Raw genomic sequence first — 576,716 nt, forward strand, 5'->3', positions numbered from 1 at the left:
CAAGCCCTAGGCTCTGTGGTTTAACCCACAGTGCCACCTACGTCCCTATGTCTGGGTAGGCTTGCTGAAATAAATGTGTTCAGCAGGCATCTAAAACAATAAAGTGAGGGGTGGGCTCCTACCTAAAGTCAATACTTTTAAATATTTTTATTTATTTTTTTTCTTATTGATATCATTAGGTGCCTTGGGTATCTATTAAATGGAAAGACGGGGTACAAATCTGTTGATCAAGAAGAAATAAGGTATTTATGATTACATTTCTAAAAAGGGCCATGGGATGGAAAGTCACTTCTATGGTTGGACAAGCTGTAATTTGCAGTCATACTTTACAGCACTCATGTTCCTAACCTGCTATTTGACAGGGATGAGACAAAATATTTTTCTGCGTGAGGCAGAAAAAGAATAAAAATCCAAACAATAGGAGTCCAAAATCTGCTGCCTGAGGTGTTCTGTCTCATGGCAGGCACTATCCTGGTTGCTGAAGGCAGATATGCTAAACTTTTATGTGAACAGAGGGACTCTGTGTTTATAAAATGTAGGCAGTAGCAGGAATATCCCATTATCCAATGCATTGCCTATTCTATTCCTTGCCTTGGGTTAGGTTTAAATCTGACTTGCTTGCTGGAACAACATTTCAGGATGACATAGCCCAAAATTTTGAACATCCATGACAAGTAACACATAACCTAAATTGGCTCTCTTTCCTGTGAGAGCAAGAAAAATAAAACTGAAGCTGAATGCAGTTTGCTGCAAAGGAGGAATTCTGGTCTAAATCTCTCCATTGTGAAAATAAGCTGTGTCTGTTCTGTATTTAGTATTTTCAGCAGTTTCTGGTGTATATGTAATAATATATGTCCCAGGTTTCCTGCCTTGTGATGATGTATGATTTAAAGGTTTTGATGCTACAGGTGCAACATGGCATTTATTCTCTCTGTGCTCCTCCCAACACTCAAATATACTGATGTGTACACACACCCACACCCATAATATTTTACCTTACCCGTAGTGGAGCTGGAGGCCTTACTATCTAAACATAACTGATTTCATAGACAAGTCCTCAAAATCATTAAGTACATAGTTTCACTATAATGGATCTTGATAGATTAAAATCTCAGTGGAAGTTATAGTTTTTCTCCCTCTGTGCCAGTTAATCTTTCTGCTCTTATCTTATTTATAGTTTTATAAAGTTGAATCAACTTCAGAGCCTCTGAGATCCCCACATTTTGCAAAGTTTGTTGTGTCCCAAACTAGTACTGTAGAGTTGAAGCACTTCTTATTCTCAGTTCCATCACTGTCTCATCTGACACCATCTAAGTGCAGAGGCAGTAGTAGGCAGTCGGGGCAGTAACGCTTCTAGGGACCTAGAAGCCACAGGAAGGGCCTTGTCCTTGGGCCCTTTATGCAGGTTGCCCATGTAATAAAAATTTAAGGTCTTATATACATAATAAATGTTCATGAATGTGCCAGCCAGGCATGTGCATAGATGTGTGGACCGCATGTCTGGAGCAGCACAGGAAGACTGTCCTGAAACCATTTTGACTCCCAAACTGACCAAATCTTTTCTTGAGGGAGGGAGGGGGTGAGGGAACCTTCCCAATGTCTCAGGAATTGGATAATCACCATTTCAAAGGAATGGGCAGACTACCAGGAAAGGCAATCAGATAAGGCATTATCAGATAACCTGGCAGACAGGAAAAACAACAACATTCAAATTTCTGTTGTAGACCACCTTTTCTGTGATGTAAGTATGATGTATGGAGGGGTGGTCTTGAGCTCCAGGGCAGAGAATTAAAAATGTCTATATAAGGGCAGGCACACCTTTGTTCTGGGTCCTCCTCCATTCTCCTGCGTGTGAGGGGAGCACCCTGTTGCAACAGCTTTAATAAAGATCAGACTTACTAGCTGCTTTGCTTCTCAATATTCTCTGGTTGGCCTCTGTTATTTTCTCCTACCGATACCAAACCCACTTAAGGACTCCATATGGGCTCTTGGATACCCCATAAGGGAAGAAGGGCAGATTTTTGTTTATTACACCCACATGCAACTGGTTGGCCACTGTGAGCACAGGATGCTGGACTAGATGGGGCATTTAATTGATCCAGCAGGCTTTTCTTAGGTTTTTATGTTATGGTGCCAGGTGCCTCCCTCCAATAAGGCCAAAAGCAGGGTGTTTGAGGTGGATTGTGGTTGTGCCAAAGCGACCAGGGGAAGTCTTGTGGGAATGTTCAGGGAGGCAGGAGAGGACATATTGTTTATTAATATCCTTCCAGACTTGCATTAGCAAGTCCCTTTACTTAGCAGAGGGCATTCCCCTTTTACGCACAGCAGGTAGCTGGTTGCAGGCTTGTTTAAGCCTCTCACTATCACACAATTCAGTATTGAATTGTATGTTCCTGGTAAGTCCCCCTTTTATCCCTCTTAAAAGAATGAACACACAACAGTCTTTTTTAAAGAAATAAAAGAAGCTAACTCACAACATCATCAGTTCACAGTTGGATCCCTGAAGGCAGACTTAGTTACAAAGTATATATATGTATGCAACTATCCCATATGAGAATAATCTCAGTGTCCTCTATTGGCTGAAAGCCAAAAGAGCATCTCTAGCTAAAAAGCTGTAGCTCCTACGACGGAGGAAGTCAGAGAGAGCGAGAGCGAGAGCGAGAGCTGCATGCCTTGCGCTTTTGTTACCTGCACAGCTAAGGTCACACCCACCTCTAGTCACATGCAAAGGAAGTATGTCCTACCCCAGGAGGAAACAGGAAGTTCCGACTGGCTGGACCAAACATCCCCTTGCATGTCCACTCTAGGAAAACAAGGACTGTTGTATTTGACTGCTGCTTATGCATCACAACCCACAAGGCTTGCATCTGAAGGTTGCAGTGTCTTTCCAGTCTCCAAATCAGAGAGGTGGTGATGCTAGTCCCAGCATAGTTTCCCCGCTCCGACCGGCAATAATAGGTATATTCACCAAAGAGCACTTGCTTCTATTCCCAACCCTTCTATCTTCTTAACAGACTCCTTTGGTTAAGTCCGTCCTCTTTTCTTTTTTCTTTTTAAATGAAACGAGAAATGGGGAATTGCACTTCCCAGTGTTACTGAAGATTAATAAAATCAGCAATTGTGATATATTTTGAAATCTGTGCCAAAAAAACAGCACTTCTGAGAAAACCATCTAATTATTTTCCCACCCTCGTGGTGTTTACCATAATGTTGCTTTTGTTCCAAGGGCAAACGAAGTAGCACATTCCCAACAGGGGATGCTTAGCAGTGTGCTACACTTGGAAGGATAGCAGACTGTACATTTTTTAACTAGCAGCATGTTTACATGGTGGACTTGACATCGAAGCTGCTTTAAGATACTGTGACAGATAAAGGCCCCATCTGCACTTAAAGCCGTATCATACCACTTTAAACAGTCATGGCTTCCTCCAAAGAATCCTGGGAACTGTAGCTCTGGGAGGTGCTGACAGTTAAACTAAGGGTGCTGACAGTTGTTAAGAGAGCCCCTATTCCCCTCACAGAGCTAAAATTCTCAGAGAAGTTTAACAGTCAATCCCTCTTCCCAGGGAACTCTGGAAATTATAGCTCTGTAAGAAAAATAGGGGTCTCCAAACAACTACCAGTGCAGATTTTTGTTTTATTGGTTGTAATTATATAGATAGACTGATAGATCTCTCTGAGAGGCAGTGTGGTGTAGTGGTTAGGAGCGGTAGATTCGTAATCTGGTGAACCGGGTTCATGTCTCTGCTCCTCCACATGCAGCCGCTGGGTGACCTTGGGCCAGTCACACTTCTCTGAAGTCTCTCAGCCCCACTCACCTCACAGAGTGTTTGTTGTGGGGAAGAAGAGAAAAGGAGAATGTTAGCCACTTTTAGACTCCTTCGGGTAGTGATAAAGCGGGATATCAAATCCAAACTCTTCTTCTTCTTCTTCTGTGTTGTTGTAAACTGTTATCTATCTATCTGTTCACTATGTAAAGTGTGATAGAAATATCTTTAAATAAAATAAATAAAATATTTTGTTTGAAACAGACTCTAAAATGCCGTCCCATTGTTGGAATAAGCAACTTTTTAAGTAATAGCTACTGTATTGAGACAAAAACAAAAAGCTTCCAGCTACTAAATGCTTCTCAATACTTCATGTACCTAAGAACAGAAAGCTAAGTGTCCTTCCTCATTTGACTGGTTAGTCTCTCTTTCTCTTGCCTGCTTGCTTCTCTTGTGTCCAGAAACACCTGCTGATACTATGGAAAAGATTGGCCATGTCTATCTTCAGTGTGGTTCAACACCCATCAGGAGGTCCATTCCATACAATGTAGTACAGTGGTACCTCAGGTTACATACGCTTCAGGTTATATACACTTCAGGTTACAGGCTCCACTAACCCAGAAATAGTACCTCGGGTTAAGAACTTTGCTTCAGGATGAGAACAGAAATTGTGTGGTGGCGGCACGGCAGCAGCGGGAGGCCCCATTAGCTAAAGTGGTGCTTCAGGTGAAGAACAGTCTCAGGTTAAGAACTGACCTCCGGAACGAATTAAGTACGTAACCAGAGGTACCACTGTAATTGGGTTGTTAGTGTGGTGCCACTGACCACTGCTATATCAGATAGGGAACATCTCTGTTGTACTTTTCAGTGCCTATTTCTCTCCACACTGTAAAAGGGGAGCCATTTTGCATCACAGAAAAAACAGACCTGCAAAATATTTTACAGAAGCTGAAAGAGTTTAGCCAAGGAGGTACAGCACTGTGGCCTGTGTTTGTTATTGCTGACAGAGAGCCTTCTCAAAGACACTGTGGGAGTGCTATTCAGGGATTTCCTGTTCAGAATTACTGTTGCTTTTAAAAGTGGAAAGTTAAAATTACTGGTTTTACAGAGGCTGTAATCTATCACAATGGCAATGCCTAGGAATGTATACATTTTGATGAGAAGGATTATTATATGGTTAAAAAACGCGGCATGGTATTTCTGTAGCGTATGGCCTATGGAGAAGCAATAGTATCAAAGGTTAATTCAGCTATACAACAGCTGCATCCCAAACATGCCAAGGTAATCACTCACTCTCCGCCCCTTTGCACTTCTGTACATTCTTCTCTTAATGTATCTGAAAGTAGAGGGTGATTTCTTGCAGCGGCAGCTGGTGAGCTGATTTGTAGAATGGAAGAAGGGATGGTTACAAAGACAACTTAGCCACCCCAAAAGGATGGTAAGCACAACAAAACCCTGAATTCCACCCATGAAAATTTCCCACACATCTGTATTTGTGGGATCTCTTTAGAGAGGACACTTCCCAAAGTGATTTAACAGTAAAAGCATATTTTTTTTAAAAAAAAATATTTTAAATCCAGTCCAATTCATATGTTGCCTAATGGGTGACAAAAATACTTTTGTAAGAAAAAGAAATGTGTGAGAGAGAAGCATTCCATGTATGTTTGTTGTTTGAAAGGCATGATGGGAAGTTGTTCCCTGATTCTTTTTGTGCTCTGGCTTCGTGAAAGATTGCTTTTGTGTCTGAACAACTTTACTGGTGTGAGATTCACCTCATGACAAGGAGCCAACCACAAGGGAAAGAAAAGATTATAGAGTTTATTGTGAGCTCAGCCCCACCTTTAATAGAGAACCATACCAATTTATTTTATCCGATCAACCAAGCCATCCAGGTTCCATGGCTGAAACTGAGAGGTGGCTGACATTCACTTTTGGCAGTGAAGTAGAAGGTTTGGGGATAAAATCAAAGGGTGGATAACATGAGAGCTTGGCAAACAGTCCAAGAGAACAAATAGGCTGTGAAGTGATTTAAGTTGTCTTGAAAAGCTTCTGATCCTCTCAAAGGTCAGCAGTCAAAACGAACTGGGCCTTCTTGTTTCAGAAACAGAAACACTTTTAGTGAGATTTTCTTTTATTTGGTTGATGTTTCAGTTTTCAAATCACATGGCGATGCCTCAAGGCAGTATCATTCCTGGCTGTCAGTGACGGCAAGGAGAAAACATTCAAGGCAGAAGGGATCTGGGAGTCAACTCCAAAACCTGGAACTAGTTTCTTAGCCTGACGGACAGGTTTTTACTATGTTCAGGTGAATGTTGATCTTCCACTAAACATGTAGGATGTGCTTATACTGAGTCAGCCAGTGGCCTATCAACAGGGTTTCAGATGGGAGCCTTCTCCAATCCTAACTGGAATGTCAGGAATGGAACTTAGATCTTTTGAAGGCAAAATGACTTCTCAGATAAATTCCAGGTGTTTTTTCAGATGTTATATGGGGGCAGGATGCAGGCTTACGTGTGCCCCACCTCCATGCATGAAAGATTCCCTACTCTGCTGCTAGTTGTAGCAGGCTTCATCAGCAGAGAGGCTTTGCAGCCACATTAGAAACGGAACCTGCTATGGCTTCAGCAACTTGGCATGCCTGCACACACGATGCCTTCTCCACAGTGAGGCTGAGCCAGGGGCTATTTCAGATGCCTTCTGCCTTCCTCCAGCCTCTCTTCAGTCTTTCACAGTGTCTTCCTTTTCTTCCCCCAGCGCAGTGCAGGTTTGCAATTGGAGCTGAGTAGGAGTTTTCTGTCAGTTGGCTGTCTCCCCTCCCGGAGCTACAATTCCCAGAGTGGTTAAACAATCCCTCTTCTCAGGGAACTCTGGTAATTGTAGCTCTATGAGGGAATAAAAAGGTAAAGGTAAAGGACCCCTGACAGTTAAGTCCAGTCGTAAATGACTCTGGGGTTGCAGCGCTCATCTTGCTTTACTGGCCGAGGGAGCCTACATTTGTCCTAAGACAGTTTTTCCGGGTCATGTGGCCAGCATGACTAAGCCGCTTCTGGCGAAACAAGAGCAGCGCATGGACTGCCATTTACCTTCCCACCGGAGCGGTACCTATTAATCTACTTGCACTTTGACGTGCTTTTGAACTGCTAGGTGGGCAGGATCTGGGACCAAGGAACAGGAGCGCACCCCGTCATGGGGATTCGAACTGCCAACCTTCCGATCGGCAAGCCCTAGGCTCAGTGGTTTAGACCACAGCACCAACCACATCCCATATTCGGGAATAGGGGTCTCCTAATGCTCCGCTGCCCTAACAAACACCAGCTCCCAGAATTCTGTCACAGCCTGTTCCTTCTCACTAAACCCTGTTACATCTGTAGCTTCCAACACCTCCTCTTTCCAGTCTTCTCCTTCTGCCCATGCATTGTCATCCCACCGCCAATTTCCCAGCTCTAAGTCTTCTTTCCTTGGGGGTTGCCCAGCTGGTGCCTCCCACCACTCCTGTGCATCCAGCCAGTACATGACATTTCAGTACTTCTGTTCATGGTTCCGGTCACATCCTTCCATTCCCTGCCCAATGGTCAGTCAGCATTCCATGATTACTGAACACATTCAGTCCACAATGGGCTTTTGACTCCCCACCCCACCCCCATGCTTTCCCCACTACTGTCAGGCTTGAGGAATCCTCCCCCTCCCCCAATGGCACCAAGAAGCAGGGAACAATATAGTTCTTACTTATGATTTTATTCAGTCATCACAGTGACAGACAAATCTAGTCATTCCTCAATGATGGCGTTGCTTGCACTGAGCTCCTCCCCTTTCCCTTCTAACAACAACACCTGCTTCTACGGCGTCTACCTGTGGTCAACTGTCTCTGTGCCCTTTGTTCCTGCACCCTTGATGGACATCACGTTTTGGGAGAAGGGGGGGGTCAGTTATGCTGTCCAGTAACGTGTCAGCTAGCTGCTCTGCCTTCCCTCCTCCTCCTCCTCCTCCTAAGATCTCATCACTCTGCTGTTTGCCTGTCTCTGAGCTGTTATCTTCCTCAAAGTCCTGCTGTAATTCAAGACTGCCTTCCTCTTCTCTGGAAGCTACAGGAGAAAGGGTGGGGGGTGATCTCCACCACTCCTACTCCTCTTCAGTCCAGTCCCTGAGAGCTACAAACCTTGGGGTTCCCTCAAGCCTGCCGACCTCCATCTTGTGGGTGGGTGCTGCTGTTTTGACTACATACGTAACAGCACACATAGAGAAACACATAGATATACACACATGAGAAGCTTGGAATAAGCATATGATAGATTAGTGAGAGATTGGCATGGTGTAGCAAACTCAACAAGTATACAAAATTCATCTTCCTCTTCTTTGGGGTTAAAAACAAGGTGTGCTTTTGCAGCAGCATTCTCTGAGGAAGGAGAGACAAGGCTTCAAAAAGTGTTTCAGTTTCATCCCTTGACATACTCTGTGTTGGGGAAATATTAAAGGAAATTCAATTTGCAGGTATTGATCATGGAGGAAAATGTGCTGGGTTTTCATGAAACATGGTAGCATTATTACTGTCATTTTAAACTTTATGCTGTTTGAACCTGCACCGAAGTACCGTGATGATGTATGAAATACAATATTGTGTACAACATCAATTCGATCCCTGGCATCCAATGAGAATGAGATGGGAAAGGTTTTATTATTATTATTTTTAGCCTGCACAAGTCCTCCTTTCTTCCAGCAACCCCAGTTCTTTATCCCCTTGCACCTTAAGCCGGATGGGTCTATAATGAGTCCTCTAGAGTTTCTTGAGAATGTAAGAAACAGAAAGTCACCTGGCAAGAAACAAGCAGGCCAAGATCCCAGAGGCAGGGATGGGGGAGGAATTCAACCCTGTTCACATTTAAAGGTGAATCTACCTAATTCACACTTTCTGAAGCAGAAAGTCAACTGAAACACACCCATCTCTTCTAAATTTGCACTTCTCTGCATTTTGTAATCCAGCCCAGTAAAAGCAAGTATTAGTGAAAATAAAACACAAAAATGTATTATATTAGGGAAATTTGCATACAAACGTGTGCATTAGGATAAATTCACACTGAAATACTGTTGAATTTTCATGAGAACTTAAGGCATGCAAACTGATGCAAAAATGCAGAGAACTGAACTTAAGACTGGGAAAATAAGAAACTCAGAGAAACCACAATGGACAGATCTGACCAGCCTTACCTAGAGCAGGGGTGGGGAACGTCTGGCCTGGTGACCAAATACATCCTCAGGACACACCCACACCCTCACCAATCCTGCTGTACTTTTTCCTGGCTCAAATGTGCAACAGGTTTCTTGATCTCCTGAATGGAAGGTGGAGAACACAAGAACATAAGAACCACCTGCTGGAGAGATGAAGGATGGATGGATGGATGGATACAAGCCTCTCTGATTTTTGGCTGGTTGGCATGTAGCCTATAGTGCACATCTGTTGCAGTACCCACTTCTTGCCTCTGGCCCTACCTACAGCTGGCACATGTCCTCTGGAAAGTTGCTCATGAGGGACCGTAGCTGTCAGGCTGAAAATGCTTCCAGACCCTGGTCCTAGAGAGCTGTTTGGAATCCCTATGACTATGAACCAATTGCCTATCCCAGTTCAGGCAATGATCAACTCCCTTAAAAAAAGGTCTGCGCAGTGGCAGTATCGTAGCCAATGAGGTTAATCCGAGGCGCGATTATTGGTAATTGAAAAAAAGGTCTGGGCAAACCCAGTAGTTTAACTCATATTCTCTCCTTTCCACATCCTTTCCTTATGAGACAACAGCAGGGGAAGGTTTTGTCCCACCTCTCAAGGATCCCATGAATTCTCCCACTGGTGTCTGCAAAAGGCCTTCAAATAAACACCATCCCCACGCAGATGAGAAAGCTAGCTGCATTTAAATCCCATCCAAATAAAATGTACAGATTAGTTATCACAATTTATTATTTGCATTTATTTGATAATTTTCTTACAAGGTGTGACTGATAAAACCATGAACAGCAAATGAACACAAATAAAATATTCAACTGTGCCTTTTGATAAGACATATCATCATCATCATCATCATCATCTTAAATTTGGTGTGAATACAGTCAAACCTTAGCTGTCAAACGTAATCCATTCCAGAAGACTGTTTGATTTCCGAAACATTCGACAACCAAAGACTGAAAGCGGAAGCCTCAATACAATAGGGGAACTCAAAATGGAAGCCGCGTCAGATGTTCGAAAACCAGAGCAGTTACTTCCATGTTTTCGGCGTTTGGGACCCACCCAAAACATACGATAACAGAGGCATTCGGGAACTGAGGTTTGACTGTATTAACAAAATCCCAGATTAATACTGTGAATATCCAACATTTATTTTGCCCACATTTCAGACATACTTATGATTACTGACAAGAAACTTTTGGTGAGTTATATTTGCTGTTGTACATCTAAGTTTTCATACATTCAGAAAAGCAGCCTTAAGATTGCTAGCATTTGCATACAAATATTGCCATTCACCAAATTTTGGGCATTCACTGTTGTGACGTATTTGCCCACCTGAATGCTGCAATACATAGAATCATAGAGTTGGAAGGTACCCCAAACCATCTAGTCCAATCTCCTGCTGATCCAGGAGATCCAATGCCAGGGCATTTCCAATGTTTAGTAACCTCCAATGAAAGAGAGTCCACCACTTTCTGAAGCAATGTGTTCCACGGTCAAACAGTTTATACCATCAGAACATTATTCCTAATGTTTAGTTGAAATTCTCTTTCTTGGAATCTGAGTCCATTCAATTTGGTCCTACCCTCTCTCTGAGACAGAAGCTGTCCCAGGAAACAGGCTTAAAGTGGATAAAATGTTGATTCCACCAGTACAACTTCTGTCTCTCACGGTGCTTTAGGAACATTGATGAAATAAGCTTTACAGCAGCTACCTCTCCCCTCCTTTCCTTTCTTTGACAAGGAAAGCAAATGATCAGAATTAACTTTGTGTAATTTACAGAGAAAAAAGCAAAGACCCAAAGCGATTAAGTGATTTGTCCAAGGTCAGAAAACATGGCATTGTCGGAGCAAGGATTTACAAGGAGGGTATCCCGGTTCCCTTGTGGATGCCTTGCCCCCAGTCATAAATTGTCTTAAAGGCTCCATAATTCTGTCAGTATAAGCCAGATGTGTATCCTGAGGCATCCTAGAAGGCAACCTACTGGGAAAACATCAAATGAGGGATTATCCTTATTTGTGAGGAATCTAATCCAATAAGGAACTGACCCATCCACCTTTTCATTTTGAAGAAGCAGGGTTGTCTCTTGAGTTAAAGAAGCAGCTCTTTACATGTAATCATTAAAAGTAGGAAGTGGGTGGGGAATAGCCTTTGGCAACCAGAGAAGAATTGGCTATTCTACATTCCAGAAATAGACTTCGAGGTCTCACTTAGATTTTACAATGATATGACATCAAGCCTAACCCACTATTAAAGTGGCTTGCTTGCTCCACAAATTTAGTTCTATTTCAAAGGGTTCTTTCAGGCAGCCTGTTCATTGAGCATTCATCCTGAGAAGCTTGCAGGGAGATTATATGATGTTGGCTATTTAATGAGCATTCTGTCTGATTTGTTAGAGAACATTGGGTCAAATCAATGTTGGGTTATTCCACGCTTGCCTGTGCTTTCCCCCTCACTCTCCTTAAGGTAGATAGTCCACATTTCTGCAACCTGAATTTGCTGGTGTTGTGGGCATCTCATAGGCATTCGGCCAGCGTGAAAACAGAATGCTCATCTGCCTATGTTTTTGGCCCAGTCTCAGTGCCAGATTTACGTATAAGCTAAACAAGCTATATCTTAGGGCCCCACTCTCTTGGGGCCTCCCAAAAATTTATTTATTTTTTTTTTTTATAAAATTTTTATTAGTTTTACAAAAGTTTTTATAACAAACAAACATAAAAGAAAGACAAACAAACAAACAAATATAATTTCAAAATGTCCTTTCATAGACTTCTTTCCTCGGACTTCCCCATACCTCCCCTTTCTGCATCCTCATGTCCAAATTTTTATAGCAACTTATAAGTGTTTTTTCCCATCCTAATTCATCATAGTCCTTTCTTAATCTGATCTTATATTACTGCAACCCTTTCTCTCTGTAAAATCTCGACATTCTAAACTTCATCAAGTTTATAATAGTTCTTAAGATAAATCTTAAATTTCTTCCAATCTTCTTCCGCAGTCTCCTTTCCCTGGTCACGTATTCTGCTTGTCATTTCCGCCAATGTCATATAGTCAATCACTTTCATCTGCCATTCTTCCAAGGTGGGTAAATCTTGTGTCTTCCAATACTTTGCGATCAGTATTCTTGCTGCTGTTGTTGCATACATGAAAAAGGTTCTATCCTTTTTTGGCACCAATTGGCCGACAATGCCCAAGAGAAAGGCCTCTGGTTTCTTAAGAAAGGTATATTTAAATACCTTTTTCATTTCATTATATATCATCTCCCAGAAGGCCTTAATCTTCGGGCATGTCCACCAAAGATGATAAAAAGTACCTTCAGTTTCCTTACATTTCCAACATTTGTTATCAGGCAAATGGTAAATTTTTGCTAGCTTAACTGGGGTCATGTACCACCTATAAACCATTTTCATCACATTTTCCTTTAAAGCACTACATGCCGTAAATTTAATACCAGTGTTCCACAACCTTTCCCAGTCAGCAGACATAATATTATGACCAATGTCCTGTGCCCACTTAATCATAACTGATTTAACTGTTTCGTCTTGTGTATTCCATTTCAACAGCAAGTTATACATTCTTGACAAATTCTTAGTATTGGGTTCTAACAATTCTGTCTCAAGTTTTGATTTTTCCACCTGGAAGCCAATTTTCCTGTCTTGTTTGAAAACCTCCATTATTTGATAATAGTGGAGCCAATCTTGTACTTTGGGTTTTAGTTTTTCATGGCTCTTTAATTTCAGTTTCTCTCCATCCTGTTCTAAGATCTCGCTATACTTTGGCCATCCGACCTCCATATTAACTTTCTTGTGGGCCTTAGCCTCTAAGGGTGACAACCATCTAGGGGTTTTGTTTTCCAGCAGATCTTTATATCTCATCCAAACATTAAGCAACGCTTTCCTTACAATATGGTTTTTAAAGGCACTATGCACTTTGATTTTGTCATACCATAAATATGCATGCCAGCCAAATGCATTATTGAAACCTTCTAAGTCCAAGATATCTGTATTCTCGAGGAGCATCCACTCTTTCAGCCAGCAGAATGCTGCTGCTTCATAGTACAATTTTAAGTCCGGCAGGGCAAATCCCCCTCTTTCTTTTGCATCTGTTAATATTTTATATTTTATTCTGGGCTTTTTGCCCTGCCAGACAAATTTCGCAATGTCTTTCTGCCACCTCTTGAAACAGTCCATCTTGTCAATAATCTGCAAAGTTTGAAATAAAAATAACATTCTAGGCAATACATTCATCTTAATCACTGCAATTCGGCCTAACATTGACAATCTCAAATTTGACCATATTTCTAGATCTTTTTTAATTTCTGACCAACATTTTTCATAATTGTCCTTATACAGATTCAAATTTTTAGATGTTAAATTAACCCCTAGATATTTCACCTTCTTGACCACCGTCAGACCTGTCTCTTCTTGAAACTTATTCTTTTCCATATCTGTTAGGTTTTTCCCTAAGACTTTAGTTTTTTGTTTATTCAATTTAAATCCGGCTACCTGCCCAAATTGTTGGATTATTTCCAACACTCTTTTTGTACTAGTGTTTGGCTCCTGCAAGGTCAATACAAGGTCATCTGCGAACGCTCTTAACTTATAGTGTTTGGTTCCGACCTTTACACCTTTAACTTGCTGGTCATCTCTAATCATGTTCAGCAACACCTCCAGGACCGATTGGGGCCTCCCAAAAATTTAAAGGGAAAAAAAAAGTGGATGTACATTTCCAAAATATAAGATTAAAAACAAATAAAATAAAACCTACATCCAGCAACAGTGTTTTGTGTTGTGTAGGCTTCTGTGATGTAAGAAATGGGCCCTGCCTGCTAGCCTTCTCCCTAAAATATCACTGGTTTGCTTATTTCTAACAGCGACAATTTGTTGTTGACAAAAGACAGCTGGACATATAAAGGGCCCCATTACCATTAGTAGCTTAGGACCTCATCAAACCTAAATCCAGCCCTGCCCAGTCTAGAAGGGTTTTCCTACCTTCTTAGTAGCCCAGTTCCTCTCACCTGCCTAGTCCATGGTACTAGTATGCTTGAAAAGAGCTACTGTTGACAGTTCATTGTTTCCCTTGAACATCATTTCAGGAGAGGGTGAACAAAGTGTGAACACAAGGCTGAACACAGTGTGACTTTCTTCCAAATAAACATACATAAGATTGCACTGTATACCGGTAGTTATGGATTTACCGTGTTGCTCCATTTTATTGTTGTTTATTGTGAACTGCCATGGGCAATTTGAAGGGAGTGGGTTGTAAAATCTAATACACCTAAATCAAACAGCGATGGTTTATTATTGCTCTTCATCATACTGGATAAAGATATGTTATTCGCTTTGGTTATTCAGAATCTAGAATACAGCATGGTAGATGAGAGGCATAACAATTCAGCTGTGAGCAAGCCATCTAAATAAAGAGACAGATTCATCTACTGAGACTCCAAGCATGATTGTAAGTGGAAGCAAAGGATTGTGAGTGAACTACTCCCCACAGTATATAATGAGCTGTCTCTTTGAAGCAATATTGGAATGCTGCAAGCACCAGCAGAACAGTTCTGTATAGTGCTATAGTGGGCTAGAACCAGGGAATCTGGAATCTGGTCAGCAGTAACACATACAGCACTATAGGGGGCTAGCAGAGCAATTGTGCATGCATACCTACCAAAATCATAAAGCAAACAACACAGATCCAAACATATAGCCTTGAATTTTCAGCAAGAAAATATTTATTAAGAGTAAAATAAACATCTAGTATAAATGCGCCCTGATACAAAGTTATACTCTATCAGGCTTTTTAAAAGCTACAAGTGTCCTGCAACAAAATGTCTCAGCATGGAGTACCCACTTTTCAATATTCCAAACACTCCATTCCATTTTGCCTCCTCCTGGTTTTCCACCGCCATGTCCAACAGCAATTCAGTGGCCACCGAGTACCCTAAGTCCTCACTGAGTGGCTTTGGGGGTTCTCCTCCCCTCAGGGTAATTGTGTCCTAAGATGTTTAATATTCCTACATGAGGTTCCCCCAAGTCTGTTGTGCAAGAGTGGTAAGGAGGAGCTGCTAAGAGACCCCAATCCCCTTCAGAGAGCTACAATTCTCAGGGCAGTTTAGCAATCAATCCGTCTTCACAGGAAATCCTGGGAACTGTAGCTCTGTGAGAGAAACAGGGGTCACCTAAAATTCTCTGCATCCTTAACAAACTTCAGCTCCCAGAATTCTTTGGTGGAAGCCATGATGGTTTAAAGTGGTATCATAGTTCTCTAAATGTATGATGTGAATGTGGCCTAAAAGAGGGAACCTGAAGCATGGAGGCCAAATGTGACCCTCTCAGCCTCTGTACTGGTCAGTGGCGGAGGAACCCTCTCCGGCACCCAGGGCAGCGCAGCCTGTACGGACTGCGCATGTGCGGCGACCGTACAGGATGCTTCACATGCGCAGTCCTTACGGGCTGCCACTCGCTTGTGGTGGCCGTTCAGACTGCTGCGTGAGCAGCAGCCCGTATGGTCACCGTGCAAGAGGCAGCCTGTATGGACGCCGCGTGAGAGCGGCAGCCCATACAGATGCCCGTAGGGATGGCGCACGAAAGTGGCAGCCCATACGGACGCTGTGTGAGTGGCACCCTTACAGACCACGGGCGCCCTCGGCTTCTCTACAGCTGGGGAGAGGCAGGGACCATCTTGTCACCCCTCCCACAGTGGCACCCGGGTCAACCCACCCCCTCTACCCGCCCCTTCCTACGCCACTAGTATTGGGACCTTTGGATTCTCCTGAGGACACCCCCCTCTTACTAGCCCTACTTCGCACTTTCTTAGAGTGTTTTTGCCTGGTTGGAATGTGTCCTTGAACTCCGGAAATGTCTCTTGCTTCCCTGAGTGGAGGATAAAAGGGTGCATGAGTGTGTGTAGAAACTAGTCTATGGTACAGAAGTTTAATTTACATTCGCTGCTCCACCCATTTTTGTCTCTGGCTTCACCCAGAACTACCATGCCTCCCCTCCAAGATTTCCCCAAACAAGGCAGCCTCTGGACTGAAAAATGTTCGCTGTCCCTGAACTAGATAATGCACATTTGAAGAATTGTGCCCCCTGGCAATAAAAGTGTAAAGTCTAGAAGTGTAAAGCAATGGAGTAAGGAGGGTTATTGCGGCAAGCTATAAAAATAAGCAAAAACAAGTTAAAAAGAGGTATATCAGAAGAAAATGAAGTATCAAAAGGCAAATTGCAGGGAAGATTTACAGTAATCACAAGCGGTTTTTCAAATATATTTCCCGAGGTTGTGAGCTGCTGATGCCAAGAGAGAAAATTGGACCACTTATAAATAATAATAGTGGGGGACTGGATAGAGGATATGGAATTGGGAAATTTGTTAAGCGGGGTTTCTTCCTTCCTTCCTTCTTCGTTTCAGTTCTATCTCAGTACATAGAGAGACAATGGTTATATTTTCCAAGCTGAAGGGTCAAATTTCATTATATCATAGAAGATTCATAGCATGTGCAGAGAATTAATGGAAGCAGCTAAGAAGAAGAGAATGAAGATATCTAAGGGTGGAGGGAACCTCTCGTGCCAAAACCATGCTTTCAGATATCCTTGACAACCCAAAGCCTGCAATTTTGATTTACATTGTGTCTAATTCGCTAATGAATTGCATGAGGCATGACATCCATTATGCATCCCATCCATTATGCTGATTCTCTGCATCTGAGAAATGCTAGATGTATGCCTGTCTATTATAACAGTTTCTTGGATCAGTTAACTTTGCCCAGCTCTACTCAACAGCCATTCCAAATGCTGCAGCTAGGACCATTTACTCAGTTCTCCTGACGGACCGTGTCACCCTTCAGATTGTATCTCTTTGGGAATGGGTTTCTATGATATACCCACTGGTTTAGGCCATTGATGGGCATGTATGCCACAAGCAAAGTCCCAAGGGCCAGGACTTTGATCCAAAGGTACATGATGCAGCAACCTGGAGGAAGCTAAGCGGCGCTGAGTCTAGTCAATACCTTCATGGGAACCATATCTAGGCTCAGTTTGCAAGTAATGCTAAGCCATACTGTGGCTTAGCACAAGTGTGCTTTGCTCCTCCTCTGGTCCTGCTGTGGCAAAGGGAGCTAAGCCATGATATGGCTTATTATGTTATCTGAGCTCGGGCATGGGGTTCGTCCAGCTTCAGACAAACCACCAGCTTAAACTGATGTTCATTCTTGATTTACAGCTTGTGGTTTGTCTGGAGTGAGACAAACCAGGGGCCTGGGTTTCGATGACATGCTAAGCCAAACTATGACTTAGCTCACAGCAGCTGCAGCAACACAGAACGTGGAGCAAAATGGCCTTCTCATCTTCTGGAGCTAAGCCATTCTTTGGTTCAGATTTACATGCAAACTGGGTCATAACTTACATTCCATAACTTACATTCCATTGAAGAAAGGTGGGTTAGATATTGTATTTCCAGTTGAATTGTAACAAATAATGTGCAGTTATAGTCACATTTGCAAACTTTATGCAAATCATCACCCTGATTTGTCCTTTTGGGGGGAACACGTTTCATCTTTTTGTGTGTGTGATGCCAGTAGCCGCTGTTGTTGAGCTTCAGAGTTGTCAAGAAACAACCTTAGTGTCTGGTGGTATTTCCCAGGACCCTTCAGATGTTGATAGAACTAGTGGTCCAGAGATTTTACTCCTAGGTTTGTAGAAAACATCGCCACAAAGATGTTTCTGGTGGTGGCCATGACCTAATTACACAGCCCCTACGCTGAGAACCCAGAAAGGCAGTTTAGCAGTGGGAACTACTTAGCTAGACTACTTAATAAGTATTCTCTTATAATTAACTATATGCCCTCCTTCTTCCAAAGCAGGTAATTAAAAGTTTCAAAGTAAAACATCACTGTCTCATTGCGTCCCTTGTTTATGAGAGCATAAATACACTTTGAAATTATTTCAAGCATGGAAGCAGAAGGAAAATGAGCCCAGGACTGGTCCAGTCTAACACTGCAATTTGGTAGATAAGAGAATTGAGACCCAACTCCTAATTAATTCTTTAAAAAGCCAATAACACTTAAATGCAGGTAAAGGGTTAGCATAATGGATACATTACACTTTTATGATTAAGTAGCTGTACCATTCACAAACACTCCAGGTATAAAATTAAGGTCCTTCGTAGTGGAGCAGTTTCTACTTTGCAATAGCAGTGGATCATATTCTTATGCTAACCACAAATTGCTTTTTTTCATTAAAAGGAAACCTACATAGCTAGGTTCCATGTTATTAATGTCAATAGAAGTTTATATAATCAGCTCAGTAGCATTTAGAGTGGTAATTAGTGGTGCTCGTATGTATCTAGAGTAATCAGTTCTGTCTCCCAGACATACCAAGCACAGTTCTATCCCACAAACTGATCTGCATCAATAATCTTCAGTGTTTTCAGACCAAGGGCCCATGACAGCAAAAGAGCAGGATTAATCTTGAATTATTTTCTTTTAATATTATTTATACATACATACATACATACATACATACATACATACATACATATATACATACCTTGACTCAAGGCAGCTTACAAATAAAACAGGAGCAGCTAAAGACATAAAAATGTATATGCTAATCTCTCTGTTTTATGAACTTCCTTTTTTCCTCCTTCCTTCCTTCTCCCTTACATCTTCCTGCTTCTTTGAATACACCTTAATTATCAAAGCCCCATGCTCCCTCTCTTAATTCCTTGAAGTATGGGGCTGATGGTGTCATAATAAACATAATAAACCCCATTCAGTGCTCCACTGCATGCCATTCAAATCTTTTTCAATGAATGCAGGTAGCACAGCAAGCTTTCTTGTTGAGTTGGCTTTTTATATCACTATTTGCATCACACAGCCCCTGTTTTTATCTTTTCTGGTATTTTGATTTTCAGAGAGCTTGTGAGAACAGAGCTTAAATGGCAGGTTTCCCCTGACAAAGCAGTATTCTGTCATGAGTTATATGGAAGGGAAAGGCCAGTGGAAGCCCATGCATGCCAAAAGACCAGGAACTGACTGGCACAAGGCATTAATTCATTCAGCACAGGACAGGTTTATGGATTATGAACATTCTAACAGCAATTTATTTCTTGTTAACCTTGATGTTTTGGTAGACACAGGATCCTTCTGCAAAGTAGGCCTCTCGATCAAAAAGAGTCAATATTTGAACAGTGTACAAAATGATATGCCCCTAAATATTGTTGTACACCACCCCAATCTCCATGCAGTGCGTGATCCCAGGAGTTCCAGGCGCTTACCCAGAGTTCGTGTTTCCATTGGAAATGAGGCACAGCAGAGACTGTGGTGTCTTTATGATATATGGTTTCTTTACACATATATACAACCTGAGCCTACGATGGAGGGGTTCACAGCATTTACACACCAAGAGGGCCTTGCTTCCCCAATAGCTGCAGCCTTGGATTCAAACAGAAATCAAACATCACTCTGACTCTCTCTGGATTCCCAGTCTGCAGCTTTTCTTCTAGGTTCTAGCTTGTATCACTAAACTCTCAACCCTTGCCTTTGTCCTTCTAACTACCAGCCAGTTGAGGGAGGACACCCACCTCTTTGTGTTCTGGCACAGATCCACTTCCTTTGCTCCCTTAATGCCCATTACCTAGGCTACCAATTCACCAGAAAGCTGGTCTAGCTTATAATTTAACACTTGCTTTATCCAAGGGTTAGAGGAATCTTGGCATGCAGTCTATTCCCCCCTGAGCCCCCCAAACCCCTCATAACAATATATTTAACTGATAAAACCAATTGATTTGCAGCTACTGCATGCACAACAAAGCTAAATAAGGGAAACAGGAGTGATTGCTTGTTCTGCACTGGATTTTGGATCAGATTTTTCAGATCTCAGCTGCAAGCCATCCTCTGTTTACATTACAGTCTAAGGATCAAAGACTGTTGGGTCTTAATACCTTTGACATCTTGGGCAAAGCATTAAAATTACATGAAATTCATACATTGCAGAATATGCATGGAGACTGAGTTTGATGTAGAAAATCTTAATAGGCGAATGCTTTCCCACCTGCCCTTGCTGATTATTAACACTCTGTGAACTGGCTGGAGTACAGGTGCTGCGTCAAATCTTGTCTCTGTTCCATTTTCATGATTGGGAAAAGAACTTTTAGGAAAGGCAAGCTATACTTCAAACAACAATACCCTTTCATTGAAATATCAATTTCTGTGAGCAACAAAGAAGGTTGAGCAGATATTATATCCATAAAGTTGCAGTGGCATACTGCTTAAACTTTATTCCTTATTAAATAATGCACATTTCAATTTGTTCACTACCTTGAACATAATGCTTTTAACCCTTCACCTACACCACTTACTAAAGTTGGAGAAGGGCTTGCCGATTGGAAGGTCAGTGGTTTGAATCCTTGCTCTATCCCAGCTTCTGTCAACCTAGCAGTTTGAAAGCACACCAGTGGAAATAGATAAATATGTACCACTGCGGCATGAAGGTAAATGGTGTTTTTGAGCACTCTGACATGGTCCTCTGTGTGCCAGAAGCAGTTTAGTCATGCTGGCCACATGACCCAGAAAGCTGCATGTGGTCAAACGGTGGCTCCCTTGGGCTGAAAAATGATATGAGTGCTGCACCCTGTAGTCGCCTTTGACTGGACTTAACTGTCCAGGGATCCTTTACCTTTACCTTTGTTTACCTTTTACTAAAGTTGGAGATGAGAGAAATAGTGCCTGCTCTTTGACAATAAATATCAACAGTTCTCATTCTCCAATCTTTAGCACAATGATGCTTAGTACTGATAGATAAGAGAACACTCACCTCTGATCTTAGTACTGTTAACAGAGGTACAAGCTCTCTGAACTGGACATTATAGGATGTCATGTGAGAGTGTGGCTTGCCTAAAATGGCCTTAGAGACTACTTGTGGACCAAAGGTTCCCCTCCTCTGGTCTGAATAGTCAAGTCATTGATGTGTTAAATTAGGCTGCAATCCTCTACACACTTACATTGGAGTAGACATATGAAGGATATGGAGAAGACATATAAAGGTTACCTTGCTAACCATTGTGCAACTAGTTGTGACAGTGTTGGCCACCCTACTTACAATACAGATGAACATGCATATTTGGGGGTAACTGTTCAAAAACACAGTCAGTTTCTGGCAATGATTAAAATAGAAATTGAATTCAAGTGAACATTTTGGGCTTTCTGCAAAAGTGTTCCTCCCAAATCAAAGCTCTGTTCCTCCAAATTTTCATCTTCATGAGCTTTGAAAGAAAATTTAATATATGGATCTTTTTCAGACAAAGCCTATGAAATACTGGTAGTATGAAAGAAAGGCAGATTCTTACATAAAATGATAGAAAATACTAAGAGGCTCTTCATAACTCAAAGACTGCTGTTTAATGATGCAAGGGCCCTACATCATTACACAAATTTCGCATAAACTGGCAAAGCTACATCATAGAAAACATCTATCATTTACTGTGTACAGAAGTGTGTTTTCTTTCCAGACATGCAGAATTTTTCTGCTTAGAATTTTCATTCATAATAATTCATTTTCATTCATGCACTTCCCAATTACTTTCAACAAAACAGTGGAACCCAAGTAAGGTGCTGGGTGCTAGTGTTTTCAGTAAGGATACCAACACTGTTTGATATCTAATCATCCAATAAACTCAAGGAAAATTGTGAACTTCTTCTACATGAAAACATTGTGCTGAAGTTTACTTTCTTTACTTATTTAGGTCCTTATTAGTGCTGTGATGAAATATGCACTCCAATTTCTTGAGTTTTCTTTGGTGGTGAAAGAAGATTCTGTTTGTCTGCTGCTTTCCAAGCATTGAACTTACATTATAAGTCTTCTGAACATACATGAAAACAGTAAGGAAATAGGCTTAATGAATCTACTTGGGGAGAGTTTGCCACAATCTTCCTATTTTAGAACATGATGGCTGAGCTTGTGGAACTGTCCACAAGTTAGCTTTAACAAGGGGATGGAGAGGATAGATGTGGTACCAGTGATGCAGAACCCAGAAACATGGCTTTGTGTGTATTAGTGATGTTCCCCAGGCATCCCTACATGTAGTGTTTCCATTTCTCCCCACTAGGGAGTGACAATTCCTCTTAGCCCAGTCATGTCCTTGGTGTGTGATAGTCTCCTCCTCTTCACCCAAGGAGATACCACCTGTTTCAGAAAACCAACAGCTTATGATAGCTCTGTGCCACCACTCATAGGCTTTCTCAAGAGATATGACTGCAGCCATCATGACCCCAAGATCACACAAATAACCCCTTGCCTATTGAATTTTATTTGGACTGCACATTCTGTATGCAGAGATGCATATAAATATATGCATACTTATTGGAACATATACTGAGGCCTCATCTGAAGTATAAATTACCCAACTATACCTGTGGGGTAGGAAATCTTGCACTGCTACAAAAAGATGAGCTAGTTTATGAGTTGGGTCTATGAGACTAGCATTTTAAGTATTAGTTGCAGTGAAACGGCATGCTGTATGCCATCCATCAATTGGATTTTGTTTGGTTGAGCTCCACAGCCGTGTTTGTGTTTCCTGTGCTTTAGATCATCTGTACTCTTATCTACTTGGGGAGAGTTTGCCACAATCATAGGGGGACCTGTCAACTGGAATCATAGAATTGTAGAGTTGGAAACAATCTCAAGGGTCATCTGGTCAAATTCCTTGCAATGCAGGAATCATAGCTGAAGAATCCAACCTCTGTTTAAGAACCTCCAGCGAAGGAGAGTTCACCACTTTCTGAGCTTGTTTGTCTCACTGTTGCATAGCTCTTACCATCAGAATGTTCTTCCGAGTGTTTAGTTGGAATCTCCTTCCTCGTAATTTGAATCTATTGGTTCAGGTCCTACCCTCTGGAACAGCAGAAAACAAGCTAGCTCCATCTTCCATGTGGCCGCCCTGATATCTGAAGATGGCTATTATATCACATCTCATGGAAGCATGGATATGGAAGCCCTGTCCATGGTGCTTAATCAGAAATGGTATGTTTATATCTGCAAATCACCATATGATGTGACAGTATTCAAGTGCTGAACTCACATGTATCAGTTGCCAGTCAGAAGATCAGCAACAGAAATGTTGATTTTTCTGTGATCCAGCTGTTGGCTGTTCATCTTTCACAAGTCTTCCTCAGTTACTTATATATTTCTTCCACTGCTTGTAAACCTGTTGGTTCACTTGAAAATCTTTCATGTATATGAAATGGAACCACTTTCACCATGATGAAATCATCATTCTAGAGAGTCCAATGGAGCCCATGATGGTTCTCTCTGGATCTTTGGTATATGCAAAGAAAATGATGGAAATTTCATAAACTGACAGTGGCATGTGGACATGAACACAATACATTAAAAAAAAACCCTGATGGGCATTGTGTTTGGTGCAGTGGTGAAAAGACTTCATGGGGTTACGAAGGGCAAACTTTGTGTAGCTTTGTGCAAATTCAAATGCACCATGAAGATGCACCTTGAAGGGGAAGTGTTTTTGCTATCCCCCCTTTCCAATAGCAATAAAATAAATATGGGAAAATGTCCTTTACTCTCAAGGGAAACACTACATTTCCAGGCTTGATTTGAGTTTGCTTATTGACAGAGGTCTGCACTGAAGGCAAAAGCAATCGGTGCATGTAATTATGGGCAGGCATGCCATGCTAATGTCTTCTGCAGTGATTAATGTCTGTTGTCACTTATTCCCACAAGGAACAACATGCAATCCAGTGAACTCAGAGAAGGTGCAAGGAAGCTGCTGGCACTTTTTCTCGTTCAGAGAGAGTTTGGCTCATCTTGAGCTAGTGAGCAAACCAAATATTGCCTGAAACTAGTTTAAAAATAGTGAAATGAGGCCAAAAATGGCCATTAATTCCCAGTCTGCAAGAAGGAGAAGTAGGAGCTCTGACTCGTCGCATGCCAAACCTAAAGACTCCAGAATCTCCAAGAGGGATGATGCTAATGAAGAACAAGTGGTATGGATTCCCTCCACACAAATGTCCTGCTTGCTCAGATGGACTAATGGGGCTGCTCTTCTAGGGATATTCTATAGGGTCATCCAGAATGTGAATATTATTGACTTTAATGCTTTTATAATTTGTTTGTTTCTATCCTGTCTTACCTTCAAACAGTATGAGGCAGCTAACAAAAAAGATAATAATATAAATTAACAATTGCACTAAAACAGCAGTAGGAAGTATGAGAATATGTCAGAAACAAAAATTATTCAACACCCCACCCCGAAACAGTTAAAACTAAGTTCATAAAACAGCACCTTATATCACAATGGCCTTCTTAAAAATGAAGGATGTGGGCTGTGGGTGTGGGTGTGTTTAACCATCTCCCTAAAGACCATTAGAGAGGAGGTGATATGGCCTTGCCTCAAAAATTCCCGAAAAATCCCTCTGCCTAGTCCCAGCTGAGCATATTTCTGGTAACGTCAGGGAATATGAAGGACCTTCATTGGTGATTTCAGTTGGTGGGCAGGTTAATTCACCTCCCATATGAAGTAATGGTTGCTCTCTTCTTTTTCTTCTTTGGTCAGGGGTAGCCAACATAGTGTGCTCCAGGTGGTTTGGACTACAGCTCCCATCAACCCTTGCTGTTGGTCATGCTGGCTGGAGATGATGGAAATTGTAGTCCACAACATTTGGAAGTCACCATGTTGACTATCCCTGTCTTTGAATATGATCACTTCACTTTGTTTTAAGTGCAGTCCGTGGAGCATTTGTAGGCATTTCATTTCAAATGAAGCCTTTTCACACGTTAAGAGCTGCAGTGTACTTAAACGCACATGCACAAACATACAAATATACACAAATAACTGCTGTAAAGTCTGTGGTGCAAAAAACTACCACTAGAGATAATCAAATGGTATTTGGGGAAGCTACTTTAGCAAAACAATAGGAATGATTGCATAGTCACAGGAAACTGAATTGTACTTGAAACAGAATGTCAGGTAAGATGAGGGGGAAAGGCAAAATGAAAACTAATGTCATGTACAAATAGCATGCAGGCAGAATGACAATACAGTGGGAACTGGGGAACAACAGATGTCTAATTGACCTAATATATTTTTACAGCACAGTCATTCATAACATCCCAACAGAGAAGGAAGCTCTTTGCTCAGAAGTGCTACTTGTTAAATTAATGTTGCAGAGTTATTGTGTTTGCAGACAATAGGAAGGGGGTTCCTTGCTCACCAGGGCTTGGGTAAATCCAGTTCAAATGAGATTTTTGCTACAAGTTCACTGCCACTTTGCAGCTGCCTCCTCTCTTCGTTCAAACTTATGAGGAAGAAGAGCTCACGGTTTTGCTTTCTTTCTGGGAGACTCTTTCACATGGAACCAGATGATTTGTCAGACTAGCTAAAGACACCTGTTGATGAGAGTAGAACTGCTTTGAGAAACTAACCTGATAGTGGAGAACAGCTGGATCTCTTCAATTCTCCAGGTGGTAGGGAAGGTGGAAACACATCCAAGACTTTGTGTTCATCTTACATTTGGAAGCTTCTCCTTTCATGCTGCAAGCTGAATGCTAGATTTGGTGGCAAGTTCATCACAACTGTCTTTCCATGGGCTGATGTCCCATTGCTTCCAGCACTGGAACTATTGAGCTTAGTGGGCATGGGCTTGCAAGTATGAGAGTGGAGCTGTCCATTAAAAAAAAAGGAGATGTATTCTGTCTGGAAAGAAGTTCTAGATTCAATTCCAACTCCCATCACCCCTGGCCATTGGGCATGCTGGCTGCAGCTGATGAAACTTCTAGTCTAAGAACACATGAAGAATTGCAGGTGCTTACTTCCTATTTTAGAACATGATGGCTGAGCTTGTGGAACTGTCCACAAGTTAGCTTTAACAAGGGGATGGAGAGGATAGATGTGGTACCAGTGATGCAGAACCCAGAAACATGGCTTTGTGTGTATTAGTGATGTTCCCCAGGCATCCCTACATGTAGTGTTTCCATTTCTCCCCACTAGGGAGTGACAATTCCTCTTAGCCCAGTCATGTCCTTGGTGTGTGATAGTCTCCTCCTCTTCACCCAAGGAGATACCACCTGTTTCAGAAAACCAACAGCTTATGATAGCTCTGTGCCACCACTCATAGGCTTTCTCAAGAGATATGACTGCAGCCATCATGACCCCAAGATCACACAAATAACCCCTTGCCTATTGAATTTTATTTGGACTGCACATTCTGTATGCAGAGATGCATATAAATATATGCATACTTATTGGAACATATACTGAGGCCTCATCTGAAGTATAAATTACCCAACTATACCTGTGGGGTAGGAAATCTTGCACTGCTACAAAAAGATGAGCTAGTTTATGAGTTGGGTCTATGAGACTAGCATTTTAAGTATTAGTTGCAGTGAAACGGCATGCTGTATGCCATCCATCAATTGGATTTTGTTTGGTTGAGCTCCACAGCCGTGTTTGTGTTTCCTGTGCTTTAGATCATCTGTACTCTTATCTTCTTCCTTGCCCTTGGAGTCTGTTTGAGCTGTAGAACACAGCAGGATGCAGCGTTTGAAATCAGCAGGGTGTCGTGGTACAGTAGCATTAAGATGACCAATTTTCTTTTCCTGTACATGAAGAAATCCTAGCTGTAATTGTAGAAATTAAGGCTTCTCCTACTTGCCTGAGCCAGCCATTTTGAGCCTTGCTCTTCTCAAACCAGACCTGGGGGAAGGTGAATTCAAATGACCGACATTCATATTCTCTCAAAATGTCACTTGTTCAAGAACTGAGGTGTGTGTGTGTGTGTGTATTAGTGTGAAACTGAAATTCTCCCACTGAAGTCACATCCCACTTATTTTGTTGAGTCAGCCATTTCTTTGAAGTTTACCTTTTAGACTTCTATTCTGTGAAATAAAATCACATCCATGGACTTTGTTTATTTCCCATATAAAATTAATAGTAGCTCGTCGGGGGGGGGGGTGTGTGACATAATTTTACTTTTAAAATACATTCTATTTTCAACGTTACATTATTATAACTGTATCAAATTTGTTTAAATATTTTAAATGTTTTGCATTTTTTAAAAAAATGTATTGTTTGTCTTTTTGGAACCCTGGGGTCCTTTGGTAGGAAGGATGGGATAAAAGTGTAATAACAAATTATAATAAGGCATCATATTGATAAAAGAAAATGCAAAATAGTCAAAATTAATAATGATATACATGAGCTGGAGATGGGGCAGTAACAAAACTCAAATCCCATATACTGCCTCAGGCATAGGCAAACTCGGCCCTCCAGATGGTTTTTTGGGACTACAACTCCCATCATCCCTAGCTACCAGGAGCAGTGATCAGGGTGATGGGAGTTGTAGTCCCAAAACGTGGAGGACCGAGATTGCCTATGTCTGTACTATCTGGAGCACATACAGTGGAAGGCAACATTTATCATGCTGAGCAGTGAGTCACCAATGTTTTAAAAAGCCGCAATTTCCATTTGAATAGCATATTTAGAAAGTCCTCCATCCTGCCCTGGGTTGGCTCAAAGGTGTTATTGAAAAATAACGTGGAAACTAATTGCTTACATAATGGAATAGATGCACCAAGTTGAAAATGGAAAGAAATGAGCTTAATTGGGGCCTGTAACTCAGATCAAACTACAGCATGTTGGTTATTTATACAAAACTCACATTCACATATATTTAATTTCTCCACCCCCCCCCCACTCGTCCACTGAAGTGATCTTGGGAGAAGGGCTACTGATGCCACTAATGTTGACTATAGAAGGCATTTGATTTGGGGTTTTTAGCCAGACAAGTGCAAGGACAAAGCAAACATGGGACGAGGGTGCAGGGAACCAATCCGCCATTATTCCTTAGCAACCATTTCAGGGAAGACCCAGCTGAAAAAGTGAACATCCTTTACAGTGTGTAGACACCTGCCTCTTAGATTTAAATGCCACAATCCTCTGGATGTGAACTTAGGCACTTATTTTGTATTAGAGTTGACTTCCTCCCAACACCCGCAGCTTAGATGCCAATGACAAATCGTCACTTTGGTGAATTAGAAACCTAAAATAGGTTTACTGATGGCATGCAGACACACAGGCTAACTAATACTTAAAATGCTAGTCTCGTAGACTCAACTCATAAACTAGCTCATCTTTTATAGCATTGCAGGATTTGCTATTTATACTTCAGATGAAGCCTCAATATATGTTCCAATAAGTATGCATATGTATGTATTAGTTGCAGTAAAATGGGTTGCTGTATGCCCCCCTCTCCCCGCCCCGTGTATTCCACATACTCCTGAAATTGACTCAAGGAGAAGGTTAGGAGAACCCCCAAACAGTGAGGTAGGGGGAAGAAGGGGGGGTCATTTTGACAGGCAAGCAGGAAAGCTTGCGCAGACAGAATGATCAGAAGAGTGTGACGTTGAATTCCACCCTATAAGCAAATTACTCTCTTTTTTAAAGATACAATTTATTAATTTTATAATAACAAATACAAAACAAAAAAGAACATCACAATCAGAAATTTAAATCACACATCTTAATTGACTTCCCTCCACTCCCCCTCCTGGTTCCATTATTTTATACTTATTCATGCATGTCCGTAAAATCTTACATTCTTATCAGTCCAGTTTTAAAACCTTATTCATGTTGTTACAAGTGACCTTTAAAAGTTCAACTAATGTTAAAGCCTATACACAAAGCTTGCAAAGTATGCCTTAAACATTTCCCCTTTAAAAAACAACAACAAAACCAAACAATATCCATTTTCTTTCTTGGGTTTCAAATTACAGTGGTATCTCAGGTTAAGTACTTAATTTGTTCTGGAGGTCCATTCTTAGCCTGAAACTGTTCTTAACCTGAAGCATCACTTTAGCTCCTCCTGCTGCTGCTGCGCCGCTGGAGCACGATTTCTGTTCTCATCCTGAAGCAAAGTTCTTAACCTGAGGTACTATTTCTGGGTTAGCGGAGTCTGTAACCTGAAGCATATGTAACCTGAAGCGTATGTAACCCAAGGTACCACTGTTTTGCCAATCTTCTTTAACTTCTTTGGAGGTGACTTCTTCCTTCTATAGGCATGGGCTGGTCTTGGCCTGGCGTCTACTCTCAGATGCAGAAACAAAGTCTTTTCATAGTAAATCCATTATGTCCTGTACCTTTCAAAATTATAGCTTTTGGGTTGTTGTTTTTTTAACAAAAATCATTTTCAACATTCTCTTCAAATCTTTATATGTCACTTCCCAGGCCTTCTTAATAACTTTACATTTGGTAGCCTCATCTATAAGCAAATTATGTGATTTGTTTAGCCTCCCAGACTTCTTTACTTAGAAATAAGTCCAGATGTATTTAGCTAGGATAGGATTGCAGGCTAAAGAACCAAATCTTTTCCCTTAAAAGGACTGCCATAGCGAGCCTCCGAATACAATACAATATGCTAAACAAATCACATAATGGTAATGAGAGATTCATATGATAATGGATCATATGTTACCAGTTCACACATTGTTACGGAAAATCATATATTAATCACAACCATCCTGGAAAAGCTAGTTCTTTTATAATAAAACATAAAAAGGAAGGAATAGATGAATCACTTCCAAGAGACTTGAAGCAATGAATGGTATACTAAAACATATTAATGATAAAATTGAGTTCTTGGTACAAATATATATATATGCATTCTCTTCTCTTTTTAATGATGAAATGTACTTAAAAATCTTTGAGTTATTTGTTCAACAAACTTGACATTTCATCTGGATATGCCTCATTTTATCTCTGAGGCACGTTTGGTTTTTTGCTGCCATTAATTGTCTCTATTTCTGTTCCAGCATGCTTTTCGGCCCCATTGCTAAATAAATAAAGCTTATATTAAAGGAGAACTTTACAACTTGGATATTAGAGTGTATTCACCGATTCAGTATGATTTAGCTAAACAAACGAATACATCAGGAAAAAAGAATACAGAATTCACCACCCCTTTATTTGTGTGTCAACACTGAACAGTTATGGGTAGCTACTAACGTAATATAACACAGGGTTCACAACTGCAATGGAGTGTCTATAAACATTCAACTGCTCATACCAGCAAATATTTCTGAATGTGGAGGCTGGCTTTCAGAGACTAAGGCTTTTTTCCAGAAAATCAGTTTATAGAACAATTAATGCACAGCTGTTACTATTTTTGTGCGCATAGGATCCATATGCTTCCTTTCAAGGTAAATGTTTTTCTGAGGGGATCTCGTGTTTTCCCTGAGCTTGAAACAGCAATATGTTGTTGTTGGGAAATATAGCTCTTCCCCAAACTAGCCTGTTCATTGCTCCTGCATAAGCTCTGATAGGAGAATAGAGCACGTGGATTGCATGCAAAAAGTGCCAGGTTTAGTCCCTGGTGTCTCTAGGTAGGGCTGGGACAAAGTCCTGGAGAATTGCTGCTGGTCATTGCAGATAATACTGAACAACATGGGAGCAGTGGTCAGACTCAGTGTAAGTAATCTTCCTCTGCTCCTAAATGAAAGGAATTTAGGGCATTTAAATAGAGAGATCAAATGTCAACAGATCATTAAATACTGGGTGAATATCAGACATTAAGATTCCCAGAACAAGATTCTATTCCAGCTGAACTTGATCAGGAGAGGTTTTAATAATAATTTGGATTTGATTACTGTACCTCTCACCAGTCTCCACACCCACACAAGCCATCTTCTGTACCCCCAGCTCCAAAACCAGCTCCCTGCTCTTCCTATGGTGGAACATAGATGGTAGCAAAGATGAAGAAGGGATTCCTAGTCTGCTTAAAGGCTCTCAATCATCATTTCTGCTAGTGGTGGTGCACTGGTTGTGAATGACCACCTATGCTGCTATCTAATATTTAATGCTACAGTGGTTAGTCTTGCTTCATGTTTATTGTTTTTGTCTTGGCTTTCTGAGAAGCCTCATTGTGATCTTTGATCATGTGCCCAGGATTAAATGAACTCTGAAAGGAGAAAGTAAGGGCTATTTGGGAGACAGCCTCTCCACTGTGTCTTGTAAAACCAGCACTTATAACCACTAAGAAAAATAAAAGGACCGATTAAGTAATCAATTTGAAACAAGTCTTCAGTTTTGTTCATTGTGTATTCGCTTTGATTCTAATGCATTTATTGGTTCTACAACAATTAAAACATATAGGGTTGCAATTCAATAAAGCCTCTGCAATCTATCAAGGATCATAATCTAAAACCATTGTCCATGCAGCTTGGATGCCTTTTCTACTATGCAGTTAAAAATTGCTTAGACAAAAGGGGACATTTTTGTGTGTGTGCAAAATTTGAATGAATTTAATGTTTGTTTCTCTGTGCATGTGAAAGGACACTAAGTGGGATCATCTTAATAGATGGTCCTGGTTGTCGGCAGGCCCTAAAACAGCCCCCCCCCGGTGTGGGTGGAACCATCACACTCACGGCAGGGTGGCACCACAATTACCCAGGGCTATTGCCCAATCAATTTGAATGGGGATCATGGGGGAGTGTATAAAAGCGGCAGCGCGACGTGTGCCAAGCATCTGCTTCAGGCTGCTGAACACCAGCCCACCCTCCCTTTAATTTAAGTGTCCTTTGGCCTTGCTTTGGACTTTGGTTGGTTGCCCGACTTGGGTCGGGGGCCAGGTAGGAATTTTTCCATTTAGCGAATTGGCACGGGCCACTTGGTTTTTGCCTTCCTCCTAGCAATCACCACAACTTTGTAAGGTTTGGCAGTTAGGCATTGGCTTATGGTTGAGTGGGGGAGGGGAGGTTGGCCATTGCCTGCCCCTCCATTGTTCAAGGGTATTTCGTTAAAGGAATCTGGGGCCTGGATCTTGTCCAAAATCCACTTGAGGGGCTAGGGCTGTGCCAGGCCTCTGGGAACACCAGGGGAGATGAAAGCGGTTTTCCCCAAAGCAGTTTCCCTTTGGGTGGTTTACCCTTACAGATTTCTAGTCTTTTGCCAATGCCTAAGCCAATACCGCTCTCATTCCTGTAATCAATAAAGCTGTGGCCAAAAAATTTGCCCAATAACCTTAAACAAAAATTCTGTGTCTGTGTGAATTTCTTTATGCAAATGGGGGGTCCGTATAGTTAAAGCTATGCTTTTCCCAGGAGTGATGTACGGAAGTGAGAGCTGGACCATAAAGAAGGCTGATCGCCAAAGAATTAATGCTTTTGAATTATGGTGCTGGAGGAGACATTGGATTCTTATCCCATTATACGTGACTAAGCCATTTCTCACCTCCTCATGGTTTTCCCAGTAGTGATGTATGGAAGTGAGAGCTGGAGCATAAAGAAGGCGGATTGCTGAAGAATTGATGCTTTTGAATTATGGTGCTGGAGGGGACTCTTGAGAGTCCCATGGACTGCAAGAAGATCAAACCTCTCCATTCTTAAGGAAATCAGCGCTGAGTGCTCACTGGAAGGACAGATCCTGAAGCTGAGACTCCAATACTTTGGCCACCTCATGAGAAGAGAAAACTCCCTGGAAAAGACCCTGATGTTGGGAAAGATGGAGGGCACAAGGAGAAGGGGACGACAGAGGATGAGATGGTTGGACAGTGTTCTCAAAGCTACCAGCATGAGTTTGACCATACTGCGGGAGGCAGTGGAAGACAGGTGTGCCTGGCGTGCTCTGGTCCATGGGGTCATGAAGAGTCGGACACGACTAAATGACTAAACAACAACAATGGGGGGTTGGCTTGAGGGTCTTGCTACGCAAGCAAGATTGCTTTCTTGAAGCCACAGGGTTGTATCCAATGGTTGCATAAGCAGAAGGCAGTGGGTGCAATAGACTTTCCTTTCCCCACCTCTACTCAGCAAAGCCCTTAGAGGGAAGCAAGAGAACCTCTCAAACATTATGAACTATGTCATGAAAGGGTGCAACGAGAGGACATTAGAAAGACAACAACAAATACTGCTTTAACATGAAGGAACGCTGTTTTTATTTTATATTAAAAATACATTAGTAGAATGGCATCATCCCTACAAGTGCTGTTCTGCTGTATTATCAGCACTGTCGACATTCCTCATGTTAGCTTTCCCAATCATTCCTTCCAATAAGACTTTTTGTTGCTTTCTCTCCAGCAGCAAATGTGGGTGGTGACAGCCGACAGGAATCGAGCAAAAAAAAAGGGGGGGCCACTGAGAAATGAGAGAAAGGTATTTGTATGCTCAGGGGAACCAGCAGAAATACAAAACATTTTTTTTTCTTTTTCTTTTTCAAAGAGTCCTCCCATCAACAGTCATCTATAAGCAGTATCTGCAGCAGAGGAAACAATGGGATAGTAAAATGCAGCCCATCAGCACTGCTGAGAGAACAGCTCCCTTTGGCTTCCTTTAACCACCGTCTATCAGTATCCATTTCATCTGATGGCAGCAAGGAGAGAAAGGATTTCAGGGTCCACACCATTGGCTAGGTTCCATTTCCCTTCTGCTCCCCCTGAACATTTCCATCCAAGTTGGTCATCGTAAGAACTTTGTACCTTTACAAACTGGAGCCTGAGTTTGCTTGTTTTCCTCCTCTGCTCCCATCCCTATTTCCTTTTGTGATGTAGTTTTTACAGTGCAACTATATACAGCTTCCATCAGCCACAGCCAGCCTGGTCAATGGTCAGAGATGATGGGAGCTGTAGCCCAGCAAATGTTGGGAGGACCATAAGTTAGCCGCCCCTGTGGTTTGGGAATGCAACCTTAGACTGTAAGTTTGTGGGTAGGGACGTGCCTATTTCTGTCATTATTGAGTTTAGGTAAAAACGAAAAGGACATGGGTGGCACTGTAGTCTAAACCACTGAGCCTCTTGGCTTGCTGATCAGTAGGTTGGTGGTTTGAATCCCTGCAATGGAGTGAGCTCCCATTGCTCTGTCCTAGCTCCTGCCAACCTAGTGGTTTGAAAGCATACCAGTGCAGGTAGATAAATAGGTACCGCTGTGGCAGGAAAGTAAATGGCATTTCCGTGCGCTCTGGCACGCGTTGCACCAGAAGCAGTTTAGTCATGCTGTCTGCATGACCCGGAAAGCTGACTTTGAACAAACGGTGGCTCCTTCGGTCTGAGATTAGTGCCGCACCCCATAGTCGCCTTTGACTGGACTTAACCATCCAGGGGTCCTTTAACTTTTTTTTTTTTTTACTTTGAGTTTATGTCAGCCACTTTGGGTGACTTTTTGGCTGAAGCACAAGGGGAAAATGGCTTAATATAATTAAAGTATAGCAAGTGTGTGTGTGCGTGGTGCAGTGATGCGTGTTGGAATAGGACATGGGAGTCCAGGGTTCAAATCTTAACTGAGCCACAAAGCTCACTGGGTGACCTTGGGCCATCTACTGTATCTCAGCCTAACCTAACTCACAGGATTGTTGTGATGATATAATAACAGCATGTTGTTGCTGAGTGTGTGATTTATGATAATAATCTCATGGATCTTCTTTATGTCAGCCTATTAAGATTCCCATAGATGGAAAACTGAGTGTATGACCTGTTGCAAGGCATTTTGTTTGCTTAGCTTATTCCAAGTTCAGCATTCTCTTCAGTTAATTGACAGCATTTGTGGGTTCCTGTGTATACCCTGAGGGAGCAAGCTGTATTCTCTCTGTTGCCTTGGCATGGGAATGTCAGTTATTCTAACCTCAGCTGCAGTGCAGAAATGAAATTCCTAAACTTCTGTAGAGTTCTCTACGGCCCGGAATACCTGTTCTGAAATTAAAATCCCTGTTTACTGTGGGGCATGTATATTTCTGATATAATGGACCCAAGCAGCTGTCATGCAGGGGGAAATAGCAAATGTATTGTCTTCCCCTGAAGGAGAAGTCCAGAGTGACTTGCCTTGGTGAAGGAACAGGAAGTGAAAAAAGCATTGCCCCTTTGTGCTGACATTATCCCTGACCTGAGATGAAATGCCGTTCATCTCCAGCATAACAGGCAAACACATTTCTCAGCTGAATATATTTCAGGAGTGTCACTTTATTCCATTCAAGGTGTAGGACTGTGAGAGGAAAAGGAGTGCTCTATGTTGTTGTTGTTGCTGCTGCTGGCCACACTTTGCCACAAACTCTCTCTCCTCTCCTCTCCTCTCCTCTCCTCTCCTCTCCTCTCCTCTCCTCTCCTCTCCCAATGCACCCTTATCCCAAGATCTTGCTGAGGAGAGGAGGCCATCTTTCTCACTTTTACCTGCTTATGTGCACCCACAACACTGCAGGGGAAGCCACCCACTTCTGTTAGTGGCACAGAGCCAAGGGGATGAAGGCTTTCTCCTGTTCCTTCTGCTTTTGCCTGTGTGTGGCAGCGACAGTGCTGCGAGGGGATGGAGGGGTTGGGTGAGGCGTAAAGAGTGTGGGGTTTCTGGCAAGCGCTAGTGTGTGACTGTGTATACAATGGAACTTGCTCCCCAAGGAGGCAACGACAGCAACCAATTGGATGGATTTAAAAGAATCATAGAATCATAGAATCATAGAGTTGGAAGAGACCACAAGGGCCATCGAGTCCAACCCCCTGCCAAGCAGGAAACACCATCAGAGCACTCCTGACATATGGTTGTCAAGCCTCTGCTTAAAGACCTCCAAAGTAGGAGACTCCACCACACTCCTTGGCAGCAAATTCCACTGTCGAACAGCTCTCACTGTCAGGAAGTTCTTCCTAATGTTTAGGTGGAATCTTCTTTCTTGTAGTTTGGATCCATTGCTCCGTGTCCGCTTCTCCGGAGCAGCAGAAAACAACCTTTCTCCCTCCTCCATGTGACATCCTTTTATATATTTGAACATGGCTATCATATCACCCCTTAACCTCCTCTTCTCCAGGCTAAACATGCCCAGCTCCCTTAGCCGTTCCTCATAAGGCATCGTTTCCAGGCCTTTGACCATTTTGGTTGCCCTCCTCTGGACACGTTCCAGTTTGTCAGTGTCCTTCTTGAATTGTGGTGCCCAGAACTGGACACAGTACTCCAGGTGTGGTCTGACCAGAGCAGAATACAGTGGCACTATTACTTCCCTTGATCTAGATGCTATACTCCTATTGATGCAGCCCAGAATTGCATTTGCTTTTTTAGCTGCCGCGTCACACTGTTGGCTCATGTCAAGTTTGTGGTCAACCAAGACTCCTAGATCCTTTTCACATGTACTGCTCTCAAGCCAGGTGTCACCCATCTTGTATTGGTGCCTCTCATTTTTTTTGCCCAAGTGCAATACTTTACATTTCTCCCTGTTAAAATTCATCTTGTTTATTTTTGCCCAGTTCTCTAATCTGTCAAGGTCGTTTTGAAGTGTGATCCTGTCCTCTGGGGTGTTAGCCACCCCTCCCAGTTTGGTGTCATCTGCAAATTTGATCAGGATGCCCTTGAGTCCAACATCCAAGTCGTTGATAAAGATGTTGAATAAGACCGGGCCCAAGACAGAACCCTGTGGCACCCCACTAGTCACTCTTCTCCAGGATGAAGAGGAACCATTGATGAGCACCCTTTGGGTTCGGTCAGTCAGCCAGTTACAAATCCACTGAGTGGTAGCATAGTCAAGACCGCATTTTACCAGCTTTTTTACAAGAATATCATGGGGCACCTTGTCAAATGCCTTGCTGAAATCAAGGTAGGCTACATCCACTGCGTTCCCTTCATCTACCAGGCTTGTAATTCTGTCAAAAAACGAGATCAGGTTAGTCTGACATGACTTATTTTTCAGAAATCCATGCTGACTATTGGTGATCACAGCATTCCTTTCTAGGTGCTCACAGACTGTTTGCTTAATGATCTGCTCCAGAATCTTCCCTGCTATTGATGTCAGACTGACTGGGCGGTAATTATTTGGGTCCTCTCTTTTCCCCTTTTTGAAAATAGGGACAACATTTGCCCTCCTCCAGTCTGCCGGGACTTCGCCTGTTCTCCAGGAATTCTCAAAGATGACTGCCAGTGGTTCTGAGATCACATCTGCCAGTTCTTTTAATACTCTTGGATGCAGTTCATCTGGCCCTGGAGACTTGAATACATCTAAACTAGCCAAATATTCTTGTACTATCTCCTTAGTTATTCTGGGCTGTGTTTCCTTTGCTGAATCATTTGCTCCAAATTCTTCAGGTTGGGCGTTGTTTTCCTTATCGGAGAAGACTGAGGCAAAGAAGGCATTGAGGAGTTCAGCCCTTTCTGTGTCCCCTGTTTGCATTTCACCATCTTCTCCTCTGAGTGACCCCACTGTTTCTTTGTTCTTCCTTTTGCTACGAACATACCCATAAAAGCCTTTTTTGTTGCTTTTAACCTCTCTAGCAAGCCTGAGTTCATTCTGTGCTTTAGCTTTTCTGACTTTGTGTCTACACGTGCTGGCTATTTGTTTGAATTCCTCTTTGGTGGTTTCCCCCCTTTTCCATTTTTTGTACACATCCTTTTTAAATCTTAATTCAGTTAAAAGTTCTTTAGATAGCCACCCTGGCTTCTTTAGGCACCTTCCATGTTTCCGTCTCATTGGTATTGCCTGACGTTGTGCTTTTAGTATCTCCCTCTTAACAAACTCCCAGCCATCATGAACTCCCTTTCCTTTTAGTATTGTTGTCCATGGGATCTCACCCAGTACTTCCCTAAGTTTTATGAAGTCGGCTTTCTTAAAGTCAAGAAATTGAGTCCTAGTATGCTTGGCTGCTCCTTTCCGCTGTATAGTAAACTTCAGAAGAGCATGATCACTCGCGCCTAATGATCCTTCCACTTCTACCCCACTAACCAGGTCATCAACATTGGTTAGGACCAGATCTAAAATGGCCGTTCCTCTTGTTGCTTCTCCCACTTTCTGGACAATGAAGTTGTCTGCAAGGCCAGTGAGGAATCTGTTTGACCTTATGCTCTTGGCTGAGTTTGACGTCCAACAAATGTCCGGGTAATTGAAGTCCCCCATTACTACTATCTCCCTTCCTTTTGCATGCTTGGCCATCTGTTCCAGGAAGGCATCATCTATGTCCTCCGTTTGGCTTGGGGATCTATAGTAAACTCCCACAATGAGGTCTCTGTTATTCTTCTCTCCCTTAATTTTGACCCAAATGCTCTCACTTTGGCTTTGAGGATCTAAATCTTGGATCTCTTCACAGGTATACACATCCCTGACATATAACGCCACTCCTCCTCCTTTCTTGTCTGGTCTGTTTCTCTGAAATAGATTGTATCCCCCCATTATTACATTCCAATCGTGGGACTTATCCCACCAGGTTTCAGTGATGCCTATTATGTCATATTTAGTTTGCTGTACCAAGAGCTCAAGCTCATCTTGTTTATTTCCCATGCTTTGTGCATTAGTGTACAGACATTGAAGTCCATTAATCATTCCCCCGTGTCTCTTATTTAAGGATTTTTTCCTCCCACCACTAGGTCCGCGTGCTGTTTGCTCCATTTGGTCTATGACATTTGGATGATCATCTTCATTAATTGATAGACTCCTACCTTCAGGAGCACTGTCTCCCTCCCCCACATTAGTCAGTTTAAAGCCCTCCTGATGAGGTTTCTGAGATTTTTGGCAAAAACATTTCTCCCAACCGTTGTGAGGTGCAGCCCATCACTTGCCAGAAGTCCATCTTCAAGAAACTGCAGTCCGTGATCTAAGAATCCAAACCGTTCCTGTTTACACCATTTGCGTAGCCAGCTGTTCACTTCCACTATTTTCCCCTCTCTCCCTGGGCCACGTCGTTCAACTGGGAGGACAGATGAGATGACAATTTGTGCATTTAGTTGCTTCAATTTCCTGCCGAGAGCCTCGTAGTCTCTTTTGATCTTCTGGAGGCTATTGCTTGCAGTGTCATTGGTTCCCACATGAACCAAGATAGACAAATTAAAAATAGACAAATTAATGGAGGAAAGGGCTATTGATGGCTACAAGTCATGATGGCTATGTTTTGTCTCCACAGCTGGAGTCAGTAATGCTTCCATTCTAAATCCTAGTTGTTGGAAACTACAAGTGCTCTTTTGCTCATGTTCTGTTTACTGGTTTCCCACAGGCTTCTGGTTGTGAGAACAGGATGCTAAACTAGATGGGCCATTGGCCTGATCCAGCAGGCTATTTTCATATCCTGATGTGTCTGTCTGTCTGTCTGTCTGCTATGCTATAATCTTTATACTTTATCAAAAGGGTAGCCAACAGGAAGTCCTCCTTGTTTGGTTGAACTACAACTTCCATCACCTCAGACTATTTGCGCGTTGAGGTCCCCAAGCCACCCCAAATAACTCACACATCACACAGAAATTTTGTTTAAGGTTTTTGCCATAAGTTTTGGCCACAACTTTATTAAAATACAAAAATGTGAGTGGTTGCTTAGGCATTGGTTGTGACTACCTGCCCCCGGTGGGGGACAAACTGACATTTCGCAAGCCTGCAAAAGTCAGAAAAGGGGAATACATTTTGGGGTAGCGACAGAGCAGGGAGCCTGTCCTCAGCCCTCCCCAAATGCAACCAGGGGCTCTTGCATGGCCCTAGCCCCTCGACAGGGTTCAGACAAAAGCAATGGTGAGCCCCTGTATTCCTTTAACAGAATCCCTTGCAGCAGCAGCATTGGAGGGGCAGGCACAGCCAATCCATGCCCCTCAACCAACCAAACCATAAACCAATGCCTAACCTCAACCTGACAAATTGTGACGATTTGCTACGTAGCAGGCAAAAACCAGCCAATCAACCAGATGGACAAAATTCCTACTGGGCCCCTAGCCCAAGAGCAAAGGACCCCATGACAGTCATAGCAAGGTCAATGCGAACAACCCTAAATATAGGGAGGGGGGACGAGCAATCCGATGCACAGAGTGAAAAGAGGAAGGTCTATGTTTCGTGCAGGGAGTTTTAACATTTCTGGCTGTCAATCACAAAATGGCAACATTAACTTCTTCCCAACAACAAGGGAAGCCCAATCACAACAGTGGCCAATAATCAATTAGCCCGCCCCACAACTTTGGAGTGTCTTGTCAGCCCCCACCGCAACATGTGCTCTCCATGAAGGAGAACACGCTTTGCCATTCCGTCTGAGGCTGACTAGAGTTGGAGCCCAACCTCTAGAGGGAACCATGTTGGCTATTTCTGCTTTTTTAGTTCACTCAAAGCTGCATTTACCTGTGGCACACATTTCTTTTCCTTGCCTCTTTCACTCGGTGTAATGACAAAAGCAAATGCAACCTTCATTTGAAAGGCAAGGAGGCAAAAGGTTTGGAAAGGTCACTCTTGTAATTGTCCAAGGTCGTGAGTTAGTTAAGTCACTGGAATAAGACCCCCGAGCCTCCCCTCCAGTTCTCATGCATTAAATAGTGCCTCAGCAATTAGACCTTGAAATGTAAACCCTTGGCTAGACGGCAAGCCTTACAGTTGTTTTATTTCCCCTTCAACTGGTGCTGAATTACACTGTAATCCTTTCCTGAGGGAGAGCAGTTCATACATGATAAAGAAAGTTTAGCAGGAAGGAAACTGACAGATATATTTATGACTTCTTATTCAACATGGAAAAGCAATCATTGGGAGGTTTATAATGAATCAAATCGGTTAATATAAGATTTAAGAGGGTTGGTGAGCATTTATAATGCAGGCTTCCTGGACTTCAAAATTATTTTATAATGGCCAATGTTTAATATGTGATCAGCTTTACAATGACTTGGATTATCATTTGTATTAAGTCTCCTCAATAAGATTAATATGGATTAATAATAGGTTGACATTGGGATACATCAATAAAGGACAAGATAACAGGGTTATGTGTGTCAAAGAGGCATTTATGAATCTGACAAGGGAAATTAATAGGGTAGCATTTGAGGTTTTCAGCTGTGTAGGAAGCACCTGAATACAGCCAGTTAAATGAATAAAACAAGGCTCGTAAATAGAATCAGCAAAGGCTACTGGTGCAGAAAGGAAGTATTAACATGCTGGTTCTTTCTTTCTTTCTTTCTTTCTTTCTTTCTTTCTTTCTTTCTTTCTTTCTCTCTCTCTCTCTCTCTCTCTCTCTCTCTCTCTCATTTAAAAGAGCTGAGAAGGGGGGGGAACGTGTTGAAGATGGAAGACTTGGATTATGCTGATAGAAAACTGAGTTGGGGAAGATAAATAAATTATTTTAAGTAGTATCATTTTTGGTGACTGAGATGAAATTCCATGAGGTTTGGGAGATTATTTTGCTGGTGCTTCATGAATACTCTAGCTGTTCAGATGCTCTGAATAACAGAAGGGACTCACGAATCATGATGGATCCAATTCAACACACTTACAGTACAAGTCTATGCATATATTCTCAGAAGCAAGTGCCTCTGATTCAGTGGGACTTACTCTCAGCTAAGTGTGTATAAGGGGTTGCAGCCTTACAAATTTTACAGATTAATATCTATTGATTTTACAATTCAGGCAATGATTTTGCTTTCTAAGAGTCTCTGGTCATCCAAATGCACAATTACTGTTCTTTTATTCACCTTATACACTGCTTTAAAAAGTACATTCCATTTCTCTTTTATTAGCTGGCTTAAGGAACATTTAAATGAAGAGTGTTTTGGGCGTTTGTATAAACTGGAATCCTTAGGGGAGTTCACATGACCCTTCCCACTAATATTGAGGTCTCCCCTTCACAGACTGGCAGCATATGTGCCTGACTGCTGCTCAGGTTGAGAAGGCATAGCTAGCCTCTATCATGTCTTCAATGTATTGGGGGGTGTCCTTGCGACTCATCATTTTTACATAGCACTAGGCTTTTTACAGGAGAGACAGTAAATACAGGTAATAAGAAGTTTTCAAAAACATGTTAGCCAAAACTGCATGCAAAAATGTGTTTAATACACTTTTGTTGCAAGCAATTATTCCTAATATGCATTTGGTATGTCATCTTCATGAATATATGCATTCTATGCACACTATGCATTTTTGCACACATTATTTGGTTGTATAGCAGCATTCAAAAATTCAGAGAAGTGAAATTTTTGAGGAATAATTGTATTTTGGCTTGCATTTTGGTTCAAGAAGTGCAAATTAGATAATTTTTCTCCCGTATGCTCCAGAAAATCCAGTGTTAATTATTTCAATGGCTCATTTTCTCTAGTCTACTAAAAAGTGGGGATGGAAAGGAGATGCTTTTGTGTGTTCTAACCTATTATCTTTTCAAGACCACAGAAGAAATGAGCTTGAGTTTAGGGCCATTTTTTCTCTTCCCTTGACAGACTATAACACCCCAGACCAAGGATTCATCGACAAATTGGGGAATGAGTTTATGAAGCATGAATTAAAGGTGTTAAAAATCGATAGCAACAAAATTAGAAAGAATTCTGCATTGGCAGTGCCATGTTGTGAGCCTTCCCTGAGAAAAAAAACAAAATCCCCCACAGTTCACCTACCTGCAGCGTGCCAAGAGCTATAAGATTGTCAAATATCCAAACTGGCCTTAAGAGTTCCAAATCATAAAGTACTTACATTTTCATCATACACAGCAGCACAAAGACCTTTGAAAGCATGACTTTCATAGTTAAAAGCCAGCAAATTTGCTGCAACAAGGAGGCAGTGAGGCATTGCCCTTCCTTGAATGTTTGTTGATTTTCTCCATCACATTTACAAGCATTCCCACTCCTGAAACAAAATGCTCCTGTGCGCAATTTTGATGTGCCCATAGATTAACAGAGGACAACTTTTATGCACTAAAGATTTAAAGAGGTGCAAAAAACCAACTTTCAACAAAAAGGTAAAGGACCCCTGACAGTTAAGTCCAATCGCGAACGACTCTGGGGTTGCGGCGCTCATCTTGCTTTACTGGCCGAGGGAGCCAACATTTGTCTGCAGACAGTTTTTCCGGGTCATGTGGCCAGCATGACTAAGCTGCTTCTGGCGAAACCAGAGCAGAGCACAGAAACGCCATTTACCTTCCCACCAGAGCGGTACCTATTTATCTACTTGCACTTTGAGGTGCTTTCAAACTGCTGGGTTGGCAGGAGCTAGGACTGAACAATGGGAGCAAACCCCATCACAGGGATTTGAACTGCCAACCTTCCGATCGGCAAGCCCAAGGATCTGTGGTTTACACCACAGCGCCACCCACGTCCCTCAAAAACTTTAAACAAACAGGTAAGAAATGGGTCTCAGGTAGACATACCTGAGTTTGTCTCAGTTTGAAGGGAATATAGTTTATTTATCTGTTAATGAACTGCTTTGTATAAAAACATATATTTAACACCAGCAATAATTTTAGTGTCCCATGAAATGCTAATGTTGCTTTTACCCTGCTCTGCCTCACCCTATTCTGGTAAGAAGCAGCCATGCTGATGTTAGGAGGGTGGTGATGCAGTACTGCCCCTCCTCGCTGGATGTTTCGGTCCGTGCCCCTTGAAATTTTGGCTGTGCCATCTGCATTGTGGAATGCCCTCCCAAGAGAACCTTGCCTGGCTATAGCACTGCGTAATTTAAGGCACAGTTATCATTCACTGGATCAAATGAAGAATCAATGAGGCTGCTTGAAAGCTCAAGCTGAACACCTGAAAAAAACCTAAGTATTTAAAATAGTGATTGATTCGAACCCTTGAATGGCCAATTTCATAATTTGCTCCCTTGCCCTTTCTTCCAGCTCCTCTCTCTTACAAAAGAAAGAAAGAAAGAAAGGAAGGAAGGAAGGAAGGAAGGAAGGAAGGAAGGAAGGAAGGAACCTTACCTTGGTAAATGGTGTGTGTGTGTGTGTGTGTGTGTGTGTGTGTGTGTGTGTGTGTGTGAAGGGCAGGAGACCAGAGCAGGTGATGGAGACAGGAATGTCATTTGCAAACCAAGATGTTGGGGCTGGTGAGGGTCATCATCTCTTGCTGACATTGACAGCCAGAGGGGATGTTTGCAAACCTCAAATGCCCTGGCTTCAAATGACAGAGGAAGTTCAAGGGTTTGTTTGTTTTTTTTTTTTTTTTTGTATTCAGGTCATTATTTCTTGTAAACCACTTAGAGGTTTTCCTTCAATCAAGCAGTATATAATATTTGTTAAATAATAGTAATAAAGTTGGCTCAAATAGATTGCAGTGTGGCCACTTTTAATTGGAGCCAGTCATTTCCACATTACTAAGTCCTTCAAATAATCACCTCTGGATCATCACTGGAGAGCCAGTGTGGTGTAGTGCTTAAGAGTCTCGTAATCTGGTGAACTAGGTTCGCGTCTCTGCTCCTCCACATGCAGCTGCTTGGTGACCTTGGGCTAGTCACACTTCTTTGAAATCTCTTAGCCCCACTCACCTCACAGAGTGTTTGTTGTGGGGAAGGAAGGGAAAGGAGAATGTTAGCCACTTTGAGACTCCTACATGTAGTGATAAAGCGGGATATCAAATCCAAACTCCTCCTCCTCCTCTTCTTCTTCACCGCTATCATGACTCACCTTGCGACAAACTATGAAGGCTTGGCTTTAAACTGTTTTTAACATTATGTTATGATTGTAACCCACCCTGGGACCTTAAAGTGAAGGGCAGGTAAATTATCATCATCATCATCATCATCCAGCTGGTTGCCTGGCTTTGGGACTATGGGCAAATTGATTATTGATATTATTAAATTTATAGACTGCTGTTTATCCAAAGATCACAGGGTGGTTTACACTGATGATGTATCCCTCCATATTTTATATTTACTGTGAAGTTCTTTTATATGTTTATTATTGCTTATATATTTCATCACTGTATTGTCAACTGCCTTTGGAGTCTCTGGACTGAACGTCTAGAAAACTATTTTATTGAATTTATACCATTCTCTTCCACTTGGGATGTTTTTACATGTTTAACAATTGGAACATTCTTGTATGTCTTTGTGATTGCATATTTTATTGTTGTAACTAAACCTGGGACCTTGTGCTGAAGGGCAGGTAATTAATTTTACAAATAAAGAAAAGCAGTTTAAAGAAATCTGAATTATTTCTTTTCTTTATTTGCCAGTGTCATAATGTACTCTAATGTTCCACAAGCCTTGAAAGCAAAATCACATACACATGAAAATACACCCCATCCAGAAAGAAGGCACGAGTCACAATATGAGATCAAGGTCAGAACTTCATTAAGTTTAAGGATCTGTAATGAACTGATAATGAACTAACAAAAAATTGCAGGCAGCCTGCAGCTTTGAGGATCTCTCAAGGATTAAGTTTCCCTCAAGCTCCTAAATGGAGAATTCTAGCCCAGCACAAGGCACAGGCTAGGCCGATCGGTATGTCCTGCTTCCTAATAAAGGTGAGCTGAGAGAGTCTTGGGTTCCCTAACTCACTATTTTGGTGTCTGTAGTTTTCCCTTGTTGTCTTTGTCCATGCCAACGACCATAAAGAAGGCTGATCGCCAAAGAATTGATGTTTTTGAATTATGGTACTGGAGGAGACTCTTGAGAGTCCCATGAACTGCAAGAAGATCAAACCTATCTATTCTGAAGGAAATCAGCCCTGAGTGCTCACTGGAAGGACAGATCCTGAAGCTGAGGCTCCAATACTTTGGCCACCTCATGAGAAGAGAAGACTCCCTGGAAAAGACCCTGATGTTGGGAAAGATGGAGAGCACAAGGAGAAGGGGACGACAGAGGACGAGATGGTTGGATAGTGTTCTCGAGGCTACCAGCATGAGTTTGACCAAACTGTGGGAGGCAGTGGAAGACAGAAGTGCCTGGCGTGCTCTGGTCCATGGGGTCACGAAGAGTCGGACACGACTAAACGACTAAACAACAACAACAACAGTTTTCCCTGCATCCTGGCCCTGTTCACTGAATTGGAGAATCGGTGGGGAATAGGGAACTTGAACCCCCAGGTATCCCGGTATCCAGTGATACTCCTGTGCAGAACTTCAGGGTTAGGCTTCCGTGACATCTCTTACTTTCAGTGAGCTCTGCATATATAAATATAAATAAAACACACAGTTCTGAATCATTCTATCTCAAAAGCCTATTGCACAGCTGGAGAAATGACAGCTTAAAATGATCAAGGAAAGGCTAAAGCATTGGGGTCTTTTTGGTTTAGAGCATGATGGGGGGGGTGATAAATGGGACATGAAAAAGGAATAATAAATGATGTGGAAGCTGGGAAATTCTTCTCATAATAATATTAGAATTCAGGGTCATGGAGCTAATTTGCAAAAGGTTGAGGAGTGACAGGAGAGAGTACATCTCTCACAGGGCTTGCTTTTTGGAATTCACTAAGACTCGACAGAGAGATGTCTCATAGCACAGCAGGCTTTTAAAGAGGTCCAGGCCAATTCATGTCTTATTAGCCATGACAGCTAATCATCATCATCATCTTCATATATACTATATTAGACTATCCAAAAATAGGCACCATATGGATACAAAGTGAGGGGCAGGGCCGTTTTTAGCATTTTGTTGTTGTTGTTGTTTAGTTTTTAGGGAGGGAGAAGCGAAAGTTGTTGACCTTTTTAGAGGGGGGGCTGAACTCAACTGCTTTTGTTTCCTGACTCGTCGGGAATATTTGACACTACGGAGTAACAGAGCGGGGGGGACGGGACTTTTGCTCCATTGCTTTTCACTGCCTCTGATTGAGAGGGACTGGTATACAGTAGCTATACATTTGGCGCCTTCCAGAATTCGGCACCTGGGTGACCCGCAGCCCTTGCACCCCTGGGTAAAGACGGCCCTGGTAATGGAGAAGGACATCAGCCAGTGTCTAAAGCCACTGCTGTCCTCAACCTGGTGCATTCCAGATGTTTTGCACTACAATTGCCACCTGCCTGCTCCAGTACAGCCACTTCCCACGAAGGAACCACTCACAAATGAGAGAATTTGTCTCCAAGGGTTTTTTGTGTGTGCACACCTCCTCTATGTGAATCCTTCATTCAAGATGCAGCGTTTCTTCAGGAGATTCCTTGCCTAAAGCCTCCTGTTAGAAGTTATTTGTGGAGACAAATAGACCAAGGACTTCAATATAAGGATAACCCTTTTATTGTTCGCATTTGCAAAGGCGGACTCTCCGTACCCGTGGATACGAAGAGCCCCGTTCTGGTTTCAGCACCGTAGTTTTATCCCTTACTGCCGCCCCTCTTTTGGAGGCTTGGCTTACAATCTACCTATCAGAGTTTAACACATTTCTAATACATTGTTCAATCTACTCTATTCATCTTTACTCCCTTCTCAGTGTGGGCATCACCCTTTGGCTCGCCCTTTCTGGCGTACGCGACTGTGTTATCTTGTATACACGTCTGGCTCTCAAGGCTGAGTTTGAGGCACGTCCTTTCTGTATGCTTTCATTGTTTCCCAATCTCACACTCCCTTCCTGTTTTAAGAAGGGTTGAGGGATCAGGCCAATGGCCCATCTAGTTGAGAGCATCCTGTTGTCAACAGTGGCCAACAACATGCATCTGGGAAGCCTGCAAGCAGGGTTCAAGCACAGGAGCACTCTCCTCTCTTGTGTTTTCCAGCAACTATGGAGGCACAGCTTAGCCATTATGGCTAATAGCCACCAATAGGCCTTGTCTGGAGGATCTGAGCTCAGGATTTCTCCCTTGGGGGTAATGAAAATGGCTGTCATTGCCATGTGAGGCAGACAGTAGGGGAAAGCAGTGCTTTTTCTGGGGGTACGCAGGAGTACGCATACCTCTAAACATTTTGTGACTCTAACGGGAGAAGAAACTAAAAAAATTAAAAAAATTAGTTTCTTCTCTTGCATGGTGAATCATCAGTTCCACTGCTACCCCCAATGGCGGCCTCATTTCCTGTCATGGCGTTTCCTGAGTCTCAAATGGAAGCGAGAGTTTAATGTGTAAAGTAGGAGTTGGAATCTAGCATGGTGATTGGTCAGTTTCGTCGTTACCACCTCCGATGATGGCTTTGGAGAAGATGTTAGTGCACACATGCCAATGTGGAAGTTACTGTGAGCTATCAGCTGTGAATTATGAGGTAATGCATGTTCTTTGGTCCATTTACTGTATTTATTTTCCCCGATTTGAACTATGAAATGGTGATTTTTCTTGAGTCAAAATGAGAGTACCCCTAAACAATATTTTAGAAAAAAATACTGGGGACAAGTGCATTATATGCACCTCTGTAACCCTGTTTTTAACTTTGTGCAACAGGGGAGTATCTCTACACACTGACAAGGGTTTGTGTGAAAAAAATGTATTGATTTGTGCAGCTCAACAGTTGTGGGCAAAGGCGTGTGACATTTGAATTATTGAAGAAGTGTAGAGTTCAAGTATTTGTGTATACAACTACACAGATTGTGCATTCATTGAATACAATTCATGAACTATTATGGTTTCCATGGGGCCTGGGAAGCTGTGGAAATCAACTCATGATTCTATATACTAATGAAATAGAGTAACAATAGTCTCACTCCCAAGTCATGCGTAACAGATGGCACTTCTTCACTTAGTGACTAGCTTTTTTTGTGGGGGGAGAAGGTCATGTGCCATAGTTCTCTAATACATCTTTAATGTTGTTGTTGTTGTTTAGTCATTTAGTTGTGTCCAACTCTTCGTGACCCCATGGACCAGAGCACGCCATACATCTTTAATGTATGTATCTAAAGAGTTCCCAAAGACCAGACCCCCCCCCCTTTTCTAAGTGTCCCTTTGACTGTGCTAATTTGTTAACATTCAGGTGGGGTGGGTGGGTTGAATCTCTTCTGACACACAAGAATATTGCTATTTCATACCCAAAGAACCCGTGGAATTAAACAAATACCATTTCGGCATGCTCGTTTGCAGGGCAAATAATAGAGCTTGAAATGATTTTTAGATCTGACGTGGTGGTGGCAAAGCAGTTCAGAAAATCCCACGGCAACAGCAAATCTAAATACATTGAAAAATCCCAGGGCTTTCACAGGCCTCTGTCTGTAACCATGGAAAACGATGCACAATTGCTGTCTTATCTACATGGCGCTGCTATTGAGACTTCCGTAACTGCAGCCTAATGAGCTGGCTTTGTCTTTGAATACTAAATATGATATCACCGGGAGATGTCGCCTCCTTCTTCCTGCGCAGCATCCTGGCTGCATTTGTGGCCAACGATTGCAGCTCACGTTCTACACTTGACTCTTTTGAGTCAAATAAGTGGTTGTCAGTTGTCCTTTGCAGTCCTCCATCTTGGGTCAATGGCTCTTTGAGCAGAACCCAAAGCCTGAGAGGAGTTTCGCTCACACTCAAGTCTAGCCTGATATGACTGGCAGGACAATATTTACAAAGGCTTTCTGTTTACCTGCTTGACAGAAGCATTTCCTTCTGTGCTTTATTGGGTGAATAATGTGCACTTCTAATTTGCTTGGTAAATGCATATTATGTGCCTAATTGACCATAGCAGCGTGTGGGGAGGCATTATCTACTCCTTTCTGCCAATCGGTATTTAGATATGCAGTGAAAAATCCTCACGATTGCCTGGCATAATCATAGGCATTCGCCAAGATTTACAAGAGTCCAGGCATTTCAAGGGAGTGCCTCAAACATAAATACACAGGACATGAAAAGTAATTGGCCCTGGCTATACAGTATAGGTGAACTGGAAAGTGTTATTTTTTAACCTATTCACTCCTCAATGCCCAGCAGGTTCCACTGCAGGCAATGGTGTTTCTAAATCAGCAATGTGAGGCAATCTCTCCTCCTCTCATCAGAAGTAGAATTGATTTACTTGCGAAGAAGCATCCAGAGGAAAAATTGACCTAGGAAGTTAGTTATTTTTGAACAAATGCTTTTCATGTGTTAATTACGGTGGCACACTTTCTGTCGGCCCTCCATGGTCCTAAAGACTTCTAGATTTATGCTCTGGTTGTGTTTGGTTATCTTCTCAACATGATTGTGTATTTTCCCCCAATCCAGGTCAGCAGTCATACAGACAAGAATGAGCACAGGGAGAGAGGCCATCACTCCAGTGATAGAGCACATGCTTTACTTTCGGAAGGCTCCAGTTTTCATCCTTTGTTGTTGTTGGCACCCGTCTGCTGTGGTTAAAAGAATCGGGCAGAAGGTAAAGTGAAAGATCACAGGCTAAAAACTGGGGGATCCAATGCTAAGGAGGAGAGCACAAATACAGTAGGGTCACAGAAATGGAATCTGGAGCCTCTAGGCAGTAGTAGCTCAAAAGGAGGAATGGGGGAGAAATGAGAATCAATGTGCATTTAAAGCCCATTTATCAGGTTTCAATTTTCCAAAACAATATGTGAATGGAAACACAGCTATCCTTTGAAATTTGCACTTATCTGAATTACACAAAGCAATTCAGCTTACTTACAAAAAATGCATATATTAGGGGGAAGTGTGCATAAAAACGAAGATATTCAGTAAAAACGACATATAACAATGTATTGTATTAGGGGAAACCGCTTTCACAAATGTGTACATTTGTCAAAACTGCATGTAAAATTGTGTTTAATAGAAGAATTGCACTAAAATGTTGCTGTGGCCCAGTGACTTCCTTAAGTTCACCTACTCTGTTTGCATGCACACGAAAGCTCATACCAAGAACTAACTTAGTTGGTCTTTAAGGTGCTACTGGAAGGAATTTTTTTATTTTGACTATGGCAGACCAACACGGCTACCTATCTGTACTCTGTTTATGAGAGGGATTAGGGATGAGGAAGAAATGTCATTTGCCATTAAAGGAAGCTGTATTAACTCGGAAATTTGCACTATCCCAAATTTTGCAATGCTGTTTTCCAGGCAAGGAATGTGTACAAAATGTGTATACAGTTGGAAAGTGCGCATAGAAAGGCATATATTTGTGAAAATGGTGTGCAAAATGGATCACATTCAGAGAAAATTCATGTGCAAAAATGAGTTTATTAGAGGAAATTGCATATAAAAAACATGTATGTGTAAATAAGATGGAATGGGCATCTGAGAGGACACATGTAAGAGTGGCATGGACCAGAAATAGACTGAATTGTCCCTCCCTAATGTCTGCACTGTGCCCTAATTCCAGTGCACTGATGGGAAGGCATGATCTGCATATCAACTAGTCTGATCTTCAACTGGACTTCAACTGATGGGTTGTGACCCACTATGGGGCCACAGCCTGATTTAAGGTGGGTGACAACAACAGCAATGCCACCATACAATTACCGTATTTTTCGCTCTATAACACGCACCCGACCATAACACGCACATAGTTTTTAGAGGAGGAAAATCTGTAGGCATGCCACCCGTAGGCATACACTCCATAACACGCACAGACATTTCCCCTTGCTTTCTAGGAGGAAAAAAGTGAGTGTTATGGTGCAAAAAATACGGTATATGGTTTTAAAATGAAGAAAAAGGTAAAGGACCCCTGACAGTTAAGTCCAGTCGCAAACAACTCTGGGGTTGCAGCACTCATCTTGCTTTACAGGCTGAGGGAGCCGACGTTTGTCTGCCGACAGTTTTTCTAGGTCATGTGGCCAGCATGACTAAGCCGCTTCTGGTGAACCAGAGCAGCACACAGAAACGTCGTTTACCTTCCCGCCAGAGTGGTACCTGTTTACCTACTTGCACTTTGACATGCTTTTGAACTGCTAGGTTAGCAGGAGCTGGGACCGAGCAACGGGAGCTCACCATGTCATGGGGATTCGAACCGCCGACCTTCTGATCAGCAAGCCCTAGGCTCAGTGGTTTAGACCCATGTCCCTAAAATGAAGAAATGTGGCCCCTAATGCATGTTTGGGTGAAAAATGTGTCCCAGGAGGTCTGTGAAGGTTGAAGACTACCTGAATTAGACATCAGGGACTTATTTAAGCCATACTGAAGTTGCCCTGAAAGCAAGCAGCACATTTGCATTTCATCTTGTAGGGAAAACTACACAGACATCTGTTTCCAGAAACAGAAGTGACCTAAATAAGCACTTGCACTTAACTGAATCACTGTATATATATTTTCCTGATAGAAAGGGCTGGTAACCCCAGCAACCGTTCTGCATCTCAGTGATTAATGATCAGCTCTAGACATGTGGACAAACGACTCTTGCCAAGGGTCGAGTTGGCTAAGGTGATCTTAATGCATCTTTTCTATCTCAGATGCTGATGGCTGGACAACACACTGCCTGTGGCAGAGACATGGTGGTTTTCAAATATTTGGAAGGGATTGGGTTCATTATTCTGTGGTCTGCCTATGAGACTGTCTGGGGAACAGAAGGTTAACTGATTTTAGTTGATTGACCCAGAAGGGGAAGAAAAGGGGGGAAGCCACCCCTATTCTGGAACAAATGAGAAAATAGAACTATAGTCTTTGATTATATTTAGATCAATTGCCCAAGAGACAAGAGAGGGGGGGGAAACTATTTTGCCAAAAGGATCCTACTATTTCGATTCCTACTATTTACATGGAGAAATGCACATCATTTAAACTGGACACCAATGCATGTTTCATAAGATTAAACTGATGGATGCAGGGTTTAATGATTGTTCTTGGCTGAGAATGCGGTACAGAAATAAGTACAGCTTTGGATGAAAAACACAATAAGGATGCCCAAATGTGTTTGTTTGTTTTTTAAGTGGGGGGACAGAACAAAACCTTAATCTGTTGTGGTCTAACAATAATAGGAAACAGATAATTGAAATATTTTGTGCAAATTACAATATTTCTTTCATATTTACTATACACAGAAAAATTCTCATATCGAAAGGTCCAAAGGTCTGAAGTACTAATTTAGAATTTAAAGTTAAAACTTTCCAATCAGAATCAAGATACAGAGGCATACAATAAGCATTTTGCATCAAAAAAATGGAGAGCACTGCGAAACATTAAATAGCAATTTGTTGAATGTGGTGTAGTGTCAACAACAGATGGAAGACCCAAGTCTAACAGGTTATAGGCCAACTGACTTCTACAACTCTAATACTCCACACTGCTGGAATGAATTAAGTAGGCATTTGGGAACAGTGTGGTCTGGGCATCTGCTGGGGCATTGAGTCTGGGGAGGTGGTGAAGTTGAGGAGAAAATATATTTCCAACCACACACACACACAATATAATCTAGAGCAAAGATGGGAACCTGTGACTCTCCATATCCTATAGGACTGCATCTCCCATCAGCATTGACCAATGACTGGAGTTGATGAGGTTTGAAGTCAATGATTCTCCATCTTGACAGACAGGGAAAGTGGGGCACTATAGGAGCTCAATCTGAGCATACAGAGTGGGGTCCTATCCCCTCCTGAGTCTCAATGGAGAAAGAGCCCCTCCTTCAGTCTCACATTAGGACCTTCATGGCCATTTTCTCTCCCTCAGCTCCAATCTGCACTGCACACTCACCACTCCATTAGCTTTTATCAAAAGAAAGAGTCCCTGCAGAGAAATGGCAGGCATTTTTCCCCAAGCACCGTTGGGTGAGTGGGGGGAAATGCCCAAGCAATTCTGGGCTGATGGGTTTTTGGGGGAGGTGTTACTGGCTAATTTTTGGGTGAATCTGAGTTGAGCTTTGGAGAGCTCTAGTTTTCAGACTCTCTGAACTCAAATGATGCTGCCCACAGCAACATTACTTTCTGAATATGTTTTTATTGATTTTCCAATATTGTTCCAAGAGCAGCCTCATTATAACAATACCAATTTTATCCAATTAGTACAATTATTAATGCCAATTATTCAAATGCCAAATTATATAATTTAATCAAACTGCCCTCCCCACATGCTAGATTTGATGGCTTTGTTCTTCTGCTTTTTTTTCATTCCAAAATCTTAATAATTTCCTTTAAATTCTATATTTATATTCCAATTTCTTGTACAGACCTTTTTTTATAAAAAAAAATCTTTCGTTCAAGGGAGGGTTGCAGTATCATAAATGTAGAGAAAAACTTTAATATAAACAAACTGTGGGCTCCCCACCACCACATCACTTTCACTGAATGAAATCCCCTCTCAATCCAAACCTGTTAAATCCTTGTAGCTTGGTTGTTTCAACAGTTTCTTATCTTATCTCTAGCACACGCCTGTAGTTGACTCCAATTTAAAAAACCCAATTAGCAGGATAACCTGTGCTTCTAGGAACAGGATGGGGGGGGGGGGTGCGGCAGCCAAAGTGCTCATTTTCTCTTTTTCTATAATAATTTTTATTTGATTTTACAAATATAAAATTATAACAGTCCAAATTACACATCTCCGAATCTCTGGACTTCCCACCTTCCCCTCCATGGGTCCTATTGTACACCCTCTCAACTGCATATTATTTCATAATCCATATTTTATAGATTTCCATATTGTCCATAGTATTCGCTGCATTACAAGTGTTATTAGAATCCTGCTAGTGTCTTCATCTGCTTACAGTGGTCTCCTAGATAAATTATATATTTTTTTCCATTCTTTGTTGAAATTTTGATCTTCTTGGGCCCCCCCCAATCATTTTCTGATTATCTCTCCACGGTGTTGTGAGAGGAGTCCATCCCCTAGTGTACAGGAAACAGGAAGCATGCCCACATCAACATTAGCTTTGAAATGCCTGCACACATGACTGTCTGTGTGCCTTGCAGAAGATTCTGGAGCATTTATTACTTTCTACCTTTGTAGAATTGCATCCTGAAAGACAAGAAAAGAAATTATTGTGAAAGAATAAGTATCTGCAGTATCTCTCCTCAACAATTCAGCCAGCTAGCAGACAAACATATTTTGAAGCTGCTGCCTCATTTCTGTCCTCTCTTTGCATCAACTGAGCAAAGCTCTACCTGTCTGCTACAATGAGTTCTGAGTTTTCTGTGGGCAAATCTAACTGGAGTTATGGGCTAGTTGATTCTTCTGGTTCAGAAATGTTTGTACGCCTTGAGCCACAGGTAGACTCCCGTCTACAAAATCCACTGTGACTTTTCATAAAACAGCTGCCAGCACTTGAATGCTTTGAGCCTGATGCTGAGGAAATCCTGGTGACTGCTTGTATCCCTCAATGTTTCTCTGCCATTGGAAACTGGAACTGCACAAAGCCACCTTTTCTGTCACCTCCAGAAAGAAAGAAAGAAATGATAATCTCATTTAACTACTATCAATAACACTCATTTTTTTGGGGGGTGGGAAAGATTAAAGGAAACTGTTCAGCTTTCTCTGTGCCTCTGGGCACTATTTCTTCATACCCATTTATTAAGAGACAGTTTAGCACATACACTTAAACTGCTATATAAAATCCCATCACCTAAGCTTTCATTTCGTTTTGTTTTGTTTCAAGCACATTTCCTTCCATATTATTAATATCACTTTTATAGATGCTCTTGTACATCATAGATTTTTTTGTACTGCAAGGACTTCAGAAGGTCGTCTGGATCAGCAGGTCTCTATCTCTAACTTTATCATCTACCGCCTACCTTCCTATCATCTATCTACCTACTATATATCTATATCTATCTATCTATCTATCTATCTATCTATCTATCTATCATCTATCTATCATCTATCTATCTATCTATCTATCTATCTATCTATCTATCTATCTATCATCTATCTATCATCTATCTATCTATCTATCTATCTATCTATCATCTATCTATATCTATCATCTATCTATCATCTATCATCTATCTATCTATTCACTGCTCATGACCTCATATTCACAAATCTCTTACCAAGTAATTATCACCAACACAGCACAAACCTATTTGGTAGTGATGCTTGAACGACTCTAGGAGTGCTGCATCCCAGAACAAATTCACATGATATGCAGCTTCTGAAATAATGTGTAGAAAAGAATGTAGCCCACTCCAGAATCTGCATTCTTGGTAAATTCCATTGGGTGGTCTGAGGGCAATGCAGATCTATGTCAACATAGGAGGACAGGAAGCTGCCTTATACTGAATAAGACCATTGGTCCATCTAGCTCGGTATGATTTATAAAGAAGGGCAACGGCTCTCCAAGGTTTCAGGAAGGGATTTCTCCCAGCCCTACTTGGAAACACTGGAGACAGAACCTGGGACATTCTGGATGCAATGCAGGGGCTCTAAGACTCAGCTATGGCCTTTCCACTTCTTTAACCCTCTTTTTTCTGGCAATGCTTTCTTCTTTTTTGGCAATAAGCAAGTGGCCACCTACTAAAGACCTATCAGAGTTCTTGGCTTTGAAGAAAGTATATGCCTGTGAGCAAAAATAATTAGCACCTTCACCCTGAAGCAATCCTTTTTTGGTGGTCTTGTAGTAAGGTTAAAGCTTACTGGGAAATGATATACAATGAATTGAAAAGGATGTTCAAAATAACTTTTGTAATAAACAAAACACAGAAGCTTTTCTTTTGGGAATTATAGGGACAGAACTACCTAAATTGTATAGAAATTTATTTATGTATGCTACTACAGCAGCAAGAATGCTACTTGCCCAAAAGTGGAAAGAAGCAGAAGTCCCAGCAAAGGAAGAATGGATACAAAAATTTATGGAATATGTAGAAATGGCAAAACTTGCAGGAAGAATAAGAAATCAAGATAACAAAGTTTTTTTAAAAAAAGAATGGAAATTGTTCATTGAATATTTACAGATAAATTGCAGATAAAAACATTAGCAGGATTAATATAATAACCTGCAATTTCATAAGAGTATATATTTAAAGTAGATAATTAAATGAGCAAATTAAATGAATTTGGATATGCAGAAGATATTTAAAAAACAGTTTAAGGAACCACAGAAAGAGGGGGAAGGAAGTTGAACTTTGAAATGTTAAATTGATTGTAAAGCTAATGAAATGTATAAACTTGAAAAGTATAAATAAAAACTTAAAACAATAATAATGAAGCAATCCTTATTCAGCTATATCCTCATGGTAAAGATGATGCTCATTTTTACCACCTATCAAAACCACTGTCAGACTGGAAGAATTCCAAGGTGAGTTGGTCTCCAGTTCATTCTGGACAGCTCCCACACTGCCCTAGGCCTTCCCACACATGCATGGAGACTTGTCAATTCTGCCCACCCATAAAAGACAGTCCCAATGCTGCGTATGTGGGTGAAAACGTATATTAGTCAAACTCAGAGTGGACCTATTGCAAGCTATACTGTTAAGAAACATACATCCATTGAAACATAATCAGAGCTTCCTGGATCAGGCCAATGGCCCATTTAGTCCAGCATTCTTTTTTCACAGTGGCCAACCAGGTATCTGTGGGAAACCCACAAGCAAAACCTGATCACAAAAATACTCTCGCCTCCTGTGGCTTCCCACAATTAGTTTTTAGAAGCCTTACTTCCTCCGCCATGGAGGCGGAGCATAGCCATTGATTTCTATGAGTCTACTCTGAGTCTGATTGAGTTGGATTAGTGGATATCATCCTGAGAAATCAAAATCAAATAACCGTTTGAAAAAGGCTTGTAGAACCATAATCCATTTAGTTTTTTATTCTGTTCCATTCTATCAATATTTCAGACTGGAGAAAGTGTTTAGCAGACATTACAAGCTCAAAACGGTGTGCAGTACTATTAGTCTTAACCACCAGTCCACTGCATTCACTGTAGATTTTAAGTACACAAAGGAAAGCAGGGCAGAGTTACTGCTAATATCTGAAACCATTCTGGCATACCTTCCATGAAATGAGAGTACATTGTTTCTGATAAAACCTGGAAACTAAGTCGGTATCAGTGCCTCAGATGAGAAGGAGGGGGCAGGGGAGAAAGAAAACAAATATTGCATTGGCTCATTACACATGGTTTTAAAATGTTAACAATCAACAAACAGCTTTAGTTCTGAACTGAATAGGGAGGCTTTGCAGTTCATTAGTTCCATATAATTTAGGCTTGCCTGCTGTGACAAATTGTTACATTAGGACACTATTTTGCTGTGTTTGTACAGTGCAGTGTCTGTCAGCTGGGAGCAAGTCAACACTTAAAGCCTTTATTATAAAGCAAATGAACCCAAGACTTGGCTTGCAACTTCCACGCAGCTTCCAGACAGCAGGCAGAGTGTTGGCTTGCCCTTCATTCTCGCTTCTTTCCCCACACCTCATTCATCCGAGCTCCAGATGGAGTATGAAGTTTGGGCCTCAGTATACAACACCATCGCCATGTGCTTGGCCCCAGAGATCCGTGGAAATGCATTTGAGGTTAATATGGATCCCTTCTTGCCATCTCTGTATTTTGTGCAACTTATTCACAGATTTGAAAGATTTATATTCTGCCCTTCCAATGCATTCATGTTCCTCAAAGCAGCATACAACAATTAAAACACATTCTAAATGGTGTTACACTTCCAATGGGGTGAGGTTTCCCAATGGGTGGTGGCAGACAGTACAGATTCTATACAGTATCAGCTTCCTTCAGTGATATGCTGTTGGACTTCTTCTTTCATCAGTCCTAGCCAATGGTCAGGGGGGTGTCATGCAAAACACCTGGAGGGCATTAGATCAGAGAAGGCTGTCCTAAACATTTAGCAGTGAATGATGTGACAATGTATTATTGAAGCAGGGTGCATAACAGCAACTCTCAAACCTATTGCTTGCCTTTCATTTATTCAAGCTTCAGGACAGACAAATGAAAGTACTTCTTTGGACAGCACATAGCTACACAACAGAATTTGTTCCCACAAGATGTAGTAATGACCACCAACTTGGATGGCTTTAAATTTGTGGAAGATAAGACTATCAACAGCTACTAGTCATTATGACTATGTTGTATCTCCCGTGTTGGAGGCTGTATGACTCTGAATACCAATGGGGAGAGTGATGTTGCACTCAGGTCAGATCCTGCTTATAGGCTTCCCATAGGCATCTGTTTGGCTTATGGGAGAACAGGATGAGGACTAGGTGGTGTTTGGTCTGACCCAGCCAGCCTCTTCTTATTTTCTTATGTTCTTAAGCCTTACACATCTGCAAAGTAGAAATAGTAACAACTATTTGGACATACATACATACACGTGTGTGTGTGTGTGTGTGTGTGTGTGTGTGACATTTTTATTATTTTTTCTGTTTTACAATTTAAAATACTCATTTAAACATCCTTAAAATACGAATGACTTCCCTTCTTCTCTTTCCCTGGTTCATTTTGCATGTCATAAATCCCTGCATATTTTACAAAAACCAAACCATTCAGTGTTCCATTATTGCATCCATCAAAACTTATTTACGCTGCTGAATTTATCTTAATGCTGCCAATGTTTTCAGATGTACACAGTTTCCCCCTCATATATTCAATAAACGTTTTCCAATCTTCTCTAAATGTATGTTCTTCTTCTCATCTTCTATATACTTTTTAAAGGGGTTCTTGGGGGAGGAGGCTGGGAAATTCTGAAGGGCCTGGCTTTTGTGACACTTTGTGCTTCAGATTGTCCTAGTGCACCTCAGAAAGATAAGTGATTCCCTAGGGACACCTTATGTTGCATCAGCACTAGGCTTTTGTGTTTCTGTGCTGAGAAAGTTGCTCCCCCTCCCAGGGGGAGGAGTTGCAGGCAGGCCACACACTCTCCCCATGTGCTTGGGTGTGTGTGTGTGACAATACCGTCCACGTCAGAGGGAGTCCCGGCTGTGTCATGCCCCCTGGCTGACCAATCAAGTCGACTGGGGGTGGGGGTGGCTTGCATTATTTAAGCACCCTTCTTCTCCTCCTTCATCAGATCTCCCTCCCTCCTTGTTTTCATGTGTTCACCATCTTGGCCTTGCTATGGACCACAGTTGGTCACTCGTTGAAGGGGCCTAGTAGGAATTTTCCCACTCGGCAAATTGGCACCAGCCATGTGGTTTTTGCCTACATTGTAGCAATCATCACAACTTTGTAAGGTTTGGTGGTTAGGCATTGGTAAAACCTGGTTTATGGGAGGGGAGGTTGTGGCCTTTACCTGCCCCTCCTCCTTAAGGGTATTCCGTTAAAGGAGCCAGGGGTGTGGATCTCGTCTGAAGCCTGGGTAAGGGCTAGGGCCATGCCACGACCCCATTGGGGACCCTGGGGGAGTTCTCAGTTGATGTACATCAACAGGGCTCCCCCTACTGGTGGTTGACCCTTACCAGACTACCTGCATGGTGGGCAGGAGTCAGATATAGTTGGGCCAATTCCAATGCCTAAGCCAATACCACTCACATTCTGTAACCAATAGAATTGTGCCCTTAATTGTCCCAGTAACCTATAATACAGTGGGACCTTGGGTTAAGAACTTAATTCATTCTGGAGGTCCGTTCTTAACCTGAAACTGTTCTTAACCCGAGGTACCACTTTAGCTAATGGGGCCTTCTGCTGCCGCCGTGCCACTGCCACGTGATTTCTGTTCTCATCCTGAAGCAAAGTTCTTAACTCGAGGTACTATATCTGGGTTAGCGGAGTCTGTAACCTGAAGTGTCTATAACTTGAAGCGCCTGTAAGCCAAGGTACCACTGTCCATGTGTTTGATTATTCAACAAATGGGGGAGGGCTCAGGGCCTTGCCATGCAAGACTTGTAAATGCCTAACCCGTGAACAGCATCCCTGCCTGCTTCAGGACCTTCTTGTTAGAACCAGGTGGAAATAGCACCTAGGGATTCATTGCTTTCTGGATCAGATTGACAAGCACTGAGGCCCAGGACACTGCCACACCTCCAACAATGGAAAACGTGTCATATGTATGTAGCAGTGTCCAGGGATGAAGTCTTCATTGTTCCCAGCACCTTCGGGCACTGCAGTCAACTTGAATGTCCCTGTATAGAGCCTTAGCTCTTTCTGTTGCTTCCATGCACAGGTATCTCTTCACACTTCTGGTTAATTGCAGAAAAGGGTCCCATGGCTACTATGTTCAGAAGGGGACTACCCAGATCCCATAGCAGGAAATGCATACTTGGGAGAAGAAAAGGAGTAACATACAACCTAACTGACTCTGTTGCAGTTCCACAGGACCATATTAGAGATAGAGGAAGCCTTCAGTAAGAATGCCACCTGCCTTGTCCATGACTAACGTAAATCCTGAATTCCTGCTTCACAGACTTCCTTAGCATCCACTGTGGAGCAAAACAGCTGGGTTTTTATGTGCTCTTTCTCCAGCAAAGGGATGGAGTCTTCAATCAACCCTCTGGTTGAGGATTGTAAAATTCATCATTATAATTGTTAATGCGTTTCTACTTAATAGGTATGCATATCCCTGAAGGGAAATCATCATTATTGCTTTAAGTCACAGATATTGGCTGAACATAATTTTCATTTACTGTACACATTTCAAACAGGAGGGATTTATTAACTGTAAAAACCACAAAATGGCTTATCTTTTCTTAAAATGTGTATAAAGATATGTAGGCAAAATTTAAAAAGTACATTTGAAGAATTAAGGTGGTGTAGAGATACATGGGTGCAATTTGTAAAGGAAATTGTGCTTACCCTATGGCTAAGCATTGCAAATTATTTCATACTGTAACATATGCACGATGCGATCAACAGTGGTAGAAAAAGAGACTGAAGGAGGAAAAGGAAGCAATAAACATACCCAACAATGCAAACCTATGCATGTCTACTCAGTAGTATGCCCCACTGAATTCAATGGTGCTTACTCCCGGGTAAGTGTGCATTTCAAGGAAGAACCATTTTTTAAAAAATGTTCAAGAGCCTTAGGGCTCTGGAAACATGTCTGGAATTGTTTGCATCCTGCCGTAATATAAGAGTTTTCTCCATTCATCATTAATGAGTTGGTCAAAGTTGAGTCTCTCTCTTGGTATACTTACTGAACATCAACAGGAAATGTTGATGGAATGTGATGCACAAGAAAGAATTGCGTAACTTGAGACTCCTTCTGAAATATGTACAAGGTTGTTTGTAGTTTCTGGGCAGTTTCCAAACAGAAATAAGGTCTTATTCACATGTCTAGCTGCTAGACACATGGGAGTGATAGTAAAATTCTGTCTGAATTGATTCCCAGCTTTTGGCAATCTGATCATGTGATCTGCCACCATTGATATGATTCAGAGCTTGGGATACCATCAGAAACACCCAGAGTTGGATGCTAACAAAGGCAAGGTCCCCTCATGTTTACAAGATAAAATTCTTTACATAAGCTAACAGGTGGCCATTCAGATGTTTTTAGGCTCCAATGTTCATCAGTCCCAGCCAGCATGGTCGATTGTCAGGGATGATGGGAGCTGCAGTTTGACAACATCCCATCATTGGATAATAAGGTTGCAGCATAGTGCTAAACTGGCCTGTGCCTCTCCCACTTTAGAATGTAATCTGAGTGAGTGTGTCTTCATCCCTCACTTGTTGGCATGATGAATGCATTCCTGGCAGCATCCCTTGTTCCAGGTGTTCTCCACTGTCAGATGCAGTGCCGGATTTATGTATAAGCTAAACAAGCTATAGCTTAGGCCCCACTCTCTTGGAGGCCCCCCAAAATTTAAAGACAAAAAACTGGATGTACATTTCCAAACTATAAGATAAACAAAATTAAACCTACATACAGTGTTTTGTGTTGTATAGGCTCCTATGATGTAAGTAATAGGTCCCGACTGCTGGCCTGCTCCCTAAAATATCACTGGTTTGCTCATTTTTAATATACTTCTTCTTAATTGTATTTCAATTCAACAATTACTTTGATAACATACATATTTTGTTATGTGCAAATGGCTTTAGATACCTATTAGGTCCATAAATTATCATATAGCATATATTCAACACAAAAAACAGTGGCATTTTGTTGTTGACAAAGGACAGCTGCACATATAAAGGGCCCCATTGCCTTCAGTAGCGTAGGGCCTCATCAAACCTAAATCCAGCCCTCGTCTGATGGTTCGAATCAGCACCATGTGAGATGTCTTCAAGACATTTCAGTAAAATGTAATTTCTGTTCACCCCCCATTTAAATACATAGGATCTGGAAAATCTACCATCTTGAAGAGACTCCCCCAGAAAAAAAAATGTTGCACCCCCACACTTCCCCCACCATCAATTTTTATGTTCCTTTTGAACAAAAATATGAACTGAATAGAGTCAGGTTCAGCACAGAGGATGAGGGTTGTGCTTGGGTAGATGTTTGCACCCACGGGGTATCAAAAATTTCATCATGGTTCCAAAATTGTGTATAGCTATGGAATTAATTCTCATGTTTCCAAGTTGGCATTATGATTTCACTGCTGCAGGAATGGTTCAGTTTAGGATCAATTCGTCAGCATTACAGATGAACCATACTTTTTCAAGGGCAATAAGTCATATTGCTTTCTCTGCTTTGAAGAGTACATGGCTCATGCTGACAGAGTTTAAAGGCATCTGTTCTGAACCTCGACCTATCACAGACTGCAGGATTTATAACATACTTAGTGCAATAAAAACGTTGATCACAGATGCTGCAAACCTTCTCTCTCACATTTTGTAAACCGAAAGAGCATCCAGCTTTTGGGAAGAGGCACAAGGAAAACAGGAGTGAGTTTCTAAAGTTAAAACTAAGCTATGTAGATATATGGGGAAGAGCTAGACCAGTAGGCTCCCCAAGCAATTGCCTCTGTACATAGCTGTCAACGTTTCTCATTTTTTAAGGGAAATTCCCTTATTCCGAATAAGATTCCTCACAAGAAAGGGGAAAAGTTGACAGCTATGCCTCTGTATATTCCATTATTCATTTGAAAAAGTATGTGGGATCATGGTCAAAGGCTGGTATAATTGGGCATGCATAGTTTTAGAGACCCACTGGTTTATTTGCACAAACTATTCCATGCCAATGAGTGCTCACTGGAAGGACAGATCCATAGCTGCCAACGTTTTTCCCTTTTTAAGGGAAATTCCCTTATTCTGAATAGGATTCCTTGCAAGAAAAGGGAAAAGTTGACAGCTATGGACAGATCCTGAAGCTGAGGCTCCAATACTTTGGTCACCTCATGAGAAGAGAAGACTCCCTGGAAAAGACCCTGATGTTGGGAAAGATGGAGGGCAGAAGGAGCAGGTGACGACAGAGGACGAGATGGTTGGACAGTGTTCTCAAAGCTGCTAACATGAGCCTGACCAAACTGTGGGAGGCAGTGGAAGACAGGAGTCTTTTGGTGGGGCTTTTGGTCTGTAATTTGAAGAGTGATATTGTTGCCTCCTTTAGTGGCATTTCTACCTATCATTGATTTGACCATGTTTTTAGGATTTTTTATTCTTCTTAATTGGTTTTTAATGTCAGTTGTTTTGGGTGACTCTGTAAGAAAAGCAACTAGCAAATTATAATATAATGAGAGTACCCCCTAAACATTTTTTTTAAGAAAAAAGCACTGATTATAATATAATGAGCACTCACACTTTACATTGTGGGTGCCTTTTGCGGGATTGCACGTGATGCTACAGTTCCCAGGAAGCTTACTGGCAAACAGGGGCTGGCTTGCCTCTCAGTGTTAATTTTGGAAGGTTCCCACTCAACCTCAGTAGTCAAGTTTCTTGCTGAGAGGTGGGTCTAGCCCCATTTATAAATAGGGGGTAGAGCCGAAAATAGCCAGGCAGTCGGCTCTGGAGATTCACCCTCCCTATCCTCCCTTTGTTTAATGTTTCTTGTTTGCAGGTTAACTTTTTCTTCCTGTTTAGTGGACGCTGCTACGGTCTTTGACTGGTTGCTGTTGAAGGACCAGGAAGAATTTTTCCTCCATTGACAGGTATTGTCTTCCCCATAGCAATTCATCACAACTTTGGCAGTTATGGCCTTGGGTGGAATCCTTTAGTCTTCACTTCACTATAATGGGGGGTGGTGGTGGGGTGGTGGTGACTCACCCCCCTGCGGTGGCGATTCCAGGGTCCCCTCTTAAAGGGGTTATATATAATGGGTGTCACTGGCCATACACCGAAAGGTAGGCAATGAACTACCTTGCGTGCTAGGATATGGGCTGGGCTGCCTGTGTACACCTGCGTCTCACAGAGCACCCCCATATCCCATTTACCCTGATGTGCCCCAGTTCCCCCAGATGGGGGGCTGGGAGGAATACACACCCAAGGCCTAAGCCAAGGTCTTCCTACATTCAGAAGTTTAATAAAGTTGTGGCTTAATTTTGATTCCATATAACGCTGGCAGAGTCTTTATTCCTTCCTTATGATCCCTGGGGGCTGGGGCTGTCACCACCTGGTCACGTAATATAATATAATATAATATAATATAATATAATATAATATAATATAATATAATATAATATAATATAATATAATGCTAGATCATTTAAACCTTTAGGAATGTATGAACCAACAACATATCTGCCTCTTCCTGTCCAACTCAGCCACTGACAAGTCTTGGAAGGGGTTGTGAGGAGAGGAAGGGAACAGGAAACAAATCTCTGTGCTTGTTCAAGAGGCTTTTTCTCCTTTTTTTACTTTTTGATTCAAGCCCAAAGGACAAGTTTCTCCAAGTCCACTTTTAACTTCCTTCCATGTTCTCTGCAGCAGGGACGTGCTGAATCCCCTGTGGACAGAGTCAGACCTTGTGTGTGCTCCTTCTGCAGACAGAATGGGGGAATGCAAAATTCCTCTTGTCGCTTTAGAGGGAGCTGCATCCATCCTCTGCTTTGACAGCAGATGTAATGCAGCAGACTCATTTTCATATCTCATTCAGAAAGGAGATGAGATGTGAATGAACTTGCTTGACAGTTGAACACCCTAGAGGTATTTCAGTTTGTCAGAGTCAGTACAGTTTGTCTACAATTACAGCTGAACCAATTCGAGGTACGGGGCGGGATTAGTCTATAAATCCTATCCATTTTGTGGTCTTTAATTCCCAGTACATAAAACGTGCTGTTTCCTAATTTTAAACGTTAAGAAAGGTCATTTTGAAAAGACGCCCTTGACAAGAAAACCAGAATTGTTCTTTGCTGTTGTGCTTGACAGTTGGGCAAAGAAAACATGAAGGGGCTGGGAGCTTCTTGTTCCCCTTCAACCAGGAATGTTGCCCCCAACAGAGAACTTTAAATGAAAAAGTAATGTATTTAATTTTAAGATGCATTAAATATTGAATGAACACATGGGCTCCACGCTTTGCAAGCCCCTTGTTGACACAACTTAAGGAACTCTGCTATTATTCACACAGTTGTGACAGCAGCCTACAAACTGACAAATCCAAAGTAGCCCTCGGGCATAATAATAATAATAATAATAATAATTTATTATTTATACCCCGCCCATCTGGCTGGGCCTCCCCAGCCACTCTGGGCGGCTTCCATAAAAACCAAAAATACAATAAAATATCACACGTTAAAAACTTCCCTGAACAGGGCTGCCTTAAGATGAACATGACGATCACTTACCTAGATTAGTTATTGTTTGTGGGTGGAGGTGGAAAATAAATAGGCCAGAAAAAGTGAATGCAATAAACTAGGGCCACTTAATACACAAGAAAACAGACCAGTATGGAATATAAAATGTGTGGAAATCTTTCTAACTGGTTACTAAGCCTGTTATGATCAAACCACCTGACCTATTGAAGGTGAGCTGGAGATGCCCCACTTTATCCAAGCCACGCCTCTTCAGGTGAGGGGGGAGGCCTTCCTTCAGTGCTCCACAGTTTTGGAACAGATATATCTTGGCCCCATTGGAGAACCTTGCCTTGCTCATGGGTCCCAAAGTCACATGGAGTTCCAGCATGCTCCTCTGCTCCTCTTCTCCATTCCTCCTTTTTCCTGCACAACCCTGCTTGGTGATAAGTAATACCAATCAACCCGTTTTAACACACAGTAACTGAAACATCAGGGACACGGGTGGCACAGAGCCTAGGACTTGCTGATCAGAAGGTCGGTGGCTCGAATCCCCGTGACGGGGTGAGCTCCTGTTGCTCGGTCCCTGCTCCTGCCAACCTAGCAGTTCGGAAGCACATCAAAGTGCAAGTAGATAAATAGGTACCGCTCCGGCGGGAAGGTAAACGGCGTTTCCGTGCGCTGCTCTGGTTTGCCAGAAGCGGCTTAGTCATGCTAGCCACATGACCCGGAAGTGTACGCCGGCTCCCTCGGCCAATAAACAAGATGAGCGCCGCGACCCCAGAGTCAGCCATGACTGGACCTAATGGTCAGGGGACCCTTTACCTTTTTAACTGAAACATCCCTGATCCTCAATACAGAGTAGGTGAACAAACTCACATCATCAAGGTGGCTAGATAGCCCTGCACTGAACAAACTGTAAGGGTGGGAGGACTGGGATGACAAACTGAAAAGGCTTTGTAGATGAGACGTGGACATGGCTTTTATACAGGGCCAAGCTCCACACCTATATATTGCCCCCCAAAATGCATCTCCATGTCATGCCATTCCCCTTTCCATCCTCCTTACCTCACACATAATCCAGTCCCATCCCAGACTTCACTGAGCTCAGCATTGCTGCTGTGGCCTTCTTCATCTTTGCCCAAGACCATTGAGAACATATACTTAACCCACTTCATGACCTTGCTGTGCCCACAATGAAGGTGACTTTTAAGGGAGATGAAAGAATACATTGCTTTAGTACCCTTTCTAATCTTAAAAAACAAACAAACAAACAAACATATGGTCCAACTCTCCTGGGATCATGCCACTAGTTAGAAGAGAGTTATATAACAGAATGCTTTCCTCGTGGAAGAGAGTGCTAGAAAACCTGGTCATTATGAAGACAGGTTCTAATCAAGTTCTAGGTTAACTTTCCTGACATATTAGATTTTTGCATATGGGGAGAGTTTGTTTTGAGCATAAAACGTGCATTCTCAGTATGCCAAGATGGTACAGTCCTGTTTGGGCTGTACCACATGCTTATTCTGAATATGTGATGATACCTCCATGATTTCTGGATAAAACTATAGCGTGGCAGATATTTCAGACTAATTAGCAGGGAGTATGATGATCTTGCATATATTTTCTTTATAGAAGCTTAAATACATTTTGTGGAAGGACTCCTGCATTATGTGGTTGATGGCTTGTATCCTCATGGTGATAAACATTACATTCAACATTTAATGTATATTGAACCTTTTTCATCTTGTTTCCAATTATTAATGAAACCCATGACCATTATCCACCCACTAGTGAAATTGGAGAAGACAGAAGGGGGAGGGAGCTTGGCTGCCACAGCCAGTAATCAGCTAGTTTTCATCCCATTCCAGGAAACAAAACCAAACATTTCCAAGTCATCTCATCTGCTAAATGTTTTCTTTCTCTTTCATTGCTATATCCCAGAGAGGTCTTTGATCCGTTGCTCAACTCACACGGAGACAGGATTCTAATGTTACAGAGCCAATAGTTTCGCTATTAAAGAGGGACTAAGTGACTGCAGCTGCTTGTGCTGTGGCAGGGTCCAGAAAATAGTTGAAAATACAGGAACATTGTCCAAGGATCCATACGTGTGCCAGGAGCTCTGATATGAAAGGCATGGAAATATTGCTGTATTTCATTGTCATTTCAGTTGCACATTGGACCATCAAACCCATGTTCCATACATTTCCCTCCCCAGAAGATGTCTGTGTAGTGCACTAGAACAAATGGCACCAGCAATAGAAAGAGAAACAGAAACAATTCTTGCTTGGACAAGAATTTGCCTTACATAATTTGCTCCCACCTTCTAATTATTGTATGAATCAAATCTTGCTGCTGACCTTGTGACTTCCTGGAATTGCTCTGCTTATTAATCTCTTTACCTTTCATCCTCTGAATCTTTCATTGTCACTTACCGGCCTTCTGATCTTCCACTATATTCTGTTATCCAATCCATCACAGGGGAGACAAACAGGTTACTGAGGAGAGTCATGGATAGTGACAAAAATCAGCTAGTGCATTTTTAATCCACAAGCCTTTTCATTTCTCTAGTGGATTTGACAACTGTCCTTCCCTTTTCTTGAATGTCAGATGCAGGAGCATGCCTCACTGACAGAGGCCTCTATCATGGGCCTTTGCTTGAGTACACATCTGCACTGCTACTGATAAATCTAGTTGCTAGATCAAAGATTGTGGATGGGTCTACATGGCTCATTTAGCATAGGTGAGTGCCAAGTTGATTTACTGAACAGGTGAGCTGTGACACCTACATTCAAAATGAAATGGAAATCTGTATTGATGGGGTGCCCATTTGAGGAGGATTAAATCCCCACCCGCTACCATGGCAGATCAGAAAAATCTCAAGGGAAATACAGAGTGTTTCAATAAGGCTAGGCACATTTCTCAGGGAGTTGTTGTTGTTGTTGTTGATTAAATTCATATACTGCCCTTCTTCATAAGATCTCAGGGCAGTTCACAGAATAAAATACAAGATACAAGATGAAAAGAATGAAAACAAAACAGCAAAACAAAAAACCCCTCCTACCCAGAGACACATTTAAAAGACGGGAGAATATTAATCAGTCCATGGTGTGGTTGAAGAGGAAGGTGTTCACCTGGCACTTAAAATATATATAATGAAGGTGCCAGGAGAACCTCCCTGGGGGGAGCATGCCATGAACAAGGCTCATTCTCGAGTTGCCATCCACTGGAGGGGGAACATGAAGAAGGGCCTCAGATGATGAATGCAGTCTGAAACGGCTGTGCCTGGCAGAAGTGCACTTACTGTACTTCTGTGCAAAGTGGCATGGACTTTTATGACATAAAGCCTTATGACTTATACAGATTCATGAACTGGTAACGCTATTTTAGGGTCCGTCTACACAACATGTGGCAGCAATGAATGCATACTTGAAAGGAAGCAGCAGCAAAATCCTGGCTCTTTACTTAATATACCTAAGAAAGAAGAGCTCTGCTGGATGAGACCAAAGGTCTCATCTAGTCTAGCATCCTGTATTCCGCAACAGCTAGCTGGATGCCTATGGGAAGCCCACAATGGAAACAGGAGGGCAATAGCTCTCTTCTGATATTCTACCCCAGCAGCTGATATTCAGAGGCCTGCTGCCTCTGATCCTGGAGACAGTGCAAAACCATCATGGCTAATAACTGCTGATAGTCTTATCCTCCATGGATTTGTCTCATCCACCTTTCAAAGCCATCTAAGTTAGTGGAAATTATCATATCCGTTGGGAATAAATTCAACAAATTAAACGTGGGGAGAAGAAATTATATTCCACCATTCTTTTCAAAGATGCCTAGGGCATCAAACACTTATCTGAGAAAACAAAACGAATAAAAATAGAATTTAAAAAGTATTTAAAGCAAGAGGAAACATCTAAAAACAATTAAAGGCCTTTACTTGGGTGGTTTTAAAAGAGGAAGGGACAAATTCACTAGCTTATGCATACATTCCAATATGATTCTAGTTGCGTGTCGAGGTCCCCAATCCACCCCCCAAAATAACTCACAATGGACACGTAATTTTTTGTTTAAGATTTTTGGCATGATTTTGGCCACAACTTTATTAAAATACAAACCGTGAGTGGTTGTTTAGGCATTGGTTAAGACTATCTGTCCCCCCGCCTGGGGACAGAACTGACTTCTGGGCACCACCGAAAGACAGTGCAGGGGAAAGCAAGTCGGGGAGAAATGGAGCTGAGTCACAGACCCTCAATTCTCACCCGCCTGCTCCCCGAAGGCTTGCCGGCCCTAGTCCCATTCCAGGGATTGGACGAAAAGATGGCAAGCCCCAGGATTCCTTTAACGGAATTCCCTTTCCGCAGCAACCATGGAGGGGCAGGCCCAGCCTATCCTAACCCCTCCTCCACCAGATTTATAACCAATGCCTAACCACAACCTTACAAGTTGTGACGATTTGCTACTCTGTAGGCAAAAACCACCCAGCCAGCCAATTTGACAGGTGGAAAAATTCCCACCAGGCCCCTGCTCAAAGGCAGACGACCCCATGACAGGCATAGCAAGGTCAACGCAACAACCCCTTACTCTAGGGTGGGTGGGCGGGTGATCCGTTGCACGCAGCAAAAGAGAAAGTACAAGGCTGTGTGCAGAGTATTTAAACCTTTTACCCCTCCCACCAAAAATGCAACATAACTTTTCCCCCAGCAACTCAGCAATCCAATCACTGCCCCCTGGCCATCTTGGAGAACTTACCCAGCAACAAAGGGGGTGGCTCAGTAGACCCCACTGCAACACGTGCTCTCCCTGAAGGAGAACACGCTTTACAGGTAGGTAGCCGTGTTGGTCTGCCATAGTCAAAACAAAATAAAAAAATTCGTTCCAGTAGCGCCTTAGAGACCAACTAAGTTTGCTATTGGTATGACCTTCGTGTGCATCCTCTGAAGAAGTGTGCATGCACACAAAAGTTCATACCAATAACAAACTTAGTTGGCCTCTAAGGTGCTACTGGAAGGATTTTTTTAAAAAAAATTCCAATATGATGTGGCCTGAATCTGGAACACCATCTTCTGGGTCCTAAATCTTATGCTGTCATATGACCTTCGTGGAACCCACCATTGTATAGCACATTAACAAGGTTTCATGTGCTCAGTGGGAGAATTGTGGCAGGGAGCAGCCACCATTATGACAGCTAGCTCATAACCTCAGGATAGTTGAGATGGTGCCTGTTGTCCCCTTTCTGTAAGGCCATAAACTCTTATGAACAGAGCTGTAAGTTTCAGGCCCTGAGTGTCAACCCTTTTGAGAGGACTGCTGTGGAGCTGAGGTAAATAAAAATAGGCTATATCCTCTCCAGCCAGCAGAAATATCATGCTTCAAGGAGAGGTTTTGTGGTGACACAGCCTGAAAGACAGGGCATTGGGAGGATGGTGCTCTGTTTTATTATTTTTACAGCACTTACGTAAATTATATCCTTTAAGCGAAATCCTCATTTATGTACTGCAGTTTGATGTTTGAGAAGTTATTTACCTTTGTATAAATCCTTTGCTGTGAGCCCCTCCAGAGGCCCTTGATAAAGACCTTTGGATTACAAAAGAACATTAGGAGCCATACAAGAAAATAAATAAGTAGTTAAACCAACAGTGTGCACTGTCACAATCAACTTCCTACTCAGTCTGCACCCCTTTCTCTATGGCTTGAATTATGCCCTAAGATATCAGCCAAAGCTGTCCAGCGCTGCCTTAAAAATTAATATGTAAAAGTTAGAGACTGAGATCGTTTGAGCTCTGAGTGCCAGCTGCATATTTAATGGCTTTTTCTGTAATTCAAAAGCTTCTTTGCAGTTATAAATCCAGGAGGGTTAAATCTATTCTGAAGTCATAAGTGCTATGCCAATTGATTGATTCCTCTCTCGTTTAATCTCTTGGTGTGTCACTTCCTTTGCAGTAATGGCTTATCGCCCAACATGCTGGTCAAAATCCAGAGAGTTCATGTCATTTCTTTAGGTGTCTGGCAGGCAAGCCATGCCAAAATATGTGTAAAAATACCACTGTCCCAAAGTGTCTCACCAAACTGACTTTAATTAGATGCTTCATAATGTATTTTGAAGATTGTTACCCACCATGCTGTAAGGGCCTTGTGCTACCTTGAACCTCAGCAGCAGTTGCTTGTTCAGACCCAGAGTCCTCCCCCCAAATAAATTCACACATGACTCAAATTTTAGCTTTGGTTTTTGGCAGAATTTAGGCCACAATTTTATTGATTACAGAAGGTGAGTGGTTGCATAGGCTCTGGTTCAACTAGCTCCCCACACTCTTGCAGGCAGCGCTGACCCAGGGCACCAGCATAAGTCAGCCAAGGGTGAACACCTGTGAAGGTGAAAAGCTGGGTACAGACTCTGTTCACCACCCAGATGCCCCTCTGGACTCAGGTACAGGCACAACCCCCTCTTGAGTCCCTGGATTCCTTTAAGGGAATACCCTTCACATAGGAATGGCGAGACCGCTCCCCTATCCCTATCCCTATCACCTGAACCAGTGCCTATCCGCAACCTTACAAGTTGTGGTGATTTGCTACGCAGCAGGCGAAACCCAAATGGCCACAGCCAATCAACCAAGTAGGGAAATTCCTACCGTGCCCCTGTCCCAACAACAGACAACACATGATAGCATAGCAAGGTCAATTGCACAAAGCCCTAAAATTAGGGAGAGGTGGGTGGTTGTTCCAAACGCACGAGCCGAAAGAGGAAGCTCTGGGTCACGTGCATGAGTATAAATAGGTCCCTTGATCTGTTTGGACTGAGCCCTATTGGTCAGATTGAACCCAACATCGAGGGACCTACCAATAGGGTGTTGTGACATACCAATCAAACCCACCTACAACACAGGAGGTCAGTTTCCAGGTCTCACCGCAACACATGCCCTCTTTTATGTTTTAAGTTTGCATGAGATCAAAGTATATACAGGATATGGCAGGTTTTGGTGGGTTCTGCCAGCCTAGGATAGAATAATTGGTCAGACAGGATCAGATCCAGGGATAACAGAAGGTCAGGTTAATGCCGGAAATATGCATACATAAAAGGAAATTCAAGGGATGCGGGAGGCGCTGTGGTCTAAACCACTGAGCCTCTTGGGCTTGCCAATCAGAAGGTCGGAGGTTCGAATCCCCGCAACAGGGTGAGCTCCTGTTTCTTGGTCCCAGCTCCTACCAACCTAGCAGTTCAAAAGCACACCAAAAAAGTGCAAGGAGATAAATAGATACTGCTCCAGCGGAAAGGTAAATGGTGTTTCCTTGTGCTGCTCTGGTTCACCAGAAGCAGCTTAGTCATGCTGGCCACATGACCCAGAAAAACTGTCTGCGGACAAACACCGGCTCCCTTGGCCTGTAAAGCAAGATGAGCACTGCAACCCCAGAGTCGTCTGCGACTGGACTTAACTGTCAGGGGTCCTTTAAAAGGAAATTCAGGAGACATCAATCAATGTCTGTATTTTCCATGAATAAATATATAAAATTTCATAAAGAAAATACTGTGAGAACTACCTCAAAGGGTTGTTGTGAAGATAAGGTGGGGGGAAGACTATTTGCATCACCCTGATGTCTTTGGAGGAAAAGTGGGATAGAAATGCAATACAGTGGTACCTCAGGTTAAGTTCTTAATTCGTTCTGGAGGTCCATACTTAACCTGAAACTGTTCTTAACCTGAAGCACCACTTTAGCTAATGTTGCTTCCAGCTGTTGCCGCACCGCCAGAGCACGATTTCTGTTCTCATCCTGAAGCAAAGTTCTTAACCTGAAGCACTATTTCTGGGTTAGCAGAGTCTGTAACCTGAAGCGTATGTAACCTGAAGCGTATGTAACCTGAAGCGTATGTAACCCGAGGTACCACTGTAATAAACAAATAAACCAGCTCAAGTCCTGGGTTTGGGCTCCAGGTTGGGGAAAGGATTCTGGCGGTGCAAGGGGTTGGGCTAAATGACCCTTGTGGCCCCTTCCAACTCAACAGTTTTATGATTCTAAGTGCTTTGCTGCTGCCCTTTCATTTACTGGTTCTCACTTTTGCAAATAAGCACCAATCAACTTGAAAGCTTTGAGCTAAAGGGTACACAATAGTAAACTTTCTTAGCAGAGCATCTGGGGAACTCCAGAGACAGCAAAAAAGACAAACATTGAAAGCTTTGTCACGTTTTGGCCTCTCACCAGGAGACTGAGACAAGGAAGCAAAAAGGGGAGAGAAGCAATATTCCCTTTCTTCATTTTTTATATTTTTTGACTGGTAGAGTATAGTGCTGATGAGCCAAATATGAAAACTTTCACTGTTTTAGGTCTTTTCCTATTGCTGGTATGTGCCAGGACTCTGCCGTGAGCTTGTGAGCAGAACAGTGGGATGCTAAAGTGTTTGACAGAAAAGGTATCAACTATGGTGCAAAAGGTATCATCAGCTTTTGTATGAGAGACAGTAGACAAAAGCAGCAGGCAAATGGGCAGGGGAGTGCAAAATAACACAACACATTGACACAGTATTCCAGTGTGATTCACATTCTCCCTTCTTCCGATGACCAAGACTTAATGATGGCTAATGATAGCAATCTCCATCTAAATATCATGTACTGCTGTAATTGTGGTTTGAAATTTAAACCTCCTTCAGTAGTATAATTTCCAGCATAGTAACTGAGTGGCTTAAAGGGAGATGAACATGATCTTATTCAATGCCATTTCTTCTGGAGATAGAACACACACACACACAGGCCTAAAATGTTGCAATAATGTCTCATATGAAAAGGGCAATGCCTCGTGGGAAGTGTTTTTTGTTTTGTTTTTAAGCAGTTCAAACATGATCCTGCAACATCACAATGTAGCTTTGTCCCTATTAGAATTACATGTCATTTGGCCCATAACCTGTTATACTGGTCCTCCATGTGTTGTTGATACTACACCACACTTTGACAAGTGTGATCAACAGAGTAGGCAAAGCTCCAGCAGAGTCTTCCAGCAGGACACCAGAATTTTCCTGCTTTCCAGTAGTCAGCCTTTCCCAGAGTTCCCATTTCCGAAAACTCCTTTCCCACTCAGTTCAGTTCAAACTATAACATGTTCATTGTCTTATGGCACAAGACAATGAACACACTAGCTATAAGCTTTATTCGATGCTAGTACATCATCATCGTTATTAATTATTTTATTTGTATCCCACTCATCTGACTGGGATGCCACTCTGGGCTGCTTCCAACATATATAAAAACATAATAAAACATTACACATTAAAAAGCTTCCCTATACAGGGCTGCCTTCAGATGTCTTCTAAAGGTTGAATAGTTACTCATCTCCTTGACATCTGATGGGAGGGCATTCCCCAGGGTGGGTGCCACTACCAAGAAGGCCCTCTGCCTAGTTCCCTGTAGCTTCATTTCTTGCAGTGCGAGAACCACTCAGCCCACACTGCCCTAGGGTGCCCACTGAAGTGGCCCACCCCCTATTAATGTGTGTACATGCCCCCTATTAATGCTTGTACATGCCCTCTTCTGATTGCCCCAATAGGGCCATATGTCTTCTCCACCTCTCTCTTCAGGGAGAGGGAGAAAAAGCTTTTATCTAATTTCTCCTCATTGTTCAATATGGTATACACCCCTATCATGATCCCTGTTACTTCCCCTTTTTTGCAAATCAACCCCCCCTCACGAAAAAATAAGGCTATGACCTTTCCTCATAGGGGAGTTGCCTCTGAGAGCCAGTGTGGTGTTGAGAGCCAGTGTGGTGTAGTGGTTAAGAGCGGTAGTCTCGTAATCTGGGGAACTGGGTTCGCGTCTCCGCTCCTCCACATGCAGCTGCTGGGTGACCTTGGGCCAGTCACACTTCTTTGAAGTCTCTCAGCCCCACTCACCTCACAGAGTGCTTGTTGTGGGGGAGGAAAGGAAAGGAGAATGCTAGCCGCTTTGAGACTCCTTCGGGTAGTGATAAAGCGGGATATCAAATCCAAACTCTTTTTCTCTTCTTCCAACCCCTTGATCATTTTGCTTGCCATATCCTGCACCTTTTGACAAAGCCTCTCCTCCCACAGGGGAGGTGTTGTGTGCGGGAGCATCAGCAGGGGGCGTATTTGGCCCCCTGCATAATTTTCCTGGCTGTCACACTGCGCCCATCAAGCCAGCCAATTGGGTTGGCTTGGGGGTGGGGTCTAGCCGCATTCAAGCGACCGTGGCAGCCCTGCGCCTCATTCTGCTTCCTGGACTTGCCATTTCCTGCACCTTTTGACAATGTCCGTTTTGAGGCAAGGCAAACACGAATGTACACAGTAAACTGAAGATTTGTATAACAGCATTGTGATATTGGCAGTTTTATTTTCAACCTTTTTCCAAATGCCTCCTAAGATGAAATTTGCCTTTTTCACAGCTTCTGCACACAGGGTCAACACCAACACAGCACTGGAACTGTGCCAGGACTTAGCCCAGCATCTGTCTTTAAATGACAAAACTCAGCCACAGAACAGAGGGAAAACGACAACAAACAATAATAACAGATAAAAGGGAATTTCAGTGGGGGGAAAAATTCATCCCTTAACACTGAGATCCCAACTATGCACGATTCAAGAAAGATTTAAGAAGAGCTAAGAATAAATAAAATGAATCCAAATCCAAAATATCTTCAATGTTTTTATAGGACTTTTGGGTGCAAAGTGGGGGAGGAATTAAGATTGGGACCACTGTGGTTAATTTAATCTTCACACACTCCATTTTCTCAACTGAAATCACTCCTGAAATTACAATTTGTCCCACAGGGCAAAGCCTATTATCACTATTCAGATGCCCAGTAAACGTCTTGTCCCATAGAAGCGTTTGGCAGAATATCTGAAAGAGTCTATCTGTGTAGAAATCTTCACTAAAATTCATCAGTTTTTCAGTGTGCACAGCTGCACCACTACTAAAAATTCCCTTTAAAACAATTAATCAATAAATAAACTCTCCCTGTGACTGGCCACCCCAATCATACAGGATGCAAGCCAACTTCTGATCTTCACCTTCAAGGTGACAGGTGGAGGCAGCCAACTCCTCCTATAGGGTTAGAAGTTTGTGACACCGCGAGAGGGCTTCGCTCTGTATCAGGGGTTGGGAAGCCGTTTTCATCATGAGGGGTGGATTCTTTCATGAGCAACCTTTTTATACACCCTTAGCATGTCTCCACTTACTCACATTTTCTCTGGGTACAGTGGTGCCTCGCAAGACGAAAAGAATCCATTCTGTGATTCTCTTCGTCTAGTGGTTTTTTCGTCTTGCGAAGCAAGCCCATTGACGGATTAGCGAATTAGCGCTATTAGCGCTATTAGCGCTATTAGCGGCTTTTAGCAGCTTTTAGCGGCTTATCTGCTGATCGGATCAGCTGATAAGCGGCTTAGTGGCTTAGAAAAAGGGGGGGGGAACCAGCAGGAACTCGCAAGACATTGTCGTCTTGCAAAGCAAGCCCATAGGAAATTCATTTTGCGAAGCACCTCCAAAACGGAAAACCATTTCGTCTAGCGGGTTTTCCGTCTTGCGAGGCATTCGTCTTGCGGGGCACCACTGTATTATGAGCTTCCCAGCACTGCTGGGATTCAGTTTGGCAGATTCTGACACAGGAGGAAACCTGGTTTGAAGGTGGGGAAATCTCCCCTTTCTACTCTGATTTCTGCCACTTTTGAAAGGGGGGGGGTCTTTGATGATTGCTCTACCATCTGATTTTTATTTAGAGCCCCGGGCCTCACTGGAGACTTGGAAGTGTTTTGAATCAGCCAAGGGACAAGATGGAATAGGAAGTGGTGGCAACTGAATGGGAGTCTGAACAGGAAGGTGTCGCCTTGTTGCCTAAAACCAGGTTCCAGCATTGCAGGTTGGAGCAGACCCACCTGCCCCAACGGAGTGAGCCTTTGTGATCCCAACATTCCTGAAAGGTTAGTGAGCCTTGCAAGTGAGTCTTGCATGCCTCATCTTTAAAAGCTTGGTGGGGAAGGCGGGAAAACTTGTTGGGGTATCTTCGTTGATTCCACCCAGGTCTAAGCATCTTGCCTTGCTCCTGAAGTCCTGAATTGTGGGTTATGAGCACCATGTCCACTGCCAAGCTGCTACTTTCCTGAATGAAGATATCTTTCTTACTTTCAGGCTAGAGCCCCAGTCTGCGTGTTTTGGGTGGGGGCAAGGATACATGGATCAAGGGCAAAGGTGGGTAGGTTGATGGAGGGAACTTTTATCTTTGTATGGGGTACATTCCTAGCATGGAAAAGTCAGGGATTTCTCTACCAACCTGCCTTCTCTATCTTCCTTTTAGGGAAGTAAGAGGCATTATCGCAATTCAAGGAAGTGTATTTCAGGAGAGTACAGAGCAGGGCTGCGGAGAAGGTGTGTCCTCGGGAGACTATCAAAGCCCGAATAGAGGGGCTTAGAGGGCTGCATTTCTCCCTGGAACCTGAGGTTCTTCAACCCTGGTTTGTGTCATTAGAGACCCCGATTAGCTGTGTTTCCTCTGTCACATGGACTTAGACATCACACATAATGTGCCCAAACAGAGCACAATTCTGCCTCCAGTACAAATGTATGAAATGCAACTTACATTTTAATTACCTTTATTATTTCACATATTTTATATATTGCTTGATTGTTGAACAACAACAACAACAACAACCTAAAACAGTGAAAGCATCCATTTAAAAAGAACAATTTTAAAACCTTCAAAAATCGTTAAAATCAAAGATAAGCTAAACTGACCCATTTTCTTAACCAAAAATGTTTTTAGCAGGTGCCAAAAAGGACGGTGAAGTCACCTGCCTGGTATCAGTAGGCAGGGAGTTCCAATGTTTAGGTCCCGTCACACAAAAATATAAATTTCTTACAAATGCAGAATGATTATTATGTGGCACCTTTCACAGTGCCCGTTCCACAGATCGAAGCAGTCAGGTACATTTGTACCCCATTCTTTCTCCAAGAAGCTATGGGTGACACGCAATTTCCCCCATTCTATTCAGGCCCCTATTTCATTCAGGTGTTTGCTGATCTTTGCACCATCTGTCTTGATGTTGACAGGATGCATCACTTTCCCGTTGCTCAAATCTTTCTTTTCCCTTGCCTGTGCTTCCAGCCGATGCTTCGTGACTCATTCATTCTGTGTTTTTTTTAAAGTCCTACCATCCTATGCTGTAATATGGCGCTTGATTTAATGCTTCTCTGAACCAAATCCTGTGCAAACCACATAAAAGCCACTTTTATTATGAGTAAAATGAGGGGAAGGTCACAAAGCTACATAAAGCGGGGAGAATGACATCAGATATTGACTGTAACTGCCTGAAATTAATGACTGTTTGTTGATAGAGGGCCGTAAGTGGGGACTTTAGGCACTGTGCAGGGATCTTGGCAGTGGGCGGAGGGGGGGGGGTAAATCCCTGGAAGTCTCTCCAGCTGTAACCTAAACAATGAAATTTGGCTAAGAGAATGCCGTTTGAATGTCAAAACCTGGGATGAGATTTATCTATCCGGTTTTGCTGAACAAATTGAAGGGTTCAGGGCATGCCACAGAACTCTGCAGTCAAACAAAACAGTAATAACTGGGAATTGGTAATCACCCCCTTGGCTGCCTCTCTGAACTGCTCACCTGCAGGCAAAGGAAAATCCCCTGACACATGAGTGTGTGTACGCAAGACCTAGCACAAAAGGGAGGTCTCGTTCCTTCCCCGCTTCACTCAGAAGCATCCGTCCATAGATTGCGGGGCAATCTTCACGACTTTTTGCACCATTTGCACAATTGATGAAACGCAAGAGTTCGGAAACTGAGTGAAGTGCACAGCCCATTCATCTCTCTGCAGTGAATGAAATGGAAGAAAATATTTGGGATTCTGCGGAATGTTAGTGCTGCTTACTATGGCAAAGCCCCTCTGATCTGATCTGTGGGCCCCAGGTCAGACCCATATGATGCCACAGGGACCACCAGCACCCCTTGGATCAATTCCTGAAGAAGACCAGGGGCTGGCACTAAGTTGTTTTTTAAACAACAACAACAACAACCCTATTTTTAACATAAACATTCGGGTTTAAAAATACAGCTGGAAGGAGCACCACACAGGATTCCTTCTGCATGCCAGCTGGCTAGCTAGAGAATCTGGTCTGCGTTCTGCTGCTGCTTTGAAAGCAGCTTCCCTTTATGCAAGGGAAAGCTAGCTTTTTACAAAGGAGAAGTGACCAGCACCCGGAAAGATTGGATCCTCTTGTTTTCCAACTGGTAAGTGGGAGGATCCAGATTTCCAGTCAACAGCTGTTGAACAGAGGCACTGATCCTGCAGGGCAAGGATCAAGGCAAGAACAGGCAAGAAGGAAAGCCACAGTGTTGGGTTTCTCTTCCCCTGGAAAGGTTCAGCCAGTGGTCAAGTAGGTTTCAGACATTTAATGCAGTTTTCCTGTCCTGTCTTGCCTGCCTCTCCTTCCTGGCTGATGCCCCAACCCTGACAGCTATGGATCACTCTGGGCCGTCAAACCCAATCCTCAATGTTTCATGACTGCCTGTACCCAACTAGACTGATGCCCAAGTCCTTCCAAATATGCCTGATTCGGCTAAGGATTTGGTGATATCCAGTGCACAGCTCTTCTGCTTACCACATTGGCTCTGACCACATGCAGTTTTAGGGTGGTGTGATCAGTTCAGCACAGCAGGGGGCGCCACAACTATGTTGTACAATGGAGAGCAAGAGACAAGGGGTGCCGAATTTTAGTGTCACATGGGGTGCCACTGACATTTGAGAGCCCAAAGTCCACCTCTGCACATGGGAGTAGTCTTGTAAGTTATTACTGGTCTTGCTAGCACATAAGCCTTCATCGAGGATTTCGCAAAGGTGTGCATGTCATTCTTTGAGACAGTCCCTAGAGTCTCATTTGCCTTCTTGTCTTCTATGGGTTAGGACTGTGTTGGGCTGGCATCTGCAGACTTAAGCACAAAGTTGTTGAGTAGTAGCAAAAACATATATAAATTGCTATTAAAATGTGTACACAAGTAAACTTGCAGGGCAGCTTGCAGGGCAGCAGCTGAAGAAGGAGCAAAAGAGTTTTCTTGTGTGTGTGTTTCTCTGTGGCTGATTAGCTGCTCTCCCTGTGCAAAGGTCAGAGGGGGGCAGGGTTTCTGTTGAGTCAGGTGATTAGCTGTGGGAGGAGCTTATCAGAGCTTGCAGGGCAGCAGCTGAAGGAGGAGCAAAAGGGTTTTCTTGTGTGTGTGTTTGTGGCTGATTAGCTGCTCTCCCTGTGCAAAGGTCAGAGGGGGCAGGGTTTCTGTTGAGGCAGGGGATTAGCTGTGGGAGGAGCTTAGTTTGATCCATCTTTTAGATTTAGGGGAGCTAGTCTCAAACGTTTGTTGGGGGAGACCTAGGTTTTTTAGGGGGGGTTATTTGTCCTGTCTTCACGCTTTTTAAGATGGAGGACCACTGTAGCCACCCCCAACGACACGTTTTCAAGATGGAGGGTGAGGGAACAGCTGCAGTCGCCTGCGGTTCCTGCACAATATTTGCCATCTTGCCAAAGGTTGCAGGCAGATTTACCTGCAGCAATTGTATGTTGATTGCCCTCTTAGAAGACAAAGTCCAGCAACTGGAGGAACGTGTAGCTACGCTCCAAAGAATTAGAGAGCTGGAGCTCTTCTTGGAAGCAACAGAGAACACCGTCTCCACCAAGGAGGAGACAGGGGACACCCCTGAGAAGGAGGCTAGTTCACCAACACAGGTGCCAGACATATGGAGACACGTGACTCAAAGAAGTAGGAGGCCCAGGGTTCGCTCTGATTGTTTAGAAATGCACAATCGCTTTGAAGTCCTCTCCCCTAGCATGGAAGACGAAGAACAGACTCCATTTGAGGATCTCTCCCTCATTACAGTCGATCAGGTATATGAAGACGAGCAGCAAAGTCAGTCCTCAGGGAATGTGCAGGCAACCTTGGAACGGACAGCTCACGGAAGAACCCCGACCAAACCTAAGAGGAGGCGTGTAGTGGTGATAGGGGATTCCCTATCACCCACAGTGATCTGTGGGCCTGACAAGATGTCTCGGGAGGTGTGCTGTCTCCTGAACTGATGTAACTGAACGACTGCAAGGAATCATAAAACCCACTGACAAATACCCCTTCCTCTTGGTTCATGTGGGAACCAATGACACTGCAAGCAATAGCCTCCAGAAGATCAAAAGAGACTACGAAGCTCTGGGCAGGAAATAGAAGCAATTAAATGCACAAATTGTCATCTCATCTGTCCTCCCAGTTGAACAACGTGGCCCAGGGAGAGAGAGAAAAATAGTGGAAGTGAACAGCTGGCTTCGCAAATGGTGTAAACAGGAACGGTTTGGATTCTTAGATCACGGACTGCAGTTTCTTGAAGATGGACGACTGGCAAGCGATGGGCTGCACCTCACAACGGTTGGGAGGAATGTTTTTGCCAAAAATCTCAGAAACCACATCAGGAGGGCTTTAAACTGACTAATGTGGGGGAGGGAGACAGTGCTCCTGAAGGTAGGAGTCTATCAATTGATTAAGATGATCATCCAAATGTCATAGACCAAATGGAGCAAACAGCACACAGACCTAGTGGTGGGAGGAAAAAATCCTTAAATAAGAGACACGGGGGAATGATTAATGGACTTCAATGTCTGTACACTAATGCGCAAAGCATGGGAAATAAACAAGATGAACTTGAGCTCTTGGTACAGCAAACTAAATATGACATAATAGGCATCACTGAAACCTGGTGGGATAAGTCCCACGATTGGAATGTAATAATGGAGGGATGCAATCTATTTCAGAGAAACAGACCAGACAAGAAAGGAGGAGGAGTGGAGTTGTATGTCAGGGATGTGTATAGCTGTGAAGAGATCCAAGATTTAGAACCTCAAAGCCAAAGTGAGAGCATTTAGGTCAAAATTAAGGGAGAGAAGAATAACAGAGACCTCATTGTGGGAGTTTATTATAGATCCCCAAGCCAAACGGAGGACATAGACGATGGCTTGCTGGAACAGATGGCCAAGCATGCAAAAGGAAGGGAGATAGTAGTAATGGGGGACTTCAATTACCCGGATATTTGTTGGATGTCAAACTCAGCCAAGAGCATAAGGTCAAACAGATTCCTCACTGGCCTTGCAGACAACCTCATTGTCCAGAAAGTGGGAGAAGCAACAAGAGGAACAGCCATTTTAGATCTAGTCCTAACCAATGTTGATGACCTGGTTAGTGGGGTAGAAGTGGAAGGATCATTAGGCGCGAGTGATCATGCTCTTCTGAAGTTTACTATGTAGTGGAAAGGAGCAGCCAAGCATACTAGGACTCAATTTCTTGACTTTAAGAAAGCCGACTTCATAAAATTTAGGGAAGTGCTGGGTGAGATCCCATGGACAGTAATACTAAAAGGAAAGGGAGTTCATGATGGCTGGGAGTTTGTTAAGAGGGAGATAGTAAAAGCACAACTTCAGGCAATACCAATAAGACGGAAACATGGAAGGTGCCTAAAGAAGCCAGAGTGGCTATCTAAAGAACTTTTAACTGAGTTAAGATTAAAAAAGGATGTGTACAAAAAATGGAAAGGGGGGGGACCACCAAAGAGGAATTCAAACAAATAGCCAGCACATGTAGACACAAAGACCGAAAAGCTAAAGCACAGACTGAACTCAGGCTTGCTAGAGAGGTTAAAAGCAACAAAAAAGGCTTTTATGGCTATGTCCGTAGCAAAAGGAAGAACAAAGAAACAGTGGGGTCACTCAGAGGAGAAGATGGTGAAATGCAAACAGGGGACACAGAAAGGGCTGAACTCCTCAATGCCTTCTTTGCCTCAGTCTTCTCCGATAAAGAAAACAATGCCCGACCTGAAGAATTTGGAGCAAATGATTCAGCAGAGGAAACACAGCCCAGAATAACTAAGGAGATAGTACAAGAATACTTGGCTAGTTTAGATGTATTCAAGTCTCCAGGGCCAGATGAACTGCATCCAAGAGTATTAAAAGAACTGGCAGATGTGATCTCAGAACCACTGGCAGTCATCTTTGAGAATTCCTGGAGAACAGGCGAAGTCCCGGCAGACTGGAGGAGGGCAAATGTTGTCCCTATTTTCAAAAAGGGGAAAAGAGAGGACCCAAATAATTACCGCCCAGTCAGTCTGACATCAATACCAGGGAAGATTCTGGAGCAGATCATTAAGCAAACAGTCTGTGAGCACCTAGAAAGGAATGCTGTGATCACCAATAGTCAGCATGGATTTCCGAAAAATAAGTCATGTCAGACTAACCTGATCTCGTTTTTTGACAGAATTACGAGCCTGGTAGATGAAGGGAACGCAGTGGATGTAGCCTACCTTGATTTCAGCAAGGCATTTGACAAGGTGCCCCATGATATTCTTGTAAAGAAGCTGGTAAAATGCGGTCTTGACTATGCTACCACTCAGTGGCTTTGTAACTGGCTGACTGACCGAACCCAAAGGGTGCTCATCAATGGTTCCTCTTCATCCTGGAGAAGAGTGACTAGTGGGGTGCCACAGGGTTCTGTCTTGGGCCCGGTCTTATTCAACATCTTTATCAACGACTTGGATGATGGACTCCAGGGCATCCTGATCAAATTTGCAGATGACACCAAACTGGGAGGGGTGGCTAACACCCCAGAGGACAGGATCACACTTCAAAACGACCTTGACAGATTAGAGAACTGGGCAAAAACAAACAAGATGAATTTTAACAGGGATAAATGTAAAGTATTGCACTTGGGCAAAAAAATGAGAGGCACAAATACAAGATGGGTGACACCTGGCTTGAGAGCAGTACATGTGAAAAGGATCTAGGAGTCTTGGTTGACCACAAACTTGACATGAGCCAACAGTGTGACGCGGCAGCTAAAAAAGCCAATGCAATTCTGGGCTGCATCAATAGGAGTATAGCATCTAGATCAAGGGAAGTAATAGTGCCACTGTATTCTGCTCTGGTCAGACCACACCTGAAGTACTGTGTCCAGTTCTGGGCACCACAATTCAAGAAGGACACTGACAAACTGGAACGTGTCCAGAGGAGGGCAACCAAAATGGTCAAAGGCCTGGAAACGATGCCTTATGAGGAACGGCTAAGGGAGCTGGGCATGTTTAGCCTGGAGAAGAGGAGGTTAAGGGGTGATATGATAGCCATGTTCAAATATATAAAAGGATGTCACATAGAGGAGGGAGAAAGGTTGTTTTCTGCTGCTCCGGAGAAGCGGACACGGAGCAATGGATCCAAACTACAAGAAAGAAGATTCCACCTAAACATTAGGAAGAACTTCCTGACAGTAAGAGCTGTTCGACAGTGGAATTTGCTGCCAAGGAGTGTGGTGGAGTCTCCTACTTTGGAGGTCTTTAAGCAGAGGCTTGACAACCATATGTCAGGAGTGCTCTGATGGTGTTTCCTGCTTGGCAGGGGGTTGGACTTGATGGCCCTTGTGGTCTATTCCAACTCTATGATTCTATGATTCTAAAATTCAGCTATAACCTCACAAAACATACAGTAAACATATAAATGAAATTAAAGCAATTATGGGATCAATAATTATGATCCCAAAAACACAAAATGAGGCCTCAGCTTCAAGCTCATTTGATTGTTAAGATCATAATTATATTTTTGTTCCTACTCAACTTTGTGCCTATATTATGTCTACATTTGAGGTTGGGATTTGCATTTTCCTGTGTGTGTTTGTGTGTTGAGTCGAGTGGGCATCTGCAGCCACAGCTCACAGCCAGTTTGAGAACTGCCGAGTTTTAACACTGCTTAGATATTTGAAATAATAACTGACATATAACTGCTTTTAAATAAATAATCATAAGGATTATGAAATTAATAGTCATGAGGATCCATGAAAAGCTCAGCAATGCCTGGATCTGGCCCAGGTCTCAGTCCCTGCAAGCTGCCTGAGTGGGAAAACTGGAAATGCCTGAGAACCACATGAAAGCTGCTTTTTGGAGGATGGAGAGGATATAACTCTATTAAATAAAAACTGCAAAGGATAGCTCCACACTGTGTCATTAGGCATTCCTGCATGAACATCTCATGCACAGGTGTGACTTGCAGGAGAAATATGCTCAGGTAAAAAAACAAAACAAAACAAAAACCAATCAAACAGCTTTACTACAGGGATCCTGGCAACCATTTCTGCCTCACAGGGGAATGCAACCTAACAGTTCCTTGCTGCACTTCAAGTTGCTTGCAGGCTGTTTCATTGGGTGGTTTTTTTGGTATAATCACAAGTGGAAAAGGAACTGGGAAAAGGGTAATTGCTTCTTCAAAAGCATGTAGGCTTTAGAGCTCTAGCTAGACAAACCCTATAGTCACGCCTAGCTACAGTAAAATATGTCAGTTTCTTTCTTTTAACAACAAAGCAAAAGCCTTGTGACTTAATTGGGGTTTATTTGACCCCAGTACCACATTAGAAAAGTGATTTTTAAAAAAAGTATAGGAAAATCAAGGCAGGGAGGCACTGGCGGAGGAAGGAGTGGAGGGGAGTGCACCGCCCCTGGCAGCACGATCCCAGTAGGATGCCATCGTGGCGGCCCCCCACCTGCACTGGGTGCCACGCCTCTGCAGGCAGCGTGCCCCGCCCCCAGAACATGCACCAGCCCCCGCCCCCACCTGCTCTCCACGCCCCCCCCCCGGTGCCAGAGTATGAAGCTCTGCCACTGCAGGAAGGGTTATATGAAGTATGGGAATGGGTGAACCTGTCAATTCTACTTTCTCTTGGTTTCTCATCTACCCATTCTTCAGTTCTCCACATTTCCACTTCAGCTTGAGGAACTTGTTTTTCAAAAATCCCCATGAGAATTCATCAGGATTTCTCCTAATACACACATTTGTATGCCATTTTGCCTCTCATTCATATTATATATATATATAGTGGTACCTCGGGTTACATACGCTTCAGGTTACAGACTCCGCTAACCCAGAAATAGTGCTTCAGGTTAAGAACTTTGCTTCAGTATAAGAACAGAAATCGGACTCTAGCAGCGCGGCAGCAGCAGGAGGCCCCATTAGCTAAAGTGGTGCTTCAGGTTAAGAACAGTTTCAGGTTAAGTATGGACCTTAAGTATGAACGAATTAAGTACTTAACCCGAGGTACCACTATATGTATATATATGTGTATACGCACACACACACTGTGTGTGTGTGTGTGTGTGTGTGTGTGTGTGTATAAAACAAAGCAATTTTCCCCAATACAATACACTTTGCATATAATTTTCATGAATATATGCATTTCTGTGGACACTTTACCCTGGTATATGTCTTTTTGTACACATGACATGAATGGAGAAGTGCATTGCAAAATTTAGAGAAGTCTGCATTGTGAAGGCCAGCTTTTTTGTGTGTTCTCATGTGGTTTCAGAGAGTGCAAATGTGGTAGTTTCATCTTTAAATGTAAACTCTGTTTAATTTATTCCCCATGTCTCATCCAGTGGTGGCTTGCCCAAGGCAGGGCACTTGATTGGTTTCCTGATTTGTTGCCGCTGGAGCCCCCACACCTCCTAAAAACCTGCTCATGAGGGACCCTCTAGAACAGGATGGGATAGGGCAGAAACTGTGGTAGGGAGGAGGGATTTGGTAAAGTCGGGTTTCTCACCTTGCACAGATAGGCGTGCTTTCAGCTACACCGAAGCCACTGTTGGATACCACTCCAGAGGCCTGAGAAAAATCCATAACTAGCAAAACTAATATGAGCGATAAAAAGGAAGCAGGAGATGAGATTAACAATGACTATTAAATCCAATTAAAGGGTATTATAAAGTAGAATTATAACAGGAAGATAGCTAGCACTAGAAATATGAGCATGTGAAGCATTGCATACTGTGAGTGCCTAGTAAAAAATATAACACGGTTGAACACAAATAGACAAAAATTCTGAAGGAATGATTCTAAGATGAGCAATGCATCACTGCTACAAGGTATATTAATTAAACCATTATGTTCTCCGTTTAGGTGATTTGCTTCTCACATGAAGTTTTGCTGATTCCATCTATGCTATTGTTCGAAATCCATTATCCCCCCTTGAAAGGTGATATGGAGCAAACATCATGGACCAAGATCTCTGCCTTTTTTCACCCCACAGCCAGTGTGGGCCTGTTTGGTTCCTAAGGTCCCATGCAGCACTGGATAATTTTCTTTATTCATTCAATGCCCTGTGTATGTCAGTTCCTGTTCCTCCAGGGGTGTATATGTAGGGATGAGCTGCCTTGTGCCAGTTACTGCTCCTGTGTAGTGATTTTCTCATCCAAAAAAAAGAAAAGGCCACAAATCAGATCTGCAGAGGAGGGCAGAAAGTGTGCTGTAAAGCTTAGAGTGTTGGATCGTGATCTGGGAGACCAGGGTTCGAATTCCCACTCAGTCATGAGGCTCACTGGCTAGGCTTGGGCCAGCCACTATCTCTCAACCTAACCTGTGTCACAAGGTTGTTGTGAGGATGAAATGTGAACTATGCAACACCCCCTTGAGCTTCTTGGAGGAAAAGGTGGTACAGTAAGTCAGTAAGTCCATGGGGGTTATATTCCAGGAATCAAACTTAAAGTCAAAATTGTGGATAGTCAAAACCCATTGGGCTCAATGGCATAGGAGCTGAAACATAGCCATTTATCCCAGGACCCTGCCTACTTTCCACCCCTTAAAAATAATATTTTTTTTACCACAAGCTGAATGTGCACATGTTAAATGCACATATTGCTGGATATAAATGTAATAAATAATAAATAAAGTGCTGGAAGGCAATGATTTGGAAAGGACATCACCTTGTAGCTCCAAAAAAAAAGGATGGATTGAAGGATGGCAATGCCAGAAAAATGGGCAAGTGTGTAAGTGCCGTAAGATGAGCAGAATTAAAAAAAAGAGAGATTTTGTGTGTGCCTGATTCCTCTTTTCTCATCTGTGACAAATATGCAGCATCAATTCTCCTCCTCCTTCTCCTCCTCCCTCTTCCATTCTCAGGAAATATATATATATATATATATATATATCAGTGTTAACTTCCAGGAGAAATTGAAAGACACCTCTGCTTACCCAGGCATTTGATGGCCAAAAGACACTACCCCAGGCAACCCTGGGGTCACTGTTTTCAGAATGTTTTTGAGGTTTTTGTTTTTAAAATGTTTTTATTATTGATGTGTTTGCTGGCTTGAGCTTCTTCAGGAGGAAGGGTGGAATGAGTAAATAATTATGTTTGGTTCTTCATATCTTTGGCTGAAGAAATGTGAATAGTTCATAATCATCCAAGGCTCTCTTTTTTAAACAAAAACAAAAAAACAGCTAAAGGAGTTGGGAGGGCATAACTTGCATAATTTGTTTAATTCAAGGCCAGGACACTTGGACTCAACTGGAGACCTACTTTCCAATCAGCAAAATATGCACAGGCACTTGAGTCATCTTTCCACTCTCCTAATTCTGCCCCCCCACCCTCTTGACCTATCCTGCCCTCCCTAGTCTATGCTATTTCCTTAGATATATGCCACGTTTGCTGCAAGGCTGTAACTTTGGATCTAGATCTGCTTCCTTCTCCTTCCCACCTGTTTTATTGCGATTCAGGTAATTCCACTCCTAAGCCTCTTTTAAATTAACTCTGCCTCTTACACGTACATTATTATATTATGCTTTATGAATACAAATAGGTCCTTCGGCTTGGCTCGTCAAGACATACAGTGAAATTTTGTAACTTGTTACTAACACTCTCAGAGATTAAGCGTCTCAAATAAAAACATAATACGCATTTCATTAACGCAGGCAAGGAGGTACAGTAATCGGATACTACCCTGCGCAGTCTGCTTCGCGTCCTGCCTCGCACATTCAAAAGAAAACGAAAAGTGTTCAGCAGGTCATCATTTTCCTTGGAACTTAATTATCTTAATTTCCCCATACTTTTAATCAAATCGTGAAAAGGGAGGGCAGAGCACTGAGGCTTTTACAGAATAATTGATATCTGAGGCTCAATCATAAATCCCTTTGGCAAGCGATAAGGAGCTAGTCCGAGTGCACTGCAGGAATAATTGATTTTACTCCACAAGCCAATAGCTCACGTTCTTCGTTGCCCCCTAATTGCTCACTGAGGAAATGGACAGCTGCACAGGAAACTCAGCTCAGAGAAAGACAGACCAAGCCTCTCACTGCATTCTGTAAGAAAGAAGTTGAAAGTGTAGCAGAGCTGGAACCATACAGACTCGTCCTGTTGCTCTGGTACACATCCAGGAGCTTCATTGTATTCTGGGGGCTCCACGTATTTCTTTTATTAACCCCCACACCCCAGGAAAACAGGCATGAGACTAGTGCTAGATGAATATTTCAATTTTAGTTTCTCTTGATTTCTTGTTTTCCCAATCTTAATCGAGGTTCTTTAAATCAGTTTACAACTTTTTTTTTAGCTCCTCATGAAAATTCACCAGCATTTTAACATGAATTTAATTTATCCCAATGTACACATTTGACAAAGTGATTCTCCCCAATTTAATGCATTTCTGTATGTTATTTTCACGAATACATGAATTTATATACAGACTTTATTGTATTCAGTTTCTTACACCCTATATGGCTGGAGTCGTTTTGCAATAATAATAATAATAATAATAATAATAATAATAATAATAATAATATATTACTTATACCCCACCCATGTGGGCGGCTCCAACAGAATATTAAAAGCACCATAAAACATCAAATATTAAAAACTTCCCTAAAATGGGCTGCATTCAGATGTCTTCTAAACGTCAAATAGTTGTTTATTTCTTTGACGTCTGATGGGAGGGCGCTGCACAGGGCGGGCGCCACTACTGAGAAGGCCCTCTGCCTGGTTACCTGTAGCTTCACTTTTTGCAGTGAGGGATCTGCCAGAAGGCCCTTGGAGCTGGACCTCAGTGTCTGGGCTGAATGATGGGGGTGGAGACACTCCTTCAGTTCTTGTATTATGAACATAAGAAGAGCCTGCTGGATCAAACCAAAGACCAGTATCCAATCCTCCCTGTGGCCAATCAAGTGCCACAGGGAAACCTGTAAGGAGGAACTGAGCAGGAGAGCACTTTCCCCTCCTGCGGTTTCCAGCAAGCAGACTTCCTCCAATGGTCAAGGTATAGTCATCATGGCTAGTAGCCTTTCCCTCCATGATTTTTTCTTATCCCCTTTTAACAGCTTGAAGTTTGTGACCATCTCTGCCTCCTGTGGGAGCAAACTCCATAGTTTAACTAAATACTCTCTTTTGTCTGCTCTGAATCCTGCAGCTTTCAGTTTTATTAGAGTTCCAGTGCTAAGAGAGAAGGACAAAACCGTTTCTCTATTTTTCTCTCTCTCCATGCCATGCATAATTCTATGAAATTATATCATGGCACCTCTTCCTTGCTTTTCCTCTAAACTGAAAAGTCCCCAAAACTGCAACCCTTTTTTATAGGGTTCCCCCCTACTCCACCCCCTTTGCTTGCCCTTTTCTGAACCTTTTCCAACACTGCAATGTCCTTTCTGAGGTGAAGTAACCAGAACTCTACACAATATTCCAAATGTGACTACACCATTGAATTTGTGCATGGAATTACGATAGCAACAGTTTCATTTTCTATTCCTGTCATTTTATTATTATTATTATTATTTCTGTTTGTCCACAATACACACACAGAACAATGATGACGACAAAGCCAATGCAGGCTGTCCACAAACAGCTTCCCACCAATGGGGTTTCCCAACAAAAAAAGCATTATTTCATTTCTAGGTTTTGCGCTGCAATGTCCAATCTGGATGGTAGGCAGCTGAGATGCGTTGACACTGCCATGCGCTTTGACATGCTGCAAAGCATAGTCTTCTAAACCAGGGGTGGGGAACATGTAGCCCCACTCAATGTTGTTGGACTATATTTCTCATCATCCCTGACTACTGGTCATGTTCTCTCGTGATGAAGGGTGTTGGAAATCAACAATAACTTGGGGGTTTCCAGTTTTACCACCCCTGCTTTTAAAGAATCCAATCAGATAATTGTTTGCTCCATAAGATGCATCTGACCATAAGCGGCACCTAGTTTTTAGAGGAGGAAAGGGGGAAAGCCCCGTTTTGGGGGGGATCAGCTCAAAGTTGTGCAGCTTCTTTTGCAAAGGGGAAAAATCCTGTTTTTATGGGGTTCAACTCACAGTTCTGCAGCTTCTTTAGGAAAGGAAAGGGAGCCATTTCTACAGTTTCCAGACAGATAATCTAATCACCCAGTCACATGTCGCTGGGGAAACAAACAGGCTCCGTCTGCAGAACATTCAACAATGGAGGCCTAGGCAAGGGGGAGGGCTGGAAAGGGAGCCAGCGATCGACCACCATTCGCTCCATAAGACGCACAGACATTTCCCCTTCCTTTTTAGGAGGAAAAAACTGTGTCTTATGGAGCAAAAAATACGGTAGGCATATGCTTATTCAACCTAATATGGAGAAGCGTTGCCCTCCCTTAAATGTACCCCCTCCACACACAACAGCCTTTCATCTATTTCAGAAAAACAATAATGGTGGAACACACTTTATCTCTTCTCATGGTTGCCTTTATAGCCACTTTGCCAAGATCTTGCTATATATTTATGATTAGAAGAACCACAGGGCTGGGTAGACCATATGATCACCACTCTCTGGGCCAGGAAGTGGTGTGATGGGGAAATAATTCTCATAATTGGTCCTGCCTACATCGTTTTCATATTCATATGCATACAACAGTCATATGGACTCACACTATTGTGGAAGTAGCTCCTACACTTTTGTGGGTGTAAGTGAGTGGGACCTAAATGCAGTCTGATCCAAAGTAAATGAAAGCTCAGTCCTGCTTTACCATAGATATTATGGGAAGGAGCGGCTACTTTCTAGGGGCCCCTCTTTCTCCATTGGCTAATGCCTGTGTTCTGACAGTAGAAACAGCATTATAGTGGCACCTGGTGGCAGGAAAGAAAGCATCACATCATCAACAAATTGAGGACAGACAAAATTGTTCCTCTCCCTATCATAGAATCATAGAATCATAGAGTTGGAAGAGACCACAAGGGCCATCGAGTCCAACCCCCTGCCAAGCAGGAAACACCATCAGAGCAATCCTGACATATGGTTGTCAAGCCTCTGCTTAAAGACCTCCAAAGTAGGAGACTCCACCACACTCCTTGGCAGCAAATTCCACTGTCAAACAGCTCTAACTGTCAGGAAGTTCTTCCTAATGTTTAGGTGGAATCTTCTTTCTTGTAGTTTGGATCCATTGCTCCGTGTCCGCTTCTCTGGAGCAGCAGAAAACAACCTTTCTCCCTCCTCTATGTGACATCCTTTTATATATTTGAACATGGCTATCATATCACCCCTTAACCTCCTCTTCTCCAGGCTAAACATGCCCAGCTCCCTTAGCCGTTCCTCATAAGGCATCGTTTCCAGGCCTTTGACCATTTTGGTTGCCCTCCTCTGGACACGTTCCAGTTTGTCAGTGTCCTTCTTGAATTGTGGTGCCCAGAACTGGACACAGTACTCCAGGTGTGGTCTGACCAGAGCAGAATACAGTGGCACTATTACTTCCCTTGATCTAGATGCTATACTCCTATTGATGCAGCCCAGAATTGCATTGGCTTTTTTAGCTGCCGCGTCACACTGTTGGCTCATGTCAAGTTTGTGGTCAACCAAGACTCCTAGATCCTTTTCACATGTGCTGCTCTCAAGCCAGGTGTCACCCATCTTGTATTTGTGCCTCTCATTATTATTATTTTGCCCAAGTGCAATACTTTACATTTCTCCCTGTTAAAGTTCATGTTGTTTGTTTTGGCCCAGTTCTCTAATCTGTCAAGGTCGTTTTGAAGTGTGATCCTGTCCTCTGGGGTGTTAGCCACCCCTCCCAGTTTGGTGTCATCTGCAAATTTGCTGAATCATTTGCTCCAAATTCTTCAGGTCGGGCATTGTTTTCTTTATCTGAGAAGACTGAGGCAAAGAAGGCATTGAGGAGTTCAGCCCTTTCTGTGTCCCCTGTTTGCATTTCACCATCTTCTCCTCTGAGTGACCCCACTGTTTCTTTGTTCTTCCTTTTGCTACGGACATACCCATAATAGCCTTTTTTGTTGCTTTTAACCTCTCTAGCAAGCCTGAGTTCATTCTGTGCTTTAGCTTTTCTGACTTTGTGTCTACACGTGCTGGCTATTTGTTTGAATTCCTCTTTGGTGGTTTCCCCCCTTTTCCATTTTTTGTACACATCCTTTTTTAATCTTAACTCAGTTAAAAGGTCTTTAGATAGCCACCCTGGCTTCTTTAGGCACCTTCCATGTTTCCGTCTCATTGGTATTGCCTGACGTTGTGCTTTTACTATCTCCCTCTTAACAAACTCCCAGCCATCATGAACTCCCTTTCCTTTTAGTATTGTTGTCCATGGGATCTCACCCAGCACTTCCCTAAGTTTTATGAAGTCGGCTTTCTTAAAGTCAAGAAACTGAGTCCTAGTATGCTTGGCTGCTCCTTTCCGCTGTATAGTAAACTTCAGAAGAGCATGATCACTCGCGCCTAATGATCCTTCCACTTCTACCCCACTAACCAGGTCATCAACATTGGTTAGGACCAGATCTAAAATGGCTGTTCCTCTTGTTGCTTCTTCCACTTTCTGGACAATGAAGTTGTCTGCAAGGCCAGTGAGGAATCTGTTTGACCTTATGCTCTTGGCTGAGTTTGACGTCCAACAAATATCCGGGTAATTGAAGTCCCCCATTACTACTATCTCCCTTCCTTTTGCATGCTTGGCCATCTGTTCCAGGAAGGCAACATCTATGTCCTCCGTTTGGCTTGGGGATCTATAGTAAACTCCCACAATGAGGTCTCTGTTATTCTTCTCTCCCTTAATTTTGACCCAAATGCTCTCACTTTGGCTTTGAGGATCTAAATCTTGGATCTCTTCACAGGTATACACATCCTTGACATATAACGCCACTCCTCCTCCTTTCTTGTCTGGTCTGTTTCTCTGAAATAGATTGTATCCCCCCATTATTACATTCCAATCGTGGGACTTATCCCACCAGGTTTCAGTGATGCCTATTATGTCATATTTAGTTTGCTGTACTAAGAGCTCAAGCTCATCTTGTTTATTTCCCATGCTTTGCGCATTAGTGTACAGACATTGAAGTCCATTAATCATTCCCCCGTGTCCCTTATTTAAGGATTTTTTCCTCCCACCACTAGGTCCGCGTGCTGTTTGCTCCATTTGGTCTATGACATTTGGATGATCATCTTCATTAATTGGTAGACTCCTACCTTCAGGAGCACTGTCTCCCTCCCCCACATTAGTCAGTTTAAAGCCCTCCTGATGAGGTTTCTGAGATTTTTGGCAAAAACATTTCAGTTTGTCAGTTTGTCCCCCACCGGGATGGGATAAGAATCCAATGTCTTTGTTCAAACCAGGTCTCTCCATGGTTTTAAGTTTGGTGATGAGTTGCAATTCAGCAGCTTCTCTTTCCAGTCTATTTCTGAAATAGACATTGGATTCTTATCCCATTATACGTGACTAAGCCACCTCATGGTTTTCCCAGTAGTGATGTATGGAAGTGAGAGCTGGACCATAAAGAAGGCGGATTGCTGAAGAATTGATGCTTTTGAATTATGGTGCTGGAGGAGACTCTTGAGAGTCCCATGGACTGCAAGAAGATCAAACCTCTCCATTCTTAAGGAAATCAGCCCTGAGTGCACACTGGAAGGACAGATCGTGAAGCTGAGGCTCCAATACTTTGGCCACCACATGAGAAGAGAAGACTCCCTGGAAAAGACCCTGATGTTGAGAAAGATTAAGGGCACAAGGAGAAGGGGACAACAGAGGACGAGATGGTTGGACAGTGTTCTCGAAGCTACGAACATGAGTTTGACCAAGCTGTGGGAGGAAGTGGAAGACAGGAGTGCCTGGTGTGCTCTGGTCCATGGGGTCACGAAGAGTTGGACACGACTAAACAACAACAATGGGGGGAGGAGAGGGAATAAAGCCCAATGCACTAGTGGTAGCTGGCTTCACATGTTGGGTTAGTTGAAACCAGGGACTATGGATACCTTTGAAGAAATGGTAGGAAGTGTTTGGCCCCTTCAGCTGTTATTTTATGAGATCTATTTCTCAAGGAACTGTTCCATGTTTGGGCTTTAATTTGGGAAGCAGTTTCACTCAGATCCTTCCATTTAATGTGCTCCCTTCCCTATATCTGCAATGCAAAAGGGCTGGTTTTGAATTTCACTTGTCAGTTTCACAATGTGATCTTTGATGTTTGAATGAATTTCAATTTAGGAGATGGATGTTAATCAGAGATGAGCAGACCTCTCATCTTCTGTTATTATTCCATCACTAGTTTTCACTGCGTTGCTCTTCTCCCCTGCCTCCTTTCATTTTATTGAGGAGCACTATCACATTGGCACATAGGTTAAACCAGCAAGCAATGGGAGGGGGGAGGAATGGTCTGTGAGATTGTGATATCACTTCAAGAGCCCCTTTTTCTACTGTGATTTAATGAAGGTGCATGGGCACTGGTCCAAGTTGGTAAGATGTAAAAAATATATATGTCTAGCTCAAAGTCAACTGAGAACTGTTCCAAAGAGTGCATTCAAGGCAATTAGAAAAAACTTCTTTTCAACCTCATTCTCTTTTCCTACCCCTGTACTTCATGCAAACCTCTCTTATCAGGATCATCCTCACAGGTCAAATTTGACAGGTAGGACGTGCCCAAAGATTAAGGCTTTCTGGGAAATGATATAAGGCCTTCCTGAAGAAACCAGAGGCCTTTCTCCTGGGCATGGTTGGCCAATTGGTGTCAAAGAAGGATAGAACTTTCTTTATGTATGCCACAACAGCAGCAAGAATACTCATCGCAAAGTATTGGAAGACACAAGATCTACCCACCCTGGAAGAATGGCAGATGAAGGTGATAGAGTACATGGAATTGGCAGAAATGACTGGCAGAATCCGAGACCAGGGAGAAGAGGCGGTGGAAGAAGAATGGAAAAAATTTAAAGACTATCTACAGAAATACTGTAAAATTAATGAATGTTAAAGGGATGTTGGATTGAAAATAAGTGGTTTAAAAGATTAATAAGAACATGTAAATATGGATGACAATGGTGGAAAATATATTATTATAGGTTAAGATGTTGAGTAAGGATGAATGATAGAGGGCAAGGACTTGCTGAACTAAATATTTGAACTGGAATACAAAAAGGGAGGTGTGAGGAGGTCAAGAAACTAGTGAATGAGATATAAGATATGGAAACACTAATCTTTTCTTTTGTTTTCTTTTTTGGGTGTGTTTTTTTCTTCTTTTTTCCTATTCTGTTAATTGTTTTTTATTGTGTACATCTATGTGTTTTGTTCTGTATTTTCTCATTTTTGTAGTTTTTTTTTGGTTTTTGTATTTTATGTTTAAATTTTTGAAGCTTTTGATTGTTTAATAAATATTACTATAAAAATAAAAAAATAAAACAAATTTGACAGGTGGGTAGGGCCACATGCCAAAATCCCTTGTGCAAAGCTCCTGCTTGGGAATCACATTTCAAGGGACGTTATCAACCCCATATTCGGAGCTTTGAACATAAGAACAAAAGAAGAGCCTGCTGGATTAGGCCAAGGTCTATTTAGTCCAGCATCTTGTTCTCACAGTGGCCATCCCAGAGTCCTGTGAGAAACCTGCAAGCAGGATTCAGGCACAAGAGCACTTTCCCCTCCTGTTGCTTCCAGCAGCTAGAATTCCGAGGCATGACTGCCTTTGACTGTGGATGCAGGGCATAGCCTAGAGCAGGGGTCAGCAAACATTTTCAGCAGAGGGCTGCTCCACTGTCCCTCAGACCTTGTGGGGGACTGGACTATATTTTGGAAAAAAATATGAACCAATTCCTATGCTCCACAAATAACCCAGAGATGCATTTTAAATACAGTGGTACCTCAGGTTACAGATGCTTCAGGTTACAGACTCCACTAACCCAGAAATAGTACCTCGGGAAATGGTGATCCAGCGGCGCAGCAGTGGTGGGAGGCCCCATTAGCTAAAGTGGTGCTTCAGGTTAAGAACATTTTCAGGTTAAGAACAGACCTCCAGAACGAATTAAGTTCTTAACCTGAGGTACCACTGTAAAAGGACACATTCTACTCATGTAAAAACATGCTGATTCCTGGACCGCCCATGGGCTGGATTTAGAAGGTGATTGGGCCGGATCTGGCCCCTAGGCCTTAGTTTGCCTCCCCATGGCCTAGAGGGTGAGGGGTTAGCTTCTGAAATGTTGCTATGTGTCATGCAATGATTGAAGTGGGAAGGAGCAGTTGTGTGAAATTGGGTGGAATAATTTTGCCTGAGTAAAGTTCCACTGGTACAAGATCCCACAGCTTGACTTTTGGTGCTCCTTTTCCCACTACAGCCTCCCAAATTGTTTGGGAATCAATAGTGCCCCCACCTCTGAGCTTTTAGTTTTAGTGAGTCTTTGCAGGGGGCACAGTATGGGGAGGAGGGAAAGACTGGTTGCCTGAACTGCCTTCTGCTTGTGCAACTACAAGATACAACTTAACGCCAAAAAATAATTTTAAAAAACCCAGAAGAATGACAGATTGCTATTACACTGGTAATACTCTAGAAACAAGACAAAGTAATTCAGAAAATCCAGGTAAAATTAAAACGGAGAGAATTTCATAACCATTGCTAATGTTTATAAGTATTTGATGAATACCAGTGCTGAAGACCCAATGGAAAATAAACCTGTGGTGTTTCTGCACCATAAAAGTATCCAAATGTCATTCACCCATTTCCTACAAATATCCCCAGGGTGAAGCTATTTTCAGGCATTTCTTCCTCATCAGGAATTATAATAATTATCTCATATTTTGGTATGATATTATTTGTATACTCCAACATGTTAAACAGAAGGAATCAATTGGAGCATCTATTGTGTATATTGGGAATCCAGAGTTTGCTCACATTTTGCTGAGAAGATGAAGAGGAAGAAGAGGAGGAGGAGGAGGAAGAAGAAGAGGAGGAGGACTGTAGTACCAACTTCAAAAACCACATTGCCTGGAACCCTGAGTTGCCCTTCTTTGAATATAAGAGACTTTGATTCAGCAGAAGCTCCCACTGATGGGAAGGGCATCCACTGCAGCCCCAGGTGTCACAGCCAAATATTCTGGTGGATCCCAGGAGGATGCAGTAGGAAACAGGGTTGAAAGGAGGAAGGGAATTAGTAAAAAATCCCTACCTCCTTTTGTCAGTGTGAGTACCCCATGAGCGGCGTTCACCTCCCAGAAAGATAGGATCCAGACCATTTCATCTGTGTGGTCAATTCCAGCTTTCCAGTACTGAAACTCCAACCAAGGTGTATAAGTTCGTCTTATCTAACAGGAATGGAGAATCTTTTCAGACCGAGAGCCCACCTTCTGGGGGACACATGCCAGTGGTGGGTAGAACTAGGGGCAAAGACGGGTGGAGGGCTGAATGTCAATTTTACTTCTGTACAGTAGCCTAATTTATGTACACATTCACACGCCCCTCTCTGTCCTCAATGCAAGCAAATAAAAGGCACAGTCGGAGTTCAAAGACACATTTCAGAAAGGCAAAAGCAGGGCTGGTAAGGGGTGAGGCTCTGGAACAGAAGTGGTGGCATACACAAAATCCTGAGGACTAGATAGAGAGGTTCGGAGGGCCTAAGTTTCCTCACCCCTCAAAGCATCAAAGCAAGTGCACAGACAGTCTAACTTAAACAACATTTTGACCTTTTCCCTTGTGTTTGTGGATGGAATTGAAAGGGCAACTGCTTAGTACAGACTGGGTGTGCTGCATTAACTTCTGCTGCTGCTGCTGACTCATGCTGGAGCAAATCCCAGTCAGTTTGACATCAATACCAGGGAAGATTCTGGAGCAGATCATTAAGCAAACAGTCTGTGAGCACCTAGAAAGGAACGCTGTGATCACCAATAGCCAGCATGGATTTCTGAAAAATAAGTCATGTCAGACTAACCTGATCTCGTTTTTTGACAGAATTACAAGCCTGGTAGATGAAGGGAACGCAGTGGATGTAGCCTACCTTGATTTCAGCAAGGTATTCGACAAGGTGCCCCATGGTATTCTTGTAAAGAAGCTGGTAAAATGCGGTCTTGACTATGCTACCACTCAGTGGATTTGTAACTGGCTGACTGACCGAACTCAAAGGGTGCTCATCAATGGTTCCTCTTCATCCTGGAGAAGAATGACTAGTGGGGTGCCACAGGGTTCTGTCTTGGGCCCGGTCTTATTCAACATCTTTATCAACGACTTGGATGATGGACCCAAGGGCATCCTGATCAAATTTGCAGATGACACCAAACTGGGAGGGGTGGCTAACACCCCAGAGGACAGGATCACACTTCAAAACGACCTTGACAGATTAGAGAACTGGGCCAAAACAAACAAGATAAATGTTAACAGGGAGAAATGTAAAGTATTGCACTTGGGCAAAAAAAATGAGAGGCACAAATACAAGATGGGGGACACCTGGCTTGAGAGCAGTACATGTGAAAAGGATCTAGGAGTCTTGGTTGACCACAAACTTGACATGAGCCAACAGTGTGACGCGGCAGCTAAAAAAGCCAATGCAATACTGGGCTGTATCAATAGGAGTATAGCATCTAGATCAAGGGAAGTAATAGTGCCACTGTATTCTGCTCTGGTCAGACCTCACCTGGAGTACTGTGTCCAGTTCTGGGCACCACAGTTCAAGGAGGACATTGACAAACTGGAACGTGTCCAGAGGAGGGCAACCAAAATGGTCAAAGGCCTGGAAACGATGCCTTATGAGGAACGGCTAAGGGAGCTGGGCATGTTTAGCCTGGAGAAGAGGAGGTTAAGGGGTGATATGATAGCCATGTTCAAATATATAAAAGGATGTCATATAGAGCAGGGAGAAAGGTTGTTTTCTGCTGCTCCAGAGAAGCGGACACGGAGCAATGGATCCAAACTACAAGAAAGAAGATTCCACCTAAACATTAGGAAGAACTTCCTGACAGTAAGAGCTGTTCGACAATGGAATTTGCTGCCAAGGAGTGTGGTGAAGTCTCCTTCTTTGGAGGTCTTTAAGCAGAGGCTTCACAACCATATGTCAGGAGTGCTCTGATGGTGTTTCCTGCTTGGCAGGGGGTTGGACTCGATGGCCCTTGTGGTCTATTCCAACTCTATGATTCTATGAAATCTGTAGTACGGTCACCTACCTGACAGAAACAGAATGTCTCTCTTTTACAGCACTCTGTCTCCAGAATGTCTTCCTGGAGCTGAGGGTGCTTCACAGAAGGGGGGGTAACTAGATAAAGCGTAAAGAAGGTCTTCTCCAGGACTACTCTGCCTTGCCTCTGATTGCAAACAACTGCTTTCTTGACCATTGCATGGATGCAAAATAGCTGCTCTAAAAAAGTGGGCTCTAAAAAAGAGCATTGTGTGCACAGTAATGCTTCAGTTAGCAAAGGGTCCAACCAAAGTTTTATGTTCAAAGCAGAAAGGGCCAGCACCTCCTTCCTTGCCCTAATTTCATCCTGAGCATAGCATTGTTTAGAAAAACTCTGAAAGGTACTGCAGGGGGAAATGGCTATCACCAGTTGCAAGGAGCTATGGCATACACGCCCTGAAGCAAATGCAATGGAACATATTAAAATTGACTATTAAAATCCAATAAGAGCTTTAATAAAATCCAGATCAGGCATGTTCCCAAGATCCCCATAAAACTATCAAGCTTAGCAAGTGTTGGAAAAAACAGCCAGTGCAGAATTCAGCGGCCAGGCTGCTCACTGCCGCAAGGCGGCTTGAGCATATTACAGTGGTACCTCGGGTTAAGTACTTAATTCATTCCAGAGGTCCGTTCTTAACCTGAAACTGTTCTTAACCTGAAGCACCACTTTAGGTAATGGGGCCTCCTGCTGCCGCTGTGCCGCCATAGCCTCATTTCTGTTCTTATCCTGAAGCAAAGTTCTTAACCTGAAGCACTATTTCTGGGTTAGCAGAGTGTGTAACCTGAAGCGTATGTAACCTGAAGCGTATGTAACCCGAGGTACCACTGTACAGTGGTCCTGGCCCAACTGCACTGGCTGCCAATTTACTTCTGGGCTCAATTCAGAGTGCTGGTTTTGACCTATAAAGCCTTAAATGTCTTAGGACTGCAACACCTCAAGGACCACCTCTCCCCATATGAACCGACCCAGACCCTGCAGCTATCATCTGAGGTTTTTTTTCCATGTACCTTCTACATCAGAGTTCTGGAGGGTGGCAACACAAGAACAGGCCTTTTCTGTGGTAGCTCCATTTGTTGAATGCTCTCCCCAAGGAAGCTCACCTGGCACCTTCATTGCATATCTTTAGGCACCAGGTGAAAATGTTTCTCTATGATCAGGCCTTTGGCTGATTAACATTCTATGGACTTTTAAATGTCTTTGCAAGAGGAGGGTTTATTGGCTTGTTTTTGTTTTATTATATATTTTGTGTTCTGATTTTATGTTGTGATCTTCAGATGAAGGGTGGTATAAAAGTTTAAGAAATAAAAAAATAAAAAAATCACTTAAGGTATGGTTCACTGTGATATCACAACTGTCAGCAAAAAGGGTGCTTTTTTCTTCTTGCATTTTTGGTTTCTGGCTTCTGAAAGAAAAAAAAATTCAGAATTATTGACATGTAATACTTATAGTGACTGAACAAACAGAAATAAAAGTATTGCTGACTAAGAAATTATCAGCTCAGCGTTGGATAAAATATATTCATTTTGCAGTACTTAGTGCACAATCTTGAAAGTAAATTGATTCTCTCCATTAAAGATTAGAAGGTCTCTCCATTGTAACATTTAATGTATCAGGAGCAAAAAACTGGAAGAATGTCTGAACAAATACAGGAACCTCCCTTATTCCATGCCAGGCTATTTGTCCATCTAGCTAGTTTTGCCTACTTTAGCCAACAGCATCTCTCCAGGGATGGGAGAGCCAATATGCTGCCTTCCAGATGTTGGGCTTCAATTTCCATCAGTTCCAGCCAGCTTGGCCAGAGGTCAGGAAAGATGAACATTCTATGCCAGCAACATCTGGAAGGCAGCACATTGACTATGCTACCTCTACAGTCTCAGAAGCTAACTCCATCAACAGCAACCATAAAAAACCTGGGGATATCAGGGATTGAACCTTGGACCTTGTGCATTCAAAGCATGCACTCTGCCATTGACTTACATTGCCTCTTGCCAGGTATTCAAATGCAGGTGTCTGCATCCACATTGTGTTGCTTTCAGTGTAATATGAGAGCATTGCCATCCACAGCTAGCCAAGCGTAGATATAATCCTTATCCACAACTGAAACAAGATCATTGTACGAGAGTTTAGCCCTTGGCTAAGGAGCAATGGTTTACTGTAAGTCAAAACCACGGCATTTTCATTCTATTAATTATTGAACACAGAGCTGGAAAACAGGTCACTAATGCCTAACTTTTGTTGGCTTTCGCTGTGATTTCATTGTTTGCTCTAAATTGAATCCTGGGTGTTTAGAACTAGGTTGCTCTTTTGAAAGCAAAAAGGAAAAGAAAGGTGGATTTTGTAGGGGGTGGGAAATGGATCTAGGAGGGATTCAGGAAATTGCAAAGCAGTTTGCTTAATGTTTGTTCCAGGTAAATGGCTGTAAAATGTTATTAAATGTATAGTTATTAAGCATACAGTAAGCCTGGAAATTACACAGTACTCCATGTGTGGTCTGACCAAGACAGAATGGAGTGGTACTATTACTTCTCTTGATCTGGCCACTATACTTCTGTTAATGCAGCCAAGAATAGCTTTAGGTGTTTTTTCTTTTCTTTTCTTTTTGGAATGTGTGCAGAGGAGGGGAACCAAGCCTTATGAGGAATGCTTGAGGGAGTTGGGTAAGAGGAGACGGAAAAGGGATATGATAGCCATCTTCAAGTAACTAAAGATGGTAGATGAAACACGCTGTTCTACTGCTCCAGAGGCTAGGAGCTGCACCAATGGTTTCAAATTACAATAAGATTCCAACTGAACACCAGCAAGAACTTTCTGATGGTAACAGCTTTTTGACAGCGGAATGGGCTCCATTGGAAGATAGTGGTCTCACCTAATATACACATACAGTGGCATCTCGGTTTTCAAACATCTCTGTTGATGAACATTTCAATTTTCAAATGCCATAAACCCGGAAATAAATGCTTCAGTTTCGAACATGCCTCGGAAATTGAACATGCCATGCAGCTTCCATTCTGAGTTTTCCATATTGAGTTTTCAGTTTTCTAACGTTTCAGAACTTGGACCATCTTCTGGAACAGATTACGTTCAAAAACCAAGGAACCACTGTATTTGCAAATCAATTTCCCCTGAAAGAATACATTTATGCGAGTGTGGGGGTTTTTAACTACTATATGCATTTTTATGTACGTATGCCAGTCAAACAGACATCTGTTAATGATGGAATTGCTAACTGGGCCTCTTCAGCCGATCTCAAAATGTGGACTAGATGGTACTTTAAGAGGCACCTTTCATTAGAATTGATCCCATGTGTTTCGTAATGCCATCTTAGATTAATCTTAGAGAAGTGAGGCTTTGGCTTCTGTCACAGTTACACTTGCCCCACTTCTGCAAGCTGTGAGAAGTTTCAGGGCACAGCACTTACCTGGATTTAGCTTTCTTTGGAAGGAGGCCACCGGAGGCTTATGGAGTGTAAGACCTTCTTATTCAGACAAGCCTTATACAATTAAGGTGCAGACAATGGAGTTCACTGGGTTACTGGCAGGCCAAAAAGTTTGCATTTGCTGATTTTATGCATTGTAATTATTGCTTTTGACTGGTTTGTTTTTTATGTCTTTGTAATTTATAATGTTGTTTTTAAAATGTTTTAAGCCATCTTGAATCCTAATAGGAGAAACGTGGGGTATAAATATATTTAAATAAATAAATAAAGGGAGTTAGGGAGGGAGGGCTGCATCTCCAGAAAATAGAATAAAAGATTATACATACAAATAGAGATAGAGATATATAGATATGGATAATGAAGATTTAGAAATAATTATTGTAACTGAACAAAGAATAAAACATATCACACATTAGCCAGAAAACTTACATTTTGTAAACTTTTTGCATATCATTAAGAGGCTACAGTGTTGAGCAGTATATACATAGTTGAAATAAATATGACTGAGAGGGTCTCCTTCTGCTGTCCAGGTGTAAACTTCAAGCCCCCACCCCCGACTCTCTGGTTATGGTTCTTTATCTTTAAAGTGGACTTGCAGTCAACAGTTCTTCAAATAGAGGGCTCTATTCTGATAGCCGTTGTCTGGTAGCCCTTCAATTCGATGGCTGTCCTCTGTGAAGCAGAAATATAATAAAAGGTAAAGGTAAAGGACCCCTGGACGGTTAAGTCCAGTCAAAGGTGACTATGGGGATGTGGCGCTCATCTCACTTTCAGGCCAAGAGAGCCGGCGTTTGTCCACAGATAGCTTTCTGGGTCATGTGGCCAGCATGACTAAACCACTTCTGGTGCAATGGAACACCATGACGGAAACCAGAGCACATGGAAATGCCGTTTACCTTCCTGCTGCAGTGGTACCTATTTATCTACTCGCACTGGCATGCTTTCAAACTGCTAGGTTGGCAGGAACTGGGACAGAGCAATGGAAGTTCACTCCAAAATGCGGATTTGAACTGCCAACCTTCTGATCAGCAAGCCCAAGAAGCTCAGTGGTTTATACCACAACGGCACCCACGTCCCTGACAAAAACATAGTAGCCTACTCATGGGGTTGCTGTGAGGGTCAAAATGGAGGTGGGGCTTCTTCACCACCATGAACTCCTTGTTGGAAGGGTGATATATAAGGTATCGAAAGGGCATCATGGAACAGAGATGGCTCCTTCAAAGGCAAATCCTAAGCATAAATCCTTGTTTCCACTAAATGTTTTTGCTAGCTTCTTAATCAGAAATCTTTTTAATAGCTGGATGTCTGCAGAGTTTTCCCCGACTTCAACATTCTGAGCATGCCGCCTCAATTAAACAAACATATTCCTTCTGCCTCTATTGGGACCCTTTTCTAATTTAAAAAGGAGCCAAATCAACACTAAGGGGAGGGGGAATCTTATTTTCATCCTGATTGCCTCCCGTCCCCCCCCCCACTTCTATGTGAGCTATTTGAAATAATACTCTTCGAAGGAAAGATCTTTGACAAGAACATGGAACTCAATCGATTTAATATGGAAACAGAGTCAGAAGAAAGAGAAGTGAAGATTGTTTTTTAGGGGTCACAAATGCATTGCGCCTATAATGTGTGTATATAACAAATCAAACCATATTCCTCTTCTTCAATTTCCTTGTCCCAGCCTCAGTCATAATTCCCGAGGCTGGCAGAGCTTAGGGAACAATAAAGAGAAGGCAAACATCCACACACATCCATTTGTACTGGTTGATGACACAGCCTTCTGGAGTGGAATCTCCAGGTGCTGGTACAAGGTAGCATCAAATGGAGGGCAAGACTTACGGAGACAGAATTTCAATTGTAGCAAGCTTTTTGGCCGTCATGGTTCCCCCTCCCCTTCATCCAATTTGCATGATTCTTTCTCAACAAATGATCCTTTTACTGGTCATCATTGACCTCAATTCCACTGTAATTGCTTCCCAGCCAGGGCTCATTCTTCACCCGCCTAGCTAACCCAGCTAATGAAGAGAATGCATAGGAAGTTGAAAGCAAGTTGAAATATTTGTTATCCATTTGATCATTACAATCTTCATTGTGTATCTGACCTGAGCAGTTTCATTCAGGCATGTAGGTAATGCCTCGGAGGAAATTTGCTCTGCCCTTCCAGTCTAAAGCAGCAGGTTTCAACAGAGAAAAATCTGGCTTTTAATTTAAATTCCACCCAGCTCCAACCCTGTGCATTTTTGTTCAATACAGTGGTACCTCGGGTTAAGAACTTAATTCGTTCTGGAGGTCCGTTCTTAACCTGAAACTGTTCTTAACCTGAAGCACCACTTTAGCTAATGGGGCCTCCCACTGCCGCATGATTTCTGTTCTCATCCTGAAGCAAAGTTCTTAACCCGAGGTACTATTTCTGGTTAGCAGAGTCTGTAACCTGAAGCATCTGTAACCTGAAGCGTCTGTAACCTGAAGCGTCTGTAACCCAAGGTACCACTGTATTATCAGTACTGTGGAAGCCAGTTTTTGCATGTGTATTCAGTGGTGTGCATTTGTGAGGGGTGATACACACACACACACACAGAGAGAGAGAGAATGAGAGAGAGAGAGAGAGAGAGAGAGAGAGAGAGAGAGAGAGAGAAGGGATGGATCAGTCTATTTCAGTCCATGTCAAATTGCTTTTCATCCCATATAAATCTGTATTTAAATGCATATTTTATCACAAATTTCAGAGTACACATTTCAAAACGTATTTTATTCTAATAGATGTGCATATATTTACACATTTTTGTACATTTTGAGCTTAGAACTGTATCATAAAATTTTGAGATGTTAAATATCCAGATATATATATATATATATATATATATATATATATATATATATGTAAATATATATGTATGTCTTGGAGGTGCAAAATCGGTCGTTTCACCATAAAATGTGGGCTAAAGAGAAATTATTCTCTAAAATATATACATATATTTGCACCTGCATCTGAATCATAAACAGAGCAATCCTAACCATTGCTCAGAAGTACATCCTGTTGAAATCAGCAGGGCTTACTTTGAGGTAAATGAGATTAGGATTACATCCTAAAGCTACACACTTATATGGGAGTGAAACTCATTGAACTCAATGGGACTCACTTCTTTAGTAGATGTGGATAGAATTGTGCTATAAGACTCTGTTCTTTTTTCACATCCTGACCAGCCAGGCTTCAGCATGCCTCCGCTCAGCTTTCAGGGTCAGAGGCAGCAAGCCTTATAAATACCAGCTGCTGGAAGCTGCAGGAGGTGAGAGTACTCTTGGACTCAGGTCCTGCTTGCAGGCATCTGGTTGAGCACTGTGAGAACAATTCAGTTGGTAGAGCATGAGACTCTTAAACCTAGGGCTATGGTGCTGAGCCCCACACTGGGCAAAAGATTCCTGCATTGCAGAGGGTTGGACGAGATGACCCTCATGGTCTCTTCCAATTCTATGATTCTCTGCTGGACTAGATGAATGATGTGCCTGATCCAGCAGCAGCCTCTTATGTCTTTACAGCTTTCCTTTGGAGAGTTCAATTCTAACCAGCACTTGCCACAGTGAGCTGTCCAGGGTCCTGACAGAATGTGATTTGCCTTGCCAATTGTGAACCTGTATAGCAGAGCTTTCCAAACTTTTAATGTTCATGACACACGTTTTAGACTTGCATCATTTTGTGACACAGTAATTCAGTTTCACGAGCATACCAGAGGTTAAAGTGCGGGGAGTGTTCGTGTGACTCATCCACACATTGTAGCCAACACACTAATGTGTCGCGACACACAGTTTGGAAAGCTCTGCTGTATAGCCTACCTTGCCTCACCTTCATCAAACTTGATACGGCTGTTCTGCGACCCTTCCTTTCTAGATAACAGCTGCTTTTTCGGCAAAGATGCCTGAAGTCAGGCTAGGGAACAACAAGTGCTAGCAAATGGATCATTGTGATTATATTGGGCATGTGGCATGTGCAATGTAGGTTCATTCCATGAATCACATACTTGCCAAAGAGCTGCTCACTTAAAAAACTAAAATCTGCTGCTAGGTACAGTGGAAAAATGTGAGCCAGGTTACAGCACAAGAATAAACTAAACAGGATGCCCTCAGGAAGTTCTGGAAGTGCATCTGGTGCAAGGTGTGATGCTGTGATGCTGATCCTGGCATTGTGAAATGGAGGACAGCACTGGACTATAAGTCATAGAATCATAGAATTGTAGAGTTGTTAGGACCACAAGAGAAATCTAGTCCAACCCCCTGCAATGTAGGAATAAAGAAAAGCTACGCATATTATAAGAAAAAGTGAACTCCTTAGATTCCAAGCTTTAAGGGAAATCCAATAGATGGGGAAGAGGAAGGACTAGGGGGCATTGAAGAAGAATTGGCTTATGTACTTCCCCCTGAGAGATGTGCATGGAATCAACATCTTCTGAGTGGTTTATAAACAATGAGATGCATGAAACGTCATCCATCATTTGGCAGATGACTTGCAAATACATATCTTTTTGCCCAGACTTCCGCTGACCTATAAGATTAAACCCTGTTGTCACTAAATTCCTGTTTTTTTCCTAATGCTTTTACTGGTTTTTATGTTGTTTCTCTGTTTTTATGGGAGTCTTTTGTTATTTTTATGTTGTGTTTTGTATAATCCTTACAGATTTTAAAATATAAAGCTGTTTAGAAATGCATTAAAATAAAAAAATTAACAAGCTGCTTTTCTGTGTAGCTGTAACACTGGGAAACAGTTGGTTTCCACACACACACCCCTCACCCTGCAATGGTTCTACATCTTTGGCTGAATTAGCTTTATAATGAACTGTTCTTAAGGAAGGTTACCCTCTGTGTGCAGAAAGAAGTAAATCTGATTCCTAGTTAACAGGACACTCTCAGAACTGCAGCAGAAGAAAGCTAGCCTGTTGAATGGAAGGGAAAGGGGCACCAGTGTATATGTTTACTGACTATGTTGTTGAAATGCATATATTGCAATGAGCAGAAAAATTCCCATTTGCAAAGTCTGAAATTCACCCAGTGTCTGTCAGTTTGTAAATCTCTGTGAGCTTTAGGTTAGTATTAAGAATGCTGAGCCAGGATTGTGGAATAATCAGAGAGCTGATCCATGCAGGCAGCTCTCTCCAGCCTCAGCCACATTTTAAAAAGGGATGCTTGAGGAATTCAATCTTTGCAAATTCTGATATGCACTTATGTGATCTGATCTCCTGGGCTAACACACGGGCTAGACTTTAGATATCGACTAGCACTGGCAGTTCCTGTATGTTCATATATATATAAAAACTAAACCTCAAATTATATTTAACAATCTTTGCTTTGCAAGTGAATACATACAGAAAGCATTATTTGACAGAAAATATGTTAAAAGATGTACATGTAATGAACATGTAAATATGTTCATTTTCATCATCAAATGGTTCCTTGTCAATCTGGGGGGAAATAATAATAATAATAATAATAATAATTTATTTGTACCCCACCCATCTGGCTGGGTTTCCCCAAGCCACTCTGGGCGGCTTCCATAGAAACAAAACAAAAAAAAACACACACTAAAATATCATACATTAAAAACTTCCCTGAACAGGGCTGCCTTAAGATGTCTTCTGAATGTCAGGTAGTTGTTTATCGTTTTGACATCTGATGGGAGGGCGTTCCACAGGGCGGGTGCCACTACCAAAAAGGCCCTCTGCCTGGTTCCCTGTGACAAATGGAGTGCTGCAGGCTTCTGTCCTGGGCCTGTTGTTGTTCAATGTCTTTATAAACAACTTGGATGAAGGAATTGAGGGGATGCTCATCTAATTTGTAGAAGAAATCAAACTGGGAGTGGTAGGTAATCATAATCAGGATTCAAGATGTCCTTAGCAGATTGGACAACTGGGCCTAAACTAGCAGAATGAATTTCAGCAGGGATAAATGTAACGCACCACACTTAGGCAGCTGCACAAATATAAGATGGGGGGGGGAGAGACACCTGTCTTCCTCATAGTACATGTGCAAAGGACTGCAAGCTTAACAGGAGTCAACTGTGTGATGCAGCAGTTAAAAGAAAAGAAAAGCTAATGCTATTCTTTTCTGCATCAACAGAAGTATAGTGTCCAGATCAGAGGAAGTATTAATACCACTCTATTCTGCCTTGGTTAGACCACACCTGGAATACTGTATCCAGTTTCGAGCACCACCATTTAATAATAATATCCTTATATTGACAAGCTGGAATGTGTGCAGAGGATGGTGACCAAGATTATCAAGGGTCTGGAAACTAAGCCTTATGATGAATGGTTGAGGGAGTTGGGTATGTTTAGCCTGGATAAAAGGAGACTGAGAGGACATATGATGGCCTTCTTCATATATCTGGATTGCCACATGGAGCAAGCTTGTCTCCTCCTTTCTGGTGGTAAGAACTGTTTCACAGTAGAACAGACTCCCTCAGAAAGGGGATGGGTTCTCCTTCATTGGAGGTTTCTAAGCAGAGCTTGAATGGCCACCTGTTATGGATATTTTAGTTGAGATTCCTGCATTGCAGGAGTTTGGACTAGATGACCCTCGGGGTCCATTCTAACTCTCTAAGTCTATGATTCTATGGATTTTAAATAGGGATAAAATTGTGGATTGAAGGCAGTATTGAAGGGAGTTAACTGTGACTCTTATAGGCAATATAAAGTCTATCACTGGGATGTGATCTGTTTAGATATGACATGTGTGATCACAAGAAACACGGGTTTTATGAGAATCCTTAAAACCCTCTCTTGTGTCTGCATAGATATGCAATATTGAAATTGGAAGAAACGTGGAACCCAAATGAGCATCAAGCTTCTTGGTAGATATTCTCATATTCCACTGAGACAGCTTTATGGTTCTATCTCCAAGAAATGGGTTTACTGGTGTTGAATTCGGGGGGGGGGTCCATTTACTTTAGCATCTTCATAAATACCTTGGGTTCTACCCAATGTTAGATCCACACAAAGTAGACCCCTTTAAATTAATGTAAACCACCCTGTGATCTTCAGATGAAGGGTGATATCATCATCATCATCATCATCTGAGGTCCATTAATTCCAATTGGTCCACTCAGAGAGTAGAACTGAGCTTAGATACAATCCATTTCTTTGTTAACTCAAAGAAGAGCCACAACATAACACATTAGCATTTACATTTTTAGTAGCTGTACGGTTTCTTTGTCATGCTGTCCTGCTGTACTTCTGTTTTCCCTGTCACTGACAGTGAATGTGACATAATGATCAGTAATGGGCATCTGAATGGCTGATTCACAGGCAGCTGCAGGGTGGGGAGTAATACTGAGAAACCAATATGATCAACTGCATGCACAATGTAAAGAGCAAAAAATGAGAAACTAAGGTGCAAACATCTAAGGCCAAGTGTAGTGCTATTTTTTCTAGAAAAAGTGGTGCCAGGACTTACCATGAACACCTCCCTCATTCTCTTAAAATGGCAATGGCACCCCCTGAGAGGTGCCCGAACTGAGTTCCAGTGAGTAGTGGCAGAAAAAAAAGGTCTGTCCAAGTGGAAGAAGTGTTGATACAACATGTTCACCCATCAAGTCGATTCCAGCTCTTCTGCAGTTTGAGCAACAGTTCCCAAACTGTATTTGATATTGAACTGAATCTCTGTTGTAAGATTAAAATTTCATGAATAAAATATATACATGGTGGAACTGTGGTGCATTGAGGTGTCTGGGATGTGTCTGGTCAGTGTCAGATCAGACTGTTGTCCAGTGTTCAAAAGAACCTGTGTCATGGATACATGATATCGAGGAATAGCAGCATATACAATGCAGATCCCCAAAGCAGTACATGCTGGCAGGCTGCTCTTTTCCAGGAGCAGGAGACGACTCCCGCAACCCCACACCACTTTGGTGCAGGGAGATCAGGAAATGAAGGAAGGCTGTTTGGTCTGATGTTACAGGGAATCAAACAGGGTTCAGCTGCAAGTAACTGACCACAGCAGCACCAGGGGTTTACTCCTGGTGAGGTTTATATATATTTATGACTCTGACATTTATATTATGCCTTTCTGAACAGTTATGCTTAGCAATAACAAAATTAAGTATCCTGCAGAGCCAGGAGGGGGAAGGTTTGGAGACTGGCTGTGGGCCCCTAGCTGGAGTGTGGGCTTTGACAGGTGACACTAGCTGAGACTGCTTGGGGGTTAAAAAAAGTCAGTTTTCAACACGCATTTAACAGCAGGCAATGAAGGGGCCAGATAAACCTCTGTTGAGAGGCTGTTCCATTATCTTGAATCCTCAAGCAAAAAGTCCCCTATTAGATACTTATTATCCAGCAAGCTCAAAGACATTGATGTTGTACAAGTGTTATACAATGCTGATTTTTGCATTCATGAAAGAAGGAATGCCTATTTTATTCAATGGCACCATGAGCCCCCCCTCCCTTTTTTGTCACTGATATTTTGGTTCTTCATATTTTACTGAGTTTTAATTGCAGCTGTACAAGAATGAACTCACATCATAAATCAGTCAGTAACATAGGAAATAAAACCCAACCATAGTGCTCCTCCACTTGTAACTGTAAATCTTGCATCAGTAAACCGAGTATATAAATTATACTAACAAAGGGAATGGAGGAGGAAAGACAACACATGGGAGGAATATGTAAAGTCATTTATGGAGAGCAGCATTTATTTAGTTGGGGTTTTTTTAAGGGAAGCTGAGAGACGAAGTTAAATGTTTAGCAATAAACAAGATCCCCAACCCCATTTTTACCATCAGTGTGAATAACAGGATATTTGTAGGGTTTGGGAAGAATCCCTAACCCTTTCCCACCCACCGTATTTCCCCTGCAGTCCTATTCCTTCTTCATGGCTCCTTCCCCCAACCAACTCCAAGTGAGAAAAGCAACTGGGAAAGGAACCACAGAATAAAAATTGGTGGGTGGAGGAAAATTAAGCACATCCTTGCCTCTGCTTCCACCCTGCAAATCACCTCTCTACACATATATTCAATCTTCATATGTTGAAGGCAAGTACAGTGGTACCTTGGTTCTCAAACTTAATCTGTTCTGGAAGTCCATTCCAAAACCAAAGCATTCCAAAACCAAGGCACACTTTCCCATAGAAACTAATGCAAAACCAATTAATCTGTTCCAGACTTTTAAAAACAACCCCTAAAACAGCAATTTAACATGAATTTTACTATCTAATGAGACCATTGATCCATAAAATAAAAGCAATACTCAGTGCACTGTACTATAAAATAAACAAGACAGTATTGTAGATGATAAAAATAAAATTAATTTTTTTCTTCTTACCTGCACTGATGATAATCATTGTTTGGATGGGGGTCTTTTATCCATTTTTGCAGTCACACAATCAATCAATCAATCAATCAATCAATAAGTAGCTGAACTGGGTTCCACACAAGCACAAAAACAAATTAATTGAAAAAGCCTCAAAAACACAAAATAAATAGCAAAAACAAAAGCGCCAAACTTAATCAGTTCCGGAAGTCCAACTGACTTCTGAAATGTTCAAAAACCAAGGCACAGCTTCTGATTGGTGCAGGTGCCCAAAAAACAATAGCTGACAGCCGCATCGGACGTTTGGCTTCTGAAAAATGTTCGGAAACTGGAACACTTACCTCTGGGTTTTCGGAGTTTGAGAACCAAAGCGTTTGAGAAACCAAGGTACCACTGTATATGGTGAGGGATCCTGTGACTGCAGTCAAACATTGAGTCCTGCTCCTACCTTGTTTCAAAACTTCATTTATTGTGTTGCACTTGAAGGCAATCAGGAAGCTCCAATTGCTCCAGAATACAGCTGCAAGGGTTCTGGCAGAAGTAGCCTGCTGCCTAGGCAAGCAGTAGAGGGAAAAATTGCTTGGCCCACATTTTGATCCACAACTGAACCAATCTACTTTGTGAGTTCTGAACTAAAAATCAGCACAGCTGCTGAATGGCTAATTCATTTCTCCAAATTTTATGCTGCAGTTTTGATTCAAGAAACCACACATTCAGAACTATGTATTTTAGGCGAAATAATAATAATAATAATAAATTTTATTTATATCCCGCCCTCCCCAGCCGAAGCTGGCTCAGGGCGGCTAACAACAATCAAATAATCAGTCAAATAGTCACACAATCTAAAAATATTTCATTATAAAAATTAATTAAATCAAATTGATGGCAACCAATTAAGCAAAATTCTGTGCAGGTTGCCAGAGGAGGGAGTCAGGCTGCGCCCTGACCAAAGGCCTGGTGGAACAACTCTGTCTTGCAGGCCCTGCGGAAAGATGTCAGGTCCCGCAGGGCCCTAGTCTCTTGTGACAGAGCATTCCACCAGATTGGAGCCGCAGCCGAGAAGGCCCTGGCTCTAGTTGAGGCCAGCCTAACCTCTCTGAGGCCTGGGACCTTGAGGATGTTATTATTTGCAGACCGTAGGTTTCTCTGTGGGGCATACCAGGAGAGGCGGTCCCGTAGGTACGAGGGTCCTAGGCCGTATAGGGCTTTAAAGGTTAAAACCAGCACCTTAAACCTGATCCTGTACTCTACCGGGAGTCAGTGTAGCTGGTATAGTACCGGATGAATGTGATCTCGCAGCGAAGACCCCATAAGGAGTCTCGCTGCGGCATTCTGCACCCGCTGGAGTTTCTGGGTCAGTCTCAAGGGCAGCCCCACGTAGAGCGAGTTACAATAATCCAGTCTGGAGGTGACCGTCGCATGGATCACAGTGGCTAGGTCAGGGCGAGAGAGATAAGGGGCCAACTGCTTAGCTTGGCGGAGATGAAAAAATGCTGCCTTTGTTATAGCTGTAATCTGTGCCTCCATAGAGAGGGAGGTATCGAAGATTACACCCAAACTCTTCACGGACGATGCTGGCACTAATTGCACCCCCGCAAGAGACGGGAGTTGCCCCCTCGATCCCATATCGCTCCGTCCCAGCCAGAGGACCTCTGTCTTCGAAGGATTTAACTTCAACCAGCTCCCACGTAACCATCCAGCCACAGCTACCAGACATCTGGTCAGTGTGTCTGGGGCCAAGTCAGGATGGCCATCCATCAACAGATAGAGTTGGGTGTCATCAGCATACTGATGGCAACCCAGCCCAAAACTCCGGACAAGCTGGGCGAGGGGGCGCATAAAGATGTTGAAAAGCATCGGGGAGAGAATCGCACCCTGAGGCACTCCACACACCAAGGAAATGCTTTAGAGAGCATACAAAGCAGTGTATTTTAGGGGAAGAATTGTGTCCTTGTTTAGGGATAATGCTGCAGTGAGGATAAGGGCTTATTCACACCTCTATTTGCCCCACCACTCTAACCCTAGGAAAACTTGAACTTTAGGGATGAATGGGAAGAATTAGTTTTTCCACAGATTGCTGTTTGTTCTGATTCAGCACTAACGCTCAAGTTTGCCTAGGGGAAAGTGGTGGAGCAAAGGCAAAACCACATGGATCCATGTCATGCCTAGAAAGTGCAGAAGAAGCAGAAAACAGCTCATACCCATGCTTTCTAGGTACAGGACAAGCAGAAGTGTGGATGAACCCTTAAAATAACCCATCTGTGCTATAGGGCAGCCCAGACCTTGCAGTTAGATATCCTTCAGGAGTTCTTGCAATGCACAAACTCTCCCTTCACACAACCCAACCATGGAAAACAATGGACATGTCACTTATCTATAAGAACTCTAAAACAAATGTGTTCTCTCTCTGGTGGAATCTACACACATAAAAAATGTTCTGAAAATGCTTTTTTAAAGCATTTTTTTTTTAAAAAAAAATACATTGAATTTTCCATAAGACTCACCATCACCATCTAAACAAAATAAAAATATTTCTTCCAGTAGCACCTTAGAGACCAACTAAGTTTGTTATTGGTATGAGCTTTCGTTTGCATGTATCTGAAGAAGTGTGCATGCACACAAAAGCTAATACCAATCACAAACTTAGTTGGTCTCTAAGGTGCTACTGGAAGAAATATTTTTATTTTGTTTTGACTATGGCAGACCAATACAGCTACCTACCTGTAGCCATCACCATCTAGTGTAACTTAAATCGATTTATTTGCAGCTGTGTAGCTGAGTCCGTGTGTGTGTGTGTGTGTGTGTGTGTGTGTGTGTTTGTTTGTTAAATAATCTCTTTTGATTCCATTTGTATATGTATTGGGGCCAAATACATCAGTTAGTAGAGGTGTAAACTGAATCTACTGCCTAGTGTTCATGCACTCAACTAATAATTTTTCCCCAGTTCATCAAATGTGAGAAAGGTGTCTTGTACGTTCATTAAATGTTTGTTGTAAGCAACAAATACCAGCTCTTCCCCAAGGCTTCCGCATCATAACTAATTCATTCAGTATACATAAGCTCGGATTACCCCAGATGGGAGGAAATATGAATATGGGAAGAAGAAGAAAATGTTGCTTTCAGTCTATCGTTTTCTAATCTGTTGTGTATAGCAGTTACTCTGAAAAGCGGCCTGCTAAGAAAATGTAGAAAATGTAGAAACCAAACTGTGATTTGGGTAGGGATGAAAAATGATTTGGAGCATTGCTCCTTGAACAGTGCTCCGAAGCATCATTTCCTACCAGAGATGATAAAATTCATAGTTTTCTATGTCTCCTGAACTGAATATTGTTCTGAAGGCTTTTTCTGCCCTGCATCCCAGTCCTCCTGACTTCTGCTGAAATTAGCTCTGAAACTGGAACACTTTGTTGCTCCTTGAGCTCACATGGAATTCCTCTCAATGTAGACATGCCCGCGGGAGTCCTGTAGGATAAATGGATGTGTAGAAGAGGGAATTTCAAGAGGTATAGCTTTCATGACAGGTGCCTTCATCCTTGCTGTCCTAAGACATTTTGCCACCTGAGGCAAAGGATAAGACATCACTCCCTGCTTTCCACACAGAGGAGCTGACCCAGTTGGGAGCTGAGTCTAACTTCAACACCGTAGATGTAGCAACATCCTCCGCTGTATCTGATGGCAACAGCCTAGTTTAGGGGGCATAGGGCATGCCAAGTGGGGCACACACAGGTTTGTCTTACAACACTTCTGGACACTCCTCACTTACCAGCATCTGTGCCTTTCGCAGCTGCCTCACTCTGCCTAATGGTAGAGCCTATCCTGAGGGACGTGGGTGGTGCTATGGGTTAAACCACAGAGCCTAGGACTTGCCGATCAGAAGGTCGGTGGTTCGAATCCCCACGACGGGGTGAGCTCCTGTTGCTCGGTCCCTGCTCCTGCCAACCTAGCAGATTGAAAGCACGTCAAAGTGCAAGTAGATAAATAGGTACCGCTCTGGCGGGAAGGTAAACGGCGTTTCCTTGCACTGCTCTGGTTCGCCAGAAGCGGCTTAGTCATGCTGGCCACATGACCCGGAAGCTGTCTGCGGACAAACGCCGGCTCCCTCGGCCAATAAAGTGAGATCAGCTCCGCAACCCCAGAGTCAGCCACGACTGGACCTAATGGTCAGGGGTCCCTTTACCTTTACCTTTATCCTGAGCCTGTCTTCTTTTTCACCTGGCTACCTTAGTGTGCCATTCAGGCATTTCCCCTCTCATAGGAACATAGACTCTGTCTTTTACAGAGTCAGACCAGTGGTCCATGCTGAAATGTCCTACACTGACTGGCAGTGGGTGTCCAGGGTTTCAAGTTTAATGAAGATGCTGGAGACTGAACCAGGAAAGCAGACAAGATGCTGTACCAAGGAACCATGGTCCTTCCCCACTCTGACCCCACTCAGCTGCCTTCTACTTTTGAAGGAGAGACAAAAAGTGGGGCCATTTTGAATGACAAAATATCCAAGACACTACTTTACCCCCTACTTCCATCCCTGGACAACCTGCCCTGTGGATGAAGATCTGCTTATAATGTCTCAGGTCCTTGTGGTTAAGTATGCTGTGACTCAAGCATTTTAGCTTCTTGTGTTGTGGCACTAATTCTCCAGAATCCTCTTCCCTTTGAAGGCCCAATATTGCTAAGCGTTTGACATTCGTTTTAAAAATTCTTTTCTCTCAAACCTTCCTGAATTAATCTTTCTTGCTGAAGCTTGTAATGCTTCTTGATTTTCAGTCAGTGGCTATCAATGGCTACCAGCCATGAACCTCCCCTAAGTGTGGGAGGCAGTATGCCTCTGAATACCATTTGCTGGGAACTATAATTGGGGTGAGCACTGTTGCATCAAGTCATAGAATCATAGAACTGTAGAGTTGGAAAGGCCCATGGGGCCATCTGGACCAAGAACATGAAATGCAGGAATATTTTGCCCAACATGGGGCTTGAACCCAAAACTCTGAGATTAAGAGTCTCAGGCTCTACCTACTTAGCTATCCCAGTTTGAGATTGCATCCAGGTCCTGCCTGCCTACAGGATGCTGGACCAAATGGACTACTGGCCTGATCCAGCATGTTGTTATATTTTAATAGGGTTATATATTGTATTTCTGGGCTTTACTGAATTATTCTTTTGTTGTATTGTGCTTTGTCTTTTAATATTTTATTGTCAGGTGGAGTTCATTTTGATTGGAGATGATAAGCTGCTATGTGGAGGAAGTTCCTTAAAAAATGGGGTATACATTTTTTAATAAATAAAGTCAAATGGATTAAAGCAGTCCCTTTCTCTTCCATTTGCCTTATTTACTCACAATCTCCCCAGCTACTTTTGGTTCTTAAAAAAGAAAAGGGGGAAAAAAATACATACAACTATATACAATGACATTCTAGACTGGCCCTTAATATCAAAAGAAAAAACAACTTGGTTTTATTAGACTTATAATAATTAGCTGCTTATGATTATTGACTAGGGTCCCCTCCAGACTGGTGTTTTGTTTTTGTTTTGTTTTTGTTTTGTTTTTGTTTTGTTTTATTGATTTATTATACCAACGCCAACAGAGAGAACACTCACAAAACAAACTAACAAAAAGATACTACAACTACAAATGCAAAGCAGATGTTACAGATACATCCCTAATTCAGTTCTTATTCATTTCTATTTGACTTCCTTCATCCTCAGTGCGGGTCCGGTTGTATACTTAATCAACTATTTCTTTCTCAATTCCTCTTCTCTATTTTTCTCTTTATGTTACATTCTTACACTTGTGTTACACTTATGTTACATTCTTACACTTTGTGGAAATTAGTCAAGACAAGTCCAGGTATTAATTTTAGGGCACTGCTTTTTCAGATACAATATTTTCCCCATTATTTTTGAAATTTTTGTTTGCATTGATCTCTAATTGCATCTGCCAATTTAGCCAGTTCTAAATACTCAAATACCTTATCTTGCCGCTCTTTTTTTTGTTGGGATTGTCTCATTTTTCCAATTTTTGGCAATTAGAATTCTTGTTGCAGCTGTCGCATAAAGAAATATTCTCTTATTTTTCCTTGTGATATCTGACTCTAATAGTCCCAATAGAAAGGCTTCTGTTTTTTTTAAAGGTTCATTTGAATATTTTCTTCAGCTCTTCATAAACCATATCCCAAAAACTCCTAATTTTATCGCAAGTCCACCACATATGCAGCAGTATGCACTCCACTTGTCTGCACCTCCAACACATTTTTGATTTTGTTCTATACATTTTAGATAGTTTACTACCTGTAGAACATCTTTAAATAATTTTCTTTTATTGCCTCACATGCCGTGAATCTCCAATTCTCTTTTCACAATTTTCCCCATGCTGCTAATTGAATAGGTTTACCTATATCTATTTTCCATTTCACCATCACTTCCTTTACTTGCTGGTCTTTCACCTCCCATTCTAGTAAGATTCCATACATCCTAGATATTACTTTTATCTTATTTTGTTTTTGTTTTTTAAATGTTTTTTATTGCTTTTTTCAGATACAGATATAGAGTCAGATATATAAAAAAAGTAACAGTAAGAAGAAAAAGAAAGAAAAGAAATCCATCTTTGCAAGTCATTTTTTCATCACCAACCGGACTTCCCCACATCTCCCTCACCCTGCATTCTTTACAATAAAAATATCAACAAATTATTACCTTGTTTCATGCATTCCTTTGTACTTTCAAATAGTTATATTTTAGGTTTAAAATACTTGTTGTCAATTTACTTTTGCCTTAATATAATTGTGTTATCACTTTAAACTTTAGTCCTCTCATAATTGTAACTTAATTTCCCATAACTCCGAATCTTGTTGCTGAAGCTAGATTTTCCAAATCATGCAAATTCTTAACATTCATATAACTTATAATGTTTTTGTAAATAGTCCTTAAATTTTTCCCAGTCCTCTTCCATTGTTTCTTCTCCCAAATTTCGGATTCTGCCAGTCATTTCGGCCAGTTCCATATAGTCCATCAATTGTGTCTGCCACTCTTCCAGTGTGGGCAAATCTTGTGTCTTCCAGTGTTTTGCAATAAGTATTCTTGCTGCTGTCGTTGCATACATAAAAAAAGTTCTGTCCTTCTTAGACACCTTCTGGCCGACAATGCCCAGGAGAAAGGCCTCTGGTTTCTTAGGAAAGGTGTACTTAAACACCTTTTTTAACTCATTGTAGATCATCTCCCAGAAGGCCTTCACTCCTGAGCAAGTCCACCATAGGTGAAAGAATGTCCCTTCAGCCTCCTTACATTTCCAACATTTATTATCAGACAAATGGTATATCTTAGCAAGTTTGACTGGGGTCATGTACCACCTGTATATCATTTTCATAATATTCTCTTTCAAGGCATTACATGCCGTGAATTTCATACCCGTGGTCCATAACCTTTCCCAGTCTTCAAACATAATGTTGTACCCAATGTCCTGAGCCCATTTTATCATTGCTGATTTGACTGTCTCATCCTGAGTGTTCCATTTAAGCAGCAAGTTATACATTCTCGAAAGTACCTTATTCTTTGGTTCTAACAATTCTGTCTCTAGTTTCGATTTTTCCACCTGGAAACCTATTTTTTTGTCCAGCTTAAAAACCTCTTGAATTTGAGCATAGTGAAACCAATTTTGCACCTTATTCTTTAATTTTTCAAAACTCTGCAGTCTCCAAGTTTCTCTGACTTTTTCTATAATTTCCCCATATTTAGGCCAACCAACCCCCATATTGGGTTTTTTCCAGGCCTTGGCCTCTGCTGGTGATAGCCACCTCGAAGTCTTACCTTCCAATAAGTATGGTATTCCTTCCAAAATATGGTATTTTGTCCAGACCATAAATATTGATTTTCTGACAATATGATTTTTGAACATTTTGTGAACCTTTGCCTTGTCGTACCACAGATATGCATGCCAACCAAAAGCATTGTCAAACCCTTCCAGATCTAGGACATCAGTGTTCTCTAAAAGTAACCAATCTTTCATCCAGCAGAAGGCTGCAGCCTCGTAATATACCGTATTTTTCGCCCTATAAGACACACTTTTTCCCCTCCAAAAATGAAGGGGAAATGTGGGTGCGTCTTATGGGGCGAATGCAGGCTTTCGCTGAAGCCTGGAGAGCGAGGGGGGTCGGTACGCACAGACCCCTCTCGCTCTCCAGGCTTCAGGAAGCTATCCGCTAGCTGTGGGAGACCCAGCTCTCCCAGGGCTAGCGGAGAGCTTGCCTGCACCCAGAAGCTTGGGGCGCGCTGACCTCCGCACGCCCCAAGCTTCTGTATTAGCGCAGCGGTCCGCTAGCCGTGGGAGAGCTCCGCAGCTCTCCCAGGACTAGCGGAGAGCTTGCCTGCACCCAGAAGCTTGGGGCGCGCTGACTTCCGCATGCCCCAAGCTTCTGTATTAGCGCAGCGGTCCGCTAGCCGTGGGAGAGCTCCGCGGCTCTCCCAGGGCTAGCGGAGAGCTTGCCTGCACCCAGAAGCCTGGGGCGCGCTGACTTCCGCACGCCCCAAGCTTCTGTATTAGCGCAGCGGTCCGCTAGCCGTGGGAGAGCTCCGCTGCTCTCCCAGGGCTAGCGGACTGCTTGCCGGCACCCAGAAGCTTGGGGCGCGCTGAGCTCAGCACGCCCCAAGCTTCTGTATTAGCGCAGCGGTCCGCTAGCCGTGGGAGAGCTCCGCGGCTCTCTCAGGGCTAGCGGACTGCTTGCCGGCACCCAGAAGCTTGGGGCGCGCTGAGCTCAGCACGCCCCAAGCTTCTGTATTAGCGCAGCGGTCCGCTAGCCCTGGGAGAGCTCCGCGGCTCTCCCAGGGCTAGCAGACTGCTTGCCGGCACCCAGAAGCTTGGGGCGCGCTGACCTCAGCACGCCCCAAGCTTCTGTATTAGCGCAGCGGTCCGCTAGCCGTGGGAGAGCTCCGCGGCTCTCCCAGGGCTAGCGGACTGCTTGCCGGCACCCAGAAGCTTGGGGCGCGCTGACCTCAGCACGCCCCAAGCTTCTGTATTAGCGCAGCGGTCCGCTAGCTCTGGGAGAGCTCCGCGGCTCTCCCAGGGCTAGCGGACTGCTTGCCGGCACCCAGAAGCTTGGGGCGCGCTGACCTCAGCAGGCCCCAAGCTTCTGTATTAGCGCAGCGGTCCGCTAGCCGTGGGAGAGCTCCGCGGCTCTCCCAGGGCTAGTGGACTGCTTGCCGGCACCCAGAAGCTTGGGGCGCGCTGAGCTCAGCACGCCCCAAGCTTCTGTATTAGCGCAGCGGTCCGCTAGCCCTGGGAGAGCTCTGCGGCTCTCCCACGGCTAGTGGAGACCTTGCCGGCACCCAGAAGCTTGGGGCGTGCTGACCTCCGCACGCCCCAAGCTTCTGTATTAGCGCAGCGGTCCGCTAGCCGTGGGAGAGCTCCGCAGCTCTCCCAGGACTAGCGGAGAGCTTGCCTGCACCCAGAAGCTTGGGGCGCGCTGACTTCCGCTAGCTGTGGGAGACCCAGCTCTCCCAGGGCTAGCGGAGAGCTTGCCTGCACCCAGAAGCTTGGGGCGCGCTGACCTCCGCACGCCCCAAGCTTCTGTATTAGCGCAGCGGTCCGCTAGCCGTGGGAGAGCTCCGCAGCTCTCCCAGGACTAGCGGAGAGCTTGCCTGCACCCAGAAGCTTGGGGCGCGCTGACTTCCGCATGCCCCAAGCTTCTGTATTAGCGCAGCGGTCCGCTAGCCGTGGGAGAGCTCCGCGGCTCTCCCAGGGCTAGCGGAGAGCTTGCCTGCACCCAGAAGCCTGGGGCGCGCTGACTTCCGCACGCCCCAAGCTTCTGTATTAGCACAGCGGTCCGCTAGCCGTGGGAGAGCTCTGCTGCTCTCCCAGGGCTAGCGGACTGCTTGCCGGCACCCAGAAGCTTGGGGCGCGCTGAGCTCAGCACGCCCCAAGCTTCTGTATTAGCGCAGCGGTCCGCTAGCCCTGGGAGAGCTCCGCGGCTCTCTCAGGGCTAGCGGACTGCTTGCCGGCACCCAGAAGCTTGGGGCGCGCTGAGCTCAGCACGCCCCAAGCTTCTGTATTAGCGCAGCGGTCCGCTAGCCCTGGGAGAGCTCCGCGGCTCTCCCAGGGCTAGCAGACTGCTTGCCGGCACCCAGAAGCTTGGGGCGCGCTGACCTCAGCACGCCCCAAGCTTCTGTATTAGCGCAGCGGTCCGCTAGCCGTGGGAGAGCTCCGCGGCTCTCCCAGGGCTAGCGGACTGCTTGCCGGCACCCAGAAGCTTGGGGCGCACTGACCTCAGCACGCCCCAAGCTTCTGTATTAGCGCAGCGGTCCGCTAGCTCTGGGAGAGCTCCGCGGCTCTCCCAGGGCTAGCGGACTGCTTGCCGGCACCCAGAAGCTTGGGGCGCGCTGACCTCAGCAGGCCCCAAGCTTCTGTATTAGCGCAGCGGTCCGCTAGCCGTGGGAGAGCTCCGCGGCTCTCCCAGGGCTAGTGGACTGCTTGCCGGCACCCAGAAGCTTGGGGCGCACTGAGCTCAGCACGCCCCAAGCTTCTGTATTAGCGCAGCGGTCCGCTAGCCCTGGGAGAGCTCTGCGGCTCTCCCACAGCTAGTGGAGACCTTGCCGGCACCCAGAAGCTTGGGGCGTGCTGAGCTCCGCACGCCCCAAGCTTCGGGATTAGCGGTGCGCACCTGGGGGGAAAATAAAAATTTTTTCCCTTTATTTCCCCCCCAAAAAACTAGGTGCGTCTTATGGGCCGGTGCGTCTTATGGGGCGAAAAATACGGTAACCTTAAGTCTGGCAGGGCAAAGCCCTCTCTTTCTTTTGCATCAGTTAGTATTTTAAACTTTATTCGGGGCTTTTTGCCCTGCCAAACAAACTTAGAGATATCCTTCTGCCACTTTCCAAAACATTCCACTCTGTCCACAATCTGTAGGGTTTGAAACAGAAATAACATTTTCGGCAAAACATTCATTTTTATAGCTGCAATTCGACCCAACAAGGAAAGTTTCAATCTTGACCAAATTTCCAAATCTTTTTTGATTTCCGACCAACATTTTTCATAATTGTCTTTAAATAAATTCAAATTTTTAGCAGACAGATGAACCCCTAGGTACTTCACTTTCTTTACCACACTTAGTTCTGTCTCCTTCTGAAACCCTTCTATTTCTGAAGAAGTCAAGTTTTCCCCCAAAACCTTAGTTTTTTGCTTATTCAACTTAAATCCCGCCACCCGACCAAACTCATGAATCAGTTCTAATACTCTTTTTGTACTAGGTTCTGGCTCCTGTAATGTTAAAACCAAATCATCTGCAAAGGCTTTCAGTTTATATTGTTTCACTCCAACCTGTATTCCTTGTACCAATCGGTCCTCCCTAATCATGTTCAATAGCACCTCCAGGACCGAGATAAATAAAAGAGGGGATAGAGGGCACCCCTGTCGTGTCCCTTTTTCAATTTTGAACTCATCTGTCACCACATTGTTCACTATCAGTTTAGCTTTTTGCTCTGAATAAAGGTAAAGGTAAAGGTACCCCTGCCCGAACGGGCCAGTCTTGCCAGACTCTGGGGTTTGTGCGCCCATCTCACATCTATTGGCCGGGGGCCAGCGCTGTCCGGAGACACTTCCGGGTCACGTGGCCAGCGTGACAACGCTGCTCTGGCGAGCCAGAGCCGCACACGGAACGCCGTTTACCTTCCCGCTGGTAAGCGGTACCTATTTATCTACTTGCACCCGGGGGTGCTTTCGAACTGCTAGGTTGGCAGGCGCTGGGACCGAGCAGCGGGAGCGCACCCCGCCGCGGGGATTCGAACCGCCGACCTTTCGATCGGCAAGCCCTAGGCGCTGAGGCTTTAGTCCAGCTCTGAATAAATTGCTTCTATTCCATTTTCAAACCCCCGTCCCACTCCCATCCCTTCCAAGTTTCTCTTCATAAACATCCAAGAAATGTTGTCAAAGGCCTTCTCCGCATCGATGAAAATTAACACAGCTTTCGTATTAATGTTAGTTTGTAAAAGTTCCAAAATATCAATAATGTTCCTGGTATTATCAAACAAATGTCTACCTGGGAGAAAGCCTGCCTGGTCCTTATGGATTACTTCATTAAGTACTTTTTTAAGTCTACTTGCCAGAATATCAGCAAAGATTTTGTAATCCACATTTAGGAGTGAGATGGGACGGTAGTTCTTAAGCTGAGTCTTTTCAGTTTCCAGTTTGGGTATCAATGTGATGAAAGCTTCTTTCCACGTTTCCGGTGCCCTCCTCCCCTCCATAATCTGGTTACAAACCTCCATTAGTGGTTGTATCAGGTAGTCTTTTAGTGTCTTATAGTACTTGGAGGTAAGTCCATCTGGGCCTGGAGATTTGCCTAGTTGCATATTCTGGATGGCACCCTCGATTTCCTGTTGTGTTATTCTGTAATTCAAGATTGTTCTCTTCTCCTGAGATAGTTTTGGTAGACCATTAACTTTTAGAAATTGGTCTATCTCAGACACTTCCTGGGGCCCTTGCGTATACAACTTTTTGAAATATTTCTTTTATCTTATTTTGTATTACCGTATTTTTTGCTCTAGAAGACACACCAGACCACAAGACGCACCTAGTTTTTGGAGGAGGAAAACAAGAAAAAAAATATTCTGAATCTCAGAAGCCAGAACAGCAAGAGGGATCGCTGCGCAATTAAAGCAGCAATCCCTCTTGCTGTTCTGGTTTCTGTGATAGCTGTGCAGCCTGCATTCGCTCCATAACACACACACACATTTCCCCTTACTTTTTAGGAAGGAAAAAGTGAGTCTTATAGAGCAAAAAATACGGCAATTCTCTTTCCAATATTGATACTTCCTTTGCAAAACCTTTTTAGTTATCTGTTTTAAACACCGAATTTAGTTGGTGGTATTGGATCCACCTTGTTAGGTTGTTTTGTTTTTGTTTCTCATGTGTATTCTGCAATATTTCATTGATGCAATGTAATTTAATGGTTGGATGACTGCAGGCCACTAACACGAGCATATCACACCTTGTTTGTGGGATTTGCACTGGCTTCCAGTTTGCAGTTGGAACAATTTCATAACATGTAAGCTGCTATACAGCTCAGGACCAAGTTGCTTGAGAGACTGCCTTATCCCTTATGCAACCACTAGATCACAGCTGTCTGTTGGAAAGTTTCTCCAGCAAGTTGAAAAGATCTCAGAAGCCCGTTTCGCAGAACTGTGGCTGTTCCTGTTCTGTGGAATAACATCTGTGTCATGATATGGCAGTTGCTCCCTATCTGCACTTTCTGGAAACAGTTTAAGACATTTTTGTTGCAATGGGCTTGATAAATGTCTTCACCATGAGTGTCCACTTTTTAGGGCTTTAGTGTAGGTTTTGATGCATTTGTTGTTTTTGTGCTTTTAACTGTTTTGAATTATCTTATATGCAAATTGTTGGGAATTTCATTCTTCTGTGCTGCAGATGTGTGATTGTTGTTGTCACTTGTGTGTGTTTTCATTCCACACTGTTGGATGTCATGGGAATGGAAGTTCAGATACACTGTTCCGTTCTGTATTGCTTTTGGTTTTCCCTTCTCTCCGAGGAAGAAAGAGAGAGAGGAGCCATGTTTCCTTTGTTCTGTTACATTTGATTTTGTACATAATAAATTTAGGCTTAGATGTCACACCTCAAGGCTCAGCTTCTCTTTGGACTCTGCTAGTGTCATGTGCCCATGTCCTTGGTTATGGGTCACATCAGCGCAACGGGACACAGGAGTGATAAATCATCCCTGGCGGCACTGCGTTGGGGGAGAGGCACCGGCCTCAGTGTTTCACAACACAAATTGCCTTGAAGCTGTGGTTTAGAAGGTGATACAGAAACTAGTTGGGATGATGGTGGTGCAATAATGGTGCATTAGTGGTGAATTTATACTGGAACATACACACACCATTCCACTTTATTAGTTGTTTTGTGCTGCTGACCCTAACGTTATACCATTATTGTCATCTGGAGGGGTCTTCTTGCACTGTAGAGCAACAACAGTGGGACAAGATAACAAGCCCAGAACATTTTTAGTATGAAAAATCACAGGGTTTCAGCAGAAAGCTACAGGACATGCACCAGCTGGAAATGAAGTCGTATGTCCATAGAGTCATAGAAATTTAGAGTTGGGTTCCAAGGGTTATCTAATCCAACCCCCTGCAATATAGGAATCTTTCACCCTGAGATGTTTCATGCTCTACCGACTGAGCTACCCACCCAAAACATTTGCAGGTACCAACCAGTGCCGGATTTACGTATAAGCTAAACTAACTATAGCTTAGGGCCCCACTCTCTTGGGGCCTTCCCAAAAATATACTTCTTCTTAATTGTATTTCACTATTAATATACTTCTTCTTAATTGTATTTCTGTTCAACAATTATTTTGATAAAATACATACTTTGTTATGTGCAAATGGCTTTAGATACCTATTAGGTCTATAAATTACCATATAGCATATATTCAGCACAAAAAACAGTGACAATTTGTTGTTGACAAAGGACAGCTGGCCATATAAAGGGCCCCTTTATATGCTTAGGGCCTCATCAAACCTAAATCCGGCCCTGGTGTCAACAGCGGGACTGTGTATAACCACCATTATGCATCAGGAGCACAAATAATCATGAAAGCACAAGAAGGAAGGATGGCTGGAGGGGCTTCTAGTATTTACCTTTCTACATTCCACTGCTCTGCATACTTGTGGACAATCCCATGGACAATCTGCAAAGAAACAACAGCCTTTTCTATATTTTATTACTTCTTGGTTTGCTTGATAAATGAGCTGGCAAGGAGTAATGTTAGATAAATGTGAAATACCCAGAGACATTTCACAGAGCAGCAGGACAGGTACCTGTGGAAAAGAAGACTCAATGAGCTGCAATAGAATGACAGCGTAAGAATCTCATTTAATTTGACAGTGCTATGAATATTTAAAGTTTTATAAAGAAAATACAGGCAAGGCAATCAGCCTTCTTCAGCCCTGTGCTCTGGGGAGCAGAGTGATCTTCCTCGTATTGTCAGCACTTGTGCGAGAGATTAAGGGTGGAAGCCAGCAGAATGTGTCAGCAGAACCTCCAACCTCTTCTCAATAAGCTTTCTAAAGGAGGACAAGGGGACGGAAAGGAAGCAGATAATTAACCCAAGGTGCTGACACCGAAAACAGCTTCTTCTTCTTTTAAAGAATTTCCAGGGTCTTTGCATAGGATGCTCCAATACTGAGATATTAAAAGCTGGACCCCATTATTCTGGAACAGCATTGGCGATGTGATAAGGGCACTTGTTATTAAAACAGGGGAGGATGAAAGGTTTTCTCTCGACTGGCATTCAGGGCTTAAGTGCTGTGGCTCTGAACAGCTGCTTCACAAATTGTGAGAGCCATTCAGCGTAATACAGCTAGAAACAGAAGGATGGGTGGAATGGGAGGAGCTGGACGCTGCCAGCAAAGATGAAGGATCCCTGATGTTAGCGGAGAAAGTGAAGGCAGTCTTTGGTTACAGAATACCAACAGTCATCCTTGGACTTAAAAGCCAAGTGAGCCAAGTTCTTGCTGGAAACACGAGCTCTAATGAAGGCATTTCCAATCATCTTCCTGAAACAAATTCCCAATAGGTAGCCATGAAAATGTGCAAAGGTTGAACTCCTAAGATAATCAATATTATCACCTTGGGTGATCTGTGCTGCCACACCTTGATAGGTCACAAATCATGCTGGCCTTCTGTAGGAGTTTCCTAATGCAACCCTTCAGGACCCTTTTTTTTTTTGTTTTGTTTTGTTCCTTTTCACTGGGGTGTTTCCTAAGAAAGTGGTGAAACACTGTAACCGTTTGTTAGTGATTTAATTAATTATTGCTGCACTTTGAATGAAGCCATGGAAGTGCTTGTGGTATCATTTCCAGTAGCCTTTCTATTTAAGATTCTATAGACTGTTGAAAGACTGTCATTTTAATAAGCTGTTAATAGCTTTGCAAGCAGTTCAAATGGCTGCTAAATGGGTCCTTTTATGCCTGTTGCATAGGCTTGTAGGAAGTGAAAGCAATAGTAATAGAGCTATACTTCGGGGGGGGGGATCCCACTCAAGCCCAGTGGCAGACCCTGGGGTCTCAAAACACAGTGGCGCCCTGTGCAACACCACAGTTCAACACCCCCCCCCCACTTCTTGTGCTCCATTGTAAAATAGTTAGTAGTAGTAATAACAATAACAGTAATATTCTTTAAGAGCGTCCGCTCTTAAAGAAAACATCATTAGATCCCTCAGATCTATCCAATTACCGCCCGGTCTCGAATCTCCCATTCCTGGGTAAGGTGATTGAGAGAGCGGTTGCTGAACAGCTTGGTAGGTTTCTGGATGAAACATCTGCTCTGGATCCATTCCAGTCCGGCTTCCGCGCTGGTCATGGGACCGAGACGGCTCTGGTCGCCCTAACAGATGCTCTCCGCAGGCAGCTGGATCGAGGCGGGTCAGGGCTGCTGATTCTTCTAGATCTGTCAGCAGCCTTTGACATGGTCGATCACGAACTCCTGGACCACCGCCTTGCCGACGTGGGGATCCAGGGCACAGTCCTTCAATGGCTGCGCTCGTTTCTCTCTGGTCGGGGACAGAGGGTGGCGCTTGGGGGGGAATTGTCATCACGCCACTCCTTGGTGTGTGGAGTGCCTCAGGGTGCAATTCTCTCCCCGATGCTTTTTAACATCTTTATGCGCCCCCTCGCCCAGCTTGTCCGGAGTTTTGGGCTGGGTTGCCATCAGTATGCTGATGACACCCAACTCTATCTGTTGATGGATGGCCATCCTGACTCGGCCCCAGACACACTGACTAGATGTCTGGAAGCTGTGGCTGGATGGTTACGTGGGAGCCGGTTGAAGTTAAATCCTTCGAAGACAGAGGTCCTCTGGCTGGGGCGGGACGATATGGGATCGAGGGGGCAACTCCCATCTCTTGCGGGGGTGCAATTAGTGCCAGCACCATCCGTTAAGAGTTTGGGTGTAATCTTCGATACCTCCCTCTCTATGGAGGCGCAGATTACAGCTATAACAAAGGCGGCATTTTTTCATCTCCGCCAAGCTAAGCAGTTGGCCCCTTATCTCTCTCGTCCTGACCTAGCCACTGTGATCCATGCGACGGTCACCTCCAGACTGGATTATTGTAACTCGCTCTACGTGGGGCTGCCCTTGAGACTGACCCAGAAACTCCAGCGGGTGCAGAATGCTGCGGCGAGACTCCTTATGGGGTCTTCCCTGCGAGAGCACATTCATCCGGTATTATACCAGCTGCACTGACTCCCGGTGGAGTACAGGATCAGGTTTAAGGTGCTGGTTTTAACCTTTAAAGCCCTATACGGCCTAGGACCCTCGTACCTACGGGACCGCCTCTCCTGGTATGCCCCACAGAGAAACCTACGGTCTGCAAACAATAACATCCTTAAGGTCCCAGGCCTCAGAGAGGTTAGGCTGGCCTCAACTAGAGCCAGGGCCTTCTCAGCTGCGGCTCCAACCTGGTGGAATGCTCTGTCACAAGAGACTAGGGCCCTGCGGGACCTGACATCTTTCCGCAGGGCCTGCAAGACAGAGTTGTTCCGCCAGGCCTTTGGTCAGGGCGCAGCCTGACTCCCTCCTCTGGCAACCTGCACAGAATTTTGCTTAATTGGTTGCTATATTTGATTTAATTAATTTTTATAATGAAATATTTTTAGATTTTGTGATCATTTGACTGATTATTTGATTGTTGTTAGCCGCCCTGAGCCCGGCTTCGGCTGGGGAGGGCGGGATATAAATAAAATTTATTATTATTAATTTATTTTTATTATTTATACCCCGCCCATCTGGCCACGTTTCCTCAGCCACTCTGGGCGGCTTCCAACAAAATATTAAAATACAGTAGTCCATCAAACATTAAAAGCTTCCCTAAACAGGGCTACCTTCAGATGTCTTCTAAAAGTCTGGTAGTTGTTATTCTCTTTGACATCTGGTGGGAGGGCGTTCCACAGGGCGGGTGCCACTACCGAGAAGGCCCACTGCCTGGTTCCCTGTAACTTGGCTTCAGCAAAAGTGAGGACAGGGCAAAGAGTTGGACAACACACAGAGACCTCCATTTCTTCAAATGCTCTAGAATGCATCGTCTCTCTCTGTGTGTGTGTCCATATTCATGAAGTGATTAGGGAGTAGAAAAAGCAGGACACTGTCTTATGACGAGCACCACAGCTACCATAGGAAAGCACTGTCTGTCTGTATCTCTCCCATTCTTTCGAAAGAGTGCCTGCCAAGAGAGGGAAAGGGATGTGGTTTACACTGTTGATTACCTTCATTAAAGTGCCAGTTGCATTCATTACACTTGAAAGGAGGTGCGGTGGGGAAGTTCAGTGGTTGACTTTTCTAGGTAGATGGTGCTGCATTAATTTTCACTCTTGATTATTCATAGACTGCAATATCATTCATTCTGGAAGAATGGATGTAAATACCTATGCATTAGAACTGTGGGAGGCCTCTAATTGCAGCTGTCAGCTGTCTTACGGGAAGGGGGGGGATTATGGCCAAACTATGCACACCTGCCCTATACCTGATGACATTCATGGTATCAGCTGTGGAGCAGGTACAGCTGTGACTGGACCAAAATGGGGTTTGTAGACACTATGCTGATCAGCAGCCCTCTGCACAGTGCTATGCAAGTGACAGAAACCAGCTGATTATCATGGCTTCTGATTATCAGAGTGCTGTGCATTTATTATTATTTTTATGTTTTTGTGCTGTTGGGTGATTGACAGATGGGCAGCTCCACCCACCTTTCTGACTTGGTTCATGGGGGAAGTGGGTAGACAAGGATCTGGGCTGCTGGCCTGGTCCCATTCCCCACCCCCGTATTGCTGAGGAACAAAAAGGGAAGAATCATTATTTGTCCATGCTCTGAGAGATGCAGAAAAAAGATGCTTAAATGAATGTGATGTACACAAATGCTTGTAGCTTTATTTTACAGTATTCTCGACAGTTCCTTACATCAACACTGCCATCGATTGGTTGTTCTGAGCACTTCTTCAATAAATGAAGTTGATTGTCAACCAATGATTAGGCATCTTCTTCAAGTCCATGCAGATCAACTCCGCTCTATATCTTTTAGCATGTGGAAAGCAGAAATCATAAAGCAGAATCGCAGAGTCTCTGGACATCAGCAGCAAATTGTGCTGTCAGTGCACAGTGCAATAGCAAAGGCTTTGGCACATGTTATCTACACATTTGTCAAGGTGAGTGACATTTGCAGCAAATTAAATTGTCCAAGCAACTGTTGGAGTATCTCGGTTTCTTTAGCTGTTCTGAGATCTCCTTGTTCATCCTTCCTTGAGTGTTGATAGCAATGCTGTCTTCCCAACAAGAAAGATGGCATTTGCTTGGGGAGAAATATTATGGCTTGCTACATTTTGTGAGTGTATGGCTATGTGAGTAGCTCAAATGGCCTAGGACTGGAATTTTGAAGGATGGTCTGGTCCCAAATGAGCCTTCTCAGGAGCAAGCTCATCATCAAACATCTCTGGCTCATGTTTTCTCCACCTTCTGAAATGAAGTGGATGGCTACCTCTGGTTGTGTTCTGCTCTTGTTACGGACTTTCAGCTTACAAACATGCAAACCCAGAAGTGTTTACTTCCGGGATCGCCACATGCGCAAAAGCAATCTGCATGCTTCGTGCATGCACAGAAGTGCTCGATTGTGCCATGCACATGCGCAGAAGAGGCGCTCTAGTTGCAGACTTTTTGGGGTGCGAATGGCACCCCGAAACGTATTAAGTCCACAACTAGAGGTACCTCTGTACCTATTTTTAGTTTGAGGTACTTGGTTAAAATGTATCATTTTTCCGGACTTTTGATAGCTTTGGATGCTTTCGAAACAACTCTTTTAAATGGTTTTGTGTTCTTTCCAACTGCTGCTGTGAAATGCTATTATTAATACGTTTCAATTGCTTGAATGGGTGTTCTTTAAACAGTGTCTGGACAGAGTTGATCCAAGTGACATTCTGTGCTCGGACTTTCAAAAAGCTGTTGAAAAATCCCTCACCCAAAACTCCTGAGCAAGTTCAGCAGTCATCTGAAAAGAGGACAAGTCCTCTTCTGGAGCAATAGCTGGTCAATGAAAAGGGATAGAGTAGGAATAAATTGATGCAATGGGGGGTGTAACAAGTGGAGTCTACCAAGGCTCTGTACTAGGACCAATGCTTATTAAGCTGTGTCATGAATGATATGGAGTAAGGAATGCATAGTAAGGTGGCCATGTTTGCCGATGACAAAGTTTGACAAAGTGATATAGAGTATTAAAAACAATGGATTATAAGGAGATCCAAAAGGATCTATCCCAAAGTGCAAAAGTGATTCAATGTAAGCACATGAAACACTGCACCTTGAGGCATATTCAATGATGGAGTTTCATGCTCCAGCACCGGGGGTGGAGAGCAGGCGGGGAAGGGGCTGGTGTGCATCCCAGGGGCAGGGCGTGCCACCCAAAGGGGCGGGGTGCACGTCTTGGGGGGGTGCATTGCCCAAAGGGGTGTGGCATGCATCCTGGGGCATGGCGTGCCACCCGCAGGGGCGTGGTGCGCGTTGTGGGGACATGGTGCGCCGCCTGCCACGGCGGGGTGCCCAGCGTGTGGGGGGGACAGCCGCAATGGAACCCCAATGGGATCATGCTGCCGGGGCGGTGCGCTCCCCCCGCCCCCTCTTCCTCCACCAGTGGGCACATCATCACCATCATCATCATCATCATCATCATTTCACTAATTGCACACATACACTATTGCGGTCTGGTGGACAGCTCAATGAATATGTGCAGTAGCTACAAAAAAAGTTAATTCCATGCAATGGAACTCTGGGAAAGGGCTGGATATAAAACTGTCAATGTCACAATACCATCACGTAGCTCTATGGTGTGACTACACATTGAATACTGTGTACAGATCTGGTCACCACACCTCGAAAAAGGGCAATGTAGATCTAGAAAAGGTTCAGAAAATGATCAATGGGATGGAACACCTCCCCTAAAAAAGAATGCTACATGTCTGCCTTTTTAGCTTATAAGTTTATGAACCAGAAATTTATAAGTTATACATGTAGAAGTGTGGTTTATAAGAGGGAACGTAACATAAGTGTTGTGTTGTGAAGAAAGAAAAGCTTTTCTTTCTTTTGTAGAATACAAAAACTCAAGGTTATCTAGTGAGGCTGAATGTTGCAAGATTCAAGAGAGACAAGAGGAAATACTTGCTCACTCCTACAACAGGATATAGTGATTGCCACCAACTTGGACAGCTTTAAAGGAGGATTAGACACATTAATGGAAGATAAGACTATCAATGGCTATTAGTCGGGACTGATACGCAAACTACTTCCACAACAGAGGTGGTATGCCTCTAAAACCCAGTTGCTAGAGAACAACATGTAGAGAACAGTTCTGCTCATATCTTGCTTGCTGGCTTCCAATAGTCATCTGGTTGGTCACTGTGAGAACAGGATACTGGACTAGATGAACCTTTGGTCTGTTCCAGCAGACCTTCTATTTGGTCCTTATATTCTTAAGCCTCTTCGGGAACATAGGAAGCTACCAAATCAGACCAGCTCTGTATTGCTGACACTGAGGGACAGCAACTTTCCAGGGTTTAAGGCAGAGATTATTGCTGATCAACAGCTTTTCATTCTTGAGAGAGAGAGAAAAGTTGGGTAAAAATAACTTAAATAAGTGTGTGTTGGAATCAATGTGATGCCGTTTTTCTAAAGCTATCCACATTATCATTATTATTTAGGATCCATTTTTATGGACCATTGATCCTCCGCAGCCTGCACTGCAGTGTCTCTTTACTTCAAGAAACCAGGCAAGAGGGGAGAAATGCTTGCTTTGTAGTTTGGTTCAAGTTTCCGAGGTATCATCAAGGGAAGCTAATTCCATCTGCTGCATGGCTGGTTGGCTTTTGGTAAGTCATGGATAAATTAAGGTTTCTAAATGCCATTTCACAGATTACCAGGAAACAAACCTGGGTTTACCATGGTTATGCTGTCACACACACTCTCATTTCTGAGTGGCAAGTGACCTCATGCCAGAGCCAACCTTGGTTTTGGTTTCTTTGGAAAGAAGGTCACTGGAAACTGTGGTCCTAAGATAGTGGGTTACTTCAATTTCAATTGATTGTTCACAGTTAGTTACAGATTGATCTCCTTCTTTTCCTCCATTAGTTTTCCAGTGAGGCCCTCTCCAAAGCCATAGCTGCAACACGGAGAGCAAGTGAAACTTCTCTGTCCTCCCAGCTCCAGATGCCACAAGCCCAGACTAGCCACTTGGCTACTGTACAGCTAGGATGGTGTATGGTCCAGCCAGGTGAGGGGGGTGTCTCCCCTCTTCTTCTAGATGCATCACTGGCTAGATGTTTCTATGGCAACACATCTGTATGGCATCCAGAGGTTCCTACCAAATCCATTGTATAAACTGACCCCAATTCCTTTAATCCAGTGTGAGAAAATGTTGTGGTTATTCAAACTTCTGTGTTGGTCCTCTAAGTCAAAACAATCTTTAGCTTTATTAGTGCTGGATCAGGCACATCTGGTCCAGCCTCTTGTTCTCACAGTGGCCAAACAGATGCCAAGAGGAAACCTGCAAGCAGGACCTGAGCACAAAAGCACTCTCCCCTCCTTAGGCTTCCAGCAACTGGTATTCAAAAGCATTGCTGCCTCTGACCTAGTGGCAAAGACCAGCCATCATGGGTAGTAGCCATTGATAGCCTTATGCCAGTGCAAGGATATGATAGGACTTCATCTTGGCAATTCCAAGCCGCTTTGTGTAGCAGGATATACAGCTCTCCTCCCCAACATCAGCTCTAAAGGGATAATCCGGTTCCCTTGTAAACAAATGTTTGGCATTCTTCAAGACTCATATGCAAAATTGAGCCATATAAGAAGAAAGAGAAATCTTGATGAGTGAGAATAATCAATCAGCAGAGAGCCTTGATCACTTTCCCCTCCCCAATACTCCTGTTCTCCAATATCTCAATCAGTTTTCCCCTTCTTCCACTCCCTCCATCTCTCTGTGTGTGCAGCTACATTTGTATAAAGGGGTGGGCATTCTGCTTTGGGATGCAGGCGGCACTGTGGGTTAAGCCACAGAGCCTAGAGCTTGCTGATCAGAAGGTCAGCGGTTTGAATCCCCGCAACGGGGTGAGCTCCCGTTACTCGGTCCCTGCTCTTGCCAACCTAGCAGTTCAAAAGCACGTAGAAGTGCAAGTAGATAAATAGGTACCTTTCTAGTGGGAAGGAAAACGGCGTTTCTGTGCGCTGCTCTGGTTTACCAGAAGCGGCTTAGTCATGTTGGCCACATGACCTGGAAGCTGTACGCCGGCTCCCTCGGCCAATAAAGAGAGATGAGCACTGCAATGCCAGAGTCGTCCATGACTGGACCTAATGGTCAGGGGTCCCTTTACTTTTATTCTGCTTTGGGGTAGGTTATATCCAATTAAGCCAGTGTGAAAGCCAGTGTGGTGTAGTGGTTAGAGTGTCAGACTAGGATCTGGGATTCTATGGTTCTGTTATGAGTTTGTGGGTGCCAGGGTTCAGGAGTGACAGCTTGGACCTGGGACCGTGGGTGCCCAGGGCCATGAGTACCATGCAGCTTGCATGGCCCTGGCACTGAAATTTGTGGGTGCCTGGCCCCTTCATGGGGAATGTTGTGGGTGCTCGGGCACCCAGGGCCCCAGGGAGTTGGCACCTATGCCAGGGTTTGTGGGTGCAAGACACCAATAATTCTTGGGTCTAGTAAATGTCAGAATTTAATCAATGCGTGGAGAGTTAAACTGGAAATCAGAGTCTCTGCTCCCTGTGTTCAAAAGATCACCTGAAAGATGGGCCATTAGTGAAGGTTCTGTGCCAGCCAGCAAATGGGAAGGAACCAGCTCCCCCCCCCCCCGAAGCTCTGAGTGCATTAGTTAGAAAACAATTGTATTAGGAGGAAAATTTAGGATTTCATTTGGCTGTGGTGTGATCAACAGGTGTCTGTCTGTTAAACACAGCAAGCCTGAGGGGTGGGAGTGGGCAGAACACAATGTGGGCTGCCTGTTTTGAATTGGAGGCTACAGCAATGGGAGATATGGGACCCTCTTGGGGTGTATGCTGTGTATGCCTCCATTGTAGGCTCTGGTTGTCTGTGTGTGTGAGTGTGTATGTTTGTGTGTAAATCAGCCATATATCATAAAGACACTGCAGTCTCCACTGTGCATCATTTTGAAAGATCCCTGGGTCTAAACCCCTGGAATCTCACACCACTCATACTTGAGTGGTATGCAACAGTTCAGTTCTCCACTTGGCCGTAAAGCTCACTGGATGACCTTGACTGCCATTTGCGGCCTCTCGGACTAACCTACTTCACAGGGATGTTGTTAGGATTGAATGAGGAAGGGGGAGAGCCACTTTGAGCTCCTTGGATAAAAAGATGGGGTGCTAATTCAATAAATAAACAAGCAAGCCAGTTGTGCTGTCAGCAGAGCCCTCGGATTGAATTGACCCTGAGTTCCGTACATTTCTTTCAGCTGGTCTCCTCTGAGCGGGACCTCCATGGTCAACCCAACCTTCTAGCTATTTACTGCAGACTTTCCTAAGCCACGGAGGGAGCCAGAAACCAGCCCCCTCAAGCTTCCTCTCCAAATCATGTCCCTGCCCACCCGACTCCCACACCCCATCTCCTGGCAGCGAAGTTCCTAAAATAGCAAGTCTGCAAGAACATCTTTTTAGCACTAGAGCCGTGTGAATGGAGGGGAAGCTGTATTACCGATAGAGTTTACCCCTCTTCCCCCTTGCATTTTTTGGGGGCGTGTGCGCGCCTTGCACAGTTGCTTCCACACGCCTTCGTAGCAACAGCAGCAGCAGCAGCAGCAACAATGCTTTTCAGCACCCACGAGCGAAAGGCGGCAGCGCTTTCCTCTCGCCTCCCCGCCCCTCCCTCCTTTTCCGCGCAGAGCCCTGACATGCTTTCTGCTGACAAATGTTCACCGAGGCTGCCGAGGATTTAAGCATGCCGGGCAGCGTCTCTCCAGCTTAGGGGTCCCTGGTTACGCAATGGCTTATCCAAAGCGGCGCAGCGCCACGGTCGCCCAGCGAGCCTGCCGGAGAGTTTGGGACTATTTGGTTTCGGGAGCCTCGTCCCCATAAGTCTTACCCTTACCCCGCCGCCTTGGCCGCTTCGCAAGCCTCTCCGCCTACTTTTTTTGCTTTCAATCGGCTTTTTTCTCTCCTGGGGGAAGGGACTGGTCCCCCCCCCTTTCTTTGGAAAGTATTGAGCGAGGTTTGTTGTTGGAGATGGGCGCCTAGATGGATGCATTTGCTGCAGAGCCTACTTTCTTTACGGCGCGGCATCGGGAGAGGTAAGAAGAATTTCTCAAGCTGCTTGCGAGGGTGGATCCTTTTTTTCCTTCTCCTCTCTGCCCCCCCCCCCCGCTTCCCTCTTCCGCACCGCTTGTCTTACAAGCCTTGCCGGCTCTGCCATCTAGAGCACTTCGTGAGATCACTCCAGTGAGTCTGCTGGGTTTTTCTCCCCCCGTCCCTTCTCTTTCCCCACCCTCCATCCATCTCTGTCTCTCTGTGTGTTTGTGTGCACAGGGGTGGATATCCCCCCTCCTTTTCTGTTCTCACATGCATACACACATATACACAGAGAAGCTATGCTAAGGTGAACTTGGAGACTTGCAATGCTCACATGCGTGTGGTACCCTGGGATGCGTTTGGAGCCATATGCCTGCAGGGCTGCTTAGTCGTTCAAAATTGTCTTTGGGAAAAGAAAGGGGGGGAGAGCAAGTTTATTCCTTCTCTGTCTGACACACACACACACACGTCTTCTGCTGTTTTCTCTCTCTTTTTTTCGGGTTTTTTTTTGGGTGCTGTGGATATTACTAAGAAGTCTGAAGGATTCAGTCATTTGGACCTCGCTGAATCAGGGTCCATCTGCCAAGGTTTCTTCCTATAAATATATTTTGCATAACTGGTGATCGACTGAGGATTTTTTTAAAAATATCATTATATTTTCATTTGAAGAAGAAGGGGGGGGCAAGGATGCATGGCATAGAAAGAAGAACTAAGTACCTTCCGGAGATTATATTTCCAAACCAGGAATAAATGTGATTCATCAAAGGTAAGAGCCGGGGTGTTTCCTATCAAACTCTCATTGTGTATATAACATAACCTTTTCTTTAATGTCTTAGAGAACATTTGAGGTGGGTTTGAAGGGCATTTGTGGGAAAATGCATAACTTTATTTGTATGTTTCTAAGACCCTTGGTAACAGAGATCTTGCGGAGGGAAATGAGTCTTGTTTTTGCTTTGCTTTTAATAAGGGGGGAAAAGGAGTTCAAAGGAATTGCATGGTGTGTGTTTCCCTTGGATGGGAAAAAACTGCTGCTAGAAATCTAAAATAATTTATGCTGGAGTAGATCAAAGATCAAAAAAGGGTTTGGAAAGGGGGAGCAGGAGAAATTACAATATTCTATTAGAACAAGCATTATGGGAAAAGAAGGAAGGAGAAATGTGTGGAAACCATCTAAGGATTTAAAAATAAAAATAAAAACCCTGTAAAGCTAAGGAAGAACTTTGCTATGCAGATAAAACTCCGTTCTGTCTGAAAGCATACAGTTCAAGGACAGAGGATCTTCGGAGATGTCATAGAAAGAATAGAAACTGGAGATATGTGGCAGGAGACCAGGAGAGGCAGCAGGACTGGAAGGGAACACCTGAGATCAGGTGAAATCCCACTTTGTCTTACAGAGATTCCTAATAATGTAAAGGAATAGGTAAGGAAAAGAGGGTCCCAATGGGATTAAGCAAGTAGAGCTATTGAAAGGTGGGCAAATAAGGAATGGAGACCCACCTTGATTATGCCATATCATGTCACTCAAACGTCATCAGATGTTTACAGTTCCCTGAAAGAGCTGGGCAGTTGATGTGAAAGTGGTGGCATTTGCATGTAGCATGACAGATCAAAGTGGGCAGTCTCTCTTGATCACTTTCTTTGACACTCACATTCCCTAAATATATTAAACCGGTGTTCTAGAACCAAAGTAAGATTAAGAAGAAAGGAGATTCAAGAGATCCTCCAGCAGAAAATTGTTGGGGAGGCTCCACTGTGAACTTTCTAAACCCCTTGCCCATGGATAAATGGGCAGCCACTACATTTGATATGCACTTACACCTACAGAAAAAGGAAATGAGATCATGTAGCAGGACTCTATGTTGTGTGTGGCACACCTAGTGATTTGTTTCTATTTCCTGGAGATGCTAAGGGATGATCAAAGAGGTGGGGGGGGGTTCCTCCCATACTCTTTTGCGAGTAACACCACCATTGTATGCAGAGACAGGAGGAAAGACGGACAATCTTGGAAGAGGAGCTTTTCCCTAATGTGCTTCTAAGCATATGCACTGCTGAGTAAACATGCATGTTCTCAGATACGCAGTACCAATCACTAGGAAGTCAAAGATCTGCCCCCAATTCATTCCTCCAGGTTTCATGGACATGGAGAAGCTATGACACCTCAGGTGTCACTGGGCAGCAAATGTTGATCCTGTTATGGAAATGGTTGTGTGTGCTGGAACCATCACTGGTTTGAGAAAATGGAGAAACACAGCGTAGTTGGACATTGCTTTTTCCTACGATGCTTCCCATTTAGCCCCACTTTGGTTCTTACCCTGAGCAGAGTTAGCTTGCAGTTGGCACATGCCCAATCTATGTGGTTTGCATCCTCTTGTCAAAACAGAGTGAGGGTGGCTGCAAAGCCCCTTTAGGGTGTATGATTTGCTGAAAAAGAGGTTGTGCTTTTTTTGGGGGGTGGACTCTGTCCAAATATACCTTCATAACCTTTGGGAACTGGCACCTTCTGCAGCATGGTGTGCATTTTGAGACCGTCTTCTCTGCAATGTGACTGTGATGAAATAAATAACATTCAGGACCCAGCTCTTATTTCTGGCTGATTAACATTGTAGGTGGAGTGCCTTGTTTCTAGGATCTCGCCTAGGCAGTTTCATCTCTGCAGACAGTAATAAAACCACGGTTCACTGTGAGCCCTGGTTCTGCTCCTCTTCCTCTCAGCCTGCCTGCTTCCTCTCCACTGTTGCTGCTGCCATTTAACAACACTTGTTTATATTGAAATGTGGAATATAATCACTTAGTTTTGCCTTCTCTCCTCCTCCTCCCCCTACTCTTCAGAAAATGTAAACAGCCCACTTAGCATTTCTATGGCAGCCTCTGTGCGTCCCTTTCTGCATGGTGGGATGACAGCTCCCTGACAGTCCTTTGCAAGTCATCTCACTCTGTCTCTTTCACCACAGCCCTCAATCCATCGACTGGTGTTTGAAATGTGGCAGTCATGTCTGCTTCGGGCGTGCATGTATAGAGATGCTTGTTCTGGAGTAGGGATATTGCTATTTTCCTGGGCACAGGGCACTGTCATGTGTGGAAATGGGCTGGGGCAAAGCTTTGTTAGATGCAGGTGGGCATTTTCTCTTCTCTCTGAGCTTCTAGCCAATAGACTGGAGTGAAAAATAATGCCTTTGAGCACCTTTTCCTCTTCAGAAAAGAGGGGGACACTTTGGAGGAAAGAAAGGCGAGACTCATCTATGCTCCCGTCTCTGTACCGCAAACCTCTCAGCAATACTTGCAAAGACAGAAACCAAGTTCTGCTTTCCCTTCATCCAGTCATAAACAAGAGACTTCTGGGTAAAGATTCCTAACTCAGAACCACTTTGTTGGAGACTCATAGGGCTCTGAGCTTAACGCTTCCCCTCTTCCTAAACTGGTATTTGTGACCTGTGGTTCAACCTAACTTACCGTATATTTTACTTGTATTTTACACCCCTTAGATACACTAGTTTGAAGAGGCATATAAATAAACAATCAAATCATCTATCAGGTGCCAAATTGAAAGGTTGTCAAGTACAGCTTTAACTACAACCAGGAAAGTTTTGTAACATTCTAGAACCAATTAAAATTGAGCTAGGAGCCATGAAACTAGACTTGTCTTGTATTAAAAGAACCGTGAAACTAGGGTTGTGGCCAATAAATCACAAAAAAGCAAAAAGAGAGAGAGAATATTTCAGGACTACCATATTCATAACCTGCTTGTACAATTGCAGTAACCATACTAATATCAGCTGTTCTTGAGACAAATTCACTGGTTTAGGAAGGAAGTGTGCTTGTGTATTTGCATTTACATCAATAATCATTTCATATCCTTATGATGTTTGTATATTTGCCAGATGTCAGTCCTTTCACCATAAATCTTATAATACAACTTTTTCCTCTAATTAATTAGTGCCCATCTTTAAGACTACAATACCATGATGCAGTGTAAGCGAAAAAGCATATACAACTAGCATAGATTATACCAAACAATTTAGAATGTGTGTGTGTCTGACAGATTGAAAGCTATACCTTCATGAGACAGAGATCTCTGGTTGGTTCTATGGTTACTGAAAGATCTAAAGAAGTATCTGGATTTTCAGCACGCACAATCCAGACCTAGAACATGTTCACATGGGAGTTACTTGTGCTAGTGGTTGATTACTGTAAAACACAGATGAAAGTGTGGAAAGTAGGGAAAGCCGTTGCAGATGAGGAAAGTGATAACTTGTTCATTGAAGTTCATTGCATCTTTTTTCTGTGTCTAGTGTGTTATATTGGCATCCTCTGAATGCAACAGGGATACTACAGAATGACCCATATAAGCAAACAATGGGTAGCTTTCTTCTTGCACTTACAAATTAGATCATTTCCCCCCCTAGTACTTAAGAGACTACTGGGAACTCAGATTATGAGAGCATGTTTATATCATCAAACTCTAAGGGCTTATTAAAAACTATGTCAATTTGTTAAAGTCTCTAGATGATAGTAATGGTATGACAAGGGTAAATCATATGGAATGTTTAAAAACCATATTGTCAGAAAAGCAATATATATGGTCTGGAAAAAATATAAAGACTTATTGGAGAGTAAAACTCCGAGGTGGATTTCACCAATAGAGGCCAAAGCTCGGAAAACAACCAATATGGAGGCATACTGGCCGAAATATTGGGAAATAATAGAAAATATTGGAGGTAATTTGAGCTTTGAAAAACTAAAGGATAAGGTGCAAAATTGGCTGCATTATGCCCAAATTAATGAGGTTTTTAAGTTAGACAAAAAAACAGGTTTCCAGGGGGAAAAATCGAAACTTGAGACAGAATTGCTTGAACCAAAGACCAAGTTATTATCGAGAATGTATAACTTGCTGCTTAAATGGAACACTCAGGACGAGACAGTTAAATCAGCAATGATAAAATGGGCCCAGGACATTGGTTATAATATTATGTCTGAAGACTGGGAAAGGTTATGGACCACCGGTATGAAATTTACTGCATGTAATGCTTTGAAAGAAAACATTATGAAGATGGTATACAGGTGGTACATGACCCCGGTTAAGCTAGCTAAGATTTACCATTTGTCCGATAACAAATGTTGGAAATGCAAGGAAGCTGAGGGGACATTCTTTCACCTCTGGTGGACTTGCCCAAGACTGAAGGCCTTCTGGGAAATGATCTACAATGAGTTAAAAAAGGTGTTTAAGTACACCTTTCCCAAGAAACCAGAGGCCTTCCTTCTGGGCATTGTCGGCCAGAAGGTGTTTAAAAAGGATAGAACCTTTTTTATGTACGCTACAACAGCAGCAAGAATTCTTATCGCCAAGCATTGGAAGACCCAAGATTTGCCCACACTGGAGGACTGGCACTCGCAATTGATGAACTACATGGAACTAGCCGAGATGACTGCAAGGATCCGGGACTTGGGAGAAGAAGCAATGGAGGAGGACTGGAAAAAATTTAAAGACTATTTGCAAAAGTATTATAAGTTATATGAAACATAAGATGTCGTATGATTGGGAATTTAGCTCCAGTAATGAAACTTGAATATTTAAGAAATTTGATAAGATTTATGAAAGAACCAAGATTTAAATGGGTAAAAACGATATTATGGTATATTTTTAGAGTATATGGTGACCAAGAGATTTAAATCTAAATTGCAATTGAAAATATAAAGAAATACACGAAATAAGGGTATAATTTGCTGATAAATTTATTGTTAAGAATGCATTGTGCGGGGGACGGGGGAAGTCCAATGGAAATTTGAAATAAGTCATTGAAGTGGTCGTGTTTCTTTTCTTTTTTATTTCCTTTCTTCTTGTCTTTTCTTTTTATTCTTTGATTGTTCTGTTATTTCTGTAAAAATTGTAATAAAAATTATTATTAAAAAAAAAAAAAATAGATGATAGTAATGGAACATGGCAAACATTAATAAGTAGAAATGTGATTGGAGAGGCTATCTAAGGAAGATACTCTGGGCGAGGGAACTTTTTGGCACCCAAGGCCCAATCCTTACCATGATCAGCCTCATGGGCCAAACTTGGCAGGTGGACCTACCTGTCAATCACATCACATCAGGATGACACCGCATGATTGATGGGTGGGTTTGGCTGCCCACCTGTCAAATGCAGAGCTTTGCAGATCTCTCCCCACTTGAAAGTCCTGGTCTCAGAGCTCTAAAAGGGGAGTGTTGGGAGGCTTGCAAAGGCTTTAAAGCAGCCCTCATGATCCCATATCAGCCTGAGACATGAGTATGGGGCTGTTTTAAGGGCTTCTGCAATCTGTTAAATGAAAAAGAGTGGGATCAGCTGCACAGTTTTTGAGAAGTGCTTTGAAGCAACCCCCAGCACTCCCATTTCAGCTGAAATGGGGGCTGCCTTACATCACTCCCCAAAAGTGCTATTTGAAGCAGCTCCTATCAGTAGCCTGCCACTGCCACCCGACTGACTGCAGAAGCACACAATCTGCTTCAAACAGCGTTTTTGAGAAGTACTTTAATCCCCACTCATCCGCTGATGAGTGGAGATTAAATCCTACTGCCTTGGCTGTGCGATCCTGTTCCCTGCTGGCAGCAGGGCATGCAGCCAATGCATGATTTAACCTTGTACTCCTGCCCATCAGCTGACATCACTGGGGATGTCAGCTGCTGCGTGGGTGGGTATGGTTTGGGGGAAATCCCCTTGTGGGCCAAACTATTCCCCTGGCCTGCTGGCATCTTCCAAACATTAGGAAGAACTTCCTGACAGTAAGAGCTGTTCGACAGTGGAATTTGCTGCCAAGGAGTGTGGTGGAGTCTCCTACTTTGGAGGTCTTTAAGCAGAGGCTTGACAACCATATGTCAGGAGTGCTCTGATGGTGTTTCCTGCTTGGCAGGGGGTTGGACTCGATGGCCCTTGTGGTCTCTTCCAACTCTATGATTCTATGATTCTATGATTCTATGATTCTATGATTCTAAGGTTGGCGTGCAGGCTGGTAATTCTCCACTTCAGTATAAGGAATCACCTGTAGAGTGAATGTCCAGCCTTTCCTTATAGAACAAAAAATAAAAATATACCAAAACCATGTACCAATCTCTCTTTCCCCCTCTCTCCTCCACCCTCTCTCTCTTACACACACACTCCATTATATCATGCCACTAAAACTATGGCATAGCTCATAAATGTTGTTGAAGAGGATGCAAAAAGCTCTTAAGGATAATTTAATTAATTTGAGTCTATTTTGATTCTGTTACAATTTTATTAGTATTATGGGAATAAAAAGCCTTCCAGTGAATATGTACAACTAATACTGAGTTTATTCATGGTAGCAAAACTGATCATCACCTGACTGAGAAAAAGTTCCTTATTTACAAAATGTTGCTTGGTAGTGTTGTTGTCACAATCAGGACCGGCCCTTCTATGAGGCAGAATGAGGCAGCTGCCTCAGACAGCAAATTCTGAGGTGTAGAAATTGGCTAGAAATGTGTGCTGTGTGGTCTGCCCTGCAGCCCCTAAGCTTGCTTGCTGTCTTCAAGTGCGGTGGAGACACTGTTCCTACTTATAGGACCTATCAGGCTAGTCAGATTTGGTGCACAGAATGGGGAATGCACCTTCCAGTCCTTTGCCTCAAGCAGGAAAATGGCTTGAGCTGCTGCTGGCAAACATTGAACAAAATTTTGATGTCAGTCTTTACCATTGCAGCTGAAAAGGGTGCAAATCATCTGCCCCCAAGAGCACCCAAGAATGACTCCCATCCTTGGACTCTGTGATCCCTTGAGGCACCTGCTGTTTTGGTTTCTCCAGATTTCCCACCATTTCTTAAAAGAACAGGCTCCCATTCCCACCCCCTTGTTCCTGATGTAAATCTCCACTCACCCCTTGTTCCCTGGTGAGGGGCCCCCCAATGTGTGGTGTGCCTCAGGAGCCCTGGATACAACCATTAGACAGGGACAAATCTGCCACATGCCATATCCAGAGAAAACATTGTGAGACTTCCCCTGGCAGGAGTGAGAGGATGCTGGCCAGCTGTGGTCATTTGGAGTAAACCTTGGTGCCCCCCTTGAAAGACTGCTGGCATTTTCCAAGCAATCTCTGGTTTCAGTGTGGCATTCCTCTCTCCCATGGGGTGAAGCTAGTGGCATTTTCATGGGCTGAGTAAAATATTTGGGGATGCCCCATGATTGAACTTTGGAACACATTCCCTCCTCCCCACACCTATTCCACACTTCTCCTTAAGAACGTGGGTGCAACGTTTTCTGATTCGGCTATTCTGACAATTTACCACCACAACTAAACGGCAGGTAGTGATGGCTGGTGAACAGCTAGAGTCAGCTTTTGGGAGGAGGCTACTTAGACAACCTACCTCCACTTGTTGACTGGCTTGCTGGGCATTGATTGGTGCAATTGATTGGAGGTTTTATCTTTTGAAACATTGACCAGCAGAGGTGGGATGAAGTAAACAGGTGCCCCTCTGCTCAGCTTTAAGATGAGCTGTCCATGAAAGCTTTCATCAAGCATCTGGTGCTGAGCTTGGACCCAGTATGAGGAAACCGTAGGAGTTTAGTCCTATTTGTATACTCTGCTTATAGCTGCATTTAGTGAAGATTCTTGATGGGTCAGGTAAATAAAAGTTGTGATGATTTAACCCCCAAAGTCCTGTATTGTGCATTTGGTGACAACCCCCAGGGAATGTTAGCAGTGGTTAAATTGCCCCATTCTCTGCACTGTAATATACACAGAGAATTATGTAATTGGAAGGGACCTGAGGCTCATCTAGTCTAATTCCCTGCAGTGCAGAATTATGCAGCTGTCCCTTACCAGGATTGAACCTGCAACATTGGCGCTATCAGCACCATGCTCCAGCCAATTAAGCAATCCAGGCAATTCATAGTATTGATGATGATGCTTGGTGGCAGCATTGGGATGACCTGCTGTGATGTCACAGAGAGGCAAGATCAGCAGAATGGTCCCTGTTGGATGAGCTGTTCTGACTTCAAGGATGTCATGCTGCCATTGGGTGAGCTGCTCATAATATGAGGATATTCAGGCCTAAGTAAGAATGGATAGTAATAACAGGGTGTTGGTGAAGGAGAATTGGAAGAGAAAGTGGTCCAGAGGAAGAGAATGAGAGAAGACCATAAGAAACCAGAGGCCTTTCTCTTGGGCATTGTCGGCCAATTGGTGCAAAAAAAGGATAGAACATTCTTTATGTACGCAACAACAGCAGCAAGAATATTGATCGCAAAGTATTGGAAGACACAAGATCTACCCACCGTGGAAGAATGGCAGATGAAAGTGATTGACTATATGACATTGGCGGAAATGACGAGCAGAATTCGAGACCAGGGAAAGGAGACTGCGGAAGAAGATTGGAAGAAATTCAAGATTTATCTTAAGGACTACTATAAACTTGATGAAGTTTAGAATGTCGAGATTCTATAGAGAGAAAGGGTTGCAGTAATATAAGATTAGAATAAGAAAGGACTATGATGAATTAGAGTTGGAAAGAACATTTATAAGTTGCTATAAAATTTGGACATGAGGATGCAGAAAGGGGAGGTATGGGGAAGTCCGAGGAAAGAAGTTTATGAAATGACATTATGAAATTATACTTGTTTGTTTGTTTGTTTTCTTTTTTGTGTTTGTCTGTTATAAAAACTTTTGTAAAACTAATAAAAAATATTATAAAAAAAAAAAGAGAATGAGAGAAGACCATAAAGGGGATGGGCAGAAAAGGGAAAAGGCCTGGGAAACTAGGACAGAAAGTAGTAAATAATAGAAGTACACCTAGCTGGGAAAAGGATGACACTTTCTGAAAATCTTGATATCAAGCTTATTCACACTGGTCCCTCCCCCTAATTCTAGTCTCGCACCTTAATCTCAGTGTCCCCATTCGGCTAAAAATATGAGCAATCCTTGCCCATTACATGCACTATTACATGTATAATACTGTAAGAATATTATATGCATTTACACTCCTAGTTTCCTAGAGTAACAAGCATATAAACAGATACCGCATTGCATTTACCTATATAAAAAAAGATGCATATATTTATATACATATGGAATTTTGTGCCAGAAGTGCAGTCCCATATGCAGCTTGACTCTTCCATACATATTATGTGTATAAGATATGTATTTCATTCTGTATCATTTTGCATATATTTAGCCGGGCTTTTAAAAAATGCTCGAGTGAACACAAATGGACACTTGACACAAGGGTCATTTTGATCCAGCAAAATTTGATCAGGCTCCAGCCACCCCAAATCCATGTATAGCCCACTTAAAATGGATTTCCCTTCCACCCCTAGCTATGAATTGCAGAGGCAAGGAACTGCATCTTGATGCAGAGCAACCAGCCAAATCGATGGATTTAGGCTCCAAGTGTTAAATTACGAGTGGTCTATCTGGAAAGAAGAGCTTTGTACTGGCATTGGATTCTTTTTGTACAATTTTGTAATGGGAGATCTGATACAAATGAAGTGGGTGCTCTATGCTTTTTATAATCTTCATCTAAAATATTTTGTTACAATCACTTTAAGGCATGTTGTAGCAATGGGTGTGTGTGTGTGTAATCCCATTTGCAATAGTACTACAAAGCTCTTACCATCGTCCCAGCTGTTGCTCTTGATCCCACCCCATCTCCAGATTGGAAAGGAGGGGGGTTGTCACTGGTGTTTTTTTTTTTACTTCAGAGTATAATAACCTGAATTACCTTCAACTTGGAAGGCTGCCAATGCCCTGCATGGCAGAAGCAGATGTAAACATGTCACTAAACAGCCCACAAAGATGCTGTATGGGATACTGAAAACATGCCATTTAGAGATGAGGCTGCTAAATTTCTGTTTGATTTGTTTTCTCCCCCCCTACTCCCCCCCTGCTTTCTTGTTAGTTTTATTCCGGAAGGAGATTTGGGAGGAGTTTTAATAACAATAATTCTGTGGCCTTATCTGCCTGTCCTACATTTGTTTGATTTCCTTTGCTGCAGTGAAATGAAGTCTTTGACATCTCTGTAGACTGTGCAAAAGAGTGGTCACTTCCTATGCTGGAAATAAGGGGTGAGGAACCTTTGGCAGCCTGAGAGCCGTAATCCATTCATAGCAATCTTTTGAGGGCTTCATGACAGCGGCGGGAAGAGCCAGAGGCCAAAGTGAGCTGGCAACAAATGTAAATTTTGCCTTTGTACAGGAGGCTTGTTTACACACACACACTGTCTATCCTCCATCCTGATAAGCCAGAGACATTACCAGAGTACAGTGACACAGTCCAGCCAGGAAAAAGCAACCCTGGCAGAGCCAGTGAGTGTTGTGGCTCAAGGAGAGTTCTGAGGACCAGAGAGAGAAGCCATGAGGGCCACATTCATCCTGTGTCTTAGGTTCTCCACCTCTGCTGTAAATGTCACAACTTCTAAATGCATGTGGCTCCTGGAAGGTTTTCCTGAAAAGTTTCCTAGAATCATAGAATCATAGAATCATAGAATCATAGAGTTGGAAGAGACCACAAGGGCCATCGAGTCCAACCCCCTGCCAAGCAGGAAACACCATCAGAGCACTCCTGGCATATGGTTGTCAAGCCTCTGCTTAAAGACCTCCAAAGTAGGAGACTCCACCACACTCCTTGGCAGCAAATTCCACTGTCGAACAGCTCTTACTGTCAGGAAGTTCTTCCTAATGTTTAGGTGGAATCTTCTTTCTTGTAGTTTGGATCCATTGCTCCGTGTCCGCTTCTCCGGAGCAGCAGAAAACAACCTTTCTCCCTCCTCTATGTGACATCCTTTTATATATTTGAACATGGCTATCATATCACCCCTTAACCTCCTCTTCTCCAGGCTAAACATGCCCAGCTCCCTTAGCCGTTCCTCATAAGGCATCGTTTCCAGGCCTTTGACCATTTTGGTTGCCCTCCTCTGGACACGTTCCAGTTTGTCAGTGTCCTTCTTGAATTGTGGTGCCCAGAACTGGACACAGTACTCCAGGTGTGGTCTGACCAGAGCAGAATACAGTGGCACTATTACTTCCCTTGATCTAGATGCTATACTCCTATTGATGCAGCCCAGAATTGCATTGGCTTTTTTAGCTGCCGCGTCACACTGTTGGCTCATGTCAAGTTTGTGGTCAACCAAGACTCCTAGATCCTTTTCACATGTACTGCTCTCAAGCCAGGTGTCACCCATCTTGTATTTGTGCCTCTCATTTTTTTTGCCCAAGTGCAATACTTTACATTTCTCCCTGTTAAAATTCATCTTGTTTATTTTTGCCCAGTTCTCTAATCTGTCAAGGTCGTTTTGAAGTGTGATCCTGTCCTCTGGGGTGTTAGCCACCCCTCCCAGTTTGGTGTCATCTGCAAATTTGATCAGGATGCCCTTGAGTCCATCATCCAAGTCGTTGATAAAGATGTTGAATAAGACCGGGCCCAAGACAGAACCCTGTGGCACCCCACTAGTCACTCTTCTCCAGGATGAAGAGGAACCATTGATGAGCACCCTTTGGGTTCGGTCAGTCAGCCAGTTACAAATCCACTGAGTGGTAGCATAGTCAAGACCGCATTTGACCAGCTTCTTTACAAGAATATCATGGGGCACCTTGTCAAATGCCTTGCTGAAATCAAGGTAGGCTACATCCACTGCGTTCCCTTCATCTACCAGGCTTGTAATTCTGTCAAAAAACGAGATCAGGTTAGTCTGACATGACTTATTTTTCAGAAATCCATGCTGACTATTGGTGATCACAGCATTCCTTTCTAGGTGCTCACAGACTGTTTGCTTAATGATCTGCTCCAGAATCTTCCCTGCTATTGATGTCAGACTGACTGGGCGGTAATTATTTGGGTCCTCTCTTTTCCCCTTTTTGAAAATAGGGACAACATTTGCCCTCCTCCAGTCTGCCGGGACTTCGCCTGTTCTCCAGGAATTCTCAAAGATGACTGCCAGTGGTTCTGAGATCACATCTGCCAGTTCTTTTAATACTCTTGGATGCAGTTCATCTGGCCCTGGAGACTTGAATACATCTAAACTAGCCAAATATTCTTGTACTATCTCCTTAGTTATTCTGGGCTGTGTTTCCTTTGCTGAATCATTTGCTCCAAATTCTTCAGGTCGGGCATTGTTTTCTTTATCGGAGAAGACTGAGGCAAAGAAGGCATTGAGTAGTTCAGCCCTTTCTGTGTCCCCTGTTTGCATTTCACCATCTTCTCCTCTGAGTGACCCCATTGTTTCTTTGTTCTTCCTTTTGCTACGAACATACCCATAAAAGCCTTTTTTGTTGCTTTTAACCTCTCTAGCAAGCCTGAGTTCATTCTGTGCTTTAGCTTTTCTGACTTTGTGTCTACACGTGCTGGCTATTTGTTTGAATTCCTCTTTGGTGGTTTCCCCCCTTTTCCATTTTTTGTACACATCCTTTTTTAATCTTAATTCAGTTAAAAGTTCTTTAGATAGCCACCCTGGCTTCTTTAGGCACCTTCCATGTTTCCGTCTCATTGGTATTGCCTGACGTTGTGCTTTTAGTATCTCCCTCTTAACAAACTCCCAGCCATCATGAACTCCCTTTCCTTTTAGTATTGTTGTCCATGGGATCTCACCCAGCACTTCCCTAAGTTTTATGAAGTCGGCTTTCTTAAAGTCAAGAAATTGAGTCCTAGTATGCTTGGCTGCTCCTTTCCGCTGTATAGTAAACTTCAGAAGAGCATGATCACTCGCGCCTAATGATCCTTCCATTTCTACCCCACTAACCAGGTCATCAACATTGGTTAGGACCAGATCTAAAATGGCTGTTCCTCTTGTTGCTTCTCCCACTTTCTGGACAATGAAGTTGTCTGCAAGGCCAGTGAGGAATCTGTTTGACCTTATGCTCTTGGCTGAGTTTGACGTCCAACAAATGTCCGGGTAATTGAAGTCCCCCATTACTACTATCTCCCTTCCTTTTGCATGCTTGGCCATCTGTTCCAGGAAGGCATCATCTATGTCCTCCGTTTGGCTTGGGGATCTATAGTAAACTCCCACAATGAGGTCTCTGTTATTCTTCTCTCCCTTAATTTTGACCCAAATGCTCTCACTTTGGCTTTGAGGATCTAAATCTTGGATCTCTTCACAGGTATACACATCCCTGACATATAACGCCACTCCTCCTCCTTTCTTGTCTGGTCTGTTTCTCTGAAATAGATTGTATCCCCCCATTATTACATTCCAATCGTGGGACTTATCCCACCAGGTTTCAGTGATGCCTATTATGTCATATTTAGTTTGCTGTACCAAGAGCTCAAGCTCATCTTGTTTATTTCCCATGCTTTGTGCATTAGTGTACAGACATTGAAGTCCATTAATCATTCCCCCGTGTCTCTTATTTAAGGATTTTTTCCTCCCACCACTAGGTCCGCGTGCTGTTTGCTCCATTTGGTCTATGACATTTGGATGATCATCTTCATTAATTGATAGACTCCTACCTTCAGGAGCACTGTCTCCCTCCCCCACATTAGTCAGTTTAAAGCCCTCCTGATGAGGTTTCTGAGATTTTTGGCAAAAACATTTCTCCCAACCGTTGTGAGGTGCAGCCCATCACTCGCCAGAAGTCCATCTTCAAGAAACTGCAGTCCGTGATCTAAGAATCCAAACCGTTCCTGTTTACACCATTTGCGGAGCCAGCTGTTCACTTCCACTATTTTCCCCTCTCTCCCTGGGCCACGTCGTTCAACTGGGAGGACAGATGAGATGACAATTTGTGCATTTAGTTGCTTCAATTTCCTGCCGAGAGCCTCGTAGTCTCTTTTGATCTTCTGGAGGCTTCTACCTGTTTCCTTCTGGCTGATGAAGGTATCCAAATGCATTTCATTTTAGATTTTTTTGGCGGTAGGGGTAGGGGATGTTTCTTACTCCAGTGCATCTCATCTCTGAACCTACCTTAGAATGTTACACCTCCACAGAATACCCATGGAAAGCTATCTCACTGGTCCATCCAGCTCTGGCTTATCTACAGAGACTGGCAGTGATTCTCCATGTTGCCTGACTGGGGACGTTCCCCACCTTACCTGGAAATGCTGGAGGTTAAACTTGGGAGCTTTTGCCTGCAAAACAGATTCCCCACCACTGAACTAAGGCCCTTCCTTGAGTGATACATAGGGATGTATCTCTGTAGTGTTGCTTCGTTTGCTGTGGCAACTCTCTGTTAAATAGGAACTGTGATTCTGAATTTAGCAGTGGTAGAGGTTGAAGGATTTGGATTAATATAAAGGTGTTGAAAGGCCAGCTGGGGTAGGTATTTTACAAAGAGCTGGCCTCTAATCCTACTGGCAGGTGTTGTGATGTCAGAAAGGTTGTGTTAAACTGGGTAAGATAAGGAGACAGGTCCTGGAATAGCCAGCAAATCCCAGGGCTTAGATTCTGGTTGGATGCAAGATTAGAGGCTGGACTAGTGCATCTCAGTCCATGTCAGCCTCTGGTGCTCAGAAGTAAAACAAGGTGGATTAAGGAGGAGGTCAACTAAGAGTAAATGAATAGCAAGTTGTTCCTTTCTTTTTCCCTTGGCTTTATATTGCTTTCAAAAGACAGACAGAAAACATATGTTGAAAGTGGTTAAGGTTCTTCCTCTGGTCTCATTAGCTACGTAAGTGAAGGAAAAGACATTTCTATCAGGGTTGAAAATGACATTTCTCTTAGGGCTGGAAATGACACATTCTAGATTATAAGGATGCTGGTGGTGCTGTGGAACTTCACTGTAACCTCAGATTCTGGTGCAATTATATGTGCTACAATAGAGACTACAAAGATCAGCGCTGGACTCTCTCTGTGAAAGTGAGGTTTACAAGGAGCTTGACTTTGCATCTAGTCCATCAAGAAGATGGGAGAAATACAGGTGGACATCTAGCTTTTCACTTGTCACAGCTTGTACCAATAGTCCACTGGGAGGAAAAGCTCAAGATGGAATCAGGCAGGTGTATCTCTGCTGCTGTATCTCTGACTTCCGGATCAGGCATATCTGTGCAACATAGTTCATATCAACACAGCACAAGCATAACCTATAGAGTCTTCTGCTTACATCTATTGGAAGAGCCCTCTTCAGGTGTTAGTGTTGCTGTGTTACTCAATGTGGATGTAGGGGGCCCAACCTCCATGCAAACAGTGTGACCAACTGCAGTGATGGAGCCTTCACACGTACAGCTGTGCACCATATCCTTAGATCCAAGAACCATCACATCTCCATCTTGTCATAATTGAGCTTCAGTTTCATCAACCATGAGCTGCCACAACCCAGCCCTAGTTTCAGACACCATTTCAGCATTTCCATAGCTTCTCTCAGGGTTTTTTTCCCCAGCTGGAACTCACCAGAACTCAGTTCCAGCACCTCTTAGGTGGGCGCCATTGCCATTATAACAGAACAAGGAAGGCATTCACAGTGAGTTCTGGCACCTCTTTTTTTCCTAGAAAAAGCACTGGCTTCACTTGACTCGGATGAAAAGGGGAAATGGATCTGGGGGTCACCAGCATGCTGGTGACAGCTCAGCCCCAGTCTCCAGATGACCCCATCTATCAGCTTCATATATATTTTTCAGCCAATGCTTTGATCCTTCCTCCTGTTATTCATGTGCAGCTTAGAAATTACCACACTGCTAAGTCTATTACTGTGGTGTTGCCGTAAGTGTGCACCCCTCACTCCCACCACATGCCACCTATAAAATGGGATGTGTGGGAAAATAATGATCTACCTGTCCTTTAAAGAAAGCCTGCTCTGGAAACGGCCCAACTTCTGCCACAAATAGTGGTTCTGGAGTTGATTATAGTCAAAGTTGAACACCACCCCATCCCAAGTTTTGTGGGAAGTTCTTGTAGGCTTACAGTTAAATTCTGCCCTCAGATGAGACACAGCTTTCTCATCTGAGTCATATAAAGATGCTTTACTCTGTTACCTTGCTCACATCACCTGCACCAGACGGATACACTACAACACTTGAAAACAACAAGATGTTCTTCTGGTGTTTTGTTCCCCTGTACGTGTGATGTTGAAAAACAACTTTAGCAGGTAGCAGCAGTGTGTGAGTGTGCTGCACATTCTCTGTGGTGTGACAGATATTCAATCAGCTTGCTAACTGAAACAGCTCCATAAGATGTCCTTATTACACTGAACAAAATTGGCAATGCACACAAGCACAAAAGATAGGGATATTGTTATATCCAGTGCTTTTTTCAGGGGCTATTCAAGGGTTTGCAGTACCGGCACCTCTTTTTTCTTTTCTTCTTTTTGGTTAACAAGTGTGACACATACATGGTGAGTAGGTTTTAAAAAAGGTAAAGGACCCCTAGATGGTTAAGTCCCGTCAAAGGCAACTATGAGGTTGCGGCACCGATCTCATTTTCAGGCTGAGGGAGCTGTTGTTTGTCCACAGACAGCTTTCTGGGTCATGTGGCCAGCATGACTAAACCACTTCTGGCACAATGGAACACCGTGATGGAAACCAGAGTGCATGGAAACACTGTTTACCTTCCCACTGCAGTGGTACCTATTTATCTACATGCACTGTCATGCTTTCAAACTGCTAGGTTGGCACGAGCTGGGACAGAGCAGTGGGAGCTCACCCAGTCGTGGGGATTCAAACCACCAACCTTCTGATTGGCAAGCCCAAGAGGCTCAGTGGTTTAGACCACAGCCACTCATCCATGGTGAATACCAGCGCTTATTTTTCTAGGAAAAAAGCACTGGTTATATCTTATATATCATGCTTCGCTCTGCAGTTTGTTTTCCCCAACCCCTTCAACTGAATGTCTTCAACCCTTAGCAATGGCAAAAGGCGGGGTGAGGTGGAGGCTCTGACCTCCCAGCAGGTGAGATGCTCTTGCTTAGCAGGAGAGGAAAGGGGAAAGCAATGGCAAAGCTGGCATGGTGGAAATCCGACAGCAGAGCCAATCTGGCACACCTCTTCCACCACCCCAGCAACCTTGCCCCCCTCCCAGTAAGAAGCAGTGACTCATCTGTCAGGTCAGGTACATGCCTCAGCCCCACCACTCAGTTCGCTACTGACCGTCAGAAATAAAACCAAAGCCCTCAAAATAAGGTTAATAAGGAACTGATTTCCTTCATGCTTTCCACCAGCTAGGAGAACGCTACTTATAGGACAAGACACGGCCTGAAATATTGTCAGAATCACTATAATATTGTCAGTCAGGCTCAAATGGTGACCTAGACTAAGCCGAATGTCTGCCCTCATGGGATCATAAGGAAATGGAGTGAAAATGAAACTGCCAACATTGCAATGGCTTTGCACAAAATCTATAGTGTGGCCACACTTGGAATACCGTGTACATTTCTGATTTCTGCATTGGAAAAATGATACTTTTACAATGGAAGAGGTGTGGAAATAGGCAATCAAAATGATTGAGGAGCTGGGGCAATTCCCCTTTGAGGAAAGCGAACAATGCATGGGGCTTTTTTAATATTTGTATCAGTGCTTTGTTTCCTAGGAAGGGGGAAAAATGATGCCAGTCCTCTGAGCAGTTGCCCTTGGGTGTAAAATTTCCTCAGGGCCAGGAAAAACAATTACATGTTTTACTAGAACGTCATTAAGATCTTGGTATATAGTTATTACATGATAATTAAATAACTTGCTGCAACACTGTACCTTTCTCTGTACTCTCAACACCTGACAGTGCATGCCTATTTTCACTACAGGGTCGTACCCTGCAACATTCTTCTGGGTCATGGGCTCACGTCTCCTTCTCTAAGCTGGGCAAGCACTTCCTGGAATTGGTAGAGGAGATGTGATGCTCTGATGGGGTCACCCTAGCCACCTTCCCAAAGCCAGAGAACTCCAGGAAGCAACTTTTATATGCAGCTTTTAAAACATCTCTAAAGGCAGCCCCGTGTAGGGAAGTTTTTAATGTTTGATGTTTTATTATGCTTTTATGTTTGTTGGAAGCCACCCAGAGTGGCTGGGGCAACTGGGGTGAAGCAGTTGTCAGTTTTCAGGGCGCCATTTCCCAGTAGCTCCAGGGCTCCTGTAGGCAGCAGGTGACAAAGAGATGTGGTTCTAACTCAGTCCAGGAATCATGGACTGTAGAGGCTCCATGTCCACTGATGGTTCCTAATAATTGAGGAATGAGCCTGGACAAATGGGTTGCCCTTGTCAGAGAGACTAGAATGCAAGGAATATGGCAGGATTTGCTCTCCTACAGACTCACCCAGTCAAGAGAAGGCTGTACCCCTCTCATCCAGGCTACCCATTGGCACTGGCCTGAAATCAATAAATGTGATCATCAGAAAGTATAACATTTGCTGTGCTAAAAAAAAATCAAGGGGGGAAATGAGCAGGTGTCTATGTAACAAAGAAATGACTCAGGCTGAACTGACAAAAATAAATTACACAAATGCTATTGTATTTGCTAGGTCTTCAAAACAACAACTGGTGTCTGGCATTTTGTTAAAGCAATCTCACATGTAAATGAAATAGGCTACTGCTTCCTGATATTTACTGTATATTGGTGGGGGCGTTTTAATCACAGTACAGCACTAATTCCTAGTTCTTAAGGTTCAGACTTACCTTTGCCTTTGTAGTCATGTCTAAGGACTGCAAGTTTTCTATAACCCAGGTAGAAGTATGTTTCTGGAATTGGACATTGACTTGGTTGTGAGCTCAGCTAGAATCAAGAGGATTTCAAAGTGTTTACAATGGGATACCCAATTTCAAAGTAGCGGGGGGTGGGTGGGTTAGATATCTCCCACTGTAGGGACATTAAGATATCACATAAACAGGGGGGGGGGGCGAATTGTGAGGGTGGGCATGGTGTTGCACAGGCTATCCCTGCCACCATTGACACGTGGCCACCCCTACCCACAACTTAAGTGTATTTAGTCAGTGTGTGAAGCAGCCTGAGGTACATTCCAACATGTGTACATAGACCTCCTCAACATGATTGCCCCACACAATGTTGGAAGACTTTTTTATATATTATATACAAAGGCTATCGAAATGTGCAAAAAGGAGAAGGCATGGTTGCTGGACACACTTGGTGTCATCTGAACCCCAGTTGTGAAAAGTCATTTGTTTGTTAATGTCCAAATTTTCACCAGCTTCTATTATGAGTTCCTTCTCATGGGAGCCATGGGAGCCAACTCCTAGGAACCAAGGTCCCCTCAGCCCCTCCTCATAAAATATTTGAGGAGGACGGGTTCCCCCAAAGTTGATGGACGTTACCATTCAGACAGTGTGTATGCACCACATCTTGTGATCAATTATGGGGGTGGGACTTACCTCCCCCCCAATTTTATCCAAGTTGACACTGCTTATAGGAGCCTACTTTTTTCACCATTCTCTGCGGGAGAACTGTGCGTGTGAGTTTCTGTCTTAGACACTGCAGTAGTCTGACACAAGGAAGTGTCAGTCATTTCCACTTCCTCACTATGCCTCCTGCCCCTTTCTGCAATGTCTGAAGTTGCCCATAGGCAAGGAAGTTTGATGTCACTTCACATGAAATGCACATTGACAAGCTATTCCCCAGTTCAGCTTCCCAGAGCACCTGCTGCCATTCTACAGTACTGTAAAAAAACACTGGTTTTCAGTTATTTAGGTAAAAGATAGTCCTGATTAGGATAAAAATTTATTCATTTCTGCACTCTGATCGTGACCCTTGTATGCATTAAGTTTAATATGCTATCTGTGCCTGTACATGGAGGCTTTAACATTGGTCACATTCAAATGCATGAATCCCCAAACGCATTTAGACGTGGTATTCTAATGCGAAAAACTCATGTGCCATGCATGTGCCCATGTTAACTCTTTGACATGGCTGTGACTTATTTTTTTCCAGATCTGTTGCTGGTTTTGCTTTATCCCAGCTGTTTGTGAAGCTCAAATGCAATGAAGGCACTAATTGCTTTACCTAACCCTTATTGGCAGAGGTATCCATGTCCTTTACAGTTCTTCTTTATTACTCTTCCCCTTTCATTCCCCTTCACTTCAAATCAATGAATGGAATGATTACAGCACCTATTAATACTTTCCCCTCCCCTTCAACACAAAGGAAGTTTGTCATTTTTATTTGGTTGATTTTTAGCAAGAACAAAAGAATCCTGGCCTGAGGACACTAGCAACACAACCACATAGTAATAATAAATGTGACCCTTTCGGAACTTGCGTATTTGCTGGTTATAACTTTTACAGTGGTACCTCGGATTACATACGCTTCAGGTTACAGGCTCCGCTAACCCAGAAATAGTACTTCGGATAAAGAACTTTGCTTCAGGATGAGAACAGAAAACATGCTCCGGCGGCACGGCAGCAGCAGGAGGCCCCATTAGCTAAACTGGTGCTTCAGGTTAAGAACAGTTTCAGGTTAAGAACAGACCTCTGGAACGAATTAAGTTATTAACCCGAAGTACATAGTACAATGAGCTGATGATGAGATTATGTACATATGCATCTAGTTTATGAGTAGGCAGTACTGGCATCAACACACAGCACCCTGAAGTAGAGATGGGGTAGAAATTCATGCAGTTTGAATTTAATTTGCACCTCCCAAACCAATATGGTACTAGCTACCTCTGCTGTCAGAGGCATTATGTATCTGAATATTATTCGCTGGCAATTTCAATGCTATTGTGCTCATGTCCTGCTTCCAGGCTTCCCATAGGCATCTGGTTGACCACTGTAAGAACACGATATGAGACTAGATAGTATGATTCAACAGCAGGCTCTTTTTGTGTTCTTCTTTTAACAGTAGCTTGAGGGACGAGGGTGGTGCTGTGATCTAAACCACTGAGGCTCTTGGGCTTGCCGATCAGAAGGTCGGCGGTTCGAATCCCCACGATGGGGTGAGCTCCTGTTGCTCTGTCCCAGCTCCTGCCAACCTTGCAGTTTGAAAGCATGCCAGTGCAAGTAGATAAATAGGTACCACTGTGACGGGAAGGTAAATGGCATTTCCGTGTGCTCTGGCACTCGTTGCACCAGAAGCGGTTCAGTCATGCTGGCCACATGACCCGGAAAGCTGTCTGTGGACAAACGCTGACTCCCTCAGCCTGAAAGCAAGATGAGCACCACAACCCCATAGTCTCCTTTGATTGGACTTAACCGTCCAGGTGTTCTTTACTTTTACTAATAGTGCCTTGTTTAGAAAAACTAAGACTGGATGTCAAGAGTCTCAACAATCTCTTGTATGATAGCTATCTTATTTGCCCACACCTTTCTATTATATTGAACCGGGGTTTTTAATAGATTTCGCCAACTCTAATATTAGCTTCGGTTATTTAGAGGCAGCAATTTTAATTGCTTTCTTAATACCATATGTCGCAGAGCTGCGAGACTGCAGTGGGCGTTTTGCCTGTATCAATCAAAATACATATTGCTCTCCTCTATCTCCAGTGATTATAAGGTCTTCTATAAATATTAGCTATAAATACCATTACATCTAAATCGTGTTTGTATTGATCTGCTGGAGAGAAAAGCAAAACAGGCCAAGCCTTAAGTTGCTTCTTTTGCCTAAATACAAATTGCTTGCCCAGAGAAAAATCCAAGTTAGGGCACCACGTTATCCTCCAGGTTGGTGTTCTGGCTCAAGTGTAGATTTGCAGGTGCATGTACTTGGAAGGTCATGGCCTGCAGCATTAAAAGGAAAAACAGTTTTTGCAGGAAATCAATAGCCCTGGCAACCAAGAACAAGTTGCTGAGCTCTTGTGCCTGCAGAATGGAATCCAAAGCTATATTCTGCTATGTTCTGATTGAAGAAACAATAGTCTTCTCAGGTGATAAAGATTTTGGAGCTAGAAAATAACACCACTAGCTACTGATGTTGGTTTTGTTGTTGTTGTTAGCTTCACCTGGGTAGAAATGAGATAAATGATCTCTCTGGTGCCTTGCTGTCTGATTTTGTGCTGCTACTTATGATTTTACAGCTGAAGTAGAGCCTGCAACCCCTGGATGGGAAACCGGTCACTTTCCAGATGTTGTGGGACTGATCTTTCATCAGCCCTGGCCTGCATAGACAATAATAAGAGACAGTGGCAATTTTAGCCCAGAGACATCTGGATCAAAAAGTGGCTGGAGGAGGAGATAGAGGGTGAAGAAAGAGCTGTTAATGGAGAGGGACCCTTTTTCATTCCTTTGACCCCCCCCCCCAACTCAACAAATCTGCTGTATCTGGAACTAGATGTGAGGAGTGCAGCTGGATGCGATGCAGCCTTGGGCCTGCCTATAAGAAGCAAGTCAAGAGGGAGAAACTCGGGTGATTAAAATACTTTACCCTTTTAAATGAGTTTGTGGGAGGGGTGGGGAAAGGGATGGTTTGTTCTTAGAATCATAGCGCCTCAGAGCTAAAACACCCATGACCGATGGCCATCCAACCTCTGCTTAAAAACTTCCATGGAAGGAGAGCTCTTGTTTTTATTATGTACTTTGTGTTTGTGTCTTGGTGTCAGGGACTGGACTGAAGAGGAGGAGTGGTGGAGATTCCCCCCCCCCCGCCTTCTGTAGTTTCCAGAGAGGAGGAAGGCAGTCTTGAATTACAGCAGCGCTTTGAGGAAGATAACAACAGCTCAAAGACAGGTGAACAGCAGAGTTATGAGGTGTTAGGAGAAGGAGGAGGGGAGGAAGAGCAGCTAGCTGACGCATCACTGGACAGCACGACCTACTCCCCTTCTCCCAAAATGCGACGTTCGTTAAGGGTGCAAGAACAAAGGGCACAGAGGCAGTTGTCCACTGACAGATACCGTAGAAGCAGGTGGTGTTGTTAGAAGAGAAGGGGGGGGCTCAGTGCAAGCAACGCCATCATTGAGGAATGACTGGATTCCTATGCCTTTCACGGTGATGACTGAAATAAATCAGAAGTAAGAACTTTCTTGTTTCCTCCCTGCTTCTTGGTGCCATCGGGGGGGGGGAGGGGAGGATTCTTCAAGCCTGACACTTGTATTTTTATGTTGTGATCTGCCCTGAAATCTATGGAAGCAGGGTGGCATACGCATTTAATACCACACATTTAATAAATAAATAACAAGTGCTGGGAGAACATCAGTGATGGAGAATTATGGATTGTACTGGATCTGGAGTGTGGCCCAGAAGACTCTTTAAATACTCGCCAGCTACTCAGCCCAGCCAACTGCTCACCTTTTTGGCAGATGTAGATGCTGGCAATGATCCTTGGCTCTGCTCCCTCCTCTTCTCATTCTAAAAAAAAACCCTCCTTGTACACCTCATTTGATTCCCAGGTTTGAGTGCAGATGTATGAGATCCAGTTGTTAGTGCTGAATCTGCACAGATGTTTTTGGTGGCTGGGTTGCACAACCAGATCAGGATCCTTGCACCATGGCTGTGGATCTTTTAGCATGGAACTTAGGATCCACAGGCATTCCTTTGTTAGACTGAATAATATCAGCCTGGAAGCTTAAGTTATGCTCTCCACCCTACCAACAAACAGTGGTTGTTTCTCATTAAAATGTCAACATATACAGTACAGCAAAACAGGGAGCTGTCTCATACTGAGTCGGACCATTTTTCCATCAAGCTCAATATTATCTATACTGATTTGTTGTGGTTTTCCAGGGCTGCAGATGGTAGTCTTTCATAGCCTTACCTGGAGATGCTGTGGATTGAACCCGAGACCTTTTGCATGCAAACCATGTGCTCTAACACCAACCTGTGGCCCATCCCATCCCATATCGACAAACTACTTCATAACACACCGGCATTGTGCAACACATTGCTGAAGCTGGTGAAAGGCACTCCTAATCACTGCAGCCACTTGGGCTTTCAGAGACAAGCCCTGCCATCCCATAACTAGGCTTTAGTACTGCATTGTCATAAATTCAACCTTAAAGGTAATGGTAAAGGACCCCTGACCATTAGGTCCAGTCGTGGACGACAATGGGGTTGCGGCACTCATCTTGCTTTATTGGCCGAAGGAGCTGGTGTGCAGCTTCTGGGTCATGTGGCCAGCATGACTAAGCCGCTTCTGGCGAACCAGAGCAGCACACAGAAAAGCCGTTTATCTTCCCGCCAGAGCGGTACCTATTTATCTACTTGCGCTTTGACGTGCTTTCGAACTGCTAGGTGGGCAGGACCTGGGACCGAACAATGGGAACTCACCCCGTCACAGGGATTCAAACCACCGACCTTCTGGCTCATTGGTTTAGACCACAGCGCCACCTGTGTCCTAATTCAACCTTAAATTGTCATTAAAAAATAATAATACTCCAGTGTGGGAAACAACGAAAGTATTTGTTCTTGGGCAAGTGTGGAGTACTTATAGGATCAAAGACTTATTAAATATAAAACAAATTCACAGGGCAGAATGAATATATAGTTTATAGGGAACCAGGCAGAGGGCCTTCTTGGTAGTGGCGCCCTCCCTGTGGAATGCCATCCCATCAGATGTCAAGGAGATAAAGAACTTTTAGAATACATCCAAAGGCAGCTCTGTATTAGGAAGTATTTTAGACATTTTATTATGTTCTTATGTTTTGCTGGAAGCCGCACAGAGTGGCTGGGGTATAAATAATAAAATTATTATTAATATTATTATTATTATTATTACCACCTGGAAGAGGGCCTTTACAGTGACAGCATTTGCCACATGAAAAAGCCACTCATCAGATGTAAGGCACATACCCTCCAACATTTCTCTGATGAAAATAGGGACATCCCATTCCGTAATGATTATTTTACTATTTATACCCCACACATCTTATTGGGTTGCCCCAGCCACTCTGGAAACTACAACATAATAAATCATTTTTTAAAATTTTTTTTTTAAACTTCCCTATACAGGACTGCCTTCGGACGGCTTGGGGGTTGGATAACTCCATACCCTCCAACATTTCTCCAATGAAAATAGGGACATCCTAAAGAAAAGTGGGATCAAATCAGAAACCGGGACAGCTTCTCTAAATCAGGGACATCCCTGGAAAATAGGGACACTTGGAGGGTCTGAAGGCATGCACAGACTACTTGATGCTTCCCTGACACCACCATACCTCCTCTGGGAGTGGCAGAAATCTTGCTGTACACTGTACTTTCCATAGCCACCTTGCTGTGTCCAGAGGTCTGCAACTGCTTTCCTTTCTCCTCTGGCCCAGCACCTGAGGTTGTTGTTGTTGTTGTTGTTTACCACCCATTCCTCCAGGGGTTTGTGGGAAGTTTGCAATGGGCAATCTTCTTCCTCCCTAAGACCCTCCCATCCCAGCATCACTGTTCCAGGACAGTCCACTCTGTTCTAGTGAGAAATTCCTCATCTTGCCCGACAGTTCAAAGTACAGTGGTACCTCGGGTTACAGATACTTCAGGTTACAGACTCCGCTAACCCAGAAATAGTACCTTGGGTTAAGAACTTTGCTTCAGGATGAGAACAGAAATCACGTGGTGGCAATGCAGTGGCAGCGGGAGGCCCTATTAGCTAAAGTGGTGCTTCAGGTTAAGAACAGTTTCAGGTTAAGAATGGACCTCCAGAACAAATTAAGTTCTTAACCTGAGGTACCATTGTACAGATAGGGGGCCTCAAGTCGCTGCATCTTCTCTTCCAGCAAGGCAACCAGCTTGCTGTGGGTGTAGTTTTGCACATTTTCAGGGAAGAAGACAACATGACACAGGTATTGCAGGTCACTGCAGCAGCTCTCTCACTGCCTATGTCTCTGGGTCCTATGCACACCAGTCTATGCTTCCCCCTCAACATCCCATGCTAAATGCCCTCACAAGCACTCCTGTTTACAAGTCCTGGTCACAAGCTCCCAGAGGCTACAACTGGCTAAACACAACCACTTCTGGCTGCTAACTCTTTCCCCAACTGAATTCCTCCTTCAGCCTGGCTTCCTCTCAGCAGTAGCCCCTCCCCCTTGATATTTCCTCCCCTTGAGCTGAGCAATAGTGTAGCACCTCTGTATGACAAATCACCGGGGGGGGGGGGGAGGTGAGGAAGAGAAATGAGCTGTTTTCCGTTACCACATAATCGCTAAGCAGTTTTTGTTAGGCATCTGTGGCCCACTTTACATGAGCAGCCGACAAAGTGGAAGAAAAGGGCTTTCTTCATATGTTTCATATTCTGAACCATTTGTCACCTTTATTGCTATTCCCCAAACCCATTTCTCATTTATTTCCACCATTCTTCAAATGAAATGACACAAATTCTCCACCTGAGGTTTAAACAGCATTGATTGGAATCCTAATATCGCTTCCTACGGCTTGCATGTGATATCGTCTTAATACTATCAAATTGACATTTACTATTTTCCAGTTCTTTTACCCTAATGCACATTTGCTTGTGTTCAACTGTAGCACCCTAGCACCTTCACACTCACATAAAGATTTAAAAATTGTAAATTTTGTGTTCTTCATATGTGGATTTCCTTTCTTGAATTTCATATTAAGGCTACATACAATACTTTCAAAAAGACAACCCATGTTGCATACATTTTCCAACTCATCCACATCACATGTTGCAGCATCTTCCATTGTTCTGTTGATAGTTGTATTTTATTTTAGAATAATCTGCCCACACAATAAAGCATATTTCAACACCTTAAAGATCAAGTTATGTATTGCTCCAATACTTGCTTTTTGTAAACGTTGATCCAAGTCCTGTGCATTTTCCCTAGGATTCAGGGTGGAATAAGCACATAACCTGATAGAGGGGAAAATGTGTTAGATTGAGTTTCTATTTCTCCTCAAAAAAACCCCTGATTTTCCTGTTAGTTGGTTCATGGTAAATAGAAAGACTTAATGGGGTTACTATAAATGTAAGAGAAAAGGCCAAGATGTGAAGGATAAAGGATGTGGAAAACAGAGTCAGACAAAAGACTGTGGAGGCATTGCTGAAAACATTAAGCAGCTGAGACTAAAAAGCTCATTCTGGTCTGTGAACAATTATTGCTTCTATCTTCTCCCTCCTACGCCTGTCTTAAGATGCATACCACAATAATTTGATGTCCAGGAGTAAGCAATTGTCTTGTTCTCTCCTCCCATCTCCTCTTGTTGAATGGTCCCTTTGAAACCATGTCTCTGATGGTGTTTCTGCTTTTCTATTACAGTAGCACAGAATATATGTCTATCAGTGGGACTATATTCTACCTTCGCTGTTGGAGGCAGCATCACTCTGAATATCAGTAGCTAGGAATCGTAAGGAAGGAGGGTGCTGTTGCTGTCAGGTCTTGCTTGCAGGTTTCCCTTAGGTATCTGATTGACCACTGTGAGAATAGGATGCTGGACTAGATGGGTCACTGGCCTGATCTAGCAGGCTCTTCTTACAGCTTCCTATTCCCCACAGCCTTCTCCCTGTCACTTCCCTCCTCATCTGTCCCCACCCCCTATAATTTGGCATAATCTGATATCTCACCCTTTAAACTGGAAATGCTAGGGATTGAACCTAGGACCTTTTGGCACAAGTGTTTTGCCAGAGCTATTATGTCTCGCATACTTAACTGCTAGAGCTACTACTCACTGACATTACGGGGGGTGGGGATGAGGAGCTGTTTCATTCAGATGTTACCTCCTTTGTGATGATTAGTGGCGCAATGGTATGTGTGCGTTTCTGTATGGAAATGGGGGGTGGGGAGTCACCTTGTGTAACTCAGGCATGTTTGTATGAGCAGTTTCTATACCGACATTAATATTACAAAACACAAACATGCTTTGACTGCTGTTTTAACGGTTATAATTGCTGTGCTGTTTTAATGAGCTTGTTTTAATACACATTTTAATGATGGATGTTTATTTCAGTGTTTTGGTGGAATTGTTTTCTTGTGTATTTTAATTAGGTGTGTATATTTTTTTGTAATTGGTTTTATACTTGTAAACCACTTAGAAGTCACTTTGGCAATTAAGTGGTATATAAATTAAAAACATCCTTAGGGCATGTAGAAGAGATGTTACAATAGCACTGCAGACAAAAAGATTGATGCAAATCCTTAGGACTTGATTGTTATTTCTCTACCTACTTATTTAAGTGTAGCACAGCATAGTAATAAATTTAGGAAAGCTGAATGTGCTCTCTTTAAATATTTTTCGAACTGTAAACTGAAGGGGCTGTAATCCTTTTTCTGCTTTGTGATTTCTACGCAGAGGTCTTCCTCAAATAAACCAAATACCTGGAGCTTCGTGTGATTTTCAAGATTCTATGTGAACTTATTTCCTTGGGGGATGCTAGCTATTTGCTGCTGCTGTTACTTTCATGGCTTTTTTATTTGGTCGATTCAATATAAACGGGTAATTTATGATTCCTTATTTACTTATATGCAACTAATCCCTTACAGGGCAAATTTGTGGGTGTTTTCTTCTGTATTTTGTACTTCCAAATTAAGTGTAAGAAATAATAGGGGAAAGAAATTTAGGGAAGCTGTCTTAATAAGCAATTCAAAAGGAATGGAAAAGCTGAAAGCTACTGATCTCTTTTCTATAGCTTTTGGGCAGGGGGCTAGCAGCGTGTGGGCCACATCTGGTTGTGGGCCACCTCAAAGAGGACTGCAGATGCTCCATCTTCTTGGACTACCACCTTGACTGGCAGCTGAAAGGGGAGGTGGTTGGAACATTGCAAGCACGGGAGGAGACCAAAAACCATCAGAAAGGCAAGGGCTACACTAGGCTCTGATGCCTCACAGCATCTGGAGCCTGCTCCCTGCTGCTCAGCTGTGTTAGCTGAGGATGAGAGAGACAGCAGGGAGGAGAGATTTAAACATGTCACCATGGCCAGCTCCCTTCCGAAACAACAGAGCAGTAGTGAAGAGGAGGCCACATGTGTGTTGTGTGTACTTTATGTGCAGAGGTGCCAGCTTCTTAAGATGACTGAGGGGCCCCGACATGAAGTCCTGATATCATGCACAGGATGTGAGGAGCCAGGGGGCTGAGTTGAACACCCTCTGAAGGGGTGTTCTGGTCCCCTAAAAAACAACAACATTGGTGGCTGAAAGTCTCTTGGCCCCTAGGAGCTGGCTGTGCATGTGTGTGCACTGTGTAAAAATGTTTAGATGGCCATTCACACTTGTTCTATCCATGCCCATGTGACCCTCAAAGGGTTGGGTAAGAAGGAATGCAGTCCTCAGGCTAAGAAAAACTCTTCATTCCTGGGACAGTGCTCCCCTTTTGCTGGGATTTATTTTGCTGCTTTATCTAATTTTATTGTCCCTTAAAAAATAAATAAACTTGCTGTACTGCTGCTATATAAACTTTTAGTGCTTGAATTCTGTTGTGTTTTATGAGATGTAAGCTTTACGCGTGGCTGTGTCCAAAAAGACAGCCTATAAATAATTTTCTAAATTAATAAAATAAAAATAAGTTGAATCTAAAGGTGCCCTTCTGGGAACGGAAGGACCTTCAGTCCAGAAAGTCCAGAAAGATGGGCAATTTTCATTTCCTCCTCCCTTCTACAGCACAACCTTTTACTCTGATGCACTCTAGAGCAGAGCTTCAGCCAGATGCATAGGGGGCTGAAGGAGAAAGGGGTGGTGGTTTCAGATTGCCCTTCTTTCCAGTCGTAGCAGCTAGGAGTGCCCTTTTCATAAGCAGAAAACAATTCATGGAATTACTAGATCCAAACCTTTACTTTCAGTGAAGAAAAACAAAACCCAAAGCTTAGGACACTTTCCTGGCTTTTAAAACAGGGAAGTGTCACTTATCAAGGTGGGCAGGAATTGTGATCTGGAGTGGCAGTTGTGACCTGGCGGGGGGGGGAGACTCCCTTTCCCTTGCAACCGGCCATTGGAATTGTCCTCGGCCGGATGCAGGCAGAGTCGGGATAGCATGCCAGAAATTTTGAAGAAGTCTTCACTCCGGTCCACCCCTGGAGGATAAAAGTTGACCATGCTAGGGATCATCTGGGCAGTTGGCTGAATAGCAGCCTTCCTGCCAACTCATTATGCTGCTCTCTAGGCACCTTGTTATGAAGACCTTGCTGTGGTTCAAAAATGGTCACTGTATTTGGGGCTGGGGAGGAGATTGCCCGCAAACATATTGGGCCTGTTCTTGCCTTCCTCATAGCAACTGTCATAGATTTCAGCAGGGGAATCCTTCGACTATTTGCAGGTGCAGGGTAACATGGGGCAGCACCCCAACTGTGAGCAGGAATGATATCTCAGGGTACCCTGGGAAAGGCGTCAGAGTGGAAGTTCTGTCCTGAAACCAAGATGGGGGCAGATGGACTGTAGAACTTCCACTTGTGGTCTTGAGGTGGCCCATAACCCAGGCACGACCCTGTCCTAAACTCAGCCTTCTGCCAGGATGCTGATACAGGATACACATCCAGTGCCTAAGCCAAAGCCTACCTGTATCTGTAATCAATAAAGTTGTGGCCAATTTTTAATCCCATAATGTTGTTGTGCTAAGTTTGTTATGCCTGTCATCCCTTCATACTTCAGCCCACAAGGTGCCATATTGTGCATGGGTCCACAAGGACAAAAACAAAAATGGAGCAGAGTCTTTTTCCTCCCTCCCTCCCTCCCTCCCTCCCTCCCTTCCTTTTTTTACACCCCCACCCCACTGGGCAAAATGATTTCAACTCAAAACCTTGTTATCAAATGCATATACATGTCCGTTTGCACACACACCTCTTGTCTACCAGGAATTAATTGCTCTCCATTGTAAAATTATAAACAATGTGCACAGTCCCTTTAGACAAAAATAGCACAACAATTAAGCTGACCAAAAGTAACCAGAAAACTTGTCAGCCTTCATTTCTTCTAACCCTCCCTCTCTCCCCCCCTTTCTTTTCAACTGATGCTAATGAGATTGGAAATAAGTTTATAGGTTTTGGACAAATGAAGCATCTGCCTGGATTAAGTAGGAGTGGTATAAGTCAAGAACATTATAATCAGCTTGTTAGCCTGTCAGGGATCATGTTTTCATTTTGGCCTTTTACATTGCACTCCCTTTGGCATTTTCACCGCAGCTGCAGCTTTGGCAGCTTGGAAACACAGCTGCTACTTGAAAGTGACATCGGATGAAAACTCTACCTTAAGGGGTGATTGGAAGACTGCTAAATAAGAGGCATTAGATGAAGGAAATGCAGTGCCTGTGTGGAGAAATTATTCAGGGCACTTTTTTTCCCCTCCAGCAGTGCTTATTAGGAAACATCCTCTGGGCTTCGTATCTTCAAAGCACAGTAGCCCATGACCTCCAGGCACAAAGACTATGACAGCTGCTGACCTCTGGCTACCATTGCCAGGTGGAGAGGTGGCCACGTGAAAGCTGATGCTGTGTAGACATAGGCTTTGACTATGCAGTGATGTCCTTAAATCAGTGTACACAAAATTTTGTATGTGGCTTTGGATGTCGCACATGGCGACTGCATGACCAGTATAATTCAGAAAGCACGGGACCTATAATATATGTGGATGGTTATGCAAATCAGCACAGAGGTAGGTGGATGTTCCAAGCCAAATGACTGTCAATTCCATATATGTTATTTCTGATTTCAGTGGTTTCAGGACCATGGCTTTTAAAGTTTTGGCTTAATGGCATTCATAATTGTCTTACTGGTTCTACAGTTATGCCTCATTGCTGCTTTGTACCCCCCCAACTATATATATCTTTAAGGATGCACAGCTATTTAAAGGAATTAATATACATTGCGTCTCTGTGATTCAAACAACCCACTTTCTACATGCTGAAATGTCAAGATTATTGTGCTCATGGGCAGTGGTAGACCTATGTTTTGGGGGCCATGAAGCTTGAACTGCTATGGGGGTGCCTTTGCAACCAGCAACAAGGTCTTGGTAACCACTGTTATCTTCTTTAAGTGGGTTGTTCCATGAAAGATCACCACATTTTTTTTAAAAAAAAAGAAAAATAACTACTACATCTCAGATTTTGTTTTTGTTCTGGATTATCTCACATGTCAAAGTCTCTGGTGTGAATAAACTCTTCCAATGCCTTATAGTTTTTGAGTCATGTGATTCGAATTGGGTCTAGTAGACTCAAAATTTTAAAGCAATGTGGACTGAATTCACTTCTGGGACCCCTCTGGGATTAGGGGCTCGGAAGTTTAAGCTTCATTAGTTTCATAGTAGAACCACCCTTGGTCTTGGGAACATAGTCAAAGAGTGAGTTCTCAGAAAGAACAGAGATGATGATTTCCTGTGAAAGCATTTCTTATGAAAATAGCCTAAAAATCTCAGTTGTAGTGTTCCAGATTGCAATTTGCTCAATCCAAAACCCAGCAGTTCCTAATAATCCACTAGTGAGCTGCATTACATGCTTTGCTGTTGACTTATAAAGTCACAGAGCGTGAGTTCTGGATTTAAGGAGGCTGCTACACTACTCTAAATCTTCATAAGTAATCTTTACAGTTCATATGCGCAAGCAAACAGAGAAACATTGGGAAGAGGGGACAATAAAACATACAATGCTTACTTTTCATGCTATTAACAAAGGTATGTGATTTGTGAGTCCTTAGAACCCCTTCACTCATTCATTATATTATTTAAATACTTGAGAGGACAGAGCTAAGGATGCATAAAGTCATTATGGGTATTTTATACTAAGTCCTGTTTCTGTGACCAGGAAGATCTGTTTTGATTCATAGGACAATGCCTTTATGGGACAGGGACAAATTTGCTACAACCCTCCTCCACTGGAAGAAGAGGAGAGGCGAGAATGTTATGGCCTGAGGGTGGGGTGGTGATGGGCTATTTAAGCCTACTCCCCCCCCACACACACACACTCCCACACACTTTGGCACCCTGCCTCCTTCCCTTTTGTAGTGTGAACTATTCACCAGTATTCAAGGGGCTGAGTAGGAATTTTTTGGGATGACCCTTATTGGTTCTGAGTCTTTTCTTTTTTTTGCCTGCTCCACACTGTCAGCTGGTGTTTGGCTAATTGGCATGCAGTCCAAGCAGGTGAGAAGATCTCAGAAGGAATGGAGCACTTACCCGAGACAGTGTTGAATTATAGGCATCCCTTAGTCACTGTTGTGAAGCATGGCCTGAAGGTGCTGGGGGGGGGGATGCCCTTTGGCCTAACAGATACATTGAGGTGAACATTGGCCAATGGAGCCACCATTTGCCTGTTACACTCTTACAGCCAAGGTCCACACAATGGAGAGGGAGGAGTCTTAAGAAACATACAGCCAGTATGTGGCTGTTAACTTGCCCAGGTGATGGGGTAGAAATTACCACCATCTGTTAATGAACACCTGCATAGACTTAATTTGATTTGGTTACATTGGTTAAATCTTGACTGCATGGTATGTTTTGCAGCTCCTCAAGTTATTATTTGATAATTAAACCTATTTGCCCACGTTTGGTTTTCTTAACTCCTCTCCCTGGTGTGCTAGCAATGCTATACATGTCCACTCAGAAGGAAGTTTCATTGATTTCTACTTATTCGCAGGTAAGGGTGGAAGGAGCTGTCAATTCCAGTTCTCTGTTTCATGTGCAGCTTGCTTTTTTTTTTAATCCTCTTGAAAATTCATCAGCATTTATTGCAAATTTCTCATAATAAACATGCAGTGTTGACTAATGTATGTAGGGAGAAGGGGGGAGTCCCACTTCACAAGCAGAAATCCTTGTGCTGATGGGACCCAGCAGTTAAATACTGCCCATTGCATGTGAGTCAGAGAAAATTAAAGTCAGTTAAGAATGATTGTTCTTATTCTAGAAAACTCCACACAGTGTATCCTACCAAATTCTGAAGGTGCATTTGTACAGAGTATAAATCCAGTGTTCGGAAGATATAGCCACAACTTTCTAGTGGCAATGACCAAGATGCCAAAGCCACATATTTCAGCTGCCATGGTTCCAAAAAATGCTGTAGAAAACCTGTTGCTGCATCCAACCAAAGCTTCATTCACAGCTTTTGTTTTCCATGATGAGCAGTGGTGATGCATCAAATGGAGCCTTTTGTAATGTGTGCACCAGCCCATTCCTTTGGAGACAGAACATTTTCACCCATGACATGAAAGTAGCTCTGGCGCATTGCTGTGGATTCAATTTCTTCCTTAAACTTTGCTTACTGTAATATTAACTGACATTTCCTCTCCCCATTCTCCCCAGATGGCTTTTGAGATGTTATTTGTCCATTGAACAAAACTTACACAGAGAGAAAGAAACCACCAGGTCATTCTATGTGTGATCCCAAAGTCAACAGGGAATTCCTTACCTTGTGTTTGTGGCCTTGTCCAGCCGACAATGTTCTTTGGAATAAATGATGCCCGGAGGGAAGTCTGCATTATGCTCTAGACAGAGTACTGATGGTTATGTCTTGACCTTGATCCTGTTTACTGGCCCTGCTGACTTACCTGCCTTAGGGCACTTTGTTGCAACTGCATCTATTGTGTTCTCCAAGGGCCGCCTTTACATTTTCTTCCTCTCCTCGCCTGCCCCCACCTCACCCACCCAAACATACATGCATACACATACATCCTGCCCCAAAGAATAGTCTCTGCCAATTCTCATCTTAATAGGGCTATTTAAAGAAGTGCTGATGCCTCCCAGAAAATTGGGAAGACGCAGTTCTGTTCGAAGACAATTCTGCTGAGGTTTCAGATGAGTGTTTCTCTGTTGTTTTCATCCCTTGGTTTTTCAAGTAAACAGAAGCTTGAGGCGGAATGTCAGGGGGAAAAATATCCCTGACAGTGAGATTTATGAGGAAGTGGGAGTAGGTCTCCCTAAGGAGGTGCCATTACTGGAGATTTTAAAAGTAGTCGGGGAAAATCAAAGGGGAGAATCTTTGGTAAAGGAGGAAATGTACGAGTAGGTAGCTTGACAGACCTTACTTCATTCTGTCTTGGATTTTATTGTTTAATTATTATTATTTTTAAAAAATATCCAGATTTTTGTTCCTGGTTATTTTTATATCTTCAGTGCTGGATTACTGATGGTTTTATGCAAAGAAATATTTTGGGAAGTGTGGTGCTGATAGCATCAAGGTTTCTGCATATTCTGCATTGCCGGGGAGTTGGCTAATGATTCTTGGGGTCACTTCCAACTCTATGATTCTAATTCCTATGCCACCCTTCCGGGATGTTAATCATGCAAGGATTCCACATCAGATATACCAGGGATGGGGAATATGCAACCCTCCAGATGTTGTTAGACTCCAACTCCCAACCAGCATGGTCAGTGGTCATGGAGTTGTAACCTAATAACTCTGGGTACCTAAGTACAGTCCTTCTGGTGTGCTGTTCTGTACAGAGTATGCTTAGTGTTAAGGTTTAGACTTATTGTAAGTTATTGTAAGTTTAAGTTAAGTCTGCTGCAATTGGATTTCTTATGGACAGTGCCAGTTCTGAATGTATTGGATTTGTGACCATTATGCTCATTTGCCTTCAGTAGCAGTAAAGCTCTGCTGGATGAAATACAAATGCCTCTGGTCTATTTTTGGGGGACTCCTGCAACATATTTAAGTTTTTACTCTGCTAACTATATGTCAGAGTTCTGCTCTAGATCAATATTGAGTAGAATTCCATGACACAACATGCATACCTATTAGAGAGCCTGATGGTGACTCTCATGCTAAGGAACACATTCCTAAGAAGTGTGCATCAGGTGAAACGGATGAAGAACTATATTCCCATGATGCTCTTACCCTCATTGCCCTCTTTCTGATCCTTGCATTGCTGTCCATGAGGGGAAGATTGCTGTGATAGCCATCAGGGTTAGAAGCACTGTTTACTATGTTCTGTCTCCACTGCTGGAGACAGTACCCTTCTGAATACTAGTTGCTAGAAACCACAGGAGGGGAGAGTGTGGTTGTGGTCAAGTCCTGCTTGTGGGCTTCCCACAGGCCTCTGGTTGGCTGCTGTGAGAAGAGAATGCTGGTCTAGATCAGCAGTCTAGATTACTGGTCTGATCAGCAGTGTGCTTCTTATGTTCTGTTGTGTGCTGCACAACAAAATGTTGAAAGACCTACATTGGCTCCCAGTACATTTCCAAGCACAATTCAAAGTGTTGGTGCTGACCTTTAAAGCCCTAAACAGCCTCGGCCCAGTATACCTGAAGGAGCGTCTCCACCCCCATCGTTCAGCCCAGACACTGAGGTCCAGCTTGAGGGCCTTCTGGTGAATCCCTCACTGCAAGAAGCAAAGTTACAGGGAACCAGGCAGAGGGCCTTCTCGGTAGTGGCTCCCACCCTGTGGAATGCCCTCTCATCAGATGTCAAAGGAATAAACAACTATCTGACATTTAGAAGACATCTGAAGGCAGCCCTCTTTAGGGAAGTTTTTTTAATGACTGATGTGTTAATTTATTTTTAATCTCCTGTTGGAAGCCGCCCAGAATTGGCTGGGGAAACCCAGCCAGATGGGCAGGGTATAAGTAATAAATTGTTGTTGTTGTTGTTGTTGTTGTTAAATGGATTATTCTGTTCAAGTTTTCAGACACTCCGTTGCACTTCTGTCCTCCATATTTTCCATTCCTCCTCCCACAGTTACTTAGCATTCTGTGCCCACTGCTCTCACACACTTCCAGTCCTTCAGTCCAGATTTTCTCATACCAGGGATACACCAAAAAGGAGAGAGTATGGGAAAATAAGGACCAACGGAGAGGAACATGTGGAAAGGCAGTGGTTTGGAAGAAAGTATCATAGTGTTCCACACCACCCCAATCTCTAAGCGGTGTGGGATTCCAGGGGTTCCAGGTGCTTACCCAGGGTTTAGTTTCCTTGGATTAAAGGACAGCAGAGACTCTGGTGTCTTTATGATATATGATTTATTTACATATATATACTACCTGAGCCTACAATGGCAGGGTTGAAAGCATTAACATACCAATAGGGTTAGCTTCTCCCATGGCCACAACTTGGGATCCCAACAGAAATCAGGCTCTGTCTCTCAGCTCACCAGCCTACTGCCTGCTTCTGGCTTCTAGCTCACACATCTCAACTCTGCTTAAGTCTTTCTGACTACCAGACAGTTGAGGGTAGAGGACCCACCCATATTTCCTCTGGCACAGAGCCACTTCCTTAACAACCCATACTTAGGGGGCCATTACCAAGAAACTTGTCCCCCCACCTCACAAACCCACAACACTACAGCCATCTGAGAATTAATGGAGGTAGAGGAAGCTTCCTATCTGCATTGACCAACAGTATGGATGAGCCCCAAAAGTCCCTGATTAAGGAGGTTCCAATATCTTCTGCCCATTCCATCAGTGAAGTCTTGCCCTGGACTGACCAGAAAAGGATGTCTCACTTCCATCTGAAAATTTAAGAGACTGGCTCGTCCCCTTTTCTGAAGGTGTTAACTGAACCCACAAGCAGAGAGCTATCATTGTTGAATAGCTATCTTCCGTTGTGGTTGAAATGTGTGGTTGGGTTAATAAAACTGAGCTGTATCTTTTCTCTCTTTTGTGGTCTGGATTTCTCTTTCCAATTACACAGTATATTAAACCCTCAAGCAGATGTGCTTCAGCACTTACATATTGTGATCCCAGCACAGGGAGCATGAGTGGGAATGGTTCCTGGTGGTAACCCAAGTGAGTTTGGAAGCTGGCAGGGAGGGCCAGTGTATTTGGGGGCTGTTGTTTCACATCCTGAGAATGCCAGGATCACACCCTGAATGTGGCATTTAGATCTTGATTCAGCTTTCTGGAAAGTTAGCAAATGCTTGTGCAAAGTACAGTAGTACCTCAGGTTAAAGACGCTTCAGGTTACATATGCTTCAGGTTACAGATTCCGCTAACCCAGAAAAAGTACCTTGGGTTAAGAACTTTGCTTCAGGATGAGAACAGAAATCATGGTGCAGCAGCAGCAGAAGGCCCCATTAGCTAAAGTGATGCTTCAGGTTAAGAACAGTTTCAGGTTAAGAATGGACCTCTAGAACGAATTAAGTTCTTAATCCAAGGTACCACTGTACTGAGTTGAAAAAAGAGAAAGGTGGACCCATGGAGCACAGATGCTTTTAGTAGGGAGCTGGACCCACAGCTTATGTTATTGCAGCAGTTTGAGGACTTTCAGACAAAAGACAAATAACATCAAAATAAAGAAATAAAGCAGGGAAGTTAATGCATAGTTTTACATGGACCTTGCTTATGCAAGGCAGAGTCCTTTTAAAAATGAGAAGGGCACTGTGTCATGGAAGAACCATTAGAGAAAAGTCTTAGGCAGAACGTTGACTGCTTTTTCTACTGCTGTCATCTACAAAGGTTGAGAACTAAATCAATATTCAGGGTGGGCTGCTGCAATTGCAATTGCAAGGGTTTATGTAATTGCATAATCAAAGCAGGAGGTTGAGCGCAAAGAGTTGACCTGTAGCTAGTTCATACAGTGGTACCTCGGGTTACATACGCTTCAGGTTACAGACTCCGCTAACCCAGAAATAGTACCTCGGGTTAAGAACTTTCTCTGGTGGTGCAGCAGCAGCAGCAGGAGGCCCCATTAGCTAAAGTGGTGCTTCAGATTAAGAACAGTTTCAGGTTAAGAACGGACCTCCGGAACGAATTAAGTACTTAACTCGAGGTACCACTGTGTGTGTGTGTGTGTGTGTGTGTGTGTATATGCAATTGCTTGACTTCTTTTCTGATGATGAACTACTGTCTATGTGAACAGACTCCACTGAAAAGTATTCTGTATGAAGTGATATATGCCTGTGGTGTTGTATCTGCTCTGTTCCATTTACACATGTGAACCATCATTTGATACTGCAGTCATCAATTTATGAGTCTTACATGTGTAATAATAGCTTGTTGCTGTTGCTGTTGTTAAATGTGATACGATTGAAACATTGTAGCTCATGCTGTGTTCTGAGCTGTGTTAAAAACATTTTTTCCCCTGGTTTTGTAAAACTACAAAAACATGAAATCCCACTTTGGCCAGAGATGGCAGCTGAACCAAAACAAAAAAGTCTACCTGTGTTTGCATGTGTACCATAAGCAGCAATGTATTTTTCTCTTTTTCTTTTAAAAGGATTATGTGCTACAGTGGCGTAGCGTGGGTTGTCAGCACCCGGGGCAAGGCAAGTAATTTGTGCCCCCTAACCCGTGGATTTGCACCCCCTAACCCTAACCCCCAGATGTTGCGCCCGGTGCGGCCGGGCCCCCCTGCACCCCCCACGCTACGCCATTGATGTGCTACCAGCCAAATGGGATGTGGAAAGGATGGGTGGATTCATGAATAAATATTGTTCTGCCCATGCATTACCTAAGCACAGGGCAAATCTCTGTTGAAAGCAGATTGGAGCCACATTTTTAGCCCCACTCTCCACCCTTGGGTCCTCTTGCAACAACCATGCATTGTGTGAGGTCATTTGCAAAAAATAAAATAAAATTCCAGAGCATGAGCATCTATGTCCATGGAGGGGCTACATATGATTGGGAATTTCTCTGCAGACAACTGCCTGCAGCACATGGCTGCTTCAAGAAAAATACTGGGCAGTGGGGGTGGTTGGGCTAATAGCGTGGTCCCACTTCAACATGAGCCCTGACTATGTAAAGTGGTAAGATTTAAATCTATAATGCAGATGTGGCCCAAACTAACTTAATGTTGGGGTTGCTGTCACTCTTTGTTCTTCAATATTTCTTTTGAAATTGATACTATTCCTGCCATAATCTTTCCCCATTCTGCCTTAATTACTTCTATTTGCAAAAGTTTGTTTGACTTGGAGAATATGAAGAAGGAAATAATAGAATTTGGCCCTAAATTGAATTTTGGTTTCAGAGTTCTTCAGGTACAATGAAGGCCTCTTGAAAGAATATTTCCAAGGTTTCTGGAGTGGCCTCTGGTAATGAGGTGATGCTATTCCCTCAGTTATACCTGTGATGCAAGAAGGATATTAACTGCCACTTGTATTTTAAACTGATGCTATAATTTTCAGAGTCTCAGCCCTCCCTCTCCCCATAAGCCAAATCACCCCATTCCATCAGCTCAGCTGATGCCATCCGCTTAGGAGAATGACCTCTTCCCAGAATGATAGCTTCCTTCATTAAATGGATATTAACAGTCCCATTTTGTAATAAGTGAATCCAGCGAGTTGAATTCATCTGACTTTTACTGTTTGGCTGTTTCTGTCCATCGTTGCCTGTCATGAATTATTAGGAGACTTGAAAGCACGGCCATTTGGTTTTGCATCCCCCCAGCGGCCCTCACTGGCTCTGTGAATGTGTGGGAGAGGTATAAAGGAGTAAATATGTTACAGGTGTGTTTGTGTGTGTGTCTATAAGCTATGTTGCTCCTCTGTTATCACAGGCAGAACAAACCTTGCTTCCATAAACTGTTTCTTCTACATTTGGAAATTTGCTTGTGTTTTTAATTTTTAACACGTGCTAAATCCAGCCTCTATTGCCTTTATGTTCATTGCCTTAGATTTCACATATGTTTATATATACTGTTCATATATTGATGGGTGTCATGCCTTGGTGCTCATTCTGTAACTGTATTCAGCACCTGTTACATTGCCACGTTTGACTGTTTTTATTTTCGCTTTTCAAAAGTCCCAGTTCTGGGAGCAAAGCGGAAGCTGTGCAATCAATATCTGTCACAGTCAAAGCACATTTGAGCAAAGTAAGCCTTTGAGGTGGAGGTGGATTGTCTCCTAACAGCAAACAAGTGTACTGAAGAAGCATGGGGACAACTGGGCACCCTTTGTGCTGGGCCTGGCTCATTAGAAAAGCTGTTGTACCTTTTCACAGCTGGTTTGCAAATATTCTGACGAGCTTTACCTGAACACAGTGACACCTAATGCACAAGAAGCCAGCCTTTGTGAGGGCCCAACAAAATTCAGGGTTTCCCAAACTTGGGAAACTTGTTTTTGGACTACAACTCCCATCATCCCTAACTAGCAGGACCAGTGGCCAGGCATGATGGGAACTGTAGTTCAAAAAGAGCTGGCGACCCAAGTTTGGGAAACCCTGGTCTAATCGCATAACTAATATACTTTCTTAAATACATATTAGATTTATTTATAAGTAAGAGATGTAATCATTTTATTTTTATCCTTTAGATAGAGTAATAATTACCTTGTTAATATCTCCCTTTAAGAGACCTTCTTTGGTTGAAAAATCCCATGAGAATTTGCTTTTGGCAGAATGAGAAAGGCTAATTGTTCTCAGTTTGGGAAGCAATATTAAGGCTTGCGGGGTTTCCATCTGTACAGCACACCCCCTCAGGACATGTCATGCAGATTGCAAGATCATCTGCTTCTCCTCTGAAGCCCTATTCCAATTTACAAGAGATATGTCAAAAATCTAGAAGTTTCTGAAAAGTCAGCTCAAAAATGTCTATTTTAAACTGAGTTTTAAACTGAGTAAGTTATATAATTGGAATAAAACAAAACAACATTTTCTAGATATTGCTAATGTCAGGGATATGTAAGAAAAGAAAAGGAAAGGAAAGGAAAGGAAAGGAAAGGAAAGGAAAGAAATCCAGCTAAGTTATGTTTATACAGTGGTACCTTGGATTACATACGCTTCAGGTTACATACACTTCAGGTTACAGCCTCCGCTAACCCAGAAATAGTACCTCGGGTTAAGAACTTTGCTTCAGGATGAGAACAGAAATTGTGCTCCGGCGGCGTGGCAGCAGCAGGAAGCCCCATTAGCTAAAGTGGTGCTTCAGGTTAAGAACAGTTTCAGGTTAAGTACGGACCTCCGGAACGAATTAAATACTTAACCAGAGGTACCACTGTACACCTAATATGGAATTTATGCCACCCAACCTTAGCAAGTCCAGGTAGGGTGCATTTACAGCAAGACTCGAAGAAGGGCAAAAAGCCACTTCTGGGTTGCCAGCTGGTAAATATGCCAGTTTAAGGGAGGAGTCAATGTGGGATATCAGGCATGGTTCCACCAACATCCTTCTCTCTTCAGTTTCTCAACTGCCATCTTCAGTTTCCGACCAGAACCAAATTACTACCAAGGGCCTGAGCAGGAAATTTGTTTTGGTCCTCTTCATAGATTGGCCTCTTTGGCCAAATCCAGGGATGTTGGGGGCACAGGGGGAGGAGAAAGGTGGAAGTCCCATTGTGCAGGTGGAAGGCCTCATGAAGGTCTTGCACAGACGTGAATTGTTTGGTGATTCCCGCCCAACATAACATATATCTGCAGAAGTAGGAGGGCTACAGAACAGGGAAGAGAGGAGGAATGGAAATGGCAGCAGTCCTTGCGCAAGGAGGAGTGAAAATGGTGTGTTCGTGCAAAAGGGACTGCAGAACACGAGAGAGGAGATATGGAGGTGAAGTGGTCTGCATGTGCAAGAGGGAATGAAGAAAAGGAGGGAGAAGGCGGGAGGAAAAAGAGGGTGAAGATGAAAGTGAGGGTTCAAGGTGGGGGGCTGCCAAATAGGAGGGAATGGTGGATTTTTGATTGGGCAGAAGGTGAAAAGGGCAATTAGCAGCTACAATGTGTGTGAGGAGGAGGATCCAGGATATTACCATATGGGTGTTCTGTGAGGAAGGGGGGATGTAAAAAAAAGAAGAAGAAGAAGAAGAAAGAAAAGGAGGGAGAAGAAGGCATGGACATGAGAGTAAACATGAAAATGGGGTGCAAAGTGAGCTGCAGAAAAGAAGGGCTGGGTTGGGCTGAGTTCTTCAATGGGCAGAAAATTCAGCAAGTAGCATGTCTTATGGTGTTGGAGGAGACTCTTGAGAGTCCATGGACTGCAAGAAGATCAAACGTATCTGTCAGAGCTGCTCTCAGGTCCCAGCTCACAGAGGACCACGCTAGCCGGCAATGCTGTATAAAAGTCTTTATTGAGTTACAGTTTCCATTTTCAAGCCGCAGCGTGCATCTCTACGTCTTAGAAGCTAGACCGGCGAAGCTCCGTCTGATTCTCCGCCCCCTGTACACCAACTTAATACCCTAGCCTTACTCCACCTCTTCCGCCTTTCCCTTCTTCGCTGGGTCCCTCTGCCCCCCTGGGTCTCTTCCTTTCTGGACTCTTCTGACGCAGACCCCCCGGACCCTTCTCCCTCCTTCCGGCGGGCTTTGGGACCCGGCTCCCTTTCCGGGCTGCTTACTGTGCCGCCTTCCTGTGTATTTGAACTTGGCGCGCGCGCCCAACCTTCCACCTTCCTCTTGACCGTTTCCTCGCTTCCCGACGGAGGTGTGGCCAATCCTGACTCATGCTCTCCCTCCTGCGGTGGGCTGCCGGATCCCGATACCTGGCACCCTTCCTCCCTACTGCTCTCTATTGGGGAAGCTGGTCCCGATTTCCAACTGCTACTCTCTGAGTCTCCTCGGGTCCCTCCTCCCTGGGGTGTCCCCCTGGGTCCCCCCTTGCTCTGGCCACTGGCGCCCCTTTCTGTGAGTCTTCCGATTCACTGGAAAGACTCGGAGATCTCGGGCCGCCGTCCTCGCTCATATTTCCTTCTGATTCCTCCCCTTCACTCTCTATTTCTTCTCTTTCCTGTGCCTCTGCTCCTGAACCCCTGACAGTATCCATTCTTAAGGAAATCAGCCCTGAGTGCTCACTGGAAGGACAGACTGTGAAGCTGAGGCTCCAATACTTTGACCACCTCATGAGAAGAGAAGACTCCCTGGAAAAGACCCTGATGTTGGGAAAGATGGAGGGCACAAGGAGAAGGGGACGACAGAGGACGAGATGGTTGGACAGTGTTCTCAAAACTACCAGCATGAGTTTGACCAAAGTACAGGAGGCAGTGGAAGACAGGAGTGCCTGGCACGCTCTGGTCCATGGGGTCACAAAGAGTTGGACACGACTAAACGACTAAACAACAACAGCAGCAGCAGCATGTCTTATGGAGGGGGCAGTGGGGGCGGGGAGGAGGTGCTGGCAAGCAGAGGGCAGGGTCACCATAGTTATGGGTGGTTTTTTGGAGGAGGATGAGGGACAGATTATTCAAACATAGTACGGAGCAGATTTACAACTGAACACATGTGAAAGTGATGTGGAAGGGAAATAGGCAGATCCACCCATCCATACCTTGAAATAATCTTTAGCAGTGTGCCCAAATCTACTATATAGCAGCTGTAGCAGTTGCTCAAGTCAGTGTGCATTCCTACCTTTAGCTTCCCCCAATGTTGAGTACTCTGTAGTAGCAGTGGCGGCGGCGGCACTGGTAGTGCTTGTTCTTTTAAGCTCTGGGAACAATCTGTCTTTTCCCCACAGAGGCGCAGGTGCTCAGTGTAGTACATTGATTCTCTCTTGGCAGTATACACTATATATGAAAAGTTAAGATAGGATGATAATGTACTACAAAATGGGCTTGTTTCTGTAGACTGTGTGCCGATGAATGTTCCCTGCAAGACTGTGCTTGGAAAGCGTCTTTGTGAAGTGAAAGCAAAACCTCAGCACTGTGTGCGCATATACATGCATGTATGAACACACATTTTGTGTGTGTGTGTGTGTGTGTGTGTGTGTGTGTGTGTGTGTGTGTTCTAATTAGGCATGGACAAATCATCTATTTCTGTTCCATGCAACCTGTTTGCATGAATTCCGACATTTCTGTCCCAGATCGGCAGCAATCGGGATTTTTCCCCCCAAAATCTTCACAAACATTCACATTTCAATACATGTTTAAAGGCATCCAAGAAAACAGTTATGGTAGCACAAACATTTAGGACTGGGTAACAGAACTTCCCCTCCCTCTCCTCTTACTGCACCCCTCCCCCAACACCCCCCCCCCCAAATCTGTTCTCAGCAAGACTCCAGATCTATGGGTGGCATGGGGGCATGCTGGAAGAGCAGAAGGAGGGGGTGTTCCATTGCACAGCCCCAAATGTCTGTGCTAGTAAAACTGTTTTGTTGTATACCATCCATAAGTGAAAACACATTTTCAGTCAAAATACAAATTTCTAAAGGGGACACCTGAAGGATGTGTGGGAAAGAGGGGTGGAACACATATGTAGTTAAACTGCCTTATCCAAAGTTTCGTGAGAGCGGAGGAGTGAATATATGCCTCTCTACCTTTTCCTGTTGTGTGTGTGTGTATACAGTGGTACCTCAAGTTAAGTACTTAATTCGTTCCAGAGGTCCGTACTTAACCTGAAACTGTTCTTAACCTGAAGCACCACTTTAGCTAATGGGGCCTCCTGCTGCTGCTGCGCTGCCGGAGCCTGATTTCTGTTCTCATCCTGAAGCAAAGTTCTTAACCTGAAGCACTATTTCTGGGTTAGCGGAGTCTGTAACCTGAAGCGTATGTAACCCGAGGTACCACTGTGTGTGTGTGTGTGTGTGTATACACACACACACACACACATGCATATACATATACATACAGTGGTGCCTCGCAAGACGAAATTAATTCGTTCTGCAAGTTTTTTCTTCTTGCGAGTTTTTCGTCTTGCGAAGCACGGTTTCCCATAGGAATGCATTGAAAATCAATTAATGCGTTCCTATGGAAACCGCTTGCCAGGCTGGCGGTGCGGAGAAGGGCTTTTCTCCCCACCGCAAGCCTTCAGGACAGGTACGGGAACAGAGGGGAAGGGGCGCAGCGCTTCTCCTCTGTTCCCGGGGCTTGCGGTGGGAGGAGGGTTTTTCCTCCCCACCGCCAACATTCAGAACAGCATTTTCTCCCCACTGCCAGCCTTCAGAGGAGCCTTCCGAAGGCTGGTGCGGGGAGAAGGCCTTTCCGCCCCACCACCAGCCTTCGGAGGAGCCTTCCGAAGGCTGGTGCGGGGAGAAGGGCTTTCCGCCCCACCTCCAGCCTTCGGAGCAGCCTTCCAAAGGTTGGCTCGGGGAGAAGGGCTTTTCTCCCCACCGCCAGCCTTCGGAGGAGCCTTCCGAAGGCTGGCGCGGGGAGAAGGGCTTTCCACCCCACCGCCAGCCTTCGGAGGAGGTCCGAGGACAGTGGGGAAGACGCGCTGCGCTTCCCCGCTGTCCCGGAGATTTCTCTATGGGCTTTCGTCTTGCGAAGGAAGCCCATAGGAAAATTCGTTTTGCGAAGCGCCTCCAAAACGGAAAACCCTTTCGTCTAGCGGGTTTTCCGTCTTGCGAGGCGATGACTAACAAACCTATCTAGGAGATTTGTGGTATATATATTATATGCCCCTCACAACAATGATGGTGGAACTCTGACTTCTGGCCACTTTTACATATTTTATTATGTTTGTTTCCCCTTGTGCTATCCTTTAGCTGCTTTTTGGAGTGCTACCTTTGGACAAAACATTGCATGCAGCCTGGACATCTCCTTTTCCAGCAGAGTTCTTTGGGTGACCCACAATTCTGAAATGAATTTCTGCCTTAGGTGTTTTTCTCACCAGTCTGGTCCTTTGGTTCAGTTCTGCGGTTTCTTTTTCTATTTCTGGGCCTTGTGCCTGACAGTGGGGGGATGTCCAGAAGGAACAAAGGCAGTTCCATGTCCCATTGGCAGCCGGAAACACAGCTTCTTTTGAGACTTTCTGAAAGTGATCTTCTGAAGAACCAGCAACCAGTACAAAGATGAGGTGTTGAAGATCCTAGCTTTGGCTCAGAACTGAACTATTTTGCTTAACATTAAACACACCGGTTAAATTCCAACATATTGTTCAGATTTCACCATCCAGAATTGTGTTGTGCGTGTTATAATGCCATTGTTCCTTAGAATTCCCTCTCTGCCTGAGATCCAGAAATGGATTAGTATCTAACTGATTAACCCAGTGAGTTAGCTTGCAATTGATAGCTTAGCCATCTGCCTCTTCTCTATGTGATTAGGTTCCCAGTTGTGTGTTGTTGGGTAGGGATAGTCCAACGGCTTCCATTTCTGAATGGCTTTTTCAATAGACATTCCTACCCAACCCCCAGAATTTAAGGAAAGCCCTGAAGGATCAGACCAAGGCCACATTCACACCATAAATTTAAAGCTCTGTAATTCAGTCATGGCTTCCCTTGAAGAATTCTGGGAGCTGTAGTTTGCTAAAGGTGCTGGGAGTTGTTTGGAGATACCCTGTTCCCCTCATAGAGCTACAATTTCCATAGTTTCTTGTGAAGAGGAATCTGTTTTTGAACCAATTTGGGAGCTGTAGCTCTGGGAGAGGACTACGGGTCCCCTTAACAAACTACAACTTTTAAACAAAATCTTTTTTGAGGGGAAAGACATTTGAAATGGTATCATAGTTGTCAGGGCTGCTACCCAGTCCCAGCTCACATAGGACCACGCTAGCCAGCGTTCGCGTTATAAGAGTCTTTATTGGGTTACAGGTTCCATTTCTGAACTGCAATGTGCAGCCCTACGTCTTCTACGTTAGACCGGCGAAGACCCGTCTGAGTCTCCGCCTCTAGCACACCAGCTTAATACCCTAGCCTTGCTCCACCTCTTGCGCCTTTCCTTCCGTCTCTGGGTCCTTCTGCCCCCCGGGGTCTCCTCCTTCCTACTCTCTTCTGACGCTGACCCCCCGGACCCTTCCGCCTCCTTGCGGCGGGCTTTGGGACCTGGCTCACTCTCCGGGCTGCTTACTGTGCCAGCTTCCGCTGCATTTGAACTTGGCGCGCGCGCCCAACCCTCTACCTTCCTCTTAACCGTTTCCTCGCTCCCTGATGTGGGCGTGACTACTCCTGACTCATGCCCTCCCTCCTGCTGAAAGCCTCCGGAACCTGATGCCTGGTCCCCTTTCTCCCCGCTGCTCCCAGCTGGGCACGTTGGTCCCGATTTCCAGCTGCTGCTCTCTGATTCCTCTCTGGCCCCTTCTTCCTGGGGTGTCCCCCTTCTTTCCCCCCTTGCTCTGACCGCTGGCGCTCCCTTCTGGGAATCCTCGGACTCACTGGACAGGCTCGGGGATCTCGGGTCGTCATCCCCACTCATCCTTCCTTCATATTCCTCCCCCTCGCTCTCTGTCTCCTCCCTTCTCTGCGTCTCTGCTCCTGAACCCCTGACAATAGTGCTTCAAACTTTTGCTGTGAAAGTGGCCTACTGAGCCCAGCATTCTGTTCTCACAGTGGCAAACCACGTGATCATGGGAAGCCCAACAACAAGACAGGAACCTAGGATCCCTCTCCTGAAAGACAGTCAACAGCATAAACATGGGAGTGTGTTAAGCTTTGCCCCACTGAGTCAGATTGAAGAGCCTGCTTGACCAGGCCAAAGGCCTATCTAGCCCAGCCTCGGTTCTCACAGGGGCCAGCCAGAAACCCTATGGGAACCCCTCAAGCAGAACCTGAGCCCACCAGCAACCTCTCCACCTATGATTCCTTGCAAATGGGATTTAAAGGCATATCGCCTTTAACAGTGACAGTGGTTGATCCCTCTAGCTTTGTCTTGGCTCACCAGAGACACATTTCAACATGCAAGGTCAAGTCCGCTACTCTGCCCCCATCTCAGTTTGGATCCTTGGCTCACCCCCCTCGTTCACAGATAACTCTTAAGGGCTTTTCCTTAGAACTGATTTGCCTAAGATGAAAGAGACTGTATCTTAGCACATCATTGCATTCTGGCAGTCTTGATGTAAACTGCATATTATCTGTGTCTTTGACAAGAGCTGGCTATTATGAATTATTTCATGCTGCTTGGATCTTCCCTCCTTTTCCCCACAGAAGAAAATGCAGAAACCATGCAATAATTGAGGCGTAGCGCCTGGGGCAAATTGTTTGTAATGCCAAATATTGTTTTTATTCCAATGCCTAAAACTCATTCCTTTTGATTTCCTTAAATATCAGGGAGAAGACATTTGATTGCATCACCAGTTAGAATGTGTCTGATCCTGAGTCAATGAATACATTCATAGTAACTAATTGGTATTTATTGAAATCACGGCCATAGTCTCATAAAGCTTTGTAAAACCAGCCACTGAGTAAAGTGCTACCAATTTGGCTTAATATGAGAGACAATTGGGACATAACTCAGGCAGCTTGAGGGACACAGGCAAACTTGCCCTGGAATCTGATGTTTCCAGAAAATCCTTTCAAGATTGTCTAAGTTGGATTTACAGCAGAGCAGTAAGGTAAACTAGCAGTAATATATATATATATATATATATATATATATATATATACACACACACACACACACACACACACACATATATATATATATATATATATATATATATATATATATATATATATGCTTTCGTAGATTTTCACGGGTACAGGAATGCAGGTTTTGGTGTCTTCGGGTGTCTTCCCGTGTAAGAGTCGGGGTGTCTGGGCGACGTTTCGACGAGGTCTCACTCGTCATCTTCAGGCTGGTGCTTTCGGCTTCTTGTTACTGGAACAGAGCAGAGTCTGGTGTTTGAGTTCCTATAAATACTGTTGAGGGGTGTGGTGTATAGCCTCCAACGTTCTGGGCAGAGAGGAAGTTCCTAGATTAGTGTGCCTTTTCTTCTTTTGTTCCTTAATTACTTGAGGGATATCTTGGGTGATTTCATGAGTGATATTCTGAATACCACTGGGTGGGTCATTAAGTGTAGATTAGTTGCTAAAGCTCTCGTGTCTTGACCTCTTGAGCTTGTGAAGAGTTTTTCTGAGAAGATGGCTGTGCTGCATTTAGTTGTGCTCTGGCTTGGCTTCGTGTATAGGGGCGAGCTGTGGTCTATGAAATACCCTGCAAAGTCTGCCCAGCCACGTACATTGGACAAACAAACAGACGAATAAATGCACGTATCGCAGAACACAAGAATGCCGTCAAAAAAGAAGAAAAAACTTCCTCTCTTTTCCAACACATGAAAGAAACAGGACACGAAATTAATTTTGCAGATTCCAAATTGCTCTTTAACATGGAACATCACCACAAGAGAATAATCATGGAAGCCATCGAGATAGAGAAACACCCTCACAACATGAACAAGCGTGACGACACGTCCCGCCTGCCAGACATCTGGAAATTAGCCCTCCCCACAAAAACCGACACCAGAACCAGAGGCACACAGAACGCCGTCACCAATCAACCACACCAGACCCAAACCCAGACCCTCTCCACAGACATATTACAGACTCCATCCAGTAGCCAAACTATAGTGGCACCTCCGGATGCTGCACCCCCCTGCAATCCCTACACAGATCTGGCTGGCACAAGGCACAAAACCACAGCTCGCCCCTATACACGAAGCCAAGCCAGAGCACAACTAAATGCAGCACAGCCATCTTCTCAGAAAAACTCTTCACAAGCTCAAGAGGTCAAGACACGAGAGCTTTAGCAACTAATCTACACTTAATGACCCACCCAGTGGTATTCAGAATATCACTCATGAAATCACCCAAGATATCCCTCAAGTAATTAAGGAACAAAAGAAGAAAAGGCACACTAATCTAGGAACTTCCTCTCTGCCCAGAACGTTGGAGGCTATACACCACACCCCTCAACAGTATTTATAGGAACTCAAACACCAGACTCTGCTCTGTTCCAGTAACAAGAAGCCGAAAGCACCAGCCTGAAGATGACGAGTGAGACCTCGTCGAAACGTCGCCCAGACACCCCGACTCTTACACGGGAAGACACCCGAAGACACCAAAACCTGCATATATATATATATATATATATTACTCAAATTATGATGCTAAGCAATCTATGAAGCTGCTCTGCAAATCATTTCATAAGGACTTCTGCTCTCTGGAAGGCTTTTATGAGACTCCTTTTGTCATCATGGTAATATTAATGCACCTCCATTCCTATGGTATCCTTCTGAATTCATTTCTGCTTGTGTTCAAGCAGAACTCTAGGAACTAGTCACATTCTTTTATAGCATACCACACCATATTAAAAGGTAAAGGTACCCCTGACCGTTATGTCCAGTTGCGGACGACTCTGGGGTTGCACTCTCATTTCGCTCTATAGGCCAAGGGAGCCAGCATTTGTCCACAGACAGCTTCCGGGTCATGTGGCCAACATGACTAAGCTGCTTCTGGTGAACCAGAGCAGCGCACGGAAACGCCATTTACCTTCCCGCCGGAGTGGTACCTATTTATCTACTTGCACTTTGACGTGCTTTTGAACTGCTAGGTGGGCAGGAGCTGGGACCGAACAATGGGAGCTTACCCTGTCGTGGGGATTCAAACTGCCGACCTTCCGATTGGCAAGCCCTAGGCTCTGTGGTTTAGACCACAGCGCCACCCGCATCCCTTACCACACCATATTCTCTACTATATATTCTGGAAAGTGGTTTGTCTGTCCACTTGCTTCAATGCGTGGGGTTCAGTGGTAGACCAGGGGTGCCAACTTGAATAAAATATGGGGGGAGGGGGCAGATAAGCCCAGCCCCACATAATCAATCACATGATTTGAACGGCAATGCCAAGTGCTTGTTTTCAGGGAGTACTCAGGGGCACACAGTACCCACACCTCTCTTTTTTTTGTTAAAAAGTGTGGTACTTACTGTTACAACTTCATGATGACTACCAACACCTATTTTTCTAGAAAATAAGCGCTGGCAATGCCCATCAACTTTGGGGAAGCCCAGCCTCCTCAAATATTTTATTGGAGAGGGGCAAAGACCCCTTGGCCCCTAGGAGTTGGCTCCTATGTGGCAGACCCATAAGTCATGCCCCCAGCCAACCCTCAACCTATGTTCATTTGTACACATAGTTAGAGCGGAGTGTCTTATGAGGGATTCATTAGCTCTGCTTTATGCATTTTAAATAGGTCAGTGTAGCCTAAAACAGGAAGCCTTGCTGGTGTGGTTAAAACCTACCATGCTCATATTGCAATTCCTTCATTCAAAAGGCTTATCACGATTACTTCTTGGGGACCAATGGCCTGAAGCTGAATCTTGAGATGACAGAGAAGTCCTACCCACCCACAAGGACTCCATTTTATCAGGATTAGGTGATCTGCCTGTTCTTGATGGGGCTGCAAGTGTGTTGTCTGGGGGTGCTCCTTGACCCATCTTTGTTACCCAAGGGGCTGCAGGAGTTGGGTAGTGTTGTAGCTACGGCTGTTACTCGACAGGGCTAGGCTGGCCACTGCTACCCATGTATTGGTAATCTCAAGGCTGAACTACCGCAATGTTCTCTAGGCGGGGCTGCCATTAAAGTTGGACTGAAAGCTGCAGTTGGTGCAGAATATAGTGTCCTGGGTTGCTGAGTGGAATGACCAACCCTAAGCAGGTGGCACTGTTCTTAATAGAACAGCTGCCATGATTATGGCCTGGTATGATGCAGGTGGCGCTGTGGGTTAAACCACAGAGCCTAGGACTTGCCGATCAGAAGGTTGGCGGTTCGAATCCCCGCGACGGGGTGAGCTCCCGTTCCTCGGTCCCAGCTCCTGCCAACCTAGCAGTTCGAAAGCACGTCAAAGTGCAAGTAGATAAATAGGTACTGCTCTGGCGGGAAGGTAAACAGCGTTTCCGTGCACTGCTCTGGTTCGCCAGAAGCGGCTTAATCATGCTGGCCGCATGACCCGGAAGCTGTACGCTGGCTCCCTCGGCCAATAAAGCAAGATGAGCGCCGCAACCCCAGAGTCGGTCACGACTGGACCTAATGGTCAGGGGTCCCTTTACCTTTACCTTTATTGACTTACAAAGCCCTTAACAACTTGGGAACCAGGTTACCTGAAGGAGCACCTCCTGCTATACAAACCTGCAGAGTGCTTGCTTGCTTCTTCTTTTTTTAAGGCTAAGGGCCACATGAAATTAGGGTGAAAGCCATGGTTTTCTATCCCTGGTGTAAAGGTAAAACTGACCCACTGCAATGCCTGCCAGAGCCAGCTGGGTGGGTTAGATTTCATTCAGAAGAGGACAACACAGTTCATCCTCTTCTGGATGACAAGCTGCCAGATTCATTTCTGAGTGTGTGGATCTCTGTATTAACACTCCTTAACATGCTTCACGTCTCTGCAAGATGAAAGCTAAAATATCATTTATATAAATGGAAAGTATTATTGATTTCCATGAGTGCTCACAAGCCCTTTTCTCTCCTTGCCTCTCATCTTTCCTGCCTTTAAAAGGGTTTTTCAGCACCATGATTTGAATGCTGCATTATGACATACTCTGGCCCGATAAATGGAGAGCTAACAGCTTGTTTTCCTTCCCTACTGCTTTTTAAAGGCAGCAAACTTTTCAATTATAAAGAAAGGTCCCTTTAGTTGCAGGTGGTTGTGTTGGAAGTAAATAACTTTGTGTAGGCCGCTGAATGAGATGCCTGCATATGTGTGCATTTTGCAGCATGTAAGATGTGAGTATCATTATTGTTATTATAAAATCAAAATTGCAGTGGTAGAGAAAAAATAATATAATGATATGCTTTGTTATATATACACATATGCATAAACAGTAAATAATTTGCAGGCTATTATAATCTTATCTCAATTTTGTAAATATATATAATTACAAGTTTCCTAACAGGTTCAATGTCAGTGCAACAAAACGTAAGATAACATGAAACCTATTAGGAACTTGTTAGGAATAACATCAAGGTTGCAGGTCCGATCTCTGTATGGGACAGCATACAGTCAGACCTCTGGTTGCGAACGTGATCTGTGCGGGAGGCACGTTCACAACCTGCAGTGTTCGCAGCCTGAAGCGCCACATCTGCGCACATGTGTGGCGTGATTTGGCGCTTCTGCTCATGTGCGTGAAACCTAGAAGTAACCCATTCTGCTCCTTCCGGATTCGGCGCAGTGTGGTCCGCAACCCAAAAATGCACAACCTGCAGCGTTCGTAACCCGAGGTATGACTATATTCCTGCACTGCAGATGGTTGGACTAGATGATCCTCAGGATTCCTTCCAACTCTACAATTCTCTGATTCTACAGAGATTCTGTTTTCCAGTAAAATGATTATTAAGTCTCTTTGCTTCCCTTATGCTGACTACATTAGTCAGTTTCTGCTTTAGATGAACATGGAACTTCGAAAACTGCCGTATATAGCAAGTGGGACTACTGACATACTCTCCAACATTCCTCAGATGAAGATAGGGATTTTTCTCACTTCCCCACAATTGATCCTCCTTGACCTCCCATTTTGCCCCCACATCAGGGCAAGTGCCACCACAACTGCACCAACGGGACACAGCACACCCCCCCCCCTCAACTGTTCTGAGAAAACCCCTTAGACCTGATTTTATTTTATTCTTTGGTAGATTTACAAAAAGGAAAACACACATCGTGAAATTTTAGAAAGGGACAAGATTAGATGCAGATGCACAACACACTTTTTTTTTTAAAAAAAGCAATGCTCCTTGTGCTCTGCTCCACTTTGATCTGCACTGCTCCCCCTTTCTTCTCACCCAGGGCAGCCCTGCCATCTGTCTGCACCTCAGAGCCAGGGCTGGGCCTTGGTGACAGTAGCCTCTCTTGCTTCTATGCCACTGCCACTGCCACTGCCACTCAGGACAAGGGCCAGATCATCCTCCTTCCTGAACTTGGCAATGGCGGCACTGGTGTGAGAAAAAGGGACATTCCAGGATCAAATCAGAAGCTGTAATTCCAGGACTGTGCCTGGGAAATAGAGGCACTTGGGGGGTGGGCGTGTATGTACTGGTTCATCTGGCCCATTACTGAGTGTCAGTGGGCTTCTAGGGTTTTATATAAGTGTCTTTTCCCAGTGCTACATGAGAATGGCAGCAAACCATGTTCTCTACCATTTACCTCCGTCCCACCACCTTTGGCAGAAGCACACAGGATTACTCCAGTTACAGTGCAGTGTTTTAGTGTGATTCACTTTGCTTTACGTGTGATATCCATGCCAGTCATACTCCTAGCAGGCACACTGAATTAATGGACTTAAGTAAGCCTGAGTTGGCTGGGTATAATCTGATCTATTCCCCCTGCCCCCAGACCTCAGTCCACTTTCACCCAAGAAATTGGGCTGCACACATTTTTGCTCAGACCCTCCAAGTGTCCCTATTTTCCAGAGACAGTCCCAGATTTACAAAAGCCCTCCCAGTTTCTGATTTGATCCCAGAATGTCCTGTTTTTCCTTAGGACATCCTTATTTTCATCAGAGAAATGTCAGAGTGTGTGATTGGTATGTGCAAAGGTGTCACTCACTGTGAACTGAAAGGGCTTCTCTTGGCAAAGATAAAAGAATTGTACAGATTCAAAGAGGTACGTTGGAGACTGTCCAACTTCAAGGGCCTACTTCTGAATCATTTCTGCAAGGCCTCCACCCCCCCACCCCATTTCCAGAGTCAGCTAAAATGAATGAGTACGGTTTAAATTCCAGGGTGCATTTTATTCCAACCAGCAAGGAAGTTAGCTGAGAAATAGAAATGATGATTATTCTTATTTAACTAGGGAAACACAAACAGACATCCTTATGTATATCTCCTTTAGCCTTCTGCTCAGCAGACACATTTGATCTCTCCAGTAAAGAAGTCTGCTAGATGTCACCCGTAGCACCAATAGCCGGGTCAGCGTCTTCAGCTGCTGCTGCTCAGTCTAAATGGAAATGTGCGCCCACTCTTCTTCCTCTCCTGGAAGATTTGATCCTTATCTGCTGCATTGCAGGGAGCACTGAAACGTAATAGAGCAGTTCAGAGTAGTTTGCTTTGCAAGCTAAATTTGCTTTCTTTGATGGATATTCCCATTAGCAATAATAAATAGAGATGCCACGAAACCTTTCCTCGGAAGGACTGCAGAACAGTTTGCATCTGCATGACACCTCCATCACAACAGTGTGTGTTTGTGTGTGTGTGTGTGCACGCGCACACACACACATACACAATTTCCCATGGGCAAGGAGCAGAGCTCTCTCTTTTTCAGCCAGAACTCTCCGGAACTTAGTTCCAGCTCAGGTTGCCATATTTCAAAAAAGGTAAAATTCCCGACACCCACAAAGCAAAGGCAAATTGTTGTTAAAATAGTGAGTTTAAACTTTTGGAGCTGTTTTTGCTGCATTTTCAATCGTGTTGCCATACATCCGGATTTTCCCTAACATTTTGCTGATTTGGTAAAATTCCCCCCTGATGCCATTTTTACACCCCAAAGCAAGGACATGTCAGGAATTTTTCCGATGTATGGCAAGCCTAGTTCTGACACCTTTCAGATGGGTGCCATTTGCCATTATAAGAGAAAAGGGAGGCATTCATGGTGAGTTTAAGCACCTCTTTTTCTAGAAAAACAGCACTGGCAAGGAGAGCTATAGAGTTAGATAGTCTGCTCTGCCCCTGCAAGTCACAGTCCTTCCACAGGAAGTACAGACAGTCATTGATACAGCACATAGTACTTCCTGTGACTGCAGCAGCAGGAGAAAGCAGAGCCAGCACCTCCCTAACTGCCGCTAGTCATACATGATATTGTCAATACAAGTGCCTATCTAGAGATGATCTGGGCTTCTCACATGCAGAAGAAGTTGCCTTGTGAAAATGCACTGTAACAGATTGCAAAATAACTTGAGATGTGCATACATAACCTTTTAAAAAAGTAAGAGTTCTGTATTAGTTAGGGATGGGCATATCAGGATAAGCCCAGTTTGTGTCCATTCTGCATTTGTTTACAATGAAGCCCATTACATCCCATTTCTGCTTTTAATGGGTGTATTCCATCCAAAACAACAACAGCCCCAAATTTATTATTTTTTAAAAAGAATCCATGATGTGATCTAAAAGTCAATTTTTTAATCTTCCCCACATTTCCCAGGCAGTATTCACCTGGACAAGCTAGAAAGCATGACTTCCAATTGGAATCCAAATACTGCTGAGAGTAATGGAATGTGTTGGCATGGCATGCCACCCATGGACTTTGTAAAGTGAAGGGGGGTGGGAAGGAAGGAATGACTTCCAACATGGACTTATTGGGAACCTTCTCTACCCCTGCCCCAATACAATGTCCCTAGAAAGAAATCCCAAAGTTTGGTTCAATATTATTTCTTAAACTACAGATTTTTAAAGAATAGAGATTACTCAATTTCTATCTCAGCTTTGGCAACCTGTGCTCTGTTTGCCAATGATACCTTGTTGTTCCAGCTTGATAAATCCTAAAACGGGTTCATTTTTATAAATGAAGAGGCAAAAAAGAAAAGGTTCGGATGAGAAATGAACATTGCTTGTCGCTCATTTTGAATCTCTTTCTAGTAAACCCAAGCTTCTAGTTGTGACTAATCAGTCAATCAATCAATGTACTTTGAATGCTTCCCTTTCTTTTCACTGAACACAAATACTTAAATTCATTTTCTTTCCTGGAAAAAAAGGACTTATATATAATTAGGCGGGCGATTAAGCACATTTTCCTGCTCAATTCTATTTACTATCTGTGGAAAGCACAGGCAGCGATCGTTTTAGGTGTGCTCAATGGATGGCGTGTGGGTCCTTTTGGACCCAGGAGAAGGCAGAATGGGTGCAGAATGGGGTGGAATAGGGGTGGGGCAGAACAAGGTGTGACAGGGCAGGGTGTGCTTATAAGTGCTCCACTGACATGTGTGAGAGCTGAGAACAGAATCCCCATGCGAAAGAGACGCCACCTGTAATCATACAATCGTGGAATTGGAAGGGACCACAAGGGTCATCTAGTGCAACTTGCTGCAATGTAGGAATCTCAACTAGATTGTGTATGACAGAAAACCATCCAACCTCTGCTTAAAAACCTCAAGGAAGGTGAGTCCACCACCTTCGGAGGGAGTCCATTCTACCATTGAACAGCTCTTGCCATCCAAAAATTCCTCCTGATTTTCTGGATGGGGTTTCACTCCCCTAGATCCAGTCACCGGAAGCACCATGTGGTGCCACTGACAAGGAGGGAGCATATATGCCTGTCACTATTTATTGTATTACTTGCTCTTTGTTCGTACAGTGGTACCTTGGATCCTGAACGCCTTATGAGTCAAACATTTTGGTTCCCGAATGCTGCAAACCTGGAAGTGAGTGTTCCGGTTTGCGGACGTTCTTTGGAACCTGAACGTCTGACACGGGTTCTGCAGCTTCCAGTTGGCTGCAGGAGCTTCCTCCAGCCAATCAGAAGCCGTGTTTCGGTTTCCGAACATTTTGGAAGTCAAACGGACTTCCGGAATGGATTCCGTTCGAATTCCGAGATACAACAGTACTTTGTTAAATTTTAGTTCTTGTGTTATACTTTGTTTTCGATTATTTTATCGTTCTGTTGGGGGCAACTCACCCTGGAATCATTTTAATCAAGGGTGGTCTTATAAATTGAATAAATACATGAATAATTAAATAAAAATATGAGCACTCATCTTTCCTTGGAAGTTATATAGCCCAGCCACTAGTATATCTTTTGGCTTTACACCTTCTGACATACGAAAGTGTTTTTTTAAAAAAACCAAACCAAACGTAAGTAATGTGTATAATTGGATTTGATTACATATATGTGTTTGTGTGCAGGAGCACATGTACAGATTTTTTAAAAGAGAAATTGTGAGGTTGGTCTTATCACAAGTTGTATTTAATTTGGCATGGATGAAACATTATTGGTACCTTGCAGAAGTAAAGGAGACGTGCAGACTTTCACCTACCTTCCCACCCCCCTGAGAGTTGACAGATGGCTGCACTTATTTTTAATGGGGTTGTTTTTGCTATGATTGTCTATATTGCATGGCTTCTGGCAGAGCACAGGGACAAGTCATCAGTCGTGCCTATGCATTTCAAAATGAGCTCACTGTAAAGGGCAAATGCATTTCTCCATCTGATTATGACAACAAGCAGAATAATGACACCTACATTGTATTACATTGTATTGCATCATAATCTGGCATGCTTAACCAAATCAGCAGAACCATTACAGACCTCCCATCCCATCCTAGGCATCATTGGATATAATATCCAGTGATTTTTTCACTGTCTTAAAAAAGCACCCTGAGAGTTTAAGATCAGTTATTTAGGTGGCAGTTCCAAATGCAAAAAAAAGGAGTTTGAACTCTTGTGTGATTCAGTCTTATTGCACAGGCACATAAAAAGCCAGGTTTTCAAGTATGCCAATGAGTGCCCAAAAGCTGATGAGCCCTCATCTAGCCACTGCACCACTCTGTGATATTTCATAATTAAAGGAATAGGGATTTAACATATTCGGTGGGTCACTCTCTCTGCAAACCTTGCACTGGTAGTGAGATCTTTGGCTTCACTCACATCTTGTGGGTTAGAATTTGGCAATCCACCAAATTTTGCAGTTTCAAACGCAGTGCTGTCACTCATAGCAGTTTAACTGTATCAGAATATGCATTTAAAGAAAAAGACTGAGAGAAAACATTTGTTGGGATAGAAAACTTACACAGGTCATTAAAATTTAAAAATACGTGTTTAAATATGTATTAAAACACACATTTAAATATGTATCTAAATACAATTTAAAATACACATTTAAATATGTGTTTTAGGGAGGGTTTTTTAAGTGTAGAAACAAAAGAGAATTAGAAATAGAAATGTGTGGAAGTAACCTGCTGAAGATATAGACATATTCCCCTATCTGTATCTGAATATTGATGAATAATGACACTGCAAACTCTCTCTCTCCCCCTCCGTCCAATTCTAATGCCTAAACTGCCAGAGTTGTGACAATTGCTATGAGGGTGGCAAAAACCAGGTGGCTGAAGCCAGTTTGCCAACTGTGAAAATTCCAACCTGGCCCTGAATATGTCGACCAACTATGCCATAGCAAGGTCCAGCAGAGAAACGTCAGCAAAAGTGTTATGTTGTGGGTGAACATATCAGACGACATAGCGATTCTTCAAACAGCTCTTGTTTGTTCACAGGCCAGAACTGAACTGAACTGAAGGGTTCAGCCAGCCTGCTTATATAGAGCTCCACTAGAACACAACAGTAACCATTTTCTGTAACTATCCAATCACTGAATGTCACTTTCAATCCCTTATTTGCATATGTGGACCTGAGTGAAAACTATCTGCAGTATTCCTCCTGCTGGCCCAGGGTGAGAACTTCAGTACATAACAAAAATAGGGAGGGGAGGTGGGAGATCTGACAAGGAAGTGGCTGCACTGCAAACCATGGGTCTTCCACTAGGAGTGGCCTGCCCCATGCCTCTCACAATTTGCCAATTGAGTGAGCATGTGGGACCTGCCTCCTAGGCAGCAAGCTTGGCCCATGGACCTCTTTTGCTGCCTGGGAAGAAGCCCAAGGGCTTTCCCCCTTCAGATCGCAGAGGGCAGGGGAACGCCAGGCCGCAATGGCACCTGTTGAAAAGTTTGAGTGGTCTTTTACCCCGTTCCTGATTTGTGTTTGTGCTTTCCCTGTTGTGGGCATAACCAGAGGATTTAAATCTCTTGAGCTGCCAATCTAACATAGCTCTCTCCCCAACATCCGCTGCCAACACAAAATTCAAACTGACAAGTAACCCCTTGTAAAATCCCTTTCAGGGAAAACAATAAGAGGGGGGGGGAATCCCCGTGAAATCAGAGAGAACTTGGGGAACAAAGCAGATATTCTTTGCTCATCACATTGACATAGCCAAGGCGGGATTCCTTTCTGTTCATCATGCCGTTCTGCCTTTTCTGCGCAGAGCTCAGAAAAGTAGCTCGTGCCCTTATTAACAGAAAGGTCCCTCCATCCCACAGAACAGACCAAAGCTGTGTCTGCCTTATACTAGTCAAGCAGAGAGATGCTATTTGTTCAGTGATCCTGTCTGTCAGGAAGTGACAGGTGTCACTCATCCGTGAAGAGCTTAATTTGAGGCCGGAGGATTTGTAGCCCCTGCAGTGGGAAGCAAGAGAGCCTAGTCTGAAGGCTCACATTGTTGACAGGAACTAGCATATTCCGCTTCTTCTGTCCACTTCAATCCATATAGAGAAAGTATGTGTGTGCGTGTGGTGATTTTTAACCTGTCTGAGAGGGAGACTGTGAGAACACAGCTTGTAGCCTACACCATGAAAGGGCAGAGAGGCAAATAACCAGCCAAACCAACCTGTCCTTCAAGTTAGCTTCACTCCTGCCACCAGGCAGATGCCTATTTTTCTTTAGCTGCCAAAACAGCCCTTTAAGCTCTTAGCTATAAGTACAGTGGTGCCCCGCAAGACGAACGCCTCGCAAGACGGAAAACCCGCTAGACGAAAGGGTTTTCCGTTTTGGAGACGCTTCGCAAAACGAATTTCCCTATGGGCTTCCTTCGCAAGACGAAAGCCCATAGGGAAATCTCCGGGACAGCTGGGAAGCGCAGCACGTCTTCCCCACTGTCCTCGGACCTCCTCCGAAGCCTGGCGGGGGGGGGCGGAGAGACCTCCTCCCGCCGCCAGGCTTTGGAAGGCTGCTCCGAAGCCTGGGGGGGGCGGAGAGGTTTTTTTTAAAACCCCGGGACAGCGGAGGACTTCTCCGCTGTCTGGGGCGATTTTAAAATGCTGGCGGGCGGCAGCGCTGCCGCCCGCCAGCATTTTAAAATCGCCCCGGACAGCAGAGAAGTCCCCCGCTGTCCCGAGGTTTTTAAAAATGCTGGCATCTTCCCCGCTGTCCCCGGACATCTTTTGAAGCAAGGGGCGGCAACGCGGAGGAGCGATCTTCTCCCCTCCGCCCCTTGCTTCAAAAGAGGGGACAGAGGGGAAAGCACGCGCGTCTTCCCCTTTCTCCCCGGACCCCTTTTGAAGCAAGGGGCAGCAACGGGGAGAAGCGATCTTCTCCCCTCCGCCCCTTGCTTCAAAAGAGGGGACAGAGGGAAAGGCGCGCGCGCCTGCCCCTCTCTCCCCGGACCCCTTTTGAAGCAAGGGGCAGCAACGGGGAGAAGCGATCTTCTCCCCTCCGCCCCTTGCTTCAAAAGAGGGGACAGAGGGGAAAGCGCGCGCGTCTTCCCCTTTCTCCCCGGACCCCTTTTGAACCAAGGGGCAGCAACGGGGAGAAGCGATCTTCTCCCCTCCGCCCCTTGCTTCAAAAGAGGGGACAGAGGGAAAGGCGCGCGCGCCTGCCCCTCTCTCCCCGGACCCCTTTTGAACCAAGGGGCAGCAACGGGGAGAAGCGATCTTCTCCCCTCCGCCCCTTGCTTCAAAAGAGGGGACAGAGGGGAAGGCGCGCGGGCCTGCCCCTCTCTCCCCGGACCCCTTTTGAACCAAGGGGCAGCAACGGGGAGAAGCGATCTTCTCCCCTTCGCCCCTTGCTTCAAAAGAGGGGACAGAGGGGAAGGCGCGCCTTCCCCTCTGTCCCCGGAGATTGCGGGGGAGGCAACGGGGAGAAGCAATCTTCTCCCCGCTGCCCCTTGCTTTAAAACAGGTCCGGGGACAGAGGAGAAGGCGCGCGGCGCTTCCCCTCTGTCCCCGACGGTCTCCTTAGGAACGCATTGATTGATTTTCAATGCATTCCTATGGGAAACTGTGCTTTGCAAGACGAAAAACTCGCAAGATGACAAAACTTGCGGAACGAATTAATTTCGTCTTGCGAGGCACCACTGTAGCACTATATATTCTTGATATTGGGTAGTGTCGTGTGGCATTTAGCCATGGAGTGAATAACCAGACCTCAGACCAAATGTTTCTAAAGCAAATTAGGTTTATACTTCAAGATAGTTGCCATGGGTCCCGGTAGTGTTTTTTTTCTTTATTTCAGTAAATGATTTATATATAGACTAAAGCTAATTTTACAGTTTGAGTAGTTATGCATAAGAGCATTTTTAAAAAAACGCACATAGATAAATGTATCCAGCTATATCTGTCCTAGACTGCTTCCTCAACCAAGCCAATTTTTATCAATTTGCATTACTCACTTCTGCTTCGGAGTCATTCCATGATCATCTCCTGGTCAGGGGTGGAAGAAGGGGGGAGGAGGAGGTCTGCCCTAGGTGTCATCACTGAGGGGGGTGATATTCGGCGTGCAACCCACCCATGATTCCCAAGCCTACCCTGAGCCGTCGGGGGAAGGGGCAGAGCTGCGCAGCCTTTCCAGCAGCCTTAGCCCCTCCCCCTTTGTTTTGACAGCTCGGGGGAGACTTCAGAGTTGCGGGAAGGCTGCTGGCAAAGCAGCACTGCTCCCTTCCCCCTGCCCAGGAAGCAGCCCGCCATGGGTGGTTCGCTCCACCCCCCATGGGCATCTCACCCTCTGGGACACTCCCCATGGGCAGCGCTCCTCTGGGACGCTCACCCTGCCCCCTGCGACACTCATCCTGCCCCCATTGCCCCGCCCCTGGGTTGCTCTGCCTCTGCTCCTGGTTGTTTCCTCCTACAGTGCCCAGCTGTGCTTTCTGAGAGCTCGTCTACAATTCTACCTGTCCCTTGCCTAGGCAGCATGGGACCAAGTGTTTTCCCACTTGACCCCTTCTTTCTACACACAGGTCCAATTGGTTTTCTCCTTGCTTGGCTCTGTTCCCAGGGAAAACCCACCCTTTAGCTCTAATTTGGAACAAACAGAAATCTGCAGAAAACCTGATTTCCCTTTGCTGCAGTTGATTTTCCTCCGGAGAAAGCAGTGGCACAAGAGGAAGGGAGGATAAGCCCTAACACTTTAAAGCATTTGAGTTCTTTTGCATCTCTTAAACTCCATCTCTTCAAGTTTCTAACTCCACAGCCTTTCTGACAGCCTGTTTTTTTTTAACTTGACTTAATTGCAACTTTCTCATCCCCTCTCCCAGGTTTTAGCCCATCAGAAGGAGTAGGTTACGATATATGATATATTTATTGTCATAGTCCCATGCAGAACAATGAAATTGAAAAACTACATAAAACATTCAAAACCCCCTAAAAACTCTGAAACCTCATTTTAAAATACACTATACTATAGAGACCCCTTATGCTGCATTTAGAACCAGAATTGTATTTGTGTAGAAACTGTTTCTCAGGCAGCTAGTCCTGGCCTTTATAACCCTGTACCTTCTTCTAGAAGGCAGAAGCTGAAAGAGATAATTTCCGGGGTGCGTACTATCCTGCGCTATCTCTGCCGCTTTCTTATGGCACCTGGCAGCATAGATTTGATCTAAGGTGGGAAGAGTGCACCCAATTCTTCTTAATTTTCATGTTCCTAGGTAGAGTGTTTGGCTCTCCTGTGCACAGCATTTCATTGTACAAAACTTCCTGAGTAAAGTGCCCCTTGTACTGGGAACTTTCTTGCAAACTTTTGACCCTTCTGCATAGGAGATCCTTGAAAGCAAAAGCTCCCATTTTATAACCAACACCCAAACACAAAATGACTGAAAGCCCTGTTCCTTTGCATAGACTTACTTCATATTACCAGGAAGGTTAAAAAAAGCTGGTGGTCCCTGTATTTGCAGTCAATTGTATCCTTATCCTTGACTTTGACAGTGAAACTCTTTCTAGCTTACAGTCCTGCAACTCTGAGACCCAATTTATATATGCAAATATCAGCACAGCTTAACCGCTGCTTAAAATGCAACTGTATGCAGGAAATGCTGCATAGTAAAATATTCATATGGAAGCAGCATTCTCTGCTTCCACAGATCTATCTGTTCAAATAAAATAAAATAAAAAATGATTTCTTGTTATGAAATCATTTAATGTAGTTCAAAGGGTAGTTAGCATTAGTGTAGTTCAAGGTACCCAAACTTTCATGACAACTGCTTTGCACAAGACAAGTTGCCAGAATTCTTCCATATGTAAGTGCATAAAAAGCAGCATGTTTGTATTGTGTGCAATAGATTTTAGAGATCATGTGGCCAGAGTGACTAAACCGCTTCTGGCGCAACAGAACACCATTATGAAAACCAGAGCGCAAGGAATTGCCGGATACCTTCCCGCCACAGTGGTATCTATTTATCTACTTGCGCTGCTAGGTTGGCAGAAGCCGAGACAGAGCAACGGGAGCTCACCCTGTTGTGAGGATTCGAATCGCTGACCTTCTGATTGGCAACCCCAAGAGGCTCAGAGGCTTAGACCACAGCACCACCCGCGTCCCATCTGTCTCCCTCGGCCTGAAAGCAAGATGAGCGCCACAACCCCATAGCTGCCTTTGACTGGGCTTAACCGTCCAGGGGCCCTTTACCTTTACCTTTTTAGAGGTAGTTCACACATTGCATGGGACACAGAGTAAAGTGAATGGATTTCATCCCAACAATTGTGTGAGGTAAGGAGGACAAAGAAATGGGGATTGGTGCATGGATATCTAGTAAGTTTTGTCTTCCCAACAACTCTGTGGGTAGGTTGAGGGATGGCAACTGATGTCCATAGTCACACTTCATGACTGAGTGGGCATTTGAAACCATGTCATCCTAGTTTAAGCCCATCCTTTACCCAATGTTGACTCGCTCCTGGCTCACTTCTGATGCTCATATGAATAGATGACTATCAAAACAAAAAAAAGCGACTCAGCTTAACATTTGAACTAGCCCATTTAAGGAAAACTACAAGCCACTTTTTAACACTTTCCCCTCTGTGTCACCCCTGAAGTGCTTTCTGTCGGTTTTAGCAGTCCAGAGGCTGATTAACACAGTGACTTTCTAGATTGTGGCTGCCACTGCTACATTATGCTTCAGAGCACATAAAGCATTCAAGGATATTTTATTTTATTTTTTACAAGGTGAAAGGTACAAACCGAATATGAGCAGTTATTATTTTAGTGGGAGAAAAGAATGAGAAAAATCTCAGAAGCAAAACTGGCTGGGATTATCTCTCCCTACCCCCCACCCCTTTTTAGAGGTGGGAAACAGAGGAAGACATTCAATAAATGAGCTTTGCTGATGAGACTTTTCATATTGAAAAGTCGGACAGATTAAAGGATCAGGCCATCTCTACATCAGGAAAATAGCTGACTGGTAAAGGCGGAGAATTCTCTGATAGATATTTTAAAATGAGATTTGAACTAAGGAGGCAAAGTTGTGGAGGAGATTTTGCCCCCAAAAGGAGCCATTTTCTGTAGTATTTGTAAAGCACCAAGGCAGCTAGGACCCTGCGCCATGCACTCACTTGGGCTGCCTTGCTAACCATTTGCCTTACCTCTCTCGCCCTGACCTAGCCACTGTGATCCATGCAACAGTCACCTTTAGGCTTGATTATTGGAACTCACTCTACGTGGGGCTGCCCTTGAGACTGACCCAGAAACTCCAGCGGGTGCAGAATGCAGCGGCGAGACTCCTTATGGGGTCCTCGCTGTGGGATCACATTCACTCGGAGCTATACCAGCTGCACTGGCTCCCATTGGAGTACAGGATCAGGTTTAAGGTGCTGGTTTTAACCTTTAAAACCCTATATGGCCTTGTACCTATGGGACCGTCTCTCCTGCTATGTCCCACGGAAGAACTTACGGTCTTCAAATAAAAACATATTGGAGATCCAGAGATCCCGGGCCACAGGGAGGTTAGGCTGGCCTTGACCAGAGCCAGGGCTTTTTCGGCCATGGCCCCGATCTGGTGGAACGCTCTGTCGCAAGAGACTAGGGCCCTGCGGGAATTGACATCTTTCCGCAGGGCCAGCAAGATGGAACTGTTCCGCCAGGCCTTTGGCCAAGGCACAGTCTGACCCCCTCTCTCCTTCTGTAATCCTCATAGAACTCTAACCCAATGGTTGCCATTAATTTGATTCTGAATTGATTTTAGAATGTATCTTAATTAATTGACTGTGTGATTTTATGTACACTGTGCTATTTTTACTTGTTGTTAGCCTCTCTGAGCCCAGCTTTGGCCAGGGAGGGTGGGATACAAATAAATTAATAATAATAATAATAATAATAATAATAATAATAATAATAATAATAATACTACAAACATAGCTGCTAGTGGTTTGGGTGTGGGGCACACAAGTGTTTGTAGGCATCGGTCCTAACAGGCAGCTTCAACCTCTGAGGAGAAAGGTGGGAAGCAAAGAAGCAGACTGGCTACCACCAGCAATTTCATCTTCCACACCCTGTCACCTGCCATCCTAAAGGTTTGTAGATTACAGCTCAGCTAGTCATACTCCAAGCTTCTCACAAGGTCATTTCTTTTCCTATTGATCAGGTGCAATTTTGCTTTATGATGTCACAATAAGGACACATGGTGGGGAGGGGCAGGAATTTCAGCATCTTTGAGCCAATGGCGAGCCTTTAAAAGGCAGGGTGACTTTCCAGAGTCGGGTGGGTGTCTATTCTACTTGCGTGGTCTCCCTGCTTAGGGAAGTTTTCAATGTTTGATGTTTTATTGTGTTTTCAGTATTCTGTTGGGAGCCGCCCAGAGTGGCTGGGGAAACCAGGCAGATGGGTGGGGTATAAATAAATAAATAAATAAATAAATAAATAAATATCATTCCCTGCAAAATCAGCACTTGTGAATCCCTTTTGTTGCTTCCGGTTCATCCTTTCCCACATTACATGTATTCAGATGTCCCATTCTTTTGAAGGAACAAAGGTAAATCAACATTCTGTGGGAGGAAAGGAGAAATAACCTTAATATTTTTAGAAAAGGTACCTCAGAGTTGATTCCCAGGGTGGGATTCACCTAATGAACCCCATCAGTAGAAGCAGTGGGGCTTGTCTCCGCCTCATCTCCCTGTGTACCCCCCCCTGCACCCTGTGAAATTGGCTCAGGGTGGTGGTCAGGAGAATCCCCAGGACAGCACTCATTCCATCTTGCAAGCTGATATGCTTGCACAGACAGAACATTTGCAATAGTGTGAGGTTGAATTCCACCCTTAGAATGTTAGAAACTCTCCTGAACCCATTTTCAAATGAATACAGTATAAGCCTTGGCTGCTCAATGTCTTTTAAGAAAGCAGCCCTTATTGTAACATGACACAATGAACTCAATGAGACTTTCTTCTGAGTAGACATAGACAAGACTGGTCTTAAGATACGATATGTTTACTAGGGAGTACCTTCTTGTTGAGCAGAAAGTTGGTCCTGAGCAGCAGGACTGGATTTCTCTTACTTCTAATGTCTATGATCTTTTATTCACCTCTGCTCTGGGGCTTATGCCTGAAATACATGAGAGGGAATAATACATCACTCTCAGCAGCAAAAATGCTTCAGCACCTTGTCTGTCACAGCTTTCTGGAACATCTGGAAGTCATGTATTTCTGGATGTGTGCAAAAAACCTGGGTTTCTAGATCAAATTTTTGAGTTCATCTAGGGCAATTTGGTGACTAGTATGTGAGACTTGCATTGGAATCTATGCTCAGACAGCATTATTATTATTATTATTATTATTATTATTATTATTATTATTATTAATTTGTATACTGCCCTACATCCATAGATCTCACAAATTACAATATGAAAAGAACAAAATGCATAATAAAAATAAGACCAGACCAAATCCAAAATCGTGCTTTTAAAATGCATCAGATGGCAATCAGCCAAAGGCATGGTTGAAGTGGGACATTTTCTCCTGGTACAAGTAACTCATTCTCAGTTCTAAGGCTTGACTCCATCATGGGTGGAACAAGTTCTAGCTGCTCAGTCCCACTCTCCAGCTCTGGAGGTACTCAGGGAGCTTGTTGCCAAGTGGCACAAAGGAAGACCAAGGAAGAGGACAGGAAATGCTACCCAAATAATCCTTGTATCCCATGGACGCCACATTACTTCCATTCCTCAAGCTACACTTGAATGCGAATGTATTGTATGATGCCTTTGAAAGCCACTGTGAGAATGACTTGGTGCTATAAATCAGAATATAAGTATTCTGATTAAATAAATACTCAAATGTAAAATGGGATAATAGTCATTGACTGATTGCAAAGGATGGATAAAATAAGAATTTGTTCAAAGATCAGATTTATATATCCAATTGCATTGCATTTTAAAATCATTGTTTTTAAAATGGGCAAGAACACGAGACAAACCCTGCTGGTTCAGACCAAAAGAAAAGCCTTTCCAGACCAGTCAATTGCTTCTCATTGTCCCATGAGATGGGTCTGATGTCAATAGTTCTCCAACAACAAGTACTGCTGGATAACCCCCATTTAGCCATCACAGCTAGTGATCAACCTATGACAGCAGTTCTCAACCTGTGGGTCCCCAGATGTTGTTGGACTACAACTCCCATCATCCCTGAGCTCTGGCCTTGCTAGCTAGGGGTGATGGGAGTTGTAGTTCAACAACATCTGGGGACCCACAGGTTAAGAAAGGCTGACTATGAGGACACCACTGCCATTGGCTTGCTAACGAAAGACCACCCAATCATAACCTGCACCCATGTCCTGTTTGCAATATGTATTTTGTTACCCTTGGCATATTTTCAAGTTTATGGCTTTATCAGACTCCTGGTAGAAGGGTGTTTTATCATGTTTTTAATATTCTGTTGGAAGCCACCCAGTCAGATGTGTGGCATACGATGATGATGAGGTCCTCTAGAAGGCCTTTGTGAAAATGGTCTCAGACCTATCTTCAAGCCACCCTAGCCCTTATAACACACCCCAAAAGCCCATCCACGAACACTCCATCCCTGAAGTCCATTTGTAACCTACTCTGGAGTTCTGGGAGATCAAATTTGGTTTATTCTGGAGTCCAGCAAAAGGCACTGACCAGTGGGAGATCCCAGTATTTGCATAGCTCTTTCCCCAATCTGCTGCCATTGATTTTGACTTTGGGGTAGGGCATAAGATGCTGGCAATCCCAAAACTTCTTTGGGATCAAAACAAGGCGGGCATCTTGAAAGCAAAGATATGCACCACTCCTTCGAAGTCTTTTTCTTGTGGACTTGATTGAGTGAGATAAAGACTCTCCTCCCTGCAAGAGAGGGGAGTGGTTGTGGCCGGGAGCCAGACTCCGCCTCAAGCAGGGGGCATTAGCCCTCTGCCTCCCACTCACCTGGCTGGCGCCCACGCCCACGGACAGACACCCAACCAGGTGCCTGTCAGGGGGCATGCTTAGCAGCCTAAATTGCTGCGGCGCCAACCTCCAGCCCTCACTTTTGTCGTCCCGTCGCGAGTCACCCACCCTCCACTCCCTTAGAGCAGGGTTTCCAGTTTTCTTTTGGCCTTGCTATGGACCTTAGGTTGGTCGCCCTGGTTGTCCGGGCACAACTTTCGTGGTATTGGTGGGTAGGTTAGGCATTGGAATAATGTGTTGTGGTGTCGAAGGGCTAGGTGTGGCCATCGCCTGCGCCTTCAAATTTTGGGTATTCCGTTAAAGGAATCCGGCGGTCGTGTATTCTGTCCGATGCCTGCTTGGCGGGAGGCCATGGCACGACCCTCGGTGACATCAGGGGGGAGCCTATAGTTGGATTAGCATCAACAGGCTCCACCTACTTTGTTTGTTTGTTTGTTTTTTAGACTCACCCCTCTCTGAGTGGGTGGAGTCAGCTGACGTAATCCAATGCCTAAGCCAATACCTTTTCACTTGCTGTAATCAATAAAGTTGTGGCCTTTTCTTGCCCATTAACCTTATATCACGTGTCCTTGTGTTTCATTCCACTGCGCGGGGTTCGGGTCCTCGAACCACAACTAAGCTGATATAGCATCCAGGGGCTAATTCTCTCCTTTCCATCTCTAAAGAATACAGCTTGGCCAAGATCCCTCCCTGATACTTGAATCAGAATGGATTTTGGGATCTCCAATAAGACTTTTACCTGACACTTGCCCGAAGTGCTATATTTTAGAAGGAAGGTCTCCCATCCTGTATTACAACATCAGCTTCCAGCATTGCTTAGTGCGAGGTCTACATGCTTTCCATAAAGATTCTATAAAACTCTATGAGCCGAGGAGATTTTATTACGGCTCTTTAGAAGTAAAAGGAATGATCCTCTCCCCAGGCAGCTAGAGTTTATCCTCAAGGAATGTTCACTACAAATTCCGAGGCAAATTCTCATCTCAGCCTTGGGCCTTTGTTTCTCTTGGTCTTCTCTTGGTCGCGATTGCAGGAACCCCTTTCAGAGCAACGGGACCTATGATTCCTTTCCCACCTCTCTTGCCCCAATAGGCATTGATTACATTTTAGATCAATGAAAGGTTCAGTCTGGCTATACAAGGAACGTTGCAGCATTTACCACCACATCAGAGAAAGCACTTGGGAGTGATAAACGTTGGTGGGATGTGTTTGGATCTGTTGTCAGATGGCATTATTGAGAAACTGTGGGAGGAAGTAACTGCCTCCCATGTGTGACTACTTGTTAACTGAGCTGGAGAAGGAATACAAGAAAACAGTCATGATTTCTTTATTCCCAAATTGAATAATGCATACTTTCTGTTGCATCTATGTAAGGATGAAATTTTCTTTTTAAAAAAGTGATTTTGAGCTTATCACCACAGAAGTTTTTTATAATTACTACCCTGCTCTTTGATCTAACCTTCATATTGAACATGATGTGTCTGCAGAGCTATACGCACATGTTTGGGAATAAGTCTTATTGAATTCAGTGAGGCTTATTTTTAAGCAGCCATATATAGGCTTGTATTATAAATTCTGTGTCTCAAGGAAGGAGAGCTCAAGGGAGGTTGATTGTTTAGGGGGGCATTTCTAAGCAGGTTAGTTGAGCAGAAACATGCAGGGCAACCAGAATCCAAACTGTGGTCCAGATCTCAGAGAACAATTGCAGAGGAAGTTATAGGATTCGGTCTACAAACAAAGACGGTCAGAAAATTATTTTTGGGACCTTGTACAGATCACTTGGAGCGCATCACTTTGTTCCAACAGAATCTGCTTTTCAACTGAGCCCATGCCTGGTATGAGCCAGTCGTTTGTGGAATAGTAATAGTAAATCCATAGAAATTGTTTTATTATTTTTAGAGTTTTGTAGGGGTGGCCAATGAGCAGCAATGATGGGAAATGTGGTCCAACACCTTCTGGAGGGCACAGGTTAGCCCCTGTGAATTACCTTCACCTTAAGTGTGCAGGAAGCAGGAAGATTGGAACCCTGAAGTGCTTGAAGTGACTTTCTCCTCCCAGAGACTTAGAAAAAGAAAAAAAGTTTAATAAAACATGCTTCGCCTTGAAAGGCACATGCTGCTGCCATTCATGCATTGGAGGTGCTGGTGGTGGTGAAATCAGCATGTAAGCAGTGTACTTGCATTCATTATTGTGAATGGGGTTAGCTGTCCCTCCAAGCAAGAAGGTTGAAAGACATAATGCTTTGCAAATGGCTGGATATTGCTGGAGATGCCATTTTCATAATGAAAATACCATTACATTTTTATGTTCCTCACAATATGGAAGCTCAACGGGCAGCTGTTAGCCCTCCCTCTCTCCCCAGCATCTATTAGCCTCCCTCGTTGCTTTCCTAAGGGAAGGCGATTCAGCTTTGCTCTGTCTGAAATTTGCAAAACAGAAGCAAAACCACAAACATATGCTAAAGTAAACATGCGTGAATGTAACAGCCTGGGATTCCTTCGAGGGCTGGAAGAAGCTCCCTCCAAGCATGACATGCAGATTGGACTGATAGTTGAAACACTGGGGATGGAATAGCATCCTCCATGACACTTGAGGGCAAGAGAGTAGCATAAGGTATGCAGGGCTGGCTGCTGCTGGTGCATCTGCATCAGCCCGACCTTCCACCACCCTTCCAACCCCACCACTCCTGTCCATCTCAGGAAGCAGAAACAGCAGCACTGTCAGGAGATCAGCAATATGGCCCCAACCCATTGTGTCAGTTGCTCCAGGCACCATGGCTGGGAAAGGTCTCTTCCCAGCCAATCCCATAGCCCCAGTGGTAAAGGTAAAGGTAAAGGACCCCTGGTGTTAGGATGCTGTCAGCAGCTCCCAGCTGGTTGCCCAGAAAAGTATAAAGACAAGGAAAAGTTTCTTACAGTCCTTTTTTATTTCAATCTTTACAGAGAGAGGCTATAGATTCCAACCGCTTGGATAATGGCATTGTCCCGAGTGAATCACCACCCTCCGTCTCTCCCATTTCCTCATTTGTCACTTCTACGGGTGCTACTAAATGCCCTCTGTCTTTGAGCGCTTTGCTCTCCTACTTTTAAGACTCACCAGGTTCTGGGAGATTGAGAGTGGGGATTGCTTTCTAATGACAATATGTCAGCCAGGTGTTGCTCTGGCTCTCCCATGATTTCCCAACTTTCTCCCTCATCTACCTGTGAGTTGCGACTTCTGTCAAACCAGTGTTGTAAATCTATACTATCTTCCTCTTCCTCCCTGGAAGGATTAGGATGGGGAGGCAGTCTCACTATTCCTCCTCTGCCCAGTCTCTGGATGGTTAAATCCAGTCAAAGGCAACTATGGGGTGTGGCGCTCATCTCGCTTCAGGCTGAGGGAGCTGCCATTTGTCTGCAAAAAGCTTTCCAGGTCATTTGGCCAGCATTACTAAACCGCTTCTGGTGCAATGGGACACCGTGATGAGTGCTAGAGTGCACGGAAACACTGTTTACCTTCTCACCACAGTGGTACCTATTTATCTACTTGCACCAAAACAAAAGCATGATTTAACACCATTGAACTCAATATTTCCCAAGCTGCCCCTAATTTGTTAGCTGCTGTTGACCAAATGTTATTGGGTAGACAGGTAAGGATTGAGATCAGCCATACATCTCCTGCAACATTTGGTCAAAAAGATTTGGTAAATAAACCTGTCCTTGCTCAGTAATTTTATGAACTGTCACAGTCTTCAGAATATGGACCCAGCAGAGCATGGACCCAGCAGAGAGGAAAAACTGCAAAGGCTTTTGTGCTTGATTGTCATCTGCATGTTGCTGTTCCCTTGCATGGTTACTAGGTGATAGAAAACAGCCAAAAATGATGACTCAGTAATTACAATCAGGGATGCCTTGCAGTGGTTAATGCAGATCTCCCTGTGTCGCCTTTTAGCAAGATCTACTATTCCCTGTGCACATATCTGGGGAAATGATTTGGCGTGCTCCAGTATCTTCTTTCAGAGTGACTCAAATTGTGTTTTCCATGAAGTTCCACTGTATGTAACAGAGCTGTATGTAACAGACCTTGACCACCATTCTCTGGTTATTCAGTGTTCCCAAATGATTCGCTTTGAAGAAACCAGTGATTAAAAAGCTCCCCTTTCATGCTGATTGGGCAGCTCCAGCATGCAGAAAGACACCTGCAGAAATAGCAATAGGTGTTTGACTCCCTGCACAACTCCTGACCATTACTCTACTGTCTCCAATAGAAGAAAAATGTTTACATGGACTGAGTCAGTACTGACTCCTTTACTTGTTCCATTCCTGTTCATTATAAATCGCACAGACCCTTTACACCTGAGGCTCTGTATTGGATCAACTGCTTGGCCAGGCCAGCCTTCAAATTGTCATGCAATGCATCACTATCCCTATTTTGTCCTTGATCTTTTCCTTCCATATTTCCTCTGCTGCGCCACTGCTGTGTTCCAGGAATTGTAATGCACACAACAGCTCAATTTGTAATGTCATTTCCTGCATTTTGACCATCTTGCTGCTTTAGAAGCTGTGACGGACAGCAGAGCCAGACCAGAGTCTGGTGATGCAGTCCCTCTGGAATTCCACCAGAGTGCTGGAGCCTCTCTCTGGTTGGCTACAGAGTCAGCTAGCCACAGAGGAGGGAAGAACAGTGCTTTGGGGGGAATAATAAAAGGAGAAGTTTCTGAGGGGAGAATGTTAGATAGGGCTGGATTTATGACGAGAGATAGGGCTGGATTTGAGAAGAGGGATAGGATTTGATTTGAGGTGTTTGACAGGTTTCAGGTTGGGAGATAGGGAGTGAGATAGGGAGAACTGGTTCTGAGTTAAGTTAAACATACACACTGAAGAGACCAGTGGGTTGTTTTTTTTCTGGGGGTACGCAGGGGTACGCATACCCCTAAACGTTTTCTGAATCTTTGTACTTTCTTCCATTTACTGTATTTATTTCCCCCCAATCTGAACTATAAAATGCTGATTTTCTTGAGTCAAAATGAGAGTACCCCTAAACATTTTTTTTTGGGGGGGGAAGCACTGGAGGAGACTATCCATAGTGAGAGGACAGAGTCTTGCAGCTTGGATGGGGAGACCAGGCTAAGGGTCTGGGAAAGGTATACAGACAGGAATCTCCTGGGAGGGCTGTGTCTGAGCCAGTAGAGGTAGATCTTGTGGGAATACAGGCTACTTGGGTGTCAGTATAACTAAGAGGGGAGAGTTTTTCTAGGCACTGAAGACTCCCAACCCAGTACAAGGGGTGAGGTGATCCCCTAGTTCTGTTATACCCAGTGCTTTTTTTTCTTTAAAAAATGTTTAGGAGTACTCTCATTTTCCTACTCATATTGAGGCCAAACTTAGATTCTCGATATGTTTAGGGGTATGCATACCCCTGCGTACCCCCAGAAAAAAGCACTGGTTAAACCATTTATAATACCTCAGGTGTGGGATTGTTATGAGAGTGGGTAACAGGAAAAGTGTCCCTCGCTCATGAACCAAAGTATTAAACTGTGAAGGAAGCAGTATGGTGTTGAGAGTATTGAATTGCAATATCAAAGTGACAGAAACTGAGTTGAGCCTTTTACCATCTACTCTGGAAACCTGAATATTTATCTACCTGCAGTGTACCAACTGATTTTTAGTAGCTGAAGTTTAAAAAGAGTTTTGCCTATAATATTTTGTTTAAGCCTGAGACATTTTAGAGTTAGTTAAAGTGAACAAGTTAATTTCTACTTGAAAGAACGCATTTCTTTACCCACTTTGTTTCACAAACTTCCTTTTGTTTAATAAAACTTTTCTTGTTTCTTTGATCAACTCTAGTCTGAGACTCTATGTCATTAAGTTTTCCCTCACACAAGTTCCCCACTAGATAATCTGTGGTAAATTGTAGAAATGTGTGTAATTTGGTGTACCGTGAATTGTGTGCACTATATTTAATTGAAGGCAGTTAGCGGGAGTGGATCTGCCACATTATTAATGGGTGGTATTAATCGGGCAGTTTCTCTACAGAAGCATTTTCAGTACCACATTGGGGCTCTCCTGTACATTATTACAAAGCACACTAATGCATGGTAAAGGGGTGCAATTACATTGCCTGGCACAACCATCAGCCAAGATTTGCTTGTGAAATGTGTTAAAGTGATCCACAATATAAGCAAAATGTACGTTGAAATGTATAGGAGTCAACCATGTGCAATGCTCAGCATGCTAAGATCCAGTTGCTAATCTGCTTAGGCTGGTGCCAATTAAAGATCATGCCTCTTATCTCCTGTCAGCCACAGTTAGTAAAGAGCTCCCTTAAGTATTTATATGTTCTTTTCCTTGCCACCGGGTATTTATTTATTTATATTTCATTTATTTAAATGGAAAATGTATAAACTTACCAAGAAGTTTCAAGGGCTTAGTTTAGAGCCCCGTATTCACTGTGATCCAGGCATGGCATCCACATATATGCAAGGAGTCTGATTTGCTGTAGTAGAGAAAGCAGCTCTGTACACTTTAAAGCAGAGGCAGGGAACCTTAGGCCTGGGTAGTGAATGTGGCCCTTGGGCCTCTCTCTCTCTCTGGCCCTTGCGAGTTTCCCCAGGCCATGCCCCTCACTGGGACAACTTTGCCCACCCCAAGCCAATTGATTTGCCTGGCTGAAAAGGGCCGTTGAAGTCTGATCATGAGTCTTTGCTGGATGGAGAAGAGAGGAGAGAGTGGTGTGTGTAGAAACTAACCTACTGTACAGAGGTAAAATTCACATTCATTGGTTTGCCATTGTTTTGCCACCGGACTGGTCCACATAGAAGCATAGAAAGATAGAATTGGACACGGTGCTATTCTCTAGAAAAAGTGGTTCCATAACTTACCATGAACACCTCCCCCGTTCTCCTAGAATGGCAATGGTACCCACCTGAGAGGTGCTGGAATTGAGTTTTGACAAGTTCCGGCCAGGGGGAAATGCCCCAAAGGTCATATATTGCAGGTCCCTGCAATGCAAGACTACTGGCATGTGGTGCTTGGAAGTTATTCACAAAGGAAGGTGGCTTTCAGACTGGAAAAGGGATGGACGGCTGCTAGCCACAATTGGTATGTTCTACCTTCACTTCCAGAGGCATTGCGCTCAGTTGGTAGAACATGAGGCTCTTGATCTTAGGGTCTTGGTTCGAGCCCCACATTGTGCAAAAGATTCCTGCATTGCAGGTGCTTGGACTAGATGACCCTCATGGTCCCTTCCAACAATACAGTTCTATGATCTGTGATAACCAAACCCCATAACCAAACTCTGAATACTAGTAGCTGGAAACTATAGGAGGGGAGAGTGCTCTTCCACTTGGGACCTGCTTGCAGGCTTCCCATAAATATCTGGTTGACCACTGTGGCTGGACTAGATGGACCACTGGCCTCATTCAACAGGCTCACCTTAGGAATGTGTGGAGTTGCATCCTCAACTAACAATGAATGGGGAAGTCCTTGCACAAGCCCTGGAATGCTCATCAAATCCCCCCCTCTCTGTTGTCAATGTCAGAATGGAATAGCTTTGACAAACTCAGCACATTTTCCTTTTAGGCAACAGAGATAACCACAGAGGACAATAATTTGATTCATTTGCTCGGCAGAATACTAAGTCATTCAAGCTAACAGGGAAGAGGGACCCCAAACAACTGTAGTTCACACTCGTGAGTTACCAGAAAATAGCAATGTAAATATATGTTAGGTTCTTCCATGAAAGATGCCTTGCTTTCCTTCAGGAGATTTATCTGCCAAGAGAGGAACCTTTGTGGACTGTTTGTTTGGAACCTGAAACACAAAATAGAGGCTAGTAAATACAACCCACTGGTGTGGAAAGATGGGCTTTGGGAGTCATTCAAAATATAAATCCTCCAGAATTTTACAGTGATGTTCTGCTGGCAGGTTTTTAAGTTCCCTGATTTAAAACAAATTCCTTCTTGCCATTGTCACCTCCCGCTATATCCAGGCATATCTGCCCATTGTTGGAGGGCTGTTAAGTGATGTAAATCAACAGACTAGTTCTTTCAGCTCCGTTCCAACCCAGTCATATATTTCTGCTGCTGCAACCAATATGCCCAATAAATGCAGCACTGTTGAAGATGGAAATCTAGCTGTGAAATCTGCTCCTTGGGCAATAAATACCAATAAAAAAGAAGCTTCAGTGTTGTTAAAATTTGCACAGAGCCTACACAGGCCTCTCTCCTTGTACAGACAGTGCATTGCTCGCTACAGAGTTCCAGACATTGGACATTAAATTGGTGTAAAATCCTCATAGGCCTTTTAATACCTTCCTAATTATTTTCATCTAACTGATTAAAGACCCCCAATTGTACCTGGAAAGGCCTGCTAGCCTTTCAAAGGAAAACCTTCATTAGTTTGAACTCTAGAAAGCGATGCAAATGGGGTTTTACACATTAAAATTCTGTTTCCCCCAGCAATTTAGGGGTGGGAGTAGGGGAACACAAATTAATAACACCATGCTGTCAGGGGCTTAGTTTTTTTTCAGTGTTGCTTATATAATGTATTATTTCTCCTGTGCAGTGCCCCTGCCCCAGTAGCTTGAGTTACTTCTCTACCTTTGTGCATTGGAGAACTGAGTCCACCCCCCAGGCATGCAGACACAGATTATGTGCAAAACAGTGATTGCTGTTAACTTCACATTCACCCAAACATAGCTTGGAGTGCTTTATATGTTTTTATTCACAGCTCATTCAATGTACTGGAAGTTAGAAGAAGACCCAGGAAGGCTTAGGCTTTAAAAAATAAAAATAAAATGTCTGGGTTGTAAGAGAGGAAGGATTTCTTATATGGAAACTGGAAGAGGAATGAGCATTGTTTTCTAATTTATACCTTCTGGAGGAACATGGCTCAATGTTAGCTATGGAAGTAAGAAGACATTCTTTCCCTTTTAGTCCTTCATTCATTCCATGCAGCTCTGTTTCCATTCCATTGCAGTTCATCTTCTGCCCCAAACCCCATTATTCAACTTGTGGTCTGCTTTGCTGAAATTATGTGCCTTACATAGTAAATTGCATACATTATGTAATTTATATTGTCATTACACTAACCCACCCTGTTCAATTCAATGCAAATGGGGGAGGGGAGTAATCCGTTAGGTATCGTATGCAAAGTGAAAGCAAGAAATGCTTATTGTATCTGCTGGGTTGATTTCCATTCTGGACTTGGAACAAATGAGCAAACACCAGCAATCTCCATTCCTGTTTCTGTTTTCATTGGAACTCTCCTACATTCACCTAGTGGTGGAACATACCTGTGGTCTTCAGAAGCCCCAAGCTTAGCCCCTAGTATCTCCCAGGGATCTGGCAGCAAGTGATGTGAAAGACGTCTGCCTCACAGCACACTCCTATGCCACTTCAACTCTCCTCAGCCCCAGCCAACATGACCAGTGGTCAAGGATGACCAGCAACATCTGCAAAACCATAGGTTTCCCACCTCTGGTTTGAAGCCTAAGGCTCTGGATAAATGCTACCAGCTGGAGTGGGGAATAACGGGATATGTGGACAAATACTGTGACCTGCTATAAGACCCGTGTCCTGCTTGTGGGTTTCTCAACAGCAACTGTTTGGCCACTGTGAGAACACGAAGCTGAACTGGATGGGTCTGTGGCTTGACGTAGCAGGGCTATTCTAATGCTCTTATGTTCCGTAAGGTGAAAGTAAGTGCCATTGATTTTCAACGGCACTTAACTGCATCAAAGTGTGGAGCAGGACAATGAATGGTGAATCTTCATGAGAACACTCAACTTTCTAAATATAACATTTGCCTCTGACTCACTACTCTTCATCTTCCTTCCCAATCACCCTTGTGTATATACATTGGCAAAGCTAGGATTGCCCTTTTTGAATCTGAAAGCTTATGTCAGATTGCCAACTTTTGAGGGTGTGCATGGGCATATTTGCAAACTGGAGAAATTGTCATGGGTACCATGAACCCCCTCAAATTGCTTCTGAGTATGTTGGGGGGGGGAGGGACTGCTTGCACTACAGAATGTTTGTAGTAGTGTGACACTGAATTCTCCCCCCCCCCAAAAAAAGGTATTTGCAACTAGGTTCAGGTGGGAGGGGAAGGGTTTGCATTCCCTGCAAGTCAAATGTGGGGAAGGGGGAGAATCTTTCTGGAGAGCTGGGGAAGCAAGTGGTAACCCCACACAAGTGACAATATCCAAGATCACCTCTCCCTACAACCATTAGGCTTTGCGGGGGGGGGGGTTAGTCTCCTTTTGTAGTCAATAGAAGACTTCCAGTTGTGAAGATGGGGCATTTTGGGGCATGGGGAGGTAAGAGTTGATTGATCATCATCCCCTGTGAAAACACCCCCTTTGCTACTATTGGCTACAATAAAAGGCTCCCCCCCCCAACCTAATAGTTCATGTGGTCCCTCTCATCCATTTTCCACTGTAATCAGGCTTTAAATAAGCCAATTGGTTAGCAACATATGCAGAGCAACACACTGGCTACCTCTGTGCTTAGTGAATAATGGCAATATTTGCAGCAATGATAAGATTTGCTTTATATATCTGTACTGTTTGGAAGCAACCTGATCTGTTTCAGAACTGCTCTGTGTTGTTACCATTCAGTTTGTTATTCAGTTCTGAATCTGGTCTGCCAAATGGGAAGCTCTAGTTTGCCCCCGCTTACTATAATGTGGACTCAAAAAATGGCAATAACTCCCCCCCCCCACTTTTCATATAAGTGGATGAGATTTGCAGGCAAAGGAGCCCGTCTGGAGTGGATTAAGCCTGCCAAATTTCTGGGAATTCTATCCAGAGGCTTTTGTGCAGGGAGGCTTTTACTATTATTATTAATATCTCAACTTTTTTCTGTGAGAAATGGATGCAAATTGCAATCTTGCTTGCCACATCTGAGGGGATGAAGCCTACCAAAGTTCAGAAAGATAAGTACAGAAGTTATTCTGCAAAGGAAGACTTTGTCATTTGCAGGAGGGGAAATGGAGGGTTACGAAACCTGCCAAACTTCATACAACAAAAATGATTCTACTTTTGTTTTCAATCTGGAAAAGTCACCAACCAAGTACTCTACTCCGATCTTTATGCCCAATATTTTAGTGAAAAGTGAAAATAAAATACAAAAATGTAATACAGTGGTACCTCGGGTTAAGAACGTTCTGGAGGTCCATTCTTAACCTGAAACTGTTATTAACCTGAGGTACCACTTTAGCTAATGGGGCCTCCCACTGCTGCCGCACCGCCACTATGCAATTTCTGTTCTCTCTCTTTTTTCTTTTTTTAAATATTTTTTATTAACAGGCCAATCACATCACATTATCCAAATCACATTAGTTCCAAATTATACAGCCAAATTTTAAATTTTGTTGGGGGTACCCATACTTCAAGCTCCATACGAGTCCAAAACCCCGAACGAGTCCAAACATCACTTATATTACTGCTTTAATTAGACAGTTCTATCCAGTTCAATCCAGATAGTCCTTTATTACTTTCTTCCTCTTCTTGTTGTTATCGTATATTCCTTTCTTTGTGATCTCTGATAATTTTCACAAGCAGATTGAAAACAGGCATCCTCTGTGTGGGTTTTGTACTCTCCAAAGATCATATCGCTCAGGGACAGCCTCTGTTCAATGCTTCCATTTAAAAAAATTAATATTCGGTCTGTCCTTTACTTTTCTCAGGCTTGCCAAATAAATCAAATGCATCAGGAGGCTCTGTCAGGTCAAGATTGCATTTCAACATTCCTTCTCTTTCAAATGGTCCTGATTCTCCTCCCCCTACCCTTCTTTCTCCGGCAAGCCTGTCTTGGCGAGACGCCATTTTTTAACTGCGTCATAAAGATTTTCCTCTTTCTCACCGTTCACCAATCCTCTCTCCTGTTATAATCCATCCCACACAGTTCTTGAATTCCTGCTTGTGATTAGTAAAAATGCAACGATCTTATTTCTATCTGGGGTGAAGGGTTATTAATATCACATCGTGCAAAGAAAAAAAAAGTTTTTTCCTCCACCCCCTCTTCATTCCAAACATACAGTCTCTTAGTGGTGATTCATCAGAAGATTTACTTATCCATCCGTCACTCCCGGTCACAGAGATCCATTAATCAGCAGTCTTATCTCTCGAATGTTACTTGATGTATGTGCTTCAGCTTCATTCCAATCATATGTTTCCAATTAAGAACTGTTAATTGTTCCAAGCTGAAGCTAACCAGCATGCGCTAATTGGAATTGGCATCAGGGAAATCTGACTTCATCAAGGGCTCGTGCCAAGTGTTCGGCACCCCCATCTCTCGAATCAGGGGGTGCATTGTGAACACCGCTGGCAAGGCAGCCCCCCGTCTCCTGGGGAGGTAGGAAGACTGCATACTTCCCATAGCAGCCCCTTAATTACCTCGTATGGGTCAGAGAGATGTTATTGTCAGCCATCTTCCAACGCGCCACCTGGTGGCCCCCCGCAATTTCTGTTCTCATCCTGAAGCACAGTTCTTAACCCGAGGTACTATTTCAGGGTTAGCAGAGTCTGTAACCTGAAGCGTCTGTAACCTGAAGCATCTGTAACCCGACTTACCGCTGTATAGTTGAACTATGAAACTCACTCATATAGGAGGCAGTGTTGGCCCCCAAGCTAGATGGGTCAAAACAGAATTGGTCAAATTCATGGATTAGAGAGCTTTCCATGTTCTGCTTCTACACTGGTAGGCAATAATGCTTCTGAATCCCAGAAGCTGGAAACCACAGGAGCAGAGAGTGCTCTTGTGCCTGAATCCTGCTTGCTGGTTTCCCACTGGCATCTGGGTGGCCATTGTGAGAACTGGATGCTGTCCTAGGTGGGCCCTTGGCCTCATCCAGTAGAACTCTTTTTATGTTCTTTAGGATGTATGGGAAATTGCCTTGCAAGAGTCTTTATATTAGGGAAAACTGCTAAGGGAAAATGTGTCCCTTAGGAGAAATTAGCACAACAATGCTGATGAATTTTCACGAGGACTCACTTTTTTATCTATTCTTTTCTTTTAAAATTGCAAACTGATGTAGATATGTGGAGAACTGAACTTAAAGTTGGAGAATGAGAAACTGCGACAAACCACAACCTGACAGATTCAGCCACCCCTAACTGGGCATGACCAAGGAACTGGGCTTCATCCCAGATCCACCACAAATTGCTGGATTTCATCCATTAGCTAAACCACTTTCGGCAATAACTCTAGGCCTTTCACAAATACAAGAGCACCTGTGGTTGTCAGTAGCTGGCAAGCCTAATATAAGTCCCTGTAGCCTGGAGAGGGGAATAGGGGGTCTCAGTTGTTGTTTTCATACTGAACTTAAAAATTCTCCCATGTTTTCCTCTGACCCTTTTTTGGAGCATTCAATTCTATGCTGTTACTGATTTGTTGTGATAGAACACTGGAAAAGGGGGCAGGGGAGGCAATTTTGATAGAATTGTACATAGGATTCTCTCAATGTACATTTTGTGCAGTGTTTCACTGTTGCACACATACGCTCCTGAACACGAGTAAAATGTCATAAAAAATGTTGGTAGAAGCATGCCTGCAATCACTTCAGTTGCCTTTCTCTGAGGCTTGTCGGTGCATCCATGTCTATTAGAAATGTAGAAAGTGGGGAGGACACAAAGGGAATAGAGGAACTAAAAGCTGTTCTTTCTCAGTGCTCTCTACAAAATGCCACTTTGAAAACAAACCATGTGATTTGGAATTCCAGAATTCAGGCATTCAGATGAGAAAGTTTCAGAAGCATCACTACTATGCTGGGGCAGTTGTGTAAAGTGCAATGCAGGAACAGTGCCACCAGAACCTTTCCCACTTTTGATAAATGCAATGGGAAGCTGTGCTCGCACTGGCTTTTAAAGCTGAAATCAGGATACCTTAGTATGATGCAATCCTTCTCATGTAAATGCATTTCCAGCTTGATTTCGCCTCTGTATTTTATAGTGTGCATGAGATTTTAGATGCCCTTGTTCCAAAATCAAGGGCAGAGAGCAGGCCTGCATGATTAAACCTTGCTTAATGTTTGAAACGGAATGGCCTTGTGAGCATATATCAGGTGCAGAAATGTCTTGGGAGGATACACTCATTTGTTGCTTCTCCAGTACCCTTTGTATAAAATATACATCAGTCAATCAAACCAATTGAGTAACACGAGGAGAACATTTCTCCTCCCCACTCCCCCGCCCCCCCAAACAATCAATATTTCTTCTCTGAAAATAAAATGGCTTGTCCTCCTTAGCTTTATAAAACTGCAGGATAATCATGTCTGTGCAAGAATTTGACTCTGCATCTAATGGTGCTGCATAAAAAATCAAAATCCATTGATCAGCCAGATCTAGCAATGGTGGTTTTTTGTTTGTTTACATGCAGCTGATACTTTGAATGTATGGGATGGCTGTTCTATACCTGGAAGCTCCCACTGGTGTTCTTGGGAGCAGCATCTTGGAGAAGAAGCTCATATAGACCAAAGATGAGATCTGCAGGTGTAATTCCAAAGGTGGAGAGTCTTGTGCCTGTAGAACTATTCACAATGGCACTGCTGCTATTTGAAAGACAACATCAGAGAGTTCTTATTGCTGCCTTGTGGGGTTTTATTTTTGTTTTGCTTTGCTTTGTCTGGATTGCAACACCATTGTTGTTGTTGTTTAGTCATTTAGTTGTGTCCGACTCTTCATGACCCCATGGACCAGAGCACGCCAGGCACTCCTGTCTTCCACTGCCTCCCACAGTTTGGTCAGACTCATGTTCATAGCTTTGAGAACACTGTCCAACCATCTCATCCTCTGTCGTCCCCTTCTCCTTGTGCCCTCCATCTTTCCCAACATCAGGGTCTTTTCCAGGGAGTCTTCTCTTCTCATGAGGTGGCCAAAGTATTGGAGCCTCAGCTTCACAATCTGTCCTTCCAGTGAGCACTCAGGGCTGATTTCCTTAAGAATGGAGAGGTTTGATCTTCTTGCAGTCCATGGGACTCTCAAGAGTCTCCTCCAGCACCATAATTCAAAAGCATCAATTCTTCAGCAATCAGCCTTCTTTATGGTCCAGCTCTCACTTCCATACATCACTACTGGGAAAACCATGGCTTTAACTATACAGACCTTTGTTGGCAAGGTGATGTCTCTGCTTTTTAAGATGCTGTCTAGGTTTGCCATCGCCTTTCTCCCAAGGAGCAGGCATCTTTTAATTTCGTGACTGCTGTCACCATCTGCAGTGATCGCAACACCATTAGATTAGCCAATAGGATGTAGATTGAGTGTGTGTTCATGACTGTGTAGACATCCCACACTGCTTGCAGAGCAAAAGGTTCACTGGACTGAGAGAAGGTGGTTTTGATCCTGCAGGGTGCTACTTCCTTTGCAAGCAGCTGCCCTGCACACAAGGAAATGGCTCACCAGGGGTGCCAACTTGAATAAAATAGGGGGGGGCAGGTAAATTCCAATCTGCAAAATCAATCACAAGGCACCATTTGAATGACAATGCTCATCAACTTTGCCCCCACCCCATCAAATATTTTATTGCTGGCCCCAAGGAGTTGGCTCCTATGAAGCTCACAAAAGGGAACGGAAACCAGCACCCTGCAGAATCTAATCTTCCATCTCATCAGCTGGAAAGCAGGGGGATTTGATACTGTGAGGTGCTGTTCCTTCACGAGAAGCAAGGATTTGATCCTGTGAGTTGCTGCTTCCTCATGGGCAGTTTCACTGTCACTCAGAAGGAGCAGCAACTGACAAGATCGAATCTGCTTACCAGCTGAGAACTTGGGAAAGGTGCATAAGTCAAATTCCAGCTGAACTGGGTGCCAGGTTCAGAACCCACCACAGGCCTGAGTCACGGTGAATGCTGACTATTGTTATTGTTTGAACTTGACTATTGTAATTGCTTGAACTGTTGCACATTTTTGCATGGGGAAGGAAATAGTGTATCTACCATGCAGGCATGCTCTCACATGAAGTGGTCATGACATGCGTCTGAGCACATGAGTGCCTGATCCATGTTCTTTCCCCTTCCTTTTGCAGACATCAGACAAGGTCATTAATGCTTAGAGATGCATAGATCAGTCTGTTTCTGGCCCATGTCCATTTTTCATGTGCTCATCCATAAATTTGTTCCATCCTGTTCCTGCATCAATCTGCATTTTTTTTTAAAAAAAAATTAAAATAAACAGGAGGAGAATGCTTTATTGTTGGATGGATGCATGGATTGATGGTTATCGAAGCACATTCTGTTTACGCTCTCCATGTGAACAGAAACTCCGGGCACACAAGACTTCCTTACTGCATGGAGAGCCTGAGCACATTTCAAATGTTGCACTGAATGCATGGATCAGCTTAGGGCCAAGGAGGCTAGGAGGTACGGCAGCTCCTACCCCATGCATTAGATATTCTGTTTCAGTGAATTCTGATCCTCCCCCCTTCTCACAGCAGACAGACAAGGAAGTAGACAAGGAAGCTCTTACTGAGTCTCTATTCAATATACACAGTGAGAGGCCTCTGCACGCTGCCTCTTAGGTAAATGGCACTGGTCCAACTGAGCTCTCTCTCCCCCTCCCCCTTCTTAACAACCAGCACTTCCCCTTACAGTGGCCGCCAGGGGCTAGTTGTCTGAGTCCTTTGCTCTTCCACTTTCAATGCACGCCAGGTTCTTGGAGAAGGAGATCAGAAATGCTCTCCAGTGATAACGTCTCAGCTGGCTGCTCTGCCTCTGTCTCCCCCTTCTCTTCTCCCAACACCTCCCAACTCTTCTGTTCACCTACCTCTGAGCTGTGACCTTCCTCAAACCACTGCTGTAATTCAATACTGCCTTCCTCTTCTCTGGAAAGTTCAGGAGGAAGGGGGGCAGTCTCCACCATTCCTCCTCAGTCCAGTCCCTGGCACAGTCCTAAAGACATGTGTTGATTCAAGAAGGAGAAGAAAATATTGAATTATGTGAGACCAGCAGCAGATGGGTGTAAGAACATAAGGAGGTTGGGATCCTGAATCAGACCAAAGGACCACCTAGTGCAGCATCCTGTTCTCACAGTGGCCAACCAGATGCGTATAGGAAGCTTGTAAGCAGGACTTGAATGCAGCACCACTATCCTCACTTGTGATTCCAGCAATTGGGAACTGAGAAGCATATTGCCTCCGGCACTGGAACATAGCCATTGTGGCTAATAGCCATTGATAGCCTTATCCTCCATGACACATGGAATAAATTAAAGGATCCTGCCTTGAGGATTGAAAATCAATGTGGCAGTTTCATTAGAGCTGCCATGTGTTAGCGAATACTGCATGTATCATGCCGGAGCAATCAACAGAGAATCCTAACCACTATTTCTAGTCCCTTAGCAACAGCTAACATTAGAGGCTTTGGAAGAAGCTTCAAAAAACTCCCAGAATGCTTCATTTTACAAGTATATGCTTTTTTGCACTTTATATGTATGTATTTTAACATAAATATAACTTTGTCACTGGGAAAAATTGAGGGACCCGAGGCAGAGGAGAATAGGCAGAGTCATGCAGGCATCGCTATTCATGTTCATCAATAGCTATTGTGAAGTTATTGGTCAATCATACTCCAGAGGCTTTCTTTAAAGATATCTAAACTGTGCACGAACAGCAATCTCTGCATTCAGGCTGAATTATGTAAATCAATGCCATTTAGACCAATTTTCTTTCAGTGTGCTGCATTTAAATGTCCGGTGATTCTGCCAAGCGTGGCATTTTCAGGAGGTGCCAGGGTGATGGAAGGAAAATGCATGGGCATAGGTAAGAGATAAGTGGAGTGCCTAGGCAAAGCTCAGTGACAAAATGCCAAGGAAGAAGGGCAGGAAATGCTATAGAGCACAGGAACTTTGCCCTTTGTAAAGGGCACAGTTTTCACATGAATCATGTCCAACCCTGAGGACTGGGAAATAGCTTTAAACAATGAAAAGTGAGTTGCTTGGAAATTCAAGTTTTATTCCGGATTTCACACTGCATTTTCATCGAATGTGCTTTATCAAGTCAACTGCACTCCAGGCTCTCCCAGTAATGGGGAATCGGAAGTCCCCCTTTTACAGTCCCCTCCCCCCCTCTGACATGTGGGCAGCACAGGGGAGGGGAAGCAAGGGAAAGGGTGGCCAGCTCATCCCCGCTCTCCCTGCCCATTTGATTCATGACTGAAACCTGACTGTCCAATTTGCATGCTTTCCCCCACATTATCCCATTTCCTAGTGCTAAGGATGGCTAAAGAATATGCTAAAAGCAAAAATCCGGTGAATAAAATTACCACTAAAATGTAAACAGACAAAGAAGAACTTCCTAACACACAGCTTTGGGAGGTGATCAGCTCTACTTGTGTGAGGCATTTAAGTGAGGCTGACTGGGATACTTCAGCTCCATTGTGCAGTACAGATCCTGCACTGAACCATGGGTTGATGACCTCTGAGGTCCTTGGAGCTCTAAAATGTTGTCACTTTAAGCAGAATATAGGAAGCTGTCTTATGCCGAGTCAGATAGCGATTTTGGTTACCATGATTATTTGCATTTATATCCTGCCTTTTCCTCCAAGAAGCTCAAAGTGTACATGGTACAAATGTACATGGTACTCCCCTTCTGCGTTTTATCCTTACAACAACCCTATGAGGTAGGCTAGGCTGAGGGGGAGTAACTGAACCAAGATCACCCAGTGACCTACATGGCTGAATGGGGATTCGAACCCTGGTCTCCCAGGCCCTAGTCCAACACTCTAGCCACTACACCAAACTGGCTCCGTGCTCAAGCTCTGGGAATTTCCCCAGACAGGTTGGTTTCATTTCTCAGAAAATAAAAGGAAAACAAACGAAAGCTCAGACATTTAACTGTTTGGGAGGCAAAATCACCCCAATTCATCTCATTACTTGGGATCCATACATGCATAAATTCAGGGAATTGTTGGTTTGAACTTTCTGGTGCTTTTGTTACTCATCCTTCAAGGTGGGATTACAGACAGAGTAAGGAACCTGTGGTCCTCTAGCAGTTGTTGTACTCTTAACAACCATCATCTCTGAGCATCAACCATACTAGATGGGTTCTGATGGAAGTTGGAGTTCAGCAATAGATGGAGGTCCACAGGTAGAGAGTGATGACGTCTTTTTCTCAAGTTTTTGCTTAGCAATAATTTAACGTTGCTCATATGATGGAATTTTGAGCATAACAAGGAGCACAGGGCTGCAGCTTATCCACCCTACTTCCATCCTTCCTATTATACACACTTTGTAAGCTGATGCTGAGAAATGACTGAGATCAGAGAACAGCTGGCACCCAGAAGGTCCTTCTGAACTGGACCAGCTTTTCAGATGAATCCAGTGCTAAATACGGGAAGTTTATAACTTCACAGATGTTTCGGGATTTAAAGTCAGAAAACCTTTAATCAAACGAGTGAGATTGCTTATTTAAACGGCTTATTCCAAGTAAACAAATAAGTATATAAATGTGAGTTGCAATGCCAGTAGCCCCCACGAGAGATTTTTCCTCTAGCATTTGAGAGTAGATGCCCTGAAAATAGTGAACAGGTGGGAGATACTGAATTTGTTAAGGGAAGCTTGAGGATTTCTCAAAAGCTGGAATCTGCTATTCAAGCCAGGAGGAATTAACAGTAGATTTTCAACTTAATCTGCAGCAGGTTCCAGAGCTGCCCAGCACCCAAACCTCATGCCTGGCACCTGCTAGAGACTTTCATAGAAAACTACAAACTAAAGAAGTGGATGCATACCTGGGTTTATAGGAGACTGGCAACATGATGTAGATCAAGCCTATTGTACATAAGAAGAGGCCCATCTCGTCCAGCATTCTGTTCTCACAGTGACCAACCAGATCCTATGGGAAGCCTGCAAGCTGGATCTGAGTGCAACAGCACTCTCACCTCATGTGGTTTCTAGATTCACTGCCTCTGGAAATCCCCCTGCTGCCTCATGAATGGTCTTGGGCTGCCTTCTCCAAGCTGGTGCCCCTTCCCTTGCCAATGTTTTGAACAACTACCACCATGGGCTGGCTGGGGCTGATGGGAGTTGTAGTGCAAAATACCTGGAGGGCAGCAGTTTAGCAAAGGCTACTCTGGAGGTAAGAGCCTCTGGTAGGCCTGATCCATACAACACATGGAAGCCGTGATTGTCTCTGCTTTCAAGGCCACACTTCGCTTAGGAACAGAAATCCTCAGACGTCAGATTTGTTTGTGTGCCCTCTATCCGTGGACATTTAATGGGGAAATCACATAACAGTCGTACCTTGGAAGTCAGACAGAAACCGTTCAGGAAGTCCGTTCAACTTCCAAAATGTTTGAAAACCAAACTGCGGCTTCTGATTGGCTGCAGGAAGCTCCTGCAGCCAATCAAAAGTTGCAGAACCCCCTTGGACATTCAGGTTCTAAAAGAACATTCGCAAACCAGAACAATCACTTCCGGGTTTGTGGCATTCGGGATCCAAAACATCCGAGTTCCAGGGCATTCAGGATCTAAGGTATGACTGTATTGCTCCATCAACTGGGAATAAGGGGTGTTCATAGAATTGAAGAGTTGGAAGGGACCACAAGGATCATCTAGGCCAACTGTCTGCAATGCAGAAATCTTTTTTTGCCCAACGTGGAGCTCAATCCTATAACCTTGAGATTAAGAGTCTCGTGCTCTACTGATTGAGCTATCCCACAGGCTTATAGCATTTGTATACTGTATTGTTGACTAGACTATTTGGTGCAATGGTGGGGGTTCGCCATACAACCAGTTTGCAATTCACCCCATAGTTACAGCATGCCTGTGTGCTGTGTTGCTCTCTTCAACAAATCTCTGTTCTTATGGCATGGTGATTGCGCTCTGGCCCAACCATTAGAAGCACATGTGCGACAACGTAAGATTAAAGGTGCTTAGAAAGCCTAGTCTAAACTATTGCTACTAAAAAGAGAGAGAATAAAAACCTGAATGTGTACAACTATTCCCCTTTGCCTCTTTTTTTTTTAAAAAAAACTTCTGGATTTTTATTATAGTGCAAAATAAAATTACAGAGGCAGAGTTGTAAGTAAAAGAAAATTGTCAGTTCTTACAGTAGCATGAATCATACGAATCATATAAATTTTAAATTTCTAATAATATACTTTTTTAGTCTGTAAGAAAGGATTAATATTATTCAAAATATATACTTATTCCCTAGCTTTTAAGCAGTGCATAAATCACATAAATCACAGCAAGCTTTCCCTATCTTTAATTTCCGTCTTTCCTTGATTTGTAGGATTAAATTAAGGAAAAGCGGTATTTAAAACTTTGATAGATAGCCTTACGTCAGCAACAAGTTATAAAGTTCATCCAGCTTCCTCTAAATTTCCCTCCTCTTCACTTCCCTTCTTCTCTTCTAAGGCATGATGTTAATTTTGTTCTACATGTGTGTTTCCACCATTTGTCAGTGTTGCACCAATAGCATTGTTTGCAACCTGCAGTTCTTCCCCTTTGAACTCTTCCAGAGGTAGATAAGTTTTATTTCAGGTGCAGCAGAGGAAACTGCTCCTACTTCTGTTGCCTTCCTGCACTAGAGCAATTTTATTTGTTACTGACTAAGGCCTTACAGTGGCGTAGCAAGGTCAGGTGGTACCCGGTGCGAAAAATTTCTCCCCCCCCCCTGAAATTATTAAAAGAAGAAAAAATAAGATACAGTTGCAAATGTTATTTTCTGGATTATTTACTTAACATTGTGAGCATAAGAACTTAAAACTATTTTTCCGCGATGGGAATTTCTTATTTTAAAAACACACATTTTTGTCACCCCCCTCACTGATGACACCCAGGGTAGCCCACACCCACTGCACCCCCTTCCTACGCCACTGAGGCCTTATACTGACCAAAATAAATGCTGTCCTGAGTCCAGCTGCTCAGATCTTATCCAATTACCTTTTCCCTAGGTAATCTCTCTCCACCTTCTCCTCATCATAGATAGATGATTGACAGTGCAGTCTAGAGGCCGTAGACAGTATGAAACACTTCAGCTGTACCGATGATGAACCCCTAAGTCTACAAAATAGGTATGAGCTCACAAGGGTGAGCTGGGTGTTGAAACACAGGAAGGAATCTTTATGTTCAGAGTCTGTTTTAAATTCGGGAGCATCTGGACAGCCTGATAACAGCTTTGTATAAAAGAATCAAACGCCTCTAAGAAATTCCACACGCAGGAAATTTCAGATGTATTCCTGAGCAGGAAGCCTGCTAACATCATATCAACAGGCTCACCCCAAGGATTTCTTAGCCAAAGGTGCTGGATTAGCTTTTGATAATCATCTGACCTTTCTGGAGTTTATCTGAACCGAACACCCAAGCCACGCTGAGAATCACTAGAAGCTCATTTGAATGCATCGTTCTTCTGCCAAGTTGTAGGCAACCAAAAGCAGAGGTGGAAGTGTGTAGGAAGACACTGTAGCTAGGCAAATAATTCTTTTTTGCTTTTGTGCTGCTATGCGAAGCTATCTCCTTTATAAAGTACTGAAGGGCAGCAGGCAGAGGAATCAATCAAGCCTCTTGGGTGCCGCCATTACTATATCTACTAAGAACTATTGATGATCTTTGGCATGATGGCAATGCATGACTGTCACAAATGCCAGGTCCCTTCAAATGTTCTCTTCTTGATCTATAGGGGTCCACATGACAAGGATTGGTAACATAGGCAGTTGTCCTGTACCAAGTCAGACCATTGATGCATATACTCCAATAATGTCTACACCAACCTTTCTCAGCCTTGGGTTCTTAGATGTTGTTTGACTACAACTCCCATTATTCCTAGCCAGCATGGACAGTGGTCAGGGATTATGGTAGCTCAAGATGGCCTTGGGACCCAAGCTTGAGAAAGACTGGTCTACACCGACTGGCAGTGGCTCATCATTTCACACAGTGGTCTCTCCCAGCCCTATAGGAGATGCTGGAAAATCAACCAGGGGTCTTCTGCATGTGATGTAGGCACCCCACCACTATACTAGAGATTTACGCAAACTTGGAGGCAATGGTGATGGTACAGGCATCGCACCACACAATCCACATGGATTGTGTGGGGTTGTTGTTGTTTTTTACTTTGCTACACCCCATTTCTTCCCCTCTCTAGAGCTTTGAAAGAGGGGGGTGGGGATCAGACGTCCTGTATGCACAATGCTTGTCTACAATTTTACCTAATGTGCCCTGTTTTTGCGAAGCAATTTGCACAGCAATGCATTTTATGTTATTTTCATTAATATATGTTATTACCCTAGAATATGCATTTTTACATACATTACTTGACTGGAGAATGGCGTTGTAAAATGTGAAAATGATGGGTTCATTTCATTTTGAAAACCGTGGATGAAGTAGGCTTGCTTTTAAATGCTATCACCTCACCACACACTCATTTGCCCAGATTTGCCTTGCCTTCTCCCTGGCTCTTGTCATGACTGCCTTGATAGTAGCCAGATTTTGGAGCCAGCCAGATCAATTCAGTGCCATCCACCCCCTCTCTTCCTGTATTTTCACTTCCTCTCAAACAGCATCAGGCTTACTGCAGATTAGTGAAGGCACTTTCATCATAATGAAATCTTAAACCAAGATCTTCCTAAATTCCAAGAGAAGAAGCATAACCTCAGTGTGCAAAAACCCAAGCTTCACAGAATGGGGTTGTGCTGCTTCTCGTAGAATTTAGGGAGATCTTACTTAAAGATTGCAGGTTGCTTTCGACAGCCAGGCTACCCATTGCTGCATTCTGCTTCCCCAGGGTCCCTGACGCCTGCTCACCCACTTGCCTCCCCTCTGGCGGCGTGGAACCTACATTTCACGGAACCTGATTTCTGGCATTCATTTAGAAGCAGCATTTATAAGCAGCAGAAATTCCCCCTAAGCAGAGTGAGAGAGCTGGTTTTATGCTGACACCAGATTAATTGCAAATGAACCGCTGAGAACAGGACGGCAGAGGATCAAGCTCTTATTTCTGCAGTCTTAGATTAGGCTTGGCATGATAGCCCAGGTCAGGGGCCTGGAGTGGGCCACACAACAGATGTGCCTGAAGGTCCAGTGTGACTTGGAAATGGACCTATCCTCTACCTCAAGTAAAATGTGACGGAACTGTCTCAGAGTTTCTGCACATGTTGCAAAACTCCTGTGTAGGCTGTAGAGTAGACTGCTTATCTCTAATAAATTTGCCCAAGATGCTGTGCTTTGGGAGGTTTCCCAAAACTCAGGTGTTAACATAGCAGTTCACCTTTTGGTTCACGGTGTACCAGCCAAATGTTAAAACACAATGGGGAGAAGCCACAGATGATTAGGCATGATTAGGCATGCCTGCATTCCACTGAACAAGAAAAGCAACTGCATGATTAAGGACATGGGAAGCTGCCTTATAGTGAGTGAGATTATTGATCCATCAAGCTCTATATTGCCTAAACTAACTGGCAGAAATTCTCTAGGGTTTCAGACCAGGAGTCTGTCCCAGCCCTAGCTGGAGATGCCAGGGACTGAACTTTGGAACCACTTAGCCAGGTTTTTTACATGCTCCATCAGCACAATACATTTAAAGCAGTATCATGCCACTTTAAACAGTCATGACTTCCGACAAAGAATCCCGCACATTGCAATTTATTAAGAGTTATGAATTTATTAAGAGTTACCGTATAGTAAAAGCTATGGTTTTCCCAGTAGTGATGTATGGAAGTGAGAGCTGAACCATAAAGAAGGCTGATTGCCGAAGAATTGATGTTTTTGAATTATGGTGCTGGAGGAGACTCTTGAGAGTCCCATGGACTGCAAGAAGATCAAACGTATCCATTCTGAAGGAAATCAGCCCTGAGTGCTCACTGGAAGGACAGATCGTGAAGCTGAGGCTCCAATACTTTGGCCACCTCATGAGAAGAGAAGACTCCCTGGAAAAGACCCTGATGTTGGCAAAGATGGAGGGCACAAGGAGAAGGGGACGACAGAGGATGAGATGGTTGGATGGTGTTCTTGAAGCTACCAGCATGAGTTTGATCAAACGGCGGGAGGCAGTGGAGGACAGAAGTGCCTGGCGTGCTCTGGTTCATGGGGTCACGAAGAGTCGGACACAACAAACGACTAAACAACAACAAGAGTTATGAGAGACCCTCACAGAGCTACAGTTCCTGAACAGTCAGTCCTTCTTTCTTGGGAATTGCAGCTTTGCAAGAAGAATAAGGGTCTCTTAAAAACCCCTCTTAAAAATGGATTACAAGATTCTTTGGGGAAAGCCACTATTATTTAAATTGGTATGATGCTGCTTTAAATGTATACTGCAGATGGGGCCCAAACTACTAAGTTTAATAGGGCTTAAACCTCCTTGTATTTAGTATCAGCGAGTCGGTAAAGATCTTGGAGGTTCTTTAGTGCAACCTCAATGCAGGATCTTTCTACTAACAGTAACTTCTGTTTACAGAGTCTCCAATCCAAGAGTATTATTCACAGAGTACAACACTGACTATGTGAATCATGAGTAGGGAAAAATCCCCATAATTTTGGATCATTATGTGACTGGAAAGAGGCACTCTTCTCCCCTGTCTTTCATCTTCTCTCTTCCCTCCCTCCTGCTGCGAGCAGAAACAAACCAGTCTGTTAAATAATATAGTGTTGGAACAACTAGACGATTTTTGGGTATGAAGAGGCCCTCAAGATAAAATGGAGACAATGGCAGAAGTGCATTAGGAATGAAGATGCAACCCTTTCCATTTTTTTACTATGATAGCAATCTGGAGATGATAGCTTGATTCACTCAGTGCATATGGAAACTTTGCCTCTCCATGGCATTCCAGTTATCTCATAAATATAATTTCAGGGCTGCAGCTGCAAAGCGATGTTTCGTGTTTACTTTCCGCTTTGATTGGTTTTAAATGTATGATTTTCTCCTTCCACCACACCTCTCACCAATTTGCTTTTAGAGACACAGAAATGCAAAAAGAAATATAAAGCAGCACTTGCGTTCATGTGGGTGGGGATGGGGGTGGGGTTTTGCTTTCCTGGAGAGTGCTTCAGAGAAGAGGCTAGTTTAATGGTGACACTGGGCCAAGGACTCTCTCTCTCTCAGGGCTGCAACAGACTGGTGTCTTTTTAAAAAATTGATGCTCACCTGGTGGAAACTCTAGCTCACATGGCCCTTAAATGTAAAATGTATGATGATCTCTGCCAACAATTTTTAGACCATCTATGTATTCCAACATGGAAACCAGAGACAGACATTATACGCTTCTTATTACAGGAGAGAGACCAGGAGCTCACCAAGGCAGTAGCTAAGTTCCTCTATTTGATTTTTTGTCGCTGAAGTACGTCACAGGATCCTGCCCTTGCTGGAGAGCCACAGAGGTGAAATAGATTGCTCGCCTCTTCTTCCCTTTGGCAAATGATTGTAATGTTGAAATGGCGACGAGATCGCACTGGCCTATTTATTCTGAATGTTTGTAAATGATGCCAATAAAGGTTTGATGATGATGATGATTCCCTTTTCTGAGTGGTTCTGTGAAGTTTTCCAAATGTTGCTGCATGATAATTGCCTAGAGGGGCACTCTTGCACTACAGTCCAACAAAACCTTTATAAGTTTATAAAATTATGTGTAGCGTGGAGAAAGTAGATAAAGAAAAGCTTCTCTTCCTCTCTTATAATCCTGGAGTTTGTGGATATTCAGTAAAGCTGAACATTGGAAGGTTCAGGATAGATATAAGAAAATATATCTTCATGCAGGGCTTAGTTAAACCATGAAATTTGTTCCTGTAGAAAACAGTGATCACCACCAACGTTTATGACTTTAGAAGAGGATTAAACATATACATGAAGGATAAGGCTGTTGGCTGTGTTTTACCTCCACTGTCTGAAGCAGTAGGCCTCTGCAGACCAGTTTCTGGAAACCAAAAGTGGGCAGAGTGCTCTTGAACTCAGGTCCTGTTTGTAGGCTTCCCACAGGCATCTGTGAGAAGAGGATGCTGTACTTTCTCCATGCCACACATAATTTTATAAATTTGTAAAAGTTTTGTTGGGCTATAGTGCAAGAGTAGCCCTCTAGGCAATTATCATTTGGGAAACTTCACAGAACAACGCACAAAGGGGGACCTACAACCAAAGCACAACCCATGTTCTTAGGTTCTTAAAAGTGGGACAAACAGCAACCCCGGAACACTTGCAGTATGAAAAGTTACAGGATTCATTCCCATGCACCCAGTGGAAATGAAGCTGTATGTTTGTCCCCAAACCTTTCTATACTGATATAATATTAAGAGTGGGAATGGATCTGAGTATTTTCCCCCTCCTCCCTCTAAAAAATATATATGAGAAACTAGTGTGGAAATGTGGAATACTGAAGTTAGGGAAAATGCAATACTGAAATTAACTGAAATTGGCAGATTTGTCATCTCTTTGACTAGTATTACTACAGCCAAGCACACACACACACACACACACACACACACACACACAATCCCATGAGAGGTCATGACTGGCCCAAAAGCACCTGGTGATTTCACAAAGGTTCTATACTTACTCCACTTTAATATGTTGCCAAAGCAAGCACCAGAAGAGAGAGAGAGAGAGTTTTGTGTACAAGCCGCAAATAGCAAAACCTTCCTTCCTCTTGTATGCATGTAACAAAGCCCATTTCTTCTGGGACAAGACCTTTCTGCATTAGCTTTGAGGACTGGAGCACGCCCCCCCCCCCGACTGTGTGTATTGTGGTTTTACTTGGACTGATCAGTTCCAGTATGTCAGCAAGAAACCAGACCTTTGGGTTCATGTTTGCTTCAGCATCTGAATTTTCCCTGAAAGCGTCTCTAGGAAAAGCTTAGAAACAGCCTGGAGCATTTTAATTATTTCACTGACACTACATGGGAAAGGAAAGCTGGATGTGATATTAGAGGTGAAAGAGCAAAATAATGTTTTATTTTATTTTACTTTATTTTACTTTGGGGTTTCAGGCAATCTCATTGCATTACTTTTCATTCCATATTACAGATATTTATGGGCACTGGTCTCCATAGAAGATAATGGCCCCGAGGGAGTGGATTAGAAAGTGTTTGGAGTTTTAATCAGGGGTATTCTCAGATAAGAAGGTCACTATTGCTCCATGGAAAGTCCTTGCAGTAATTTCTATGGAAGAAAGGTTTGTGTTTTCTTTGTTTAGGCTCATGCTGACACAATCCGTTACTTCATTTTAATAAGCAGGAACATAGAAAGCTGCCTTATACCAAGATCAAATCCACACTATACATTTAAAGCAGTATCACATCAGTTTAAACAGTCAGGACTTCCTCCAAGGAATCATGGGAATTCTAGTTCGTTAAGCTGGTTAGGAGACTCATATTCTCATCAGTTCCTAGACTTCCCTGGGAAGAGGAATCGGTTGTTAAACCACTCTGGGAATAGCATGGAGAATTTGGACAGTTCTTCAAACGTTGAATCTCTGCAAATATTTTTGCTTTGGCAATGTGAGCAAAAGAAAGCCACATTCTGTGCTGGAAATGCAGTGGAGTCCATTCTGAAAATGAGAAAGTTGTGGAAATGGGAAGTGTCTCAATAGGCGTTGTTGATGAAGGCTGATGAGTTGAAATTGGTGTGCCCATTGACAGCACATTAGTAGTGCTCTTGATAACTACTATTAACTGGCCGAGGAAGAAATGTTCTTGCAATTTTAAACCAACTAATTTTTTAGCAGGAGCCTATGCATAGTCAAGGCTCTTTTGTGATATGATTATAGACACATGGTGCAGAGAGACTTATACTAGCGTCTATGGGTGCAAAAGGAGGATTTAAATAGTATAAGGCTTCACCCTTTCCCAGTCAGGTTTGATGATGGATGAACTAGGACTTGGGCCAGCCAAAACTGCATTATTTGTAAAAGGGCCAATAGCTCAATGATGTGCTCATACTTTGAAATGTAATTTTCATCTGAGCTCCTTCTTTCTGTGCCCCCTCCATGAGAGGTCCAGAGGGTGGCAACATGAAAATTGTTGTTGTTGTTTTTAATGTGGTGGCTTCCTGTTTGTTGAATGCTCTCCCCAGGGAGGCTTGCCTGGTGCCTTCATTACATATGTTCAGGTGCCAGGCAAAAAATGTTTCACTTTAACCATTCTATGTCCTTTTAAATATGTTTGTGGGAGCGGGGCCAATAATAGCACAACAGAAAACCCCTTGCAGACTGGATTACTGCAATGCACTCTCTGCGGGACTGCCCTTGAAGATGACTCAGAAACACGAAAAATTCTAAAATGAGGAACAAAACAATATAAAGGAATCATAAAAATTCAGTTAAAATCTCAATAATAAAACAACAGCAAGCAACAAAATAAATATGACCTCCAAAACAAGAGAATGCAGGTAGGCTTTCATCATGCAGCAAAATCCCATTGAGATTGGAGCCATGCATTCTTCTAAGCCGAGGGAGTTCCAGAACTTGGGTGCCACAACAGAGAAAGACCTGCTTTGGTTCCACAGACCATGAACTTCATTCCCCCTTCTTTTTCTACACGTCTGCAGCAAACCTAAATAAAATTTAAAAAGATCACCTATCATACACATTGTAGTAGCGCCTGATATGCATATTGATCTCTTTTCTTGTTAAATATAACTCAGTCCTGTATGGAAGTCAGTGGATTCTCATATTGTCACCAACAGTTAATAACCACTTAAGTCTACAACATGAAATTTGGGTGTTGTATTGGTCTTTTATGACCTTTTCCAAATGCCAGGGTTAAATTTTATGATTCATAGATTGTTCATTTTCTAATCCTGCTCCAATAAAAATAAAAAGAGCACCAGGCTATATTTAATAATTCGTAATCTTGTTAGCACACAATGTTATTGTGTAGTGCAGTGTACACTGCCATTGCTTAATATAAGAATGCTAGCAGTGAAACAGTGTCTTTCTAATATGGGTCGTTGGTTTAGTTATAATGTTTCTTAATTTTAACACAAATTCTGACACAGTGTAACTGCAATCAATGACAACCCAAATAAAAGAAAATGGGGTGGTCTTCTTAGTGGTCACTTCTGAGACTATGGGATAGATATATAAGAATGAATTGAGTCCAAAACCTTCACTGTACAGTGCATTTTATGTGCTATTATGAGCCTCATTAATAAGGAAAGGGAGATGATTAAATTTAGCAAAATTGAAGGGATGAATAGAAATAATGCAATAATACAATATGATGTGATTAAAAAGAGGACTTGTAATAGAAGGCTGAGATATCAGTATAATGCATTGGAGGCCTAGCAGACAGAGAGGAAATAAGTTGCATAACAAAACAAGGTTAGGCATTAATAAATGAGCAAAATAAAGGGAAAATTATAACTTTATGTTACATGTTGTTAGAAGTGACCAGTAAGCGATGAGATGATTATTGTAACAAATGGAACATAGATTTGAATATAAATGTGGAAGTGTGGAAATATTATTGTAATATAGGATAGAGATTGCCCCCTCTGTAAATTGTACGGAAAATCATTTCAAATATCAATGTGGTATTTGACAACTTAGTGATTGGGCAGGGGGATCTGTCATCTTGTTGTTGAACATCTGGATGTGAGAATCCAGATAGGATGCATTTGTGGTAGAAGCACCCAGAAATCCAAAAGTTTTGGAAGGAAGTGGTGAAAAGGAATTTGAGAAAGATGCAAATTACACATGAACCTTTGGTACTGCTGCATTGTTTCTTTAAAAAGCCTTTCCTTACGTTACGGCTTTTGCTCTAAAAATCAACCTCAGTTTGCATCCAAGCATATAAATTGGCATGTGGAAATTTATGGTTTTGGGATCGGCTAATTACCCCAGTCTTTTAAAAAACCAGCAGTACCCATTGATGGAGGAGGCAGCCATCAGTGGCTACTATGCTCTGCCACCACCGTTGGAGACAGCAATGCTTCTGAAAACCAGTTGCTGGAAACCACAGGAGGAGTTACTGCTCTTGTGATTGGATCCTGCTTAAGGAGTTTCCCACAAGCATCCAGTTGGCTGCTATGAGAACAGGAGGCTGGAACAGATGGGCCATTGACCTGACCAAGAGGGCTATTCTTATACAGGGCTTTATTTTTCCAGCCAGAACTCATCGGAACTCAGTTCCGGCACCTCTCAGGTGGGCACCATTGCCATTATAAGAGAACATGGGAGGTGTTCATGGTGAGTTCTCTGCACCGCTTTTTGTGGAAAAATAGCACTGCTTATGTCGCATACCCATCCTTATGTGTGTACACACTGACACTATTTTTTTCTCTACCTACATATATTGAATTCATGAAGTGGGGGAAAGGATGGCTTGTCTACATCTCACAGAATAGACATGTTCAACCAGTCGACCGTGGTTGACAGGTAGATTCCCGGGGTGTTCCTGGTTGATCATGGGATTAAATGAAGTGGGCAAGGAATGTCATCTCCACCCTCCGCCATAAAAGCTCAACAACTCTGGGCAACCCACTCCACGCACACTCCTCCTTCTTCCAATGACAATGGGTAGATCACTTCCAGTTCTTTTATACTGGGAGTAATAATAATAATATTAATGATATAAAAAAACATTATTTATATCCCGCCCTCCCCAGCCGAAGCTGGGCTTAGGGCGGCTAACAACAATAAAATAAGACAACATATTAAAATCATTTCATTAAAAAATTACTTCAAATCAAATTGATGGCAACCATTGGGTAGAGTTCTGTGAAGATTGCCAAAGGAGGGAGTCAGGCTGTGCCCTGGCCAAAGGCTTGGCGGAACAGCTCTGTCTTGCAGGCCCTGTGGAAAGATGTCAAGTCCCGCAGGGCCCTAATCTCTTGTGGCAGAGCGTTCCACCAGATCGGAGCCACAGCCAAAAAAGCCCTGGCTCTGGTTGAGGCCAGGGTAGATCGCAGTCTCTTGGGAGTTGGACATGCCTGTCATAGAAGATTACTTTTTTTCTTTTCCTGAATGTAAGGTGGCAGCCCACTGTTGTCTATGCAGATGCACAGCTATTATTCTCTCCAGTCAGCTCACCATGGTACACCACCTCAATCTACCTGCCCCATTTTATTTTTTCTTTCTTTTTTATTTTTTGGCACTGTTTGCTTTTAAATACAAACCAGGGGTTTTTGGGCCGCTTGTTCTTTAGCGGATCAAAAAACAATAACACACGGCAATGGAAACTGTTTGATTTATTTCTTCTCAAGTTCTCTAAATTCCCTGGACACTTACTTTTATGGATTTATTATTAACCTTTCCTGGGTACAATCGCAGAGCAAATAAGGCAAAATCCTTGGCTGCTTATTTCCAGCTACAGTTAAAAATAACCTTGACCTACCATGCGCTGCTGTGCAGCCGGCGCACTTTAAAGTACCCTTTTAGAAAGCACTTTCTCTTGATACATAAAAGTGAGGGAGTTGTTGCTTTCTTGTCCCATCATTGCAGTGATGAAGGGGTGGCATGAGGGTGGTGGTTGGGGGCGATTCTTTCACAATTCTTCCTTCTCCTGCAGGTTCAAAGCCTGATGGCATGTATTTAGGTGGCCATTTGTCACTGTCACCCAGATCAGCTATATTTAGGGCTGGGATATGGGTATGAATATGAGGAAGCAATTTTTACTTTGTGTGTGTGTGTGTGTGAGGGGGAATCTCAGCATAATGACATTTGCGTCCCAGCATGCCTTGCAAATGCTAAGCTCCAGCATGAGCCAAGCACTTCCCCACTCCCTCTTGGCAAGGTGTCAGAGCTGCCTCTGGCTCCTTTGATCCCCCGTTGAGAGCAAATGAAAACAGACAGCCCTTATTATCCGCTGACGATGTGGCACGGAGCGGCGAAAGCCCAGTAAGGCAAGGGTGATACAGCTGCTCCCTTTGAAAAATAAAGCCGTACCATTCAGAGGTTATCAAGACCACAGGAAAGAAGGCAACTTTTTATCTCCCTCTCCCATTTCACAGGCATATTAATGTGCACATATTATTACTGCAGTTTTCTTGAGGCTGGATTGAGTGAATGTGGGAGGCAGCGAGAGGTAGGGCTGAAACTGTTTGAGCAAGCTGGGCTGGATTGGGGGTGTGCAGGGGAAAGCCTTGCCTGACAACACAGTTCTTTGCACACCTTCACTCAAAAGCCTTGCCAGTTTTCACAATGAACTACACTCTCTGAGATTTGGGGAAGAGGCAATAGATCAGTGACCAAGCACATGCAACAAAGCCAGTATCTCTAATTAAAAGATGTTCAGGTAGGACAGTGTCCACTGATCTCTACCTGACACCCTTAAAAGTCTCCACAACTTTTGCCCTGCACCAGCCTTTCTCAACTTGGGGCTGAAAGGAGTTGTATGTAGTCCAGAATACCTGGAGAGGACATGAGTGTGGAGAAAGCTAGGCCAGGCCAAAGAATGGTCTGTCTCTGCTTAATAATGAAGCTTTATAGATTAATATCACTTCACATGCAATGGCAACCTCCTCATACATGACATCTGAAACAGTTACATTAACAAAATGTAATGTACTACGACTACGGCAGACCAACCAAGTGATTTTGAAGTTTATCACTGGATCCTGAAATCCCTACCATGTTTGACCTTCTAACTTGTTTGACTTGAATTCCACCTCTCCTACATGCATAAAGAGGAAAGAACCAAGGGATATACTGTGGGATAAATCAGCCTTATAACCAACATGCTTAAGTCTCATTAGTGCATTAATGGGATAAGATAATAGAGAAAGCTGAAAGGTTTACCAAATTCTTTGTTCTCTTACTTTTACCATGTGAGCCCTACTAGTAGGGAGCTCTGAGGTGGATGCTCCAAATTTAGACCACCTTTGCGTTTCTATACAAATAATTTAGAAACATTTACCATTTTGGAACTTAAGTTATACTGCCTGTTGTTTCTTGCTGCTGTATGGAAAACCAGTTGAACCTGGTTTTTGAAGTTTGTAAACTTATAAGGGGATATTTTAGTGTCTAACAGTCTATATTTCCACAGTTTACTTTGCTGCATGTTTTGTGATTTTTAATCTCTGCTGGGACTCTCTCATCAAAGAGTACTTGCCCCCCAACCTAGATCTAGGCATCCAGTGAATTCTCATTTTTATTTTTCCATATCTATTTTTTCTTTTACCAAAATACAAAAATCATAATATATACAGTCTAGTGCTTGATCCTATTCAGAAATCTGTTCCAAATGCTTCATATAGCTATTCAGATTCACAGTAGATTTCAATCTTTGTTATGTTGCTGTTTGTAAATTCTGATTAGCTTGCTGGCAGAGCTAATCGAGTTCTAAGCAATCCAGCAGTTCAGGATTTGCAAAGGGTATCTTAATGGACTTAGAGCTGAGATCTTGCAAGGGGCTTTTCTTTGGTGCCTGGATATCAGTCAGCCAGTCTACTCTAGGCCTATGTGAACACAGGCATATATAAAGGCATGTATAGGCAGAATGTCTTCACTTCAGGATGACCAGATCCACACCTCCCAGAATAATGTGCAGATCAAAACATACTTCTTCTTTGAATGTTGCACACTTCTGAAATTTGTGCTACACTTTTCTGTTCCAGAAATGTAGCAAAATGTGTTACAAAACAGATATTTTAGGACAAATGTATTTCTAAATGGGAACATGGAGAAATGCAATATATACCATATAAAATGGTATATAAAATAAGTATTTAAATATGTGTGGTTTTTTGGTCCAGTTTAAAAGAAAAATGACAGATTAATACAGAAACAGCATGCAGTGTATTGGAGGCAGAGATGAGTGAATCTGTCAATTTCAGTTTTCCTCAATTTCACTTTTTTTCCAGCTCTCCAAATTTCCACATCAGTTTGTGAAACCTCTCATGAAAATCCACCAGAATTTTTTGTGAATTTCTCCTACTACAGTATACATATTTTTTAAAGGGGGGAATTTCCCTAATACACACATTTTTTGAAGGAATTGTCCTAGTAAAATTCACTTTTGTATGTAATTTTCATGAATGCATGGATTTATATGCACACTTTACTCTAGCACATGCATATTTGAATGCATTGTTTGGCTGGAGAACTACATTGCAAAATTCAGATCATCACGGTAAATTACCAAAAAGCAGTGTGTCCTAACAACATTTTTGCCTTTACTGCTTTCTGTACTAAATATAGTAAATCAGTACACATTAATAATAGCAATGTTATAAATGCAGGTCAAGCCATGCAACACTCTTTAAAAAAGTGGGGGAGCAGAATCTCTAGACAATTGTGCTTTTACTATGAATATCTAGTTCATATTTTGAAGTTACTCAGGGTGCAGTGAATTGGCAAACCAATAAAGAGGGTTGGGTCTGACAGCACTGCTCTTTGCCCTTTGATTCAGTGATGGTTTCTGTTTATGGATGGAGAGAGGGTTGTTGCTGTTGTTGCTTCCCCCATTTCATCATTCTGCAGCTCTGAGATCGCTGGTGCTTCACACATGCCTTGTACAAACCAGGAGACAGAATCCAGGAGGGCATTCAGCACTATGAAAAGTCGCATCCCCTTCCTTTCACATTAAAACATCCATGGCTACGAGTATGTCAAAAACAATGTTGCATTTTGTTACGTTTTATTTCTGTTTTATAATTTGAGTAGAATGACATCTCTGGCAGATGCTACATTTTTTTAAAAAAATACAATTAGTAAACACAATTCAGGTTCTTTTCCCCACCCCTGAGGTTTACCTGGCCTGATCCGATTGAACAAGTCAATTTTAATGTCCTGTTATAGAGAAGGATTGAAAACGAATGTGGCTGAGTTCTCCTGTGTGCCAGGATGCAGAGGCTCAGCAGAGATAAGATAACCTTGCAAATAAACAACAGATGGCCAGTGGCCTAATGCTATGCTGTCGATGAGCATGACAGGGATTTATTCTTTCAACCTGCAGAAGGAACCTTGAAGAGGCTGAAGCTGCAGGAATGGATAGGCCCACCAGCAGCCGGGCTTTTGCTACAGGAATTCAGTCAAAGCAGATACAGGGATTCAGTCAAAGCAACTGGCATTAAAATGCTGCAATGGTATTATGCAGCTGTTTCCTTTCTTTCTTGGATAATGCGTGCGATTCAGAATAAATTCCCCCGAGGGATTCTTAGATCAACCATCGGTCTCAAATATGCTTCTCTCCAGAGGTTCTTTCTTTCTTTCTTTCTTTCTTTCTTTCTTTCTTTCTTTCTTTTGGCACACACAAACACATACACACTAGTCTGTCTTGTTGATAAATGAGGGTGTAAAGGCCATTGACTTTAACAGAGCTACTCTGGTGTAACGAGATTGGTGGACAGGATCTGTCCTTTGCAAAGAGTTTTAGCTGCAGAGACCAGACTGTGTGTTATCCATCATGCCCAATTTGAAAGCAGTAAAGTAAAATAAAAATGCTGGGTAGATATCTAAAAACAGAAGGATAAAAATGCTATCACAGGAAACAATGTCTTATTCTGAATCAGGACATTGATCCATCTATTGTTTGGGCCCTTCCTGAACTCTAACATATGTGGAACAGTTGTAGGAGTAGCCTAGAGAAGGAGAGACCGAGAGGTGATATGATCGTCATCTTCAAATATCTAAAAGGCTGTCACATGGAAGATGGAGCAAGCTTGTTTTCACCTGCTCTGGAGGCTAGAACCCGAACCAATGGATTCAAGTTACAAGAAAGTGATTCTGACTAAATATAAGGAAGAACATTATGAAAGTAAGAGCTGTTCAACAGTGGGATGGACTCCCTCAGAAGGTGGTGGACTCTCCTTCTTCGAAGGTTTTGAAGCAGAGGTTGGGTGTTCATGAATGCTTTAGTTGATAATCATACTTTTTAGGGGGTTGGAAATGGCAGGAATATTTTGTTGTTGTTGTTTTAAATCATGTTTATTAAAATTTCCAATAATAACAGAATAAGAAAGATAGAAAAGATAAAGAAAAGAAAGAAAAAGAAAAGCAAATTTAAACCCTTCTTTTCATAGCCTTCTTTCTGGGACTCCCTCCTTCCCCTCCCGACTGTATTCCCCTTTCCCTAAGTTGGTTCCACAAGCTCTCATTCCCAATTTAAACCTAATACATTTTACTCATAAGCCAATTTAAATTTACACATTCTTAACAACATTCCTCATCTCAAAATAGAACAAGATTTTTTCCCCAAGATCAGTTCTCATTTCCTTCCATGAGTTCCCCCTTTCTTAAAAAAAGTAAAAACAAAAACATATAAGATCAAAGTTATAAAGAATATAAGGTAGAAAATATAGGAAAGTTCAAAAAGTTGGTTACATAGCCTTTGGATTCTAAGATTCCCCCTCCCTTCCCCGGTTTAGATTCCCCATGTCCATCTGTCTGTATGTTGTCGGCCTGGAGGTCTTAAGTCCACAGCCAAAATTTATCTCAATCCATCTTGCCGGTTTTCTTTAGATTTGGTTGTTTTGGTAATATTTAACTTCAAAAATCCAGTCTAATAGAGGCCTTTGGTTTTCCTTAATCATTTGTTGCTCCTCCCGTTGTTCTTTCCGTGTCGTAGTTAGTCCTTTGCTCTTTTATTTCTTACTTTCTCAGGTTTCTGTCTTGTTCAGCTGTTAAAACATTCTTGTTCCAAGGTTTAATGGCTCTACAGAGGTTTGTTATTCAGGGACAAAGACTTACGTCCAGTTCCTTCCTTGCTTCAATGGAAGATTCTATTGTATTATGGTCACCTCTGTAGACAAAATAGTATTTCAGTTTTACAGCTTTCCCAGGAGATAAGACCTGTGCACATCCCAGAGTAGTTTTCCACATACGACACTTGTAATGTCCCGAAACCCCTCTAGAGGGATTGCAGTAACTTTGTATCCTCTATTCCAAAAGTCAATTTGTTGTTTCTTTTTCCCCGACAGTTTATGTCCATATTATATCAAATTGTAACAAAATTGACCAGCAAAATACTTGTAACAAAGTCCTCTTTATATTCTCTAACTTTGACAGCTCCTTTGTCCAAATTTTCAAAGGAAGAAGCCAGCGCTCTCCGACGAATGGCATGCGGCTGCGCTCGGCAGGGGAAGCGGAGGACTCAAAGCACCACGCCGCTCCCCGGCACCCGATCCGTAGCCTTTAAAAAGGCTCCTTCACAAGTCGGGAGGGCGCTAACGATGCCAGCCAAGTCACCATGTCCACGGGCTCCGTGCCCGTGGTTTCTGAGGGTCCCCGCGTCGCCGGCGCAGTAGGACCCAGCCTCTGCCGAGCTGACTCCCTCTGGAGCTCCGAGGGAGTCCGCCATTCGGCGATGGCGCCGACCCGGAAGTCCGGAAATGGCAGGAATATTTTGGGCCTCACATGGCAGGACAGAGTCTCAAACAAAGATGTGTTCTCCCATGCCCACATTCCCAGCTTGTTCACACTCCTGTCTCAGCAATGTCTGTGCTAGCTTAGTCATGTCCACAGAATGGAAGATGGCAGGATCCCCAAAGATGTGTTCTATGGGGAGCTGGCTTCAGGCACTAGGCCCATTGGCAGACAAATTCTGTGTTTAAAAGATGTCTGCAAACGAGACATGAAGGCTGGCAACATCAACCCCATTGTGTGGGAATACCTTGCAGACAGGGGTGCTTTAATATAATATGGGGGGCAGATAAGCCCTGCCCCACATTACTGATCAAATAATGTGGAGCACACACACCATCTGAATGGCAATGCCCATCAACTTGGGGGGCAACCCCCTCAAATATTTTATGGGGGGGCAAAGGCTTCCTAGGAGTCGGCTCCTATTATTGCAGACAACCACAGTGCCTGGAAACAGACAAGTAGTGTATCCACAGCAGTGACCAGAGGAGGAACAACCGCTGGGAGGAACATAGAAAGAAGAAACTCCATGGTGCATATGCAGCAGCATATATGGATGATTTCATCTGCCTCAGCTGCAACAAAACATGTCTCTCCTGTATCAGTCTCTGCTTCAACAGCAGGCAATGTAATTCTCCAATGGTTTTACTTCAACCCCTGAAGGTGTACTCCTGTACTGTCTCCCGAAACAGAGAGATGCCAACAATAACAACAAAAGGAGGACTAGATGATGCTTTGGGTCCCTTCCAACTCTACAGTTCTATGATTCTATAACCTGTGTTATACCTTTTGTCTCCCCAAACTTCCAGATATTATGCTGCCTCAGACTGGTGGAAGTTGTTATAGACTGATCATCCTAGAGATTAACTCCTTGTTGTTTTTGTTTAATATTCAGGCCTTATTTACAACAGCAAATATTTGTTGTTGTTTAGTCGTGTCCGACTCTTCGTGACCCCATGGACCAGAGCATGCCAGGCACTTCTGTCTTCCACTGCCTCCCGCAGCTTGGTCAGACTCATGTTTGTAGCTTCGAGAACACTATCCAACCATCTTGTCCTCTGTCGTCCCCTTCTCCTTGTGCCCTCCATCTTTCCCAACATCAGGGTCTTTTCCAGGGAGTCTTCTTTTCTCATGAGGTGGCCAAAGTATTGGAGCCTCAGCTTCACGATCTGTCCTTCCAGTGAGCACTCAGGGCTGATTTCCTTAAGAATGGATAGGTTTGATCTTCTTGCAGTCCATGGGACTCTCAAGAGTCTCCTCCAGCACCAGAATTCAAAAGCATCAATTCTTCGGCGATCAGCCTCTCACTTCCATACATCACTACTGGGGAAACCATGGCTTTAACTATATGGACCTTTGTTGGCAAGGTGATGTCTCTGCTTTTTATGATGCTGTCTAGGTTTGTCATTGATTTTCTCCAAAGAAGCAGGCATCTTTAAATTTCGAGACTGCTGTCACCATCTGCAGTGATCATGGAGTCTAAGAAGGTAAAATCTCTCACTGCCTCCATTTCTTCCCCTTCTATTTGTCAGGAGGTGATGAGCCCAGTGGCCATGATCTTCTTTTTTTGATGTTGAGCTTCAGACCATATTTTGTGCTCTCCTCTTTCACCCTCATTAAAAGGTCCTTTAATTTCTCCTCACTTTCTGCCATCAAGGTTGTGTCATCTGCATATTGAGGTTGTTGATATTTCTTCCGGCAATCTTAATTCTGGCTTGAGATTCATCCAGCCCAACCTTTCACATGATGAATTCTGCATATGTTAAATAAGCAGGGAGACAACAATACAGCCTTGTCGTACTCCTTTCCCAATTTTGAACCAATCAGTTCTTCCATACCCAGTTCTAACTGTAGCTTCTTGTGCAACATAGAGGTTTCTCTGGAGATGGATGAGGTGATCAGGCACTCCCATTTCTTTAAGAACTTGCCATAGTTTGCTGTGGTTGACACAGTCAAAGGCTTTTACAAATATAGCAAATATAAGGTTTTCTTATTAGCATGAAAAACATCTTGGCTATTCACTGATGTAGGTAACAGGAGATGCAGCTGGGAGAAAATTGTCTCTCTGCCCTGCTTTCTCTGTTTAGGGAGAGGGTAAGATGAATGGCTGGGTTATGCTATCTTTTCGCCTTTTGTGTATCCAGTCCAAAACCAGTTCAGGCGTGTAAATGTCAAGATGCTGGAGGGCAAAATTATGGTCCATGGAATCACTTGGGAGTCAAGCTTTACCCCATTTTTGGTAAGGGAGTAAAGTGTGTGGAGCAAAGTCATTCAAGAGAAGAAAGAATATAATTCTCAGCCCAGGAATGAAAAATAAAGCCCCCTTTTCATGAAAAGGATGTAATGAGAAAGAGAAAATTGCTTCTTTTCATTACAGCCTAAATCTTGACCTCATGCTCTGTCTTACAATCTGCACTTCTCATTATCATCTGAAGCTATGCTTTCTATTCCTCCAGCCTTTTCTTCTCACCAAAGGAAAATAGCAAGTTGATGATGAGGATTCTGCCTTCCTAGAGACCAATCCCTGGGTCGCAGCTATTCATTCACAGTGCAGAATCCTCTAAGAGTTTTCTCCTTCTCAACATTCATGTAGCCTATTAACAGTCTCCTCTCTTGCCATGAGTAGGTGAGATATAAAGCCAGAGAGCATCTATTTCTATTTTTGAAGACATCCTGCCAACTAGAACCATAATAGTTTCAGTAAATCGAAAGAGCAAGCAAAGGGGCAAGATCATTATAGTAACAAATAATTTCCTATTTTTCTATCATCTCTATCTATCTATCATCTATCTATCTATCTATCTATCTATCTATCATCTATCTATCATCTATATCTATCATCTATCTGTCTATCTATCATCTATCTATATAATCTGTTGTTGTTGTTTAGTCATTTAGTCATGTCCGGCTCTTCATGACCCCGTGGACCAAACCCCGCCAGGCACTCCTGTCTTCCACTGTCTCCCGCAGTTTGGTCAGACTCATGTTTGTAGCTTCGAGAACATTGTCCAACCATCTCGTCCTCTGTCGTCCCCTTCTCCTTGTGCCGTCAATCTTTCCCAACATCAGGGTCTTTTCCAGGGAGTCTTCTCTTCTCATGAGGTGGCCAAAGTATTGGAGCCTCAGCTTCATGATCTGTCCTTCCAGTGAGCACTCAGGGCTGATTTCCTTAAGAATGGATAGGTTTGATCTTCTTGCAGTCCATGGGACTCTCAAGAGTCTCCTCCAGCACCAGAATTCAAAAGCATCAATTCTTCGGCGATCAGCCTTCTTTATGATCCAGCTCTCATTTCCTTACATCACTACTGGGGAAACCATAGCTTTAACTATAGGGACCTTTGTCAGCAAGGTCTCTGCTTTTTAAGATGCTGTCTAGGTTTGTCATTGCTTTTCTCCCAAGAAGCAGGCGTCTTTTAATTTCATGGCTGCTGCCACCATCGGCAGTGATCACGGAGCCCAAGAAAGTAAAATCTCTCACTGCCTCCATTTCTTCCCCTTCTATTTGCCAGGAGGTGATGGGCCCAGTGGCCATGATCTTTGTTTTTTTGATGTTGAGCTTCAGACCATATTTTGTGATCTCCTCTATCTAATCTACTTTTCATTTATTTTATTACATTTATACCACACCTTTCCTCCAAGGAGTTCAAGGTGATCTACATGGTTATCCCTCTACTGATTTTGTCCTAACAGCAACTCTGGTTGGTAGGTTGGGTTGAGAGGAAGTGACAGCTTCGTGGTCACCCACTGAGCTTTGTGGTTGAACCCCACTGTCCCAGATCATAGTCCAGAACTCTAACTACTGCACTACATTGACTCTCATGGTACCCTAGAGGTCCTCAAAGCAGGATCTGCCATGTAAAATGCAACTGTAGTGTCTCTGACAGCATCCCATCCAATTTCTGCTTCAGTGCTTCCAGCCAAGGAAACCCCACCTCTTTGAGAGTTATTCTGCTCCGCAGCTGAACAGCTGTTACCATGTTACAACATTCATCTGGATGCTTTGACAGAAACGCCTTCCCTGAAACTTCTTCCCATTGACTTTTGCCATTCGGTTGTGACTTAGAAGTAAGGAGTTACACTTCCTTCTTTGTTCGCAGTGAAAAATAAAAGCTATGCTGATAACAAAGCTTCAGAATGAGAATGCTTCGGAATACCAGTTGCTGGCAACCACAGGAATGGAGGAGTCCTGTTGTGCTCAGGTTCTGCTTGCAAGCTTCCCATAGGCATCTAGTTGGGCACTGTGAGAACACTGGACTAGATGAGCCATGGGACTGATTCAGCAGGCTCATTTTATGTTCTTATGAAACTGGTATGAGTCTGATTTCAGTATCCTGACTATACAGAGGACATGGGCATATTTTTAGGTCAGTCATGTTACATGGTCATATATGATATTTATTACCAATTCCAATAACCACAGTAAAGTGCAAGAAGTTAATTCCACTGATACCTCTCCATCGTAATAGTTTTCTTCTCTTTGATTATAGGCGTGTATCTTTGTGCTAACCTTCTTAACCCACCTAAGCTCTCTCCTTTCTACTGACTGCCCGAAATAGCTTCCTTGGCACATGGGAGCAATGTCACAGTTAGATAGATACAAAATGGATACTAGATAAATGCTTCTTCTATATAAATTTATACTAGTGTACCCCCAATATTGATCTTGGAATGTTTAGGTACTTCTGAAAATGGCATCCCCCCTACACAAGAAGATTTCCTTATTTTCATCTGCATAAGCTCCAGAATGGCCATTCCTCATTTGGTACAATTCACACTTCCAGCATTGTATCATGCTGACCCTTTTAAAAGTCATATCTGAGGGGAAGAGACCCTCTCCCACAGACTGCTATCATTTCCCCCTGTATATCCAACATGTTCTGCCAGTGAATTTCAATTTATCTTTTGAATACATTTGAATACATTGGAGAGTTGTTCCAATATGGGAAAGAGAGTGAGGCAGTTCAGCCAGAGGTGACGTCAGCAGTTGGTTAAAGTAATATTTGTCCATTTGGTTTAATACAAAAAATGTAAGATCCACATTGAACACAAGTTACATAAATCCATAAGGTAAAGTATACCTGCTACTACAAGCAACAATTGGAATCAGCTTCCCTGGAATCATAGAATAATAGAATCATAGGGATTTCATTCATATCTCTGGAATACAACAATTCAGAGAAAGTGCAGCCATATAATAGCATAAAGTGAGACGTCTGTTGTAATCAGGCAGAGAATTATATGCTCACCAGGTTATGAGGTTCCACAGGGAATGCCCCCAAAATCTTGTTGCTGGTTTTATCTTTTAAACCAGGGATGGGGAACCTGTAGCACTATTGCTATTGTTAGACTCAGATCTGCCCTAATCAATAAAACCAATGGTAAAATACCTTTCCATGTGCTGTTCATTGGGCTCGTCTACACTTTCTCTTGCCCCGTGCCTAGGAAACATGTGCTTTCTAGGCATGGGTCTGAGCAGTTTCGCCTTTGCCCCACTGCTTCCCCCAAGAAAACCCAGTCTTAAGTGATAAATCAGAATAGCAATTTATGAAAATCCTGATTGCCGTTTGCTCTTATTTAGTGCTAAATTGTGGACTTCCCTATGGAAAAGCAGTGGGACTAAGTGTGGATTAGCCCAGGGTGAACCTTTAAGCACCTGCTGAAGACCCATTTCTTTAAGCAGGCATTCCTGGGTTCATAATAATTCATCTCATTGTTCTGTTGTATCATTTATTTAGCAGAATGTTTTATTGACAGCTTCCCTGCTTTTCCTGATTTATTTCTTCATATTTTTGCTTTTAAATGTTGGATATACATTTTTCCTTTTTAATTATCCTACTGTGTTTTATGCAAACTGCTTCGGGGTTTTACATATTAAGCGGCATATAAATGTTCTTGATGCTGATTATCATGCCTGGCCCTGGTGTCCCAGCCTCAGATGTCACCATGGATGTATGAGGGAGATACAAGTGGTATCTGAGCAAGACTAATGAAATTTGCTGTTCTTAGCAAGGAAAGGGAATACAATTTTGGTTCTGATTCAGGCAGCAAACTGTGTTGGGTCAGCACTGGTCCCATCTCCCTATAAGTAAATATTTCACTGGCAATTGCCAGAATACTCATGGTGAACAATCCTGCAATACCATGCACAGAACATCTATAGCATATACTGTGTTTTATACCCTGAAGCCATCTAATTCTGGCATGCTGGAGGATCCTTTTCAAACCAAGGGTGGATGTATTCATTAAGAAATGCCATCTTTCAAATAAGGTTTTGGTGTAGATGTCAAAACAGGAATCAAATTATTAACGAGATCCTTGAAAACGCAATGCAAGTAATGACGCTGATCAAAGGGAAGAAATTGGCCCGAATACCAGGAGTGGTGGGTGGAGATAATGCTGGGATTAGTATTAAATATTTACATAATGCTCTAAATTTACCTTTAGAAAATGTAGAATAAGACATGATCCTTGCATTTAAAGAGCTTACAGTCTCTCAAAGCCTATCAAGCTATAAAACAATCTAGGAAATGAAAGGAAGGCCTCATCCATAGGAAGACAAACCAATCGAAGTGCTGGAGATAAGGAACAGTTCTGTACAGGACTGAGCCAAAATTCCTTTTTTTGAAAATGTGTTTATTTCCACCCTCAGAAAATTATTTTTCTTGTTTAAATCTCAGTTTTTACAACCCTTTCTTACAACCCCCTCTGATGTTGCTCCCCTACCCCCCCCAAAAAAAATCTTTTTTTTCAAGTGCTCCTTAACCGTTGGAGAATTACAGTTATTTTGCCGTCAGGTGAAGTATCTCAGACTGTACAACTGAGGATGTCTTCTGATTGTAGCCTTAGAGGACACTTGACATGGACTAATGGTTTCATTTATGTGCAACTATTTAATTCTGTGTTCAATTATTTATTTAATTGTTTAGCTCATTTGCTCAACACCCCCCCATCTCCAATAATATTGATATGTAGCCCTTTTTCAGTGTTCCTAGTGCTTCCTTTGCATTATCTCAGCAGTAATTACCACTGTAACGGGAAGGTAAACTGTGCTTCTGTGCACTCTGGCACTCTGCACGGTGTCCCCCTGTGCCAGAAGTGGTTTAGTCATGATGGCCACATGACTCGGAAAGCTGACTGTGGACAAGCGCCAGCTCTCTTGGCCTGAAAAGCGAGATGAGGGCCGCAACCCAATAATAATAATAATAATAATAATAATAATAATAATAATAATAATTTATTATTTATTATTTATACCCCGCCTATCTGGCTGAGTTTCCCCAGCCACTCTGGGCGGCTCCCAATCAAGTGTTAAAAACAGTACAGCGTTAAATATTAAAAACTTCCCTGAACAGGGCTGCCTTCAGATGTCTTTTAAAGATAGGATAGCTGCTTATTTCCTTCACATCTGAAGGGAGGGTGTTCCACAGGGTGGGTGCCACTACCAAGAAGGTCCTCTGTCTGGTTCCCTGTAACCTCACTTCTCGCAATGAGGGAACCGCCAGAAGGCCCTCGGTGCTGGATCTCAGTGTCCGGGCTGAACGATGGGGGTGGAGACGCTCCTTCAGGTATACAGGACCAAGGCCGTTTAGGGCTTTAAAGGTCAGCACCAACACTTTGAATGTTGCTCGGAAATAGTCGCCTTTGACTGGACTTAACCGTCCAGGGGTCCTTTACCTTTTTACTACGTACCTCAGCAGTTCACTCGTAAAACAATCTAGCATTTGTTTCCCAATCCCCAGATTGCAGATGAAGGTCTGTCGAGAGATTGCACCTTTCTGCATCATGACCTAGTGGGGAACCTGAGACTTCCTGGTGCACAAAAGTCTTAGCTGCTCTGCAGCTCTAGATCTCTGTAGTAGCGGTAGCTGATGTGGTACCTTCCAGATGTTGTTGGACTATAACTGCTATTTGCCCCAGGCAGCATGGCTGAGGGTCAGGGATGATGGGAGCTGTATACCATCAGTAACTAAAGGACAGCACATTAGCAATAGGCAATGTGGTTTATGATTAAGGGGGAATAAATGAAATGACCAAAAAATGGCTGTCATCATGTTCACCAGGGGGCACCTGGCTTGACAGCAGTACATGTGAAAAGGATTTCGGAGTCTTGGTGGACTACAAGCTTAACATGAGTCAATCCCAGTATGTTTCTGAGCACAATTCAAAATGTTGGTGCTGACCTTTAAAGCCCTAAATGGCCTCGGTCCAGCATATCTGAAGGAGCATCTCCACCCCCATCGTTCTACCTAGACACTGAGGTCCAGCGCCAAGGGCCTTCTGGCAGTTCCCTCACTGCGAGAAGTCACGTTACAGGGAACAAGGCAGAGGGCCTTCTCAGTAGTGGCACCCACCCTGTGGAATGCCCTCCCACCAGATGTCAAAGAGAAGAACAACTACCAGACTTTTAGAAGACATCTGAAAGCAGCCCTGTTTAGGGAAGCTTTTAATGTTTGACGCATTACTGTATTTTATTATTTTGTTGGAAGCTGCCCAGACTGGCTGGGGAAGCCCATCCAGATGGGTGGTGTATAAATAATAAATTATTATTATTATTATTATTATTATTATTATTATTATTATTATTATTATTAGTGTCCAGGTCAAGGGAAGTAATCGTTTCACTATGTTCTGCCTTGGTTAGACCCTACCTGGAGTACTGTGTCCAGTTCCAGGCACAATTTAAGAAAATTATTGAAAAGCTGCAAAGTGCACAGAAGAAGATGACCAAGATGACCAGGGACATGGAAACCAAGCCGTATGAACAACAGAGATAGATAAGTATATCCAGCCAGGAGAGGAGAAGACTGAGAGGTAATATGATAGCCATCTTCAAGTGTCTGAAGGGCTGTCACACGGAAGAGGGAGCAAACTCATTTTCTGCTGCTCCAGAGGGTAGGACCTGAAACAATGGATCCAAATTATAAGGGAGGAGATTCCAACTAAACATTGGGAAGAACTTTCTGATGGTAAGAGCTGCTTGACAGTGGAATGGATCACCCCAGAAGATGGTAGACTCTCCATCAGTGGAGGTTTTTCAAGAGAGGTTGAATCGGGGATTCTTTAGCTGTGGTTCCTGCATTGCAAGGGATTGGACTAGATGAGCGTTGGGAATACCTTCCAATCCTATAGTTCTATGATTCTATGATCAATTTCCTTTGGGATTGATTGCTATGTATGTTCTACCCTTCCAGCTAAAATCCCTGGACCTTGCTGGCACTGGATATTCCTTGCCAAAGAGCGGGTGCCAAGCAAGTCTGAAAAAGTTGCTAGATTTACAGCCGCTTTTTGAGGTGTGATAATGTTGGAGGAAGCTAGTAAGGTTAATGAATTGCCTGCCAGCAACTTCCTCCCAGTGAACTCTTTGCAAGAAAAAGTTAACAAGAACCTTTCTAGCAAGTGCATTTTCCATATTGACACCAGCTTGTATTGTTTATTCATGCTTACTGTAGCAGGGAACACCTATTTTTCTCTGAAGAGCCTATTTATACTGCTTTCTAATTTTCCATTTCAATGACTTTATGACTTGTCCTTCAGTTTTGCTCCATTTTCTCGGCTGGAAGAGTTCTTTTCTTTTTTTCTTTTAGATGAGAGGCACAGAATGTGGCAAGCAAAGTACAACGTTGATTTCTGTCCACATTATACCAGGTCAAAGGCACCTGGGCCAGACAGTGGGGGAAATGGGATATATTTCGACTTGCTCAAATTTTCCCAGGTAGAAAAGGAAACACACGGTAAGAACAACAAAGAGCCTCGTAGCACCGTAATGATTAACAGATAAATTGTGGTAAAAGCTTTCATAGACTGGAGTTCTGTTTATCAGAAGCAAAGCCTTATTTGACAGAATATCATACAAGGATGATAGTAATACAAAGAAAGCTTGATGGTTTGAGGAGATGTATACCCAAAGGAGAGGTTTGCAGGAGTGGCATACCCTTTTCAGGCTGGGGAGAAGCTTATAATTTTCAGTTTGGGGTAGAGATGGGTGTGCCTATCTATTTCTGGTAGGAAGGGAAAAGGAACCAACCTAATTTACTGGTCCTGGACAGCTATCCTTAAGACTGCACACACCTCCAAGTGAAATTCTGGTGCGTTCTTGGGGGTGGGATGCATTCAAAATCTATATTATCAGGGGAATCCATTAAAAAACATACAGAATGAGGATTTTAGGGGATGAAATGTGTAAAAAATACAGACTTCAGAGGAAAGTGTGTACAACAGGTGTAGCCAGTGATGGCCACCAACCCGAGAGCATTAAAAGAGGGTTAGTTATATACTAACCTGTCCTGCTCTGGGACCACATTACCCTTCTAAATGGCATCTTCTTAATGGGAGAAGTCCAGATTTACTGGCCAGGTTGCCATAGCAAGGAAGGTTCTAACGCTTTGACACACAGAGAGGATTCAAGAAGGCTAAACATAGCTGAAGGCTGGAAGATTCAGAACAGATAGAAGAAGGTACTTCTTCACACAGCAAACAGTTAAACTGTGGAATTCACTCTCACAGCAGGCAGGGATGGCCACCATCAAAGATGGCTTCAGATTTATCACAGGCATCTGGTTGGCCACTGAGAGAGCAGGATGCTAGACTAGATGGTCCATTGGCCTGGTCCAGCAGACTGCTGTTATGCTCTTATTCTGTGGGCTACATCCCCTGTCTGCCCTAGTCAGTGTAGTCAATGGTCAGGGATGATGGACATTCAAAGCATCTGCAATAGAAGCAGATTGCCTACCCCGGTGTACGATTTAAAAGCCCCCTCCCTTGTGTTTTACTGTATTTTAATTGCCCCCAAAGGGGAGTAGAACAGGTCTTAGAGTTAGAGATCTAGCATGTGCGTGACATACCCAAATTTGTGATTCTGCTCCATGGTTTTGGCACATGCCATGATGGGCCTGATCTTCCTGAATCCCACTAACATTTCCGAGCATGTATGCTGGGTGGTTGCATCAGCCACCAGATCCAGACATATGGCAGGTCAAATCCATAAGTTGTAGTCTGAGAAGTTTTAAAACCCTAATTAAACATTAGCCCTACCCCCAAACTTATTCAGAAATACGGTGATACCTCGGGTTAAGTACTTAATTCGTTCCAGAGGTCCGTACTTAACTTGAAACTGTTCTTAACCTGAAGCACCGCTTTAGCTAATGGGGCCTCCTGCTGCTACCACGCTGCTGCTGCATGATTTCTGTTCTCATCCTGAAGCAAAGTTCTTAACCTGAGGTACTAATTCTGGGTTAGCAGAGTCTGTAACCTGAAGCGTATGTAACCCGAGGTACCACTGTATTGATGTTGACCCAAGGCAGATCAACCTTATGCTCCCCAGATCATAGCCACTGGGGTGTGTGTGTGTGTGTGTGTGTGTGTGTGTGACTATGCACAGTAATAATGTGCAACCAACTTTCATTCCAGATAATATTCTGAAGTTGACCTGCCTGATGATGTTCTCTAAAAGATAAGCACAGTCCTTTACTATTTAGCAGTGAAATCAACTGTGTCATCTCTAAGAGCAGCCGAATACTGTCATATTAGCCAGGTTTGATTCTTGCAGTGCAGAGAGGGAAATGAATAGATTGCTGTACAGCTCTAGTAAATGTAGACACATCTGATGGGAACGTTGCCCACTCTTGGCTCAACATTTCATCCATAAGGAAGCAAAGATTGCTGCCAAACTGAAAATCTCCCCAAATTTTAGCAACAATATGACCTGGGAGAAGCCAGAGCTAAAAAGAGCTTGAATCAAAAAAATCCTGTAGCCTCCTGATATACCAGCTGTGACCAAGGTATGCAATACTAAAACAGAAGTTCATAGCTAAAAGATGTATTTGAGGCTGATCTCCAGAAATGTTTTACACAGAAGTCTTGACTGTTTAAGCAACCCAAAGGTGTGTGTGTGTGTGTGTGTGTGTGTGTGTGTGAGAGAGAGAGAGAGAGAGAGAGAGAGAGTGTATCTGGGGCAACAGGGAGAATCTTTCCTTTTAATAGTATTTTATATTAGTGCAGTCATCATATTAATTACTTGGGAAATTTTGTTCTAAGTAAGCCACTTGTAAGCCATGCTTTAAATTTGTACAGCAAATAGTGTGATGGGGATAATATATGATTCCACTTCAGGTAATTTGCATTCTGCTTACTTAATATTCCACTTGTAGTTTTCACTGGGGGAAAATGCAATTCTTTGCCTTCCCTTGATCAGCTTGGTGGGCAGGAAGTATTGCCATTTGTGAATGGATAGTGAATTTCTGAATGTTTGGCAAGGCCTTGGTCATCCTATGAATGATGGAACATGCCTATCATGTGTCAAATGTATTGGCTTCCTTTGATTGTCAGAAACCTAATCTCTTGCCATTCCCCCACCCCCGCCCCATGGGTGAGGGGTGGGAAAGCAAGTTTTTAACCCTCAGGCTTTTCCTATAAAATTGTCATTCATTTTTGTTTTTAAAAATGCATATCTTCAAGTGATAACTTTTGAAACTGGGGTGGCTAAGTGGAGGCTCATGGGCTGCATGCCTGCCACCACCCCTACGATTTTGTATTAAGAACATAAGGCAAGTCTTGTTGGATTAGCCCAAAGGCCCGTTGCATCCAGCAGGTCCCACAAAATGGGGGCTGTACAGTGAAGGCAGTTTCTCTCTCCTCTTCAACTCTAACCCTGCAGCAGGCTGGATAGATGAAGTGATGCTTCCCCTCAGGCTAATATCAATCTTCTTATACTCCAAGGACCTCTTGCAGGGAAAATAATTGTGCCTGTGGTTAAGAATTGTGGCTGTGGATACACTCACTCTTCCTCTGCAAGTTTTATTGGCTGTAGAATAAAGCCAAAGTCCTCGCCTAAATGCAGTGTAGTAGAGCTTTGTTGGAGGGATGCCTGGGACTTGCTGATCAGAAGGTCGGCGGTTCGAATCCCCGTGACAGGATGAGCTCCTGTTGCTCGGTCCCTGCTCCTGCCAACCTAGCAGTTTGTTTTTTTTAATAAAATTTTTATTAGTTTTTCACAATTTTTATAAACACAAACATTACACAATACGAACAGACAAACACACAAACAAACATGTATAATTTCAAATCCTTTTTTCTTAAACCTTACTTCACCGACTTCCCCATACCTCCCCTTTCTGCATCCCAATTTCCAAATTTATTTCAGCAAATTCTACCCCTTGGTTTTATCAGATTTTCCCTAATTCTTTTCTTTTACTTAATCTTTTACAGCTGTAATCCCCTTTTTCTAAAACCTCGACATTTTAGCATTCATTAATTTTACAATATTTCTTAAGATAAATTTTAAATTTCTTCCAATCTTCATCTGCTGTCTCTTTCCCCTGGTCACGGATTCTGCCGGTCATTTCAGCCAGTCCCATGTAGTCTATCACCTTCATCTGCCATTCTTCCAGAGTGGGTAGATCTTGTGTCTTCCAATAATTTGCGATGAGTATTCTTGCTGCTGTTGTAGCATACATAAAAAAAGTTCTATCTTTCTTTGGCACCAATTGGCCGACAATGCCCAAGAGAAAGGCCTCTGGTTTCTTAGGGAAAGTACATTTAAGTACCTTTTTCATTTCATTATATATCATTTCCCAGAAAGCCTTAATCCTCGGGCATGTCCACCAAAGGTGATAAAAAGTACCTTCAGATTCTTTACATTTCCAACACTTATTATCAGGCAAATGGTAGATTTTTGCTAGCTTGACTGGGGTCATGTACCACCTATAGATCATTTTCATAATATTTTCCTTTAAGGCATTACATGCCGTAAATTTTATACCGGTGGTCCACAACTGTTCCCAGTCAGCAAACATAATGTTATGACCAATGTCCTGTGCCCACTTTATCATAGCTGATTTAACTGTTTCATCTTGTGTATTCCATTTCAGCAGCAAATTATACATTCTTGACAAATTCTTAGCATTGGGTTCTAACAGTTCTGTTTCTAGTTTTGATTTCTCCACCTGGAAGCCAATTTTCCTGTCCTGTTTATAAACCTCCATTATTTGACAGTAATGGAGCCAGTCACGTACTTTAGACTTCAGTTTCTCATAACTCTGTAGTTTCAATTTATCGCCCTCTTGTTCCAAAATTTCCCAATATTTTGGCCATTTGGCCTGCCAACCTAGCAGTTTGAAAGCACGTCAAAGTGCAAGTAGATAAATGGGTACCGCTCCAGGCGGGAAGGTAAACAGCGTTTCTGTGTGCTGCTCTGGTTTGCCAGAAGCGGCTTAGTCATGCTGGCCACTTGACCTGGAAGCTGTACGCCGGCTCCCTCGGCCAATAAAGCAAGATGAGCGCCACAACCCCAGAGTCGGCCACAACTGGACCTAATGGACCTTTACCTTTACCTAGAGCTTTGTTGAAATAGGCACAATTTCTCAACAGTTTTCCTGCTCTGCAAAAATAAATTGCTGTTTTCTACCTCATTCTCAGAGCACTTTAGAATTTATTTAGAATTTCAGTGGGTGCTGGGTTTTGAGCTGACCTTATTGTTATGAGATGGCCCAAGATGTTTTGGATGTTTTTCTATGAGCTATGAGGCAAAAGCTGTGAGCGTACTTCAGCCCTGTCCATCCCCATATATCATGATTCAATGTCACAAACAAATGACAGTTGTGGTGTCATGGTATGTTTTTGGCTGAAGAACCCTCCACCAATCTTGCCCCATAGGTTAGAGGGTAACCAATATTTTTGAAGGCTGTTCTTGCCTATGTTATGCAGTATCCATTGCCTATCTCTCCTGCTCCTCTCAGGTATTCAAAAACCCTCCTGTGCGATCATCTGAGCCACCCCTCACCCTTTCAGACCCATCCCAGGTGTGGTTCAAGATGTGGTCCCAGCTATGCATGCTGAGGATTTTGTTGTACTCAACACAGATGGGACCAGGTGCAATTTCTGTACATGGTGACACATAATTAGTCCTCCTGCGTTTGGCTCACCGAGGCTCCGTCACCAATGTTTCCTTCCAGAGATTATATTTACATTTTATTCATGACTCTATCAGGATTAATTTCAGTGTTTCGTGTGGCTTGCAACTTCTCATGCAATATGAATGAAGCAGCAGCTGCTGCAAGCTGGCAGCTTGGGCCTTCCAAGGGCGCAACATGTCTGCATCCGCTCACCACCATCACTTCCAAAGCTGTTATTCCACGGACCACAGACTAGACCAGGGCAGATCAAAGGGAATAACTGTTGCAGCAGTAATCAAAGGTGAGGTCCCCATTCAGGGATTCACTTGATCTTTGGCTGTCAAAAAGCCTGGTGAGAGATCCATAATTACCATTAAGTTCTGAAGATTGTAAACACTAGGGGGATGATGAGGATATATATAATGTGCTGCAGAGCACATTAAGCTTTCTCATAGCTGAGAACATCAGAGAATGGATGGAATTCACACTAGATTTCATTTTCTCTCCCAGGACTTTCAACCAAAACAGCAGCTAGTCATGTAGTTCAGCCTACCAGGTACTCAATATGTTCTCTTGCTTACATTTCTATGCAGCTAGGCAGGCAGGAAAACATTTTTTTTTGGGGGGTATTAAGTGTTTGGTGAGCTAGAATACATGACTAGCTAGACTGCTCATGACTTGGGTTGTAAGACTGGGCAGCTTGCTTAAACAAATCTCAGGAAAGTCAGGGTGGAAACAGAAAGTACCGTATTTTTTGCACCATAACACTCACTTTTTTCCTCCTAGAAAGTAAGGGGAAATGTCTGTGCGTGTTATGGAGCGAATGCCTGCGGGTGGTGGTGGGGATCTGCTGCAGTCGTGAGGAGAGGATCCATGGTTCCCCTTCCTTCCCTCCTCCGTGGTTACAAAGCATGGATCCACATGGATCCTCAGGATTTTTGCATTGGGCTACTCCAAACTCACTGTCAGATCACATGTCTGTGGCCACAGCATGAACCACAAAAATCATATATCCACTATTTCGTTTAGAATTTTTTTTCTTGTTTTCCTCCTCTAAAAACTACATGCGTGTTATGGTCTGGTGCGTGTTATAGAGCGAAAAATACGGTACTTATTTACACAGTGTTGTGTTAAACTATGAAATCCACTCCCACAAGTTGTTAACAATGGCCACCAGCTAGGATGGAGAATTAGGCAAATTCATGGAGGTCAAAGTTATCAATGGCAGTCAGCCGTGATGGTTGTACTCTTCCTCCACTGTCAGAGACAATATGCCTCTGAATACTGGGATCATTATTACCATGTTGATTTCACCACCTCCTCCATGCACCTCCTGTATATATCACAAAACAGAAGACGCTACATGAGCCCAACACACAGTGAGTTTCCTCATCGGTCATCTATGTCACTGGTGGTCTGGATTTGTGTGCGGAGTTTTGCTTCATGGTGAGAAGTGGAAAACATGTCACAGAGGTGGTGATCCTGCAGCAAAAGTAACACCTAAAATGACTCTAGGTCATACGAGACAGCCCTAATAGCTTATGAAAATAGTAGTATCAAGATGGAAGTAGTAATATCAATGATGAGATCATCACTCTTAACAATTGATTCTGGAAATAAGATGATTATAGATTATACGAGTAAAAACTGAGGAGACCTGCTGCAAGTTTTGAGTTATGTGTTTCCTTTGAGACCTTGAGAACCAGTGTGGTGTAGTGGTTAAGAACAGTGGACTCATAATCTGGTGAACTCCTCCACATGCAGCTGCTGGGTGACCTTGGGCTAGTCACACTTATCTGAAGTCTCACAGCCTCACTCACCTTACAGAGTGTTTGTTGTGGGGGAGGAAGGGAAAGGAGATTGTTAGCCGCTTTGAGACTCCTTAGGGTAGTGATAAAGCGGGATATAAAATCCAAACTCTTCTTCTTGATCAACCTCTATCAACCACTCATCTGTTAGGAACATAGGAACACAGGAGGCTGCCTTATACCAAATCAGACCATTGAACCAACTAGCTCAGTACACTGACCAGCAGTGGCTCTTCATATTTCCAGACTGCAGACATTCCCGGTCCTACCTGGATAGGTTGGGGGTGATGTATGGAACCATTTGCATACAAAGCAAATGCGCTATCACTGAGCATTGGCCCTTCCCCTTTGTTCTATCTGAACACAATTGTGGTGCTGGTGTGATTAGGTCAGGCATGTTCTATCAGGGATGGATGGATTAAAGCCCAAGTCCAGTCTCACTATCAAAATCATGGTTGCAATATGGTGTTTAAAGTCTCATGGCTTGAACAGGGCGTGCTGTCACTTCAAAGGTTAATGACCTCTTCTGCCTTGTTCTTGGCCAGATGACATCTCTTCTGCCACCCACACATTCACTAAGCTGATGATAATTAATCACCACTCTGTGAAACTGCTTTTCTCTACAGGAGCACACTTGGATGAAGCAAGAGCGGCTGATTGAGGTCAGGTGTGATTGAGGGGAATAAGCTTGCCAGATCTGAGTTGCAATAGAAATGAGCAAGGTGGAAGTGTAGTGTTCTAAAATAAAGGGCATTCATTGTGCCATGTAAATCAGGGAAAGAAAATAAGACATATCCCTTAAAAATAAAGGGCCATCTGGGAAATGCTGGGAAAACATGCAATCTTATATAGACCTCTTAAGAAATAGACAGAGCTGTAGAAACGAGAACTAGCTAAATAGAAGAAATAAATTACCTCTCTTCCAGGAAAGGTGGCCAAGTGAGCCCTGAGGAATTGGCCTGAAACTGTTGCCAAAGAAGAAGCATTCTGGTTCTCTAGACCAAGCCTCTTGGTCATCACTGATACATGACTTTCTGTGTTCAGGATATATGGAGGCATTTCTCCATGTCTGGAGGCTGTATGCCCCTGAATACCAGTGCTGGGGAGCAATGGCAGGAGAAGGTTGTTGCCTTCATGACCTCGTTCTAGGCTTCTCATAGGCATTTGGTTGGTCACTGTATAAAACTGGCTACAGGCTTTGCTCCCTTAATTTTCAACTCTTGTTTAGAACACTGTGCTCCAAACCATTCAGTTCCTCTGTGACTTTTCTTCAGCATGGTGTTCTAAACAAGAGTTGAAAATGAAAGCTGGGATTCAACAAACGAGTCCTGTCAGTGGGCTTGCCCTCCTCTCCTCCCACTTTGGGGCCCCCTGAAATTGTCTGAGGTGGTGGTGTCAGGAGAACCCCTAGAACAGGAGAGAGGAGACATTGTTCTGTTTGGCAAGTCCAAATGCTTGTCCTGATGGAACACTCTCCTTCACGAAATGCTGCCTTCCTCAAAAACCCTGAACAATGGAGATTCCTCAGCTCTACGTTAGAAATCAACCAACCATCACACATGGTAAGATCAAAGGCTTACAGCTATCTCATGTGGGAGGAGTGCCACCTACTGAGCCACCAGCAACCTGGTTTGAGCTTTCTCTAGAGGTCATCTTCCTTAAGCTGTCAGTGGCAACATCTGACCCTGCTTAGCTGAAGAGATCTAACAGGATTTGACAGTCCAACAAGATACGGCTGCTTAATTGGAGATTATGCTGAAAGTATCTGTTGCAGTCTATTCCCAACCCTTTCCCAGTTCCATGATTTTGAGTTAGGTTTCTTGATTTGGGCCTGGTTCATCAGTGCAGTGTGGCCTTTGACAAAATAGGGAATCTAGGGTTGCTTCTGAAATCCCCCTTACCTGAGATTTTTGAACCTCTCAGTTGCCTGGTTTTCTTTCAAAAACAGAACCGATCCATTCTGGATTCTCCATTGTTCCAGATTTTATTTTTTATTTTTGTAGAGAGCACCGTGCAAAATCTGTTTTGCCACAATGTTGAGTGCCTTCAGTTCTTCTCTGGGTTTTCTTCAGGAGGAATGGAAGGCATAGCAGAGGGAGCCTGTGGAATAATAAAATATACCTTCCATTTACAGCAGGAGTAGGATCCTCAGGTCCAGACCTCTCTCTCTGGCCCTTGAGACTCTCCAAAGGCTGTGCTTGTCACTGATTCTGCTCTGTGCCTTTCCTTGAGAACTTTAGCCTGGCTGACATGTGGTCTTGCATAGCAATAATGTCTCTTGTTGCCTGGATGGAGAGGTGTGTAGAAGCCTCAGAGTTTTGCATGGCTGTAATGTGGGCAAAAATCATAGGTGAAGGTAAAAGGTAAAGGACCCCTGGACAGTTAAGTCCAGTCAAAGGTGATTCAGAGGCGGAGTGAGGTGGGTGTGGCCTGCCCTGGGTGTCATCCCTGAGGGGGGTGACATCACTGTGCTGCCCCCCTGGAAGCTCATCATTGGTGGCGCCTCCCTGGGATGCTGTAGACAGTGCACCACCCGGGACTGTTGCCATGGGTGACGCACCGCCTGGGACGCTTGCCACAGATGGCGCACTCCCCCCTGGGATGCTTGCCCCACCCCCTGGGATGCTCTCCCTGGCCCCCTGGGATGTTTGTCCCACCCCCACGGGTGGCTAGCCTTGCCCCCCGGGTGCACACCACTCCTGGTGCCGGAGCAGCTAACTCTGCCTCTGAGCCGATTATGGGGTTGCAGTGCTCATCTCGCTTTCAGGCTGAGGGAGCTTGTGTTTGTCCACAGACAGCTTTCCAGGTCATGTGCCCAGCATGACTAAACTGCTTCTGGTGCAATGGAACACTGTGACGGAAACCAGAGTGCATGGAAACGCTGTTTACCTTCCTGCCTCAGCGGTACCTATTTATTTACTTGCACTGGCTTGCTTTTGAACTGCTAGGTTGGCAGGAGCTGGGACAGAGCAACGGGAGCTCACCACCGTCACACATATTCAAACCGCCAACCTTCCCATCAGCAAGCCCAAGAGACTCAGTGGTTTAGACCACAGCGCCACTCACATCTCTAGGCAAAAATCACACTTGTTACTTGGCCTACTTTTGCCTCTGGCCCCACCCGCTTTCCCCTTTGGATCTGCCCAAAACTGGCCTCAGATGATTCCCTACCAAGGGATGAAGCCCTCAAGCTGAAGGTTCTCCGTTTTCCAGGATCTTGCTTCAAAAAAGATTTATTGTGACTTAGTGAAACTTTGAATCCTTACTAGCACTGAGTTATTTGTCACTTCTTTGGGGTGGCATAGAAATTATCATAATTTGATCTTCTGTCATGGAACAGCATCCCAAAGTCCTGAGGATTTTCATTACAGTCAATAAACACCACAGGTGGCCCAGGACATGGGACATACCATATTTTTCGCTCCATAAGACGCACTTTCCCCCTCCTAAAAAGTAAGAGGAAATATGTGTGCATCTTATGGAGCGAATGCAGGGGGGAGGCACGCAGGAAAAGCCCCCAAAAGCCGCACAGCTCTTGCGGGCTTTTCCTCAGGAGGGAGAAGGGTGCAGCCAGTCAGTCCCTTCTCCATCCTCGTAGAAAAGCCCGCAGGAGCCGTGCGCTCCTTAAAGGGTTCGCAGCTCCTGTGGGCTTTTGCAGGAGGTGGGGGTATTGCCATAGCAGAGTACAGCCTCTCCCTGCCAGAGAGGTTGTGTGGGGCTAAAGAAGCCATAGCCCTGCGCAGCCTCTCCTGGCTGGAGAGGTTGCGCGCGGCTATGGCAGAAGCCAAGACAGCGAGCGGGATGCATCCCGCTCCCTGTCTTGGCTTCTTTGCTCTTTGGGGCTGGGGGGGGGGACACCTGGGCTTCCCCGGCAGCCCCGAGAAGCTTGCAGAGCAGCAGAAGGCTGTGCGCCTTTCCGCTGCTCCCCAACCTGCTCTTTGGGGCTGGCGGTGGGCTTCCCCCCGCCAGCCCCAAAGAGCAGGTTGAAAGGAACCCGAAGCCTCTGGAGTGCAGCGGGAACTCCCTCTGCACTCTGGAGGCTTCGGGTTGCCTTCACGGAAGCCTGGGGAGCGAGAGGGGTCAGTGCGCACAGACCCCTCTCGCTTTCCAGGCTTCCAAGGTAGCTGCCTGAAGGCGACTGAATGCACCTTGAACGGCACCTTGTTTTAGAGGGTGAGAACAGGGGGGGGAATTCTCCCCCTCTCTGCACAGCGCCTCCTGCCGCTTCGCTGAAGGGGTGTTGGGCAGAGAGGGGGAGATTTTTTTTCTTCTTGTTTCCCCCTCTAAAACAAGGTGCGTCCTATGGTCGGGTGCGTCATGTAGAGCGAAAAATATGGTATTTATATATCAGCATTCTAGAAAGCTTACAGCTGCCAGCCAAGAAGTGCTTCTGTCACAATGACATGGAACAGGGCACAGGTGCAAAGCTTTGAAAGCAAAGCCTTGAAGTGGAAGCCTGTAAAATAGTAATTGCATCCAGTCCTAATTTCACATTATATTTGATATACCTTTATTCACCTCAATGGAATAATATTGGGACCAATCTGTCTCACTGTTTTTAACAGAGGAACATAAGAAGGTAGCCTATCTCACTTACGATGAATTTGGCCTAAGACGGGGGCTTACCAGGCATTAATTTTTACATGTATTAGTCAAATTGTACAGCAGCCCTTCACTCCTGACCCTCGGCTTGCTCTTCTATCTATTTTTAGGGAAGAGGTTAAGAAGCCTCTGGTCTACAGAGATCTGATGCTGAAGCTACTGGTGACTGCTAGATAAGAAATAGCATGTCACCAGATGGATCTTACTAACCTCTCTGGTATGCCAGGTCCTGCCAATTGACTGCAAATGAGAAGTTAGCACAGAGCTGTCGGAAAGACGGGGGAGAAATACAAGTTCTCTGATACATGGTTTCAATATATTATATACGCTAATAACAAAGATAAAGGCACTCTGACCTCTGACATCCCATCTTTCCTTTAGTTTGACTCAGTAGTTTCAGCAGACCTACAAATTCAGAATGCTGTTGTTGTTGTTCTGTTTCCATCACTACCTATGCAGTGATTTTGCACTAATTTGCTGTTTATGTTTTTATGAAAAAGTTCAACAAAAACTTGTTTCCCCCCAAACAACAAACAAATAAACAAACAAGCCATACACTTTGTTTTAAATTGAGCCTGCAGATACTGGTTTGTATCCACAACTAAGTAATACTCAGAATCAATGGACTTAAGATAGTCACATCCACTTGGGTCTACACTGAGTATGACTTAGGTAGATAGAATCTGCAGACATCAGCATGGGGCATTAGCATTTTGCCCTAGGCAAAGTTCAGTGTCAACTCACTCCTCCATTTGCTCACCTTATATAATATTAGCCTTTCTTTGTTCCACATTCACGCACTGCTAGACTTCTAAATGAGGATGATAAGAGATACACCAGAAGGAGAAAAACACAGAAACTGGATGGGTATTGTTCGGAGTAGTGGGAGACCCTGGATGTACTGCTGTAAGGAATGAGATTTGTATTTTAAAAAACCAATTTGTAAATAGTTTCTCTTCCTAAATTACTTTCCAATGGATAAACTGTTTGCCATTTTTCAATGTCATCTTCATGACATCCTTTTGAGATGGATTAAGTCGAGAGGCAGTGACTTATTTAAGGCAACCATTTGCATTCATTCAGTGATTCGAAGCAGGTTCTCCCTCAAGCAAATCCAATATATGAATTGTTGGATTAGTTAACTTCTGTTCTATGTCAGTTCCACATGTGTTTGTTCATGCCCATTCCGTCACATTTCCACATCAATCTGCAAATGTAAAATTTGCATTGCTTTTTAAACCTCCCCTCCCACCTTGAAAATATTCATTTTCTATGCTTTTTGGTACTTTTTAGAGCTGAGAACTGTATCACAAAATTCAGAGAAATGTGAAAAATGAAGAAGAATGTAGTTTTGATCTGCAAATTAATCCACAAAGCACATGGAAATATTGACTAAATAAAATAATTGAGCATTCCTAACACAGAATTATACCTGTGGCTCTGTACTGGCATGATGAAGCAGAGATGGCTAATCTGTGTCTGTCCATGTCTTGCTGGACACCAACAGCTCTCGGTCCTAACCATTGAACATGTTGGCAAGTGGCTGGTGGGAGTTGCACCCAACATCTGGGCAGCCATACGTTAGCCCCCAATGTTGTAGAAGATCAGCTCCCCTCCACATACCTAGGAGGAAGGAGCATGGAAGCAAGTTGAGGAAACCTGGAAATGAAGATCCCTCTGACAGGACAATAAAGCTGGATGAGATATTCAGTGAGACAGACATAATAGGCAAGGGAACCGATCAGCTCTGAACTGGCTGGATGTGTATGTGGAATTCTCTCCTTTTGGTTAAAAAAATGCAATTTCTTAGTGATCTAGAAAAATAATAGGATCCCACTGAATGAACTCTTCTTCTTTGTACATATCTTAGTTATGGATCCTTTTAGTATGTAGTGATGCCTGTGACCATCGCCCTCCTTGTACTTTAGTGTAACTTTCAGATCAGAAACGGCCCCCATTGTGCAGATTGCAACTCGTTGGAAACATTAGCAACCAAGTCAGCATCGTTTTCTGTTGCTAACTATTTGTAATACTCTGCCGAACAAGGAATTATTTTTGTACAGGCTAAACTCTGAATCCATCAGACATGTCAGGAAGTGGCCCCATCACTTTAAATCTGCATTGTGTTTGGTCACACTTATTCAAGGAGACGCAGTCTGTTTCTCAAACTGAAATTGATGAAGACATATTTGTTGAACTGTAACAAGTGCTGTTAGGGCCAATAATAACAACTATAGTTAGGCATGCTAAATGTAATAAAAATCTTGCCTGCGGAGATCCATGGGGTCGGGAAGCAATTTTTAATGCCCACGTACAGCATTGCACAATTTACCGGGTGAATTCCAAAAGGTTCACATTGTTTGGAGCAACGATGATTAAATAGCGTCAGCAACAAGCCCACAAACTCAACAAAGAATGGCAAGTCTGAACACATTTTAAGTTAGAAGCCCTTTCCTCTGACTTCAGTAAAAAGAGGGTAGGAAACAGTGGGATCCTGTTGAGACCCTTTCCCAGAACACATGGAGGCAAAGGGGAAACTGTTTACTTGCCCAGGATCCAGTGTCCCTATCCCCACTGGTTGTAGCCCTAGATCTTTGCTCACTGAGCAGAAATGTCTGAATGGGAAATCTCGGAACATGCAGCTGAACGTGGTTAGAGTCCTCCATGTGATTTGGAGGTGCCAGGGAATGACTGTAGTTCAGTGGTAGAGCATCTGCTTTGCATGCAGAAGGTCCCGGGTTCAATCCTCAGCAGCTCTCAGTAGGGGTGGGAAAGAACCCTGTCTGAAATCCTGGGGAATGCTTCTGCCAGTCCATGCAGACAATGCTCAGCTAGCTGGAGCAATGGTCGGACTCAGTAGAAAGCAGCTTCCTATGTCCCTATATACAACTAAGGAAACTCCAGCAAAAGAAGACAGATCTTCTCCCCAATACTTCTTTTTTTAAAAGGTATATATATCCCTATTTGAAAATAAATTGCTGTAGGTTTTAGACTTCTGCATTTGAGTTTTGTATTTGTACTTAATCATTACACTTATTCCCCTTCTCCTCACTTTTTTATCCTTGCAACAACCTTGTAAGGTAGGCTAGACTGAGAGACTATGGTTGCCCCAAGGTCATCCAGAGAGCTTGATGGCTGACTCAGTGGCGTAGCGTGGGTTGTCAGCACCCGGGGCAAGGCAAGTAATTTGTGCCCCCTAACCCGTGGATTTGCGCCCCCTAACCCGTGGATTTGCGCCCCCTAACCCCCAGATGTTGTGCCCGGTGCGGCCGGCCCCTCCTGCACCCCCCACGCTACGCCACTGGGCTGACTGATTGAACCCTTATCTCCCAGGTCCTAATCCAACACAGTAACTGCTAAACCACACTGGCTTTCTTTTGACCATTGAGAACCACATCAGGACCATTTTGAACCACATCTTTTTGGATGAAAGATGGCATAGAATTAAATCCAACTTAAGCTAAAACAGACTGGGCAAGAAATTTCTCCCTGGTATGATATCATTTTCTGTGTGCAGAGGAATCTTTATGTAGCAGATAGGGATGGGCTTAAATTTGTTTCCATGGATGCCCTTGTTCCACTGAAAAGAGATATGGCATCATTGGGACTTTCCAACAGAAGAAGAAATACCAGTTTTAATCAATGTTAGAATTATATCAACTATTAATTTGAATGCTGATTCCTGGATTCCACATTGTTCTCCATTAAAAGGCAGGCAGACCTGCTTAAATTGTGCATGGCTCCCCTGTGCTCATCATGATCCAAAATTCAAAGCAGACAGTCTAGCTATTATACATCCATTCAGTCCAATTAGTGTTCATCATGCTCCCCATTCAAAGCAAATACTGGGTAGCTTTTCTATGTCCACCTGGTCCATTGTGATTTGCACAATATGTTGCAGAACAACTTGTCACTCTTGTCTTTTCTTCTTTTTAGACCAAATCAGGAACACATAGATTCATTGGGATGCTTATCTGCAACAGCAGATGTGTGTGGTGTTGTTTTTTGCTTCTGAAAGCAACATTTAAGGATATTTGTTTCTTGTCTAGTGGTAGAGAGGTCGGGCGGTAGATTGCAGGCGGTTGGACTAGATGTCCCTACGAGGTCCCTTCCAACTCCACACTTCTATGATTCTGTGAATATGTAGATATGCAATCCTTCCTATTTCCTTAAAGTGTTCCAAGGAACATAAGACACTGCTTTTATAACAAATCAGACCATTATTCCATCCAGCTCAGTACTGTCAACTCTGGCTGGAAGTGGCTCTTCAGGTTTCCAGGCAGGAGCCTCTCCCAGTCTTTCCTGTAGGTGCTAGGAATTGATCCTGGGACCTTTTGCATTCCAAGTATGTGGACTGCTACTGAGCTATTGCCCTTCCCCAGGGAGACATTGTGTACATAGCTACCCCTTCTTCCCTCAAGAGACACTTGGCTTATTGATGCTCTGGTTCTGTCACCTGCTTCCTCACTATCTCATGAAGCTCTCCTTCCTTTCTGACACTCGTTCAGTTATGCTATTGAGTTTTCAGATTTGATTTGGCTTTCCCCTTGTTCCTTCCTCCCATAAATCTTTGTTACCCAAACAAAACCATTGGAGATGCCCGACCACCGCTGCAGCATCTGAAGGCTTTTATGGATTGACCTTTCCTGTACTAAATGAGTTCCATGCTCAATAGGGCAACAGTAGAGAATGAGTCAAAGACTGCTGGAGAAGCACTTGTGTGTGTGCTCGCGCGCGCACACACACACACACACAGAGTGTTCTCAAACACTTTGCTTTGATGCTTTATGTTCATATTTATATGAAGGGTTCATATATATCTGGGTTCTTGCTGAGAGTAAAAAGACATAGATTGTGAACTTTGCATATTTCATTCCCAGCATTTATGGGTTTTGTTTGCAGCCAGATGGGTGGGGTAGAAATAATAAATTATTATTTTTACTTTTACTGGCAGCTGATTAAATATATCTCATGGTAGGCAGACATGCATAAAAGGACTGCAGACTCAAAATTTCCCACCAGTGCCCCAATTGCTCTTTTTGGAGAGTTTAGCATCTTCATACCCTAAACTACTCGCTGATTTATATGAGTCCACTTTTAACAGCTATATCTACAGACAGCAAACATATTGAACCAACTCCTAATGAACTGATTACTTAGCTTAGCATTTTAACTGCCACATTTAACATCCTTTCACCCTCATAAAGATATTGAACTACGAAAGGGATTATAGCTTCCGGGCTGATTGTGACACCCTTTAAAATTAACCCAGAGATTTAATCAAAAGGCATAACCGTAAACAACAACAAATTAAAACAGGAAGGAAAAACAGATTTTTGCTTGATGGGTGGATAAAAAGTTGGGGCTGGTGTCATTGTGGAGGTAAAAGGATTAACAGGATTGTCTATTAGATTCTCTGCTTCTGCTTTGCACAGAGACTCAAAGGACACAGATATATGGAATTTGGTGCACAAAACAAGTATGCCATACCCATCTATTCAAGGGTCTGAACTAGCACAAAGGACAGGGTTCTTCTAAAGCAGGGATGGCCAACTCTCAAGCAACTGTGATCTACTTTCAGAATTAAAAACTGGCAGTGATCTACCCCCATTTTAGGCGGTTCAGTTCAAAGTTGTTGAGCTTTTTTTGGGAAGGAAAGCCCTTTTTCCGGAGGAGAAAAGCCCCCCGTTTTTTAGGGGTTAAAAAAGCTTTGGGGGGGACTTCCATTTCTGGGGGGGGGTGTTAAAGGCAAAGGACAAAGGGGTAAAGTCTCTCACAAAAAGATCACTATGGGTGAAAACACAGCAGCACAGAGAAAGCTCAGTCTTCCCTTCCAGAGATCAAGCAACGATGGAGGGTGGGCCAAGGGGGCAAGGCAGGAGTCAGTTTTAGCAATGCTAAGGAAAGGGAGCCAGAGATCGACCGCGATCTACCTAAACCTCACAGGGATCTACCAGTAGATCACAATTGACCTGTTGGACATCCCAGTTCTAAAGTTTTCTCTCTGATCTGTTACTTTTACAACTTCAGAAAGTTTTTCTATGTTAGAGAAGACTCAGAAATGCAACACATTACCTATATATGCTGAAGTGGTACAGTCCAAGAACTCTTCTGCCACCTCATTCTGTGAAAATGGCTCTGATTCCATGTGCACATATGTGAATTTATATGCAATTCCACATGTGCTGGACCATTAACATGCAGTGCTCATGTGACAGCAGTGCACCCACCAAGGCCATGGATAGCTGGAATGCTAACCAATGGTGTAGCAGAGAAGGATCATGGGTGAGTACAGATCCAGCACTTTTCCCAGAGGAAGCAATGGAGTCATCTGCTGGAGCAGTATTTGCCATTGTTGTATCCTTGGGGAATTGAAGGACAGGTCAGGCCTGGCACATGATCTCTCTGTCAGATAGGCTAGGCTCAGACAGTGACTGGCCCAAGTTGAACTTCGTAGCTGATCAAGTCTTCTCAGCCAAAGTCCAATGCCCAGCCCATCAGCTCACCATTCTAGGACATGGCAGCTGGTCTTAATAAAATGCTATACCGTGTTGCTTTGGGGGAAGTACGTTTATCACTGTGTATAATGATAAATCAGTGGTTGCTTGCCACATGCTGGTGGCAGGCAGGACCAGAGGCAAAAATGGACGAAGAAATGTCACCTTTGTACTCTATGCAAATTTCTACCCAGATTTGCACAGCCTTCTCTGTCATTAGTCGAACAAGAAGCATGATGAGAGTTCAAGGAATTATTCCAGTCAGGAAAAAGACAGTCAAGTAGGGTGCAAAGCATGGCTGGGAAGGGGGTGTGGCCTGGGGAGAGGAGGTGTGGCAAAGGAGGGTGTGTTGCTGGGGAGAGTTCCAAGGACCAGGTAGAAAGGGCTGCCTGGAGGTTTTCCATTTTGTGCTGTTGGTTCTCCATTTCTCTTTTGCGCAAATGGGACAGCGCACATGCTAAGAGCATTTTAGCATGTCTAGGCATAAGCAAAAACGCTGGCACAGGTAAATGCTTTACCTGTTGCCTTCATCCTGTATAAATCAACCGCTGCAGAACAATATGCTCTGAAGAACTGAATTTGTTGCAGTTGGGCATGGGGTGTGTGTGGATCTGATATGCAGAGTTGTATAGATCATCTGCAATGTTTCTCCGGGAAATTCATTTGACCATCATATTCTACCATGATTATTGAAATTCTGTCTGATAAAAAGACACAGTGTGTGTGTGCGCGCGCGCGCATGTGGGGGGGGGTGAGTGAGTATTGATTTCTCTGCAGCACCAAAATAGCATGTGTTGCCATAGCAACAGCTTATCCTCCAATTTTTATTTTTTTTAATGCTTTGATTTAGGTTTGGAAGTGAGACATGGATATCAGTGGTGACACATTAATCCAGACCATCTGCAGCAAGTGACTGTGGTGCAGGGGGTTGGGGAAGTGAGAGAAAGAAAGAAAGAAAAACCCTCCTTGTTTGGTAATTATTAAGGAAGATACACTCCTGGAAAGGCTCATGAAGCTCACTTGCCAAACCGATAATAAGCTTTTGGAATGAATATCTCTGTAAGAGCCTGATCCAAATGTCCATTAAGGCACCTTGTATTCTTTGGTATTTATCAGGCCCCATCTTTGAGCAGAGGAGTGTGTGTGTGTGTGTGTGTGTGTGTTTTCCAGCCAAAGTTAAGCACTTTTAGATCCATTTGATTTAAGCATGTGCTTAACACTCTTCCATTGAATTGACAGTGTTTAACATCAGGGTGCCATTTAGGAAGAACTGAAGGAAGTAACCAGTGTTTATTCCCCTAGAAAAATAGGTGCCAGTACTTACCATGAAGTTGTTACAGTAAGTGCCACACTTTTTAACAACAACAACAACAACAAGAGGTGCCGGTACTGCATACCTTTGAGTAGCCCCTGGAAAAAAGCACTGAAGTATGGAAGCTCAACATGGGAAGATTCAGGGTAGATAAAAGAGAGTACATCTTCGTGCGGCACATACTTAAACTATGGAACTCAGTCCCACAGGAGGCAGTAATTGCTACTAACTTGGATGGATTTAAAAGAGGGCTAGGCAAATTCATGGAGAATAAGGCTACCAAGGGCTACTAGTTGTGATGGCTATGCTTTGTTTACACAATTGGAGGCAGTAGTGATTCTGAATACCAGTTGCTGGAAACTTCAGGAGGCAAGATTGCTGTTGTGATTGAATGCTGCTTGCAGTTTTCTGGCAGGTAACTGGCTGGCTACTGGGAGAACAGGATGTTGAACTAGATGGACCATTGGCCTGATCCAGCAGTCTCGTCTTACGTTTTTATGGAAATAAGCCCTGTTTTTGATAGATAAATAGATGATAGATAGATAGATAGATAGATAGATAGATAGATAGATAGATAGATAGATAGATGATAGATAGATAGTTTTAATCAATTGCATTCCTTGTGCACTGGGGCTTACTTCTGAGTAATGCCTAGCAGAAATGTGCTGACATCTTTTAAATATATCCCCAAATGGTCTTTTGATCCTTGCTCCTCCCCCCTTCTCATATCTATGCGCACACACACATGATTTTATCACCGCTGGATTACATCTCAGATTTAAATGATGAGTCATTTCTCACACACTCAATAGGGAGTTGTGGCCAATCACAGCTTTCTGATGAGCGTACCTGTGTGAAGCACATATTTGCAAACAATTTTTCTTCACATTAACATTTCTCATGTCTGATAGGGGTGTGTAAAGGGGGGAAACGCCTCATAAGTCTCTTCTGTGGTTCTCCCTACACTTGGTTATGTCTGTTGTGTTCTTCATTCATTTCCATTATGTTCATTTCATTACACTCATTCTGGGCTGGTTTTTGTTTTGTCTTGTTTTATTTCCGATTTCTCCCCCCCCCCTTTATTTTGTCACCTCCAGCAGCAGTGAGTTACAGCAGCTGCCTGTTGGCTGCTGCCATTTTATTTTCCGACAATGTACCAGATGCCAGTTGTCACCACACACACACACACAAACAAGACAGCTCCTGCTATTTTATCATGGAATGCACTGGAACGGCACAACATCTGGACATTCCTGGAAAATGAAATGGAATAAAACAGGAAATCTAGAAAACAGGGAAGGGGAAACTTTTTTTCAGTCTTAAGACCTCCCTTCCTTTCTGAGCAACATTCCAGGGACCACATGCCAGTGGTGGGTGGGGCCAGAGGCAAAAGTGGGTGGAGCAACAAATGTGGGTTGCACCTTTTATAGTAGGCTAGTTCTACACACCGTGGCATGCTCCTTTATATTATCCATTCATCCAGGCCAGCAAGAGTTTCAGGGCACATTCCAGTAGGAGAGAACTCAAGAAGATACTAAGCAGGTTCAAGGGTGTGACCTTGGGGTGGAAGGATTATTAGTGGGAGGAGCATGGTCAAGGGAGAGTACAGAAGGCCAGGGTCCTGATGTGTCTGGGGAGGTTACCCGCCTGTGCTGTATAAGAGGATCCGGCCACCAAATCAGCTGCTGCCATTGGAGAAATGGAAGCCCTTCCTTGAATGAGTGACTCATGGAATAAGAAGAATAAACCCATTTGGCCCTCTGGTATTAATTGCATTTGTGCCATGATGAGTGAAAGTTGAACCAAATGGGCCCAGTACAGGGGCGCGGGTGGCACTGTGGTCTGAATCACTGAGCCTCTTGGGCTTGCTGACCATTTTGAAAGCATGCCAGTGCAAGCAGATAAATAGGTACTGCTGTGGCGGGAAGGTAAATGGTGTTTCTGTGTGCTCTGGTTTCCATCACAGTGTTCTTTTGTGCCAGAAGCGGTTTAGTCATACTGGCAACATGACCCAGAAAGCTATCTGTGGACAAACGCCTGCTCCCTCAGCCTGAAGCATGATGAGTGCTGCAACCCCATAGTCGCCTTTGACTGGGCTTAACCATCCAGGGGTCCTTTACCTTTACCTTTTTACCTAACTGCTAGATGCACCTTCAGAGCATCTCAGGTATGCATCTAAAAATGTAATGTGTGGAATGACCCATAGAACCTCCAGATCCCCTCTCAGAAGCAAATGCTCACTGCCATTGCCTACTTCACAGCTGTAAGACTGCAGGGTGCTTTTTCTCCTTCGCCTCCTGTCCTTCTGTGGGACGAAGAAGGCTGATTAAAAAGGTATTTGAGGTAAGCAGGCGGTAGGACTTCAGTTTTTTGGAAATGAGCAGTCAGTAAGCCAAGGGCAGCTGGAGACCTTGCCTGCAAAGCAGAATAACCACTGGCACCAGGAAAGGCAAGCAGAGTGATCAGAGCTCAAGCAAACTGCAAAAGTGAGAAGGTCAAAGGAAAAGGAATGGGTGGGAAGGACTGTGAAGAAGGAGCTTTGTGACACTCATAGACCAGCACACTCTTTGCTAGTGTCAAACATGAGTTTTCTGCTCGGAAAGGCATAATGTTGATTGAATGCATAATGCATGTTTATTCTCTGTGCATTTCTGACAGCACTTCGAATTACCACATCTCTGGACTTGCTGACCTTCACGCCACATTATAAAGCATATCTGATTAGCGAGAAGTTTTATTTGGAGTGTGTTAATTGAGTGGTTTTGTTGGCCAACCAAAGTGATTAGAAAGCTATTTTCTTATTTATTTGCATTAGTTAAAATTGATTTGACACATAATTGGTGGCGGTGTTTATACTGCTCCTTCTGCTAAATGTTCTTATGGATTGATCAATAGGTATGTGTTACTACAAAACCTTGGTGGTGATAATGGGGGAGGCAATAAAGGACTTGACAGTAAACAAATGAGATTCTGCTAATTCTGTCGAGTTCTTTATTCGTGTAGGCAAGTGTTGATCTCTTGGGATACCTTAAAACAATGAACATGGGATCCTGACTGCGTATGGAAGACATAATAACAGGGATGGGGAACCTTTCTCAGTTTGAGGTTTTTGAGATTCCTTCTGAGGGCCACATGCTAGTGGGAAGGGATAAAGTAAAAAAATGGGTAAAGTATTACCTGTGCACAGTAGGTTAGTTTCTGCACACACACCCCGTGTATCCACCATCCAGACAGGCAAGAGGCATCAGAATTCAAGGAGACATTCTGGCCAGGCAAAAACACTTGGGGGGGAGGACAGGGACTTTAAGGGTTTGGCTGGGATAGAGGATATTTGACCTAGGGAGAGTTCTAAGGTCCAGAGAAAGATGGTTTGGATGGCCACATTCAGCCCCTGTGACTGAGGTTCCCCATCTGTGAAGATCCACTAATGAAAAATGTGCATTTGTTTGGGAGCCAGTTTCCTGTGTCATCCATGGACCCAGAGCTAAGTCTTATTCACAACTGTTACCAATGCCTTCTTTTGGAAACCTAGCAAAGGTGTGTGTGAGAGAGACACCGAAAAGCATATCAGAAATTGAAGAACAGAGGAACAATGGAACCATGGATCTTAGGGGCTAGCCCAATACATTTTGCTGCCTGAGGCATCTCCCTAGGCAGCCCTATTGGGCTGCAGCTGAAGCTAACCTCATTCAGTACCGGCAACAAGACATCTGAGGATAAAAACAGGCTAGTTGTGGGGGTGCAAGACAGGGAGCAGGATACACACAGCACTGCCCTACAATGGAAAGATATAGCCAGAGGGCTTAGAAGAAACTGCTAAAGAGGCTGCCCCCAGCTTTTGACACTTGAAGTGGTTTTCTCACTCTGCCTAATGATAGGACTGGGCCTGATAGATTCCATCAATCACCCATCCATTTTCAAATTGTCCACATCAGGATTCCTTACACAGACTGCCTTTTCTAATGAAAGCAAGCCCCTCTCTGGATCAGGAGATAAAGCCCTGTTCTATGAAGTCCAGCAGCATAACGCTGCTGCAGTCAGTTTATTCCATTTATATCACATCTCTTTTTCCTAATGGTAGAACTCAAGGCAAAATACAGGAAGTTATTGACCAACAATAGTCCTGCTTAGTTTCAGCACAGTTGCTGCTTTGTGTGTCTTCAGACCTTGCCCCGAGACCATTTTAATCATGCAGCAGAAAAATGAGCAAAAACTCTCCCTCTAGAAACAATTATTCTATCCCTCCCTTGAATCTGGTGCTTATCTATAGGCCATGATGATTGTGCATTCTTTGTATGCATTTTTTTAAACACACTCAGGTTCCTGCTGTTTCCTCCAAGAATGCTGAAAGGGGCTTTTGCTAACAAACAGGCACCTTCTGTTTTGTCATCTGGTGACAACACAAGAAATCTGCAGGATACCTTTAGGGGACCACAAATGTCCAAATGAGGAAAACGATTAGGAACAAGAATTGCCCTTGTAAGCCTGGGAGCTACGAGTGTGTTCAGGGGAAGCAAAGCCATTTTTACGAGGGGGGGGGGAATCAGATTATGTTCCACCCTCTTTGGAAACAGAGGTTAAATGAGCACAAGAATCTCTCTTAGTGGCTCGTTGCATTAAAGATAACGAAATGTAAATAAAAGTAAATGTGAACACAGTGGAGTGTTGTGAAAGGACAAATGTTTATTGTAATTTATGTGGTAGGGCATTTCCTCCACAGAGAAAACAGGGGCAGGGGGGGATAAAGGGCAGGGCAGAACAAGATATTCCGCTGCCTGCATGTCCTGCATGCTGCCTCCATTTACTGGCTTCTTCCTTCTTGTGTTTCCCTCTCCCACCCAGGGCCGTCTTACCCATAGGCGCTAGGGGTGTGGGGCACCCAGGCACCAGGCTCTCGGGGTGCCACACTGAGAGTCCAGGGCCCAAGAGTGGAGTCCGGGGAAGAGCCCACCCATTGGTTGGAGCGCCGCAGCAGGCTCTTCTGCTGTGGGAGGCTCTGAGCCGCGAGTTCGGGGACAACTGAGCCAGCAAGATGCTGAGGCGGCCAGCCGGCTCCTCCCTCCTGCGCGCTTGGGCCTGGGCAACCTGGGGGGGGGCACTGGGCGGATCTTTGCACCCCGGCACCACATATGCTTAAGACAGCCCTTCTCCCACCCCCACACTCCACACGACATAACCTTTTGTTATTGATGACAAAGAGAACTTACGGTTCTTTCGTAAAGGATACTGGACAAGATGGGTGTTTGCCTTGATCTTGCAAGGCTCTTTTTATGCTCTTGCTGCAACTCTGTCCAGTTATGTGTAAGTATACGTCTACTCAGAAGTCTCATTGAGTTGATGCTAAGGTAAATGGGTATAAGATGGGTATAGGATTGCATGATTTTATTGCATATCTTTCCCCTAAATACCTGGCTTTCTCACCTCTTCCTCTGTTTTCTCCCTTGGGTCAAATAATAGATGGTGATTGCTTCTACCTCCAGTATTCTGCCAAACACTATGCACATCAATAGTGCTAGGCAATAAAAAGATTTTATCTATCCATCTATCTCCATTCATCTTTTTCCATGGTAGCTTTTTAGTCCTGGGAATCATGCACAGGATTATTCTGTTTAATTCAATGAATATTATGTCACTTGTTTTCAAATTTGTTGTTTGCTGAGTTATTGAGATAGGTCAGGCTACGAGTCTAAATAAATTCACCCTTGTCATATTTATTAATGGGGAGTGGAGAAAGCTTTTTGTGGCGGGTACCTTGCAGGGTAATTGTTTTTCCCATTCCTCGTCTTTGTCAGTCAGACAATGCTATCTCCTTCAGAGTTTGCAAGATGCTACCCAGAAGTGCTGCCTTTGAAATCCTCCACATGAAAATAAAATCCATGCTCTTTTTAAAATGTCTGTTTAATTCCTATCAAAGGGCTATCTTATGATTTTAAAGCACCAGATGGTGTCCATCAAAAAAGAAAGGACGAGGAGCATATTCAGATTATTTCACTATGTTGAAGGAGATGTAAAGTGAGAGATTCTGCAGAGCTTGGAATATCACACTTTGGGCCAGTCTAGCTACTGCCTTCCTTATGGTGCAGAAAAGAAAACATGTTTTTCGTGCTTCAGTGATGTGGTTTGAGAAGCGTTTTTTAAAAACAAACAAACAAAAAACCTTCTCCGTGCAGTTTGATGATGCAGCTATCATATGCTATGTTTTAAACTGTGCACAGACGGGGAACCTCAGGCTGAGGGGCCAAATATGGCTCTTCCGGCCTCTATCAGCCCCTCAAGACTAGGCCACACCCCATTCTCCATTCCACAGGCCACACCCCTCACTGGTCCTTTGCTTGGCTGCAGTGTGCCCTTGAGCCATCCTATTGTCTCTTGCTTGCCTGGATGAGGAAGTGAGTGTCTGGAAACCCCTGTCCTTGGCATAGCTTGGAAGCTGTAGAAAGGTAAACATCACATCCATTGCTCTGCCTATCTTTTTCCCCCCCTTGTCTGCCTCCCGCCTATAAGGAACTGTGGCCCTTATCAGAAAATACATCCCCCGGCATAAAGGAATATGGTGCTAGCTGCGCAACTGGTTCCCCACCCAGTCTTAGAGAGGAATAGTCTGGTAATTGTGATGGCATTTGAAGGAGCTCCTTGCCCTGTGTCAAATAGACTTGAATTTGACAGGAGTAGTTAAATGGCATCATTCTCCTGCCCACAAATATTTTCTGTTGAATTGAAAAGTGCCCCCTTTTGGTGGTGGTTAGGAATTGCTTGCAACAAGTTTGCCTGATCAGTTCTATTGCCCAGCTGTGCTCTCTGGGATGTATGAAATCCCCTGGTGTGGATACTTTATACTCCTTCTAGGGTAGTTTGTCCATCTTTGGTCCCAACCCTGCACTCAGCTCTCACCTGTAGCTCCTAGAAGCTGTTAGCATGTGACAGCAGCCACCCCCTGGGAACTGCTTCGGCTGGCTGGCTGACTAAACCAGAGGGTAGCCAGTGGGTCTCAGATTCTCAGTGTATTAGGGGCTTCCCCTGCATGTGAAGACAGATTCTGGCAGGTTGAGTGGATAAGACCAATAGTGGGTCCAACTGTCAGGAAGGCAGTTTCTTCATGTGCAGTAGAGGAAGTGAGGGGCAGATGGGGCTTGTCAACCTGGGAAAGTAGCCCATGTAGGAGAAGGAAAGTTCTGGTCCTAAACCTTTGCTGCGTTGCAGTGTATCTCCAGGAGAAGAAAAGGCTATGGAGTAACACTACACAAATCCAGAGTGGAGTCCCTAAGGCAGTTGGATGGCACCTTGTATGCCTTCTTCTGTCAATACTGCAGTGAGGCTGAGAGGAGGGGTCTTGTGGTCTGGGTAGCCAGGATCTCAATATGTACTGCCCATCCCAGGGAGGTCACCTTGGTGCTGCTAATGCAGCTATTTGACCACCCCTGGAGGTACACTCCATTGTCTCTCAAGACAGACGGATGCCAACAACATAGTTCTCTATCTTACCTGACATCCCTTTCCTTGAATGACATCATCATGTAACCAAGTCTATGTGTTGTGATGTCATCAGCCTCTTCATTGCATGGTCCATGAATGTCTAGATTCACCCATGCAATAATCCAGGCAGTATTGTCCTCGCTCAAATGGCTTTTCGTTTGTTTGTTTTTACAAATACAGCTTAATCTGGAAGCTCCTTTAGATACCTATTTTTAGCTGTGAGTGAGGTAGTAATGATTTAAGTAAATAAAACTGCCCAGCCCTGGCTTAGGGAGGTCAGTGGTGAATCTTCCTTCTTTTTTTTTTTTGCCTGCCAGAGAGTTGGAGGCTAGTGAACTAGCTCTTGCCTTGCTTGTTTGACTAATTAAAATTCTGAACTACACACCTGTAAAGAGCAGCAAGGAACCTGACAGAAAGATGCCACTGCTTGAGTTGCTAAGAAATGGGCTCAGCCTATAGCAGCTTCCAGTGATAAAAAGCTTATATAGATCCATACTAGCAGTAAAAACAGGAACAATAAACTTGCAAGCCCTGGGGAATAAACTCATCCTCCTGGTGCCAAAAGTGACAACAAAGTGTCAAAGTGTGCCTGGGAAAAGCACGCCTCCCTTGGGGTGCCACTACTGAAAAGGCTTTGTCTCTGAATCTCTCTTGGATATGGGCTTCTGATGCGGCTTCTTAGGAAAAGAACGATTTCATAGCCAGCAGATAGCTATCTCCCAATTTGTATAGGTAAAACTAACAACATGTTGCAATGCATCCTAAAATGAATTGGAAATCCATGCAGGGTTGATGTTTCGAGTGTCTCTGCCAAAAATGTTGTTGGTGCAGCGTAAAGAAAGCGGTACCGTATTTTTCCGTCTATAAGACATCCCCATCTATAAGACGCTCCCTATTTTTGGGGACTCAGATTTAAGAAAATAGGGGGGGGGAGATATATCTGTGTATAAGATGCCTCCTAATTTTTTACATTATTTTTTAGTCTTATACACAGGGAAATATGGTAATTCTGGTCTATGTTATGAATGCGTGTGGCTCACAGACCACTGTTCTTTTGCCTAACCCCTCCCCACCATGCATATTTATCTTCCTTTGTGATTCATTTATTACGGTACTTGCTGATGACTGCAGCTTCCTTCTGTGCTTCCTTTCCTTCCACTGCCCCAATTCCATTTGCTACATAATGCCACTATTTAAGGCCAGGAAGGCTGTTTAATGAGGAGGTAATCTGGTGCCTTCAACGGGAAGCAACAAATTACTCAGCCTTACCATTTACCCAGCCAGCAAACAGAGTGTCAAATAAAATAGCACTGCACTTTGCCCTAAATAACTTTTTTAAAAAACCACCTGCCTAGATATTTATCATTCTGCTACTCAGCTGACCCTGTGTTGTTTTGAGAAAGGAGATATCTCATTCCGAGCATAACTTATTACAAACAATGTCAGCATCACATTTAGAGTGTCGCTGCGAAGGGAAAAGTGGCAGCTGAAAATGGCAATGTGACTTTCCATATTTATTTCTCCCTGTGACTTCCAGAGCAATTTTGCTCCATGGGTATATAAGTCACCGGATGATACTTCCCCATGTACACCCACTTTCTGGCACCTCTGCAAGCTCAGCTGTGGTGAGGGAGATCATGCTGGCTCTCTTTGCCCTTTAGTTCAACTCTAGTAAAGGCAAAAAAATGCAAATTTAATATCTGCAGCTGGATTTTAGCTGACAGTTTTCATTGTTGCAAAAAAAAGGGAGCAAATCCAGATTCCTACTTATTTTTCTGTCTCTGCACACTCAACGGGAGTAAAATATTTCTGTGTAGGTCAGCCAAAGGCAGTACTTGGATGGAGCGAACTCGGGGAGATATGCAGAGAATGCATGTATAATACAGCACTTTCTCGAGCACTTTCTCTTTTTTATGTTGTTTAAAGTAATTAAATCAAGAGAGCTTTCATCGGCACTGCTGTAGGTGCCACTTTGTTTCGGTTGCTGAGATGTAAATGGGCTCCTTGAGTAGGTAGCCTGTGCGTCTATGTTTTGAATTGCAGTCAGGTAGGCAGCGTTTCGGGAATAATGACATCAGCACTCTGAAGTATGTGATCAATGTGATCTGCATTGCTGGAGAATCTAAGCCCCCTCACTGAATGTGGAATGAGGTGCTGATCCAGAGAGCAGCCCTGCTATGGAGGGAACCGGAACCACATTTTACAGACTGGGTATATCAATGCAGGGGACGTGGGTGGCGCTGTGGTCTAAACCACTGAGCCTAGGGCTTGCCAGTCAAAAGGTTGACGGTTCAAATCCCCACGACGGGGTGAGCTCCCATTGCTCTGTCCCAGCTCCTGCCATCCTAGCAGTTCGAAAGCACTCTAAAAAAGGTGCAAGTAGATTCATAGGTACCACTCCAGCAGGAAGGTAAGTGGCGTTTCTGTGCACTGCTCTGGTGTCGGTGTTCCGTTGCACCAGAAGCAGCTTAGTCATGCTGGCCACATGACCTGGAAAAAACTTTCTGCAGACAAACACCGGCTCCCTTGGCCTGTAAAGTGAGATGAGCGCCGCAACCCCAGAGTCGTTCGCTACTGGACTTAACTGTCAGGGGTACCTTTTGATATCAATGCAGAGAGAGCAGTGCTTCTCCCCAGTTTGCTTTTGAGCTTCCTGATCTCATGGAACCCCAAATTCGTACTATTGATCTACAACATCACAATCCACATAGTGAATTAGCAAGACTGGCAGAATTCTAGCAGTAACTGCAAAAGGGATGTCTGCCATTTAATCAATATCCCTAACCGCTGTTTGCCAGCTGCAGAGTGTGGTTGCTGGTTTTTGTGACAAGCAGTTGAAATTCCCAAAGGGCATCTCCTTATGTATTGTTCAGATCATGGGAGCCAGAGCAGCACATCAGCATAATATTTTGTCATTGTTTTGGTAGATAGTTGAAAGTGATGAAAAGTGGGTCTTAATTTAAGATACCCATGCATATGAAACAGATTAGTTGCACAGCTCTTCTTATATTGATATCTGAAAATAAATGTATATTAAGGCTCCCTATTAAATCATACATAAGTTGGGATGGGCAAATCTACCAATTTTGTTTTCTCATTTTTCCAGTCCATTCAGCCCTCTACATTTACATATCAGTTTGTAATTCCTTTATTAGTTTTTTAAAAGGTCCTAATGAAAATTCACCTGCACTTTAGTGTTAATTTCTCCCAGCAAACAGATTTTTCTTTGCGCTTTTGCCTAATATACATATTTCCCAAAATATACAAAATAAAGCATCTCTCTAGAATGGCGGTGCTCCCAATTAAATCTTACCCCCCTGTCCCTATTAATCTGCATCACTCCTGCGTTTTGTAATCTGAGCTTGTACCCTCTGTGCTTTCTGTTCTAACACTCTCTGAACAATCTGTGTCTTTGGGGAAGGGGGTTGAATGCTGTCCAGAGATTGTGAATCTGTTAACCCTCTCTCTTCTAGTGTTTCTTCTGCTAGCTGTTTCCCATCCAGTATTTCCCAGCTTCTGCCTTCTGAACTATGCCCCTCTGCAAACCACTGTTCTAACTCTATACTGTCCTACTACTCCTTGGAAGATTCAGGATCAGGGGGCAGGCAGTGGCCCCCAACATTCCATAACTACTTTATGCAAACTTGACCAAGAATGGAAATAGAATAACCCATATATCCCTAGCCCAGGCCAACGTTTATAGTTTTGATTTCATTGACAGATATACACCTGAGAACTCCAGGTATAGGGTGGTATAATAATAATAATAATAATAATAATAATAATACACCCAAGTCACAGTATGCCTCAGCATTTTATCACTATTCTAATTAGCTGGATGTACTCATCATCATTTTATAGACTTTCATGTGAAGTACGGAACAATTCCAATTATTTTGTCCTGACAGAAATTGAGGTCTCTCTTGGTTGCTCACTCTGTTATTAGTACTCATCAGGGCTAGAAGTCCTTTCCTTTCATCACAGGACAGAAGGGATATAAGACTATGAGATATATCGCATGAAATGCTAGCCTTCACAGACTACATTTGGTTTGATCACCTTACTGCAGCTTTCTGATTTGTAGAAATAACAGCCTCTGTAATTTCAGGAGCAATACAAAATGCGCTAGCAGTAGATGTTTTTCTCCATCACTCCTAGAGCCATGAGCTGTGGATGGTTAACTCAATCACCAAGGAATGAGGTTATCATAAATAGTAGCGCTGAGATTTTATGACTCTAAAATATTTCTGAAATGACTTTCACCCATTACATTCAGGAGTAAATGGAATACAGAATGGTGTGGCGTAAGAGCTTTCTTGACACTCACGCGCCAAATGAGACAGATCCTTTTTCTCTGCTACTCAGTTGCAGATGCCCAATTCACACTTTCTAAAACAATACATGAACCGAAACACAGCCATCCTTCAAAATCTGCAATGCAGTTCTCCATCCAAACCATCTGTGGGGAAAATACATATGCTGCGGTGGAAAATGCATAAAAATGTACATAACAGTGGATATAATTTACAAAAAAAGCAATATACTTGGCAGAATTGCACCTAAACGTGTATATTAGGAAATTCACACTAAAATGCTCGTGAATTTTCATGAGGATTTTAAAATAAATTAAAAGCCCACAAAGTGCTGTAGTAATGTGCAAAACTAAACCAAAGATTAGAAAAAAAGAGAGAAATTGACAGAAACTGAAATCTACGGATTTGCCAGCCCCTATTTGCAGAGGGCACACTCATCAAATCCAGCACCAAACATTCACCCAAGTTACATGATCGCCAAAGGGAAATGTTAGAAGTTACAATCTGTATTAATTTTAAATATACATCATAGCAAAACAAGAACAACAACTAGAAGAAGCTCTTTTTAAAACATTTTGGTTCCAGCTTTTCCACCAGTTGCATGACCATCTTATTAAAATTTATCCTACCTAGTCCGTATTTCCAGGTCTTTCTGTTTAAGTAGTTATTTTGGACTTCAATAGAGTGACTGAATACATATTATGACAACCCCACATGTGATTGTGTACTAAGCAAGTGAGTTTAAGTCTGGTAAAGGACAGACTTCTTGGTGTACTGGAGATGGATTTGGGGAGGAATGAAGAATCAGAGAGAAAAGAGCATACACAGACATCAAATCTCGGCACAGATTTAAGCATGCTTATGCTACCTGAGGGACGCGGGTGGCGCTGCGGGCTAAAGCCTCAACGCCTAGGGCTTGCCGATCGAAAGGTCGGCGGTTCGAATCCCCGCGGCGGGGTGCGCTCCCGCTGTTCGGTCCCAGCGCCTGCCCACCTAGCAGTTCGAAAGCACCCCCGGGTGCAAGTAGATAAATAGGTACCGCTTACCAGCGGGAAGGTAAACGGCGTTCCGTGTGCGGCTCTGGCTCGCCAGAGCAGCGATGTCACGCTGGCCACGTGACCCGGAAGTGTCCTCGGACAGCGCTGGCCCCCGGCTAATAAATGTGAGATGGGCGCACAAACCCCACAGTCTGTCAAGACTGGCCCGTTCGGGCAGGGGTACCTTTACCTTTACCTTTATGCTACCTGAAGTCCATGGTTTTTGGTGTGCTTTACTCTATATTGGATTATGGCAAGAGTGTGTCCACAGCTGCCACAGCTGGAGACAATAATACTTCCGAATAACAGTTGCTGGAAGGCACAAGATGGAAGAGTGCTCTTATGCTTGGCCCCTGTTTGCAGGTATCTGACAGGAATCTGGTGGGCCACTGTGAGAACAGGTCGCCATTGGTCTGATCCAGCAGTCTCTTCTTATGCTCTTATGTGTCTGTATACATCGCAAAAGCACACATCATTACATCTTTGGCTACGTAATCTTAAACATCAGGCATTTTCAGTCAGGAATCTAAAATAGTAGCTGCTCCTATGTACATTGTGTCAACAGTGTGAGGTAGAAAATGGCATCCTCTCTGGAACCTTCTGACCAACCCAACCCACTTCATTTCACTTAATAGCTAGCCCAGCGCAGGTGGAGTGGAGCTAGCGAGGAGGAGAAATGACTGAGCTGTCATTTCATTTGTCTATCATGGAAAATCCAGGAAAAAATCAACAAATGGAAACACTTAGTTCAGGCCAAGATACTGTCCAAAATGGTACTACTTCCTGCAGTTGCATTGCTAATCAGCCCTATAGATGACATTCATTTCTATTTCGTTTTGTGTTCTTGGCATTGACTAGGTTCCCAAGGTGATGTAGCCCCCCCCCAAAAAAACCCCCCTGTACAATAGAAACCTTTCATTGCCATAGCTGTCAACTTTTCCCTTTTTAAAAGGGAATTCCCTTATTCCGAATAATATTCCTCGCAAGAAAAGGGAAAAGTTGACAGCTATGTTCATTGCATATTAACTTTTCTGTCCCTCCCAAGATATCTTAGCACTGTGTTTCAGAGTGACTTTACATGCTCCCAGGAATGTAACATTCCTATTTTCACATTGCAACAGCAATTCAATGACCAGAAGCACGACACACTTACATACCTGGTGTAGGCAGATCCTTTATTGTTATGCCCAGTATCATGTCATCTCACTACAAAGGCTGAAAGTGAGAAGCTTGAGTGAGAGACTCTTTTCAGCAGAGGTTGAGCTGACAACAGAATTCACAACTTTTTTTCATTTCTGCCATGAAGGGTTTTCTCTAGACTGACTACCTGGAGATACCTACATAATGCATAAGTGCTGAACTTTCTAGAGCCAGTATCTGCATGCATTGAAAAAACTTTTGTGCAAGCAATTGAGAAAAGGGAAAAATAGCTTTTGTCGGAGTCAGGCTGGAGGAAATGGCACACATATGCAGAAGGGTTTTTATTTATTTTTTGGAAACTCAGTGACTATCCGAGGCACTCTGAATTTTCTATAGATAGCCATGGGGGTAGAGTAGCAGACATATTCATGGAAATAAAGAAACAAAAGCTATACATCCTTATGTGGCGTATTTTATAGGAATGGCTGTTGAATCTGATTAACTTAGTGTGAAAGGAAATGAGGACAGCTGTAGTATATCCAGGGTTATTGTGCTAAAACATTTCAGATAGGAAAGGGTATGATCATATTTGCTTAATTGTTTTTTAACAATGCATGTACAATGAATTTAATAAATCAGATAGAAACCTACCTTTTTCAAAATATTTATTTTCTCTTTTTTACATTTCCCTTTAAAGTAGTTTATAAAATAGGTTGGTTGATACCTAACAGTCATATTCTTAGTAGAGCCACTGAAATCAATGGGTAAGTCCATTCATTTCAATGGATCCACTCTGAGTATGACTAATATTAGACTTCATCTGCTGTTTTAAATGTTGCAGGTAGGTGATGCTATTGGTGAGAGTGTAGCAGCGGAGCTTGGGAATAAATCTTGTAGAACTACAACTTGTAAATCTTAAAAATTGACTATTTGTAACAAAAACATGTTCGAATGAAATGCCTGGTGTCCTAATAATAATAATAAATGTTATTTATACCCTGCCCTCCCCAGCCAAGACCAGGCTCAGGGCGGCTAACATCAGTTATAAAAACAATTAAAATACAACTTAAAAACAGAATTAAAATAAAACTTAAAATGCAGCCTCATTTCAGTGGAAGCCCAGATCAAAAACCGGGGGGGGGGGGGGGAGAAACTGCTTTGTAAACCACTTTGAGGTTTGTTTGTTTTATAATCAAGCAGTTACAAATTTTATGAAATAAAATCAATTATATGTGTGTTTATTATCATACCATTTTGTGCCAAAATATATTCAAAAAATGTATTTAAATACAAATATGCCTTTAAATATGTATTTAGAATCATAGAATCATAGAGTTGGAAGAGACCACAAGGGCCATCAAGTCCAGCCCCCTGCCAAGCAGGAAACACCATCAGAGCACTCCTGACATATGGTTGTCAAGCCTCTGCTTAAAGACCTCCAAAGTAGGAGACTCCACCACACTCCTTGGCAGCAAATTCCACTGTCGAACAGCTCTTGCTGTCAGGAAGTTCTTCCTAATGTTTAGGTGGAATCTTCTTTCTTGTAGTTTGAATGCATTGCTCCGTGTCCACTTCTCTGGAGCAGCAGAAAACAACCTTTCTCCCTCCTCTATGTGACATCCTTTTATATATTTGAACATGGCTATCATATAACCCCTTAACCTCCTCTTCTCCAGGCTAAACATGCCCAGCTCCCTTAACCGTTCCTCATAAGGCATAGTTTCCAGGCCTTTGACCATTTTGGTTGCCCTCCTCTGGACACGTTCCAGTTTGTCAGTGTCCTTCTTGAACTGTGGTGCCCAGAACTGGACACAGTACTCCAGGTGAGGTCTGACCAGAGCAGAATACAGTGGCACTATTACTTCCCTTGATCTACATGTTATACTCCTATTGATGCAGCCCAGAATTGCATTGGCTTTTTTAGCTGCCGCGTCACACTGTTGGCTCATGTCAAGTTTGTGGTCAACCAAGACTCCTAGATCCTTTTCACATGTTCTGCTCTCAAGCCAGGTGTCACCCATCTAGTATTTGTGCCTCTCAATTTTTTTTGCCCAAGTGCAATACTTTACATTTCTCCCTGTTAACATTTATCTTGTTTGTTTTTGCCCAGTTCTCTAATCTGTCAAGGTCGTTTTTAAGTGTGATCCTGTCCTCTGGGGTGTTAGCCACCCCTCCCAGTTTGGTGTCATCTGCAAATTTGATCAGGATGCCCTTGAGTCCATCATCCAAGTCGTTGATAAAGATGTTGAATAAGACCGGGCCCAAGACAGAACCCTGTGGCACCCCACCATTTATGAGTATCCTTTGGGTTCGGTCAGTCAGCCAGTTACAAATCCACTGAATGGTAGCATAGTCAAGACCGCATTTTACCAGCTTCTTTACAATAATATCATGAGGCACCTTGTCAAATGCCTTGCTGAAATCAAGGTAGGCTACATTCACTGCATTCCCTTCATCTACCAGGCTTGTAATTCTGTCAAAAAACGAGATCAGGTTAGTCTGACATGACTTATTGTTTTAACAACTTTTGACACAGCAGTCACATTCAGGGGCACATTGCCTTTAGCAGTCGATATACAACACAGTCATCATGTCCAGCATCCCTCAGTGACCAACTATGGAAAACACACAAGCAGAAGAAGAGGGCAACATCCCTCTCCCCCTGCTGTTCCCCCAGGAACTGGTATGGAGGTTGCATTTAGCCACCATGACTAGCAGCCATTGATAGTCTTCTCCTCCAATAATTCATCTAAGCCTTCCATGTTGGTGGCCATTACTGCCACCTGTGTGAGCAAGTTTCAAAGTTTAACTATGTACTGCATGATTAAGTACTTCCTTCTATCTGTTCTGAATCTTCTAACATTCAGTTTCAAGAGTTCATGGATTTTTTTTAAAAAAAAGTTTGATATTTTATTGTGTTTTAATATTCTGTTGGGAGCCACCCAGAGTGGCTGGGGCAACCCAGTCAGATGGGCCACAACAACAACAATAATATTTTCACAAGTTCTAGTATTATGAGAGAAACTTTTCTCTGTCCACTTTTTCTATGCCATGCAGACTTTTATAGACTTCTGTCATGTTGCCTCTTACTTCCCTTTTCTCTAATCTAAAAAATCCCAAATTCTTCAACCTTTCCTCACAGGGGAACTTCCTCTCCTCTTGGCCTAGATCTATGCCCTTTCTCTCTCATCAGTGTATAAAGAAGATTCATTCAAAGCAAACTAAGCTGCCCTTGTGCCTCTTCTTTAGATGTTCTCTCGCCTCATACATCTGATTCCATCTGTCTTTTTAATTATTACACTGAGGGAAACCGTGAACAGGTTTTTAAATGTTCATGCTTTGTTGCATAAATTGTACATCCTGCATACTAGTAAATAACATCTTGCATTATTGTCTGATAAATAAAACATTTTTAAGCTATATGATTTTGGCCCCTAGAGAAGAGTAACAAGCTGCTTTAATATTTACTATCTTCTTTTCAGGCCTTCTTCAGAATTAGATATGGAAGAATTTATGAACGTAAACACTGTGAAAACCACGCACCATGTCCATTGTGCTAACTTGGTAGCTATCTGTCTCTTTATCTCTCCATAGTCCATCAAGTTTATTTAGGGCGACGTGTAAGAAGGTCTTGTCTTTGTTGCATACAAAGTGCAGTTTTAATATTATGACAGGCAATAATTTCTCTTGTAAAGAAATTGAATCATCTTCATATTTGACATTAAGCAACATAGTGTTTGTTACAAGCCAAGCAATGCATGAGATTCCAGGGGTCTTGGCCTTGTCTCTTAGTGGAAATGAAGGAGCATCAGAGACTTAAAGTTTATTCACATATATACAACCTGAGTGTAGGTGGAGGGAGTGCAGAAGTTACAGCATTGCCATCTCTAGAGGGGTTCTCCCTGCTTCTCTCATGGCTTCACAGCCAGCTTGAATCTAGAGCAGCCAGCCATGTTCTCCAGTCTTTGGGTTGCCAGCTCTTCAGCCAGCAGCCAATATGGTTCTGGCCTTTCTTCTCCTCCTTTCCAGCAAACCCTTGCTCCAAGCAACTCCTCTTATCCACCTGCTATCCCACCTGGCAGGCATATTTTTCCTCTCAGCACATCCTGCCCCCTTCCTGTCACCTCAGCAACCCCTATTTTGCCCAGACACAAAACACTTTCTTTGACGTGTATTCACCTGACTTTTGTTTCATAATGGCCTACATTCAACCTGCCCAGTCAGGCTGGTTTGCATGGGCTACACCCAGGAGAACTGCTGCAGACTGCAATTTCCCTTCAGTATATCAAATATTAACTAGATTCTGACATTCATTAATTTATTGGGTTATGGGGGGGCTCCCCCCAAAAAATCTGTCTGAGTCAGACCATTGGTCCATCTTCCTCAGTATTGTCTAAGGCAGGAGTGGATTTGGCTGGAGCCTAGCCCCCCTCAAACTCAGGGCCTGTTTCATTTGCAAGCGCGATGAGTTATCTTCAATTTCTTTAGTGTTTTGATATTTTTGCTTTTCTTTTTCTTTGCTTCTGGTTTTTGTTTTTGTGACTTCTTGCTGGTTACTGGGTGATTCATATCTGCTGGTTCGGGTAGGTTGTACATTTGGTCAGTGTCATTTGGCTCTGTGCCTCTTTCTTGATGTGTAAAATTTTCCACTAGAGTCAGAAGTAGCCCATTTGTTATCGTTAGAATTTTTTTCAGGCTGGAGAGGTCCGTGCATATCAAGTGGAACTGGTACTGAAGATAAACATCTCCTCTGTTTGAGTACATCTGGAAGTAACCAGTTGACTTTGAAAGTTTTTTTTCAAGCTCAGAAGGTGGCCTCTGGGTCGTCATATCGGTTATATTTGCCTTATAGGATTTCTCAGCTAAGGCCAGTTCTTGAGCCAGGCTTGTTGGGTAGTTAATATTTTCAGAATCTTGTCGGAGCACTTTAAGATGAGTTGACCAATCCAGAACAGTGGAAGGAGGAGGAATGGCCTCATCTAGAATTAACTCATTCAGCTCCCTCTTACTCTCCTCCTTTTGGGGGCTGTTTTGACAGGTGAGCAGGGTACCAGGAGACCCATTTCTCCTTTTGTAGCAACCTGCACTACAAAGGAAAAACTGAGCCAAGCCAAGCCTAGCTTGACATGAGGCTTGACACTTTCTGTAGAGGGTGGCTGCACTGTTGAGCTCCTTGACAGTGTGGTGTGGTGGTTAGAGTGTCAGTCTAGGACCTGGGAGAGCATGTTCAAATGCCTGCTCAGCTATGAAGTTCACAGGGTTGTTGTGGGGATTAAATGAGGACAAAGGGGATCCATGTACACCATCTTGAGCCTTTTGAAGAAAAAGGAGGGATATAAATGCAGTCAATCAACTCAGTAGCACAGCTAATCCTGGCAATGTTGAAGTCCGTTCCTATCATCTGACAGTCACTGACTTCAAACTCTGCTTTCTGCCAGGATCAGCTGAGCTACGGAAGTACCTGTAGCACAGCCAATCCCGGGTGACTTGCTCTAACCATCTGTCTGCTGATTGGCACTGGCAGCAAACCTCCCTGGCTGATGCCCAATCAAGAGCAAACTTTAAGGATGCCAGCTATGCACTGGCAGCCATGTCTCTACTTGGCCCTCACCTGATGTCACATTTGATGAGGCAAGTGAGCCTAGCTTTGTGGAAACGGCCTCATGGGAGCTGTGCTGAACTAAATAGTCCCCCCTAAAGAGCCCAGAAGGGACACAGGTGGCACTGTGGTCTAAAGCACAGAGCCTAGGGCTTGCTGATCAAAAGGTCGGCAGTTCAAATCCCTGATCTCCCATTGCTTGGTCCCAGCTCCTGCCAACCTAGCAGTTCGAAAGCACGTCAAAAGTGCAAGTAGATAAATAGGTACCCCTCTGGTGGGAAGGTAAATGGCGTTTCCATGAGCTGCTCTGGTTTGCCAGAAGCTGCTTAGTCATGCTGGCCACATGAGCGCTGCAACCCCAGAGTTGTCCGCAACTGGACCTACCGTAACTGTAAAGGCTCCCTTTACCATTAAAGAGCCCAGAGGTTCCCCATGCCTGGCTTACAGGGACTCACATTGGTTATCCAGAGTGTCAGAGAGGGTGCCAGACAACCCCAGACTGATCTGGAGATGACAGGAATTGACCCTGGAATTTTTTGGCATGCAAAGCAGGTACATTAGCCATGTTCCTTCCCAAGCAAGTGAGATGGCTTGTATTTGATCATATGTAGGCCACTGAAGAAGAATCTTCCTTGCAGGCAAGTTCCTTTGTATGGAAGAAACAGGCTAATGGATGAATAATATATTTTCCTCAACAGACTGATAATGAGGAAATCAAATCCTTCCAGGTAATGCGGCAGAAAATCAGTCAATCCCTGTTTCCTGGCAGTCGCTGCTGCTTATTCGAACCTAATGCTTCCTGGCTTTAGTGATGCTGGAGGAACTAATTCTCTAGGGGAAATTTAATTTGTATCTGTTTATACTATTTATAATGCTTTTTGTCTTTCGAATGGGAATATCAACCATGTCTCTAAAGTGCAAAGGTGAAGTGGAGGTCATGCATGAGGATTGCAAGCAACCACTATCCCGTTTAGTAGAGAAAGAGGCTTGAGGAGTTTCTTCTCTCTCCCAGATTCATAATACTAGAACTCAGGGAGATCTGATGAAGTTGATTTGTTGGAAGAGTCGAGGGAGACCAAAGGAAATAATTATTCACACGGTACATTGTTCAGTTACGTAATTCGCTCCCACAAGAGATATGGGTAGTCACCAACATGGATGGCTTTAAAATAAAATACTAGCCATGATTGTACTGTTGTGGCTCCACAGTCAGAGGCAGCATGCTTCTGAATACCAGTTGCTGGGAATTACAAGTGGGGAGAGAGCTGATTCATGCAGTTCCCTTTTGGGCATTTCCGTGTGTGTGTGTGTGTGTGTGTGTGTGTGTATTAGATGAAATTTCAAAAAACAACAACATACAACATATTTTCTCATCTTATTCAGTGTTTTGGACTTCCATCAACCACATCTGAAGATTTTTCAATCTTTATCACTTAATCTGCATTTCATTAATCTCACTATTACTTTTAAAAGTCCTTCACTAATAGTTCTCTTCATACTTTTCTCTGCAATATTTCACATAGTCCTCCTTACAAAACTTCTTGCAATCCTACTAGTGTAATCTGTTGATAACAATTGCTTTTCAGATAGTTCACATATTTACTCCAGTCCTCTGAGAATCTGTGATCCCACAGGTTTCGAATCCTTCCTGCCATCTTGTCTAATTCTGCATAGTCCATTAATTCTGTCTGCCATTCCTCTTTCATCGATAATTCTTCTTGTTTCCATTTCTGTGCCAATAGTACTCTTGCTGCCGTTATTGCATATAAAAACAGTTTATTATCCTGTCTATTAATATCCTCCCCTACAATGCCAAGTAGAAATGCTTCTGGTTTTTTTTTTAATAAATGTATATTTTAACATTTTTTTCATCACATTATATATCATTTCCCAGAAGCTTTTCACTTTCTTACATTCCCACCACATGTGATAAAAAGATCCTTCTTTTTATTTACATTTCCAACATTTGTTACTTGTTTTATACATTTTAGGTAATTTCACTGGTGTAATATACCATCTGTACATCATTTTCATCACATTTTCTTTCAAAGCATTGCATGCAGTAAATTTTAATCCTTCCTTCCACAGTCTTTCCCACTCTTTTAGCTGTATGTTATATCCTAAATCCTTGGCCCCCTTTTGGGCATTTCCTACAGGCTAATGGTTGGCCATTGTGAGAACAGAGTGCTGGACTAGATGGATCTTTGGACTGATCCAGAAGTCTCTTCCTTATTGCTTACAATTTCCCATCTACTATTTTTATGCATTCCAAGTTCCAGAAGCTGCTATGCACTTTGACATATCCCTGTATTCTTTCTCCATGTTTTCCTATGATGAGCACAGGGGGAGAGAGGGAAGTGGGTACAGCTTCATTTCAGTGATAGGAAGCTGCTTACCTATCTTAGGAGGGTCAATTGTCCACAGGTTCCTTCTCATTGGCACTTATCTGTTTAATAATGCCACCCGGAGAAAGAATGGATGGGATCTAGACTTAGTCAACTGCAATTAGTTCCCCTTGAAATCAGCAGCATTGAAGTTGAATTGCAACTAATGTTATACATTGATTTCGGTGGGACGTAAGTGCAGCTAACTTCATCTGGATCTGTCCCAGTGTCCCTTTTCTTTTTGGATTCTACCAGTATAGCCCATAACTCAATGAAAAGAGGAGCTAAAAGATAGCAAATACAAAATGAACCCAAGAATGCGCTGCCTGCCAACCCAATGTCAACATAATTGGACAACAGAATCAATTTTTCAGAGACAGCAACTTCTTTCAACAAAGTGGCATTCAAAGCAAGTATTGGCTAGTTCCTTAAAATATCCTTTCCTGTCAGAGCTTAATTATCATGACATTGAGGGGAAAGATACATATGTATTGCAGAAGAGCCTAGGGATGAACAGATCGGCCTATTTGCAGTCTGTGTCACTTTCATATGTATTCATTCATATCTATTTCATTTTGTTTCCATGTTAATCTGTGATTTTTTAAAAAGTTTGCACACAAATGTACATTTAAATAGCTATTTTATCCCAGTCGATGCATTTCTAGATGTATTTTATTCTACCACACTCATTTTAAAACACATTTTGGTATGGTACATTTTTTCCCCAGCTGATTACTGTATTATAAAATTCAGAGAGCTGCAGAATCCAAAGGATGTTTGCATAATAATGTGGGAGGTGCTGATCTGGTCAGTTCAGGGAAATTGAATTCCTCAAGCATCCCTAGAATAGATCTCTAAAATGATTAATATGAATCTTCATGAAGGCATATGCTAGAACTGCCCTCGGTTTTATTCCTAAGACACTGAAGAAATGATGCTTGCGTAAGTGGTCTGTGGACATGATCAGGTGCAGATATTTGAATTTTCTGGTGCTAGCTGGTAAGCAAAAATAGCTAGCAGTGACTCTTTATTCCTTTGAGCTGTTCACTAGCCTAAGTGCTGAAAACAGAAGCATAACATTACATTGTTATTGACCAGAAACGAAATAAATAACTTGGGGGGGGGGTTCTTAGAATTTCCAACCAAGGCCAGGTAAGAGGCTGCACAATATTGTGTGTGTGGAAATTTTATTACAGTGCCATTATACTTTTCTCCTAAATAAATAAATAAATAAATGCACCAATGCAATGCTGTGGAGGCTTTTTCTTTGCAAGAACAGCCATGGCATCTCTGCAGTCAACGTCATGGCCCACAGCATTAGAAACAGGTGGCTGACTCTTTGAGGATGCCTTGAAGAAAGACTGAATCTAGGCTTTCCCCCATTTAGCACATTGCCGTCTGCTTCTCACAGTGTGGCGACTGTGGGAATCTTGGCATCCTATGGCCTTCTGAAGCTTATGATTCTTGACAGACAGCATTTTGATTGGGGAGCCAAGCCAAGCCAATGTGCCCATTGGAGAGGAGAGGAATTAAAGACAGGGAGTTGTGGTGGTGCTCCGTCTTTGATGAGACATCAGAAATACCGGTAATTGAGATACAAACAGAGCTGGCCCAAGAGATTTTGGCACCTGAGGCAGACCCTAAAATGGCACCCTACTTCTCACCAAGGAAGAAAGGGTGAGGGAAGATATACACCAGGAACAAGGGTGGAAAAGTTTGATTTCATTCATATTTCAACGGAAGCCTACCTAACTGTAAGAAATCAATCTTTTAGTGTGGCAGCATCCACACTCTGGAACTCCCTGTCTCTTGGCACCAGGCAGGTGCCTTCACTTCATTCTTTTCAGCACCTGCTAAAAACATTTTTGTTTAGGCAAGCCTACCCAGACATGTGGAACGCTGCTGGATGTTCTAAACAGGTTTTTAGTTTATTGTTAAGTTTAATTATTTCCTGAATGTTTCAAGCAGTTGTTTTTAACAGAGAATGTCATTGCTCTATTCTTTGGCATGCTTTTTCATGATCACAATGAACAAAAGCAACCCAAGTGTCAATGGATCTATAGTACAGAAATAAGAATAGTTCAAGACAAAAACAAGAAATCAAAAATATTTTTATCTCAAAAATATTTTTATTTATTATATTTTAGCTTCTTTAACACTCACAAGTGTATTCAATAAGCTTTTTTTATCATTATTTTAAATAAAAACCTTTTGCTTCCAAACTGTTTTAATTAGAGCCAAAGGAAGCTTTTAGAAAAATATAAATTTGGGGATCCATTTCCCTTTTAGTGTGCTTAGAAAGTTTTTTGCAATTATGAAAAATGTGAAATAGCAAGTAGTTATGACAAAAAAGTGAGACAGCAGGCAAAACAAGCATATGTGTGCATCCTCAGTATGTGTATGTGTTCTGCTACTACTTTTAAAACTGCTTTTAAAGTGAAGATATAGACAGAAACATACAGCCAAGGGACCTGTACCCCCTTGAGAAATTCCGCTCACCTACACACACACACACTCCTCCAAATTCCATAGATACTTTGCCCCTGTGGGAAAGAACAAATTCACTTTGAACCTTGCTTTAGAATACCACAGCAAACAAGACCCCTCCCAAGAAATTTCAGGGCTCCTAAAACATTTTAACTGCACTCAAAGTTCTTCAGATGTTTTGCTCTGCCGGGAAACCCACATTTGCTTCAGATTTCATGTTGGGAAGGGAATCAGTGGCAAGTTGAATACAGCCTCATCAGTACAAGATGCAGTGTCTGTGTGTATCTGTAGGGAGAAAGTGTTGATAGTTATTTATTCATTGGATTCATAAGCCCACCCATCACCAAAGGGTCCCAGGGTGGGTTACACATATCACAAGATAAAACATTAGTGTATGAAAGTACAACCAGCACACAACCAGGTGCTAATAGTACCTCAAGCATAAAAAAGAACATCAAATCCAAACCTAACCTAATGTCTAAGATCCAGTAAGATACGAATAAGCAGCAAGTGATGCAATGAGGGTAGAGAACCTTTTGTGGCCAGTGGACCAGATCCTCATCTCCTCACTCATGGCAGGGCATATTTGACCAGTAGGTAGGGCACCCGCCTTTCAAACACCTGATGTTACTAAGAAGTCAGGTGACCCTGTACTTTCAGAACCTGATTTTGGGGACTTCACAAATCACAGTGAAGGGCTGTTTGGAAGTCCTTTAGTAAACAGCCCCATGCTGTTCTTGAAACCTCTGAAAACCAGGTGGTTTTCAGAGGTTCAAATTGTAGCATGGGGATGCCTGCAGAAGGGCTTTCAAGTAGTTTGAATCTTTGGTTCCCCCTCTAGGAGTTAGTGGATGCTCAACATCTATCAGAGAACACACCTTTCTCCATCAAAGGCAATCGGGAGCTCACTTGAAGTTCCAATTGTTGCTTTGAAGTCACAGCAGTACCTGCCATAGTTCACAGGAAATGTAATTTGGGCCCCTGGTGTGCCAAGTTTGACCTGGGGACCAGAGGTCTCCCACTACTGTGGTACAGATTGCATGACTGGCATGTAACTCCTCACAAACACCTGGGTAAAGAGATGTGTCTTCAGCCACTGGTAGAAGGTCAACAGCTTGGAAGGGAAGCCTGTTGACTGAGCATCCACCCTGATTTCCTTGCACAAAACTTTGATGGAAGTTAGGCTAAGTCTAGTCTTTATTGTGGATGCATTCTGATTTCTTTTCAACAATAAGCATTCATCATATATTTATCCTGATTTGCTTGTGGGCTGTTTATATGTATTCCTGCTAATGATTGCTTCATCCCACACATTTCAGTGCATTTCCCTGTCACCCTTCTTACTATGAAAATGCATTTACTTGCTTTTTAAAAAGATGGATTTGGAGTAGTAGAAATAATAATAATTTTATGTTGCCCATCTGACTGGGTTGCCCCAGCAACTCTGGTCGGCTCTCGACAAAATATTAAAAACATAGTAAAACATCAGCTATTAAAAACTTCCCTGAACAGGGCTGCTTTCAGGTGTCTTCTAAAAGTCAAATAGTTGTTTCTCTGCTTGGCATCTGATGGGAAGATGTTCCATCGAGTGGATGCCACTACCAAGAAGGCTCTCTGCCTGGTTCCCTGTAGCTTCACATCTCGCAATGAGGGAGCCACCTGAAGGCCCTCAGCGCTGGACCTCAGTGTCCAGGCTAGAGCATTTGCTGGGCAACAGAGCACACTCACTCACTTTAATTGTGCAAACTTAAATTTATTGTATGTGCTTGTACCCATCCTGCAAAATCGTAGCAAGTCTGGAGGCACCCCTAGTGAGCTTTACAGTTTCAAGTTTCCCCAGCCTCACACTCTGGCCATTACATCATATTGGCTCCTGTGTTTTTCCCCCTTCAGAAAGCCAACCTACCCTCTATCCAGCTCTGCTGAACTCCACATGCACTTGTCATAGCCATTATTTTTTAAGGAGACTTTACGTAAGAAAGATGGCCTTTTTTAGATTGGCAAACAACAGAGCTTGCTTTCAAATGCCTCAGTCGTGCCTTCCGTCGCCTTGGTGCATATGGCAGAAACACCCACATTAAGAGAAGGATGTGGCAGCTGAGCTGAGAAAATGTAGATGCTGCAAATGTTGGAATCAGCACATTTGTGTGTGTGTGTTTTTTATAAATAAAATGACTTTATGGTGCCTCTGGTCCGCTCACGCTTTCCAAAAGTGTTGCAGAGGGAAGGTGAGAGAGGCTCTTTAATTGCTTTCTTGTTTAAAACGATCCTCCTTTAGGCTTTTAAAAAAGTGTTTATTTATTTTAATGAGGAGTTCACAATTCCTCTTCCCATTTATATGTTTTGCAATGCCTCTCTAACCACCTGGTTTTCTTTGGAGGAGGGAGTACACAGAGATTTGCCTGCATTAATCACAGCAAGGGGAGCAGCATGTGCCATTTGGAGCCATCCTCTGTGGTAGAAGTGTTGTGCTCAGTGTTCAATATAATATGGCCACTTTGTCTAATAAATGAAGAAATAAGTTCCTTGTTTCTTCTGGGAAAACAGAGCTGTAGAGAGGACTGTAAAAGGGTGGCATGAATAAATGCTTTGTAATAACCGGGTACAGATGAAGCAGTAAATTTAGGGATATGTGCGAAACACATTCCTTTATTTTTGAATATATTTCTGCCTGCCTTACATGCTGGCACTTAGCATAGAAGAGCAGCCATGCAATTTGCACAAAGCAGATCTAAATTATTGTTGTGCATGATCATCATGAATTACGCAGAGTGCGCCCATGAAGAAAAGCTCAAGGAACTTTGCAGATCTGAATCAGTGTTGCCCATTGCCTGCACAGTGGGCTCATTCAAAAGCACAAACCAGAGTATATACTATTTATGCCTTTGCTTAGAGCTTTCATAGGCCACTTTCTGCCACTAGTGACCTTAAAGCAGTTTACATACAGCAGTCGAACAATACCAATGCAAATTGTAAAATGCTACTCATATTAATGAGTTCTGAAACACTGTCAAAGAAACCATTGGCTTCTTTGTACCACTGCTTGCTCAGTTTAATCACTGATTCCTTCATGGTTTCAATGATAAAATCCACAAGCCTGCTCCTCTGGGATACTTATCTGAAAATGGAGATATGTGATCTTCCATGTGGGAATAGAAACTCACAGCTCTTCAGGACCTGCTAATTCCCAATGGTCTATGAGAGACTTTCTCCTGCAAGTTCCAAAGATCTCAGTAGCCCATTTCTCAGTGAATTGGAACAGGGCTTTTAGTATGGCTGCCCCTGTTCTATGGAATAGCATCCCTGTTGAGATATGACTATCTGCACTTTCCAGAAACAATTGAAGACATTTTTGTTCCAATAGGCTTTCCCAGCTGGATAAATCGGTCTTTTCTGCAAGTGCCCTCTTGGAAGCATTTTACTTTTGGTTTAAATGTTTTTATTGCTTTTCTGTTTTTATCTGCTCTTCATTCTTTATATGTAAATAAGTTTGAGATTTGGGTCTAGAATGCTTAGAAACTTAGCACATGGTTTCTCTGTCACTGGGCAAAGAGACAGCTTTCTGTAGCATCTAACCATGTCATAAAGACCAGAGTTGTCACTGTTGCACACTGCACATATGTCTGCGGCTCACCATATACATTCTATGCTCTGCTTGACTCTACAGGCTCCCCTTATGATCATAAGCATTAGGCAGAAAACTCTTTAAGTGGTTACTGCATGTCTTCCATGTGGCTGAGTCAACTCTCCAATGAAAGCTAGTAGTGGTTGGTTGTGCATACTTTTCTGTAGAGTTTGGAGTAGGTACTTCAGAGGCATGGCAGACACAACTGTGCACTGCAAACTTTCTATGAGAAGGAAAAATGCCTAAGACATCTGAAAGAGGATGGGGGGAAACAAAATGAAGCCATACCACACTCTTGTCATGTGCCTAGCTTGAGCAAGTGAAGCCTAATCTCTCTCCATCATCACCATTTCTTATCCAGGAGTGGGTACATACCACTCAGTATTTTTCTCTCTGAATGAATCACCATTTCTAAGCATATACACCATATAAGCATACACCATATACAGTCTCTGATAGTTTGTCTTTCTCGTAGTCCCAATATTTGGCAGTAAAAGTGGCCTTCTGTCAGAGCCTCTCTCTCTCTCATGACACTAGCTGTGCATTTGTTCCGGCTTAGACTTATGGAGTGAGGTTGGTGGCTTTCAGACTGAAAAATGTGTAGTCACCACCACCACCAGTTCTACATTAATGTCAAGTATAATTGAGACAAATGGCTCAGGATGTGTGTGCTTATGTTTGGGTCCCTCCCTCACCAACGCACACAGATAGGATCAAACACATTGTTCTCACTCTCTAGGCCATTGGAGAGCATTTGTGAACATCATAGGATAGGATTAACTGCACAGACCTTTCCAATTGGGCCTATCAATCCCGGTGAGGGGCACACATAGTCTCTAGCAGTATAGAACTGTTGTAGTTCCTAATGCCGCTGTGCATGTATGTGTATGCAGTCTTAAGAAATAGAGGGATAACGGGTATAGGATAACACTAAGTAGGAGAATAAACATAGGAGCAAAGATAGGAGTAAACATGCTACAATTTAAAATCTGCACTTCCCAATTGGCCTCTTAGGTAAAGGTAAAGGGACCCCTGACCGTTAAGTCCAGTCGCGGATGACTTTGGGGTTGCGGCTCTCATCTTGCTTTACTGGCCAAGGGAGCCGGCGTTTGTCCACAGACAGCTTCTGGGTCATGTGGCCAGCATGACTAATCTGCTTCTGGTGAACCAGAGCAGCTCAAGGAAATGCCATTTACCTTCCCACTGGAGTGGTACCTATTTATCTACTTGCACTTTTGAACTGCTAGGTTGGCAGGAGCAGGGACCGAGCAACGGGAGCTCACCCTGTCGCGGGGATTCGAAATCTCAGCAATGATTCGCCTCTTAGAAATGACCAAACCACAAATCCTCAATCAAACTGTGTTTCATCTGATGCTTTACTTTCTGCTGGATAGCACCAGTCAGTACAAGCAATGAGGACCAGTCCAAAGTGTGGCTGGAACATTTGACTGAACCTTTACATTGTGCATGCAGTAAGTGGCAATCCCAAGAGCAGAAGCCTCATACACAGTCTGCTTTCCACCACCCTTGACATTCATGTCCTGTCTTCTCTAGTCCCGGATTATTTCCTGTTGCCATGGCTTCTACTCTTGGAAATGCAGCAGAAGGTTAGAATGGATGCCTGCATACTATTTTGTCTCCCTTTAGTTTTAAAGGGTAAAGATTCCTAATTCTTTCTTTCATTCCCTCTCTCTGGCTGTGTTTGTGAGAAAGAACGCAGCTACATTCACTATGCCTGGCGTGCTCTGGTCCATGGGGTCATGAAGAGTCAGACACGACTAAACGACTAAACAACACATTCACTATGTGCCACTTTTCAGGGTGAAGAGCTAACAATAACAAAGGAAGAATAGGCTAGTGGTTAGAATGGAGTGAAGTGTGAGAATGAGGGGCATGTTGAGAGGTGTGACATCTGCTTTGGACAATCACCTGTCTGGTGGAGGGCAGCACTTGGTGGACTGCAAGAGCTGAAAGCTACCTATCCCACACCACGCAATCCAAGGACCATCTATCAACAGTGGTGTGTGATGGTGTGTATACAGTGTTGGTGGTGGCGCTGCCAGTTGGGAGAGTGCCAAGTTGGCAGCCCTGTAGGAGCACAGATACTTGTGGCACTGAACCTGATCTCCCCCAATCTCACCTCGCCCCATCCCAGCTCATGTGGCACCACCACACCTGGGAACATGCTGCTGCCCCTTTGCTTCCCTCCCTTGCCATTGCTGCCATCACCAAGCAAGTTTGGTTCGTCAAAACCTGTTTTGCGTGAGTGCACACATTGCGCTTTGCTCTGCATTAACAAACGCCCATGCACCATCCTTGCCACAGCTTTGCTTCTCCTTGCCTGCTCTTGATGAACAATGTAATTTACACATGCACCTTCTCCTTGCAGCTTTCTCAGCTAGTGATCAGACTGGGTGTACTTATTTCGGTTAGCGTTTGCTTACTGCACTTTTGCATGCTGAAATGTCGGTTAGAATAAGGAGAGGCAGATTTGAACACAGGAAGCTGTTTTACAGCAAGCTAGATTATTTCTCTATCTAGCACAGTGTTGTCTATCCTAACTGACTACAGCTCCCTGGGGTCTCAAGCAGAGGTCGTTCCCAGCACCTGATACCCTGATACCTTTAACTGGAGATGCTGGAGATTGAAGGGGGAAAGGTGGCTCAGTGGCAGCGCTCTGCATGCATAAGGTCACAGGTTCCAACCCTGGCATCTCCAGGGAGGGATAGGAAGCTCCCCTGCTTGAAACCTTGGATAACCACACTGCCAGCCTGCATGGACAATACTGAGCTAGAGGTATCAGTGGTCTGACCCAGTATAAGGCAAGCTTTGAATGGATCAATGCCCCCTCATCCTGTATTTTCTTTCCTACAATGGCCAACTGAATACCTCTGGGAAGCCCACAAGCAGAACCTGAGGGCAATAACCTTCTCCTGCTTCTGTTCCCCAGCAACTGACATTCAGGGCCATGGTCTCTCTGATCCTGGAAGTAATATAGCTATGGACAAATTGATCCTCCCCAAATCCATTCATGCCTCTTTATGCAGGAGCAAATTCCATAGTATTTCTCTGCACATCCTTTTGTCTGTCCTGAATATCCCACCAGCTTTCAAGGAGGACTGGAGACCTTTTCTAGTCTATTTAAAAACTAACTTCTCCTATGTGAAGTCCACAGTGGGGTTTGACGTCTAAGGGTGGGGGGATAACAGAACATAGAAAGAAATTTGTTTTAAAAGATGAAACTGGGTAAGACGGAATTTTTGAAATGCAATTGTGTGTAATCATAATTATAAACATTGAGGTTGGCTGAACAGGGAGTCATTAATATTGTAGAATAGGATTATAACTGTTGAGTGATAAAGTGTAACTTTGAATCTTGAAATAAAATATTAAAAGGAAAAAAGAATATCCCACCAGCAGCTTCATTGGATGGCCACTGGTTCTAATATTATGGGACATTATTCATGCAAAGCTGAAGCTTTACTCCTGAGCTATAGACCCTCTCCAATGGAAGGGGGCAGGGCCTACAGATTCCATTTCCAGCTAAAGAGCTTGGTCAGGCTGCCTCTACAGGGAACCAGCAAAAGACACCTGCAGTGTTTACAGACTAAGGTGAAATTACACTGAAGCGTGGGTGGCGCTGTGGTCTAAACCACTGAGCCTAGGGCTTGCCGATCTTTTTTTCTTTTTTAAAAATAATTTTTATTGATTTTTTAACACATAATTAATACAAACAAAACACGATACAATGACAGACAAACACATAAACATGTAAAATTTCAAAACCTTCTTTTCCTAAACCCTGTTTCTCCGGCTTCCCCATACCTTCCCTTTCTGCATCCCTATTTTCAAATTTCTTCCAGCAAATCCTCACTTCAAAATTTAACTAATAAACCTTTTGCTCCTCTTGTCTTTACCAAATCAATGCAGCTGTAACCTCTTAATTTCCTAACCTTGGCATTTTAGCATTCATTTATTTTATAATAGTTCTTAAGATAAACTTTAAATTTCTTCCAGTCTTCCTCCACCGTCTCTTTTCCTTGGTCTCGGATTCTGCCAGTCATCTCAGCCAGTCCCATGTAGTCAATCACCTTCGTCTGCCATTCTTCCAGTGTGGGTAGTTCTTATGTCTTCCAATACTTTGCTATAAGAACTCTTGCTGCTGTTGTGGCGTACATAAAGAATGTTCTGTCTTTCTTTAACACCAATTGGCCAACCACGCCCAGGAGAAAAGCCTCTGGTTTCTTAAGAAAGGTATACTTAAATACCTTTTTCATTTCATTATAAATCATCTCCCAGAAGGCCTTAATCCTTGGGCAAGTCCACCAAAGGTGAAAGAATGTACCTTCAGTTTCCTTACATTTCCAACATTTATTATCAGGCAGATGGTAGATCTTTGCTAGCTTGACTGGTGTCATGTACCACCTATAAATCATTTTCATAATATTCTCTCTTAAGGCATTACATGCCGTAAACTTTATACCGGTGGTCCATAACTGTTCCCAGTCAGCAAACATAATGTTATAACCAAAGTCTTGTGCCCATTTAATCATAGCTGATTTAACCGTCTCGTCCTGTGTATTCCACTTCAGCAACAAATTATACATTCTTGACAAAGTTTTAGTATTGGGTTCTAACAATTCCGTTTCCAATTTAGATCTTTCCACCTGGAAGCCAATTTTCCTGTCTTGTTTAAACACCTTCATTATTTGATAATAATGGAGCCAATCTCGAACTTTAGACTTCAATTTCTCATAGCTCTGTAGTTTCATCTTGTCCCCCTCTTGCTCTAGAATTTCCCCATATTTTGGCCATTTCGATTCCATATTAAGTTTTTTCACCCCTTTAGCTTCCATTGGCGACAGCCACCTTGGGGTTTTGTTTTCCAACAAGTCTTTATATCTAATCCAGACATTATATAAAGCTTTCCTAACAATGTGATTCTTAAAACCTTTATGAGCTTTTACCTTGTCATACCATATATATGCATGCCATCCGAAAGCATTATTAAACCCTTCCAAATCTAAAATGTCTGTGTTCTCAAGAAGTAGCCAATCTTTCAACCAGCAAAAAGCTGCTGATTCATAGTACAACTTTAAGTCCGGCAGGGCAAACCCCCCTCTTTCTTTTGCATCCGTAAGTATCTTAAATTTTATTCTGGGCTTTTTGCCCTGCTAGACAAATTTAGATATGTCTTTCTGCCACTTCTTGAAACAGTCCATTTTGTCCAAAATCTGCAAAGCCTGAAATAAAAACAGCATTCTAGGCAAAACATTCATCTTGATAATAGCAATTCGGCCTAACAAGGAAAGCTTCAAATTTGACCAAACTTCTAGATCTTTCTTTACTTCCATCCAACATTTCTCATAATTATCTTTAAATAGATTCACATTTTTAGATGTCATATTAATCCCCAAATATTTCACTTTCTTGACCACAGCTAGTCCTGTTTCATTTTGAAACTGCTCTCTTTCCATGGCTGTTAGATTTTTCTCCAACACTTTAGTTTTTTGTTTATTTAACTTAAAACCTGCAACTTGACCAAATTCTTGAATTAATTCCAAAACCCTTTTCGTACTAGTGTCTGGCTCTTGCAAAGTAAGTACTAAATCATCTGCAAAGGCCTTCAATTTATATTGTTTTGCTCCGACCTGATAGGGCTTGCCGATCAGAAGGTCGGCGGTTCGAATCCCTGTGACGGGGTTAGCTCCTGTTGTTCGGTCCCTGCTCCTGCCAACCTAGCAGTTCGAAAGCACGTCAAAGTGCAGGTAGATAAATAGGTACCACTCTGGTGGGAAGCTAAACAGTGTTTCCGTGTGCTGCTCTGGTTCACCAGAAGCAGCTTAGGCATGCTGGCCACATGACCTGGAAGCTGTCTGCGGACAAACGCTGGCTCCCTCAGCCAGTAAAGCGAGATGAGCGCCGCAACCCCAGAGTCGTCTGCGACTGGACCTAATGGTCAGGGGTCCCTTTACCTTTACTTTGCTTTACCCATCTGTTGCATTCTCTGTAATGGAACCCCCTATACACCATAGTGAGAGACTAGGGGGCTTGATTAAAGAAGACTACAAATATCTTTGCAGGTCTTTTCAAAGTATGAAAACTTCTGTAACCCCTTTACTTCCATCCGGAAGGCTGAGTTGGAAGAAAAAGCTGATCTAGTACTGAGCAAATGCACCAGCAGGAGTGTTGCATGAGTTTGGCTGGTACTTTTGTACCACATTGACTTGTCCACTGCCTCACTCCTTCCACTCTTGGTAAACAGCAGCAATTCCTGCTACGAAACTAGTCCACTCAACACAGTGAGCTGTTTCTGGTGGTCTGTATGTGTGGCATGTGTGCTGTATGTGTGGTTCAGTGTGTGTGTGTGTGTTTGTGTGTAAAAGAGAGAGGAGGGTGGCAGCCAAGCTGACTTTGGGCACTCCTTGTTTCACCTGCCTTTTGAATATGGCCCTTGTAGGGCTGAGCAACAGGGAATGTGGTCCTTGCCTCTGCACTGAGGGATTTTAATCACCACTGCACTATAAAGAGTCAAACGCTTTTCTCAAAATCGTAAAATAATACCCCACTGTGTGACAGTTATGACCAGTTTCCTAAGTTATTTGATGATGAGGCCTTGGGAGGCAGGAATGACAGAGAGGCAGAGAGGCAGAGATGTAGGCTGAGTTGCTTGTAGACTTAAATTAAACACTCACGCAAACACACCCCAGGCCTTGATCACAGGGTTTCATAGTCAGATTGCAGTCTGTGAGTGTTTCCTTTCCAATGAGCTAACTAATCAGGGCTTCCTCTATCATTGCCTCTTTCAAGTTGTCATTCCAGATACCCACTTAGGTACACTTAGGCTTTGTACATACTATGCCTTTAAAGCAAATTCAAAGCACATTTTCCCTTCAAAGAATTCTGGGCACAGTAGTTTACCTTTCAAAGACTTACAATTCACAGAAACCCTTAATGAACTACAGGGCCCAGAATTCAGTGAGAGGAAAAATGTGCTCTAAAAAGTGTAGTATGAACATACTGTAGCTATATGTTAAGGGTTGGGAATCTGTGGCCCTCCTGATACTGATGTAAAGCTAATCAAATGACTTAGCCAGGTACCCTAGAGATCTTTGTTCCATTATATGTTGTTGATGGCTGTAGTAGGCAGTGGAAGGCTGACTGTGTCCTTGCCTGCCAGAGAATACTGGTTTTACAAAATAGGTGGAAATTCCAACAAGGGGAGGTACTTTTGATTTTGTATCCAATGACACTCTGTTAGTTATATTCTATTAACTGCCCTGAGAGCCAGTGTGGTGTAGTTAAGAGTGATAGACTCATAATCTGGTGAACCGGGTTCGCGTCTCCGCTCCTCCACATGCAGCTGCTGGGTGACCTTGGGCCAGTCACACTTCTTTGAAGTCTCTCAGCCCCACTCACCTCACAGAGTGTTTGTTGTGGGGGAGGAAGGGAAAGGAGAATGTTAGACGCTTTGAGACTCCTTCGGGTAGTGATAAAGTGGGATATCAAATCCAAACTCTTCTTCTGAGGGAAAAGAAGTGTCTGTAGGGAGGTCCGAGTATCTCTGAGCTGAAATTTTGGAACTTTGGTTCATGATGCAGCCATGAAGGGTATCTCCCATTTAAATACACTTGTATTCTCATATTTTGGCACAGAGGAAGGAATGGGCAGATTTATTATGATTGGTAGGTCTTACTCTGCTAAAGACACCAGCTGATAAGTGGCAAAGAAGAACCCTCCATAGAAATGGCATGAGCTCATAATTTTTTTACGATAATGGACACCTGTTTTGTTAGCTCCCAATTAAGAAATTAAGAACTGAAACTATAGAGAAAGTTGCAAGTCTCTCAAATGAGTCATCAATCAAATGCAGAGCACTGATAATTGGAATAGAAATGTTTAAGCTGGTTAATGTAATGAATTGGGGTGGGAAAATAATAATGGAGGATGAGATATAGATAGATGAATGGATAGGTAATTAGCTCCCACATCAGAAGTCTCCTGCTTATGCTGGTCAGGGAAGAAGCGGGGAGACAAGAAAAAATTCTTCCAGTTGGTGCAGCAGAGTAGTCTAGAAATGGCACATCACCGGTAACTGGAATGACTTAAAATCCTGTGGATCCTTGGCTGGTTCAGCTCCACACCCTCATTGCTCCTGGGTTCCACTGTGGTAGCACTGTGGGGGTATAGCTAATGCAGTGGACACAGCAGGAACGTTTGCAGTGATGGAAGCTACAGACAATGGAGCCCACATCCTAATCCCCTCCAGTATGGCAGGTCAGGCAGTAGGATTCCTCTGCTCATACTCTGGATATTCAGACACAGTCATGACTGGAAAATACGTGGCTTCAAACAGTGCTGACATCAAGCTGTGATGGAAAAGGAACATTCAGGGGCAATCCAGTCAGATGGGTGGGGTGCAAATAACAACAACAAGAACAACAATTCCATTAAAACAATGATTTGAATGTGGCACTGTCTGAATTTGTTAGCTTACCTTGTTGCGTTGCTTTAGACAGGGATCGGAAAACTACAGAGTACTTTATTTCTCCGGAGGGCATCCGTCCAATCACTTTCAGGATAGAAGGGCATCAGATTCATGATTAATCAGGATTGGACTCTAGACAAAAACCCTCAAGGCAAAAAGGCCCCAAGCTTCAGGGGACGTGGTCTAATATAGACTTTCCCCTCCCCTCTTCAAGTGCTCATGGGGCAGCTTTTTCCCATGAGTCCATCACACAAATACTATATTTACTGTTGACATCCATTAATTGTTACTAAGGCTTTTCGTAAGGGGGGGAAATGGTGAGCAGGTAAGACTTTGAACTGAATATGGTTGCTTGATGGTAACTTTCCCCCACTGCAGCGAGCCCTGTGTTTCAGCATAACCTGACTGGAGTAAATAACATGCTAAAAAATATTTTATGAATGAGGAACGAAGTTCATTGTATCAGCCTGACATTTGTTAATACCCTACAGCAGCAGGGAGTCATCTTCAAAGTGTTTTGGCCTTTTTATTCTTGTTTTGTTTGTGTGTGTTTGTGCCTGTAGACGTGTTTTGCGGGGAGGGTGTCATTTGGCACCTGAAGCTGCTTGCTCTGTTGACTAATGCCACGGAAGAGTAAGCATTCTTCACCCATCGTGATTTCCCTGGGGAAATGGGCAGAAATGCCATAATTCTCTTTCACAGTCATCTATTTTGCTTTTCAGCTGATTCTCGCAGAGGAAGAGGAATCCATAGCCTGCCATGTGTTGTTGGACTTCATTTCCCATATTTCCTGGCCATTCTCGATCCTGGGTGTGGCTGATGGAGTTCAACAATCTCTGGAGGGCCACTGCACACCCACACTCCTGCTGTAGATGTTATGAATAAGCTCTTGACAGGACTCTAAGGGGAGAAGCAAAATACACCTAAAATTCCATGTATTTGTTCTCAGAGTCGAGTACAGTGGTACCTCAGGTTAAGAACTTAATTCGTTCTGGAGGTCCGTTCTTAACCTGAAACTGTTCTTAACCTGAGGTACCAATTTAGGTCATGGGGCCTCCCACTGCCACCATGCGATTTCTGTTCTCATCCTGAAGCAAAGTTCTTAACCTGAGGTACTATTTCCGGGTTAGTGGAGTCTGTAACCTGAAGTGTCTGTAACCTGAAGCGTCTGTAACCTGAGGTACCACTGTAGTTTTATTCAGTTCAGCACTGTGCTGCTTTACACTCAGATCAGTCTTCTGAGGAGGTTAGTTCATGCCACAAATATATTCTTGGTTTTTCTGCTTCTAGCGTAAAAACTTTGTTTCTGCCGTTTTGGAAAATTCAGGAAAATACCCTGCAGGATAAACAAAACTGTTGGCAACAAGTGGCCCTGGTCAAAATAATGATAATCCAACTGGACATGCAATTATTCAGATCTTCATACAGAACTGATCCAGGAGACCACATAGGGAACTGACTATGTCAAAAAGTAACACGTGGTTCAACACTGAGTTCAGAAGCTGTTTGGGCATTAGATAAGTTAAGACAAGGTTATTCAAATATCAGAAACAATGGGAATTCACTTGGGAAGGAAGGCCCCTCTGGTTTCCCTCATATCCAAAATTTTCCTTTGCTTATGTTCCTAACCATTCTGACATACTACACCTAGCAACTGGAGCAAGGGGTGGTTTGTGGAGATGGGTGCTGCCGTCACTGTGCTTAGCAGGAGGAAGAGGCAGAGGGGTGGGGCAGTCACTTTGCTTGCTTCTGTTACTCCACAAAAAGAATTATTTTGGAGGGTACAGTGGATATTTCCATAAGGGAAGGCATAAATCCTCATGAAAAACATGTGATTGGGGTTGTTGTTGTTGTTTAGTCATTTAGTCGTGTCTGACTCTTCGTGACCCCATGGACTAGAGCACGCCAGGCACTCCTGTCTTCCACTGCCTCCCCCAATTTGGTCAAACTCATGCTGGTAGCTTCGAGAACACTGTCCAACCATCTCATCCTCTGCCGTCCCCTTCTCCTTGTGCCCTCCATCTTTCCCAGCATCAGGGTCTTTTCCAGGGAGTCTTCTCTTCTCATGATGTGGCCAAAGTAACTGAAAAGTAACCCCTCATGAGGTAGCCAAAGTATTGGAGCCTCAGCTTCAGGATCTGTCCTTCCAGTAAGCATTCCTTCAGAATGGATACGTTTGATCTTCTTGCAGTCTATAGGACTCTTATGAGTCTCCTCCAGCACCATAATTCAAAAGCATCAATTCTTTGGCTATCAGCCTTCTTTATGGTCCAGCTCTCACTGAAAAACATGTGATTGGGGTACCTTGGGGAAATAATATACTGTGATTAAAGCTAGACCTGCCCATCAAAACAATAGATACATTCACCTCTCCGCATCTGCCCCCTTGGTCTCTGAGCATTTTCACCAATCTCTTTTGTTTTGTTTCTCGGGGTGAGTGGCAATTGTACATTTTTTGGACAGTTAGGGATGCAGAGCAAGTTTAAGGAGTCCTGGATCTGACTCAAAATGTCTTGTTAGCAGCTAAATACAGCTTGGGAATGTAAGATTATTCCCTGATTCACCCCAATTCACCTCATAATTTGGAGTATGCATAGAGCCAATTCACACCCTTCATAACTCCTTACCCTGTTCTGTACACCGCTTTGTGATCGTTACATGAAGCACAGTATGAAATTATAACTTTTAGCATAAAATAAAATAAAAGCATGAATGAGTATGGGTTAAGGGTCAATACTGAGAAGTAACAAAAGGCACAGAAAAGATAAGATTATGTTAAATCAGGAGAGAGATTGCTTTTGAAATAGAATTTGAATGTGGGTTTTGAAAAAGTGCAGAGTGCCTTGACCTATAGAGAGGTGAGTTTTAAGTGACTTATGTGAAACCAAGGTAAGTTCCTTATTCCTTGGAAAGGTACAAGATTGCATTTGAGGGCTCCTTAATTATTTTTCCGGGTGACACAGGGCTAGGCCTGAAAGATGTAACTTCAATTCCATACTGGCTGAAGAGGACTTCTTTTTGCACTAAAATATTTGGGACAAATGGTGCTCTAGGCAAGCATGTCATCTTGTGCGCTTCAGGGACAGGCCTGGGGAGTACATCTGGGCTCACAGCGTACCCTGCTGTGTTCTCAGCTAGTTCTTCTATCTGGCATGGAAATAGGATCAAACTGTACCTCCTTTGTCATCGTGGAAAAATGATTGAATGGGGGGGGGAGTGAGGAAAGGGAGACATGATAGAGGTATATAAAATCATGCATAGTGTGGAGAGAGGCAGGGAAACATAGTCAGACAATTGGTCCATCCAGTTCAGTAGTGTCTACAGCAGGGATGTCCAATAGGTCAATCACAATCTACTGGTAGATCCCTGGGAGGTTTTGGTAGATTGTGGTTGATCCCTTTCCTTTTTTAAAAAAAAGATATTTATTAAAGTTTTTAAAGTATAACAGTAAAAATGAAAAATGAAAAAAAAAACATACAAAATAAAAACAATTAAAAAAACACATTGATTTTCCATAACATATCTTCCTTACATTTATTTCCCCGGACCTCCTCATACCTCCCTTTTTTGTATTCCACTTCAGTTTGTTAGTTCAGCAAATCCTTACCATTAAGCTTTTACCCTTTTGCAAACCTTTTTTCTATCTCTTAAAGCATTACAGCTGGAAACCACTTAGTTCCTATCCAACATTCTTCTAGCATTCATTAATTTTACAAAATTTCTGTAAATAGTCTTTAAATTTCTTCCAGTCTTCTTTCACCGACTCTTCTCCCTGGTCTCGAATTCTGCCAGTCATTTCTGCCAATTCCATGTAATCCATCACCTTCATCTGCCATTCTTCCAGAGTGGGTAAATCTTGTGTCTTCCAATAGTTTGCAATGAGTATTCTTGCTGCTGTTGTAGCATACATAAAAAAAGTTCTGTCCTTCTTTGGCACCAATTGGCCGACAATGCCCAGGAGAAAAGCCTCTGGTTTCTTCAAGAAGGTATATTTAAATACCTTTTTCAATTCATTATATATCATTTCCCAGAAAGCCTTAATCCTTGGGCACGTCCACCAAAGGTGAAAGAATGTACCTTCATTTTCTTTACATTTCCAACATTTATTATCGGGCAAATGATCGTGGTTGATCCCTTTCCTTAGCATTGGTAAAATAGAATCTGGACCCACCCCCTCAACCCGCGCTCCATTGTTGCACTATCTGCAGTATGGAAGACAGAGTTTACCCAGTGAGGATGTTTGTTTCCCCAGCAATCTATCAGTGAGTGGCTGTCCCCCTTTCTCCCCCAAAATTGGCAACAGCTTAGCCCCCAACCCCCCCATGGGGATTTCCTTCCTAAGAAAAGCTCAACAACCCCCCAAAGTGGGAGGTCACTGCCAGTTTGTAATTATATGTGAGTAGATTGCAGTCTCTTGGGAGTTGGCCACCCCTGGTCTACAATGAATGACAGGAGCTCTCCAAGGTTGCAGGCAGGGAACATTCCCAGCTCTTACTAGAAGATACTAGGGATTGAATTTGGGGCCCTCAGCATTCAAAGCAGCTCATAATACTGGGATCTGGGGCCAGCCAGTGGAGCTGAATGGTTAGAGATTCAGGAGAGACAAAAGGACGTAATTTGTCACCAACCAAATAACTGAGCCATGGAATTTGCTACCTCAAAATGCAGTGAGAGCCACCACAATACCATTCTGTAGATTTATTGTGCAACTGCATTTGCACAGCTGTGTACAGCTCTGGTTACCTCACCTAAGACATGATATTATTCAGAAAAGGGCAATAAAGTGATCAAGGGCATGGAGCAAGTCCTTTATGGGGAAAGGTTGCAGCATTTGGGGCTTTTAAACTCAGTCCCAGAGGAGGCCATGATGGGCACCAACTTAGATGGCTTTAATAGAGGATTAGGCAAATTCATGGAGGATAAAGCCATCGGTGGCTGCTAGTCATGGTAGCTAAATATACCAGTTGCTCATCTTCTCCTTGTTGGTTTTTCATAAGCATTTGGTTGGCCACTGGTGGCCTTTGGTCTGCTCCAGCCAGGCAGCTGTATGTTCTTATATTTATCACTGATCACTTTTGTGACTAGTGAAGATGCAGGAACATTTTCTCATGTTTTCCTTGCTAATGTTCCCTTTCCCTCAAGTCACTGTGACCATCAAAACTGACAAAGGAGCTCAAACTTCCTCAGCCTTCTGACAGCCAGTTTATGCTGAAAGCTATTGCAACAATCATGGGCTTACACTTACTCAGAGATTACCCACAGCTGGCAAATCTGTATTGACAGTCCCCTTCCTTTTAAAGGGAAGAGCCAAATTCAAGATGTTGAAAGAAAGGAAGACAGCAGCTGAATGATGTAACTGTAAACAAACCTTGGCAAGCAATGTGTCTCTTGGGGACATGTTATCATCAGGTGCACATAATGAGCATTACAAGCTCCACACACGAGAGAGGCCTTTTCAAGGAGCCTGTTATGTGGTGATAGAGGTTGTGGTAAGCAGAATTAGAAATTACTGGCGGCAATGCCCCATTTCCCCCTTTGTACCACAGTGGTGATTGAATTACGATCCCTTTCACTGTAGCATCTCCCTGGGCTTCACAGAAGGCTACCTCTACTGTCAGAGGCAGCCGTGCTTCTGAATACCAGTGGCTGGAGACCACAGGAAGGCAGATCTGCCTTGCAGGCTTCCCATATGCATTTGGTTGGGCACTGTGAGAACAGAAAGCTGGATTAGATGGGCCATTGGCCTGACACAGTAGGCTCTTCTTATGCTCTTACGCTGTGGACTGCATCTCCGCTCAGCCCCACACAGTATAATCAGTGGTCAGGAATGATGGGAGTTGTACTCAAAGCACCTGACTCTTCTTATGTTCTTAATGAAACAAGGTATATTATTAGAGGGTCAGCATGTCAGACTTCAGGGAATCGGCTGCCCACCCCCTGTGGCAGTAGATAAGCAGAATAAAGGAAAAGGAGTCTTCTTATCAGTTAGAAACTTTAATAATCACAGCGAGAGAACAAAGAACCCATCTCCTAGAATGGTGGTGCTCCTAGTTAAGGATCTCATCCCCTTAAAGGTAAAGGGACCCCTGACCATTAGGTCCAGTCGTGGCCGACTCTGGGGTTGCGGTGCTCATCTTGCTTTATTGGCTGAGGGAGCTGGCGTACAGCTTCCGGGTCATGTGGCCAGCATGACTAAGCCGCTTCTGGCGAACCAGAGCAGTGCACGGAAACGCCGTTTACCTTCCCGCCATTTATCTACTTGCACTTTGACATGCTTTCGAACTGCTAGGTTGGCAGGAGCTGGGACCGAACAATGGGAGCTCACCCTGTCGTGGGGATTCAAACCGCCAACCTTCTGATCGGCAAGTCCTAGGCTCTGTGGTTTAACCCACAGCGCCACCCACGTCCCTTACGTCCCTATTAATCTACGTCACACCTCTACGTTTTGTAATCTGGGTTTGTACCCTCTGTGCTTTGTGTGCTTTCTGTTCTGCCACTTTCTGAGCTCTTCTTGACCTTGGGGAGAGCAGAGGGATGCTTTCCAGAGATAGTGAATCTGTTAACCCTCTCTCTTCCAGTGTTTCTTCTCCTAGCTGTTCCCCTAGTATTTCCCAGCTTCTGCTTTCTGAGCTATGTCCCTCTGCAAACCACTGTTCCAAATCTATACTGTCCTCCTGCTCCTGGGAAGATTCAGGATCCAGATCAGGAGGAGGGGGGGAGGGGAGGCTCCCACCATCCCTCCTCCGTACACCATCCCTCCTCAGAACAGTCCCTGACACAGTGTGGTGTAACGGTCTCAGATTTCATCTAGAAAGCTTACTGGGTGACCTTGAGCCCAGTGGTGTGTGGTCAGTGGACTAAGGGGACTAGGCTAGTCCCCTAAATGTTCCCAGTAAATTAGAGTATTAAAGCTTTTAAAGCCTGGGGTCTCCTTCCCAAAGCCTGGGAAGCTTCTGCCTGGAATAGGGAAGGAGCTCCGGTGCTCACGCATGCAACATCGCCCCCCACAATTGCCCTTGCAAACTGGCGCTTCTGGTCCTAACTGTTCCCCCACAAAAAAATTCACCACATGCCACTACCTGGGTCAGTTCCTTTTCCTTAGCCTAACCTAAGATTTTTTGTGTGGGTGTGGATAAAACAGAGGCTGAAAGAATTATGTCTGCTTCCTTGAGCTCCTTGGTGGAAAGATGGGATATGAACATAATAAGCATTACTGTTGTTTTTAACCAGAAGTTGACTAAAGCATTAGCTGAAAACTAACTTCTGCTAACAACAGCATTTATATTATGTTATTAGTATTTATTACATGTGTTAGTCACTTTATCTTGACCAGGGCAACCCAAAGTGACTTACAAACAGGCAATGAACCACACATAAATACATTAAAACCAATAGGACTTTATGAAATAATAATAAAAAAATACAGTTTATCCAGTAAGGGCAAAAATAAAAAATGGAACCCCACCATACTGTCTGCTAGTGTATGCTGAAAATTATCACAGTGTGGTACATCTTATCAACAGGTGCACACAATGAACATTACAAGCGTCACCTAAGACAGGCACGGTCAAACTTGGCTCTCCAGATGTTTTGGGACTACAGCTCCCATCATCCCTAGTTAACAGGACCAGTGGTCAGGGATGATGGGAACTGTAGTCTCAAAACATCTGGAGGGCCAAGTTTGGCCATGCTTGACCTAAGAAGTAGGCTTTATCAAGTAGCCTGTTATGGGCAGATAGAGCTGGTGGTAACTAGAGTTAACAATGACTGACAGTAATGTCCTGCATTTCAGCTGTGATTGAATTATTTCTCCTTTGTTTGCAGTGTATCCTTGTGAATTTTAAAGAATGAGCAACTCACACAAAACTGGGGGGAAGATCAACAGAAATATATGGTACTGTTCAATGTGAGTGGTGGTGTCGCATAGTGGTTATGGGTACTCTGAATCAGGAAGTTCCCTTTGCTGTGGGCAAAACAGGGAGAATAATAATACCTACCTTACAGAACCTACCGTAAGGATTGTCCTGGGGATTAAAATGAGATGATATTAAATACTTGGAATGCATTTTGAAGGCATTTTCTATGCGGTACCGGTAATCTTGCAAGCTTGCTGTGCAAATGCCACAAAGGGTAAGACATTAATAGGATTTTGGTTTTGGGGTTTGCTGATGATTATCTACATAGCATGGATCTTTTATTGAAACAGATGGTGATTGGTTGTTCACGTTCGTGTAAGTGCTGTTTGCTCATTTGGGAAATGAAATAGACAAAACTCTGAAACATCTTCCCTCAATTGTATTTGCAATTTTTGATACTGCATACAAATGAGAAGGCATTCAGCTGATATCTGAAGACATTCTTCCAAATTATACGAGGCCCAACTATATAATTGTCTTTTATTTAACCAAGATATTCTTCGTTTTCTTCTGGTTATCATTACTTTTATGCAAATGAAAATGCAGAAAAATTCACCACTAATTTGTGAGAAAAAGGAAGATTTTCTCTTAAATCAAAAGCTGACCAAAGCTAATATACCCATGTCCCAGGTGAGATCTCACTAAGGCCTCCCATGCCCTATACATTTAATGCAGTTCCATTCCACCTTAAACAGTTATGGCTTCCCTCAGAGACTCCAGGGTGCTGAAGGTTGTTCTCCTCACAGAACTACAATTCATAGAATTCCCTAGAAAGTGGGATGGACTGTTAAACCACTCTGAGAATTGTAAGTCTCTGAGATGGAATAGGGAGTCTCCTAACATCTCTTGGCACCCTTAACAAACCATAGTTCCCATTGTTCTTTGTGGCAAACCACAACTGTTTAAATTGATATGAGACTGCTTTAAATGTAAAGTGCAGTTGAGGCCCAAGTCATAGTCATTGGATTTAAAAAAATAAATTAGACTGGAAAATATGAGTCCACCTGAAGGTGTTTTAAAAATAACAGGGAACAGATACTCAGGATATTTCGAGCCAACCCTGCCTGGAGAGACACTGATGAGAGACTACATTAACTCCCAGACCTTTTTATGTTCAGCTTCAATTTTACCTTGTTTCGCCTGCGTGGAAAATGTCAACAAATGTCACTCAGTACCTTCTGCACCCCTTTATTGTATTTTGACGTTATTTGATGGACACAGAGGAGTGACCATACAATTAATGAGAGGAGGTTTTCTTCAAAAGCCTGTGCTGTTAATATAAACCTTTCCTTAGTGGTAGAGTGAAAGTGGTGAAGGTTCTAGATTCAGGCCATGGAGGAGGGATGCATTTCCTAGCGGAAACAGCACCCACTGCTTTCCATCCATTCTGGGCCTAGTCTGGACAAATGTGAGAAGCATCAATAGTGAGTTGTGAGTTGTTGCTAGTCATGCTACTCCCCATCTTCAGAGCCTCTGGTACATAGTGATGGAAACACAACAGCTTCCTTCGTGCAGACAAGATGAGGCCAGATGCAGTCCATGGGATGTCACACTAAACCTAGTCTCCTTTGCTGTGATGCACTGAGCGATGATGTTGCTGCCTGCTTGGTGAACCAGATGCCATCTAGCAGATGTGTATCACAGGTCCTTGGAGTGGTACCCTAGGCTACTCTAGGCCTCCTTTCATCTTTTCTATGGCCTCCAGGGTTGGACTGACCAAATAGGGCCTAACAACGTCACAGCGTGTTTTGGGGGAGACTTTCTGAATACGTTCAGCATGGAAAATTTACCAAGCTTTCTCTGTGGCTGGCAATTGGTACCAGCTATCCACTCACCTCTTCATACATGCTCCATACATGCTCAATCAATCATACCTAGCATTCTCCAAAGGGTATTGTACTCAGGAAGACTTCCATGTCAATATGTGGACATATTGGGGGTGGAGAAAGCTCATGGCATCAGGGGTAGGGAAGGGAGGCACAGTTCTGCCCTCTGCCAATCATTTAGCCCTACTCAAGAATGGCAAAGAATGTCCAAAGAGGAAGCAGAAGGTGTAGGGCTCTTTGTGAATGGGAAGACATTGCTGCTCCCCCAGCCAATTTTTAGAAATTAAAAACTGGCCAAGAAAATGGTCTGACTGGCTTCTGTGAATGTGATTTTAATTTGTTAGGTTTTTAAAAACTATTTTTATTAGTTTTTTAACATATCGTTTTCAACAATTATTAAACATACTTTTAAATCTTATACAATTTTACTGTGAATGTGATTTTGAAATGGTAACTGCTGGGTTGTTATATTAACTTGCTCTCTGACTTCTGCTTGAGTTTTTAAGGTATTTTCTACAGGTTTTTCCCCTCTGTGCTTTCACTCCTTGAAGGTTAAACTGAATTTTTCATTAAGGCTGTTTTTTTAAAAAAAAAAATTGGAGGGCTAAATTTTTCATGACATTATATATATATATATATATAAATATATATCCACAGGCCAGGAAAATGCATTTATGCTTGGAGATTGTATGTTGTGTCCCTTTTCCATATCCTTTCATTTATGCCTTTAAGGGAAAACATCTGATGTGTTTAGTCGAACGTTTAACTCATCAAAAAACAATTTATTGCATCCAAGGGTCACATTGAAATGGCATCATGAGCTGCAGGGGTTGCATTTCTGCTTTCATTGCTGACAATTTATATAATTAGTATATTGTTCTTGCATATGTTGCTAAGTGCTCCTCTATCATGCGGGATCTTTCTTTTCATCCGCACTTATCTCTAGATTTTAAAATTCCAAACTAATGGCTCTCTTTTCCAGAGTGAAACCACTGCATTAGGAAGTCTCCATTATTCCCTTATTCATTTCTAGATTTTGTAGAAGGAGAGCAAAACTGGCATAAAATTCTCTGTGCTATTTGTTTGAGGCAAATGAATGAATGAATGAATGAATGAGAGATGAATTTTGCTGACTATTCTTGGGCAGAAGGAGGTGAAGTCCTCTAAGGTTTGCTTCCAACCAAATCATATTGAGAGGAGAGTCACTGAAATTAATGAACATGACTAACTTCAGCCCATTGATTGGAATGGGTCATATCCAGCATTGTATTTGTACAATGGAACTTCCTTTCCATCCCCACAGGCTGTGGCCCATCCAAATCTGTTCTGGGGTTTCCTCAACCTTCCAGAGCAGATTTGGGATAAGCACTGGGGAGAGGGGGCAAGCAGGGAGAGGGGAGGGCACAGACATTATGTGAACAAGCAGAAGTCTTTGAATAAATAGGACAACTTATGAGGCTACTCTGAGTTAGACTTAGGCCACTATAATACCACTTTAAACCATCATGATTCCCTCCCCACAAGATAAAAGTTTGTTAAGGGTGCTGAGAGTTGTTAATTAAAGGTAAAGGGACCCCTGACCATTAGGTCCAGTTGTGGCCGACTCTGGGTTGCGCTCATCTCGCTTTACTGGCCGAGGGAGCCAGCGTACAGCTTCCAGGTCATGTGGCCAGCATGACTAACCGCTTCTGGCGAACCAGAGCAGCACACAGAAATGCCGTTTACCTTCCCGCCACAGTGATACCTATTTATCTACTTGCACTGGTGTGGTTTTGAAGTGCAAGGTTGGCAGGAGCAGGGACCGAGCAACGGGAGCTCACCCCATCGTGGGGATTCAAACCGCCAACCTTCTGATCTGCAAGTCCTAGGCTCTGTCGTTTAACCCACAGCACCACTGGAGACCCCTAATCCCAGAGTTCCTTTGAAAAGGAATTGATTGTTAAACCACTCTGGGAAATGTAGTTCTTTGAGAACAGGAGTCTCCTTACAACAGTCAACACACTTAACAAACTACAGCTTCTAGGATTATTGTATTCTAGGATTTTAAAGTGGCATCATAATGCTTTAAATGAATCATGTGACTGTGACCTAAATTGGATTCATCCCCAACTGCTTGGATGCCACCACAGACAATTTTCTGCCTGCTTACTGTTGAATGAAACACGATTGTTAGTTCCTAGATGAATAAAGCAATGAGCTGAAAGAGAACTGGAATTGCAAACTGCAGTGCAGAATGGTGGTGTTACTGGGAATTTACCTTAGCAGGATGAGTTAAACTTTCTCTTCCTTCAAGCTACAGTCCTGAAGAAAGATGTGTGAATGTGCATGTGGTTTGCCCTTATTATTAAATAAGCAAATGGCACAAATGTGACTGGCAGCGACTCCTTTAATGTCATCTGCAGATAGGCCCTGATTCAGCCCAGTCTCCTGTTGAGTCCTTAGTTTCTTTCTCGCCACAACCCTTCCGGCTGACAAGCTCTCATGAGGGAAGAGGAATGAATGAAAGCTCAGGGACACTCACAAGACAGCAAATTAGCCACGCTGTCAGAGAAGGGAGGAGGGGTTAGCAGGGAGCTTTCACAGTTCCTTCGAGGCCTTTGTCCTGTGATTAATCTCATGTGCGCCCTTGATAAGTGCTGGAGGGACACATCGGTGCATAAATTCCACCTCCATTCTGTGAAGGATCTCAAGCTGAAACAAGCTTGAACCGTCGTCAAGCAACCTTCTAATGCCGAATTGATAAAAGTGCAGATCCTTTTTCCCCCTTCCTTTATGAAGAAGGACACGGGGTTAAACCACGGAGAGCCTTGGCCTCTAGGGCACCAGCAAGAACTTCTCCAGGGAACATCTATTTCTTTTCTTCTTCTTTTTATTCCTCTGCAGCAAACCAGTTGCAGATGTCAAGGCTGTGAAGAAAACAGCAGCAATAACATTATTCTTGCCTGGGGGTTAAGCTGATGCACAGGCATAGCTGGGCTGCTTTCTCCAAGGCGGATCGCTGTGCTATTTGCTCCAGAGTTGCTTAGCACACAATGAAGTGTATTTGGGAGCATATTAACAATCAACATTGTCGGTTTATTTGTATACCTCATTTTCCACAGTCAATCTGCGTTCAAAGTGGTTCTCGGAAAAAGCAGTCTCAGTACAATAATACAATGACAATACATAAAATGATATATAATCTCATAACCGAATACTAAAATAAATAAATAATAATCAATAATTACCCATTCATTTAATACAGTGGTTCTCAAAGTGGGTGGTACCACCCCTGGGGTGGGGCAGTGGGATTACCTGGGGGGCACTAAGTGGCAAGGGCGTGTCAGGAGGTGTAAATGATTATCATGCTTTGAAAAGCTGGTATCACTGAATCAACATCCATTTGTTGAATTAATTAAGGTAAATCATTTTAACTGGATTTTGAATAAATGTGCAATTAATTGATACTGTTTTGAATGTTATTGTGTTATTATCTTTATCAGTGGGGTGAGCAAACCACTGTTTTGAATAAAGCTTATGGGTAGAGTGGGGAGCACGGATGCAACCAAGGGGGTAGTAGTCCCAAAAGGTTTGGAAAACTCTGGTTTTATATATCGCTAAACCAAGCATACAGTTTTATATATTTAACCAAACGTGCAGCTTTCTAATTGGTCAAGTCAAAATATCCACTATGCAACTCCCTTACAATGACTACTGAAGTTGGAGGGTGAGGCAACACAAGTTAAACCAACCATCTCCTGATATCAACCACAGAGGCGCTCTCCTCTTGTAGTTCTTTCTCTGGAAATATCTCCCTTATGAAGGCTCTGACCCCTCACAGTTGTTCTCCTAGCAGCAGCTGCCTTTATGGAGGCAACTAGGGCTGGAGGGTGAGGAAAGCAGGTGGAAAAAGCTATCTCCTGATGTCCAACATAGAGTCTTTCACTCTGATAAAACAGATCCCAGGTTTAATCCTCTTATGCCTCCCCCCCTCTCTCTCCCCCCCTCCCTCCGTGTGTGTGTGTGTTTGTGTGTGTGTGTGTGTGTGTGTGTGAGAGAGAGAGAGAGAGAGAGATAGAGAGAGAGAGAGATATTTTGTCAACCCAACCCCAAACCCCACCAACGTTATTCCTTTTCCATGCAGGGGATCTGATTGAATATGCGAGCTTGGAGAGAGAAATTGTCTTAACCTAGAGTGAGGAAGGATCAACTCATACAATAATCACTTAATGTTGAAATTGAGCATTTCATGCCTGCTTCTGTGCCCCTCATGCTGAGACAATGAGTATTTATATTAGCAGTCATCTTGGTGTGAAGAATGTGGGTGAGCACAGACTCTCCTTCCTCACGCTGGCGAAGTGACCTCATTGAGATTTGTCAAGCTTCAATTTCCTGCTGCTGGAGCACAATTGTGTTTTTTCGTCGAAAAGATGAAAGGTCAAAGCCCTTTGTTTCATTACTCACTTCCGACAATTAATCTGGGTGAGATTTTTCTGAAATGGAAAATACCCCTGCGAGGTTAAAGGCCAGAAATTGCACGCGCTATCCATTATCTCATATTAAAAAGGCCTTTTCATAGATTTCTTTTCCTACTCTTCCCTCCTCCTCTCCTCCCTGGGAGCAAATATCAGTTGTAATTCAGCACACCTCTGACACAAAAGCCAAGTGTAAGCAAGAAATGAGGCATTTCATTCACTCTAATAGTTAGCCCCAATTGTACCATTGAAGCTTTTTAAAAAATGGACCATCAGCATGAATGCAAGGATGTTGGCCTCCAGAATCCCTGACAGCCACTTCATTGCAACTCAGTGTCACTTTTAGAGATGATTGATTGAGAGATGGGCTATTCTTGTTTATTTCAGATGAGTCACAGCGGGTGGCGCTGTGATCTAAACCACTGAATGTCTTGGGCTTGCTGATCAGAAGGTCAGCGGTTCGAATCCCCATGAAAGGGTGAGCTCCCATTGCTCTGTCCTAGCTCCTGCCAAACTAGCACCTCAAAAGCACACCAGTGCAAGTAGATAAATAGGTATCACTGTGGCAGGAAGGTAAACGGCATTTCTGTGCACTCTGGTTTCCGTCATGCTGCACCAGAAGCAGTTTAGTCATGCTGGCCACATGACCCAGAAGGCTCTTTGTGGACAAACGCTGGCTCCCTTGGCCTGAAGCGAGATGAGCGCCGCAACCCCATAGTCACCTTTGACTGGACTTAACCATCCAGGGGTCCTCCCCCCCCCATAATTCAATTCTGTTTTGCTTCCACTTTAGTCTGTAACCTTTTTTTAATGTATTACATATTTGTTAAAATGTGCATTTTCTCTCAAAATAGTATTGCCATGCATGGTTTGATATGTTCAAACTTCTGAAAATTGAGTCACTATGTTCAAGGAAATGAGAAACCAGAGTTTGCTGACCCGTAAACCATCTATGGTCTGCAGCAAGATTTCATCAGGGCCTCTTGGTTGACTCCCATCCATCAGCCGTTCAATGGGAAGCAGGTCAGAGGGAAAGGGCATTGATGTTGTGCAAAGCATATAATTGGCCCTCCTTGCTCTGCAAGAAGAACTGCTTGAAGAGGATCAAAACATGGGGGAGGGTGATGGTTCCATAGAGAGTTAGACCTGAGTTCCTTGCCAATATGCAGAAACTCTCCATGTGCTTTGCAATTGCATGCAAGCAATTTTTTATTTTTTTAAAAAAGTTTTGAATAGCTGTAAGGCAGGGTTTGCTGTTCATCTGTGCGTTGGCATTATCTGCATTGTTCTGCTTGGATTGCTGAGGTTCTTTTGCCGTTGGCACAGTCAGGGCACATAAAGGGCATTGGAGAGCTTGGCTTTACAAACTTTGTACCTAAAAGTCTACAGGGTGAATTTAGGGTGAAACTTGAGCGGAGTTACGGTATTAAAAATTCAGTGCCCTGTCATGGGAAATAATATGTAGGTGTGTTTGTACTTGTGTGTCTCTTTGTGTTAAGGGTGTGTGATTGTGTGGGGGGGGGAGTCTGATCCCACTCACGACTGCAGACGTGAGTAATTGGATCTGGCAATTGGTGCCGATCAGCCAATTAGTGCTGAGAGCTTGTTTTCAACGGTCTTGGTGCCAATCAGCTAATGGCTGTTAAGTCCATTTGCAAGCAATTCGAATATAAACCACCTGCAGACGGACTTCAACTGATCAGCAGCAATAGGGAGTTCCTGTACAGCTAATCTGAGTGGGTGGCTCCCTGTCAGTGCAGATCAGCTGGCTGGTCCTGAGACGGAGCCCTGCTTACCAGAGAAAGATTGAAACTTTAAGCTATTTACCTACCCACACCTGATTTTGCTTATTATGTCTAGCATGGGACATGAGGGTATTGGTTGGGGAAAAGGCATTGTGGGCCCTATTTGGCCCACAGGGCAGAAGTTTTTCACCACTGCAATACTGCAATACAGCTCCAAATCACTTTTCCTCAGAATAAAGTGACCTCAACCTGAGAAAGGTCCCCCACCTATGCAAGAGAGAGCTAAATTCTGATCCAAACATCAGTCCAGGAAGTGACAGTGAGGCCATTTTGTATTGTTGTTGTTTAGTCGTTTAGTTGTGTCTGACTCTTCGTGACCCCATGGACCAGAGCATGCCAGGCATGCCTGTCTTCCACTGCCTCCTGCAGTTTGGTCAGACTCATGTTTGTAGCTTCGAGAACACTGTCCAACCATCTCGTCCTCCGTCATCTTCTTCTCCTTGTGCCCTCCATCTTTCCCAACATCAGGGTCTTTTTGTATAGAAATGTACAAATATCTGGTGCATGATGCTGGACTAGACTGGTTTTGAGTCTGATGCAGAAGAGCTCCCCTTAGTTTCTTATGCAGGAAAAAATGCAGCTGCAAAAGCAGAAGAAGACAAAGTGAGCAAAAGTGGTTGAAAATGGAGTACTAAATATCAGTCTGCTTAAACAAAGGTCAATGAAGTTGGAAAAAGAGTGGGGGGGGGAATCAAAGGGCATATTGTCATGCACTAGAAAAACAATCTTACATGGAGATGGAAGAAATAATAAAGCATGGAGAACAACAATATTAGGAATGCAGTCAGAAAATCCAGAGGTAATGGGGCCTGTTGTTTGCAATATAAATTTAAATGCAGTCTACGGCAACAGGGTGCCTTTATCTGGTAACACTGTCATTCTGTGAGTGGCTGGGAAGCAGGAACTGTAAAGTGAGGCCAAATTTGTTTCTGAAATATATGAGGTTTATTTTTTCTCACTTAAGAGACTCTGTTTATTATGGCTGTGCTGTGCCCTACCCCTCCTTCCCAGTTTCCTAGTGACAAAGAACACAAGCATGTGGAGAGTTATCTAGAAAGGATGTTTTGCATTGTAGTTTTATTGGTAGGGCTGAAATGCTGGTGACATTTCCCTGGATTTGGGGCTGGAAATGAGCTTTGGAGCTCAATGATGCTTGCCTCAAAGGAGAAGAGCGCACCGGAGACTCCCAAATTCTTCTATGGCTGTTACGGAAAAAATCTGGGTGCGGGGTTACTCTGCCACCCAGCTCATCGGACTAAGTCCGTGGGTCCCTGCGGAAGAAAATGAGCTCAGCCGGACGCAGGAGCAAACTGCAGAAGATCCAAGTTTATTGCGCAACAGGTTCAAGGCGAGATTGAACAGCGAGAAAGGGGTGACATGAACTTTTGAGTTTTCCCTCCATGTCCCAGAATACAGTGCATGAAACGTCACGAATACATTATGGGAAGGTTGGGTTTCACAAGTTACATCATGAATATACTTTACACGTCATGAATACATTATGAAAAGGTGGGATTACATTAATTAGCATTTTCGGATGAGGGAGGGGGGATATGCGGAGCGGGAAATATACATAGATACACATTTATTGAGTACCGGTGGTGGCAAGACAATGGGTCAGAGATATGCATCGTCTGCCACCTAATATTGCCCGAAGGAAGGATTTTGCAAGACTATCTGACAGGATTAAGAAATTCCTGTGTACGTGACCTGCCGCTTCGGGGATTATGGAGGTAGGGGTAGCATTATGGAGTCCAGGGGGAGCTGAGTTGAATGACACCAAAAGTGAAGAAATCGGAGTTACGGTTGATTTTATATCAATTTTTGAAGATTTCAGTGATTTCTAAGCCACTCTGTACTATAGAGCAAAAGCAGAAACAGAGTGGATATATTGTAACAGGATTTTGACAGTATTACTTGAGAGATTATGGAGGACAGGGGAGGGGTGATGGAGTCCTAGAGAAATTGAGCAAATATATTGTAGTGAAGAAGACATTGCCCCCCCCCCCCGTTCCGTATCAGTCCCCCATTCGGAGATAGATTTGCATTAAAGTTCTGTAAGAACTTGCAAATCTTTTCTCCGCACCCTAAATCTCGGTGAATGGGATGTGTGGCTTTATGCAAACCTGAAAGGGACTTGCAAGGGACTTGCAAGCCATGCCTCTTACGGTCATTTGCAAGTATATCAGTGCAGGTAGCTGCATATAGGGTATTATATAAAGAACACCTCTTGTATTTTGTTGCTAAATTACTTGTGGCATTCTCAATAGTGTTTTATGCTTTACACCTAGCAGGAAGGTCTAATTGACTGAAAAATGCAGTTGGTGTTTTGTCCTTTGCCATTTTTGTGTGTTTCTCAGGTGTCAAGCTAGCTCTTCTGTGGTCTCACACTGACATAGTGCTACAGCAACACATCCTGTCTGTTGAATCCCCTCGGGGCTTTCATTTAACCATGTTGCCTGGCATTCACCATAGCTGGCACATAGGTTGGGCATCTCGTGAGGGAGATGCCTTGGCCTTGGCCTTCCTATGGGATTCTATTATAGGCTGTGGTTTTGCACGCATGGAGAGTTGCTCACTTGCACTTAAAGGACCAAAAGGCTAATTGCAGCCTGGATACACTTGCCCAATTCAAACTGAGTCCAATTTGAATTTATCTTGCCCCATGGTTCTCAACTCTTCAAACCAATCTGTTAAATGAAAACCATTCTTAACAAGGGCAGTTGTCCAAATAAGTCAATTTAACTCTATAAGGGATCATTCCTGCTAAACCAAAGCATATGCACCTTCATGTACCTGGTGTTTTATGGATCCAGAAGCTTGTCCTTGGAAAAACGAGGTTTAACACATTTTAAAATGGATATGGAAAGTTGGCAGGGTGCCAGGTGGAACAATTAAATGTGGTTATAAATTGATGTAAACATTGGACTCCAGAATAGTGTGAGCTATTAGAAAGTATAAAATGCATGAGAATTCTCCATTGGTGTGTAAGCAATAAGACATTAAACATAACACATTTCAACATTCTTACATAATAACACATAATACAAAAGAAGCTAATTAAATATCAGTTGCATATCTTGACACAATTGTGATCTTTTACGTATGTATCTTTTGAATCCTGGAGCACAGTCTTAAGGTTCAAAAGTGGGAAAATGTCCTTGCAATTCAACTCCACCCCCCTTTGTCAGGCCCACTCCCCTGGCAGTCTATATCCTTTGAAAGAGATAGCTGTGGGCACTTGAAAACTCTGGTGTCTTGTGATGACGGAAGAACTGAGTTGAGGGGTTGTTGCTGCTTTTCATCATTGCACATCTGTATAGGTGATATCCTGTAAGGGGCAGGGTTTTGGGGCTTAAAGACAGTTAGAAAAGGGAGGGGGCAAAAGGCAAAAAGGATGTCCTTCGGTTTCTGTTGGAAGCTGCAAATAATAAAAATCTTAGCGAATTAAGCGTTTCATTCATTCCAATATTATTATTACATTTTCCTATAACTACTGTTATTATCTGCCAAGTTCGTTTGCTTTCCTTCACTTTGGAGAGAAAGAGAGCTGTAAAAAATATAAAGGTTAAGAAATACAAAAGAAAGCAAAAAAATTAGATTACCAGTCAGATGAAAACAAACTTGACACAAAGACATCAGATTTAGAAAAGAATTATTATTATATATATTATCAAAACCACGCAGATTACTACTAGACTGAAAAAAATGGGAAAACCATGGGGAAAAAACTTTAAATTCACCATGTGCTATTTGATAAAAGAACTTCATGAAACTGACTTTCAACATGTGATGGACATGTCCCCAAAGTAAAACACACACACACAAAATGACCTATGAGGAACCAAATAAATAAATGCTAAAACACACAATTAATAAGTAACCTGAAGTAATCTGTTTTGGCATTCTAACATCCCAAATGAAAATAAAATAGTGTTTCTTGATGTGACAACATCAACTGTAATGTTAATACGGGAAATGAGTTAATACCAAGAAAAATGAATGGCAATTTAAAGTTGTGCAGGTACCTTGCACTAGCCAAAATGACAGAATTAATAAGAAATGCTCAGGCAAAAAGGTAAACAAATACCATTCACCAAACAATGTTTGGTTGTGCTTCGATTAACTTCATAGACATCATGGGGAAACAGATTAAATAAATGAAAACAGATTATTTGTAACTTTAAAAAAAGTGTCAAAGCCATAAAGAGATGGAAATCACTAATATAGCAGGGATTCAGACTTGTTTCACAGAACAGAAAGAAAGTTGCTGTGGGAGGAAAAAGGGACAAACACTTTGTTATCGGGGTTCACATATCCTGTTAAAAGGGAAAATTATTTCATGTGAGAAGCCTGTCAGGAAATGCTGTTCCTAAAATTCCCATTGAGGGGGGGGGGATGCTTTGATATTTACCTGTGAAAAGAATTTGGCATGTTAAGATTTGGAACTTGGAAAGCTCTTGACTTTTGATGGGCTAGTTGTTGCTTTGTTTTGTTTTGTTTTGTTTTTTTTAGCCTTTTGTCTTAAGTAGCCGCTGGAGCAAAGACAGATTAAGGGTGATTTCCCTCAATGGTTCCTCAATGGTTCCAAGTTTTCTTTTACATTTGGAAGAAACCTCCTCTCCCCCCTTACAGTTCCCCCCTTCCTCTCTCTCTCTTCTTTAGCTGATCTAGCCTCTGTGCATGTGCAGAGTTCATGTCTCAGCAAACCTTTTATACTATTGAAAATGTTGCATCCTTTGGCTAAATTACCATTTGAATAAAGGAAGGGAAGGGTAAGGAGTAGATTTTAAAAATAGGGTTAGATTTTTAAAACAAAAAAGAGAAACTCAGCAATTCAAGTATTCACCATTCAGCCCAAGCAAAGGAGTGCTTCCTTTATGTACAGGAAAGGGCTATCATTATTGGTCATTTTATCTGGTCATTCACGGAACAATCAACCGCTCTCTTATTTATGAGTAAAAATGGCCAGTCAGAATTCATAGGATTTTTTAACATTCTCAGTCAATTCAGCCTTACCATTTGCAGACAAATTATCCTGCCCTTTATTTACAGGATTGGTCAAGGCGCATTCTACTTGACTATATGAATTTTTATGTGCTTAAACTTTTAGTAGACTTTTAAGTTTGATTTTTAAATAGACAAAATGATAAACACTGTAATCACTTAAATGCCTGATATCACCAGTTCTGCTTCAAACATCATGGCTTCACCCCACACCTTTTAAAAAACAAAGAGCAAATCTGGGCTGAATTTCAACTCATCAGCCACAAATTGGGAAAGTTGAAAGGGACCTGGGGTCATCTAGTCCAACCCTAAAATACAGGGTTCATAGCAAGATTTGTACTACCAGAAACACACACATACTTATGTACACAGACACAACTGGAGAAGAGATCACAAGCCATGCGCCTATCATGTACTAAGGAAGAGGAAAATAAAAGTACCCAACCCTTTTAGCAGATCTTGAAGCTAGTTTGAGTGAGTGTTTACTTCCTTAGACTAAAGAGTGAAAGTTCCTAGATAAATTATCTTTAAAGACTGACGTGAACATTTTTCCTAAGATAGGGAGAGGATTTCTTATAAAGCATAGTTAAAACAGCCATAGATTTGATTTAAAAGGAATACAAAAATGACAATTTTTCCTGAACTTGCAGAGGAATAGTAAGCCTAATCTATGCCCCCCCCCCTTTGCAGTTTCCTTTAAAGGAAGCTAACTCGGGAGTAAATTTACCTGGCGCAGAATAAGAAGGAGAAGGGAAAAAAATAACCCTGAAAGAGACAGAATGAAACAGGGGGGGGGGGCATTTTCTAAGAAAAGAGGCCAGGACGTAAAACTGGACTCACATAATTTTCTTTGAATGAACACCATACTTTCATAGGCATATGCTTAATGAAGTACATACACTGCATTTTAGCTTGAGAGAGCAGTTGGCTCAACTAGGCTTTTGCAGCAGAAACATTAGGTTATCAGCACCTTCCAAAATAAGACTGTAGACTCACAATCTCAAAAGTTGGGGCAAAGCAAGAGGTGGGGTAAACATTTGCACACTTCATTCTCATTTTCTCTTATTTAGGACTGCTAAGATCCAGCATGACTTCCTTAGATTTAAATTTTGAAGCAAGCTTGCAGTTTAAACTATGCACACTTAAGAAAGGCAGTCTGCCAGAGACAGAAGGAACAGACAACACACATAACAGACAACATGTAAACATACATATTCTCATATATGTATTAACAGACAACACACATAACAGACAACATGTAAACATATATATTCTCATCCTTTAGTTGGTTATTGCAAGGAGATGGGCCACTACCTTTGGCTTCATTAAGTGAAATTAGTAGGAAGGTCCCACATGGTTTTATGAGCCTCCTTGCCTCTTCAAACACACCACCAGGTAATCAGACTGGTAGGGCTCACAACGCTTGGTTGACTGGGTACCCCTTTATAGATGCATGCGTTGCTGTTGTTGCTTTTTTGCTTTTTCCTTTTTTTGGGGGGGTGTCTGGGATAGAGAAGGGGAAAAAAGAGGGGTTGATTAGGATTGGTATGTCTAGGGGTTTGGTATGCTTAGTACAGGGACGTATAGTAAAGAGGAGAAGGGGCTTCTAGTTGCCTGGCAACTTCCTAGGGAGGTTTTTAAGAGCTCTAGCTATCCGGTATTCCTTACTTCCTTTTTCCTTAACCATTCACCTGGGGTCCCTTTTCCACTCTGCCGATCCCGCCCAATTCCTCATGGGCTATTCCCTCCTGGCAACCTCCTACCTATCGTCACATCTCAGGAAAAGGGGCCCTACTGGACGCCCGCGCCATGCAGTGCCAGATCAGGTGGTCCCTGGATAGAATTTCGAACTGAAAATCCCCCTTGCTTTTGGAAGCGGGCTCACGCACGGTTACGTGGCACCGACCAGTGCGGCTGGGATTGGGATAGAAAGCCAGACCCCTTCCTGCCCCCTCCGTAAGGGCGCTCGGGAAGTTCGGAAAGAGAGCTCCAACCCCTTGCTTTCAACTGGGATGCCCGTTGCGGAAAGTCGGCTGTCTTTCCAAGCCGGGTCTCACCGTCTTACTTTCGGACTCCCAATTGGTGCGGCTGGCTGGAGATTTTAAGGAAAAGAGATAGAGCTCAGAACCCCCCTTTCGGGTTGAGCAGCGGTCAACGGTCTCTCTCACTAACCGGACCAAGAGAAAGGCAAGAAGGAGCGATAGAGAGGAGGGCAGAGAATTCAGTTGCCAGGAGACTTCCACCCCCTTCCCACCAGTGCACTGGATTTTCCTTTTTCCTTATACTCACGCGTCTTCTATGATGATCCCGGGATCGATGAATAAGCCGGCTGGATCCCTCTTTTGCTCCCCGGCTGAACTCCTAGGGCTTTCGATTACCGCCCGGAAGATGGCTGGGGGTCCAAAAGGATCTTCCCAGGCAAAATGGCCCGGAGCCGGCTGAAGATTTCGGGGCCCCCAGTCAGCAGCTCGGGAGAACCACAAGCCCCACGTTGGGAAGCCAACTGTTACGGAAAAAATCTGGGTGCGGGGTTACTCTGCCACCCAGCTCATCGGACTAAGTCCGTGGGTCCCTGCGGAAGAAAATGAGCTCAGCCGGACGCAGGAGCAAACTGCAGAAGATCCAAGTTTATTGCGCAACAGGTTCAAGGCGAGATTGAACAGCGAGAAAGGGGTGACATGAACTTTTGAGTTTTCCCTCCATGTCCCAGAATACAGTGCATGAAACGTCACGAATACATTATGGGAAGGTTGGGTTTCACAAGTTACATCATGAATATACTTTACACGTCATGAATACATTATGAAAAGGTGGGATTACATTAATTAGCATTTTCGGATGAGGGAGGGGGGATATGCGGAGCGGGAAATATACATAGATACACATTTATTGAGTACCGGTGGTGGCAAGACAATGGGTCAGAGATATGCATCGTCTGCCACCTAATATTGCCCGAAGGAAGGATTTTGCAAGACTATCTGACAGGATTAAGAAATTCCTGTGTACGTGACCTGCCGCTTCGGGGATTATGGAGGTAGGGGTAGCATTATGGAGTCCAGGGGGAGCTGAGTTGAATGACACCAAAAGTGAAGAAATCGGAGTTACGGTTGATTTTATATCAATTTTTGAAGATTTCAGTGATTTCTAAGCCACTCTGTACTATAGAGCAAAAGCAGAAACAGAGTGGATATATTGTAACAGGATTTTGACAGTATTACTTGAGAGATTATGGAGGACAGGGGAGGGGTGATGGAGTCCTAGAGAAATTGAGCAAATATATTGTAGTGAAGAAGACATTGCCCCCCCCCCCCGTTCCGTATCAATGGCTCAGATCAAAATCTTAGCCGGGAGAGAATACACACCTTAATGAGTGTGGTGCTGTTCCTTGAGTGTCAGACTCCAATGTGGGAGGCCATATTTCAAATCCTCACTCAGATTCTCACTTTGGGGGTTGGGGGGGCTTGAGTCAGTTGCCATGTCTCGGCCACAAGGTTGTTGTGAAAATAACATGGGGGCAGGGAGAACCATGTTTGCCACCTTAAACTCTTGCAGGAAAAATGGAATGTAGAAATGGTAATCAAATGCCACCACAGAAGATGCCTGGGACACAAAGATCTTCAACAGTGGCTTGGTGTTAACATGGGCATCTGTTTGGGGGGGTTGAGAACAAGGGGAGAAGTTGTTGCCACAGATGAACTATAACCCCAGATTCCCAGAGAGAGAGAACATTTGTAGAACCTGATATATGAGGCAAAATGCATAGGTACTATTCTAATAAAAAAAATGTGAGAAACTAGCCTTCCCACCCTTACAGTGTTTTAACTCACCCAGGGGAGGGGTGGAATATTGTGAAGGGGAGGCAAATGTCGGCCCTGTCATGGGACCCTTGGGGCAAGGAAGTTACCTGCAGAGGATAGCATTTGCTCCCCGGCATCCAATTCCCTAGGTGTCATCCTTGAAGGCAGCCCCCACGTAAACCATTTGAGACAATTGCCCTGAGCTGCTTTGAATGTCTGCATTCAGCAGAAACTATTCGTGCATTTGTGTTGGTTCAAAAATTTATTCGGCCATTTCCCAATTTTCAGAGAAGTGTCTCAGTTCATTTCTCAGCCAATGTGAACTGAGTGAGATGAAGCTTGCCCATCACTATTTTGGGGTGAATTGAATCACAGAGATCCTCACTAGACATTTAGAATATCAGTGAAAAAAGAGGGAGGGGATTGATACAGCTAAAGATATCCCCCCCCCCGCTTTTTGTTTAGTCCTTTTTAGATATCTTTTTGGTATTCTGCCCCCCCCCCCGCACATGTGGTGTTTTGATTTGTTTTTAATCTAATCATGCAAAACTAAAGTGGAATGCAGCGCATGTAAGTTTTCCCTGAGCCGACTACCGATGGGTTAAGAAAAATAGCAATCATAGATCAAGTAGGGGGAAAGGGGGGTGGGGAGACACTAACAAGAAGAAGACCTAGTCTTAACAATCACTTTCATTTAAGTAGTTGGGAAATAGAAGCACATACAGCCATTTACTTGCATTAGAGCAAGCCTACGATAACAGCCCCCCCTAGGAGATCCTGCTAGCATTCTGAGCAGCGGGGAATGTGGGCCAGAACAAGAGAAGCCGGCACTGAATTGACTGTAAAGGGGGAAACAAGGCCTGCTTGATGAGCAATCTCATGTCACGCAGTAGGGGAGAGTTCCAAGGAGGTCATTGCTTCATCCCTTTGCTACTTCTTTGTAATAGAGATGGAAGATTGGGGCAGCAAACTTTTCGGAGGAGTTTGCTGAGGAAGCAAAACTATGGCCACTTCTAAAAGAGCTGAACATTTACAACCTTGTAAAGTTTGGGTTCAAGCTGATTTATCTTCCGCATAATGTTGAGCATGGATAGCAGCCACACCAGGGGAAAATTAACTGATCCTATTGGAAATGCAGTGAACTAAGTTCTCCAGAACATAGCCTTTAATGCAGTTATGGACTTGTATGTATGTATGTATGTATGCTGCAAAGGGAAGATAAACGGCATTTCCATGCGCTCTGGCACTCATCACAGTGTCCTGTTGGGCCAGAAGTGGTTTAGTCATGCTGGCCACATGACCCAGAAAAGCTGTCTGTGGACAAACGCTGGCTCCCTCGGCCTGAAAGTGGAGATGAGTGCCACATCCCATAGTCGAATTCCTTTGCCTTTATATATGTATGCATGTATGTCACAGCTTTTACATGTCACTTGATTGTAATGAAACCTAGAATCTGTTTGCAAAAGAACCACAAAAGATGGTTTCAAGCAGGTATTTAAAACAATGAAAAGATAATTAAAAGCAACATTTTTAAATGAGTGCTCACACCTGACAATCAGCTGATTGTTGACATGGGCAATAATGGGTCATTTGATGTCATTGTACTGTCAGGTGATTGACTGGTGCATGGCCCTGCCCACCTATCAGACTTGGTCGGTGGTGGTGGTGAGGGAGGGATCTAGCTCACTGGCCATATCCAGTTGCCTGCCTCGCTTTCCTGCAATGCCAGCTCGGCTTACCTGCTTTATAATCAATGAAGTTATGGCCTGATTTCACCCAATGCTGTTGTCCAGTGGGAGTCATTCCCACCAGACCCACACAAGCCTGGTCAACACGTACCTTTTTTCAGTACCATTGCTGCTTTTCATTGGGCTATTGGCCAAGGATGCCCAACTTGTAGCAGAGGCATTGGGGCAAGCAGAAGAAAGGAAAAGCTGCCTAGAACCTTGCCTATACTCCTGCCTACTCAGAAACCAAACAGATTAGCCCACCCTTAAACCAGAGCATCCCTGCCAGGTGCCCATTCAGCTTCTGCCGAAATATCTCCAGCAAAAGAGAGCCCGACATCTTCTGAGGCAGTCTGTTCCACGTTCAAACAACCCTTCAAATTAGGGAGTTTCTCCTAACATTTAGAGGAAATCTTCTAAAATTTCTACCTATTTGTTCTAATCCTGCCTTCTGGAGCAACAAGAGAAGAAGTCTGTTCCATCTTCTACGTGACAGCCCTTCAGATAAGCAGAATTCAACTATCATGTCTTTTCTTAATCATCTCTTCTGCAGGCTAAACATGCTCTGCTCTTTCAGCCGTTCCTCAAATTAGTAAAGTACAGGCTGTTACAAAGTAAATGAATACAGGCAAGCAGAACAGAGCCTTTAGCAATGTGTAATAATAGTGCTGGGTATGTGTGTGTGTGTGTGTGTCAGGAAACAAGCCTTGATAGGAAAATAGAGGCTTACAAGCATCCCCCCGCCTCCAGGTTTCAACTTGGAACATTAGAGTGCTGGCATTGCAAAACCAACCACTACCACCCTTGTCCATGCAAAAATAAAGCACTGGTCCTGATCCACAATGGCATCCAAGTCCAAGGCTTAGTCTAGAAAGGGACTCTTTGAAACCTTTTTTCATGCACTGTCAGGATATCCTCTCTCTCTCTCTCTCTCTGAATTTAATGCTAGGTGTTGCAAATAAGACTTAAGGTAGACAAAGAAACACCTCTTCAGTGCCCCATGCCTGCATCGGATCTGAATTCCACCTCTCCCCCCGCCCCAATATAGAATACTGTAGAAGATAAAGAAGCATTTACAATCTAAAAGAAAATACAAATGTTGCCACACAACAAGATAAGTATAAAATTTCATAATTTGTATGCGCTATTGGAAACAAGTCAATAAAAAGGGGGGTGGAGAAGTGAGGAAACTCAGCCAGATCGGTGGGGTATAAATAATAAATTATTATAAAGGGTATGGCAGAGGAACTGGTGGATAAGATTGACGGGATATACCATATATTTGTTCCTTTGTATTAAATAGCTGTTTGACAAGGACGGAAGGTTTTTTGGTATTTTATTATATGGAAGAAAATTGTTGGTTGCATCCAACTAGGAGGTTTTCTGGCGCATGCAAAGCAGGAGTCCTCATTTTTTTGCCAGGAGCCTTTACCAATTGTAGCTATAGACCAGCCCCAGTGCCCTTCGAAAAATCTTGGAGCAAAATCTGTAACCTCGGGTTACAGACGCTTCAGGTTACAGACTCCACTAACCCAGAAATAGTACCTTGGGTTAAGAACTTTGCTTCAGAATGAGAACAGAAATCGTGTGGCAGCGGGAGGCCCCATTAGCTAAAGTGGTACCTCAGGTTAAGAACAGTTTCAGGTTAAAAATGGACCTCCAGAACAAATTAAGTTCTTAACCTGAGGTACCACTGTATGGCATTTTGTGCAAGGACAACATACATAACTTTAACCTTGCTGTAATTTGCCAAGATTCCATGTTATGTTATGAGTTAACTGATCTGTATGGGCTTCCAATTACTTAGAGGTAAAAGGCAAGTGTTTTCTCTAAATATAGCCAGTAAGCAACGCAGTGTGTCCAAGTTTCATCTGTAGGTTCCAGATTTTGGCTGAGCTTCTTTCTCTTCCATTGCCAGCCCTGCCTTCACTTTATAGTACAGATTTTAAATATCAGCCTCTGTTCACAGCTATATAGGGAAAGTACGCCTTGTCACTGTGATGGAAAATAATTTGCAAACTGTTAGAACCTCACCGTCACAGTAATTGAGGTTCATTAAGTGTGTGTGTGTGTGTGTGTGTGTGTGTGTTTTCCTTGCATTTGTCAAGCACACACTCAGATTTTACCATCTGTGATCAATGGCTGGCTGCATCTAGAGGGAAGCAGCCAGAATTGTGTGCAGTCCAGAAACCAGGTAGTGTGAGGAATGGATGTCACAAAAGAGACTTGTTCTCTCTTACCTCAGAGGTGCAGGATTAGAACCAATGGGTGGAAATTACAGGGAAGTGGTTTTGGGCTAAACATCGGGGGGGGGCAGGGGACGACACACATTAATGGTAAGAGCTGTTTCACAGAAGAACATTTTGACCCAGAAGAGTGTGGGCTCTTCTTCACTGGTGGCATGTAAGGAAAGGCTGATAGCCACCTGTCAGGGATGCTACAATCGCATCCTGCATTGCAGATCCTGTGTCAAGCGGAGGGTTGGATCAGATGACTAAGGGCCCTTCCAGCCCTATGAGCCTATCTAACTTCCTTCCACACCAAACTGAATGCTTGGCTTTTTCTCTGTGGAAATACAACCCACTCTTATCGGATATATTTTTTAGCCCTGTTCTGAAAACCACAAGTGGAAAGGAGCAGAATCTGAGCACTGTCTTTTCCTTAGTTCTTTGATGGACCTGAATTAGCCCTGAATAAGTTAAAGATTAAACAGTACAGCTTGGGGAGGTGAGATTCTGCCTTTGAAGGGAAATATAATTAGCCAACAAAACATTCTGCTCTTCATCCTAATTTTAGGGAAGGAGAAGAAAATAAATGAGTGGTATCTTAAATCTCAGGGGTTTCTTCTGTTCTGTGCTTTGGGTACTCCTCCAATCAAATAAACGCCATTTAAATTACATGTTAAGCGTCATCCTTGGATGGAGTACAGGGTACAAAAGAATAGAGTTTAGGAAGTAGAATGTGAAGGCAATGGGATCTTTATTGGATTGTACAAAAAAGATGAATACAATGGTGGTGCAATCAGTCATTCTGAGAAAAGCAATGTTTTCATTACAATAAACCTAAATGAATGCAATAGCAACAATGAAAGGCCCTGGAAATGCCGCTTTTGCTACATCAACTTAAAGATCTTGGAAGGAATCAATGACTAGATATTGTGAACACAACAACAGCATGAAAGCAAAAACCTAGTAATATAAATATTTTTGCAGAGTGCACTCTTACCAAGTTAAGTTTTCTGACTGCTGCAGACACGCTACTTCCTGACCACTCCCCTTCCTCCTTAAATTGTAGTGCCCCGAATGGAAATAATACTCTGGGTGGGCTCTGAACAAAGCAAAATAGAGTGGTACTATTACTTCCCTTGATCTGGACACTATACTGCAGCCTAGGATTGCATTAGCTTTTTTGCTGCTGCATCACACTAACTTATGTTAAGCTTGTGGTCTACTGAGGCCCCTAGATTCTTTACATATGTTCCACTATCAAGCCTGGCTCCCCCCATCCTATATTTCTGCATCTGTTTATCTCTGCCTAAGCAAAGAACCATAAATTTCTCCATGTTGAAGTTAATTTTGTTGCTTTTGGCCCAGTTCTCCAGTCTGTTGAATACCAATTATGATCTTTTGTGGCATTACCTACACCTCCCAGTTTCATGGCTTTAAAATAGTCAGGAGGAAGCCAGGTGAGAACTGGCTGAGGACTGACTAAGCACACATTCTAATGAGCCAACCTTTCTTACTTCCTGATGAAGTCATTCCAAGCATTATGAGCTTTAAAATGAGGTGATTCAGGTCTCCTTTGAATCAAGCCAAAATTAGCTTGCTTGGGGACAATTCATTCTAAATCAAGATAAGGAAGTCTCTCCCATTACTAAGCATAAGTTGCTGTGCTATCAGTTCCCTGAAGGTGACCTCCAATATGCGATGCTTACACTAGTTTCTAGGCTGCACTAAGAAAAAGAAAACACACACACATTTTCTGAAGAGCATTACTGACTACTCTGTCTTCTAAGTGCTTTAACCTTCAGCAATACGCTCATAGCTGAGATGTGTGAATTTGGCAAGTGCTTGGAATGAGAAGAAGTGTGTAAAGAGGAGAGACGCTGGGTTGCCAGCTAATTGATGTGTCTCTCTGGGTCTACAAAGGCCTGCACGTTTCCCTTCCACACTGAAAAACATGAAACGCTGGAACCATTTGTCTACACTGATTTGCTGCGTTTTAGGCACTAGCCCCAAGTAACACAGCTGAGCACTGCTTAATTTTGCATCTTGCAGCTGGGTACATCTCTGCACTGTCTCAAGCCAAATTCCCTGCAATAAAAAAACCCAAAAACTTGAGCAGGCTACATGAGAATTTGCAATATACCTAGATCTCATTTGTAATAAGCATTTCCGTTTGCATTAGACATCAAGTGATCTTGATTGCAGCAAAAAAAATGTTTTAAAAAGGGGCCTTATATTATATAGAACTCCATAGACGAAAGACTAATTTTCATGAAATCATTTTCCACATAACTCCACTTCCAAGATTGCAGATAATTTGTTGGATGTGTACAACAGCTAATCCTGAACAAGCTATTTTTGCTGAAGACTGAAATGTAAGCCAAGAATTTATAGCTTTAGTAGGCATGTAGAATGGTAGCATATAGTTGGATCCAGTGCTTTTTTTCTTTAAAAAATTTTTTAGGGGTACTCTCATTTTGACTCAAGAAAATCACCATTTTATAGTTCAAATCGGGGAAAATAAATATAGTAAATGGACAAAAGTACAAAGATTCACAAAATGTTTAGGGGTGTGAGTCCCCCTGCATCCCCCCAGAAAAAAGCACTGGTTGGATCTAAGATTCAGTGGCATAGCTTCCATAACACAATGCAATACAGTACAATGATCATGTCACTTCTCATAGATTTAGCACACGCCCCCCACACCACATGTATTGTACAATAGTGCATTGGCTCTCCTGGCTTGCTATCTGAGAAAGTGTCCAATTCAGCCCTTAAAAGATACTTGAAGAGGTTCTCTGCACCACAACCAACACAGAGAGGAATATGCACCATTTTTTGGCATTCTACCGAGCACATAAATTGCCCAATTTTCATGCTAAGTCTGTGCACACCAACAGTTCAATGACATGTAAAACAGGTGTCAACTTGAACAAGATATTGGATGGGGTCAAGGAAGGCCCCACCCCACATAATTGATCACATGACATGGAGCACACACACCATTTGAATGGCAATGCACATCAACTTGAGGGTGCCCTCCTCAAATATTTTATGGGGGGAGGCAAAGGGAGCTCCTCAAAGCTTTCCCTAGGCAGGATTCAAGGATCCCAGTGACAATAAGAAAGGAGACCTCTCTAGGTGCTTCCTGGTGCTGCCTTACATTGTTCTTCTGTGGGTATAGAGAGGCAAACTGTACATCCATCATTTCCTGGAAAAGGGAATGAGTAAATTTGCCCTAACTAGGGATGGATGGGTCTGTCAATTTCAGTTCCTCTCAGATTCTCATTTTTCCAATAAAACAGTTGGTTGTTGTTGTTATAATATAATTAATATAATATAATATAATATAATATAATATAATATAATATAATATATAATTTATTATTTCTACCCTGCCCATAACAATTATTATCATTTTAAAAGCCATCATGAAAATTCATCATCATTTTAGTGTGCCTTTCTCCAAATCTAACTTTTTTTTTGCAAGCAACTACCCCTATTATTGGGATGTGGGTGGTGCTGTGGTCTAACTCTAAACCACAGAGCTTAGGACCTGCCGATCAGAAGGTCAGCAGTTCAAATCCCCGCAATGGGGTGAGCTCCCGTTGTTCGGTCCCAGCTCCTGCCCACCTAGCAGTTCAAAAGCACATCAAAGTGCAAGTAGATAAATAGGTACCACTCCGGCAGGAAGGTAAACGGCGTTTCCATGCACTGCTCTGGTTCACCAGAAGTGGCTTAGTCATGCTGGCCACATGACCTGGAAACTGTACGCCGGCTCCCTCGGCCAATAAAGCGAGATGAGCGCTGCAACCCCAGAGGCGGCCACGACTGGACCTAACCTACCTTTACCCCATTATAATGCATTTTTGTAGGTTATTTTCACTAATATATGCACACTTTCCCATAATGTTCACATTTTTGTATGCTTTTGGGAAGTATAAATTATGTCTTGTTTCGGAAGGCATGAGCCAAACTTCTCTCTCATCTCTAGTCCTAACTTGTTTCCTAGAATAAATCAAAAGGAACTCACTTCTCAGCACTGGAGAGAACAGTTTGCAGTCGCAAGTTGCCATCCATTCATATCCACCAGTGAATTTCTACGAATGACAGCATAAATTCACCGTTCTTTCCTCTTCTTCCACTGACACAACCAAGTAGCTCCTAATTCATAGTGTGTACATTTTTCTTCCTTTATGATATCTTTGAGGGGGCCCCCAGGCCCTCCCTTTGTTCCCGTTTCTATACAAAGTGATCCAGTTGTCATGGAAATGAAACTGCCAGTCACTTTGGTAGAGACAGATGATGGCCATGGAAGCAAAGGATGTCTGGATGTAATTTGCCTCATGTTGATCATCCTGGCTGAATAAAAAACACAAACCAAAACTGTAGTTCGTGTAATTAAGGTTGTTAATTATCTCGTGTTGCAATTAGGTTCGAGAGCCCTGGCCAAGAACAGAGCCCACACTGTGTTAATACTTCACAGACACAAATTCAGAGGCTGTCCTCTAGCTCTCCTTGAAGGGCTTCCCATCAACAGCTGAGACATAAGGAGAGGCTCTGGGGAGACCAGAACGAAAAACCCTCAGGAGTATTATGGACTGTGGGACAGATAGGCAAAGAGCAATTGTGGCAACCACCATCTCCTCTAGTTTCACCTTGAGGGTGAGCTGAAAGCAAGGATGGGCAAATCTGTCCATTTTGGTCTCTCAGTTTTTCTCTTTTTTTCAGTCTTCTGTTCAGTTCAGTTATCCGCCTTTCAACAGCATTGAAGACGTTAAACAAGCACTGTCACTTTGCTCTTTTAGGCACCTGCTGAGGCAAGATTTGTTGCATCTGTTCTCAAATTTGTTTTAGATGTGTTCGTGTTTTAAAATGACTGCAACAGTTTATAATTTTTATTATTATTATTACTATTTTATTTTTAAATGCAGAAGCATTTGCTGCCCTGGGTATCTTTTGGAAGAAGGTAGGGATATAAATGTAACAAACAAACAAACAAATGTTCATTTAAAAAAAATTAAAGTCCTCATGAAAATCCATCAGCATTTTATTGGGAATTTCTCCCAAGGTGCACATTTTGTATGCACTTTTGTCCAATATATATAATGGTATCTGCTGTATGTTTTCACCAATATATGCATTTTGATACACAGTTTACCCTAGTATAAACACATTACTTGACCAAAGAACTGCATCACAAAATTTGAAGAACTGCAAATTTAGGGAAATTATTATTTATTTATTAGATTTATATATCACCCTGTGTTTTCATTCATGTATTGTTTTAGGAAGTGCACATTAGGTATGTTCATCTTTAAATGTAAATGGAATCGCATTTCCCCTCATTTTTTATTGAAACAACTGGGAACAACACAGCAACAACCTACAAGCCTTGTGCATAGTGTCCATTACAGAGGTCAGGGCTGGCCTAATACATTTTAATGCGCAGCAAACAGGTGTTGGAAATGCAACAGTAGGGATTATTATCGGTGCAATTTAAGAATTACCAACTTTTAGTGCTAAAGATAGCTATCCAAGAAGGTGATGGAAGTGTTGCTTAGCAACCAGTCAGCATGGCATGATGTTCACGGGGGGGGGGGACTTGTCCTTTGATTGGCTCTGTAGTTCTGAGGGAATTTTCTCCTGTATGTTTAGTTGTATGGCTCCCTGCTAGGGACAAAACCTGAACTACTAACAAAAACAAAACCACTCTGCTTGTTTCTCCTCAAGTTATGCACCCATTAGTGTTGGTGTTCATTCCCTCCGGACTCTGCAGTACATAATTAGCTCTGCTAACATCCCCGTCCCCACAATCCTACAAGCACCTCTTACTCTCCCTGGAATTGAAATTAAATAACTAATGATTTGCTGCCATTTCATGATACTGATGTTCAGCTGCCTGAGAAAACCACCTCACTCTGCCTTGTGATTGTGCTGACCCTGTGATGGACTAAAGGATGCAGGGACAAATTATAGAGAATAACCTTCATTTTGAGGCCCTACTTTTGAGGATTTATCCTAGGAAGAGAAAGCTGGACAAGATGGATCTTGACACGATCCAACAAGGCAATTGTGTATTTTTTTAGGGTGAGGCAAATTGTAGCTTTGAACCACCAAAGTGTTTATCTGATAATGGACTTGTAACCAGTGAGCTGACTTGTAATTTATTTGCAAAACTCAATGAATGGAGAAAGCATTTTTTAAAAAAAAAAAATGCGTCTTGGAGACATCGCTCAAATGAGATGCCACCTCTCAAGACTTGTATCTTTATGAGGGGAATTTGAATACAAAACAAGAGTCTTTATGCCTCTTACTCACATTAATTCATGCAGAACCATGTTATAAGAGGACTAAAGAGGCAGTTTTTCACTCAGTACCGAGACAGGAGCCTACCTTGATTTACAGACTTGCTGCGAAAATGCCACTTTCATAGCCTGATAGATGCCTATTAAATGCAAATTGGGAAAGCGGTGAGATATCACCGTCATCCCATCTGCATTCTGTGGAAAGTTTGATGGTAGGAGTAGAAGAGAAGTCCAGAATATATATCTTCTGTGGCTGGAAACTCTGTGGATCAGAGCATGTGGGGCAGATGAACATGTCCGGTTTTGCTGCTACAGGTGTAGAAAAGACTACATAGTGCCAAAATATAGCCAAGAAGGACAACTTCCCTTTGTTTGGACTTCCTTCCTCAGCGACCTTTTTCAGTGTTGACATCAACACCTACAACAACTTGGAGGACATACGTGGCAAATGCCTTTCTTGGAAGATGCTGGGAAGTATTTTGCCCAAGCAATCAATTTCTAATTCTGTGGGAGGCTTGTTGCAACTGCTGAAAATTGCCTGTAGTGTGTTTCCATTTATGGAATAGGTGTCTGCAGTCAGAAATATGGTTTCTGGGGTATTTCCAGCATATGAAAACTGCTGATCCTCCTCTTGATGAACACTACTCTCTCTTTCACTCTCTCGCACACATAACTTCACACTTCCCCATTTCTTTATAGCTATTCACTAGGCTCTAAAAGTTCATAGGAACATTATGCAGCCCTCCTTTCTTGGCTGTTCCTATGCATTCCCTACAACTGTATTCCATCTCTTCTCCGTTTTCTTCTTCAGTGACAACCTGCTCTCATGAGTAAAGTGAAACCCACAAGCATCTCCCCAAAGGGTAACTGGGAAAATATAATACACTTAAAGGAGTCCCCATAGTGTGCAGAAAACCCTTTCAAATGCCGTTTTGGACTAGAAGCTAGGAGAAGTAAGTTTGTAAAAGATGTTCTGCTCATTGCAAATTAGCCATCTTCATCTCTTTCTTCAAATTGTTTCTAAACTCCTTTTTTGTTTATAGTTACAGCTTATAGTTACAGCTGCTAGGATAAAACACAAAATTAAAGCTCCAGAATATAATTATCCTTAAGATTCCTTAAGATTCCAAAAGCTGGCTATCTGTTAGTAATGGATAAATACAAAGCATGGAGCTTTTCTAACTGTGCTACAGATTTGCATAAATAACATGGCTACAAATGCACTGCATCCTGGTTTAATACAGAAGGTAAAATGAAGCTAAACTTATCCTGCATTTTGCAGAAACATCCAATATTTATTTGCAAGGCTTAACCAAAGGAGCCGTTTCAATCCTTTGTCTTTCCTCTCTGTCGCAAATTAACAGTTAGGTCTGCCAACATCTCAACAATTTGTCGAGAAGGGAAAAAAAGCCCCTCTCAAGATAAAAAAAAGAAAATGGAAGATAGGATTATTACCTCTCATCTCAACAAGTTTGAAATACTGTACTATATTGCACAGCTTAGACAAGCATTTCTAATAGATCATGTGGTCAATGGAGGCTTGGCCAGTAGGTTTACTGGGGCAATAACCTATCAAATGAAAATGAAATGAAAAAGTTTTCCTCAAAATCTCAAAGCAACACACTTTCCTTGTTTTATTCTTAGAATGGACCCCCAAGACCAATCCCCTGCAATACAGGAAAGTGTGTGATACATATACTCTCATACCCCAATTAAAAATCAAGGACAGGCAGGCTAGATGTGTATATCCATTCCATTTTTCCTCCAAAGAGGAATATCAAGGTGGCATTCATGGGTCTCCCTTTCCTTGCATTATTCTCACAACAACCCTGTGAGGAGACTGAGAGACAGTGACAGGTCCAAAACAACACAGTGAGCTTCGTGGCTGACTGGTGATTGTATCCTTCCACCAGGGATGGCGTGTCCCACTTCGCCACCTGAGGCAAAACAGGGAATGTGCTGCAGCGCTGCCCCACCACCACCCTGCCCCACTGAAATCTCCCTTACCTGGCAACAGCAGCTTCTGGCAAGATATCACTGAAATCACATAAGATGTTGAGTTTTATTGTACACCACCATGATATCATTTTATGACTTAGCAGTTTATATTTATATAAGTATAAATTACTACAAATAAGTAAATAAATATTATTGTTGTCAATGTATAGAAAGGAGTAACAATGCTGAGCATTTCTAATTCACCAGGTCATCATCAGGAAAATGCCCATTGGGTTATTTTGTTAGAACCATCTACATGCATTTGGCATCTGTTAAGATCAGAGTTCAAAAACTGTTTTTTGGATGTTTTTTTGGTCAAATAAATGGGCATGAAATTGCTTTAATAGCTCCAGGTGGAAATAACTTTCTAATATATAACTGTATCTCATTCTTGCAGGCCCCATCGTGTGATTTACCATGGAAAAACTGCTCTGCGGCATCCTGGTGTTTGGAGTGGCTGTTGTGGTCAACGCTTGTCCGAAATATTGCGTCTGCCAGAACCTGTCTGAGTCACTGGGGACTCTTTGCCCTTCCAAGGGCCTCCTTTTTGTACCACCAGACATAGACAGGAGGACTGTTGAACTCCGTCTTGGGGGCAACTTCATTATCAACATCAGTAGACAGGACTTTGCCAACATGACGGGCCTTGTTGACCTTACATTATCTCGGAATACCATCAGTTATATACAGCCCTATTCTTTTGCTGACCTAGAGAGCCTACGGTCCTTGCATTTGGATAGTAACAGGCTGCCTGACATTGGGGAGGATATTTTGAGAGGCCTGATTAATCTTCAGCACTTGATTATAAACAACAACCAGCTGAGCTGCATTTCAGATGAAGCCTTTGAAGACTTCTTGTTCACCTTGGAAGATCTGGATCTTTCTTACAATAACCTCAGAAGCATCCCTTGGGAATCTATAAGGAAGATGGTAAACTTGCACCAGATTAGTTTAGACCATAATTTGATAGATTATATTACAGAGGGTACCTTTGCAGATCTTCAGAAACTGGCTAGGTTGGATCTAACCTCCAACAGACTTCAGAAGCTGCCTCCTGATCCCATATTTGCCAGATCCCAAACAGCTCCATTAACCTCAACTCCATTCTCCACACCTTTATCTCTGAGCTTTGGTGGAAACCCTTTGCATTGCAACTGTGAACTGATGTGGCTGCGGCGTCTTGACAGAGATGATGATATGGAAACTTGTGCTTCTCCCCCGGGACTAAAAGGGAGGTACTTTTGGTATGTCCGGGAAGAGGAGTTCATTTGTGAGCCTCCTTTGATCACACAGCACACTCACAAATTGTTGGTTTTAGAAGGACAAACAGCCACCTTGAAGTGCAAAGCAATTGGAGATCCATCTCCAGTTATTCACTGGGTGGCACCAGATGATCGACTTATTGGGAATTCTTCAAGGACAGCTGTTTATGACAATGGCACCTTGGAAATCCTGATCACAACATCGAAAGATTATGGGACATTCACGTGCATAGCGGCAAATGCTGCTGGAGAGTCTACTGCAACAATTGAGCTGTCAATTGTCCAGCTTCCCCATCTCAGCAATGGAACAGGCCGGGCTGCCCCACCAAAATCAAGGCTTTCTGACATCACCAGCTCCACCAAGTCAAATCGAGGGGAAACCAAGGGGCCACCTGAAAGGGCTGTGTTGGTCTCTGAGGTTACAACTACCTCAGCTTTGGTCAAATGGACAGTAAGCAAGTCAGCTCCAAGAGTTAAAATGTACCAGCTACAGTATAACTGCTCTGATGATGAGGTTCTAATTTATAGGTAAGTGTGACTGGCTGTCAGCTTTTCTTAGAAGAGAAATGATGGGGTGGCAGGTGATTTGGTTGAATAAGTTGTAATATGTGCCTCCATCTGATAGACTTGTCACAGAGGACAAGAACTGATGGATAGTGATTCTCCTTTCCTCAATCCAAGGAATTGTGGCACATATTAGGAAGGGATCGAAAGGGAACATAGCTTAGAAATCAACTTGCAGTGGCTATGCTCCTCACTGTGATTAAAGTGGCATTCTTAAAATTCCTAGTTCCATCAGCCAATGTTGATCTGTAGTTTATTAGCCCATAGCAAATGAAACAGCTTAGCCTCCTCCATTTAATGGGAAGTTCTGTCCTCTCCTCTTCCCATAAACATTCTGCCTTCTCCTTTGTGGGATGCCAAACCTGCCTCATGTCGCCCCTCGGCTTCCTATTGCCCAGTAATCTTATCAAATATGCATGCGACCGTGAATACAAATGGTGAGCTGTGACCTTGTTTGAGAAAGTATCCACAGCTTGTTACTCCAGCAATATTCCAAGAGTAATATTGTGCTCATTACAAATGAACATTTATCATGAACATTTTCAGATACAGCAGGAAAAAAATGACTGCTGCGATTGAAAACTAAGTGCAGATTAGGTTGGCCCTAAGAGCCTTTGACAGAAGATGGGCAGCTTGTTCTTTTTCATGGTCACAGAGAAGCCATCCTTTGTGTTCTCTGTTCTGCACATTTCATAACTTCTGAATTCTTTTGAAATATTGAATGGGGAAGAGAAGCGCCAACCCTTCCACCCTCAGCGAAGACTATTGATTTTTTTTTTTTTAAGGTACAAATTGCGTATCAGAGTGAGCTTCTTGTTTAGAGAGTAGGATGCTGCTGCCTTCACAGGGTCATGCTTCGGCCATATGAAGGGGATCTCAGGGTTGCAGTGACCACCTGCAAATTAGTAGGCCTAGGAAATAATGAGAAATATTTCCCATCAATCCTGCAAGGGCACAAAGCATGAAAGTCTATCAGACTGAGAATCTCAAGTGCTGGGAATGTTTGTGCTGGTGTTATCAAGATTAATGGCAATGCCAACCAGCTATTCTAGGTATGTTCCTATGGAATTTCTACATTATACTCTTGCCCTCTGCATCTGCCTGTTATGTACAGTTAAGAGGGGAATAACAGACCCACAGTATAACACTGAGAACCCTTTAAGCAGGTCTTTAGTTTGAGTAGACATATTTCTTCCTCTTACATTGCTTTCCTTTATTGTGCATTGCAGTTCTGCTCTGCTGTTTTGTTCTTTTGCTGTAGGTTGGGGTTTTTTTGTTTTTATTTGATAATTTTAATTGAAATTTGTAATTATTAGATTTTTGCAACCCACCCTGGGACCATTTTGGGAAGGGTGGGCTACAAATACAAACAATAAATAAATAAATATCCAGGTCTGTGCTGGAGACTTCCTTGAAGGCTCATGTGATGTTAATATTGTGCTAAGCATGACGTGGACCCGCAACTTTAGCTCCACCAGGAATACAGTCTGAGCTGATGACTTCCATAGATCTTGAGAAAGAAGAGGAGGAGAAGTAGAGGAGAAAGAGAGGAAGGAAGAAGCAGAAGACCAAGAGTTGCCAGGCTCTGATCCTGGGGAGGCTAGAGCAGATAAGGGGAGTGCTAAGTGCAATGAAAAATGTGGTGCTTCCCTGGAGGGTGGAGAGAATAATTTTGCACAGCAAAAGCATGACCCCTCCTTCTCTCTTAGAAAAGAGAGTGCAAAGAAGGATGTGATCCACAGTCTGTCTGCACAGCACAGTCCTCCCAAGAGAGGGGGGAACTTGTGATGCATTTCATACTGCAGATGGCCTTAGGAACTACTGTAGAGGGAAGAATTCCCAGCACAGGAGTCATAATGGCCAGATAGACTTGTAAAGAAACAATAGCTTCCTGTACTCTTTGTTAGGCACTGCCATGCTCTGCCTCAAATATAGGAAGTGTTGAGGACCATCATGGAGGAGCTAATGTACACTAATGATGGCTGAAGTACAGGGATCAGATCCACTGAAACAATACACCAACTTATCTTTCCAGTGGACCCTGAGACACAACTTCCTACCAAGAATGCAGTTACCTAGTCCAGTGGTTCCCAAATTTCTCCCCCTGGGCATTACTGACAATCTCTGAAGGTTTTTGCGAACCACTTAATTTTTTTCCCCCCTGCCTGTTTTAACAATTGTTATGCACAGTGCTAGATGCTGTGCGGTTTTTATTGTATTTTTGTTGCTTCTTTAATTTCTTACATTGTATAACACTTAGCATTTTACAGAATGCAGATTATAATAACAATGAACTACAGTATAGAAAGAGCAATAAAAATACAATTTGAAATCAGTATGGATATTTAATGCAAACATGCCATGGACTACATGAATGAAGTTTGAGGTCCTCTGCCCTAGTCCAACTTCTGTAATGGGAACCTTGCAATTCCTGGCTAGAACGTCCCCATGTGGGCTGGGATATATTGAAGAGCATTTGCAAATTGCAATCCTACTGAAGGTGAAGGACGTTGACAAATCTGGCCCATGACTTCATGATCCTGCTGGCTGGAACTATGTTAGAATGAACAAAATTCTTCTTTTGCTCCTGAAATGTGGATCTGAGAAACGCTTTGCAACTGTTGGATTTATGACAGACTTAGCCTCATTTTATTTTGCTGTATTTCTTATTAAGGGTGATAAAAGCAAGTCTGCAAATTAAGAATTACTGCAGCATCTCAGTCTGCGTAATGGTTATATTCACACTATGAAAATGTATATTGCATATTTCCCGAGATTTATATTTTTCATATATATTTTACAGCCTGGGGAGGATAATCTGTAAAATATAAAAAATGTTCCATGTCTCAAGCATATTTAAGCAATTGTGGGCTGACTGGATTACTTTAGATTAGATTTTATTATATATAAATAGCCTGCAACACTAAATATTTTTACTAGGAAGTCCCACTGAACACTGTGGAATATATTTCCAAATAAAATTGGATAGGATTGGACTGTTATTTAGATTTTATTTTTATCCTAATGGGGAGATTGAGGATTTAAGATACTGCAAATTTGCAATATATTTGTATCTGTATTGGTGCATATAAAGCTGTCTCACACTGAATAAGACCACAGGCCCATCTATCTCAGTGCCACCTACACAAGCTACAACAGCTCTCCAAGAATTATCAGACACAATTCTATCCCAGCTCTCCCTAGATATACCAGAGATTGACTATGGGACCTTCTGAATGCAAAACACGTGTTCAGTTATGTGTATTATGTTGATGCCTCTGGCACCAATTGGGTGAACTGGTGTGATGGCACAGGCTTTTCATGAACTTTCCAAATGCTAAGGAGTTCACTTGGAATGTTTTTGAACATTCCCAGTACTTAGGGCAGAATATTTGCATTCTGTGTGACATGGGGTCAGTTTGACTGGGATGGAAATTTGATGCAGGTCCTTGGTACAGCAGTGTTGAGCTGGTTGAAGACAGGTAAACAGGTAGATGCTTGTGTTGAGCGTAAGGGGGGGGTGCAGGGGTACGCATACCCCTAAACATTTTGTGAATCTAACAGGAGAAGAAACTAAAAATTGTAAAAAAATTAGTTTCTTCTCTAGCACGGTGATTGTTAAATTTCATTGTTACCACCTCTGATGGCGGCCTCATTTCCTTTCCTAGTGTAATGCATGTTCTTTGTACTTTTGGCCATTTACTGTATTTATTTTTCCTGATCTGAACTAGAAAATGGTGACTTTATTGAGTCAAAGTGAGAGTACCCCTAAACATTAGGTTTTTTAGGGGGGAAAGGCACTGGAACTAGGGATACACAAGGAACTCAGCAGCTGCAAAGTCTGATATAATCTTTTTTTTTATAATACTTTTTATTAAATTTCCTTTATACACAAGAAAGAAATGAACAGTAAGAAGGAAAAAAATAAAAGAAAAGAGAAAAGCATACACACAAAAAGAGACAGATACATTCAAAAAAGTTACATCATAAAACATAAAACATACAACATCGACTTCCTTCCCTACTGATTTCGGGTTTTGCTTTTAACAATTTCATTTTTACCGCTGGTGTTCGTTTCTAGTTTATACATCGGGAGTTTTATAACAAACCCTCTGTAGTTGGTACGTTTTTAAAATTGCTTTCAAAATAAACCATGAATTTATTCCAATCTTCTTTTAACTTTGTATTTTTTTGATTTCTGATTCTTTGTGTCATTCTTGCCAATTCAATAAAGTCGTATAGTTTTAACTGCCACTCTCTCACCGTTGGGAGGTTTATGCCTTTCCAGTTTTGAGTGATTAAAATTCTGGCCGCTGCTGTTGAGTATTGGAATAAAGTTTTGTCTTTTTCTTGAATTTCTGTCCCGACCATCCCCAATAAGAAGGCCTCTGGATTTTTGGGAAATGTATATCTAAGTATCTTTTTTAACTCTATATATATCTGATCCCAAAATCTTTTTATTTCCTCGCATGTCCACCACATATGTATAAAATTGCCTTCTTTTGTTTTACACTTCCAACATGACTTATTTACAGTTTTATACATTCTACCTAGTTTTTCTGGTGTTAAATACCATCGATATATCATCTTTTCTAGGTTTTCTCTAATTGCCGCGCTTGCCGTGAACTTTATTCCCTCATTCCAGAGTTTTGACCATTTTTCATATTCTATACTATGCCCCAAATCTCTAGCCCACTTGATCATAACTTCTTTAGTTTCCTCGTCTTTCGTTTCCCATTCCAATAGTATGTTGTACATCTTAGATAATATTTTGGATTTGCCTTCAATTATTTCAATCTGAAATCTAGACTTCTTTTCATTCATTCCAATTTTCTTATCCTCTGACCATTTTGCATTTATCTGATGGTACTGTAGCCAGCCTGACAGCCTCTCCTTTAATTCTTCATATGGTCTTAACCTCCAGTTATCTTGGGATCTTACCAGTAGGTCTTCATATGTCAATTTTCGCTGTTCCAGGTTTACTTTTTTGATTGATAAGATGTCTGTTGGGGATAGCCACCAAGGTGTTCTCTGTTCTAGCAGTTTCTTATTTTTTTCCCAAACTTCATACAAGGGGCCTCTGATAATATGACTCGAGAACCTTTTATGTACTTTTTCTTTATTTGGCCAAAGGTAGGAATGCCAGCTGAACCTGTTATCCGCCCCTTCCAGGTCTAGTAAGTCGGTGTTCTCTAGAGTTATCCAGTCTTTGACCCAACAAAGGCAGGCCGCTTCATAGTATAATTTTAAATTTGGTACTGCCAATCCTCCTCTCTCCTTTCGGTCTGTAAGTGATTTAAATCTAACCCTTGGCCTTCTTCCCTGCCATATGAATCTTGAAAGAGTTTTCTGCCACTCCTTAAATAACTTGGGTCCTCTGATAACTGGTATATTTTGAAATAGGAACAGCATCTTAGGGAGTATGTTCATTTTTATTGCTTCCATCCTGCCCAGCCACGAGAGGTTCACCCTGTTCCAAACATCCAGATCTTTTTTCACTTTGTTCCATGTTGCTGTATAATTGTCTTCAATTAAATTTATATTTTTGGGTGTAAGCCAGATTCCTAAATATTTTATTTTTTTGGTTACTTTAATTCCGAATTGGGATTCTAATCTTTCTTGCGCATCATTTCTCAGGTTCTTCGTCAGCATTTTTGTTTTAATTTTGTTCAGCTTGAAGCCCGAAAGTTTACCGTATTCCTCCATTATCTCCAATGCTTTACCCATGCTTTCTTGTGGCTCTTCTAGGGATAACATCAGATCGTCCGCGTACGCTTTTAACTTATACTCTTTAAATCCTAATTTAATCCCTTTTATCTCTGACTTTAGCCTTATTTTGTTTGCCAGAACTTCTAAAACTAAAATAAACAGAAGTGGAGAAAGGGGGCAACCCTGCCTTGTTCCTTTTTCTATTTTGAATCTCTTCGTGATATTATTATTTATTACCAGTTTGGCGTGTTGGTTTGAATATATTGCCTGTATTCCTTTCAAAAATTCCCCCTCGATCCCTGCCTTTTCTATAGATTTTAGTAGAAACCGCCAAGAGACGTTGTCGAACGCCTTTTCTGCGTCTATAAAAATCAAAGACGCCGGTATGTTGTTGTTGATCTCCAAATATTCAATTATGTTTATAACATGCCTCACATTATCTTTCAGGTATCTATTTGGGAGGAAACCCGCTTGATCTTTGTGAATTAAATTTGTCAGACATTTTTTCAATCTATTCGCCATAATATCAGCATATATTTTGTAGTCATTATTTAATAACGATATTGGCCTGTAATTCTTCATGTTCTGTTTGTCTGTATCTGGTTTAGGAATGAGTGTTATATAGGCTTCCCTCCACGACTTGGGTATTTTCCCTCCTTTCAGAATGTTGTTCATGGTTTCAGACAATACCTGTTTCAGTTGGTCTCCCAAGACTTTGTAATATTTGGCTGATAGGCCATCTGGGCCTGGCACCTTTCCTGATTTCATTTTTTTTATCGCAGTTTCAATTTCTTCTATATTTATCGGTCTGTTTAATTGGGTTCTTTCTTTCTCTGTGACAGTCTTCCCTGTACAGCCCTCTAAATATTTTTCTATTTGTGCTGGGTCCTCTTCTCCTTTTTTGTATAACTCCTCATAGAATTTAAGAAAGTTTTTTTGTATTTTTTTTTGGATCTACTATTAATTCTTTTTCTACCATTATTTTATTTGTAACATTCTGTTTCTGTCTTTTCCTCAATTGCCAGGCTAGGAATTTCCCCGTTTTATTCGCGGATTCAAAATATCTCTGCCTCATTGATTTGATTTTCCACTCTATTTCTTGACTCGTTAACATTGAATATTGTCTTTGTAGTATTTTTATTGTTTGTATACTTTGTTTGTCTTTTGGGTGTTCTGTTAATTTTTTCTCGTGTTCCTTTAACTGTTTGAGTATTTCGTCTGTTTTTTGCTGCCTTAATTTTTTCTTGTAGTTATTCTGCTGGATGAAAAACCCTCTTAAAACCGCCTTACTGGCGTCCCAAACTGTTTCTATATTTGTCCCCATATTGAGATTCATCTCTAAATACTCTTTTAACGTGGCCTTGGCTTTTTCGATAACCTCCTCATTATCTAGTAGGTATTCATTTAATCTCCATCTGAAGCCTCCTTGTGATTCTCCTTTGAGTTCCAAGGTTATTGCATTATGGTCAGAGAAAGTTCTCGGTTGGATTTCGCACTTGACGGTTCTTAGAGTAATTTCTCTTGAGGTCCAAATTTGGTCTATTCTTCCCCAGCTTTTATGCACTTCTGAGAAAAAAGTAAACTGTTTTTCTGTTGGGTGTTTGTGTCTCCATATATCCGTCAAGTCCAAATTCTCTTCCAGATCCAGGAATGATTTCGGTAACTTTCCTTGTTTTCGTTTTCTCTTCTCTGTTTGTCTATCCATTTCTAATGTCGGCACTGCATTGAAGTCTCCCAATAGTATCATCTTATTATTTCCTAGTTCTAGTAGTACTTGTTCCAATTTTTTATAAAACTCTGACCTGTTTGAGTTTGGGGCATAGATGTTTATCACATTAATCTTCTCTCCCTGAAAGCTTATTTGAACCCCCAGTATCCTTCCTTCTTCATCCTTGTAAGTCAGTTTGGGTTCCCATTTTTCGTCAACATATGTTACCACTCCCCTTTTTTTTTCTCTCCCGGAGTTTATAAATTCTGTACCCAATTTCTTATTTACTAATACATGTTTGTGTTTTTTGGCTACATGCGTCTCTTGTATACAAATTACATCCAATTTTTTCTTCTTCAGCACATTTGTAATTTTATTCCTTTTTACTTTTTCATTCACTCCGTTTACATTCCATGTTAAAATTTTAAGATTCGTTGTCACTTTTATCTATCGAAAAGACAATAATTTGTCAGATTAGGTTTGGAGTTTTAGCTGATTTAAATTCGAGTGTTTTAGTTCTCTCCTTCCTCCTGTTCCTCACCTAACTCTTCCTCCTTCGTCTCTTCCTCCTCCTCTTCCTCCCCCCCTCCCCCGATCCTCCCTCCTCTTCCAACCTCCCTCCCAATCCCATTCCCCCTTCTCCCTCCCTCTCTCCACCCCTTCCCCCAGGTCTCTCTACCAACCCTCCAAGATCTTTCTCGTACCTACGAAGGAATTTACTGACTTCTTGAGTTTCTGTTATCCTGAATCTTTTCCCTTTATAAAAAAAAGAAATCCCTTCAGGGAATTCCCATCTGTGCTGTATACCATTCTTTTTCAAAGTGTTGACTATCTGTTTGTAGCCTTCTCTCTTACGAAGGAGCCTGATTGGTATTTCTTTAAAAATAATAATTGGTTTCCCATCAATTGTCAGTTTCTTCTGATAGCTTTCTCTCAAAATTATATTTCTCATCTCTATTGATCTAAAGATCACCAAACAGTCTCCTGGGGCCTTTTTCTGTTTATTTTGTTTTGGTCTTATTTTTATTCTAAAAGCGTTTTCTATGGTTTGTGCAACTTCCTCTTCTCTCAGTACTAACCACCTCGCCAGTTCTTTTGTCATTTTTTCTTTTATATCTTCATCCCTTACTTCCCCCACTCCTCTAAATTTCAGATTTAGCTGCTTCTGTTTCATTTCCATCATAGCTAAGTTATCCAGTACTTGATCTTGACTTTTATTTAATTCTTCAAAATTCTCTTTGATTTTTTCTACCTCTCTTCTCTGATCTTTCGTCTCTCTCTGTGTTTTCTTATTTGAGTCCTCTAAGGACTTTGTTCGTACCGTTAAGTCTTTAATTTTGTTAGATAATTCCCCTACCACCTCCACCATTTTTTTATCAAAAGAATCCTGCATCTCTCCTAGCTTTTTTTCCATACGAGTTTCATTCTGTCTGAGTTCCTCTTTTATTTTCAGCCATAAAACATCTAGATCCTTTATTTCCTCCTGCCTTGAGGTTTTCCTCTCTATTGGTGTTCCCACCGCTTTTTTCCCGTCTCTTCCCGTCATCCTTCTGATCCGTCCCTTCTCCCCAATCCTTAAATGTAGACAAACTTGTTTCTCCTACTGCTCTCCCCTAGAGGGCTCACAGTCTGAGTAATTTCTGTAGTTATGAAAACAGGCCCCACTGGGCTGCTCTTTTGGTAGATCAGAACACTGTTGTTAAGTTCAATAAAGAAGGAAAAGGGATGGGGAGGGGAGAGGGAGGGGAAGGGCGCAGGAGGAGTACAGGGACTGAAGGGTAAGAGAAGAGGAGAAGAAAAATAAAAAATGAAACGCAGAGAGTCCAAAAACAAAAGGAGAAAATTTAGGAGTTCTTCTTTTAATCTGGCTTCAGCCACTTGCTTGGCCTAATCCAATGTTCAGTTCTTTTTTTAGCTAACCAATATTCAAACTGTGGCCAGGGTGATGTTTCCGTGTGGGCGGCCAAAACCACGAATCGAAAAGAAGGAGCGGGGGCGAGCGGGGCAAATGCGGGGGGGGGTACAGAGGGGCAGGTGATGGAGCAAAGCTGGGGATCTTATAAGTTTCTAGGTCTTTCTGCCGGGTTTGAATAATCAACAAAGGAAGAAGGGGGTAACTAGGTCCCCCTCCTGTTTTCAAGCAGGGATAGAGAGACAAGTGGGGCTTCTGCTGCTCCTTAAGGTTGTGTCCGTTAGAGTCCAGTCAGGCACCAAAGTCTGGATAACAAAGTCCTGTCGGATTTCAGAGTTCCCCCTTAGTTACAACTCATTGGGGGTAGAAGCTGGCATACGTGCGCAAGATCACGCGAAGTTCTCCTCCCACCGCTGGCAAGTTGTAAAGGCAGAGATCGGCAAGAGTCCAGAAAAGGAAAAAAAAGAAAAGCAAGCAAAAAAAGGGGGCGGGGACGGAGGTCCGAAAATGTTTTAACACCACTATCCGAGTGGCTGTGCTATTGGAGATATTGGGGGGGGGCTAGAACTCGCTTCTTCCGTTTCTTAAGCTGTGCTTTTCCTTTCCTTCTCCCTCACCCCTCCTGCTTTCTCCGTCTTTCTCTCTGGATGTCGCCTCCGTTTGTTCCTCTCAACTCTCTTTTTGAGTCTCTCTCCCTTCCCACCCTTAGCAACAGTCTATTCGATACAAAGTTTTTGAGGTCTTCTTTTGAAATTAATGCTTTCTTTTTTGGATACTTTTGCCCCGTGAAACTCCCAGCGGGGACTTTCCCTTCTTCCTTTCTACTGAGGGTGAGTGAAGGCTTCTTTGTTTCACTCTCCCGATTAGCGTCCCAGCGCCATCTTATCTCCGGAATACAGGTCGGGCTCCTTAATTTGTTTTGTTTGCATTCAACACGTCTTGAGCACTATCTTCAAAGACGGTTGTTCTTAAATTTACGGAGATTTGTCGCCGTTTACAGCGGGGGCTCGAGGCATTACTGCACGGAGGTTCGCAGGGCTTACCATGGTGCGTCTCCCGATCTTTCGCTCCTGAGTCCTCCCAAAATTGAGAAAGCTCAAAAGAGCTTCGGGTCACTCTGACGCTGCTGGCTGCGGTTCCCTCAAGGGGGCCCCCCTTGAGGTTTCGGGGGGCGCAGTGCCTTTGCGCTACCCCCTCAAAAACCCCTGTGCAGTTGGAGAAGTTGTTCAGCAACTTCTCCGCGCACCCATACTGCAGGCGATTCAAACCGGAAGTCTAACAGGAGAAGAAACTAAAAATTGTAAAATAATTAGTTTCTTCTCTAGTACGGTGATTGTTAAATTTCATTGTTACCACCTCTGATGGCGGCCTCATTTCCTTTCCTAGTGTAATGCATGTTCTTTGTACTTTTGGCCATTTACTGTATTTATTTTTCCTGATCTGAACTAGAAAATGGTGACTTTATTGAGTCAAAGTGAGAGTACCCCTAAACATTAGGTTTTTTAGGGGGAAAAGGCACTGGAACTAGGGATACACAAGGAACTCAGCAGCTGCAAAGTCTGATATAATCTAACATGATCCACAACTCCAGAACTAATATGTGGATTAGAATTTAATTATCCATCAGCTTTGACCCTTCTCAACTGTCCCTGAATGCATAAAATATGGTTCTCGGCATAGCTAAAATGGGGTGGGGTGTGCAGTTTAAAATGAGCATTTTTAAAAATAAAAAACACCATGCATATTTTGAGATAAAATGCATTAAAGATACAAAAAAATGCAGGTTGGTTTATAAAAAAAAATCACAGAATAATTCAGAAATGAGATGGAATAAATGTATGAGTGAATGCATGTGCAGGTGGCACAGACTAGAAATAGGCTGATTTGTCCATCCCTAAATAGACTGCTCTTAAGTGGTAGACTTAGCAACTGGGAAGATGAAAAGCAGAGAAATGTAAGGAAACAGTAGAGAAAACAAGGAAATGTTGCAAGAGGGGGCTATCGAGAATGAATAAACCTTAAAGCATTTGAGGCTCTAAGAGAATCTACAGCTAAACTTGGGGGTGATAGGAATTGTGGTCCGGCAACATTGGTGGGCCAATGATTTCCCACTCCAACATAGGGCCTATAGGTGTACTCTTTACCAACCAGTGCCTTCCAGATGCTTTGGACTACAACTCCCATCAGCCCCAGCCAGCACTGCTGTGGCTGAAAGAGTTGTATACAAATGGCAGGTAAGAAGCAGTCAATTAGAAGTGCGGCATTTGGACTGGCAACCTTAACAGGGCAACAAGAACCAAAAAGCGGGAAGTAAGCACATAGGAAGAAGGGCTCTTTTAAGATGGCACTTTCAGCCATATGATGATGATGATAACTATATGTTGCAAAGTCAATTGAAGGAAACTGAAAGGTGCTCACCATTTTGGAGGATGCACATCCTTAACACTTGAGTGTAAAATTTAGCTTTGTAAACTAATTTGTGAGCTAATCCTTGGGAATCAAACATTTCAGCTCCTGAATGATCAAAAACCAGAAGTGAGTGTTCTGGTTTTCGAACATTCTTTTGGAAGCCGAACGTCCGAGAGGGCTTCCGATTGGCTACAGGAGCTGCGCTTTGGAAGTTGAACGCTTTGGAAGTTGAGCAGACTTCTGGAATGGATTCTGAGGTACGACTGTATTGTCCTTGTGAAAATTGAATGGTTGAGAAATGTCCCAAGCTTGTCATATCACAAGAAGGGACCAAAAGCACATCTAGTGAGACCCCCAGGTATAGGGCTGTATATAAATTCAATAAACAACAACAGTCCAGCATCCTATTCTCACTGGCTAATTGGATGCCTATGGGAAGCCTGCTAGCAATTGCATTCTGTTGCTCATGATGCTCAACAACTGGTATTCAGATTGGCATATCCCTTTTTGACAAGTCAGAAAGATTTGTGGATGGAACGGGGAAAGTTCTTCACTACCCTCTGACTGAGATTTAAGGTTGCAGCCGTATGTCTACTTGCGCCTCTGCTACTTGTTCATACTTACTCTCTGTCTTCCTCAACATGAGCCCAATTAGCTAGCTGCAGAGTCTACCTGCTGAGCACGGTCTGTGGCATGTGGGTGGCGTGAAGAGAACTCCCCTAGTTTCTAGCTTTGCAAACAGCTGACCTGCAGCAGTTCCGGTGCAGTATGCCATCTTCTGTACTCCTTTTGGGGGGTCACAGACTGCTCTGCACAATTAAACTTCAAGAGGTTAAACTTTGAACATCAGACAGAAGAACTGTTGGTTAAAAAGAAATGTGAGGAAATGGAATGGCCTGAAAGACTGTTCTGAAGCTGCACAATTAATCGTAGTATCCGGGCAGGCAGAAGAAGTAGGCTTTTAAAAAAAAATCCTTTAATGAAAGATGAGGAACCTGTGGCCATCCAGATATTGCTGTCTTTAACTCCCACCATCCCTGATCATTGGCCATGGTGGCTGTGGTTGATGGGAGTTGGAGTCCGGTAACATCTGGAGAGGCTCAGGTTCCACATCCCTATTCTACAGGCAGAAAGAAGTCCCCAAGAAAGGGCTCTGCTCCCCCAAGATCTTAAACTTATTAACGGAATCCAAACATTACTGCCCAGACAGAGATGTTGATGGGTCCTAAATGTGAGCATTGTTATGACATGTTCTGCCAATACATGCCAATTGTCACCAGAATTCTTACTTTGAGGAAACAGACACCCCAATCATTAGTGGAATTATGATCCCCTTCATCAATTACATCAGGGAACTCCTGCAGCTATCGCTTGACTTCAAATTTCTGTGGTGTGTTTTATTTGTGACATCTCTTGATGATGCTCCACTGTGTAAGGCAAATCGGAATAACAATAGGGTTGCTGTAAATTTAAGTTTTGCAGGGGCTCAGACTGAAAGAGGATAGGGAAAAGCTGAAATCTGCAAGAGTTCATTTGATCTATAATGCCATGTAGAAATGAGCCCCATCCAAAAAACATATGATGACTTAAACTGGGTAGGGAGAGTTTTTACACATCCAGCTGTGCCTGTTCTACCCACAACATTCCCACATGGAGTATGAAGGTTTGATGATTGTTTAGAAGTACATTAAAAGCCTCCCCATGACTATTAACCTTGCATTATAAGGGGGGCTGCTGCAGACCTGCTCAGAATGGGAAGGTTGGGGTGGAGTGGGCATACCCAAAATGGGAAGGGGCACTAAAGACTCAACCAATGTCTCCCTCTCCAGTTTAAGCCTTCCTGCAGTCTTTTGAATTGATACAATAGAATGCAATGAGAAATGGATCAGCATGAGCAAGCTTGTGAAAGGGTCCTAAACCTCCTCACACAAACAACCCATGAAACAACCCAGTTTTATTAACTATAACCCATCTCTCAAAACTCAGAAACTTTCAAATGTGACTTAGTAACCTGATGAAGAAAGCATGTTCTATGGAATATGGTGGGGCTGATGTCCAAGTCAATGAAAAGGCTCCTATATAGCATAAGATGAAACAGCTTGTTCAGAGACAGATGTGGAAATTTCGTATCTGGCAATGATTTCCATATTGGATTTTTTTTTTCATTCACAGTGACCTTTAGCTATATAAACATTTTTTGTGTATCGCCAAGACCTAAAAATGTGACTGCCGCTGTTGCCATAGCAATGTGCTATGTTATTAACAGAATGCTAGGATGTCACTGTGAAATCATGATGCCACAAAGTGAGTTCACATGAATGGTGGAAATGGCAAATGAGATGGGGACTGCAGCACAGGAAGATGCTATGGTGCCTAGTCCATGAGAGTTCTGCCATGTCTATCATGTGCAGCAGGTACATAGCTCAACATTTCCTTGCTCAGCTCAGCTTTCAAAATTAATCCAATAAGATGTGAGTTCTGATGGTGGCGGGTCACCTTGGGCCAGTTACCTCCTCTTGCCTGAATCTACCCTGCAGGGTGGTTGTGAGGATAAAATGAGAGGAAGAAAACTGTGTATGCCACATTGAGCTCCTTGGAGGAAAAGTGGGATATAAATGCAAGCCAAGATCACTTCAGTATGCCATCTGAATCCAGCTAGATTACAAACACAGAATGCATGGGTAAGGGGGTACTATTAAGTGGAGTGTGGTCTATAGGCAGAAGATGTTTCGGGGGGCGGGGAGGCCTTGGCTGCTATATGTTGGTCACTATCAAACTGGCAGTGTGTAACCGTACTTTTGCTTTGTAATGGGTGTGCAACATCCAATTATTTGGAAAATCTCTTTTTAATATAGCAAATCATGTTTTTGAAGATTTGTGCATTAGAGTCATAGTTCCAAACTCTGCCTTGGGAATCTTACGTACGAAAGGCTGGCTGTGTTCCCTGTAACTTTGGTGTTAATCAGCTGCAAAGACATGGGAGTTATACTTGTGGAAGTGAACATATCACAGGAAGTTTTCTGGATGTTAAGAAAATTATCTCTAGCAACTCTTTAAGCCACTCGGTGATGCTCTGTTTTAGCGCTGTCACTAATTGTTTATCTAACTCATCAAAGGCTCTACATTCTCACTCGAGGCACATTCAGGATGAGTAACGCCATGGTGCGTACCCACAACAGCTGCCACATTTCCTCTCTTAGACGCGCAGCACCCAAATGACAAGGCCCTCCCTGGCCCTTTCAGTATGGAGAAGCTACTCCATGGAAAGTCTGTTTTGTTTAAACTTCAAATGACTCACCGTTGTCATGTGTGAGTTGGATGTTTTAACTTATTCATGTTTGTGCACGTTGTGAATATTAAAAGCCAACGAAAAGGGCCACTGGCTCCCTCCCTTGTGTCAATATAAGGAATTCCACATATTACACTGTGTAGGAGATATTGCAAAAGAACAGAATTGAACGGGCTACATGTATTTTGTACATGTTTTGTATTTGGGTGGAGGAAATAATATTAGGAACCTAGGAAGCCGCCTTCTACAGAGTCAGGGTGTAAAGAACCCAAAGAGTACTCACTAATGGTTCCCCATTATCCTGGGGGGAAAGGGACAAGTGGGGCGCCCCATGGTTCTGTCCTGGGCCTGTTGTTGTTCAACGTCTTATTGTTCAACTGTAGGGACATCAAGGGCGAATGCAAGGCATTTATTTAAGCAGCAAGTATCAGATTTCATACATCTCTAGCAATTTGGTACCAACATACTTTAAAGACCATATCCTCCCACAGTAACCTCTTTGGACATTAAAATCATTCTTGAAGCCATGCACACCTTGAGGATTGATGCACACCTAAGACAGGGTATTTTCTGTTTTGACACTCCAACTTGGGAATGATCATTCTGGGGAGGGTCACCTGACACTGAGTCTGATATGTCTTCACAGGCAGATGAAAATGTTTTTACTTACGCAGGCTGGGACCCTACCTGCCCACAGACTGTCTCGCCAGAGTGGTGCATGCTCTGGTTATCTCCCGCTTGGGCTACTGCAATGCGCTCTGCGTGGGGCTACCTTTGAAGGTGACTCGGAAACTACAACTAATCCAAAATGCAGCAGCTAGACTGGTGACTGGCAGCAGCAGCCGAGACCTTATAACACTGGTACTGAAAGACCTACTTTGGTTCCCAGTATGTTTCCGAGCACAATTCTAAATGTTGGTGCTGACCTTTAAAGCCCTAAATGGCCTCGGCCCAGTATACCTGAAGGAGCGTCTCCATCACTGAGCCTGGACACTGAGGTCCAGCTCCGAGGGCCTTCTGGCAGTTCCTTCACTGCAAGAAGTGAGGTTACAGGGAACCAGGCAGAACGCCCTCCCTTCAGATGTCAAGGAAATAAACAACTATCTGACTTTTAGAAGACATCTGAAAGCAGCCCTGTTTAGGGAAGTTTTTAATGTTTGATCTTTTATCATGTTTTTTAGTATTCTGTTGGGAGCCACCCAGAGTGGCTGGGATATAAATAATGTTGTTGTTGTTAATGTTTTTAGACTGTTGATCTAACTTAACATCACAGTGGAGATATTTTATTTTGGGCAGCTCTGTTTGTTCTTTACTCTGTGTTTGTGTGTGTGCGCACACGCGCACATGTTTATCCTGTTTTAAATTACTGCTAACTGCTGTGGCTGTCTTTGGGCTGAAGAATGAGATAAGATATGAAAGGATGAACTAAGCAGGGACATTTTCATGTAATATCAATGCCATGTACTCTGCTTGAACTTCACGTGTGGATGAATTCGTTTTCCCTATCCACACCTTTGCTTTGAGCTCCTGAAGCAATGGCTCCAACTGAGATTAAATGGTTTGCGCAAGTCAGCTCCTTTTCTCTCACCTTCCTTTCCCCACCTTAAGAAATGGTTGAAACCCACTTGTTTGCCAGAACCATTTGTGTTCTGAAAACTAAACACAAGAAGTCAAGAAAAACATTACTGCCTCATGACAAAAGTCTAGAAGGTATCTCTCATTGAAAAGAAATGGTATGCAGGGCAAACTCACCTAAAGCTCAGTTTGTAAGTCAGCATGAATGTGTGCATCTATTAATTTCAGATCTCCTGGTTTCTCATTTCCCCCAGTCTTTAATTCAGTTCTCCACATTTCTGCAGCAATTTTCAATTTTTAAAAACAAAATTCTGATTAAATTTGGCAGAATTTAGGGGAAATGTCTCCTACTAAACACATTTAGAGAAGTGCAGATTTTGAAGGAGGACTGTATTTTGGTTCTCATATTGCTTCAGAAAGTGCAAATTAATTAGATTCACCTTTAAATGCAAACCCCATCAAATTTCTCCCCTATTCCAATAAGCTAGTTAAGAGAATGTGCATGACTTTTGGCCAATTTACTCCTATTGATTTAAATTAGTCTTTCTAAGAATAAAACCACGTCTTTTCTCACAACTGCATAGTCAGCTGACCAACCACAGGGCTTTTATTCTTGCTAAGTACCTGTAAACATCACACTAATTACACATAGCTTTGTCTTCTGCATGTGTGGTGCAATTGCTCCTTAAAGATAGGGAAATTCTGAGAAGTATATACTGTCTTTATTTCATGCCTTGCAGCAAATTGTCAGAGCACGGAAAATAATAGATATCGTAAAAGCACAAAGCGTGCTTCCCAAGAGAAATTATTGAAGCACAGAGACTGGAAAACTACCCCGGCTTCTCCAGTTTTGTTTGATGCTGGTTTGTTTTTCTTTAAACAGTCCCCTTCAGGCATTCACTGGAAAGGGCAATGGATTTCTGCCCCCAATGTCCTCATCTGCACAAGAAGACCATTATGATTTGTGACCGTGCAGATCAAGGGGGTTGTAGGCAAGCTTCATTATTCCCAGGGGGAAAGGGCAATAACCCATGTGCCACTTATTCCTAGGAAAGCAGTCTGATGAGCCTGGCTGAGGCCTTCTGTTGCTGGCTACCCTCCCCTTTTTCAAGGCAAGTGGTTTCTTCCACCTCAGGGAAAGGAGAGGTGTACCTACTGGGAAAGACAGAGGGAGGATAGGGTGCAGTGTACAGCATAAAACAAATACAACACACACACAACAACAACAACAACAACAACAACAACAAATAAAACTTTAAAATCTACTTGCTCATAAATTTAATCTATGCATGGTATGAATGGATCCAAAATACTATCCTTTTTGATCTGAATTACCATGCAAGCCTAACACCCACATGTGTTGGTGGGGAAAGGTAAAAAAAAACTACTAGCCCTCATTGGAGGCTTACAACAGGGCAAACAGGGATAAAGTTCAAACCAAAACTACGAAAACAAGTTCATAGTAACATAGCAGAGGAACAGCAAATATAACAACATACATTTCAGTACTATAAATATAATAGTTGCTTAAACAACATGCCACATCTAGTAGCAAAAATAACAAGGGAATTTCACAGTTTCACGTTAGACCTAGAAACACCCCTCCCATGAGATTGCTCCATGATGTTGCAGCCAGATCAAGGAAGGTGTCCCTGTCTGTTTGCTTCTTCCTCCTTACTCTCAGTGCTGCCCCTAGAAAAACTCAGGACGGAGGAAGACGAGGACAAAACTAGCATCACTTGGCTCTGGCTATCATTGGCTCCCATTATGCCTGTCAGTGCCTCTGGCTCCACCCACTGCTGGGCTTCCTGGCGTATGTCCCACTACTACTAACAGACACCAGCCACTGCAGTGTACCCTGCCATGCTGACTGAGTTGGAAGTTATGCTGGTAAAGAGAACAAATGGGAGGCATGTCAAGGGCAGGAATGGCCATGTGGGGGGCCAGGGAAATAATGCTGCATTCTAACTCCCTTCACTCACTGGTACCCCCCCCCCCCGAGCTCAGTCTAACTGACACCACTCAAAATGCAGGTGTAATTAAATTCACGGAAGGGCAGAAAATGAAGTTTTATACCACTTCCTAACCCCAGCCAGAAACCTCTGGCAGCAGCATGCCACTTTAAGTAATCACAGCCTCCCCCCAAAGAATCCTGGGAGCTCGGATGCTGAAACCCCTATTTCTCTCACAGAACTACAATACACAGAGGTTTAACAACCAATCTCTCTTCCCAGGGGACTCTGGTAATTGTAACCCTGTGAGGGGAGTAGAGGGTTTCTTAATAACTCTCAGCACGCTATACAAACTACAGTTCCCAGGATTCATTGGGGGAAGGCATGACCGTTTAAAGTGGTATAATTCTGCTTTGGTCCTTACACAGGATATACACTAGCGTATCTGCCCTGTGATTTGGTACCTGGTTAGGCTTGCTCTTCCCCATTGCTTAGCCATAGATATATTTTTTTTATAGTTGAGCATCAAATTTTCTTTTTAGTGATTCTGGCCTCTGTTGCCGCTAAAGGAAGGATCTCTTTTTGACTCAGGTTCCTCGTCTCCTTTGAAAAACAACTCTTTGGATGTTCTCTCTTTCCCTGCTGTGTTGCTTATGCAGTCCCTCTCCTGCCCTATAATGATGTTGACTATACTTTATGTAGCTAATTAATCCAGAGCTGTAATATATTCCAGCAGCAAATAATGTCCCAGAATTTCTCTTTGGGATTCTCCACGGGACCGTGGGTATATTTCTGGGGGGTGGGGGGAGGCGGTATATACAGCTAACTTGAAGCAGAATTTATGATCTAATTGGAGGATAGGAGAGAGGCAGCAGTGGTTTGTATAATTCTGGAACTGGGACTCTGTAAAACTTCTAGCCAAGATGCTTCAAGGCAGAATCGCAGCACTTTGTTATTATTATTTTTTAAAGGCAGAATAATTATTTCAAACATCTTACAATTGACTTTAAAGGACAAGTTTATTTCAGAGTCTTCAAATGCAAAGAGCTAACATTTCTCCTATAAGACCCTGCTGTGACTATCACGAAAAGGCAGAGGTTATGAATGTAAATGTCTTAGAGCAGGGCTGGGGAAACTTTTTCAACCTGAAAGCTTTGTTCCTTTCTGGGTAAGCTTCTGAGGGTCACTGGTGGAGGGGCCCAGAGGCAAAAGTGGATAGGACAACAACTGTAAATTTTACCTTTGTAGGCCAGTTTCTACACAGATGTGCACACCCCTTTTATCCTCCATCCACGCAAGAGTCATGATCAGAGTTTAAGGAAACATCTCAGGCAAGCAAAAACACTCAAGGAGGTTGTGAAGCACTTGAGGGGTGGCCGAAAGTCCCCACCCCTCTCCTCCGTCACTCTGTTACTCTGTAGTAGCATCAAATATTCCCAACGAGTCAGGAAATAAAAGCAGTTATTTCTGCTGCATAGTTCTTCTCAAAAAAAAAGCTCAACAACTGGGCGGATCTTTGCACCCTGGCGGCGCATATGCTAAAGACGGCCCTGGTGGGCAGGGTACCTACAGGGATGCTGCCCTACAGAATTCCGCTGCCCGGTGTAGCTTATTCAGTCTGCCTCATGGGCAGCCCGGCCTTGGAAGCACTTTTTGAAATGGCTACATTACCATTCATTTTGTAGGGGGTAATGTGTGGTTTGACACACAAAAATGGTGAGGACACTGAACGGGGCTTCTGAATTTCATTACGATAGTAGTGAGGCCCATCTGCCTCTTCCCCTCTCTGAAGCCCCATCACTTCACAACTAATTCCCTCATCAGCTGAGTAGCGGGGGGAGATTGTGGGGAGATGAGATTTCAGCATCCCTTCCCTCCGCTGCCTTCATACTAAACTGATCGCAGGAAAATAGCCTAGAAGAGGGATACTGCGACAGAATTGGCCTGCAAAGCTAATAGTGGTTGAACAAAGTGCCTAAAGTCAGTGCCCTGGTCTCTCACTGGCTTTTCCAGCAATCCCAAAGTAGCTGTAAAATCTTCATTCTGGATCCATATTTTGCTGCAAGACAAGAACACTTCTTTCTTCCTCTTCCACTGCAAACTACTTGGGCCAGCCTCCATTAGCAATGCCCCCCACTCCTTCTTCCTGCATACATCTAAGGGATGACTTTATGAAAAGTTAGGAAGACAGGGATCTAACATGCTGGCATGTTTGGAATAGACATTTAAGAGAGCCTAAAGGCCTGGGTGGAGGGGAAATTGTGAGTGCCATCTACTAGGTCTGGGGGCAGGGGGGATGATTTGATAGAGATAGAAACAAGAGAGGCAAAAGGCTTATAAACATTGGAGTGGTGATCACAGCATTTAAGGAAATTATAAAAATGCAGATCACCATTTCAGTGAGCATGTGGAGCTGCTGTGATCTGTCGTTACCCTTGTTTTTTAAACAACAGGTAACAAAAAATGTGTTAGCTTTCCAACTTCTACTTGTTCGCTCAAAATAAATTGCTCTGTGCTTTCCTCCTGGCTTATAAAAATGGAGTTTTTCCTCCCTCTTTCTATCTACCTCAGGACAATCGGAAATGGTAGCATTTTATTTACTTAAAAGATATCTGTGGTGTTGTAAATATTTTCCTTTTTCCGGGATATACGGCTTGAGGAAAAGAAGGTTGCTGTTTTGCTGCCTGTCTGAGCACAAATTAGTGGATTCCTGACTCTGTGTATGTGTGTGGGTGACACAATAAAGTCGAAAAGAAATTGCTTTCATTTGCTTTCTGGAACAGTAACAGTGTTGGACTGCCATACTAAAAAAAAGTTTGTGTATAATTTATTTGGGAATAGCCCAAATGATCCCAAGCAAATGATCCCAAGCAGAATCACAATGAATTATTTTCCTAGTTCACTAAAATCATACTTCTCTGAACTTTGGGTGTGAAAGCAGGATCTAAACAGCACAGCTAGACTAAAAAGGTAGCATGATTCTTTTGCAATCATGTTTTCCCTTAACAAACAGAAACTTTCTTTCTTTCTTTCTTTCTTTCTTTCTTTCTTTCTTTCTTTCTTTCTTTTCCTCCCTTCCTCTTTCCTTCTACATGGAAAGTACTTCCAGGAAGTGGGGCAATGTGGAAAAAAATGCCTTTTCTAGTTATTTATTTTTTAAAAGGTAAAACCACCTATCACAATAGCCCCCGGGCATATTTGCCTGTAATTTGGCAAGTTTCTTCTCCCCATGTCCTCAGTTTTCAAACTGATTAAAAACAACAACTTGTGTTTTAATATTCATCTAATTTGAATATAGCAAAAAGATATACATCCAGATCTACATTGTCAAGCATTCATCACAGGAGTGCTAACTGATGTGACCAAAGTACCAGAGATTTTATTGTCCCTGTATTAAATGTGAAGGTGAAATTCCAGTCAATGGTTGAATAAAACATCCAGGTTATATGTGCCATTTCTTTAAAGTGTAGCAGGCAGCTAAGCCCAATGGATCTAAGGAAGTTTCAAGGCAGAGGTTGCTGAGCAATGAAGCGGTGAAAGCAATTAAGAGAAACTGTGGGAACATCCTTAGCCTTGTTTCTTGCCCAGAAATCCTCCATCTATGGTGCTTTAGTGTGTTCATCCATTCAACAAATTATGCAATAAAATAGGTCACCATTTTACAGGTGGAGACCTGAAGCAAGAAGTCCTGATCTGCCCCAAAAAACGAAGTGAGTCCATGGCACAGGTCTCCCAAATGTAAGCCCAACTGATTATCCAAATGATCACAGTTCCTCCTATTTGGCTGATGAAGAGAAATCAGAGCCTGTGGCAGAAATGAGCTAGAAATATTCTGGCATGATCAGTTGTGCTTTGCTGTGCTTGCAATTATATGATTTTTAAAGCAGCAAACAGCAATTCAGAGAAGTGTGATCTGGATAGCGAAAGGATGCAGTTACTAAAATTGCATATTTATTGCTGTGACTAACAAAACAGAGGTATCAAAGTCAAAGCAAACATTTCAGCTTCTACCCTTCTTCAGCCATCCTGATGTGAATCAAAGGGTACTGATGCCAAGGTGGCAGTTACAGAATATTGGGGACAGGATATGCAGAAGTGCTGCATTTGCTGTTGAAAGCAGGGGTGGATTGGGGGGGGAGGACACAGCAGCAGCACCTTCAGAGGTGATGGCACTGTGTTCACCAGGGCAATGATGGGATGAGTCAGGGGGCTCTGGGTTGGTGGTGTCCTGAACTCCCACAACATGACTTTGCCAGGAGAACACTGTTGTCCACATAAGTGGATGAAATTTGCAGGCAAAGGAACCACTCCAGAGTGGATTAAGCCTGCCAGATTTCAGGCAGAACTGTCCACTGTTTTTCAGCTGAGCAATGTTAAGGACTACCCCAGATCACCCAATTCAACTCACTACTTGCAGTACACACAGAGCCGGTGCACACTCCTAGTATTTACATAAGGAGGACGGGATATAATTGCTCAAATACAACAAAACAACAACATACAGTGGTACCTCAGGTTACATACGCTTCAAGTTACATACACTTCAGGTTACAGACTCCGTTAACCCAGAAATAGTGCTTCAGGTTAAGAACTTTGCTTCAGGATGAGAACAGAAATCGTGCTTCGGCAGCGCGGCGGCAGCAGGAGGCCCCATTAGCTAAAGTGGTGCTTCAGGTTAAGAACAGTTTCAGGTTAAGTACAGATCTCCAGAACGAATTAAGTACTTAATCCGAGGTACCACTGTATAGTCTATTGGTACCTTGAAAACTTTAAACGTTAATTTGTTTAAGCTACCACAAAACTATTTGCCGTTTATTCTAGAGTTACTAGTCACTGACACATAGCATTTCAAAAACCCATTAGAAGTACCCAGGGAACTCAGACTGTTTTGCATTTTTGGCCTTTTCATCCCTGCTGCTATCCTCACTTGAAGGCAGGTTTACTGAAGCATACTAGCAGAAGGTGGAGGGCTTGCCGATATTTCCGATTCTTTTGAGTGCATATTGCTTTGGCTGTCTTCACAAAGTTTTTATGCCTAATGCAGGCAGGCCCAGGCATATTTGTCTGAGCTGTATTATTCTGATACTGGGAGAGAGAGAGAGAGAGAGAGAGAGAGAGAGAGAGAGAGAGAGAGATGTTGCTGTACAGCACTAAGCTCAGCAATGAGAAGAAAGAAACAGTTAGGGGAAAAGGTTCTTTGTACTCCGTTGCCATGATGCCTACACAAAGCCTTAATGAAGGTGACGCAGGTGGCAAATAGAAAACACTTTATCTTTCCCTGACCACCACTATTGTATCTTTCTCTCTTGCATCCCCTGCCTATTAGGTGTCTCTCCCACCTGTGGCTCATGCTTGATGCTTCTAGTATGATGAAATCCACTTAGCATCTGTAATACAACTGCAAATTTTATACTATAACAGACATGGCATATGAATGGTAGAAAAGTGATATTTGCATACCATACTTTTGAGACCCTGTTCCCGTGTGGATTGGGGGTGGGGAAGAGAGAAGGTAGGGTAGTCAATGAACCGGGGAGGGGGCAGGGGGGCAGAGGCCAGAAATGGCTAGTGCACTAACTTCTCCAAATACAGGAGAGCCATGAAAGTGATCATGGCATCTAACCAGATCTTCCTTCACACTTCTTGAACAGAGTAATCTCTGTCAATATTATTTTGCTTTCAATCTATGTAATAAAAATAAGCATACAAAATATGTCTGTTGGAAAACCTTGAATAGCTGATAATTGTGTGGAGAAATGGTCATGGAAAAATAAATAGGCCAGCTAAATAGCTGATTTGTATAGATATATATTACCATTGGCTATTGACCGTTGAACAGTGATAAATGGCCTAATGTGTGAATAGAATGAATTTGAGCCAATTTCAGAGACTATTAACTCTTAAGATAAACAAATAATTTTGTGGTCGCTTAAAGTTGATTCCTTCATTGCAGGGGGTTGGACCAGATGACCATTGAGGCTCCTTCCAACACTACAATTCTATGATTCTATATGCCACCAGTATAGAAAACTCTTAATACCAAAAGGTGCTGATAATGTAGAAGCAATTCGGAAACTTCCTTAGATTTACTGCATCGTTTATTCAGTCTATGTGTATATGTAGATAATGTTGGTATTTCAGTTCCCACCAGCTGCGAGGAGCAGCAACATTGTTGACATCATGTGATGTCTCTGAGTGAGAGACAGGAAGTCTCAGCCAGTTCTCAGTGTAACCGGGTGGAGTTACTGAGTGTTGCCTTTCGCCTCTGTGTAGAAGCAGAGTCGAGTCGGAGACTCTTCTTTTCTGCTGCTCAGAGAGCAGTCATGATTGTACAGTCTTAATAAAGTAGCTGGTTAGTCTACGGATTGTCTCTTTCTTCTGTGATGAGATGCCAGGAGAAAGTGAGTGTGCTCCTCTCAGAAGGAAGGAGTCGCTTATCACTGGTCTCTCTGGACTGAGAGAGAATTCCAGCCAGAGAGAGACCACCGGAGAGAAGCCCCGGCATCTTGGAAAGATTGCACCTTTCCCCGGGGGCGTTTTTTCCAACAGATAAGACTATAAAAACATAAAAAGTATGTTGAATTAGACCAGTGGCCTATGTAGCCCAGTATCCTGTTCTCACAGTAGCGAACCAGATGCCTATGGTAAGCCCAAAAGAAGAACCTGTGTACAACAGCACTCTACACACTCAACAGCGTGGATGACCCCCAGGGTCCCTTCTAACTCTACATTTCTGTGATTCCTTGGCTATAGCTTGTGATACCCAGCAACTGACATTCAGACTGCCTCCAACAGTGAAGACAGAACATAGTCATTGTGTGTCAGGGAATGGCTGGAACAGGAAGACTGGGAAGTGTGCACTCAGTCTAATCAGCTTCTCTCCGAAGAGGAGGAAGAAGGGGGGGGGGTTCGTTCTCCTTGTCTACTGCAGTTTCAGGAGGAGAGAGAGAAAGATGCTATACCGTATGAGAAAGAATTGCCTAGTTACGAGATAGGGGAGGAGGAAGGGGAAGTGAGAGCACAGCTGGCAGAGACCTCCCTGGAGAATATGGGGGATCCTCCATCTCCATGGGCCAGTCAGTCCTCTGTGTTCTAGAACAGAGAAGGCAGAGGGATGGGACTCCTGGGACTTCCCATTGGTGCTCAGGATGTTGATGGGGACAGAAGAGGAGGAGCTCAGAGTAGCCAACGTCTCTCTTTGTGTGGAGACATGGATTCTTGTCTTGCAACCAGATGACTGAATAAAAAAGACTATAAAATACAAACTGCTTGTTATTCATGCCTTTGATGCTACCGGAGGGGGAGAGGACACTCCATGCCTGACATTGTGGCTAGTGGCAATGGTTAGCTTTACCCTAACTACATGACATTTAGAAGACATCTGAAGGCAGCCCTGTTTAGGGAAGTTTTTTAATGGCTGGTGTTTTAATGTATTTTTAATCTTTTGTTGGAAGCAGCACAGAGTGGCTGGGGAAAGCCAGCCAGATGGGCGGGGTAGAAATAAATTTTTATTAGTAGTATTATTATTATTAGCCATAATCCATCCAATTTGGTGACGCTCGCTACTTCTTGCAGGAACAAATTGGATAGTTTTATCTATGTGCTTTTGTGAAGAAGGACTTTCTTTAGTCTACCCTTCATTTTTCAACTTTCTAGTGATAGAGGGAGAACAACCTTTTTTTATCCACCTTTAATTTTATTAATTAAATTCTTACAACGTGTGTGTGTGCGCACACACACACACACAGACATATAACGTACAGATATGTAATACAATATCCCACCCTAACCCAGAAAATAGAGAGAAGCATTCCTATCTTATAGCCATATGGGTTAGTCAACAGACAAAAGAATCTCTGGGTGAAGGTCTCTAATGTTTAATGCTGCCTGCAGTCCAATAATGTTCCCTTCTGGCCTTTGAAATCAATCTGTCCAAAAGACAGGTTCTCAGAATTGCAAAAACTTAATAGAAATCAATTCATCAGTCAATTATGTTTACTGAGACCAACGGAATCAATGAAACTTAAGTGACTGATGCTAACCTGAAGACCCTGCAGTAGAAACTATTGGGATTAGAGTTAAACCAAAACAAGTCTTTTCAATTTAATTTTCTCCCTCATTTTTGTCAAAAAGCCTCTCCTTTTCTTCCCTTTGTTATGATTTTGGCTGCCCTTTCAACATTTTCTCTTACTTTCCATGCAAGTCTGGAGCATGAGAAGGAAGTGTGCGGAGAGATGGAAGAGCAATTATTTTGATCCGCTTTTCACAGGAGAATGGCCCCAATTGATGGTGCTGAACTTGCTTGCTGATTGGAACGCAGCTCTCAGGCAGATCACACACTTTTCAGGGTTTTGCAATGTCGTTTCACCGTGCAAAAAGTGCACACAAAATTGGTTTTGTTGTTGTTCTTAAAATGCATATTTAGTAGGGGAATGCATTGAAAAGCATTGAATAATGTCCTTACAACAACATGAGCAATGATGCATATGACTATACATGCAATTTAAATATCAACTTTTCATGCGTTCTTTCAAATGATCTGCACAGAACAGGTGGAACAGATTTTGGATTGAGTGCCAGTGAAATGAAATGAAATGGGCATATCGCAGCCAGATTAAGTGTTTGCAAAGTGGGCTGCAATCCAAGGCCCACTGTCTGAAGGAGCCCATCAGCTTTCTAGACCCATCTGCCAATGACATGCATACAGTGGTTTTTTCCTTTTTCTTCCTTATTTGTACAGTTTACAGTTAATTGGGGGGGGGAGCATCAGGAAAAGAAAGAAAAAAACCAATTCAGAACCTGGATTGAGCATGGTCCTGTGGCTATCTCATGCTAACTGTTAAAACATATCCCCAAAAAGCAGAAGGGAAGAAGAATTTATTGTTAGGGATGTGCACCTGCCACAAGAGTTGACTTTTTCCTGTCACCTTGGGAAACTTCCAAAGCTTTGTTCTGGAGCTTCTTCGTGTCTTTGCAATCTGACTTGTGATTCGGGACTGAATTAGATCTGTTAAAAACAAAGCTCAATGTCTCCCTTCCCATTCACCACCATAGGGAATTAAAAAATGTCTAGAACTCCCCCACCCTTTTCACAGATGTGGATGAAATCTTCAGGAAGAGCCACCCATTTAGAGTGGTTTAAACCTGTCGTGTTGTACACGGATACAATCCAGGCCTTTTTGTGCAGGGCACCTTTAAATTTTACTTTTTAAAAAAAGGAAAAGTCTATTACTTTACATTTTCTGCCAGAATTGGAGGCAAGGCCTAACAAATTTCAGAAGGGCAGCTGCAGTTTGCTAGGGCAGACTTTACCGTTTTGCAGTGGGTACAATAGGAATTTTTGGAGGGCTACTGGAGGAAGAAAAGAGCTTGAATCACTAGGAAAGACTGCGGTGCTGAAAATGTCACCCAGCTCCCCCCCCCCAAGAAAAAAATCCTTGAGACCCTGTAACCCCAAGAGTAATTGAGGAGGGTCCATGTCTTCTAGATTTGTGAGGTTGAATGGAAATATCTGCATAGACTTTCATAGGGGGAATTATAGATCCATGTGAAAATCCGTTTTTGATCTGTTTCTCAAATCATTGTGATTGGAGTGTCCTGGGAAATTAATTCCATGTTATTAAAAGCTAGCTCTGTCCATCAAAAGAGAAGATTGCTCCCCTCCACACTATTATACCCCTCCTTTCTCAAGCTCTGTGTTTCCCCATTCATGGATTCATTTCTCTTCTCAGGAAAACAAAACAAAACCCATACATTTTTTGAACAGCTGAGACCCCTGAGTGACTTGAGAGCTTCAGGAACCCCTGATCCCAAATAGATTTTATTTTATTTTATTTTATAAAATTGCTATACCACTTGATTGTGAGAAGAAAACCCCCAAAGCTGTTTACAAAATTTATAATACCTTGTTAATGGTGTGACTTGATTCAGAAATCTCCAAGTCTTCCCTATTTGCCGATGCACACCCCAATTATTAATGATGTGATGATAAAAATTTCTGCACTCCTTTTGGCTGAGTTGGGTATCGATTCCTATTGCTTAGGACAGCCAATGTCATCCAGCTCTCAGCAGGGGAGTGTGGAGCCACTGAAAATCTGACTTTATGAACTGAATCGACACTGTTTTGAGAACTATCATGAATTTATTACAGCTTCCAAAAATTGGAAGTGGTCCACATCACCACAATGCTCGGAACAAAGTAGCAAGATAGTCAAAGAAAAACTTCACAAGAGAACAATACTGGACCTTCAAGTATATTGCCAATTACTTGTGCATCTGTTCAAATCGCCATGAAATCAATGATCCTGGCAAATAATCCAGCATCTTTTTTTTCCTCTGCTGCGACATAGAGAATCAGCTTGCTCGTTAAATAGCAATTGGATTTCGTAAACTTAGCAGTGAAGTCCGGCCATTATGGAATGAGTCCTTCTCTACTGGAAAAGTGTTAGAGCTAATACTAATTAAATATCCTTCTAATAAAGCATTGGTAGTTAATCACAATGAGCTGGAATTATACCTTAATTAGCTGTGTAGCTAAGTGAAACTAAACAGCCGTGTCTTTGAACTGCCATAGTGGCTGGCAATTTACTGCAGAACCACATATGAAGTCTGAGGAGGAAATGGTTTTGTTTGCATTATCTATAGCTTTTGCCTGCCAGAGGGAGCTACTGTTCATTTCCGAGTCACAGCCTCAGAATGGTTCTGTGTTGTAGTGGTTGGTGTGGGCCGTGGTGCTTCCCTGACCTCCCATCTCTGGTGTCACTGTGACTTAACAGGAGAGTGAGGCAAGCGGGCAGAGATGGGGATGCACCAGTAAGAACACCAGATTGACCTCACTGCTGCATTTGCACCATGCACCTCATGCCTTCCCCGCTCCAGCCAGCATGGTGTAGTGGTTAAGAGCGGTAGACTCGTAATCTGGGGAACCGGGTTCATGTCTCCGCTCCTCCACATGCAGCTGCTGGGTGACCTTGGGCTAGTCACACTTCTCTGTGGAACACCCTCCCATCAGATGTCAAGGAAATAAGCAGCTATCCTATTTTTAAAAGACATCTGATGACAGCCCTGTTTAGGGAAGTTTTTAATATTTAATGCTGTATTGTTTTTAACACTCAATTGGGAGTCACCCAGAGTGGCTGGGAAAACTCAGCCAGATGGGTGGGGTATAAATAATAAATTATTATTATTAGATGATGATGATGATAGATGGATGGATAGATTATACATACATACATACATACATACATACATACATACCCTTCAAGGCAATGGCTTCTGCAGTGATAAATATACTGCAGGAGAAACAGTATCATTGTTCCTATCAAGAGACAAGGGGGAACAACTTTTTGTTTTCATTATTGTGGGATAAGAAAACAGGAATCATATGCCATTTGTCTATTCCCACCCCCACTCCCCACTGCAGAATGGCAGTTTTATTTCTTTAAAATAAATCTTACGTGCTTTCGTGGCAGAATAATGAAATACCTAACTGACAACAACGGAAAGAGGGCACCGATTTGCACAATTTTTGCACAGGGTAATTTGCATGGGCAAGACTGGGAGCAGGTGACCTGTCTGCCTATTAAGTTTACTATCCATCCAGGGGCTCACTAACATGAATGGCTTTAAAAGACAAAGTCAAAGTGAGACAAAGCTATCCATGGAAGCTGTGGTGGCAATGGTGGTTTTATTCAGGAATGCTGAATGGGTTGGACTCTTCTTATGTTTTTAGTGGTGCCTTACAAGAAATGCAGAAAAAGAGCTGTTTCTTTGCGATAATATCCGTGGTGTTCACTGAATTATAAATGAACTGTGATGAAAACCCGCTAGCACATATGCATTTCTCCATATTATAAACTTTTCACTAATTTGATTTAATGGTGTACAAAGTCTCCACCCCCACCCCGATCACAGCCAGAGAAAATAAATATTAATTGTTCATCCCTTGCCATCGAGAACGGCACTGTGCTCGTTTGTAACAGGCATGTGCAAACATATTTGCATAATACAATAAAATGTTGCCTTCAAATGCAGCTGTTGACTTTTGCAGTGAATACTGTTGTTTTCCTATTTGTCTCATTCTGAGCTGCAGGGTCATTAATGTCAAACTACTGTAGCGACTACAGCTATGGACATCCTGGTTTTCAAATTTTTTTTGCAACAGTAGCCAACTCGAAACGAATTTGATTGGTATCAGTAAGGTAATTCAGTGCTCAAAGCAACAACAACAAAAAAGTTGAACAATTACCTGCTGTTCATACAACAGATCAGGGATAGGGTTGACGGTTACCGTATTTCTCGCTCTATAAGACACACCAAACCATAAGACGCACCTAGTTTTTGGAGGAGGAAAACAAGGGGGGGGGATTCTGAATTCCAGAAGCCAGGACAGCAAGCAGGATCGCAGTGCAGCGATCCCACTTGCTGTCCTGGCTTATGGGATAGCCGCACGCAGCCTCTCCCGGGCAGTGGGATGAAGGCTCCCCTTGCCCGGGAGAGGTTGCACGTGGCTAAGCAAGAAGCCAGGACAGCAAGCAGGATCGCAGCGCAGCGATCCCGCTTGCTGTCCTGGCTTATGGGATAGCCATGCACATCCTCTCCCGGGCAGCGGCATGAATTCTCCCCCTGCCCAGGAGAGGCTGTGCGCTGCTAAGGCTCCCCCAAGAGCCACACTCCCTTTAAAGAGTGCATGGAGCGTGTGTGCGGCTCTTGGGGCCCCCAAGAGCCACACACCCATCCCATGAGGCTCTTTAAAGGGAGCGCTGAGCGGAGCCTCCCGCCTGCATTCGCTCCATAGGACGCACACACATTTCCCCTTACTTTTTAGGAGGGGAAAAGTGCATCTTATAGAGCGAAAAATACAGTACATTCCAGCTATGTAATTAACAAAAAATAGCATAAAGTAATTTGGGATTTTTAGTTTAGAAAAATGCAAGTGAGAAGGGATAAAAAAGATGTTTACAGTTGTACCTCGAGTTACAAATACCTCAGGTTACAAACACTTCAGGTTACAAACTCCGCTAACCTGGAAGCGTTACCTCGAGTTGAGAACTTTGCCCCAGGATGAGAACAGAAATCATGTGCCGGCGGTGCAGTGGCAGCAAGAGGCCCCATTAGTGAAAGCACACCTCTAGTTAAGAACAGTTTCAGGTTAAGAATGGACTTCCAGAACGAATTAAGTTCATAACTAGAGGCACTACTTTATAAAATTATGCATGGTGTAGAGAAAGCAAATAAATGTGTGTGTCTCCCCAACTCTGGTAATATTTTAGTCTGGGGTCATCCAATGTAGCTGAAATGACAGATGAAAAAAACTATTTCTTCATACAGTGTGCATGGAATCGCCTAATGGAAGAGGTAGTGATTACCACCTTAGACAACTTGAAAGGCTATCAATGGGTACAGGGATGGGGAAAGCACCTCTTGCCTTTGCTCTACCAGTTCTCAAGATGCTTTTGTGATAGGCAGTTAATTGAGGACTGGGACATTTGCAGGGAAACCAATATGCTTGTTTACAAAGATATTGTACTACCAACCCTGTTGTGTGCTTGTGAAACATGGACCACTTATAAACGCCATCTCCAACTCCTCAAAAGATTCTATCAATGGTATCTCTGAAAAAAAATTCACATCACTTGGGAAGACAACTAATGGCAGTGTACTGGAAAAAGCAAAGATCACCAGTGTCAAAGAAATGATTCTTCAACATCAACTTCGCTGGACTGGTCATGTTGTGCAGATGCTTGATTATCATCTTCCAAAGCAATTAATCTATTCCAAACTTTAAAATGGAAAGTGTAATGCTGGTGGTCAACAAAAGAGGCTTAAAGACTCTCTCAAGGCAAATCTAAAAATAATAAAAAAAAATTGTAATATAAACACTGACAATTGGGAAACACTGGCCTGTGAGCGCTCCAATTGGAGTATAGCCTTTACCAGAGGTGTCATGGACTTTGAAGATGCTCGAACTCAGGACAAAAGGGAAAAACATGCTAAGAGGAAGGCATGTTGGCAAACCCTCACTGTGATCAACTCCTGCCCAGAAATCTATGTTCCCACTGTGGAAGGACATATGGATCCAGAACTGGCCTCCATAGTCACTTATGGACTCACTGTTAAGACCGTGTTCATGGAAGACAATCTTATCTGGCTACAAGTGATCGCCAAAGAAGAAGAAGAGTAGAGCAATTCCCACCATGTAGCCACATGACTGGAAGCTTGGAATCCTATAATGGAATTTCCAAAGATTGTCCAGAAACCAAATTGTGTTTACCTTATGTACTGTTACTGTTTCAGAAGGAGCCAGGAGAAAACTAGCCCATAAGCCTAATGTCTACTGCAAGACGCGGGGGGGGGGGGGAGGGGGACTAGTAGAAAACATTATTATTTGTTAGAATTATTCAACAAATAGAAGATCAATCATTGCTGAGGAAGAATCAGCGTGGCTTCTGCAGATGAAAGTCAGCCTCCCAACCTTTTAAAATTGTTCTGGTGACAATAAATATGTAGATAAAGTTGATCTATTAAGCATATATTTGAGCTTCAAACAGCTTTTGAGAATTTTCCTCAACAAAGGCTCCTGTGCAAACCCTTGGATTGGTAGCTGAACACAAAGCTGAAGATACAAATAAAGTTTTACAATGGAGGAGAGCAAGTAGTGGGATCCCTAAATCATAGAAACATAGAGTTGGAAGGGACCACAAGGGCCATCTAGCTTAACCTCCTGCAATGCAGGAATCATTTGCCCAATTTGGGGCTCAAATCCATGACCTTGAGATTAACATTCTCTGCTGACTGCTTGCATAAATTATCTGGAGTTGGGGCAAGAGGTGCACTAACTGGGTTTGCAGATGCTAAATACCTCATGGTGAAAATCCAATCAGAACATGAGAAACTTCAAAAGAAGTTGTCCAAACTAGTTGTATGGGCAACCAAAAGGCAAATGAGACTTGAAGTGTCAGGTGATGCACACTTAGGCAAAACACCTGTTTCACAAATACATTGCCAGAGACTCAACTGGAGGCGCCTGGCCAGGAAACTGATATTGAGATCATTGTTAAAAGTCAATCCAATGTCAGCTCAGTTTGGTAAAGTGGTGAAAAAGAAGGCAAATCTCATTCAAGGGGTTATTAAGATCTGAACTGAAAGTAAAACAGGCAATATTATTTATTTACAAAAGATTTCTACACTACCAAGAAAATATGTGATGGCAGTGAACAGCATAAAATCAACAATAACATTCCATTCATAAAGCAAATACGAAATGCATTGCAAATCATTAAATTAACGTAATACATCAAACATGCATCAAATATAATGATGTCCTTATAAAACCCAGGGTATGCCTACGTCTTTAACACTGTGTGCAATTAGCTAGCCCCACCTCAAAACAGGGAGTTGCCAAAGGCATAGAAAGGAGCAACCAAATAACTAAAGTGTTGGAACATCATCTGTAGAGAGAAAGGCTAAAGCTACCAGAGCTATTTAGCATAGAAAATGGCATAGCTGGGAAAAGATATGAGAAAAGTTGATAAAATTATGCATGTTGTGGAGAAAGGGAAAAGAGATTTTACTTTTCTCCCTCATCATATAAGAACTCAGGATCATCCAGCGACAATGATTGGCAAACACTTCAGGAGAGACAAAAGAAAACGCTTCTTCACATGCTGCACTTCACATGGCACTTGCTGTCATCAGATGGGCTGAAGGCCACAAATTCAGGTGGCATTAAAATGGGATTAGAATAATTTATGGATGCGGACGCGGGTGGCGCTGTGGGTAATACCTCAGTGCCTAGGACTTGCCTATCGTATGGTCGGCGGTTCGAATCCCCGCGGCGGGGGGAGCTCCCGTCGTTCGGTCCCAGCTCCTGCCCACCTAGCAGTTCGAAAGCACCCCTAAGTGCAAGTAGATAAATAGGTACCACTCTGGTGGGAAGGTAAACGGCGTTTCTGTGCGCTGCTCTGGTGCTGGCTCGCCAGAGCAACTTCGTCACGCTGGCCACATGACCCGGAAGTGTCTTTGGACAGCACTGGCTCCTGGCCTCTTAAGCACGCAACCCCAGAGTCGGTCACGACTGGCCCGTACGGGCAGGGGTACCTTTACCTTTAATTTATGGATGACAGGTTTCTTAATGGCTATGAGCCAGCAAAGCTAAACAGAACCTCCAAATTCAGAGGCGGCATTCCTCTGAATGTTGTTGTTTTTTAGTCGTGTCCGACACTTCGTGACCCCATGGACCAGAGCACGCCAGGCACTCCTGTCTTCCACTGCCTCTAGCAATTTGGTCAAACTCATGTTAGTAGCTTCGAGAACACTGTCCAACCATCTCATCCTCTGTCATCCCCTTCTCCTTGCGCCTTCCATCTTTCCCAACAGCAGGGTCTTTTCCAGGGAGTCTTCTCTTCTCATGAGGTGGCCAAAGTATTGGAGCCTCAGCTTCACGATCTGTCCTTCCAGTGAGCACTCAGGGCTGATTTTCCTCTGAATACCCATTCCCAAAGCGTAGGGACCATAGAGTAGGACTTTTGTCCATCAGTGGACATTCCAGGAGCATCTGGTTGATGATGATTAGAAGCAGCATGATGGACTATAGCAGGGATGGGGGACCTTTTTCAGCACAAGTGCCACATTCCATTCTGGCCAGCCTTCCAAGGGCCACATGCCAGGCAGAGGCAAAAGCAAACAGATAAATGATTGTAAAGGTCCCTTTTGTATAGTATGGCAGTTTCTACACCCACTGACATGCTGCTGTCCATCCTTCATCCAGACAAGCAAGAACCATTGTCAAAGCTCAAGGACACATTCCGACCAGGCAAAAACAGTCATGATGCAAAGCAGGGTCAGTGAGGGGTGTAGCCGGGGGAGAGTTCTGAGGGCCACTCAAAGAGGCTGGAAGGGCCATATTTGGCCAACAGGCCTGATGTTCCTAACCCATGGGATAGAGGACCAATGCTCATTCATTGTAATTATGAGATGAAGCAAAGAGAGGAAGAGGGTTACATTCTAGTTACCTGAGGGAAAGAGGGACAGAAATAGGAGATGGCCAAGGAAAGGAGGTGTAAAGGAAAGGAACAGTAAACCAGAACAAATTGAGGCCAAGGCAGTGCTGAAGGTCTGGAGAAAGGAGGCAAATTATGCAGCAAACCAGGGCAAGGAAGCCAGTACAAGGAGAAATGGAGGAAGCAGGAGCCAAGGAAAAGGAATATGAGCAAAGCCTGCAGTGAACAGGGAATGTGGGGCTGGAGGAAAAATGTGTTTGGTCCATGTTGTGAAGTGAACTGAGCTACTTGACCAACCTAGACCTTTTATGCAGATCAGAACACAGCTAGCACTCAGATCACACATTTTTCTGAAATTAGTGATACTGTATCAGGGTGTTTTTGTTGTTGTTTTAAAAAAGTTCACAAAGCTATGTTTTGTGGAGAAATGCATTAGAAGGCATACAAAAACATGTATTTTTCACATAGAATGTGTGCACAAAATATGGGCAATTTAAATGCAAGTTTTTCATGTGCATTGTGAAAAATCCATGAAAAACCTGCTGGGGTGGTCCTATGATGGAGCACATGTGAAACTACCATGACACAGAAATAGGATGATCTACTTGTCATCAGGTAGAGCTTGTATTCAGTCAAAGACTCCATTTTCTCAGTGACATTTCTGTAAGCATTCCCAACCCTATCAATAGTTATTGTTGGGACCTGAAGTCATTAGACAGTGAATAGTTGGCAACAGATATAATTCAGCACCAACTGAAATTCAAATACCTCATATTTTGCATTTACTTTGCCACCATGCTATTATGCCAATCTTAAACATCTCTCTGCCTTGTAGTTGTTGTTTTTTGAACTTGAAAACAGATTTGATAATGTTCACTCTAAAAATCGAAATAATAAAACTCATCTCTTTTTCCATTTTTGAGGCACTAAATTCTAGGTAGTAAATGGGTTGCTTTACAAGAATTTAAAATGTGGTATAGGAAGTTGATGATGACAAATGGAATATTTGCCCTCCCACGTACATGAAAGGAAGCTACATTTCACATACTGCCAAGAGCTCATTATTCTGGTTTAGAATCACATGTACTAATTTTACCAGCGAAAGACTGACATATGACACAGATTTCTTGAACCATCATTATGCACCAATTCATATATAGTATATCATCCTATCTTGGAATTTTAGGTCTGTGCAATAGCTCTTTTTTCTGATCAAAGATATAAATATCTTCCAGGGGTGGGGGCACTTCGTAAGATTGCTGTGGGAATGTATAAAATAATGCAGCTGCCCTACATTTTCAGCTCTTGGAATTTTAACTTCGGCTTCTCTTTCTTTCCAGGCAAGGTTTAATAGCATCAGTTGTTACAGAGCTCCAATATTTGTATTGCTCTGAACACCATTTATTTCTATTGAATTCCAATCCCCTTTGTGAAAAATGATCAAAAACTGGCATGCCTTTCCCCCAGCTGTTCCTTTCTGTCAATGAAGATAATGTAATCCATGTCCCAAATAATTGTGCATCAAACTGCATTGGACATAGGGAATTTAGCTAGGTTGCAGAAATGGTGGGTGGTCTCAACAGAATTTTGCTGATACTGTAAAATATCTACCAGATTTGTATTCCACCCTTCATTCAAGGAGCTTAGAACAGTGTTTTTCCTCAGTGTTTAACTCACAATAGCTCTCTGTGATACAGTGACAGATAGATAGATAGATGATAGATAGATAGATAGATAGATAGATAGATAGATAGATAGATGATAGATAGATAGATAGATAGATAGATAGATAGATAGATAGATGCAGTCAACAGGCTCACGTCAGGCTCAGTGCTGTCACATGATGGCAGTATGGCCAGTTCGGGATCTGTTGGATCTGGGGCTGGGCTCAGCCACTTCCTTCCCCTGGAACACCCTGTGTCTGGGGTTTCCATGGCTGCTGCTGCCATGGATCATGCTAGCATCCCTTGCACCAGACTGCAAAGAATAGGGAGCACTCCACTGTATTGATGCTAACCAGCAGAAGTCAGCAGGAATGGGCAGAGGAGCACCTCCACCCAGTCCAACCACCACTTTCTGTGGGTTTGGGTTGAACCCTTAAATACGCTCTAATATACTGGAAGGGCAAATCAGGATATGACCTCCCCCCCCTCCACACACCATCCCTCCTCCTCATCCCCACTATCCCACCACCGCTGTCCACCACACACACCCACACACCAGAATAAGAGGAGAACCTAGAACCAGAAACATGTGTCATTTGGTTCTATGCTGTTTTGTTTCCTGGATGATTGTGGCACCAGCTTCCAGGAGGATGTCGACAGCCACCCTGGCTGTGGAGGCCATGGAGGCCATGGAGGTGGCAGAAGCCAAAATGGGACATCCAGGATTGGCACCAGAAGCCAGGGTGGCTTCTGGGATGTCCTGCTCAAAATGGGGCAGTTGTGCCGTACACCCATAGGGTGCTATTCAACTTTCATCGTATAGTAAGTAGGTCCATTGAAATCAACTGCCTAACTTAAGCCATTTGATTTCATACTTGCTGTTTGACTTAGTTTGATATCGTGAGTCCAAGCAGTTTTGCCTTTGACCCACTGCTTTCCCCAGAAAACATGCTCTTTATACCAAATCAGAGCAAATATCAATCCAGAGAAAACCCAATTGAAATTTGGGCAGGTTTTCCTGGGAGAAAGCAGCAGGGAATGTGGAAGTGTGGACGAGCCCTTAGTGAGTATTTTACTTAAATAATGCACAGGATTGCAGCTTTTCGTATTACCCCCTCCAGACAAAAATAATGAAATTTGTGAGGCTTTTACCACACTATTTTCTTAAGTATATGTTTCACCTCATTCGTTTTAATGGAGTGTGCACAGCAGGGCTTTCCTCTGAATCATCCTCCCAGTTTCTGAGGTTCTCAATTAATTATGGTCAAGGAAATTGTTGGGGTTTCCTTAAGGTTCATTAGACTGTCTACCCTTCAAAGTAGATTTTCCAAGATATCCACAAGATGGCACTGTGTGACATGTCTAGCTTATAAAGCAAAGATGGCCAACTTCTTCAAGGCTGAGCACCATAATATGTTAGTTGAAGTGCCAAAGTTAATCCACAAGGGCTTCAGTTCTTGTGATTTCCAATATGAACTAACCCAATCTACACTTCCAAGACTAATGCAGGAAATGGAATGCAGTTAGCCACAAGTTTTACAGACACACACCCAAGTGTCCTGACACCGTCCTTGTCGCATACACACACACAATCAAAACAGTTTTCAGAGAATGCACAAATACTTTTAGTAGTGTATTTGAGAAATGCTTACAAATGCACATTTTGAGAGAATTTTTTTTTTGAAAAATCATAGTTACAGTCATACCTTGGATCTCGAACACCTTGTGAGTCGAACGTTTTGGCTCACGAATGCCACAAACCCAGAAATGACTGTTTGCAAATGTTCTTTGGAACCCAAATGTCCGACACGAATTCCCCAGCTTCCGATTGACTGCAAGAGCTTTATGCAGCCAATTGGAAGCCATGCGTTGGTTTCCGAACTTTTTGGAAGTTGAATGGACTTCCAGAATTGATTCCATTCAACTTCCGAGGTACCACTGTATGTGCTTTTTTATATATATATATATATATATATATATATATATATATATATATATATATATATATATTTAAGGGAAAAAAATGCAGTAACAAGACGTGACGGTGTTGTGAAGGAACACATGTGAAAAGAACATGGGCCAGAGAAAATGCTCATCCCTCCTTCATTAAATGCATCAAATTAATAGTTTGTGTTATATTTAAAGTACACATAAAAAACACATGAAAATACTATTCCAAAAGGGCATTATATTAAGGAAAATTGCAAAAAATAAGTATATTAGAAGAAATCTGCACTAAAAGACTGGTATATTTTCATGAGGACTCTTAAAAAACAACAACAACTCAAACTGATGTGGAAATGGGGAGATTCAACTTAATACTAGAAAAAATGGGACATATTTGCCCACTCGTACTTCCTTATTCCCTCTAATGGAAGAACCAGAGCTGCTCTCATTGAAGTGAGTGGGGCAAACCTTCTATACAGATGCTGAACTGGGCTCTTCAGAGCATAAGAAGAGCCCTGCTGAATCAGACCAAATGCCTCTCTAGTTCAGCATCGTGTTTTTCACAATGGACAACCAGATTATCACAGGAAGCCCACAAGCAGAACACGGGGACATCAACCCTCTTCCACAGTTGTTCCCTAGTGCAGTGTTTCCCAACCTTTTTTGGGCAAAGGCACACTTGTTTCATGAAAAAAAGTCTCGAGGCACACCACCATGCCAGATGGGGAAAGGTCACTTTTTACTTATGTAAAAAAAAATAAAAAAAAATAGTAACAACATAGAAGGTAATGGTTAGGCTAGCATCCCTCTTCCAAATATGCTAGGTTTTTATTTGCAGGGACTGTTCTACATGGGAAAGCATTCAGCACTGTCATTCTCCCATCTGCCATCTGAATTGGTACTATTCTGGGTCAACTTACTCTGCTGCATGTGTAGATGAAAATGGCACCAAGTGTGGGGGAAGGGGCAGAACAGGTTTCAGATACAGGATATTAAGCATACACGTACTTCAGATTGAACTGGTTGCTTGCTTTGCAAGTTTTCATTTCCCAAATGACTGCCTTGGCAAGCGCAATACCTACCAGGCTCAACGCCGGTCTCGCGCTGCCGCTTCCCGCGCTCTCAAGGACCCGGGAGGAGGAAGGCGTGAAGGCAATCCTGAAGGCGCGAAAACCTCGCGCATGCGCAGGCCTTCCGCCTGCGACAGCCCAGTAGGCCGGCCGAAGCGAGCGGCGAGGGGATGTGGGAGGGAGCTCGCTCGCCACCCCGCGTGTGCCTATGTGGGGCACGTTACAGCCCCGTGACATCAGCGCCACGCAGGCAGCCAGGCAGGCAGCCGGCGAGAGCCCCGCGCTGGGCGGCCTCTCCTCGCCGCCGCCGCCCCGCCTCTCGCCGCCCGACTCGCCCGCCTCCCTCCCACGGCACACCAGGCAACGTCTCGCACCGGTTGGGAAACACTGGTTTATCTCTTTGATGTCTGATGGGAGGGCATTCCACAGGGCGGGCGCCACTACCGAGAAGGCCCTCTGCCTGGTTCCCTGTAACCTCACTTTTCACAGTGAGGGAATTGCCAGAAGGCCCTTGGCACTGGATCTCAGTGTCTGGGCTGAACGATGGTGGCGGAGACGCTACTTCAGGTATACTGGACCGAAACCGCTTAGGGCTTTAAAGGTCAGAACCAACACTTTGAATTGTGCTCGGAAAGGTACTGGGAGCCAATGTAGGTCTTTCAAGACTGTTGTTACGTGGTCTCGGCGGCAGGTAGCAGCGCTCACAGCTTACGGACTGCACCGTGTAACAGGTGTCTGGCCCAGCAGCCTAAGGCGGACAAGCCACTGAAACAGGCATTCAGAATCCATTCATTTCATAAAACCTGCAGGGCTCAATCTCTGTGTTTGTGTATGTGTGTGTTTCTGTTTTGCCCAAGGGTCTGGGGGTGGGAGAGAGCTCTTTAGCATGATGCTTTTAAAACAATTAAATTATCAACAAACAAACCTGATGATACGAATAGCAACATCAGGTGCTACGGGGGGGGGGAGGAGGGGGCCTACTCGGAAGTAAATACTGCGTCCAGGCGCAATTAGCGCTGATTTAAGGTGGGAGAAATAAGAGCATGCTGCCTGCGTCGGATACACACTCGCAGCCTCCCCCCCTTACACAAGGGTAGCAGCTCAGGGAGCAGGTGGAGAGGGGATTAGACGCACACCCTCCGCGCTACACGGCGGAAGGGGGAGGGAGGAGGACAAGGCCATTCTCCATGTACAAAGCGGGAGGGGGAGCAGAAATGCGCGCCTCTCTCCCAGCCCCACATTCAACAAGAAGAGTCCCTCGCAGAAAGGAAGGGGGAGAGGCCCGCCGCCGCCACCCTCCCATTCATAGCCACACACTCGGCGGCGTCAGGCTGCGACGCTGGGTCCCTGGGGACTGAGGCGCGTAGCAACCCCAACACCCAGAAGCCCGCGACTAGGCCTCCGCCCTGAGAGGCCGGCAGCAGCCGAGCGAGTCCCGCACGAGCACCAAGGCGGCGGCGCCGCCAGGGTCCCCTCCCCCCCACCCAGCCAGGCGCACGGCAGCGGCAATGCGGCGGGCAGGGCCTAGTCGGGTCCCCCGGGAAGGGGGGGACTTCGAGAGCCACGCGTGCGCGCACAAAAGTTGGGAGAAGTTAAAAGCCCGTCGCTAGCGGCCGCGGAGGAGGGAGAAAGAGAGAGGAGGCGACACCGCCGTCCCGTCACTCCACCCACCCATCCCAAATCTTGATTCCTTCCGAGGCGATGGTCAGGCAGGCGCTCCGCGCAACTCACTCTCTTCCCTCGGTCGGAGCAATCGTTTTTCTCCACAGAAAAAAACGATTGGGGTCTTGCCACACAGTTCTCCCCCCGCTCTGAAGAAGAAGCCACACAGCATTCTCGCCTGGAGAAAAGGAGAGACTGTCCCTCTCCCGTCTCTCCCCCCCCGCCACCCCCATTGTCAGCCACGCAGCTGCCACCCCTTCAGTCCTTTCTATCGAGGAACGACCTTCCTCCATCCCTCGCTTTTTTCCCTCTCTTTCCTTTTTTTAAAAAAATATTTTCTCTTCCCCTTCTTTTTTCCACCCTTTCGTTTTTCTCTCCCCCCCCTCCCCGCCCTCCTGCCTTGCTGGGTTAAAGGATTTGAGCAATGGGTCTGGAGGTGGAGCTCGTCGGAGGATTAGCCCGACTCGCCCGCCTCCCTCCCACGGCACACCAGGCGACGTCCGGCGGCACACTACTGTGCCGCGGAACACCGGTTGGGAAACACTGCCCTAGTGATCCTGCTAGCAGAATGCTGCATCCCAGGGATAGGGGGGTCACTTTTCCATTTAAGGACCACATTGCCTTGTGGGCAACCTTTCAGTAGTGTGGGGTGGGGGAGGCAGAGGGAAAAGTGGATGTAGTCAAAGAATGTGAAAGTTGCTCCACTCCAACCACACACAAGTTAGAGGGTTTTATACAAATGCACCTGTCTTAGTCCTCCATCCCGGCAAGAAAGAGGCATTATCACAGTTCAAATACACATCCCAGCCAGGCAAAACCACTTGAGGAGGGGTCTGGCCTGAGGAGAAGGGATGCAGCCGAGAGAAAGGTCTCCACCCATAACCCTTATGTCTAGTTGCCATTGAGAGCCTTATTTTGATCCCGTCAATGGTACCCACCCCCCCGATTCCTAAATTAATATTCTACCTTTTTTAAAAAAAAGTCAGTTTTCATCCATTCTGAAGAAGTGACGTGTCAAATTAATGCTTAATAACCTCAACAAGTTAATAGCTTTTATGAGAGCACTCAAATACAAAACTGTGGGATTCCGTACTGCATGTATCACAGAATGGCAATTATCTCATAGTGTGAACAGAAAATTACCGTTGATATCTTTGTAATAGGCAAAAAAGAGAGAGTTCTATTTGGGAGCCTTTATTATTATTTTTGAAGCAGTTGGTTTCTACTAGTTCATGAATAAATCATGGCTGAGTGTGTTGCTGTGACTAATGTTAAAGTTTCTTGATGAGGCTGGATAATATTCGTTTAATTTCAGATATGTGGCCTGGATTCTCAAGAAGCTGATCTGAATTAAGATGGTGCTTCATTGATAAGCAGAACATGACTCAGATGCAGGGGGGGGGGAGGAGAGAGAGACACTAAGAAATAATGGAGTTTTTGACCATTTTCAGAAAGGTAGCCATGTTAGTCTGCTGCATAAAAATCAATAAAGTCTTGGAGACTAACAAATCTATTGAGACATAAGTTTCCACGGACTCCACTTCCATCAGATGCATGAAATGTTATCCTAAGTTACAGACATATTATAAATACATGGTGGGGGTGGGGGAATTGTAAATAGTTAATTCAGAAATGGGGAGGTGCCCCTTTCCCTCTCAGTAAGTGACAGTGATGTTAGGAAGTTGAGAAGCCAACAGCTCAACACAACTCCACCCATGCAGTCCTGTTGCTGATTGTAGGAAGACTCAGTGTATGATATTGTTTCTGTCATTTGGTCTGTGTCCACTGAAGTGTAGGTGAGTTCCCATGAGGCAAGACACGGTGATAACAGCAAGAACTTTTATTGAACTAACAGAACTAGATAGCAGGGGCAAAGCAACTGCTTATATATATTTCTGAAGGCCTGGGCCACTCCCACTTCCAACATGATTGGCTGTCTAAACTTCCAAGCTGTGAATCATAATTCAGAGTTTAAGGGCCAATGGCAGAGGCCCAAATCCTGAAATGTTCTGTGATTGGATATCATGTATCAAATCAGAACACAGGGGCTCAGAATCCTTAGTCCAGACTCAAGCTCAGGCAAACTCAGACCACTGAATACGGTACATAACATCCTTCATATTAGTCTACACAATGCCATCCCAGAGGCCTTTAGGACTCACTGTACACTGATGCTGTGCATCTCAGTGCCTAGTTTACTTATTTATTCATGTGTTCCATTTATATCCTACATTTTCTTCTTCAAAGAACTCAAGGTGGCATACATGGCTCTCCTCGTCCTCATTAAATCCCCCTCCTCATTTCATCAGTTTATGCTGAAAGGCAGTAACCTTCATGGCCAAGTGGGGACTTGAACCCTGGCCCCCCAGGTCCTAGTCTGACACTCTAACCACTACACCACACTGGCTCTCATGCTTGACAGGGGGTTGGACTCGATGGCCCTTGTGGTCTATTCCAACTCTATGATTCTATGATTCTATGTCCTGCATATTGAGGCTAGGATCCTTGCAGACACCTACATGGAGTGAGTCAGCAATATCATCAGTAGAGATACCAAGGGAGTAAAAGTCAAACTTAGGTTATGCCTTCCAGTTGGGCCTCTGTGTCCTGAAGCTCATTAAGCGGAGACATAACTGAACTAAGTCATTTATTTGCAGATGTCTCACTGTCCCTAGAGCAGTCAGCAATGTAATTGTTGCATATTTTCTTTCTTTCTTTTTTAAAAAAAGTATTTCCTCTTTTCACCACACACAAGCTGAGTCTTAATTCTGCCTTTTCATAGACCAATTATCATTACAGTCAACTCCCTCCCCATATTTCTGAATCCTGCCTTCTCATCACTCACACATCCAGATGCCCTTTGGAGAATTTGGCTTGTCAGATGAAACCCATGGTACATGTTGCCTCATTATTATTTCCTAATTTGATTATGCTCTCTTCAACTCATTTGGAGAAAGGGGGAAGAAAAGAGAAAGTCAAAGGGGCCTTGATAAGCCTGGTAGGAAATGGTGAGCAAGACAGATAGAGATAATGAACATTCCCCCTGAGCTTCAAAGAGAAAGAAAAGGCGTGTGAGATTTCTGTGCATGAGGGAACATTAATTAATGTTGAAATTTATTAGGCTGTGGAACTGTGTCCCAAGGGAAGTGTCTGGATTTTTTGGTGTTTTTTTAAAAAGGTGATCATACAAAGTACAGGAAGGCACAGTTTTGGTCCCTGATGAACAATCCTACATATGTGAGACAAGTTCCTTCTATAGTCATTGTTAAGTCTTCTGTGTCCATGACCCTCAATGGTGCAGTACTATGCGTTGACATGATGGAACTGAAAAGAAACCTCATAGGTGCACAGAACAATCCATTATATGTGATTGCTCTTTTCATGTTCTTGGAGAATACAGCTGCAGAATAAGAAGCACGGCGTTCCTTCGTTCAAAGAAGCCACTATTCAAAGGTGGCCATAACTCAAAATTCATTGGAATTGTTGTTTCTGTTGATCATGCTTTATATTTCCATATAAGATATAACAGCTGCATGTGGGAACTTCTCCTGTTCCAACACCATCACTCAGTTCCAATGGGCTTCCCATAGGTAGCAGGTTGGCTACAATAGGACTGAATTAGATGAGTCTTTGGTATGATTCAGCAAGATTCTGGTTATGTTCTCATGACAACAGGGAGGTACGGTGCACAGTGTGGCCCTGCTGCCTCTTTTAATGCGTTGGACCCCCTACATCCATATAACCTTCACTTCTACATGCCATCTTCTATGCCTAACATTGGTCCACATGTGGGCTTTGGGTTCATAAACTGCATTTCAGCTACACAGCAAAGAAGTTGTTTGCCTTTGCCCTCCCAATTTCAGTGCTTTGCTCACTCTTTTAGGTGAAGGTGATGGTGATGGCAATACCATATTTTATTGAGCAGAGCATTCTAGAAATACGGACCCTGATCTAAAAGGACACAGCAAAAACTTCAACATGCCCAAGCTGAATTATATTTGACAAAGCATTTCACCCATCAACATTCATTATCCTTCTTATGAAAAGGAAGTGAACACACATTTACTCAGCTTTAGCCCTGGGAAACACAGCACCTTTATTTGATAAAAATCTAATTAGTCATTAAATGCTTCTTCCTCTAAATTTGGGTGGTAGGAGTGGGGGCTCTAGGAGCCCTACAGGCCTCTATGTCTGGGTCCTGAGACTCTCTAGGCCACACCTCCTTCCTGGGTCATGCCAATCCATGCCCTTGCTCCAAATCTCTCTTCAAATGCTTTAGGCAGGCTGGAATGTGATAGTCGCTCTCGCTTGACTGGATGGAGATCTGCGGGTGTGTGGAAACCTCTGGCTCTTGTATGGCTTGAATGTAGCCTATTGTACAAAGAGATACCCACTTTTAGCTTTCGGCCCTGCCCACCATTGCCATTCCACATCCCCAAAGTTTGCCTGAGTGTGGGATGCAGTCTGGAAAAATTCCCACACCTCTGTTCCATATGGTCAGTTGTCTCTTACAGTCTGATGCCTTTAAACAAGGCTTCTTGTAAAGCCATCCTTTTCAAACTGCCCAGCTCAATTAGCAAACAGAAAGTTTCTTATCTTTTACCCCATGATGGGAGAATAGGGACTGAGTGGCCAACCCAATTAGCCTAATCAATTCCCCCTTTGCCCCGCCCTTTAACATGTGACTTAGTCCATTGGTTAACATGTGACTTAGTCCATTGGTTGAAAACAGGGTATATGAGCATTAAGTTCTCATCAGGAATAGGACTGAAAGTCCACAACAAACCTGAGAATTAAAGGTTTCCTGCTGGGCTTCCGGAGCCTTTTTATTTCCTAATTTGCTTAATGATGCCACAGACCTAGTTAAAACATTGCAAAAATGCAATTTATGCTGTGCTGGGTCCTCAGGAGCACATGGTATGTTACTGATATGTACTGAGAGAGCACACCAGGGGGTGCAGATTGTCAAGGAGGAAATCAAAGAGGAGAGCTGGAGTCAGAGGCAATGGGAGATATATATTTATTTCTAGTTATATGATTCATTAATGTTATAGTGCTCGGGTCAAACGCAAGATTAATTTTATTAGACTTGGACCAGAAAAATATGTAGAGCTGTGAATCCTGGAGTTTGTGGGAAGCCTCTCTGGGAGTGGGGATTAGGGAAAAAATTCAATTCCACTTGCATTTCAAGGCAAATCTATATAATTCACACTTTCTGAAAGTAAGCGAACTGAAGCACGGTCATCCTTCAAAATTCAAACTTCTCCAAATTATGCAGTGGAATCCAGCAGCCATGTCATGTGTACAAGAATACACCTACTAGGGTAAAACTAGGGCATGTATGTGCATGAAAATAACATCCAAAAATACTTCATAGCAGAGGAAATGGTTTTGCAGAAATGTGTACTTTAGGCAAAATTGCAATCAAGGAGAAATTTGCACTACAATCCTGATGAATTTTCATGAGAACTAAAAAAAAAAAAAAAAGCACAAACTAATGAAGAGGGATGGAGAACTCAAGAGTGGAAAAAAATGGGAAAATGAAATGGTCGTGTTTGTCCATCCTTACCCAGGAGGCAGAAATAACTTTCATGAGTGGGTAGCAGCTCCTCATAGTAAGTGTCTTAATTATGGTTAGGAATCCCCATTTCCCCACCATAAGACAATAACAGAAAGTAAGAGCAGATCAGTCCTTTTCCCTAACTTCCTTCCTTTGCCAGCACTCCATGTACATCTGTGCAACAGGCATAATAATAATAATAATAATAATAATAATAATAATAATAATAATAATAATAATAATTTATTTATAGCTCACCCATCTTGCTGTGTTGGCGGCTCCCAACAGAATAACAATCATAATAATAAGCAATAAAACATCAAACATTAAAACTTCCCTAAACAGGGGTGCCTTTGGATGTCTTCTAAATGTCAGATGGTTGTTTATTTCCTTGACATCTGATGGGAGGCTGTTCCACAGGGCAGGCACCACCACTGAGAAGGCCCTTTGCCTAGTTCCCTGTAACTTCACTCCTCACAGTGTGGGAACCGCCAGAAGGCCCTCAGAGCTGGACCTCAGTTTCTGCGCTGAACAATGGGTGTGGAGACTCTTTTTCAGGAAGGGTAGATCTGTCCTGACCATATCAATGTCCACAAGTTTTCACCCCAAAAAAATCCCTTCCCATTTCTGTCTTAATTGCATTTTTAAAAATATCTGCATGACATAATTTACTTTTAAATATTTATTTAAATAGGAATGCTCTTTTTTTGTATTGGTCCCTCCCTTTTAAAATATATTTTAACTCAAAATAAATTCTGATACGTTTTTGGTGCTAAGAAGCTCGTTGGAATTTTTAGGAAGTGTGAAAGCTGGTGGAGAGCTCAGCTCTAATCAACACATTAGTCTGGGAGGTGCAAATCAGGTCAGTTTGCCAAGCCTGAATTGCCCTTGAATCTCAGAATAGGATAAGAGTGGGAGAAGTGACAAAGTGCCTGGACTTGAGCAGAAAATACATGCCTAATGTGCTTTTTGCCCATTCAGTTTGCTGAGAATCTTTGGAAGCAGGAGTTGAGAACTGAATCCAGCCTGTGGGCTGGATCCTTACTTTCCCCCCATCACACCCCCTGCAGGCCAAGTCTGACAGGTGACCCAATCATCTTGAAAACAAAATGCACAGGCAAAGGCACAGGTCTACACTTTTCAAGCACTGACAAAGCAAACATCCAGTGTGATGTACTCACACTCTTGTTTAGTGCAGAAAAGGGGAAAGTAAATGCAGTGCCTGATCTTGAGTAGACAAGCAATGTAGAAATTAGAATGGTGCCTAACTAACCTATGAGCTCAGCTGTGTACCAAAAGTGAATCACCACATGGATGTTCCAACGGAAGTGTCAGCCTTCAGGGAGTCGGCTTCCTCCCCCCGTGGCAGTAGATCAGAAGATCAAAGAAAGGAACGTCTTACCAGTTAGAAACTTTAATAATCACAGCGAGAGAATAAAGAACACATCTCCTAGAAATGGCAGTGCTCCCAATTAAGGATCACATCTCCTTCTGTCCCTATTAATCTACATCACTCCTACGTCTTGTAATCTGAGTTTGTAACCCCTATGCTTTCTGTTCTGAGACTTTCTGAGCTCTTCTTGACCTTGGGCTTTCCAGAGTCTGTGAATCTGTTAACCCTCTTTCTTCCAGTGTTTCTTCACCTAGCTGTTCCCCATCCAGTATGTCCCAGCTTCTGCTTTCTGAACTATGCCCCTCTGCAAACCACTATTCCAAATCGATACTGTCCTCCTGCTCCTGGGAAGATTCAGGAGCAACAGCAGCAGGGAGAGGAGTGGTTCCCACCATTCCCCCTCAGTGCAGCCCTCCTCAGCACGGTCCCAACAGGAAGGACAATGGCAGTACAATGGCCCATCTAGTCAAGCATCACAGTCTCACAATGGCCAACCAGATGTCTGTGGAAAACCCACAAGGAGGTTTTGGGCACAAGAGCACTCTCCCCCTTCTGTAGTTTCCAGCACCTGGTATTCAGAAGCATTACTGCCTCTGACTGTGGAGGCAGAACATAGCCCTCTCCTCCATGAATTTGCCCTCTTCTAAAGCCATCAAAGTTGATGGCCATCACTTCCTCCTGTGGGAGCGACTTCCATAGTTACGCACCGTGTGAAGACTTGCTTTTATCTATCCCAAATTTTCCAACATTCGGCTTCATTTGAGGTCCACGAGTTCTAGTGTTACGAGAGACAAAAAAAAATTTCTACATTCACTTTCTCCATGCCATATGAATCTGAAATATGAGCACTTCAGGTTGAATGAGAAAGTATTCAAGCACTCTGGGAGTTAACAAATAAAAGCAAAGGTGGTGCTCCCATGTCTGAAGAGGATGATCTACTTTTCATGAAGTTACCCAATCTCAAGACTATTTTTGAGACACTCTCTGAAATAACCCTCCCTCCTCAAAACGTATTGCTAGTCGGCTGTGATTGATGGTAGCTCTTAAGAGTCTTCACACCTAAAATCAATGCAGACACATTTTCACTCAGGGATATTGATGACTCTTTGATTATCCCCAACATACGCAGCTGAGAGAGGCCACTCCAATTCCTGCTTTGCTCCATCACACAGTGCATCCTTTCACAGCTGCTCTGCAGTCCTGGTACTGTTAATCATGGAACATTAGCTGTGCAGGGGGTAGCTAGGCAGGATTTGATAACGTCCCAAGCATTTTAGCTGTAATCTGGGTTGGTATCCCCATAGGAGCTCAAAACTCTGAACAAACTTTAATTGGGGCTTCCACATTCCAAAATTACTAGCATTTAACCAGAGTGGAGATCTTGTGATGCACTGTGGAGACAACTACTTCTATGCAATTCTGGGCTGCATCAATAGGAGTATAGCATCTAGATCAAGGGAAGTAATAGTGCCACTGTATTCTGCTCTGGTCAGACCACACCTGGAGTACTGTGTCCAGTTCTGGGCACCACAATTCAAGAAGGACACTGACAAACTGGAACGTGTCCAGAGGAGGGCAACAAAAATGGTCAAAGGCCTGGAAACGATGCCTTATGAGGAACGGCTAAGGGAGCTGGGCATGTTTAGCCTGGAGAAGAGGAGGTTAAGGGGTGATATGATAGCCATGTTCAAATATATAAAAGGATGTCACATAGAGGAGGGAGAAAGGTTGTTTTCTGCTGCTCCGGAGAAGCGGACACGGAGCAATGGATCCAAACTACAAGAAAGAAGATTCCACCTAAACATTAGGAAGAACTTCCTGACAGTAAGAGCTGTTCGACAGTGGAATTTGCTGCCAAGGAGTGTGGTGGAGTCTCCTACTTTGGAGGTCTTTAAGCAGAGGCTTGACAACCATATGTCAGGAGTGCTCTGATGGTGTTTCCTGCTTGGCAGGGGGTTGGACTCGATGGCCCTTGTGGTCTCTTCCAACTCTATGATTCTATTCTATGATTCTATGTCACTGGATTGGTGACTGCTTCAAATCCACATGCTTCTGAAACACAGATCTGATCCTGCAGTGATAGACTGTTGCCTTCAAAGCATGAATGCAGCACTGAAGGGAGAATTCACACTGACTGCTGAACTTGATGATGCCACAACTACTCTCCCATATTCTTAGATTCAGGAAGGCAGGTGTACAGGTTTAACTCTAAGATTCATGGTGTGTCTGGATTTGCAATTAAAAGAAACCACGGCTGTCATGGTTATTTGCTCAAGCAAATAAACTGGGTCCATTTAGGAGAGGGATGAATCAATCTCTTAGATTTGTTCTTGCTCGGTTTCTCAATATTCCAATTTTAAACTCAGTTCTCCACATTTCTGCATAAATCTCACAATTTTATAAATCTTTATTGGATTGAGTTTTCACCTCCAAATCTTGCATCCATTTTTCATGCCTGTTCATAGCCATTTCCTCACCAAAATTCTGATTACAAGGGTGGGGACAAATCCCCCCTCCTGTGCCAACTTGGCCAATGCCCCTTGTATTATGGTATACAGCCTCTTGGAAGTATCACACTGTCCAGGAATGGCATTCATATGTGATGCTACACTTGCTATGGTATCCTTTTTAAAAAAACAACAACAACAACCCTTGCAGGTATGGAGTAATTATGGTCAGGAACGTGGCATGTTTCAAGAGGGAGTTAGCCCTTTCAATCCCCACTGTGCTTTTGATGAAAATTGCTGCACCACAGCTTCCACTGACACCAATTGATGCTTTCTTCCCTGGGTTAATAACTGGTGCAGTGGCAAGGGTCATTGGGATTGTAGCAGAAGAGGAAAGGGTTAAATACCATCCTTGCACATGGCAGTCATGATGAAAATCATCCCATGATGCCTTTAAAACACACACATATCAGCAACAACATCAGCAGCAGCAAGTAATGCAGCAAGTAAGAGCAGCCCTTAGATTTGCATTTAGCTATGGATGCTATACCTCAGTTCTGCAGTTATATGCTTATTTGGATCAGAGGCCTATTTGGATAAACATCCCAAGTCAATAGACCATTTTCCCAGTTGGTAGTAGCTATGCATTCCATTCCCCTGACACAAATATTCTTGTGGTTTTGCACTTTGTGTTAATTAAAGAGACCAAAAAAATAGCAGAGCTCATTTCATAATATTATAAATAATCCAAGCAAGTTTCTATCACTTTCGGTCACATTACACATTTTTGTCTTCTCTAAAAAAAAATACTTCTCTAAAGCTACTTCTTTCTTGAAGCCATAGACCACAGCAGGATCCTCTTCTCAATTCCATCTACTGGCGCTGATCTCTTCCCCTTCCCTTTCATTATTATTCCTTCATCCCTGAGTTCAGCTTACTGTTGCCATCTCTGCCATATAAATCCTCTGAGGCGGGTGATCACATCACTTCTGGGCAACACCTAGCACACAAATGAAATAGCCGCAAAAAGCAATAACTGGATTGTGCCTTTGCTGCATAAAATAATGCCTCATTGAGAAAGAGCAGTGGAAAGGGAACAGCTCATTAACAAGCTTACTTGTTTCTGCTTCCACATATTTAAGTTCTTTGGGGAAATTCACCAATCACTAAGAACAAATGTGGTGTCATTGAAGAACAATATTTGGTTGCAAGTTAGACCTAGCAATTCTTGTGGTGCTTTATTGCAGAGATCATGGCACTGTGCTCTTCTTTTGCATTTATCCCGAGCAGCTAAGAGAGACACTGCTAATATTTATGTAGCCAGCATGCACATACACTTAATAGTTTGTGCTAGTAATCTCCTTATTGGGGAAGGTGATGACTTTTGCTCCTTTATTAGAAAACTCCCCTGGGGAGGCCAGGCAAGATGGGCGGAGTTTAAGTAACAAATAATAATAATAATAATAATAATAATAATAATAATAATAATAATAATAATAATAATTCTAAGCATGGAAGAAGCTATCAATTCCATGACTGGCCTCCTCCAATGATGTATTACTCACCTGACTAGACCACTAGTGCAAACAGCTGTAATTGCATGAGTATGCTGGATGCTTGCAACAGCTTTCTAAGATAAGGTTGTGCGATTGGCTTGTGATTAAAGATTGGTATCAGCTGGGCCCACTTGGTGCAAGAAAACTAGGCAGCTAATCATAGCATTTACCGAACTTTATTGTTGTAGTAAAAATGAATTCACTTTGACATTAAGTATTCACAGGGAGTGCTGCAGAACGTAAAGGCAAGGGGAATGGGGTGAAAACAGTGGTGGCTTTTAAAGAAAAGTTGTTGTTGTTGTTGTTTAGTCTTCTTAGTTGTGTGTGACTCTCCGTGACCCCGTGAACCAGAGCATGCCTTGGAAACTCTCACTTTCTTCTCAAAGCTTCTCCTTTTTTATGTCCATGGAGTTTTCTTGGCAAAATACTGGAGTGGTTTGCCAGTTCGTTCTCCAGGTGGATCACATTTAGTCTAAACTCTCGGTTATGACCTGTCCGTCTTGGGTGGCCCTGCATGGCATAGCTCAGAGCTTCCTGGAGTTATTCAAACCCCTTTGCCATGACAAGGCAGTGATCCATGAAGGGGTTAAAGAAAAGTAGAACCATGTAATTGGAAGGGGCTCCAAGGATCATTTAGTTCAACCCTCTGCAATGAAGAAAAGTAGTTTGGGTAGGGTTTGATTTAGGACGGTGGTGGGGAACCTTCAGTCCAAAGACCACATTCCTTGATGGAGAGCTTTTGAGGGCTGCATACCATTGGTGAGAGAGCCAGAGGCAAAGGTGAGCAAAACAATAGGTTGTGTTTTTACCTTTGTGTGGTTGGTTGCATTTCAGCCACGCAAGAGTCAGAGGTTTATACACAAACACATCTGCCCATTCTGTATCCAGGCATGCAAGAGCATGTTGGCTATTCAAGGACACATCCCAGTTTGGGAAAAGCCAGTGCAGAGCAGGACTAGTAAGGGATGTGGCTTGGAGAGAGATGCAAGTGGCCTGGGCAGCAGGGATGTCAGATAATTTTGATGAAAATGGAACCAGGGACAGAAATGACCTATGTTAGCATTTTTTGTCTCATGTTCAGACTGGAAAACAACACTGCAAATGGGGTAGATATTTGCTATTTTGTTTCCATGCAATAAACAGTGTGTGTGTGTGTGTGTGTGTGTGTGTGTCTCCCATCCCACATTTCCAGTATATTTCCTCTGCACCAAAATGAACTTTGAGGAGTAACATAATTACATCATTCATTCATTATGCAAAATTCTGCTACAGCAGACAGCAAGACAAATGGCATAGTTTTTGTTGGGAGAAGAATAGCTGGATGGATATGGTGCTGCACCTGAGGAATACAGGAGGGAAAGGAAATGGATGCCTTCTTCCATCTTGAAGGCCAGAGAGAGAAGCTTAAGGTTCCCCCACCCTAGTTTAGAATATGGGTACAGGGGAGAGAGTATAAAGAAACCTCAGACAGTTTCAAGACATCTGTGGTGGCAACTCCACAGAATATAAACACAGAATATTATGTGAAACACCACCTCTAGATTTCTGCTTTGTAATCAAATGGGACCAGGAAGGGCAGAGAAGTCCTCAAAGAATTCAGCACGGCTTATAAGGAGTGGCTAATTCATATCTCAGATAAAGGTGGTGCGAATTTTAAAAAAGGATTAAAGTACGATTAATCCTAAGCAACTAGTTTCACACTTCAGCTAAGGTAAGGAGATGGAGCTGCTGCTTGCTTAATCCTGAAGTGTGAATGAACTCTTCAGTCACCAGTAGCGAGAGAGAAAATATTCATTAATTTTATTTTTCCATGGGGAAGAAAAGAAATGATGTGAATTTATTTATTTATTTATTTAACAAGCTCTTTCTTTCTTTCTTTCTCTCTCTCTCTCTCTCTCTCTCTCTCTCACACACACACACATATATTGCATGATTGTAAGAAAACATCTAAGTAGTTTAAAACCTAAAATAAAATATTGAAATTATTTTACGATTAAACCCAACAGGAGTTTAAAAGAAAGAAAACACATGTAATTTCTGCATACCTGGATATGCTTGTCTAAACAAAAGTGTTTTAAGCCAGGCATCCCCAAACTCGGCCCTCCAATTTTTGGGGGATTACAACTCCCACCATCCCTAGCTAACAGGACCAGTGGTCAGGGACGATGGGAATTGTAGTCCCAAACATCTGAAGGACCGAGTTTGGGGGTGACTGTTTTAAGCAGATAACAAAAAGAGTACAGTGAAGGTAGTCTTGGTGTCAAGTCCACCATTTTCCCATTTGCCCTCCATCTTTCCCAACATCAGGGTCTTTTACAGGGAATCTTCTCTTCTCATGAGGTGGCCAAAGTATTGGAGCCTCAGCTTCAGGATCTGTCCTTTCAGTGAGCACTCAGGGCTGATTTCGTCAAGAATGGGTTGGTTTGATCTTCTTGCAGTCCATGGGACACTCAAGAGTCTCCTTCTGCACCATAATTCAAAAGCATCAATTCTTCAGCGATCAGCCTTCTTTATGGTCCAGCTCTCACTTCCATACATCACTACTGGGGAAACCATAGCTTTAACTATATGGGCCTTTGTTGGCAAGGTGATGTCTCTGCATTTTAAAATGCTGTCTAGGTTGTCATTGCTTTTTTCCCAACCAGATAGAAATAAGGCTCATTGGCTATGAAGGAACACTTCCAACAGTTCTATCATAATTTCTGTGCTGGAAAGTTTTGTTAATATCTTGTAACTGAGAAGTATGGGTAGCAACTAATACTTGAGGAACTGTTTCTATATATAGCATGCTGAAGAACCAATCTTTAGTTTAAAATGCAATTTGTGAATATGCCCTCATTCCACAGATTTTGTTGCTGTGAATGAGGAACAATAGGGACAGTGGGGAGGAGAGAGCTTTATCTTGTTCTTATTTCCACTCTGAGTTATTCTTAATATGCAGCGCTACATTGACAGGAGACCCATGTAGACTTCAGAAATCTATTGTACTTATTAAGCTGCCTGTGTTAAACAGAATCTCCTGTTATTCTACAGTTCTAAGTTTGTATCTGTATGGGCCACATTGCCTACTAGGAAAAATTGGAAGCTGCCTTATACTGAAGCAGAGCATTGGTCTATCTACTTCAATATTGTCCACACCAGGGTTTTCCAAACTTGGGTCACTAGCTGTTTTTGGACTACAATTCCCATGATCCCTGAGCACTGGCTCTGCTAGCTAAGCATGATGGGAGTTGTAGTCCAACAGCAGCTGGAGACCCAAGTTTGGGAAACCCTGGTCTACACCACTGGCGTTTAATAGGTGGGCCAGAACCCACTAGTGGGTCATGGCCTGATCCAAGGTGAATTGCAACAGGATGTAGGGTTGCCATATGTCCTCTTATTCCAGGACATGTCCTCTTTTTCATGGGTATGTAAAATGAGAGTCGTCATAGTGATCCATAGTTAAAAGCAGAGGTTGGCAAATGTGTCCTCTTTTTTGCTCCTCAGAAAACATAAACAGGAGCAGTACCACTGTGCAAATATATGGCAGAAGATTAAGAAATGGGTCTTCAAATACATGTTTAGTTTGTAAGTAGGTCCTGGGTCTAAAATGGTTGATACCTAGTCTATGCAGGCTGACAGTGGGTCAGAATTTCAGACAGGGGTCAGATTGTAGGCAGCTACTATTTATTCCTGACTGTTTGTCTGTTTCACACATTCCTAGATGGGAAATAGAATCTCAACTAAGACTCTACTCTCCTTCTGATTGGATAAAAGGTTGAGAGCAGGAGTCAAGCTATAAAGGAGGATACAGTGGTACCTCGGGTTACATATGCTTCAGGTTACAGACTCCGTTAACCCAGAAATAGTGCTTCAGGTTAAGAACTTTGCTTCAGGATGAGAACAGAAATCGTGCTCCGGCGGCGCGGCAGCAGCAAGAGGCCCCATTAGCTAAAGTGGTGCTTCAGGTTAAGAACAGTTTCATGTTAAGTATGGATCTCCGGAATGAATTAAGTACTTAACCCTAGGTACCACTGTAGTTTGTTAGAAGGTTATGAACACTGAGATTCAAAGAGCTGGAGTGGAAGAGCTACAAGAGAGTAAAGAGGCCCAAGCAGAGAGCTTGAACAGTGTAAAGTGAGAGGCAGCAGAGTCGGGAATTGGAAAAAAGGAGCTAGGGGAAAAAACCCACAAAGGGACCCAGAAATTGAATCAATGGGTGCAAGTTGATAAGTATTGGTTAGGGAAACAGTGTCTGATAGATATAGCAGTGCTTTTTTTCAGGGGCTACTCAAGGATACCCAGCACTGGCACCTCTTTTTTGTTGTTGTTAAAAAGTGTAGCAATTACTGTAACAACTTCATGGTGAGTACCGGCACCTATTTTTCTAGAAAAAACGTACTGGATGTGTTTATCTCTAGTTATTTTTTTTTATTTGCTTCTACTTGATTGAACAGCTACTCCAATCATAAAACTACTTTTTAAAGAAGTCCCCCCCCCCTCAAAAACTGCTTACTGTGTTGCCTTTCTTAAACTTTAACTAAAAGTACAATTGGTTTTGTAAAAAATAGGTTTGTGGCCACACTTAAGTGCCTTGCTATTCTACGCAATACAAGGAGTAGGTGAGGACGGTTAAAGTCTGGAATGTTAAAGGGCTGTATAGTGGAAGAAGTCAGAGAAAAATAAAGATGTCCACATGGTGACAGCAGCAAACATAACAAGGAGGGGGGTTTGGTTTGGCTGATTGACTTGTCTCACTTCCCACTCACAGTTCAGGCTACAGCCTATGCTGTCACAAAGGCAGAGCTCTAGAAATGACAGTTTCCTAAGAAGAACTTGCTGATTCATCACTTATTATGTAAGCTGCCTATGTCAGCTGGATACATATCCAGTTAGAAACAATACTCCGCTTTTCTTATTCCTTGATCAGCATGGGGTTGTGGGTTTTGTTTTGGTTTTTGCTTTTGTGTGTGTGTGCACACAGTATATATATTGTATACAAAAGAAGTAGTCTAATCTCCTGGCTTTTTGTCCCATTTTAACACCTTTGTCCTTTCAGCCAAATTAACAAGAAAAGGAGAGCTAGGTAGCCAGCTCTTGGATGCTTACAGGATTATAACTCAGTGACCCAGCCATGTCTTTAAACCAAAGCAATTGCCCATTGTTGAGTTTCTATTGCAAGGTTAATAAATGAAAACCACTTTCCTGATTTGTAATGTGTGTTAACATGGATTTAATCCCAGCAGTAATGTTGGAATGGCTAGGCCCCCATGCACTATTCAAGGATACTAGTGACCTCGAAGGTCAGAGTAAGGAAAGGAATGAAGGAGTGCCGGGACACCAGAGGCTGTGAATATCATCCAGTATTTCAGGATTTTGGATAATATGTGTTCTACTGTAAGGAGGGAGGGAGGTAGGAAAAAGAGTGTGATGACAGAATTGGTAGAGGATACATATTCAGAGATGAACAGCTAAATGTCTTTTGACTTAGGCATTTAAGGAAATAAACTAAGATTTAGACATTTCCTTCTGCTGCTGTCCAGTGCTTTGGCCCCACCCACCCCACTCACACTACTTTCCCATCACATTTTAAACTAATGTTGCTGTTTTCTTTCCCTTAAAGGATGATCCCTGCTACAAACAAGGCTTTTGTGGTGAACAACCTGGTGTCTGGGACAGGCTATGATCTTTGTGTTCTGGCCATGTGGGACGACACCGCCACGACGCTCACCGCTACCAACATTGTGGGCTGCGCCCAGTTCTACACCAAAGAGGACTATCCCCAGTGCCAGTCCATGCACAGCCAGTTCCTGGGGGGGACAATGATCCTGATCATCGGAGGCATCATCGTGGCAACTCTGTTGGTGTTCATCGTCGTACTCATGGTCCGGTACAAGGTTTGCAACAATGCCCCGGGGAAGATGGCTAACGTTAGCAATGTCTATTCACAAACTAATGGATCCCAGCCTGTTCAGAACGGGGTCCTGCCCCAAGTCAACCCCAAAGTGGTGGTAAGGAACGAGCTCATGGAGTTTAACTGTGAGTCTGCACACAGCAGCATCTCCTCTTCTTCTAGCTCTGTGAATAGTCGCGACTGCGATGGCTACAGCCTCCAAAGTGAGCAGGGCACATTGTCCAGTAAGTGGAGGCCCCCATCGAGGTCAAAGCACAACAACATTGATCGGCTCATGGGAGCCTTTGCCTCCCTGGAACTGAAGTGTCAGAAAAAGGAGGACACAATAGACTCCAGAACTTCAACAGTGGCCCATCACTCAGACAAGGAGCCACTGCTGGGCCAGCATGAGTCCAAATTCCGTAGCCTCCTCATGTTGCCACTGGAGGGTAAAACTAAGCGTAGCCATTCTTTTGACATGGGAGACTTTTCCACCTCTCAGTGTTGCAACTACCCCAAAAAGATCACAAACATTTGGACAAAACGCAGTCTGTCAGTGAACGGCATGCTTTTGCAGTATGACGACAGTGACCTGACAGGGGCGAGGGGAACTTATGGGAGCTCGGAGTGGGTGATGGAAAGCACAGTGTAAATAAGAGTGGCCCTCCGTTCCATTCTGAATCCCTCCAAGCATAACAGAAGTCCATGATTGTTAAAAAGGCCATAAACGTGATGGGAGAAACACACAACACATGTGCGCGCGCACAGCCGTATATCGGTCAGATAATCAAGTTGGATAAGAGAGGTTATGAAATGTTAATAGGTGTGTGTGAGAGAGAGTGAGAGTGAGAGAAGCTGATGAAATGTATCCAACACATTCATTATGTTTGTGTGAATGTCTCAAGGAAATCACGGGTGCATTCCTGGTGAACTGTCAAAAAAGCTTAAATGAGGATTAAAAACAGGTTAAGCGGCATATGTTTCATTCAGAGAGGAATTCCTTCCCTCTTCTTTTTTCTAAAAAGGAGACTCCCATGGATATAAAGATGACCTGAGGATAAGCCCAGCTGCCACTATGGTTGTCCAAGGACCTTCATCAAGACAGCATCTGGAGAAAAAGAGCATGCGTGCAAACCATCTTCTCGGCTTAATTGAGATTAATGGAATCAGCAACACGTGGAAATTTTCTTGCCATGGTTTGGCTGAGGATTTTTTTTTTTATCTCTTTCCTCCCAGAAATAATAAAAAGGTCTCTGCTGTTTATTTTTATTGCTTTTCTTTCCTGCACTAAATTAAGGAAGACCAGTCACCTAGTGAACTGCACACTTGTTTTCCTCTTCTGATCTTTATATCCTAGGGTGGGGAAAAGAAATCTAGGAGTTAATATTTTTTTAGATTCCCCCTTTGTCCATTCCCTTCATGATCCTTTGTTTGTCAGTGTATAAGGAGGCTGCAGATAATTTGGTCAACTGTCTGAGGGAGTTTGATGTCTGAGAGGAGGGAGGTAAAGAGGAAGCTGGTTTTCATAATCAAAGGGTGGGGGAAAATGAAACTGTTTTGATTATCTATTCATAAATCACTTCCAGCTAAGGTTAGGCAGTTTTCCTCTGTTCAGCTGAGCACAAACAATGTAGACTTGCATACCCTTTACAGAAAACGAACAAGCACCATTCTTGCGTGCTCAGTGCCACCAAATGGCATGTAGCAATGTCAATCAAAACAAGAGCACAAGAATTTGAGATCTCTAGGCATATTGTGCAGTGAAATGTTTGATTAGGGGGATGTTTCCAATAAGCCATGGAAAACAAGATGCTTTGCAGAATAGGTGGTGTCCCATGTTTAATCGTTTTGGTGCTGCTTCCCTTGCCCCTAACCACTTTCACAAGCCCTTCTCTCATGCCAAGATCCTTGCTCTTTTGAGATCAACTGTTGTGGCTTGCAAACTAACCACCAGACGCATTTGCAGGCACATTGCTGCAAGACCTGGGATTGCTGAGGATATGCATGTGCAACTTCACTAAACCATGACAACTGTGAAATTTGCAGTATTTATGGCAGCAAGAGCAACCGGCCTTTAATTCAGATATATTTTTCTGTATTTATTTGCTCCCAGGAATCATTCCACTTGGAAACCATTTCTGAAATTGCACATTATTTTGAAGGGATGTGTTGAGAAGGGTGGCAAAGGATAGAAGAAACACACATACACACACAAATCTCTATGTATTTTTTTTAAGAGAGAAAAGCTCAGAGATCTATTGTGACATGGCTGTGTATTTGATCTTGTTATTCGTCATGTTTCCTATTTGAAGTTTTAGAAAATGACATCCCTGTGAACAAAATATTTTCTTTTTTCTCTCCCTCTTTTGCTACAAAATGTACAGTAAAAAAACTTATTGGGAAAAATTAGCCTCTTTTCTTTCGTTTATTTATTTTGGTGACCTGTCTGAACACTCAACCAATAATATTTCTTGCAAGTGGAATAATAATAATAATACATACATACATACCTACCTGTGGTCTAAACCACTAAGCCTCTTGGGGTTGCTGATGGTAAGGTCGGCAGTTTGAATCTGCATGACAGGGTAAGCTCCCGTTGCTTTGTCCCAGCTCCTGCCCACCTAGCAGTTTGAAAGCACACCAGAGCAAGTAGATAAATAGGTACCACTACTGTGGTGGTAAGATAAAGGTCATTTCTGTGTGCCCTGGCACTCATCACAGTGTTCCGTGCACCAGAAGCAGTTTAGTCATGCTTGCCACATAACCCAGAAAAGCTGTCTGCAGACAATTGCCAGCTTCCTTGGACTGAAAGCGGAGATGAGTGCTGCACCCCATAGTCAAATTTGACTGAACTTAACCATCCAGGGATCCTTTACCTTTACCTTACCTACTGTCAATCATGAGAGCTGCTACTTTTGATCCACCGGTTACCTCTTGTGGTTAAAAGGAAAAGAAAAGCAACATAGAACAATGTTTCTTTACATGGTTGTAACATAAAGATGATGAAAAGATCATGACTTTTCTTGAAGTCAGTGAGAGCTATCTATTTCACAGATCATCTCTACTCCAAATGCAATATGTCATTGGCTAGGCACCTGAACTTCCCAGCACTCCCCTTGGTGACCAGCCCAAATTCATAGTGTCACCAACAAACACAGTGAGTGAAAATGTGAGTTGCCAGATGTGTTCCTCTTTTGAGGTCTATTTCAATGACATATAAAGGGTGGTTGTGGGAGGTGAAGGGACCACTACTTCCTATGGCTTAAATGGGGAGAGTGTTCAATGCAGGAGGAGGCTGAGCCAGTGCAAACAGGGACTGAACAGTATTGTGTATTTTTGAGAGGATATTTCCCGAGACCTTTCATGGGTGCCATAGGCGGTACAGGCTGGGCACACTTGCAACCCATGGGTGCTATGATGATGACCCTTCATATATATGACAACCCCATATTCCATTCAACAAACTTCTAATGGGATGTGCCGCACTCCACAGACTCCCCAAATCTGGACAGTCAATTGAAAATTAACCACATATCAACTACACAGGCTGCTGTGTGTATAGATACTGCTACAAACCTCCCTGTCCAAATGTTCCTTACAATTCTTCGGACAATTGCCTCCCTGCTTAGTGTATCTATATCAATCTGTGATTATGTTTTCTAGTGTGTGTGTGGGGGGGGGTAATTGTAATAAAATGAAATTGCATCCTATCAGCCTATAATTCCATAATCATAAGGAGAAAATGCAATCACAGCAATTGCCTTTAATTGTATAAATTGTTGCACAGGATTATACAGTGGTAGTGGTTTTTAGCCCTACATCAATTATTCATTTCGCAGGAGACTACTACAGTATCTGATACCCAGTTATACAGTCAGCTCTTTTTTGACTCCCAGGGAGCCAATCCTTAATAGTTACTTTCTTCTGAACACTTACTAAATGTTGCTATTTGTTTGTTTAGATTAACCGCATTTACAGAAATTATTCATGCGCTGCTGTTTTCCTAACTGTTTTCCATGCCTCTGCGTGCAAAATGGCTCCCTCTAACAATCCCTTTTGCAGAAAGAAATGATTATTTCCCACTGGGGTTAGTGTATTTTATAAGTCATCAATTTATAATTTATGAAGAGGCTGAGTTATCTTCTCTAAGACGAACAGCACCGGAATATTTTCATACCAGGCAGTTAATTACTGACTGTAATGGATTATGACTCAAACCACAAAACGCATGTCTGAAAGGAGAAACTAGAGAGAGGAAACCGGTCTGGGACGCACTGCCGTTGCCAGACTCTGTGCGGCAGGAATGCCAGATGTTGTTCAACTACAACTCCCATGAATGCTGACCACGGCTATGCTGGCTGGAGCTGCTGATTGGAGCTGGAGTCCAGCACATCTGGAGGGACACAGGTTGACCATCCCAGTGATAAAAGATGCTGGTAAGATTTCCAAAAAGGTAAGAGAAGTTGCTTAGTAACCCACACACATCCATCTGAGTGTTTGATACAATTCAATGCACAAAGAACAGCAACCCCTGAGAGGCTGGTTAGGCTAGGAGATAGTGATGAGCTGAAAATCACTCACTGAGCTTCATGGCTGAATGGGGTTTAGAGTCTAAGCACTAAATGATGATGGTGATGATGAGGATGATGAATTTGTACCTTGCCCATCCGACTGGGTTGCCCCAGCCACTTTGGGCAGCATCCAGCAGGGTATAGAAAAACACAACAACAGAACATCACACATTAAAAGCTTCCTGATACAGGGCTGCCTTCAGATGTCTATGGAAGGTTATATAATTATTTATCTCTTTGACATCTGACAGCAGGGCATTCCACAGGGTGGGCACAACTACTGAGAAGGCCCTCTGCTTCTTGCAGTGAGGGAACCGCCAGAAGATCCTTGGAGCTAGACCTCAGTCCTGGGCTGAACAATGGGGGCAGAGACACTCCTTCAGGTATACAGAGCCAAGGCCGTTTAGAGCTTTAAAGGTCAGCACCAACACTTTGTGCTCAGAAACATACTGGGAACAAATGTAGGTCTTTTAGGACTGGTGTTATATGGTCCCGGCAGCTGCTTCCAGTCACCAGTCTGGCAGCCACATTCTGGTCACCTTCAAAAGTTGCCCCACACAGAGTGCATTGCAGTAGTCCAAGCAGGAGATAACCAGAGCATGTACCACTCATGGTGGTTATCATAAACGCAAAGATGGTGAAGCTGGACAATAATGAAATACCTGAAGAAATCTCAGCAGCAGCCATGTCACAATTAAAAATAAATAAATTCTAATACATTATGGTTTCCAACTTCCTGCCAAAGGGACTGAGCCTCCCTAGGCACAGAAGAAGTTACACTGGGACAAAATGAATTCCACAAGGAGAGATCTTATACAAATATAAGACAATGCTAGTCCTTTGTAGGACTAACAGATTTCATGGCCTGGGTTGTATTTCCCATGTCTATGGATGAAACCCCATGTTTGATTTCTGTGACTGATTATTTCAATTAGGACCATTTGAATTATTCAGGGTAACTAAATAATGAAATAACCTGAGTCCACTTATGCAGAGACTCCACTTCCAACCTGCAGGAGTGGATTTATTGTCTATGAGCATTTGCCAACCACTGCTACTCCTCCCCAGCCCCCTGAGTGAATTACGCTTCAGCCCAGGCGAAGTTTGCAATTTGTTCACTCTTCATTAGTGCCTCCAAAAAGCCCTGTTGGGGACCATTTAATGAAAGGAAGATGGAATTAAAAAACAAGAAAGCTAAAGAGCCACATTGGTCTTGTAATGCTCACTTTCATGAGGAGAAAGGAAAGCATGTACTGAACTCATTTTTAAACAGAGAGAGAAACAGAGACAAAGAGCGACTCTAACGCTAGCAATTCCACTTCAAAGTTACTGCTGCATCTTTAGTGACAAAGTTAATATGTTCATTACACCTGGCACTGATATGGCTTTGTTGTTGTTTAGTCGTTTAGTCTTGTCCGACTCTTCGTGACCCCATGGACCAGAGCACGCCAGGCACTCCTATCTTCCACTGCCTCCCGCAGTTTGGTCAGACTCATGTTTGTGGCTTCGAGAACACTGTCCAACCATCTCGTCCTCTGTGATACGGCTTACATCTGGTATAAAACTTCAGGCTAAATTCCCTGAATAAACAACTTGGGTTTCCAGGTGCCAAGTGCCAAAGTTCAATCGCTTTATATTAGCTATATTACCACAGAGCCTCCTTGCAATACTGAGAGCCGGTGGCTTGTAGTGCGCACTTGCAGATAGGCAATCTCCCGCTGGCCAACTGGTTGGCAGCCAGGCAAATCAGCTGAAGGTGGCCAACCTTGCCACAAAGCCCAGAAGCAGTTTTGTGGCCTGGCAGATTGGGCTGCCAAATAACAGGGACTTGGGAGGAAAAACTCACTGACTGAGTCTAGGACTAGGAAACATATCAATGTTGAGGGACATGGAGGAGCCAGGTTGGAAGAAGGGGCAGAGGAAGGCCTGTAGCCTATGGGTTTGCAAAGGAAGGTACATCTTAGGATTGGGGAGTTACACAGTATGGCAAATAACAACCAGAGTACAAATAGTCTAGTAAATCTTAAGGAAAGATTTGTTTCATCAGAGGTGGGGAACCCTGTAGCCTGAGCGCCACATTCAAGTTTCTGAGAGACACATGCCACTGGTGGATGAGACCAGAGAGAAACCCAGTGTGAATGGAGCAACAGATGGATGGATCTCTTACTACTGCACAGAAGGCTATATACCTACCAAGCAAAAGACTGAGCTTCCCGCACATAACCTCCACACACACAAACACATTGCCCATCCTCCACCCAAAAGACATTATCACAGTTCAAGGGTAGGGTTGTGGCCTGAGGTGAGTCCCAACGGTTGGATTGAGGGACACAGTTGGCTCCCAGGCCTGAGATTTCCCACCTTTGAGTTAAATAGGTATTTTTTAAAAGCAAAATTTATTTGTGTCAAATGCTTCTCGGTCATCATTGCACTAATTACCCAGAACACTAGAAACAGAGAACCAGTTTATAAAGCTTGCAATTGGCAAGAACACTATCTCTGGCCACACCCACACGACACATTTAAAGCCCTCTTATACCACTTTAAACAGTCATAGCTTTCCCCAAAGAATCCAGGGAACTGTAGTTTGTTAAGGATGCTGGGAAATGTAACTCTTTGAAGGCCTCCTAACAACTCTCAGCTGTAGTGGATAACCTTGAGTGTTTTGGGGAAATGTTTTGAGGTTTTTACTGGGGTTGGTGGAGTCCTAGATTAATTTTTGTTTAATGGGAGTGATGAAATGGGGGAATTTCTGCATGTGTAGGTTGACTGAGATATGAGTGTGTTAGCAGTTGTGGATTTTGTGTGCGTTTTTCACTGAGTGGAAATTTATTGAGCGAACAGAATTCTATTTTGTGAACAGTGATGTTTCATCTGTTTTGTTGTTTTATATGGTATTCCTTAGTTTTGTTGTCGCATTTTCTGAGCAAACCCATTTGTGATTTTTTTCCTGATGATCCTTGAAATAAATTAACAGTCACTAAGGTCTAGAGAACCACAAAATATCTTTACAGTAAAAAATAAATTCCTAAGGGGGAGTAGTAAGACTGGATATAAAACACTGACCATTGGGTGGGTGATGGAAAAAGGGCAGGGGCATGGAATGGGGTGTCTTGAATCTTAAACAGAAGAACTCTCCAGGTTTTTGTGGGAATGCTAAGGATAGTAGGAGAGGATATATTGATTAAATATTGTCCTTTCTTCAAGGTAAATATTAGCCTTCCTTCTCTCACGCTAATGAGTCATGTAGCAGAGCAGATTCCCTTCAATACAGCAGAAAGCTAGTTTGCAGATTTGTTTGAATCTCTTTAGTTAAGTAATCCAGTCTGGCTTGATCAGACTGGATTATTCCTGGTGTCCCCTTTGATCCCTCTCAAAAGAATAAAGACACAAGAGTCTTTCCTTAAAAGTAACAAGAAGTTTACCCACGTTCAGTTCACAGTATGATCCCTGAAGGCAGACTTTAGCTTGTAGTTACAGAACATAGTGTGAGTTAGTCCTTTATGGGAACTGAGCCCATGTGCTGCTGGCTGAGAGCCAGCAGACAGCAAAATACATTAAGAGAACAGCATCAAGAGAACTAAATGGCTGCAGGAGAGCAGTATGGCATCAAGAAAGAGAGAAGGCTGAGTGATTCAGCTCTTTTATGGAATCAGCCTGGGTCATACCCATCTCCCTGGTCACATGCAGGGGGAGGACGCTCCAGACCAGTGGAACAGGAAGTTATACTGACTGCAGTAACATCCCCCTGTCTGTGTCCACACTAGGGAAACACGGAATGTTGTATTTGACTGCTCCAATGGATTACATACCACAGTTTTGTTGCAGCTGTGCTTTGCAACATTTTGAATTGGAAAGACCCTCTAAAGTGGGCCACACCTATTTGTTATCAGCATCCAGATTAGAGAAGATGATCCCAGATCAGAACTTTTTTCATATGGGAAAAATAAACCACCTCAGCTGTGCCCTTCGACATGAAGGTCAGAGGCTCCTTCTTGTGGGACTAAATGTATCAACTTTAATTCAAAACTTGTCAGGAGGAAGGTGCTTGCTTCAGCACTGAGCTGGGTTAATTGTGGCTCTAATTTACACAACTGCACTTTGTCGTGGTGAGAGGAGTGACACTGTTAAGTAATAATGAGAGAGTCTACATGGGTGGAATAATAATTATGGATTGAAAAGGTTACAGCAAAGAACCTGGTGAAGCTAAAAAGCTGCTCGGAGTCCTCTGGGTACAATAAGACCGGGATTCTGGAGCTACTCTTACAATATAAAATAACATTAGTGTGACAATTAGGGCTTAATGGGTTGTAGAAGAAACTCTACGAGACTTTATGAAAATATCCTAATCACACTGCAGCTGCGCTTTGCAGCAATTGATTCTCTCCCTTCTTGTTCTTGAAAGCAAAGGCAGCACCTCTGTCATCAGTCTCTCCTGATATAAAACTGCAGACTCTCACACACTCCAGCATCACAGTCTACCAGATGAAGATACGAGGCTTGAGGGAATTGACCTTTGTGACTTCCACACATCGTGGCCTAGATCCACATCTCTCCCTCTAACATGTGGATTGGAACTCAGCTCCTCTGAATACCGTGGCACGGTCTGTGGCAGTGTAAAAAAATCAAAGGACATAAAATGTAACTTAATGGAGGCCCACCTGGCACCTTCATTGCATATCCTTGAGTGCCAGGCGAAAACATTTCTCTATGATACGGCTTTTTAAATGTGTTTGTGGGAAGATGGTTAGGGCTGAATACTGGCTACATCCAGGAAATTCCGGACATATAGCAACCCTAGGTTATTTGTTTACTTTTGTTTTTGTTTTATTATGTATTTTGTGCTCTCACTTCGGTGTGGGTGTGGGTAAGGGTGAGAGAGAGAATAACCCTGTGATCTTAGGGTGAAGGGTGGTATACAAATTTAATCAATATTAATAATACTACTACAACAAATAATAATAATAATATATACCTTCTCATTTTGTTTCAGAATGTCCACATTAGGTAGGCTCAGCTTTAAATGCAATTGAATTGAATTTCTCCCTAGACCACCCTTAGCCCTACCATTAGGTAGAGTGAGACAGCTTATTTTGGTTGCCATGAAAGGGCAACAAACTGTTCTTTAATTTGATATGACTGCATTTTTTAACAGTCAGGGAAGAAGCAGGAGAAAGGTGCTTCTGATATTTTCTGATGCAGCTATCAAAATGACTTGATCAGCCTGGGGTATCATGGCTCGTATCCAGCTAACAAGTCCCAGCAGTGTGAGGATTTGCATTTGTACAATGGGACGTCCCCCTCTGCTCCTTCCATGCACCACACTCTGTTCTAGGGGTTCCCCCAATCATTCAGAGCAGATTTGGGGAGGAAATGAGGAGCATGGGGAGAGAGGGAGAAGAGTGGGGGAAATTCTTCTGGCCAGGCACAATTCCTTGTGCTAATGGAATATACCACCCTGTGCATTGTGGAGGGGGATACCCTTTGCTGCTGTACTGCAAAATGTCTTGGGCTGCCCCAGATTAAAAATTATATAAAATACATTGCATGGGAGTGTGTAGGCCATCTACCTGGATTTGGACAAGAGTGTAAAACTCACCTTCTCCTTGTTTGGTAGCTCAAAACACTTGAACGCTTGATATGCTTCTACACAGAAGGCTCCTATAGCCTGTCTCCAGTCATTAATTGGAGCTCATAATGATTTCCCCAACTTTCTTTGATTTTTAAAACCTACTTGCCATTATTAACCTTTAATAATGTTCAAAGGAACCCCCCGGGTCATTCTCTTGTTGTTTCTGCCTTTAATCTCTCGCCATTCCTCTTGTTTTGTGCCTCAGGCCTCATTATTTATGCCTATGTTGTCTGGTAAGTAGCAAAGCAACACTGTTGTCACTACAAATTATACCTAGTAGGGAGCCCAGCCAAAGGCTGTCATTGACCTAATGAGGTGTGCCCAGGCAGTGATGAAATGCACCTCCGTTCTTGGCCTCTAGGTGGCAACCACTTTATAGGAGTGATGGCTCAAAGCTGCCTGCATGGTTGTTTGGCAGCCCTTGCAGACTTCCAAAACAGCTGTTTTGAGGCTGGGAGTTAAAACCACAGGTGGAGAGTGCATGGGTCAAATCTCACACACTGATATTGCTTGGGTATCTTCTGCCACCGGAAATATACAAGAATAGCCTTGTCTTTGTACTATATACTGATTGCAGGGAACAGATAAGCTTTAGACTGAAGCCAATGGCAGATTCTCACTGTCTAGTGCAAAGGTTTTATATTTTGCATATCAGTGCACAGTATGAGCTTAATCCACTTGATAGTTCTTCTTAAAGCTTAGTCATGGAATGATGTGACATAACCAGCACCAAAGTTATTCAGGAAAGGAGCACAGTCCAAGAATTGTACGTGTTTTAGTTGACAGCACCTGACATCTTGTCTGCAAGAGGAAGCTGATGCTTTTGTGAAATAAAATAATGGATGTTTCAGAATACAAACAGTATTTTTAGTTCAACTAATGGCTCAATTGCGGATAGGGGGAATCATGGGGAGCCACTCAGCCTAACCCCATGCCTCGCTGTTGATGTACCCAGCAGAATCCGCACAGTTTGTTCCTGTGAGAAGGGGCGTGTGGCAGCCGTACGGGTTGCCTCTCGCACAGCGACCTTATGGGCTGCCACACATGTGCAGTCCGTATGGGCTGCGCCGCCCCGGGTACCGGAGAGGATTCCCCCGCCACTGCGTATACCCCTAAACATTTTGTGAATCGAAGTTTGGCCTCATTGAGGGGCAGTATATCAATATGAAAAAAAGAACTGATATGCCAGTCAGTCATGTTACTTGCTCCACATTTCATATCACTGTAAAAGGGCTCTGTCCACATGCAATGTGGTTATGCACTACCCAAGCAGGAATAATAATAATAATAATAATAATAATAATAATAATAATAATAATAATAATTTATTATTTGTACCCTGCCCATCTGGCTGGGCTTCCCCAGCTACTCTGGGTGGCTTCCAAAAAAAATATTAAAATACTCTAATACATCAAACATTAAAAGCTTCCCTGAACAGGGCTGCCTTCAGATGTCTTCTAAAAGTCTGGTAGTTGTTGTTCTCTTTGACATCTGGTGGGAGGGTGTTCCACAGGGAAGGCGCCACTACCGAGAAGGCCCTTTGCCTGGTTCCCTGGCTTGGACATGCAGAAATGCCCCACAGCCAGTTCAAACTAGAAGAGTCACTTGTTAGCTATCTTTTCATCTAGAGCAGCTCTATCTTAATCCCCCCATGTATCTTTCTCAGCCACTGTGTCAAACAACTGAAGTGTAGAAACTTTTAGTATCCTAATTCAATATGAAATCTTTCTTCCTTCTTCTGAAGGAATCATAAATATTCTCAGGATATGAGAAAGTGTCTCCTATTCCCGGCTGCAGTCGTTTGGGCTTGCATTTTCCTTTGTAGCACTGCTACAAAACAGTCGCGTTTCAGCTGCCTGTCAAACTGATGCTTTAGGTTTAACCCTCGTCTTTGATCATTCATTCTGCTGTGCCTCTGACCTGACTTCACTTCCTAACTCAGAACCTTGTTTCCACTTCCTTTTCACCAGCAGGCTCTTATTAGGGCCCTTTATTCTGTTTATGCATTTTGAGAGGGACTCTGAACTGAAAGCAGATATGCTAACTTCAGCCATCCCCAACCTGCTGCCCTCCAGATGTTTGTCACTGTAACTCCCATTGGCCCCAGCCAGCATGGCCAATTGTCAGGGATGGCAATGGATAGCAGTCCAGGGCATCTAGAGGGGACCAGGTTGGGCAAGACTGCATGATACCATCTGATGAGACAGGCCACTGCTCAAATCACTTGGGCTGTGAGCTACTCTGCTACTTTCATCCGCCTTGGCTGACACATAGGCTCTGGGTTTGCAAAAAGTACATATTGGTACAGGAGCCCATGAAGCATCGCTTCTGGTACCAGTAAGTGCTTTCAAGTTCTTTTATTTCTGAGCTGGGTGCTTTGCATGTGCATATCTTGAATGCCAACACAGCTTTTGGGGTCATATGTTTGCCTTCTGTGAACACTTGCATCTCATTATACACTGCTCATGAGCACACCACTCACAATTATTTGTTATATTTATCTCCCATCTTTCTTCCACCATTCAACCCAAGGTACCACGAATGTGGCTTACAGGTGGTCACACCCAAGCACTGAATGGATCCAGACCTGTTTACATGCAGCAAACTGGTGGCATCTTGTGCCTTCAGGCCATCCCTGGAGACACATAAGCAGTTGTGTGTGCAAGTCAAAGAGGAAACTATGAATTATCTCCAAGTCACATAGTCTTGTCTGCTGTTTTGGGTGTTGCTTAAATCGATTTGCCTGCTCTTGAGTTCTGTGAGCTTCATAGCATTCCAATCTAATACAGACTGTGTAAAGTGTTGTTTATGCTGGGAGTGGCAGCAAAGTGAAAACACAGGCAGTATTATTGTCTGAGTTATCCTCTGGCCTGCTTAATGAGCATATCAGACAGGGATTGTTCAAGCCTTCTTCTCGGATTTCCTAGGCCTCACTTTCTGCCCCTGCTCTGTGTTCTCGTTCAGTGCTTTTGTTTTGCTGAAATATCAACTGGGACTGTGATAATGGATCTTGCTTGCCTGCCTGGATGGAGGGAGAGGTGTTTATGTAGAACCTTTTGGCTTTGTGTGACTGGAATGTCCTAGGCACTTTTACCCCTGGTTCTGCTCTACAGCCTATAAACCCTGGAAGGCTGCATATGCAGTTATGTGGTCCTCCAGCTAAAACAGGGTCATCACCCCAAACTAAAAGATTGATTCCCACCCCCAAAAACACCAGCAGAAGTTGCTCAGAGCTCCAGAAATGTAGGTGTAATAGATTGCTTCCTCTTTGCCTAGAAAGATCAGCCTCATTCCAAGATCCAAAGGCGGTTCAAGTTTCTTCTTCTTTCTTTTTTGACGATCACTCATACTCAAGTAAGACTGTCTTTCATAAACACGGTTTTAACAGTGAATCCATAAGTGACTGTGGAGGCCAATTCTGGATCCCCATGTCATTCCACAGTGGGGACATATGTTTCTGGGTGGGAGCTGATCACAGTGAGGATTTGCCAAGTGTGCCTTCCTCTTAGCATGTTTCGTCCTGAGTTTGAGTATCTTCAAAGACCATGACACCTTTGGTAAAGGCTGTTCTCCAATTGGAGCACTCTCAGGCCAAAGTTTCCCAGTTGTCGGTGTTTATACTACATTTTTAAAGATTTGCCTTGAGAGAGTCTTTAAACCTCTTTTGTTGATCACCAACATTACGCTTTCCATTTTTAAGTTCGGAATACAGTAGTTGGTTTGGAAGATGATAATCAGGCATCCGAACAACATGACCAGTTCAACGAAGTTTATGTTGAAGAATCATTGTTTCAACACTGGTGATCTTTGCTTCATTCGCTGGATCATCACCTTGTCATGGTGAGTGGGCTTGTACGTTCCTATGACCCTTGTTTCAAGTTTATACCTGTGCTAAATACTGAAAGAGGAAGGTGGAAGACTGGCACTCTTTCCTACTTCATATTTCACCTCTGTGTGCTTTTCAAGGCTCAAATTAATTATTTTACCCAGATCCCTTAGAAAGACAGCATGTGGTCTTCCTCTTTCTGGGGACAGAAAGAGAGAAGAGGCAAGCGAGGATGGTTCCCATTGCATTTGCTCAAAAAATTGAATACGTCCAGAGGCCTAAGAAGGTTGGCAGACCCTGACTTTTAAGAGGGACAAATAGTCTGATGATGTAATGCAGCTTGCAAGGGTGGGTGACATTTTCTTCCATCTGTTTTCCCCCTCCTTCTATCCCTCCTCTGTTCTCCCCTCTTCTCAAGCACTGGAGTACACATGTACACTTTTTTTAAAAAAAAAGAAAGAAACAAAGGTGTCCAAGCAATCCCAATTCCAACGCAGCTAATCCCCCTTCACCAACACCTACATCAATCATAAGGACAAATGAAATTGTGCCGCTGGCATGTATCAAACCAGGGCTTCTTTAGTGCTAATAGATTTTTGCAATTTCTCTTGGCTACAAAGACCTTAACACAGGCGATGGAGTCACATGCTCTCCATGGATCTGACAAAGATAAGGAGGCCTAAAATGCATGTCCAGTGTTGCGTATTGGATTTCAGCCCAAAGGCAAATTTGTAAACTGCGTGGGCCCATGCCATACATTCCCAGATTGTCATCATTCTCAAAGGATCTCAAAGCACTTTACAAAGCAATTTAAATTATCACTCCTATCCATGCATATTAACTGAAGATTTTGTGGAAGGGAGTGAAGGAAAGAGAGGTGGGGGAAGAAAGAGAGAAAGAGCCTCTTAATTGTCTCAGCGCCTGTATAAAAATGACCCATTCATCATAAATAAGGAATGAACTTAACCAAGCATGAGCCAGTTTGGGTACACAAGGCAATCAGGCCCTGGCTGCAGCCCTTCAAAGCAAAAGTGCTTCCTTGTTAATAATACATCTGGAAATAAAAAGGGGGGAAAGATACCTGGAGAGTTCCAATTAGCAGACACTGCTTTTCCCCTTGTACTCGGTCTTTAAATAAAGTTTGTTAGAATTACAAACGAGACACATGGCAATGGTGCTGCAAGTGCTGACTTTGCGAAACAGAGCTCAGCTCTTTATGACTCACTGCTTCCTCCTCAATCCTTATAGCCTGGAGGAAGAGGATGGAGAGGAAACAGGAGGTGAAGAATTAAAAAAAAAATCATTCTAAGGGACTATTCAGAGAGTAGGGCAAACTTGTAAAAGTGCATGTCATAGGGAAGGAGTTTAAACTCTGCACCAACTTCAGAAAGTCATTTGTATCCGTAGCGTTCAACCAAACCCTCACTTGGAGACCTGAGAACAAGACCTGTGCTCATACACACACACATGAAGTTTGCAGGCATAGGATGTAGAAAGCTGCCATATACTGAATTAGACTATTGGTCCATCTAGTGTCTGCACTGACTGGAAGCGGCTCTCCAGGGTTTCCGGCAATGGTATCTCCCAGCCCTACATGGAGATGCTGGACCTGGGCTTTGCAAAGTAGATGTTCTACCACTGAGCTATGGCTCTCCTGGATGCAAAAGCAGATGAGTGTGCGTGTGTGTGTGCGTGCACGCGCACACACACACACATTATGAAATGTCTTCCCATCTCCCTTCTATAAAATAAATTCCAGATTAGATTTTAAAATTGCGAAATTTAATACTCTGTAAAAAATAACAAGATGTCAGTTTCCTTTCTTTTAAAATTATGCTCAAGGTGGCATGCAAACCATAAAAAACCAGAACGCTCTCTGTGTATATATAGCCAGCATTATTCACCGTAATTAACCAGACAGTAAAGGAACGGAGGAAAATTAGATTGCACATTCAAGTGCTCACATGCTGCAATATGGTGGCAGCTTTATGGGCTTGCTTCATTTCCACGATAAATTGTGTATTTCACAATTGTGACACAGGAGAAGATTGATTTAATCCCCTAAATGGAGGCTTAAAAAAAAAGTTTTTCTATGTGTAATGGAACATGCACAAGGTATGTTATAAGGAGAGAGTGGCATTTGGCAGTTTAACTCTCCAGTTCTTTATGTAAGGCCTGTATAGATGCCCAAACCAGCTTTGCTAATATTAATTCTTCTAGACAATGTGCTTTAAGAGATTGATTTTATATATGGGTGTATCATGTGAAGATGGATTAATGGAATGTGAGCTTATTTTGGACTATAGAGCTAAGGCAGTGGCATAGCCTTACCTTATCAGGACATGATGTTACTCTGGGCTGGTTGCCAAGACTGATGATTGATTAATAATGAGAATAAGAGTAGAAGAAGGCTAACAACAGAAGAAGGCAGTTTGTGAACCTTTCGATATCTGCCATATTCCCACACCCAGATAGTGTGCCGCGTCCCTGCTAGGGAGGTTCCAACACCAAATTTGGCTGGAGGAGAGAGCGGATGAGCTGATGGTGAACCAATACTGAGGATGATGAAGATGCAGATGATGGAAGGCTTCCAGTGGGGTTTTGCTCAATGTTCTTGGGCCATAAGGGAGGATTATATGGGAGAAGACATTAATGTGTATATTGTTATCTCTGGCTCATTTCAGAGAGCTTCCTTCCAAATCACTGACCAAATACAGTGCTCCAGGACTGGTAGTGACAAAAAGAAATGAAGTCTCTCCTTATGAAAATATCCACAAATCCCATAAGCAAGCTTCATTAGCTTGAGAGCTCCTGGGGGAACACTTGCCTAGAGGCAAAGCTAGTTTGGTTTAGCTACATCCAACCCCCCAAATATTTCCTTCTGTTGTGAATAGCAGGTTGAGGCTGGGGGCAGGGGGAGATTCTGACCAGGAGCACGGTGAGGTCAAAGGGTTAAAGTCCATGGTCCTGAACCAGCTCTCCAGTCACCCTCACCAGCTCATTGCTAAAGACGAAAAGCTGTGAAAAGAAACTACATGACAAACACCAAGTTGACTTTTACCCTTCATTCCTTTTCCCTCCTGGAGGTCTAGTAGCATGGCCTCCTCTACAGAGGACAGCTCTCTATGTGAAGGAGCCCTTTGTTTGAAATATAAAGAACCATCTGAAGGGAGAGCAGTGGCCTCAAAGTTGCCCATCAACAGTTAGCATGTGGGCAGATGAATGGGCAGACACATGGGTCAACTCATCACAGCCTTCCCCATTACGGTGAGACGTATTCTCTTTCTTTTCTTTTGGAAATCAGGGTCTTCAGTGTAGTTGCCCTGTTCTGTGGAACAGCATTGCTGTCAAGATACAGGAGGTACCCACCACCAGAACTTTCTGGAAATGACTGAATATATTTTTGTTTCCTGGTTCGATAAGGTAGAAGGTAAAGGACCCCTGGACAGTTAAGTCCAGTCAAAAGCGACTATGGCGTGTAGCGCTCATGTCGCCACAGACAGCTTAAATAGGTATCTGCCATGAGTTTCTCGTTTTAGATTTGTGTGCTGTTATTTTTATGTGTTGTTTTTAATTGTTTTAAAGCTGTTTTGCTGTGATTTCTCCTGTGCCATGTAAATAATAACAGTAATAATAATGCCATCCTTTCTAAATGTGCATCTTTTGTGTGCTCTTCTTTGGCAATATGCTTCCTCTTTTTTGACAGTTTGTTTCTGGTGACCTGGGACGCAGGTGGTGCTGTGGGTTAAACCACAGAGCCTAGGACTTGCTGATCAGAAGGTCGGTGGTTCGAAACCCCACGATGGGGTGAGCTCCCATTGCTCGGTTCCTGCTCCTGCCAACCTAGCAGTTCAAAAGCATGCCAGTGCAAGTAGATAAATAGGTACCACTCTGGTGGGAAGGTAAATGGCATTTCCGTGTGCTGCTCTGGTTAGCCAAAAGCAGCTTAGTCATGCTGGTCACATGACCCGGAAGCTGTACGCCAGCTCCCTCGGCCAGTAAAGTGAGATGAGCGTCGCAACCCCAGAGTCGTCCGCGACTGGACCTAATGGTCAGGGGCCCCTTTACCCTTTACCTTTATCTGGTGACCTTAAGTGGGATGTCTCATATACTGTATAGTGAAGGCCTTGGAGTTGAGATGGTGTGCTCCCTATCTCAGTGTGCAATATAGCTATTCCAGTCAGTGCTTCTTATGTTTGGAAGTAATATAGATGCCTGTTGTCAAAGTTACCAGAATTTCTTGTTTGTTACTTGGAGACCAGAATGAAGGCAACTAAGGGGCAACTAAGCTCGTCCCTTATACCCAACACAACCCTGAGGTTCACTGCACATGTTTATCTTGCTCCAATTAAAACATGATTTAAATCACTGAAATCTAAGTCTATGTTATCTCATTTAATTGAGTTATTTGAGTTATGAACTAGGCTCTCCTTCTGTCATTCATCTTGCACCATCCTGCATCAGAACTATTTTTGCCCAGTCTCTGGATATAGCCAAATGTTGGACGGAAGTCTTCAGATGACAACCTGAATGAGAAAGGATACTAATGAGCTGCCTTCGAGCTACTTTTTCTTCAGCATGATCAACACCAGGTGGATTTTGCTTGTTGTGCTCAGTTCAGTGGGTGGTGTGGGTGGTGTTCACTGCCCCACTGAGAATCATGCTGTAGGCGAATGTGTGCCAGCAACTTGACACCTGTTGCATAATAAACCTAAAGAACTCTTGCTTTTAATTGGTTTGCAGAAATGCCAGACTTAGCATCAATTAACACATCTTGAACAGTTCTTGAAGAGTTCTTCAGCTGTGGCTCAAAACATTAAACATTCGAGCTTATGTGGGGAAACTTGTTCCTAATGGGCATCCGCTGCTGTCAGTTGTCTGTTTCTTCCTGTTCAAGTCAATCCAAGTGCAATTAGCAGAAGAGGTGGGGTAGGAAATTGCTGCAGCTCAGCAGTGAAAGAGCATGTCTTTCATGCAAAAGGTCTTAGGTTCAGACCCTATCGTCTCCAGGCAAGGATGGGGAAACCCTTGATTGAAAAACTGGGAAGCTGCTGCTGGTCAACATCAGTTGCAATGAGCTAGTTGCACCGATGGTCTGATTCATTATAAGGCAGAATCCCATATTGTGAAGTAGAATGGTGATTCATGCAATCAGCACTGGAAAGAGAGGTGGGTGGGTGGATGAACGAAAGGCATAAAGCCAGTAGTAGATACAGATACTGTTGGCCAGGGGTAGGGAGCCTATCTGTCTGGCCCTTGAGACTCTCTCTAGGCCATGCCCCCTCACCCCAGACCGCACCACTCAGAAGTCCTGCCCCTCCTTCTTGAGTGCTTTTGAATTGGTGGGGGGTGTTCCTGAACTCTGCTAATGTCTTCTGGTGGTCTGAATGGAGGATTAGAGAGGGATGTGTGAGTGCACATGGAAACTAGACTACTGCACAAAGGTAACATTTACATTAGTCGTTCTGCCTACCTTTGCCTCTGGGCCCAGCCACTACTGGTAGGTGGCCCTTCAGAATGTTGTTCATGTGGGAATATTGGGACACCCCCCCCAAAATCCCCACCACTAATGCAGATGCTTTTCTGCATTAATAACTCTGAGCATGAAACACTGCTCAAAATATGCTAGACTGAACCCAGGTATATAAAAAGATATACATTAGAAGCATTTTTCAGCAGACCTTTCCACAGAGAGTACTCCTGTTAATGGATACACACACACACACACAGAGAGAGAGAGAGAGAGAGAGAGAAAGAGAGAGAGCGCTAACAATTTGAAACAGTATAAAAATAACAAATGAAAATATTCAATTTCTCTTGCATTGCTGAGGACCCACACATGGTGCACGAGAAATCCATTATTGGATCCCCTGATGTCTTTGAAAACAAACAAACATGAGCACAGCCAGGCCAGAAAGTAGTCACTGCTGCTGCTGAGAAGCCTAAGGTGCCTTCCAGATCTATTAGCATCAACAATGGAATTGGGCAAGTCCACCCCTAGCTTTTCCAGTTAGGGATGAACCAATCTGTCAATTTAAGTTCCTTTCCATTTCCCCATCTGAAGTTCAGTTCACAACATTTACTAATCATTTTGCAATTTTTAATTAAAAATAAAAAGCCTCGTGAAAACTATTCAGCATTTTGGTGTGCATTTCACATAATGTACATATTTTGTATGTAATTTTTCCTATTATATACACATTTGCAAGCAATTTCCCCTCGTGTAATGCATTTTGGTATGTTAGTTTCACCAATATATGCTTGTTTCACCCTGATTTATGCATTTTTTCCCCTAAATATTGCTTAGTTGGGGAACTACACCATCAAATTCAGTTAAGTGTGAATTTCAAAGGATGGCTGTGTATAGGTTCTCAAATTGTCTTGAAAATTGTGGATTTGATAGATTCACTTTTAAAGGTGAATTGAATCAAATTTCTCCCCCATCCCAGTCTCTGCAGAGACTGAAGGTGGATATTTGGAAAATAGATTCCAGTCCAGCGGGCAGAAAGGAACCAATTTTAAACATCACTTCTAATCAATGCATTAGGAAACTTGGCCCAGTATAAAATATGAGACCTTCCACAGGATCATTTCTTTATATGTGTGATGCTATGCAATCTTTTGAATTGCCTGAAACTTTCCATCAGAACTTGCCTTTTGCCATGAAGAATTCCATGAACTGATGCTACTAAAGTCCATAGTCAACTGGTGCAGAATACAAATTTCTCTTCCCCATAGTTTTCTAATGTCACAAACCACTTGTATTTCTCACAGATGGCCTTCAACCAAACTGTCAAGATCTTTCTTATTAGAAAGACATGTATTTTCATTCTTCCTGGCATGTTCTCTTTGAAGCTATTTTGAAGGTAATGGGCTTAATAATACCATCATATGTGTGTGTCTGATTCCAGGTCTAGTGATATTTCTGGTTTTTAGCTGCATGTTTTCCTCGATTTCATTGGGTGCTCTTATTCTTAAAAAAATCCTGGTTGGATCAGGCCAAAGGCCTATCACTGTGTTGCAGTTTGGGATCTCGCTCCTACTGGAGTGATGTCTTCTGTTCATCTTCTGTTGGAACAGGAACAGGAATCTGTGGCATTGTTGGGTAGCTACTCACACCTCTTTAAGGTGCCTCCTCCAATCCCTGGAACCTCCTGGACCAGCTCCTCTTTCTTCTTGCTTTTGCTGCTGGTTCACATGTGCTCTCTGAGTGAGCAAGCAAGGAGGACACAAAAAGAGCCCTACGGTTGGATGAGATCAAAGGCCCATCTGCTCCACCATCCCATTCTCACAGTGGCCAAGCGAATGTCTATAGGAAGCCTGCAAGTAGGAACTGGATGCAACAATGCTTTTCACAACTGAATGCCAGTTGCTGGGAACCACAGGAGTTGAGACTGTTTTTGTGCTCAAATCCTGCTTGCTGGTTTCCCACAGACATCTGGTTGGCAACTGTAAGAGCAAGGCGATGGATTAGATGGGCCATTGGCCTGATCCAGCAGGCTTTTCTCATGTTCTTATTGCAGGTTTTATGTCGTTTACTCCTATGCAGGCATGCACTGAAGTCCTACTATGTTCAGTGGTGCTTTCTCCTCCCAAGTAAGTGTGCATAGGATTACAGCCAAAGCTACCTTGAAGTGCATTTGCACCCACTGTTACTCCAGATTTTTCTTACTGCACTTCCATTCATTCCACCATTTTTGAATGGGACCCTCTTGCTTCTTAGAGCTCTGTCAAGCACACAAGTACCCTCTTGCCAGCAGGGATGGATATCACTAATGGAATTAGATTATTATGTCCTTCTCCCTTCCATTACTCTCTGCCAATTACTGTCTGCTTCCATCTGCTCTGTGGTGTCAAGATTGATCATCTCCTCTCCATGCAAAAGGTTCATCTCCAACTTTCCCTTGGCTTGCACCAGCTGGATTTCTAAATGAATACAAATAATCACTAATAATCACTAGAAATTAAGTTGCAGCAAGCAAAACAGATATCCCAAGCAAAGTTCATGTGCCTCATTGTTCATTAAACCACAATTTGTTTGGTTGACTGATCTGGCGCAGCATCTCAGGTTAAATTTCCAGCTAACTCATTTAGTTCTTTAATGGGCACACTGTAAGTTCATTCTATGCTGTTTTGTTTGTGAATACAATGTTATTCTCCCATGTTTTTAATGGACGGTTTCCCTGCCTTTGTTGTCCTACTGTTTTTTCTTGCTGCTTTTATCATTATTTTAAATATATATATTGTTAATGTGGCATTGTGCTGGTGTGACGTGATTAAATGTTCTTATTAGAGACCTTGAAAATCATGTTGAAACAGTGGCTAGATTTTTTAAAGAAAAAAGATGTGTGAATAATATGAGTTAAATGCTTCTATCGATAATCCAACTATGATAGAGACCTTTATAGGAAGGATTGGCTTGTTCAGACAGATGTTGGTACTGCAACACTGAAAAACCCTCTTTGAGGCATATGATGCAGCTATGTCCTGTGGTGCCTTCTTTCTGGTCAAAAATAGTTGCTCATATTAACTTTGTTTTGGGGAAAAACATTGATATTTGTGATACTAATGTACTTTTAAATTATATTCCTGTAATTTGGGGACTAACAGATGGACAACAACAGCTGATCTTGCTGATCTTGCAAGCACTTATGGTGGCTAAGAGATTTGTACTGCAAGACTGGAAGGATAAACACCCTTCATTCATTGCCTGAAGATATCTCTGCCCTTTCTCAATTTGAACACATTGCTTATTATTGTCAATCTCAGATACCTGTTTGAACATATGAACTGACTATATTAACCTATATGTTTATATTGTTGGTTTACTGGGGGTTTTTTTTGGGGGGGGGTTCTTAAGGTATAATAAAAAGGGAAATTCTTGGATGCCTAGATCGATGTCTGGGGCAAGTTGTCTTTTTGAGAGAACCCAAGCAGAGATTTAAAATCACAAAATATGCCGCAAAGTAAAGCATGGAATGATAGGCTCTTAGATGTTTAAAACATCCCTTTCTGAGTTTCTTCCAAAGTTCCCCTCTCCTCTTAGCATAGAAAGAGACCACATTTGGTAAGTTAGCAAAGGTTTACTTACAAACTCTTCAAAGGTCAGATTCATGTGTTTTTGAATACAGCAGTTAGAAAACAAAGGCAATAAAACTTAAGTTCTAAAGGTTTCTAAGCCTCACTATCTGAGCTTAGAACTACCAGCTAAGAACCCCTTACTGGTAGGAGTCACTTGGTGGAATGGGAGGAACAAAGGTGAGGGGGAGTGTCCTAGCTAAGCCTGGCAGGACAGCTTATTTTATTGTCTTAACTCCTTCATGAATTAATTAAAGTTAAGTATGTTGGTTATATGAGGTTGATTATCCCACCTAAATTAGGATTGATGGAACACCCATATTGTTAATGGTAGCTGGAAATTTTTATTATTATTTCTTTTTCCTTCGTTTTGTGATAGGTGCAAATAATTGTTTTAAAAAGTAGTTTGGAAAGTAATTCAAAAACTGAGTGGCACCAAATACTGAAAAAGCATGTCGCTGAAAACCAGACCAGCACATTTTAATTTGTGAATCTGTGATTTGTTAGGAGAATTAGTTATATATAAAAAAAGGGTTTGTCCCCCTTTTCTTTTGCCCAAGTCAATGAGTTTATGGCACGAATTGTCTCCCATACTAATGTTGACACGTACGAGGAAAGGTGGTCTAGTTCTGTACTAGGACAGCATCTGTGTTGCTCCTTTTCAGACCTCCGTGAAATGTAATTGCCTGTCAGTGCTCAAGGGTAGCCAGGCCCCATTTTGTAAAGCCACCCCGCTGCTACTGCTGACACAACATTAGCAACACAAGGAGGTCTTGTGCAGCCAGCCTGCCAGTGGCATTTCAAACACTATGTCGACTAGACTTGCTCTGAGCAAGGTTAGAGCCTTGAAGTAATTGACAAAAGACTTGTGTTTGGCAACATCTTTCCCCCCTTCCACTCTGCCATTCCCCTCCAGATATGACATATTTCATCCTCAGTGGATTTCTGACTTGCGTCTGTGGTTTGGTTTGCCCAGATTTTCTCCAATTTGCTGCTTCCCAATTAATCAATTTCAGCTTGGCGTTGGAAATCTGGGTAAGGCTGCTGGGCCCTTCTGTCATAAACCGCACAAGTGTTTATTTTCTGTAGCCCATAAAAGAAGGAAGGGGGAGGATGGTGACAAGCCATTAACAAAATCTTCAGTGTTTCATTTTATGACTGTCAGCTGTTCTCAAGCAATCAGTCATATAAAACCAGTGCTAAAGTGTAACTGCTAGAAAGGTCCACAGCTCCACCAAACAGAGTAGATTTTTTTCCTCATAAAGGAAAGAAAGAGTGTGAATAACCACATGTTAATTCAAAGAGACATATAGCATTGCAGCTCTTACCAATATAATCTCATGTGAGATGACTGAGCTGCCTGGTAAAAGGAGCTAGGAAGGCATCAGCTGTTTTCTATGGAAATATGTGATGATACAAATGAAATTTTAAAAATTCTCCATATGTTTTCAGAGAGAATGCTGACGGCATTTATTTGTTCTGTATTTCAGAGCAAACTGACCTGATGGGTACCTTGTGGTGGGTTAACTGCTCCATACCCTCAATATACCATTTCATGTACCAGTTTTCAAGAGTAAGGCCCACCACACCCTTCCAATAGGTCTAGCAACTACTATAATAAAACCTACCAGATCTTTTGACAAAAGAACTGCATTAAGGGCTTTGGATATAGAGAGCAAGCACAATTTCATATCTGTCAGTATTTGAGCATAAATGATCCATCCCATCTTCTGAATCACTGCTTCTTAAAACGCTTCTACCAGAGCATCATATATGCAGGTAGTGTTAGGATTTTTGCTCCGTGTTTTCAGTCATGAGACTGTTGTCTATCACATGACAGTGTATGTTTTCATTCCACAGTGTGGGAAGTGACAGAGACAGGATATTTATGTTACTGTGTTCCATGAAGTGGGACTATTGTCCTTTGTTCTTTCTCTCTTTGCTGTCTGATGAGAAAGAGGAAGGAGCTAAGTCAGAATGCTCTGAGTGTATTATATGTAAATAAAGTAGATTAGCCAAGATGCTGAGCTACTGAGTTCTGTTATGCAAACTGTGAACACTCTGCGGATCCTTAAGCGTGCTGATGCTTCTTGGTATCAGTCACTGAGATGTTCGGGCTGGAGAAAGCTTTTGAAGCTCCCGAACGACAGACCAGGAGGACGAGAACCTGCCAGTCGGGCATGTGTCTCTGCCAGGGTCCTACACGAGAGTAGGACAATCCTAATAGGTAGGTCCCTCTTTGAATATTGCTCTAACCCCCTTATAAGGCAAGTATTACCATCACTGACACCCACATCCCTGGATTTCCAGTGAACTATGCAGTTGGAACAATTATGGATGTTTCCACACATCCATGGAATAAAATTCTTAAGCACACACTTTCAGAAGACAGCTCTTTTAACAGGCAGCTCTATAGCAAAAAGAGTGGGGTTTCCAAGCAAGAAAAGTAGGGAGGTGCTCCTGCTGTTGATTTTACTGGTAAAGCTCCCACTCGACAAAAAACTGAAATAAATGCCCTCTTGCAGGTGGAACTGCAAAATTAGAAGGCATCCTTCAAAGTGGGTGTATTCCAACGCGGGGAATTTTGTGTCAGATTTTCTGGAATAAGGGGACTGCAAACCGATTTTTCTGGAACCAAGTAACATGGAAATGAGTGCTAAACGTGCACTGTATTCTAGGGCCGCCATATTTCAAAACACCTTTGGTTGAGCTTTTTTTTTACAAAATCTCAACAAATGATGAAGTTTTTGAGCCATTTTTAAGGAAATTCGCCAAAATCTTCACTCCTGACATGGGTTGCCATACATCCAGATTTTCCTGGGTATTTAGCAAGTTCCACCTGGACACTGTAGTCAACTATATTCGACTGCCTATGTCCAGGATATTCCAGATCTATGTCAACCCTACTTCCATGAGTTTCTGAGAAGTGGTTTTTACATCATGTGAAAGCTCAAATACCATGTGTGATTGAAATGGAAGAAATAGCTATATGAAAGCAGCCAGCATTCTACAATACTTCTCAACACCAAAAGCTGCTCCCCCATCTTACATCGTCTACCCAGATGAAGTATTTGACAGCTGAGGACCCACTGACAGTCCCTCTCTTCACCTGGGAAAAATTGCACATGGTCTGTGAGGACTTTACAGCTGCCAGTCTTTAAAAAAGGAAAAAGGAAATGTGGTTTCTAAGCTGTGGACTGGCTCAAAATGAATTCTGAGATACTGAAAATAAACTTTAATTTGTTCTATATGCACACACTGGATATATTCATCTGTTCTCATACTCATCTCCTTTCTCATTGGGTTAAACTGGCCCACCTTTTAAAACTGGTTACAGAATTGAGCATAAACCATAATTACAAACCACCAGAGCAAACAATTCCTTGGAGAAGAAAATGTTAAGGTTACCTTTTAAAGGGCAAAATATGTTGGTTCCAGTTCAGGCGTATACTCAAATCTTATTAAAGAAAAGAAAGCCACAGCAAAGATCCCTTTGCTTCCTCTCTCTCTCCTTCATTTTTTAAAATATTCAGGGCAGACGACAACTGGATTAGTTTCAGGAAATAAAGAAACATGGCTTGTACCAACCAGGAAAATATCAGCAACAGCTCCTTGCACAAATGCTGACAAAAATGATAAGTACGTTTTCTCCTTACAGTCAGAATTTATAACCTGAGGTATCTATTGTAATGGAAAAGTAAATGATCCCTTAATACTCAAATCAATCTTCTGAGAAAGTAACTTGAATAATGAGTTACAATTGTGGATGATGAAATTAAGACAAGAACAGTTAAATAAGGATCTTAAGGAATAGATAGTGTTTAGTCTGAGTTGGGGCTTTCAATTAGACTTTAAAATGTATGTATAATGCAAGGGAGTGAGAAAATAAGGAAATGGGCCTCCAGTCCAGATAAAGAGGAGCCTTTTGATCAGGAATACTATCAGAAACAGCATCAAACTCGCATCATTTGAAGGGGTGGAGGGAAAGAGGGGAAATACTTCAAATAAAATTCTTGATGCAAATGCTTTTCAGAGCTTAAAAAAGATAGTGGGTGATTTCCATTTATAAAACTGTATAATCCCTCCAAACGATGCCGATGCAAATCAATTTGCTGCAGTTCTGATTGGAAATTATGTCTAGAAATTTACTCAAGTTGTAGATCGGGGACCTCTGCCCCTTTTCTTGATATAGCGGGATGTTTCGTGGTTACAAATGGATCTAGTGAAAAAATGTATGGGGGGATCAATGGTGCTTACTCCCAGGTAACATTTTAAATTTAGGGCTGAGCGGTCTGAGAATTCTGCAGAACTGTGTTAGGATTTATGGTGATGCTGCTCAAATAGTGGTGAGCAAGGGGTACTGCTATCCATCTCCCCATTTGCCCCCCTTCAATAAACCCCAAGCAATCAATCCAGTACTAACAGTGAGCAGCAGTTCTGCGCTTAAAACCATGGAGATCTTGGTGCTAAGAAGGCACCACATGCAAACCCTCACCGTGATCAACTCCCACCCAGAAACCTATGTCCCCACTGTGGAAGGATGCGTGAGTCCAGAATTGACCTCCACAGTCACTTACCGACTCACTGTTAAGACCGTGTTCATGGAAAAGAATCTTACTCGGCTATGAGTGATCGCCATAGGAGGAGGAGGAGGTCTTAGCCTCTGCATGGAGCAGCTGCAGCTCTCCAGATGTTGCTGGACTACAGCTCCCATCATCCCTAGTCGTTGACCACAGTGGCTTGGGCTGATGGAGCTAGTTGGAGTCAAATATCTGAAAGACCACAGGTTCCATTTCCCCACTCTATACGATGCTGAGTGTTGCTAGGACCATTCACCTCCACATGCCATAACTCCCCATCGTTTGGTAAAGAGAAATCTACATGTTTCATTCCATATCTACACACACACACACACACACACACACACAATGTGAACAGTGCTGGTGCAGTCTGGAAAAAAAACACTAGTGGCCACAACAATGGTATTTTCTAACATAGCATAATCCCTGTGGAAATATTTTCCAAGGGATGCTTCATTGACTAGTTTATTTAGGACAAGGGTGGGAACTATTTTTCTGCTAAGAGCTGCATTCCCTCAGGGGTAGAGATGGGGAAGAAATTTGATTATATTTGCATTTAAAGGCAAACCAACCTAATTTTCATTTTCCAAAACCCATATGAAGACCTAAACATAATTAACCTTCATAATTCTCAGAATTTTGCAATGCTGTTCTCCAGCCAAGTAGGTTCAAAAAGAACAGGGGTAAAGCATGCATAAAAATGCATATATTGGTGGAAATAGTATATGAAAATATATTATACATGGGGAAATTGTTCTGCAAAAAAGGTGTATATTAGATAAAATGGCACATAATTGCATGTAATCATGCATATTAGAAGAAATTTGCACTAAGATGCTAATAAATTTTCATAAGGACTTTAAGGGGGGGGGGGAATCCCAGACTATTGTGAAAAGGTAGAGAGCTGAATTAAAGATTGGAAAAATCAGAAACTGAGAGACCCCAAAACTGACATTCACTCGTCTGGGCTTCAGATATTGCCAGGACAGAAAAAACAGACTCTGCATTAAAACTCAGCTGTGTTTGTATGGAAGAATATGGTCTTGCAAAAAAAGCTGGTCCCTAGAGCTTTGTAGGTCATATAACCAGCATTTTCAGCTATGTCTGGAAACATAGAAGGGTGTCACTAATGGGACGTCAGCAAGATCTAAGTTATGGTTTTTTTTTGTTTCCAAAGCAAACAAAATAGAACAAACATTGCATATGAACTGGTTAGAACGCAGTTTGTGTAGGGTCATTGTGAGCAAACAAATGGGGTTTCTCATCTGCTATCACTTGAAAGGCTCCTTTTGGTGCAAAACCAAAACAGAATTTCATATGAAGGGAAAGGCAAACATGGAGGAGGAGAGGGCAGGTTCCACCTTGCTGTAATATGCACCGTATTATGCATTCAGTTTGCGAGCGAGAAAGGGCGAGAAATGAAGCTGCTCTGCAAAATAAATGCTCTGAATTAAAACCGACAGGACGCCAATGCATATAAATCAAGGCCAAGGTAAATGACTTGAGGATTATGACACTGAGCTTCACTAGTTTCTAACAAAGTACAGGCTGTTTGGATTGTTATGAATTATATTCTTTTTATTGTATAGCGTTTTGCAGGGAGGGAAACAAGCACAATTGGAAAGAAAGAAGGGCATGCGACACAGGGCCAAGACTCTGGGGCAAAACTAATGGGAAGGGTTGGAGCTCAGTGGTACAGCACTGGCTGGGCATGCAGACAATTCCAAGTACAATCCCTGGCATTTCTAGGTGGTGCTTGGAAAGGCCCCTGCCAGGAACCTTGGAAAGCCTCTGCCAGTCACTGCAGAAAATACTGAGTGAAATTAGGGTGGTTGTGTCATGTGTTCTACTTTACAGAGGATAGAGCTCCATTTGACGGAGTCCTCTGTGGGAAGCTTTCCAGTTCAACTGAAATTGCCCATTGACAGTCAGCACCCTGGACAGCTGACTGTGAGCTGGTCACCCGGTCACAGTCTTACCCACTATGGTGAGATGTCTTTAGTTATACTATTTCTAGATTTGCATCTCTGCAAGTACATTAGCATACCCAAAACCCTTTTTAAAAGAAAAAGTGTCTTCACCCCCTTTTTAATTTAATTTATTTTTTTGCAGATGCATATGTTACCATCTGAAGGTAGGTGGGCCAACAATCTGATTCAGCATGAGACAACATCCTATGCTAGAGCAGGTTCTTTGACAGCATGGAGAAGTCCCCTATTGTTAGGCTTCAGGGAATCCGATCCCTCCTCTGGTGGCAGCCAATAAGCAGATAAACAAGAGGATTCTTACCAAGTAATTTATTCCATAGTTCACAGAGAGAGACGAAGGAATGCAGTCTCCCTAAAATAATGGTGTTGCTCCAAATAAAGTCTAATCCCCTCCATCTCTTCTATTCTACTTCACCCTTGTGATGGCTAATCTGAGCTTTCTGCCTCTGAGCCTTCTGTTCTACTAACCCTCAATGCTCACCTGGTCCTAGGAGGGGGGGGTCAGGAATGCTCTGCAAAGACACTGAGTCTGTCAGCTGTCTCTCCCCTGGTGTTTCTTCTTCCTGCTGTTCCTCTCCCAACATTTCCCAGCCTCTCCCCTCTGCGGCCTCTGAACTATGACCTTCTGCAAACCACTGTTCTAAATCTATACTGTCCTCCTGTTCTTGGGAAGGTTCAGAAGGAGGGGGCGGCCCATTCCTCCTCAGTCAGGTCCCTGGCACCTATTGGAGGCTGCATGCTTCTGAATTCCACTTGTTGGGAATCACAAGTGCGGAGACTGCTGTTGCTCTCGAGTCCTTCTGTCAGGTTCCCCTTAGGCATCTGTTTGGGCACTATGAGAACAGAATGCTGGACTAGATGGGCTGCTGGCCTGATCCGGCAAACTCTTCTAGCATTCTTTTGTCAACTTGCATTCAAGCAAATACTAGTAGAAGCTCTGCACGTAGCTTCACTGTCTACTATGGGGAAAGTCTGGGACTGAAGGGGGTGGGGAGGACTTTGAGACTTGTGTGCATGTCCCTCCCACTCTCTTTGAGTGTGGTTTAGGTGTTCTGGCAAATGTCTGAAAAACAGTTCTAGGCAGTGCTAGTTCCCAAAGCACGCTGGATATAAAATTGCAGAGGATGTAAGCAGCTCAGATAAAGTTGGCAGCACCATAGTGGTAGCATCTAGTTATAGGAGAAGGGTCAGAACTGCACTATGGGATGCAATTTGTTCCAAACTCAATCCCTCTCCTTGGGAAACTTGTAGGGTCTATCATTCTGGATCTGTAATGGAGAATTCTCAGAACTCTCCAAATAATCAATGTCTTTTAAGGGAAGTCATACAAGAGGATAAATATGATAGGAGCCTGCATTGTATTTCTAGAGCAGGGGTGGAAAAACCAGAGGTCTGCATACCAGTGGATAGGCTGAGCCAGAATCAAACATGGGAAGAACAGTGAGTGTGAATTTCGCCTTTGTACAGTAGGAACGTGGGTGGCACTGTGGGTTAAACCACAGAGCCTAGGACTTGCTGATCAGAAGGTTGACGGTTCGAATTCCCACGACGGGGTGAGCTCCCGTTGCTTGGTCCCTGCTCCTGCCAACCTAGCAGTTTGAAAGCATGTCAAAGTGCAAGTAGATAAATAGGTACCATTCCGGCAGGAAGGTAAACGACATTTCCATGCGCTGACATTTCCATGCGTTTGAAAGCATGTCAAAGTGCAAGTAGATAAATAGGTACCATTCCGGCAGGAAGGTAAACGACATTTCCATGCGCTGCTCTGGTTTGCCAGAAGTGGCTTAGTCATGCTGGCCACATGACCCGGAAGCTGTACGCCAGCTCCCTTGGCCAATAAAGCGAGATGAGCGCTGCAACCCCAGAGTCAGCCAGAGTCAGCCACGACTGGACCTAATGGTCAGGGGTCTCTTTACCTTTACAATAGGCTAGTTTCTATGCACACTTATGCACCCGTCTCTGTTCTCCACGCAGGTGGGCGAGAGGCATTATCATATTTGAGCCAGGCAAAAACACTCAAGAGGCATTTAAAGCTGGGCTAGTTACAGGTTTGATCATGAGAAGCAATGGAAGAAGGAGCTGTAGAAGCAGAAGAAATCAATGAATGTAATTGCCCAGTCTCACTTCTGAGTCATGTTCTTCTGTCTCACAAACAAGCTGGGGTCAATCAACTGAAATCTTCCACTTTCCATATAGGTCAGCCCCATTCATGACCAGAAAACCAGGAGAACGAGCAGCTTTCAAGTTGCCCATCTCAACTGGGTCACCATGGATTGACAAAGCACTACATATTTTCTTAGAATTCTACAATTTGGGGATTTGTTGTTGTTTCTTTGTTTTTTGCTGATCCACTGTTCATTCAGTATTACTGAGACCCAGCTGACCGAAATGGGCTTCCAAGGACAGTTATAAATTCCTCTTTGAAAAGCAGTGCTGACCATAGTGAAAACCCTTATTTCTCCATGGCCCCGATTCTCCTTCCATTGCCTCCTTGTGAAACTCCATGGACTGAGAGATTATCCCTTCATCGTGAGGCTTCAAATGAAACACAGAGTGCTTGCATTGTATGCACTGATGCTGATAAAGTGGGAACCTTAGTTTCCAGAGCTGGCAAGCTTAGATTATTTCCACAAACACCTCCCCCCTCCCATCACAAGCATCATATTTAAACTAAAAGAGCACAGGACCTGGTGCACTGGCCATTTCCCCAGGCTGTGCCATTTTATTCAAACAGGACAACAGCCAATTTCTTACAAATTTCCACCGACTGCTGTAAATAGAAAGTGTAACCTTTTCCTTTAAAAAGGAAAAAAAAAAACCTCTGACATTTAAACTAGCCTTCTGCTTTTATCATTGCTTTTGCTGTTTTTAACGTGATTGTTTCAGCTGTAGGATTCTCTCTCCTCCTGTCTTCAAGATTTCAGCCCCATGGATGATTATTTGTGGTTGGGGGAGGGGAAGAAATAATTTCATTGTGTAGGCAATAAAGGCTTTTGATTGAAGTCTGTATACAATTGTCCTGTCACTCCTGTCTCATTTGTTTTCTCCTGAGGAAAAGTCAGCAGCAATTACGTAGCACCCTTGCAATTCAAATCCTAAGTTATATATTACATTTGAGAGCTGTAACAGTCTAGAGCACAGATGGGGAAGCTTTTTGAGGCTGAGGGTCAAATTCTTTTATGGGGAACCATTTCAGGGGCCACATGTCAGTCGAGGGTGGGACCAAAAGTGAATGGAGCAATGAATGTGACTCCTACCTTTCTACAGTATAAATCAGAAGCTTATACACACACATCTAGGCAAGCAAGCAGCTAGGATGCTGCTTCCCCCAAAGAATCCTGGGAATTGTAGTCTGTTAGGGAACTGAGAGCTTTTAAGAGACCTCTCTATCTCTCACAGAACTACAGTTCCCAGAGTTCCATGGGAAGAAGGATTGAATGTTAAACCACTCTTGGAACAAGATGCTTTGGGCGAAGCCATGACTGTTTAAAGTGGCGGGAGACTGTACATTTTTAGTGTGGATGGGGCCACACAGTCTACGAAGCTTAGTGAAAAGAAAAAAAGTTCCTTGGTAGTTGTGCAGGGGAGGGTGAATTTTATTTAAATGGCAACTGAGGAGGATAGGGAAAAACCTCACCTCCCTTGTGTGCTAGGGTCCTAGTCAGAACTGGGACCCGCATGGCTATAATTAATTTTTAAAAAGCAAGAGATGTTACTGCACATTGGACACCGAGCTTCAATGTGTCATTTGACCTTTTGAAAGGCTCTTTTGGGGGGGGGGGTTAGAAGCTGCTCCTCTTCATCCAACTAGCCAGTCCTGGGTGGATAGTGACTATTCACCTACTTTTCATATCTGCATGTCTTGTAACTACCAGCTTTCTTAGATTTTACTCCAAACAGCTGAGCCCCAAAAACAATTCCACTCTGCAGTTTGCCCCTCCAAAAGGGAGGGGGGACCCAGATTTAAATGGTAACTAGCACAAGCATAATAATTAAGGGACTAGTGTATGGGAGGAGAGACTGACAAATGTAATGGACTAATTACAATGTGTCCCTTTTCTGGATAATAAGCTACAGAGTGAGTAACACACAGGGAGAGGTCAGGAGGCAGAGAACAAATGGATCCCACAACGTCGGCAGATTGAACAATTATTTGCCTATAGCACAGTTACAGGAATAGGTCTCTATTAAGTACTCCTGCAGTTCATGGGGAATTATGACAATTATCTGTGGACACCTCACATCAGATCCTGGTGATTTGTGCTTCAGCAGATGTCCATTTTCTCTTCTTTGGGTTTAAGCGTTCCTTAAACTACAAAAGCCAATGCAGGGGCAGGCAAGGTGTGTGTGCGTGTGAAGTAAATGAATCAGACTCACTGACTACACTTTTCTTAACTGATCTCTGAAGGTCAAGGTTAGTCTATGAATGGACCCAACTAATGAGAAGAGTAGGTTAACCTATGAGGGCTGACATTTGTCAAACCAATTAAAAAAAGATGACGTGCACGACAAATGTGAATCCAACCACAAAGCAATTAGAAAAACTGAAAACTTTGCATTTTTTTTCCTCCCCATTATATTCCATCTAGGTCAGGGGCCAGCAAACTTTTTCAGCAGGGGGCCGGTCCACTGCCCCTCATACCTTGTGGGGAGCCGGACTATTTTTTGGGGGGGGGGAATGAATGAATTCCTATGCCACGCAAATAACCCAGAGATGCATTTCAAATAAAAAGACACATTCTACTCATGTAAAAACACACTGATTCCCAGACTGTCCAGAGGCTGAATTTAGAAGGCGATTGGGCCGGATCCAGCCCCCAGGCCTTAGTTTGCCTACTCATGATCTAAGTGATAGTTGAGGTCAGAAGAAAATCTGTCTACATCCCTCTTCAAGGTGTGAATTGCACTGAAAGTTTAGTCAATGGTCACATCTACACCATACATTTAAAGCACTACAGCCATGGAGAATCCTGGGAATTGTAGTTTGTTAAGGAGCTAACTTTACAGAGCTACAGTACGCTATGAAACTACAGTTCCCAGGATTCCCCATGACTGTTAAAGTGGTATAATAGTGCTTTAAATGGATGGGTCTGGATGGGACCAAAGATAACAAGGATGGTCCATTTTTATGGCTCCATATATTAGATTTTGATGAGGGATGTCATGAACAGTTGGGAACTTCCTCTTCATGATTACATATTTGCATGGGAAAGTGTCCCAAGCAAGATCAAGTTTGTAGTTAATTTTCACAGACACACACTGATACACAAACTCAGTGAGAAAAGGCCTGTAACTAGGTCCCAGGTTATTAAATCTATGTATCAAAAGTCCCAAAGCTATTTGCAGCCATAGCTAGTTGGATCTGTGACTTGAGGAGAAACAACAGAATGACACAGGACCACAGACAGAAACCAATTTGATCAGAACAATTCACAAGAGTTTGCCAGTCTCTGCTCTGAATGAAATATTTGATAGGTGCTACTTAGACCAATATATAATAACTAATTGTTCGCAAATATCTCAAAGCCCTGAAAACTGATACGGAACATATAGCACCTTTGGGTTTAAATCTCATACCTACTGTAGCTGTTGTGCATCATTCACAACAGGGAAGGGGGCCATACCACACGTGCCCTGCAGAAGGTCCCAGGTACTTGATAGCTTAAGGAGACCTCAGGATGCTATCACTTGGACTAATCCCAAGGCAGCAGCTACACTTTAGGAGTTTAGAGGAACCCAGAGGATCCCCAATCATCAGCTGACAAAGCAGACCAATAGTCCTAGTAAAAATTATGATACAAACAAGAGATTTTGCTTATATCAGAGTAGCCAAGTTTACTTCTGGGTGCTTGCCATACAAATCAACATGGTTCATAGTGGAATTTCCCATCCCCCTTTTGAGGCATCAGATTAAGGCCTTTTAAAAAGAGCTTAAAAAATATATTTGCAAATGTTTGTATGTTTTATGCCAGGCATAAAGCAGCTGGCTGGGTGCTTTGGCAGATGTTTGTCTTCCTGCTCAGGGGCCCCTCTGATCTATAAGCAGTGCCTCAGGGTTGTAAAAGGAAATTACAGGCTGGGAGCAAAAGGCCACACTGACCATACAAATTACAGAATACAATCAAGCTGCAAAGACACAATTAAGAGTTGGTAAATAGTGAAATGTATTGTTTAACAGAAGACTCGAGCCATATTTTCATAAGGTTAAAGGGCAAAAGCTAAATAGAAACAGCAGATGGCTTGAAAGGGGGGTGTAGATCTAAGGGGTTGCTTTTGAAGCTGTTTTATTAAGTTCCTTTTTACTTTGAAACTGTTCCTTTCCTTCTAAAAATCTATCTATGTTATGTATGAAATATATTGGCTTAAATGTAATTATGCAAAGGATTTAGAAAGTAAGAAATGTTAGATTCTTATGTTAGACTCTTCTTTCATTGATGGTGTGTGAGAAGGTGAACCCAAGATCTCTGTTTAAGATAAAATTAGAACCATTAGCCATCTGTTCTGGAGTGAATAGGGCAATAGGGCAATAGGGCAAAAAGGTTATCTGGTAATTAAGGTGCCTGGTCGAGGCAAATGTAAGATATATGGCTACTTGTCTGCCATTTATGGATAGAAGGAAATATAGCTCTTTGTCTCCCATAATAGGAATAGGTAATAGGAATTTCAACCAGGCTGATTGGACAGAGGCAGCCAAAGGAGGAGCAAGGGGGCTGGACTGAGGGTATATAAGTGCTGGCCATCAGGGCTGGAGTGGGCAGAGCTTTGGTATCCATATACCACTGTGTCTCTCATTTATTTGTCTGACAAATAAATTATTATTTTAATTTCTCTATTGCTGCGTTGAATATTTCATTCCAGCTAAGCGTTAACCACAAGCAGGGTGCTACACTTTTACTTACTTTAAAATCCTTTGAAACTCAACCCTATGGCAGACTTCTTTTTTCTGCTGGGTTTGGTGGTGATTTGCATGTATTTTTGTTGTTGTTTTTTTAAGGGCCTTGCGGGTTTTTTAAATAATTATATTGTGAACCTATAGGGAAATTGAAAAGCAGGTTATAAATATCAAAACATCAAAATAAGTATGTAGGGTCTACTAGGCAGCCCTCGAGTGTGTGTACCTGGGCTCTGGTCCTCTTGTTTTACTGCAGGGATGGGGAATCTGTGGCCCTCAGAATGTTGCCGGACTACAACTCCCATAATGCCGGGCCATGGCCATGCGGCCTGAGGCTATAGGGATCTGGAATCCAACAACAGATGGAGAGCACAAGTCCCCAACCCTATTTAGATACTGAGAGAATTCTGCATTGCTACTCAGTCAAAGAATCAGTTATTTGGAGGAGAATTTTGTCTTTCTGTTTTTTGGGTGAGTAGAAAAACTTCAAAATGCACAGGCTGGCTGCATTGCAGGTTCTGCAACTAAAGAAGGGCTATTCAGAGAGTAGACCAACTGAAACCATCAGTGAACCTAAGTAAGTCAGGGACATTAACTTCAATGAGTCTACTCTGAGTAGGATTAGCATTGGATCCCAGGAGCCAGCTCAGAAGGAAGAAATCTCGAGTAAATCTCCCCAAGATAGAAAGAATGATTAGTCAGGGCAGATTTACACCATACATTTAAAGCATATTCAATGCCCACTTAAAGCACATGACTTCACCCCAAAGAATTCTGGGAACTGTAGTTTCCCCTTTGCAGAGCTACAATTTCCAGCACCATTAACGCACTATAAGCCATATGTGTGGAATGTGCTTTCAATGTATGGTATAGATCTGCCCTAAATTACCATTATTGTTAAGATGGGCAAAGTCTGCATATATGTCAACTACCCAAGGGCTTCCATTTTTCTTTATTGGCTTTATCTTTTGTTCATTTATTTTATAAATGTTTGCATCTTGGTGGAAGCAATAACAAAATTTGCACACACAAAAACCCACAATAAATCTCAAAGACCTTCCTGGAAGATAGCAGGATGTCTCCATGTTGGGTGAAGGCTGGCAAAAAAATATGTTCCAGATTCATCTGAGCTGTCCTTTTCAATCTCCGGTTTGTAGATGAAGTATCTGCAGGTATATAAGAAAAGGCAGGTGTGTCAGTGTGGAGAGAGGAGAGGGAGAGAATTTTTAGTTCAGGAATGGTATATATTTTTATTTCAGTATAGGATTCTCTCCCTTCCTCTCTGCTTCGTGGTAACTAGATCAAAACAGTATGAACTCTTCTGAGCTCCAGGCACCCCACAGGGCTGTGAAGCTGTCAGTCTCATCAGCACGTTCCTTTCCATTGACAGCGCTTGACTCCATCTAAAACAGCTTCCCTTGCCGAGTATTCAGACTATCCACAAACACCCTTGATTTGCCTTGAACTGTGGATTTGCCAGGCATTTAGTGTGAGTTATAATTGCAAAACAGGGAGGCAGATCTGAAGGCAATGTTTTTGCTACTGCTAGTGGCTTCTAGCCAATAACTTCATTCCTTGAGCTCCTTAGTGACAGGAGTACTTGGGTCCATCCACAACTGGGCTGAGTCTACCAAGGATGTTGCAAGTATTCCTTTAAAGAGACGGTGGGCATTCAAACAGCTGGAGTGGATGTGATCAGAACCAGTAATTGCCTAAACCCATTCTCACCCAAGCAAGGGATGAGCAAATTTGTCGATTTTGATATCTCTTCATTTCCATTTTCTTTTCCAGCTTTAGTTCTCCTTGTCCCCACATCAGTTTGCATATAATCATCATGGATATTTAGAAGCATTTTAGTGTGGATTTCTTCAAATATACACATGTTTGTATGCATTTTTGCCTAGTATACACATTTTTGTAATATGCTTTGCATAAATCTATTCTTGTATGTTATCTTCACCAACACATGCATTTTTACAGACACTTTACCCCAGTATATACAGATGGATACACATTCGTTGGCTGGAGAACTGCATGACAACATTTGGAGATGTGTGCATTTTAAAGGCTGGATGTGCTTGCTTCGTTTCTCATATTGTTTTGGAAAATGCAAATTGCCGTATTTTTCCGTGTATAACATGCCCCCATGTATAAGATGCCCCCTATTTTGGAGAACTCCTAATTAAGAAAATGGGCAGAATGTTGCCCAAAGTTGTTGAGCTTTTTTTTGGGGGGGGGGGGATTGCCCAGAGTTGTTGTTGACCTAGCAGCCACAAAATTACCACATATACAGCAAATCAACACCAGCCCTTTCCACAGCCAGCAATCACCCGCCCAACTGCCGCTGGCAATCTCCTGCTCCCGGCAACAAATATTCCCCATCACCACTATGCACTATCCATGTATAAGACAAGCCCCATAAAAAAATGTGTCTTATACACAGAAAAGTACAGTATGTAGGTCCACCTTTAAATGCAAATTCAGTTGAATTTCTCCCCCACCCATAAAATCCCTATTATTATTATTATTATTATTATTATTATTATTATTATTATTACTGCCCTATACCCTCTTCCTTCTCTACATTCCAGCTATCAGGGGACAAAAATCGCTCCACCACCCCAGATGTCAATTCGTGCTCCCTCCAATTCCTCATCTGCATCCCTTTACATTCCATACTCCAAGCGATCTCCTCCAAACACAGAGACAGCCTAAAAAAATACTGTCAAATACCACAAGAACATGTGTCTGCAGTTGAGATGACACCCCTACACCCCCACATGCTTCAGCAGGTGCTGGAGACCAGGTTCTGCATGGTTCACTTCTAATCTATGCAGGAAGCAGACAAAAGATTGTTGCTGCATTTTTCTGGATTTATTTGCTCAGCTGAGATACTTATGGGTTGCAAATGCCTTGTGTTTTGTGACACATTGTGTGGGATGGATTCTCTTAGCTGATTGTTCATGAGTGTGTGTGTGTGTGTGTATCATTCTGCATTCTGCACACAGACATACCCACATCTCAATGCATCTTCCTAAATGCATGTCTCATTCTTTACCTCTTGATTATTTTGACTTAGAAAAAGCAAAGTAATCTTTCCATCTAATATTTTATTATAAAGTTTAATACCAATCACTCCTCTCTCCTTGCTAACCACAAGTTTGCTATGAAAACACCTATCTATCAACTATCAGTCTAGGTATAAGTATTAGCTGATGATAAAACTGTACCATTGAACAGATGAAAATTATTCAGACATTTGGAGATGTAAATGGCAGGGAGGGATGTTTCATTTCATAATCATTAATAACATCCACTACCTGACAATGCAATTGTGACATAATTGGTCCACATAAACAGCAACATAAAATTTAGATTTAGCTGGAAAGCAGTATAAATCTGATTAAGTAGGTAGTTACAGCTTAGATATCAAATGGAGCAGAGTCGGCTTAATCTGATCATAGTCTTGAGAAATTGCATTTCATTCTGAAGGATCCCAAAATTAGGTGCAATACAGGATACAATTTAGAAACAGGGGAGGGTTTTTCTTTACCCAACAATGAAAATATTGGAAATGTTCAAAATTCTATGGTGCGTATGACAGGCCTGAAGAATGGGTGGAGACTATATCCCCAGTCTAAAAAGGTGCTACCCCAACTTCCACAAAAAGCAGGCAGACAACCAGATATATGGAAAATGTCTGTTTTATCTGAGGTTGTTTTTATGCTCTGAGCCACTCATTTCTTCACCGCCAAATAAGGTATAGGCTTAGGTACAGTGGTACCTCAGGTTAAGTACTTAATTTGTTCCGGAGGTCCGTACTCAAACTGAAACTGTTCTTAACCTGAAGCACCACTTTAGCTAATGGGGCCTCCTGCTGCCGCCGCACCGCTGGAGCACGATTACTGTTCTCATCCTGAAGCAAAGTTCTTAACCTGAAGCACTATTTCTGGGTTAGCGGAGTCTGTAACCTGAAGCATATGTAACCTGAAGTGTATGTAACCTGAGGTACCACTGTATATCATACTTATTGGGAAATGAGTCAAGACTTATGGCAGGATTGAGGAACCTTTTTGACTCTGTGGGTCAGATCTTAAACAGGATGTACCTTGTCGGGCCATCCACTTGCCAATCACCTGCAGTCAGGATGCCAAAGCAGTTTGCAATATGCTGCTAAAATGAAGCTCCCTCCGCTTTTATTTATCTGGGGATTCCGGCGCAACTCCTTCCTGAATCCATAAGAGGGTTGCATGGAATCCTGCCAAAGTGAGCAGAGCTTAGTCTCTGCTCATCAGGTTAAATCAGAGTCAGTTAAATCCTGCTCAGTTTGGCTATGCATGGCTGTTGCCAGCTGAGAACAGGGGCACGCAGCTATGCAGGATTTCACCCTACCCTCCTGCCCAACAGATGACATCATGAGTGATGTCAGTTGATGGGCATCGGAGCATGGTTTGGGGGAAATGGCCTTGTAAGCCAATGTTGGGCCCTCTGGCAGGCCAAGATGGAAATTTTCAAGTCAAACAGATGACAAGGAAGGTGGATGCTAATAAAGAAAAATAAGGAAACAATTCTAAGGTTTTAAGAATGGGTTATGCAGTACAATATTGTATTTCCTTGTATTGCATTGTATTTTGTATTTGTATGAGGTTATGCAAATATAGGTAAAGGTAAAGGGACCCCTGACCGTTAGGTCCAGTCGTGGCCGACTCTGGGGTTGTGGCGCTTATCTCACTTTATTGGCCGAGGGAGCCGGCGTACAGCTTCCAGGTCATGTGGCTAGCATGACTAAGCCGCTTCTGGCAAACCAGAGCAGTGCACGGAAACGCCATTTACCTTCCCACCGGAGCGGTGCCTATTTATCTACTTGCACTTTGCTGTGCTTTTGAACTGCTAGGTTGGCAGGAGCAGGGACCGAGCAACGGGAGCTCACCTCGTCACGGGGATTTGACCTTCTGATCAGCAAGTCCTAGGCTCTGTGGTCTAACCCAAAGCGCCACCTGCGTCCCTTATGCAAATATAGAACTTTTAAAAAATATATATATTGCAGTTTTGGTTCCTGCGGCTGCTGCAGGGAGACATGTTCTGTGGCATGTTGATGCGCTGGCATCAGTGGTTACATTGTTGGGCAACTACTGAGACTCACACCTCCTTATGGGCACCTTGCCAATCCCTGGAACATCCTTACCCAGCTGCCCTTTCTCTTTCCTGCTGCTGACTGTTAACTTGCCCAGTCTGAGTGAGCAAACAGTTAGAGCATAGCAGCATAGGAAGAGCCCATCTTGTCCAGCATCTTGCTCTCACAGTAGCCCAGCAGATGCCTACAGGAAGTCTGCAAGCAAGACCTGAATCCAACATAGCTCTCTCCCTCCCTGCCTCCCACAAGAGAGGGAAAACATATTGATTGTGGCCTTATGTGCCATGAATTTGTCTGAACTTCTTTTAAAGCTGAGAGTGAGGAGGATCACTCAGGGTGAGGGTTTAATTTTTAAAGCATGTGTCATGAAACAAGTTAGCATACAAGGGTCCTTCACTGGTAACTGCCAGGAGCTTGTCCTACACTGGAGTAGGACCCTGGTAGAGACACATGCCCGACTGGCATGTTCTCTCCCTCCTGGTTGATCGTTCGGAAGCTTCAAAAGCTTTCTTCAGCCCGAACATCACAGCAACCGATGCCAACAGACACCGGCACACTTAGGGATCCGCAAAGTGTTCGCAGTTTGCATGACAGACCTCAGCAACTCAGCATTTTGGCTAATCTACTTTATTTACATATAAACACACATGGAGCACTGTAACATGGTTCCCTCTCTCTCTAGCATCAGACAGCAAAGAGGAAAAGAACAAAGGACAATAGTCCCACTTCACGGAACACAGTAACACAAATATCCTGTCTCCGTCACTTCCCACTCTGTGGAGTGAAAACATATACCATCATGTGATAGACAACAATCCCATGACTGCAATCATGGAGCAGGAATTCTAACAGTAACTACCACTGATGTGAAACAAGTTGAGTTAGCAAGTAAATTAGTATATAAATAAAATCACTGTATGATGCTGCCCTCCCCCCACACGAGGAATTCTGCTTCATATTTCTGCCATAAGATGGAGCATTTATCGGACAGATGTTGATCCTCCTGGCAAAATGATGTAGAGACCAATTTAGGGATGCAATGATCAAATAAGCCTCCTGGCAGTGGCTCTTCCATCAGCCATATACCAGCAAAATATGTGTTGCCAAATGTAAACTGAGACTAAGCAGCATATGGAAACTATTTATTGGGAAGAAAGGGTTTCCAAACAAACCTGGCAGGTGTACTAAGCATTGGCTGGCATTGCGCAAAAGAGAATATATCACATTTCCAAGAAATCCTGGTGATTCTGGGTTAATATATAATTGTTTTCTCTATGGCTATAATCCATCAAAAGCATTTCCAGCACAGGCTGCAACAAAGTGAAAGAAAGTTGCAGTGCAGAACAACTTTCTTAGATATTCCTGGTGGTAAAGGTAAAGGGACCCCTGACCATTAGGTCCAGTCGTGACTGACTCTGGGGTTGTGGCGCTCATCTCACTTTATTGGCCAAGGGAGCTGGTGTACAGCTTCCGGGTCATGTGGCCAGCATGACTAAGCTGCTTCTGGCGAACCAGAGCAGCGCACAGAAACACCGTTTACCTTCCCGCTGGAGTGGTACCTATTTATCTACTTGCACTTTGACGTGCTTTTGAACTGCTAGGTGGGCAGGAGCTAGGACTGAGCAATGGGAGCTTACCCCGCTGTGGGGATTTGAACCGCCAACCTTCTGATCGGCAAGTCCTAGGCTCTGTGGTTTAACCCACAGCGCCACCTGTGTCCCTTCCTGGTGGTATATTATTATTATTATTTATATACCTTAAGGAGTGCCTCCACCCCCATCATTCAGCCTGTACACTGAGGTCCTCCTCCAAGGGTCTTCTGGCAGTTCCCTCACTGTGAGAAGTAAACTTACAGGGAACCAGGCAGAGGGTCTTCTTGGTGGTGGTGCCCTCCCTGTGGAACATCCACCCCTCAGATGTCAAGGAGATAAAGAACTACACAACTTTTAGAAGACGTCTGAAGGCAGCCCTGCATTGGGTAGTTTTTAATGTCTGACATTTTATTATGTTTTTATATGTATTGGAAGCCACCCAGATTGGCTAGGAAAACCAAGCCAGATGGGTAGGGTATTGCTATTATTAACCACAGGGTGGTTAACAGCATGAAAATACAAAATGAAAATACAAAATACATATCATAACAGCAACAATCAATAATCCACCCACAAATACATTTAAAAGCCATTGATTGTTTAGTCAGCCAAAGGCCTGATTATAGAGTTACTACATAACACAGATTTGAGCCAAATATACTGTGCTGCCACCTTGCTCTTGGCAATTTTCTGCTGCAGAAGGGGTGAAGTAAAGTCAACCAGTCAAAGGTGAGAGAGCAGGTGGGTGAGAGGGAGCTCTGCAGCTTAGAAGAAAGGCCACTATGTGGACTCCCTGGTCCTGAATGGGGTAACTGTGCCTCTGCGCAGCCTGGGAGTCATTTTGGACTCGCAGCTGTCCATGGAGGTGCAGGTCAATTCTATTTCCAGGGCAGCTGTTTACCAGCTCCATCTGGTACGCAGGCTGAGACCCTACCTGCCTGCAGACTGCCTCACCAGAGTGGTGCATGCTCTAGTTGTCTCCCACTTGGACTACTGCAATGTGCTCTATGTGGGGCTACCTTTGAAGGTGACCCAGAAACTCCAACTAATCCAGAATGTGGCAGCTAGACTGGTGACTGGGAGCAGCCGCCAATACCACATAACACTGTTCTTGAAAGACCCACATGGGCTCCCAGCACATTTCCGAGCACAATTCAAAGTGTTGGTGCTGATCTTTAAAGCCCTAAATGGCATTGGTCCAGTATACCTGAAGGAGCGTCTCCACCCCCATCGTTCTGCCCAGACACTGAGGTCCAGTGCCGAGGGCCTTTGGTGGTTCCCTCACTGTGAGAAGCCAAGTTACAGGGAACCAGGCAGAGGGCCTTTTCGGTAATGGCACCCACCCGGTGGAACGCCCTCCCACCAGATGTCAAAGAGAAAAACAGCTACTAAACTTTTAGAAGACATCTGAAGGCAGCCCTGTTTAGGGAAGCTTTTAATGTTTGACAGACTATTGTATTTTATTGGAAGCCGCCCAGAGTGGCTGGGGAAACGTAGCCAGATGGGCAGGGTATAAATAAATTATTATTATTATTATTATTATTATTATTATTATTATTATTATTATTATTATTATCTTGCCAGAAGGTAGCATGGATTAAGCAGACTGCATCTGGAATGGGCTCACTTTCCTTGTGAAAACCAAATTCAGTTAAAGTTACACAACTATCTATGCTTGGGACATCGTACCCTTTAAATAAAGTGGCACATTCTACCACCCTTGCAAATAAGCCCACAGAAGTTACTAGCCTGCTTGAAGTGGTATTTCCGTGCTGCTCCCTCAAGAGGAAAAGTCCCATCCTCTTTGGCTTATATGGAAATGCATGCTTTGAGACCCTTGGCAGCCTAGTTTACCTAAGAAAATAAGAAGAGCCAGCCCTGCTTGATCAGGCCAAGGCCTATCTAGTCCAGCATTGCATTATTACAGTGGTCAACTATATGTCTAAGCAAAGCCTGAAAGCAGGCTGTGAGCGCAGGATAGCTCTCCCCACTTGCCATTCCTAGCAACTGGTTTTCAGAGGCATGCTGCTCTGATTCAAACAGTGTGCATGATAACCAATATAATCATTTCCATCCCTTAGGGTGGTATATGTCTGACTCCTACCAAAAGAGTCCGCCAGGTGCGGAGGGTGGGGGTTAACTCTCCTGCAGTTAGAAAACAGCAGGTCAGGAGTGAGCCCAAAGGGGGAGAAAGCTTTTATAGGCCTGTTGACAGCAGAGTGAAATAATTACTGCTACAAAAGCTTTTCAAATGTATGAATATTTTAACTCCGGCGCACACAATAAAGGAGTCACCGAGAGCTAGGCAAAGCTTCCCTTCAAAACAAATGCTTCAGGAATAGAGGAGAAATTCTGCCTCCCACCGCGATGCACAGTGGCAGACCGGTAGGGAGAATGATGCATTAGCCAGACAGCTGGAAGACGCAGCTAAGCAGAAGGAGGATGGGGTGGGTGTGGAAGAAAGGCCGGAGGTGTAGTTTGCGTGTGCATTGCGTGTGTGTAGGCTGCTTCACACATGACAAAGTGACAAATGAATATTTGTCACACTGTGTGCAAATGATAAGGAGACGCAGCCAACCCCCGGCTCCTTGTCATGTCCATTTGTACAATGCACATAGTTGTTCATGCAGCAACTTGGATCCTCAGTTGTTCTCCCATTTACAAGAAGGCAATTTTTACATGTTTTAGTCAAATAGTCCGGCATCCCTTTACTCCTGGCCCTCTGCTTGCCCTCCTTTAGGGAATGGAAAGCCCCTGGTCCACCACAAGGATCTGATGCTGGAGCTGCCGGATTAGAAATTTCAAGTCACTGGAATGATCTTGCTAACTTCTCTGTCAATAGCCAGTATGCCAGCATCTGGCTCTAAATGAGAAATTAACACAGAGCTGCTAGAAAGGCGTGGGAGAAATAAGCAGAGATGAGTTTTCTGAGACATGGTTTCAATTTATTACATATGTTAATAACAAAGATAAGACAATCCGACTTCCAACACCCCATCTTTTTAGGGCAGTTCACAGAACAAGATCAACATAAAACACCACAATATATATAATCAAAATAAAAAAGCCAATACCCCCCCAAAAGGGCCACATTTTAAAAGGGCATGGGATGTCAATCAGATCAACCAAAGGCCTAGTGCCTAAAGGTGTAAAATGAAGGCACCAGGCGAACTTCCCTGGGGAGAGCATTCCACAGACAGGGAGCCACTGCAGAGAAGGCCCGTTCTTGTGTTGCCACCCTCCGAACCTCTCGAGAAGGAGGCACATGAAGGAGGGCCTCAGAAGATGATCTCAGGGTCTGGGTAGGTTCATATGGAAAGAGGCAGTCCTTGAAGCATTGTGGTTTTGTTGTTGTTTAGTCATTTAGTCGTGTCCGACTCTTCGTGACCCCGTGGACCAGAGCACGCCAGGCACTCCTGTCTTCCACTGCTTCCCTCATGCTGGTCGCTTCAAGAACGCTGTCCCACCATCTCGTCCTCTGTCGTCTCCTTCTCCTTGTGCCCTCCATCTTTCCCAACATCAGGGTCTTTTCCAGGGAGTCTTCTCTTCTCATGAGGTGGCCAAAGTATTGGAGCCTCAGCTTCAGGATCTGTCCTTCCAGTGAGCACTCAGGGCTGGTTTCCTTAAGAATGGATAGGTTTGATCTTCTTGCAGTCCATGGGGCTCTCAAGAGTCTCCTCCAGCACCATAATTCAAAAGCATCAATTCATCGGAGATCAGCCTTCTTTATGGTCCAGCTCTCACTACTGGGAATTGTGATATTAGTTTGACTCCAAAGTTTCAGCCAGAGCTGCAATTTCAGAATGCTGACTTCTTCCTTCCTTCCTTTCTCTGTTTCAATCAGTATGGTGATTTTGAACTACTTTGTTGTTTGTGGGTTTTGGGGGGAAAGTTCAATAAAAACTTAAATTTTTCGATACGGGGAGGGGGAGGGGGAGATTTCCACCTATGTCCTCCAGCATTTGCCACTTGCTACACCATACCTCTCACCAAGGGTTCCCCACTGCTGGATTTTCTCTTTAGAATACATTGGCTTGGCCCATTTCCATTTTTGACAGGATGTCTACTTGAGGTTTACCTAGGACCAACACAATGGAGGGAAAACAGGGAGGGCCCATTCTTTGTTGCCAGACCCTTCATGAGCCCACAACTTCCACCTATTGACAGTGAATACCCGCAAAGAAGTGGCTATGCACGAGCAGCTCCTCAAAGTGAGATGTGCCATGCGTTTGGGGCCACTGATCTTGCATGTGTCCCAGTCATGTAGAGCACCTACAAGACGACTCCTGCTCATGCTTCCTTTTTGTAGCATGTGCAGCTGAAGGAGGTGAACCAGGGACATGTGACATGTCAGGGGCAAGACTATGTGCATATGGCTTTGGTAAGGCTTCTATTTTTCCTTCCTTCTAACCATGAACCTTGAAGACCCTCTTTAATTCCTTACACTTACGCCATTCAGGCTACCATTATTCTAATTTTTTTTAAATTGCCTCTTTTAAAATGTATACAACAAAGGTGATACTGAATTCTCCCATTCTTTCCAGACTTGATTAAGACTGCAGTCTGAAACATGCCAACTAGAAGTAAGCCCCATGGAACAAAGTAGAACTTATGTCCAAGAAAAGTTGCCTTCTTAGTTTTATTGCCCAGTTGATTTTCCAGCATTTCATTTGCCTGGGCTCCGCCTTTGTCACATTCCCTTCAGCAACCACGTTTCCTTATCAGCTCCAGTTTAAGATAGGGATTTTCATTTCATTTCATTACTTATCTTATCTTTTCTTTATCTGCTTTCTCAATAACTCTGCTGCGTCGATATGTTTCTCTTCCCTTCACCTAGGGCTACTTCTTTTATTTTATGGCCCCCCCCTTTATAGTAATAATATCAAACTTCATGTTTCATGGGAGAAGGATAATTCTGATCTTAAACCTTCACTGCCTTGCAGGATATCTTCAGGAGAAGAAATGACAAAGGAATGAACGCCGTACAAATATGGAGTAGACTCCATAAGATGGTTGGATATGCTAATATTGCTATTGCTATTGCTTATGCTATTATCGTTGTTAAGGTGTGGGTGAACATATCAGACGACACAGCGATTCTTCAGACAGCTCTTGTTGATTCACAGGCCAGAACAGAACTGAACTGAAGGGTTCAGCCAACCTGCTCAACTACAAAGCAACAGTAACAACTTTCTGTAACTATCCAATGACTGAACATCACTTTCAATTCCTTATTTGCATATGTGGACCTGAGTGAAAACTATCTACAGTATCCCCCTGCTGGCCCAGGGTGAGAACTTCAGTACATGACAATTGTTATTGTTTATACACATCCTTCCAGCAACTGTTGCAACCAAGCTGGTGCCAGACATATTGCTCTGCTTTCATTCGGACCACATCAGCGAGGCTGAGAGGAGGGACCTCCATATACAGGCTTGCACACCATGGAAGGTCTCTTTGGTGGTTTGACTTCACCCCTGGAGGCACACTCCATTGTCTCTAAAGATAAAAGAAGCCAACAACATGCTTCATTATCATCATTATTAGTAGTATGGCTCAGAATCTGAATCTTGGGAACTGATCATACTCCCATTGAGTTGAGGACTGTCACCCCCAAGTTCTTCTCCGGACTAGATTTTATTCCGAAACAAAGACCTGCCTCCTCTGACTCCAACTTCCACCCACTCACTTTTCTGGCTGCTGCTGCTGCTCTGTGCAGTGGCTCCCCCTCCCCCTCACGCCTCTGCAGCATCTGCAAATGTGTCAGGGAGAATGGAGGGAAGTCTCACTCTCTCTCATCTCCCCTCTCTATGTGCTGCAGAACCTAACAAAATAGCCAAAGTAAATGTAAGAGGAAATACAGTCTTCCTTTAGAAGCCCATAAGCTAGGCAAGCGCCAACCTCAGGGGAGATCATTCCACAGCCTTGAAGAAATTGATGTAAAGCCTGTGCTACTAGCTGCAACAGTTCTTCTTACACATCATAGGTATGCAAAGCAGAGCCTTGTTAGGAGATGAAAGCTGGTGCGAATAACGATATAGGGAGAGGTAGTCTCTGCAATATGCGGTTCCCAGGCTCTGAAGGGCTCTAAAGGTACACACCAACACATTGCATTGAGCCCAGGTCGACACTGGCAGTTAAAATAGGATTGGCTGTGTACGTTCATGTCTCCCAACATCTGTTACAGGTTGCATTTGTTGAAGTTCCTGTGTTGCCTTCGAGGGCAGCGTTGTGTAGAGCGCACAACTACCATCAAGCTGAATTCTGAAATCATGAATCCACATAGCAAGGTTTCCCCAACTCAGGAAGGGATGGAGCCTGTGCAAACAAATGGGACCAATATCTAAAGCACTCCTAGCTACTGCAACAACTGGCTTATAAAGGAGCAGGGCAAGTCAAATACAATTTTCAGAATGATAGGGAGAGCACAGAACATGAGACGGCTGGATTAGGCCAGTGGCCTATCTAATGCGGCATCCTATTCTCATGGTAGCCAACTGGATACTTGTGGGAAGCCCACAAGCTGGGCATGAGTGTAACAGCACTCTACTCACCTGCAGTTCCCATCAGCTGGCTTTCAGAAGCCCTGTCAGATTACAGTGGAGACATTTGTCCATAGGGGTCTCAGGAGAACCCACAAGTATAGCCTCTGATTTGTCTGGATCCAGATCCATCCTGTTCACACCCTAATCCATTTGTCTGCTGCTTCCAGACATTGACTCAGGGCAGAGAAAACAGCTCCTGGGTGTTTAGTACCTAAAATATAGAGCACCTCAGAGCATGAGTGAGTCAATTTTGATCTATTACAAAGGGGGGGGATCCCTACATGAACATTACCCACTTTCGCTCTTGAGCTCTGGTCCCAACTTAAACTGATCCTGGGGAAACTATTATCCATCAACACTCCTTTCTAGTTGCTTTCTTTAGCTGGACCTCGCGGCCCTGACATCCTTATCTTTTCTTCCTTGCAAGTGCTTAAAAAGCATCTGAAAAACTACATCCTCCCTTGAGTTCTAATCTCTGATCTCTGCCTCTGCTTTGCCTCCACTTTCCTCTTGGGTCCCTTTTTCATTCCCTAATGGCCTTTCTTTAGATTGCAAGCCTGCAGGCAGGACTTCCACATTTAAACTTAATTATTGTACAGTATATTGTACCTTGTGTACAATATATGTTATAAATTGATGTTATTTCCCTCCTCATTTCCACCTGAAGGTAAGTAAGCTCACTTGCAGCACAAGGCTTAGGGGTGGGGGTGAAAACCTTGGCAGTTGTTTAGAGCATCTATCTTTGCTCACCTGTTGTAATCTGAAATCCATAAATAGGTATCTGTTTCCCATAAGGATGGAACATTGCAGCTAACTACCCGTTTTCAAGACTCAGAAGTTATTTCTGCTCTGAGCTTTAAAGCTGAGAGTAGAAATGGATGAATCTGTCAATTTCAGTTTCTCTCCGTTTCACACTTTTTCCCACTCTTCAGTTTGACACAGTTTTGCAGATTTTTTTAATTTAAAAAACCGTTCTCAAAATTTCATCAGCCTTTTAGTGTCAATTTTTCAATATATGCACATTTTATACTATTTTTTCCTTAATGTAATGCATTTCTGTGTGTTACTCTAAGATTTTTTCCATGGATGTTAGCAGCAGGGTCAGGGACTAAAAGATGCAAACAAACTCTGATATGAGATCATTTTTGAAAAGTCACGTTGAGCAATTGCTTACCTTCTGGAAAGCAGAAGGTAAGCACACACTTGGTTCTGCTATTGGACAGGGAGGCTGGGACTGCACACACAAACCCTTGCATTCCAGGAATAACATCAGTGCTGTTGGACCAAGAAGACTATCCTGGTCCAATCCATTAGCGAGAAAAGGATCAGCTTCAGGAATCTCACTTTCCACCCTCCCTGTCTGAGAGGACACTTTGCACCACCTGCCAGTTGGCCTGGGATTGCAGAAGCAAAAGGAAATGATACTCTTGTCACATCCATCAGCCAAATGAGCCACTGCTATTGAAATAGGAACACCAACAAGGGAAGATCAGCCTGGTCCAAATGAGATATAAATGCCAGCATAGAGCTCACCACTTTGTTCTGGCCTCAAAGAACTGAGCTCCCTCCATTTAGTTTGGAAGTTTGATGATAGGAGCTTTCCCTCCCCCTCTTAAATGATGCCATCTGCTGTGGGAGACAATAATTGTCTGAAAAGTAGGATCAAAATATTTTAAAAAAATAAATAGTTTCTATGTGTTCTAAGAAGGCACTGTCCCACTGTGAGCCAGGCTAAAAGTTTTGAATCTACACATGCAGAATTTTTTCACAATTCTAGTTAGGCAACTGCTTGAGAGAACACTCTTCTCATCTCTCAAACTTCCTACCTGACTGTTCTTCACTGGAAGTTTTTAAGCAGATAGTCATATGTCATGAATGCTTTAGTTAAGATTCCTGCATTGCAGAAGATTGGACAAGGGCTCCCCCTGATGTGGCACTGAGCCTCTGAGACATTTGGAAAGCCATGTTTTCTTTCTTTTTCTTTTAAAATACTGTTTTCATTTATTTTCATGGTACAGAAGGTAAATGGAAAGTCATGTTTTCTGAGTGTCTGAGGCTTAACCCAATGGGACTCAGCTGCCACCTCTTTCCTCAGCTGTGGGAGATGGTAGGAGCTCACCCTCCTCAGAAGTTCCAGCTCTTGCGCTCAGTGTAATGGCAGCAGACCATGTCCGTTACTTATGAAGAATGGAGAGAAAGGGTTATGCCAAAAAGAAATGTTAAAAGCCTACCACGTTTTGTTGAACCCTGCACCCTGCAATGAGAGGAAGTTCTAGTTTGATGTACCCATTGCCATCTTGGAACGAGGATGAAAGAACCCTCACCCCTGATTGTCATGCAGATGACACGAAGGAAAGAAGGAAGTGCACCAGGTCTGAAGGTTTTCAGAGTTCAACATACAATACATCTGGTATATCAAGACCCCCCATAGAGGACAGGAATCAGTACAACCAATATATAGCTAAGCCTGATTACTTTTGGCTAGTTAGCCATTCTTTTTTCCCTTATGACGCTTTAGTCTTAACTTGATAAATATTTTGAAGAGGATGGGATAAGTATTTAGAAGAGACATAACACTTTCCCTAAATCCACTTGTGGTTTTTTTTTAATCTTCTCCCAGCCTCAATTCTTTTTAACTTTTAATGACATAGTTAGTGTTAGAAAAATGTTTTGGGGTGCGTGTTCCTTTTCCTCCTGATTTTATTCTGCTTGCTACTGGAGGATGAATTATTTGCATCATAATTAAGCTATGATCCCTTTGGGTCAAATCTGGAAACAAATCCGACTGGGGGGGATACACCCAGTACTATCTTCCTCTTCCAGTTCACATTTATTACTGGAATCAATCTTTTTAAAGATCCCATTAAAAACAAACATATTTTTTAAAAAGAGAGAGAGAGGAGCAACAAGCCAGATAAGCTAGCCGAGTGAGATACAATGCTCGGAAACCGAATGTCACAAGTAGAGCCATAGAATGAGATTCATTTATTCCAATAAAGTTGCATTTCCCACCCTAAAAGGTTTGCTTATGTGCCTCCTGAGGTACAGTTAGTCCGACATAAACCTCATTCTCTACTTAAGTGGGTTGATTTCCTAGAGGTTCTCCATTTCCTTTTAGATCTGAAAGAACCACAACCTCTCAGTGGGGATTTATTAATCTAAAGGATCCTTTTTCCAGATAGGTTTGCTGGGAGGGGTTAGGATGTGGTGTTTCTTCCCACCTGTGGCTAAATGGGGCTTGAGCTGGTGAAAATTACTTACCCCAGCATAGCTACCCCAGCATAGCTACCTGCCAGTGGAAGTTAAATCAACACAATAAATCCAACATCTGAATGCAGCCTCTGTGAGGTGTACAGTATAGGGATGTGTATATAGATTCTATGAGTGGATCTATTTACCCTTCCTTCCTCACATTTGTGGGTTTGGCAGAGTGCATCCCTTCACAGCTTAAAACAGGCATAGGCAAATTCGGCCCTCCAGATGTTTTGGGACTACAACTCCCATCATCCCTGGCTAACAGGACCAGTTGTCAGGGATGATGGGAGTTGTAGTCCCAAAACATCTGGAGGGCCGAGTTTGCCTATGATTGGCTTAAAAGGAAGTTTAGATGGGCTAGCTTTGGCCTTTTAGTAAGAAATCCAGGATGCTTTAAGGCTGGCTGGATTCTCTTGGTATTTCCCCCTTTTCTCCCTCTTAAAACAATAATCACACAAACAGTCTTGCAAAAGGTAAAAATAACATTTACTCGGTGAGAGTTCCTGTTGCAGAATAACAGATACAGCAGCTTTGTCCAGGCAGCCTTGAAATGGTAATTCAGTTATAAAGTCTATGTTAAGATGGTGTCTGAGCAATGGAGCTCAGACATGCAGATGGTTCTCACATTTCTGGCTTGCTGATGAGCTGAAGAGGCAAGGGTGAAGACAGGTAAAGAGGATGTGCCCATGCAGGTAAGGAGAATATATATAACTATGCCCCTCCTCATCAGGGCACAGTGGGAGAGTCTCTCAGAGTTTTCTCTGACAAACTTTCAGGAAAACTCTGTGACCTTCAGCTCCTATCATGTGCCTATCTAGCAAAGCTGCATTGTTGGTTTGACTGCCCTTTGAAAATCCCCCCCCCCACAGGTAGCCTGTAGACTTGCTTAGCTTCAGAGCTAGAATCCCAATAGCCAATAATTGGACAGAGCATGTTTTCCTAAGCACTTTAGAACAATGGTAGTTCAAATGTTTTCACTTTTCAGGAGCTTTACCTGGAAGTCTCCCCTACTCGCACTGTAAATGGCATCATGTTACTCTGTGCTCAGATGGCAAAGCAATATGTAAAACCCCGCTTTAAGGATATTTTAACCGCAGTTCAATAAAAGTAATTTTGCAGCCAAGACAAAATAATGACCACATTTCTGAGATCTGTAATATATTGCAGGAGCTGGGCCCAAGGGCAGCAAATACTTATTACTGGCAAAGTGTATGCTCCTTCAATCAACATAAAATATTATGTAGCCGAGTCCTACACAGTCAGCAGGCAGGTCTGCCCATTATGCTTCTACAGGGAGCCTTGTTTTCAGACCATTTCGGAACCCAGAAGGAAATAAAAGGAAACAATTAATAAATAATAGAAAAATGTCCTCTTTTTTTAAGGAGCAAAAATGGATCCTTGGTGGCATTTTCCTGAAGTGTTTAATATTACCCAGCCCTAACATTTTCTGTCAAACAAATGGGAAGTGCCAACTGTAGGAGGAAGGGCATCAACTGTTGTATTGCCCTTTATGCAGATGCACAGTTAGGTGCCTGTCTGCTGTTTCCACAACCGACCCTCCTAGGCTCAGCAACCTTGACCACAGAAGTATCAACCAGATTCACTGTACAGGTTAGTGCATAAGGCACTAAGTGGCAATTAGGGATGGGGTAGAAATTTGGTTCAGTTTGAATTTTAATGCTAACCAGTCTAATCTGCACCTCCCAAAGCAACAATACAAAAAATAGTTATCCAGTTACGCTTAGATATCTTCACTTCTCTGAATTTTGTAATGCAGTTCTGCAACCCCCAAACATGTGCATACAGTGGTACCTCGGGTTAAGTACTTAATTTGTTTCAGAGGTCCATTCTTAACCTGAAACTGTTCTTAACCTGAAGCACCACTTTAGCTAATGGGGCCTCCCGCTGCTGCCGCACCGCCAGAGCGCAATTTCTCTTCTCATCCTGAAGCAAAGAACTTAACCTGAAGCACTATTTCTGGGTTAGCAGAGTCTGTAACCTGAAGCATATGTAACCTGAAGTGTATGTAACCGGAGGTACCACTGTGTATATATATATATATATAGAGAGAGAGAGAGAGAGAGAAGACATCTGAAGGAAGCCCTGTTTAGGGAAGCTTTTAATGTTTGATGGATTACAGTATTTTAATATTTTGTTGAAAGCCGCCCAGAGTGGCTGGGGAAGCACAGCCAGATGGGCGGGTTATAATTATATTATTATTATTATTATTATTATTATTACTTTGTGCATGAAAATGTATTTATTAGTGATAATAACATACAAAAATGCAAGAGGAATTTTTTTGTGTATGTGTGTAGCAAAATGACAAACGAAAGCATTAGAGAGAGGATTATCCAAAGCATTATCCAAGATTGGAAAGATGAGACCCACAGAGAAACCAAAACTGAAAGACTGGTCCATCTTTAGAAGCAAAGGTATCTTGACACAGATGTGTTGAATGGTTTCTTTACATGTAAAGGTTCATCATTGTTCCACCCGATGTGTGTGTCTTTAAGGGGCCGGAGCAAGGGCCAGAGCAAACTAACGAGACCCAGCTTTACAGCTGTGAAACATAGCAGGTGCTGCTGAGTTGTACTGATTAAACTGTGTCAGCAATTGGGTAGAGTATATAAGGAGCAGCACCTAGCTCTCCCATTACCCTGGGGGATGGGTTGGTGGTTGGGTCTGGTTTGTTGATGTATTTAGTGTAAATGGAGTTTATGTTTTTCTTATTAAAAGCTTCTTTAAGTTATTTTTGAGTCCCTTTTTAATGCAAGGTCTCCCCAGCAAGCTCTCTGCAGCGCTACCATACTGCAAAAAGCCAACAAGATGAACACCTTCTAAATAGTTCAAACCAATCCAACGCCTATCGGGTAGCCGACAGGAAGGCTGGATCTAGACACATCAAAGAAGCGTTTCAGTTTAAAGCATTGTAAATTTAAACAGGGAAAACAGGTAGAGGAAAGCAGGACTCCACATCGCCATCTGGTGGCACAATGTTATATCACATATGCAATACATATAAGTCACTTTTTCTTTACCAACCTAGCTAAGTCTGAAATATGGGCTGGCCTGTGGCAATACTCCTCCTTGACTTTGTGTCACACACAAAGTCATGCCACTCTCCACCATGGGGGGTGCCATTTCTAATAATGTGCATGAGCACATATACACATCACTAAAGCACCACAATGCAGTATTTCAATATAAATACACCAACCTCAGGATTGCTTCCCCCCACGAAATTTTTATCACTTTGCTGACCTGGGCTTGGAAGGGGAGAGGAAAACAGACAGCTTAAAGGGCTTGTTGGAAGGTGCTGAAAATACAACAGTGCCTCTCTAATATTTAATGGGAGGGAATTCCAAAGGATAAGTGCCACAACTTTATAAAAGCTCAATTCTTCTGTCGTACAGAATGGACTTCCTGATAAGAGGGTATCTGCAGAAGGCACTCACTGCAGAGTGCAATGATCAACTGGGTACAGAAGGGGGTGAGAGAAGCTTTCAAGTTTTAGAAATTATTCTTCTTCAACCTGATTTTAGGGGGAGTGAAATGCAGGTCAGAGCGAGCCCAGGGCAATGATAACAGAAAGTAATGGGGAAAATCCTCTCATCTCTACTCGCCGATATAAATCACCTCTATGTATTGCTGGGAGGAGGGGATGTGCTACTTAAGATGATGAGTGCCAGATAGCACTATTTGTTAATGACGCCGTTTCTGTGAAGACCCATCTTAGCAGAGCTCCCTTGGCCAATCCGATTCCACAGGGGAGCGCAGTAAAGCTTTTTCTCATCAAGATGGATAGTGAGCAGGCCTCAGATGAATCCAGTGTCTCTCATAGATAAATTACGCACTGTGATTCTAGTAGACATAAGGTACCTAGGATAATATAGTGCAGTTGGTAGTAGAGATGGAAGGATCTGTCAGTTTCAGTTCCTTCCGTTTCTCGTTTTCCCAACCTTAAATTCAGTTCTTCACATTTCTGCAGGTATTTTCAATATTATTGCTTTGTTTTTTTATTTTAAAAAAACCTCATTAAAAAGAGTGGTTTTTCCTGATAAACACATTTCCGCATGCCTTTTGACTAATGTACACATTTGCAAGCAATTTATCCTAATATAATGCATTTTTATGTTATTTTCACCAGCATGTTCAATCTCTCTAATAGCAGAGGAGAGACGCGACCGGTCAAGATGAAGGTTGGATTACGTTGGAATCCATCTTTGAGAGTTGGCTCGGAGGTAGCAGGAACAATATTGATTCCTCTACATTCTTCTGATCTGAGCTGGGAAAGATAAATAGCAAAGGTGATAAGTGAGAAGCGCTCGATGTGTTCTCAAGCAAAGCTACGACTATTCCCCATAATGGGATATTGTATTCAAGTGTATAACCGGTTGAAATGAAAGATGAAGACTAAACATTGTGAACTACCCAATTGCATCATCACGCAGATCATGCCATTCTGGAGCTCAGAAAACAGAATCACAAGATGTAGAAGAAAATTACTTAGAGCACTTTATTTCTCAGTCTCTGTATGAAGCACGTTCTGCATGGACTAACAAGAATTCCAAATCATTCCTGCATCTACGACAAATGAGAACAGGGATAATGTGTTTATAGTCAGGGAGTGCTGACTTGGAATAGCACCAATATTTGTATTTCACCTTATTTCTTATCTTTCAAAAACATGTCATCTTTCTGTACTGGAAAACCCAGAGGTCCATTACCACTAAATTGCCGTATATTGCTATCTCCTGGTGAGGCTTGAAGCAGTTTGTTATAGTTATATAAGCCTGCGGCCAGACAGGTATAAGGAAATAAAATGATGCATTTAGATAATAGCTTATTTTGCTGGACTGGACAGCTAAAGAAATTGGTAATGAAGTATGAAGCCTTTTGTGTCAGAGTCACTGATGCAAATCCAATCCAAGCTTCTGAGGACTCGAAATCATTCCCCCAATAGGAGACCAGGGCCTAGTTATTGTGCCAAGCCTTATTGAGTTACTAGACGCGTAATAAAAGAAGAGATCCGAAAACAAGCACACACCGGTCGCCTTTCAGGCAATCTCAGGGCAGTTCCACGTGTTGCAACTCTTGTCACAGGAGCAGCTGGTGCACAGAAGCAGTGCTGCAGACCTGACCTCCTTGCCGTGGCATCACTGCCAAGTACCAGGATAGTTGGTGGGCAAGACAGAGCAGTGGCAAGGTCAGGGCAGTTCAGGGGCACCAGTGGAAAGACTAGATTGGCTCCGCTGGCATACTCAAACCAGCCTGACCTTGCCATGCCCTCCAACAGTTCTCAGATGAAAATAGGGACGATCTATTCTAAATCACTATTAATAAGCCTAACATTTGTTTGTTGTTTAGAACCTGCCACTGTTGTTGCTATCAGTGGCGTGTGGTGCAATTTTTTTAGGGGAACAGCTAGGGTCGGAGATGTGCGTGAGCATCATGCCTCCCTCCCTAAGCTGGGCAGAAGCTTTCCGGGCTTTGGGAACGAGGGACCAGGCTGCAATACTTTAATACAGTGGTACCTCAGGTTAAGAACTTAATTCGTTCTGGAGGTCTGTTCTTAACCTGAAATTGTTCTTAACCTGAGGTACCACTTTAGCTAATGGGGTCTCCTGCTGCCGCCGTGTCACCGCCACATGATTTCTGTTCTCATCCTGAAGCAAAGTTCTTAACCCAAGGTACTATTTCTGGGTTAGCGTAGTCTGTAACCTGAAGCGTCTGTAACCCGAGGTACAACTGTACTCTAATTTACCGGGAACATTTAGGGGTCTAGCCTAGTCCTCCTAGTCCACTGACCACACAGCACTGGTTGCCATGAATATTGCCTTGTATTATTTAGACAAACATCCAGTTTATTTCCATTCCCTTTACTCTGCTCAGGATTCTGGCATACCTGGCTGGCAAATCTTGTTCCTCCCTCTGTGTTTAGCATCTTAATCTCTCTCCCGCCATTCTTGTTGTGCTCTTCCCCTCCACCTCGCCATGGCATTGGCATTCTCCATTGATGAGCCTTACAGATCACTCAATGCACTGCCTATTGACTCAGCCCAAGACTCAGCTGCGTGTTTCCAGCAACTTGCTTAGTTTACCCTGGCACAGCAAGAGGGTGCATCAATAGGAGCACAGTCGCATTGATCACCTCGGCAGTACCTAATGATCTGACCTTTTCCTCCAGCTGCTATCATAGCAGCGCTCTAGGTGTGAGGGAAATTCTGACTTGCGTATGACCCCACCAACAAACTAGCTCAGCTGCACTCCATGATGCAGGCATATCTTCACTGAATGTCTTATGGTTTCTACAAGAAACAGGTCTATTCAATATAAATAGTGTGTGTGCATACAAATATATATCTCCTTGGGAACTTAGGGAACCTAGGGAATTTTGTTGTAAGAATTAGGGTGTTGTGGGTTTTTTACACAGCAAAGTTAGCCTATGAATGGCTGGGGGAACCCAGCCAGATGGGCGGGGGGGTATAAATAATAAAATTATTCTTATTATCTAAATGCATTTGGTGACAATATTCAGCTATGTTTTATGTAGAATAGATCTGCTAGAATTAATGGAGCTAACTTAGTCATACCTATGCAGTTCAATGGATCTATTCTGAGTAAAACTCACTTGAATACAACCCACTATATACAGATCTATAGCAAATCCTGCTTTGGGTGGCAGGGTGGTGGTGGGAATCAATATTAGTAGTGTACTAGTATTGTCCATCCTTGAGCATGCCTGCTTCCCTTTGCCCTCAACTAATACAGTATAACAAAGTACATTTTTGTCCTCATAAGGAAGACTGCCATAGCAAAAAGCTGTCCTGTCCCCCAGTTCAGGGAAACAGGGAACATGGAAACTGCCTTCTTTTTGAATTGAACAAAAGGAGGAACATAAACATTTTCCTCTATTAATATGGGTCATTTTTCTCCGTGTACACTTTTCAGTCACCACAGCAACTAGCTTCTGTTGTGTGTTCTTTCTCCCCTTCCCACCCACATGTTGTTGGTTGTTTTTTTTTTTTTTTAAAAAAAGAAGAAGGCAAAAAGCAAAGCAAAACAGTATAGCAGGGAATGGGCAGCGGCGGATGGGGAGGTGGGGGAAGAAGGAAGGGAAATCTGCTCAGTTTGACTTCAGCAGCAGCCATTCCCCTTGAGCTAGAATTGTCCCTTGCATGCTGGTTTCAAGAGGAAATGCCACTGGTGTTCAAACAAGCACAGCCTCTAATTGATTCTCAGCAAGAGTTCATATTTTTGGTTTGCTGGGGGGCTATTCTCTTCCAGTCATTTTCTCTCTTTCTTCTGGTGGGAATTGTATCAGACTGTGTGTTATTTATTCCCTAAATTGCCAATCATCATATGCCCCCCCTTTTTATGGGGGATAAGGCCATTGCTTCTTTTTTTCTGGGGGTACACAGGGGTACACATACCCCTAAACATTTTGTGGATCTAAGTTTGGCCTCATTGAGAGGAAGTAATTCAATATGAGTAGGAAAATGAGAGGACCCCTAAACATTTTACTTTATTTTATTAGAAAAAAAGCACTGGATAAGGCTATCAATGGCTACTAGCCACAATGGCTACTTTTCCTGTCAAAGGCATTATTATTATTATTATTATTATTATTATTATTATTATTATTATTATCATCATCATTCCACCCTTTGGCCTAAAGTCCCAGGGCGGCTTACAACATTAAAACGCAATATTAAAAGCACTTTAAAGCAATTAACAACCACAGAATTAAAGTGGGTCCTAAAAATATACATGACTCTGAATACCAGTTGGTGGGCCTCACAGATGGTGAGAGCATTGTGGCATGTATTTAGGTAAACTAGACCACCAAGGATCTTGAAGCCTGCATTTCCAGGCAGACCACAGAGGATAAGTTTTTTCTTCTTCAACAACCAGCATGGAAGTACCATTCCTAACAAGTGAGTAACTTTTGTGGACTAGGTGGGCTTTTTCCTGCAGGATTTTCTTACGTTCCTTCGGAGTTGTATATTATTGCCATCACCTTGGCCCCCACCTTCCACATTCAACCACATGGGTCCTATGGATCCGTTCCACTACACTGAGTGGTAAAAGGTAAAAGGTAAGGGTACCCCTGCCCGTACGGGCGAGTCGTGTCCGACTCTGGGGTTGCGTGCTCATCTCGCTCTATAGGCCGATGCTGTCCGAAGACACTTCCGGGTCACGTGGCCAGCATGACGAAGCTGCAGCTGGCGAGCCAGCACCAGTGCAGCACACGGAAATACCGTTTACCTTCCCGCTATAAAGCGGTCCCTATTTATCTACTTGCACTTGGGGGTGCTTTCGAACTGCTAGGTGGGCAGGAGCTGGGACTGAACGACGGGCGCTCACCCCGCCACGGGGATTCGAACCGCCGACCATACGATCAACAAGTCCTAGGCACTGAGGTTTTACCCACAGCGCCACCCGCGTCCCACTGCACTGAGTGGTACTTGCTCACAAACAAGGATTTTGTAGCATTGTATAACACATTTCATGAGAGCAGGCATTTTCTGTGGTGGCTCCCCATTTGTGGAATGCTCTCCCCAGGGAGGCTCACCTGGCACCTTCCTTATATATATTTAGGCACCTGAAGAAAACATTCATCTTCTCCCAGACCACTGGCTAATTAAGCAATCTACTGTACAGCCTTTTAAACTGTAGGGGTTGGGGATAATGTTTTGTTTGTTACTATGTATTTTTGTGTTTTTATACCATAAACCACCCTGTGATTCTTGGATGACAAGCAGTATATAAATCTAATAATAAAATAAATTTGGGGAAATGCCAGCCTTGAGGAAGTACATATCAGAAGGTGGTAGATAGATAGATAGATAGATGATAGATAGATAGATAGATAGATTCTTTATTGTCATTACACTAGTGCAACATTGCACAAGTGCAACGAAATTGGATGCCATCCCTTAAAAACAACAAAAGCAAAACAACAACAACAACCAAACAAACCACCTTCCAACCACACCCACACCCACACCCATCAAACTCCCAGGTCTCACTATCGAGTTACAGCATTCAAAAAGGCCACAGCTCTTGGATAGAAACTGTTTTTCAGTCTATTTGTCCTTGACTTGATGTTTCTATACCTCCTGCCAGAAGGCAGTAGTGCAAACAGACTGTAACCCGGGTGAGATGGATCCTGCAGGATGTTGTTTGCTTTCCTAAGGCAACGGGAACCGTACAGTTCTTCCAAAGGTGGGAGAGGGTGACCAATAATCCTTTGGGCTGTGGTTATGACCTTCTGGAGCACCTTCCTCTCCCTAGCTGTACAACTGGAGAACCAAGCACAAATACAGTATGTAAGTATGCTCTCTATGGAGCCTCGGTAGAAGGACACCAGCAGTCTCTCACTCAGATTGTTCTTTTTTAAAAGTCTGAGGAAATAAATTCTCTGCTGGGCCTTCTTCACCAGAGCAGTGGTATTTGCGCTCCAAGTCATGCCCTGATCCATAGTCACTCCCAAAAACCTGAATTCCGCCACCCTCTCCACCCGTTCCCCGTTGATATACAAGGGCTGAATGTCCGCCTTTTTCTTCCTGTAATCCACCACCAATTCCTTGGTCTTAGCCGTATTAAGAGCCAGATTGTTCTCTCCACACCAAACACAGAGCCGCTCCACCTTGTCCCGATAGGCGGACTCATCCCCTCCTGAAATGAGCCCCACCACCGTAGTATCATCAGCAAACTTGATGATTTTGTTGCTGGAGTAGATGGCTGTACAGTCATACGTATAGAGAGCATAGAGCAGGGGACTCAACACGCAACCCTGTGGTGAGCCGGTGTTAAGGCTAAGGGCTGTGGACACATGTGACCCTACTCTAACCCTCTGAGAATGTTCTGACAAAAAATCCAAAACCCAGAGACAGGTGGAGTTGGGGAGTCCAATCGTCTCTAGCTTGGACACCAGTCTATGGGGGAGGAATTGTCTAATCTTTTGCTTGGGGATTTATTGTTGCCAAACTATGAATTTCCAACATTCCAATGCAGCTGGGAATATTTAATAGCAAATGTAAACAACCTGTAAAGAGGAAACATATCTGCCTTCAGCTCAGAAGATTCACAATTCCACTTGAAGGCACATATGCCTCTATACCTAGCTACTGTACATTTATTTTAAATATTCTCCCTCTGCATTTTGATTATTCATAGTTTAACATTTTCTGCACACCTGTTGTAATCCTCTTTGCCTCTGGTTTTCATAGTGTTGTATCATTTTATATTGGCCTGAATTCCACCACCCCCCCACCAAAAAAATACATTTTTTTTAAAAAAAATAGAATCTACTTTGCCATGCCTTTGAGATATTCAGAAGTCTACTCCTATTTGAATACATGTTTCTTTTGATTAGCATAGAGAATTAGTTTCAAAAGCAACCTGAATTAAATTTAAAAGGCATACACAGATCTACACTGGCATTACTCCCAACCATTGTTGAATTCCTAGTAGCCTTTCTCCTCTTGGATGGAAAGTAAGGCGTAAAGTGATGGCCGCTATCCTGAATTTGGTGCTAGTGTGAAATATGTGGAAACTTTGACAAGAGTCATAGCTCAGCTGTAGAGCATTTACATTGCATGTACAAGGTCCCGGGTTCAGTCATTGACATTTCTTGGTAGGGCTGGATATTTCCTACCTGAACCACTGTCAGTCAGTGCAGACAGTACTGAGCTAGATAGAACAATGATCTAATTGGGTATGGGCCAGCTTCCTGTCTTCCTGTTTTCTTAGAAGTGTTGACCTGAAAATGAAGTAATCATAACCCAGTCTTCCCTATGGGGCTGATGGCACCTGTAGTCCAAAACATCTGTATAGCACTAAGGGACGCGGGTGGCACTGTGGTCTAAATCACTGAGCCTCTTGGGCTTGCTGATCAGAAGGTCGGCAGTTTGAATCCCCACAACAGGGTGAGCTCCTGTTGCTCTGTCCCAGCTGGCAGTTCAAAAGCACACCAGTGAAAGTAGATAAATAGGTATCGCTGCGGCAGTAAGGTAAACTGTTTCCATATGCTCTGGTTTCCATCACTGTGTTCCATTGTGGCAGAAGCAGTTTAGTCATGCTGACCACATGACCTGGAAATTTATCTGCAAACGCCGGCTCCCTCGGCCTGAAAGCGAGATGAGCGCCACATCCCCATAGTCGCCTTTGGCTGGACTTAACCATCCAGGGGTCCTTTACCTTTACCTTAGAGCACACCATGAGGAAGGTTGCCATAAACTGTAACTTAACTAATTCATTGTTAATCTCTTAAGACTCCGCTAATGAAAACTCATGATAATTCAATATATAAACAGGATCAATGCTCGGATATTTTAGGATGCAAATACCTAGAATCATAGAATCACAGAGTTGGAAGAGACCACAAGGGCCATCGAGTCCAACCCCCTGCCAAGCAGGAAACACCATCAGAGCACTCCTGACATATGGTTGTCAAGCCTCTGCTTAAAGACCTCCAAAGAAGGAGACTCCACCACACTCCTTGGCAGCAAATTCCACTGTCAAACAGCTCTTACCTGTCCTTGCTGTGACTTCTTTGCTTGTTTCGGACCACCAAAGAGATGTGGGTAAGATACTGATTAAGAGCATGCTTCTTAATAATCATTGGAAAGGTTTTGCAATATTCTTCCCACCTCTACTTCTGCCACTGTTGAATTTATCTTCTGTGCTCTTATAGCATATTCTATTGAAGGTGAAGCTAACCTGAGACCCTCCAGATGTCATTGGACTCCAAGGCTGGATCTAGACACATCAAAAAAGCATTTCAGGAAAATGTGTTATAAACCTCTAAGTGGAAAATCACATTACTGAAAGACAGAACTCCACAGCACCATCTGGTGTCAGTGTTACAAGGCATACAAAACACTTTTTCTTCACTAGAGTCCCAATTCTATCAAGAAGTGGTTATCTGCAAGCCAGGGAGTTGGCACTTTAGGAGCCATAGTCTTGAGACCAAGGAGATGAAGCATGGAGGAACAGTGTTTGAGCTGATGTTGTCAGACAGCTCTCTGTCTTGGGAATATTTCAGCGAAAGGTGGGTTTAAAATAAGAAATGTTCTTCCACATCCAGACCCAATTACATAGCACAGGCACTCATCACTTCATTGTGACTTTCTCGTGAAAGTGTGTACCCTTAATATGTCTCCATTTTCATTGTATTTCATTGTGTCACTGATATGTTTGCTGACAGGGGCTCCTTGGGGAGGAAAGGCAGGCTAGAAATCTAAAAAATAAAATAATAAAATATTTTGGACAGCCACAGTTAACCAATCGCTAAAATGGACAATGCCATAATCTGCCTCATGAGGGCTGTGCACACTTACGTACTTGGCACTAAGAACCATTGTTTTAAGAGTCAGTTCTAAGGAAACACACAGCATAGGGCTTTAAAAAAAATCCTCCAGCCTTCCTCTCCTCTTCTGTTTCTCTTGCATTCCCTCAGCTCTGTTTTTTAAATCTTTCTCAGATCAGAAGGGGAGGGGGGAGAGGGGTGTGGAAACAGATGAATGGTTTTCTCTCTTGGGCTGACTGAATTCGCAAGGATATCCAGGCTGGTCTCTCACTTTACTCAAAATTGCCCAGATGGCTCCCTTTGAAATGGATGTCTCTAATTTTAGAGCAAGGAGGGGAAAAGGAACTACAGAGAAAAGGCAAGGTGACTTTTTTCATTGGCTTTGATGTCTTCAAATGCAATGGCAACCGTTTTTTCTCTCCCCTTCCCTCCCTCCCTTTCTTCTCTTCTCCCAACTCAGGCTTGCACGTGCCTCAACTTAAAATTAACAAATCACAGAGATGTTTCTGGCGCATAGATAACCTCCTCTGGATGGTTCGGCTAAAATGCAGTTAGCATGTTAAAAGACATATTCATTTTTCCTGGCCTTTTGCTGAGTGTGCTGCCAGCATGAGGGAGATGCATGACAAAAACCAGGGTGGAATACAGCTCAATCCAGATCCTCAGCTGTGCTTCTGCTCAGGCCAAGGGTCACCAATGCTGCAGCTGTGGGTCCCAGTGTAACCCCCAGTTCTTCCTATGGTGTCCACAAAAGGCCTTGGCAAAAAGCCCCTCAAAAACCCACAGTGCAGGAGTGGCTGTTTGCTCTTCCTGCTCAGCTCCCCTACGGCTCAGCCTCTTCTTTAGTGAACACACCCCCTATTGTGGGAGATGTCAGGGACCGTGCTGAGGAGGGCTGCACTGAGGAGGAATGGTGGGAGCCTCCACCTCGCCCTGCTCCTGCTCCAGATCCTGAATCTTCCCAGGAGCAGGAAGACAGTATAGATTTGGAACAGTGGTTTGCAGAGGGGCATAGTTGAGAAAGCAGAAGCTGGGAAATACTGGATGGGGAACAGCTAGGAGAAGAGACAATGGAAGAGAGAGGGTTAGAAGATTCACAGTCTCTGGACAGCATTCACCCTCCTTCTCCAAAGTCACAGAGAGCTCAGAAAGTGTCAGAACAGAAAGTACAGAGGGTACAAACTCAGATTACAAGACGTAGGAGTGACACAGATTAATAGGAACGGAATGGGATGTGATCCTAATTGGAAGCACCGCTATTTGTAGGAAATGTGTTCTTTGTTCTCTCTCTGTGATTATTAAAGTTTCTAACTGGTAAGAAGACTCATTTTCCTTTGTTCTGCTTAATCTACTGCCACGGGGGGGGGGGGGGCATTCCCAGAAGCCTGACAGGAGGACAGCCCTGCTCCACAGAATTGCTGCCACATTTTTTCTTTGGTGAAATCTGAGGCAAATGTGAAAAACCTGGCTGTGAGGAAACTTCTGCAGGCATTTTGAAGCACATTTAAAGAATCCTGAAATGTTCACAGCCTTTCCAAAGAGTAGCTTTGTACCCCTCTAGACATCTGCTAAGTTAAGGGTCTTTTGTTTATGGTCCAGCCAGAGTGAAAGGGCATAACTAGTCCAAAAACAGTGGAATTTCCTACCCCCCCTTTGAAGACTAGCTAGAGGGAAAACGTTCTGAATAACGTTCAGTAAGATATTAAACATCAAAATAAAGAGAGAGAGAAATAGTGAACTAATTCTATATTCAGTGTCCAAGGTTGCTTTGATTGTCAGTGGGAATAAAAGAATGGAAAGGACTGCAAGTCATAGATGGCTCCACTGGTTGAATAATATCAGAATAAGGATTGCACACAGATTGAACGCCCCATTCTAGATTTTACTGCAAAGAATGAGAAAGAAATACAAAATAGCAGGTACACGGCTCAGTTTCTCCCAAACATCTGAGGTATCCTTGTGATTTCCTGCAGCGGTACAGATTTCAAGTGAGCATGGCTAGCTTTGACATCACTGACCTTCTCCTTAGCCATCTGTAGATTACCTGGCAGCCGAGATGTTCAGTCGCATAAGGAGCTTGGGATAATTTACAGCTCTGTTTGCACAATGTCGTGTAATAAAACCTTAGCTTTTAGGTCAATCATGGAAGGACTGGATGCTTTGAAAAATGGATAGTGATCTTTCAAAGGGGAAATGTCTGGGGTGAAAGTGAGTTATTGGTTCTCAAAATATTCAGCACCAGCAGCAGGATTCTGAGGTTCCTCAAGGATGATGCCCTCAGTCTGTCTGCGAAAGGGGGAAAAACTAGGGGTGCTTTACCTCGGAATGTGAATATCCACTTGCTATGAAGGGAGAAGATGGAGCCTTCTGATTATTCTTTTTTTGAAAGGTGACTGATACAGGCTTATAAAAGTATGTATTGGGTGGAGGTGGGCAGAGAAGGAGTTCCCACCCCCCTCACAATAGTAGAACTCAGGGTCATGCAGTGTAAGATTTGTAGTAGATTCGGAACAAATAAAAAAGGATTTCTTCAATAACAACAAACTCTCCAACATTAATGTACAGCACTTTCTTCCACAGGATTGGTGATGGACACTATTTTAGGTGGCTTTCAACTTTGGAGATTAGGCTAATTCATGGAGGATAAGAGATAACAGTGGCTATTAATCCTGATGATTATATTGGACTTGAAATGTTATATATATATATTGTTTCCGGATGTTTTGTAGGAAGCAATTCACAAATGAATATTCATGTTGGAATGTGGGTTGGAAAGAGTGAGGGTTTCCCCCCATTGCTTAGTTGTCAATTACATTATTTAGTAATATGGAATTTTTATTCTATTTTTGATTTTCAGCTGTGCTGTTTTATTCTGGTGCTTAAGAGGGCACCCTATTTAGCTGTGGCATTTTATGTCCGTCCCCCCCGGTATTTATTCACTTATTGTCTTTGATATTCATGCTGTTTTAAGCTATTACATGGCACTAAATACCAGCTTCAACAATATTCCGGCAATGCAGGGGGTTGGACTAGATGACACTTTGGGTCTCTTCCAACTCTACAATTCTATGGTTCTAATAACAGGTGTGGGGTTTTGCCTTTCAACCCTGCTAGTGGGCTTCCCAAAGGCTTTTGGCTGGCCCCTAGATATTGGACAAGGTGGACCATTGATCAAATACAGAAGACCTCACCAACCTAGAAGTACTTTTGCAATCACAGTTAGGGTCAATAAAAAATGTTTCTCTTTGCATTGGATGCCCAGCACAGACACTTTCTGTAATGCAGAAATAGTTTGTGGCCAGACACCCCTTCTCTTATGGAACATTATTCTGAAATTATTATTTTTTACTTTTTCTGAAAACAAGCAATAAGTCAGAGACTAACTGACACAGACAGCCCTAGGAAGACAGATCTGTTGCTTCCTGTTGGAACTGTGAAAATCAGAGACAGGGCTGGCTTGTTGCAACACTGACCTTCTCAGGCACCCACGCCAAGTAAGAAACTAGTGCAATGGGCCTTTTGCTCTGGGCCCTGGCAGATACCTGGCCTCACTACCCCCTTGCACAACCCTGATGACTCTTATATCTGGCCATGCTGCAGAAGACCAATTACAGGTTCTTCAGGAAAAACAAAACACTGAGGTGAATTGGTGAAGAATCATAGAATCATAGAGTTAGAAGAGACCACAAGGGCCATCGAGTCCAACCCCCTGCCAAGCAGGAAATACCATCAGAGCACTCCTGACATATGGTTGTCAAGCCTCTGCTTAAAGACCTCCAAAAAAGGAGACTCCACCACACTCCTTGGCAGCAAATTCCACTGTCGAACAGCTCTTACTGTCAGGAAGTTTTTCCTAATGTTTAGGTGGAATCTTCTTTCTTGTAGTTTGGATCCATTGCTCTGTGTCCGCTTCTCTGAAGCAGCAGAAAACAACCTTTCTCCCTCCTCTATGTGACATCCTTTTATATATTTGAACATGGCTATCATATCACCCCTTAACCTCCTCTTCTCCAGGCTAAACATGCCCAGCTCCCTTAGCCGTTCCTCATAAGGCATCGTTTCCAGGCCTTTGACCATTTTGGTTGCCCTCCTCTGGACACGTTCCAGTTTGTCAGTGTCCTTCTTGAACTGTGGTGCCCAGAACTGGACACAGTACTCCAGGTGAGGTCTGACCAGAGCAGAATACAGTGGCACTATTACTTCCCTTGATCTAGATGCTATACTCCTATTGATGCAGCCCAGAATTGCATTGGCTTTTTTAGCTGCCGCCTCACACTGTTGGCTCATGTCAAGTTTGTGGTCAACCAAGACTCCTAGATCCTTTTCACATGTACTGCTCTCAAGCCAGGTGTCACCCATCTTGTATTTGTGCCTCTCATTTTTTTTGCCCAAGTGAAATACTTTACATTTCTCCCTGTTAAAATTCATCTTGTTTGTTTTTGCCCAGTTCTCTAATCACACAGCACACATTTAAATATTGAATTCCCTCCTACAAGATGTAGTGATGGCCTTTAAAAGAGGCTTTAAAAGAAGATTAGGTATATTTATGTAGGACAGGGCTATCAGTGGGTGCTAGTTATGATGACTATGCCTTCCTACCAGAAACCTTCACCATAAGTATCCAACAAAAACTAAAGAGATAGAGGAAGAAGAGCAGATCCACACCATGCAGACCCAATGCACATTTAAGGCACATGACTTCCCCCAAAGAATCCTGGAAAGCCTTCACAGAGCTATAGTTCACTGCACCCCAACAAACTGCAAGTTCCAGGATTCATTAGAGCTTTATAAGTGCATTCAATGTTCTTTAAATGCCCCTTGTATCAACTATGAGCCACAATCCGTATCTCCTGCAGTTTCTTGAGAAATACTACTGTTTGGTGCATTCCTCCTCCAAGCAGCTTCCATCCAGTTTGAAAATGTAAACCACGTTCATGTTGCAGTTGAGTGCGTACATTTGAGACAGCCATTGTGCATGTGCGGATGACAGCTTCACGTATATGAGTTGGGACAGGGAGTGCCTGCAGGGGCCAATCAAACAGATAATGCACATTGGATGAAGACATCCCTGATCCCTCTGGTGTGTACAAGGATGTGCAAATGTGACTTGAGACACAGTGGGGGAAATGACCTCACTGTGTTTTAAGTCACTAATGCATACATAGCCTAAGTTACCCCACCTCTCTCTGTCAACACCAACGTTCAATGTATTGAAAAATGCAGAATGAAGCTTTGGACAAAAGGCTTTTAAATGCTTCTAGTGTCTCACTTGTTTTCATTTTAATGGGACTTATTTAATGAGAAAGACTCTTAAACAGTACAGTGTGAACTAATTGTTACTTAGATTCCCCCTCTTTTCCCTCAGAACTGTAACATAATGAGAACAAAGGGTCACTTATAAATTAATGGCCTGTAACGCTAAAATACTAAAAGGAAATATGTCTTCATACAATGTGTAGCCAAGCCTGTGGAATTCATCGCTGCAGGACGAGAAGCTAACCAACAGCGTTGCTGCGTCTTAAAAGGACGGGATAATTTTATCACCATTAACAACATTTTCAAATTAATTATGTGAATCCAATCTCATGCTCCAGGGCCTAAGACCATTTCTACAAGAGCCCAGAAAGGGAATTATACCTTCTCTCCTGCCGTCATAAACTACTGCAGCTTTGATGGATGGGCTTCAGAGGGAATAGGGTCACCTTCTTGTTCTGAAATGTCATGAATGCACGAAAGTGACTCAGCAGATTTTGCCAAGCAGCATTTTCTCCCGTCTTAATAAGTGGATGAACAGAATACAACAGTACATCAGAGGACCGGGTATGAATTGTGAATAAGCTTAATTTGGAGATAAAATTGCAGTGGATTTTTATTTCATTTTATTGATAATAACTGCAAGTAAATAATTCAGAAGTTTTCACCCAACATCATTAGCCTAGTTCATGGGTAGGCAAAATAAGGCCCGGGGGCTGGATCCGGCCCAATCACTTTTTAAATCCGGCCCGTGGACGGTCCAGGAATCAGTGTGTTTTTACATGAGTAGAATGTGTGCTTTTATTTAAAATGCATCTCTGGGTTGTTTGTGGGGCATAGGAATTCGTTCTTTTTTTCTTCTTTCGAAAATATAGTCCAGCCCCCACAAGGTCTGAGGGACAGTGGACTGGCCGCCTGCTGAAAAAGTTTGCTGACCCCTGGTTCATTTGCCAGGCACCCAACGGTCATACAAAAGGTTAATATTGAATGTGAATTAGAGCTGATACAAATATAGATGCACATCTGGATCTACAAACATCTGCATTGCAATGTACATCTGGTCCACACTGAACTGGCTGGATATTTCATTGGCTATGGATGAAGTGTGTGTTCATTTCATCTGAGGTCCACAGGTTTTTGCATGTGACTATTGGAGCTGTATATTACCAAGAAGACATCAATATCTATTGTGTTTTATTGTATGACTAAGCCATTCAAACTGGGGCTGAGTTCAGTAGGGTACTGCCCTTAAAATTTCAGGATTCAGCGAAAATTTTATATCTCTTGGACATATCCAGAAATCCCATAGATAAATAACCAAAGGCTCAAGACCCAGTATTAGTTGTTGTTGGGATTTTTGGGAAAAGGGGTTCATCTTTTGTGGTGGCTATTTCTGTCCTTCAGCCCATTTGAATATAAATTTCTTCCTCCTCCAAATCCTTCTGGAAATTTAATAAGCAAATCAACCCGAGTCAAAGTATAAGCAACTTTATAAGTATTTCCCAGCCACTGTTATGATATGCACAAAGTAGAAAATTCACTGTGTGAACCAAAGCTCCTTTCTCTAGCATATGCATTTTATAACTGCGCTTCCCTCCTCCTCAATCTCACATAATATAGCTTAAGCAGCAGAATCGCGTTTATTCCAGCTCTTGGGTCCTGCCCTGTCATGTTAAATTACATCAGTTTTTCATAGTGATGTTATACTTTTTACATGTAAATCTTCCAAAGACCATTTCTCCTGCTATTTACATAGTGCGACAGTGCAAGAGAAGGAGATGCTTTGGTTCGGGTTTATTTCTTTAAAATGTCTTTGTAGCTTTCGGTTACACCAGACCAGCAATTCCCTGAGCTCTACCTCAGCCATCAGAATAAAGGTAAAGGTAAAGGTACCCCTGCCCGAACGGGCCAGTCTTGACAGACTCTGGGGTTTGTGCGCCCATCTCACATCTATTGGCCGGGGGCCAGCGCTGTCCGGAGACACTTCCGGGTCACGTGGCCAGCGTGACAACGCTGCTCTGGTGAGCCAGAGCCGCACACGGAACGCTGTTTACCTTCCCGCTGGTAAGCGGTCCCTATTTATCTACTTGCCCCCGGGGGTGCTTTCGAACTGCTAGGTTGGCAGGCGCTGGGACCGAGCAGCGGGAGCGCACCCCGCCGCGGGGATTCGAACCGCCGACGTTTCGATCGGCAAGCCCTAGGCGCTGAGGCTTTAGCCCATACTGTAGTTGTTTCCTGTAGCAAATAGCAGCAGGTAATATATTAAAGTGGTCACTTACATGTACCAACATATCTGCTTTGACGTTTTTCCATTTTTTTCTCTTTAATAATAATAATAATAATAATAATAATAATAATAATAGTAATAATAATTTTTATACCCTGCCCTTCCCGGTTCGGAAAACCAGGCTCAGGGCAGCTAACAACAAATTTAAAACACTTAATTGTAATACAACATAGAAGCAGCATAAAATACAGTATAAAAGCATGAATAATAATAAAATTCAAAGTTCAAAAACCAATTTGGGGGGAATCAATCCAATAAGCATTAGATAGTCACCAGGGCTAGCTGGCTGAATTAGTCCTACTTGGGCCAGTGAGGAGGCTAGGGGAGAATTAGCTATGGGGTCTCCGAGTGGGTAATCTTCATAAAAGGGAAGGGAAGGGAGGGAAGAAAAGGGAAATAAAATATCAGGCTGAATTCAAATTAAAGGCCAGGTGGAATAGCTCTGTCTTATAGGCCCAGCGGAAGGAGGTTAAATCCTGAAGGGCCCTAGTCTAATGGGGCAGAGCATTCCACCAGGTCGGAGCCATCACTCAAAAGGCTCTTGCCCTGGTGGAGGATTGTCTGACTTCCTTAGGGCCCTAGACCTCTAAGCTATGGTTATTCATGGACCTTAAGGTCCTCTATGGGGCATACCAGGAGAGGTGGTACCGTAAATTAAGCGGTGTATAAATTTTATGAAATAAATAAATACCCATTCATCAGTGCACAGGAACTAAATTGGAAGAGCTAATTCTGCTCCATCAAGGAAGAATAGCAACACCAGAGAGTAGTCAGACAGTCAAAAAGGTCAAATACCAATCCAGGTCCACTACATGGATCAAGGTCTAAAGTCAAACCATAAGGCCAGGTTCCTGCCTCTGCTGAAGTCACAATCCAGTGGAGTTCCTGAAGTAAACAAGCCATGGGCCATCAATGAAGAAAGTTGAGCAGACACAAATCCTCTGCCTTGCAGAGATGGGGGGACCTCTTCTTCTGGTGATGTGTCTCCTTCCCCTGGTTCCCATAAACTGTCTACTACTTCTTGATGTCCTTCGATGTCCTGTGAGTACCACCTAAGTCCCCAACCTTCCCTTCCTCATCTTCAGCCTGCCCCACTGTGGAGCAATCATGGCTGCACCCCTCAGCGGGATCCTCCTCCCCTTCCCCAGTGTCCTGCAGGGTCCATTTCCACCTGGCCCACACTCACAATGAACAGCCAAACGAGGCTCCTGGGAGGCCACTGGGACATTGCTGGAACAACTCTTGGGCTGGGGCAACTGGCTAAAATGTTTTAAAATGTTTTAAATGGTTCTAATTTTGGTTCCTCTGTTTTGTTTTTGTCCTGTTCTCCTGTTGGTGTTGGTTTAATGTTTAGCTGAGGTTGGTGGTTATTTTAATTTGGGTATAACTGTAAACTGTTCTTGTTGTTTTCTCTTGATTTTTTGGTTGGTTGGTTTGTTGCTTATACAGGATATTTTGTTTTTTAATGTTTGATGTTTTGGCGCATTTTTTAATATATGTTATAAGCTGCCCAGAGTAGCTGGGGAAACCTAGCCAGATGGACGGGATATATTTGTAAATTGTTGTTGTTTAGGATTGCCACTTTGGGAAGAAAATACACCCTTAAACAATAGTTACATATGCCTTCTAAGAATATGTGCTTTAAAATGCATATTAATGCCCAAACTGAATGAGATTATGGGTAAAACACATGAAAGTGAGTGAAAATAAGCAGACTGGTCCATCCCTAACATGAATCTGTATTTTAGCATAACATAAGAAAACACAATTCTAAAAGATGACAGAAGTGGTTAAAGAAACATTATCTTGAAAGAAAGAGCAGGGTTACAAGTACTAAAAATAACTGTCGCTGACTTTTTTCTCTCAGAACAAAAACAAATGTCTATTCCACAGGGAGCAATAGTGGGAGAGGGAGGGAGAGGGAGAGAGAAAGACCTCATATGCTTGGTGACAGGTAGATAATAGAAAGGTAGATGGATTTCAGTAGAACTGGATACCATCTATGAGCCTTACCACTCCAACTCCATGTCTTTTATTTCAGAAGTAGATCCCCTGAATTTAGTGGTGACCCCCCTCCCTAAGTCTGCACAGAACTGCAGCCTTCTGACCCAAGAAAATCTTGTTTTCAGTTATTAGACTCGATTAAACTGTGCCATACCACTCAACCATCTTGATTTAAGCAAGACATCCTAGAATTCTGGAAGACTTCCCAGCTTCTAATTGGATCCTGGAATGTTTTGTTTTTTAGTCTGGCACAAGTCAACTGGCTCACACCAGAGCACCAGACCAAAAGACACTCGTTTTTTGGCCTTGTGCTCTTGCAGGTATCAGCTAGATCATGGCTCCAGCTACAAGGAGTATCAAACACACAACTGTAATTTATGGCAGCAGCCAATCTGAATTAGCTCCTGCATCCAGTGAACAACCCAAGACTATGTTCTGTTATGTAACGTTGGCAAGTGAAAGATGACAACAGGATACTAAAAAGGAAATGATGCAGCAATGGGAGGAAATGATTGACATGTTTGCAACAGGAGTGGGAAAACTGATTTTAAGAAATTGTATTAAATTAAAGTAATTTGGTTTGATTTGTAATACTTTGGGAAATTAATAAAAATAATTTGAAAAAATACTATGTTCTGCTAAACACTAACAGCAGAATAGCAAATTCACAGGTATTATTTTTATTATTATTATCAGCATCATTCTTATCATCATTATTTGTTAGTCACTTTATCTTGCCCCGGCCGTGTCACGCCCCACGGCCGACCAATCCGGTCGACCAGGGGGCGTGGCTTACCTAATTTAAACCTCCACGCAGCCGGGGCTCTTTCTCCTTACCTTCTCCTCTGTTGGAGCAAAAAAGAAAAACATGAGAAACATTCCCCCACTTCTAAAAGGTCACGGATTCTTAAAGCCAAAGGCTTGGTTTTATAGGAAAGTTGTTGCCTGGCGCCTAAAGATATATAATGATGGTGTCAGGTAAGCTACCCTGGGAAGAACAATCCCTAAATGAGGAGCCATTTCAGAAAAGACCCATCCCTCTTGTGGAGGGAAAACACAAAGAAGAGCCTCAGGTGATGGTTGCAGGTCAGTTCATACAGGGAGTAGCTGTCCTTGAGGTATTGTGTTCATGAGCTGTTTAAGTGGGGTGCAGTGGGCCCTGCTGGGGCCCCAGTCAGTGGCGAAGCTGCATGCTCCAGCACCGGGGGCGGAGAGCAGGCAGGGGCGTGGCTGGCGCGTGCCCCTGGGGTGTGGCCCTGGGGGCATGGTGTGCCACCTGCGGGGGCGTGGCACCCACCGTGGTGGGGTACACGGCATATGTCCAGGGGGGCAGCCGCGATGGGACCCCCCTCCTCAATGGTGCCAGGGTCAGTGTACTCCCTCTGCCCCCCTTTCCTTTGCCAGTGGCCCTAGTAAGTGCCTGAGAGTGCTTTACACTGCTAGCTCTGGCACAATGCTGCACAGCCTGACTGTGGCAGTGGTGGTGTTTGGGGGAGAGCATCTGAGTTTTATTTAGTTATTTTTAAAAAGACAAAATAGGACAGAACTGGGCTGCATAGTATGCCATTTTTGATAGAAAGGAAGTCTCAATTTCTACCGCTATAGATAAATTATCTAGCTGGAATCAGCCTGCAAGTACAATCTTGAGCTCAAAATGACAGCTTGTATACAACCTCGAAATGATATGATGTAGTGTAACAATGCAAGTTTATTTCCCTTTGTTTTTTTCTGATGTTCTCAAATGCAGTAAGTTCTATGCTGTTTTCTGAAGTTGCTTTTTTCGAAATAAATAAGATTTATGTTTAGCTAATGTGCACCAAGACAACCAGATAAATTAAGAGGCAGTTTAGAGAAAAGCAAATAGTCTTAAAAAGAGGATTTCCCAGAGATCACATAAGCTTCTTTTTTTTCAGTCCCTTGTGCCATTTTCTGCCAAAGTTCTTGGAGCAACATAAAGCTACAGACCATTATCCTGCCTTTCAATTCCATTTACAGCTTTCATGTGCATAAAGCAGTCTGTTTACTGTAAATTTTGAGTGCTAAAAATAAATATTTCCACTCTCCCCCCTTCCCCCCCCCCATAGAGAATTGATGTAAGGCAGCACTGGACAAATTTCACAGAAACTGAAAGGGGGGGGGAACCAATCACCACAAATATGCATCCTTGCAAATGGGAAGAGAAGACCAAAATAATTCTGAAGTGTGATTTTTGAATGTGTTGATTAAAGCAGCTAAGGAAAATGCACAATACACAATTCTCACATTTTTTCGTGACAAATTGAAGACAGTGAGTTTTGTTTTTCCAGTCAGCTCACTTTCCAGATTGAATATGAACACATACACACAGAGAGAGAGATAAACACACACACACACACACCACTGCACTTTTCCCTAAGAATACAGGAAATGTTCATCTATGTAGACCTTAATTTGAGGGGGAACAACAATAGCAGCAATACCTTCTTGATGCAGGCATTTCCAATATATTATTAGAACTACTAATTTTATCATCCCGCTGTTGGAATGTATAAAGTGTTGTATGGGCATCACCTACTTCACTGGCAGAAATATAAGAAACAAACCTTTATTTTCATTTTAAACATAGGCAACGGTGGATAAAAAATGATGGCCTGCCCAAATGCTTCTCCAGTGCGTCTTGGGCTGAGTTGCAACTGCACATGAAAGTTAGGCATTCAACTAGGGAGAAGGCTCTAGTTTGGGCCTCGATCCACCCTCTCTTGGTGTTGTCACCGTTCATGAACTTACTTCCCTTCCTCCACCTATAGCCAACTTCTTTGTGGGTGTAAGTAGCATAGAGTTGTAGGGAAAATACTCTGCTACTCGGGTTCAAGAAGAACACAGGTGCTTCTTGAGAGACAAGGAGAAGACTGGTAGTGCTAAAGCAAGTCAAGAGGGAGGATTTCTGCAGCTGTCAGAAACTCTATCTGCTACATTCAAACCAAAATTATTTATCTATTTGTCTATTTATTGATTTATCTATTTATTTATTTTCTATACCGCCCTTCATCCAAGGATCACAGGGTGGTTTACAATATAAAAACACAAAAATACATGCCATAGTAACAAAGAAAAACAATACCCTCCCCACAAACACAGTTTAAAAGGCCATAGATTGTTCAATTAGCCAAAGGAAATCACAGCATCATAGAACCTTAGAGTTGGAAGGGACCCCAAGGATCATCAAGAATCTCAACTCAAGCATTCGTGACATGTGGCCATCTAACCTCTGCTTAAAAACTTCCAAGGAAGGAGAGTCCACAACCTCTCATGGAAGTCTGTTTCACTGGCGAACAGCTCTTACTGCCAGGAAGTTTTTTCCAAATGTTTAGTCGGAATTCCCTTTCTTGCAACTTGAAGCCATTGACTCGAGTCCAACCCTCCAGAGCAAGAGAAAATAAGCTTGTCCCCTCTTCCATGTGACAGTCCTTAGGATATTTGAAGATGGCTATCATATCTCCTCTCAGTCTCCTCTTTTCCATGCTGAACATAACCAGCTCCTTCAAGCACTCCTCACAAGGCTTAGTTTCCAGACCACTTATCATCTTGTTTGTCCTCCTTGGCACCTAAAGATAGGTAATGAAAGTGCCAGGTGAGCCTCCCTGGGGACAGCATTTCCCAAGCGGGCAGCCACCACAGAAAAGGCCCATTCTCGTGTTGCCACCCTCTGGGCCTCTCATAAAGAAGGCACATGAAGAAGGGCCTCAGATGATGATCTCAGGGTCCGGGTCTGTTCATATGGGGAGAGGTGGTCTTTGAAGTATTGTGGTCCTGAGCCCCTTAAGACTCAAAACCAGCAGTTGATGGTACACTGAGAAGATAAAGGATAGTATAATGATAATGATAATAATGATGATTTATTATTTGTACCCTGCCCATCTGGCTGGGTTTCCCCAGCCACTCTGGGCGGCTTCCAACAAAGATTAAAAATACATTAAAATGTCACACATTAAAACGTCCCTGAACAGGGCTGCCTTCAGAGGTCTTCTAAATGTCAGTAGTTATTTATCTCTTTGACATCTGGTGGAAGGGTGTTCCACAGGACGGGCGCTACTACCGAAAAGGCCCTCTGCCTGGTTCCCTGTAGCTTTGCTTCTTGCAGTGAGGGAACCGCCAGAAGGCCCTTGGCACTGGACCTCAGTGTCTGGGCAGAACGATGGGGGTGGAGACTCTCCTTCTGGTATACTGGGCCGAGGCTGTTTAGGGCTTTAAAGGTCAGCACCAATACTTTGAATTCTGCTTGGAAACGTACTGGGAGCCAATGTAGGTCTTTCAAGACCGGTGTTATGTGGTCTCGGCAGCCGTCCCCAGTCACCAGTCTAGCTGCCACATTCTGGATTAGTTGTAGTCACCTTCAAAGGTAGCCCCATGTAGAGCACATTAGTAGTCCAAGCGGGAGATAACTAGAGCATGCACCACTCTGGCAAGGCAGTCCACAGGCAGGTAGGGTCTCAGCCTGCGTACCAGGTGGAGCTGGTAGACAGCTGCCCTGGAAACAGAATTGACCTGTGCCTCCATGGACAGCTGTGAGTCCAAAATGACTCCCAGGCTGCACACCTGGTCCTTCAGGGGCACAGTTACCCTATTCAGGACCAGGGAGTCCTCCACACCAGCCCACCCCCTGTCCCCCAAGAACAGCACTTCTGTCTTGTCAGGATTCAACCTCAATGCATTAGCCACCATCCATGCTCCAAAGGCCTCCAGGCACTCACATAGGACCTTCACTGCCTTCACTGGTTCTGATTTGAAAGAGAGGTAGAGCTGGATATCATCTGCACATTGATGGACACCCAGTCCAAACCCCCTGATGATCTCTCCCAGCAGCTTCATGTAGGTGTTAAAAAGCATGAGGGAGAGGACTGCTCTCTAGCTCATGGAGGGTGATGTGGATGGCATTGAGGGACAGACCTAGAACATGTCTGAATAGGCATAAAGAACTCTGAAAACATGACAACCTATGTGACTGACCTTTTTCCTATGTAATGTCAAATATTCAGAAGGTGTTACAATACCTCTTGCTGATTTGGCTGAAACCATACCTCTTACCGCTTTGCATGTTCAAACTGAATGCCTGAAGAAGGCTGTGAGACTGTGAATTGTGTTGGTTAGTCTGAATATATGTTCCCACACAACATACACATTTTAATTGGAGACTGAGAGATGCACCAAAATTCCAAGCCTTGGTGCTAGAATAACAGAGACAAAAAGGAAGTCCCGTTGCTGGAAGAATGACTTCTGGTGGTAGTGAGCCAGACCAGGATGACAGAAGTGTTCCAATTATTCCCAGCTTTCATCTTGGCATGCAGCTCTGGAAATACCAAAAGCAGAGAGCTAGGGAGACAACACATCTCACACCAGCTTGCCTGAAATCCCAATTAGAGAAAAGGCAAGCAAGGTCTTTGCTGTTTACTGTTGACTGTGGATAACAACCTCTGCGTTACAACAGCATCCAATATACACAGGGAGACATAACACCAATGACAATCTGTAATTTGTTTTGATTGCATCTTCTGCTTTGTTCTTTTCACAGTATCTTCTCTCCCTAACCCTTTCAGTTCAGATTGAGTTCAGATAGGGGGTTGGACTCGATGGCCCTTGTGGTCTCTTCCAACTCTATGATTCTATGAAAGCTAAAAGTTTTTTGGGTGGGGGGAAGAGTAGTAGCAGTAGTAATGGAGTGTGCCTTCCTGGAATTTTGGAATTCAGATTTACTGATCAAAACACTCAAAACACAAAGCAAAACCAAGAGATATGCTAGAGTTGGTGCTCAGAAAAGGACTGTTGCTTATAGTATGTAAATAAAGGACAACGCTTTAAGTTAAAAGTGTCTCTCAGCGAAATAAAAAGATGCCCCCCGCCCAAAGAAACATTCACTGTAGAACAACTATTACTATGGTTATGAGGTAGCATATACCGTATTGGCCTGAATATAAACTACACCTGAATATAAGCTGCACCTTTAAAATTCAAGGGGGGGGGGAACAAATATAAGCCACTCTCTTAAAATTCTGCAGGCACTCACACCTGTTCTGTTTTACCATATGTCTGTTTCAACAGCGATATTGTAAAAGCCAATTTTTGTAAGGTTGCAAATTTAAGCCACACTTTTCACGGTTTGAATTGGGGGGGGGGGAGAGAGAGTGAGGCTTATATTCAGGCCAATATGGTAATTTAGCAATAGATCTTTAGGCAGGAAAATACTATTTCAAAACTCCTAGATCTCAAGATTCAAAGATAGTGCTTGTGAATTGCTGATAAACTCTCAAAACCTGAGTGAAGTTTCAGGCTCCTAGTGTCAGGGACTGGGCAGAGGAAGAATGGTGGAGACTGCCTCCCCAACCTAACCCTTCCAGAGAAGAAGAAGACCGTTAAGAATTACAACAGGGGCTCAGGATGTGGGACACAACATCCAATTTGAAAGTTGGGAAAATTATGGAAAGTTGATATAAAATTCACAGATTGCATACTATTAAGAGAGAATTACATGAAAATGATGTATAGATGGTATATCACACCAGTGAAAATGGCAAAGATGTTTAGGAAAGAAAATAACAGATGCTGGAGATGTAAAGAAACGGAAGGAAGGAAGGAACATTATGTCATATGTGGTAGGAATGCGAATGCATTAAAAATGCTGGGAAATGATATACAAGGAATTGAAAAAAAATGTTTAAAATGAATTTTGTCAAACACCCTGGAGCCTTTTTGTTAGGTATTTCAAATCAAGAGCTACCAAAAGAAAAATGGACATTATTTATGTATGCTACAATAGCGGCAAGAATCTTGATTGCACAATATTGGAAGAAATACCATCAAAGGAACAATGTCAAAAAAAGCTGATGAACTATAATAATAATAATAAATTTTATTTATATCCCGCCCTCCCCAGCCGAAGTCGGGCTCAGGGCGGCTAACAACAATAAACAATAAACTATGCAGAATTGGCTAAGCTAACAGACAAACTATAAGAGGACAAAAAGGACTTCAAAGGAGTCTGAGAACCATTTACAGTTTATTTGCAGAAACAACAGAATGGACTGGATTCACTGGCAGGATTTGAATAAACTTTCACAACTTCATTTGAGTAACAGATATTTTAGAGAAATGATAAGGGATTTTATTTTTGTGTAGGAAAAGCAGGATACAATAAATAAAACTAAATAACTCAGCAGAGGGGGAGTTGAAGGAAGTCCAGAGGAGGGGAGGGAGAATAATTGTAAATAACATGATGAATGAGATTTGTATCATTAATTGTTATAAAATTCAATAAATATTCCACACACAAAAAGAATTACAACGGTGGTTTGAGGGAGATCATAGCTCAGAGGCAGATGAGGGGGAAAGCTGGGAAATAATGGGAGAGGAGGAAGAAGAAGCACCAGAGGGGCGACAGCTGATGGACACAGTGTCTTTAGAAAGCATTCCAGACTCCATCTCCCAGAACCTGCCCAGCATTGAAAGTAGGAGAGCAGAGAGCTCAGAGGCCGAGGGCTCTTCTCAACACCCATAGTGATGATGCATGAAGGGAGAGAGGGACGGGGTGGAGACTCACTCGGGCCAACTCCATTATTCCAAGAGCATCTCTGTGTGAATATTGAGTAAAAAGCAGGTGGTAAGAACTTTTCCTTGCCTTATCTGTTCCTGACAACCTACTGTGGGGGTTGGAGCCTCTTCCGCCTGACACCTAGCTATGATGGCTGTGCTCTGCCCACACTTATGGAGGCAGTAGAGCTTCTGAATATCAGTTGCAGGAAACCGCAGGAAGGGAGAGCCCTCTTGTGCCTGTACCCTTCTTGCAAGTTGGTCACACACATCTGGTTGGCTACTGTGAGAACAGGATCCTGGACTGGGTGGGCCATTGGCCTGATCCAACAGCCTATTCTCATGTTCTTATGCCTTATATTGAATGGAAAAATATCCTTATCCTTTCACAAACACAGGGTACAGTGGTGCCCCGCAAGACGAATGCCTCGTAAGACGGAAAACCCGCTAGACGAAAGGGTTTTCCGTTTTTGAGCTGCTTCGCAAGACGATTTTCCCTATGGGCTTGCTTTGCAAGACGAAAACGTCTTGCGAGTGTTCCGATTTTTTTTCGCTCCCCCCTTTTTCTAAGCCGCTAAGCCGCTAATAGCCTTTTAGCCGCTAATCTGCTAAGCCTTTAATAGCAGCTAAGCCTTTAATAGCCGCTAAACTGCTAATAGCGCTAATCCGCTAATAGGGTTGCTTCGCAAGACGAAAAAACCGCTAGACGAAGAGACTCGCGGAGCGGATTAATTTCGTCTTGCGAGGCACCACTGTATGCATATTTGACTATGCTAAGCATTTGGCGGAAGTTTTTAAAATGCTGGACTAGGGCAAGTCAGTTTCTCCATCTGTAAAATGGAGATAAATCTTAGCAATGAGGTAGGGTAGCTCTGTTAATTAATATTTATAAAATACTTCAAGATTTTCAGATCAAAGTAGCTACAGGATGAAAAGAATATTATTATTCCACCATATGCTGGAGTTAAGACTGCATGATTGCAGATCCCTGGAGACATTCATGAAAGGCAGGTATCTCCAAAGGCTGAGGCAGCTGACATCACTGGAAATTTTATCCCCATCATTCGGCATCTCTTGGCCTGATTGTCAATTTCTTATGCTGTTGCAAATGGAGCACAACTTCAGGCAAGCCACAGACCTGCTAAAGGATGGAATTTTCAAAAAAATCTCAGTGTCAAGTTTTGATGCACAGAGTTTCCACAGTCCCTGCCTCAGTCCTTGATATTGACAAAAAACGAGGTGTTTTTATCAGTCCTGCTATATGAATGATTCTTACATACTTTATGCATTATTATAATACATGTAATATTATCTACGTACCCTCTAAGGGAGGAATTGAATGTTGCACTACATTTGGGCTTCCCAGATGGAATGATCTTGCTCTTCTTCCCCTCTGCACTTTTCAGGGGGTATCTCTTGTCCCCTCCCCCAGAGCCAATTGTGGGGGACACAGGAAAAACAGGAGGAAAAGGAGCAAAGCCCCATTGTACAAGCAGAAGTCCTTTTGCAGGGCTTCCGCTGCAATCCCACCCCAGGTTTCCTAAAGAAACCAATACATAAACAGTCACATGCAACAATGTATATAACTGCATTGAAATACTTATGTATTGGTTATTTAAAAAGTTACGCTGTAGAAATAGAGTACACATGGGATTTGACTCTTTTTTTACGTCTTATAATAAATGTATTTATGCATATGATATTGCATATAGCTAGAAAGGCTTTTTTGAAAAAAGAAAAAGCACACATGGCTTGGACAGTTCGTCAACACAGGAGGAGATTATTCTAGCCCCATATATTAGCCAAAAATGGATCTGCAAAGGGGTTTTCTTTCCCCCCGCTGTGCATGAAAGAAAGTTAACAGATCTGGTGGAGATTTACGGTAGTTGGCGTTTATGCAGAAACATACTTGATAACTGAGGAAAAGGAAGAACCCAAGGGGCGGGGGGGAATATGCTTGATGTGAAATGGTTTTGTTTTATTATATATCTTTTGGTCAAAGAGCCTGATTGGCTTCCTCCATCAGCTCAAATGGCTTTATGCAGCGATATTAGAAACTAAATTTTTTCTTCATCTGTTTATGTTTGGATAGTTGATTACCTCTATGATGGTTCCCTGATTGCTTCATTTAGTTTAGTGCAGCGGTTCTCAAACTTTTTTCTCCCTGCCACACTTTCAGAATAAAAATTTGCCACACTGATTTTTTTTATTATTGATAAGAAACACATTGGAAAACAAAAAGAAACAACTCCTAGCAGTGCTTGATTTATAACAGAGAACACAACAACTTTATAATATGATCATGGGACATAGCGTGTTCTCCCTAACAGAGAGCACGTGTTGCAGTTGGGGGAACAAGCCACCCTGCCGTGACTAGGCAGATTTGTGAGGAACCCAAGCCTTTAAGTGGTTAAAATTGGGTTGCTGGGGATTTTTGATTGTTGCCAATTTGGAGGAGGGGTCAGACTCTTTAAATATAGGGGCCAGACGTTGGGCGTCCTCTTGGCCGTTTTGCACTGGATCACCCGCCCTCCCTCCCTTTTATTAGGGTGTTTTTTTCTTAATCGCTTGACCTTGCTATGCCTGTCATGGGGTTGTCCGCCTTGGTGCGGGGGCCTGGTAGGAATTTTGCCATTTGGCTGATTGGCTGGTGCCATTTGGTTTTTGCCTACTGTGTAGCAAATCGTCACAACTTGTAAGGTTGGCGGTTAGGCATTGGTTAAATTGGTGCTTGGAGGGGTAAGTGCCTATCCCTCCAAATGATGTGGAAAGGGAATTCCGTTAAAGGAATCCAGGGGCTTGCCATTCTTTTCGTCCTTGTCCGTAGCGTCAGACTTGGGCCGTGCAAGCCCCACAGGAACATGAGGGCGAGAAGTGAGGGTCTGATTCCCAGCTTCATTTCTCACCCAATACTTGTTTCCCACGCTGGCTTCCGTTGGTGTCTGGAAGGCCAGCTCTGTCCTTGAGGGCAAGGACAGATAGTCATAACCAATGCCTAAGCAACCACTCACATTTTTTGTATTTTGAATAAAGTTGTGGCCAAAATTATGCCAAAAACCTTAAACAAAAATTGATGTGTGAAGTGTGAATTTTTTGGGGGGTGGCATTGTGGGACTCAACACGCAACCAGAAATGCAGCTAAATAATGTAGCTACATAACAACATGAATCATTCCGAAAATATAATTGTAAACGAGTCTTCTCCAGCCATAAGCCAGTAAAGGAGCAGTTGCTCCAATATTTGCTTTCCTCCTCCCTCCTCATTCTTTTTTCATCAGGTCTATAAGATTGTCAAGGGCAGGGACTGTCTTATTTTTTAATATGCAGAGCACGTGAAAAACTTTAGACACTTCATAATTGTAGAACCACAAGCAAAGGAAAAGGAACACAAAACACACACAGAAACAAAAGTATCTGAAGAAGTGTGCATGCACATGAAAGCTCATACCAATAACAAACTTAGTCGGTCTCTAAGGTGCTACTGGAAGGAATTTTTTTATTTTGTTTCGACAAATGTGTTTTATTAATTACATCATAATAGGTAGAGACATAAAAAGAACCTGTAATAAATTTTGCTTTGTGTGCCCTAAAGATTCACAAATGCTAAAGACAACAAAACCAAAGCCTATTTGTATTTAAATCTGATGTTCTAAGTCACTCCTGAGGTTCGGAAGACTCCAGTAGCAAATGTTTGCATGCCCAAACCAACGCTTCATTTCTGCCCATAGAGATACTTTCCTCTCCCATATGATCTGCGCATCTTTCCAGTCCTCTTCCCAGCCTGCGCATTTCACCTGCCACTCATGCATTCAGATTCTTGCCTCTTTGTCGGAATTGCTTCCATAATCCGTGCATTATCTGCGTACAAACTAACTGTGCACAGCTGTAGAACTGTACAAGAGAGACCAAACAGTATGTAAAAAGCCCTGAAGCGCCTCCATAAAAGGAACAAATGAAGAACAATCTGAAAAAATAGAGTTATTAAAGATAATTGGACCAAGAAAAACAAGCCCCTAAATTCAATTAGAAGGAAATGAACAGCACACACGGCGCAGGAATCAATGAAACGTGTCAAAGTCTCATGTGAGAAGCAGGAGCATTACGAGGGCAAAGCCTCTCGTACTCAGTAAATCAAAGGGAAATCAATTCCCAGTGCATACACAGAAAGTCATATCTAGCAGGAGGGCGGAGACAGTACCATGTGTGGAATGTGCAGGCAAATACATTAAGCAGAATTCAATGGGAGGGAAGCAGCTCTGCAGGAAGGAAAACGGCAAATATTCAACCGGTCCCTGATTGTTACAGACATTTACTTTGGTTACACACAAGTCTCAGGTTGCAGGCATGGAAATCCATAGATAAAAGATATTTTTGTGCAATCAGAACTGCGGCTGGTTCTGCAGGCTGGCAGAATCAATAACACCTGTAGGTCTAAATTGGATATGGTCCAGCTTGGATCCTAGGCTCCTCCAGACGTTGTAGGACTCTTGACTTCTATCATCCCTAATAATTGGCCATGCTGACTGGGGCTGATGATATCTGGAGCAGAACAACAGTCTCCTGAGAGCCCTATGTTTCCCACCCCTGGTGCAGATTATTTTTAAAGTTGTGCCTCTTTGTCTAGCTTGGTTTGGTTGCCAATTCAAGTGTGGTTTAAGGTAGTTATGAATGAAGCTTGAAGCTGTGGTCTTAAGGCAACCTTGTTGAAAATAAGCAGGTTTCAGCCTGGCTGGTTCTTGGATGAGACACCATCGAGAACAGGGATAGGGAACTCATAGCCCTCCACATGCAGCTGGACCATAATCTATGACCAATGGTCATGTGCTGGGACTGGTGGAAGTTGGAGTGCAAATGGCACAATGACACTTTTTCTTCTGGTGCCGTTGGGCCAGCCCTCACTTAAATATAGTGCACCCACCTCACAGTACACCAATTACACGAATTTCTACAAATTACCCCATATTATCTTGTGGGAGACTTGTGTGAGGGAAATTTAATGATTTGGAGTCTCATGCAGGATTTGATCAAATAACAAGAAATATTTTATTAAACAAAGGAAGTTTATGACACAAGTGGGTAAAACAAAGGATACTTCAGGTTATAATATTATTTCAGGTAATTGTTCACCTAATAATATTTGTACTAAATCTAACTAATGTTATGGACTTCTAATCAAGCACAGCTTCCTATAAACTTCAGTTGCTTATGTTCAGTTACTTCGCTTCAGGTAGATGTTACAAGTTCTTAGACTAAAAGGTAAATGCTCAACTTATTCCCAGTTATTTCACTTCAGTTCTTTCTCTGTTGTTGCACAGCTGTTGCCGCTTAATACTTTGGTTCTTAAACAAGGTGATACTTCCTGTCAGTTACACTCCCCTTTGATAACCCTACTCCTGACAGTACTCCAAGTAACAGACCCAAAGGGATCACCACACCCCTCTTAACGGGTTTGGGAGTCTTCTCTTATGTAGCAGAATCTCTCCCCTCCTGACTGAAATGAGACCTAAGTAGACTGTATCTTTCCAGATTCTATTTCTCCTGCCTCAGCCTCAGCCTCCCAGTTAATTCTTGGCCTATCACTCTCACAGGACACCACACACCGTCCTTCACACTAAGCTAAGAGACTCCTTTCTGTAGCTTTTGATATATTCCTCAGAGTGGATGTTTCTACCCAGAACCAACTTTCTCTCCTCTCACTCCCTGTCTCCCAACCTGTTTCCTATTCGCCCCTTTTCAACTCCCTCTCCTGGAACCCCAGCCAATAAGAAGCTGCTGTTCATTAACCGTTTGCTGGCAGGGAAAAAGAAAACACTTGGTGACCCAACCTGCCCAGCTAAACAAACTTTTCTGTCACAGTTGCATCTTCCTGATCTAGAAAACCCCACATTAGCTTTGTATTTTGGTTCTTTTGAGGAAAGCTGGGAAATGAAGTGAATTAGAATTATTTTAAATTTTGCTACAGCAAAAGCTATGGCATCAATAATAAAAATCTCAGTGTGTAAAGTGTGAGTGGAGAGAGTTGAATGGTAGAAGGAGGTAAAATAAGGATGAAGAAGCTTGAAGTAGTCAAAAACCCCAACCTATTTTGAAAAGAACTTCAGAATCTCAGATTGAAGAGCAAATTAGCTGGATTAGGTTTTCTTTGGGGAGTGTCCCTACCCAGAGGTCTGCTTGATGTTCCATTTCAAGTTGACAACCTTGGACCATGCCTGAATCAAGCCCAAGACAACCTGTTGAACAAAAAAGACCCTTTTTCTCAGACTATCTGAGTTGCGTTCTTTTTTGGAGAGTGCCGTGGACTACCTTTTGCCATGAGTCAACAGTAGACATTAGAGATGTGTACATAATCCCAGTTGATTGATGTTAGGATCTGACAAATTGCTCTTTACTTGTTGAAGTGAAACTTTAAAGAGATGACTCCCAAGAACCAGAATAATCTCTTTGATCTGCAGATTGTACAGCTTGAAGGGACTGGTTTGTTCCGGTAAACTGAGCTGAGTTTTCTGAGGTGGCTGCTGCTTGCCTGGAAGATTGAAATTTCAAAGGGTATTTTCTCAGAGGGGAATGGTGGACTCCAGAGAATGCTAATATGAAACAAGGTCCGCAAGTTTAATACTTGGCTGGTTTAACACATGGCTAGCAAAGATTAAACATTACTCTCACCTAAGGGCTAACATGGTCACTGCTTGCCATGAACTAGTTCATTTGAATGAAGTTTTTTTTATATAAAAAAAAGTTCATAAACATCTAAAGGTAAAGGTAAAGGTACCCCTGCCCAAACGGGCCAGTCTTGCCAGACTCTGGGGTTTGTGCGCCCATCTCACATTTATTGGCCGGGGGCCAGCGCTGTCCGGAGACACTTCCGGGTCACGTGGCCAGCGTGACAACGCTGCTCTGGCGAGCCAGAGCCGCACACGGAACGCCGTTTACCTTCCCGCTGGTAAGCGGTACCTATTTATCTACTTGCCCCCGGGGGTGCTTTCGAACTGCTAGGTTGGCAGGCGCTGGGACCGAGCAGCGGGAGCGCACCCCGCCGCGGGGATTCGAACCGCCGACCTTTCGATCGGCAAGCCCTAGGCGCTGAGGCTTTAGCCCACAGCGCCACCCGCGTCCCTCATAAACATCTAAACTATGCTAAAAAGCAGTTCCCATAATTGCCAGGGGAACGAAACATGAATTGTTCACTTGAAGATAGAATTTTGAATCATTTCTATTTCAACTTCAACTTCTTTCTCTTACATGTGTGTTTATTACTCTTTGCACTCTCTGTGACTTTAAGCTTAGATATAATAATTGTAAATTATACAAGTCACATTCTGTTATGTGTGTATTTTGATGTTTTCTTAATCATCACGTGTATATTTTGTCGTCAGCACAGCAGCTTTCAACATTCTGAATGCTGAGGAATAATCACTGAGGATCATTTGGATGAACTTGAATTGAACTGTGAACTGAAATAGTTCCTTTATTGGCACCTTGAACTTGAATTAGTTCCTTTTTTAAATGAACTTTTGAAGCTCTGAGCATGGCATAGGTGTGATACAAATGGTCTCTGAGGTCTTGCCTGCAGGCATGGAAAGCTGGAGACTTTAGGCTTATAGAAAGTACATCTGACTATTTATCCTGGAATACAGCTGAATACCATCCTGGAGTGGACACTTTGAATATTTTGAATAATCTTTTTATATATAATTGACAGTCAGAGAACCTGAAGTCCTCTTTACCCCTTTATCTCCTCTTTCTTTTTTATTCTCTTTTTCTTCCTGCCTTTTCTCTTTTTCTTTCTTCCTTTATCTATTTTGCTCTTGCTTATGTTTTGTTTTGCTTTTTGGTGTCCTCTACGCGGGTGGAGCTGTGGGTTAAACCACAGAGCCTACGACATGCTGATCAGAAGGTCAGCGGTTCGAATCCCCACGACGGGGTGAGCTCCCGTTGCTCGGTCCCTGCTCCTGCCAACCTAGCAGTTCAAAAGCACAGCAAAGTGCAAGTAGATAAATAGGCACCGCTCCAGCGGGAAGGTAAACAGCATTTCCGTGTGCTGCTCTGGTTCACCAGAAGCAGCTTAGTCATGCTGGCCACATGACCCGGAAGCTGTCTGCAGACAAACGCCGGCTCCTTCGGCCAATAAAGCGAGATGAGCACCACAACCCCAGAGTCAGTCACGACTGGACCTAATGTTCAGGTGTCCATTTACCTTTACCTTTACCCTGGGTTAATGAGGATATGCACAGGAAGGTGATGGATGGTTGCTGAAAGACCCTGTGTGAGAGGCGAGGAAGGGAAGTTCTTCCAGAGTGGGAGGCTGGAAGATGAAAGGGAGGTGAGAACTGGGATGGTCCGCCCCCTTCTGTATGAGACAAGGGTTAAGATCTACCTTTGAAAGAGGGCTTTGTATTTTTACCCTCTTTCTCCTTTTCTTTGTTTTTTTTTATTATTACTTAGATTAGTTTGTTTGTTTTTGGTTAAATTATATGATGAAGAGTTTCAATTAAAATGTATGCAACAGAAGTGCTTCTGATACATTTGATAGTTGCTTTGCTCTCAGGAGTTTTGCCAGGGCAAAAACATTTTCTGTGGTAGCCCTTAGGTTGTGGAATTCCCTCACCACAGATAAATGTCAGACACCTTCCTTACACTGTTTCCGTTGCATACTGAAGATGCTTATTTTTATCCTTTCAAACCTGAAACTTATCTTTTGGGACCCATCCTGTTTTACTGTTTTTATATTGTATTTTAAAACTGCTGTAACCTGTTGTGGGGCCCCATGGTGAAGGCTGGGCAAGGCCTATAAATAATAATAAATAATGATGATAATGATAATAGTATAAAGCAGTTGTTCCTGCACATTTCTGAGCAGATTCAAAAAAGTGGGGGGATTCTCAGAAAATAATTTGTAAGAGTTCCATCCAAAGTCTAAAAGCATCCCTTTCCCCCTGGATTTAGGGTAACTCCTTGTGAAAAAGCAAACTACCTCCAAAACTCAGCTTGTTGCTACATTGAGATAAATATAAATATAGCCATTATAGAAACCAGATGGTGCAACTATCAGAAGCCAAGAGTTTATTAAACGCTTCTTCAGTGGTTCAGGTCTAGCATTTGAACCTTTCACTGGCAATAGACAAGAAATGTGTGAGTATTTTCCTGTGAGGTAAAATGATTCTGAACTGCAGCTGTATTGCCTTCTTAACTGCCAGCATGTCCTATGGCCTTCATTTCGTAACTGCAGAGGAGTTATAAAGCAGCAGGAAGAAACTGCTGGAAATATTACGGAACAAAGGATTGTGTTTAACAGATGAAGGTCACTGTAATAACAATCTGGGAGAATTGGGGGGGGGGAATCAAGTAGATAGACAGATTTTATTTCTTTTGTCAGCAAAAGGGCCTCTAACCCAGATGCTTTACAATCCCTCAATGTCACTGACTTGAAAAACTTGTCCATTTTTCCTCCAGTGGTACCTCGGGTTAAGTACTTAATTCATTCCGGTGGTCTGTTTTTAACCTGAAACTGTTCTTAACCTGAAGCACCACTTTAGCTAATGGGGCCTCCTGCTGCTACCGCGCTGCCGGAGCACAATTTCTGTTCTCATCCTGAAGCAAAGTTCCTAACCTGAAGCACTATTTCTGGGTGAGTGGAGTCTGTAACCTGAAGCGTATGTGTCAGGGGTTCAGAAGCAGAGACGCAGAGAAGGGTGGAAACAGAGAGCGAGGGGGAGGAAGCCGAAGGGAGAATGAGTGATGATGACGACCCGAGATCTCCAAGCCTAAGCAGTGAGTCAGAGGACTCCCAAAAGGGAGCCCCAGTGAGCAGAGCAAGGGGGGGATCCGGGGGGACACCCCAGGAGGAAGGGAACAGAGGAGATTCAGAGAGCAGCAGCTGGAAGTCGGGACCCACGCTCATAACTGAGGGCGGCAGCAGCTGGAAGTCGGGACCCACGCTCAAGACTGAGAGCAGCAGGGAGGAAGGTAGCCAGGCATCGGGTTCCGGAGGCTGTCAGCAGGAGGGAGGGCACGAGTCAGGGGTGGTCACGCCCTCCTCAGAGAGCGAGGCAACGGTTAAGAGGAAAGTAGAGAGTTGGGCGCGCGCGCCAAGTTCAAATGCAGCGGAAGCTGGAGCAGTAAGCAGCCCGGAGAGTGAGCCAGGTCCTAAAGCCCGCCGCAAGGAGGCAGAAGGATCAGGGGGGTCAGCGTCAGAGGAGAGTAGAAGGGAGGAGGCCCAGGGGGGCAGAAGGACCCAGAGACGTAGGGAGAGGCGAAGGAGGTGGAGCAAGGCTAGGGTATTAAGCTGGTGTGCAAGAGGCGGGGACTCAGACGGGTCTTCGCCGACCTAGAGCAGAAGGTGTAGAGCTGCACGCTGCAGTTCGGAAATGAAACCTGTAACTCAATAAAGACTCTTTTAAAGTGGACGCTGTGTGGCGTGGTCCTATGTGAGCTGGGACCTGGTAGCAGCTCTGACAGTAAGACCCGTCTCATCAAAGCTTCAGAAACCTGAAACCTCGCAGCGGGAGCAGAAGCCGCTAGGGGAGGAAGAGGGGTGTCTGTAAGCGAGCTCACAAAGGTTAGCAAGATGACGGAAGAACAGAGGATCTCCGCGCTGCAAGAGGCAGTGACCCAGTTGTCCTCAGAGGTATTGGCTTCCAAGAAACGGGAGGAGGAGACTACAGCCGCCTACAGAGACCTACACGCCAGGTTTGAAATGCTTGTTAAGCAAGGGCAACCGGGACCCAGACCGGAGGGCGTGGGATTGGCACGGAGAGCAGGAGGGCTTGTGGCTCACTTCGATGGGACTTTGCAACAGTACCCTAATTTTAGAGCAGACGTAATGTGCGCACTGCAACTGCTGGCAAAAGACTTTAGAGATGAGGAAGAGAAGGTGGGGTTCATATTGTCCCATTTGCATGGGGATGCCAAAGCCTGGCTGCGCAATTTGTGGAGGGATAAAGATCCGGCGCTTCAGAATGCAGATGCCTTTATCAAAGCGATGGATGCGTGTTTTTTGTCTACTATTGATGTGGATCTTGCCAGACGGGAGATTCATGGACTAAAACAAGGGAGGGCGAGCGTCCGGCAGTATCACGCCCGATTTTTTGCGCTGGTCAGTGCTTTAGAATGGGATCGGGATTCGCCCCCTGTCAGAGACCTCTTCTGGGAGGGTCTAAGTTCAGCGGTTAAGGATGAAATTGCAAGGGGGGAGAGGCCCCGAAGCACGCAGGAGGTGGTCCAAAGGGCGCTGACTGTGGGGGTGAGGCTGGAAGAACGTCCATGGTGCAGAGATGAAGGACGTGGAGGGCGCGAAGCAGCGAGAAGTTTCTCTTTCGTTCCGAGGGAAGCAGCGCGTGCGCAATCCACACCTCCGCCAGGAGGGGGAGGGGAACCGATGGAGGTTGGAGGTGCAAGGGCTCAGTCAGCAGCCAGAGCCCTAGCACCGGCAGCAGTGAAAGCGAAGCCTCCTAGAGGGAACAGGAAGTGTTACATCTGCGAGGATCCAGGCCATTTGGCGAAGGAGTGTCCCCGGAGGCTCCACAAGCACACTGCAGCCTCAGCAATGGTGACTGCAGCAACGCAGCAAGGAGAACCACAGCAGGGAAACGACGATGTCTGGCTGGAGACGGAGGCACTGGGGCCCAGCCAGACGCATCTGTGAAGCAGTCCCCAGCAATCTTGCAACCCACGGATCCCCTCCCACCCAAACCAGTAGTGCAGCTCACAGCATCTCTCCAGCTACCCGACGGCGTCACTATCGAAGTGCCGCTTTCTGTGGATTCTGGAAGCAACGCAGACTTTATAGCGCAGAGCTTTGTGGAGCAGCACGCTATACAGCTATTGCCTGCCACTCTGCCCCTGCAAGTCGTCACAGTGGATGGCAGAGAGTTGCTAGGGGGGCAGGTGGTGAAGCAGACGCCACCGATGGTGATGCGCCTTGGCAACCACAGGGAAGTCATCAGTTTTAATGTCACCCAACTGTCGGACACGCCCATTGTGTTGGGCATGAGTTGGCTGGACAGGCACAGTCCGACACTGGCTTGGTACCAGAGACAACTGATCTTCGGCTCCTCTTATTGCGCAGAACACTGCATCCTGCCCCGACGGGAGGGAGAGGAGGAGGAATCACAACTGCAGTTGGGAACGTTGCAAGCGGTCCCCCACAAATACGCGAGCTTTTTGGAGGTCTTCTGCGAGAAGGAGGCGGACAAGCTACCCCCTCACCGGCCATATGACTGCAAGATTGACCTCCTACCGGGGGCGACGCTGCCGAAGGGGCGGCTATACTCCATGTCTGAAGATGAAATGCAGGAACTCAAACAGTTCATCGAGCATAATCTGGAGCGTGGCTTCATCAGAGAGTCCAAGGCAGTGGGGGGCAGTCCCGTTTTCTTCGTGAAAAAGAAAGACACGCCCCAAAAAAGACTAGTTGTGGACTACCGCCTTTTGAACCAGATGACCAAACCGTCTGATTACCCCATGCCCAGGATTGACGACCTCCTCGCGACGGTGCGCAAGGGACGCGTGTTCACCAAGTTGGACCTGCGAGGGGCGTACAATCTCATCCGCATGCGGGAGGGCGATGAGTGGAAGACGGCCATGTTCACACCGCTGGGCACCTACGAATACAGAGTTATGCCCTTTGGATTACAAAATGGCTCTCACTGTTTTCAAGCTTTTATGCATCACGTGTTGGAGGGACTCCTCTACAAGACATGCGTCTGCTTCCTGGATGACATCCTGATTTTCTCTGACTCGCAGCAAGCTCACGACCGAGACGTGAGGGAGGTGCTCAGCAGGTTGCAACAACATAGACTGTACGCCAAGCTGGAGAAGTGCCAGTTCGACACGACGGAGGTGGATTTCCTGGGATACAAGTTGTCGGACAAGGGGATAGCCATGGACAGCACCAAGGTTCGTGCGGTATTGGATTGGAAAAGCCCGCGCAACCGGAAGGAGGTCCAGCGGTTTGTCGGCTTCGCCAACTTCTATCGCAAGTTTATCAAGGGGTTCGCGATGCAGACGGCAGCAATTACGGACACGCTCAGCTCCAAAAAAAAGAAATTCATCTGGACGGAGCAGGCGGAACAGTCCTTTCAAGCGCTCAAGCATCTCTTCGCATCGGAGAAGCAACTGCTGCATATCGACCCCAGTAAACCGTTGAGGGTAGAGACAGACGCGTCAGACAGAGCCGTGGGAGCTGTCCTGCTGCAGCGAGACCCGCAGGGGGTGTGGCGGCCGGGAGCGTTCTACTCCAGAAAGCTCAGCAAGTCGGAGCAGAACTACACCATCTGGGACAGGGAGTTGCTGGCCATTCATGCAGCTTTCAAGGCGTGGAGGCACTTCCTAATCGGCGCCAAGCACACGGTGCAGGTCTGCACGGACCACAAGAATCTGGAGCACTGGCGCACGGCTCAGTTCCTGAACCAGAGGCAGATACGTTGGGCGGAGTTCTTTGCTGACTTCAATTTCCGAATAGAGTACGTCCCAGGCGACACCAACATCATGGCGGATGCACTGTCCCGAAAACCGCAATACCTAGAAGAGGTGACGCCAGCGGCGGCCATGCACATCTTCGCACCGACGGCGTGGGCGTGTGCCTCAGCTACAGTAGACCTGGATGCGGTGCGACGTGCATTGCGGGACGACTCATTCGCGCAAGACAAGATGGCGGAACTGCTCAGAGGCACGGCTACCACGGACGAGTTCCAGGTGCGGGACGGCTTGCTCCTACGCAAAGGGGCTGTCTATGTACCAGGAGACGACCTTCGCGCCAAGGTACTGCAACAGTTGCACGACGCACCCACGGCCGGTCACTTTGGCACAGAGAAAACGATGGAATTAGTCGCGAGAGACTTCTGGTGGCCCAGGCTGAGAGGAGAGGTCGCGGACTACGTCGCGAGGTGCGACACCTGCCAGAGGGCCAAGCCGGTACACAGACCACCGGCGGGACTGTTAGAACCGCTGCAAACACCGTTTGAACCGTGGGAGAGGGTGGCCCTGGACTTTGTGACGGATTTACCCAACTCGAGAGGCAAGACAGCTGTGCTAGTGGTGGTGGACTTGTTCACCAAGATGGCACATTTCATTCCGTGTGCGAAGGTGGCCACGGCGGAACAAACCGCCAAACTGTTCATAGATCACGTGTTCAAAGTGCATGGCCTGCCACGGTCTATCCTGTCCGACCGCGGACGCCAGTTCATCTCGTCTTTCTGGCAGAAGCTGATGGGTTTTCTAAATGTCAAGGTCAATCTGGCATCAGCAAGACACCCGCAGACCAACGGGCAAGCAGAGAGGGTCAATGCCATCATGCAGCAGTACCTGAGATGCTATGCCAATCAACAGCCTGCGACGTGGGTGGATTACCTGCCGCTAGCCGAGTTCGCTTACAACAACACGAAGCACGTGTCCACAGGAGTGACGCCGTCCTTTGCCAACAATGGGAGGAATCCCAGAACCTTCCCGGGACTGGAGAGAGTGGGGGAAGGAGAACCACAGACGGCGGACGCGTTCGCGTCAGAGCTGCAGGCGGTCCACGATCAACTCAGACGGCAGCTGGAGCTAGCTAAGCACGCCTACAAGGTGCAAGCTGACAAGCACAGGCGGGTTGGCGAAGTGATCCAAGTGGGAGACTGGGTCTGGTTGGCAGCCCACGCAGTGCCGACCAGGTCGCTTGCCAAGAAGAAGTTGGGGCACAAGCAGATCGGTCCGTACCAAGTCGAAGCGCAGATCAACCCGGTAGCCTTCCGACTGGCGCTGCCGGAGGGTTCCAGAATGCATCCGGTGTTCCACAGGTCGGTGCTCACTCCCTACAAGGCACCTCACAGGTTCCAGGAGCCAGGGACGGCGCCAAGTCCGCTCCGGGAACGGACGGAGACGCGGGAGGTGAAGCACCAGGACCACATCAACGAGGTCACGGAGATTTTGGACTCCAGATGGGGGGAAGAGGGAGTCGAATACCTCTTAGCCAGAGAGGGCACCCGGGCCAGCGCCAATAGCTGGGTACCAGACTACGCTTTGGAGGAACCCCTGCTCAAGGACGAGTTTCATGCCCTCTTCCCACACAAACCCATGCCAGCGAGCTTCTTCGACGACTGGTTGTTCACACCCACACTTTCTTCCAGCACGTTCCATGGATTCGACTCAGAAGGGGAACCCGCACGGAGCACCCGTTCCCCAGAAGGTTCACCGGCAGGTTCGGCATCAGGCAACTCGTATTGGTGGGACGATCGACCAGAGGAGCGATGGCGCAGGAAGTGGCTGGAGATGCCAGGTCGAGCGACCGACGCAGAGACTGACATGGACGTGTTCGGGGAGGACCTCGGGTTCGAGCACGGCGGTACAGAGATGGAAGAGCAACAAGTCAACGTCGACGACCGCGAGGGGGAAGACTCGGAGGTCTTCAGTTGGCGGCCACCCACGGGGAGCGACCTGTATCCAGCATTCCCTCCCATGATGATGGAGCGCCCAGCACCCACACCTGACAGCGGGGAGGGGGGAAGGGGGGGCTTCGAGGGGGGGATGGATGTCAGGGGTTCAGAAGCAGAGACGCAGAGAAGGGTGGAAACAGAGAGCGAGGGGGAGGAAGCCGAAGGGAGAATGAGTGATGATGACGACCCGAGATCTCCAAGCCTAAGCAGTGAGTCAGAGGACTCCCAAAAGGGAGCCCCAGTGAGCAGAGCAAGGGGGGGATCCGGGGGGACACCCCAGGAGGAAGGGAACAGAGGAGATTCAGAGAGCAGCAGCTGGAAGTCGGGACCCACGCTCATAACTGAGGGCGGCAGCAGCTGGAAGTCGGGACCCACGCTCAAGACTGAGAGCAGCAGGGAGGAAGGTAGCCAGGCATCGGGTTCCGGAGGCTGTCAGCAGGAGGGAGGGCACGAGTCAGGGGTGGTCACGCCCTCCTCAGAGAGCGAGGCAACGGTTAAGAGGAAAGTAGAGAGTTGGGCGCGCGCGCCAAGTTCAAATGCAGCGGAAGCTGGAGCAGTAAGCAGCCCGGAGAGTGAGCCAGGTCCTAAAGCCCGCCGCAAGGAGGCAGAAGGATCAGGGGGGTCAGCGTCAGAGGAGAGTAGAAGGGAGGAGGCCCAGGGGGGCAGAAGGACCCAGAGACGTAGGGAGAGGCGAAGGAGGTGGAGCAAGGCTAGGGTATTAAGCTGGTGTGCAAGAGGCGGGGACTCAGACGGGTCTTCGCCGACCTAGAGCAGAAGGTGTAGAGCTGCACGCTGCAGTTCGGAAATGAAACCTGTAACTCAATAAAGACTCTTTTAAAGTGGACGCTGTGTGGCGTGGTCCTATGTGAGCTGGGACCTGGTAGCAGCTCTGGGTGAGTGGAGTCTGTAACCTGAAGCGTATGTAACCTGAAGCGTATGTAACCTGAGGTACCACTGTACAGCCTCCTTTCTAACATCTTTATTCAGCAGAGAAGCTGTTGAGCCAGATTCAGAGACTTAATTGTCGCTTTATCACGCTGGATGGAACCAAAGTGTATAATGCAACTCTTTGAGCAAGAAAAAACACAACTGAACAGGAACTGTAGGCCATCATCTTCCCTGCCTGCCTCTTAAATGCAAAATGTAAATTGCCCCCACCCCACCTTGTTCTCCACCTTGTTCTCCACTTTCTGCATATGCTTCTGCTGTCTATGGCTTCATTCATCTACCTTTCATGGATCATGTGATTTCTTCTTCTTTTTTTACCTGCTAGCATATTTTCTGAATACAATACAATTCCAACACATGTAGGGTCATAACTTAGTGGAAGAGGAAGTGTTCTGCATGAAAAAGGCTCAGGTACAATCCCTGGCATCTTCAGGTAGGGCTGAGGAAAAATCCTGTGCCTAAAACCCTGGAGAACCCAGTAAGTACCAACAATACTGAGCTATATGGATCAATGGCCTGATTTTGTCTAAGGCAACGTCCTGTGTCCCTCCCTTTATGTAGCAGACTCAGAGTGACAGCATCCTCCAACAGGTGATTTTTGAGCCTCTGTCTGAAGACTTCCACTGAGGGAGATCCTCTAGGCAATTAGTACCATTGCTGACCTGCTCTTACCGTCAAGAGGTTTCCCCTAATACTCAGCCATAAATCTACCTTTCTGTAACTGAAGTCCATCAGAACTAGTTCTGCCATCTCGGGTTACAGAGAACAAAGCTTTTCCCTCTTTGATGTGACATCCTTACAGGAATTTGAAGAAAGTGATCCTGTCTCTCATCTTTCACATTTCAAGAGGACTTCCAGTTCAGAACTTTGGTTCATTTGTTGCATGGCAAGGCTGTCAAGTATCAGGGACCTGACTGAGGAAAGGTGGGGGCCACCGTCCCCCTTCCTGAACTTTCCCAAGAAGAGGAGGACAGTATAGATTTAGAACAGTGGTTTGCAGAAGGCCATAGCTCAGAGGCTGCAGAGGGGAGAAGCTGGGAAATATTGGGAGAGGAACAGCAGGAAGCAGAAACACCAGAGGAGACAGTATTTGGAGAGCATTCTTGACCCTCCCTCTCCCAGAACCAGGTAAGCAGAACAGAAGGCTGAGAGGCAGAAAACTCAGATTAGCCAGAACAAGGATGACGTAGATTAGGAGAGATGGAGGGGGTTGGATTTATTCAGAGCATCGCCATTATTTTAGGGAGTCTGCATTCCTTCATCTCTCTCTGTGAACTATGGAATAAATTACTTGGTAAGAACTCCTCTTGTCTCTCTGCTTACTGGCTGACACCGGGGGAGGGGTCAGATTCCCTGAAGCCTGACATCAAGGAAAATGTGTTTGGATGTCTGTTTCAATGTTGCACTGTACAATTCTTCTAAAATTCCTTCAATCTCAGGTGAGTATTGTAACAATAGATATATTTCCCAATAAAACATAACAACTGCAAGCTTGGTTTCTCCTTTGGCTACCTTTTGTTTTATTAAGGCAAACTTCACACTTTGAAGGAGAACCATCTGTAAACACGAACTGATGACAATGACACTCTACTCTATTTTTTCATTACATGCCAACAAGGATTGGTATGTGAAAGTAGAAAAAAAACAACCAAAAACTTTTCCTGGCGTGTGCCATTTTTAGGCTGCAATAGGATATTGGGCCGTGGGGCAGGGCATATTTCCAAACCTACCCACAAAAACAAACTCCCTGCGTGGAAAAGAATAGCATGGTAGCGATAAATATATGGTTCTTCCTGACATGCTAGCTCTCCACTTGCAGAGATATTTTATGTAAAGCATAATTCAAACATAAACACTCTTGAAATGGCACATTAATAGGAGGAATACGCAAAGTCTCAGACTTGGGTTGATGTTGTTCTGCTTCAGTTACAAGAAGAAACATGGTAGCTGCTCCCCTCTCCAGCAGGCTTATCTGTTGCTCCTGATGGTTTTGGTGACAGCAGGGATGGCAGCAGCAATGCTGTGCTCTGCAGCAGGCACGTGCAAGTTGTCTGCCATTTTAATTACATATAGTGTCCTTCATGTAGTTTTGCTCTCAGTTCTCCACTGAGAACTGCCACCTATTTCCTCACAATGTCCCAGAGTGATGCTACAATGAGGCCCTTGTGGAAAATTTCAATGATGGTCAGTTCACATGCCCAGCTGCCAATAGAGGGCCCAGCTCTGATGTCGGAGATGGGTCCCACTGGAACAATGAGGCCCTGACAATTGCCCAAACATGGTTAGTGGTGCCACGGATTCTGTTCCTTTTCACTGTTAGATTGATGGCAAGTGAAATAAAAAAAAGAATTGAGGTTTTAGTTCAGGACTCTTTATTTTACCATCAGATGAAGTATGAGGGCCCTTTTAGCCAGGCTTAGAAGGAAACAGCTTTGTTCCACAGACTCATGCAAATTCTGCACAGGGGATGAACTTGCCTTGGGATACAAACCATAACATTTTGCATAATCCATCACAGACTAACTCACATGATGGAGCTATAAATAAACATGGCTCCCTCTGGTACTTGGATACCAGAAAGAAGTGGGTTGCCAGTTGACATCTCAATGAGTTGTTTTAGAGACACAAGTGTGAAAATAGCCTATAGAAGAGAAATGTTTATCAATAAAATTTTGCCATACTTTCCTGGACTCATTCCAGAGCTGTCTGCAATCCCACATCACTTAGTCAAGAGTAAGCCCAACTGAATCCAATAGGACTTACTCAATAGGACAAATTTTGTGATGTAGTTCTTTAACAAGGCTTTTTAATGCATATGTTAGGGGGGAGTGTGCATTGAAATGGAAAGTGTGCATTGAAGGTTCCACAGGGCTGAAAAGCATTCCCCAAGTAACACCCTCTGGGAATGACCATCCAAGTAGGACTGGAACTGGTGCCACCCACCCCTAGTTCAGAGAGTCACTCCAGCAGAATACCATGGTTGATGGTATCAAAAGCCGCTGAGTGGTCGAGAACAAATAACAGGGATGGACCCAGAAAATCTGTTTCTTCCTAAAGCTCCTGGATCTGATCTGTGATGTGTCCCCCATCAGAGTAAATCTCCTCCCCTAGCACCCCTTACACCCCAAAATGGAGCTATTAGTGAGGATAACAGAAAAATGAATAATAGGTGTGTATTAGTCAAAACAACATGCAAAAGTGAGTTTATTGAGAGAAAATTGCACTAAAGTGCTGAGGAATTTTTATCACCTCTTTTCAAATGTAAATTCACAAATTGCTGTAGAAATGTGGAGAATTAGATTGAAGACTGGGAAAATGAGAAACTGAGGGAATCAAAATGGACTTTTCTTTCACTTCTACCCCCAAGTTGTGCTTTCCTTAATATTGGCCTTTCAAGTGTGAGCACAAAAAATAAAATGTTTTATTTAAACCCAGCAAATCAGACATATGAGCAAAAAAGGCCCTTAAAGTCAAGGCTGTCACAGCAGCATAAATTTGGTCACTGAAAGAGCAATACAAAAATCTGTACTCTATGCCTGCTGTGTGACTATAACCTATACAGCAGTAATAGTGGGAGATTTACTTCTGTGATGTTTCCCAGGATTATTATTATGTGTTTGCAGACATGAGTACACATAACTCTGAGCCTTTGGAACAGCAACATTACATCACCATTCTTCAATATATATTGTGCAGTCTAGAATAGAAAGCTTGATTAATAATGTGATGCTATTTCCCCTCCCATGCTCAGTTTTTTAAAAAAAGTCTGAAGAAGAAACTAGAAGATAGAGACATTTGTTTAGGAATACAATTTCAATTTGCCAACTAAAATAAATAAGTAAAAGTCATATTGCCAGATATTTTGGGGAGGGGATGCATCTGAGACTAGGAAAAGATGGGCAGCAGTAGCACACATGTTTGGCATGCGGAAAGACCCGGGTACAAACCCTGGTGAACCACTCATGTAAACATAGATCAGCCTTCTCCAGCTTGGTGCCCTCTAAATGTTTTGAACTGCAACTCCCATCAGCCCAAGTCAGTGTGATTAATGGTCAGCGGTGGTGGGAGCTGTGGTTCAAAACATTTAGAGGGCACCAAGCTGGGTCTGAACACACAACAATTGCCAGGGGTCAATGAGGGCTGGTATCATGTATTGTTTGTGGGCTTCTCCTAGTCCAGTGTTTCCCAACCTTTTTTGGGCAAAGGCACACTTGTTTGATGAAAAAAATCTCGAGGCACACCACCATTACAGCCCCGTGACATCAGCGCGCAGCGTCACGCCGGGAGGGACGCACGAAAGTGTAAGTTTCAATTTTTTCCCCTCCCCCTTGCCGGGGAACCTCCAAGCTTTGGGGGTGGGGGGGAGGAGGCAGCAAAGCGAGGCAGGAAGGAGAGCGCGGCTTGGCTGGGTGAGCTTTGGCAGGGGCAGGGAATGAGAGCCGCGAGGCGGGCGCTGCGGACGGAGGCGCTGCCCGCCGAGCTCCCAGGCAGCCAGGCAGGCAGACGGCGAGAGCCCCGCGCTGGGCAGCCTCTCCTCGCCGCCCCGCCTCTCGCCGCCCGACTCGCCCGCCTCCCTCCAGGCAACATCTCGCGGCACACTAGTGTGCCGCGGAACAGTGGTTGAAAAACACTGTCCTAGTCATCTGTTTGGTCGCTGTGAGAATAGCAGACAGGAATAGCATCGCTTTTCTCTGATCCAATAAGGCTGCTCTTATATTCTTCATATGGAGTTGGGAAGTTCATGTTCTAAATATTTATTTACAGTGTGAACATCATCATCTGGGCCCAAAACACCAACTATACCCACTTCCATCAACTGGAATATGCAGTTTAATTTTTACGCAACACTGCAACTTGGCAAATCTTCAGAATTTAAATGTGGCTTGTTAGAATTTAGAGCACTTGCTTCGGAAACTCAGCTTTGAGGTATATATTTTTTAATGATGAAAGGGGATTGCATTGGAATTATCCAAGTGTTAAGTGCTCACCATTTTTGTGAGCTGTGTTTAAATGTCATGTTCATGTGTCCCTGAATTTTGAACTGCGGTATCAATATGTGTGAACTTGTAGCTAAGTGTGCTGTGTGTTGCGGGAGGAAATGGATGTTGTACCATGGCAATATGCTGTTACCACTGTTTTTATTATACAGTTCATGAATATGGGTTGGTTTTCATTCCTCTTATCCTTTTCTTTAAAAATTAAAATTTAAAAATCAAGAGGCCCCTATTCCCTTCACAGAGCTACAGTTCCTAGAGTTCCCTGGGATTGACCCACTACTGGAATTGTAGCTCTGTGCAGGGACTGTATAAAGTACTTTGAATGTATGGGGTCAGTGTGGCCTAGGACTACAGGTTAGCATCCTTCTAGGGATCATTTTTAGTAGAAGAGCATGAGTAGGCCATAAGCTGATCAGCCAGCAGAACTGTTTACAACCACAAGCTGCAGCAAATGGTATTTTCCTGCATTCAGGAATACTGGGGCAGTAAGAAACTGATGCTATAGTAAGGACCCACAGCTGCTGAAAACATTCAAATAACTCTACCTCAGCCCCCAAATTGAGAAAAAATGGCCTTGAATGCAGTGGTGATTTGTGAGGAGGGATACTTTGCTCAATTCTAAACTTGTTCATTCCTCAACTGGAAGTCTGTGTTCACCAATGGATTAACCTGCAAGCTGTCTATTCTGGAATGCTACATAAAGTGGTATTAAAAGATGGATAAAATATTAACACTATACCCCACTTCTTAGCCAATTGGGTATCCAATTTCTAGATGGAGCCATCATATAATCCTAGCACTTAACAACTCTCCTTAAATCTCTTATACAGAGGAAAGGAATACCTCATTCATGGATAGTTCAGGAAAACGGCGTCAAAAGCAGTTGTTTACTGGCATTGTCAGAAACGGTTACCTCTGCTTTTAAAGTTGAAAGTCAATCTGAATCGATAGAAGGGCAGGACACAGAGACAATAACTAAGGCAGAACTCTTTTACAGTGTGAGACAGAGATGGTGAGGCTGTGTGCATGCAGGTCTAACTACCCAGCAGGAGAGCAGGTTATTCTCAATAGTTAGATGGTTCACAAAGACCACCGCCTGGAGAATGGAACAGGGGCATATCTAATAACCAGGCTCTGCCACTGGGGATTCACAAAGCAGAAGACCTGTGTGGAGATTGTAAAGAGCACTGAGTAAAGATGGCATCTTGGGAGAGGCAAAACACATGCAGGTTTTTTATGGGGTTTTTTATAGAAATCATGGTCACTGCTGCAGTACAGATAATGGACTTTCACCCTTTACTCCACTACAGATGGGCAAATGTGTCATTTTTGGTTTCTCTCACTTTTTCAGTTCTCCAAATTATTTTACATTTCTTTCTTTGAAAGTGCTCATGAAAATTAATCAGCATTTTCATGCAAATCTCTCTCTCTCTCTCTCTCTCTCTCTCTCTCTCTGTGTGTGTGTGTGTGTGTGTGTGTGTGTGGTTTTGCCTATATATAAACATTTTTTTAAAAGCAATTCCCCCCAACCTAATGCATTTTTAAAGCGTATCCTCCCTCAAAGAGGGCACGTGTTGTGGTGATAATAATAATAACAATAACAATAACAATAACAACAACAGCAACAACAACAACAACAACAACAACAGCAACAACAGCAATAATAATAATAATTTATTATTTATACCCCGCCCATCTGGCTGGGTTTCCCCAGCCACTCTGGGCGGCTTCCAACTGAATATTAAAAACAGTACAGCATTAGACATTAAAAACTTCCCTAAAGAGGGCTGCCTTCAGTTGTCTTTTAAAAGTAAAATAGTTGTTTATTGCCTTGACATCTGCTGGGAGGGCGTTCCACAGGGCAGGCGCCACTACCGAGAAGGCCCCCTGTCTGGTTCCCTGTAACCTTACTTCTCGCAATGAGGGAACCGCCAGAAGGCCCTCGGCACTGGATCTCAGTGTCCGGGCTGAACGATGGGGGTGGAGACGCTCCTTCAGGTATACAGGACCGAGGCCATTTAGGGCATTAAAGGTCAGCACCAACACTTTGAATTGTGCTCAGAAACATACTGGGAGCCAATGCAGATCTCTCAGAACCGGTGTTATTTGGTCCCGGCAGCCACTCCCAGTCACCAGTCTAGCTGCCACATTCTGGATTAATTGCAGTTTCCGGGTCACCTTCAAAGGTAGCCCCACGTAGAGCGCGTTGCAGTAGTCCAAGCAGGAGATAACTAGAGCATGCACAACTCTGGCAAGACAGTCTGCATGGTCTTAGCCTGCGTACCAGGTGGAGCTGGTAGACAGCTGCCCTGGACACAGAATTAACATGTGCCTCCATGGACAGCTGAGAGTCCAAAATGACTCCCAGGCTACGCACCTGGTCCTTCAGGGGCACAGTTACCCCATTCAGGACCAGGGTATCCCCCACACCCGCCCGCCCCCTGTCCCCCCAAAACAGTACTTCTGTCTTATCAGGATTCAACCTCAATCTGTTAGCCACCATCCATCCTCCAACTGCCTCCAGGCACTCACACAGGACCTTCACCGCCTTCACTGGTTCTGATTTGAAGGAGAGGTAGAGCTGGGTATCATCCGCATACTGATGAACACCCAGCCCAAACCCCCTGATGATCTCTCCCAGTGGCTTCATATAGATATTAAAAAGCATGGGGGAGAGGACGGAATCCTGATGCACCCCACAAGTGAGAGCCCAGGGGTCTGAACACTCATCCCCCCCACCACTTTCTGGACACGGCCCAGGAGAAAGGAGCGGAACCACTGTATAACAGTGCCCCCAGCTCCCAGACCCTCTAGACGGTCCAGAAGGATGTTATGGTCGATGGTGTCAAAGGCCGCTGAGAGATCCAGCAGAACTAGGAAACAGCTCTCACCTTTGTCCCTAGCCCGCCAGAGATCATCAACCAGTGCGACCAAGGCAGTTTCAGTCCCATGGTGAGGCCTGAATCCCGATTGGAAGGGATCCAAATGGTCCGCATCCTCCAGGCGTTTTTGGAGTTGTTTGGCAACCACCCGCTCAATCACCTTGCCCAAGAATGGTAAATTTGAGACTGGGCGATAATTGGCCAAATTGGCTGGGTCTAAAGATTTTTTTAAAGAAGCGGTTTAATGACTGCCTCTTTCAGCGGGTCTGGGAAGGCTCCCTCACAGAGGGAAGCATTCACCACCCCGCAGAGCCCATCACCCAGCCCTTCCCGGCTCGCTTATATCAGCCAGGATGGGCAAGGATCAAGGAGACAGGTGGTCGGTTTCACTTGTCCAAGCAGCCTGTCCACATCCTCGGAGGTAACAGATTGGAATTGATCCCATGTAACAGGACTAGACAGAACTCTAGCACTCTCCCGCCCTGGCCCTGCTCCCACGGTGGAGTCTACCTCCTTCTGAATCTGAGCGACTTTATCTGCAAAAAAAACTTTGCAAAAGCATTGCAGGAGATCTTGGGGTCCCTACCAGGCCCCGGTGGTGCAGGTGGTTCCGATGGATTGCGAACCACCTGAAAAGGTCTCCTGCTGCTGTTTTCTGCAGATGCAATGGAGGCGGCGAAGAAGGCCCTCTTCACTGTCGCCATTGCCACTTGGTAGGCTCGACGTTGAGCTCTAGCCCGTGTCCGGTCTGATTCTGAATGAGTTTTCCGCCACCAGCTCTCTAGCCGTCTCAACGATTGTTTCGTCGCCCTCAGCTCCGGGGAAAACCTCGGGGCTGTCCGGGCTCCATGCAATCGGAGAGGGCGCTTCGGAGCCAGACAGTCAATAGCCCTGGTTAACTCCGCATTCCAGTGGGCCACCAGGGAATCAGCTGAAAGGCCATCAACTTGGGATAAAACATCCCCTACCACTCTCTGGAAGCCAATTGGATCCATTAAGTGGCGGGGGTGGACCATCCGAATCGGTCCCACCTCCCTTCAGAGTGGAAGGGTCACGGAGAAGTCCAGTTGCACCAGGAAGTGATCTGACCATGGCACTTCTTTTGTTTCGCTTTTACTTAATGTCAGATCACCAACATCCGTAGAGGTAAACACCAAGTCTAAGGCATGTCCATGGCTATGAGTTGGGCCAAACTTATTCAGGGACAGCCCCATGGAGGCCATGCTTTCCACGAAGTCTCGAGCTGCCCCTTGTAAGGTCATGTCGGCATGGATGTTAAAATCCCCCAGGACAACCAAGCTAGGTGTCTCCAGGAGCATATCTGCCATGACCTGAAGCAGCTCGGGCAGGGAATCCTTGGTGCACCCAATTGGTAGGTCCCTCGTTACTGGGTTTACTCTGGCCAATGGGGTGCACTCTAAATGGATTGGGGGACCTATATACCTATACACGTGACCCAGAGCTTCCTCTTTCGGCTCATGCATTGGAACACCTGCCCACCTCTCCCTATATTTAGGGCATTTTGTCATTGGCCTTGCTATGCCGTCGTGTGTTGTCTATCATTGGGATAGGGGCACGGCAGGAATTTTCCCCACTTGGCTGATTGGCTGTTGCTATTTGGGTTTCGCCTGCCGCGTAGCAGATCGTCACAACTTGTAAGGTTGTGGATAGGCACTGGTTCAGGTGATAGGGATGGGAGAACGCTCTCACCATCCCTGTGTGAAGGGTATTCCGTTAAAGGAATCCAGGGACTCAGCTTGGTTTTGTCAACCCCCTAGAGGGGGTTGTGCCTGTGCCTGAGTCCCGGGGAGCATCTTGGGAGTGGACATGGTCTGTTCCCTGGCTTTCCGCCTACCTCAGGTGTTCACCCTTGGCTGACCTATGATAGAGTTCTGGTTCAGCGCTACCTGCAAGGGTGCAGGGAGCTAGTCAAACAAGAGCCTATGTAACCACTCACTTTTCTGTAATCAATAAAGTTGTGGCTTAAATTCTGCCAAAAACTAAAACTAAAATTTGAGTCAAATGTGTCTTTATTTAAGGGGGAGGTCTATGGATATGAACATGCAAATGCTATTTTCACTAATACATTGTTATAGGTCTGTGGAGAGTGGTAGCTAAATGCTTGGGTTTAATAAATGTTAGACTTTAATTAGAACTGGTACATTAAAACAGGATTTCAGACCCTTCTCTCTTAAGACAGAACCATCTGTGTATTAGGTCATATGTGAGACCCACTTCAAAGCCCCTGGAATTAGCATATGTGAAGAATTAACCTAGACAAACTCCCTAACTTGAGTATCAGCCACCCTCTTTAATCAACACTTGTAAAAGCTAATTTTCTTGATGTAATAGCCTGGAGGTAATGAACTGTTAGCACAACAAAGCACCAAAGAACTAAGTGTGAGGATACAGATGGGTGGGGCCTTTCTCTGTGTTACAAAAGACCAGGGCTCAAGATAACAACTTTAGAACAGGTGGGATGTGACTTTTCTCAGAAAGAGGCAGGCTGCCATCGTAAGGATACTGTTGTGCCTATGAGAGGAACTGAACCTCTTGGGGTAGGAATGCTGTGAACCCTTCCATAGAACATCCTTTTGTGGTCAACAAAAGAGGTTTAAAGACTGTCTCAAGGCAAATCTAAAAAAATGTAGTATAATGAACAACAATTGGGAAACACTTGCCTGCGAGAACTCCAATTGGAGAACAGCCTTTACCAAAGGTGTCATGCGCTTTGAAGACACTCGAATTCAGGACACAAGGGAGAAACATGATAAGAGGAAGGCACATTTGGCAATCCACACTGTAATCAATTCCCACTTGGAAACCTATGTCCCCACTGTGGAAGGACATATGGATCCAGAATTGTCCTCCACAGTCACTTACGGACTCACTGTTAAGACTGAGTTCATGGAAGACAATCTTACTCAGCTATGGGTGATCGCCAAAGAAGAAGAAGAAGAAGAAGAAGAAGAAGAAGAAGACGATCTTGATAATGCAGGGTTACTTGTCACAGGGAGGTGTCTAAGCACATTCAGCTGAATGTACATAGATGCTTCCTTTAGACCTTACAACTCAAGCTGCAAGGGCAGATGTTGAACAAACATGGGTGTTTGGAATAGGGCTGTTGTGCATGATTCCACATCTACATGTGTTGGAAGTTACTTACGGAAAATGATAAAGGGAATACAGTAAGGACCATCACCTCACATGTCCAAATATTACAAGTCAGGAGATAACAATTTCCAGAACATTAACCAATAAAGGTAGCCCATCGATAGTCAACTTGTTATGGAAAAGTAGTATGTCATATTGATGATACCATTGTGATTCTACAGTGGATGAATGCTTGGGTTGCGAACGTGATCCATGTGGGAGGCACATTCACAACCTACAGCGTTCACAACCCACGGCACCGCTTCTGCGCATGCACGGGTCGCAATTCGGCACTTCTGAGCATGTGCAAAGTGCAAATATGTATGTGTGTGTCTCAGTGTGTATATGTAGGAGTGTACACACACAGAGGGGGCGGGGGGGAGAAAGAGAGAGAGAGAGAGAAATAGGTATTAAAATGTAATCCAGGTTCCTACCCCTGCTAATTTTTTAGATATCACAGCATATTTCAAGGTATAGATGACTTCATGATGGCATATATAACAAGGATCTTCTAGATGGCGTGCAAATATTCTTCTGTCTCTAGAACCCTACATTTTTAGTGGCACTTCTTACACATCAAAAAAGCAACCTGCAAGCTCAAGATAGGGCTTTCCTCCTGTCCCAGTGAACTGTCAGATTTTATCTGGGGCACAGCAGTGTATTTGAGGAACATTACCACTTGGTGATAAAAGAAGATCTCTGATATCAAAGGACAGAATGCAGTAAAGCCTAAAGCCAAAGGATGCACAGTAAGGACAGATGCTTGTGAAGTTTCTTTTCTTTTTTTAAACTTGGGTATGTACACCTAAGTGCAGAGCACATATAATCATAGCAGCTGGGAAGGCTTAAACTTTTCTAAATTTCTGCTGCTGTTGGCAAATGTGAGGAGCCAGAGGCCTGATTCTTTCTCAATCAACACTTCTGCTTCCTCTGCCAATAAAACAGGGCTTTAAATGTGAATATACAATTGACAACTGATGATTAGTGATGGATGAAATTATCACATTCTGATTTCAAATTGGCTCTGACATTCCAAGCTTTCTTGGAGAAGTCTGATTATTTTCTCCTTCCCACTCTCCTCAAGAGTTCTGAGCAAAGCCAGCCCTATCATAAGACAGAGTGAATCAGCTGCTTCAAGCAGTAGATGCTGGATAGGTGGGGGAATCCAGGCGGGAGTAGTGGAATGACCTCAGGTGCAGAAGAGCAGGAGTGGGAAACCATTGGCCCTTGCTGAACTACAATTCCCACCATTTTTTAAAAAAGGAGAAACATTTGTCAGAATGCTAAGTTAAATTCTTCAGGGGAGCAAACTATTATCTGACAAAAATATCTTGTTTTAATAGCTGAACTGGAGGTGGTCATCTTCTCAATCCCCATTTCCAAAATCGGCCAGCATCACTATTGATGTGAAACACCAGTGTCCTGTACATATTTGATCCAAAAATTATCACATACTTTGTTGTTGTTTAGTCGTTTAGTCATGTCCGACTCTTCGTGACCCCATGGACCAGAGCACGCCAGGCACTCCTGTCTTACACTGCCTCCCACAGTTTAGTCAAACTCATGCTGGTAGCTTTGAGAACACTGTCCAACCATCTTTTCCTCTGTCATCCCCTTCTCCTTGTGCTCTCCATCTTTCCCAACATCAGGGTCTTTTCCAGAGAGTCTTCTCTTCTCATGAGGTGGCCAAAGTATTGGAGTCTCAGCTTCAGGATCTGTCCTTCCAGTGAGCACTCAGGGCTGATTTCCTTAAGAATGGATAGGTTTGATCTTCTTGCAGTCCATGGGACTCTCAAGAGTCTCCTCCAGCACCATAATTCAAAAGCATCAATTCTTTGGCGATCAGCCTTTTTTATGGTCCAGCTCTCACTTCCATACATCACTACTGGTATCACATACTAAGTGGCCCTAAAAGGGGACTCTGGGAAGAAATGGTGAAAGTGCTAATATCAAACTGGTTTAGGGATGAGTCAAACACTCAGTGCTGCTTTTCTAGAGAAAGAGGTGCTGGAACTCAACATGAACACTTCCCCTGTTCTCTTATAATGGCAATGGCACCCACCTGAGAGGAATTAGAACTGAGTTCCAGTGAGTTCCAGCTGGAAAAAAGCCCTGCAGACACTTAATAATTTCTGTTGCAAGCTGAATGCCCATGCTAATAGTCTAATAGAGCAAATTCCCCACCCCAGGCAACTGCCCCATCTGCCCTCCCATCTCTAGCAATGAATAGCATTGGTACAGCATTGAGAGCATTATAGGTTAATATGAAAGCAAATGCAAGAAGATTGGGCATACTTTACATTGAAGGAGAGTGGGTTAAATCCCTGCTAGCCATCACAGCTTAGGCAAAAGCATGTTTTTCACTCTAAAACAAGCTTGCACATCCACTTTACATCCCATCTCACCTTTTTAGTGTACCTGCCTAAGCAGCTATAAATGTGGGCAAGCCACTGGTGCCTTTTAAGACAATTGCCTATTGTTATTTTTCTGCGCACATTAGGCCTTTTCAGTTTTGATGCATCACAGAAAACCATTTTTCAGTTTCTATTTCAGAGTGCACCTTGTTAACAGCTTCCATTGATCCCAGCAGAGAGAGTGAAAACGAAGGGGAATGTGCAGACGTGTGGCACGGAAAATTCGATACAAAGTAAGTTTCTAGTACAGCGAAGAGATTAAAACTGCTTCTGACACCCTTGTGATGCTATTTCTCTATTGGTCCTCCTACCCCAATCTTTCTTTTGGAATTGTTACTGCTACTGAGAAATAAATGCAGCTCTTGTTAACTTGTAGTCCCTAGTTCAAATTAATGCATATTATTTCCAAAGGTGGAAGAGGACCCTTGATAGCAGGACAAATATGCCTTAGGTCTGCGTGTCCTCCTCTCATGGCCACATTCTGGCCTTCAGGCAGTTAGCATTACATTTCGGCTGAGGCAAAGTAAGGGGTCCACAACACAAGGTCTCAGCCACCTGAGGCACAAATATACTTTTACCTGTAGGACATGGACATTTCAATAATTACTTTAGGAAGCATGAAGGTGAGAAGGCTTCATTTTCTCAAACTTGTAAAAAAACCCGCATCCAGGTGATTGCACACACCTTTTGGCATGTCCTATCCCTTATAGGAATTATTTGCGGAAGGACTGTAGTGCAGTGGTAGAACATCTGCTTTGCATGCAGAAGGTCCCAATTTCAATTCCCAGCATCTCCAGGTAGGGCTGAGAGAGATACTTGTCTGAAACCCTTGCTACCAGTTGCTACCAGCCAGTGCAGATGGTACTGACTTTGATGGACCCATTAGCTCAGTCCTATCAAGCAGTTTCCTATACAGCCATACCTTGTGTTGCTTTAGGTTCATGTTGGCCTGGTCAGATTTTTTCCCCAGGGGATACGGCAATTATTTATGGGGAGGAGGGAGGAGGTGCTGGATTCCGTTCCTTTCCATTCTCTCTCCCCCACTTTCCCCCCACTATTGATTATAATTATTGTTACCACTTCCAGTGAAAACCTCAAAATGATCTCACAATACGACAAAAACAAATGCAAAACAATTGCATATCTAAAAACAACTAAAGCAATCATATACACAAATTTAAACAATTGCATATTTAAAAACAATTTCATATCTAAAAACAATTCCCCTTTGCCCTTTTAAAATGTGTTTTTTTGGGGGGCTTTTGGGTTGCTATTGTTTTATTTTTATTATGTGTTTTGTGGTTTTATATCTTGATTTTATGCTGGGAACTGCCCTGAGACCCCCGGGTATAGGGCGGTATATAAATTCAAAAAATAATAAGAAGAAGAATGTCAAATAAATTCAAATATGGACTGGAATTTTTTTAAAACCTTCTACCTAGGAAGCCAGATGTGATCATCTACTAGCTGTTCAGGGCTTTGTGTATATAGTAGCTTGCCGCTATGTCTATCTGGACAGTTGGTATCTGGCCAATAAAATGACCCTCCTAACTGAAATTGTTCAACAAACTAACTGCTGTACAGTCAGGTCCCTTGACTGATTTCACTTGCATGCCTTCCTGATTTTATTCACAATGTCTTTTTCTACAGGCATATTACACTGTGGTCAGCAAGAAAACACTGACAGTACAACTTCATTTCAAAATCAGTAAATGTTTCTAAATTAATAGTATAGAAACACAAAGATGAATTGGTAAAGGTACACGGGCTGAGCTGTTTGGATTGACATGGTGGAAGAGGAGTGAACAAAGGCTTTGGTGACCCTTTCTCCCAAGGTGAGGGTGTGTAAACCTTGGAGGACTGCTTACTCTATGGTCTTAACCACTTCATGCATTAACTAGAGCTAAACATACTGGTTATATGAGGCTGATATTTTCCCCACAGTTGCTGTGTGCTGTTTGCCAAAGCCCAGAGAGATGAAAGGAGAAATCCATAGGATGTTATTATTATACAAGCTGAGAAAAGAGGTGACCAGAATATTAATGAACAACGGAATGCATTTATTTGTACACATTTATAAACCCACCCTTTGCCCAATGGTGCCAGAATTTGGGGGGGGGGGGTACATAGAACAATAAACTACCAATTTAAGAGCAATAATAACATAAGCACAGATACCCAGTGACTTCTGCAGTCTGTCATATTTATGACTGACATACACAGAGACAGCAAACCCATCTCCACAAGAGTCTATCCACACAAATCAGGGCATGCTCGATCAGATGTTGTTAGCTTAGACGCTGCTGAAGCCTACAAAACTTCAAATTAGATCTCAGCAGAAGGAAGACAACATATTTTATTTATACTCCTGGGCTTTTCCATGGACCTGTCAATACATGCCAATTTTACTAGGTGCAAGGTTTTGTAATAGTGAGATGTACTCCTGAATCTCCTTGGATTTTAATGCTCATTGGCTCAGACAGGTAATCAATAGCAGCATCTCGGAAGGACCATAGATATTGACTTTGGTCTCCAAAAGACTTTATAAAGAGTCGTTTGGGGGATACTTTCACTTCAAATTGAATTGTGGACCATTAAATCTCTTTAGTAAAAGACTGAAACTAATATTTGATGCCAATGCGCCTTTTGAATTTTTAAAACAGGACACAAATGCTGGCAGCTGGGGACAAGGATCCTAGCACATTCCTCAGCCATATTTCTTTCTTCAGTGGATTCTTTTAATTGCTATAGATTTTCCCGTGGGTGAAATAACTTTGCTAAAAGTCTCAAACTCATTATTCACCTTTCCCTCACAACAAACAAAAGAGGGAAAGGGCAGCTGCTCCCTGCCTTGTCCTTGTTTTCTCTCACGTGACCCCATTATGTGTGGGATGCTTTTATTTTAACTGCTCAGTTGGTCTCTTCGCAGCCGCCCCTTTAATAAATTATTTAAAATTTTCTCTAGATGCGCTATTTGGGTGTGTTTTTTCTTCTTCCTTGTAGTCTTTAACCCTCTCCTTTTCCCCCTTTCTTAACTTGGGCAAAGTTCCTCCTTTCTTTCAAACTCTCCTCTCATTTTAATTCTTAAATCAATACAGTGCCTGCCCATGAGCAAGAACACTTGTCTATAAAAGTGTATGAGTTCTGTACCATTCCTACCACACGTTGGGCCTGTTAACCTTATTATTTCAATTTATTGCCCACTCTTAATATACAGCCCCTAGTTCCTCCTGAAACTGCCCCATCCTTCCATCCTATTACAGTTCCTTCTTTTCTCTTGTCTTTCTTGAAATGGGCTGATCATCTTGGCTCCAGTGCCTTCCCCTCTTTCTATGCGGTTTCAGAACATCTGGGACAGCATTTTATTCACTAAAAATAAACTTACTTATTTTATTTTGCTTCCCCCCTTAGTTGTACAGCTTGCCAGAAAGCTAGCTGATAACAAATTGGTAGGCTTATGTTCAATATGCATATGCATGTTCATGAATAAGACACTAAAGTCACAAAGGAATTGCTTTCATATCATTTCCAAACAGGGGTTGTATTGGACTGTTGGACTCAAAAGAAAGGAAAAGTCACCTGCTTGTCAATAGACTCATCAAATGCAACAATGCTTACTTCAGAGCCGATCTGCATAAGACAGGAAATTTTAATCTGAGGTAGCCATGGTGAAAATGGAAGCAGCGTGGCATCTATTCTAGATGAATTCATCCAGAACACTTTCCCTCTCTCACTCTGCCCACTGTTGACTCATCACAGAATGGCTATCAGTAACCATTTCCTATAAATTTAATAGCAGAAAAAGACTTTTCAAATGTTGAAAGTCTCCAGCAGACTTCTCCAGGGCACTCTTTCCACCCCATATGTTTCTCTACTGGTGGCCAAGCAAGAGCCTTTATATGACATCTCAGCCTCAGGACTAGGGCCAGGGGTATAGTAATGCCACCGAGTGACTGCTATACACCAGTGCTGGCTCCAGGGTTTGTCATCAGTGAAATGGCACCAGGTGATTCATTGTGCCAGCAGCAGTTAGTAGACGTGATGGTGACACACAGGCCCAGGCTGACAGGATTTTGGTAAGTCAGACTACTTGAAAATGCAAACTCAAATTTTAGGCAGCTTCTTCAAATGCCACAGCAGCAGGCAACACGACCAGTCAAATGGGGGGAAAATATAAGCGTTGGACCCAACACCTACGCTCTGCCGTTTCCCTGTAACATCATCTCCCCCCCCTTTAAACAACAGAATTATATTAACAGATGCAGAAACCTTGATGTTGTCCAGATTGTCATTCTGTGCATCTCTTGTAATGCTTCAGTCCTAGAGCTGCACTCCACAAAGGCACTGCTTCAAAACAGGAGTGTTTGGCATGTGCTGGAGCAGGAAAGCATTTCAAAAGAGCTGCATTGATCCACGCTCTCCTGAATGACACTGAACATAAGCCCAGAGTACTTGACAGGTGGCAGGTTAGGTTGGTCTGGTCTCCCCAGGATTGACCACAGCCAACTTCCTCTCTCCCAATTCACTCAATAGTCCTGATCTGCATATGCAGTCTTTTCATCACAGAAAACGGCTTCATAATACCACTGAGAAAGAGTTCAGAGTTCTCTGACAAAGCCTCAGATTCCCTAGGATGCAAAACATGAAATAACTCAATGTGCCATCCTCCACATTTCATCACTGCCATTTCCACCTACACCAGCTGTTGTGTTCTCCTTGACTTGTTGATGATCCATAAAGAAGTATAGGCTGCAACAAATATATGGTTTCTGACCAGAGCAAGTTAGTTGTAATCAGGTCCAACTGAAATCAATGGGACTTAAATCACAACTAACTTTTTACATTGGCTGAAATTGAACCCAAGGGCAGCGGATCCAACCCTTTGTGATTTTCAAAGTCCAAATCAAAACCACACATTCACAACTGAATTGAAGTGTGCTGTGCAGCTGGCAGGATTGCATATACATATCACCATCATATAATTTAATTAATTGCATAATTAAGCTAACCATGAGCAATAATGTTTCTTTTATTCATTGAAACATGTATACCCTTCCCTTCTGGTGGAGAAACATAATTTAGGGCAGTTTGCAACATTTAACATTGCAGTTTCATAAACACACACACACACACACACACACACACACACAGAAATATAAAATAACCAAGGACAGGAACTACAGTTTAAAAGAAAATAGCATAAAAGCATTCACCACCACACGTGACAAAAGCCTACCAGAATAAAACAGTCTGTAATAACTGGTGAAAAACAGCAAGAGAGGGGGGTGAACCATACTTCAAAGGTTCCTTTATCTAGGTGCACTAACTTAGAAGGTCCTCTCTCTCATCCCACTCAATTTGCTTCTATCCCGGTGGAACATACAGAAGGGTTTCTGAAACAAACATTCCTCTGGGCATTTAGATTCAGATTCAGAATTGTACTGATAAAATCATAGAATTGTAGAGTTGGAAGGGACCCTGAGGCTCAAAGTTAATCTAGTCCTACCCCCTGAAATGCAGGAACCTTAGCTAAAGCATCCATGACAAATAGCCATCCAACCTCTCTCTCCTTAAAAACCTGGAAGGAAGGAGAATCCACCACTTTTTGAGACCGTCCCACTGTCAAATAGCTCTTACTGTCAGAAAGTTCTGTTCCTTTTGAACAGGTTGTACCCCTCAATTTCTACATTCCAGTCATGAATGTTGACATTCATTTTTCTGTAATGCCTATTAGGTCATATTTGCTTAATTCTTCTTGCTTGTTTCCCATACCGTTTGAATTAATATGTTGTACAGTTATGGATAATATTATGCATGCAGTGAGCAGCAGTTATTTTGATCCACTTTGATCCACAGATAAGTAGACAGAAATATATTCCAGTATGATGAGACATGTTTCACCATTCCATAAAGGTAATGGTAAAGGTACCCCTGACCGTTAGGTCCAGTCACGAACGACTCTGGGGTTGAGGTGCTCATCTCGCTTTACTGGCCGAGGGAGCCGACGTTTGTCTGCAGACAGTTTGTCTGGGTCATGTGGCCTGGCTTCTGGTAAACCAGAGCAGCACACAGAAATGCCGTTTACCTTCCCGTCAGAGCGGTACCTATTTATCTACTTGCACTTTGATGTGCTTTTGAACTGCTAGGTGGGCAGGAGCTAGGACCGAACAACTGGAGCTCACCCCACCATGGGGATTTGAACCGCCGACCTTCTGATCGGCAAGCCCTAGGCTCTGTGGTTTAGACCACAGCACCACCCGCTTCCTCACCATTCCATAGATATGTGAAATTTGGCTTTATGATTTCATTTGCGGAATGAAAAGAGCACAAATCCCTACTAATCATTTTTACAGCGTAAACCACATGGCAGTGATTAGTCTGTGCTTGAGACCAAAGTATGACTGAAAGAAGTTTTAACTTCTAAGAGTTGCGAGGGAATAAGTGAGGGAGTAAGTTGATTCAGAAATAAGTGTCAGGGCTGCTATTGGTCCTTTCAGGGGATTCACTATCCCAGTTTTGGAAGGAAATGTGTCACCCTGGCTCTCTTTCATTATATCCAATCTCAGGGAAAAGCACTTTCCCCTTCTTTTCTTACAATCATCTTTATATCCCTCATGACCATTTCTTGGTGCTTTAAGCATTGGTTTAATGTATGGATGGGGAACCTGTGGCTGTCTCCAGATTATGTTAGGTTTCAGCTCTTTTCATTCCTGTCCATTAGTCATGCTGTCTGGTCTGATGGAAGTTTGAATCCAACAACATCTGGAGGTTCCCCGCCCTCGCTTCTTATGATTGGGCAACCATCACTATTTAAAGACAACACCTTGGAGAGTTGTCAGTGCTGTAATTGGCCATATCCCTAACAGATGGGGGTTGTCAGAAGAGCAAGAAAGATGGCTCCCCAGGACAAGCAAAATGAATAATCCAGCAGCAAAATGAATAATCCTCAAACTCTGCAAATCCCAAGTCGCACCCGACATGGCTGGTTAGATACAGAACCTCTTACAATTAGCAGACCATGAGAAAATCCTTTTTAATAAACCACACAAAAACATAAGCTTCCAAAAGATATGGAGTGAATTTCTGAAGCTCTCTGTTGAGTAACCTCCAAAGTCAAGAAAGGTAGGAGGCACAGAGCTGAAGTGAAATGTCTCCAACCACCTTTTAGTCATATTTGATTCCATGACAAAGTATTTGCTACTGGGCTCCTCCAGACAGCATGTTTACTGAACATTCACCCTGAAAGTTGCACAAACTTTTAGGCAGAGGTTATCCTGCCAACCTAGCAGTTCGAAAGCACGACAAAGTGCAAGTAGATAAATAGGTACCACTCCGGCGGAAAGGTAAATGGCGTTTCCGTGCGCTGCTCTGGTTCACCAGAAGCAGCTTAGTCATGCTGGCCACATGACCTGGAAGCTGTCCCTTGGCCAATAAAGCAAGATGAGCACCGCAACCCCAGAGTCAGCAACGACTGGACCTAATGGTCAGGGGTCCCTTTACCTTTACCTTATATATTGTCTGTTCTTTATTGAGCATTTGTACTGATTTCTTTCCAGGAAAGTTATATGACAATGAGTATTCAACCTGAATTGTTTGCATGGAGGTTATACAGATTCCCATCAATCAATAGCTTATTATCCCATAATTTTAGTACCTTTCACTGGCACTTTCCTAACTGCAAGAAGTCTGTTCCACCAGGAGTTGCATGCGGAAGAATCTCTCCTAGAAAACACTGACAGTCTGGGGGTGACCCCTAACTGCATACTCAACCCCTTCTTTGATTAGCTACCTAACATAAACCCTACCATCACATTACATGATTAAAAAATTGAAAGACAGAAGTAGAAATACTACGATAAAAATGTTAATGGTGGGGACTGAGGGAAGGTGTGATGTGGGGAATGATGACTGCTTTATTAAAAGAATGTGAAAACTTTAATAAACTATCAATAAAAACTACAGCCGATTTGTCTTCCAAGTATATGATCAAGCCCAGCTTAACAAGGCAATAATTATAAGGAATCTCATTGCAAGGAATAATTGTAAACCACATTTATTTCTCAAATATATTGTAACTGGAGGAACATTCACAAAGTGTGAGCGCTTACGTGGGGAGATCCAGTGGCAGCAGCGTCTCTTGTTAAGAATGAAAGATGCTATTCCACACCTGCATGGTCTGATTTGCACCAAACTGCTCTAATTAGCACATTTTGAGCTATGATTAGAGCACCAAAGGATGTCTTCCAAATGCCATTAATTATGGATGTGATCTTAAATTATTCAACTTTGAATATTTCTTTCTTTCTTGATATGCTCCTTTTATCTTCCACTAACTTCTCCTTGCATTCTAGAATAGGACCAATTAGACAGCAAAAATGGAAATATGTTTTTTTTTTCTTTTTAGAAAAAAAGATAAACTTTAAAACTAATCACCTATCTGGTTGCTTGTTTGAATTTACTTTGTGTATTAAGTATTAGATTTTGAGGGGGGTGGAATGTATTAGCAGAAAGACAATTACTGTTTTCTTCTTTTTCCTTCAGACAACAGTCTAGATAAATAACAAGGCTTACATACGTAAGCAGTATTATCTATTGCATTAACAGATTCCAGACTATTTAAAATATTTAAAGAGAAGATGCACATGTCTCGCTGGCCCTGCACATGGAATTGATAACATTTCAGAGAAAGCTGCCTTTCAGCATCCTACCTAGCAACCTAAATTTGGCTTCCAGGACTTCATGATTACATTTTCTCATGTCATTGGCGCTGATGTGCACCAAAACCACTGTCTCCTCCCCAGCAATATTTGTCAGGCTATCTAGGCAACGGGCAACATCCAAACCTTTTGTACCAGGCAGGCAATTCACCCTACAGTCTGTACACCTATCACATAGCCATCCAAAGCAGCCTATGGGTGACATCCAATGTTAGTCATCCTCAGCAGACCCACTGAAATCAATAAGCCGATGGCTAACATTGAAAGCACCTTCAGTGTCCTTTAGTAAAGTACACAATTTATATATACTTGTATATGAGGAGTTTCTTCACCAATCCAAATTTTGAAAGTGGGGTGGATGGGATCAGTCACTCAGTTGAGGTTATTTTCAATATAATATTTGCATCAGCTGGAGTTCTTCAGGAAATATTTTGAGTGAGTTAAATAAGTAGTTAACACGCTGGCCCTTGCCTGATATGGCAAACCAATTAAGTTATAATTTTGGGATTTGTTTGAAGCTGTGTGACTCAATATGCTTCCTTACTCAGAAGGAGTTTAAATGAGGTTTGCCCCCAAGTAAATGTGCATAGACTAAGGCTGCAATTCTAAGCCAATTTACCTGGGAGTAAGCACTACTGAGGGACGCGGGTGGCGCTGTGGGCTAAAGCCTCAACGCCTAGGGCTTGCCGATCGAAAGGTCGGCGGTTCGAATCCCCGCGGCGGGGTGCGCTCCCGCTGCTCGGTCCCAGCGCCTGCCCACCTAGCAGTTCGAAAGCACCCCCGGGGGGCAAGTAGATAAATAGGTACCGCTTACCAGCGGGAAGGTAAACGGCGTTCCGTGTGCGGCTCTGGCTCGCCAGAGCAGCGTTGTCACGCTGGCCACGTGACCCGGAAGTGTCCCCGGACAGCGCTGGCCCCCGGCCAATAGATGTGAGATGGGCGCACAAACCCCAGAGTCTGTCAAGACTGGCCCGTTCGGGCAGGGGTACCTTTACCTTTACCTTTAAGCACTACTGAACTCACTAGGATTTGCTTCTGAGTAGCCATTGTTAGGATTGTGTAGTAAGACTGCAATTCTATACCCACTTGTCAGATTAAACATGCATAGGTTTGTGATGCTAATAATTAAGTTGAGACATGGATGCCTTAATCCAGGGATGTGAAACCTATAGCTCTCCAGATGTTGTTGGACTGCAACTTCCATCAGCGCCACTTCACAAAGCCAGTGTCCAGGGATGAGATTAGTTAAAACCAGCAGCATCTGGTCCATAACTTCCCCATCCTTGAATTAATCTGTGCATATCTGCTCAATACATTGATGCTCAGGTCGCTGGCTAGTGACCTCCTGGCTGGTACTGCAAACCCAATAATTTCATTTGACAAAGCTGAAAGTCCCGGATTTAAAAAAAATATATGGGGTCCTGACTCAATTTGAAACCAATCACTCGCAATTTCCCCTTGAGATTAATGAGGCAGGGTGTTCTTTCTTTCACGAAGAATCAAATGCACTCTCCTTGGATGGAATATTAAAAGGGGGATATAATCATGGCATGGAAAGCGTCCAGCGCTTTCTTGATCCTTTTGCTAGTGGTGAACCTAAATGCACCATATGGCTTTCGACAGCATTCATCTCAATCAAATTCCATGGCCCAGAGTGCTTGGAGTTGGCAGTCTTGCCTTGTCCAGCTGCCCAGCTGCTTATGTGTAATCTATGACTTCACACCCATTGATATATTCATAACAGCAGGAAGCTGTTATAAGTACATGGGGTTTCCTCCAATTTATTTTTAATATATGGATGTAATTATGCCTGTATTCCATCTCTATGTACAAGGCTAGCCCAATACATTTTGCTCATTGAGGACAAATGGGATACACGCATCTCCATTCCACATACAGTGGTACCTCAGGTTAAGTACTTAATTCGTTCCGGAGGTCCGTTCTTAACCTGAAACTGTTCTTAACCTGAAGCACCACTTTAGCTAATGGGGCCTCCTGCTGCTGCCGCATCGCCGAAGCCCGATTTCTGTTCTTATCCTGAAGCAAAGTTCTTAACCTGAAGCACTATTTCTGGCTTAGTGGAGTGTGTAACCTGAAGCGTATGTAACCCGAGGTACCACTGTATAGTAGAGTATCCTGTTTCAGTTCTAGCCACAGGGTACTGCACTGCCCCTGAGGGTGGCAGGCAAGGTGCATGACACACAGCTCTAGTCTCCAGTGGAAGGGAATCTCAGGGAGCTCAGGAGGAATTGCTGTGGGACACCATTGCCTCCCAACCTACGCAGCCTGAGACAGTCACCTTCTGCCTAATAGCAGGCAGCCCTGATATATGTAACTTCCTGCAAGTATCTGCTGTTACTACAAGAGCACTCACTTATGTCTGATTCGATTGTGTATTGCCTTTTAAAAAAATTGTGACTAAATATACAGGGAAAATGCATAAATTAAAAGTATAATATCTCTGAAAGAGGAAGGTCCCAGGCTGTACAGGGATGCCAAAGGCCTCGTTCCTACAGAATGAGCCTCCCAATTAATTTCATTCATTTCATAGAATTTATATATAAGCTGTTTATATATAAAACAATGTAAAATATGCATTAAAATACCACTAAAAGATGGGATGGGATGGAAACCCTCTCCTGCCGTGTGGGGTAAACACTGGGTGTATAAGGGTTGAAATAAGCTTTTAAGTATCCTGGTTCCGTAGGTGCATAAGGCTTTGTACACCAGCACCTTGAACTTACCATAGTCCTGACTGGCAGCCATAAATTTATGAGTCTGATTATGTAAGTTTTTGTAGACAGTTACATGCTTTATCTTTGTTTGTAGTTACTTTAGGGAACCTGGAAGGTACATGAGTATAATATCATCCATATATTAATCATGGGACATGGGTGGCACTGTGGTCTAAACCACTGAGCCTCTTGGGCTTGCCAGTACGAAGGTCAGCGGTTCGAATCCCCGTGACAGGGTGAGCTCCCGTTGCTCTGTCCTAGCTCCTGCCAACCTAGCAGTTTGAAAGTATGCCAGTGCAAATAGATAAATAGGTACTGCTGCGGCAGGAAGATAAATGGTGTTTCCATGTGCCCTGGTTTCCACCACGGTGTTCAGTTGTGGCAGAAGTGGTTTAGTCATGGTGGCCACATGACCCAGAAAGCTGTCTGTGACAAACACCAGCTCCCTCAGCCTGAAAGCAATATGAGCGCTGCACCCCATAGTCGGCTTTGACTGGACTTAACCATCCATATATCACATTATATGTGATAATGATTTGTAGTGTTAGCGGAATTGGGGGGGGGACTAGTTCTCATCATGATCAAGACAGAAATTAGAGGAAACCTTGGAGATCCAGATCCAGATTCAAAAAATTCCATCCATAATCCATGCATAATATTTCTTAATCAAAAGGGAATGATGCTAATTATACTGTACAATCAACTCAACTCAATATTACAAAGCACAGCCACACATATAGGTTACCAGTAGCATTCCATCTTCATGTTTCTTTATTAAGATTAATTCTGGATTGGTACATATTCAAATATCAAACAGTAGCACTGAAATGATGAGAGGATTTTTCTCCATTTTTCTCCTGCATTCTCATGAGCTGATGTCCTTTGAAATTGTTCTGTGGAGACCAAAATGAAATCTTCAAAAAGCAACCTATAAGAGATACATCTAGAATTGCAGCACATATGTGATGGATAAAAGGCTACCACATGCATACTTTGGACTAAGCAGAATAGTTGAACATCTCCATCGTGTGTAATGATTGAACTGCACCCCAGATATTTTCTCTCTGAGTTTCTCCTTTAAAGTTTCCTCTGGGGCCAGTTAGAAGCTTTCTGCACAGGATTGTTTTGTTAAAGGCTTCTTGCAAAAGGTAGCGGATACCTGAAAGAGTCACGTGCGCACACTTTTCAGGTGATATGTGATCATTCAAAACATAGAATAGAGAGGATGAATTTAATTCAGAGCCATTCCTAGTTGAATCCACACTATTTCTGTGATGATGATTCCCCTGATATCACCAAGTTTCAGAACTTGGGTTAGTGGGGCAGGCAGGGTTCAAAAATGAACAAGGCGAACACAGAGGGGAATTTAAAACCAACTATAAAATATGATACAGAAGCAGATGCAAAGGTGACAGCTGATAAATTCCCAATGTATTCTAACAGTACGTTTCTTAAAGGAAGTTATTCTAATGTAAAATCAATCAGAACAGAAGGCAAAATGTGGCACGCATATTACGGTTTCCATGCAATAAAACAACCTACTGTCATAAACTATTGGTGCCAACAGTAGGACTTCTTCCAAATGCAAACACTAGTTTCAGGGAAGAAATCCCCCCCCCAAGTTTTATTAAAGCTTATTCATAATACAATAAGATAAAATAAACGAATTAAATAAAAACAGGGAAAGAAAGAGGAAAGAAAATGCAGAGTCCTCTCTCAGACATAGCTCTTAACCCTTGTCGCCCACAGAAGGTGTGCCCTCCCAGCTCTCACCCAGGAGCTCTCCTTTCTTCTCCTGGTCTCTCACCCTAGGGTAGGTCTTCACTTTCCTGCCTTTCACTTAGGGTCTTTTTACTAACCATCCACTACTTTCATGTGTGTGTAATCCTTGGAACCCAGTAATGGCCCAGAGCAGAAGACACCAAAAAGAAGAAAAGGGAAAGGGGAAAGGAACAAAATAAAAATAAAAACGGAACTCAGATTTTCCATCTGTGAGTTGCACAAAATAAACTACTGACAACATTCACTCTCGGATGACATCCAACTATTAAACTTTTTGTTAAGCAATATTTTTCTAATCTTCAGACCCAAATGTCTCAAATTAATTCCTTTTCCTTTTCACACAAGTCAAAAAGGGGTTCTCTAATTATTATTATTAATAAATGCCAGTAATTTTATTACTGACATTTATTAATAATAAGAAATAAGAAAAATGGTATTTTTCTCTAATCCCTGGTTTTCTGCATGCAACACCAGCAGTAGACCTTGTTCTGAAACCCTGCAAGTCAGTTTAGACAAAACTGAACTGGATCAACCAATAGTTTGACATAAGGCAGCTTCCCATGTACCAATTTCTGCTTCCATGTCACTGAGTTTAAGGTAGGGACCTTAACTTACCGTTTCCAGGCTGTTTGGTCTTTAAGTGCCATAAGACTTCCCTTAAATCAGGTGTGGGGAACCTTTTTCTGTCTGAGGGCCCACATTCCTTTCTGCACAACCTTCTGGGGTCCATGTGCCTCTGCTGAGCAGAGGCAAAGGAGGAAGGAGCAATGAATGTAAATATTACCTTTACACAGTAGGCTAATAGTTTCTATACAATCTCTCACACCCCTCTCTATTCTCTATCCAAGCAAGAAAAGATGCACTATTAGAGTTCATATACACTTGAGGAGGATGCAAAGCAGAGCCAGTAAGAGCAGTGGTGGCTGGTGCCAATTTGGATTCGTGAGATGGAAGGCAGGGAGCCCAAGTGGGTGCAGCCAGAGCCGAGAGCAGGTGGAGTCTACTCATTCTAGTTTTGTCCCCATCCTCTTCCTTGCTGAGTTTTTCAAGGGCAACAATGGAGGAGGGAGCTGACAGACAGTGCCACACCCTGGACTGGATGTAAGTAAGAAGGCAGGCAGCCAAGAGGTGGCTGAGGCCCAGCTGAATGTAGTGGGGCAGTGCCCCACTTTCCATAATGGACCAACCTCCATCTGGGGAGACCAGATAAAGAGGCCTGAACCCTCAGATCCAAGGTTCCAGACCCCTGCCTTAAACTGAAGGAGTTTTCCTTTGCAAAAAGCAAACCGAGTGAGACTTTCCCGTTCCTCTGCCATAGTTGCAGCCCCTCATACTGTCAATCTAGTCATTTACACATTTACGACAAGTTATTATACACATAACACCGAGGTGAGATGTTTTCATCTGTGTCATGAGGCACTCAATGACCCTTGATTTGCGCTAGGAAATGGTGTGAGGGGAATGAGAGTGAAGATGAATTCCAATTGAGGCTGTAAAAATCAGGTGTACTGAGGCGAAAGGGACATGCCTGGCAATTGATACGCCTGCCAGCAGGGAGGCTGCAGGTGCGCCTGCTGTTGAACAACTGCTTGCTGAGTAACATTTGATTTTCTGGTCCACCTCAGAGACAGGAAAGGCAAGTTTACCTTACTCTGCCTATTACATCCCTCCCAATCCCCAGCTGAGAGCTCAATTTAGCATGTGGAAAGGAAACAAGGATTTAATCTTCAAAGGCCAATGGGGAAAGAACGTTCATGGATCTGTGCATGAGGCCTCATAGTTAGTATTCGGTGACCACTTCAAATTGAAACTGGATCAGTAATGAATATGAAGTCATAGAGTGGATTTATACAGAAAGATAAAATGCCCCATTGCTTGAGTCCTCCAGACAAAAAGTTGATAGGGATCCACAGGTAAATCTCTGGGTGATCTGACGTAGAGAAAGCTGTGTACGCATCATACATTTAAAGCACCTTTCCCTCAAAGAAACCTAGGAATCGTATTTTATCCCTCACAGATCTAAAATTCCCAGCTCCCTTAACAATTACAGTTCCCAGAATTCTAGGATACGTGTACTTTAAATGTAAGGTGTGTACTACACTACTTACATGGCAAGCACATCCATTAATAATGGCAGCAATTTCTCTCTTCCCATACAAACTATACTGTAGAAAGGATGAGGGCGAGGTACAGGGTAACAAGGAGTGGATTTTTGTGTAATAAGAAGTTCTGTTATGGACCAATTTCTGTGTTTAGAATTCTTTACTTCTGGATATGTTTTTGGTAGGGTTGCCATATTCTGGGTTACAGAAACCTGAACACATTTGGGGGCACCCCCATCCCACATCTCCACCCCCTACCCCTCCTTGCCGGTGACCCTTCCTCATTCACCCCCCTCCCTCATCCCATCTAACCTACCTTTCTCCAGTTGTTTTCCTCCTTAGCCCCCCGGGAACATTGAGAGAAGTGGTGCAGCACTCTGGGCACCACAAGCCAGGCACTGCCTTCTGAAGGGAATGCCCGGCCTATGCTGCTTCTCTCAAGGCAGCATAAGCTGGGCACTGCCTTCTGAAAGTTGTGGAGCTTTTTTAAAAGGCGGTTGCCATGTCTCCAGGTTTTCCAGACATTTGAGCAATTTCTGGAAATTCTGCCCAGACACTATTTCAGTCAAACGAATCCTGGATCTGTCCAGGAAAACCTGGACATATGGCAGCCCTAGTTTTTGGCATCTGGCTCTAGTTAGTGGATCTTGGTGCTCTACTGCAAAAAGGAAGTAGATTCTGAAAGTCAGAGGTGTACCTACCTCTACGAACTCTGTATTCAGGGACTTGAAAAACATAAACACATATCTTGATATGTAGATCATGCTGAAGCTGAATGCAGATTATTTTTGTTTGTTTTACCAAGGTAAAAAAGTGCCTGTGTGCGTCACTAAAACATCACAAAAGAATCTGGATAAAATCATGTGCCGAAGTGACTTGCCTCGGTGGAGTGGAACCACAACACAAGCTTCCCAGCAAGGGGGTTTCTCCCCCCTCCCACTTAGTAAGAGGATGGGGGGGTTGTGCGGCAGCAGAGAGGTCAACACAGGTACAGGTTCACCAGCAGACTCAATCTTGCACCCCTGCCAATGCACATACACTGTGCTTCACCCTTTTTCCTCCTAGAAAGTGGCAGTGGCACACTTGTCAGGAAGAATGCATTGCCGCTTCAGCCCACTAGGCAGGCCACTTCTGTATGTATGATCAATGTGCATCTACTGCTATACGGTATCAATGTCCATGTGTCTGTCAGTAATGTGTGGCAGGGATGGAAGTGAACTGAAGGAATTTGAAGCTGAAGTAGGCAGAACTAATGGAATAACAGAGGTGCAGAACAGGGGAACTTCCATCATTCTCACATACTTGAGGCTCCAGTGACGTGTGATAGATGAGGCGCCACCAGAAGGAAAAGCAGAGAGGGCATTAAAGGAGTCCATTGAGCTCTGTGGCAGAAATGTGGAACCAATAGCTCCATCTCTACTCCATCAGGACCCCTTACCATTGAGCCATTTAGTTTCCTGCCTTAAAATGTCATAAATATCAATGTTCTGGGTTCTAGATTCAGGTAGGTAGCTGTGTTGGTCTGACGCAGTCGATATATATAAAAAAACCTGTCCAGTGGCACCTTAAACTAAGTTTGTTATTGGTATGAGCTTTCAGAAGTGTGCATGCACACAAAAGCTTATACCAAGAACAAACTTAGTTGGTCCCTAAGGTGCCACTGGACAATTTTTTTATTTTAATTTTATAATGTTCTGCTTGTTTATATGCCAACATTCAAAGCTGGAATGTTCATCAATGCATTTGAAATTCTGCCTTAAAATTGTGCTTTCCATTTCGGCTGAAATGATGCAGTATTTTGATTCTCAGAACTGTAATTTGGAAGGGAGAAAACTTCTCATCAAGAGAACATTTTTGTTTTTTGTTTTACCCTCGTCACAAGTTTACGTACATGACGCTCTTTGACTCAGCCTGTGAATGCAGCCATCCACCCACATAAATAGAAGGCGGGAATAATTACATTATCCCTCTCCTGTAGCTTGTAATTAATAATTGCAATACTTACTTAATTACACCAGTTGTAATTGTTGGAGGGTGGCTTCCCCCCTTCCCTACATTTTTTTTTGATTAAGACAATCCAACAACGCGCGTGGTTATGCTGCCTGCTGCATTTATTAGCACAGCAGGCGCTGTCAAATGCTTGTCAGCAATTTGCATGTCATTTACTGCTGAAACTGTGTCCTTTGCAGGAATGTTCTTTTCAATCAGGGAAATCACGTATGTCTCACCCTCTGCTTCCATGTTCATAATAATATATTGCAACACAAAGCCATCCTGGTCACATTGCTTCCAATAAATATAAATCAACTCTAGCCCACGCGCCTATGAATCAATCCAAAATGGCTTCCGCTTTAGCCAAGTTTCAGTCATTACCACCCTGCAAAATAAAACCCTCATTCTACAGAGTTTCTGTAAGAAAGCTTCTCATATGGTTGTAAGCAGAACTAAAGGTGGAATTTCATGGGTGGTTTCTCACTTAAGAAAATAGAGATGCTGAAGGTATACACTTGAACTTGGGTTCTACCCCCTTCCCAACTAGACTCCATTCATAGGAATTTCCTCTACCCTATTCCTGCCAACCTGTCAACCCACCAAGTACCCTCATTGCCTTCCTTACCTTTTCCATGTACTTAGTTACAAGAGGAGAAGGGAAAGGGAAGAAAACTGGAGCAGTTAAGAGCAAGGAGAATGGGGATTACAAAGACAAGGCTCAAGACCTCAATACTTCACTTGAACCAACCTGGACACTTTGTTCATCACCTGAGGTCCTTCTTCATATGTCCTCTTGGGAAAGGGTTGTAGCTCAGTCAATGAGCATCTGCCTTGCATGTAAAAGGTCCCAAATTCAATCCCCAGCATCTCCTGGTGGGTTCAAATATTTGCCTGAAACCCTGGAGAATCACTTCCAGTCAGCGGAGACAATACTGACATAGATGGAGCAATTGTAGCTTCCTGTGTTCCTCTACGAGGGAGGTATGGAGGGTGGTGAAACAAGAACAGGCCGTTGCAGTGATGACTCCCCATTTGTGGAGTGCTGTCCCGGGTGAAGCACACTGGACGCCATCGTTGTCTGTTCCTGTGGCCCTCAAATGTTAATTGACTACAACTCCCATTATCCCTGACCATACTGGCTGGCACTAATGGAGCTGGAGTCTAGTAACATCTGGAGGACAACACAGGTCCTTCCTAGCTGCCTCAGGTGAATGTATATCTGTGGTTATTGTAAGTTGTAAAAATTAACTGCAGCAAATGGCCTCAAAATCCACAGCTTTTCTCTCATTTAATCTTGACCTAACAGGCATTTAAACTTTGCTATGACATGTGCCTCATCACTGAAATTTATTTTTCCCCATACTAAAATAACTCAAGGGTTCAATGCTTGGGTTAGCAATCTAAAATCTGCCCATATAATTCCTTCTCTCTGCTCACTTGGAATAGATATCATGGTGTCATGAGAACTTCAAAGTCACACTAAGGCTGAGCTGAAATTTCTCAGATTAGAAATTTCTAACAATTGTTTTTGAAAACATTCTTTTCAGGCTCTTTTTAAACTGTTAGCATAGTTAAGACTGTCCTTTGGAGAATATTTGGCAAAAAAGTCACTCTCTCCAGTTTCAACTTCCATGAACTCTGGGTGCAAACATGGATCTGGTTTTAATATTGTTTCATGTTATTTCAGTACTATTGAAGGAAGCAGCAAGCCTGATCCCTACTACTTCCAGAGCTCCTTTCTTAGTCCATAGCTACCTTCCTTCACCAGCAGGAACTAAAATTGGAGGTTCATTCAACACAAAGATAGCGCTCTTATAGCCACTTCTGGACATAAATATCATTGAACACAATGGGACTTCTCAGTAGACTTATAGCGTTGGGTGAATCCATCTATTTTTGTTTCTCTCAGTTTCTAGTTTTTCTAGTCTTAAATTCAGTTCTCCACATTTCTGCATCTATTTGCTTTAAAAAGAAAAATTAAACAAAAAGCCAAAAAACAGGGAAGTGTGCAATTCTGACTTTTCCCCAAAATGTGCTTTTCACCATGTCTGAATAACCAGGAGCAAATCATATTTTCTGTTGGAGTGTGCTCATGCTTCCTAGTCTGTGTGTTTAGAGAGAGAGAGGTGCTTGTCTAATCACTTCTTCCTCGTGGAAAACCTACAGCCTAGAGATGCAAAAGATTAAGTGTGATTGCTCTAAGTTGAATACATTCATACATCAGTGTCCCTAGCAAAATTGATAACTCTGTAGCACAGCTGGGTTTCATCCACACACCCTACAAACCCCATCCCTGTTTTCAGCAGGAGGCAAAGTTCTGTAACAACTCTGGGTTGTTGTGGGTCTAAAATGCTTCTGCCCGGAGGTAGCCAGAGCACAGCAGACTATTGCACTAAATAACAAAGATGAGAGTGAATTGATGTAGCTAGAGGATGCCTTTCTGTCACCATTAAATTCAAGTAGTCCTGCACATCTGGGATTATAGGTCAGGAAGGTTTACTGGAACTCAGCTTGTGAAGGTCTTGCAGCAATTCTCATTTGAGACCTTAAGCACTGCCTCCCAGCATTAGGAAACAGCCCCTTTTGCTGCATGATTCTTAAGCTCAGAGTCCTCTGCAAGATGGATTTAAAAGCATGTAAATTGGAAGATGTTCCTGCCAGACACTCTCAGCAAAACTGTCAGAATGAAGGATGATCCTACCCATCAGAGCAGCCAAGGAATTCAAGTCAACTCTCCTGGAATAACTCTCATAAGGGGGAAATATTGGCAAATATTGTAAGGCGGGGTTTGTAGGATGTTTGATTGGGTTTGCATTTGGGGACAATTCCTGGGTAGCATTCTTCTCCTGGATTAACCTAATATTGTGCACTTAAACTTTGGGTGCCAGCATTAAAAATAATGATCTCAATGCCATGAGAAAGTTCACATTTAGATCTTAACTTTACATGGTAGTATCTTTTCCTTTCTTTTACCCAGTCCTATGCATGCTTGGGGCGCGGGTGTCACTGTGAGTTAAACCACAGAACCTAGGACTTGCCGATCAGAAGGTTGCGGTTCAAATCCCGGTGATGGGGTGAGCTCCCGTTGCTCGGTCCCTGCTCCTGCCAACCTAGCAGTTCAAAAGCACGTCAAAGTGCAAGTAGATAAATAGGTACCGCTCTGGCAGGGAAGGTAAACGGTGTTTCCATGTGCTGCTTTGCTTCTCCAGAAGCGGCTTAGTCATGCTGGCCACATGACCCGGAAGCTATACACCGGCTCCCTCGGCCAATAAAGTGAGATGAGCGTCGCAACCCCAGAGTCGGTCATGACTGGACCTAATGATCAGGGATCCCTTTACCTTTACTTTTATGCATGTTTACTTAGAAGTAAGTCCCATTGCATTAAACAAACTTTTTCAGCAGGGGGCCGGTCCACTGTCACTCAGATCTTGTGGGGGGCCAGACTATATTTTTTGGGAGAAATGAATGAATTCCTATGCCCCACAAATACCCCAGAGATGCATTTTCAATAAAAACACACATTCTACTCATGTAAAAAGACCAGGCAGGCCCCACAATAACCCAGAGGTGCATTTTAAATAAAAGGACACATTCTACTCATGTAAAAACATGCTGATTCCCAGACTGTCCGCGGGCCAGATTTAGAAGGCGATTGGGCCGGATGCGGCCCCCGGGCCTTAGGTTGCCTACCAATGCATTAAACAGACCTTTCTCCAAAGGGTGCATAGGTTGTTGTCTAGAAAAAAAGAGGTCTATGGATGCTATGATTATGTAGGAATATGGAAGAAACTCAGAACATGGTAAATGATGCAGGTTCCTTTCACTTTTTTAAAAAGTAGGTTTCGAGTCCTTATGGCATTGAAGATAATAAAATAATTATATGGGCATTATCTGCAGGTATTTCATAAGCCAGTAGGTGTAGTTGCACTTCCATCTCTTCCATGGCTTCTTGCATAACTGAACTCTCCCCCTCCCTCTCCTGTCTCTGAAGGCCTCCTAAATCTCACCTCCTGAATTCTCTAGGGGAGTTCCCTAACCCTCTGGAGCAGGTTTGGGAGAGAAGGTAAGTTTCATTGCACAAACAGATGTCGTTCAATGCATGCAATTACTTGGCTGGATTCAACCCCAAAGATTTGTCTAACCCTTGTTTAAACACTACCCCAATCTATTACATTGACAATGAGAATGTGCTTGGTTTAATGTTGAATTACAAAGACTCTTTTTTTAAAAAAAAATCCAACAACAAAATCAGGCAACTGCTTGCCCAGGAACAAATGGATGTTTCCTTAAATGCATCGCCTGTTACATCACATTCCAATGCCTGTGATATATTTACAATCCATGACATGGTGTAGATCACCAAATCATCAAATTCAAAATACTTGATCTGTGAGCACATAGAAAATATGTCTGCAGTGCTCCACATGCTCTCAGGGTTTACTTCCAGGCGAGTCTGTGGAGGATTGCAGTCATATATCACAGACACACACCAAACAAACTTTTCAGTTTGATAATTTGGTGATCTACAGTGTGTGGCTGGGTTGTAAATTTCTCCCATGCATCAAGACATGACATAATGGGCAATGCATTTTAAGAGTCTTCGTTTAGTTCCTTTCTTCACTCTCCTTCTCATATTTTCAGTAATACAAGGGAAAAAGGAACAAACCAAATGAAATGAAACACATAAAACAAAATGAAGTGAGGTGAGGATGAAATGAAATAAGGCAGTTCTAAGCCATTTTGAATCATAAAGAATGCAGAATGAATATCAGCCCAAATATTCATCAAAGCCATTTCGTTTGTGAACTTCACTTGCAAATAGAGCAGGTTTCTGATCATTTCCGTCATAATAAGCAACCAGGCAAAGAAGACAAGTATTAACAATTTCCTTGTAGACATGTGTAAAATGCAGCTAGATGTGTATGTGTGTGTGGTGGTGATGTTTGTGTTCCACCTTCCCACAGAGGTTGAAGCAATCTTTTCTTATAGCAGCCTGCTTCCTTTGAAGCAGAAAACGCCAGTGACTTGTGATATGTTTGTAATACAGTCGTACCTTGGATCCCAAATGTCTTGCGAGTCAAATGTTTTGGCTCTAGAATGCCACAAACCCAGAAGTGAGTGTTCTGGTTTGCGAACATTCTTTGGAATTACGCGTCTTCCGATTGGCTGCAGGAGCTTCCTGCATTTTCAAGCTTTCCCATCATAATCTTTCCAGATACTCTTCTCACTCCCCTAGCACTCTTTCAAATGGGGGGGGGGAGGTTGACCACTTGCAAAATTCCCAGGGAGACACCATACACACCAATTATCATCATATGACCAAGCCTAGAGAATGTACTTTGTGCATGGAGAGAGAATATAACCCCTCTGGCTAATAACCATTGATAGCCTTATCACCATCAATCTAATCCTCTTTTGAAGCTATCTAGTCTGGTCACCATCACTGTCTGTTGTGGGAGAAAATTCCCCCTAGGTTACCTGTGTGTTGTATGAAGTACTTGTTTTCTTTCCTGGGGAGAGGAGAGTGAGAGGCAGAGAGAGAGAGAGAGAGAGAGAGAGAGAGAGAGAGAGAGAGAGATCCCGTTATCCATTTTCTCCAGTCCATGTATAATTTGATGCACCTCTATCATCTCTCCTCTTGGATGCCTTCAAAAGAGAATTGGGCAAATTCATGAGTGATATCAATGGCTGCTAGCCATGATGTCTATGTTCTTTCTCCATTGTGGGATGGTGCATGCCTCTGAATGCCAGTTGCCGGGAATTCCCAGCAAGGAGAATGCTATCACTGCCAGGTCCTTCTTGTGGGCTTCCCATGGGCATTCGGTTGGGCAGTGTGAGAACAGGATATTGGACTAGATGGGCAATTCACCTGATTCAGCAGGTACTTCTTATGTTGCTGTTAAGTCATGTCTTGCTCCATTCATGGGTTAACACTTTTTATGGACTCCATAGACTCAAATGTGGATTTCTTAAGCCTAGTAATGAGGCAGAGAGAAGGATAAAAAAAATCACACTGACTAGATAAGATATAGAGCAGGCAGGCGTCATGTACGTGTCTCGTTCTTTGTGCCTCTATAGAGATAACTGAGGACGTTCTCTGTCCCTGGTTATTTTAGATTTGGCCCTCAGTGGAGTCCTGCTAACTTACATCAGTCATGACCCCCACAAGAATCCATCTATTCCTGCTCAATGCTGCAGCTAAAAGGAGAGGATTTATTGTGACATCCCTCTATGTGGCAGCTTTGTGAGGTGACTTGGATTAGACAGCATAACATTTCCTCCTTTTTACCTCTTAAGGAAAATGGTGTTCAGAATCTCTTGGAAGCCCAATAACCAGCTGCACAGCCTGCAACTCAGACAAGAGATGTTAACAAAAGAATGGGGTTATTTGTTACAGCACAGAGCACCATCTGAGTCTTCAGAGACGGATTCATATGTTGAATAGGGACAGGAAGGTAGGAAGGACAGTGAACAGTCGGTGGCATCTATCTGTCTTGAGAGACAACGGAATGCACCTCTGGGAGTGAAGCCAAACCACTGTACTAGCAGCACCAAGGTGACCTTCCCCGGGTGCAAGCCTGGACAGTGTGTATGGTGGTCCTGGGTTGCCCAGATAGCAAGATCCCCCTATCAGCCTCACTGATGTGGTCCTAAAGAAAGCAGAGCAATACATTTGGCAACAGCTTAGTTGCAGGAGTTGCCACAAGGAGGTGTACAATGCACCGTCCAACCGCCTTAGGGACTCCATGTTGGATTTGTGTAGAGTTTACCCCTTAGCCTTTTCTTCTCCTGGAGGATATCCTGCAAGGCCATTGTCTTTTTTTAAATATAATTTTTATTAACTGGCCAATCAAATCACATTATTTCCAAATCACATTAGTTCCAAATTATACAGCCAGATTTTTAAAATTTTATTGGGGGTACCCATACTTCAAGCTCCGAAAGGGGTCCAAACATCACTCATGTTGCTGCTTTAATTAAACAGTTCTATCCGGTTCTGTCCAGATAGTCTCTTTGTTACTTTCCTCATCTTATTGTTGTTATCATATATTCCTTTCTTTGTGATCTCTGATAATCTTCACAAGTGGGTTGAAAACAAACATCCTCTGTGTGGGTTTTACACTCTCCAAAAATCATATCACATAAAGGACAGATGCCATTTCCATCCCTCCGTAAAGAACTATCCCTCAGTCTGTCTGTTGATTTCCCCAGGCTTGCCAAACATATCTCAGAGGGCTCTGCCAGGTCAAAATCACATTCCGATAACCATACATTCACATTCCGATGACCCTGGTGCTCCTCCCCCTCGTCCTTCTATAGGCAAGCCTGTCTTAGCGAGACACCATTTATAACTGCGTCATAAAACTTTCCTCCATTCCCCGATATTTCTACCAGTCCTCTCTTTGATCAGTAATTCATTCCACACAGTTCTTGAACTCCTGCTTGTGATTAATAAATTGCAAAGATTCTTCTCTCTGGAGGGGAGGGTTATTGATACTCACATAAGACCAAAAAAAAGAAAAGTTTTTTCCTCCCCCCCTTCCGTTTCACTCCAACATACCAGTCTTTTAATGATGATTCATCACTTGATTTATTTGTCCAGCCCATCGCTCTGCTCACAGAGATCCATTAATCAGCAGTCTTTACTCCCGATCTTCACTTGATGTATGTGCATTAGCTTCTTTCCAATTATATATTTCCAATTATATATTTCGAGCTAATGCGAACCAGTGTGCGAATTAGAGACAGCGTCAGGGAGAGCAAGCCTCACTCGAGGGCTTCGTGCCAAGTGCCCACACCCCCTTCTTTCGAATCCAGGGGTGAATTATGGACACAGCTGGCAAGGCAGTCCCCCCACTCCCTTTGGGGGGGGGTAAGGGAGTCTGCATACTCCCATATCATCCTCTTAATTACCTCGTGTGGGTCAGAGAGATGTTATTGTCAGCCATCTTCCAATGCGCCCCCTGGTGGCCCCAAAGGCCATTATCATGGGCCAGGAGTCGGCTTCACCTTTTGCGCAGCAGCCTGAAGGAGCAGAAGGCAAAGTGACTCTACCTGCTGCTGATCAGCCTTCTTGCTCCTGATGAGAACCAGCTGGCTCCAGCTTTCTTAAGCAGGGTTTCCAGCCTCAGTCAGTTGCTAGAAACAACGTTCAGCGATCCTGGCCAGAACTTGCTGCTTCTTGAGACCTTGGACCTTTGGCTTTCTTGACCTGCCGGATCATCTGACTACATGAACTGAGATACTCCTGATCTTAGTACTGGACTGAACCTTGCATACGGACTCTGCCTTCAGGAAAGTACCCCCCCCCCGGCTGGTTGGCTGGCTTCTCCCTCCACTGAACTCTGCCATGGCTGGCAGCACAGGACCACAACAACCGTGGAGGATTGGGATTAGAGTTTTCCTTCTCCTAGATGGGCTGCCTTTTCAGGTCGGTGAGCCCCATCTGGCCCTCATTTCCCTCCACAGCACATGCAGAAACCACCTACTTAAAGAATGGACAGTGAAGAAAAACAACAACAACAAACCTAGTGGGAAGATTGCTTCTATTACTGAATCACAAGCTGGGCTAGATCCTGCTTAAAATATGCAGAGAGAACTCATTTCCCAAGAAATGTTGACCAACTTTGCTTCCATGGAGAGTGGGGTGCCATCGTTTGGAGAGAGTAATATGCAGGCAGTTCGTTCGAACTTTGAAGCTGCAGAGCTGGGTGGGAATTATCCATGGTGATCCTCACCAGCTGGGAGGAAGGCTGTGGTGACACCCTCACCCCTCTGAGAGATTCATTTACACAGCAAACTTACCATGGTAGAGGAAGGGAGTGTGCCTATACAAAGAAAACCACTATGTCCAAGCCCTGCCAGGTTTGTACCAACCAGGATGGCCAGCTTTTTCTTTGGTGCTGCTGGTGTTTAACTCCCTTTCAATTTCCTTGCATTGGTTTTTATGGGAGGACAATTAGTTGTGCCAGCTCCAGAACCAGTGGTGGAGGAAGCCTGGGGCAGCGTGCATGCCCTGCGCCCAGGGGCAGGGCCAGCCAGGGCAGGATGCTCCGTGGGGCCTCCGAGGAGTCTGCTTGCCTCCTCTCACTCAGCCACCCTACAGTTGAGGGGGAGGCGACGGGTGGACAGTTTGGGCAACACGGAGCCTGCATGCCAACCCACTGCATCACTCCCAGGAGAAAAGCATGGCTCGGGCATGCTGCAGGCCCCGCAGTGAGTGCCACCCGGCATTTTGTCACCCCCCAGTGGTGACTCTCGGGGTGACCCACCCCCACTGTACCCCCCTTTCATCCGCCCCGTCCAGAACTGTTATGGTTTTCTTCCTCTTCAAGGACCATGCTGGGAGCGAGTTCTGGATCCTGCGGATCCAAAATCTTTCTAAGAAGTCAAGTGCTAATTCACTCTAATCTTTTCCAATGTGTTCTCTCGAGGTCGGACATATTCTTGATTCTAAAACATCTGCCTGACAGGGTCTCTTGACAGAATTCCCTAGTATAGGGGTTGGGAACTTGTGGCCCTCCAGATGTTGTCAGATTCCAACTGTCCTCAGTCCCAAGCAACATGATCAATGGTCAAGGTTGATGGGAATTCTCATCCAGCAACATTCCATGGGACTCCTGCCCTCCATTCCAAGTCTAGCTCAATAAAGATGCCAATCTAACATTCCCCTTTTGCACTCTCTGTCTGCTTCTATTTTAGTCAAAGAAGAGAAGGAGGAGGAGGAAAAAGAATATTATTCCATTCTTGGATTTTGTGACTCCTCAGTGAGAAAGCTTTTAAAAAACAGAATCAGTAACACTGGACTAATATGATTTGATCTGCATCATAAACATTGAATTATGTATATAGGCTATAATAAGATATAATGAGATAGATATATTCAGAGCTACTTTTGTTAATATTAAGGGCTTGTATACTGAAATCAAATATTGGATTGTAAGGTTGAACAGCTAGGTGAAATTGATAAATTATTTATAACCAGTCAATGCTCTCATATATATATGTCTGGATTTATATGCATGTTCTGTCTGGAATAATGCAATTTTAAACTGAATGCTAATAAATATGAAAAACCCTAACCCTCTGTCCAAAGTGTGGCAATAACTTGCGCATCCACAAAACTCATAGCTAATTAGTTTTCTTTTGAGACATTAAATAATAAGCTTTACATCTTCATTTGAAGTTGTGAGTGTTGCCATCCTCCCCCCGCTCCCATGCAAAGACAATGAGCCAAGTAGCAACCGCGTAGCTGTAGGGAAGGATTTTTTTAATTATTTAAATTAAAATGTACTCTTTAGGAAAGAGCTGACTTTCCAAATAAGGCTGGTGTCATACTCAAGGGAAGCAATTAGATGCAAAACAGGACACCTGGTATGACAGTAATGAGCCTCAAGTCCTGTTGTTATCAAGCATCAAGGACCGCACTAGGAAATTAGCCCAGAACTTTAATTAAATCTGTAGGAGCAATGAAGTCTCACATATTTTTATTAATATTACTTTTTTAAAGAATGCATTTAAATGAGGGTCTGGATAGCACACCAGCTTTTATAGAGTGCTCATTTTGGAATGATGACGGTGATGATGATTAGTATGGTTTACTAGTTATATCAGGGCTGAGAAGATGCTGCTGGTTAGAAACTTCACCGGGTGAACCAGTTACAGTCTTTCAGTCTAGCCTGCCTCACAAGGTCATTGTGATCATAAGGGGGGGGGGATGCACCACCCTAGGCTCCTTCGAGGAAAGGTGAGAGATACACATACAAATATAGGGCTATCTGTTTAGCCCATTTTAGTGTTGGCTAAGTTCTAAAATCTTCTTGGATGTTTTAACTGTGTATTGACAAATGTACTTTTTTCTGACTGACGGTCGAATAAAAGGATGATGATGATGACATACAAATGAAATAAGAAATAAATAAAGCAAACAGATTAATAGCAAGGAGAGAAAGCTGCAAATATAAAAAGCTAAAAATTATTCATTGTTAATAACAAGGTGGCATATTGTACTTTCCTGGGAAGCTGTTGCCAAAGATTCAGTGTCACCTGCCCCAGAGTCCATTGGATATTTCTTCACCATGGAAAGGAAGATGGACCATGTTCTTCCTGGCAGATGTTGAAGACTGGAGAGATTCCTCTGAGAAGAAATGGTCTTGCAGATTTGTTCAACCCAACTCAGACTGTTTCCCAAACCTGGAAATGGACCCAGTACCAACTGGCAGTCAGTGGGCCAGCATAGTTTTAATATAGTACCTGCAGCTTGGGTGCCTCTTTCCTGAACATCAGTTGCAAGGAAGGAAGGAAGGAAGGAAAGAAGGAAGGAAGGAAGGAAGGAAGGAAGGAAGGAAGGAAGGAAGGAAGGAAGATAGAAAGATGGGTGCTGCTGCTCCAGATCCTATGCACTAGGGTATGAGTCAAGACTGAATTTTCATTTCAGACTACCATAGACATTTTGCTTCTTTTGAGAATTTCTAATCCATACCTTCATCTAAAACATAGGTTCCAACAGAAAGGATTCTTAAGCTGCAGCAGTGGTGACAAAGCAAGAAGGCAGATATGGAGAAAGGGCAGAAGAAGGATAGAAGGGCAGGAGTGTGGAAACTGTGGTCTTCCAGATATTGCTGGACTGCTAGTCCCACCATACCTGACTAGGCAGATGAGAGTTCAAATCCAACCTCTGCAGGTTCCTTATCTCTTTTAGGAACTTATTGTTGTGCATGAACTGAGAATTTACCAAAGAACACGTCTCATGCACTCATTAAGGAACCCTGGATAAGCTTCCAAGCTTATCCATTATTTTCCCCCTTCTAGTGTTTCAGTGAGTAGGAATCCCAAACGGATGCTAAATGCCATTTTAGCTAAAATATTATGGTGGCCTAGATTTCACTATCTAATTTCACTACCATATCTGAACAATTACACCAGCCTTATCGAAATGCTTCCGACTTCTCATGAATTTCCTCTGACCTTAGAAGTCATCTAATTCATTCAATTTACTTCAGATTCAAATAGAGATATTCTGTCAATGTGGCAAGAATAGTTTGGACAACCTAATTCCTTGCCTCTTGTCTTCTTTATCCTTTTTTATGTCCCATCCCCCCCTTATGAATCTGACACACCTATGCCAGTTTTGTAGTGGCAATGCCATAAAAATCAGATAACTGTTTTTGGTTTAAATTTTGTCTAAAAAATAATGCATACTTTAACCCCTCACGTTTGGGGAAATGCTTGGTTAATTCTTTGTATGGTTTGATATTTTGTAATAGTTCATCTCTTTATGTTGCTATATCGAAACTTAGTAAAAAATCACTTACATTTTCACTTTGGATGAACTTGAGTGACCACACATAACAACACAAGAACCTTTTGGATTAAACCAAAGCCTATATAGCCCAGCATAATATTACACAGTGACCAACCAGAGGACTATGAGAAGCCTCCAGGAAGAACACAAGTTCAACAAGTCTCTTCATGTTTCACTGCATATTGTCTCTGGTACCAGGGATAATATATAGTATCATGGCTCGTAGCCATTAATAGCTTTTTCCTCATTGAATTTGGCTACACCCCTTTTAAAAGGCTAGAAAATAAGCAGTTTCTTCATACAACAAGTGCTGTTGACAGTCGGTGGCCATCTAGTAGCAAAATCAAAATTTCACCTTGCCCTGTCTCTCCAGAATCCTGCACAGTTCACCTTCATTAGATTACTGATTTTTGTATTAAGAGATGAGGAGAAAAACTTCTTTCTATCCATCTTCTCCGCAGCTTGCATCATCTTATATACTTCTATCATGTCCTGTCCCCCAGTTACTCATCTTTTTCTTCTAAGCTATAGGGCCCCAACAGTTGGAACCTTTTGTCAGAAGGGAATTGCTCCAATCTGTGGATCATTTCGATTCCCCCTTAGTCATGGAGGGAAGATGCCAATTCAGCAAATGATAAGAATGGGTGGGTTTAGTGTTTCAAAAAAGTCAGTTGAAAAGGTAGTGCAAAGTTTGCTACTGAAATGTACTGTGCCTAGAAGAGGTATTTAATGCTCTGCTACTTTAATGTTCTGTTGATCTTTATATTATTGAAAAAAGCCACCAAGGAAGGGAGTGTAACTTGAAAAACAAGCAATTTCTTCCCAAGTTGATCCAAATACTATACTCCTACGCTTTCTTCTGGTGGAGACTTTGAAAGTCATTTAAGATGTTCAAGTCTATAGAGCTATAAGGATCTCTAAGTGCCATGGGATGTAATTTTAGCTTTCCTCAATTTGTGACCTCTGCCATTTTGCTTTTCACAAAGCTCGAACAAAGAAATAGAAAGTTACTCTTTCAAGTTTAGACACGCTGCTGTCCCATTATTCATCTTTTCAAAGCATTTAATGTTTTCTTTTCCCTAATGATTGTGCATGCCTAAAATTGCTGTGGGGGAACAACCTACATATCAGTATAACTTCTCGCTATTGCTACAGTTATGCACTAAGAAGTATGGTTTTAGAGATCAGAGCTGCTGCCATTTTGAATGCTATATGGAACAATGGGTGTACAGATAAGATGACCACTGATAATACTGTTTGAATGGTACATTCTGCCTGTGGGTTAGCAGCCGCCATATATATATATATATTGTACCTCCATATGAATCCTATGGCAGCTTCATGACAGGGGTAGTTTTTTCTTAACTGTTGAGGGTAGTTCAGGGGAATGGAAGGGTGTTGGATCTTGAGGATCCTACAGATGTCAGTAACAACAGGAATTGTCGGACTGTTGGTCCACCTAGTTCCACATTGTCATCAAGATACCAGAGATCAAACCTGGGGCTTTCTGTTTACAAGGCATGTGCTCTACCATTGAACTCTGGCTTCTTCCCAGACTTACCCCCTTCTCAATCACTAAACTGAAAGTAAGGGCATCTATAGATCACCATGCCCATTTCTTCTTTGGCTGTGTCATGCATCCGGTTTTCACCTGCTGACGCAAGCAGGATTCCCAGTGCAAAACACAGGTGAGAAGGGAAGGATGACAGGAGAATGGGCAAGAGGACCTGTGGCCTACTTTACCCAGAGATTTAAAATGCTTTGCCCACTTTCTGTATCAGATAGTGGCAACCCCAAAATATTTCAGGGGAACAGCCATAGTTCATTAGTAGAGTACATGGTCCATATGCAAAGTATCTCCAATTCAGTCCCCGTCATCTCTAGGTAGGTCCAGGAGAAATCCTTGTTCTAAACTTTGGGAACTTCTGACAGTTAGTGCAAACAGTAGTGAGATAGATGAACCAATGGTCTGACTCAATATAAGGCAGCTCCCTATGTCTTGAGTAGATAATGGAAGACAGCCACATAAAATTGTTCTCAGCTGTAGTGCCATCATTTTTGAGCTTGATAACTCACTCTCTATTATTTATTGTAATCGCGTAAAGATTAATAAGATAGGCAACAGCCAAAATTGGCATTAGATTGGTTCCAACACTGATAGAAGAACTAGATTTATAATTCATGGATGATGTTGAACTAGAGCACAACTTAAAAATCAAATTCATGTTAGTGACTTGACTGTTTTAATTTATGTGCCATCGTTTTGAGAAACTCATAAGACTGGCAGTCTTCTTTGGCATATAATATATTGTCTCCCTTAACATGGCATGGCGGCTCTGCTGACATATAATTGGCTGCAATTTATTAGGTTACATTTTTTTTCTCCCTGTCATGCTTAGTTTTCCTTTAAGACCACTGATTCCAGCAAGAACTTGGTTGTTTGCATTCTCAGCCTGCCTTCCCTCCTCCTATTTGCTGACTGTGCAGCTCACTCAGCATTGTTTTAATAAAATAATGTCAGATCGCAAGGGCAGCAGTCTGAGAAGGCATTCTCGGGAAATCATAAAGGTCATGCCAGTGACCAGATGATTCAGAGAATATTAATTTTATCCATCTGAAATTGCGAATAACACTCAAAGGATCCCTCAAAAGCAAGATCAGCTGGCTCCTTGGACAGAATATACACTTGAGTCTGATGAGCAAATTTTGTATAACTGCAACAGGATTTCACATTGTGGGTATATGCTAGAGGGCCAGGACCAGGAAGGGGGGGAAAGAGGATTGCTGGCAAAGGCACTATTTAGCTCTACTGAATGAATCAATCGGTATAGCTTAATTCCACTTTTCCTTGTGGGCAATTGGGGCCAGCAAGGAGGCTCACAAACATTACGGTTCACCTGGAATTGCTAGAAAAACAATAACTTCACGTGAAAATAGTGTGAGCTAAAAGCAGAATCCTAAACATAGTAGAGCAAAAGTAAAATAAAAAATTATAGTTACAAAGGAGACTGCTTTACACCTCCACCAAACTCATTGTCTGGCAGTGTCTACACAGACTGGCAGTTAAGGGTGGGGGCAGGAATTTGATTCAGTTTGCATTTAAAGGTGAACCTGCCTAGTTCACACTTTCTAAAACAATACAAGAACCAAAACACAGCCTTCAAAATCTGAATTTCTCCAAATTTTGCAAATGCAGTTCATCAGCCAAGTAATGTGTACATAAATTCATATACTGGAATTAAGTGTGCATTAGATGCATATGTTAGTGGAAATAACATGCAAATACTCAAACCATGCTAACTAGAGACTGCTCCATTTTGGTTTTTCTGGCCCTTCAGTCATAGCTCTTTTCTGTCTTCTTCCACCTGTTGCATGCCATCCATTCCTATTGCACATTGCATGCACTTTTTACATAAAATAAACAGTTTTATGAAAAGTGTACATTTTTTTCAGTGCTTTTCAAAGCATTCACCAATAAAATATACATCTTGTATGCATGTGTTACAGTAAATACTGTTTTTTGCCTGGGCATTTTGTGCACCAAAAACAAACTGCAGAACTCTGTGTAACTCCACTGAGTTGTGTTCTAAGCTGCAAGCAAGTTCAGGAGAATTAGATTGGTTTGGTCTACTGCAAAAAGCAGACCAAACAAATTCCTCCCCCTTCCCTAGTACTAGCTATGCTTCCCCCGCCCCTGGAGTACCACATTTTTTTTAACCTCAGCTCAAGGCACTGAGAAGTGACCTAGAGGTGAGTGCTTATCTAATCCATTATCAACCTCATAAGCAACTTGGGCCTTGCCTTCAGACCTTTCTGATGGCTGTGAAAGCTTTATTGACTTATATTTCACTGTTTTAACAACAAGCAGGATGAGGAAACTCAAACGTCAACCTGCAGCATGAGACATGGCAACTGAAGTACAACCTTGAGAGCTAATTTATGGTTGGGAGTGATTGTCACTTTTAAGTTATCTATTCACCACAACTGGAAAGCCTCTCTTCACTATAAACATCCTGTCCCATTACTTTAAAATCCCATTCTCTTCATGAAATGGTTGCTTACACGGCCAGTAACACCTGAGGTTGCTTCAGAGGCTGTGCCTTTTGGATTGCTATCTGAAATTGAGACATTGCTCATTAAACCAATGATGGCCCTGCTATCATGGAGCACCCTTTGTAGCTAGCAGGGAGAGAAGGCATGTTCAGCATCATGCATGTGCAAATGCACCAATGTGGAAGCAGGGCTATGGGGCTATATAAGCCCATGCCAAGTCCCACTTGACCACTTTATATTTCTGCCACTTGAAGGAGAAGTGCCAGATGAGATATCAGCTTCATGGTTTGAAGCAAGGGATAGTGTTTGGTGGCCTAGCTGCTGGTGGTGAGATATACTAGCCTCAGAAGTGGCTCCCTACATTAGTTGCAACCAATAGTCAGTATCTTCCCCTTCTTTCATCTCCCTTGCCTCAGGGCTTCCTGTCCCTTTGTTACTCTACATCCTGGAACCTCTTCTCATTCCCCAGTCTGTCTTTGTGCAACATTTTAATTCCACCCAAAGAGACAACTTTCTCTTTCCCACAGAAGCTGTTCTGTAAATGGTGTTCGGTTTGCTGAACAATTTTCAAACCATTGTACCAGCTCTTCCAATCCAATCCAATCCAATCCATAGGTGAGCCTTCGTGGGTAAAAGCACTATATGAGCCACATAAGACTGAGGGACAGAGTGACCTATCTTAAACAAGGGCCCTCTGCTCCTGAATTCCACCGCAAAGTTATCTCTACACCTAAACAGCCAATACAAAAAGGCTGTATTCAGCTAAAGAACTGAGTGAATGGAACAAGTTCCTATTGTGCGACAGGATGTCATTCTACTGTACATGTCCTGCACCTCCACCAAATCTGCTCCCAGAGTGTAGGGGGAATTCCTAGAACAGATTTGGGGGGCACACGGGGGGGGGAAGATTGGAAGAACATTATGTTGTGGACTCATGGAGCATTAGTCTTAGCACAGCATGGAATTCCACCCAAAGATAAGAGGGATGGCCCCAAACGTAGAACTTTATCTTAGAGAAGATGATTTGCTGATGCTACAGCTATTGTCCTTAACCCTTACGTCCGAAAATCAAAGCAGGGTCTCTATTTTGTCTTCCTTCCTCACCCATAAGTATTTGGGAGACTGTGGAAGATGAAGGGGCAAAGTGAACATGTCATTTGCTGGTCTGCAAAGTGCCGACATAGATTTGTGAAGCTGATGAAGGAAGGAAAACTTTGGACATTTCTAGTAGGAGTGAGTTGAAATCACATGCCAAATTTTACACTCATTTCTTTGACTGGAAAAGTGGCTCTCATTTTGTGGCCATCTTCAGCACTCAACTGGGAGATATGCCTGTTTGTTTTGATGTTTTTTATTTTTGGTTTTTGGAGAACTATTTCTCTTCTCTTTTGCCCTAACTGCCCTTGGCCTCATCTGCCTACACTGCTGTTTAATCATATTGGCTGTGGCCACCCAATTGATTTTGACCCGGAGGTCAGAATGCAACAGCACATGTGATGGTGTCATATTCATAAGCAAAATCACATGGCTCACCACAGCCAACGGAAGTAAAATGGTAGTGTGAGCAACTGAGGGAAAAGGAAAATGGAAATGGCACCAGGAGGAAGCATCACCCAGAGAGATAAACAGGCACTGAATGGAATTGAAACAACAGTTCATTTAGCAAGATGAATATTTCTCAGTAATGTTTTTGGCTACATTGCATCTAACACATTTAAAGCAAATATCAAAATTAGAAGCTATTCCACAGCGCTCTAATCTTTAGCTTCAGTCTTGAATCCAAATTGACTACACACCTTCATAGATGCCCATAGTTCTTTTTAATTCCCAGTATATTGAAAAGCAGATTACAGTGTCTGTTCATTTATTTATAAGGCAAGCCTATAATTATCTGTGAGGTGGATTTTTTTTGTGTCAAAGTGAACTTTTCCCCTTTGTTGTTAAATAACAGAATGAAAAATCAAGTGCAAGTTGCTGTTTCTAACTATATTACTCTAGAATGTCTTTTCAGTATATTAAAGTGTTTTCAATTACCTTCTAATACACCTCCAGGGAGCCCGAGAGAATGGAAGGATTAGTGGAATAATGAGTTTAAATTATTTAGCTTCCCCCCTTCCTTTTTTATTATGTGGCTCTATTGAATTGAATCTTTGGTCAGACATGTTTGACAATGCAGGCCAGGTTACATCAAATGAGTTATCTTGGTTGCAAATCAAAAGGGAGGAAATAATTCATATTAATATGCAAATATCACATTTTACATAGAGAAAGCAAGTTGGCCACTCTGCTATTTATTAAATTCAATGGTTATAGCATATAATCCTTCAGAAGAAAAATGGTTGAGAATTAGGGTGATAGAAAGGGAGGTGAGTAAAGCTTTATTTTTGCTGAATTCAACATGGTGGTGATAAAACTTTCAACTGTACCTGGCAAAATGAATTTTAAAAACAACAAAGAAAACTGTGAAATAAGGTGATGAATCCTTGCAATTGCCATCTGTCTATACTTTTACCTGTATCAACTCAATGTGGATCTGACTAAATTTCAATGTACATAGGATGTCCTCTTGCATTTTGTGAGTGTCACAAATGAAAGGGAGGCATCAACCAAATTAGACAGCAGAGAGAACCATAGGAAACCAGTGCATGATCATCCATAAGAAATAAATGAACAAACAAACAAACCAAAACCAAGACAAACAATACACCAAAGAGATATTGGCAGTGGGATTGAATTATTGATTTGAATATTTGCCAATCAACTCAGAGAGAAATAATCTACACACTGCAAGAAAAAGGTTTAAGACCAAAAATATGGCTGCAGTTTCCAATGTTCTGCATGATGAGTTCCAGCAAATAACTCAAATAGACCGAGTAATACGGATATGCAGCCAATCCTGTATCCTCACCTGATTAGTGCTCCTGTTCAAGTTTCTTTTTTTATGATCAGCCACTGCATAGAATATTGCTGGAAGCAACATCCATCTGTAAATGTGGGTCTCAAATTGTCTGCTAGTCCCTAAAGAAGCCACTTTATCTTCAAATTGCCATCAATATTTATCCCAGAGTGAAATCCAAGGCAAATTTGAGGACTCATCCCTCATAAAAGTACCAATGAATTTCACTGAGGCAAATAAAATGCACCCAGGCTCTTCCACACATTCTTAAGTTGACATTAGACTTTGTACTAAGATTGCATTTTGTGGTGGCAATGCTTTGAGCATCAGGGCAATCGCTTCCTCATTTCGTAGCATCTTCTCATCAATCACAAGCAGACATGGGAAGTGGAATCAGTAACTGCATCACATACAGACTTCCTTGTGGCATAGGGGCTTCACAACATCTCTTTCTAGCGGAAGCTCTTCATAGCCTCAAAGATTTGTGAGATTTCTGGGGTGATGCCCCATGAAGAAAAAAGAACGAGAACCTGAAGAAAGAATTCATCATATTCTTCTTCTTATTACTATTTATTGAATTTATATACCGCCCTATACCTGGGGGTCTCAGGGCGGTTCACAGAATAAAATCAAAGTATAAAACCACAAAATACAAAACAAAAATAAAAACAACCCAATAGCCACCCCCCCACACACACAAAAAGCACATTTTAAAAGGGCATGGAATTTTGATCAGATCAACCAAAGGCCTGATTAAAAAGGAACATTTTTTAAAAAATATTTATTGGATTTTCACAAATTATAAAAATACACACAATACACAATACAAACATACACACACAAAAACAAACAAACACGTATAATTTCAAATCCTTTTTTTCTTGAAACTTACTTCACCGACTTCCCCATACCTCCCCTTTCTGCATTCCAATTCCCACATTTATTTCAGCAAATCCTCCCCCTTAATTTTATCTAATTTTCCCTTTTCTTTTCTTTTACTTAATCTTTTACAACTGTAATCCCTTACCTTTTAAAACCACAACATTTTAACACTCATTAATTTTACAATATTTCTTAAGATAAATTTTAAATTTCTTCCAATCTTCTTCCGCCGTCTCTTTCCCCTGGTCTCGGATTCTGCCAGTCATTTCAGCCAGTCCCATATAGTCTATCACCTTCGTCTGCCATTCTAAAAAGGAACATTTTTGCCTGGTGCCTAAAATGAAGGCACCAGGTGAACTTCCCTGGGGAGAGCATTCCACAGATGGGGAACCACTGCAGAGAAGGCTGGTTCTTGTGTTGCCACCCTCTGGACCTCTCGAGAAGGAGGCACATGAAGAAGGGCCTCAGAAGATGATCTCAGGGTCTCGGTAGGTGCATATGGAACGAGATTGGCAGATAGGGGTTGTATATGCAGGCACAAAGGAGTTACATCCCCATGAATATTGTTTGGCCAATGGGTAATGTCTTTATTGGGATTTATGTATTTGTTTTTTGGTGGGAGGGGGAGACTGGAAACAATACTATCATAGTTTAAACCAGTGGATGGAAGCTGTGACTCACCAAAAGTTGCTGAATGTTCACTCCCATCATCACTTACCACTGGCCATGCTGGCTGGTGCTGATGGAAGTTGAAGCATCTGGAAGTTCACAGGTGCCCCACTTCTGGTTTAAACAGATGAACACCAAAAATATGTGGCTATGAAAAGATCTTATACATTTGTGCCGATGTATCAATATGATGCACATTCAGTCTTTAAGACCTTTGCACAAGGCTCCCAGACCTACTTACCTCATTGATAGCCTACAATTGTCAATTGCTCTTCTCTGCATTTAAACACTGAAACACAACAGTTGATGTTGTAATAGCTTTGAAAGGTCAATGGGAATTGATAGATCTTTGTTAGATTCATTTTGACAACTATTTTGAGGACGTAATCAGTGAAAAATTGTATATAGAGGAGCTGATCCAGGAGAGTTAACTCGTGTTTTTATTGGTCCAACTAGTGAAGTAAAAAAAAAAGAATGTGAAAGGAAAAAAGAATGTGTAAAATTTGATTTGTTTATCTGACACCATAGATGATTAGTATGGGATGCAGGAAAGCTGGAACTTCAGTATTATAGAAGAAAGAAAAAATCCCCAAACTGCATTTTCATGCAAACCACCCCAACTTGCTCACTCGGGCTAGATCTAGTACTCCATTTTCAGCATTATCTTTCTGGGAAAAGCCCTTAGTATAGCTTTTCCAAGTGCTGTAATAGTACCAAAGATGGATGCTTTTATACCAGTATGGGCCACACATTGCCGAAGCTGGTACCATCCAGATGTTTTGGACTCCCATCAGCCCCAGCCAACATGGTTAGTTGAAGTCCCAACGTAGGTGGTCACCATGTTTGGGAGGCTGATCTACAGTAACAAACTGCAGCTGTGCTAAGCAGGAGTGGGTTGCTATATTAGTATCAGACTTTAATGGACATGTATGGCAGGTAGGATCTGTAGAAAGAGGTATGGTTATATGTGTCTTAAATTCCTTTTCTGTTTATGGATTTTGACCAAAACTGCTTACCGTATTTTTCGCTCCATAAGACACACCTGACCATAAGACACACCTAGTTTTTAGAGGAGGAAAACAAGAAAAAAAATATTCTGAACGAAACAGTGGATGTATGATTTTTGTGGTTCATGCTGTGGCCACAGACATGGTATGTGATTTGACGGTGAGTTTGGGGTAGCCCAATGCAAAAATCCTGAGGATCCATGTGGATCTGTGCTTTGTAACCACGTTTTTGCGCCACTGTGGCCCCACGAAACAGTGGATGCGTGTGTTTTTTGGTGCAGGCTGTAGCCATGGACATGCTATGTGATCTGATGGTGAATTTGGGTGACCCAATGCAAAAATCCTGAGGATCCATGTGCTTTTACCTCCCCCCTCCCAGGCAGCCTACTTTATCACTAGCGTCCCTTATCTCCCTCCTGATCGCTTGCCGATCAGCTGCTCTGAAGCTTCCTTTCAACACCCCCTTCCCTCTTGTTTGCCTTAGTGTCTTTTCCTTAGCTGGGGCAGTTTTTTGTTCCTCCTTTTTTTCTAATTTCTCTCCTCATTACTTGTTTTAGTAATCTTGTCTCCTCTCTTTGCAAGTTTGCTGTCTTTACCTCCCCACCTCCCCCAGCAGCCTCCTTTACCCGCAGCCTTATCTCCCGCCCAATCGCTTGCCGATCAGCTGCTCAGCGGCTTCGTTTCAACACCCCCTTCCGTCTTTCTAAAAAAAAAAAAGCCACGATCTGCTTTTCGCCCCTGGGCAATTCGGCTCCAGGGACCACACATTCGCTCCATAAGTCGCACAGAGATTTCCCCTTACTTTTTAGGAGGAAAAAAGTCTGTCTTATGGAGCAAAAAATACGGTAGTTACATTGCATGGGGCTTTAAATCACATTTGTTTACCTACACCCAGTAGGTATCTAAAAACATCAAGCCTGAGGTTCCTTGCTGCTTTCCTAGAATGATGCTACATTGTGATAATGCATCATTTGAAGGAATGACTGGCAACTGCCCATAGTTGAAATGTTCAAACAAGGCAGCCAGAATTCTCCCTCAGCCCTTTTTTTTCTAGCTAAATTGAGGGTGGCAGGTCGAGAGACTGACGCCAGCTGTCTCTAGAACTACATAAATACAAATTTCTCAGAAAAGAACACATTACCCTGGGACCTTTGTTTTGTGATTGCTGAACCCAGAAACAACGAGAAGACACGTTGGATATTTCAGCGCTGCGTGCATGCAACAATCTGGCAGTAAGCCTCCGTCTCTCCAGGTGTCTCAGTGCTGGAACAAGTGTCAGAACAAATGGGCTAGAGGGAGATGCGCAGAGCTACAATTTAGATAAAAGATCCTTAATGAATACCTTTTAAAAACCGATTTAGGTTTTTCTGTCCTTGATTTAGTTTTCATGAGGGTCCCCAGCGCACATCGATTATTTATTTATTTAGCTTGAAGAAAGAAGGCTGCATCTTGTTTGGTGAACTCGTCAACAGTTCTGATAACCAAGATGTTTCTCTTCCTTAATTTATAACTAGTATCTTGTAAACTTTGGCTCGACCTTGCGTTTGGCACTGCCTAGCTAAGTACTCAGCCCAGCCCAGCTTCATGCAGCCTCACAGTTTAGGGGAATTAGAACAATAAAACAATGAGATAAAACAATAAATTAAAACAACAAAACGAAGCACTAAAAGGAGTTAAGAAGTAAAATAGAAGAGAAGATAAAAACAAATGCCTTAGAGCAGAAACTTGCTTTAGAGTTGGCCTTAGAGCTCAAAACCCTGCTTCAAGCATTCGGCAGCCATCTTTTTTCCCAGACTCCAGCAGGAGATTTCTTTTTCTTTTTTTAATCACTGAAACTTTGATTCCATTGTGGGGTTTTTTAATCCACTATGTCTTTCCAAGCACCAGCATCAGAATATTGCTGTGCCAGTGGCTTCTCTGGAAAGGTTTTTTTTATCAGAGGAAATGTCTCAGGATACCCTGCTATTGATATTGTGTAGGAGCCTTTGCTATATTGTTTTTGACCGCTATTAAAGTCTCTTTTGTTTGGGCACATCTTACCTAGACAGGCAATTTTAACATGTAATTTTATTTTACTGTGTATATGTATTTATTCTGATAACATTTTAGGGCAACTGTCAATTTTATCAACATTTTTAACTAGTGGAAAGTGCCTGGAATTCTGCCCAGGAATTCGAAGAAACAAACAAATATTGTTATTTATATAGTGATAGAGTAATCTGCAAGTTTTAGGACTGTGTGCACACACATGCATGCACACGCTAACCCGTTTCCAGCCTTGGGGAGCACATGACTTGGCCCTGAATCATTTTTTTTGGGTGGCAGGGGGTGCTAATGCTTAATTATGGCTTATTTGGTCTGACATCTTTATTCAATATGGCATCCAGCATCCAAATGTAGACAAAAACTGTTGCTTCCACCTCGAGATCCTCATGCCGAATTGGATGGTGGTATCTTAAGAGCTATACAAGCTGGTGATTGATGGACCTGTTACATCAAATTTGGTGAAGTCATGTCAAACTGGGTGATGAAATCCTCAGAGTCAAACAGATTGGTGCAGTTATGACCCATCACACCAAAATTTGGGCAAGTTAATGCCAAAGTCACATTTTGGTCCACCATCTTGATTCAGAATGGCAGCCAGTGGCCTAACATCACAAAAAAACCACCTCCACCTTAGGAACTCTTGTGTTGATTTTGAACTTGGCACAGTTTGGACATCTCATGTCATAAACTGGGCAAAGGCACACCATAATCAAGCTTTGGACCACATCCCCCTGCATTGTGCTATATGGAATAACCAACTTTGGAAAGCAACTTTTCAAAATCTATTAGACTGTTGTTATTTTCCAGAGCTGAATGTTGCCTTGGGTACAGATAAGAGACAATTAAAGGGGTTGCTTTTCTGGACAGATTCCAGAAGAGGCTTGTAACTAATTAGAAACGCCAATCTTCCTCCATGGTATTCTGTTTTGAAAACAGAGTTATTTGACTAAACTCATTCCTGTTTCCCTAGGAAAGCTTTTATTGAGCTGTGATTTCAAGTGATGCCAATTGCAATCCTGGTTGGTCACTATAACAAGGTCACTTATGAAGGCAGATTCTGTAGTTGTGGCCAATATCAGGTGGAATGCATTGTTTCTTATCTGTTAATGTGCTCCTTATACAGTGACCCAAGACAGGGACTTCTGAAACCTTTGTTGACATATGGAAGCAGGAAAACCTTGGTAGATGCAGCGCAATTGCTTCTGAGTGACACTAACGGCTTTGTGACACAGAAAGTGGCTCTTTTTGCCCTGGTTGCAGAAATGATTAGAAAGAGAGAGAACATTGCTACAAATTGTTTTGGTGACTCTGAGGGTTAATGTGAAGTTGAGTTAGCTGTTGGTACTTTTTATTATATTGCTGATGTTTGTCGCTCTCCTCCCCCTCCCTCAACTCCCATGAAAATGGCAGCCTTTCACTCAGCCCAACATGCAATCCTAATATTTGTTTACTCTTAAGTAAGTACCTCTGCACTCATTGGGGGTTAAAGGTAAAGGGACCCCTGACCATTAGGTCCAGTCGTGACCGACTCTGGGGTTGCGGCGCTCATCTCGCTTTATTGGCCGAGGGAGCTGGCGTACAGTTTCCGGGTCATGTGGCCAGCATGACTAAGCCACTTCTGGCGAATGAGAGCAGCGCACGGAAACGCCGTTTACCTTCCCGCCGGAGAAGGTACCTTACCTATTTATCTACTTGCACTTTGACATGCTTTCGAACTGCTAGGTTGGCAGGAACAGGGACCGAGCAACGGGAGCTCACCCCGTCGCGGGGATTCGAACCGCCAACCTTCTGATCGGCAAGTCCTAGGCTCTGTGGTTTAACCCACTACGCCACCCACGTCCCCAGTTAATTTGTTTAGGACTGCAGCCTAAGGGTGCTAACACACATCTCTAGATGGCAACAAAATAATATTGCCCAAAGTGAACTGAAGGTGAATTTGAAAGATCTGACCTAGATGAAATGTGCGCTGGCATTTGTGGGGAAGATAAAAGAATCTTGATAAGATAACTCTCTCCAGCTTCGCATATATCTGGCGGGATATTATCTTCTTAGCTGCAGTGAGAAGAAAACAAGCAAGGAAAGATTGTATCTCCAGATCTTACTGAAATGTGCTCCGTGATTTTGGACAAGCCACTTAATCTCAGTGAGGGTATTGCTTTGCCTTTAAAACTAGTGAATTTCCTGTGAATGGGTGCTTCGAATCCTTCGTATGAGAAATTTCAGATTCTCACAGCCCTGTTTGTGGGTTATGAAAGGGACTTGTCAAGGATAGAAATAGGAGGAAAGGTTTCCTTAACACAGCTGCATTCTTCACCCACATGTTCCCTTTCCAGCACCATTCAGGTGGGACTCCACAGTAAGCATCCTTGCAAGGCAAAAATCATTAGTTGAATGTGCTTGCGGAAGAAGGTTCTACAGCTAAGGGGCTAACACAAAAAAGGTCCTGTCTGATAGCTACCTACTTGGCTTGGTTATCTCAGCAGACAGGCAGGGTTCCGAATTGGAGTTGCTCCTTTAGATACCTTGATTTATTTTGCCCTGAACATGGCTTGAGGGCTCACTGTGCAGTGTTTGAAGCATGAAGGATAATGCAGTGTGACGCAGCTCTATAGCATTTCATATAATGGATGTGTTCCCTTCAGTTTCCCTGTTAGGAAAAAAAACCCCTCTTGAAAAAAAAGTTTTGATCTGGCATCTCTATTAAAGCTTAAGGCCTGCCAGCACCAACAAGGGCAAGATATCATTATAAGAGTATGCTGTGAATCTTGGCGAGGAATTGAATATCGTTTGTTTGACAAATGAGCCTTTTTTGCAAGAGAAACAGAGCTAGCCATGAGGCCCTCATTATTAATCAAAGCCTGAATGGAGACTTGGCTAGGGAAAAGAGGGATAGGGGCAATCTGAGCAGGAAAGCATAATGCATCAGTAGTTGGCTGCAGCTGCTCTTTAGACTCTGAGAAGAGTGAGAAACTGAAGATTAAAAAGTTTGCTTAAAGCAGACACCTCGGATAAGAGGGAAAAGGCCCGCTGAGCTGGCTGCTTGCCTAACACATTGAAACTTGAAGGGAAGAGAGGGATGGTGCTGCTGCCATACAGAATAGGCCTGTGCAGACAGTCTCTTCTGACTAAAATACATGCTGTATTCAGTCCCTGTTCCCAGTCTAGGCTTGTGGCAGGCTTCCTTCACCTAGTGACTGCCTTGCGACATAATTATAAACTGTGGCTCATCTGTCGCATACCCACAGTTGCATACGCTCTAATATACGGCCTAGGACCCTCATACCTACGGGACCGCCTCTCCTGGTATGTCTCACGGAGGACCTTACGGTCTTCAAACAAAAACATCTTGGAGGTCCCGGGCCACAGAGAGGTTAGGCTGGCCTCAACCAGAGCCAGGGCTTTTTCGGCCATGGACCCGATTTGGTGGAATGCTCTGTCACAAGAGACTAGGGCCCTGCAGGACTTGACATCTTTCCGCAGGGCCTGCAAGACAGAGCTGTTCCACCAGGCCTTTGGCCAAGGCACAGTCTTTGGTAATCCTCACAGGGCTCTAGCCCAATGGTTGCCATTAATTTGATTTTGAATTGATTTTAGAATGAATTGATTTTAGAATGTTGTATTTATTTTACTGTTGTTAGCTGCTCTGAGCCCGGCTTTGGCTGGGGAGGGCGGGATATAAATAAAATTTATTATTATTATTATTATTATTATTATTATTATTATTATTATTATTATTTCACAGGTGAAAATAGTGGCATTCTTGTGGAAATAACACAATCTAAGGGCCACACTGTACATCAAAAGCACATCCAAAACACATTTGAAGCACATGACTTCTCCTAAAGGTTGCTAGAAGCAGTAGCAATGTGAAGCGCTCCCAGGATTCTTTGAGGGAAGTCTTGTGCTTTAAATGTGTGTGTGGATCTGTCCTAAACTGCCTCTTTTCTCCTCCACCACGATTCCAACCTGCTTCACGCTGACTGTATTCATTTATGGTGTGTAAGATTTGGGGGTTTGCCCCAGGAAGGGGATTCAGATTGGATCGGAACTATGCTATTTCCTGTTTCTCTAAACCAATCTGATTCAAGGCAGGGGGTGAGAGCAGCTCACTCATCACTACAGAGCCATTTTTAGAGGCATCCCAAAACCTTCCCCAAAGGCTTCCCCAAAGGACGGCAATGGGCCAGGGACAGGTACTAGGAAATCAAGGCACACTGGAGTGACCAGGGTTACAAGCTGATGATAATTTCTAAAAGCAATTGCTTTGAGCAAATAGTTGTAGATAAAACATTTACTCTGATCCAGTCTGCTAATAATCTGAATTTTAATGATGATTTACCAAAAAGAAATGGTCTCCTTTGACATACGGTAAGAAAATGAAAAAAAACGTGTACAATAGGGCAGAGAGATTGAGTTCTGTCTTTCTTCTGTGACATGTCTGCTGGGGAGTGGAGATGCAGAAAGGACAGGGTGTGTCAGTGAAAGGACTGTGACATGTTGATATTTGGATGCTCTCACTGTAAGATGTCCAGGAATTATAAATATAGATGATACAATGCTGTATCCAAGGGGAGAGAGTGACAAAAGCAAAACATTACAAAGCTGCTCAATTTTACGTTGCTGTTTCCTGCAGTTGAAACTGTCTTTCAAAATAAATAAACACTTCAAAAGAGAAAGTTCTGTTAGATTTATGGATTGCACCTTCTGCTTAAGGTGCCTAAACAGAGGTGGGATGGCCATCTGCCATGGATTCTTTTAGTTGAGATTCCTGCATTGCAGAGGATTCGACTAGATGACCCTTCAAATTCCACAATTATATGATTCCCTTTGGTCAGCTCTGTAAACACTTGCAGATGCTTCTGTGAATGGGCCTGGAATCTCCAGCAGCCATCCACACTGTGCCCCCAAAGCAAGCAATATTTATGCATGCGAAGTAAACCTGTTAGGGCTTTTAAAGTCTGCCAAAAGCTTTTGCGGCCCTCTAGAGAGAGGCTAAAATAAAGTGTGTGCTTTTTGTGTATGAAAGCCAGTTTTCCCTCCTCAAGCTTTTCTTATGGCGAGTGTTACTTGCCTGCTGTCTCTCCCACACAACATTCAAATCAATACCTACTCTGCCATTTGACAGGAAATTACCGTCTCAATTATTTGAGAGGTGTGTACATAAGAGGAAGCATCCTGGTTGCCTCATTAAGATGTTTGCCCGCTGGTCAAGTCCTCCCCAGCATTCCTTCTAATTAAGCATTTTGTGATCCAGGACCCTAACAAGATTGCGATCTTGGATTTTCTCCAATTCCGATAAGACCACAGGAGTACTCTATGAGCTCCACCGGCCTACACATATTGAATCATAAACAACGCTTGGGCTTTTTTTAGCAGTCTTACTTATTTTACCGGTTGGGGGCAATGGCGCTGATTATCCACAATCATGTTCTTATGCTACACATAAGGTGTGAAAAGTAATCAAAGCAGAGGATGAGTGCTTTTAAAAAAAAAAAGACAAGAAAATCCTAATTCTCACTACATGGCTACTGGAATGCACTAATAGGATGGCCTTTAATACCCGGTGGCTTTGATAATAGATGAGAGGGGGAGCCAATGGGATAAATAATAAATAAGCATTCCTCCCTGACCAGCATAGTTCACAGATGGTGGCAGACACCTACTGCGAGTATAATGTGAAAAGGGTGGAAAGGACTTGACGTGGGGATGTATGTCGAACGACCTCAGTGGAAAAAGAATCCTGCCCAGAATACCGTGAGCAGCTAGTGCCTGAAAGCCAAGCTGCAAAGTGAGTGACGTATGAGAGACGTTCTGATGCTTAGGGATGGAGGAGAAATTCAATAGGAAGGCAAACCTATTTCACAATTTCCAAAACAATATGCGAACCAGGACACAGACGTCCTTTGAAATTCACACTTCTTCGAATCTTGCAAGGCTAATAATAATAATTAATAAATAAATAAATAAACAAACAATAACATTTTTTATTTAAACCCCACCCTCCCCAGCCAAGACTGGGCTCAGGGCATCTAACACCGAATATAAATACAGTAAAAACATTTTTAAAAAACAGTTGATTGAAATATAAATTAGAATACAGTTTAAAATGCAGCTTAAAAATGCAGCCTTGTTTTAGTGGTAGCCCATAGATCAAAGCCATAAGGAGAGAAAACGTCAAATATTCACCGGGGCCAACTATCCATGCTGGTCCTACATGAGCCAGCAAAAAGAGATGAGGGGAAATTTATATACAAAATCCCATATAAGGGGTTATTTGATATCTCTTATGAAATAATGTATGCACAAATGCATTTCTAATGACTTGGAGCTGCTAGGGCTGTTAGGCAGTGGTGGTTGGTGCCCAGTGCAGCTGGTAGGGCCAATGGCAAGGAGACCAACACTAGGTGGAGCTAGAGCCAAAGTAAGGCAGAGTAAACTCATTCTAATTTGGCCCCCCTCCCCCCCATCCTCCTTCCTGCTGAATACTGCAAGCACAGCACTGAGACATGAAATAAGCCATAGGCTTATCTGAGAGGGAACACAGCCCCTGACCTGGTCCCTGGTCCTTTGCCTTCAGAGGCCAGGTAAAGTGAGGCAGACTTTTGAGTCAGTTAGCAACAGAAGGCTGGGGAAATGCCTTGGGGTGGTTCTAGAGTGCCTTGGGGTGCTTGTCATTAGCATCCACCCTGCCCACACTAAATATCAATTGAAATAAGCAAAGGAACAGCCGAATCAACAATAACAAACCTATCATAAACTAATCGTATAAGGGCAGTGAGGAACAGGCGGGGAACGGTGATTGGAAAAACACCCAACAAATTCCTACTTGGCACCACAAAAGGACAGAGTAGCAAACTGGCCAAGGGTAGGAGGGTGGGATGCTGCACAGTCAAAAGGAGGAAGTTACCCAGGCAGTGACAGCCTTATAAGGCAAGCTCTGGCTCCCATCTCATTGGCCTACCTGGCCAAACAGTGTTCGCTCACCCTTCCCTTTGGAAGACTCTTGAAACCTCCTCTTCCATTGGGGTGGGGCACAGTTGTCCCCACCAAAGGGACAGAATGGTATTATGAGGCAAGCATCATAAGGGGGCAGGGGAAAGTAGGGGCTCCTGCACACTGCAAGACAACCTGGCTGGGGATCACTCACGTTGGTAAAGGTAAAGGTAAAGGTACCCCTGCCCGAACGGGCCAGTCTTGACAGACTCTGGGGTTTGTGCGCCCATCTCACTCAAGAGGCCAGGGGCCAGCGCTGTCCGGAGACACTTCCGGGTCACGTGGCCAGCGTGACAAAGCTGCATCTGGCGAGCCAGCGCAGCACACGGAACGCCGTTTACCTTCCCGCTGGTAAGCGGTACCTATTTATCTACTTGCACCCGGGGGTGCTTTCGAACTGCTAGGTTGGCAGGCGCTGGGACCGAGCAGCGGGAGCGCACCCCGCCGCGGGGATTCGAACCGCCGACCTTTCGATCGGCAAGCCCTAGGCACTGAGGCTTTTACCCACAGCGCCACCCGCGTCCCAACTCACATTGGTACAGGCATTCAAATATGTATCCCACTAAAAGCAATGTGGATTCAGAAACAGCAGATGCTCTTCTTCTGCACTGCACATGCTTCAGTGGGATTTACTTCCCAAAGAAGATGTGAGGGAGTATCAGAACATACCCCACCCCTGCCACCAGGGAACAAGAACTGTGAATAGGCATGGGGTGGGGGGAGCAAAAGAGCTGAAGATAGCTTTTCTTTTTAACACTTCTATGCCTCTTTAGTCTTGGTGTGATCTTCCTTCCTCCCCTCCCTCCTTCCTTCTTTTTGCACTGACATTTTTGGGTGTGGTGATAATCTAATCATCTTTTTCTTCCATGTGTGTAGGTCCATGTAGAGGCTGCTGCATCTGCTTTCATTATTTCAAAAGGACGACAAGCTTTTAGACCTCATGTGGTGGTTTTTGGCAGAGGTTGAGGTGGATAGAAGAGTTATTTGGGAACCCAGGAGAGGAAAAGCTTATGGCAGAGAGTTGTGTAAGAACAAACAAATATTTTGCTTCAACCACAACAGATCCAAACTGTGGAATGAGCTGGCCGAGATTTGGGGAAGGGAACAAAATCCCAGTGGCAGGTTGTATCTTCCAACTGTGCCTCCTATCTGTTTGATTTTCAGACAGAATCAGCTATGACGGACATAAGGCAAAAAGTGCTTTGCTGCTAACATTCTGCCTTTTCCAGAAATGCAATCAAATACCTGTCAGAGATGAAAGATATATGGAATGCAATGCATAGGCAGGTTGCTTGCACACCATCAAATCCACAAAGATTGATTTGGTGCTTTAGATTTACATGTGTTTGGGTACCTCTTTTTAATACCATCTTGCTTAAGTGATTTTTTTTTAAAAAAAGGTTGTCTAGCTCCATCTCCCTCTACCACTAGGAAGGGGTTAACCAAGAAACAGTCAGAGATTTAGTCCTAATTCTCCATGGCTACAGCCATTCCAAGCAGCAAGGAAGGGGCATAGTTTAGTAGTGATCATGGCTTAATAAGGTCCCATATTATTTCCCTAGAACAGGGGTGGGCAATCTGTGGTCCTTGTCCCAGGTGGAAGGAAGTCCAGTTCTACAATATCCTTTTTGAAGTGAGATCACCAGAGCAGTACACAGTATTCCAAGTATGTTCTCTTCATAGATTTGTAGGTAAAACAAATTTCATCCACAATAATATGCTGGATCCTGAAATCACACACGTTTCAGGTGTCAATGGCAGGGGTAAAGAGGTGTATCTTCAGCATTCACCAAAAGCCGTATATTGAAGGTGCCCAATAGACCTCTTTGGGGAGGGAATTCCACAATTCCGGGGCTGCCCTGGAGAATGCCCTCTCCCAGATGCCACCCCATACAGGGCAGTAGAACGACTTCTCTGTTGATCTTTAACATTCCAGAAATTCTGCTGCTGGTTTTCTTCTAGAAGCAAATAATGCGGAAATCGGCACTAAATTTGCACTAAATTCCACTATAGTTCCAGAAAAGGTTTTATGTTGTGTGAAAACTCAAATATACTGCAGAACTTAACTGTTAAGGGAAAGTCATGAAAATGGAATAAACTGCCATCGTGAATGCAGCCACAAACAAACGTTTTGCTAGTGCGTTCATCCCCTTCGCCCCTCACTTCACAGCATGAGCAAACACATCAGAAAGTTGACAATTTACCATAGTTTCCCATTTTGTCTGAAGCAGGAAACTATCGTTACCAGCTTTGGAACAAGTCATGGCATCAAATCATGGGTTGAAGTTGGTTTAATATTCCGGCTCTTTATGAAGCTGGTAGCCATAGATTCCCATTTTGAATTAAATGGAAAAGAGGATCCCTGCTTCAGTCATGGATCATGCAAAAGGAGAAGCAAAGAGACTGCCTGCATTGAGGAAAAGCTCCTTCATGCCTTGGCCTACTATGATATTATTACTTGTTATCGTTGCTGATCTTGTTATCAGTGTCATTTGTTCTCAACTGGAGCTTACTGTTGGTCAATGCTGATGTGGCTCCCTCCATGCATGAGGCCAAGGGCAATTACCCTCAGGGTGGCCCCAGAAGGATATGGCTTAATGATGAAGGATGTGCTACACAGTAAAACAAATATATCACCATGGCAACCTTCTCGGAAAGGTCCCTGCAACCCTGGCTCTGCTTCTCCCTTGGAACCTCACTCCCGTGGGTAAGCATAAATGCCTGGTTCTCTCTCCCCCCCCCCCCAATCTATAATACGGCCCTGGAGTCAGGGACTAACACTGTGTGTAAGTAATAAATCACACTGAGAAAAGATTTCTCTCCTCAGCCACAGCCACTGAATGCTTCAGCAAGTAACGAGTTCTTGTATCACTCCCAGAAGATATTGCTTGGGCTGTTTCAGACCCCGGGAGCAAAGGATTCTCACAGCTGAGCAACTGCTATCAAGATCACCCCTCTGCATGTCCTCTCTGTTCTTGTCATATGAAGGGTAGCAGCAAAAGGTCACTCTTGACAGGTCTCATACTGCCTGCGATGGCAAGGAAATGGCCCCCTATGTACAAAAGAGCTCAGGATATCGAAGCCTTCACAGGTAAAACTGGCAGGCTTACATGTGCAACATGCCTGGAAGGTGATAAGAAGTCAGCTCAAACCCTGAACTTAAGATACTTGTTCCCTGTAGACTCTACAATACAATCTGGTGCCTGGATGGGACATAATAACACCCACGCCTCCATCATTCATTTTGTAAGTTTTCAGTGTGGAAAGCTTCTCAGTGAAATGTCAGGAAATGCTTACCACTGCCCCATGTGGCAATCGGTATCAGTGCAGCTTCTCTATGAAGCTCCTTCTGGCCATTGGCTCCTCCTGGACAAGTAGGAGAATAAGAGGGCTTCTTCCTGTTTCAGTCCTGCGCTACAAGGTCTACCTGAGCTCTGCCATGTCTTGTGTTTCTGATCTTGGTTTTGCTCCTGACCTTGCATACTATTCACTGCTGAACACTACCTGTCATAGCATTCGTGGCTCCTGGCATATCACACTGCTGCCCACAGACTAACCCTGACATCCCAGGTTCCTAGGCTTCAGAGAGGAAGGCAGGGAGTCCCACTAGTTGTGATACCTTTGTATACTGATGTTAACCACTACCAAAGGGGAAAGAGGGATGCTGGCTCCCCTGACCTTCCTGTGGAGTAGAGAGTCTCAAGCAAAGGCTGGGGAGGGGAGGACTATAAGCAGCAAAAGAGGGAGGCAGAACAGGAGAGGAGCTGTCACCTAGGTGCCACCTTCGCAGATAGAAGCAGACCCACCATGATGGAGCACACATTTGCAACCCCAATGCTCAGACAAGGAGAGCAAATGTTGCAAAAGAGCCACCATCTTTAAAGCTGGTGTGTGGGATGTGAAAACTTGTTGGGACATCTTAGTCACTTCCTCAAATTCTGAATTACTTGCCCTTTTCTTGGCACCTTTGAGTCATGATCCCTGAGCCCTATGTCTGCTGCTGAGGTTGTACCTGAAAAACGATCTCTTTCTTACTTATGAGTAATAGCTTCCATCTCTGAGTGTTGGGCAGGAGCAGCACACCTGTTTCAGTTTTTAAACTGCAGAAAAACTAAACGAATCACAAACCAGGGAAAGGGAGTAGAAGATGTTTCACAAGAGGTCAGAGTCATTTTGTAAACCTCGGGGGAGAAATTTGTGGCATCTGTAATGGAAAGCTGAGCTGTCGGGAGAGTGACATGGCGTTGAGGCAACTGCACCGCTGTGTCCCAAAATCCTTTGTGGCTCATTTGCTAGTTTTGCTGACTCCAGGCTGGAACCTCAGCTGCGTGTGTAATATGCAGGCTGCATACTCAGAAACTCCATCTGCTGGATTGAGAGTTGCGGGGCTCCACTAATTGGTAAAGTCAGCTCTGGGGCCTAGCTGGTAGTTGGCAAATGCTGCCGAAGCCTCATTAAGTTTCACCGGTTATGCCATTCTCTCATCTAGTCCAGAGGGGGAAAGGATCATGGCTTCCTTCCTCTGCTAGACTTGAAACACATTTCTCTCCTTAAAGGGATATTTTCCTTCAGGATCACTGGATGGTGCCCTGCAAGGATTTGAAAAGCCATTCTAAACCTTGCATTCTCGCACTTGGAGGGGGTGGGGGCGAACACTCAACAGGAAATTTTTTCATTTCAACTCTCCTCTTTAATTCATGTGAGAAAAAGCAGGGAGAAGGCAGCAGGCTGAATCAGTGAATGATTCTGATGTGTGGCTGGGAGCCAAACAATATTAAGTTAAGAATCATTACAAATTCAAATGGCTGCTTTCCTCCCTGAGCAAGCACAGCATTGCCATTTTAAAGTTTAAATAAAAGGCCTGACTATTCCCCCCCTCCATATTTAAAATTGCAGAAAGCTATAAAGCATCAGAGCTTTCCCCCGCCAGTTTCCTGACCACATTGACAAAAAATTTCCATGTGTTTGGGGGCCACTGGGATCGTGATGCTTTGGGGAGTTCTTAAACCAAGTCCTCGGCTCTGGTTAATGAGCATCTCAATTGCTGGGACTAAAAGGTCTCTCTTTTTTGTACGGAAAGGGAGGGAAAGTGAATGCAATTCCCAGCTCTAGGAAAGCTTTCCAGTGTTGGTAAGAGGCTACTATAGCTTCATGCTGCAGTAATTCTACATATGTTCCCACTGCTGTTCTCCACTAAGTGACTGGTGACAGCGATGTCAATGCAGAGAGCAGGGTGAAATCAAAGCAATCTGGGAAATGCATATCCTGTCCGGATTTGCATAGTATCCAAATTTGCAATGGACTGAATATATTATATGGGGCTTCATACTGAAGCACTAGCATTTCTTCATTGGGAATGGAGATCTTCGTGGCATCCGGTTCAGCATCAGGGAGACTTCAACTACCCTAATATCTGCTGGAACTCAAATTCTGTGAATAA

General features: G+C 43.3%; 1 protein-coding gene and 1 long non-coding RNA gene across 6 annotated transcripts; both read left to right on the forward strand.

Annotated features, from left to right (window-relative positions):
* The first annotated feature begins 138,461 nt into the window (after positions 1 to 138,461).
* Positions 138,462 to 412,727, forward strand: LRFN2 (leucine rich repeat and fibronectin type III domain containing 2). Of its 5 annotated transcripts, none has more exons than XM_082214823.1 (4): positions 138,462 to 139,082; positions 294,065 to 294,146; positions 350,626 to 352,018; positions 410,510 to 412,727. In XM_082214823.1, exons 3-4 carry the CDS (start codon positions 350,646 to 350,648, stop codon positions 411,429 to 411,431), a joined length of 2,295 nt encoding a protein of 764 aa, XP_082070949.1. In that variant the 5' UTR covers positions 138,462 to 139,082; positions 294,065 to 294,146; positions 350,626 to 350,645; the 3' UTR covers positions 411,432 to 412,727. The 5 variants fall into 5 exon arrangements, with proteins under 5 accessions (XP_082070949.1, XP_082070946.1, XP_082070950.1 ...); XM_082214822.1 differs by lacking the exon at positions 138,462 to 139,082 and adding an exon at positions 139,239 to 139,846; XM_082214820.1 differs by lacking the exon at positions 294,065 to 294,146.
* On the forward strand, positions 177,599 to 419,037 carry LOC309527916. Its single transcript, XR_014217432.1, has 3 exons — positions 177,599 to 177,695; positions 178,313 to 178,426; positions 418,825 to 419,037. It is a non-coding gene; the product is annotated as an uncharacterized lncRNA (long non-coding RNA).
* The last annotated feature ends 157,679 nt before the right edge of the window (positions 419,038 to 576,716 follow it).

This window comes from Podarcis vaucheri, assembly GCF_965113315.1.
Source record: "Podarcis vaucheri genome assembly, chromosome: 3".
NCBI lineage: Eukaryota > Metazoa > Chordata > Lepidosauria > Squamata > Lacertidae > Podarcis > Podarcis vaucheri.

What these genes read in the sequence shown, in the direction of transcription:
- LRFN2 (XM_082214823.1), top strand. Translation starts at nt 350,646, where the DNA reads ATGGAAAAACTGCTCTGCGGCATCCTGGTGTTTGGAGTGGCTGTTGTG. An exon ending in GATGAGGTTCTAATTTATAG is followed by an intron (nt 352,019 to 410,509) that starts GTAAGTGTGACT and finishes TTTCCCTTAAAG; the next exon opens with GATGATCCCTGCTACAAACA.